Raw genomic sequence first — 576,716 nt, forward strand, 5'->3', positions numbered from 1 at the left:
AATAATGTATTACCTTATATTCTACATGATCTTCTGTTATATGTGTATATACTATATATACAATATTGTATGTAATTGGTGTCAGGTATCAAACTATGCAAAGAAACTACATTAGAAAGAAATGTTGCATAATGCTAATAGAGAATTTGTTAGAATTATTGGTTTTACAGCTTTCTCAGTTTTTAAACTACTTTTGTAATTTATAGAGGGAGAAGCAAGTTAACGATTTTATATAAATTATTTAGATGCCATGTTTTCTGCAAGATTAAAATGAAATGTTCTTTTAAAAGACAGACAAAATACTAGAATTCACCTAATAAGTAAAACTCCCTGTGAGTAGCCTGGAAAAGCTAAAGAAATCAAATACTTCCAGGTGGCAAAATCTTTTCAGCAGTAAAACTGCTTACACAAATAAAGCAGTAGCCTATAAACTTCATCATACTCAGGTTTAAAATCAAATTTTCTTTAAGTGGCATATTACTTTGTTTCTGAGATTGTGCTGATACTGCTTAGCCAATGTAAAAAAATAATTTCAGCTGATACAAAGAACAAATTACTTCAAAACCTACATTATATGTGGTATGGTTATTTATTTTTTTTTGACAGGCAGAGTTAGACAGTAAGAGAGACAGAGAGTTATAGACAGTGAGAGAAACAGAGAGAAAGGTCTTCCTTCCGCTGGTTTACTCCCCTAATGGCCGCCACGGCTGGCGCTGCGCGGATCCGAAGCCAGGAGCCGAATGCTTCCTCCCGGTCTCCCGTGCAGGTGCAGGGACCCGAGCACTTGGGCCCCATCCTCCACTGCCCTCCTGGGCCACAGCAGAGAGCTGGACTGGAAGAGGAGCAACAGGGATTAGTACCCGGCGCCCCAAGTGGGACTAGAACCCCGGGTGCCGGCGCCACAGGCGGAGGATTAGCCAAGTGAGCCGCATTGCCGGCCTGTGGTATGGTTATTAAAACAGCAATAATCCTTTACCTTTGTGGAAACAGATTAAGAGAAATTTTTTAATTTTTTTAGAAAAAGTAGAACTCAGAAATGAGTTTAATCAAAAGGATCAGCTTAAGCTGGCGCCGTGGCTTAACAGGCTAATCCTCCGCCTTGCGGCGCCGGCACACCTGGTTCTAGTCCCAGTCGGGGCGCCGGATTCTATCCTGGTTGCCCCTCTTCCAGACCAGCTCTCTGCTATGGCCCGGGAGTGCAGTGGAGGATGGCCCAAGTGCTTGGGCCCTGCACCCGCATGGGAGACCAGGAGAAGCACCTGGCTCCTGGCTTTGGATCAGTGCGATGCGCCCGCCGCAGCGGCCATTGGAGGGTGAACCAATGGAAAAAGGAAGACCTTCCTCTCTGTCTCTCTCTCACATCCACTCTGCCTGTCAAAAAAAAAAAAAAAGATCAGCTTAAAATTAAAGGAACACAGGGAAAAATTATTTGCCTGTTTAGGGCATAAATTATAAATTCCTTCACTGTGCTGCTGAGGAAGCAGAATTTATGACCCTGGTAAGTCAGTCAGTGATCTCCAAATTATATTGCTTTCTATTAGTGAACATTTTAAATATGCAGTTATGTTTATATTGTTGTATTAGTTTTGTAGGGCTGCCAAAACGAGGTGCCACAAGCTAGTGACTTAAACAACTAATTCATCTTCTCCTACTTCGGGGTTGGAAGTCCAAGATCAAGGTTCTGACGGGTGTCTCATAAGGTCTCTGACCGTGGCTTACAGAGATGTCCTTTTCTTTACTGTTTCACCTTAGTGTCTCTCAGTGTGTCTTTTTATAGGGACATTATCAGACTCACCCTAATAGCCTCATTTCAACTTAAAGCACTTCTTTTAAGCTCCTATCTTAAATTACAGTCACATTCTGAGATACTAGGCATTAAGGCTTCCCCATAGAAATTTTTAGGAGATAAGTTTTGGTCAGTAATGTTACATTCACTCAATAAATTATTATTCACAATAACTATTTTTAAATGAAATTAAAATATTAAATAACAATTCCTTGTATTTGCATCCTAGTCCCAGTGGATTGTCTGTCAGAGTTTGGTCACAACGCTTTAGAGCCCTAAACTAATAAAATGAGATCCTCACCCTAAGTGAAAAGTTCAAAATTGCCTATAATGATGTTATCTCTAGCTTGATCACAGGTTTCTCTGTTATACATTTTAAGATCTTTCGATGTCAGATTGCTTTACCACAAAACCTGACCTCACCTTTTTGGCAACATAAACCTTTACATAAACGTGAATGGTTTTGAGACACTTAATTCATAAATATGAAAGTTCATAAACCTTTGCTAGTATAAGAGATGATCTAAAAAGTGTAGTTACTTCCAAATAGTTCTTAGATCAACACCACAATAAAATTGGTTTTATATGTAAAAATTATTTTCCTGCTTATAGTTAAGTCATTAAATGCTATCATTATAAAACAAAAAAAAAAAATGTAATTTCTGCCGGGAACTCCATCCGGGTCTCTGATGTGGATGGAAGGACCTCAAGAACTTTAGCCATCTTCTGATTTCCAGATGCATTTACCAGGAGCTAGATTGTAAGTGGAGTACCCAGGACTCAAACCAGCACTACAGATTAGGATGTCAGCATCCCAAGCAGCAGATTAACCCATATCAGCTCAGTTTCTTATGTCTGCTGTAATTTAAAACAAGTGTCCTAACAGTTTCTATTCATAAAACTTAATGTGGAGGTTAGCTATTTGGGGTGGAGGGAGGCTGGGAGGTAAACCATTAACATTTTAGGATGCACAAATATTGACTATAGATAGATTAAGCACCTTAATATAAAAATCAAGCTGTAAAATGGGTAGGGTAGAAGAAATATAATTAGCTTCATTTCTTGGGAAGAAATTTATAAGCCTAAAAGCAATGGAAGCAATAACAAAATAAAAAAAAAATTGATAAAATTTAGTTTCACATTTTAAAAATATTTATTTGAAAGGCAGAATTACAGAGAGGCAGAGAAAGAGTTCTTCCATCTGCTGGTTCACTCCCCAGGTGGCCCTAAAGGTTGGAGCTGGGCCGATCTGAAGACAGGCTCCAAGAGCTTCTCCCAGGTCTCCCATGTGAGTGCAGGGGCCGAGGAACTTGGGCCATCTTCTACTACTTTCCCAGGCCATATCAGAGAGCTGGATGGGAAGTGGAGCAGCCGGGACTCAAATTGGCGCCCTCGTGGGATGCTGTGCTGCAGGCAGCAACCTCAGCTGCTACGCCACAGTGCTGGCCGGCCCCTAGTTTCACATTTAAAGTCAAATGTTTTAAGACAAATTGGAAAAGCATGACATAGCCAACATCTCTATTATAAACAAAATAGCATCACCAAGACATATTATAACTATTAGAATTTGAGATAGTACCTAAACAAAAGATATACTTAGAAATTACAATAATCAGAAGTGCATACACAATCCATGAGCGAAGATATATTTAAAATAAGAAATGTTGAGGGCTGGTGCTGTGAATTAAGCTGCTACGTGTAGCACCAGTATCCCATATGGGTGCCTGTTGAGTTCTAGCTGCTCCACTTCCAATCCAGCTCCCTAATGTGCCCGGGAAAGCAAAGGAGGATGCCCTAAGTCCCTTAGCCCCTGCTGCCCACATCAGAAACAAAGATGAAGCTCTTGGCTCCTGGCTTCAGCCTGGCCCAGCCCCAGCCATTGTGGCCATTTGAAGAGTGAACCAGTGGGTGGAAGATTCTCTCATTCTATGTATCCCTGCCTTATAAATAAATAAATATCTTTAAAAAACCAGAAATGCTGAGTTCAAAATAGTAGAATACAATATGACCTCTTTTCAAATATACCACACCATCACCTTTCTCCAATAGGAATATATGATTCTTACTATCTTCTTAAAAGCATTTTGGGGCCAGTGCTAGCCAGTAAAGCTGCTGCCTCTAGCGCAGGCATCCCATAGGGGCACCAGTTTGAGTTTCTGCTGCTCCACTTCCAATCCCAGCTCCCTGTTAGTATGCCTGGGACAGCAGTGGAGGATGGTCCAAGTCCTTTGACTTATGCACCCACGTGGGAGATCCAGAAGAATGGCCCTCCTCTGAGAGCCCTTGTGGCCATTTAGGGAGTGAACCAGTGGATGGAATGTATTTCTCTCTCAGCTTCTGCCTTTCCTTCTCTGTAACTCTTTCAAATTAAAAAAAAAAAAAAAAGGCAAAATACTACACAAATCTAGAAAATTAAAAGTACCTTATATCTCTAGATTTCAAATGTAAGAGTGTATTAATTGCAACATTCTGTAAGGAGCATAGAAAAATATATGAATTCTTTTAAAGATTTACGTATTTGAAAGAGTTACAGAGAAAGAGAGAGAGGTCTTCCATTCACCGGTTCACTCCCGCAATGGCCTCAAGGGCCAGAGCTGGGCTGATCTGAAGCCAGGAGCCAAGAGCTTCATCTGGGTCTCCCACATGGGTGTAGGAGCCCAAGGACTTGGACCATCTTCAGCTGCTTTCCCAGGTGCATTAGCAGGGAGCTGAATTGGAAGTGGAGGAGCTGGGACTTGAACAGGTGTCTGTAGAGGATACTGGTGGTGCAGGCCTGGGCTTTAACCCACTGTACCTCAGCTGCAGCCTCTATATGGATTCTTAAAAATATTAAAGCTAAACTAGAATAGTTTAATCCAAACAACCAACAGACATCCAGCAGTCGTCATACATTTAATCATCCCATGCCTGAATACCATATTTTCTTTGAAAAACTTAAATTCTAATGCAGTTTTAGATTACCAGGAAACAGTTTTGAACCACACTGAGGTAAAGATATTTCTTTTTTATGCACAGATATTTATGGCATATATACTGGTACTCTAAGCATCAAGGGACACCTCAAAATGATGCGTTTTACGTTTCAGGAGCCACACTGATTTTCTCAGATAAACTGTTGGTTGGTGCTAAAAGGAAGCTAAAGAGTTAACACCCAAAGAACCAAAAACTTGCTGTTCTTTCAGAAGGAGTGTAATAAGCACTTGCCTGAGAGGCATGAGTGTGTTTCCTAAAGGTGAGCGTGCCAGGTCTTTTTCTCAGGCATTTGGTAGCAAGGCATGTTAGTGAAACTAACAGGGAGCAGCAGCTCACTTTTGGGCATTTTCTGCTTCCTAGTTTCTGCTACACACTTTACAGGTGTGCGTCAATGTTAACACTGTTTAAAGAAAGGCGACATTGTCCCCTGAGCTACCTCTAGGAAAAGGCATGACTCAAGTTCCTTTCTCACCACTTTCCACGAGCATTAACTACCTGGCCTTTCGGGGTTTTTCAGAGTGGTCTATTCACATTAATGCGTTTCTGAGCACATTTTAAAACAAAGGTCAGAAAACCGAACACTGACGAACGTTATCGTACCGCGCCCTAGCCACACAGTTCGGCGGAAGGCTTGGCTTTCCACGCCCCGGCCGCCCAAAGCTCCACCTACGGGCCTAGGCCACGCCCCTAGCAACTGCGCCCTCCCGCCTATCGCCGCCAACAAAAGTCACCCACAATGGGAACAACGCGAGTGCCTCTCGCGGGACCTCAGTGTATTAGGCGAGATCTTGACAAGGCCGGCATAGTAATGTCTCGCGACAACATGACGAGACAGCGTGCGGAGGAAAGCGAATTACGGTCCCGGAAGTGTGCTTGTTGTTTCTGCTCCGTGGCGGCTATTTGAATGCGAAGCGGTGTAGACGTCTTTGGAAGCTCCCGGCTGGAATATGCTGACCCGGGTGAGGCCTAGGGCGCGGCCTGCCGCCTGAGACTGAACCACACAGTTCTCGGGGCTGCGGAGGTGGCGAGGGAGGGGCCGGGATGGGGGCGCCACACCTTTGGGGCGTTTGCCCTCCCCGGGGTTCCTTGGCTTCGGGGTCCTGAGCCCTGCGGTAATACCGAGCGCGCGCTTAGGCCAGCGTTCTTCGTCTTTTCCCCCAAGCACTCGCCTCCGTGCCCAGGTAACAGACACTTCGCTGCAGCCCGCACACATTCCGTGTTGTTCTGCTTCGTGCCGCAAGCACACACTTGCGGGCTGAGACTGATCCGCGCGTTGAACGGCGCTTAGGGCAGGCACTTGTGTGAGTGCACAGTTGGAAGCAAGTTTGCAAAGGAAACCAAAGTGACTTTTCCTAAATACACTTTTTATTTTGGAGTTATTTAAAACTTACAGGCATATTGTAAATATAGTGCGGAGTCCCACGGGCCTCCCACCAAGTTTCTCCTGATGTTAAATATCTGTGACTTTTTAAAGTTGTAGACTTTTCGACACAGTTTCCCTAGCACCGCTAGATTCTGCTTTAACCTTGGCTTCACCTTTAACAATAATCGTTTGGAGAATCGCTGCTGTTTCATAAGTAGCATATTGTGATATAATTTTGTCACAGGTGAGATATTGCTCCCACTTCAAAGGCTAGTAATTTTCCAAAACGTTCTTTTAAAAAGATAAAGACTGCTAATGTTGAAATTCAATAATTTTGTAATAATATCAGTGTGTCAGCAGTTTTTTCTTATCATCATAGCTGAAAGCACCAACAGAAGGGAAGCTTGCAAAACAGATTTGCAAAGTTGTGTTGGATCATTTTGAAAAACAGTATTCCAAAGAACTTGGAGATGCCTGGGATACAGTAAGGTTAGTATAATTCATCTCTTTATTATGATAGAACAGAGAAAGTAAAGTATACCGTTTGGACAGAGGAATTAAAAGTAAAAGAATCTGGCTGGCCTTTCCTATTGAGGCTGCAGAAGAGAACTAAGAGGAAATATATTGAATCATGGGATGTAAAGGGGAGAAAGAAAACTTTGTAATAATGGGAAGCAAAAATTGTTAGGTCTTTGCCTTGAGCAGTTGCTTCCATCCTTCCAGTAAGAATGCCTATCAGTTTGACAGATTAATTATATAGCAACATAAAAATCAGAAAATGGCATATTTGACTAGTTTTGAAATTCAGAAAATAACACAAGTCTTTAAAGGTATCACCACATTATCTTAGCTAAAGTCACACTGGTAATCGTGGTTTTTCTGTATTATGTTTATGACTAGCTATGTAATTACACACATATATGTATACCCATAAACTAAACTATATTATAAAAATATGAGAAACATTTAATGCATAAACCTAAGTGAGGAAAATTTGAGTTTTGTGTATCTTGAGTTATGCTGTTGATCAGAATGTTACTGTATGGGATTTTTTAAAAAGATTTATTTATTTATTTGAAAGAGTTACACACAGAGAGAAGGAAAGTTAGAGTTAGACACAGAGAGAGGTCTTCTATCCTCTGGTTCACTTCCCAGTTGGCCACAACTTCTGGAGCTGAGCCAATCCAAAGCCAGGAGCCAGGAGCTTCTTCCAGGTCTCCCACATGGGTGTGGGGGCCCAAAGACTTGGCCATCTTCTACTGCTTTCCCAGTCCATAGCAGAGAGTTGGATTGGAAATGGAGAATCCAGAACTTGAACCAGCACCCATATGGGATGACGGCACTGCAGGTGGCAGCTTTACCCACTATGCCACAGCACCGGTCCCCGTGTATGGGATCTTGACATGGAGTACCTAATACAGTATGTGATAATGTTCTCTGGAATACAGAGCAAGACAGACTGGAGCTTATGAGGGTAATGAGGAGAGGGGCATAATTACAACTAATAAGCTGCTGATTTGTGAATACTATGATAGAAGTAGTCAGGAGGACATTTGTTGCCGTTGAATTCTCAACAATGTTGCAGTGGGTTCCTTTTTGAGAGGAGCAGCCTGGTGGGGGCAAGAGGCCCGGAGTCACACAGACCCCCTGGAGTCGGGTGAAAGCAGGCTTGAGGCGAGCAGCTGGCAGACTCGTTTATTACAGTTGGTACAACAGCTTATATAGCCAAGACCAGCCAATCTGGTCAAGGGGCGGTCTATGCTCCAACCAATCACAGCCTGTTGCCAGGCAGTTTCCAAAGCCATCCAATCACAGCCTGTTGCCAGGCAGTTTCCAGAGCCATCCAATCACAGCCTGTCGCCAGGCAGGCTCCATTGACAGGTGGGTTTCAAAGCCATTCCTGACTAACTGACGCTCGCTTGCCAGTGGCCACCTTGGCATGGCCTTCTCATTCCACTACAGAACAGACATTGTCTTTTTTTTTTTTTTTTTTAAAGATTTATTTATTTGAAAGGCAGAATTACAGAGAGAGAGAGAGAGAGAGAGAGAGAGAGAGCTTCCATGCACTGGTTCACTCTCAAATGGCTGCAATGACCAAGGCTGGGCTAGGCTGAAGTCAGGAGCTAGGGGCTGCTTCTTTGTCTCCCACATGGGTTTCCCCAGGTGCATTAACAGTGAGCTGGATTGGAAGTGGAGCAGCCTGGACTCGATCCCATGCCTGTTTGGGAAGCCAGCACTGAAAGCTGTGGCTTTAACCTGCTGAACCACAGCACTGGCTCTGAGGACCTTGTCTTATCAAAGCCTGAGGGTACAATTGAAAGCCTGAAGAAAAAGCAGGTCTTGGTGACAAAAGGAGGAATACAGGTTGTGGAAATGGTGGAGCTGCTGGTGAAGTGAGGAGCAAGCCTAATACATTTTGAACAGAGGAATAAAGTTACATGGCTTTTAATAATACCTGGAACTTGAGGTTCAGGAAAAAAATACAGTAAATCTTTAAAGCGAAGACTGTCGTACTGGTAATCACATTTTCACCCTGTTATGTCTGTGAGTTGCTATATTTTGAACACATGTACACAAATACACATTAAATTTCAGACACTAATATCTTGGATTTTATTCCATGTCTCTGTGGATCAACTTAAGAAATATTTAGTTACAAATGAAAAAAAGAAACAGAGGGGTCAGCATTGTGATGCAGCAAGTTAAGCCGGCACCTCTGATTGGCCACATCCCTTATGGGCCCAGGTTCAAGTCCTGGCTACACCCCTTCCTAAACCAGCTCCCTGTTAATGAGCCTAGGAAAGCAGTGGAAGATGGCTCAAGTCCTTGGGCCCCTAGCACCTGCAATGGTAGTCCGGGAGGAATCTCCTGGCTCCCTGCTTCAGTCTGTCCCAGTACCAGCCCCGGCCCCAGCCCCACCCCTAACTGTTGCTGCCATTTGGGGAATAAACCAGCAGGTGGAAGATCTCTGTCTCTCTGTAACTCTGCTTTTCAAATTAATTAAACAAACAACAGCAACAAGAAAAAGAAATGGAGAGAGTGGAGGAAGGGGGAAGAAAGGATATATCCTTATATTCTTAGAATTGTATCTATGAACTACATTGAATATGATCTCTTTGTGATTAACATGAGAATTGAGAATTGTGTTGTAGTAAGTTTGCATTTCCTGGAACCCTGAGAATCTAATGTATTAATAAATTCTTTAATAAATAAAAAATACTGTTTTACAAAGAATAGCTTTAAGTGTTTTTTAAAGCAAAGAGATTTAATCTTTCCTAATAGGTGGTTCTAAGATAATTTTGTTAAATTTTTTTAAAAACTTACTCTATAATTTCATCCTCCCATGCCTTTTATTTTATTTTACTTATTTGACAGGTAGAGTTATAGACAGATAGAGAGAAAGGTCTTCCTTTTCCATTGGTTCACTCCCCAAATGGCTGCCACAGCCAGCGCTGTGCTGATCCGAAGCCAGGAGCCAGGTGCTTCCTCCTGGTCTCCCATGTGGGTGCAGGGACCCAAGCATTTGGGTCATCCTCCACTGTCCTCCTGGGCCACAGCAGAGAGCTGGACTGGAAGAGGAGCAACCAGGACTAGAACTGGCGCCCATATGGGATGCTGGTGCCGGCCCCTGGTTCTAAGATAATTTTATGACAAATTAAACTGGGAAACTCATAAATACTATAATATGAAGACATATAGTTGTGTTCGTTCGTTCTTTGTTTCTTTCTTTTTTTCTTTCTTTCTCTTTTTGACAGGCAGAGTTAGACAGTGAGAGAGAGAGAGAAAGGTCTTCCTCCCGTTGGTTCACCCCCTGTGTTTTTTCTTTCAAAACTGACATCAGAATGGGTGTCTTCTTATCACAGAGAAGAAAGAATGAATAGCGATGTGTGAAATAAATTCCTGGGGTTTTCAGTATGCCAGGACTCAATTATGATAGCTAAATAACCAAACATCAACTGCAGGCTTATTATGTGCCACGCAGTACTGACTGATGTGATCCTCAAAGCAAGTCTGTGAGGTTTGTTTTCTCTGTTTCACCTGAGAATGCTACAGAGTTTAAGTTGCTCAAGTTTACTCAGCTAGTATGTGGCAGAGCTGAGACGTGTGCTCAGTTTCTCCACTGCCTGTCATAGCTGGGATATAATTAGACCTGCTTGGATGATTTCTTTTTTATATATATAGAAAGCTTTTATTTAATAAATATATATTTCATAAGTACAACTTTTGGATTATAGCTGTTCTTTCCCCCATACATGCCCTCCCACCCTCAAACCATCCCACCTCCTACTCCGTCTTCCATCCCATTCTCAAAAAACAATCTCAAGAACTACTTTGTTGCAAACGTCATAGTAATCTGGATACGTGTATCCTATAATGAGTTATTTTTCTATTTAGTGTGCTGAGACAGACTTGTAAATTATTATTTGACCCTAAACAAAATAATCAGTGAACCTTAAATTTATCTAATTAGTTGTGTCTTCTGCATCATCTACCTTTTTGTTGGATTTTCATGGTAATTTAAATTTTGCATAAACATATGCTAAATATGCTTTGGGCAAAATAAAGGCTGTCTCAGCTTAGAAAGTAAACTAAGCATAAAAGTTGGCATAAGGAAATAAGAACAGAATTACGTATTTTTGTTTTGTAGTTGTTTGCAAGATACCATGCTTGCTGAGCCTATTTTTTGATAAGGAAAGCAAGTTTTTTTTTTTTCTCTATCTAGGAAGTAATTTATTCAATATTTCTAGTTTCCTGTAGTAGTGGGGAAGATTTAGTACTTATTTTAATTTTATTATTGTTTTTAAAGATTTATTTGTGTACTTGAAAGGCAGAATGACAGAAATTCCATTCACTAGTTCACTCCTCAGATTTTCATAATGGGGCCTAAACCAGGGGACCAGAAGTCTATCTAGGTCTTTGTGAGTGGCAGGGGCTGGCACTCTGAGGTAGGATGCTGGCATCACAAACCACACCTCAACCTGCTGCACCACAACACAAGCCCCTAGTTTTATTATTTTGTAATAACTTTTCTTGTTGAATTGCCCTCTGAACAACCCTTCAGAGTTGGAGTTTACCATGGTTTGTTTTTTGCTCTCCTTGTTGCTTTAGTGTTCTCCTTCAGAGAAGCTCTGGTGCAGTGGTTGGGTTGCTGCCTGCAGCACCAGCATCCCATATTGGTGCTGGATCAAGTCTGGCTGTTCCTCTTCCCATCCAGCTCCTTTTTAATGTGCCTGGGAAGGCAATGGAGAAAGGCCCAGGTGCTTGGGCTCCTGCTCCCACATGGGATACATGGGAGAGGTTCATGGCTCCTGGCTTCTGCCTGTCCCCGCCCAGGCCATTGCAGCCATTTGGGAGAGAGAACCAGTGGATGGAAGACCTCGCTCTCTGTATCTCCCTTTCTCTCTGTAATTCTGCCTTTCAGATAAATAAATCTTTAAAAAAAAAAAGTATGTTCAAATTCCACCATCATCTTGTAATGTAATATATGACCTAGATAAGTAGCTTCATATAAAAATTTGGGAAGATAAGATTACATGTATACAAAATATGTTGGTTTTATACACATTTCAACTTCAATCTGTACAAATCCCTGTGAAGTAGTAACTTTTAGCCCCTTTAGTTGGAGGTTAGAATGACCACCAAGTGCTCTCACAATTATGGCAGATCCATTCCTGTGACTTTAATATCCATCTTTTTTCATCTGTGTTCCTGGGGAGGATCTAGAGTCTCAGCCTTGGAAGCAAGTATACAGTACCCCTAACATGAGAGACTTCTATGTTTAGTTATTTTTGGCCTTTTGTTGTCTCTACCAGAAACACAAATCTTCACTCAGAATTTCTTACCTGGCATAATTTTGACAAAATTGTCACTCTATGAGATTCAGGAAAGAAATATTCCCAAGAAAGAGTAGGAGGCCATCTACTCATCGGAATTGCTGAAGGATAAGGGTGAGCGTTTGGTGCAGTGGTTAAGACACCACATCTCATAATGGAGTTTTTGGGTCCTGGTGCCCCCCATCCTGATTCCAGCTTCCTATTAGGAAGGCAGCAGGTGATGATGCAAGCATGTGGAGCCCTGTCACCCATGTAGGAGACCTAGATTAAGTTCTGGGCTCTTGGCTTGATGCTTCCCAATCACAGCTGTTGTGGGCATTTGGGGAGTGAAGTAGTAGGGGAAGATCTGTTTCCCTGTCTGTGCTTCTGCCTTTCAAATAAAGTAAAAATATCTGAAGGATAAAAATAGCTTGAAAGCATACTTTGGTGCTTTGCTATGAATTGATTTATTATTCATTTCTAAACTAGGCTTTTAAAATTATCAAATTAGCACCCTCTAGTGGATGATAGTAACAATAAAACAAGGAATTCCTAGTATTTTAACCGTGAAAATTTAAATTGGTTCTGTAATCCATAGGATTGTACCATTTGTATTTCACAGCTTCTAGATAAAAAAAATTTTTTTATTCTCATTATTAAATAAGAAGATAGGGTGGAGAAATAGAAAAGAATAAAGGTATAGAAAAGTTGAATTAAATCATACTGTCAAATAAAAATTCTATCTATTTTTTAAATGGTTAACTACTTGAACAGCTGGCATTGTGGGCAGGTAATCCCATATGGGTGCTGGTTTGTGGACTGGCTGCTCCACTTCTAATCCAGCTCCATGCTAATGGCCTGGGAAAGTAGCAAACGATGGCCCTGGAGCTTGGGCCCTTGCCACCCATGTGGGAGACTCAGGTGAAGCTCCTGGCTCCTGGCCCAGGCTTGGCCATTGTGACCATCTGAGTTAAAGATTCTCTCTTTCTCTCTCAACTCTTTCAAATAAGTAAATCTTTTTTTTTTAAAAAGAAAGAGTCCATCTCAGATTTCTTATAAAAATGTTTAAATACTTGAATCTTTTAAAAATAGTAATTAGTCTAGAAATCTTTGAATCAGACTCTGATTTTGTTACTTTACTCAGGGGCTTAGCCTCAGCCACGTAGCATGGAAACAGGAAAAATGTTAAAGTTCCCACATAAACTAGTTTGCAAGTAGGTAAACAGGCAGCACATGTGACTTGTGCTGTGTTGCATTAATATACCTTCAGTGACTATTCTCAAAATCTGTTCACTCCTTTGTACAATCTATTCAGCTTTATTTAATATGTATCTTATTTCTTTAATATGTATCTTATTTCTTATTTAAGTAAGTATAAGCTATTTTTATATTAACAACAATAAATAGATATGCCTAATATGTAGTTGATACACGATGTATAATTACAGAATGGATGAATGCTGGTGAGAAGGCAGTACTGTTAGCATTTTGGAGGTAAGAGTAACAATAAAGCATGATTCAGAAAGAATTTGCATAGTGAATATTTGGGATTTCCACAGCCCAAGCAGGAATGCGTGTTTCAAGTCCTGGCCCAACTTTTTTTTTTTTTTAATCATTTCTTTTTTTATTTCAACTTTTATTTAATGAATATGAATTTCTAAAGTACAACTTTTGGATTATAGTGGCTTTTCCCCCCATAGCCTCCCTCCTACCAGCAAACCATCCCATCTCTCACTCCCTCTCCCATCCCATTCTTCATCAAGATTCATTTTCAATTATCTTTATATACAGAAAATCAACTTAGTATATACTAAGCAAAGATTTCAACAGTTTCTACCCACACAGATACACAAAGTATAGAGTACTGTTTGAGTAGTAGTTTTACCATTAATTCTCATAGTACAACACATTAAAGACAGAGTTCCTACCTGGAGAGTAGGTGCACACTGACTCCCTTTGTTGATTTAACAATTGCCACTCTTTATTTATGACGTCAATAATCACCCGAGGCTCTTGTCATGAGCTGCCAAGGCTATAAAAGCCCCTTGAGTTCACCAACTCTGATCTTATTAGACAAGGCCATATTCAAAGTGGAAGTTCTTTCCTCCCTTCAGAGAAAGGCACTTCCTTCTTTGATGCTGGTGCAACTTTTGATTCAGCTTCTTGCTAATGGGTACCCTGAATAGAGTTCCTGTCTCATGGCTTCAGTTTGGCCCAATCCTGGCTGTTGCATGTGGGTTTGGGAAGTGAACTGGCAGATGGGAAATCTGTCGGTCTGTCTTACTCTCCCTGTTTCTGCCTTTCAATTGAAAATGAAAATAAATTTCTTTTTTTTAAAAAAAAGACTTCTCAACAGATATGCAGGCACAAGCAAGTTATAGCGATCAACTTCCAGATCCTTATTCCCACTTTAAAAAAGAGAATGCTCATTCTTCTTTCCCAACCTCCATTCTTCAATTTGCCACCTTTCACTTTAAAAGAAAGGTACATTTTTACCATCGTGACTTCAGGGTATCAAAACCACTGTATGCTAGACACAATCAAATGTCACTGTAAGGGCTTGGAAAGTAAATAACTCATAACTAAAAAATTCTTTGACAAGTCACGACTCTTTTAACAAAAGAAAAGGAGGCCCAATTGAATTCTCAGCTAACAATCTATGAGCACTTATAATAGCCCACTAACTGATTTAGGGATATAACTCAGAAGAATTCAAAGAAATGAGACACATCACCATAACAAAATGATTTGCATCTACTTATTTAAGATTTTCCCTAGCCTTTATAAACACACAAAATGGGCATAAAATCGATGTTAAAGTCTGACTTATTCTAATAAGAAATGATATTGATCCATGGATATTTGGAAACAAAAGCTTGTTTCATTGAGATAATTTCCTATCCGTTTTTATTTTTAATGTTTAATTATCCAATTAATGTTTTGATAAATTTCTTAATAATATTGATAACTGAATCCAAAAGTTACCATTTTAACCTTGGAAATTTAAGTCCACAGGAAAAAAATTTAGTATATACATGTGTATGTATATATATATATATCAGTCTGCCTGGGTTTAAGTCAGGTACTTGAGTCCCTGTCATTTAGGAGACCTGAATTGAGTTCTGGGCTCCCAGCTTTGGCCTGACCTAGCTCTGGCTGTTGGCAAGCATTTGAGGAGCAAACCGATGCATGGGAAATCTCTCTCTATCTCTATCTCTATCTCTATCTCTGTCTCTCTGCCTTTCAAATAAATAAATAAATCTTTAAAAATGTAAACCACTACTCTTTCTATTAAAAAATGAATTCAAGTATAAAAGTATATTAAAATAAAGTTATATCAAATAGAATGTAAATAAAAGGAAAATTAATAATTGCTACCTGTTAAAAATTTTATGATTTTTTTTAAAGATTTATTTTATTTATTTGAAAGAGTTAGAGAGAGAAGTGGAGACAGAGTCTTCCATCCGCTTTTTCACTCCTCAAATGGCCACAATGGCCAGAGCTGAGCCCATCTGAAGCCAAGAGCTAGGAGCTTCCCCATGAGTCTCTCATGTGGGTGCAGGGGCCCAAAGACTTGGACCATCCTCCACTGCTTTCCCAGGGGCATTAGCAAGGAGCTGGATTGGAAGTGGAGCAGTCAGGACTTGAACTGGTGCCCATGTGTGATGCTGGTATTGCAGGCTGGGGCCTTAAACTGCTGCTCCACTGTACTGGCCCTTCATTTAGTGATTTTTAAAAATTTTATTTATTCATTTTATCTATTTGAAAAATACAGACAGACAAATAGAGATCTCTCATATGCTGGTTTACTCCCCAAATGTCTCCCAACAGCCAGGACTGGGCCAAATTGAAACTAAGAACCAGGAGCTAGTTCCAGTCTCCCATATGGGTGTCAGGGACTCAACTACTTGAGCCATCACCTGCTGCCTCCCAGGGTGCATATTTGCAAGAAGCTGGGATTGGGAGCAGAGCCAGGACTCAAACCTAAGCTCTCCAATATTTAGGATTCCCAAGCGGCCACATTTCTTAACCACCATGCCTAATACCCAACTACTGAATTTTTAAGTGTTTTTTAAAATTTTTAATTTTTAAGTGGACGATAATGAGTATCAAAATCATTCTGATACTAGGTTTCACTGGAAACATTTTAAAAAGTGATGTAATGTGTATTTAAAAATTTCGATTTTTGGCCGGCGCCACGGCTCGCTTGGCTAATCCTCCGCCTGCGGTGCCGGCACCCCAGGTTCTAGTCCCGGTTGGGACACCGGATTCTGTCCTAGTTGTTCCTCTTCCAGTCCAGCTCTCTGCTGTGGCCCGGGAAGGCAATGGAGGATGGCCCCCAAGTGTGTGGGCCCTGCATCCGCATGGGAGACAAGGAGGAAGCACCTGGCTCTTGGCTTTGGATTGGCACAGCGTGCCGGCCGCAGCACACTGGCTGTAGTGGCCATTTGGAGGGTGAACCAACAGAAAAAGGAAGACCTTTTTCTCTCTGTCTCTCTAACTCTGCCAGTCAAAAAAAAAAAAAAAAAAAATTTTTTTTTTCGATTTTTACAGTGTACTGGAAATTGCATCCTTAAATATAAGGCAAAGATTTTGATATCCACATAAATATATCAGAGGGTACACAGTTGTTTTCAAAGTGGTAGTAGATGCACTGTCAAGTATTTGCAGGTCAGTGACATTTTGGGTCCCAATTCTGCATTCTGCTGCTGTGCTTAAACTTTCGGTGAACTTGAAGACCAGTAAATGGAGCAGCTCCAGGCTACATGATTATGAATCTTGGGAGGAAGTCTGGAGTATGATGTCTGCCACTGTCTTCTTGAGTCTTATTTATATTCCATTATGTACTGCCTGCAGGGCTGCTTGCTCACCCATAGACCTTTGAACTTGAGTAGCTACTGCCCTTCCAGCCCCAGGGTACAGCTTAACTAGTACGGTTACAGGAGAGGTGTTTGTATTGGGAGGGGTACTGGAAGTCAGTGGCAAGTGAGTGCGGGGAGTTGTGAAACAGTAACATTCAGGTTTGCTTTCTTAGAGCTGGGAAGCACCAGCATGAGCAGCCTTAGTTAGTCCTTTATTTTTCTTTCTTTGTTTCTTTTTTTTTTTAAAGATTTATTTCTTTATTTTAAAGGAAGAGTTAGAGAGAGAGAAAGATCTTCCATCCGCTGGTTATTCCCCAAATGGCCACAATGGCCAGAGCTGGGCCAGGCTGAAGCCAGGAGTTAGGAGCTTCTTCTAGATATTCCATGTGGATGCAGGGGCCCAAGTACTTGGACCATCTTCCGTTGTTTTCCCAGGCACATTAGCAGGGAGCTGGATCGGAAGTGGAGCAGTGGGGACTCGAACTGGCTTTACCCCCTGTACTACAGAGCTGGTCCTAGCAGTCCTTTCTTTGAATTAACTGTGTCACAGTTGGTCTAATGGGTAGCATATTGCAAGATATTCTCATTGTTAGATTCAGTGATCCTGCTACAGGGAGCTCAGGGCCCCTGGCCCTAAGTGAGGGTTGGGGTAGAAGTTTTCTGCTCCTCCCTGTGTTTGCCACTGGTGCTGCAGAGCCAGGGTCTCAGTCTTTGAGAGTCACTCCTATTGTACTTGAAAATCAGCCTGATTTTGAATCAGATTACTTACTTCAGTTACTAGTGACATGGCCTTTGGTAAGTTGACAAATCAGTGAAAACCTCAGTTACGTTACCTCTAAAATGGAGGTATTGGTTGCCTTTCCAGGTAGTGTGATGGTTATGAGAAGTAAGCATGCAAAATGAACATTGTAAACAGCAACCAATAGTTTGTATTAATAATATCAGAAGAAAGTGGAGCAGGTATATTGGGTGGCAGATGGTAAGCTTCTTTGGGGAGATGAAAGCCCCTTGAAGAGTGAACCGTTGGGCAAGAAAAGAAAGGTCAACCTAGCCAGAGGGAGTAGTTAATGCCAAGAGTGGTAAAGGCTCAAGAAACTTGTTCCAGGACATTCAAAGAGCTCAGAGGGCTAGGTGCAGTTATGAGGGACCAGAAATTTTACTTACTCTAATCAGGGTCTGTAGGGTTTTTCAAATGGGGAGACAGGACATGGGAGCGTCCATTCTAAGAGCACGCCACTGAATAGCTCTGCATTCCCACTTTTGTTTAGAGGGTACGAGCAAGTCTACAAGCCAGCAGGCACGTAGGCAGGTTATATACATCAACTTAAGGATTTGGGAGTCTGGTGGTCTAACATAGGAATTAGAGGTATGTTGTAAATCTTCAAAGACAGGCCCATTTAGGTGCTCCTGCAAATTTACAAATTCCTGAAAATATTCCATGTACCAATTGACGTCCATTAGCTTCCTACTGCTCCTGCTGCCACAAAGGTCTTCCTTTGTCTAGTTGTTAAAAAATGAGTTGAATAATTTGTGCATATTTCTGTGTCATTGCCATAGTACTTTCTTTTTTTTTTTTAATTTGACAGGTAGAGTTAGAGACAGAGACAGAGAGAAAGGTCTTCCTTCTGTTGGTTCACTCCCCAAATGACCGCTACAGCCAGTGCTGTGCCGATCCGAAGCCAGGAGCCAGGTGCTTCCTCCCAGTCTCCCATGCAGGTGCAGGGCCCAAGCACTTGGGCCATCCTCCACTGCCCTCCCAGGCCACAGCAGAGAGCTGGACTGGAAGAGGAGCAACCGGGACTAGAACCTGGCTCCCAAATGGGATGCCAGTGCCATAGGTGGAGGATTAACCAAGTGAGCCATGGCGCCAGCCCCCCCATAGTACATATTTTAAAATTCAATTGAGCTATCCCATCCTAAAGTCTTTCAATGACTTCCCATCACTTTTAAAATTCAAAATCTTTACCATACTATACTTAGTCCATAGAAGCTTCTGCCATCAGCTACACCTGATAACTAATTCCTCACATAACTCTGTTTGTCCTTATATTTGTGTTGTCTGTACATGTGCTATTGTCTTTGTCCTGGAACTTCCTTACTTCCTGCTACTCATTCTTTAATATTTAACATATTGCATAATATGCAAATGCATGCAGTGTTCTAAATGAAAAAAACCTCTTAAAGAATTCCTTGAAAGGAAATACACAGAATTAATAATAACCTTTGTTAAGAATTCTGAAAAAAAATAGAAATACATAGAGAAACATTGTGGTGAGGAATGGAAAGACTTGTATTCAGATGTTAATTTTTTGCAATTTTAATGCATTTAATACTTCTGTAGTCCTAGGCGGGGCTGTTATACCTCTGTACACAAATATTTAATAAATTATCTTTAACCAGTTGACTCTAACGTTCATCTTTAGAGTAAATATCCAAGAATAACTGATGCAAAGTGTCTTAGGTTCTCTACTTTATGCTCTGATGAGGCGAAGATGCAACTGGTTGAAGCAGGAGAGTTTTATTGAAAACAGGATAGCAGAGAAAAGGGTGGGGGGCAGTAAGAAGTATTCTTAGACAGCAAGCAGGGATCTGAGAAGAGATTCAGTCCCCTGAGCTGTGGATAGCAGCCTATTTATTCTGTTTGTTGGGAGAGGAGCGTGTGGACTTGCAGAGACCCACATCCACTCTGGTAAGGTGGGTTTGAATGGGCAGATGACCCCTAGTTTACCATGTATAAACTGGTCAATTTGCTATGTCCAGAGAGAGAGACACTTGCAGCAGTTGGAGCATATTGGAGCATATCAGGCAATAAATTGTCAGGTTTGTGATTCAGTATTTGTGCCCCATATTACCAGAGCTTTTAGAATTAATTGGTTTTTGTTGTTTTTAAAGATTTTATTTATTTATTGGAGAGGTAGAATTACGGACAGTGGGAGAGACAGAGAGGTCTTCCATCGCTGGTTCACTCCCAAATAGCTGCAATGGCTGGAGCTGAGTGGATCTGAAGCCAGGAGCCAGGAGCTTCCTTCAAGTCTCCCATGTGGGTGCAGGGGCCCAAGTGCTTGGGCCATCCTCTACTGCTTTCCCAGGCCATAGCAGAGAGCTGGATCGGTAGTGGAGCAGCCAGGATTAGAACCAGCGCCCATATGGGATGCCGGCACTGCAGGCAGAGGATTAACCTACTACACCACAGTGCTAGCCCCTAGAATTAACTGTGCCCCAGTGGTCTGGCTGTTCCTAACAAAATGTTCTGTTCTTTCACAGCTAAGGGGTAGGCACAGATTATAAGCCAATCCATTACAGTCTGTGTAGATCAGATTATGTTTCTGACCATTCCTCTGTTATACATGACTCACAATACTGAGTGCATTTCACTTGGCTTGGAGAGTAAGGTTAGGATATTCTGCCATAAGATTTATGACACTAGCATTCACAGATCTTCCTTTTGAGTCTGTTTTGAAACAACAGTTCCTAAAGTGTGGTTCTGGAGACAAGCAGCATTGGTATCACCAGACACTTGTTAGAAATGCAAACTGGGGGCCTGTGCTGCTGTGGCGTAGCAAATAAAGCCACCACTTGCAGTGCCAGCATCCCATATGAGCGCTGGTTCGAGATCCAGCTGCTCCACTTCCAGTCCAGCTCTCTAATATGGCTTGGGAGACCTGATAGAAGCTCCTGGTTTTGGATCAGTGCAGCTCCGGCCGTTGTGGCCAACAGGGGAGTGAACCAGTGGATGGAAGATGGAAGACTTCTCCCTCCCTCTCTCTTTCTGTCTCTGTGTGTGTGTGTGTGTAAAACTCTTTCAAATAAATAATAATAATAATAATAAAAAGAAATGCAAACTGCAGGCACTTCCTCAGACTCACCAGAAACTCTGGGCAGTCTCTCTCTCTCTGTGTGTGTGTGTGTAAAACTCTTTCAAATAAATAATAATAATAATAATAATAATAAAAAGAAATGCAAACTGCAGGCACTTCCTCAGACTCACCAGAAACTCTGGGCAGTGCCCAGTGGTGTTTTTTACAGACACTTATGCACACTAAAGTTTGTGAGCCTCTTTATTGTTATCCTCCAAAATAGCCGAAACAGGAGAACCAGGTGCCTCTGACACACCATCCATCATAAGAGGCAGTGAAAGGAGAAAGCAGTTCCACATGTTCACCCTAAATTGAAATTCACATGGCATACTTCCAGTCGCAGGTGTTACATTTCAATCTAGCCATTCCTCACATAGGCACCTCCAGGGTGAGTAGCAGCTGGAATTTATTTAATTGACCATGGTTAATGAGGCACCCAAATAACTCAGCTAGAAAGGTCAGCTAGTAAATAAATTAAATATTTCCTGCTGTATCATCTGTCAGTTGATGTGAGCTTGTGATTGTCAAGAGATTTAACTGTTGGACTGAATACAAATTTAGGAAAGTAAAGCTGCAGGGGGCAAAGCCTGCATCATCAGTCTGTGATTTTAAATCATCCTTGAATTTGCATTATCTGAGCCACTCATTGCTTCATTAACTCCATTACTGTAGAGTTAACTGTAGGTTGCATTCCATATCCTAGTCAAAGGAAAACTTTAATTCTTTCAAACACTCTTTTTGGATAATACTTTTCCCTCCAACATTAATAGTTGCTGGTTTTAAATTTTGTCTCTAACCTAAATACTTCATTGTGGAAAGAGTGGTAGATAAGAATCCATTTTGACAGATTTAGAGTTACATAAAGGCAGGCCATGGTTTTTTTGGTAAGATATATTCTGTCAGGAGAGATGAGACTGATGCAGGTGAGCCATCCCCTTCCATGCAGGACTTAAAGGGTACCAAGAAAACTGTGGGATCAAAATTAAATTTTTATAAAGATTTATTTATATATTTGAAAGGCAGAGTTACGGAGACTGGGAGAGAGAACGAGATCTTCCATCTGCGGGTTCACTGCCCAGATGGCCCCAATGGCAGGCCTGATCTGGGCTGATCTAAAGCCAGGAGGCAGGATCTTCTGGTTTTCCCACGTGGGTTCAGGGGCCCAAACACTTGGGCCATCTTCTGCTTTCCTAAGCAAATTAGCAGGGAACTGGTTTGGAAGTGGAGCAGCTGGTGCTCTTATGGGTTGTTAACACTGCAGGTGGCAGCTTTACCTGCTACACTACGGCACCAACTCCAAAATTAAATTTTTAAAACCCACAATGAATAAAATAGCAAACTTTTAAAATAAAGACAGCATCATAACAGTGCTGGGTTGAGTTACATCAGACAGAAGACAAAGTCAAGAATATTGATCCCATGTCTCAAAATCATAGGTAAGTGATGTATAAAATGAGGACCATATTCACCCAATGAGTAATATAAAACTATATTGATGTATATATGTATTAATATTCCTTTTTCTCTCTTTTTGCTTTTCTAGGTTTATCCTCACATCTCCCTCGTGCTGGCAATATGCTGTCCTGCTCAACAGATTCAATTACCCTTTTGAACTGGAAAAGGATTTACATTTGAAGGGCTACCACAAGCTCTTTCAAGGATCTTTACCCTACTATCCTAAATCAATGAAGTGTTACCTCAGCAAAACTCCATACCGCATGACTTCAGAAAGACACCAAATTGGGAACCTGAAAAAATACTATCTTCTAAATGCTGCTTCTCTTCTCCCAGTACTGGCTCTGGAAGTACAGGATGGGGAAAAGGTTCTGGATCTGTGTGCTGCTCCTGGAGGGAAATCAGTAGCCCTGCTACAGTGTGCTTATCCAGGTAGTGTGTGTTGCTCAGTAATCGACAACTTTTAAATATCCATGTGTTATAAATTACTTTGCAAAGTATTGTGGGAGAATTGTAAGACTGACTTTGCAAATGTAGAAAACCAGGACCCTCTGGAGAACAATGAGGAAATCAGTGTGTATAAATAGCATCTTGTTCAAGGTGCTTAGGTAATTGGGAAAAAACTGCATTTTTTTTTTAATTAAACTTTTATTTAATGAATATAAATTTCCAAAGTACAGCTTATGGGTTACAAATCTGTGAGATAATATAGGGGCTGATAAGCTGATGACAGAAGATTTTTAAATTTTGTTACTTACTTTTACAGGGGAGAGTCTTGTACGTATGTCTCTGTTACATTTCTCTGCAGCAAAACATTTTTTAAAGATTACTCGTTTATTTAATGAGAGAGAGAGAGAGAGAGACACCATCCATCCCCATGTTTGAAGCTGGGCCAAGCTGAAGCCAGGAGTCAGGAACTCCATCTGGTCTCCCACGTGGGTTGCAGGGGCCCAAGTATGGGGACCATCGTCTGCCTTCCAGGTTGTACATTAGCAGGAAGCTGGATTGGAAGTTGGGGAGCAACTCTAAACCAGCCACTCTGACAGGGGATGCAGGTGTACAAAGCGGCATCTTCTATGCCAAATGCCAGTCCCCTCTCCCCATTTAAAAACTAATTTGAGTTTCTCTGGATGAATATCACTTACTGGCAGATGAGATGTCAATTCTGATTGATAATTTTGAAGACGCAAATTCTGTTGTTCACACAAATAAGAGGATGTAAATGGAGAGAATTGTGTTGTAGTGATTTCATTGTTTATTTAATCTCTTTCTGAATTATAACTCTGGGCTTGGAGCCAATAAACACAGCAGGGGCCCCTAGAACAGGACGGAGATATCCTCTCACTTTGCAGAGAGGGGCCCAAGCAATAAACATGGCAGGAGCCCATGACCTCGGTGGGGGCTCCTAAAATGGGATGGAGATATCCTCACATCTAGAAGGGAGGGCTCCACCCTTCCCTACCTTATGCATTCAGGTCCCTGTTCGGGCGCCAGTTGTGGGCTCATCCTGTGAGGCCCACACTGTCGGGATAGTGGGGTGACAGTGTCCTTTGACAAGAAGCACCAGAGACAGTTGTGGTGAACATGTCCATTTATTAACAATCAGGCACAAGCTTTTAAAGGGCTGGCAAGGAAGAGTAGCTAGTTCAGGGTAACAACACTAATTCTATAGGATAAAACCAATACTGGTGCCTCTATGCTTCTCCAGTTAGCTTGAAGGTCACATAGCCTATGTAGCCTTCCAGGTGATCTTTATGGGTCTGGGCCACATCCGGGAGCCATTTACCTAGTTGACAATTAGAAGGCCCTTCAACAGGAAGTGTGTGTTGGGGGTATATGCCTGATGTCCCTGCCACCTGCCAGCAGCCAGGTCATGTGTGAGGGTCCTAGTGTGCTGTACCCTCGACCAGGGTTTTTCCCGGGGGCATGGCATGCTGTGCCCTCTTAACCCTCCTGCATGGGCTAGGCAGGCAGTCTCCCAGCCAGGCACAGGATCACCCACATAACTCTATATCATATGTGGACCGTTCATCAAACATTATTTTAATAATATTAATGATTTTAACTCATGTTCCAGTTCGTTGAAAGCAAGGCATTTTTTTGTTTGTTTGTTTGTTTGTTTTTGACAGGCAGAGTTAGACAGTGAGAGAGAGAGAGAGAAAGGTCTTCTTTCCATTAGTTCACCCCCTAAATGGCTGCTATGGCCGGCATGCTGCAGCCGGCGTGCTGCGCCAATCCGAAGCCAAGAGCCAGATGCTTCTCCTGTCTCCCATGCGGGTGCAGGGCCCAATTACTTGGGCCATCCTCCACTGCCTTCCAGGGCCACAGCAGAGAGCTGGACTGGAAGAGGAGCAACCCGGACAGAATCTGGTGCTCCAACCGGGACTAGAACCCGGGGTGCCGGCGCTGCAGGTGGAGGATTAGCGTAGTGAGCCGTGGCGCTGGCAAAAGCAAGGCATTTGAAGTCATCTAAACTGCAAACAGCAACCTTGCCTGGTGGTCAGTCTCTTTTTTTTTTTTTTTTTTTTGTAAAAGGGAACACATTTATTTCTGATGGTTGGTAACAATTTACAAATAATCTTGAAACCAATTTACTCAGAATGCACACATGCTATAAAAAAACTCCTAACTCTTCAGAAACTGCCACAGGATTTAATTTTCAATGAAAAAAAGAATCATTGAAAAACAGCAGCAAACATCTTGAACTCAAACCTGCTCAAATGAGTATAGTCCCAGCTTATAGAATATGAAGTAGGAACTCAATTTCCAGCTGCTAGAGAATTCCTTATCAAGCCTTTCAGTCGAACCATACAGGGTCTAGACTTTTGATGTTAAACTAAACAGCATGCAGAACCATAAATAACAGTTGGTAATCATAAGAAGACTGTATTTTAGGAAGAGACTACCTATTTTACAAAATAGAAACACTTGAAGCAAAATTGGTTTATGAAATAACAAAACAGTTTGTCTTATACTTGAAGAAATTATGATTGTAAAACATTGCTTTTAAAACATGTAAACAGCTTTTCATTGGGTTGTATTCTTCAGGATGACATGAAGGCATATTTGAAATACAGATTCTAAACCTGATAAGTTGCTTCACCTGCAATAAATACTTGTATATCCTCTTAAGTAGGGGATAACTGATCAACTTTTCAAGAAATGTATTTTACTGTATTTACCAATTTATTGTCCACAGTAAATATCAAACAGGAAATATTAACGTATGAATTCTACTTCAGTTGCTGTGCTAAAAATGTAGTTTACTATTTTAGATCAAGATTAATGACATAGATCTAGATTTGCAGTAGTATACAGTGCTTATTTCTACATAATCTTTGTTGCAAAGATAAAACAGATAAAAACAGAAAACAATACTAAAAGAGCTATAATACACTAAAAGTTCTCAATAGATTAGGCTTTTTTTAAAAAAGATTTATTTATTTATTTGAAAGTCAGAATTACAGAGAGAGAGAGGAGAGGCAGAGAGAGAGGTCTTCTATCCGATGGTTCACTCCCCAACTGGCCGCAATGGCTGGAGCTGCACCAATTTGAAGCCAGGAGCCAGGAGCTTCTTCCAGGTCTCCTACGTGGGTGCAGTGGCTCAAGGACTTAGGCCTTCTTTCACTGCTTTCCCAGGCCATAGTAGAGAGCTGGATAGGAAGAGAGGCAGCCAGGACCAGAACTGACGCCCATATGGGATGCCAGCACTTCAGGCCAGGGTGTTAACCTGCTGCGCCATAGCACCAGCCCCAGATTAGGCTTTAATAACAAGTGTTACAAACAAAAGCCTTGGTCCTAATTATTACTAGGGACAGAAAGAACTCTTTTAATACAAAGAAAAAAAAATACTGTATTCACTAAGGGAGAACAATTCTTTTTAAAAAAAATTTATTTAAGTTATACAAATTTCATGTATTTTGATACATGAATACAGATTTAGGAATATAGTGATACTTCACTCCCCACCCTCCCTCCTGCCCACAATTCAACCCTTCTTCCTTCTCCCTCTCCTAGTCCCACTCTTAATTTTTGCTAAGATCTGTTTTCAGTTTACTTAATGATCATAAGGTTAACTCTACACTAAGTAAAGAGTTCAACAAATAATATGAAGAAAAACATCCACTGTTCCTCATCAGAAGAGATAAGGGCTGAAACAGTCATCAGATCTAAAATGTCCATTTCATTCCAAAATATTGCATTTTAGGTACTCAGTTACCCCAGAGCAGGGAAAACATGATATCTGATTTTTTGGGACTGGCTTATTTCACTAAGTATGATTGTTTCCAGTTGTATACATTTTGTTGCAAATTACAGGATTTCATTTTTTTTCCTTTAAAGTTGGGTTGTACTCCATAGTGTATATATACCAAAATTTCTTTATCCAGTCTTGAGTTGATGGATATCTGGATTGACTCCATATCTTAGCTATTGTTAATTGAGCTGCACTGAATATGGGGACAGATAACTCTTTCATGTGCTGATTTCTTTTGGTTTTGGCTGAAACTTCCAGTGGGTAAAACACTCATCTGCACCACACAAATGATCTTGGCCGTCTTTACTCTGAACAGAGATCCCACCATAGTGCATATTGCACTGCACCTAGTGATTGCCCAGAGACCGAGCTGCTCCCTGCACCCTCTCATGTAGCCACCAAGTCCCCACAGTCTCAGCACACATGTCACCCACAGTTGCTGAGTGCAGAGGTTCTGCTCTGCCTCACCAGCTTGTCCAATCCACAGAGACACAAGTTCCCCAAGCCAGCTGCTCATGGGTGCTCTGCCTAGGTGGCTTGAGTTCTGGAGCCTGTGGTATGTTGGGAGGCTGGGTGTGCCTCATAGTCTATGTGGGTACCTAGCCCCCTGTGAATCCTTGCAGCCATACTCAAAGTCTGGGGAACATGGATTTTCCCCTCTGCTAGAATTTCTGGATCATACACGTACAGAAGAGCCGCTGGCCAAATGTTGCCCTCTCTCTGCTGCTGCTGACAGTACTGCTGAGAAGATGGCGTCCTTCTCAGCCAGTTGCTATGTGTGCACAAGGGCTTCCACAGCTGTCACTAATGCCGAAAATGGTGCCCATCCTCTCTCAGTTGGACATGGGGCTCCATTTGGGAGATGGGGTGAGAGAAATGTGACCCTTTGACTTCCAATGGGGCCGTGGGTACCCTCCAGCCCCTAGGGCTCTAGGTAGGACTCGTGCCATGCTCTCCCTCCGGCTATATCACCATGGGTTGCTGCAATCTCATCTTACCTCTGTCTCCAAGCTGGTACCCTCCCCTGCTCTTGGCTGCTGGAGTCATGTATTGTGTGCATGTTTGTGCTGAGCAACCTCACCTTCCACAAAGGTCCCCAGTGTTCCTATTCCTTCTGTAGAATTTCCACTGTGGTTTTCTCTCTAAATCTCCCCTAAGAGTATACTTCCTACGCTTTTTAAAAAATTATTACTATTTATCCCTAGCTTAACACATTACATCATTCCATATCCACCATCTTAGAATCCCCAGACTCATTCATTCTCTTAACCAGTGTGCTGAACTACATTTGTTTAGTGTTCAAAGGTTTGTACACCCTGGCATGATTTGCCCTAATAAGATTCTGCATGGGTGGGAGCTTGATTTTCATTCACGAAGTTAGTGAAATGCTTTGTGAAGGGAGATTCTTCACTGGGTGTCTCTTTTTGGGAAGCTGATGACCTGAAAATTGATTGTTTTGAAACTACCTATGCCTGCTTATCCCTGAGAAAATCATTATGTATCCCCAAGGGATGTATATCCTAGTTTGAAGACTTGTAATATTTATCTTCTTTGAGAGTATTCCCTGTTGAAGTACATTCAAAAAATTTTTATGAGAGATGTGAATCCAGTTGTAGTTGGCATTGGTATACATAAATAGCTCACCATATAGGAGAAATATACTTTATGTTTTAAGATTTGCTAAAAACTCTGTTCTTGAAGCTTGCTGTGTTTTGTGTAAGAAATCACAGCAAACTTGATTATACTATAAGATTGTCTTGTTATTTTTGTATTTTCAGCTGAAGTTTTATGGAGTAATATATTATAAATAGGAGCTCATAACTGTTTTTACTTCCTCTCAGTATTCTTTGACAAGATATTTGTTGTTACTTGGCTTATACTCATTAATTCTGGGCTTAGAACTTTTGGTATTGTAAAAGCTGGAATAGAATTGTCAAATTAGGGTTGTATCTTGAAGAGAGAACATTTTAATCTTAAATTATCTTCATTAGTAGGCTATAAATATTTTACATATTTATGGTAGGGAAGTTGATTTGATGAAGTACCCAAAGGCAAACTGATAAATTTTAAGAATTTGAAGTGGAGAAGAATCTTCATGATCTTACATCAAGGGCAATGAACTACAGGCAGTGTTCCAAGGAAAGTAGCTTTTCATCTAAATAGGACTAATGATAATGGTTTACTAAGAAGTACAGATGTCTTCATGCTGATGCTAAAATTCCAAATTAGGTTAGCTACAGTGCTTGAATTTGGAATGCAGAAGCAATGCTAATCAAAGCTTTTATAAGCAAAACTTAAAGTGATGGCTACCCTAAGTGCATTTTAACACCAAATTTCTTCAGATTAGTACTGGCCTTTATTCTGGGCCAAGAGGTTCACAGCTTTGAATGATTAAAAATCTCATATTTAATATGATTTTAAAAAGTTAATCTACTTTTGATAGTCCAACTGCTCTCACTTCTTAGTTCAGCAATGCACTGACAATTTTTTGTTAACCTGACCTTTGTAATATCTTTATTTTAACATAAAAAGAGCCAACGATTCTGGTTCTTTTTTTTTTTTTTTTTCCAGATTTATTTTATCTATTTGAAAGGCAGAGTGACAGAGAGAAAGAGAAAGAAAGAGATCTTCTATTTGCTGGTTCACGCCCCAGATGGCAACAATGGCCAAGGTTGGACCAGACATAAGCCAGAAGCCCAGAACTCCATCAAGGTCTCCCATGTTGGTGCAAGGGGCCCAAGACTAGGGTCAGCTTTCACTTTGTTTCTAGGTACATCCATAGGGAGCTGGATCAGAAGTGGAGCTGCTGGGACTAGAACTGGCAGCAGCTTAACCCAAAGATCCACAATGTTGTTCCCACATTTCTGTTTCTAAATAGAGTAATATAGGATGACCCAGTTAGGCAGTGTGACTTAGTCAACTTTCTCACTGACGTTTATGACTCCCATGCATGAAATTCTGTTTGCTGTCAGTAATAACTTTTGGACATGTGGTGAGCCTTTGATAGTAGAGGATGTTAGAAGCTCTCCTTTCTTTGTTGAATGGTTTTTGCCCTCTCTCCTGACCTTTTCCATCTCTAGGCTTTGTGTGTTCTACTGCTTTCCCCTTCTTCTTTTCCTGCTAACTTTCTAGGAATCAAATTTCCTAGAAGGCCTCCTCTGAACTCACCTACAGTAGGTATGTCTTCATTGCGGTGATAATTAAAATAATAGTTTGGAGTACTTTGTATTTGCCAAAAGCGTTGTTAATCACATCACATAAATCTGTGATTTTCAAGCTTTTTTTTTTAGTAGTCTCTGCTTCTAATATCATATATCCTCAGATAAAAATCTTTCTGAATCCTAGGGCTCTGAATATACAGTTTGACTATCATTATACATATGCATTATGCCATTTAACTCTGCCACATTGTAAGTTGGTTTTTATTCTCTCCACTTTAAAGAAATAAAACACAGACTAAGAGAAGTTAACTAAATTCCCTCAGGTAGGAGACAGAGCTGCAGTCTGAAAACTTCACTGTAGTGATGTTGACTCTATTCTGCTGTTTCCCAGTGAGACTCAACTGGTGATTTATCTGGCTTTCTTCAAGATGGTTTCTTCAGCATCAGGACAGGTTCTCAGTTACCTTTGTGTCTGCAGCAACTGGCACTATGCATCATCCATAACAACTGCCTGGTAAACCAAGACTCTCAGGTCTCTTCATTATATATAATTAACATAGTGTGTGTGTATATATATATATATACACACACACATATACACACACATATATATATATACACACACACATATATACATATATATATATATATATATTCAAGGGAGCTGCAGAAAGTTTGTAGAAAAGAAGAATTACAGGTAATGCAAATTTTCTATGAATTTTTTGAAAGCCCCTCATCTATGAAACTTGCATTTCAATAAAATCTACATCTAAGCAAAACAATAATAAAGCATAAAGTAATTTTTAAGCTGGAAATATTTTAAAATCCTCAATTGAGAATTTTGACTAAATACATAATTTAGTACTGCCATGATTTTCAGTTGTAGTGAAATAAATAAATATTGTTTATAATAATTATTATCATTTTATGCCACTTTCCAACTTAGCTCATCCACATTTAGTGTTCACACACTGTGGTCAATGCATTAGATGGAAGATATAGAGGTGTAGGATATAGAAATGACGAAAACTTCAATTTCTGCAGAAAATAACTGTAAGTATAGGATATAACACCAATCTTACCTTTTTTTGGTACTGAAGCCTGGGATAGAATCAACATTAGCATGTTTTTCTAAAATGTTAACAGACAGACATTTGGCCCAGTGGTTAAGATGCCTTTTGGGGCGGCCACATTCCATATCAAAGTGCTTACGTCTGTATCTTTGTTCCACTTTTTGTTGTTGTTGTTGTAGTTATTTATTTATTTGAGAGGTAGAGTTACAGGCAGTGAGAAGGAGAGACAGAGAGAAAGGTCTTCCTTCCATTGGTTCACTCCCCAAATGGCCACAGCAGCTGGAGCTGTGCTGATCTGAAGCCAGGAGCCAGGTACTTTTTCCTGGTCTCCCATGTGGATGCAAGGGCCCAAGCACTTGGGCCATCCTCTACTGCTTTCCCAGGCCACAGCAGAAAGCTGGATTAGAAGAGGAGCAGCCGGGACTAGAACCAGCACTCATATGCGATACTGGGACCGCAGGCGGAGGGTTAACCTGTGCCACAGCGCCGGCCCCTGTTTCTTCCACTTCTGATTCTAGCTTCCAGATAAGGCGCTTCCTTGGAGGCAGCAAATGGTGGCTCAAGTATTTGGGTCTCTATTACCCATGTGTGACCTTGATTGAGTTCTGATTTGGCTTCATCCTGACCCAACCCTGGCTGTTGAGAGAATGTGGGAACTGAACCAACAAATGGAAGATTTCTGTTTCTGCTTCTTTCTGTATTTGTGTGTGTGTGTGTGTGTATGTGTGTTTGCCTTTTAAATTAAATGTTGGCATGTCCTTTAAATATATCAGTAGTCTTCAAATAATGCCAAAATCTAAAAAATAATGGAAACCTTGGAGATGAATTGACTACTGAACCTGGCTTTTGACTTGACAGCATTTGCTTACCCTGAAAAACTTTCAAATTTATTTTCATTGCTTTATGAAAATGCCAGAATAAAAGACAAACCCAGAGGCCTACCCAAGTAGAGCATCTAATAGGAGGTTAACTTACATAAGGCTGGGATTCTAGTGTGCTATCCTCTCCATACAAAAGATAAACTAGGAAGGAAGTGTCCTTTTCGAGAGATTGCAAGTGAAACTGCCTGTCTTCAACTTTGTAGAAGACAATGATAATGTATTGTGGGGTTAGAAATTCTGAGCTCATCAGAGCCAGTGTTATGACGTAGTGGGTTAAACTGACACTTGTGATGCTGGCATCCCATATGGGTACCAATACATGTCCTGGCTGCTCCACCAAGTGTTTGGGCCCTTTCCCTCCATGTGGGAGACCTGGAGGAAACTCCTGGCTCCTGACTTTGGCCTAGCCCAGCCCTGGCTGTTGTGGCCAACTGGGGAGTGAACCAGTGGATGGAAGAATTTTTCTCTCTCTCTCTCCCTCCCTCTCCCTCTCCCTCTCCCTCTCCCTCTACCCCCTCTCTCTAACTTTGATATGTAAATAAATAAATAAATTTTAGAAAATGTGAGCTCAAATAACACCCAAATATATAATAACAAAAGCATTAAAGTTAGAAGGGAGTATTATGAACCTTTTATCTTACAGAAAGACTGTGAAAATTGTCCTAATTTAAATTTTTAATATATACATGATAAATTCTTTTGAGTTACCTCTAAAAGAATAACAATAAAATCTAAAATATTTAAACCAGAAAAAAAAAAAAGGAAAAATGAAATGAAAGATGAATAAGACATGATTCTTTCCTTTAAGAATCTCATTTTCTGATAGGCAGTGATGGAAACAAGGTGTGATTCGGGGTTATTTTGGATCCAGTGTATGCACCACCACATATCTGTTTGGCTTCATGTTTACTGCTACCCCCACCTCAAGACTGGAGCTGCTTGAATTCTTTCAAACTCAAAAATCCCTAGCAAAGGCTAGAGTCGGTCATGTAGTTGTCTGTTGCTAATGCTACCACTGCCACAAATTGAGGAGATTCTGATTGGGTTTCATCTGATAGACAGAGATCACTACACATGTGTACCTGCTCTGCTTGGTCCTGGAAACTGCTTGGCTTCTTTAGCAGCTGTCTCAAAGAGCCAGGTACATAAACCTGAAGTATGTGGACATTATCCACTTTAACCAACGAGAGGCAGGGAACAGCACACTGCTGACAGATTGTTCCTTCCTCCTTTTCCACTAACACTCAAAGTTTCTTCTAAGAATCTGTAATTTGAGACTTTAGGGATATCTTGATGGACTGACCTAAGCTGTAGCCAGCTTGATTACAAATATTGTTTTGTGGACTTTCCTTACATAATTTCCTTCCATTTTTCTCTTAATCTTGCTTCCCTAGGATTATACCTCCTCTATGACATAAACTTTTTGTCTTAGACTGTTTTATAGTGATTCCAAAGCCAAAGACATTTAGATACTTATTTAAGGTCTTTTAGTGAGTCCTCCAAAAGGCTCCTAAAATAAATATGCAAGCTAACTATAGAAGAGTGACATTTGTACCAGTGTAGCTTTAAAATGTTTTCCTACCCTTTCCTTTCTAACAAAACTGATGCCAGCTCCTAAAATGGCATACATATGGAAGTCTGGAGAGCTGGTGTTAGAAAAGGTGTGCTGTGGCAGTTTGCATTGCAGTGTGACAATGGAGTAGGTAGGTGTTGGGATTTCACCATGTGTGTCTGACTACCTTTTTCTCTGCTATGCTTGTTTGAGCTTCAGAATGTGAAATGGCTGGTTTTAAGAGTGGGAAGGAGTGCCAGAAAAAAAAGGATTTTCTGCTCACAGACTGCTAGCATGCAGTTCTTCGTGGGCTGTCTTCATCAACATCTGAAATCTGGGATGACTGGCCATAGACGTGGGCACAACTATGGCTGTGTACACTGCAGCCGTCTTAGTTGTACCTCATTGCAAAAGTACTTGAACTGGCAGGAAGGCATCAAAAGACTTACAGTGTAATACCCCTCTTCACTTGCAATTTGCTATTGGCAGAGATGAATTGGATTTTCTCATCAAGGTTATGATTACTAGTGGTGGTATCATTCCCCACATCCACAAATCTCTGAGAATAAAGGACAACAAAAGATTCTAAAGGATATCTGAATTCCCTGTTATCTCAGGATTCTAAATACTCCAACAACTGTCTAATGTTGGTAATTCCAGTGCACTATATCTCAATGAAAACTTTGCCTTTTTGTAAGTCTATTATTGAACAAGTTGGAAGTTTATTTAGCTATCCAACCAACCATATTTCTGCATTCAAGTCTTAACCATATGTAAGTGTTAATGTGGCTTCAAAGAAGCTATTGTTTCTGAAATAGTAGATTTTGACTGAGTTGAATAGTTTTAGAAAACTGGATTTTAATTGTGATGCAGAAGTTACAGTAACAAACATTTGAGTTTGTATAGACATTATTTCCACTCCGGTGGATAAGTTCAATGAAAGTCAGATCCCAAACTGGAAAAAAAAAATAAGCTATACACATAAACATCTGTAATGTAAGACAAAATATCATTTTTTCTAAAGGAGAGGTACAGTGTTTGAGAAATGAACAGCTGAGTTTGGAGCACAGAGAATATTGGTGAAATGTGGGGAGATTAAAATTGAAAGACTGTCTTGAGGTCTGAGTATTACAGATCTTGAATTAATGACTAGGAGCTTGACTTTTTTCAGTGGATAACAGTAAATTATTCAGTTTTATTTAACAGGAGGACCAACAATCAAAAAATAAACCAGAATAGAGTACTCCAAGATGGCAGAATAGGGAGGGAGCACGCTGATAGTCCGGGAAAAGATATTTTAATAAAAGTGTTGATACTGTAGTTTCAGGGAAGAGTTAGGGAAAAAACTGCAGAGGAAACTCTTCCAGAACTAGTAGGACACAGTGGACCTAAGTGAAGGGCACGGGCGCCCATGGCTCTGGACCCCAGCTGCCGAGTCTATGCACCAGCGCTGGAAAGGGAGGTGAGTCGAAATCTCAGTAGCCCGAGACACTGGTGGGGAAGCATCAGGAAGAGCCTAGAGGGAACAGGGCTTGAAGCCCCGCGGGGAAAAGTTCACCAGGCTAACTAGAGGAGAGAAAATAAATAAATAAATAAAAGGGACCAGTACAGATACGATTCTCTCCATTCACCTTACAAAGGTGAGCAAGACAAAGAGCAGGCGCCATTGTGGGCATATGTAAAAGCTGCGCCCACCATCAGCCAAGCAGAAAAACCTGACTGTGATAGGGAAAAATAACAGGAGGTTAGGACCTAGTGAATGTGTGGAGTTTGTGAACTGAGACTGTGGGGAAAAAAAAAAAAAAAAAAACAGGGTGTGTGAGAGAACTCACAAAGTGCCGGAGACGTGAGTACTCTCGGGAGATGCCACAAACTCGGTAACCTTGGCAACCCAGTGGGAGATTGCAGGGGAATCTGAGCTTACATTGAGGACTGCACAGATCCTTTCTGTGGTTCTTGGGACAGAGCAGACGAATATTATACCCACAGAGACCAGAGCTCAGACACTGACTGCCTTCAATTCCGCTAAGCTGTGCATAATTCTCTTCTGAATAAAAGAGATTTACCATGCCTAACCTGGGTGTGTCACCTTTGCACACCTTTAACCCTGAAGAACCGAACAGAGCTCTCTGGCCACACCCATCACAAGCCTCTAAGGATCCATCAAAAGCAGACAGTCCACTTAGTGTAGAGTCATAGTGTAATGAGAAAAACCACCACAGCAGGGGAAAATAAAATAGAAAACAAACCCAAGAATATCTCCACAGTGCCAAGCAACAAACGCAGAAACCGAGGTAATAAGAACAAGGAAGACATTATGACGCCCCCAAATGAAGAAGACACCCCAAATAAAGATTATGAAGATGATGAGATAGAAAAAATGCAAGATACGGATTTCAAAAAATTTATGATAAGAACATTTAGAAGTTCTCAAAAACAAATTCTTGAACTACAGAAATCCTTACTGGACAGGGTAGAAAATCTCTCTCATGAAAATGAAATCTTAAGGAGGAATCAAAATGAAATGCAGAAACTAGTAGAACAGGAAAGTGTGATAGTGAAGAGAAATCAAAATGAAATGAAGAATACAATAGATCAAATGACAAATACATTTGAGTGCCTTAAAAACAGGATCAGTGAAGCAGAAGAGAGAATATCAGACTTAGAAAACAGAGCACAGGAAAGTATACAGTTAAACCAAAGAAAAAAAGAGGAAATTAGAAATCTAAAAGCTATTGTTGGGAATCTACAGGATACTATTAAAAACCCAACATTCGGGTTCTAGGAGTTCCTGAAGGCATGAAGAGAGAGAAAGGATTAGAAGACCTTTTTAGTGAGATACTAGGAGAGAACTTTCCGGGTTTGGAGAAGGACGGAGACATCCTAGTACAGGAAGCTCATAGAACCCTAGTAAACATGACCAAAAGAGATCTTCACCATGACATGTTGTAATCAAACTCACCACAGTGAAACATGGAGAAAAGATTCTAAAATGTGCAAGAGAGAAATGTCAGATTACTCTCAGAGGATCTCCAATTAGACTCACAGCAGACTTCTCATCAGAAACCCTACAAGCTAGAAGAGAATGGCAAGACATAACCAAGGTACTAAGAGAGAAAAACTGCCAGCCCAGAATATTAGATCCTGCAAAACTCTCATTTGTGAATGAAGGTGAAATAAAGACCTTTCACAGCACACAGAAATTGAAAGAATTCGTCGCCACTCGTCCAGCCCTGCAAAACATGCTTAAAGATGTGTTACACACAGAAACACAGAAACGTGGTCATCAATATGAAAGAAGGTAAAGGAAGAAAACCTCCCAATAAAAGATCACATAAAGTTCAAAGCATGTATTAGAAATATCTTTGGGAAAATGGCAGGGCAAAGTTACTACTTATCAATAGTCACATTGAACACTAATGGCCTGAGCTGTCCAGTTAAAAGACACAGACTGGCTGAATGGGTTAAGGAACAAAACATTTGCTGCTTACAAGAAACACATCTTTCCAACAAAGATGCATGCAGATTGAAAGTAAAAGGTTGGAAAAAGATATTCCATGCCAACAGAAATGAAAAAAGAGTGGGCGTAGCCATCTTAATATCAGACAAAATAAACTTTAACACAAAAACTGTTAAGAGAGACAAAGAGGGGCACTATATAATGATTAAGGGATCCATTCAACAGGAAGATATGATGATTATCAATGTATATGCACCTAATTACAGGGCACTGGTTTATTTAAAATATATGTTAAGGGATTAAAGGGAGACTTGGACCCCAATACAATAGTACTGGGGGACTTCAATACTCCACTCTCAGAAATAGATCAACTGGACAGAAGATCAACAAGGAAACAGCATATTTAATTGACACTATAGCCCAAATAGCTCTAACAGATATCTACAGAACTTTTCATCCTACACAGAAAGAATTTACATTCTTCTCAGCAGTGCATGCTACCTACTCTAGATTTGACCACATACTAGCCTGATACCATGCAGCTTCTCAGACCATAGTGGAATGAAGTTGGAAATTAGCAACTCAGGAATCCATAGAGCATATGCAAACACATGGAGATTGAACAACATGCTCTTTAATGAACAATGGGTCATAGAAGAAATCAAAAGAGAAATAAAAAACCTTTTGGAAGTAAATGAGGATAACAACACAACATATCAAAATTTATGGGATACAGCAAAAGCAGTGTTAAGAGAAAAGTTTATATCAATAGGTGCCTACATCAAGAAATTGGAAAGGCACCAAATAAATGAGCTTTCAATTCATCTCAAGGATCTAGAAAATCTGCAGCAAATCAAACCCAAATCTAGTAGGAGAAGAGAAATAATTAAAATCAGAGAATAAATCAACATTGCAAAAGATCAGCCAAACGACGAGTTGGTTTTTTTGAAAAAATAAACAAAATTGACACCCCGTTGGCCCAACTAACTGAAAAAGAAGAGAAAAAAAAAATCATAAAATCAGATGAAAAAGGAACTGTAACAATAGACACCACAGAAATAAAAAGAAGCATCAGAAATTACTACAAGGACTTGTATGCCAGCAAACAGGGAAATCTATCAGAAATGGATAGATTCCTGGACACATACAACCTACCTAAGTTGAGCCAGGAAGACACAGAAAACCTAAACAGACCCATAACTGAGACAGAAATTGAAACAGTAATAAAGGCCCTCCCAACAAAGAAAAGCCCAGGCCAGATGGATTCACTGCTGAATTCCAGCAGACATTTAAAGAAGACCTAACTCCAATTCTTCTCAAACTATTCAGAACAATTGAAAAAGAGGGAATCCTCCCAAATTCTTTCTATGAAGCCAGCATCACCTTAATTCCTAAGCTGGAAAAAGATGCAGCATTGAAAGAAAGTTACAGACCAATATCCCTGATGAACATAGATGCAAAAATCCTCAATAAAATACTGGCCAATAGAATGCAACAATACATCAGGAAGATCATCCACGCAGACCAAGTGGGATTTATCCCTGGTATGCAGGGATGGTTCAATGTTTGCAAATCAATCAATGTGATACAGCACGTTAACAAACTATGGAAGAACAACCATATGATTCTCTCAATAGACGCAGAGAAAGCATTTGATAAAGTACAACACCCTTTCATGATGAAAACTCTAAGCAAACTGGGTATGGAAGGAACATTCCTCAATACAGTCAAAGCAATATATGAAAAACCCACGGCCAACATCCTATTGAATGGGGAAAAGTTGGAAACATTTCCACTGAGATCTGGTACCAGACAGGGATGGCCACTCTCACTATTGCTATTCAATATAGTTCTGGAAGTTTTAGCCAGAGCCATTAGGCAAGAAAAATAAATCAAAGGGATAGAAATTGGAAGGAAGTAGTCAAACTATCCCTCTTTGCAGATGATATGATTCTTTATTTAGGGGATCCAAAGAACTCTACTAAGAGACTATTGGAACTCCTAGAAGAGTTTGGCAATGTAGCAGGATATAAAATCAGTGTACAGAAATCAACAGGCTTTATATACACAGACAATGCCACAGCTGAGAAAGAACTTTGTTTTTTGCCATTTTTTTCTTTTATTTAATGAATATAAATTTCCAAAGTACAGCTTATGGATTATAATGGCTCCCCCCACTTCCCGCCCAGAACTTCCCTCTCGCCCGCAACCCTCTGCTTTCCCACTCACTCTCCCCTTCCATTCACATCAAGATTCATTTTCAATTCTAGAGAAAGAGCTTCTAAGATCAATCCCATTCACAATAGATACAAAAACAATCAAATACCTTGAAATAAACTTAACCAAGGACATCAAAGATCTCTATGATGAGAATTGCAAAATCTTAAAGAAAGAAATAGAAGAATACCAAAAAGTGGAAAAATCTTCCATGCTCATGGATTGGAAGAATCAACATCATCAAAATGTCCATTCTCCCACCAAAAGCAATTTATAGATTCAGTTGATGTGATACCTATCAAAATGCCAAAGACTTTCTTCTCAGATCTGGAAAAAATAATGGTGAAATTCATATGGAGACACAGGAGACCTCGAATAGCTAAAGCAATCTTGTACAACGGGAATAATGCTGGAGGCATCACAATACCAGATTTCAGGACATACTACAGGGCAGTTGTAATCAAAACAGTATGTTAGGTACTAGTACAGAAACAGATGGATAGACCGATGGGACAGAATAGAAACTCCAGAAATCAAATCCAAACATCTAAAGCCAACTTAATTTTGATCAAGGATCCAAAACCAATCCCTGGAGTAAGGGCAGTCTATTCAATAAATGGTGCTGGGAAAACTGGATTTCCACATGCAGAAGCATGAAGGAAGGCCCCTGCCTTACACCTTACACAAAATTCACTCAACATGGATTAAAGATCTAAATGTATGATCCGACACCATCAAATTATTGGAGAAGATTGGAGAAACCCTGCAAGATATTGGCACCAGTAAGGACTTCTTGGAAAAGACCCCAGAGGCAGAGGCAGTCAAAGCCAAAATTAACATTTGGGATTGCATCCAATTGAGAAGTTTCTGTACTGCAAAAGAAACAATCAGGAAAGTGAAAAGGCAACCAACAGAATGGGAAAAAATATTTGCAAACTATGCAACAGATAAAAGGTTAATAACCAGAATCTACAAAGAGATCAAGAAACTCCATAACATCAAAACAAACAACTTACTTAAGAGATGGGCCAAGAATCTCAATAGACATTTTTCAAAAGTGGAAATCCAAATGGCCAACAGACACATGAAAAAATTTTCAGGACCACAAGCCATAAGGGAAATGCAAATCAAAACCACAATGAGGTTTCACCTCACCCCAGTTAGAATGGCTCACATACAGAAATCTACCAACTATAGATTCTGGTGACATTGTGGGGTAAAAGGGACACTAACCAGCTGTTGGTTTGTTTGCTAACTGGTAAAGCCACTGTGGAAGTCAGCTTGGAGATTCCTCAGAAACCTGAATATAACCCTACCGTACAACCCAGCCATCCCACTCCTTGGAATTTACCCAAACGAAATCAAATTGGCAAACAAAAAAGCCGTCTGCACCTTAATGTTTCTTGCAGCTCAATTCACAATAGCTAAGACCTGGAATCAACCTAAATGCCCATCAACTGGATAAAGAAATTATGGGACATGTACTCTACAGAGTATATACAGCAGTAAAAAACATTGAAATCTGGTCATTTGCAACCAAATGGAGGAATCTGGAAAACATCATGCTGAGTGAAATGAGCCAGTCCCAAGGGACAAATATCATATGTTCTCCCTGATCGGTGACAACTAACCTAGCACCAAAAAGGAAACCTGTTGAAGTGAAATGGACACTATGAGAAACAGTGACTTGATCAGCCTTTGTCCTGCTGATGAACAACTCAATACTTTATCCCTTTTAGTATTTTTTGTTGTTGTTGTTCTACTTAATACTATTAGTTGAACTCTGTAATTAACACACAATTATTCTTAGGTGTTTAAATTTAACTGAAAAATGATCCCTGTTAAATATAAGAGTAGGAATAAGAGAGGGAGGAGATGTACAATTTGGAACATGCTCAATCGGACTTGCCCCAAATGGTAGAGTCAAAGGGATCACAAAATCAAGACTAGTGTCTGCTAATACTAACTGATAGAATCAAAAAGGGAGAGAACGATCCAACAGGAGGATCGTGATACACAGTAGACTCATAGGATGGCAGATGCCCTAACCAGCACTTTGGCCTCAGAATCAGCCCTTAAGGCCCTTGGATCTGGCTGAAGAGCCCATGAGAGTATTTCAGGCATGGAAAGCGAAGACACTGTGGCAAAAAAAAAAAAAATGACCTAAATGAAAGATCTCTGTGAGTGAGATACCAGTGGAAAGAACAGGCCATCAAAGAAAGAGGTACCTTTCTCTGAAGGGAGGAGAGAACTTCCACTTTGACTATGAATTTGTCTAAATAAGATCAGAGTTGGTGAACTCAAAAGGCTTCCATAGCCTTGGCAAGTCATGACAAGAGCCTCAGGTGATTACTGACACCATAAACATAGAGTGTCAATTGTTAAGTCAACAATAGTAGTCTCTGTGCACTTACTCCCCATGTAGGATCTCTGCCCTTAATGTGTTGTACAATGTGAATTAATGCTATAACTAGTACTCAAACAGTACTCTATACTTTGTGTTTCTGTGTGGGTGCAAACTGTTGAAATCTTTACTTAATATATACTAAATTGGTCTTCTGTGTATAAAGAATATTGAAAATGAATCTTGATGTGAATGGAATGGGAGAGGGAGCAGGAGATGGGAGTGTTGCAGGTGGGAGGGAAGTTATGGGGGGGGGGGGAAGCCACTGTAATCCAAAAGCTGTACTTTGGAAATTTATATTTATTAAATAAAAGTAAAAAAAAAACAACATATACATAACATCCATATATGTATATGATTGTAAGGTGTACAAAACTTTGCCCCTTATGTGTTAGAATTTGATCATCAGTTCTCTATTTTTCTTTCCCTAGTAACCTGATAGTAATTGTCACAATGTTTTTTGGGAACATTGCCATTTAAAAACTCACCCTAATTGGAATCTTGAAGGTACACCAAGTGAGAGAATAAATGAACCCTAGAGAGCTGACTACAATACCATGCTTTGGGCCTTCCTGAGTGTGGCATAACTGACTATGTCCCTTGCTGGGACCCTAAGAGCTGTGCCTATCGAGTTGTAAAAAGAAATTTTGGGTCCTCTATTATTGTAAGGTTTTTAAGCCAGGACTGCTGCTTCACCTGACCAAATGATGGTCTTACTTTTATTTACCCAAATGACTACCTCGGTGAACTGTATAAGGCCTTTCATGGAGGAATGTTTCACAATGTCCTTTTGGCAAACTGTGGTTCTAGTCCTTCTATTTGAGATGGTACCTTATGTGGTCTGTGTGAGTCTAAATGTTTAATTTTATCAGACCTGAAGATGGTTAGGAAGACCACTTTAAATAAGACCAGAAAACCTAGAGATTATAAAAGTGTTCTGATTGACTATAAAATCATGAAATTTGTATATTTCAAAACACAGTACAAAGAAATTCAGAAGATAATTTACAAAACCTATTTGTAAGTCAGATTGCAAATAAAGAGTTAATATCTAGAATATGGAAATGTCTTACCAGTTAATAAAAAAAAAACAAATTGGGCAATGAAAATAATGGACTAAGAATAAGAATATACAGTTAATAAAAACATGCATGGATCTCAGAATTTTTGACAACAAAATAAACTTACTTTGTCCAGATTTATGTATTTATTTGAAAGACAGAGTTACAGAGAGGAAGAAGCAGAGGTAGAGAGAGAGTGAAAGTGAGATCTTCCATCCACTGGTTCACTCCCCAAATGACTGCAATGGCCAGAGCTGTGGCAGACAGAAGCCAGGAGCCATGAGTGCCAGAGCCCAAGCACTTGGACCATCTTCCACTGCTTTCCCGGGTGCTTTAACAAGGAAATGGATTGAAATTGGAGCAGCTAAGACTTGAACCAGTGCCTGTATGCAGTACTGGCTTCATAGGTGGTAGCTTAACCTGCTATGCCACAGCACTGACCCCAATAAACTTATCTTTTAATTCCATTTTCCACGAACTCTTTAAAGCACTTTTGTGCATGTATCAGTGTGTGTGTATGTAAATAGAGATGTATATTTAAATAAAAGAAAAAACTGTTTCACTAGAGAGAGAATATTTGCTGAGAAACATTATAGTATGTTGCTGAAAGAGTAACTTGGGAGAGGGCAGGCATTGTGGAGCATTGGCTTAAGCCTGTATTTACAATGCCTGTATCCCATATCAGAATGCTCATTTGAGTAACGCTTCCCTTCCAGTTTCCTGCAAATGCACCTGGGAAGTAGCAGCTAATGGCTCAAGTACTTGTATCCCTGCTACCCATGTCGGAAATCCATGGTGTAGTTCCTAGCTCCTGAGCTCCTGGATTTTGCAGACATTTGGAGATTGAAGCAGCAAATTGGATCTCTCTCTCTCTCTCTCTCTCTGTGTTTACCTCTTAAATAAATAAATGAATTTAATTGGGGTTAGCGTTGTGGCATAATGAGCTAAGACACCACCTGTGGTGCTGGCATTCCCATATGGATGCTGGTTCAAATTCTGGCTGGTCTGCTTTCAATCCAGCTCACTGCTAATGTGCCTGGGAAAGCAGGGAAACATGCACCCACATGGGAGACCTGGATGAAGCTCCTGGCTTCAGGCTGGCCCAGCCCTGCCTGTGGTAACATTTTGGGGCATGACTCTTCCAGTGGATGGAAGATTCTCTCTCTCTCTTTTTCTCTCTCTGTTTCTCTTCCTCTTTCTCTGAACCGTGACTTTCAAATAAATAAAATCTTTTTAAAAAAATAAAGTAAATGAGAGTATTTACCTACCACATAGAGTTGGTAAAGATTAAATGTTATTGTATGCAGTGTGCTTAGAATAATGCATAACACATAATATGAACTCAAAAATTATTAGAATTATAGAAATTTGTTACTAATATTTTTGTAGTACTATGCAATATATGTTATTAATTTGTCACTTTTACTTTTTTATGATTTGTATTTATTTGAAAGAGTTACACAGAGAGAGAAGGAGAGGCAGAGAGGGGTCTTCTGCAATCCTCTGGTTGGTTCTCTCTCCAACTGACCTGAACAGCTGGAGCTGTGCCAATCCGAAGCCAGGAGCCAGGAGCTTCTTCTGGGTCTCCCACGTGGATGCAGGGGCCCAAGGTCTTGGGCCATCTTCCACTGCTTTCCAGGCCATAGCAGAGAGCTAGATTGGAAGTACAGCAGCCAGGACTTGAACCGGCGCCCATATGGGATGGTAGCACTGCAGACCGCGGCTTTACCAGCTGTGCCACAGTGTCTGCCCCTGCATTTACTCTTGACAGCCACTCTGTAGCATAGCTAGATACAGTTCTCATTTTATAGACAAAGAAACTGAAACATGCAGAGCTAAATAATTCCTCGTTCAAAATCTGAACCTATTTCTTTCTTGTTTTGTCTACATACCACATTACCTTCCCTCATTTAAAATGAAGGTTCTATGCCATGGAAGGTGTTTTATACACAATGAATGTTCCGCGAATTCATGAAAAAATGAAAATTAAAGCAAAAAATATAAACTTTATTTTTCATAAGATCCACCAAGTTCAAGACAATTTTGCAAGGAATGAAGCCAGCCATTTGTTCCAAGCCCAAAGAATTGAAGCTCCTGGTAACTTAATCATGTCAGTGAAACCTTTTTTCCACTATTATCTGCAGAAAAATGACTGGTCTTTATAAAGATTTTTTTTTTTTATAACTAAGAAACAAAGTCAGAAGGAGCCAAATCAGGACTATAAGATGACTGTCTAAAGATTTCCCATCAAAACTCACCAAATTGCCCTCTTAGATGGTAGGGATGAGCAGGAGCGTTGTCACAGTGGAGATGGACTTCCTGATGACACTTTCCTCAGTGTTTTTCCTTTAACACTTTGGCTCACTTATTCGGAACTCTCTCAGAATAAGCAGATGTTATTGTTTCTTGCTCTTTGAGAAGGTCAACAAGCAGAATATTTTGAGCATCCAACAAAACTTGTCATGACCATTGCTTTCAACCAATCTGTTTTTGTTTTGGTTGGATCCCTTCCATCTCTTGGAAACTGTTGCTTTGATTGTGATTTGTCTTCAGGAGCATATTAGTAAAGCTGTGTTTCATGTCCTGTTACCATTCTGCAAAGAAATGCGTCAAGATGTCAATTCTGGGGCTGGCACTGTGGTGTAGTTGGTAAAACTACCACCTGTGACTCCAGCATACCATATGGGCATTGGTTTGAGTCCTGGCTGCTCCATTTCCAACAGCTCCCTGCTAACGTGCCTGGAAAAGCAGTGGAGAATGGCCCAAGTACTTGGGCCCTTGCACCCACATGGGAGACATGGAAGAAGCTTCTGACTCATGGCTTCAGATCTGCACAGCTCTGGCAGTTATGGCCATCTAGGGAGTGAACAAGCAGATGAAAGACCTCTCTCTCTTTCCCTCTTTCTCCCTTTCTCTGCCTCTCTGTAACTCTTTCCAATACATAAATAAATATTTCAAAAAAAGATGTCTTGAATATTGGATACTTTTTCTGCTGTTACTTATTGATCCTCTTAAATTAGGGCACAAGCAAGAATAGTTTTTTTTTCTCATAGCTTGATGTTGATGATCTGCTGCTATGGGCTTCATCTTCAGTTGTCACATCTGTTCTTAAAATAAGTTGTCCATTTGTAAACTGCTGATTTATTTGGGGCATTGTTGCTATCAACTTTTTGGAAAACATCAGTGATTTCACTGTTTTTCTACCATGGCTTCACTATGAATTTGTTTTTTGCTATCTCCTCAGTTTAACAAAAATCTTGTTGCTCTGATAGGGAGTCCTTTCAAACTGCTATCTTATCCTGAGTGCCTCATGCTAGTTCCAGACATGTTATTATAAGTTAGTATGAGTTTATTTGGGTTCAAAAATATTTTGAAGTTCATGCATAGCTTCTTCATAATATGAATTTTCAGTGAACTTTTTAAAAACTTCTTGTATATATAATATATTGGTTACACTTAAATTGAGTGCTGATGGATGAGAACTGTGTGCGATGTTGACAAAATGCAGTGCATTTTTAGGAATCCATCGTTCTCTACAGGTTTGCACCCCCAAAATTAAACTTGGTTGAGTAAATGTGAGAACTGTTGAGAAGATGTATAGGCATAACTCTTGAAATGTTTTATATAGTATATACATACAGATTTCTATTTTAAAGCAAAAGATAATCACAGTGCCTACTGCTGAGTCCTATTTCTGCATAATTACCATGAATTTATTTTCTTCTGAAACTTATTTTCTTCAAAGTAGAAATTTAACAATTCCATTGCCTTCTCTGAATACTTTTTATCTTTTATGTTTAGGTTATCTTCATTGTAATGAATACGATAGTCTGAGATTGAGGTGGCTGAAGCGGACGTTAGAATCTTTCATCCCACAGCCTTTGATAAATACAATTAAAGTGTCTGAATTGGATGGCAGAGATATGGGAGAATCTCAGCCTGAAAGCTTTGACAAGGTACTTTTATTACATTGTGATGAGATGATGCACTGCCGGTGATTCCACTATTATGTTGCTTTGTTGTTATTTTCCGTTTGCTCCCAGACATATCCTGACACAGTTTGTCAGAACTCTTGAGAAATTTTGAAAAGGTGACCATGAAGGCAGTTTTCATTTGATGGTAAGCATAGCTCAAAGGAAGTGATAACATTGGGATTGGGTATTCCTGAATGTTTTGTGTTTCCAGGTATCTCAAAGATAACTCAGGAAAAGATCCATATTATTTGGGTTAGTACACAAACATGTGTACTGTACTGCTTTAATTTGAAACATTTCATATCAGAGTATTGCATTTTAAAAAAAACAGTCACTTTAGTAAGCTGAAATTTAAATATTAATTCTTGAAATGTTTAGAATTCAGAAATACTCATACAGTAATATCTGTTTAAGTTGGGTATTTTTTGTAAAGGTTTGGCTTGTTTTCATCAAGAGTGTCAGATCTAGGTAGCAGACCTCTAGTCTTCTCATCATCTTCCTCTTCTAAACGAAACAAACACTGAAAAGTATTTAGATAATTTTTCTAAGTGTTAGTGCAAAAACGTCAGAGAAAATTTACCTTGATGTGTTTTCAGCTTCAAAGAAAAGTATTTATTTGTTGCTTTGCATGTATTTTCAGTGCAGATTTGCATCATTTGTCCTTTTTCTTTTCCAGGTGTTAGTTGATGCTCCATGTTCAAATGATCGAAGTTGGTTGTTCTCTTCTGATTCACAGAAAGCAGCCTGTATGATAAGTCAGAGAAGGAATTTGCCTGTTCTACAGATAGAACTCTTAAGGTGAGCACTGTTAATTCAAAGTGTCTTTTGCCTCTCACATAATTTAAATAGGTGAAGCAAAATGTATCAGGCCCCAAAATGAATGGCTTCCTGTGTAGATGTCAGTGATTATTCCTCCTAAAGCTGCACTCAACAAAAGACCTCACCCCCTCTCTTTCAGCTCGTATGTTGCAGTGACATGCAGGAATGGGGTGGATTGTCTTAGAAAAGCACCATGACTACTATGGTGCAACATTGTTTGCTTACCAAGACCATCCCACGCCTCAAGTTCATCACGCTATTCTTTCTTTCACCAGAGTCTGAGCAGCCCCTCCATCCCTCTGTAAAAGTAGTTATAGAATAAGATGTATTTTTTGGTAATGTTCTAGATGAGTTAGCCCCCTAGGAAGTTGTTGCTCATTGTTAGCACTTATTTCCCTTATAAGAATTTTCCAGAAGGGCCTGGCTACCAAGAAATAGGAGTCTTCAAAATGTTTGTATAGAATGTGTATTATGAAACAAACTAAATATTATTTCAAAATATTTGTGCACTAAAATAAGCTTATATTTTAATTCTGCTTTTCCACAAACTTTCTGAAGTGTGCTTGTATTTGATTTTCTTCAAAACAAAGGTATTTGGGGTCATTCTTATTATAGTTCCAAAAGAGGTTTCAAATTATAACCTACTGTCAAGTAATTTCTGTTATTTAATGTTGAATAAAATTTTCTGTAATATTTAAAATATAGTTAAATTGTACTTTATCATTCACTACCTCTTCTGGTAATGTGCTTTTTTTCCCAACTTTTGACTGATACACAGCAGTGAACATATGCCAGTACCTAAACTTTGAAACCAATACCAATACGGAGCCTCATTCGTGTCCCTGATTTATTTGTCAGCATATTACAGTGAGTCTTGGTGGTACCTACCAGAAGCTTTTCTCGACATTTCTCATCTGGTACTTAGACCATTTCTTTGTATACTTCTGATGTCAGCCTTTCCTGTATGAAAAGAAGACAATGAAAACGCTATCTTCCTTTCCCTTTATCTCTTGGATGGTTAGCTTTGAGATGTTTTCTAAATCCTTCTCTAAGCCATTTTTGTAACCCAAATTTCATTGTTCTGACTTCTCAATTAATGATTTCTATTTTGGACCTTGCCATTGTTAGCCTGTATACCATTTAACAGATATTACATCTTGTGATGAATTATTAGCATTGTGACTCCCAACTTTTTTTTTAAATTCATGACTAAACGACCAGGCATAATTGACAGTATTATTTTTCTTCCCTTCTTCATGAAAACTCCAACATTGAGTTTTTTTTTTCTTCCTATTCATCACTTAGCTTTCTGTGTGTTATATTCCATCTCCTTCTTTTCTTACAGTTTGTCTTAACTCTGTCTTCTATTTCCTTTACCCTTATAAAGCTATTCTTATTAAAGTTTTTAAAGCCCCCTTAATTGTAAGAGGATATTTTTCTAATTTTACTTGATCTATTTTTAAAATGTGTTTTTTGATAAAATTTTATTTTTTTTAAAGATTTGTTTATTTATTTGAAGGTCAGAGTTACACAGAGAAAGAAGGAGAGGCAGAGAGAGAGAGGTCTTCCATCCCCTGGTTCACTCCCCAGTTGGCCGAAACTGCTGGAGCTGCGCTGAACTGAAGCCAGGAGCTTCTTCTAGGTCTCTCATGCAGGTGCAGGAGCCCAAGGACTTGCACCATTTTCTACTGCTTTCCCAGGCCACAACAGAGAGCTGAATTGGAAATAGACTCAAACCGGCACCCATGTGGGATGCCGGCATTGCAGGTCGTGGCTTTACCCACTATGTCACAGCACCGGCCCCAAGAATTTTATTCTCTCTGCTGTGGCCAGGGAGTACAGTGGAGGATGGCCCAAGTGCTTGGGCTCTGCACCCCATGGGAGACCAGGAGAAGCACCTGGCTCCTGCCATCGGTTCAGCGCGGTGTGCCGGTCACAGCACGCCGGCCGCAGCGGCCATTGGAGGGTGAACCAACGGCAAAAGGAAGACCTTTCTCGCTGTCTCTCTCTCTCACTGTCCACTCTGCCTGTCAAAAAAAAAAAAAAAAGAAAGAAAAAAGATTTATTTATTTGTAAGGCAGAGAGACAGAGAGGGAGAGAGATCCCTCTAGTTCATTTCAGAAATCACTGCAACAGCTAGGTTGGCCAGGCCCTAGTCAGGAGCCAGGAACTCCATCCTGATCTCCCATGTAGATGACAGGGACTCAAATATTTGGGCTGTCTTCCACTGCCTTCCCAGGCACATTAGCAGTAAACTGGATCAGAGGTGGAACAACCAGGACTGGAACCAGTGCTCCAGATATAGTATGTCAGTATTGCATGCAGTAACTCAACTTGCAGTGCTACAACACTGGTCCCAGTTGATAGAATTTTGAAATTGTATTTTTAATTATATAATTCATGGAAACATTTACATTTTAAAAATAAGTAAAATAATGTAGGTCAAACAAAATCCCCCTTGGCCATATACCCAGCCAAATACCAACTTTCTTCACAGAGTGAACTATTGGACATGTTTGGTATATACTCTTTTTTTTTTTTTTTTTGACAGACTGAGAGAGAGAGAGACAGAGAGAAAGGTCTTCCTTCTGTTGGTTCACCCCACAAATGGCCACCACAGCCAGCACGCTGTGCCGATCCGAAGCCAGGAGCCAGGTGCTTCCTCCTGGTCTCCCATGTGGGTGCAGGGCCCAAGCACTTGGTCCATCCTCCACTGCCTTCCTGGGCCACAGCAGAGAGCTGGACTGGAAGAGGAGCAACTGGGACAGAATCCGGCGCCCCAACCGGGACTAGAACCCTGGGGTGCCGGCGTCACAGGCGGAGGATTAGCCAAGTGAACTGTGGCGCCGGCCTGGTATATACTCTTTCAAACTTTTTCTATACAATTATATACACATAAAGAAATACATTAAAAATAGCAACTAGCATGTATATATTTTCCATAACTTCCCCCTTTTTTGTATTTAATATTTCTTCGTCTTTTCCCTGTATTTTATTCTCCTTAATCTGTGAAATATTTAGGAGGGTCATTTTATTGTATTCTATTTAATACTCTACTTTTGGATGCTTACCTTGTTTTAGTTTATACTTCCAGGTGATAAAAATTCAGGTTAGAACAAAGACCAAAGAGCAAACTATGGCAGGTTTCTGGTCTGTGTTTACTTTAAATTCATAGCTAAGTAAGAATGGCTGAGTGCAAACAGCTACTCTATGATTTTTTTTTTTTTTTTTTTTTGACAGGCAGAGTTAGACAGTGAGAGAGAGAGAGAGAGAAAGGTCTTCCTTCTGTTGGTTCACCCCCCAAATGGACACCACGGCCGGTGTGCTGCGCTGATCCGAAGCCAGGAGCCAGGTGCTTCCTACTGGTCTCCCATGTCGGTGCAGGGCCCAAGTATTTGGGCCATCCTCCACTGCCACAGCAGAGAGTTGTACTGGAAGAGGAGCAACTGGAACAGAATCTGGCGCCCCAACAGGGACTAGAACCCAGTAAGTCGTGGTGCTGGCCAGTTTTTTTTGTTTTTGTTTTTTGTAAAAGTTTGTTTTTAAATGTACAACAGGCTGCAAGGCAGTACGTGATAGGGAATCTAGATGTTTAGATAGGAATGGAATACACGGTTACCAGTGCCTCAGAAACAAAGGAACAGACTACTTTTTGTGAGTTTTCTTCATTTCACTGTGGCCAGCAGGCTCTTCCCCTCTAACTATACTTTTAGCTCTTCAGGTTTCTTCTGCTTCTCTTTTTGTTTCTCCCGGAAAACCTGCACCCTCTTGGGCTTTTTTTCTGCTGCCGAACATGATACCTTTCCCAGATCCTGCCAGCCTCCTTTTTTTTTTTTTTTTTTTTTTTTTTGAGTTTACAAAGTTCTTTATTTTGTCTTAATGAACAGGTGTATTAGCATTTTTCTGATTTAAATATCAAGAAGTAGAACTGAGTATCAATTTAATGGTTATGCTGAATTGTTTTCCAGAAAGGCTACTGCAGTTTATACTCTACTGTACTTAACTTTGTTGACTCTCAAAACATTCTCTTCCCTTGGCATTCATGATCATCTGCTTCTTTCTTCCTTCCCCTAGCACCCACCACATACTTCTTTGGTTATTCCTTCTCTGTATTTTTCTTAATTTGCTTGTGATCAGCTCATCCTCAAAATTCTGGGTGTCATTAGTCTGTTGATATTAGTCCTTTTCTCATTCTGATGGCTTTCATATGTTACAAAATGATGTCTCCCAAAAAGGAGTGTATGTCTTGGCTCAGAATTTCTCCTTAGCCTTAAACCCATATATTCATCTGCTTATAAGACATCCCCTAACACATAAAACTCAAAGAGTCAAATTAAAACTCTTAATTTGTAATGCTCTCTGAGCCCCTCCTCCTCCAAATAAACAAAACAGAAATCTCACCAATGTGCATCTTCTCCCGCTTTGCTCTTGGTAAATGCCATATCACCGTGCATTTTCATAAGTCTGAAATCTGTCTCCAGCTCCCTTCTTCTCCTTATGTTTAATCAATAACTAAGATGTCTCATTTGTTCCTGTTAAATATTTCCCAAATGTATCCATCTCTCTTCATCTATAATAGCCTAACCTCAGCCACCAGCACCCTTCACCAGATATTTCCGACTGACTCTTGACCTTCCTGCCGGTCTCCAGTTGTGAGCTCTACCACTTCATTCTTCACAGTGAAGCCAAAGTGATACAACTGAAATGTAAATCTGAAAGCACCATTATTCTTCTGGAAATCCTATAGAATTCCCTATTACCAGCAAGATTTCAAACTGTTGGTATCATATTCAAGTCTTCTTTTGTTTTGGCTTCTCCTTACGTCACTAGTTTCATTCTCTTAGGACTCTTGTTGCATTGTGTTTCAACTGAGCAGTTCTTCAAACACTCTATACAGTGTCTAATTTCTGAGGCCAGTACATTTCCTGATCCTTTTGCTGGATAGTTCACTTCATCCTCATCTCTCTCATGGCTAACTACTGGTTCTTCAGGAATCAGTTCTCACAGCTCATTATTGTAGCCTTGCTGACACCCCAGCACTGGTACTGATATTCTGTGCTTATCTTTACCTTAGCTAGGCATTTATCTATACTCGTCTGTCTCTTCGACAAGACTGTAATCCCCATGGGAACAGAGATGTTTCATTGTTTTTATCCCCACCATTTCATTCAGTCTCTGTCATGTGGAAAGGGCTTAGTAAATAGTTGTTTAAAACAGTAAATCATAAGGGCTGCATATTTAGAATTTGCCCCTGTAATCAAATTTATAGCAAAGTTAATCTGACAGAAATAATGATGTAATCATTATTGTGCTGCATGGTAATTAGGCATAAGTTTAAAGCAATTCACATAATTTATTTTGATAAGTATTACTTTTATATAGCCAAAACATGGTTTTAGCTTTAGATTTTTTATCCATTTAATGAATTTCTCCTACCATCATATAACATTTAGTCATAATCACAAAGAACATGCAGATAGATGAGACTCATAAGGCTTACACAAAACAAGCTCTTCCTTAGTGGCCACTTCTCTGTGCTCTTATCTAAACCTCTAAAAAGAATGACTTGAGTACCATATTACTTTAGTAACAAATTGGCAGGGCACAAAACTGACATCTCCATCACAGTGAGTATAGGTTTTCATGTAATCATTTGTGATTGGGAAAGGCCATGACACCAGCCATTCTTTTCTTTGAGCAGTTGCTCTGCAGTCTCTATCTGTGTTCTTCTTGGGCTGCGTGAGAGGTTTTGGAGCTACTTGAAGCTAACTCTCAGTTTTGGCTGTGTGATTCTGACGATAAAGGAAAATAAGCTGGATGCCCAAGCTACAGGCACACAAAATGGTTTGATCCCCACATCTATAAACCCTGGGGTTAAAAAGATAAAGGATAAAATGATAATAGCTGACATAGTATCTCTTTTGTCTCCTGTCCTTGACTTCAAAAAAGAAAAAAATAAAAGACTACAGTAATTTTATCATCAGATAGCTCTATTATATCACTATGTCACTTACAAAGTTTCCTTTGCCTGTCTTCCAAATCATCTTTACTTAGTTATTGCCTTACCTCTCTTTACAAAAGGTAATCCTTTTATTCCACTGTAAGAGTTAAAAAGGTTTTAAATGCAAATGTCCAAGAGACTAAATACATTGATTTGTATGAGTTTTAGTCAAACTATGAAGGACCAATATCAGATCCTTATTTGCATTTGCAAAGAGCAATTAGAAAGTAAGCAAGCAAATATTGCCTTGCCTGATACTGTGAACATTGATGGTACCCAGAAGGGAGAAGACGTGGAAAGGGTAGTCAGGAGGCAAAAAAGTAGGACATTTTGGTAGTGCTGTTTTGTTAAAGACTAAACTTATATCTGCATATGTCTGTTGACAGATACTTTATGTCCTCCATGGCTGTATTTATATTCATTTATTTTTATCAGAAATTATTTGTATTTAAATTAAATAGGCAGTCTGTATAGTGTTTAGAACTCTAGCTTTTAAAAAGATGATATTCTACAGCCAAATATTCTATAAATATTAATCTGCGCATTTTTATGAATATGGTTACCTAAATGAAAATCGATATTTTATTTAAAAAAATTTTTACTGTTACATTTTAAAAAGAGGTATTAGTTGCTGTATAATATTCTTTTTAAAATTCTTTTTTTAAACTTTTTAACCTATCCACAAAGAAATGGAAAAATTAGGATCTTTCATTGAATTTATAAAGCATGAAGATAAAAAGGTTACTTCTGAAGTATAATAGAGAAATGGAATTAAATGATTAGCTTGGGTGTGGGTAGCTAACCTAGCAGTTAAAATGTCTGTGTTTCATGTAGGAGTGCTAGGTTCTTTCTCTCTGTCTCTCTCTCTCTCTGTCTATAACTCTACCTGTCAAATAAATAAATAAATAAATATATATATACATATATATATATATATACACATTTATCATCACTTATCAAAATAAATTCTGAACTGGGCACTTTAAATGAGAAAAATATGGAACACTTCTTGAATTTGCTTGTCATGCTTGTGCAGTGGCCATGCTAATCTGAGCTGCTCGTTATATTATATATTATGTATATACTATATAATCTAATTCTTTTGCCTTATTTATATTTAGAAATATTAAGGATAATTGAGTGGGAAAATATACTGAAAATGATATACATGTTATTTTTTTAGAAAGCAGCCATAATATTTGTGCAGCAGAAAATTACATGATTTTTAGGTGGGAAGTGTGAACTGAAGAGTATGATTTATAACAAAAATATAGGTATCTTATTGCAGTAATGGATCATGTCATCCATTTCCTAGAAGAAAATCAATCACATATAAAATAGTGACCCCTTTTGGTTTTCTTTTCACACTACTTGACAAGTAAAATTCACTTTGTGAATTCATTGAAAAAGGAACCTTGGCTTATTTGATAACAACTTGAAAATTTGTATAAATCATCCACATAACAATCCTTAAAAGTGGTACTCTGACAGCAAGAATCGTTTTTTAAAAAGAAACATTAAAAAAAAAAAATCACTGACATCTGTTCTCTGATATTCTATACCTGAGTCAAGAGACACCTAATGACTGTGGAATGTATGTCTTCATTATTGATTAACATAGTGACTAGAAAATTGATGTGGAGAGTTGTGATGGAAAAATAATCTTTGGATTAATGGTTCTATCAGCAGCATGGAAGATCTTGAGCACACTTTCTGCTATGCTTGTATTTTCTTTTGGGGGTTAAAATAATTCAATTAACATTACATAGTGTCATCATATGCTTAATTATATGCTTGGAATCCAGAAAACAAAAGAGAACTACTGCTGCTATGACTACTCTCTTCTTATTCCTGCTCCTCTTCCTCTTTCTCCTCCACCTTCTTTCTTTCTGTTTTAATTCATTTTTTTAAATTAGGTTGCAGAATTCAGAGACTATGAGATTAAAAAAATCTATACTTTGTGTGAAGTGCACACTCCTTTTTAACAAGAATTTACTGACCAGAATTTTCTACAGTAAATGAAGGTGTAAAAGGTTGAAATGTCCAAAGCTAAAGTTTGTAGCTATTGTATTTTTGTTTATAACAATGCATCCCAAATCTAAATTAACAATATGAAATACAGTTGTCTTGTCTTGTCAATATTTATTAATTTTTCCAATATATATATTAAATATTTATTTTGTATGTGAACCTTTACTATGCACTGCAGATACTAAAATAAATAGAAAATGATTCTTGTTTTTAAGATCTTTAGGGCAATTCTCATAACATGTGTTAAGCCCTATAATAGAGGGAATTACTAGGGTTGGTTGAGAGCAAGAAGGGGGTCCCTAACTTTGCTCAGTTTAAGGATGGAGTGCAATAATAAGAAGGGCTATTTTTCAGGGCTGACATTGTGGTGTTTTAGGATTTCATTCATCAAAGCTACCACTTGCAGTGCTGGCATCCCATGTAAGTGCTGGTTTGTGTTTCAGCTGTGCCACTTCCAAACCAGCTCCTTGCTGATGTTCTGGAGAAAACAGCAGAGGATGGCCCAAGTGCTTGAGACCTTGCTACCCATGTGGGATACATGGATAAAGCTTTTGGCTCCTGACTTCAGCCAGGCTCAGCCCTGGCCATTGCGGCCAGATGGGGAATGAATGAGTAGATGGAAGATCTCTCTCTCTGTCTCTCCCTCTATCTCTGTAATTCTGATTTTCAAATAAATAAATAAATCTTTTTTTTAAAAAAGATATATTTTTCAAAATAAGCAACAAATAAATATTTAAACTGATGGTATTCTATTTTCTTAATCATGAATATAATAGTCTCAAAAATCTCGTGGAAAGCACAAAAGAATATGAGGCCACTTGTTGAAAGAAAAGGATTATATTACCTTTAACTGCATATAGTATTTATTTATTTATTTTTTATTTTTTGGCAGGCACAGTTAGACGGTGAGAGAGAGAGACAGAGAGAAAGGTCTTCCTTTCATTGATTCACCCCCCCAAAATGGCCGCCACGGCTGGTGCACTGCGCCAATCTGAAGCCAGGAGCCAGGTGCTTCCTCCTGGTCCCACACGGGTGCAGGGCCCAAGCACTTGGGCCATCCTCCACTGCCTTCCCGAGCCACAGCAGAGAGCTGGCCTGGAAGAGGAGCAACCAGGACAGAACCAGTGCCCTGACTGGGACTAGAACCCAGAGTGCCGGCGCTGCAGGCGGAGGATTAGCCTAATGAGTCGCGGTGCCGGCCTGCATACACTATTTAAAACAACAGGAATTGTAGTGATAATCTCTTTTCCTAGTTAATTTTTAATGAAAATTTTATTTATTAGCTTTTGAAGTGGCTATATTATATTGCTATTCATTCATTCTTTTGTTCATTCAGATGGAAAAGTCTGAGACTCTTTTCCAACACAGTGTGATTAATGCAAAAAATAGTTAAAAAGCGTATCCTTTTGGAGATTAAAACATTAACTTTTTCAGTGATATAGGCAAAAAATAGTAACTCTTCAGGGAAGGAGTTTCAACAGTTAGCCTGTGGCCGTTTCTCTTTTGACTTTCAGGGAACATTCCTAGGGGAAGAAAATAGTAGATACCTCAATTATGTCTTCACATAAACATGTTGATAACTGATGCCCTTGACAAATAGACTAATGAGACTTAGTAAGAGGATAGTTCTTATTTATGGCATCCTTTGGGCAGAAAGTCCCAATTAGGATTCTCCATGGTAAACACAATGTAGAATCTATAATAAGTTTATGAGCACATCCTTTAGGAGAATGTCATGTAACCTATTCAACTCCCTAAAGAATATTGCAGATGTGACATAAATGCTCCACATTTTATGAGGTGACCTGTGAACTTTGCTTCGAGAATGAGTCTGAGCTAGCAAGTACTTATCCAGGACTGGAAGACCTGGGGTCCCATATCAGATGCCCCACATCATTCACTGCTTTCCTTGGGTCTTTTGATTGCTTCTATACTTGAAGTTATTAGCAAAGCTTGATAGTTGGTTAGATTTCTGGTTCGTAAAACTCTGATTTGATAACCTGATCATTTGTATTAGCTCATCCGTGATCCCTAAGCAGACCTCTGTGATGAGGCTGAATTGAAAATTATTTGTCTAAGTCCCAGTTATAAGCCTGTTATTCCAGTCTCATATTTAAGTTTTGAAACTCAATTCATCCAGCTGTCAGAAAATAAGAATCCTGCCCTTATTTGCCCTGAATGGAAACATGATAGAGATGGTGAAAAGATGGGACTTGTTGGACCAGAATTCATCCAGCCAAAAGAACCAGGGAAGTTTCCATTTTGGCTCTATTCACTAGGGAAAATAATAACAGTGAATTCCATTCATTGGCTACATTGCCTCTTCAACTCCTTTTTTGCATGGGCTCAAGAAAATGACAGGAGAGAGCCTTGTAATCACTCCAGCAAGATGCTTATTACTCTCTGCTTTGTGGTTGAGGGAATCTCTTCCTTTATTGAAATATGAGGCAAAAATTATGATTATTTCCCAACTATTTATTCTCACAATATGTTTTTATTTAGTGCCTTTTATGTACCAGGTACCAATGGTGAACAGGGTCAGTTCATATCTTGTTTGACTTAGCTACTGTTCTTGTCCTAATTAACTGTCCATCATCTCTGATTCTGGACTCTCCATGTCTTCACTGACATCCGAGAAATTGTCAGACTTTATTTATGTGAAAGTCAGAGTTACAGAGAAATGAGGGATAGATAGAGAGATCTTCCATCAGCTGGTTCACTCCCAAGATGGTTGCAACAGCCAAGGCTGAGCAAGGCCAAAGTCAGGAGCCAGGAGCTTCTTCTGGGCCTCCCTTGTACACGGCAGGGACCCAAGCATTTGGGTCATCTTCTGCACTCTTCCTAGGCAATTAACAGGGAACTGGATTGGAAGTGGAGTAGCCAAGACTTGAACCATCAAGCAAGGTAAAATCTTAGATCACTTTAAAATTCTTGACATGTCTGTGCAAGTATCTTCTCCCTATTTTACTCTCTTTTGCATTTTTTATTTATTTTCTTTATGTGTGTGTTTTGTTTTTGTTTCTCACATTATAACTTTTTATGTAATTCATTATATCTGTATTTTTCTTTATGATTAATGATTTTTGTGCATTATTTAAGAAATCTTTATTTATCCCAAATAATCTTCTATTATTTTCTGTAAGTATTTTTTAAATCTATAATCTACTTACAGTTTAGTTTATTCAACATTACAGGGATTTTTAGGAATTTCATTCATCAAATTACTAAGTCTCCTTCCATTTCTACTTTATCATGCATAAAATATTAATGTTTTTAAAATATATTTTATTTGAGAGGCAGTGTTACAGACAGAGAGAGGGAGAGACAGAGAGAAAGGTCGTCCATCTGCTGGTCCACTCCCCAAATGGCCGCAATGGTGGGAGTTGGGCCAGTCTGAAGCCAGAGCCACAACCTTCTTTCGGGTCTTCCATATGGGTGTAGGGGTCCAAGGACTTGGGCCATATTCTGCTGTTTTTCTGAAGCCATAGCAGAGCTGGATCAGAAGAGGAATAACCTGGACTCGAACCAGCACCCATATGGGATGCTGGTACTGCAGGCGGAGGCCTAGCCCACTGTGCCACAGTGCTGGCTCAAAATATTGACTTTTGTTATATATTTTATACCTTTTGAGATGTTCTTAAGATATTTCTTCTTTAATTTCTTAGTGTGGTGAGTTGTATGATTTGATTTGTCTAATATTAAGCTACCCACATATTTATCTGGAAGTGTGCTTATGTGTTTGTAAGTGACACTGGCATATATATTTTTATTTTTGAGATATTCTTATTAGAATATGGAATTGTTTATACTAGTATAGTCTCATAAAATGAATTAAGAAGAGAACTCTCATTTATAGTCTCTATGTAACATTCTATTTTTTAAAAAAAGCAAGTAAGTTTACAAACATTTATATATCATGTGTGTATATATATGTGTATATATATATATATATATATATACACACACACACGTGGAGACACCCAGGGAATGAGTAGTTCTCAAAAGAGTGGTATAGAATTCTACCTTATACAGTGTCATCAATGAAGAAGAATAAATTTTCAGAGAAATGACAAGAAAAAGAAAAAGGACTCTCAGTCTCTGGGTGGCAAATTAGAAGAAAGCAAAGTAAAGCTTTTCATGGGAAGCAACCGATAGAAACCAGCACTGCATAATAGTGAAAGAATTCACAAGAGCAATTAGATAGAATGATAAGAGAATTTTTGGACATGCTGCAGGCAGGTAGGACAGCAGGAAGCTGACAATTCCCACACAAAGACTGCAACCTAAAAAAGCATACTTGTAACTCTATTACCTTTTTAGGATGAATTTCCCCTGGTGCAACAGGTTTTCCCTGGGAGGTGATTTGTATTTCTGAGCAGGGATGCAGAGCCTGTACCACCACTATCTTTGAGACTTTCCCAGGACCATGTTGCAACCTTTCACATTCCCAGCAATGGATTGATAATGACAAATCTTTGACATTTGGGCAAAGTTCTCATCTTTCATAATTATTTCAGACTAAACAGGGGCAGTGCATTGGCCCTGCCTCATATTGTTGGGCCACCAGGTTTTAGGGTGTCGTGGGGTGCTGTTTGCAGAGATTCAGCAGGTAAAGGAGCCTCAAGCAAGAGTGGTGATCCAGTACAGAAATATCTGCCATATTATCTACAGGACTATAAGTGGCCTCATCCTTTTCTGTTCTACAATTATGAATCATTATCTTAAAGTGTCAGGCCAGCATTATTTTTCTGGAAATTATACTTTGTAGAATTTTGACTGACAATATGGATAAAACACAAGGCTGAGAACTCTTCATCCCAGGCATTCTGTGCATAATTTTTAGGTATTCCAATCTTTCCAACAATATCTCTTGAAGAGTCAAGCCTTTCAACTCAGGACCTACCATTTGGGGCAATTGGCCAAAAGGAAGGGGTGGAGGGAGTAGGCTTTCAACCTTCTTAGTTGGGGTGAATTTCCCATGGTCCAACACATTTTCCCCATAGGTGATTTGCGTTTCTGGAAAGAGCTCCTTTTTTTTTTTTTTTTTTTTTATTCAATTATTGACAGAACCTGCAATTGAAGCCATTTATGGGGAGATTTTTTTTATCTTTTATTTAATGAATATAAATTTCCAAAGTACAGCTTATAGATTACAATGGCTTCCCCCTCCATAACTTCCCTCCTACCCGCAACCCTCCCCTCTCCCGCTCGCTCTCCCCTTCCATTCACAATAAGATTCATTTTCAATTCTCTATATACAGAAAATCAGTTCAGTATATATAATGATTCCAACAGTTTTCCCTCACATAGCAACACAAAGTGAAAAAATACTGTTGGAGTACTAGTTATAGCATTAAATAACAGTGTACAGCACATTAAAGACAGAGCTCCTACATGATTTTTTTTTTAAAAATTGATTTTTCTTTTTTTTAAAAATTGATATTTCTATTATCTATTCAATTAACACCAATTTTTTTTTCATTTTCAATTATCTTTATATACAGAAGATCGATTCAGTATATACTAAGTAAAGATTTCATCAGTTTGTACCCACACAGAAACACAAAGTGTAAAAATACTGTTTCAGTACTAGCTATATCATTACTTCACATTGGACAACCCATTAAGGACAGATCCCACATGGGACGTAAGTACACAGTGACTCTTGATGTTGATTTAACAATTTAACACTCTTGTTTATGGCGTCAGTAATCTCCCTAGGCTCTAGTCATGAGTTGCCGAGGCTATGGAAGCCTTTAGGGTTGGCCGACTTCGATCTTATTCCGACAGGGTCATAGTCAAAGTGGAAGTTCTCTCCTCCCTTCAGAGAAAGGTACCTCCTTCTTTGATGGCCCCGTTCTTTCCACTGGGATCTCACTCACAGAGATCCTTCATTTAGGTCTTCTTTTTTTTTTTTTTTCCCATGGTATCTTGGCTTTCCATGCCTACAATACTCTCATGGGCTCTTCAGCCAGATCCGAATGCCTTAAGGGCTGATTCTGAGGCCAGAGTGCTGTTTAGGACATCTGCCATTCTATGAGTCTGCTGTGTCTATGGGGAGATTTTTTTAAAATTTTATTTATTTTATTTAATTGAGAGTCAAAGAGAGAAAGACTGTCCATCTGCTTGTTCACTCCCTAAATGTCCACAACGGCCAGGGCTGGGGCAGGCCAAAACCAGAAACCCTGAAATTCAATTCTGGGTCTATAACATGGGTGACTGAGAGACAAGAACTTGAGCCATCACTTGCTCCCTCCTAAGTGGAGTAAGGATCCTGACATAGGCACTCTTGATATGAGATACAGATATCTCAAGCAGTGTCTTAACCAGTAGACCAAATACATATCCCACTTTGTTAGAAGAATTCTGACCACTGATTTAACTTTTATTTATTTGATGGGCCAAGTGACAGAAGGAGAGGTGAGACACAGAGAGCTCTTCTGTCCACTGGTTCACTCCCCAAATGCCTGCAACAATTGAGGTTAGACCAGGGTAAAGCCAAGAGCCAGAAACTCCATCCAGATTTCCGGTGGGGGTGGCAAGAACCCAAGTTCTTGGGCCATCATTCACTGTCTTCCAGGCCTACGAGCAGAAGGCGGGATCAGAAGTGTAGCCAGGACTTGAACCAGCCACTCTCATATGGGATATAGGCATCCCAAGCTGTGGCTTAAACTGTACCACAACACTTACTAATTGATTTTCTTTCTTTTTTTTTTTTTAATGGTTACATGAGTCTTTGAAGTTTTTTCTTTGGGGATATTTGCAGCAGCAGTGGAAATTGTCACTTGGGACACCCATATCCCATATTGTAGTACCTAGTTTGAATCCTAGCTCTCTCTTCTGATCCAGCTTCCCGCTAAGGTCTACCTAAGGAGGCATAAATAGTGGCTCAAGTATTTAGGTCCCTGCCACTTACATGGGAGACTTCTTTTGAGTTTTGTGCTTCTGGCTTCAGCCTGTCCCAGCCCCAGTTGTTTCAGGCATTTGGAGAGTGAACCAGAAGGTGCAGTATCTCCTTGTCTTTCTCTGTCTCTGCCTTTCAAAAACATAAAAGTAAATAAATAAAAATTATTTTTTTAAATTTCTTCTTCTTAAATCAGTTCTATACCTTTTGTTTTATTTTTTCCCACTATATCCAAGACTACAAACTAAGTGACATAAAATTATATACAGTATTTTATTGTTATATTTTTTAATGTTTGCTGGATTTATAGTGATATACTCCTTTTTATGTGGTGTGTGTACCTTTTGTTGGTAATCAATCTTGCCTAAGTTTTGTCAAATTTTTATATCTTTTCAAGATCCGGAATTTAACTTTGTTGATTTTTTTTAATTTTCCTCTATTTTCAAACATGGGAATTTTCTTTTTATCTTTCTTGCTGTTTTATTAATTTATTTGTGATTAGAGAATGTATGTTATATCAGTCTCCTGAATTTTATTTTGATTTTTTTTATAGCTCCATATTAGGTCAATTTTATTTTTTTATCTGTGTATGAGAGCAATGTGAATTTTACATTTATTAGTTCAGTGTTTTACTTATGTCCATTAGGTGAGTTTGTAAAAAATTCTTTTTCTAAAAAAAGATTTATTTTATTTATTTGAAATACAGAGTTACAGAGAAAGGAAAAGACAGAGAGAGAGAGAGAGATCTTGCATCTGCTGGTTCACTCCCCAAATTACCACAGTTTTGGAGCTGCGTTGATCTGAAGTCAGGAATTTGGAGCCTCTTCTGAGTCTCCTACATGGGTTCAGGGGCCCAAGGACTTGGACCATCCTCTACTTCTTTCCCATGTACATTAGTGGGGAGCTGGATTGGAAGTGGAGCAGCCAGGACTGAACCAGCGCCTATATGGGATGCTGGCGCTGCAGGCTGGGGCTTTAACCCACTATACCACAGTGCCAGCCCCCCTAAAAAGTTCTTTTCTTAAAATTTTCTATGGTATTAAAAACCGATTTTCCAGTTAGTTATTGAAAGAGTATGTTAAAATCTCCCAAGTAGAATTTGAATTTGTGCATTTCATTTTATAGTTCTGTCAAGTTTTACTTCATATATTTTAAAGCCTCGTTATTAGTAGTTTTTGGTTTGTCAGTAGTTTTCATACTATCATAGAACCATAGGGACCACTGCATATTATCTGGGAAAGAATAGCACTCTACTATCTGTACTTACTCTTGAGCCAGACAGTACTGCTTTTTAATTTAGTTATCTGTAATTTGGGTATTATTTAATTTGAATAGCTCCATCACTTAACACAACTGTTGTGTGCACTGCATGGAGCTACTGAAATACTATTAATAGTGAAGTGGCATAATTACATATATTTTAGGAGCTTTACTTTGTTACACATGGAGAATGGATACAAGGGAGCAAACAGAGAGAAGAAACTTATTAGAAAGCTCTAGAAATTTTTTAGATGAATCATGATCACCAATAGGTTAAAGTTAGAACACAAAATTCTTCAAAACAAGATATTTCATGTTAATTAACTCACCGCAGTTTATTCAATTTGTAAAACATTATTTATGTTAAAAGGAGGTTAAATTATTGCACTGTACCCCATAAAATACAAAAGTGCTGGTGTTAATCAAAAATTTAAATACTTTAATAACTTGAAAAATATTTAATGGATATTTAAAGTGAATTGAGGAAACAATACAGTAAGTGTATAAATATTGGAAGCATAGGACCACATAAATCTTTCTATTTTAAAAAGTTCGAACTGTTTTTTTTTTTTTTTTTCAAGACTTCTGAAGAGTAACTACTAAGTATAGCAGAAGATGACCTGGCTATTTTTGACTTCCCAAGAAGTGCTTCTTTTGTTATTTGAGCATTCTTAATTATCGGTTGGTGTTCTATGTTCTTTTTGCCACTCTGAATCTTCTTTCTACAGGAACAACTGCTTTATGATCCAAAGAATTTGACCTAAGGCTGAGAAAGCAAGATTAATCCAGCCTATCCATCAGGAGTCCTTGTGACTCTTTATTCTATTCAGAAAGGTTTTCCTAGCAGTTGCCCTCATTCTGTCACTCACTACAGGTGTCTGAACATACCATCCTATTGACCTAAATGAAGTCACTCAAGTGCCTTTAAGTAAACTTTATAGGCTTTTAATTCTCTTATAGTCTGTCTGCTGCAGGAGTCAAATGACTTCTCTCAGAAGGAGATGGCCGTTGTTTTCCTCACAAAAATTATTTAGGAAAATATTTTCAAACTGTGCTTTCTGAAGATGTGGGGGTTATGGAGTATTGTTTTAGGAGCTACCTTGTGGGAACAATTAGGGATAACAGGAGAGCTCCTTAGTCTACTACACCAAATCCTTTTTCTGGCTAAACTTGTAGAGTTTTGTTTAAAGAAAGTGTTTTCTTAAAAACAGCTTGAAAAAAATTAAATTAAGGGCTGGTGTTTTCCACTTCAGTGTAGATGCCACTTGGGATGCCTGTATCTCATGTCTTATGAGAGTTCCTGGATTTGAGGCTCTGATCCGGAATCCAGCTCCCTGCTAATGCATACCTTAGGAGGTAGGAGATAATGGCTCTAGTAGTCAGGTACTGCCACCTATGTGGGAGACCTGGGGTTGAGTTCCCAGCTCCTGTTGGTCTGACCCAGCCCTGGTGCTGCAGGCATTTGTGCACTCAAGCAGCTGATGGGCCATCTGTCTATTTGCCTTTCAAATAAAATAAATAAATAACATTTTAAAAGTCATTTAAATCAATGATAAGCCATCTCCATTCAGAAGTATACTTGCCACATCCATCAAAATCACATCAATTTTGGTGGTTGAAATGACTAGATTTGACAGATCAAAGAGCCAGTCTTGAAATTAGACAGACTTAATGTGGTCTGCTCTCACTCTTTGCTGATTTAAGCAACACAAAACTGGATTCCTAATGTTAAGTCTTCGCTGCAGTTTTAATCACTGACCCCCTCCCACTCATGTTAATGAGGTAATGAACTATTGGGAAGATGTGCTAATGTGAGATCTCCAAGTGGAAACTGGAAATAAATATGTTAAAACTTGTCATTTATAAGCTATTTCAGGAGTGTTTAATGTCATTACTATGTTCCACAGTATTATATCAAAAATATCCCTTCTTCAAGGTAAGAGCTTATTGCCAGAGGACAGAAGATAATTATCAGCATTGTATTTGTTTCTTAGGCTGACAAAAGAATAGCTGCTAGGTATACTATCTCTGAAAATAGCAAGCTGGATCATGCTTCCTTATCTTGAATTTACAGAGTTTCTTTGATAATAAACAGTTTGATATCTAGAAATTTGATTACTTACCATGAGCATAGTGAAAGGTACCCTCAAGGGTTGTAAAATAATACTTTTAAAACTGATGATAGCACTGGGTAGCTATCAACCTAGAAATATTTCTGTTTGGATGCTTATAGTACCTGGAATTTAATTTTAAATCTGCATTTATTTGATAAATTGTACATGAGCTTCAACTTTTCACCTTAATGTTTTCCTTGGTCATAGTACATAATAGCAGTAAGGATTTTTTATTTGCTTTCTTGCCCAGACTGCTGTTTGCCTGAAGAAATAGTAAACTGATACAAGCAGAGTAAAATGATGAGAAACAGGCAGTGGAAAAATGAAAGAAATGAAAACTGCTGAAAAGGAACGAAAGCAGAAACATTGGAAAGAAACACTAGAAGCCAGCAATATAACATGAAAATATGGAATAAAAAGGAAGAGTCTCCACATACTTAGGAAAATGGAAGCAAAAATGAAATGTAGAAGAATTGGACATTTGTCATTAGGAGAGACAATAAAGAAAAAAATTAGAGACAAAAGCTGCATGGAGCTCATAAAAGTTGGCAAAAAGATATGGTTTTACCATTTGTGAAGTTGACTTGCAGTGATTAAAACGTTTCTATTCTTTTGTCGAGTTAGGCCAATAATTTTTTATTGTTATTATTTATTTGACAGATAGAGTTAGACAGTGAGAGAGAGAGACAGAGAGAAAGGTCTTCCTTCTGTTGGTTCACTCCCCAAATGACCGCAACAGCCGGCGCTGCACCAATCCGAAGCCAGGTGCCAGGTGCTTCCTCCTGGTCTCCCATGTGGGTGCAGGGCCATCCTCCACTGCCTTCCTGGGCCACAGCAGAGAGCTGGATTTGGGAGAAGAGCAACCGGAACTAGAACCTGGCGCTCATATGGGATGCTGGCGCTGCAGGCAGAGGATTAACCAAGTGAGCCACATTGCCAGCCCCCCAATATTTTGTTTTTAAATATTAAGTTGATGTTTTTCCTTTTTAAAACCAGACCGTTTGCCCTCCATGCTAGCTTCCAATTAGATTTCCCTTTTGTTACCACAGTGGCAGTGTTGGGGATAATAGGCAATTTTGTACCACATATCTCAATTTTAAAATAATGGTCATGGTTTTCCATACAGTCAACTTTACTTACTAAAAGTTATCAACTTAATTAGAAATGAGACCACAGTTGCTTAGTAGCCCTCATTAACAGATTGTTTTATTTTCTGTAGGAGTTTATTTTCTATGACCCATGTTAGTAAATGCCTTATTTCCAAATAAAGCCTCTGGCCTCTATCACTTCCATCTGTTCTATAACATAGTAGTTGGAGGTTGCCTTAGCTCTTTCCTACTCAGAATTTTTGCATGTTAGTTGCAGTTTAATCTATTCCTTTGCTTTACACTGAAAAGTTCTCTTCATGGCCAGCCTCTTAATTAGGGCAACATTTATTCATTCATCCATTCATTTAATAAATGTATTTTAAGAACATACTTTCCCATTATGCTATTTACAAAAAATACAGAAAGAACATAAAATAACTTTTGTTTGCAAGGAGTTGAACATTTATTTATTGCTTAGGAAAAATAGCATAGGGAGGGGCTGGCACTGTGGCGCAGTAGTTAATCCTCTGCCTGCAATGCTGGCATCTCGTATAGGCACCAGTTCTAGTCGCAGCTGCTCCTCTTCCAATCCAGCTCTCTGCTGTGGCGTGGGAAAGCAGTAGAAGTTGCCCCAAGTAGAAGATGTCCTTGGGCCTCTGCACCTGCTTGGGATACTGGGAAGAAGCACCTGGCTCCTTGTTTCGGATCGGCACAGCTCCATCCATTGTGGCCATTTGGGGAGTAAACTAATGGATGGAGGAAATTTCTCTGTCTCTCTTTCTCACTGTCTGTAATTCTAACTCTCAAATAAATAAATAAAATCTTAAAAAAAAAAAAAAAAAAAGAAAAATAGGCCGGCGCCATGGCTCAACAGGCTAATCCTCTAATCCTCCACCTAGCAGCGCCGGCACACCACGTTCTAGTCCCAGTCAGGGTGCCGGATTCTGTCCCGGTTGCCCCTCTTCCAGTCCAGCGCTCTGCTATGGCCCAGGAGTGCAGTGGAGGATGGCCCAAGTGCTTGGGCCCTGCACCCCATGGTAGACCAGGAGAAGCACCTGGCTCCTGCCTTCGGCTCAGCGTGGTGCGCCGGCCGCAGCACGCGTACCGCGGTGGCCATTGGAGGGTGAACCAATGGCAAAGGAAGACCTTTCTCTCTGTCTCTGTCTCTCACTGTCCACTTTGCCTGTCAAAAAATAAATTAAAAAAATTTAAAAAAAGGAAAAATATCATAGGGAGAAATTCCATAAGGAATCAGTGAAGCTTACAGACTATGTGAGCTTTGAAGTGATTCTTGAAGGATGAATAAAAGTATACCTGTTCTAAAAGTAATATTATGATTTTTGTGAAAAATTAATCATGTGAGCATTAGAAACTGCTAAGCATCTAGAAAGAGAAGACAAAGAATGGATTTTAACTTCTTGTCTTGATAGTTCAATTACACAATCTTGTCTATCTTGCTTTGCATGTGCAGATATTCTGATATATTCTGATACATACATACATATATATACATACAGAGGAGGAATTCCTGTAAGTGACAGAAGGGGTTTGTTATTAGAACTAGATCCCATTCAATTATGGAAGCTGGTTAAATAGTCTACATAAGTTTATATAAAAGTGCCCTACTTGCCCTACTTCTGGTGCTGGATTTCAAGTCAGCAGGGCCACCAGCTAGCACATGAAACAGGGGAGGAGAAAGACATAGTAGGACTCATGAAGTCAAAGAGGAAATTCTTCTTTCTATCACCAGAATGTACATAAATTTTTTACAACTGCTAAGCATCCAACTTTTCTGAAGTAGATGATCTACAAAAGAATTGGTATATCCTTCCACGGAGCTGTACTGGAACCATGGAGAAGACGAAGGAAGATCCTGTGATTGTTAGAAGAATTGTGGGCACAGCTGCTTCTCTCCACCTATAAGTTGAACCAGTGGATCTGCACTGTGTGTACATTAAAAGCACATGCACATTTGAAGGAGTTTTGACAATTCGATCAACAACTCTATCAAGATACAGAAAATTTCCATCATCCCAGAAAGAGTCCCAATAATCCTTGAAAATCCACTCATACCTATCACCAAAAGTAACCATTATTCTGATTTCAATTTTTTTTTTTTTTAAACTGTAGTTTGGTCTTGCCTGTTCCTGAAATTTCTAAAAATGTCGTCAAGCAGCTTGCACTCTTATCTAAAAATTTTCTTTCAAGTTAGTGTTTTTGGATTCAGATTTACATGTATCAGGAGTTTGCTTCTTTTTAATGGGTGAGGTATGAAAGCAATATCTTTCTCTTAAAAAACTGAAATTATTTTTTAAACACTTTTTAAAAAATGATTTACTTATTTAAAAGAGCTACAAAGAGAGGCAGAGAGGAAGATATCTTTCATCTGCTGGTTTACTTCCCAAATGCCACAAAGGCCAGGGTAGGGCCAGGCCAAAACCAGAAGCCAGGAACTGCATCTAGGTTTCCCACATGAGTGCAGAGGCCCATGCACTTGGGCCATCTTCCACTGCTTTCCCAGGTGCATTAGCAGGGACCTAGACTGGAAGTGGAGTAGCCCGAATTGGAACTGGCACCCATATAAGATGCCCATTATCACAAACTGCAGCTTAACCACTGTGCCACAGTGGTTAAGTGCTGGGCCCTGAAATTCCTTCTTAAAGTCTTTAATTTATTTTCATTTTATTTGAAAGACAGAGAGACAGAACGACATGTGGAGACAGCTCTTCCATCTGGTCTACTCCCCAAGTCCCTGGAAAAGCTAGGGCTTGGCCGGCGCCACAGCTCACTAGGCTAATCCTCCGCCTGTGGCGCCGGCACCCCAGGTTCTAGTCCTGGTCGGGGCACCGGATTCTGTCCCGGTTGTTCCTCTTCCAGTCCAGCTCTCTGCTGCGGCCCGGGAAGGCAGTGGAGGATGGCCCAGGTGTTTGGGCCCTGCACCCGCATGGGAGACCTGGAGGAAGCACCTGGGTACTGGCTTCAGATTGGTGCTGTGTGCCAGCCGTGGCGGCCATTAGTGGGGTGAACCAACAGAAGGAAGACCTTTCTCTCTGTCTGTCTCTCTCACTGTCTAACTCTGCCTGTCAAAAAAAAAAAAAAAAAAAAAAAAACAAAAAAAAAACAGGGCTAGGACTGGTTGAAGACAGGAACCTTGAACTCAATCTGAGTCTCTCCCACTTGGGTGGCAGATACCCAAGTACTTGGGCCACCATCTGCTCCCCTCCCCCATCTCCTGGTGTGCATTGTCAGGAGGCTGGGTGAAAAGCAAAGGGGACAGTGGGAAATGAAATAGCAGGAATTCAAACCAGGCAGTCTGACATAGGATGCAAGTATCCCAAGCTTGCAATTTAACCAGTGCACCAAATGCCCACCTCATGACTACCTTTGCTGTAAAGAAATTTAGGAAGTTAGCTTTAGCCATTCCAATTAAAAGTTCCATTACTACAGAAGGAAGTGAGAATAGTTATCAAATACTAATTAGAAGTATCTGCCACAAGTTGGAAATTCCTTGGTTCAGATAGCACTGGAGGCTGTGAAGAGAATAAACAAGAAAATCCTTTAGCAAGAAAACCTATTTGTAAGATTTTACATATAATCAAAAAGTAGGCAACAAAGGTCATAGCTAGATGAATGATAGGGGAATAGATACATGTGGTCAGATTTGCAAGATATTTTCCATGGAGAATTAATAGAATTTTGGTCATTGATTGACTCTGGAGTGGAAAGGAAAGGATGTGGATGTGTCAAGGATAGTTTAAGAGCATGAGCTGCTGGAGGGTTTCATTGCCTGGATTTGTATCCTGGTTTGGTTATCTCCTAACAAAATGACCTTATACAAGTTATTTAACTCCCTTGCCTTAGTTTTTCAACTGCAAAGTGAAAAACATAATTCATGTTTCAGAAATTAATTGCAAGATTGAATTAGTTGACATGGGTAAAACACCTGATTTTAGGAAAAAAAGGTAAACCAATGATAACATTTTATGGAGGACTGATAGCTAACGTGTAGGAAGAAGAGGAAAGTTCGATAAGGAGGCTTTGGGGAAATTAAAAGTAGGCAATGAAGAAAGAAAGCTAGTACCAAGAAGCCAAAGTGGGAGAAAGTTTCATGAAGTTGAATGGCAGAACCAAATAGGATGGCAAGGTGAAGACTGGAAATAGGCTTTTTAACATAGATTGGTTGTGTACTTATTTTCTCAACAAGCTTCTTAGGAAAACAGTTATGTTTATTTATCTTTAAAGTGGTAGAAACAGAGTATGGTTAAATGAATTGCTAAACTATTTGAAATAATTGATAAATTATTATAAATAACTGCCAGATTATTCCTAGTAATTTGGAATTTTAATGAAGGATTCCCTACAATTGTCTTTTTAAATATTGCATTTTAAGTTACTAAAATTTTTCAAAACTGTCATTTCAATGCCAGTCTTATGAAACAGTTAAATTATATTTCAGCACAAGATATTTGGTTCATTTTCATCATCATAAAAGCTGTGCATAAGCACTTCATAGGTGGGGGTTCTGTGATTTGTAGAAGGACAGCTGGACCTAACTCTCAGGTCATTTGCTTCAGACCTGTTACTTATTAGTTTATAAACATGCATAGTTTTTCTCAAATATATGCATATAGTATTCTATGTCTTACTACCTCAGCTTCCATACTTATTTTAGCAGCTGTATTGTTTTCTTCTGGATACATAGCATTGGTAACCTTGTAGTACTCTATCTGGTATTAGATTAGGGTGGTATTTTTGTGCTACATTATTAATTAGGTCTGTAACTTCGAACAAGTTACAGAATCTTTGTGACCTCAATCTGATAAATTGGGTCAGACTATTTACTTCATACACCTTACCTCATAAGGTTTTATTAAGACTGTATGTGAAGTACTGTTTAAATTAAGCACTGAATAAATATAAGGTGATATTTTTAATTCGGAGAAGCATATGTCCTTCACTGAGTTAACACAGGGACAGCATTTCATTGATTCCTGAACCAAAAACATTTTCCTTTTATTAGGAAAGAATCTATCATTTTTTTAAAATTAAAATTTTCTTTTGAAGGAATATATGCTGTGTGTTCAATCTCCTCTGGAAGTATTTCACCTTTCAGTTTTGGACACAGTTTAACTGGCATTTGAACAGTGAAATAAAACAACTGCCAATAGTTTTCATATATTTTTCACATTAATTATATGATTATTTTTCTTTGTATTTCTTTTATCGTAGCCTCATATAGGATCTCTGAAATATTAACTGAATATTAATGTTTATATCACACCAACTGCAAGATTTATGATCTTGTTTTTATTTTATTTTTAAATTTTAATTTATTTTTCATCTATTTGAAAGGCAGAGAGACAGAAATAGTCAGATCTGTCTACTTGTTTACTCCCCAAATATCTGCAACGGTTGGGAATGGACTTGATTGAAGCCAGGAGCTCAGAATTCAATCCAGGTCTCCCATGTTGGTGGCAGGGTCCCAGACACCTGGGCTATTACTTCCTCTCTATCAGTATGCAGCAACCTGGAATTGGAAGCAGAGCTATGACTCAAACCCAGGCATTCTAATATAGGATATATTTGTCCCAAGATTCCTCTTAACCACTGTGTCAAATGCCCACCCTGCTTTCTAAGATGAAGGGCCAAAGCTTGCTAATATTGTGGCATTAAAGGAATGTATAAGTCTGTCTCATTGACTGCTTTCTTTTGCTGACCTTTATATCTCACACAATGGGACTGTTGCCTTGATACTCTAATAGTGATAGAAGACACATAAGAATAAAGATGAGAAAGAAATACATTATCATAGCATTACTTGGCTATAATCTTAATTTTTCATGAGTACAGGCTTCTATTATTCCTTTACTTCTGCACTGGAAATTTTTGTAAGTGAAATAATAATTATAACTTCAAACGTATTGTAAGGATGACATAAAAAAGAAAGTTGCTCTTTTCCTGATAAGTCGTGAAGGAAGAAAGGGTGAAAAATCACTTTGTATTTTGGTCAAAAGATGGCACTGTTGCTGTGCTGTTTTTTTTTTTTTTTTCCTGCAATTTGTAGAAAATAGTTAAATTTAGTGATCTAATTAACACTGACCCTCCCAACACAATGCCAAATTTTCTAATCAAGCACTAGAATAAATCACAAAAAAAAATATATTTTTAAAATATGTTAGGTGGTCTTAATAGCTATTTATAAAAATAACAGCCTCTGTTTGAGACTTAGAGATTTGCCAGAGGAAAATAGGGCACCCTACATCGTGTTTTTAATATTGGTTAGGTTTTGAAATTCCCTCCATTTGTATCTTGGACTGCTGTCAGAGTCCCATGACATTTTAGTGTTTGTTTTGGTTTGGTTTGGTTTTTTAAGGTTATTGACTTTATATTGTCCTTAATGTAATAAGTTTGTTCTTCAGAGTGTCATGTTAAAGTCAGATAATCATTTTCCTTCCTCCCCGTAATTCCTCTGTTAATAATTGGACGACTTTTTTGCCTACTCTGGAAACGTAAGAATGGTCTCTCTTCTGGAGTTTGGGAGAGTAACATGTTCTCACCTTGTTGCTGGAGCTTGGTTCTCTGGTTTTCTCAAAGTAGATTTTTTAAAGATGGAGAACTTCAGTGAAAAATTAAGCATTCAACTTTGGGAAATGCAAAATGAACTACTTGAAAAATGGCTTTATTCTTGATTCTACAAACTAATGTTCAAAAAACACACAAATCTAAACCTTTTTTTTTTCAGTGGAAGGGAAAAGAACTCTTGGTGTGCTGCGAGAACACAACAATTCAGTTTTCCTTCTTACCTTACAGATTTATATCATTTTCCATTGCAAGTTGGTTCTAGGACCCCTTTAGATATCAGAATTAATAGATGCTCAAGTCCCTTATATAAAATGGAATAGTATTTACATATAACCTATATATATACTTCCATATTCCTGTATACTTTAGATCATTTCTAGATTACTTATAATACCTAGGCAATTAAAATGTGATGTAAATAGTTTTTATGCTGTATTATTCAGGGAATAATGACAGGAAAGAGAAGTCTAGGGGTTGTGACACCAGCATCCCCTTTTTGGAGTTGTGGTTCCAGTTCGGTTGCTCTGCTTCCAAATCCACCTAGGAAAGCACCAGAAGATGGCCCAAGTACTTGGGTACCTAACCCATAGGGGAGACCCAGGTGGGATCCTGGCTCCTGGCTTCAGCGTGACCCAGCCTTGTTCTTTATGGCCATTTGGGTGTGAACCAGCATATCTTTGTCACCCTGACTTGAAAAAAAAAAGACTGTACATGTCAGTATAAATGCAATTTTTTTCTGAATATTTAGAATCTATGGTCAATTGAATCCTTGGATGCAGAACCTGAGGATGCAGAGGGACGACTGTATTAGAATGAGAAAGCACTGGTAAACTCCTACATATAGACTTTTTATTAGTAGATTCACCTATCTGATGCTGTTTACAGTTAACATTTAAATGATTTACTTGTGAAAAGTAATTAAATTAAGCTTTCATTGAAAGGCTAGTGGGTAATAACATGTAGACATATAATAACATACAAGCATATTCAGAAAATATTTTATATAGCTTTACAATGTAATTCATTTGAATCTAAAATACAAACAAAAATTCTATCCAAAACCTTTGAAATAAGATGTTTCAGAATTTCAGTTTTTTATGGATTTTAACTGTAATACGGTATATATTTGGTATGTGCTATACCTCCTTTCTTCAGTAGGTTCTAGAACAGCACTTTGTAATCAAACATTGATACTTTTTCAGCAAAACATAAATAGTTATATTCCATGAGATAAGCCTTGATCATAAATAGATTTCCATCAGTTTAGGTCAGATTTTGAGGCAAAATGAATCTGCCACAAACTTATTATTTAAGAACCTGTAAATTCCAGAGGCTTTTTTTTTTTTTTTTTTTTTTTTTTGGATTCTGCAAGCAAATTTGACAGTAGATCTGAATTACTATTCAGGTATACCCTGTGACTGCCAAAAACCTATTAAGGATTCTCTGTTTGTAAGTGAGGGAAATTTAACATTATATTCTATTTAATGGCTTCTTTTCTAAGAATATGTTTTGTTTTGCTTTTAGCTACTTCTTTAACTAGGTGGTTTAAGCACAAAATACATTTCAGCCTATTTCATAATACACTAAAAACAAAAATTTGGAGAATGTTGTATAGCCAATACCCACCATCAAAAATAATAGAGTTAGGCTTAGAGGTTAGGACAGCAGTTAGAACTCCCATGTCCCACATTGGAGTGCCTGATCGATCATCATCTAATAAGGCTAATGCAGACCCCAGGAGGCAGGGTGAATGATCTTGCAGGTTTTTATGTGGGAGATGTGGATTGAATCCCGACTCTGAGGCTCAGTACACTCTCCCTATTGGAGGCATTTGAACGTGAACCAGAGCTTTCCGAATCTGTCTCCCATCCCCTCCCTCCTTCTCTCTTAAATTTAACTAGCTAACTAATTAGTTAACTTTTACAAAAGAATTAGAGTGTCTGGAATCCATTCTATGGCAGGAAAGCCATCAATCATTCTCTGTGAGTAGTATTTGGGGTAAGACTTTTTTTTTATGCTATAACATTAAGAATAGCTTTGTTTCCTAGTGTTGTGAGATAGAATCTTATTTCGTTTCAAGTAGGGTTTAAGCCTGATCAGCACTTATATGAGAGGCTTCTGAGGGGAATATATGTCTTGGGGAAATGATAGAGGGGTTATATTATTTGGCAATTTTGCTTTCTTTAAAGTACTTCCCCAAAGGCTGGTGCTGTGGCTTAGTGGGTTAAGCCAATACCTGCAGTACCAGTGTCCTATATTGGCGCCATTTGGAGTTCCAGCTGCTCCACTTCCAATCTAGCTCCCTGCTATGGCCTGGGGAAGCAGTAGAAGATGGCCCAATTCCTTGGGCCCTGCCGGAAGAAGCTCCTGGATCCTGGGTTCTGATCAGCCCAGCTCTGGCTGTTGCAGCCATTTAGGGAGTGAATCAGCAGATGGAAGAACTCTCTCATGCTCTCTGCCTCTGCCTCTGTAACTCTTGCCTTTCAAATAAATAAATCCATCTTTAAAAAAATGTTTAAAAATACTCGCCCAGCTTTACATTATAGTTGGATAATATGTATTGAGTAATATATAAAACACAAAATAATGTTAACTGATTTCCATTTCAGTTTGGAATATCAGGTTAGCAGTCTCCCTAATCTGATCAAATAATTCTTTTGTTTCTACTGTGGTCATAGCGTCTGTTTTTGACTTCCATTTTTTAGTATCATTGGAAAGCTCTGCTGCTGTCATCACTCATATTAAAATGGTGAATAATTCCAGTCTTAATAAAACTTCATTTATAGTAATTTCACAGTAATATCTTATTACCCAGGGGCCACTGCTCATTTGGAAAGGGTTGGCAGTGAGTACTACTATGCCTGAATGGTTGTTGCTTATTTGTTTAGTTTTCCTTCCTCTTACTACTTTTTCTTAATTGGGAGTGGGCTTTTAGCCTGGCAATTAGTATGCTTATGTTAATTCAGATGGTTACATCTGAGAGCCTGAGACCTATTCCTGGCTCTGGCTGTTGATCCCAACTTCTTGCCAGACCCAGGGAGGCAATGGTGTTGACTCAAGTTGTTGGATTCCGGCAACCCATGTGAGAGACATGTATTGAGTTCCTGGCTCCTGTCTCTGACTCAGGGCTAGCCTTATCTATTGTGTGCATTCAGAGAATGAACCTGAGAATGGGAGCTTGCTCTCTGTCCATATTTCTCTGTCTTTCCATCTTGATGGCTCCCCAAAAAATTATTTTTAAATTTTTTTAAGACAATTACTGCATGGCACATAAATTTATGCAAACATGGAGAACTACTTACCTCGTACTAGACCAAAACCAACATTATCTTTTTTTTTCCTTTTCCAGTCTTTTTATGTGTTCACTATCACAGTTTTGCTAGAGTTTAATGCTATTATTAAAATCTCTATAATTACTAAATATCTTTTCTCCTTTTTAGTTTCTCCTTTTAAGTTTTGTTTGTGTGTGTGTATGTTAAAGACTTATTTATTTAAAAGGCAGAGCAACAGAGAAAGATGGTGGGAGAGAGAAAGAGAGATCTTCCGTCTCCAAAGACAGGAGCCAAGAACCCCATCCTGGTCTCTCACATGGGCAGCAGGAGCGCAAGTACTCTAGCCATCTTTGGCTGCCTTCCCACATTAACAGGAAGCTCAATTGGAAGCAAGGTATCCAGGCCTCAAACCAGAATTCTGATATTGGATGCTGACATTGCAAGCTGTGGCTTAATCTGCTGCACCACAATGCCAGCCCCATTTTAAGTTTCTTATAGGCTTAGTAGGACCTCTTAAATAGCACTTTTTTTTGTTATGATTGAATCATATCTATTCCAAAACATTTTTTTAAAGCCATTTATTCAAAGAAAATCGTAGAGGTGGGTAACCAGCTGCCTTGAGTGTACATTGGTAGAATACGTGACAGAAGGCCTCAAACCAGCATTTCTCACATCTCACTGTCTCTTTTCAAAATACATATGTAGCCCTCTGTTTATGATTTAAAAACCTATGACAATAATTACTTCTTTTTTTTCTTAAACATTTATTTAATGAATATTAATTTCCAAAGTACAGCTTATGGGTTACAATGGCTTCCCCCTCCCATAACTTCCCTCCCACCCACAACCCTCCCCTTTCCCGCTCCCTCTCCCCTTCCAATCACATCATGATTCATTTTCAATTCTCTTTATATACAGAAGATCAGTTTAGTATATATTAGGTAACGATTTCAACAGTTTGCCCCCATATAGCAACACAAAGTGAAAAAAAAAAATTGTTGGAGTACTAGTTATAGCATTAAATAAGAGTGTACAGCACATTAAAGAGAGATCCTACATAATATTTTTTAAAAAAATTAATTAATTTTCTATGCCATTTCCAATTTAACACCAGGTTTTTTTTAGCGGGATACACAGCAGACTCATAGAATGGCAGACGTCCTAAACAACACTCTGGGCTCAGAATCAGCCCCTAAGGCATTCGGATCTGGCTGAAGAGCCCATGAGAGTATTGTAGGCATGGAAAGCCAAGATACCATGGAAAAGAAAAAAAAAAAAAAAGAAGAAGAAGACCTAAATGAAAGATCTCTGTGAGTGAGATCCCAGTGGAAAGAACGGGGCCATCAAAGAAGGAGGTACCTTTCTCTGAAGGGAGGAGAGAACTTCCACTTTGACTATGACCCTGTCGGAAAAAGATCAAAGTCGGCGAACCCTAAAGGCTTCCATAGCCCTGGCAACTCATGACTAGAGCCTAGGGAGATTACTGACGCCATGAACAGGAGTGTCAAATTGTTAAGTCAGCAAAAGGAGTCACTGTGTACTTACATCCCATGTGAGATCTGTCCTTAATAATGTTGTCTAATGTGCAGTGATGCTATAACTAGTACTGAAACAGTATTTTTACACTTTGTGTTTCTGCGTGGGTACAAACTGATGAGATCTTTACTAATTATATACTGAATCGATCTTCTGTATATAAAGATAATTGGAAATGAAAAAAAAAACCTGGTGCAATAATCATTTCTTATCTATTATTTCAAAATACATGTGACTGTTATGGAAGTAGATAATTTATCCTAGGTGCCCTATTGGTGGTTAGGGTACTGTACATCTATTTAGTTGCTTATATTTTAGAAGTATGTTAATTTTTACTTAGTTGGTTGTAAAAAACTTCTTTTAATTTTTATTGGATAACCAAGATCAGATGTATTGCTGTTTAAGTCAGTAAACTACCGGATTATACAGTTACTGAATGTTCTAGCCTTAACAATTTGAGTACCCATGACCATTTTTGTATTAAATATAAAAATATGTATTTTGATGAATTCTAACTCTAGAAGTAGTTTTATGCTTTATGCAAAATAGTAGTGAACCACAATATAAAATGATTCAATTTATGAGAAAAACGTCATTCATGACATAAGATAATTCTCAGTATAAAGGAGTCTTAGCCATGATCTCTGGAGGTGAGATCCTGCTTTCCAAATGTTTGCTGCCTGCTTTCCTAGATCTTTCCTTTATGGTACTTATGAAGACCACAACTACTAGAAGCGAAAAGCTAACTAATATTTAAACAACAATCATCGGTAGCAAAACATCAACAGTCATTTGACAGAAATCTGTTATTTTGCCCCAGGATTTTAAGATTAACCCAGTTTCTTAAAAAGTGTTTGTATTACCACACACAATTTCCATGTTTAGAAATTAATACAGGCAATTAAATTTTACTAAGCTAATTTTAGAACAATAAATTATGAATGTTGGAAGGAAAATGAAACAGAAGAGTCAGCCAACATTGGCAACACTATAGAAATTAATTTAAATTTGTAGCTAGTCAGGACCATATTGTTTACAAATGATGAGGTTTCTATGTGCTTTTGTGCAACTTTAATGAGAAAGAAACATACTTACTTCATTAAGCATTGGCTTTGCTAACTGTAGAAGTAGGAGCAAAATATATCCTGTAAACACACATACTTTTATACATACACACATAATATTCCCTGCACTATGATCCAACAGGTCACCTATTGCTGCAGTCAGTAGAAAGTGAGGCAAAATGAATATAATTACAATTTACAAAATTTTAGCAAACTCTGCATTTGCCTTAGTGTATTGGTGTGAAAACAAAGAAGGCATCAGCTATTGTTTTGCTGCTATTACATATTACCACCAACTAAGTAGCTTAGAATAGCACAAATGGTGTCATTCTGACTATCAGGAGACTAAAAAGGGTCCTGTGAAGCTAAAATCAAGGCACTGGCAGAACTGTGTTCTCCTTGGAGGGACTAGAGGAGAATCTGTTTCCTTTTGAGCTCCCGAAGCGGCCCAAATTCCTTGACTCCTTGTCTCTGGCCAGCAAGCTGTCATTGCAACCTTAACTTCCATCATCACATCTCCATTTGTAATTGTCTTGCCTCCCTCTTTAATTATGAGGACCTTTGTGATTACATTGGACCCACTTGGATAATCCCCCCCATACCTAGGTTTTGGGGATTAGGATATAGACAGTTTTAGATGATCATTATTGTTCCCACCATAGGATGTTATCCCATTAACAGCTCATATCTCTGGTGTCTAGATACGAGTCTTTTTTGTTTGTGTCAGTGATATTATATTTAAATTTATTTTCTTTATTTTGAGAGGTGTACACAGAGAGAGAGAGAGAGAGTAAGTGAAAAACAGACAGATACAGAGCTCCCATCTGCTGCTTCAGTCCCCAAATTCCTGCATTGGGCAGGCTTGGGCCAGACCATATATGGAAGTCAGGAACTCAATCTGGGTCTCCCATGTGGGCTGCAGAGACCTAACTCTGCAGGTCTGCATTAGCAAGAAGCTGGAATCAGGAGCCAGAGCTGAGACTCAGATCTAGGTGCTCGGATACGGGATGCAGGCTTCCTAAGCTCTGTCTTAACTGCCAGCCACTGTGGGCAACATTAGGAGCACAGTGGTAAGTGGGGGAAAGCTACATATAAAAATTATTTCTTAGAGGTTAACAACAAATACTGAAAAATAAGTAGGCCCTCAGTGGTAGGCACCCTTGAAATATTTGTTTAATCAATGAATACATAGGAAGTCTAGAAATTGATACCAAAAAATGTGATTATTTGGAAAGTCCAGGATTAAGTTTTCAGAGAACTCATACCTTAACAGTCAAAATTTAAAAAAATAATAATAAATGATGTCTTTGGGAGAAATTCTGTTCTTTATCCTGCCTACAAATCTCCCCTTTAATTTATATAATCATAGAAATAACTTGCATAGGTGTACAATTAAAAATATAAATGAGCTTCTAGTTAAAAAGAACTTTCTCTTACTACAACTTTACTCCTCAGAGGCAGCTGCTTCTAATTATGTCTGTTCTTATTTTATTCTCCAGGTCACTCCCTAAAACTCTCAAAAGCATTTTTATCCTTTAACTTTGAAAAATTTATCAACTTTAGATATTGGTTACTTCCCTGTTGCTCGGATTGACCTCACTTATCTTAGTCTTCCTTCCTTTTCACACCCTGCACCCTGTTTAATCATACTTTCCCTAGTTTTCTCCCTCATTCAGCTCTGACATTTGGTATTGTCCACTTAGACCTACATTTCTTGTTCTGCTAGTGTTGGAAAGTTACTCTTTAAACACTTGAATCTTTACTTTCTTTCCGTAAAGAGAAATAAAGAGAAATATTTGTTAGCTTTTCTTTTTTATAAAGTAAGTAAGTATGTACCCTCCCTGTCTTCCATTTTCCCTTCCTTTTGCTTTCCCAGTGTCCTAAATAACTATGACATCAAATTCGGTGACATTCTGAGAAACTTCAGCATAGAAATTTTGGGAGGGGGAAGGGTGTACAGACTTTGGCTTGTGAAACACTTACTTCATTTTTTACCCTATGTCCCCCAACTTGATTATAAGCTTTGTGAAGGTGATGTTTCATTGTTATTGTTCTGTTTGGTTCATTAATACATATCTAACAACTAGAACAATGGCAAACACTTAATAGATGCTCAATAAAAAATAATGAATGTGCTATCCCCTTAAAGAATTCTTTCATTCTGAAGTTTCATATCCTTTCTCATCTCTAGAAAATTCTCTTATTTCATTAATTCAGTTCCATATCCCCAAATTCTCTGTATTGTCTTTCTGGTTATCCTGATGGTTAAATTTTGTACTAATCTGATTGACCTTCCCTGTCTCATTTTCAGTCAATCTATTTTTCTACTTTTTTTGGATCGTTTTCTTCAACTTTAACTTCCAGACATTTCTGTAGAATACTTTTTATTTTGGTAAACGTATATTTAATTTCTAAGGGATCTCTTTTGTCCTTTTTTCATGGCATTCTATTATGGATATTATGTTTTTGCTGATCTTTCTGCATTTATTAGGTCTTATATTTAGGAACGAAACAATAAAAGTCCTAGAGGGTTACTTCAGGGTGGGGCATTTTCCTGATACCACTTCATAATGAGCTGCCTGTTGTTCTGGTGAGGGCCCTTCAAAGTAAAATGCAGCAGGTTAAGCTGATGCCTGTGACACTCCATCTGGGAGTGCTGCTTTGAGTCCCAGTTGCACTGCTTTTGATCCAGTTCCCTGCCATTGCACCTGGGAATGCAACAAAAGGCAGCCCAGGTGCTTGGGCCTCTGCCACCCACATTGGAAGCCAGGATGGAGTTCCAGGCTCCTTACTTCAGCTTGATCAAGCCCTGGCCATTGCAGATATCTGGGGACTGACCAAATGATGAAATCTCTCTCCATCTCTCTCCATGAGTGTGTGTGTGTGTGTGACTCTGCCTGTCAAATAAATAGTTAAATCTTTTTTTTTTTTTTTGGACAGGCAGAGTTAGACAGTGAGAGAGAAAGAGACAGAGAGAAAGGTCTTCCTTCCGTTGGTTCACCCTCCAAATGGCCACCACGGCCTGCACGCTGCACCGATCCGAAGCCAGGAGCCATATGTTTCCTATTGGTCTCCTGTGCGGATGCAGGGTCCAAGGACCTGGGTCATCCTTCACTGCACTCCCGGGCCACAGCAGAGAGCTGGACTGGAAGAGGATCAACCAGGACAGAATCCGGTGCCCCGACCAGGACTAGAACCCGGGGTGCCTGTGCCGCAGGCGGAGAATTAGCCTAGTGAGCTGCCGCTCTGGCCAATAGTTAAATCTTTAAAAAAAAAAAAAAGAAAAAAAACCTTTCAATTTTTTAGCTGGTTGTACACCTTATAAATTATGGGATTATGAAATCAAAGCCTTCTTATATGTGCTTTCAATTAATTTTTTTTATTCCCATTGATTCAGAGATGAACGCATTATTCCATGCTCTACCCACTTCATCCTATCCTTAAAAAAAAACAAAAGAACAACTACTCAAACATACGTTTTCTTTTCCATGTTGATATATCTGTTTACTGTTTTCCCAGTCATCCAGGGACAAATGAGAAATACATGTAAGGCTAGAAAACATCCAAAGTTATTGCATTCTGAGTCAGAATTAGGTTACTTTCAAGTATGTTATCTTCTTTCTTTTCAGACCCCTAGTTTCTTTTTAATGTGCATAACTAATCTGCATTTCTCTGATTACGTGCAGGTCTGCTATTAAGGCCTTACGTCCTGGAGGTTTGCTTGTGTACTCAACATGCACACTTTCCAAGGCAGAAAATCAAGATGTGATCAGTGAAATTTTAAACTCCCACAGTAACATCATGCCTGTGGACATTAAAGGAATAACAAAGACTTGCTCCCAAGACTTCACATTTGCTCCCACTGGCCAGGAATGTGGGTTGTTGGTGATTCCAGATAAGGGCAAAGCCTGGGGTCCAATGTATGTAGCCAAATTGAAGAAATCTTGGAGCATGGGAAAATGATGACATGAATATAAAAATGTGAATTTATTATTATATTTATTATTCTGAGCTCTTTACATGTTAATATTTAAATAATTTTGCAGTCATTTCTTCTGTTTGGAATCCTGGTTAGTACATTAGCATCTTAGAATGTAGGCTTAAGAATTTTTCAGGTGGATTTTTTTTCCTAGAAATATATCTGTAGCAAAGATTTAAGCTGGTGCAGATGGTGTTTGTTCTGTATAATAAATCTGCTGTCTTTTACTTGGCATTTTATAGTTAAATTAATCAAGAATACAGGGTTTTTGCATAAAATGTTTAGAACTACATTCTATCCACGATGTTAGGGCTTTGAACCTTTAAAAATGCACAATTGCCAGCACCCTTACCATTTCCCTACTGATCAGATGTACAGATTCTTTCAAGAGTTTTCCCTTTTTCATTGTTCAGAACTGTTTGGTATTCTGAGACTAACATTCTTAAGCAGGACTATTTCTAGTTCTAGCTAAACAAGTTTCTTATTTGCAAAGTTGTTTTCTGTTAAGGACTATCTTCTGTTTACTGCAAAGGTCAGTGACTCTATTGACATCAGCTTTATTTCCCTCCCCCATTTTTTATGTATCTTTTTTTTTTTTTTGTATTCACAAATACAAATTGAAAGGGTAAATTATGCTGAGAAGCCTTTAGAACAGCAGATTCACATGTGCATGTTTGACTTTCGACATTCAGCTTGCAGAATAATGGAGTCTATCCAGCAGGCTATAAAGCAAGTACTTGAAACAAAACCAGAATGATTAATAACTGCAATAACTGAACTATATTTGGAGAGTTTTGTTACATAATTGCAGTCATAATGAGCACTGCAGAATCTGATTATCTTACATTTGCAATCTGGAGGGGCTTTTTATTTCACTCTGTTATAAAAATGTTATATGAATGTATGATGTCACATATTAACTCACAGGAGGGAGATGCCTAATGAGAGTGGATTGTCCTATTACCAAACCCAGTAGCATTTACTAAGTAGCTCTCCCTATTTACATATATTCTGGGATTATTATACACATTTCCTTATGAATACTTAGAGTTTTAGCTTCAGTTTTGGATCATGTGTTTTCTCCAGAAACTGCTTCACTTAGGTCTAAGCAGATTTTTTTCCAACTATTAAGAAGAATAATGGGAACCAGTACTGTGGTACAGCAAGTTAAGCCACCATCTGCGGTGCTGGCATCCCATACAAGCGCCGGTTGAAATCCAGCTGCTCCACTTTCAATCCACTTCCCTGCTAACATGCTTGGGAAAGCAGCAGAAGGTGGCTCAAGTACCTGGGCTCCTGCATCCATGTGGGAGACCTGGGAGAAGCCCCTGGCTCCTGGTTTCGACCTGGTCCAGCCCTGACCATTGCGGCCATTTGGGGAGTGTCTCTGCCTCTCTCTGTAATTCTTTCAGATAAATAAATAAATCTTTAAAAAATAGGCAGCATACTTCAAGATATTGTATCTATTTGGAAATTAGCTTTTTTAATTAAAAAACTTTTCTGATTCTACCAATAAAAATTCTTTAGAAATTGAATATTTTTGAGTTGTTCATTACATTCTACACATTAATCTAGAGACTATTTATTCATATAACTGGGATGACCTAGGAAGAATTTTTTCTGTGTATACTTTCATTCCATTAACCTTTTCTTTACATCTAACTGATAGTTTAAAGTAAAGCTAGATCTTTGAGATACAATCAAATACACTGGCATAATAAAGATTACTGATAATGGGAAAAATAATTTTTTATAATTTGCATATTTTTTTTTCTGTTTGATAGTTTGATACTATCTTTGCTACTATAGGTTTACAAAGCAAATTGCTTCTATGTTAGTTAGTCAGAGTAAATTTTCACTATTGTCTTTGTTGAATTCCATTATTTTCCCAATGTAATACCGTGAAGCTTAATCTGAATACTTAGAATGCCTTGTGTCAGACCTTCCTCTAATTATTGAAAATAGAGTGCATATATATATATATATTTGTGTGTGTATGTGCACATATAACTTTATGACTTACAATAATTGCAATGAAGCAGCTAACATTTACTGACTACTAAACTTAATTGGATTTTTTATATTTGTTGCCTTTTTTGACTTTAAAATAACTCTAGGAATAAGTTTTGTCACTCTCTTTTCTGAATGAAAAACCCAATCTCAGTGCTGTTCATAGCTTGCTAAGACCACACTGGTAAGTAAGGGATAAGGCTATATATGTATTTGTAAAATTTTATCTAAGGTATACAAATTTCATGTATTTTGTATATACAGATTCAGAAGCATAGTGATATTTTCCACCCTATCCTCCCTTCTTCCACGCTCCCACCATTCTTTCTTCTCCCTCTCCTATTCCCATTCTTATTTTTTACAATGATCTATTTTCAGTTAACTTTATACTCATGAGATTAACCATACACTAAGTAAAGAGTTCAACAAGTAGTATGAGGAAAAAAACCACATTGTTTTCAACAGTAGAGTCAGGGCTATTCTTTACTAATTATATACTGAATTGATCTTCTGTATATAAAGATAATTGGAAATGAAAAAAAAAAAACAACCTGGTGTTAAATTGGAAATGGCATAGAAAATTAATTAATTTTAAAAAAATATTATGTAGGATCTCTGTCTTTAATGTGCTGTACACTGTTATTTAATACTATAACTAGTACTCCAACGGTAGTTTTTTCACTGTGTTGCTATATGGGGCAAACTGTTGAAATCGTTACCTAATATATACTAAACTGATCTTCTGTATATAAAGAGAATTGAAAATGAATCTTGATGTGAATGGAAGGGGAGAGGGAGCGGGAAAGGGGAGGGTTGCGGGCGGGAGGGAAGTTATGGGAGGGGGGAAGCCATTGTAACCCATAAGCTGTACTTTGGAAATTTATATTCATTAAATAAAAGTTTAATAAATGAAAAAAAAATCATCTCATCTCAACGTGTCAATTTCACTCCTATAGGTTACCTTTTAGGTACTCTATTAGCTACCTAATACCATATGTTCTCTTTGGAACTACCTTATTTCACTTAAGTATAATGGTTTCCAGTTGCATACATTTTGTTGCAAACTATAGGATTTCATTTTTTTTTTTTACTGCTGTGTACTATATGCCATATATATGTATATATACCATATTTTATGTGTATCTGTATATGTATATGCACAATAATATATATATATATATACATCATACACACACACATACACACATATATATATATGGTGTATATATACCATAACTTATTTATCCAGTCTTTAGTTGATGGACATCTGAGTTGATTCCCTATCTTAACTATTGTGAATTGAGCTTCAATAAACATGGGGGTAGAGATCAGTCTTTTATAAGCTGATTTCTTTTGGTTTGGGTGAATTCTCAGGAGTGGGATGGCTAGGTCATATGGTAGTGCAGTCTTCTGAGGTATCTCCATACTGGCTTCCACAGTGATTACAGTTTACATTCCCACCAACAGTGGATTAGGGTACCTTTTTCCCCATATACTTGCCAGCATTTTTTATTTGTTGATTTCTATATGATAGCCATTCTAATTGGAGTGAAGTAAAACCTCATTGTGGTTCTGATTTGCATTTCTCTGATAGCTAGTGATCCTGAGCATTTTTTCATGTGTTTGTTGGTCATTTGAAAATGCCTGTTCAAGTCCTTTGCCCATTTCTTAACTGGTTTGCTTGATTTGTTGTTGTTTTCTTGAGTTCTATATATATTCTGGTTATTAATCCTTTACCAGTTGAATAGTTTGCAAACAATTTCTCCCATTCTGTCAGTTGCCTCTTGACTTTGCTGAATATTTCTTGATGTTATCCCATTTGTCAATTTTGGCTTTCATTGCCTATACTTCTGGGGTCTTTTCCAAGAAGTCTTGGCCAATGCCAATATATTGCCAAGTTTCCCCAATATTCTTCTGTAGTAATTGGATGGGATTGGGCCACAGATTTAGGTCTTTGATCCATTTGAGGGATTTCTGGGTAAGGTCTAAGGTAGAGGTCTTGTTTCATACTTCTGAGATCCAGTTTTCTCAACACTATTTATTGAAGAGACTTTCCTTGCTCCAGAGACTGTTTTAGCTCTTTTGTCAAAGATTAGTTTGTTGTAGATGTGTGGATTGATTTCTGGAGTTTTTATTCTGTTCCACTGGACTACATGTCTGTTTTTTTTTTTGTTTGTTTGTTTGTTTGGGTGGGTGGTTGCCAGTACCAGTCTTTTTTTTTTTCTTTTTTGAATTTTTTAAAACTTTTATTTAATAAATATAAATTTTGAAAGTCCAATTTTGGATTATAGCAGTTTCCCCCCCCCCCATAGCCACCCTTGCACCCGCAAACCATCCCATGTCCTACTCCCTCTCCCATCCCATTCTTCATTAAGATTCATTTTTCATTATCTTTATATAGCGAAAATCAACTTAGTATATACTAAGTAAAGATTTCAACAATTTGCACACACACAGACACACAAAGTGTAAAGTACCGTTTGAATACTAGTTTTACCATTAATTTGCATAGTACAACACATTAAGGACAGAGATCCTACATGGGGAGTAAGTGCACAGTGATTCCTGTTGTTGATTTAACAACTGACACTCTTAGTTATGACATCAATAATCACCCTAGGCTCTTTTCATGAGTTGCCAAGGCTATGGAAGCCTCTGGAGTTCACAGACTATGACCTTATTTAGACAAGGCCATAATCAAAGTGGAAGTTCTCTCCTCCTTTCAGAGAAAGGTACCATCTTCTTTGATGGCCCGTTCTTTCCACTGGGATCTCACTCACAGAGATCTTTCAGTGTCTTGGCTTTCCATGCCTGACAAACTCTCATGGGCTTTTTAGCCAGATCCAAGTGACTTAAGGGCTGACTCTCAGGCCAGAGTGCTGTTTGGGGCATCTGCCATTCTATGAGTCTGCTGTCTATCCCGCTTCCCATGTTGGATCATTCTCTCCTTTTTAATTTTTTTAACTTTTATTTAATAAATATAAATTTCCAAAGTACAACTTTTGGATTATAGTGTTTTTTTTCCCCCATAACCTCCCTCCCACCCACAACCATCCCATCTCCTGCTCCCTCTCCCATCCCATTCACATCAAGATTCATTTTCAATTATCTTTATATACAGAAGATCAATTTAGTATATACTCAGTAAAGATTTCAACAGTTTGCATCCACACAGAAATACAAAGCATAAAGTACTGTTTGAGTACTAGTTATACCGTTAATTCACATGGTACAACACTGCTTTTGCTGTATCCCATAAGTTTTGATATGTTGTGTTGTTATCCTCTTTTGATTATAACTGGCCTGTAGTGTGTCTTGAAATCTGGTATTGTGATGCCTCTAGCATTTTTTGTTGTATAAGATTGCTTTAGCTATTTGGGGTCTTGGGTTTCCATATGAATTTTAGCATTGAGTTTTCTAGATCTGAGAAGAACATCCTTAATATTTTAATTGGGAGCACGTTGAATCTGTAAATTGCTTTTGTTAGTATGGATATTTTGATGATATTGATTCTTCTAGTCAATTGACATAGAAAATTTTTCCATTTTTTTGTTTTCTTCTATTTCTTTCTTTAATGATTTGTAATTTTCAATGTAGAGATCTTTGGCATCCTTGGTTAAACTTATTCTAAGATTTTAAAATTTTTTTTAAGATATTGTGAATGGATTCATCTTAGAAGTTAGTAGGGCCAATATTAAAAGTGGTTACACAGTTAAGGCTCTTGCCCCAGTGTAGTACTGTTTCACAGAGACTAGATTATAGGAAGCCTCATTGTTATCAACTGTCTTTACCCCTCTTCTTTATTGTTCCCCACTTTTATGTAACTCCCTGCCCCTGGGACATCAAAGGATTAAACTATACTTGGAACAAAACCTTTGAAGCATTTCATACCATGTTCTAAATTTTGTATTTTTGATTATCACACCCAGGTATCTTTCATGGAGGTATTCTGTATCACCCTTTTCTTAGAAGATGCTGAGATGAAGAACAGAAATTTGAAGCAGCCTTGCAATATCAGTGGGAAAGCAAATACTAATTGATATTACTTTCTGTATTGCTGAGTTGCTTTCAAATAGCTTTGTAACAATTTAGGTTGCTTATGAACCTAAATTTCTGCCATCAGAGTGCTGAATAAGCACTAGTTTTAGAAATAGACTGAATAAATGTAATGCACTTACATGATTTGTACAGAATTTTCAAAGCATCAGATATTATCTATGTATTGGAAACAAAGTGGCCTACAGTTCATTATTCTATTGAATATACCCATATAACTTTATTCTCAAGATTACATATTACTCTCTTAACGGTATTGTGAAAAATATTCTTTACTACAACGTAAAATAATAGCTACATGAACACTTCCTACATGACTAAATAATCACAAATCTAATAGACCCTTATCTGAAAGGATTTTATGCCTGGAGGATAAGCATCAGAGACTGCATAGACTAATGAAACTCATCTGGAATACAAAGAGAAAATTGGAACCAATAGCAACAATTTTATTAGTTGCCAAGAAATCCTTTGATGCAATTCAGTGGGACTACTTATATGTTAAGAAAATTTGGCTTTAGGGACAAATAGAGCAGATAGCACAATTTATTTTCAACCCATTTATATGGTTCAAATCAATGGTTTACAATCTCCCTTTCTCTTCCTTATTGCTGCACTGGCGAGGAAGTAAGTATGATGCCCATTACTGCTGTTAGTCTTCAGGCTGACTCTGATGCTATAATACACACAGATCCCAAAGGGATCTGAAGAATATTCAGATGGAGGTTCACAAGTTAATTAATATGTGCTGATAATCTAGTACTGGTGCTGAAAGCTCTAACAGCATCTGTCCTGGAAACATTAAAAGTAATGTCAGAATTTTGAATGGCTGCAGGCTGCACAGTCAATGGGAAGAATCAGAAATACTATCGTGACAGAATATTTTCTATTAATATTACTACTGTGTGACATTTAAAATAAAATAAAATTTAAAAAGAATTGATTTGGATTCTTATTGGTAATGACTAAATAATAAAGTAAGCAAAATATTTTTAAAATGAACTGTGAATTGATGCTAAATCACTAAATCTGAGGAGGACTAAACCTTGTTAAAGTGCATACCTCTTTAAGATTTAATTCGCTAAGATTTAATTCGCTAAGTCAAATTCTAACTCCATACCTTTCTGTAACTTTTTATAAATGAAGAAATCAATTTCTTCAGTCAAGTGAGACTATATAGTCTTGTTGAAACCCAGTGAAAGCATATGCTGCCTTAGAAAAAGGATTGTCTGCTTCATTGGATGCTGTTTAATGGTATACGTCATGACTCAATTAAGCTTGCTATGGCTTGTCAAAAGGAATTTTCCACTGCATATTGCTATGGAAGAGCCTATTACACACAAATAACTACACAACCTTGCATAATCAACAGACTGAAAACGTATGATCCATTGAAAAATATGAAAGAGCACCATAGTAGCCAGCTTCTTTCCAGTTCATGAAAACAAATGGCAATAAAGTTGCAGATATTAATGAAAATGGACAAAATTCAGATGGATTAGCAAGGGTGAAAATAAAAAAGGTTTTTACAATTGTTAAGGTTATGGAGAAAACCATTCTTCGTTTATTCATCCAAATATGGTGTTAGTAACCTTTCTAAAATGGTAAATCTTTTCTTGCTTGGGTATTATAATAATCAGTGGGATGAAGGGTAGTGGAATAAGAGGCCTGGATGACTTGTGCTGACTCATGAATTGATGTTAATAAAGAAGGTTTACTGTGGGCCATACCTTTAACTGCCAACTCTCAAGAAAAGAAAGGGGGTCAGGATATTGTCATGACAGGTAGCTCTGGTGCCACTGGAAATTGTTGTATGTGATAACCTTTGGCCATGAACAGTCCGCATGCTAGAGATCCCTTTTAAATTAATCATAAAACTTAAATGTAAGTCCTAGATGATAACAGAATGTGCTTAATTAATACAGCAACCCTAGACAAATTAAATTGTATTCTTCAACAAAAGATTACTGTGTCATGTATACTAATATGGATAATCTCTATTGAGTCTTCCGTAAGAATCTGTAACTGCCTGTACCCCTGGATGCAGTATTTTCAGCTACCTGATTACCTTATCCTTACAAAGGTAATGCAGTAGCTCCCTTTTCTGTCCCACAGAATTGAATTGGCACAAGCAGCCTCATACATCAGAAGAGGTGATTTTCTTTTAAATGAGAAAAAGGTTAAGTGGAATTTGGGATATCACTCAGGAATAGGACCAAGACTGAGTCAGTCAAGCAAGCATATTTCGGGAGCAAGGGACAATACAATAAAGCATACAGAGCTTAGGATACACTATCACAAAACGCATTACAACTCCCAACAAAGTTTAGTTCTCTATCAAGTCATGCCCTCTATAATCACGGAGGAGTTTACTGTCTAACTCATACATTCTCTGTTCAAACTTGCCAACTTCCAGGTTGAATTCAACATCTCTGTGGAAAACCTACACAAGATCCTACCTTCCTGGTTTCTTAATTGCCTCTCCTTCAGCAGCTTTTGTCTCCATTATCTTCAGTACTCAGATTTCTGGGTATTCCCTGGAACATGAATTATCAAGAGCTACCTTTTCCAGTGGACCTTTTTGTGTGATGTGAGTGTTTTCTTCATCCTATCCAATATGTACATTATGAGAGCCTATTTGAAATGTGGCAAATGCAACACTAAGGAACATCCTTTCAATTGATTTAAATGTAAATAGCCACATGTAGCTATAGCTAAGCACAGATCTGGACAGCACAGATCTAGAATTTTTCCACTTAAGAAAATTTAATATCAGTACTTTTTATTTCATCTTTATCAATCATTTTTAACATAAAGTAATTCTATTTGCTTGACACCTGTTTTTATACCTTTGTTCTCAGAGATTATCCTTTCTGCTCCTGGTTTTCTTTCTTTTTCCACCCTGGCCTTATGATTGATTCTTTAAAACTTTTCTTTCATGGAGTTCTCATCTTCTTCCTGCTCTTACAGTAACATCCCACTTGATATTTAAACTTACCATCCTGTGGCCGGTGCTGTGGCACAGCAGGTTAAAGCCCTGCCTGAAGCGCCAGCATCCCATATGGGCACCGGTTCTGGTCCCAGCTGCTCCACTTCTGATCCAGCTCTCTGCTATGGCCTGGGAAAGCAGTAAAAGATGGCCCAAGTCCTTGGGCCCCCACACCCATGTGGGGCTTCAGATTGGCGCAGCTCCGGCCATTGCAGCCATCTGGGGAGTGAACCAGCGGATGGAGGACCTCTCTCTCTCTCTCTCTCTCTCTCTCTCTTCATCTCTATCTCTCTCTGTAACTCTGTCTTTCAAATAAATAAAAATAAAAATCTTAAAAAATAAAAACTTGCAATCCTATTCTGTAGTCCCATAGTTCATTCTTCTACTAATAATAACAATGGCTGAACATCGTTCAGAACAAAAAGAAAATCATGTTGCAATACAAATTGATATCCTACAGATTTACACAACTGTACAGGTTACACCACAAATTCATGCACACATACCTCTCCTTAGATTTTTATACTCAATAAATTTGTCCATTCCTTGGCTAGCTTCCTTTTTCATTTCCATGAGTGACTTTTCCAAACTTTACATCTCTCTTATATAAACACTTCTTTCTTTCAGAAAATGTCCCTACCTTCCAGTTCTTTGGGAAAATTGTGGCCTTCAGAGTGAACACCTTACTTCTAACTCTCCTGATTCATACTCTTCTCTTCATTTTATTTAAAGGTACTGCCATCTGTCCATCTGTGACACAAGTCAGAGACTTGAGAGAGTCATGTTCTCTTTCCTCTTCACTCTTGTCTAGATGACAAACAAGTCCTACCTTTTATTATTGTCATTGTTGTTATTTTCTCTTAGTGCCTTTGGCGTTGCCTTAGTTAAAGTGACCGGGGCTGTTGGATTTTCTTTCCACCTGATGCTCACAACTCCAAATGTACACTATTGCTACCAAAGTGCTCTTCCTACAAAATCCTATCAAGTCATTCTCCTGCTTAAAAATTCTTCAGTAACTCCCCACTATCTGCAGGATGAGATCTAAGATCTTAGCATTTCATACAAGGCCTTCTTGCCTTGAAATCTGGGTCTTTCCTTATTTCATGAATTACATCTTCTTTTTACTTTTTTCATCAAAATTTGAATAATCCTACTGAGGAAATCTAATTTCCAAAATGGTTAAAGTGTCCCAGTTCCTTAGTTGGGATGTCCTTTAAGTAACTTGCCCCAAGTTTCCCTCTATAATTAGCTAGAATTCTACTAGGGAACCTCACGTTATTTTGTATAGTTATCCAGATATCTTAAAATATATTCTTTTTTGTTGTTGTTGCTCTAGTATCTTGTCTGGCTATACTACAGGTATATTTTAGGCTGAAATACTGTTTTTCCGTAGTGAATTGAAAGAATAGTCAATCCACTTTCAGAAGCTTGTGCCTTGTATTGAAAGATGTAAATTAAATAGAGAATCCACTATCTTACAGGCATGCTTAGGCATGCATACATATGGGAAAATTTCAAAATGAAATAGGCTCAATAATAAGGTTGGAATGTCAATGGATAAATCCATAATTGTCTTCCGGAGGACACTTCAAACCTGCAAGGAATATCCAAGGGCAGAACAGCAGATGAGAATATCCTAAAATAGAAAAAGGAATTGTACTTCAGCATATCAAGGACAGTCAAAAATAGATTATTAAAGTAGCACCTTAATAAACTATAGAAAAATCTTGTTCTTTATAAGCTCATCACTTACCACAAAAGGTTTTTTTGTAAATGTGAAAATTAGTGTGATCTAGAATGAATTTTGCCTTAATTTGATCTGTGACAATAAACAGATCCCAAACTTTCTTTTTTTAAACTACTAGAACTTACAAATGAATTTATTAAAGTTATAGAATATAAAGGCAATACATAAAGCACTGTTGTATCTGTATATATGAACAAAAGGAAATTAAAATTTAAAATATCACCACTAATAGAAATAACTTGGGAATAAACCTGACAAAGGAGGTATAACACACTTACACTGTAAATTGCAAAGTAATAGTGAAAGAAATTTAAAACATAATGAAGAGATGTGCCATTTGTATAGACAGAAAACCCAACATGGAGTTTTCTTTAGAACTAGACATTGAGAAACTGATTCTATATTGTACTGATATTCATGAAAGATGTAAAAAGCATGAATTTTAAGTGCTCTCAAAATAAAAAAAAAACCTATCTGAGGTAATGCACTTGTGAATTAGCTAGATTTAGCCATTTCAAAAAGTATAAATACTTCAAAACATCACACAAGATAAATACATATAATGTTAGCTGCCAAATAAAAATTTTTTAAAATCATATGAAAATGCAAAGGACTTAAAATAACCAAAACAACTTTGAGAAGAGGACAAAGATAGAAGGCTAACTTTACTTTTGTTTCTTTTTTTTTAAGAAAGCTTTTATTTAATGAATACAAATTTCATAGGTACAGCTTTAGGAATATAGTAGTTCTCTCCATACCCGCCTTCCCACCCTGACTCCCGTCCCACCTCCTACTCCCTCTCCCATCCCATTCTTCATTAAGATTCGTTTTAAAGTAACTATATACAGAAGAGCAACTCTATACTAAGTAAAGATTTCAACAGTTTGCACCTACACAGACACACAAAGTATAAAGTACTGTTTGGAAACAAGTTTTGGGGCCGATGCTGTGGTATAGCAGGTAAAGCGCCCTCCTGCAGTGCCGGCATCCCATATGGGTGCCGGTTCGAGTCCTGGCTGCTCCTCTTCTCAACCAGCTCTCTGCTATGGCCTGGGAAAGCAGCAAAAGATGGCTCAAATCCTTGTGCTCCTGCACCCACACTGGAGACCCAGAAGAAGCTCCTGGCTCCTGGCTTTGGATTGGCACAGCTCCGGCCGTAGCGCCCAATTGGGGAGTGAATCAGCGAATAGAGGACCTCTCTCTCTCTGCCTCTCCTCTCTTTGTGTACCACTGACTTTCAAATAAATAAATAAATCTTAAAAAAAAAATTTACTGTTAATTCTCATACTACAACTCATTTTATTTTATTTTTTTAGATTTATTTGTTTATTTGAAAGAGTTACACAGAAAGAGAGAAGTCTTCCATCCATTGGTTCCCTCCCCAGTTGGCCGCAATGGCTGGAGCTGCACTGATCCGAAGCCAGGAGCCAGTAGGTTCTTGTGGGTCTCCCACATGGATGCAGGGCCCAAGGACTTGGGCCATCTTCTACTGCTTTTCCAGGCCATAGCAGAGAGTTGGATCAGAAGTGGGGTAGCCGGGACTCAGACCAGCACCCATATGGGATGCCAGCACTGCATATGGGATGCCAGCACCCATATGGGATGCCAGCGCTGCTACACCACAGCGCTGGCCCAGTGTACAACTCATGAAGGACAGAGGTCCTACATGGTGAATAAGTGCACAGTGACTCCTGTTGTTGATTTAACAGTTGACACGCTCATTTATGATGTCAGTGATCACCCAAGGCTCTTGATGTGAGCTGCCAAGGCTATGGAAACCTTTTGAATCTACAAACTGTCAGTAAGATCCCAAACTTTCTAAACTTTGACTGCCTAATCTTTAAAAGAGATTATCTCTAAGTAAATTGAATACATATTTTGAAACAATACTGTATTTCAGGGACTGTTCTAGGTATTTACATGCTTGTCATCTTGCATTTATTTAAAGATTTTTTTATATTTGAAAGGCAGAGTGACAGAGGTGGAGAGACATACATGGCAGGAGGTGGGGGAATATGAGATCTTCCATATATTGGTCCACTCCCTAAATGCCCACAACAGCCAGGAACCAGGAGGGTCTTTCACATAGGTCACAGGAATCCAAGCACTTGTGCCATCATCTACTATTTGCCAGGCACACTGGCAGGAAGCTAGATTGGAAGCACAGCTTAGCAAGGACTCAAACTAAGCACTCCAATATGGGATGTTTACATCCCAAGCTAACCTGCTGCACTAAAACACCCATCCTACACTTATCACTTTATTGAATCCGCTCTTGGAAAAATTATCTTTCCTATAACTGAGGTAGAGGCAAAGGGATAATACCCTGTACAAAAGTCAAGGAAGAAAGTAAAAGGCCAAGGGGGGAAAACCAATATAAGTCATGGTTTAACGGAAGAATAAGGTACAAGTAGGGAAGCTTACTGACAATGGAGTGGCAGCTGTAAGAACCTAGTTGAAGTGGACAACTGGATATGTTCACATTCTTGGCAATTGCATTCATTTTGCTAAACTGGCATTTCTGTTATGCCAACATCCCAGAAAGCCCAATTGTCTGTTTCCCTTTCACTGCAAACCAGTCTCTTTGCAAGTATTACGTCAGTTTTATCTATATCAAATTTGTTAATAAGAGTGTCTTCAAAAAGTTCACAGCAAATGCATGTTAGTGAAAACTGCACATGGCTTTTATTTTTTCACCAAATAAACATTATTTAATTCATTTTTTAAGAAATTTGAAACAGCCACTTATACATTACCCCTTTTTTAAAAAAAACACCTCTAGGGTTCTGGTGTTGTATTAAAATTTTTTGGGGGAAATGAACAAATAGAACTACATATAAAATTTTTTAAATCTATAGTTTTGTACAATGCTAAAACCCACAAAGCTATAAGAATTTTTAACAGTTGAAAAAGTAAAATAGAGGGCCCAGTGCTGTGGTGCAGTGGGTTTAGGTACCACCCACAGCCTCGGCATCCCAAATGGGCCCCCTTTCAAGATCCAGCTGCTCCACTTCTGATCCAGCTCTTTAATTGTGCACCTGGGAAAGCAATGGAAGATGGCCGAGGTTCTTAGGACCCTGGTCACATGTGAGAGATCTGAATGAAGCTTTTGGCTCCTGCCTTGGCCTGGCCCAGCCCTGGCCATTGCTGCTGTTTGGAGAGGGAACCACAGCATGGAAGATTCTCTTTCTCTTTCTCTCTCTGTTACTCTGCCTTTCAAGTTAATTAATTAATTAATAAAAAGTAAGATAGGTAGTGTTTATTTAACATCCTAGATGATGCTGTCCTGTTGAAATTATGTTGCCACATAAAATCTAAACATGGCAGTTACTATTAAGATCTAGTAGGGCAGTATATTTCAAGTATTGTTCTTGTGATTTCTCAGTTGTTCCATCAGTTTTCTCTATTTTAACTGCCAAAAAAAAACCCCTTCATTTTCATGATGTCCTGTGATGCCATTTTGTCTCCAACTTTCAGAATCTATATATTAAAAAATAGCTTCTGTATTTAAAAGTTATTATTTTATGAATACTAAAATAATATTGCCTTGACAATGACAGAAATGCTTTCTTTTTTTTTTAAGATTTTGTTTATTTATTTGAGAGTCGAGTTATAGACAGTGAGAGAAAGAGACAGAGAGAGAGGTCTTCCATCAAGTGGTTCACTGCCGGAGCTGGGCCAATATGAAACCAGGAGCCAGGAGCTTCTTCAGGGTCTCCCACAGGGGTGTAGGGGCCCAAGCACTTGTGCCATCTTCCACTGTTTTCCCAGGCCATAGCAGAGAGCTGGATCAGAAGAGGAGCAGCTGGGACTAGAACTGGTGCCCATATGGGATGCTGGTGCTGCAGGAGGAGGATTAACCTGCGCCACAGTGCCAACGCCTAAAAATGCTTTCTAAAGCATTTTCTTTTCTTTCTATTTTTTTTTTAATTTATTTGACAGGCAGAGTTAGACAGTGAGAGAGAGACAGAGAGAAAGGTCTTCCTTCCGTTGGTTCACCCTCCAAATGGCCAGTACGGCTGGAGCTACGCTGATCTGAAGCCAGGATCCAGGTGCTTCCTCCTGGTCTCCCATGTGGGTGCAGGGGCCCAAGCAGTTGGCCATCCTCCACTGCCTTCCCGGGCCACAGCAGAGAGCTGGACTGGAAGAGGAGCAACCAGGACTAGAACCCGGTGCCCATATGGGATGCTGGCGCTGCTGGCGGAGGATTAACCAAGTGGGCCATGGCTCCGGCCTCCTAAAGCATTTTCTATCAACCATCCATCAAGATGAGGCAGAGCATAGGTACCTTATATTTGTAAAAATTTAGAAGTGTGTTACTTCCCTTGACTTTTAGTTTGCCAGGAATGGTAACCAGGACCTGCCATCTGCTCTTGACAGCTTTGCCTCCTAACCCATAGCCAACATACATGAGTGCAACTTTATCCTCTTCAACCAAGCTTGGTGTCCACTGGGAGCTCTACTTCCTAGAAAATGGCATCCCTCCTCATGGCCAGATGCCAAGTGACAAGACCGGTGGGTGAGGAGAAAACTCCTTCAACATCTTCAGTGAGACCAACGTTGGCATGCATGATCCCTTGGCATTGTTTGTAGACCTGAAGCCTATGGCTGTTGAGTAAGTTCTCACCAGCACTACTGCCAGCACTTCCACAGGCAAGAAAGATGACTGCCAATAACTATGCCCATGGGCACTACACCATTGGCAAGGGGATCATTGACCTCATCTTGGACCAGATTTGCAAACCAGCTGACCAGTGTCCAAGCCTGTGGGCTTCTCAGTTTTCCACAGCTTTGGTTGGGGGGATAGGTTCTGGGTTTACTTCCATGTTGATGGAATGTCTCTCTGTCAATTACAGCACAAATCCAAGCTGGAATTTGCCATCTACCCAGTCCTCCAGGTTTCCACAGCTGTGGTGAAGCCCTACATCTCCATGCTCAACACTCACACCACCCTGGAGCACTCTGTGCCTTCATGGTAAACAATGAGGCCATCTATGACATCTGTCGTAGAAATCTCAATATTATGTACCCAACCTACACTAATCTGAACTGCCTTAATAGCTAGATTATGTCATCTATCACGGCTTCCCTCTGGTTTGATGGAGCCCTGAATGTTGATGTAACAGAATTCCAGGCCAACCTGGAGCCCTATCCCTGCATACACTTCCCTCTGGCTACATATGCCCCTGGCATCTCTGCTGAGAAAGCCTACCATATCAGAGATTACCAGTGCTTGCTTTGAGCCAGCTAACTAGATGGTGAAAATGTGACCCTTACATGGCTTCATAATTACATGGCTTCGTCCCTGGTAGTCCATGGCGACGTGGTTCCCAAAGATGTCAATGCTGTCATAACCACCTTTAACATCAAGAACAGCATCCATTTTGTGGTTTGGTGCCCCATTGGCTTCAAAATCAGTATTAATTACCATCCTCCAACTGTGGTGCCCAGTGGAGACCAGCCAAGGTGCTGTGAGGTGTGAGCATGCTGAGCAACACCATGAGCTTTGTTAAAGCCTGGGCTCACCTAGACCAAAAGTTTGACCCGATGTATGCCAAGTGTGCCTTTGTTCATTGGTATGTGGGTTGAGGGGATGCAAGAGAGAGTTTTCTGAAGCTTGTGAGGACATAACTGTCCAAGAGAAGGATGATGAGGAGACTGGTGCGGATTCTGTTGAAGGAGAGGATGAAGGTGGAGGAGAGAAATGCTAATTTTCCATTCCTTTCAGCCCTACAGCATGTCATAATCTCTGAACTTCAGCTTCAACATTAGCTGACACCCATTAGACTTTTCTTACTACATTGTCTTCACTCAACTGTAATAATGTCTGTTTTTTTCTATGTGAACCTGTAAGCTATTTCCATCAATCTGAAAGTAAAGGCTTTACAAAAATTGGAATAGCATCAAAATAGAATATAAAATTAACCAGATTCTCATGGGGAGCTTCATTTGCTGAGAATCACCTGGTAATCCACAAATCCTTGTGCTTCAGTCTGAGAAACCCTGCTCTGCTCTTAAAAAAAATATAGAGTTTCCTCTAACAAATGTTTCTCAGAAGATTTTCCAGTAGAAAGAACGGCACAATGAAGTCATACTTTGAATAAAAGGATAGAACATATTTGGTGCACAACCTTTCCCTACAGATATTTCTTTCCAGGCCAGGAGAAGGTTTTTCCTTTCTATAGAGAGGGTGGTCATGCAATTTATCATCCAAACAGGACATTTTTGAGAGTGGAAGGGCAAGCTATTAATAATTATACCAGGACAACTATGTAACCAGAACTGTCTAAGACACATGGCCATCCTAAATGTGGTGCATGGGGCAGAGAGAGAGGTCATTCATGCACTGAATAGATCAAATAGATTTCATGCTTCATAGGAAATGCTTTTGTCCTTCCTGTATATTTTCTGCGGTCACCCTCTGCAGAAATGATATACTCCCATTCTCGGCACAAATAAAAACCTCTTCATTTACAAAGTAACTTCCTTACTACTTCTCTCCCAGAAATTTAAAGTGTGAGAGTTTCATTTTATTCACCAACTCAAAGTGTATTCCATGCACCCTCTAATGACTTCAGTCTGATTCTCTTGATGGAGCATTTGACAAGATCCCAGCTGAGATAGCTGATAGTTGAAATGAATAGTCAGTGTTAGAGCAGTGCTTTTAAAATTGTTTTTAAAACAATATGGATTACACTTATAAGATATAAAACCATAGACATAAAAATGTTTTACTAAACAATATGCTTGTTTAGACTTGAGACATAAATACACACACACACACACTCTCTCTCTCTCCCATATACATTTTTAGACTGGTTATGATTGACTCAATTAATTTCACGACCCACTAATGGTTTATACTATATAATTTGAAAGCCACTGCTAACCAGCCTTTCTCTTCTGTGTATAGTTAAATACGTACATAAATGTACTATGTTAATTTATTTCTATGTGTTTTTACAGAACTTCAATTTACTACTTTACCTTTGTTGAAGTAAAATCTATTTCAGCATTTAATAAAATCCTTTGTAAGCTGATGTGTACTATCATCCCTCCCACTCACCCCCCCCCCACATCTAATATGACTATAATTATTAACTTCTCTTGGATCTCAGAAAATGTTTTCAGGTTTCTTGGTCTAGTAAATCATATAATTTCCCATTTGCTTTGGGTGCTGAGAAACATAGCTAAATTGTGTAGTCATTTACAGAAACTGACTGTGTTTTATCCCTTTATCTAGATGATTCTCCATATGGCTTTTATTCCCTCTTTAATAAATGATCTTATGGTGGAAGAAGAGGCAGACCTTATGGTACATTGGATTAAGCTACAGTATGGAATGCCCACCTCCCACATCAGAGTACCAGCGCAGGTCCCAACTACTCTGCTTCTAATCCACCTTCCTGCTAATGCATCCTAGGAGATAACAGATGCTGACTCAAGTGCTTGGGTTGCTGACACTCATGTGGGAGACCTACGTGGAATTCTGGACTCTTTGGCTTCAGCCTGGCCCAGCCCTGGCTATTGAGGGTATTTGGAGAGTGAACCAGAGGATGGAAAATCGATTTCTCATTCACATTCTCTCCCTGTCACTCTACCTTTCAAGTAGATGAAAACAAAAAATTTTGAAAAAGAGTGTATGTATCCAAGTCAAACTGCCTGAATTTGAATTCTATGCCACTTTTTAGTTGAATAAAGTTGAGACGTTACCTAACTTCTTAGTATCTTAGAGCTTAGTTTCCTCATGAGTAAAATTAGAATAATCAATAGAACTAATAACTATAACATCTATATTTATGTTTTTTGTGAGAACTAATTGAGATAATACTTTTAAGAGCTAAGAATTTTTCAGTTTATGATAAGTAGGAAAATAAATAAGCTACTACTATTTTTAAAACATATTATTTATTTTAATGACAGAGTTACAGAAAGACAGAGAAAGAAAGAGGGAGGGAAGGAAATATAGAAAGAGAAATCTTCCATAAGCTGTTTCACTTCCCAAAAGGCTGCAATGACAGAGACTGGGCAGGGTCAAAGGCAGGAGCCAGCAGCCAGGAGGTTAATTTGGGTGTCCCACCTGGGTGCAAGCACTTGGGTCATCTTCTGCCACATTACAGGCACACTAGCAGGAGACTGAATTGGAAGTGGAGCTTCTGGGACTCGAACCAGCATGCAAAGTGGATGCTGGCATTGGAGATGGTAGTTTAACTCACTGCGTCACAACACTGGCCCTAAACCTATTACGATCATCCTAAATAGAACTAGTTAAATAATACTATGCACTCATACAATTGGATAAGTCTGGCTATTTTTGAATAAAATAAAACTTAAATATATGGTTAGAGAATTATCTCCAAGATATAATGTTTTTTGAAGATTTATTTTCTAAATTTATTTGAGAGGCAGAATCACAGACAGAGAGAGGGAGAGACAGATCTTCCAACCATTAGTTCACTTCCCAAATGGCCAGAGTTGGGCGGATCTGAAGTCAGGAGCCAGAAGCTTCTTCCAGCTCTCCCACATGGGAGGAGGGGCCCAAGCACTTGGGTCATCTTCCACTGCTTTCCCAGGCCACAGCAGAGAGCTGGATAGAAGTGGAGCAGCTGAGACAAGAACAAACACCGCAGGCGGAGGCTTAAACTACTACACCACAGCACCGGCCCTCTAAGATACAATATTAAGAGCAAATCAAGGCATGCAAGGCTGGCTTTTATATTCTTAGACTGCTCCTGAAAGAATATACAAGAAACTAGTAGGTAGTTGCCTGTGGATTGGGGAACAGAAGTGAGAAATATACTGGCATCCTGTGCCCCCTTTTGTATCTACATTAACTTTTTAAAATGAGTAAAATTTAATTTCCAAAGTCAAATGTAGAGAAGGATTTAGGATGATGAGGCAAATTTCCTTTGCCCATCCTTATGCATCCTGAATCCCACTCCCCTGGTGGTAATGACTTTTAATGATTTTGCTTTTTGTTCTCTGCTGGTTATTTCAAATAATGTCTTAACTTGGCGATTTTTTAGACCAACAATTTTTTGTAGTATTTATTGATTTTCTGTCCTAACAATTGAAAACTTAGTCCCTTTAGGTTTTGTTTTTTTTTTTTTTTTTTTTTTTTTTTTTTTTTTTTTTTTTTTTTTTTTAGAACAAATGCTTCCATCTGCTGGTTCACTCCTGCATTGCCCACAGTAACTAGGGGCCAAAAATGGTAGTGAAGCTGGGAGTCAGGCCAGAAAGTCAATCAAGTTCTGTCACTTGGGTGGCAGAAACCCAACTGCTTGAGCCATCACTGCTGCCTCCCAGCATCTGCATTGGCAAGATGCTAGAGTTAGGAGCCAGAGCCAGCTCTGGCCATTTGGGAAGTGAACTAATGGTTGGAAGATCTGTCTCTCCCTCTCTCTGTCTGTGATTCTGCCTCTCAAATAAATTTAGAAAATAAATCTTCAAAAAACATTATATTTTGGAGATAATTCTCTAACCATATATTTAAGTTTTATTTTATTCAAAAATAGCCAGACTTATCCAATTGTATGAGTGCATAGTATTATTTAACTGGTTCTATTTAGGACTCTGGTTTCTTAATATCTAGGCTAAACTCTTACCACCTCCCACTCCTTTAATACAGTTACATCATGTGCTAGTAAATAATGATGTAGCAATTAACACCCCAGAGCTAAGTGGCTTCTCTCAATAAAGGTTGCTTTCTCATTGTACTGCACAACTGTAGGAGACAGGGAAAAGCAGACTCTGTATGTTATGATTATTCAAAGACCAAGGCTCCTGGGACAGCCAGCATCTCACACAATGCCAAGTACCACCTATAAGAAGAGATCCCATTGGCCCTGAAATTCTTGCCCTACAAGTGCCATCACATCACTTCAGCTCACAGCTCATTTACCAGTACTAATCCCATGGCCCCTCTCACCACAGGGGAGTGGCAGGAACAAAGGAGAATGATCAATACCTTATGCTGAACTCATAACAGCACAGCTACTTTGCAATTGGACAGAAATTTCTTAAACTTTAATTTCTTTTTAGGTCAATTCTAGGCACTATTTATTGGCTGTCCATAATGCCAGATGAGATTACTATTATTTTTTCTTTTCAGCATTTTTACTTATTGATATAAAGAACAGATTTCATGTATTTTGGATATGATTCTAAGAATATAATGATACTTTCTTTTCTCCTTTCTCCTTCCTTAATTCCTTTGTTTCTTTTTTCTTTTAATTTTTTGCAATAACATACTTACAATTCACTTTATAATTGTTCCTTTAAAGAAAGAGTTCTATAAGGAAAAAGTGTAAAGACCACGGTTCCACATGAGCATAAACAAGGGTTATAAACAATAATCAAATCACAAGATGTCAATTTTACTCATGTGCTATTTTTGGTACTCTACATATTAGCTACCACAAATTAGAGAAAACATGATATTTGTCATTTTGGGTCTGGCTTATTTCACTAAGCATAATGGTCTCCAGTCGCATCTATTTTATTGCAAAAGACAAAATTTCATTCTTTTTTATGCCTGAATAGTATAACATTTTGTATATATACTACATTTTCTTTATTCAGTCATTAGTTGATGGACATTTGGGTTGGTTTTATATCTTAGCTATTGTGAAATGAACTGCTATAACATGGGGGTACTGATAACTCTTTCATTTACTGATTTCATTTCCTTTGGGTATATTCCCAGGAGTGGGATGCCAACCTGGATAACATAAAAAATAATGCCAGTACTTTACAATTTTCCTGAACGTAAAATGAGGAAAATAAGATTACTTACTAAGGCCGGCGCCGCGGCTCACTAGGCTAATCCTCCGCTTTGCGGCGCCGGCACACCGGGTTCTAGTCCCAGTCGGGGCACTGATCCTGTCCCGGTTGCCCCTCTTCCAGGCCAGCTCTCTGCTGTGGAGTGCAGTGGAGGATGGCCCAAGGACTTGGGCCCTGCACCCCATGGGAGACCAGGAGAAGCACCTGGCTCCTGCCATCGGATCAGCGCGATGCGCAGGCCGCAGCGCACCTACCGCGGTGGCCATTGGAGGGTGAACCAACGGCAAAGGAAGACCTTTCTCTTTGTCTCTCTCTCTCACTGTCCACTCTGCCTGTCAAAAAGAAAAAAAAAAAGATTACTTACTACATGCTAAGTACATGTTTCTATTATTATTATGTGCATAAAATGTCCAAAGATACTGTAAAGATTTTTGATTTCCAGTAAATAATTACTTTACTGTTACTACCTTACTTATTAATAGTTTGTGATTTACAATCCTCACATCCAAACAGCTCTGCAAATCACTTTTAATTATTTTTGGGTAACATTCAGTGATCTGACCAGAAGTTTTTTGATAGAAAAATCTTACATAAATTGTCTGAGAAGTTACTTGTATATTTTTTGGTTGTGTTTTTCTTTTTTTTTATTTTTCTTTACATTTTATTAATATAAAGAGAACAAATTTAATAGGTACAATTCTAAGAAGATAACCATACTTTCCTCCCTCCCTCTCTCTTTCTGTTTCTCAATCTGCATCCTTCCTTCCTTTCTTTTTTTTTCTTTAATTTTTGCCAAAACATAATTTCAACCCATTCTATAATCACAGGCTTAATGCACCACTAACCATACAATTCAACAAGTAAAAAGTAGAAAGATCATGGTTCCATAGGAGTATAAACAAGGGCTAAACACAATAATCAAATCATAAGATGTCTGTTTGACTCCTATACTTTCTTTTCTATTCTATATTAACTACTCGTGTCTTTATTTACATGCAAATAACCACGTATTTGGTTCAGCCTCTGGCCTATATTTGCCTATTTCCTCGAATTAACTCAATGTATTTGTAAAGATCACAGTAGCTCTTGCATGTTATCTAGATGAATCAAGGGGATGAACTTGGATGCTGATTGAAATTCTCTTGGGAAAGTTAAAAATATATCACAGGTGAGTATACCTCATATTACGCTTGTAATATCTGAAAATATATGATTTCAAATTACTCTCAGTGAAAGGACTTTGGATAGAGTATAGTGAATTTGTACTATTGTTGATGGAAAAAGGAAAATAGGGAGAGTTGCTTTGAGGATACAAGTAGCTGACTTTATGTATGTTGAATTTGAGGTAGTGGGAGTACATTTATTGCAGCTTCACCAGGCAATTGGAGTTACCTGTTTGGAATTTGAGGCAAATGAGTGGGAGATATACATATGTGAATTATAATTTAATTTTATTATATTTTTAATTCAGGGGATTCTTTTTTTTCTCTTTTCCTTAAAACTTATTTATTATTTTATTTGAAAGACAGAGATAGAGAAACAGAGACAGACAAACAGTCTGTCACTCCCCAAATGCCTGCAAGAACCAAGACTGGACTAAACCAAAGCCAGAACTCCAGATTTCCCACATGGGTAATAGCAACCCAGTTACTTGAGTCGTTCACTTACTGCCTCCTGGAGTATTCATTTGCAGGAAGTTGTAAGTGAAAGCAGAGCCAGTGTTTGAACCAGCCAATGCAGTGCAGGGTGTGGGCATCCCAAGTGGTGTCTTAATCCCAGTTCCAGGGGCTCGCATTGTGGCATAATAGATAAATCTGCCTCCTGCAATGCCAGTATCCCATATATGTACCGGTTTATGTCCCAGCTGCTCCATTTCTGATCCAATTCCCTGCTAATGGCCTGGGAAAAGCAGCAGAAGATGATCCTAGTGTTTGGGCCCCTACCACCTACATGAGAGACCCAGATGAAGCTCCTTGCTCCTGGCTTCAGTTTGGCCCAGCCCTGGCTGTTGCGGCCATCTAGGGAGTAAATCAGTGGATGGAATAAATATCTTTTTTTTTTTTTAAAAAATCATTGTTCCAGGGGGCCAGTGCTGTGGTGTAGTAGGCTAAGCCTCCACTTGCGGTGCCAGCATTCCATATGGGCCCTGATTCAAGTCCTGGCTGCTCCATTTCCAATACATCTCCCTGCTATAGCCTGGGGAAGCAGTAGAAGATGACTGAAGTGCTTGGGCCCCTGCACCCATGTGGGAGACCCAGAAGAAGCTACTGGCTCTTGGCTTTGGATCAGCCCAGCTCCAGCCATTTGAGGAGTGAACCAGAAGACAGAAGAACTTTGTCTCTCCCTCTCCCTCTCCCTGTCTGCAACTCTACCTCTCAAATAAATAAATAAATCTTTAAAAAAAATCACTGCTCCAAACACCTGCCTCTGAAATCAGTTATCTTTATTACAGGGATTCTAAATATCAATTATTTATAAATGAAACAGATAACATGGTATGGTTTAGCATTTATTTAGAGAGAAATGCATGGGAAGGTGAAGGCTTTATAAAAGGGAGAAGGGAATTCAGAAATTTAAACCGGGAGTTACATAACAGGTTTTTCCAGGGAGTAGACCAGAGGCTGCAAGGGAGAGGGAGCACATGGGCAGAAGAACAGCCGCATGGGCCACATGGGCAAGCAAGCACCAGATGCGGCAAAAGACCTCTCACGCCAAGAGGCTGGGGGGTGAACAAGGGGTGGGCCCCAGGGCTCCATGCCTGCCTTTTATTCACTTCCAATGGGATATATTCTAATTAACAGGTGCGCATATATAGGTGAGATTATGTAGGGGCCTGAGATCACACCGTGGGTGGGGGGCATGGTTTTCTGGCTCATGAATCTAATTCATTTAATCCTATCTGCCTGCCCATATCATCTCTATAAGTGAAATTTTAGGTCATGAGTAAGAACAGAATATTCTAGAAAGAACTCAGGGACTGGGAAAATAGTAGTGGTGATTACAGAATATTCAAAAGTGATGAAAATGTTTGGCTAAGCTGTCATAAAGCAGATGCTTAGTTGGGTTCAAGCTGAATCTGTACAAATAGTTTGAGATGGAAAGCAAGATAGCACCATATCTGCCAATGAAAGAACTCATTTTAAGAGAGAGCAATTGAAAACTAGAATCAGGCAGTATAGAAAGGATAGAGAAAAAGGAGAACCGCAATAACAGAAAGCAGACTGGATTTGGAAATTTTGGAACTTCAGAGAAGATCATGTATGTCTTGAGTTGCCCTCAGAAAGGTGAGGATGGAAGTCCTGAGAATTTAAGGGGAGAGAGGCAGAAGTGATACCTGACTTGTACCTCTTCTCAATTATACCAATTCCAGGTTGACTCGGGAACTCAGCAAAGATATTGAACAGTATAGCTAAACCTTATCATATATTTCTTGTTTTGCAGTTAAGAAACCTGATTTCTCCAAAGTGGTTTAGATTCTGATAATGGTCACATGATGAATTAGTGGTAGAGTTAAATCTAGAACATGAATACTTGAATTGCCACTTTAGTGCTGTTTCAACTGTGCCAGAGGTATTCAAGCAGGAAGCTCAATTAAGGGTGCTTTTGAATAACACCTTTAGGTATTCCTACAGACTTCTTTTAATATAGAAGTAAGATATTCCTTGACCAGCTCAAGTGTAAAAATGCAGTCTGGATGGATGGATGGGTAGATAAGTAGACAGATAATGGTTTTTATTATAAATTATTTTTCATCATATTAATTTGCTTTTCACACAATTAGGATTTTATAAGATATTGAAAAATCCTTACTCGTTCATGCATTATAACTTCTGATGGACCCAATGAAATGTCCCTTTGTATCAATATCCACAACTGTCTGTAAAATCTTTCATTAATTTCATTTTTTACTTTTCTGAGAACAACTCATTATACACAATCATCTTCTTGAAAATTACCAAATTCAGTATGTTTGCTTAATCCCTATAAATTTCAGAATCTGAACAGCTTGAGGGATATTACCTAATAGAGTGAAGCCCTTCAAGACAAGGACTTTAATCTTACTTATATTCGTATTTCTGGCATGCTAAAATGATGTCTGCAACATGCATACGTTTCATATATGCTTATTGAAGGACTGAGTGGGTTAGTGATTGGATTAATGAATAAAAGCCAAATAAACTTCATCCAGGAACAGAGGTAAAAAAAATATAGGTGATTCAGTTTCCTGACCTAGCTTGTGCTGCTATTCTGACAGTACAACAGAATTGCCAATACAACTGTCCCCTCAATCAGTGCAACAAGGTTGGCTCATCTCTCAAAATTATTGCTAACAGGCTTTACTACTTTGGGTGCCAGTAACCTTTAATAAACATTTGAGACTAAGGAAGGGGATCATGGGGGTAGTTTTGAAATGCACAAATCCTGACCTTCTATTTCCACCATGATGCCCCTTTTCCCCTTTTGCTACTCAGTCAACTTTGGTTTGAGCCTTTTGTTCCCTTTGAAATGAGCTTAGTGGATATACTAGAAATTCTAGGCTTATTTGGAAGGAGTCTAGAGAATGGCATGTCAATATTTAGCACTTTTCCAAATTTAGTGTGTACATATGCCTATTTCAAGACATGTACAAAATGCTGATCATATATTTCAGCTTGTATTATTAGGATTTTTTTTTCTTTCTTGATTATTGATGCATTCTCAACTCTTAGCATCTCATGTCACAAATTTCTAGAACTGCTCAAACCAAGCTCCTATATGTTAAAGCAGGAACCAGCCTCCTGTCTGTCTTCCTTAGCCCAAGGTGTCCTTGCCTATTGTTTATCAAAATGAATTTGCTGAATGTAGGGAGCTGATACACCTATTCTTTCAAGGTTCTAATCACCAGACTCAAGGAGTCATTTGCTTCTCTAACAGATGTGAACCTTGATGGCCAGTATTGTCCAGAGGGGTTTGTTTAGGGGAATTCTGGGTCTGGGCAGAATATAAATGCCACCTTCAGGTAACCCTCAAAGCATATGGAAGCCACCTAGCATCATAAATCCATAAAGAACTTGGCATTATTAACCTATCAAAGGAAGGTCAGAAGCTCCACTGACTAACCAGTAGCCTGGACACAAGCTGATCAAGCACCTCCCAACCCCAATTTTAATCTATAAAAGCCTTCACCCCTCACTCCTCGGGGAGCCCAGAAATCAAGCAATCGCTGGCTGGCTTCTTGCTCTGTACTTTTACAAAAATACCTACTTTCCTCTACTACCCAGTGATTGGCTTTCTGCACAATGGACAATTAAATTCAGTTTGGGGTTCTACAGCAGTGCCTCCAACTAGTTTAGGATGTTGTTGGGTGACACTGCCAGATTAAAATATCTGAAAGGCTTAATGGCCGCCAACTGCTTCACTGTATGCCCAATATTGCTAGGCACATCCCTGGCATTTCCCAAGGAGCTCTGTATTATGCCAGGAGGCTGCTTCTCTGTTGAGTTACCTGGGGATTAGAACACTTTCTTTCCTTAAATCCTTTTTTTGCTGCCCTCCCTACACCCCAACCAGATAAATCTGTATTTCCTTCTTTTTTTTTTAAATTTATTTATGTATTTGAAAGTCAGTGTTACACAGAGAGAGAAGGAGAGGCAGAGAAAGAGAGAGAGGTCTTCCATCCATTGGTTCACTCCCCAATTGGCTGCAACAGCCGGAGTTGAGCCAATCGGAAGCCAGGAGCCAGGAGCTTCTTCCAGGTCTCCCATGCAGGTGCAGAGGCCCAAGGACTTGGGCCATCTTCTGCTGCCTTTCCAGGCCATAGCAGAGAGCTGCATTGGAAAGTGGAGCATCTAGAACTCGAACTGGCGCCCATATAGGATGGCGGCACTGTAGGTGACGGCTTTACCCACCATGCCACAGTGCTGGCCCTGATAAACTTGTATTTCTAAAGCAACAATCAAAAATACCTACTTATTTCATAAAGGTTTCTAGCTAAATTGGTTTAAACTGCTGTGTAAGTGGACATATATCTCCCTGGCCTACCCTGAGAACATTCTGGCTTAATTCCTATCCTTAACAAGTTGGGGAAGATGGTCTTTTGTATCTCCCTGTGAAAAGTATTTGCATATTCAGAAATCAGTGGCGGGAACTAAGAGTGTGGGGAGTAAACATTGTCTGCGCTTTTTTCCCCTCAAAGTTGAGAAATGCCTGAATATGAGAAGAGCTGAAAATTGGCAAAAGGGAGATGGCAACAGTGATGTGACAGCTGTCAAAAATTTGTGTTGATCTGAGAGGCCTCTCTGGTTGTGTACCCTTGGGCTCTCCTAGGCTTGAGAAGTGCTTCCTTTCTTCCCCTTTCTTTTCCCAAACTGGCTTTCCTGGGCCACTGGGGCAGAAAGAAACATTCCACAGCTCACATTGCCTGATTTAAAATGCAGGGCGGGTAGAAATTAAAATTAAAATGAGTTCTTTTTAAAGCAAAAATGTCACCATTCTTTTTGAAAGATGAGAACCTGAGTAATGACTCTCAAGAGAAAAGATTGGTGTCAAATTATGAGGCTGTGTTTAGTAGGCTTATGATTTATGTATTGGAATATGTAATTTTCTTGAAAAAAAAAAGAAAGATGAGGTTGAAATTGTATTTATTTAGCAAGCTAATGTTGGCTTCTTTTAAGCATTGGCATTCATTTTGTATGTTATGTGTGCTTATTTAATATCAGGTGGTAAGGACATGTTACCTTGTGTTCAAAACTAGAGTGGGCACTCATCCACTGGAACCTTGCAGGAAGTCTGCAACCAGCTCTGTGGGATGAGACCTGCCTCACTGTATTGAGATGGATACGCTAAGCCATTGTTTTTGTTCATAGGAGCACAATTTTTTTAGCTATTGCCTGTGTTTCTCCCACCTTCTTGTCTATTAATGTTATAAACAGTGATCCATGCAAGTGGAAAATTGGTGTTAGAACTATCAGTCTTTAGAAATTCTGGGGAAAAGTATATTAGTTTTTCCCTATCTTTCTGGCTTGTTATTTTAGCAATAGTTATTTGTGTAACAAAAATAAGGATTATAAATTATCTAATCCAGCTCTATGAAGTAATAATCACAACAGTGACCACATATGAATTCTTCCAATTGAGAAGTAAAGATTATTCTTATTCTTTAAAAAATTATTTTCATTCTAATAGAAAGGTAGATGGGGGAGAGGGAGAGAGAGAGAGAGAGTCTTCCATCTGTTACGTCACTCCCCAAATGCTTGCAATAGCCAGGGTGCGGCCAAGCTAAAGCCCAAATCCCAGAGCTCAATCCAGGTCTTCCATAAGGGTGTTAGGGGCCCAAGCACTTAATCCATTACCTGCTGCTTACCTCTCAGGGAGCACATTAGCAGCAAACTAAATTGGAAGCAGAATAGCCAGGACTCAAACCAGACAGTCAAAATGGGATTACAGGCATCCCAAACAGTGATTTAACTGCTGCACCAAATGCCCATCCAAGGACTTAGTTTTATTTTGCTGATTGAGAACCATTTGATCTAAATTCACATCTAATGCTGCCATGTTGCATTCAGGCTCTTATGAGGAGTGTGGTTCCACCTTCCCACTAATCTATGAAGGAAAGTCTTGATGATTGATGTCTGTGGAGAAATCTCTGTGTTGTTATTTGTCATTTCCATTATATATACAGAACCTTCTGGAGAGAAAAATGGTTCTGAATTATAAATAGAATTGTGCCTCCTAAAATTTAAGAAATCTTGTTTGAAGATGTTAAGAGGTAAACAGCACAAACACTTCGTGCCATAGTTATTCCACAAATTTTAAGTTTGTGATCCCTTCTTGAGTCCCAAATGGAAAATCTGTAATGATTCCTTTGTTCATTCAGGTCATTTACCAATGCTAGTATTCTCTTATCAAATGCCCAGAAAGATCTTGGAAGAAATGGGTCACATGGAAAGAACACTGTCTTTGAAATGAGTCAGATGCTTAGTAAGTCATTTGGCTTCTGAATACCGGTTTCCTTTTCTGTGAAATGGAGAAGGCAATACTGCCATGAAGGGTTACTTATATGGCCTAGAAGTTAGAGGCCTTTGGAAACATAGATTCTTCCCGGTCTACTACCCATTCTCTTCGCTGGACATTATTCACAATGATCATGGATTATTCTGCTTGCCACAAACATGCAGTGTCAGCACCATGGTCTTTGTGTGCTATTTCTAATATGTCCAGTATAACAACTACTCTCACTACTGTTCTGAGGCTCATATCTCCTAGAGTTCGAGTGGTTTAGGTTCTGTAAGGCAGTGCTTTCAATTAGCAGTTTCAGCCATTTCCCCTCAGTGTGTATAACTTTTGACTTTCTCTCTCCTAAATTCCAGAGGCAGGCGTATGAGTTATTTCTTCATTTACTCAATGGATGTTTAGTTCTTTAACCAGCCCTCTATTTCACCCCAGCATTCTAGATACCCTTTATATTGTACACTGTCCCTTTTTCTAATTTACCATTAGCATATAATGTAGTTCACTATTTTTATGGCCTCTTACAGAAGCCATATTAAGGCAGGAATCTTTCTTCATTTTGTTCACTAATGTGTGCCAAGCAAATAGAACACTTCCTAGAATTAAGCAAATACTTATCAAATGAGTGTAGAATATACTATGTTTTAAGAATGTAGAAACTGGTATTATTGCTCTTCCAGAGAATGATTCACTCAGGAAATTTCTTTACATTTGCTTTGTGTTATAGGTAAGCTCTAGATCTGCTTCATCTGTGCCATCATCATCATCATCATCATCACCATGATCATCATCATGGTGGCTAGTCTCCTAGATAATTCCTAATGGTCCTTAGCTCCCGATATTCACACCCTGAGTAGACATCTCCCATGTTGCGTAAGGAAAACTTGTGTAACCAATAGGATATTGTGAACACGATTATGTGTAATTTTTATGGCTAAGGCATAACAAATATTGCAGCTTCAGCTTCATCCCCTCCCCTCCTCAGAACATTTGCTTTGAGAGGACCCAGGTAACACCTCATAAGGACATTAAAGCAGTGTTCTGGAGTGTTCCATGTGGTATGACCTCTCGCCAAAACCCCAGTTAATGAGCCGTCTTGGAAATGGATTCTCCTAATCAAAGTTTCAGATGACTGCAAACCTGCCCAGAATTTTGTCTGTTACTTCTTGAGAGACTATAGGCCAGAACCATCCAGCTAAGCTGCCTAAATTATAGGAAATGTGGGCTAAGAAAAGTTTATTATTGCTTTAAGCTATTAAGCTTTGATGTAACATCACATAGCATCTACTAATCTAATCGCTAATGTCTTCTGTTGCTGATACAATCATATTTCTTGAGTGCCTTCTATGTAGAAGGAAGTGTATGATTTCATTCTTAGACCAAATCTCTGAGTACCTAATCATACCTTCATTAGATGAGGATCAAAAGAGTTTTTCTACACATTTGGGAGTGGAAGGGCGGACTATTTTTAATGCCTATGCAAGTAGAGGATAATCTTTAAACTCTAAGGCTATTTTTGTCAGTATATGAACATGGTAGCTGGGAAAGGTAACATACACAATCCAGTTTCAATAATGTTCCTTTTCATGTACAACATGAGCATTTCAGAGATTATCCAAAGCTTCCCTCAATCTCCTAAAATAAATGCTTAAGTTCTGTATTATAACTATTGTTAGCCCATGCTAAGTTTTTAATTAACTACTTAGTAAGCTTGTTGATTCCTGATGGAATAGAACACAAGAGTGGGAAGTTTTAATGCTAGAAAGAGATCAAGGATCATGGCATTGAGAGAAGAGAGATACTCAGTAGTTATAATTTTAAAATGCGAAAAATATTTTTTGTCATTTCACAAATTCTCTGTCAAGTCTAGCCTTCAAAGAAAAACACACATCTTCAAAAGTAGGTTAAACAATAATTTATCTGGTTTTCCTGGGTTTGCTACTCTAGCATTTCTTCCTTATAATGGCTATCTCCTATAGTGGAAGGTAGGACATAAAAGATCCCTGAATGTTATCCATAGCTACTCCCCAATTGTATTAGAATGTCTTTTTGTCAGCCTGAAAAAAAGGATTGAATATAATTAAAGTAATTCTCCCAGCTGTATCTAACCAGAGTAAGGTATACATATATTCTGATTGCTTAAGATGTTTACAAGAATTAGACACCAAACTTCTGTCTGCAAAACAAGTGCAAGATTAAAATGTAACTGACGAGTGCTTAAAGTTGACAGTCTAATTTCTCCAAATTTATAAACCACCTTATATTGCTGTTTTTGTGCTCAATACTCCCATTGTCCTTTATGTTTTGAATTCTTTTGCTGACTTATTTCCTGTGTTGGTTTTCCTCAGTCAGCATCCTTTAAAATTGGCTTAGAATTTTGCAACAGAAAATGCTGAAAAATCTCTCGCTGATTGTGTGCAGCATATACCCCACATAAAATATGCCAAATCTCATTTTCCTTTTGAACAATGCTTCTTAGAAACATGAAATCACAATGGAGTAGAGAAAACTATCTAGAGATGAATAAATTGTCGTTATGGAGTATATAATAGACTCTCTTCTATGGAGACCTATGGGTATATAAGACTTGAACCTAACTTCAAAAGATGGATACAAATGTATATAAAAGGAGGTTGGGTGTCAGCACAAATAACCAAATGGGGGATACCATCAGCAGGAAACTTAATGAACCAACAGGGTATTGAGGCTGCAAATAAAACTGGTGGGCATTAACAGAAAAATGCCATATAGAATGGGAAAGCCACATTCATCTCAGACATTTGCTAGGATAGTGCATAAGATTCTGAATAGCAAATGGTTAGAGGAATAGAAAAAAGTAAGCCATATTCAAATAAATTCAACATGGTGGAATATTTCAGATCTCTGTCACATGAGCAACATATTCAGATGTTCAGTGAGCTCTGTGGACTCAAGGTTTATATTTTTAGTTAAGTTTTCATAACATGGACCTGGAACCTATGCATACAAAGAAAAAATAGGTTGAATCAAAAGAAGAACAAATAACTAGCTGCTTCAGGGATATGTACTTCTAATTATTGGAGGTGTTCAAATATAGAAATCTACCTGAGAGGAAACTAATGAATATATCATATTCAATACACATTTTTCTTATTCACTAGTATGATTTGCCCAATTATTTTCCAGGACTTAGGTCAAGTAGTTTAGCAAATTTTCACTCCGTGGGAAGAGACTTGGCTCATTGTTGAAAACAGTAGAAGCATGGGAGAAAGGCTGGTTGCTATACTTGTATTTTCTCTCCTTCCCACTATACCAGATTCATCTTCTCTAGGAAAGAACTGAAAACTTTCTGGAATACTGTCTGACAACATATAATAGGAACTTTAAAGGTGTTCACATCATTTGACCTAATAATTTTGCTTTAAAATGCATGAAAGAAAAAATAGATATTGTGAGATAACCCAAAGAAATACTCACCTTGAAAGTATTTTATTAGTTTAAAAAAGGAATCCTTTCAATGTAGCAAATATTTTCTAGCATATATTCTGTAACAGATATACTTCTACGTGTCTGGGTAACATCACTAAATAAAACAATTTCCTTGTGCTCATGGAATTTACTGTCCAGTAGGGAAGAAAAAGAGTAAATAAAAATATCACAAATAAGTATAGTGCAGTATGTTATAAAGTAATAAGTGATATAGAGGAAAATAAAAGAAGGTAAGACAATGTATTGGAGCTTGGAATGGGTGTCTGCAGAGTGGTCAGTACTGGGTACAAACACTAGCCATAGAAACATCTGGTATGTGGAGCCAGCATTGTGGCATAACAGGTAAAGCTGCTGCCCGTGACACAATTATCCCATAAGTCACCTGCTGTAGTCCCAGCTGTTCCATTTACCATCAAGCTTCCTGCTAATGTGCCTGGAAAGCAGTGGGAGATGGTCCAATGCATGGACCACTGCGCCTACATGGGAGACCCAGAAGAAGCTCCTGACTTAGGCTTCCTGGCTTCAGCTTCAGCCCCAACCTTTGTCGCCATTTGGGGAGTGAAGCAGTCTCTCTCTCTCTCTCTCTTTCTCTCTCTCTTAATTGGCCTTTCAAATAAATAAAATATTTTTTTAAAAAAGAGAAATATCTGGAATGATACAATAATATATATTTTTAAAACTTTTATTTAATTAATATAGATTTCCAATGTACAGCTTATGGATTACAATGGCTTCCCCCTCCCATAACTTCCCTCCCACCCGCAACCCTCCCCTCTCCCGCACCCTCTCCCCTTCTATTCGCATCAAGATTCATTTTCAATTCTCTTTATATACAGAAGATCAATTTAGTATATATTAAGTAAAGATTTCAACAGTTTGCACCCACATAGAAACACAAAGTGAAACATACTGTTTGAGTACTAGTTATAGCATTAAATCACAATGTACAGCACATTAAGGACAGAGATCCCATATGAGGAGCAAGTGCACAGTGACTCCAGTTGTTGACCCAACAAATTGACACTCTAGTTTATGGCGCCAGTAACCACCCTAGGCTCTCGTCATGAGTTGTCAAGGCTATGGAAGCCTTCCAAGTTTGCCGACTCTGATCATATTTAGACAAGGTCATAAAAGACAGAGTGAGGATAGTAACCAATGATCCTAAGAGTGGCCTTAACCAGGTCTGAACAATTATACAGCATTAAGTGGGGAAGAGGACCATCAGTACACACAGGTTGGGAGTAGAGCCATTGGTGGTAGAGTAGAGGTTATGATTACAAAGGAATGAGGCCCAAGTGCGCTAGACAGGGTCTAGAACAAAGGACAGAGTCATTATTAGAGGAGCTAAGAAAGGTGCTAAGCTACAATTAAGTTTTCTGATTTAGAGCAAATAGAACCTGACAGAAGGGGCTTGATAATAATCTGTTGGGCTTTAGGCCTTGTAAGTTAAGAGGCCCAGACCTATCTATCTCTTCACATGGGGTACATCCTAAGGGAGGTGTGAAGCTCCTAGGGGAAGGCACTCTGTTGACTTTCATTACTTGGCTGGTCTGGGAGGAGAGCTGGCCAGGTAAAGGCAGGGGGCATCTCTAACAAGAAATTTACAGTTCTGCCTTCAATGTTGCTGACCCTACTTGACCATCCCCTCAGCTGCAGTGGTCACTTTGGAAGCTGGGATGAGTGAAGGGCTTTTCAGCTTAGAGCCAATAAGATCTGTGGCTCTGACCTGGGCATCCTTCGACTCCAGGGCAGGTCCATTTCCAGTGACCCAACTCTTGGCAGAGCTGCCAGGGCTCTTCACAAGTTGACTTCTGCTGAAGCCCAGGCTTACCACATTGAAAGCCACTGCAGTGGACTGGCCTGTTGGGTCTCCTTGAGGGCAGATCACTGTACAGATCAGCCATTAATAGGCCTGCCACCCATTGCTTCTGATGCCAAGCTTTCTTTTCCTCCTGGTTTGTGTTAAAGCAGACCAGAGGATGCAAGTCAAGGGAGTGCCCAAGTCCCATCTCTAATCTTTGGTGACCTGAACTACAAGTCTATAGTCACAGGCATGTTCTGTAGTAGTTTTTCTAAGGTAGACAATGCCCATGAAGAAAATTATATTCTCACTTTAAAACTTTCTTTCCCTTTGGTCTGAAAGGGAGGTTTTTTCTACTTACTGTATACTTCGCTGATGGTGAAGTGAATCTAGCTATGAGGTTATCATTTAAGCTCTTATTTTGGCTATGCTATTACAGAAAAATGTTAGCCATCTCTTTTATAAGGTCTAAAGATTAAATTGTGCGTCCTACAGATTCCTTCATAATAGAATTAGTTTCCTACCTTGAAGAGAATAGAGAAATGAAAGAACAAGTTGGGCTTAGAATAGAGAAATGAGGGAGCAAGTCCTAGATCGCTTGCTGACAATAGCAATATCACATGAATACTTAGAAAACAGTTTCAACCATTAGATGACAACTTAAGAAAACATTTACCAGAAGGTCCAGTGCCTTCTCTAAATTTTGAGAATCATGTATTTGAAAACACCTCTTAAATATCTAACATGGTGTAGTTTGTTTAACCAGTAAACTTAAGCACAACCATATAAAATGTTTTTAGTTTCTTTCTACCAACAAGTATAAAACATATGATACAGAGATTCAGGTCACATGAATTAAAATGTATCTTTGATTAATTTTAGCAGCTTAAATTTATGGACAATCTTATCTATAAGCCAATTAAAATAAAATTCTTAATAAAATTTCCCCATGTGGGCATACAATATGTACACACATATAACATAACATAATAGACCAATATAGCAATTTTAATAATAGCTTTTAAAATCTTTAACTCTTTTTGTAAATTGCCAATTGATTTGAATTGCTTTTTGTTTTTAGTAACCTCAGTTAACCATACTTTCTCTCAGTTGGTACTGTTAATACATTATTGGCTTCTTCTGTTTACAGAGCCATCCCAAAGTACTGAATACAATAGAAGTGGCTGGAAATAGTCCATAGGAACCTATAGGAGGACAGCTAAACACAGAACCAACAAATCATATATAACTGTGATGACAAAAGACTTTAAGTTGCCATGTTTAAAATTATAAATTCATCAACCAACAAGAGGCACTTGCTTACTTCACAGTATTTTTGAAAGCACCTGTAGGGTTTTACAAGTATTTAACCCTTTAGGCCTCTGGGGCTTTCTCATTAAGATAACTATCATGTCTAGTAACACAAGATCATTAGACTTTTTAATTCTCAAACATTAATAGCATTTTCCATTATAGAAACTTAAAGTCTGGTACCACATCACATCTTGACAGTACTTCTAATATAATCCAAATAGCCTGATTAGTTGGTGTCTCTATAAGATGAGAGACATAGGTCCTTCGATTTTTGCAGTTGGGCCCAAACTGGAAAAACCAAAGTCCAGGATTTACTGGAAATTTTAGATACCAGATTGTTTGAAACTTTGATTTTTTGAATGCCTGTTAAGAATGCCAAGAAGGCTCAAAATCCAAAATATCTGGTTGAAATAAGATTCCTTAAAATCATGACATAACATAGACCAAATTTGATCATTGTTACAAGGTGATTATTCAAATCTTTGAAAATAAGCACATGTTTAAATAACCCATAGCTCTTAATAAAAATTCAGCTGTTTTTGAACAATTAGAATTTAACAGACATCAAGAGAACATAGTAGATTACTTTAACACATTGCTTTAACAGAGCATCAGAGTTTAATTCTATGTCAAAGAGAAATTGAGCTTCCTGTGATCTTTTGCTGTGAGGTTTCCTTCCTTTACCTTCTTTCATATTGATGACCATGTTTCTGTGTTTCTGTGTGTAACACATCTTTAAGCATCTTTTGCAGGGCTGCATGAGTGGCAACAAATTCTTTCAGTTTCTGCTTGCTATGAAAAGTCTTAATTTCACCTTCATTCACAAATGAAAGCTTTGCAGGATATAATATTCTGGGCTGGCAGTTTTTCTCTCTTAGTACCTTGACTATGTCTTGCCATTCCCTTCTAGCTTGTAGGGTTTCTGATGAGAAGTCTGCTGTGAGTCTAATTGGAGATCCTCTGAGAGTAATCTGACATTTCTCTCTTGCACCTTTTAGAATATTTTCTTTCTGTTTCACTGTGGTGAGTTTGATTACAACATGTCGTGGTGAGGATCTCTTTTGGTCATGTTTATTAGGGGTTCTATAAGCTTCCTGTACTAGGATGTCTCTGTCCTTCTCCAGACCTGGGAAGTTCTCTGCAAGTATCTCACTAAAAAGGCCTTCTAATCCTTTCTCTCTCCATGCCTTCAGGAACTCCTAGAACCCAAATGTTAGGTTTTTTAATAGTATCCTGTAGATTCCAAACAATAGTTTTTAGATTTCTAATTTCCTCTTCTTTTCTTTGGTTTGCCTGTTTTCTTTCCTGTTCTTTGTCTTCTAAGTCCGATATTCTTTCTTCTGCTTCGCCCATTCTGTTTTTAAGGCTCTCTAATGTGTTTGTCATTTGATCTATTGAATTCTTCATTTCATTATAATTTCTTGTCACTATAACAGTTTCATGTTCTACTAGTTGTTTCATTTCATTTTGATTCCTCCTTAATATTTCATTTTCACAAGAGAGATTTTCTATCTTGTCCATTAAGGATTCTGTAGTTCAAGAATTTGTTTTTGAGAACTTCTTAATGTTCTTATCAATTTTTTGAGATCCGCTTCTTGCATTTCTTCTATCTCATCATCTTCATAATCTTGAATTAGGGTGTCTTTTTCATTTGGGGGTGTCATAGTGTCTTCCTTGTTCTTATTACCTCGGTTTTTGCGTTTGTTGTTTGGCATATTGGAGATATGTGGTTTCTTCACTGTGGTGTTTTTTCTTGTTATACTATGACTCTAGATTAAGTGGACTGTCTGCTTTCGATGGAGCCTTAGAGGCTTGAGATGGGTGTGGACTGAGAGCTGTGTTTGGTTCCTCAGGTTTGAGGGTGTGCCAAATGTGACACTCCCAGGTTAGGTGTGGTAAATCAATTCTTTTCTTTTCTTTTCTTTTTTTTGATTCAAAAGGGAAGTAATTCCACACAGCTGAATTGGAGGTAGTTAGCAGGCGAATGATATACCCACAGGAGCCAGAGATCGGAAGCTCTTTTCCAAGGACCACACAGGGAATCTGTGCTGCCCTCAGTGTGGGCTCCAATTCTCCTGCAGTCTCCCACTGGGTTGCCAAGTTAGATCCTAATCTCCTGTTATTTCACTCCCCAGAGTCAGGTGTTTCTGCTAGGCTCAGGGCCGGTGCAGACCTGAGGTTGCCCTGCTTATGACATATGTCCAAAATGGTGCCTGCTCTTTATCTTGCTGATCTTTGAGAGGTGAATGGAGAGAGAGAAATTCGTGTCCGTATCGGTCACTTTTTTTTTCTCTCTCTCTCTTCTAGTTAGCCTGGTGAACTTTTCCCCACGGAGTTTCAAGCCTCATTCCCTCTAGTCTCCTCTTTCTGCTTTCCCGCTGGTGTCTCGGGCTATGGAGGTTCAGCTCACCTCGCGTTCCAGCGCTGGTGTGTTGAGTCTGCCACTGGTGTCCTGAACTTGGGCTCCCACTCTCTCCACGCAGGTCCACTGTGAATTACTAGTTCTGGAAGAGTTTCCTCTGCTGTTTCTTCCCCTACTCTTCCTTGAACCTGCAGTATCTCCACTTTTATTAAACTGTCTCTTCCTGGACTATCAGTGTGCTCCCTTCCTATTCCACCATCTTGTCATTCCCCTGATATAATAGTATAAATTGGAGGTTCCAAGATGGCGGAGTTGGGAGGGAGCCTACTGCTCAAGCCCAGGACAAGATAGTTTAAAAAAAGTGGAGATAGTGTAGTCTCAGGGAAAAGTTAGGGAAAAAATGGTAAAGGAAACTCTATCAATATTAGAGGGACACGGTGGACCTATGTGGAAGGTGTGGGCGTACACAGTTTGAGACTCCAACAGTCGCGATCCTATGTACCAGAGCTAGAAAGTGAGGTGAGACCAGACTGCAGCAGCCCTAGCCACTGACAAAAAAGTGGCAAGAATACCCTTGAGGGAACAAGGCTTGAAGCCTCATGGGGGAAAGTGTACCAGCCAACCTAGAGGAGAGAAAAAAAAAAGAAGGATAGGACGGACATGTTTCTCTCTCTCTGATCACTTTACAAAGGTGTACTGTGACAAGCCAATAGAGCAGGTGCCGTTTTGGACACATGTAACAGCTGTACCAACTCGTGGCTGTGCCTGGCCATCAGCCAAGCAGAGACCCCTGACTCTGGTGGGGAGAAATAATGGGGATAGGAGCTTATCACTGTGTGAAGCTTCTGTGAAAAAAACTAAGGGTTTGTGGGAAGAATCATGGTGTTGCTGAGACTTTTAGCAGTCTTAATGGGAGATGCCAGAAGCTTGGGGATTCCTCAATACCTGCTGAAAGACTACTGGGGAATATGAACTTACAGTGAGGACTACACAGATCCTTTGTGTGGTCCATGGGACAGAATGGACAAATATTATACCCACTGGGGCTAGCGCTCAGGTACTAGTCTTCATTGAGGAGAAGAGCTCAGCTGAGCTGAACATATTTCCCTTCTGATTAAAAAAAGGGAGAGAAGATTTACCATGCCAAACCTGAGAGTGTTATCTTAGACACACCCTTAACCCTGGAGAACTGAACAGAGCTCTCTGGCTGCATCCATCATAAGCCTCTAGTGATTCACTGAAAGAAGACATTCCACTGATCTACAGAGTCATAGTACAATGATAAAAGTGGACACAGCAAAAAAAAAAAAAAAAAGTAAACCAAGAAGTATCTCCACAAATGCTGAACAACAAACTCGACAACCCATGAAATAACGAAGACAGCATGACACTTCCATGACACTCCCAAAAGAACACGACACTTCAATACTAGATTATGAAGACAATGATATAGAAGAAATGCAAGAAATGGCATTCAAAAAAGTTGATCATAAGACTACATAGATGTAATCAAAAGCAAACGCATGAACTACTGACATCCATGCAGAACGTGAAAGAAAATCTCACCCATGAAATTGGGATCTTAAGGAAAAATCAAAATGAGATGAAAAATTGAATAGAATATGAAATTGAGATCTTAAAGAGAAATCAAAATGAAATGAAGAACCTTAAAAACAGAATCAGTGAGGCAGAAGAGAGAATATCAAACTTAGAAGACAAAGCTCAGGAAAGTATACAGTCAAGCCAAAGACAAGAAGAGGAAATTAGAAAACTAAAAAACACTGTTGTGAATCTACAGGATAGTTCCTGAAGCCATTGAGAGAGAGAACGGACTAGAAGGATTTTTAGTGAAATACTAGCAGAAAACTTCCCAGATTTGGAGAAAGAAAGGGACGTCCAAGTACAGGAAGCACACAGAACTCCCAATAGACATGACCAGAAAAGATTCTTGCCATGACATACTGTAATCAAATTCACCACAGTGAAACATAAAAAGAAGATTATAAAATGTGCAAGAGAGAAATGCCAGATTATTTTCAGAGGATCTCCAATTAGACTCACAGCAGACTTCTCATCAGAAACCCTGTAAGCTAGGAGAGAATGGTGAGAGGTAGCCCATCCTATGAGAAAAAAATTGTCATGCCAGAATATTATACCCTGCAAAGCTCCAATTTGTGAATGAAGGTGAAATAAAGACCTTTCATAACAAACAGAAATTGAAAGAATTTGAAACCACTTGTCCTGCCCTGCAAAAGATGCTTAAAGATGTGTTACACATAGAAAGACAAAAACATGATCATCATTATGTAAGAAGGTAAAGGAAGAAAATCTCTCAGTAAAAGATCAAAGGAAATTCAAAGTATAAATTAGGAATATTTTTGGAAAAATGACAGGACAAAGTCATTACTTATCAATAGTCAGATTGAATGTAAATGGCCCAAACTCCCCAGTTAAAAGACAGACTGGCTGAATGGATTAAAAAACAAAACCATCCACTTGCTGCCTACAAGAAACACATCTTGCCAACAAAAATGCATGCAGACTGAAATTAAAGGTTGGAAAAGATATTCCATGGCAACAGAAACCATAAAACAGCTGGCATAGCCATCTTAATATCAGAAAAAATAGACTTTAACACAAAAACAATTAAAAGAGGCAAAGAAGGGCACTATATAATATTTAAGAGATCAATTCAACAGGAAGATATAACTATTATAATTGTTTATGCACCTAATTCCAGGGCACCTGGTTATTTAAAAGAATGTTAAGAGATTTAAAGAGAGACCTAGACTCCAGTACAAGAGAATTGGGGTCCTTCAATACTCCACATTCAGAAATGGACAGATCAACCAGACAGAAAATCGACAAGGAAACAGCATATGTAATCGACACTACAGACCCAATGGACCTAACAGATATCTACAGAACTTTTCATCTTACAATTGCAGAATACACATTTTCTCACCAGTGCTTGGAACATTCTCTAGGATTGACCACGTACTAGGCCATAAAGCAAGTCTCAGCAGTTTCCAAAAACTCAAAATCATACCATGCATTTTCTTGGACCACAATGGAATGAAGCTGGAAGTCAACAACTCAGGAATCTTTAGAGCATACGAAAACACATGGAGACTGAACAACATGCTCCTGAATGAACACTGGGTCATAGAAGAAATCAAAAGAGAAATCAAAATCTTTCTGGTAGTAAGTGAGGATAACAACACAACATATCAAAACTTATGTGATATAGCAAAAGCAATGTTAAGAGGAAAGTTTATAGCAATAGGTGCCTACATTAAGAAATTGGAAAGGCATCAAATAATGAGCTAGCAATGCATCTCAAGGATCTAGAAAAACAACAGCCAACGAAACCCAAAACTATTAGGAGAAGAGAAATAATTAAATTAGAGAAGAAATCAACAGGATTGAATCCAAAGCACAATACAAAAGATCAGCAAAACAAAGAGCTGGATTTTTGAAAAAATAAACAAAATTGACACATCATTGGCCCAACTAACCAAAAAAAGGAGAGAGAAGACCCAAATCAAAACAATTAGAAATGAAAAAGGAAATGTAACAACATATACCACAGCAATAAAAAGAATCATCAGAAATTACTACAGTTTTATGCAAACTGGGAAATCTATCAGAAATGGGTAAATTCCTGGCCATATACAACCTACCTAAATTGAGCCATGATGGCATAGAAAACCTAAACAGACCCATAACCGAGTCAGAAATTGAGTCAGTAATAAAGGCCCTCCAAACAAAGAAAAGCCCAGAACCAGATGGATTCACTGCTGAATTCTACCAGACATTTAAAGAAGAACTAACTCCAATTCTTGTCAAGTTATTCAAAACAATTGAAAGAGAGGGAATCCTCCCAAATTCTTTGTATGAAGCCAGTGTCGTCTTAATTTCTAAACCTGAAAAAGATGCAACAGAGAAAGATAATTACAGACCAATTTCCCTGATGAACACAGATGGAAAAAATTCCTTAAAATTCTAGCCAATAGAATCCAACAACACATCAGAAAGATCATCCACCCAGACCAAATGGGATTTATCCCTGGCATGCAGGGATGGTTCAACATTCAAAAATCAATCAATATGATACACCACATTAACAAACAGCTGAAGAAAAAACCATATGATTATCTCAATAGATGCAGAAAAAGCATTTGATAAAATACAACACCCTTTCATGATGAAAACTCTAAGCAAATTGGGTATAGATGTAACATTCCTCAATACAATCAAGGCAATTTGTGACAATCCCATGGCCAGCATCATATTGATTGGGAAAAGTTGGAAGCATTTCCACTGAGATCTGGTACCAGACAGGGATGCTCACTCTCACCATTGCTTTTCAATATAGTTCTGGAAGTTTTAGCCAGAGCCATTAAGCAAGAAGAAGAAATTAAAGGGATACAAATTTGGAAGGAAGAAGTCAAACTATCCCTCTTTGTAGATGACATGATTCTTTATTTAGGGGATCAAAACAACTCCACTAAGAGACTATTGGAACTCATAGAAGAGTTTGGTAAAGCAGCAGGATATAAAATCAATACTCAAAAATCAATAGTATTTGTATACAGAGACAATGCCACAGCTGAGAAGAGCTTCTACCATCAATTCCATTCATAATAGCTACAAAAAAATCAAATACCTTGGATTAAATTTAACCAACAATGTCAAAGATCTCTATGATATGAATTACAAAATTTTAAAGAAAGAAATAAAAGAAGATACAAAAAAGTGGAAAAATCTTCCATGTTCATGTATTGGAAGAATCAATGTCATCAAAATGTCCATTCTTCCAAAAGCAATTTACAGAGTCAATGCAACACCAATCAAAATACCAAAGACATTCTTCTCATATCTGGAAAAAATGATTCTGAAATTCATATGGAGGCATAGGAGACCTTAAGTAGACAAAGCACTCTTGTACAACAAAATCAAAGCCGGAGGCATCACAATACCAGATTTCAAGATATACTACATGAAAGTTACAATCAAAATAGCCTGGTACTGGTACAAAAACTGATGGATAGACCAATGGAACAGAATAGAAATGCCAGAAATCAATCCAAACATCTACAACCAACTTATATTTGATCAAGGAGCTAAACCAATTCCTGGAGCAAGGACAGTCTATTCAACAAATAGTGCTGGGAAAACTGGATTTCCACGTGCAGAAGCATGAAGCAAGACCCCTACCTTTCACCTTACACAAAAATCCACTCAACATGGATTAAAGATTTACATCTATGACCTGACACCATCAGATTATTAGAGAGCATTGGAGAAACCCTGCAAGATATAGGCACAGGTAAAGACTTCTTGGAAAACACCCCAGAGGCACAGGCAGCTGAAGCCAAAATTAACAACTGGGATTCCATCCAATTGAGAAGTTTCTGTACTGAAAAAGAAAGAATCAGGAAAGTTAAGAGCCAACCAACAAAATGGGAGAAATTATTTGCATATTATGCTACTGATAAAAGATTTTCTAAAAAGGTTCATTTATTTATTTGAAAGTCAGAGTTACACAAAGGAGAGGGGGGGGAGAGAGAGAGAGAGAGAGAGAGAGAGAGAGAGAGAGAGAGAGAGGTCTTCCATCTTCTGGTTTACTTCCCAACTGGCCACAATGGCTGGAGTCTAGCCAATCAGAATCCAGGAGCCAGGAGCTTCTTCTGGGTCTCTCATGCAGGTGCAGGGGCCCAAGAACTTGGGCCATCTTCTACTGCTTTCCCAGGCCATACCAGAAAGCTGGATTGGAAGTGCAGCAGCTGGGTTTCGAACCAGCGCCCATATGGAATGCCACCACTTCAGGCCAGGGTGTTAACTCACTGCGCCACAGCGCTGGCCTGATAAAGAATTAATAACCAGAATCTACAAAGAGATCAAGAAACTCCATAACAACCAAAAAACAACTCACTTAAGAGATGGGCCAAGGACCTCAATAGACGTTTTTCAGAAGAAGAAATTCAAATGACTAGCAGGCGCATGAAAAAATGTTCAGGATCACTAGCAATCAGGGAAATGCAAATCAAAACCACAATGAGGTTTCACCTCACCCTGGTTAGAATGACTTTCATACAGAAATCAACAATCAACAAATGCTGGTGAGGATGTGGGGAAAAAGGGACACTAATCCACTGTTGGTGGAAATGCAAACTGGTAAAACCACTATGGAAGACAGTTTGGAGATACTTCTTAAATCTGAATATATCCCTACCATACAACCCTGCCATTCACTCCTTGGAATTTACCCAAGGGAAATTAAATTGGCAAATAAAAGAGATATCTATACCTCAGTGTTTATTGCAGCTCAGTTCGCTATAGCTAAGACATTGAATCAACCTAAATGCCTGTAAATGGAAGACTGGATAAAGAAATTATGGTAAAGGTACACCATGGAATACTACACAGCAGTGAAAATAAAAGAGATCCAGTCATTTGCAACAAAATGGGTGAATCTGGAAAACATCATACTGAGTGAACTAAGTCAGTCCCAAAGGGACAAACATCGTATGTTCTTCCTGATCTGTGACAACTAACTGAGTACCTAAAATGAAACCCTTAGAAGTGAAGCTGATAATATGAGAAGCAATGACTTGATCATCCCTTGTACTGACTGTCGAGGAACAGCTTAAGATTTTATTTGTTTTAGTATTTTCTTTTTCTACTTAATAGCATTGGTTGAACTTTTTCCTTAACTCAGAATTATTCTTAGGTGTTCAAATCCAATTGAAAATTGACCCCTGTTAAAAATAAGAGTGTGAATAAGAGAGGGAGGAGATGTACAGTTCAGCATCCATTCCCTCGGACTTACCCTTAAGGGTAAAACTAAAAACTTGCCATGGGACTCCAAATCCAATTAAGTTGGCAGTTACCAATGCCATCTTACTAGTTAAAGTGATCACTTTCAGTTCATAACTGATCATAAAGATAGGATTAAGTGTCAAAGGGATCACATAAATAAGACCAAGTGTCTGCTAATAATAATTTATAGAATTAAAAGGAGAGAATTATCCAACATGGAAAGCAAGCCACACAGCAGACTCATAGAATGACAAATACCCTAAACAGAACTCAGGGCTCAGGATCAGCCTTTAAGTGTTTGGATCTGGCTAAAAAGCTCTTGAGAGCATTTCAGGCACACACAATTATTCCTAGGTGTTTCAATTTAACTGAAAAGTGATCCCTGTTAAATATAAGAGTGTGAATAAGAGAGGGAGGAGATGTACAGTTTGGGACATGCTCAATTGGACTTGCCCCAAATGGTAGTTAGAAACGTGCCAGGGGATTCCAATTCAATCCCATCAAGGTGGCATGTACTAATGCCATCTCACTAGTTCAAGTGATAAATTTCTGTTCATAATTGATCATAATGATAGGACTAAAAGTCAAAGGGATCACATAAACAAGACTAGTATATGCAAATATTAACTGATAGAATAAAAAAGGGAGAGAAAGATCCAACATGGGAAGCAGGATACACAGCAGACTCATAGAATGGCAGATGTCCTAAACAGCACTCTGGCCTCAGAATCAGCCCTTAAGGCATTTGGATCTGGCTGAAGTGCCCATGAGAGTATTTTAGGCATGGAAAGCCAAGACACTCTGGCAAACAAACAAACAAACAAACAAACAAAAAACCTATATGAAAGATCTCTGCGACTGAGATCCCAATGGGAAGAACGGGTCATCAAAGAAGGAGGTACCTTTCTCTGAAGGGAGGAGCAAACTTCCACTTTGACTATGACCTTGTCTAAATAAGATCAGAGTCAACAAACTCAGGAGGCTTCCATAGCCTTGGCAACTCATGACAAGAGCCTAGGGTGATTACTGACACCATAAACAAGCATGTCAATTTGTTAAGTCAACAACAGGAGTCACTGTGCACTTACTCCTCATGTAGGATCTCTGTCCTTAATGTGTTGGTCAATGTGAATTAATGCTATAACTAGTACTCAAACAGTACTTTACACTTTGTGTTTCTGTGTGGGTGCAAACTGTTGAAATCTTTACTTAATGTATGCTAAATTGATCTTCTGTATATAAAGATAATTGAAAATGAATCTTGATGTGTATGGAAAGGGAGAGGGAGTGGGAGAGGGGAAGGTTGCAGGTGGGAGGGAAGTTATGGGGTGGGGAAAGCCATTGTAATCCATAAGCTGTACTTTGGAAATTTGGAAATTTAAATAAGTTAGACACATCCTGTGTTGATGGCATCCCATTATGGGTACTAGTTCATGTCCTCATTGCTCCACTTCTGATCCAATTCCCTGCTAATGGCCTGAGAAAAGCAGTGGCAGACAGCACAAGTGTTTGGGTCCCTGTCACCCATGTGGGAGACAGGGTTGAAACTCCTGGCATCAGCCTGGCCCAGCCCTAGCCATTGTGGCCATCTGGGGAGTGAGCCAATGGATGGAAGATCTTTCTCTCTGTAATCTGACTTTCAAATAAAACAAATAAATCTTTAAAAAATTATATTCCCTAATTGATCTGTGTATAAAGAGAATTGAAAATGAATCTTGATGTGAACGGAAGGGGAGAGGGAGCGGGAGAGGGGAGGGTTGCGGGTGGGAGGGAAGTTATGGGGGGGGGGGAAGCCATTGTAATCCATAAGCTGTACTTTGGAAATTTATATTCATTAAATAAAAGTTAAAAAAATTATATTCCCATGAACTTTTTGAAGCTACCTCGTATATTTATTTGTTTCATAAATATTTCTTGTGTACCTATTTATTTTCTAAACATTTATGTAGTACTTATACTCCAGGCATTATTCTAAGAATTTGCAGATATTAATGTCATTCAATCATAATTTTGTTAAGAAGCTGAGGTGGATGTTAAGCCTAGCGGTTAAAATGACTGCCTCCTGGGACTGGCATTGTGATATAGCAGGTTAAGCCTCTGCCTGGAACACTGGCATCCTGTATGGGTGCCAGTTTGAAACCTGGCTGTTCCACTTCCCATCCAGCTCTCTGCTATGGCCTGGGAAAAGCAATGGAAGATAGCTGAAGTGCTTGGGCCCCTGCACCCATGCGGGAGACCCAGATGAAGCTCCAGGCTCCTGGCTTCCACCTGGCCCAGCTGCACTTGTTGTAGTCATTTGGGTAATAAATGGGAAGATGGAAGGTTCTCTCTCTCTCTCTCTCTCTCTCTCTCTCTCTCTCTCTCTCTCTCCTGTCTCTTTCTCTTTTCTTCTTCCTTCTCCCTCTTTTTCTGTAACTTTGTCTTTCAAATACTAGAATAAATAAAAGGACTACCTCCCACATCAGAGTGCCTGGGTTTAATTTCCAGCTCTGACTCCAGCTTTTGCTAATTTGGACCTGGGAGGCAGCAAGTGCATGATTGAAGGCACTGGGTTCCTGCCACCCATGAGGAAGAACTACAGTGTGTCTTCAGTTCTGTCTTAATCTTGCCCCATCCTTGATCATTGCTGGCATTTGGGTAGTAAGCCGGCAGATAGGGGTGCTCTCTGTATTTCACTTCTTCTCCCTCTCCAATAAATAAAAAAAAATTTGACAGGCAGAGTGGACAGAGAGAGAGAGAGAGACAGAGAGAGACAGAGAGAAAGGTCTTCCTTTACTGTTGGTTCACCCCCCAATGGCCGCTGCGGCCGGCGTGCTGCGGCCGGCGCACCATGCTGATCCGAAGGCAGGAGCCAGGTGCTTCTCCTGGTCTCCCATGCGGGTGCAGGGCCCAAGGACTTGGGCTATCCTCCACTGTACTCCTGGGCCACAGCAGAGAGCTGGACTGGAAGAGGAGCAACCAGGACAGAATCCGGCAACCCGATCAGGACAAGAACCCGGTGTGCTGGCGCCGCAGGCGGAGGATTAGCCTATTGAGCCATGGTGCTGGCCAAAAAAATTTTTTTTAAGTAGAAGCTATTTTTATCTCATGAGTGGGAGAGATGCTAATTAATTATCCAAGGTCACATTGTTGGCAAAGCATGGTTATGGTCTGTTAATCCCCATAGATCCTTTTTCCTCCCTGCTAAATATTGTTCAGGTACTGAGAAGAGAACAAAACACATACAAATATTTGCTTAAAAAAAAAAAGAATTCTGGAAAGAAATTTTCCAAATGCCAGGATTGATATTTCAGTTGGATAGAACTATAGTTAACATTTACTGTTTTTCATACATATGTGCATTTTACAAATTTTCTGTAATGCAGGTATATTTAACAGTGTAATTAGAATGCATTCTTTAATAGTACAGTGCCGTCTTAGTGCTTATAACAAAACATAAAAATTTAAACTCAAAGGGAGAGCTGAAATAGGACTTCGTTTCCCTTAATTTTAAATCAGTCTTGATTTTTTATCTGTTTTCTTCTTGTTATTCTCTTTTGAAAGATTTAGTTATTTGAGGGCCAATATGGTGGCATAGCAGGTAAAGCCGCCATCTGCAGTGCCAGCATCCCATGTGGCCTACGGTTCAAGTCCTGACTGCTCCACTTCCAATCAAGCTCTCTGCTATGGCTTGGAAAAGCAGTAGAAGATGACTCAAGTCCTTGGGGCCCTGCACCCACATGGGAGACCTGGAAGAAGCTCCTGGCTTCTGGCTTTGGATCAGCACAGCCCCAGTCATTGTGGACAATTGGGGAGTGAACCAGCAGGTGGAAGACCTCTCTCTCTGCCTCTCCTTCTCTTTCTGTTTAACTCTGACTTTCAAATAAATAAATAAATAAATATTTTTTGAAAAAAGATTTTAAAAAGGATTTATTTATTTGAAAATCAGAGTTACAGAGACAGAGAGATCTTCCATTTACTGGTTCACTCCCCAGATGGTCACATCGGCCAAGGTCTCCCACATGGATAAGAGGGACCCAAAAACTTGGGCAAACCTCTGCTGCTTTTCCAGGCCATTAACAGTGAGCTGGATCAGAAGTGGAGCAGCCAGGACAGGAATCAGTGCCCATGTGAGATACTATGTGGTAAGCGGTGGCTTTACCCTCTTAGCCACCCTGTTGGCCCCTGGTTTTGTCTTTTGTTTTCCCCTGAGGTGTGTTTCTGAGTATATAGTGCATTCAGCATCAAATGAGAAAAAGATGACTTCTGAAAGTCAGGCTCTGGTCCTCCTTCTGAAACTAAGTCTCTGCACCTCTCAATGAGTCCCGTAGCCATCTGGGTATCGGTTTACTCTTTTGTAAAGTTAGAAAATTGAAGTATTTGCTATCTGACCCTTTCTGTTTCTGAATCTCCATGATTCCATGGATGTTTGTTTTATGGAATATCAGTTCCTGGGCTGACAAAAGATTAAGTAGCATGTGGACAAAAATCCTTGAAGTCTTTGTTAGTATCTCAGTTTCTTAATGAAGCCAAGCTATGAAAGTATTGTTTTGTGGAGCAAAAACAGTCAAATATTACCACATTCATAAGGGTTGACTTAATACATGGAAGACAATAATAATCCATAGCCACTTTAGTGATTAATTTTAAAATTGCTATCATATTCATAGAAATTAATGTTAAAATAATGCAAAAACTCTTAAGTGGACTGACAGCTTCAGAGTGAGAAATGTGATTTATGAATATGGAATCGAAATATGAGGCATCAGAACAGTAAAGCTGTCTAATGACATCAGAATAAGAAAGACTAAAGAATCATACCTACTTGGAGATTCAGAATCTGTCATCTACATCCTCCCATGCCACCTCCACCTAAGGTGTAAGGACTAGGAATCAGTAAATCCTGTTGAAGTGTTGAAGACTTCCTTTTATTTATTTATTTATTTTTTGCATGTTGTCAAAGTTGGGCCCTGCCAGGACTGAGAGCCCTGTGGCTTTCATTTGTATTTTTTGGTTGGACCTAATCTCTAGAGGATTGGCTCCTTTGAGAGACTTTGCATATTATATCTTCAGTTTATAGTTGGACGCTTCAAGGGCTGTTTTATTTTATTATTTTCCTTCTTTTTTGAAAGAGGGAAGCATGAAACCTCCAAGAACTGATGATACATTTTGCTCCTTTGATGTGGCACAATATCCTTTTGCATGAGAAAAATAAACTTTTCCTTACAAATTCCTAGACTGAGAAGAAATTAAAGTTACCTGAGAAGTCAACCGGGAACCTCTACAAAGATGTTTCTAGCTACTTTGCTGTCCAAGAAAAGAAGTGCACCAAATGCACCCTCAAATCAGCTTTGCAGTTCACAGATGGGCGTTATTAACAACGTGCACCATCTGGCAGCTTCCTTTTTTTGACAAATTTGTCTTGCTAACTAGGCTCAGTTATGGTCTATGCAGCTAGGAAGTGCATATGCTGTCAGCATGTATATATACCAAATTTTAAGATTGTAACCTTAAAATCATTATGTTAAAAGTATTCTTTCTTCAAGTTTCATTTACCCAGAACTAGATATTATTTTGTAGGTTCTTTGCATTCATATATATAACGTTGATGAGGACATCTCAGAGGATTTTTGTTTAATCAATATGGAGAACTATCTATGGAGTACTAAAATAGTAAACACTGAAAAGTTACACAAGTTCCAAAATTCAAAAAAAATATAATACCACTTATTTTCTAATTTATAGTTTCAAACTCCTCATCTTTTATGTCTTCTGTAGCATCCCTAAAGGGTCTGAACTCTAAGATGGTTCTATGGAGCTATTCTGCAGATACCTATCATTAATCATCCTTTTCTTCCTGCTCAATATCCTTTTTACTTTAACTATGAAAAAGAAAATTATATCATCCTCTGGTATACAGCTGCTGTAGAATTGATTAAATACAGTTTCAATAACTTTCTCATTATGGCTAGACCTTGCACTGTTTATGAGAGACTATCCTGCTTATTGACAGAGTGTCAGATCTTTTTAAGCTATAAGGGATATAAACCTGACACAAACAAGTATAAGTGAAAACATTGGACCCTATTGATCCACTACCTGGTAAAAGAAAAGGAAACGGCACCACGTAAGACCAGATCCAGGTCACAAGTGATGTCCTCAGGTCTCTTTCTCTCAAGGGCTCGGCTCCCCTTCTCTCTGGGTGTTGGCCTCAATCCTTGCTCTTGCCTTCCACCTTTTCTTCTGCTGGCAGGAAAGATAGCTGATGACCACTCCATTATGTACAACACCAGATTAGCATCGCCAGCCCTTTCCCCTAGTGTCCATACTGCAGTCTGGGGGAAGGACTCTGTTGGCACTTGTTTGGTCACTTACCCAACAATGAGCCAATCACAGAGCCCAGGATAGCACGGTACACTCCCCTGACTGATCTTTGGCCATTCCTTAGGCAAGGGAGAGTGATTGGCTGTATTTGTTAACAAAAATGGAGGAAAGGATGCTTCAGTATCAGGCACACATATGGTAGTGTAGTTTCCACGGTTTGCTGTACTAAGAACAGAGGCATTTATGATAATATATTTAACTTTTCATGATGGTAGCCAAACATCTTGGGTTTTCTGCAGCATTCCTGATTTATCTTACTGAGTGACCATGTGTCTAAAATTTTATATTGGAAATTAAATCGTTCTATTCTAAGGTATGAAGTGATTGGCTCTCACAAAAGAGCATTTTGATAGTTTTACATGAATTTATGTATTTTTAAATGTGTTTATTAAAATGTACCAGCATATAAATGCAAGAAGGACATGATCAACAATAGACAGTTTTAAAAAGCAGCAAAAATACTAATATAAAGAAAAAATAATTTGAGGTTTCAACGAGCATTCAAATTTTGCCAGCAAATATCCCTTGCCATGTACAAACTTAAGTAACTCTCAAAATTGACATTTAGGCTACTGTTTTCCTGGCGTTTTTCACAGGCTCATTCATTATGCTTTGAAACCTTACTTTACAAACTATTACTTTTTAATGAGAAAACTCATTATTTTCCATTGGAAGGACTTCATTGCCAAGTGTTACCATTTCGTAGGAGGTAGGCAGACTTTAATTTAAGCAGCAACACAAGGCTCCATAATGCTTTTCTGTTCATATTGGCCCCAGTCTGCTGTCCTTTCCCCTCCCTGCCAAAACAAACATTTCTCTCTACCAGGCATACACTCTCAACCCTTGGAACTTGAAGCAGTTATCAGGAGTCTACAAATTAATCTGTTCCACTTTAGATAACAGATGCCACACTGGCTCTGGGTACATAGGGTGAACTCAAGGGATTTGCAACATAAAGAATAAGTGTGAAAACTATACTCATTCAAAAGGCACTCATTTAATTCACAGATCTTGGCACTTTATTAAAAAATGTAAACATAAACCCTTTCCTCATTACCTCCTGAAGCGCTTTTTCCCCTTTGTTTAAATACAATGGTCTTTTTAATAAGTCCCAAATGAGCACAGCCAGATGTGATCCAAAAAACTGCAAGAGGCCATAAAAACAAAGGATCATAAAATGCCACCCAATGTTTCTGGACCCAAGGGACTTTTCTTAAGGTCATTGCTATAATACATGCATTATCTGAATAGGGGGAAACACAGCAGGCAGTTAAGAATGGTGGGCAGTGGTGTGCCTTTCAATTCAAGTTACTCAAGGGGCACTGCTGCTGTGGCTATTTAAAAGGGACAACATGTTTTGTAAAATAATTTCAAAGCACAAGAATAGCTTTGCCATCTTAATGCCATATGATGGAAAAAGCACACCCCAGGCTTTTAGGAATCAGGAGAGGATTGGGGAGCATGCAGTGTTCTGATTTAAAATCCTTTTAAAGACTACCCATTTTTCTTATTCCTTTTCATTTCCTGACAGTAGAACAGAAAGCACTCCCTGGTATGCAAGTGACACGTCATTTTATGTATCCAAGTGCTTTATTCACTTAACCATTTTTTCCCCAGCAATTTAAATAAATCACAGAGAGGTAATTAGATTTTCCTGAAGAGCTAGAGAAAACAGTGAGAGGCTGAGTCACAGTTAATTTCTACTGAGCTGATAGGCATTTCACTCCCTCCATTTAGGTGATACCATGTAGTTTGGATAGTAAAGTCTGGCATCTTATCTGCCTACTGCTTAAGCTCCTGACTAATGAGTCGCTGAAATGTTTCTAATGAATGATGGGGGGAGGAGAATGAAATGGCCTCATGTTTATTCATTTCCTCATTGCAATGCTGGCTGATAGACCTACTAAAAGATTGAGCACTTAAATAATTAACTCATTTAAAGTGTGAATTATATGCATGATTTGCCTGACACGCAACTTGTGAAGTGGAACACACAGTCAAACCTCTCCATATAGCAGCAGAGGTAGAGAGAAGAGGAAGTTATTTTAGGACTGGTTAAATCTAGGCAAAAACATTTAGTAAAAGTGAAATCGGAGAAGACCCCCTAAAATTTACACTGAAATGTGGCCCTTAAAGTTCCCTAGAGACCTGCGCCGCGGCTCAATAGGCTAATCCTCTGCCTTGCGGCGCCGGCACACCGGGTTCTAGTCCCTGTCGGGGCACCGGATTCTGTCCTGGTTGCTCCTCTTTCAGGCCAGCTCTCTGCTGTAGCCTGAGAGTGCAGTGGATGATGGCCCAAGTCCTTGGGCCCTGCACCCCATGGGAAACCAGGAGAAGCACCTGGCTCCTGCCTTCGGATCAGCGTGGTGCGTCGGCTGCAGCGGCCATTGGAGGGTGAACCAACAGCAAAGGAAGACCTTTCTCTCTGTCTCTCTCTCTCTCACTGTCCACTCTGCCTGTCAAAAAGAAAAAAAAAAAAGTTCCCTAGAAATGCTATCAGGGGTGCCACATGTGGTACTGGAATTTGGGGTGCCATACGATTTCACCACGAGCTTATTACTAAATCCCCAATATTAATAAGCCCAAGAGGGTTCTTGCCTAATATTTAGAGAAAAATTCTAAATACCGGCACAGATAAACAAGGCAGCATGGTACGTTTTAAGCTTTTATTTAGTGAGAAAAATGCATAGGAGATTGAGAGCTTTATTTAAGAGAGAGAGGTGACTAGGGGCTCATACCGAGCACCAGGAATTAGCCACATGGAAGAGCATCTAGGCCTGTATCTGGGCCAGGAAGCCTAGAGCACATGGCCCAAAGGCCATGTGCCCTGGAGGTGCGGGGCTACAGCAAGCCCCCTCCTGACAAGAGGCCAGGGAAGAAGGGTGGGCCACAGCGTGTCCTGGCTTTTAACCCACTTCCAAAGGGGAGTGGTTAATTAATCTGATTGGCTGGTGGGCACCAAGGTGTGGTCAGGTAGGGGAATGAGGCCATTCAGGGTCACGGCAAAGGCATCAGGTAGGGGCATGAGGACACACAGGGCCATGGCAAAGGCGTGGTCTTCCAGTTCACAAATCTAACAATTTTAATCTGTATGCCTGCCTGCTTCAAAAGTATCGGACAATAAAGGGAATGGAGAAGCAAAGGAGCACATACTCACTTTTTTTCCTCATGAGCAGAGGTTGGCAACCTTTTTTTTTCTGTAAAGGGCCAGATAGTAAATAATGGAGGGTCTACAGGCCATAACCTGTCTCTCACAAAAACAGTGTAGTGTGAAAACAGCTGTAGGCCATACATAATTGACTGGGTGTGGTGTGCTACAATAAGATATAATTTATAAACATTCATATTTAAATTTCATATATTTTTGATGTGTCATGAACTAGTATTCTTTCTTCAATTTGTTCACCTACTTAAAGATTTAGAAAACATTCTTAGTTTAGAGGAAGAACAAAAGAGTTGGCAGACTCATGGGTAGTAATTTGCAATCCTGCTGTAGAAAGCTGAATATGAGTTTCTCTATTTAGCTATGGAATTACTGTGTCCAGAGTTTTAAGTAGGACTGTGGGTCATAAAAGTATAGAATTTTAAGTTGAAATGCCTTTAAAGATTGCTCAGTTCAACAACCTCATGTTAATAACTATCACCAGCATCTCTAGTTCAGCATAAAGAATGGTTAGGCACATGAATAATAGTCCAGTGCAAAGAGTGCCCTATCCTTTGTGATTTTACCTGCTTTTGGATCTGTTTCTTGGTTTTGCAAATTCAATAATGCTTTAATCATTTTGATTTGACTAGACTAGGTGAGGCTGGCTCGTCACGCCTCCGAGTCTTAACCAATATAATGCCATTATTCTTGTGCCAGTCATAAAGTCCACAGATCTCTTCTCAGAATCATTTTTAAAGACATAAAATAAAATGTACTTGCCAATGATTATTAATAACCAAAAAATGTTAAACTGTATTCTTAGTGGTGGATATTTTTTTGAGCATCAGTAAGAAGATATTTGGGATACCCACATCCCATACCTGAGTGTCTTGGTTTGAGTCCTGGCTCTGCTCTCAGTTTTAGCTTCCTGCTAAAGCACATTCTGGGAGGCAGCAGATTTCATAAGTTTGTACCCACACAGAAACACAAAGTGTAAAAATACTGTTTCAGTACTAGTTTTATAGCATTACTTCACATTAGACAACCCATTAAGGACAGATCCCACATGAGACGTAAGTACACAGTGACTCCTGATGTTGATTTAACAATTTGACACTCTTGTTCATGGCGTCAGTAATCTCCCTAGGCTCTAGTCATGAGTTGCCAGGGCTATGGAAGCCTTTAGGGTTCGCCGACTTCGATCTTATTCTGACAGGGTCATAGTCAAAGTGGAAGTTCTCTCCTCCCTTCAGAGAAAGGTACCTCTTTCTTTGATGGCCCCGTTCTTTCCACTGGGATCTCACTCACAGAGATCTTTCATTTAGGTCTTCTTTTTTTTTTTTCCCCCAGAGTATCTTGGCTTTCCATCCACATTATATTCTATCACTGAGCTCTCAGAGAAGTTTTCTCAAGCATCTCAAGTCTAAAATATATATTGTGTGCAATCACCTAGTAGTTTGATTCTAAAAGGCATCTCTTTCATTATGAAGAAAGATATGATAGTATAATAAAATCTCTTTAGGGTATTTGAATGTACAAAAGTATGAAAGTGCTTCAAAAAGTCTGTGGCAACATATAATTAGAAGATGGGTTTCCTTTGGTGCAAAAAAATAAAAACTCATGCATTGTTTTTTATAGTATGCATTTTCATGAACTTTTTGAAGACCCCTTATATATTACAGAGAGAAGGCAAAGCTCTACACAAATGGATAAATTGCTAATGGCAGAATATCAATAATAAGTTGAGATATTATGAATATAATAGATTTTCTAACACACCTTAAGATGAAATAAATGCATTTATTGATCTAATGCAAGGTCCACAGCCAGCGCCAGAGCTAGAGTAAAGCTATCAAGGTTCTTCAGCACACAGTTTAGGAAAGCATTCATCCTCAGGGCCATCCAGGTACAGGCTCAGCTCCTGAGAGGGAATGCCTCCTTAAATTTTGTGCCCTACATGCTATACTCTCAGTTGTAGTCCACCACATTATGCAAAGAATTGTGTTTACCAATATTTACTAGAACTTTAGCAAGACCCTGCTGGTTGCAACCTCAACCACCATTTCTCTCATTTTTTAAAATAATGTTTATTTATTTAAAAGGCAGAGAGAGAAACAGAGAGAGAGAGAGAGAGAGAGAGAGAGAGAGAGAGAGCAAGAGTGCTTCCATCTGCTGGTTCTTTTGCCAAATGACTGCAACAGTCAGATCTGGGCCAGTCTGAAACTAGGAGCCAGGAACTATATCCCAGCCTACCCTGTGGGTATCAGGGGCCCAAATACTTGAGCCATCCTCTGCTGCTTTCCCAGGCGTATTATCAAGGAGATGGATCAGACTCGAATCAGTGCTCCAAAATGGGATGCCAGCATTGCAGGTGGCAGCTTAGCTCACTGTGCCTCAGTGCCAGTGCCTATTTCTCAGTTTTTGTCTTGCTGTTAAAGCCCAAGTTTTGTCGATGTCTCTACAGAGCTGTGTGTTCAGCAATGGGCTCCTGCTTTGCCCTAGGGAGTGAGTCATGATCTGACGATAAGTCTCAAACATGATGCCCACATCTCTTGCCAATGACTAATTTCCAGAAGCATATGATCCAATCTTGATGAGCAGAAGTTGGAGGAATTCTGTCGTTATGTTCTTGGGAAAGATATACTCACAAATTAAAGGGAATACACAAGAAGAAAGGCTGTTCTATGCTAAACATGATCCTGTTTACAAATGATGCCTAGCTCTGCTACAACCGTTTGCAACCATGAGGGATGGATTACTGACATGCTGGCAATGGCACATTAGCACCTGAGTCCTTAATGACATGGCTGACCTGCAGGATTAACTACAGATGAGCTCTCCCTCTGGACTTTTTTTTTATGTCCACTAAAGTTTTAAACCACTTTTGTCATCTCTCTTAATTGAAGCTGAAAGCTTCTTAACTGATGATACAACTAAATACTCTGAATTTGCAGAAAGAGAGTTTTGCCTGTGGAGGAGACTGCCACTTCTTTAATGCCTTAATTAAACAGCATAAAAAATATCTCCTTTCATTTCAAGCATGGTTAAAGAAACAGCAAACAACTTACAAGACCTGAGATCTTATGAATCTACCTAATTTGATTTCTGCAGTGAGCCTGCACAGCCTCAGGCTTGATATTAATGAATGCAGAAAGGATCCTACAACCTTTTGTGATCCAGAGGCATCTCACAACACAGGGTGACAAACACAGGTACTGATAAGCAAAGGACCTCTGCTTTATGAGGAGTAACACAGAAAATTGGTGGTGTAAAAGGAGCCTCACTTGCATTTACTCCACAGAAACATGTCAGTGGGTCTGGCTCTGTGGTGTAGCAGGTTAAGCTGCTGCCTGCAGTGCTGACATCCCATATGGGTACCGGTTTGAGTCCTGGCTACTCTACTACTGATCCATCTTCCTGCTAATATGTCTATGGAAGCAGCGGGAGATGGCCCAAATGGGCCCCTGTACCCAGGAAGAAGAGTCAGGAAGAAGCTCCTGACTCCTGGCTTTGGCCTGACCATAGAGGCCATCTGGGAGTGAAACAATGGACGGAACCTCTCTCTCTGTCTCCCCACTCGCCCAGTAACTCTGCCTTTTGAATACGCAAGTAAATCTTTCTTTTTTTAAAGAAACATGTCAGCAATGATTTAGATAAACTCACTCATATCTACTCGATGGCAAGAAAGACATGTCCTGCTCATGAAGACTTTATTTTTAAACAGAGAATTAGAGTGTGCAAAGAAAACAATGCTATATCAGGACATGTTTTATAATCAGAATTTCTTTCTGTATTCTGCCCATCTCTGCACTAGGAACATGAAATCAGGCAGGAGTTACTCAGGCAAGACAAGGGAAGCAAGAAAACTGGACAAAGGAAATAAAACCCTAGAAAACATGAAATCAGAAGAACAACATTGAAATGAACCCTGAGAAAGGCATGAAGGGAAGGAAGGAAGGGAATATTTATTTGCTGCTTATACCTATTTTCTCATTTACTTTCCACAATTATCTTAAAAAGAAAGTATCCTTTACACAAAAGGAAACTAAAGGCTCAGTAAGCCAACATGACTTGCCCATGTAATTGATAGGATAGGGATTGAAATCCAGGTCCACTGTGTCACATGGCACAGATCAAACATCATTGAGTTCAAAAAGTGCGCTGTAAAGTCTGTGAGACAGGAGAGGTGTAAAATCTGTTACTAAATGAAAGCTACATCTAAAATTCTATATGCTGTGAACGAAATGCAAGACCAAAGAGGCTAACTGATTTGGGGCATTTGACGAAGTGGAGGTAGGATGGGGAATGTCCAGTACAAAAGGAGATTGGATGTGAATGTGATCTTAAGGAATTCAGTTCCACTGCGAAGGACTCTGATATGAGATAGACAGACAAAAGTGTTAAGAGGCTACAAGATAGGCTGGGATTGAGGTCATAGGGCTATGGCTGTCCACACCAATGATTCAATACCAGAGGTTGTCCTAAATGGTTGAGAGAGTGAGAGAAACTACCTGGCAGAGTGTGAAAGTGGACCTGTGAGTTGTCACAGTTTTTAGCTAGGAAGCCATCTGCCTATATTCTCTGGGTCTGTTCTTCCTGGGGCAGGTGCGCATCAAGAAGAGGTGCTATATGCTATTTGAATAGGAGGATGATGGCCATCAGAGAAAGCGCAGAACTTCAGTTTTGTGAAACCTCCATCTGACAAACCATTTACCTTTCTTGTTTCACAGGCATCTTACAGTCAACATGTCCCAAACCAAACTCATTTTGCTTCCTCTTTTCTTACTCTTTTTTTTCTTCCTAATTATGTAAAGTCATAAGTACATGCATTCCAGAAGCCATGCCATTATCCGAGACTCCTTCCTCTTCTCCTCTAATATATCATTCCTTCCAAATTTATCTCTTCAGTTACTCACTCATCTACTAACTCTTTCAAGTGCACTGTCTGTCCCTGGGATTAGATCCTCACAGCGTCCTCTGGGCCTTCCAATTGGTCTCTTCCTTCCAGTCTAGCTCCTTTGAAATTCACCTTCCACATTGCCCGGAGTGAACTTTCTACAGCTCTGTGGCTTTGATTAGCCACATGTCCTACAGGAATAAGCCCAGGCTGTTTAGAAACAAAGCATGGTTTCTAAGTCTTTCCAGTAACTGCCTGTAACTTCTTTTCTTCTTTTTCTCCTTCTTCTTTTCCTTCTCCTTCTTCTCTCTTCTTTCTTCTTTGATCTTCCTTATCTACATTCTGTTAACTTTAAAAAAAAGATTTATTTTATTTTTATTTGAAAGTCAGAGTTATAGGCAGAGAGGGGGAGAAACAGAGAGGTCTTCCATCTGCTGGTTCACTCCCCAGATGGCTGCAACCTGAAGCCAGGCATTTCATCAGGGTCTCTTACAGGGACCCAAGCACTTGGGCCATCTTCTGCTGCTTTCTCTAGCCATAGCAGGGAGCTGAATTGGATTTGGAATAGCTCGGCTTGAACCAGCGCCCATATAGGATGCTGGAGCCGCAAGGCTGCAACTTAAACTGCTATGCCACAAAGCTAGTCCCAGTACTTCCTTTTGGAATATTTATTAATTTATTTTTGAAAAGCATAGAGACAGAAAGAGACATGCATTTGAAAGTGGAGCCAGGACTCAAACCCAGGCACTCGGATATCGGATTCAGATGTCCCAAGCTATACCTTTTTATTTTTTAAGCGCTCTTATGTATTTGAAAGACAGACTGACAGAGAGGCAGAGAGTTAGCATGAGAGAGCTTCCATCTGCTGTGCCACTCCCCAAACAGCCTCAGTGATTGAGGCTGGTCAGTGGTCAGGCTGAAGCTGGGAGTCTGGAATTCTGTCTGGGTCTCCCACGTGGGTTGGCAGGGGGCCATCTTTGACTGCTTTCCCAGGCACAGTAGCAGGGAGCTGGATGGGAAATGGAGTGACTGGGACATGAAACTGAGCTTATATGGGATGCTGGTATTTAGGTGGTGGCTTAATCCCCTGCACCATAATGCCAGTCCCCCACATTGTACCCTAAGCACTATGTCAAACACCCTTAAGTACTTAATCCTTATCTCTTTCTACTCACAATCCTTAACTCTTCCTGCTCTCTACTTTTAACTTTATTATTTAACAATACCTGACAGTTTTTAGTTCTTAGAACACACCATACAGGTTAATGTCTTAGGTCTTTGCTCCTGGATGCCTTTGTCATCTTTCACCACCTTGCTAACTCTTTAGATATCCTCTCCACTGTATTATCCATCTACTTCAGGAAGCCAGAGCCAGAGATGAGGCTAATCACTGCCTACCCTGCTTTGCTTTGGTGCTACAAATAGTACCCTCATATTTCTCATTCAACAGCTTGAAATTATCTGTTTATGTGTTTGTCTCTCAGAAGGCTAAAGAATTCTAAATGGTAGGGCCTGGGTCTTGTTTAGTTTAGGATCATCAGGGACACAGAAATAGCTGGTACATAGTACAGAGATAAGAAGTGCTTATTAAAAAAGATGAAAATTCTCTCACACTGACCCAAGTTCTCTTTTTGCCTTTAGCATACACATCAGGACATACTCTGAGATGCAGGGATAGCTGTGGGCTGTTGACCTGAGTAATACTTGCTACTGTCTTCAAGTAATCCTCAACCTCTATTTCTAAAGAAGACAATGAGTTCTTCCTACAAATTTCTTTTTTTTCCTAAATTGTGCAAATAAGGTGTTGGGGCTAATGTTGAAATCATTATAAAAGAATATGTGACAGTTATTTCTTGCTAAATTATCACCTACAAATTAAAATTAACAGTGGACCTCCTAGGAATTTCATTTTGAGGTTACTTGAATATCTCCTTGTTGTTTCTTTATTATTCATCTAAAAAAAGGAGTTAAAAACTTACCACATTGCAGACTAAATGTAGAGTTGGTGGGATAGGCTTGAGGCCAGTAGTAATCTGCAAAAATGTTTGTTTCTGAAATTTTCAAAGGACTAATTTATATCATTTGTGCATGTTGACAAGGCACAGAGCAAGTCCCAAGTCTTTAATGCGGACTGAGTTTTAGAGCTTACTTTGTGAACCACTTACCACTATCATGCTTTCCCTGATATCAGATGCAGTTAAAAACTGATATTTTTGTCGTGCAAAAATATGCTTTTATGCAAAATATAATACTGGAGGAAATGAATTTTGTGCAGTTTATGCTGTATGCATAGATATAAAGTAGTGCTCCCCATTTTATTTAGGATAGTTGTCTATTTGCTGATCTCTATGTATACTTTTGATTGGTTTCTTAATGGGTGTGAAGTTATAACAAATACTGATTTTGCATCTAAGGTACTGAGTGCTCTGCATATGTGTGGATCCATTGTTGCTTGGATATTCAAAGGTTTTTAGTTAACAGTGCAGTGTTCTTTCCCCTCTCATCACCCTGACTGGAGAAGTACTGAGTTGGAAGACCTCTTTTCTAGCTTTTTTTCTACAGCCAATTAGCTATGTGCCCTTAGAAAAAAGTGGCTGGATTCTTTGGGCCTCAGTTTTCTCATTCATAGAAAGCAAACATTGCACTTATGGCCTCAAAATTATTTTTCTAATTATAACATTTTATATCTAGTATCAAGTTTTTAAGGTTTGGATGAGGGATTCATGATCACTTTTTTTTTTCTTTTCCATTTTCTTGTGTTTTCCAATTTTTTTCTAATATTTTTTACTGGCTTCTTCTCGGAGATTGTGCAATAATTTTTAGAATTACATTATTTTCTAAAAAGTTTAAATAGCATCATTTAGATATCCAGTATAGATGCCATGGTGCAAGCATGATCAAATAAATTATCTCATTTACTTATCACATTCACACTGGGAGTTAGAGATTATTATCCCAGATGGAACACAGAACCTAAGGCACAGGGAGATGAAATCACTTTCTTAACGCAACTAGTAAATTACAGAATCAGGATGCTAAGCTCTACATACAAATTCCTGGTATGCCATGCTGCATCTGTTAAATGCATTTTAAGAAAATGCTGCTTCCTTACACATATTTTAAAATGAAATGTATGAGGCACTGGGGAGTAAAAAGGACTTGTCTAATGCAGTTAGCTGGACTTACAGTGCTATAAGAGTCTGCGATTCAAACTCTTTACTACATTTTCTGTTTTCTAATGGTTAGATTTTAAAATTGTATCGATGTCATAGCTGGCTGAAAGGACATTTGCCATCTGTTGTTAAATCTCCATCTCCTGGCTGTCCTTTTTGAATCAAGTGGTGTATGCAGGTCTCATCCTTAGTGGTGCATGCTGTGCTTCTACGTGCCACCAATCCGTAAGCCAGCCAGCTCCCCTTCTAGCTGTCACCCAGCATCAGTAACAGATTTCTAGCAAAACTGCAGATTTGGCCTGCTACCAATTCATGCTGCCTGACTTTAATTGGTTCTTAATCCTTTCATTAATCTCTTGTTGATCCTCTAACAGTCTGCACTAGAGCTATTCCAAACCTCTGCTCACTTACAATACTTGGTCCCATTTTTCCCTCTCATTTGAAAGTGGACAACTTCCCTCATTGTCCAGGAAGTGGTGAGTATGAGCTTTTGTTTTTTTTCTTCTAGTATTCTCTTCACATGCCCTCTCCCCCCTTCTTTTTAGCACAGAGAGTAAAAAGCATCTTTTACTATGGCTAACGTGTCGACGTGGAGTAATGTCTTCATCACTGCTATCTCCCACCATCAGTAGTCTCTTTTCCTCCTGTCGTATCTTTATTCTGCCATGCTGAAATATTTGTTCCTTGATGTTATGCTCTCTATCACACAATTTACGTTGAGTTTTTCTGCCTTCCAAAGTGTTTTACATTTACCTATTCAAATCCAAGAATTTAGAACATCCATTCCCTCTCCCAGGTCTTTAATGATTTTGGCACTCTATACTCTGTTGAAGCTATTCTTTCAAAAGGACTCCATAACCACTTTCCATTTTCTTATGAAGAACATTGACCTTTCATAGTTGTTGTTATTCTTTTTAATGTATCTTAATCACTTGGCTAATTCGTTAATTCCCTTCATCATGAAATAGCTTCTCTTATTCTCAGACATTTTCATGATTCCTCAGCTCCTTCATGCTTTTCTTTCCAACCTCTCTCTGTGTTACTGGATCCTGGCTTTGATCTGGCCCAGTCCCAGTTATTGCAGGAATTTGTAGAGTGACCTACTGAATGGGTGTTTGCTCTCTGTCTCTCTGCCTCTCAAATAAATAAAAAGTAAATTAGGCATTTTTAAAGTTATTTAGGTACTCTATTAATTTAGTGCCCTAAAATCCATTTCCAAACAATTTTTATTCTCCCAACTCTTTTCCTCATCTTTCATGATAGAAATAGTGCCACTGTTTCTACCCACCCCGATTTTCCTCAGTTTCTCTTCATCTGAATTTAATTAACTATAACCTGACTAGTTGTGTTAGTTTGCTGTACTGCAGAACAAATTAAAACACATTTAACATCAATGAACATTTATTATATCACATTTTATCTGAACTAGGATTCTAGGTATGGCTTCACCGGGTCCTCTGGTTGGACTCTCCTGAGGTTACATTCAAGATGTTACTGAAAGTAAGGTCTCATCTCAAGAGCCCAACTGGCAAAGGAGCTACTTTCTTGCCTCCCACAAATTGGTAGAGTTCTTTATTTTCCTGTCTTCAACTTTAGGACTAATGATGGCTTGCTTCTTCAATGTTAGTATGAGAGTGAATCTTCTAGTGTATCTATTTTCTACATATCATCTATCTATCTATCAAGTGTGTTAATCAAGAAAAGGACATTCAGTTACCTTTACCATATTCTGTTTGCTAGCAGAAAGCCATGGATCCTGCTCACTTTCAAGTGATAGGTAGAGCTATTACCAGGGGGCAATCTTAGAATTTTGTCCACCACTCTGCTCCTTCTACAGAACTCAGGTGAGGAAGAAATGCCTTTTATCCAGGATATAGGAATAGTTTTGCAGCCAAATTGGATAAACTTACAAAATGCACAGAAGGGATTTTAGTTTCCTAACATCTTGGAGAAAGAATAAAATTGGGTTTGGAAAAACAGAGAAGGAGGAAGATTTGGAGGTGTGAATGTCTCAAGGAGGAATTGCCATAAACATTTTCCCCAAATGATCAAATTCAGTGCTTAAATTGCCAATGTCCATGGACCAGGATTTATGTTGTTTGTTTTTTAACATACCCAGTTTTTCGCAGGCTCAAACTTTTGTAAAAGCAAAAAAAAAAAAAAAAAAAAAAAAAAAAAAAAAAAAAAAAAACACAAAAAACAAAAAAAAAAACCACAAAAAAAAAACAAGCAAAAACCATGATGACTGACTAGAAAATGAAATTATAAAACAAAACAAAAATGTACAAATCTGACCTTAATTTCTGTATATTAGGCAAAAACGTCATAAAATTACCATGCAGAATACTATAAAAGTCTGCAAAAGCTTACTTTTAATATTTGAAATTATCTCACGAAGGATCAGATCAACATTGTCTGCAAGCCCTCATTTTAGGCAGAGCGTAAAGTACTCCAGCAGCGTATTTTTTTTCTCCTAGATTCTACTCCAGACCTCTTTTCTGAGCTGCTTTTTTCATTCACTCACAAATGAATTATTGAGCACTTGCTGTTGTTGGTCAGGCACCACACTGGACTAGACAAACTGCTAGGTAAATTGATGGCTTCTTTTTGCACATCTTAACCTCAGAATTCAAATGATCTCCAACACAGCATGTCAGAAAGTGAACATGCCATCTTCTCTCTAGCCTGCCACCCCTCCCGTGTCCTAATTCATAATTGACGACTCCAGCCACCAGTTCTCAATGTTGGAATTTTACTTCCCATTCCTCCCGTCTTCTTCCCTAACCATCCAGTCTGTCTGCATACGTTTTCAGTGCTACTGCATTGCTTCAGCCATTTCTTCACATCATGTCTTGCTGTGACCATGGCAGTCGTTTATTAATGTCATCCTTGATAGAATTCTTTGTCTTTTCCATTCAACCACTGTGGTACATTTAGAAGTATTATTCTAGGAGTCTAGCCACCTCCTGCAACACCAGCATCCCATGTGGCTGCTCCTCTCCTGATCCAGCTCCCTGCTAAGAGTCTGAGAAAAGTAGCTAAAGATAGCAGAAGTGCTTGGGCCTCTGATACCCATGAGGGAGAGCTGGAAGAATTTCCTGGCTTCTGGCTTTGGCCTGGCCCAGCCTCGGTTGTAGTGGGAGTGAGTCAGCTGATAGAAGATCTCTCTGTGCCTCTCTCTCTGTCTCTCTCTGTAACTCTGACTTTCAAATAAATAAATAAATAAATAAATCTTTAAAAAAGAAAAAAAATAATAAAAGACAGCAAAGTTTAAAAAGAAGTGTTATTCTAAATTATATTTCAACCTTGCTTAAAACCTCTCAATGGATCTTCATAGCTTAACAATGGACCAGAAAATTCATCAAGGTATACAGAACACTTTCTGGACTAAGTCCTGATTGCTTCTTCTTGTCTTGCCTCACTTTCCCTGTGAAATGTTACTGGAGCCATACTGAATGTTTACAGCTCCTGGCCTTGCCACACTCTTTTCTCAGGGGTCTTTTGTGTTTGCTCCTTCCCTTCCCTGTCCCATCTTTCTCCTGATCTTTTATCTGAGTATTTCTCTTTGCTACAGTACTGGATTCCCTTTTTCTAGAAAAATTTCTCTACTGTATCTCCCTTCCCCCTCTGTATTTACCTCAACATAGCGCTGTCCCTTTGGATTGTGATACATGTAGAGAGGCAATGACTAGTTTGTTATCATCATTAGACTGTGATGGTTTGCAGTTAGAAAAACCTACCACATTTTCATTGATGTTTTGAAATATAAAAATAAATTCTAAGGTTTTAACATATACTTTGGGGGCAGTTCTGCCATTTAACTGGGCCAACTTGATCTGCCTTTCATCTGTTTTTGCTGTCACCACCACAGTTTAAGAACTCATCGTAGCATATCAGGAATGTCAGTACATGAAATTTCTTTTAGGACTCTATAACTTCCTTGGAATACATTTTAGTGCTTACTCTGAGAATTTAACTCTACATCCAGAGAAACAAGTAAATATTTATCTAAATGCATTTCTTTTTTTCAATAATTTTTTTTTTTTTAGCACCTACTCTGTGCCAGGCACTCTTCTTGTTAACTGGTCCACATAAGTCAACAAAATAGAAAAATAAATCCCTGCTTTTATAGAACTATGTATCTTTTTTTTTTAACTTTTTTTAATGAATATAAATTTCCAGTGTACAGCTTATGGATTACAATGGCTTCCCCCTCCCATAACTTCCCTCCCACCCGCAACCCTCCCCTCTCCCGCTCCCTCTCCCCTTCCATTTGCATCAAGATTCATTTTCAATTCTCTTTATATACAGAAGATCAATTTATATAAAGATTTCAATAGTTTGCACCCACATAGAAACACAAAGTGAAACATACTGTTTGAGTACTAGTTATAGCATTAAATCAAAATGTACAGCACATTAAGGACAGAGATCCCACATGAGGAGCAAGTGCACAGTGGCTCCTGTTGTTGACCCAACAAATTGACACTCTAGTTTATGGTGCCAGTAACCATCCTAGGCTGTCGTCATGAGCTGCCAAGGCTATGGAAGCCTTCCAAGTTTGCCGACTCTGATCATATTTAGACAAGGTCATAAAAGACAGGGTGAGGATAGTAACCAATGATCCTAAGAGTGGCATTTACCAGGTTTGAACAATTATACAGCATTAAGTGGGGAAGAGGACCATCAGTACACACAGGTTGGGAGTAGAGCCATTGGTGGTAGAGTAGAGGTTATGATTACAAAGGAATGAGGCCCTAGTGCACGAGACAGGGCCTAGAACAAAGGACAGAGTCATTATTAGAGGAGCTAAGAAAGGTGCTGTCTAAGCTACAAGTAATTTTTCTGATTGAGAGGCAAATAGAACCTGATAGAAGGGGCTTGATAATAATCTGTTGGGCTTTAGGCCTTGTAAGTTAAGAGGCCCAGACCTATCTATCTCTTCACATGGGGTATATCCTAAGGGAGGTGTGAACCTCCTAGGGGAAGGCACTCTGTTGACTTTCATTACTTGGCTGAGCTGGGAGGAGAGCTGGCCAGGTAAAGGCAGGGGGCATCTCTAACAAGAAATTTACAGTTCTGCCTGCAATGTTGCTGACCCTACTTGACCATCCCCTCAGCTGCAGTGGTCACTTTGGAAGTCAAGATGGCGGAATAGGCAGGGAGCACACTATTAGTCCGGGGGAGAGACAGTTTAATATAAGTGGAGATACTGCAGGGTCAAGGAAGAGTAGGGGATGAAACAGCAGAGGAAACTCTTCCGGAACTAGTGATTCACAGTGGACCTGCGTGGAGAGCGTGGGAGCCCAAGTTCAGGACACCAGCGGCAGACTCAACACACCAGCGCTGGAACGCGAGGTGAGCCGAACCTCAATAGCCCGAGACACCAGTGGGCAAGCGGAAAGAGGAGGCTAGAGGGAACGAGGCTTGAAACTCCGTGGGGAAAAGTTCACCAGGCTAACTAGAAGAGAGAGAGGAAAAAAATAAAAAAAGTGACCGATACGGACACAAGTTTCTCTCTCTCCGCTCACCTCTCAAAGGCGAGCAAGACAGAGCAGGCGCCATTTTGGACATACGTCATAAGCAGGGCGACCTCAGGTCTGCACCGGCCCTGAGCCTAGCAGAAACACCTGACTCTTGGGGGAGGGGTGAAATAACAGGAGATTAGGATCTAACCTGGCAACCCAGTGGGAGACTGCAGGAGAATTGGAGCCCACACTGAGGGCAGTACAGATTCCCTGTGTGGTCCTTGGGAAAGAGCTTCCGATCTCTGGCTCCTGTGGGTATATCATTCGCCTGCTAACTACCTCCAATTACGTTCAGCTGTGTGAAATTACTTCCCTTTGGAATCAAAAAAAGAAAGAGATTTACCACACCTAACCTGGGAGTGTCATCTTTGACACACCCTTAACCCTGAGGAACCAAACACAGCTCTCAGTCCACACCCATCTCAAGCCTCTAAGGCTCCACCAAAAGCAGACAGTCCACTTAATATAGAGCCATAGTGTAACAAGAAAAAACACCACAGTGAAGAAACCAAATATCTCCAACATGCCAAACAACAAACGCAAAAACCAAGCTAACAAGAATAAGGAAGACACTATGATGCCCCCAAATGAAAAAGACACCCCAATTCAAGATTATGAAGATGATGAGATTGAAGAAATCCAAGAAGCGGATCTCAAAAAATTGATAAGAACATTAAGAAGTTCTCAAAAACAAATTCTTGAACTACAGAAATCCTTAATGGACAAGATAGAAAATCTCTCTTGTGAAAATGAAATATTAAGGAGGAATCAAAATGAAATGAAACAACTAGTGGAACAAGAAACTGTGATAGTGACGAGAAATCATAATGAAATGAAGAATTCAATAGATCAAATGACAAACACATTAGAGAGCCTTAAAAACAGAATGGGGGAGCAGAAGAGAGAATATCAGACTTAGAAGATAGAGAACAGGAAAGGAAACAGGCAAACCAAAGAAAAGAAGAAGAAATTAGAAATCTAAAAAATATTGTCGGGAATCTACAGGATACTATTAAAAAACCCAACATTCTGGTTCTAGGAGTTCTTGAAGGCATGGAGAGGTAGAAAGGATTAGAAGGCATTTTCAGTGAGATATTAGCAGAAAATTTCCCAGGTTTGGAGAAGGACAGAGGCATCTTAGTACAGGAAGCTTATAGAACCCCAATAAACATGACCAAAAGAGATCCTCACCACGACATGTTGTAATCAAACTCACCACAGTGAAACATAAAGAACTACGTATCTTTTTTAATTTTAAAGATTTTTATTTATTTAAAAGTCAGAGTTTTATATAGAGAAGAAGAAACAGGGGGAGAGAGAGAGAGAGAGAGAGTGCTTCCATCTACTGGTTCACTCCCCCAGATAGCTTCAACAGCCAGGGCTGAGCCAAGTTAAAGCCAGGAGCCAGGAGCTTCATCCATGTCTTCTACCTGGGTGCAGAGGGCCCAAGGAGTTGGGCCACTTTCTGCTGCTTTTCCCAGGTACATTAGCAGGAAGCTGGATCATAAGTGGAGCAACCAGGACTTGAACCAGCACCCATATGGGATGTTGGTATTACAGGTGTAACCAGTTACACCACAGCACTGCCCCCTTATTCTATTTTTAATTTTAAAATACATAATACAGCTCAAGTTGTACAGCTATTATCATACTGACTAATAGAAAAAAGACATGGTGTGTTCTATGCATTTGAAAATGTTATATCTACTATCCTATATGTGTATCACCACCATAATACTGTATAATAAACCAAGTTCCAAGACGCAAAAGAGTAAGCTTACCTATTTATCATCAGTCTATGAGTCATCCGTATGGTGATGCTCTTCTGGATAGGACCCAGGTGATCTCAGCTATGCTCATTTACACATCTGTAGAAATATAGCAGATCAACCAGCAGCTTTCTGGTGTAGGATAAGCTCACTAATATCTGGCTGTGTACTGGTTGCTGGTTGAGGTGATCAAAGTGATTGGGCCACATAAATCTCACTACTTAGTCTTGTAGCCTGGGCTTGTTCATACTCTGGTGGTAGGTTCAAAGGGAGAGAACAGAGGTCAAAACCTTTGGAGATCAAAGCTTGGAACTGGAACCCAGACTCTTCTAGTGCTTTCTGTTGGCCAAAAATAAGGTAGAGGCTTAGTCTGGATTTAAGGAAGAAGAAAGGGGAGATGGTCATATTGTAAAAGACATGAATAGAGTGTAAAGAATTGGAGACTTTTTGGCAATTACCTATCCCAATTTTCTTCTAGGCATACCACATATCTGATAGATTGCTTCTATAGAGGTTCTGTTGGCCTGCCAACTGACATAATTACCTGACTTTGGATATATTTCATAACTTATTGTGATACATACATTTAAAATGTGAATGCTTAGTTTTTTTTAAACTCACTGAGAAAGGAAACATACCTCATTTATTTCCTTATCTTTCATGGCACACAGCACAGCACATTTTATCCTGTAGACGCAAGTTATTGATTGGATCAAATATTTGAACTGGCAACAAAGAGCTCACCGTATGTCATTTTTAGATCTCCTTTCCTCTCCACTTGGTTTAAAAGGATTATGAAAACATTCTATGATCCCAATATTATTTCAATAGATTATACACTTTGCTACTTAATAGGGAGAAAGAAATGAAATATATTCAATTTATGTTATTTTCTAACAGTCACCTAGTGTTTCTGGGGATGAGATAAGGGTTGATTTTTTTACAATTAGTTAAATTTTTACAATTAGTTAAAACTCAGTCCAGAAAATAACAAAAGCAAAACAAGACACCATTGAGGAAAGCAGAGTGCCAGAGGTCCTGTCCTGTGCCACAGTGAAGTGAGACTAGGCACAGCTAAAACCATATTTGAAGGGCCTTCAGAAAATTCATAGAATATGAGTATTATTGTAAAAAACCATTCATGGATCTCAAAATTTTTTCACCAAAAATATCTTTTATTTCCATTTTTCATGAAATTTTTGAAATCCCCTCATATAATTCTATGTTTGGGGGAAGAAGGAGTGTGCTCTAAAAACCTGACCCTCCTCTAACATTTTTCTTAGTTGAGCCAATCCATTGATGATGATAAAGAGTTAATCAAGCTTTTTCATAGTAACATCACAATTACTCCCAGGAGCCCCTAACCCTCTGGAGACAAGGTCCAGTTTGAAAAAAAAGTAAATTATAAAGACTAGCTTTCCTAATACATAGAATTTATGAGGCATGTAACTGCTAAAAATGTTAATATTAATACAAGAGTTTTTTTTTTTTTTTAAAGATTTATCTATTTATTTGAAAGTCAGAGAGGAGAGGCAGAGAGAGAGAGAGGTCTTCCATCTGTTGGTTCACTCCCTACTTTTTTTGTGACAGGCAGAGTGGATAGTGAGAGAGAGAGACAGAGAGAAAGGTCTTCCTTTTTGCCATTGGTTCACCCTCCAATGGCCGCCGAGGCTGGCGCACTGCGTTGATCTGAAGGCAGGAGCCAGGTGTTTCTCCTGGTCTCCCATTGGGTGCAGGGCCCAAGGACTTGGGCCATCCTTCACTGCACTCCTAGGCCATAGCAGAGAGCTGGCCTGGAAGAGGGGCAACCGGGACAGAATCCAGCGCCCCAACCGGGACCAGAACCCAGTTTTGCCAGCTCTGCAAAGCAAAGGATTAGCCTATTGAGCCACGGCGCCAGCCGGTTCACTCCCTATTGGCCGCAATGGCTGGAGCTGCGCCCATCCAAAGCCAGGAGCCAGGAGCTTCATCCAGTTCTCCTGTGAGGGTGTAGGGGCCCAAGGACTTGGGCCATCTTCCACTGCTTTCCCAGGCCATAGCAGAGAGCTGGATTGGAAGTGCAGCAGCCGGGACTAGACCCAGCACCCACATGGGATGCAGGCACGTCAGGCCAGGGTGTTAACCCTCTGTGCCACAGAGCCAGCTCCAATACAAGAGTTTTTTACTCATTTTTTCTCTTGCAAGTTTTATATAAATGTATGCACCATGAGAAAGATAGGGGGAAATAAGGAAAGAATAAAAAGAGGAAATCTTAGCTAGAATTTGTTTTTCACATTTGCAAACATATTTCTGTCCATTCTTAAGAATTGGAAGAAAATGAGAGTGATGTACATTTTTAAGAAGTGTCTTTAGGGGCTGGTGCTGTGGCTCAGCGGGTTAATGCCTTGGCCTGAAGCACCAGCATCCCATATGGGCGCCTATTCTAGTACCGGCTGCTCCTCTTCCAATCCAGCTCTCTGCTGTGGCCTGGCAAAGCAGTAGAAGATGTCCCAAATGCTTGCGCCCCTGCACCTGCATGAGAAACCGGGAAGAAGCACCTGGCTCCTGGCTTCGGATCCGCACATCTGCAACCATTGCGGGCATCTGGGGAGTGAACCAGCAGATGGAAGACCTCTCTCTCTGTCTCTACCTCCCTTTGTAACTCTGTCTTTCATATAAATAAAATAAATCTTTAAAAAAGAAATGTCTTTAAAAAATTGAAGAGAGGAATGATTTTTAGTTAGATTTTATTAAAGAACATTCTATTTTCTTCAGGAGAAAAGTAATATTTCCTCACATGCTAATTTACAAGAGAGTTGGACTTGTTTAAATTAAATTCGAATTTTAAGACCTTGTTTTAGTGAAATCACACCAAAATATTTGGAAAAAGGGGTGTATAGTATGAATATACATGGAAAGTATAATTGTTACAGTGAATTTATTCAATATTAATTTATAAAATAAATGGGATAAGATGATAATATTGATGTAAATTATTATATTCATAAAAGTTCTTTTTTAAATAATATGGGCAGTCAAGTATAGGTCCTATAACCCCAAATTTGTGTTTTGCTCAAGCAATCCAGATCTTATTACATTAGGCAAACACTATTCAGGAGAACAGTGGATCATGTCAATACCTTTAATATTATTCATGAATTTTACCTCCACAGTAGGTTGGAAATATGCTACAGATATTCTCTTAAGGGTGACCTTATTTAACTACAGATATTGCATTTCTGCATTTTTTTGTTTCAATTTAAAGAGGCTTTGATTTACCCTTGGCCACAGATTTAGTGATCTTTTGTTACTACCTTTGGCTCCAGTTTTCTTAACATGTTTCTTTTTTATTTACCTCCCTATTGCTTTTTCTTCACCCTTACATGCCTCTTGGCATGGATTCATATCAGCAGCCAAGATTGGAGGCTAAGGTTAAGTTTAAGTTTGGGCAACACATGGGTTTTTACTGTATCTGTGTGTGTGTGTGTGTGTGTGTGGGTGTGGGTCTATATATCAACTTGCAATTTATGACTACTTCACAGTGTGTCATTCACTGGCAGAAATGAGACCATAAAATATTTGTGTTCCAGGATGGCTTTGGTAAGCAGTGATGCTCATATCACATGATTTCCTTTGAATATGTTATGATTTCAAAAGGATAAAAAAAAATCAAAATCTAGATAAAACTACTTTTAAAATGGCATATATTAATGTGTTTCCTAGTTTCTAAAATAATGTCTCTGCTTTGGCAAAATAATTTTAAGTTGAATGTCCTAGGGAATTCAAGTCAGGAATTATGGTAAAGTTCTAAAAAATAATAATGAAATTTTGAGGGGACTTCAAAAAAATTTGTGGAAAAATTAAATTAAAAGTAAAGTTTATTTTGGTATAAAATATCTTGAAATCCACACATAGTTTTTTTATTTTTAAAGATTTATTTATTTATTTAACAGTCAGAGTTACAGGGTGGAGGAGGTGGCATAGAGAGAGAGAGAGAGAGAGAGAGAGAGAGAGAGATTTTCCATTCACTGGTTCATTCCCCAAATGGCCATAATGGCCAGAGCTGGGCTGATCTGAAGCCAGGAGTCAGGAGCTTCTTCCAGGTCTCCCACATGGGTGCAGAGGCCCAAGGAATTGAGCCATCCTCCATTGCTTTCCCAGTCACATTAACAGGGAGCTGAATGGAAAGTGAAGCAGCTGAGACTTGAACTGCTGCTCATGGGATGCCAGCACTTCAGGTGTCAGCTTTACCTGCTGTGCTATAATCCAGGCCCATAGGTTATTATAACACGCATTTTCCATGAAGCTTTTGAAAACCTTTCAGAATTCAGTTATCCATAATCACATTCATTCTATTCATTCGGTCATTAGTTCATGGAGCATCTACAATGTTGCAGTTGCTGCTCTGAGCACTGAGGATGGAACAGAGAAGAAATGTTCTTGATCTGTTGGAGTTTATATTTTTCATTGTCAGAGACATAAAAAGAGATGAATATAGGTCAAGTGCAGATAAATGCCATGAAGAATAATATCCAATTACAAGTATGATTATAGATAGTTTGGTAGTGTCATCCTTAACAGAGGAAATAGAGGAGTAAGTGGTGTTGGTTTCTGGAGGTAATAGCTTGCTTCACAAAGATGGGTGCTTGGCATTTTAAAGAGGTGGACAGGCCAGTTTGCTTGGACAGAATCAGTACTGGGAGAGTCCAGAAGAAATGAGGTCTGCCAGGTGGGTTTGGATGTTGGCATAGTCCCTTTGGAGGGAAGTGGAAGTACCACCAGGCTTAGCCCTGCAGTCCATAGCAAAGGATCAGCTTTTTACTGGGTAACAAGTGAAGTTATTAGAGGGGTTTGAGGAGAGGAGAAGATAAGATCTGACCTGACCTGTGGTTTTTTTTTTTTTTTTGAAAAATTTCTGTTTTACTCTCTTAGTCATTTTTAAGTCTATAGTTCAGTAGTGTCAATTGCATTTACATTGTTGCCTTTAGCACTTTAACTTCTTGCAAAACAGAAAACTAAGTGGATTGAACTTCTCCCAATTCCTTCACTTCTATCCTCTCATTCCCTGACAGCCACCAATCTACTTGCTATGAGGTCGAGAATCTTTGATATCTCATTTAAGTGCAATTGGAATATTTATCTCTTTGTGATCAGTTTATTTCATTTTGACGTGACTCTAATATGTTTGGCATCATCATGTTATCTTTATGTTATTGTTTCTGTATGGAGGACATGTAAGAACAAGGGAGTGGCAGAGGTGGAATCAGAGACACACATTTTGATGCTATTGCATCAAAGAGATGATGGCAAGTTGAATAAGACCAGCAGTTGAGATGGAAACAAGTGGATGGAGACGCAGAGATTAGTAAGGGATGAATCTTACTATTTATATTGTAATATTAGAGACAAAAGGAAAAAAAAGTCTATAAACCTTTTCTTTCTAAATCTATAGGAGTATTATAGCCATTTAGGTGAAATGTCTAAAAGTTATTGATTATTGCTTCAGCCTATAAACGGAAAATCAATTATGCACTACTCGAGAGTTTTTAAGAAGCTGATTATTGTGGCTCTCTTGTTCCTTATGAGACCGAAACAAACGTAAGGGGAGGGACTCTGATTTCCTAGTCTGTGCTTCTCTGCTTCTCATTGTGCCCTGTATGTTCTTGACTGACAGGAAGCCAAGCAGCAAAGTGCCCCGGGGGCCGTTTTCTGTCCATGTGTCCTTTTTTTTGACCATTCTTAAAGCATGTCAGGCAGAATTTTGTAATTAGCTGAAAGGCACGCAATTCAGTTTCACTTTGCTGAACCCAATCTGCAGGATTGACAGCAAGCCTTTAATAGATTCATTCAGTAGATAATTAGACCAGTTTAACGCAAGCAGTACATGAATTAACATTTGCACTTGGGTATGAATATTCAGGGCTATCCTGCTTTGTGTGGTGTGAGTTCTTTCCTAAGATTTGCGGGAGTGCCTGTTAGGTGCTTGTTAATGTATTGATTAGTACAGAGTGGCACCAATTAGGGGGTATGGGACCATCCCTAGAGTCAGAGATGATATGCTTACTGGTAGTACTTAGGCTTTTTCCTGTAAACTCTAACCCAGACAATAGATTGCCTGCTTCAGCTAGTCACATGCTTGGGTTTTGATGTGAATTTTCCTTTAAATTGCTATGCAAAAAAACCTACTAAGTTTTCTGTCTGTTTTTGGAATTATGGCATCTATTCATTTCTCCACTCGATGAGATTTTTTTCATCTGTAAGATTAACTCAAAAGATCATATGCTGTCAATGCTAGAAATAAATAATTGAATAAATAAATAAAAGAATCACTGAGCCATTGAAGCTTGCCTTTTGTTGTGATAAAAATTGCTTTGGCACAGCTTCTAGTGCATCAAATATTGGTTCAAAACTTTATTTGCATTTATCTGGGAATTTCAAGGAACTTCACCCTATTTATAAAATCATCTCTGGGGGATGGTGTTGTGGAGATATCTGCATCCCAAACCAGAGGGCTTTGTTTGAGTCTCCCCTGTGTTTCCAATCTGGCTTCCTCCTAATGTACACCGTGGCAGGCAGTAGAGGATGCCCCAAGTACCTGGGTCCCTGCCACCCATGTGGAAGACCTGCATGGAGGTTCTGGCTCCTGGCTTTGGCTTGGCCCAGCCCCAACTGTTGTGGGCATTTGGGGAGTGAAACAGCAGATGGAACTTTTCTCTCTCTTTCTTTCTCTGTTGCTGTGCCTTTCAAATAATGAAACATAAACAAGCTATTCAATAAATTAATTTAAAAATTATCTCTGGGAATATAAAAATGCAAATATGCATGTCTTTAAACAAACCTAGTCAGAGAATTTGGAAATGGTAGGAAGGATTGAGAAGCTGAGATTCAGTCGAGTTATTATTTCTGTATGATAATTTGAAAGAAAAATAAAATTTCTTTTCTGAAAACTGAAAGAGATTGTATGATGTGGGAATTAAGAGCATGAACTCAGGAGCCACTGGGTATGAACCCAGTTCTAACACTTGCTGTTTGTAACTTTGGGAAATTTACCTCACCCCTCAGTTTCCTTATCTGTAAATAGTGATGATAACAGTAGTGACTTTACAAGGCTGTTGTGAGGATTAAGAAAGTTTAATATCCATAAAACATCTAGAGCATTTCCTAGTACTATGTAAGCACGAGGTGTTGACTCATCTGTTCATTAATATACATATGGTAGCGACACTTATGTTGGGATGAGGGCTGTGTGTCTCCAGTTGGATTTATTCCATGACTTGTCTGTGCCTGAGAGATTAATTCAAGGCAGAGGGATAGTAAAACGCAAGACAGAAGAAGGACTTATTTAAAGAGACAGAGTTCGTTCAGTGGTGAATTTGAGCAGCCTCACTCCATGAAAAGAATGGGACACCAGCTGGCCCCGCTTCTTCTGCCTGCTGTTGTGTTCACTCAGGTTCAGGTTGCCCCCTTTATGGGGCAGTGGATAGTGCCCTAATTGAAAAGATACAAATGGAGTGGAGTTTAGGGGAGGTTCAGTACACGAGGTGATCTCTGGGAAGGTTTCATGGCGTCTCTACCTGGAGCCTACTATACACCTGGTTGTCATGGCACCTTATGCATTATGCCCAGGTGCTTCATGGGAATGTGAGTGTCCCATATCAGCATGGAAGGGGCTGGGCTTTTGGTGGTGCATGCTCCAGCAAGGAGACTGCTGGAAGCCTCTTGGCTCCTTTGTTCACTAACTAGCTCCCTACCTAGACCATGACACTTAGAAATGATCTGTTCTAAAATATGTAAAACCTTGAATGTAAATTTTAAATTATTTCAAATACTCCTTACTTAATTACTAGAAGTGACCACTATACACTTTGGTGTGAAAGTTGGGTTTCCCTCCCTTCTCCAAACTACACGCCCCTGACCTACCCTGTGCTCCTCCACCTTTCTGGAACTTAGCAGGCATTTTGAAGGTTAATGTCAGGTCTGGTTCGCAGGTAAAGATTTCATGGTCTGGAGCAAGCAAATGATTTTTCAGTACCTTTGCTGTGATTCTCCATTCTACATTGTAGTCATGCAGCAGGATTTGTAGATAGCTTTTGTGTGCATAGCGGCTTCCAATCAGTATGTTTTCCTATCCAGGATATTAGGACATTTGGATCAAGATATGGAGAGAATGTTAAGAAGCTTCTTTATGTTCTAATTGGAAATGCCCCCCAGATCTGGCTCTCTGCAGAAGACCTGAGGTGCTGTCAACAAAGCCAAATGGAAAGTAGAACCTCTGAGCAGCCGAGTAAGTGGATTCCCTCCCCAGCAGCAAGGCAGAGTTTTATCACTCCTGGGGGTCATTTAGGAATAGCCGAAGGCCATCTATTCTTTCTTTATAGTTTCTCCTAAGTGTTACATAAATTAAGGTTGCCTAAATTGAATGGGAGAGACCTTAGGTCTCAGAGTTCTAATGAACACTGTCTAGCAGGGAGTACAGGCTGCCTTCCTCCTGAATGTTCTTCTAATGGCAGAATTCACAATTCCGAGGCATTGCTTCTTTACAACCAGGGATTTAGGAGCTGGGTAAGACTGTGTTCCCAGTATGTGAACAGTGGTGAAGGATGCTATCGGCCAGTACAAATTTCATGGAACAGATTTATCTGAGACATTTTTATTGTATGATCATACTTTTTCCCCTTTCAATTTTGTGAACAAAATGCCGTTGTCTTGTATCCATAGGGAAGTCATTCATTTTAGTCACCATATTAGAAATTTCTGAATTTAAAACCTGTGACTCCTCAATAAAAATAATGCCATCTCATTCAAGTATTTGTTTATTTGGGGAGATTTCTTTTAGAGGATTAAAAGAATTGATTTTATATAGGAAGTGCTTCTGCTGAGATAACACAGGATGAATGCATTGGAGCACTCCGGAAGTTTTCAAAGTGTCAATTTCGCTTCTATAAATTACCTTTTAGGTACTTTATTAGTTACCACAGATGAAGGAGGACATATGGTATTTGTCTCTTTGGGACTCACTTCACTAAGTATAATGTTTTCCAGTTTCTTTTACTTTTTTTCATACAATTTGTTGAACTCTGTACTTAGGGTAAGCTAAATCTTATGTGTATAAAGTTAATTGAAAAGAGATCTTAGTAAAAAATAGGAATGGGAATAGGAGAGGGAGGAGGAAGAAGGGTGGGAGTGTGGGTGAGAGGGAGGGCAGGATGGGAAAAATCACTATGTTCCTAAATTTGTGCTTATGAAAAGCATAAATGCCAGATTTTTATCTTTGGGCCTATAGTTGCAAACAGAAACAGAAAACACACACATACACACACACAACCCAGATCTCTCTCTTTCTCTCTCTCTCTCTCTCTCTCTCTCTCTCTCTCCCAGGTGTAAATCACTTAGAATTTTCCAGGCTTTCTTTTCTTTTTTAAAAAATATGTATTTATTTATTTGAAAGGCAGAGTTACAGAGAGAGAGGGAGAGAGAGAGATCTTCCTTCACTGATTCACTTCCCAAATGGCCCCAAGGCCAGAGCTGGGCTGGTCTGAAGCCAGGAGCCAGAACCAGAGGCTTCTTCTGGGTTTTCCATGTGGGTGTAGGTCCCCAAGTACTTGGGCCATTCTCCACTGCTCTCCCAAGCACATTAGCAGAGAGCTGGATTGGAAGTGGGGCAGCCAGACTTGAACTGGTGCCCAAATGGGTTGCCAGCTTTGCCGGCAGTAGCTTTACCTGCTACTCCACAATTCAGGTCCACAGATTCTTTCTATCTCTCTGTCTCTCTCTTCTTTCCTCTCCCTCCCACCACACCTCCCTCCCTCCCTCCCTTTCCTCTCCTTTCTTTCTACTCTTTATTTTCATTGACTTGAAAGGCAGGGCATCAGAGAGAGACAAAAACAGAGACAGATCTTCTATCTGCCGCTTCTCTTTTCAAATACCTGAAACAGCTAGAACTGGGTCAAGCAGAAGCCGGGAGCCGGGAACTGCATGTGTCTCCCTGGTCACAGGGGCCCAAACACTTGGGCCATCAGCTGCTGCCTCCTAGAATATATCAGCAGGAAATTGGATTGGAATGGAGGTGCTGAGACTCAAACCAGCACTCTGATTGGGATGTCAGCATCCTAAGTGGTGACTAAGCTACTGTACCACAAAACTCACCCTATTTTCTCATTTTCTGTCTTGACTTTTTCATTTTCTATGTTGAAATTGTGAAATAAAATGCAAGATTAGCGTTAGCATCCTATGGCTTTCATAGCATAATTAGGGCACAGCACATATTTTTAAAACACATGTTGGAATGTTGAAGAATAAGTAGGAAGTTGAGAATTAAAATAAAGAAAAATAGGGGACTTCATAATCAGCAGATTTCAAATTTGGAATTTTCCAGTACTGCTTTAGTGTGGGGGGGAAATCGTGCAGAATCTTTATTGCTTTGCTTATTTCATTATAAAATCATGTTAAGGAGTAGTCATTTCTGCATGTTCTCCCCCAAGTTTTCAGCTGTTTACCTTATTATTGACACGTGGTTTTGCTGAGTTCCATCTAATACAAAGTACATTTGGTCTCAGATCTGCAAGAAATATCTCGTTCAACATTTACACATTTTATAGGAAAATACTTCAACATGATATTGCATTGAGTAGATGTGGATAATTCTCTTTTAAAAATACTAACTTTATGATTAGATACTAACATGAAAAAGTCTGAATGAGCAGTCGACAAACGGAATCTCAAAAATTGGAGCAAATAATGTCGCCCGTGTATTGCTAATAATAAACATGTGCGTCCTCTCCTTCTGTTCCAGTTTCATTACCACTAAGTGTGAGAACAGATATAATTGACAGCTAAGTCTACTACTCAAGCTTTTGCCTTTCATATGGGTGTGTGGGATGTAAGTTATGTGTTGGAAGTTGTCACTATTGTTTCTAAGTACATTTTCCCTGATGCACACCATTGCTTTCTTAGCTCTCATTTTCTCTTTTTATTTTTCGCTGTCATTTGTTTCTCAAGGTACGTAGTCATTAGTAAGTTAAACTTTTTTTTTTCTTTAAATGTAAGTGAAAGTATGTAGATGAAAAATCTTTTCCCTAAGCACATCTGAAAAGTTTTATTCTGGAATTTTGTGTTTTACAGACTTTTAATAACCCATGCATTGAAAATTATGTGATAGGGAGAGGCGGCAAGATGGCGGAATAGGCAGGGAGCACACTTAGTCAGGGGGGAAAGAAAGTTTAATATAAGTGGAGATACTGCAGGGTCAAGGAAGAGTAGGGGATAAAACAGCAGAGGAAACTCTTCCGGAGCTAGTGATTCACAGTGGACCTGCGTGGAGAGCGTGGAAGCCCAAGTTCGGGACACCAGCGGCAGACTCAACGCACCAGCGCTGGAACGCGAGGTGAGCCGAACCTCCATAGCCCGAGATACCAGCAGGCAAGCGGAAAGAGGAGGCTAGAGGGAACGAGGCTTGAAACTCCGTGGGGAAAAGTTCACCAGGCTAACTAGAAGAGAGAGAAAAAAATACAAAAAGAGACTGATACGGACACAAGTTTCTCTCCGCTCACCTCTCAAAGGCGAGCAAGACAGAGCAGGCGCCATTTTGGACATACGTCATAAGCAGGGCGACCTCAGGTCTGCACCGGCCCTGAGCCTAGCAGAAACACCTGACTCTTGGGGGAGGGGTGAAATAACAGGAGATTAGCATCTAACTTGGCAACCCAGTGGGAGACTGCAGGAGAATTGGAGCCCACACTGAGGGCAGCAGAGATTCCCTGTGTGGTCCTTGGGAAAGAGCTTCCGATCTCTGGCTCCTGTGGGTATATCATTTGCCTGCTAACTACCTCCAATTACATTCAGCTGTGCGGAATTACTTCCCTTTTAAATCAAAAAAAGAAAGAGAGATTTACCACACCTAACCTGGGAGTGTCATCCTTGACACACCCTCAACCCTGAGGAACCAAACACAGCTCTCAGTCCACACTCATCTCAAGCCTCTAAGGCACCACTGAAAGCAGACAGTCCACTTAATATAGAGCCATAGTGTAACAAGAAAAAACACCACAGTGAAGAAACCAAATATCTCCAACATGCCAAACAACAAATGCAAAAACCAAGCTAACAAGAACAAGGAAGAAACTATGACGCCCCCAAATGAAAAAGACACCCCAATTCAAGACTATGAAGATGATGAGATCGAAGAAATGCAAGAAGCGGATCTCAAAAAATTGATAAGAACATTAAGAAGTTCTCAAAAACAAATTCTTGAACTACAGAAATCCTTCATGGACAAGATAGAAAATCTCTCTCGTGAAAGTGAAATATTAAGGAGGAATCAAAATGAAATGAAACAACTAGTGGAACAAGAAACTCTGATAGTGACTAGAAATCATAATGAAATGAAGAGTTCAATAGATCAAATGACAAACACATTAGAGAGCCTTAAAAACAGAATGGGCGAAGCAGAAGAGAGAATATCAGACTTAGAAGACAGAGAACAGGAAAGGAAACAGGCAAACCAAAGAAAAGAAGAGGAAATTAGAAATCTAAAAAATATTGTCGGGAATCTACAGGATACTATTAAAAAACCCAACATTCGGGTTCTAGGAGTTCCTGAAGGCATGGAGAGGGAGAAAGGATTAGAAGGCATTTTCAGTGAGATACTAGCAGAAAATTTCCCAGGTTTGGAGAAGGACAGAGGCATCTTAGTACAGGAAGCTTATAGAACCCCTAATAAACATGACCAAAAGAGATCCTCACCACGACATGTTGTAATCAAACTCACCACAGTGAAACATAAAGAAAAGATCCTAAAAGGTGCAAGAGAGAAAGGTCAGATCACTCTTAGAGGATCTCCAATTAGACTCACAGCAGACTTCTCATCAGAAACCCTACAAGCTAGAAGGGAATGGCGAGACATAGCCCAGGTACTAAGAGAGAAAAACTGCCAGCCCAGAATACTATACCCTGCAAAGCTCTCATTTGTGAATGAAGGTGAAATTAAGACTTTTCATAGCAAACAGAAGCTGAAAGAATTTGTTGCCACTCATCCTGCCCTGCAAAAGATGCTTAAAGATGTCTTACACAGAGAAACACAGAAACATGGTCACCAATATGAAAGAAGGTAAAGGAAGGAAACCTCACAGCAAAAGATCACAGGAAGCTCAATTTCTCTTTGACATAGAATTAAACTCTGATGCTCTGTTAAAGCAATGTGTTAAAGTAATCTATTAGGTTCTCTTGATGTCTGTTAAATTCTAATTGTTCAAAAACAGCTGAATTTTTATTAAGAGCTATGGGTTATTTAAATATGTGCTTTTTTCAAAATTTGAACCATCACCTTGTAACAATGATCAAATTTGGTCTATGTTATGTCATGATTTTAAGAAATCTTATTTCAACCAGATATTTTGGATTTTGAGCCTTCTTGGCATTCTTGACAGGCATTCAAAAAATCAAAGTTTCAAACAATCTGGTCTCTAAAATTTCCAATAAATCCTGGACTTTGGTTTTTCCAGTTTGGGCCCAACTGAAAAAATCGAAGGACCTATGTCTCTCATCTTATAGAGACACCAACTAATCAGTCTATTTGGAGTATATTAGAAGGACTGTCAAGATGTGATGTGGTACCAGACTTTAAGTTTCTATAATGGAAAATGCTATTAATACAAATGTTTGAGAATTAAAAAGTCTAATGATCTTGTGTTACTAGACATGATAGTTATCTTAATGAGAAAGCCCCAGAGGCTTAAAGGGTTAAATACTTGTAAAATCCTACAGGTGCTTTCAAAAATACTGTGAAGTAAGCAAGTGCCTCTTGTTGGTTGATGAGTTTATAATTTTAAACATGGCAACTTAAAGTCTTTTGTCATCCATAGTTATATATGATGTGCTGCTCATAAAACTAAAGCGTTGTTGGTTCTGTGTTTAGCTGTCCTCCTATAGGTTCCTATGGACTTTTTCCAGCCACTTTTATTGTATTCAGTACTTTGGGATGGCTCTGTAAACAGATGAAGCCAATAATGTATTAACAGTACCAACTGAGAGAAAGTATGGTTAACTGAGGTTACTAAAAAGAAAAAGCAATTCAAATCAATTGGCAATCTACAAAAAGAGTTAAAGATTTTAAAAGCTATTATTAAAATTGCTATATTGGTCTATTATGTTATGTTATATGTGTGTACATATTGTATGTCCACATGGGGAAATTTTATTAAGAGTTTTATTTTAAATGGCTTATAGATAAGATTGTCCATAAATTTAAGCTGCTAAAATCAATCAAAGATACATTTTAATTTGTGGGACCTGAATCTGTGTATCATATGTTTTAGACTTGTTGGTAGAAAGAAACTAAAAACATTTTAGATGGTTGTGCTTAAGTTTACTGGCTAAACAAACTACACCATGTTAGATATTTAAGAGGTGTATTCAAATACATGATTCTTAAAATTTATAGAAGGCATTGGACCTTCTGGTAAATGTTTTCTTAAGTTGTTATCTAATGGTTGAAACGGTTTGCTAAGTATTCATGTAATATTGCTATTGTCAGCAAGCGATCTAGGACTTGCTCCCTCATTTCTCTATTCTAAGCCCAACTTGTTCTTTCATTTCTCTATTCTCTTCAAGGTAGGAAACTAATTCTATTATGAAGGAATCTGTAGGATGCACAATTTAATCTTTAGACCTTATAAAAGAGATGGCTAACATTTTTCTGCAATAGCATAGCCAAAATAAGAACTCAAATAATAATCTCATAGCTAGATTCACTTTGCCATCAGCGAAGTATACAGTAAGTAGAAAAAACCTCCCTTTCAGACCAAAGGGAAAGAAAGTTTTAAAGTGAGAATATAATTTTCCTCATGGGCATTGTCTACCTTAGAAAAACTACTACAGAACATGCCTGTGACTATAGACTTGTAGTTCAGGCCACCGAAGATTAGAGATGGGACACGGGCACTCCCTTGACTTGCATCCTCTGGTCTGCTTTAACACAAACCAGGAGGAAAAGAAAGCTAGGCATCAGAAGCAATGGGTGGCAGGCCTATTAATGGCTGATCTGTACAGTGATCTGCCCTCAAGGAGACCCAACAGGCCAGTCCACTGCAGTGGCTTTCAATGTGGTAAGCCTGGGCTTCAGCAGAAGTCAGCTTGTGAAGAGCCCTGGCAGCTCTGCCCAGAGTTGGATCATTGGAAATGGACCTGCCCTGGAGTTGAAGGATGCCCAGGTCAGAGCCACAGATCTTATTGGCTCTAAGCTGAAAAGCCCTTCACTCAGCCCAACTTCCAAAGTGACCACTGCAGCTGAGGGGATGGCCAAGTAGGGTCAGCAACATTGCAGGCAGAACTGTAAATTTCTTGTTAGAGATGCCCCCTGCCTTTACCTGGCCAGCTCTCCTCCCAGGCCAGCCAAGTAATGAAAGTCAACAGAGTGCCTTCCCCTAGGAGGTTCACACCTCCCTTAGGATATACCCCATGTGAAGAGATAGATAGGTCTGGGCCCCTGAATTTACAAGGCCTAAAGCCCACCAGATTATTATCAAGCCCCTTCTATCAGGTTCTATTTGCCTCTCAATCAGAAAACTTAATTGTAGCTTAGACAGCACCTTTCTTAGCTCCTCTAATAATGACTCTGTCCTTTGTTCTAGGCCCTGTCTAGCGCACTTGGGCCTCATTCCTTTGTAATCATAACCTCTACTCTACCACCAATGGCTCTACTCCCAACCTGTGTGTACTGATGGTCCTCTTCCCCACTTAATGCTGTATAATTGTTCAAACCTGGTAAATGCCACTCTTAGGATCATTGGTTACTATCCTCACTCTGTCTTTTATGACCTTGTCTAAATATGATCAGAGTCGGCAAACTTGGAAGGCTTCCATAGCCTTGGCAGCTCATGACGACAGCCTAGGATGGTTACTGGTGCCATAAACTAGAGTGTCAATTTGTTGGGTCAACAACAGGAGCCACTGTGCACTTGCTCCTCATGTGGGATCTCTGTCCTTAATGTGCTGTACATTGTGATTTAATGCTATAACTAGTACTCAAACAGTATGTTTCACTTTGTGTTTTTATGTGGGTGCAAACTGTTGAAATCTTTATACTAAATTGATCTTCTGTATATAAAGAGAATTGAAAATGAATCTTGATGCAAATGGAAGGGGAGAGGGAGCGGGAGAGGGGAGGGTTACGGGTGGGAGGGAAGTTATGGGGGGGGGAAAGCCATTGTAATCCATAAGCTGTACACTGGAAATTTATATTCATTAAATAAAAGTTAAAAAAAAAGAAAATTATGTGATAGTGTTACAAAATAATGTTCTCATTTTTTCCTGAATTCTTTTATGTGTTTTCCTGTAAAAGATATAAATGTTGAACCAGATATTTCTTCCATATCTGAGACCAGGTGTACCTTGCATTGTGTGGAGCTCAGCAAGGTCATATACATGTGTCAATAACATGGCAAACAGTTGGCAACCTAGCACAGAACCTCAAACCTGAGTGACCAGTTAACAAGGTATCGGATACATCTGCCTTCACATGACAGGGACAAAGGTTTTTACTGAGTTAACCCTGGTCAAGACAACCTGCCTACATGAACTCCAATTCCCTACTGGCAACCTGGATGTAAGAATCTATTCCCATTTCCTGGGGTTATTAATTAAGATGAAATGAAATACCTTATGTCAAGCACTTTGCATAGTGACTGCTCTAATATAGGTACTCAACAAATTGTAGTTAGTTTCTTCCTTCCTTTTAAGGAAAGAAATTTGGACAAGGATGCTTATTGCTGCTGGCATTATTGCTTCTGTGGTTGGTTTTATTAAAATTTTTAAAATTGTTTTTTCTTTCATTTTTATTGTGAAGTGGGGAAATCATTATAAACTGATGGCATCATTATTGCTCTCTGGGTTCAGTTGCTTTGTGATTCAACGGTTCACATGGTAATCTGAGAATACATATTAAGAGCTTTAAAATTTGTGTCTCTTCCACCTCCTTCTCCTAAGGAGATAGAGAAGTATGTAAATGTTTATACACAATATTTATAATATTGAGAAATATAATGTTTAAAGCCAATTAAATTTATATTATTTAGGGGATTGGTTACAACATATTTTAGACATGCCAATAAGGAAACATTTTAAAGGCATTGTTCTCAACTGACATCTATTGGTGATGGAACTGTTTCTGCTTTGCACATTTTGTTATTTTTTGAATTTCAAAAAAGAGCAAGGCTTGCTTGTTTTTGCTTATTTGGAAAGATGTCTGTAATTTTAAAAAATGTTTCACTAATATGTAAATTACAAAGGTAGCACACAGTTCTGGAAAATTCGAACAATATAAAATATATAAAATAAAAAGTGAGAGTTCATTCCACATCACCTGTGCATTTCTTTTATAAGCAGTTAAAAAAATAATAATCAGACCCCGCTATGCTAACTCACTATCCTGAGAGCAAGAAGCAGAAACAATGCACAGAACAGCAAGTTTCCTTCCTAAATGGTTTGGGTGATGAAGTCAAACTATTTTGAAAACCGTGACTGTCATTGTTAACTTTTTTTCCTGTGATATTTACCATTGTAACCTCATTTGAGGCTTTAAATGAATTCAGAACAAAAACCCGTTGCAGTGGCAAAGAGAAAAGCCTTTCCTAATATGCAGAACACATATGCCCACCCACTGTGTGAAATTGCACTGACAAGATTCTATTGGAAGCTTGCTGTGCCACAGTAAACTGAAATGTCTGCCCAATCTACCTAGACCACGCTGAACTAAGAGATGCTACATGGAAAAGGACCTCAGGAGATTTGGAAAAGCAGAGCCAGGAAATCACACCTGGCTTAACTAGTCATAATCACAACTAAAGTTGCTTTCTCTTAATAGACGTGGAGCCACCTGAAAGGTGTCTTATATAATCCTGCTTCAAGGTATACATGGTAGGAAGCAGTATTCCTTTTCATTCTTAGATTACATTAAGTGTAAATGGATTGCAAGGGGTTTAAATCATCATTTAAATGATAATTTTTAGCAGTTTTTAGAATGAGGTGGCCATCGGAGATTTCATCACTTGTTTCCTTGAGCAGGATTTTACCACTAATCACAAGTGGATATGTTATGTCAGTTTTCACTCTTTCTGTGCCACACCTTTCCTTTGAGAAACTCAAGAAATCAGTAGTGTTCATGGTAAGCTGCCTAACGGGAGAATCTGGACTTATTTCTGTAACTTTTTTTTTGTAAGATTTTATTTACTTATTTGAGAGCTAGAGTTACAGACAGTGAAAGGTAGAGACAGAGAGAAAGTTCTTTCTTCTGCTGGTTCACTCCTCAGATGGCCGAAACAGCTTGAGCTGAGCCGGTCCGAAACCAGGAGCTTCCTCCAAGTCTCCCACATGGGTGCAGGGGTCCAAGCGCTTGAGCCATCTTCTACTGCTTTCTCAGGCCACAGCAGACAGCTGGATCAGAAAAGGAGCAGACAGGTCGAGAACCGGCACCCATTTGGGATGCTGGCACCACAGGTGGAGGATTAACCCACTGTGCCACAGCGCCAGCCACAGTTATGTATCTTAACAAGAGCAAGGTGAAGTGGACCACCCTGGTCATGAGGTTTGAAATTTGCCTTTTGATTTCAGTACCTCTACCTCTCTGAACCTCAGAATCTGCACCTGTGAGATGTAAAGAATGCACTCATTTCTCTAATATAATCTGAGCTCCTACTGTATACCAGGTACTAATAATGGTAAGAAAATGAAAGTACCAATGAAGTTTGTTTGTTTTTTTTTTTCCTTAAAGAATGTCCCTGAGGCAGAAGATAGCATGATGCAGAGAGTTTGGGGATAATGGTAGCTTCTTATTCTGTTATTCAGGCTTGTGAAGGGCTGAAGTGAATGAGAAAGGACTCAAGTATATTTTTTTTAACATTTATTTAATAAATATAAATTTCCAAAGTACAGCTTTTGGATTACAGAGGCTTTTCCCCCCATAATTTCCCTCCCACTCTCACCCCTCCCCTCTCCGCTACCTCTCCCATTCCATTCACATCAAGATTCATTTTCAATTATCTTTATATACAGAAGATCAATTTAGTATATACTAAGTAAAGATTTCAACAGTTTGCACCCACACAGAAACACAAAGTGTAAAGTACTGTTTGAGTACTAGTTATACCGTTAATTCACAATGTACAACACATTAAGGACAGAGATCCTACATGGGAAGTAAGTGCACAGTGACTCCTGTTGTTGACTTAACAAATTGACACTATTATTTATGGCATCAGTAATCACCCTAGGCTCTTGTCATGAGTTACCAAGGCTATGGAAGCCTTTTGAGTTCGCTGACTCTGATCTTATTTAGACAAGGTCATAAGGACTCAAGTATTTAAAAATTTAGTATTACAGGCTTCTTTTTTCTCTTTTGATGAAAGCTATAAAACAACAAATAATATAAGATAGTATCCTAAAGCTGCTGCATTGTTTTAAAATGTAAGAGCTCCTCACGAATTAAAAAAAAAATTATTTAAGTTATACAAGTTTCATGTATTTCATACATATAGATTTAGGAAAAAATATTTATTTCATTTTATTTGAAAGGAAGAGATAGAGACAGAGATAGAGAGAGTAAGAGTGAAAGAGAGAGAGAGAGAGAGAGAGAGACATTTATCCACTGGTTCACTTCCCCAAATGCCCACAACAGGAAGAGCTGGACCAGGCTGAAGCCAGGATCCTGGGACTCAGCTCAGCTGTCCCATGTGGGTGGCAGGGAACCAGGCACATGAGTCATGATCTGTTGTCACTCAGGGAGTATTAGTAGAAAGCTGGATTAGGAGAGGATTTGAAACTCAAACCAGGCACTCTAATTTGGGATGTAGGCATCCCAAATGGGGACTTAACCGCTGCACCAGAAGCCTGCCCTGTGAGTTTATATATATATATATATATATATATATATATATATATATATATATATAAATTTTTTCTTGCTTTAAGATTGTAATAGAAATTCCAACAAATGGGTCACTGGGAAAATTAACTGCCTGTTATCTCATAAGTTGTTAGTAACTTGCTCTCTGCAATGTTACCCATTTTCCCATTGTAAAAAATATCTAATAACAGATTAAAGTCAAAGGACATAAAAGTATGAATTAAAATAAACTTAGTTTCTTATCTAGAAGGTGTTCATAATATATGTTCATGCTTAACAAGTGTAATATCTAGATTTTTAAAAGAACTTTACATTTTTATTTGGGTCTTTGGGATTTCATTAATTCCTACCTTAGAGTCATTATACTACAATACAGTGTAATGTAAATGGTAAGCAATTTCGCCCAATAAGTCAAGGCAAAATCTTTTTTTTTAAAACCAAAGTAATTTTTAAAAAATTTTATTTAAGTTATACAAGTTTCATATATTTAATATATATAGATTTAGGAAGATAGTGACACATAAGGCCAAATCTTCAAAGGAGTAAAGATTGTAGTAATTTAAGAGTTTATTCTTTAGTCCCAGTATTGAGAAATGATAAGATGATATTGACTATTAATATTTGATAAAATATATAAACAAATATAACTTGGATGAAAGCCTGCTAAATCTCAGGAATGAAAAAAAAACCTGTATTTTTCCTTCTTAGGTCTGGCTCTGTAGAGAGTGAGGGTCTGTGCTTGTTGAGACAATAGAATTTGAGGACATTGCTGCCTTTGCACCTTTTCCTACCATCAAAAGGATACATGAAGCTTGAATAGCCTTGGGATATCTAAAAACCAATCTATGAAGAAGGAATAGTAGCATAGGGATAGGAGAAATAGGGTAGCTAGTCAAAGGGTTTAGCAGTTTTTCTCGAATGCAGTTCTCATTGAAGTATGACTGACTCTTCTTCCTTTGTGGCAATTTAATCCATGGATGGGCTGGTGACAAAATTATTCCACTTGTAAATGCCTCTTCTGCTGAGAACTTTGAAAGTCAATCACAAGATACAAGACCATTGCGTGTTAATTTAAACTGTCACCCAGGTATGATTTTTAACTTCTCAATTGGGGATGAAGGGCTAGCCTTTCATTTGCAATAATGGCTTAGACACTTTTGCACAGCATTTTTGAATAATTTGTCTTTTCACTTCCTGAGTGAAATTCTGTCTAATAACTAGGTAAAGTAAGAGAACCAAATAAAATCTTGTGTTCAGCATACTCAATTTCTGTCACATTTCATCTCATATTGAACAGCGACAGATGATGCCTTGAAGTATCCTTTCATTTTCATGGTTTTGGAGATTCGTGGCTATGTAGTTTTCTTGGAAATTTATGTACTGATTTTAGTTCCTATTTTCATTTCCTTCAGTTGGAATCATAGATGATTATTAAGTTCCCTGTACTCATATACACTAAGGATAGATGGCCTGCATCCTGCAACTGTGGGCACCGGGGGCATTAGCTCCAGGGCTACCCTCACACACTCTGTGTGAGCCAAGGAGATTTACTTTAGCTTCTGGGAGCTAACACAACCCATAGAAAATCTGCTTCCAACCTGGGAGATCTGGGTAATGATCCTACCATACTCAGCAATGCCAGGGCTATAACAATACACTCTAAATTTCTTTGTGCCACTGAAATCTACCTAGTGGACATAGGGAAGAACCTACCTGCATTCCACCTCTCTGGACTCATACCCTCCAGAGTAAAATCTCCTGTATGCATTGTAATTACCCTTTAGGACTGGAACAGGGTTCAGTTCACATCCTTCAGTCCTAGGACTAGGGCTGTTGGTGTTATAAGCTACAGGACTGATTGGACTGTCCTAGCAGGACCTGAGGAAGGTCCATTCATATCACACAGTCCTAGAGCCACAGCAATTGGTGCCACAATCCTTGGTATCACTCAGGCTTGCCAGTAGGACAAGGTAGCAGCCACTCTTGTCTCTTTTAGGACCAAGAACAAGACCCTCACTGTCACATTCACCAGGAAGACTGACACTGAACTCTCTGTGGGCCAAAGATACACACCCAAGGAAACACTTACTCATCTCAAAGCCACACTTCTATCCCTGCGAACTGCAGCAGACTAGCCCACTGTGTCATTTATAGATATAACTGATATTTATAAAACAAAAGAAATAACTCAGAAACTACCTAGAACTAAAGCCAAAGAAACAAACCCAGTGATACCATGCATTCCAGCTAAGCCATAAACTCTTTTCCAATAAAATTTATTTCCTAGAGAACAAGGGACAAAACAAACAAACAAACAAACAAACACAAAACCAGATGGGCAGACATCAACATGGGGTCATAGGAGACATGAAGAAGGCAACATGATGCCTCCAAAAGATAATAATACTCCAGAATTGGATCCTGAGCTGAAGGAAATCTATGAAATGACAGATATACAATTCTAAATAATGATTATAAGGAAATTCAATGAGATGCAAGAGAATACAGATAGGTTAAAGAAATAAAGAAATGAGTGACATGAATGAAAACATTACTGAGGAGACAGAATTCATTAAGAGGAATCAAATATAAATTTTGGAGATGAAATCTTCAAACATAGGGGAAACACTTCATTAGTATAGGGGATGACTTCTTGGATAAGATCTCCAAGCACAGGCAACAAAAGCAAAACCAAGCAAATGGGACTATATCAAACTCAGAAGCTTTTGCACAGCAAAGGAAATGACCAATAGAATGAAGAAACATTCAACAGAATGGGAAATATTTTCAAACTACCTATCTGATCAAGGATTAATATTCCAAATATATTAGTAACTTTAAAAACAACAGCAAAAAACAACCTATCCATTTGAGAAATGGGTAAAGAACTTTAATAGACAGTCTTCAAAAGAAGAAATACAAATGTCCAGCAAATATATGAAAAAAAAGTTCAACATCACTAGCCATCAGGGAAATTCAAATAAAAACTACAATGAGATATCACCTCCAGCCTGTCAGAATAGCTAAAATACAAAACACAGAGAATCGCAAATGCTAGGGAAGATGTAGACAAGGAGAAACTTATACCCTGATAGTGAGAATGTAAATTAGTGCAATCACTGTGGAAAACAGTGTGGAAATTTCTTAAAAAACTAGAAATAGACTTGCTATGGGATCCAGCAATCTCACTGTAGGGTATATACCCAAAACAGTTGAACACAATGTATCAAAGAGATAATTGCACCACCGTGTTTACAGCAGCATTGTTCACAACAGACAAAATTTGGAATCAACCAAGGTACCCATCATCATATGGCTAAAGAAAATGTGGGCTATATACACAATGGAATATTATTTAGCTATAAAAAGAATGAAATTCTACCATTTGCAGCAAAATGGAAACTGGAGGACATCATTTTGAAGGAAATAAACTGGACCCAGAAAGGCAAATACCACATGTTCTCCCTTGTATGGGAGCTAATATTTTAAAAAGAAACAAAGCAAAAGGAAAGAACTGTGTGTATAAATATTGCTGTAAATACAGCTTTGTAAAACTTTGTTTTAAAAAAAACGAATGTGTCTTTTGCAAATATTCTCTCCAAGTCTGTGGCTTGCTTCTCATTCTCTTGACATGGTATTCTGTAGAGCATACATTTTTAATTTTAATGAAGTCTAGTTTATCAGTTCTTTTCCATGGTATATGCCCTTGTTCTATAACCATAGTCATATTCACCTAGGTTTTCTCCATTGTTACCTTCTACTAATTTTAGAGTTTTGTGTATTACCTTAAGGTCTATGATCCACTTTGGGTTAATCTATGTGAAAGGCATAAGGTTGATGTCTAGATTCTTTTGCTTTTTTAATTTGGGAGGTGGATGTACAGTTGTTCTCACACAATTTATTGGAAAGATGATTTTATTTTAATTTAAAAGGCAGAGTTACAGAAAGAGAGGGAGACACACACACAACATCCACTCACCCACTCCTCCAATCCACACCCCTGCCACACACAGAGAGAGAACAAGAGAGAGATCTTCCATTTGCTTGTTTACTTCCCAAGCAGCCACAACAGCCAGGGCTGAGCCAGGCAAAAGCCGGGGGCAAGGAGCTTCATCCATCTCCCACGTAGGTGGCAGGGGCCCAAGCAGATTGGACCATCTCCTCTGCTATTCCGAGGCCATTAGCAGGGGGCTGGATTAGAAATAGAGCAGCTGGGACATGAATTGGCACACATATGGGATGCCGGAATCACAGGCTACAGCTGAACCCACTGTGCTACAGTGCCGACTCCGGAAAGATTGTCTTATGCCAGTTTATTGTCTTTGCTCATTTATTGAAGATTAGTTAACTATATTTATGTGTCTATTTCTACACTCACTATTCTGTTCCAATGATGTATTCTTTTAGAGAAGATACACACTGTCTTCCTTTGATTAGTGTAGCTTTAGTCAGATAGTGTCAATCTTCTCTCTATTCATTTTTCTCCTTCAATAAAGATTTGACAATTTGGGATCCTTTGTTTCCCCACAAAAAATTTATAATCAGGTTTTTCTCCCACAAAATTACTTGTGGTTATGTTAAATCCATAGATCAGGCCGGTGCCGCGGCTCACTAGGCTAATTCTCTGCCTGCGGCGCGGCACCCCAGGTTCTAGTCCTGGTTGGGGTGCCGGATTCTGTCCCAGTTGCTTCTCTTCCTGTCCAGCTCTGCTGTGGCCCAGGAAGGCAGTGGAGGATGGCCCAAGTGCTTGGGCCCTGCACCCCATGGGAGACCAGGAGAAGCACCTGGCTCCTGGCTTCGGGTCAACGAGATGCGCCAGCCGCAGCGGCCATTTGAGGGGTGAAACAACGGAAGGAAGACCTTTCTCTCTGTCTCTCTCTCTCACTGTCTGACTCTGCCTATCCAAAAAAAAATTCATAGATCAAACTGGGGAGAATTAGTATCTTGATGATATTATGTCTTCCTATCCATGGAAATGGAATATATCTATGTTTATCTACCTCTTTGGTAGCTTTCTTCCAAGTTTGTAGTTTTGCTCATATAGATCTTGTATATATTTTGTTAGATTTATATCTAAGTATATAATTTTAGGAATGCTAATGTAAATGGTAATGTGTTTTTAATTACAAATTCCACTTGTTCCTTGCTAGTGAATAGAAAAATGATTGACCTTTGTACATTAACCTTGTATCTTGCAATCTTGTTATAATTGCTTATTAGTTCCAAGAGGTTTATTTTATTGATTCAGATTTTCTACATAGATATGTCATCTGTGAACAGTTTTATTTCTTCTTCCCAAATATACATATGCCTTTTATTTTCCTTTATTGTTTTATTGCATTATCAATATGATATTTAAAGCAGTGATGAGAGGGGCCGCACTGAGGCCTAGTGGCCTAAGCCTCTGCCTGCAGTGCCAGCATCACAGGTGGCACCAGTTCTAATCCTGGCTGCTCCCCTTCCAATCCAGCTCTCTGTTATGGCCTGGGAAAGCAGAAGATGGCCCAAGTGCTTGGGCCCCTGCACCCGCCTGGGAGATCTGGAAAAAGAAGCTCCTGGCTCTTGGCTTCAGATCAGCCCACCTCAAGCTATTGTGGCCATTTGGGACATGAACCAGTTGATGGAAGACCTTTCTCTTTGTTTCTCCCTCTATCTATCTGTTACTCTACCTCTCAAATAAATAAATAAAATCTTAAAAAAATAAAAGCAGTGGTGAGAGGGGACAGCCTTATATTGTTCCTGATCTACATTTCTCATCATTTAGTATATTATCAGTGTTTTTTTTTAAATTATTCACTTGGAAAGCAGAGAGAGAGACAGAGAGTCAACTGGTTTACTTCCTAAATGCCTGGATCAGCTGGTGCTGAGCTAGGTTGAAGCCAAGAGCTTGACACTCAATCCAGGTCTCTGATGTGAGTAGCAGGGAACCACATTCTTGAGCCCTTACCAGTGTTTCCCAGGGTACTCATTAGCAGCAAACTGGAATCAGAAGCAGAGCCAAGACTCAAAGGCCCTCCAGAATGAGATATGCATGCCCCAAGCGATGTCTTAACTACTGTGCCAAATAGCCACTTGTAGTAAGTTTTAGAAAACAATTTCACTTTTTATCTGAGAGGCAGAGAGACATAGATTCACATAGAGAGAAAGCTCCCATCTGCTGGTATTCCAAATGCTTGCAATTGTCTCAGGCACTATGATATAGGACAAGGGCATCCCAACTGACCCATTGCCAATAGGCTAACAACCCCACTGGGGTTTTTGTTGATGTTCTTTATCAAGTTGAGGAAACTTCCCTCTATTTTTAGTTTTATGAGTTTTTAATCATGGACTAATGTTGTCAAAGGCTTTTGTTGCATCTGTTGATATCTCATACTATGTTTCCTTAGAGTGTTGAAGTGGTGGATTACATTGATTGATATTCAAGTGTTGAGCCAGCCTCACATACCTAGGATAAATCCCACCTGACTGTGCTGTATAATTATTAGTCAGTATGCTATAAAAGGCACAGAATCAATAGGATATGTGCATAAAAATACAGAAGGGGACTTATTAGAGGAATTGTTTCAGGTGATCATGGCGACCAAGAAGTTCTTGATCAGTTATATGCATACTAGAAACCATAGAATGATGGCAGCATTGCTCAGTCCAAGTCACAAGGACTTCAAGCCAGTGAAGTAAAAGGTATAACTCTCAGTTCTAAGTTCGAAGCGAAAAGCCTGAGTATCAGCAAGAGGCGCATTGGCATAAGTCCTGGGCTCCAAAGGCCAATGAATCTGGAGTCCAGGGCAGATGAGCAAGTTCCAGCTCTCAGAGAAACAGAGGAAGAGAGAGACAGAGACAGAGAGCGAGAGAGAGAGAGAGAGAGAGAGAGAGAGAGAGAGAGACCAATTTGCCTTCTGTATTTACTGTCTTCAGATCTCCAACCAATGTATGTTCATCCATATTGAAGATGGGTTTTTCCCACCTAGTCTACTCAGCCTCACATATACAAGTCTCTTTTGGAAACATCCCATAGATCCACTAAAATAATGCGTTTTCAGGTTTTTAGGTATTCATTAGTATAGGCAAGTTGACACTTAAAATTAACTGTCATAATAATTCTTTTTACACATTGTTGGATTTAATTTGCTAATTGTTGTTGAGCATTTTTGCCTCTATGTTTTTGAAAGATATTGTTCCATAGTTTTCTTTACTTTTGATGTCTTTGTCTGGTTTTCATAATAAATTGATGCTGCCTTCTTTTTTTTTAATTTAGTAAATATAAATTTCTAAAGTACAGTTTATGGATTACAATGGCTCCCCTCCATAATTTCCCTCCCACTCCCACCCCTCCCATCTCCCGCTCCCTCTACCATTCCATCCACATCAAGATTCATTTTCAATTATCTTTATATACAGAAGATCGATTTAGTATATATTAAGTAAAGATTTCATCAGTTTGCACCCACACAGAAACACAAAGTGTAAAATACTGTTTCAGTACTAGTTATAGCATTAATTCACATTGGACAACAAATTAGGGACAGATCCCACATGAGAAGTAAGTACACAGTGACTCCTGTTGTTGATTTAACAATTTGACACTCTTGTTTATAGCGACAGTAATCTCCCTAGGCTCAAGTCATGAGTTGCCAAGGCTATGGAAGCCTTTTGAGTTCGCTGATTCTGATCATATGTAGACAGGGTCATAGTCAAAGTGGAAGTTCTCTCCTCCCTTCAGAGAAAGGTACCTCCTTCTTTGATGGCCACGTTCTTTCTACTGGGATCTCACTCACAGAGAACTTTCACTTAGATATTTTTTTTTTTCCCCCCAGAGAGTCTTGGCTTTCCATGCCTAAATATTCTCATGGGCTCTTCAGCCAGATCCGAATGCCTTAAGGGCTGATTCTGAGGCCAGAGTGTTGTTTAGGACATCTGCCATTCTATGAGTCTGCTGTGTATCCCACTTCCCATGATGGATCGTTCTCTCTGTTTTTGATTCTGTCAGTTAGTATTAGCAGACACTAGTTTTGTTTGTGTGATCCCTTTGACTCTTAGACCTATCAGTGTGATCAATTGTGAACTGAAATTGATCACTTTGACTAGTGAGAAGGCATTGGTACATGCCATCTTGATGGGGTTGTATCGGAATCCCCTGGCATGTTTCTAACTCCACCATTTGGGGCAAGTCCGATTGAGCATGTCCCAAATTGTACATCTCCTCCTTCTCTTATCCCCACTCTTATATTTAACAGGGATCACTTTTCAGTTAAAATTTAAACACCTAAGAATAAATGTGTATTAATTACAGAGTTCAACCAATAGTACTGGAACAAAACAAAACAAAAATTACTAAAATGTATAAAGTATTACATTGTACATCAACAGTCAGGACAAGAGCTGACCAAGTCACTGTTTCTCATAGTGTCCGTTTCACTTTAACCGGTTTCCACTTTGGTGCTCAGTTAGTTGTCGTCGATCAGGGAGAACATAATATATTTGTCCCTTTGGGACTGGCTTATTTCACTCAGCATGATGTTTTCCAGATTCCTTCATCTTGTTGCAAATTACCAGGTTTCATTGCTTTTGACTGCTGTATCATATTCTATAGAGTACATGTCCCATAATTTCTTTATCCAGTCTACTGTTGATGGGCATTTGGGTTGATTCCAGGTCTTAGCTATTGTGAATTGAGCTGCAATAAACATTAAGGTGCAAACAGCTTTTTTGTTTGCCAATTTCATTTCCTTTTGGTAAATTCCCAGGAGTGGGATGGCTGGGTTGAATGGTAGGGTTATATTCAGGTTTCTGAGGAGTCTCCAACTGACTTCCATAGTGGCTTAACCAGTTTGCATTCTATATCATATTCTATAGAGTACATATCCCATAATTTCTTTATCAGTCTTCTGCTGATGGCCATTTACGTTGATTCCCGGTCTTAGCTATTGTGAATTGAGCTGCAATAAACACTGAAGTGCAGACAGCTCTTTTTATTGCCAATTTAATTTCCTTTGGGTAAATTCCAAGGAGTGGGATGGCTGGGTTATGTTCAGGTTTCTGATGAATCTCCAAACTGACTTCCATAGTGGCCTTACCAGTTTGCATTCCCACCAACAGTGGGTTAGTGTCCCTTTTTCCCCACATCCTCGCCAGCATCTGTTGTTGGTAGATTTCTGTATGTGAGGCATTGTAACCGGGGTGAGGTGAAACCTCATTGTGGTTTTGATTTGCATTTCCCTGATGGCTAGTGATCCTGAACATTTTTCCATGCGTCTGTTGGCCATTTGGATTTCCTCTTTTGAAAAATGTCTATTGAGGTCCTTGGCCCAACTCTTAAGTGGGTTGTTTGTTTTGGCACTCGGATCTGGCTGAAGAGCCCATGAGAGTATTTCAGGCATGGAAATCCAAGACACTGTGGCAAAAAAAATGACCTAAATAAAAGATCTCTGTGAGTGAGATCCCAGTGGAAAGAACAGATCATCAAAGAAAAAGGGAGGAGAGAACGTCCACTTTGATTATGGCCTTGTCTAAATAAGATTGGAGTTGGCGAACTCAAAAGGCTTACATAGCCTTGGCAGCTCATGATAAGAGCCTAGGGTGATTACTGACGCCATAAATAAGAGTGTAAATTGTTAAATCAACAACAGGAGTCACTGTGCACTTACATCCCATGTAGGATCTCTGTCCTTAATGTGTTGTACTATGTGAATTTTTTCCCATTTTGTTGGTTGCCTCTTCACTCTCCTGACTGTTTCTTTTGCAGTACAGAAACTTCAAACGGATGCAATCCCAAATGTTAATTTTGGCTTTGACTGCCTGCACCTCCAGGGTCTTTTCTAGGAAGTCTTTGCTGGTACCTATATCTTGCAGGGTTTCTCCAATGCTCTCTAATAATTTGATGGTGTCAGGTCATAGATTTAAGTCTTTAATCCATGTTGAGTGGATTTTTGTGTAAGGTGCAAGGTAGGGGTCTTGCTTCATGCTTCTGCACGTGGAAATCCAATTTTCCCAGCACCATTTATTGAATAGACTGTCCTTACTCCAGGGATTGGTTTTGGATACTTGATCAAATATAAGTTGGCTGTAGATGTTTGGATTGATTTCTGGTGTTTCTATTCTGTTCCATTGGTCTATCCATCTTTTTCTGTACCAGTACCATGCTGTTTTGATAACAACTGCCCTGTAGTATGTCCTGAAATCTAGTATTGTGATGCCTCCAGCTTTGTTTTTGTTGTACAAGATTGCTTTAGCTATTGGAGGTCTCCTGTGTCTCCATATGAATTTCAGCATCATTTTTTTCCAGATCTGAGAAGAATGTCTTTAGTATTTTGATTGGTGTTGCGTTGAAACTATAAATTGCTTTTGGGAGAATGGACATTTTGATGATATTAATGCTTCCAATTCATGAGCAGGGAAAATTTTTCCATTTTTTTGGTATCCTCTTCTATTTCTTTCTTTCTTTCTTTCTTTCTTTCTTTCTTTCTTTCTTTCTTTCTTTCTTTCTTTCTTTTTTTTTTTTTTTGACAGGCAGAGTGGATAGTGAGAGAGAGAGACAGAGAGAAAGATCTTCCTTTTTGCCATTGTTGCACCCTCCAATGGCCGCTGTGTCCGCCACATCGTGCTGATACAAAGTCAGGAGCCAGGTGCTTCTCCTGGTCTCCCATGTGGGTGCAGGGCCCAAGCACTTGGGTCATCCACCACTACATTCCTGGGCCATAGCAGAGAGCTGGCCTGGAAGAGGGGCAACCGGGATAGAATCCAGCACCCTAACCAGGACTGGAACCCGGTGTGCTGGCTCTGCAAGGCGGAGGATTAGCCTGTTAAGCCACGGCGACGGCCTCTATGTCTTTCTTTAAGGTTTTGTAATTCTCATCATAGAGATCTTTAACGTCCTTGGTTTAGTTTATTCCAAGGTATTTGATTGTTTTTGAAGCCATTGTGAATGGGAATGGTCTTAGAAGTTCTTCCACAGCTGTGGCATTGCCTGTGTATACAAAGGCTGTTGATTTTTGTGCATTGATTTTATATCCTGCTACTTTGCCAAACTCTTCTAGGAGTTCCAATAGTCTCTTAGTAGAGTTCTTTAGATCCCCTCAATAAGAATCATATTATCTGCAAAGAGGGATAGTTTGAGTTCTTCCTTCCCAATTTGTATCCCTTTAATTTGTTTTTCTTGCCTAATAGCTTCCCAATTTGTATCCCATAGGTTTTGGTATGTTGTGCTGTTATCCTCATTCACTTCCAGAAAATTTTTGATTTCTCTTTTAATTTCTTCTATGACCCATTGTTCATTCAAGAGCATGTTGTTCAATCTCCATGTGTTTGCATATGCTCTAGGAATTCCTGAGTTGCTAATTTCCAACTTCATTCCTTTATGGTCTGAGAAGCTGCATGGTATGATTCTAATTCTTTTGAATTTGCTGAGATTTGGTTTATGGCCTAGTATGTGGTCAATCCTAGAGAAGGTTCCATGTACTGCTGAGAAGAATGTAAATGCTTTCTGTGTAGGATGAAAAGTTCTGTAGATATCTGTTAGATCCATTTGGGCTATAGTGTCATTTAAATGTACTGTCTCCTCGTTGATCTTCTGTCCTGTTGGTCTGTCTAGCTCTGAGAGTGGAGTATTGAAGTCCCCCAGTACTATTGTATTGGAGTCTAAGTCTCCCTTTAAGTCCCTTAACAAATCTTTTAAATAAACTGGTGCCCCGTAATTAGGTGCATATACATTGATAATCATTATATCTTCCTGTTGAATGGATCCCTTAATCATTATATAGTGCCCCTCTTTGTCTCTCTTAACAGTTTTTGTGTTAAAGTTTATGTTGTCTGATATTTAGATGGCTACGCCCACTCTTTTTTCATTTCTGTTGGCATGGTATATCTTTTTCCAGCGTTTCACTTTCAGTCTGTGTGCATCTTTGTTGGAAAGATGTGTTTCTTGTAAGCAGAAAATAGATGGGTTTTGTTCCTTAACCCAATCAGCCAATCGGTGTCTTTTAACTGGACAGTTCAGGCCATTAACGTTCAATGTGACTATTGATAAGGAGTAACTTTGCCCTGCTATTTGCCAAAGATATTTTCTAATATATGCTTTGAGTTTCCTGTGATCTTTTGCTGTGAGGTTTCCTTCCTTTACCTTCTTTCATATTGATGACCGTGTTTCTGTGTTTCTGTGTGTAACACATCTTTAAGCATCTTTTGCAGGGCTGGACGAGTGGCAAAAAATTCTTTCAATTTCTGTGTGCTGTGAAAGGTCTTTATTTCACCTTCATTCATAAATGAGAGCTTTGCAGGATATAATATTCTGGGCTGGCAGTTTTTCTCTCTTAGTACCTGGGCTATATCTCGCCATTCCCTCCTAGCTTGTAGGGTTTCTGATGAGAAGTCAGCTGTGAGTCTAATTGGAGATCCTCTGAGAGTAATTTGATGTTTCTCTCTTGCACATTTTAGGATCTTTTCTTTATGCTTCACTGTGGTGAGTTTGATTACAGCATGTCATGGTGAGGATCTCTTTTGGTCATGTTTACTAGGGGTTCTATGAGCTTCCTGTACTAGGATGTCTCTGTCCTTCTCCAAACCCAGGAAGTTCTCTGCAAGTATCTCACTAAAAAGGCCTTCTAACCCTTTCTCTCTCTCCATACCTTCAGGAACTCCTAGAACCCGAATGTTGGGTTTTTTAATAGTATCCTGTAGATTCCAACAATATTTTTTAGATTTCTAATTTCCTCTTCTTTTCTTTGGTTTGACTGTATACTTTCATGTGCTCTGTCTTCTAAGTCTGATATTCTCTCTTCTGCTTCACCCATTCTGTTTTTAAGGCTCTCTACTGTGTTTGTCATTTGATCTATTGAGTCCTTCATTTCATTTTGATTTCTCTTCACTATCACACTTTCCTGTTCTACTAGTTTCTGTATTTCATTTTGATTCCTCCTTAAGATTTCATTTTCTCGAAGGAGATTTTCTATCCTGTCCAGTAGGAATTCCGTAGCTCAAGCTTTGTTTTTTAAAACTTCTAATTGTTCTTATCATAAATTTTTTGAAATCCTTATCTTGCATTTCTTCCATCTCATCATTTTCATAATCTTGGTTTGGAGTGTCTTGTTCATTTGGGGGTGTCATAATGTCTTCCTTGTTTTTGTTTCTCAGTTTTGTGTTTGTGGCTTGGCATTGTGGAGATATCTTTGGATCTTCTTCCCTTGCTGTGGTGTTTTTTCTTGTTATACTATGACTGTATTAAATGGACTGTCTGCTTTTGATGGAGCCTTAGAGTCTTGAGATGGGTGTGGCCTGAGAGCTCTGTTTGGTTCCTCAGGGTTAAGGGTGTGTCAAATGTGACACTCCCTGGTTAGGCATGGTAAATCTCTCTCTCTCTTTCTTTTTTTTTGATTCAAAAGGGAAGTAATTCCACACAGCTGAACAGAACTGGAGATAGTTAGCAGGCGAATGATATACCCACAGGAGCCAGGGATCAGAAGCTCTTTCCCAAGGACCACACAGGGAATCTGTGCTGCCCTCAGTGTGGGCTCCAATTCTCCTGCAGTCTCCCACTGGGTTGCTAAGGTTACCGAATTGTAGCGTCTCTGGAGTGTACTCACGTGAATTCTGTGAGTTCTCTCCCCCACCGTCTCTTTTTTCACAGTCTCAGTTCATTAGCACCACACATTCACTAGGTCCTAATCTGTTATTTCACCGCCCTCCCCCTCCAGAGTCAGGTTTTTCTGTTAGGCTGAGGGCTGGTGCAGACCTGAGGTCACGCTGCTTATGATGTATGTCCAAAATGGCGCCTGCTCTTTGTCTTGCTCGCCTTTGAGAGGTGAGTGGAGAAAGAGAAACTCATGTCTGTATCAGTCACTTTTTTTTTTCCTCTCTCTTCTAGTTAGCCTGGTGAACTTTTCCCCACAGGGTTTCAAGCCTCGTTCCCTCTAGTCTCCTCTTTCTGCTTGCCCGCCGGTGTCTCGGGCTATTGAGGTTCGGTTCACCTCGCATTCCTGCACTGGTGTGTTGATTCTGCTGCTGGTATACCGAATTGTGGACTCTCATGCTCTCCACACGGGTCCACTGTGAATCACTAGTTCCAGAAGAGTTTCCTTTGCTGTTTCTTAAACCTACTCTTCCTTGAACCTGCAGTATCTCCACTTTTATTAAACTGTCTCTTCCCGGACTATCAGTGTGCTCCCTTCCTATTCCGCCATCTTGCCGCGCTCCTATTTTTCTATGCTGCCTTCTTCAAATGAGTTAGGAAGTATTCCACCTGCTTCTGTTTTCTGAAAGAGATTGTGGAGAATTCATTTCATATTTTCCTTAAATATTTGATAGGATTCACCAGTAAACTCATCATAGAAAGATTCTTTTTGGGGTGGAAGGTATTCATTATTGATTTGATCTGTTTAATAGATATAAACCTATTCAGATTGTCTGTTTCTTCCTGTGTGAGTTTTGACTTTTTTCATTTTCAGGAAATAAGTTCATTTAATCTAGGTTATTAAATCTATGCTATTCTTGTGAGTATAAATTCAATCCCTGGAAATATTAGACATAACACTAGTGATACTACTAATAAGAAATGTTATTTTTATGCTACTGAATTTTGAGTGCTTTATTTCACAGCAGTAAACAACCACAAAGCAAAGGTATTTTCAACTGAAGTAATAGAGATGGAGTAAAGGCAGATTTATTTTTAATTAGCTTTTTAAGTTGAGATTGCCTTACAGTTAGCAAAAACTTGCTTTACACTTAGCAAAAACTATCATAGAGAGCTCTTATGTGCCACTCACCTAATTTCTCCTATTGTTAACATTTTATATAAGCACAGTAAAATTAGCAACATTAGAAAGTGAAAATTATTATAATAATACTACTAATTTACATATTTTATTTGAATTTGGCCAGCGGTGTAACAAATGTCCCTTTTCTAGTCCAAGATTCAACTCAGAATTCAACTTTGCCTTTATTTATTATACTTTGTTAGTCTTCACTAATCTAATACATTCTTTCGTATTTGTCTTTTAAGACCTTGACATTTTGAAGAACATGGACCAATTATCTTGTAGAATGTCACTCAATTTGAGTTTGTCTGATGATTCCTCATGTTTAAATTCAAGTTTTGTATTTTTGGCAAAAAGTATATTCTGACCTTCTCAATGCATAATATCAGGAGGCACACAATATTGGTATGTTGTGATACATGATGTCTATGGCATAATTTTAACTTTGATCGTGTGGTTTAGGTTGTGTCTGTTAGGTTTAACCATTGTGGAGTTGTTTTTCCTTTCACAGTTAATGAGTATCTTGTGAGGAGATATCTTGAAGCCAAGCAAATGCTCTATACCTCCTATTTTAACCTACTAATTTTAGCATCCATCTGTGACTTTTTCCAATAATAGTTATTACTGTGGTGTTTTCCTATTGAGATTTTCTATTTTCATCATTCCTTCTGTATTTGTTATTAGAATTTGGCAATAGCTATCTGATAGAATTAAAAAGCAGAGAATGATCCAACATGGGAAGCAGGATACACAGCAGACTCATAGAATGGCAGATGTCCTAAACAGCACTCTCGCCTCAGAATCAGCCCTTAAGGCATTCAGATCTGGCTAAAAAGCCCATGAGAGAATTTCAGGCATTGAAAGCCAAGACATTCTGGCAAAAAAAAAAAAACCTAAATGAAAGATCTCTACGAGTGAGATCCCAGTAGAAAGAACGGGCCATCAAAGAAGGAGGTACCTTTCTCTGAAGGGAGGAGAGAACTTCCGCTTTGACTATGACCTTTTCTAAATAAGATCAGAGTCGGCGAACTCAGGAGGCTTCCATAGCCTTGGCAACTCATGACAAGAGTCTAGGGTGATTACTGATGCCATAAACAAGAGTGTCAATTGTTAAATCAACAACAGAAGTTACTGTGCACTTATTCCCCATGTAGGATCTCTGTCCTTAATGTGTTGTACTATGTGAATTAACAATAAAACTAGTACTCAAACAGTACTTTATACTTTGTGTTTCTGTGTGGGTGCAAATTATTGAAATCTTTACTTAGTATATACCAAGCTCATCTTCTGTATTTAAAGATAATTGAAAATGAATCTTGATGTGAATGGGATGGGAGAGGGAGCAGGAGATGGGATGGTTGTGTGTGGGAGCGAAATTATGGAGGGGAAAAGCCACTATAATCAAAAAGTTGTACTTTGGAAATTTATATTTATTAAGTAAAAGTTAAAATAAGAATTTGACAATAGCAAAAGTTATTCCTTATTACCTCTTTATTTATTTAGTCATTTAATTACTTTGTACTATGGGTTAAAATCTAATGTCATTATTTTGTTGCTGAAATTGGCTAAAATTTGACCATTGAGTTTCCTCAAGCTGTTCTTCATCTTATTTATTTGTTTAGCATTCCCTTTCTTTCTAGTATAACAAGTTATTCCAGGATTTTTTGAAGGTTTATTTATTTATTTATTTGAAAAGTGGAGTGATAGAGAAAGGAGAGAGACAGACAGATGTATCTTCTATTCTCTGGTTTGCTCCACAAATGCCCACAATAACCAAGGATGCGCCAGAGCCAAGAACTCCATCTGTGTCTCCCATGTGGATTTCAGGAACTCCAGTTCTTGAGCCATCACCTGCTACCTCCCCAGGAAATTAGCAGGAAACTGGGACTCAGACCAAAACTCTGATACGGAATGTAGGTGTCACAGTGGAGGCTTATCCTGCCATATCACAATGCCTACTCTCCAGGACTGTTTAAAACAAGCCCTCTACTGTCCACTCTGCCTGTCAAAAATTTAAAAACAAAAAACAAACAAACAAAAAAAAAACAACAAGCTGTCTCAGTCCTAGTATTCACCATTCGTTCAAGAACTTTAGTTCCTTTTATTGTAGGATGTTATTAATAAACTAACATCTGGAAATTAAGTATTCTTATTATCGCTATAAAGGCTCTCTCAGTTGACAGGGTTAGGAAATACAGGTATGAAAACTAATCCATGTATATGTATATGCACATATCTGAATTTATATTTTTGTCTATCCATATTTATACCCCAATCTGATCCAGATAAGCCTGATTCCATTCCACTGCCACAAGTTGATTCTAATTTTCTTTCTTTCCTTATTTGTCATCCCTTTGTCTATGACAAAACTCATTCATCTTTTCCACAATATATTTTCATATGAAAATAGGCTTTTTTGATGGTTACCAAAAAGGTGCTTTCCTATAATGGCCCCTTTTTTCTTACTTCTGACTTCAATTACTTTCCTTGCAGTTCAGACCTCATAAAGGTAAGTTTGTCAATAGAGACAAATGGAGATTACTAGTTCTGTAGAGTTATGCTGTTTAATGGTGCACAAGGGATTGGGGTTGATAAGGAAATAGAGAGATCTAATGAATGTTTTTAAGTAATTCCAATTTACTAGGTTAATTTCATATTGGGTTAAGACAATCAATCACTTGATGGATTTTGTTAAGTGCTATGTGAACAACCTTCGCCAGAATTTACAATAAAAATAGCAAATTGAGATTGAGTATATCCAGTAATATATGTCAGACATGTCCTAAAAACTGAAAACAAACAAAATTAATATTATGCATTATTTTAATTTTGTAAAGGATGTTGGAACACTTTATGTGAATGATGCCATACAAAACTAGCTTGCACTGTGCTGGTTATACAGTGACAAGAATAAATGAATATCAATTAGACATTTGATTTTCATTTATTTTAAGCTTAAAATGTTAGCTATAACATTTGAATAATGTATGTACCCGTTTTAACTAATAGTCTTATTTTTTCAGCTACTTAGTTTAGAAATGATAATTTAAGCTTTAAAACATGCTTTGATTAGATAATTAGACCAGTTTAACGCAAGCAGTACATGAATTAACATTTGCACTTGGGTATGAATATTCAGGGCTATCCTGCTTTGTGTGGTGTGAGTTCTTTCCTAAGATTTGCGGGAGTGCCTGTTAGGTGCTTGTTAATGTATTGATTAGTACAGAGTGGCACCAATTAGGGGGTATGGGACCATCCCTAGAGTCAGAGATGATATGCTTACTGGTAGTACTTAGGCTTTTTCCTGTAAACTCTAACCCAGACAATAGATTGCCTGCTTCAGCTAGTCACATGCTTGGGTTTTGATGTGAATTTTCCTTTAAATTGCTATGCAAAAAAACCTACTAAGTTTTCTGTCTGTTTTTGGAATTATGGCATCTATTCATTTCTCCACTCGATGAGATTTTTTTCATCTGTAAGATTAACTCAAAAGATCATATGCTGTCAATGCTAGAAATAAATAATTGAATAAATAAATAAAAGAATCACTGAGCCATTGAAGCTTGCCTTTTGTTGTGATAAAAATTGCTTTGGCACAGCTTCTAGTGCATCAAATATTGGTTCAAAACTTTATTTGCATTTATCTGGGAATTTCAAGGAACTTCACCCTATTTATAAAATCATCTCTGGGGGATGGTGTTGTGGAGATATCTGCATCCCAAACCAGAGGGCTTTGTTTGAGTCTCCCCTGTGTTTCCAATCTGGCTTCCTCCTAATGTACACCGTGGCAGGCAGTAGAGGATGCCCCAAGTACCTGGGTCCCTGCCACCCATGTGGAAGACCTGCATGGAGGTTCTGGCTCCTGGCTTTGGCTTGGCCCAGCCCCAACTGTTGTGGGCATTTGGGGAGTGAAACAGCAGATGGAACTTTTCTCTCTCTTTCTTTCTCTGTTGCTGTGCCTTTCAAATAATGAAACATAAACAAGCTATTCAATAAATTAATTTAAAAATTATCTCTGGGAATATAAAAATGCAAATATGCATGTCTTTAAACAAACCTAGTCAGAGAATTTGGAAATGGTAGGAAGGATTGAGAAGCTGAGATTCAGTCGAGTTATTATTTCTGTATGATAATTTGAAAGAAAAATAAAATTTCTTTTCTGAAAACTGAAAGAGATTGTATGATGTGGGAATTAAGAGCATGAACTCAGGAGCCACTGGGTATGAACCCAGTTCTAACACTTGCTGTTTGTAACTTTGGGAAATTTACCTCACCCCTCAGTTTCCTTATCTGTAAATAGTGATGATAACAGTAGTGACTTTACAAGGCTGTTGTGAGGATTAAGAAAGTTTAATATCCATAAAACATCTAGAGCATTTCCTAGTACTATGTAAGCACGAGGTGTTGACTCATCTGTTCATTAATATACATATGGTAGCGACACTTATGTTGGGATGAGGGCTGTGTGTCTCCAGTTGGATTTATTCCATGACTTGTCTGTGCCTGAGAGATTAATTCAAGGCAGAGGGATAGTAAAACGCAAGACAGAAGAAGGACTTATTTAAAGAGACAGAGTTCGTTCAGTGGTGAATTTGAGCAGCCTCACTCCATGAAAAGAATGGGACACCAGCTGGCCCCGCTTCTTCTGCCTGCTGTTGTGTTCACTCAGGTTCAGGTTGCCCCCTTTATGGGGCAGTGGATAGTGCCCTAATTGAAAAGATACAAATGGAGTGGAGTTTAGGGGAGGTTCAGTACACGAGGTGATCTCTGGGAAGGTTTCATGGCGTCTCTACCTGGAGCCTACTATACACCTGGTTGTCATGGCACCTTATGCATTATGCCCAGGTGCTTCATGGGAATGTGAGTGTCCCATATCAGCATGGAAGGGGCTGGGCTTTTGGTGGTGCATGCTCCAGCAAGGAGACTGCTGGAAGCCTCTTGGCTCCTTTGTTCACTAACTAGCTCCCTACCTAGACCATGACACTTAGAAATGATCTGTTCTAAAATATGTAAAACCTTGAATGTAAATTTTAAATTATTTCAAATACTCCTTACTTAATTACTAGAAGTGACCACTATACACTTTGGTGTGAAAGTTGGGTTTCCCTCCCTTCTCCAAACTACACGCCCCTGACCTACCCTGTGCTCCTCCACCTTTCTGGAACTTAGCAGGCATTTTGAAGGTTAATGTCAGGTCTGGTTCGCAGGTAAAGATTTCATGGTCTGGAGCAAGCAAATGATTTTTCAGTACCTTTGCTGTGATTCTCCATTCTACATTGTAGTCATGCAGCAGGATTTGTAGATAGCTTTTGTGTGCATAGCGGCTTCCAATCAGTATGTTTTCCTATCCAGGATATTAGGACATTTGGATCAAGATATGGAGAGAATGTTAAGAAGCTTCTTTATGTTCTAATTGGAAATGCCCCCCAGATCTGGCTCTCTGCAGAAGACCTGAGGTGCTGTCAACAAAGCCAAATGGAAAGTAGAACCTCTGAGCAGCCGAGTAAGTGGATTCCCTCCCCAGCAGCAAGGCAGAGTTTTATCACTCCTGGGGGTCATTTAGGAATAGCCGAAGGCCATCTATTCTTTCTTTATAGTTTCTCCTAAGTGTTACATAAATTAAGGTTGCCTAAATTGAATGGGAGAGACCTTAGGTCTCAGAGTTCTAATGAACACTGTCTAGCAGGGAGTACAGGCTGCCTTCCTCCTGAATGTTCTTCTAATGGCAGAATTCACAATTCCGAGGCATTGCTTCTTTACAACCAGGGATTTAGGAGCTGGGTAAGACTGTGTTCCCAGTATGTGAACAGTGGTGAAGGATGCTATCGGCCAGTACAAATTTCATGGAACAGATTTATCTGAGACATTTTTATTGTATGATCATACTTTTTCCCCTTTCAATTTTGTGAACAAAATGCCGTTGTCTTGTATCCATAGGGAAGTCATTCATTTTAGTCACCATATTAGAAATTTCTGAATTTAAAACCTGTGACTCCTCAATAAAAATAATGCCATCTCATTCAAGTATTTGTTTATTTGGGGAGATTTCTTTTAGAGGATTAAAAGAATTGATTTTATATAGGAAGTGCTTCTGCTGAGATAACACAGGATGAATGCATTGGAGCACTCCGGAAGTTTTCAAAGTGTCAATTTCGCTTCTATAAATTACCTTTTAGGTACTTTATTAGTTACCACAGATGAAGGAGGACATATGGTATTTGTCTCTTTGGGACTCACTTCACTAAGTATAATGTTTTCCAGTTTCTTTTACTTTTTTTCATACAATTTGTTGAACTCTGTACTTAGGGTAAGCTAAATCTTATGTGTATAAAGTTAATTGAAAAGAGATCTTAGTAAAAAATAGGAATGGGAATAGGAGAGGGAGGAGGAAGAAGGGTGGGAGTGTGGGTGAGAGGGAGGGCAGGATGGGAAAAATCACTATGTTCCTAAATTTGTGCTTATGAAAAGCATAAATGCCAGATTTTTATCTTTGGGCCTATAGTTGCAAACAGAAACAGAAAACACACACATACACACACACAACCCAGATCTCTCTCTTTCTCTCTCTCTCTCTCTCTCTCTCTCTCTCTCTCCCAGGTGTAAATCACTTAGAATTTTCCAGGCTTTCTTTTCTTTTTTAAAAAATATGTATTTATTTATTTGAAAGGCAGAGTTACAGAGAGAGAGGGAGAGAGAGAGATCTTCCTTCACTGATTCACTTCCCAAATGGCCCCAAGGCCAGAGCTGGGCTGGTCTGAAGCCAGGAGCCAGAACCAGAGGCTTCTTCTGGGTTTTCCATGTGGGTGTAGGTCCCCAAGTACTTGGGCCATTCTCCACTGCTCTCCCAAGCACATTAGCAGAGAGCTGGATTGGAAGTGGGGCAGCCAGACTTGAACTGGTGCCCAAATGGGTTGCCAGCTTTGCCGGCAGTAGCTTTACCTGCTACTCCACAATTCAGGTCCACAGATTCTTTCTATCTCTCTGTCTCTCTCTTCTTTCCTCTCCCTCCCACCACACCTCCCTCCCTCCCTCCCTTTCCTCTCCTTTCTTTCTACTCTTTATTTTCATTGACTTGAAAGGCAGGGCATCAGAGAGAGACAAAAACAGAGACAGATCTTCTATCTGCCGCTTCTCTTTTCAAATACCTGAAACAGCTAGAACTGGGTCAAGCAGAAGCCGGGAGCCGGGAACTGCATGTGTCTCCCTGGTCACAGGGGCCCAAACACTTGGGCCATCAGCTGCTGCCTCCTAGAATATATCAGCAGGAAATTGGATTGGAATGGAGGTGCTGAGACTCAAACCAGCACTCTGATTGGGATGTCAGCATCCTAAGTGGTGACTAAGCTACTGTACCACAAAACTCACCCTATTTTCTCATTTTCTGTCTTGACTTTTTCATTTTCTATGTTGAAATTGTGAAATAAAATGCAAGATTAGCGTTAGCATCCTATGGCTTTCATAGCATAATTAGGGCACAGCACATATTTTTAAAACACATGTTGGAATGTTGAAGAATAAGTAGGAAGTTGAGAATTAAAATAAAGAAAAATAGGGGACTTCATAATCAGCAGATTTCAAATTTGGAATTTTCCAGTACTGCTTTAGTGTGGGGGGGAAATCGTGCAGAATCTTTATTGCTTTGCTTATTTCATTATAAAATCATGTTAAGGAGTAGTCATTTCTGCATGTTCTCCCCCAAGTTTTCAGCTGTTTACCTTATTATTGACACGTGGTTTTGCTGAGTTCCATCTAATACAAAGTACATTTGGTCTCAGATCTGCAAGAAATATCTCGTTCAACATTTACACATTTTATAGGAAAATACTTCAACATGATATTGCATTGAGTAGATGTGGATAATTCTCTTTTAAAAATACTAACTTTATGATTAGATACTAACATGAAAAAGTCTGAATGAGCAGTCGACAAACGGAATCTCAAAAATTGGAGCAAATAATGTCGCCCGTGTATTGCTAATAATAAACATGTGCGTCCTCTCCTTCTGTTCCAGTTTCATTACCACTAAGTGTGAGAACAGATATAATTGACAGCTAAGTCTACTACTCAAGCTTTTGCCTTTCATATGGGTGTGTGGGATGTAAGTTATGTGTTGGAAGTTGTCACTATTGTTTCTAAGTACATTTTCCCTGATGCACACCATTGCTTTCTTAGCTCTCATTTTCTCTTTTTATTTTTCGCTGTCATTTGTTTCTCAAGGTACGTAGTCATTAGTAAGTTAAACTTTTTTTTTTCTTTAAATGTAAGTGAAAGTATGTAGATGAAAAATCTTTTCCCTAAGCACATCTGAAAAGTTTTATTCTGGAATTTTGTGTTTTACAGACTTTTAATAACCCATGCATTGAAAATTATGTGATAGGGAGAGGCGGCAAGATGGCGGAATAGGCAGGGAGCACACTTAGTCAGGGGGGAAAGAAAGTTTAATATAAGTGGAGATACTGCAGGGTCAAGGAAGAGTAGGGGATAAAACAGCAGAGGAAACTCTTCCGGAGCTAGTGATTCACAGTGGACCTGCGTGGAGAGCGTGGAAGCCCAAGTTCGGGACACCAGCGGCAGACTCAACGCACCAGCGCTGGAACGCGAGGTGAGCCGAACCTCCATAGCCCGAGATACCAGCAGGCAAGCGGAAAGAGGAGGCTAGAGGGAACGAGGCTTGAAACTCCGTGGGGAAAAGTTCACCAGGCTAACTAGAAGAGAGAGAAAAAAATACAAAAAGAGACTGATACGGACACAAGTTTCTCTCCGCTCACCTCTCAAAGGCGAGCAAGACAGAGCAGGCGCCATTTTGGACATACGTCATAAGCAGGGCGACCTCAGGTCTGCACCGGCCCTGAGCCTAGCAGAAACACCTGACTCTTGGGGGAGGGGTGAAATAACAGGAGATTAGCATCTAACTTGGCAACCCAGTGGGAGACTGCAGGAGAATTGGAGCCCACACTGAGGGCAGCAGAGATTCCCTGTGTGGTCCTTGGGAAAGAGCTTCCGATCTCTGGCTCCTGTGGGTATATCATTTGCCTGCTAACTACCTCCAATTACATTCAGCTGTGCGGAATTACTTCCCTTTTAAATCAAAAAAAGAAAGAGAGATTTACCACACCTAACCTGGGAGTGTCATCCTTGACACACCCTCAACCCTGAGGAACCAAACACAGCTCTCAGTCCACACTCATCTCAAGCCTCTAAGGCACCACTGAAAGCAGACAGTCCACTTAATATAGAGCCATAGTGTAACAAGAAAAAACACCACAGTGAAGAAACCAAATATCTCCAACATGCCAAACAACAAATGCAAAAACCAAGCTAACAAGAACAAGGAAGAAACTATGACGCCCCCAAATGAAAAAGACACCCCAATTCAAGACTATGAAGATGATGAGATCGAAGAAATGCAAGAAGCGGATCTCAAAAAATTGATAAGAACATTAAGAAGTTCTCAAAAACAAATTCTTGAACTACAGAAATCCTTCATGGACAAGATAGAAAATCTCTCTCGTGAAAGTGAAATATTAAGGAGGAATCAAAATGAAATGAAACAACTAGTGGAACAAGAAACTCTGATAGTGACTAGAAATCATAATGAAATGAAGAGTTCAATAGATCAAATGACAAACACATTAGAGAGCCTTAAAAACAGAATGGGCGAAGCAGAAGAGAGAATATCAGACTTAGAAGACAGAGAACAGGAAAGGAAACAGGCAAACCAAAGAAAAGAAGAGGAAATTAGAAATCTAAAAAATATTGTCGGGAATCTACAGGATACTATTAAAAAACCCAACATTCGGGTTCTAGGAGTTCCTGAAGGCATGGAGAGGGAGAAAGGATTAGAAGGCATTTTCAGTGAGATACTAGCAGAAAATTTCCCAGGTTTGGAGAAGGACAGAGGCATCTTAGTACAGGAAGCTTATAGAACCCCTAATAAACATGACCAAAAGAGATCCTCACCACGACATGTTGTAATCAAACTCACCACAGTGAAACATAAAGAAAAGATCCTAAAAGGTGCAAGAGAGAAAGGTCAGATCACTCTTAGAGGATCTCCAATTAGACTCACAGCAGACTTCTCATCAGAAACCCTACAAGCTAGAAGGGAATGGCGAGACATAGCCCAGGTACTAAGAGAGAAAAACTGCCAGCCCAGAATACTATACCCTGCAAAGCTCTCATTTGTGAATGAAGGTGAAATTAAGACTTTTCATAGCAAACAGAAGCTGAAAGAATTTGTTGCCACTCATCCTGCCCTGCAAAAGATGCTTAAAGATGTCTTACACAGAGAAACACAGAAACATGGTCACCAATATGAAAGAAGGTAAAGGAAGGAAACCTCACAGCAAAAGATCACAGGAAGCTCAATTTCTCTTTGACATAGAATTAAACTCTGATGCTCTGTTAAAGCAATGTGTTAAAGTAATCTATTAGGTTCTCTTGATGTCTGTTAAATTCTAATTGTTCAAAAACAGCTGAATTTTTATTAAGAGCTATGGGTTATTTAAATATGTGCTTTTTTCAAAATTTGAACCATCACCTTGTAACAATGATCAAATTTGGTCTATGTTATGTCATGATTTTAAGAAATCTTATTTCAACCAGATATTTTGGATTTTGAGCCTTCTTGGCATTCTTGACAGGCATTCAAAAAATCAAAGTTTCAAACAATCTGGTCTCTAAAATTTCCAATAAATCCTGGACTTTGGTTTTTCCAGTTTGGGCCCAACTGAAAAAATCGAAGGACCTATGTCTCTCATCTTATAGAGACACCAACTAATCAGTCTATTTGGAGTATATTAGAAGGACTGTCAAGATGTGATGTGGTACCAGACTTTAAGTTTCTATAATGGAAAATGCTATTAATACAAATGTTTGAGAATTAAAAAGTCTAATGATCTTGTGTTACTAGACATGATAGTTATCTTAATGAGAAAGCCCCAGAGGCTTAAAGGGTTAAATACTTGTAAAATCCTACAGGTGCTTTCAAAAATACTGTGAAGTAAGCAAGTGCCTCTTGTTGGTTGATGAGTTTATAATTTTAAACATGGCAACTTAAAGTCTTTTGTCATCCATAGTTATATATGATGTGCTGCTCATAAAACTAAAGCGTTGTTGGTTCTGTGTTTAGCTGTCCTCCTATAGGTTCCTATGGACTTTTTCCAGCCACTTTTATTGTATTCAGTACTTTGGGATGGCTCTGTAAACAGATGAAGCCAATAATGTATTAACAGTACCAACTGAGAGAAAGTATGGTTAACTGAGGTTACTAAAAAGAAAAAGCAATTCAAATCAATTGGCAATCTACAAAAAGAGTTAAAGATTTTAAAAGCTATTATTAAAATTGCTATATTGGTCTATTATGTTATGTTATATGTGTGTACATATTGTATGTCCACATGGGGAAATTTTATTAAGAGTTTTATTTTAAATGGCTTATAGATAAGATTGTCCATAAATTTAAGCTGCTAAAATCAATCAAAGATACATTTTAATTTGTGGGACCTGAATCTGTGTATCATATGTTTTAGACTTGTTGGTAGAAAGAAACTAAAAACATTTTAGATGGTTGTGCTTAAGTTTACTGGCTAAACAAACTACACCATGTTAGATATTTAAGAGGTGTATTCAAATACATGATTCTTAAAATTTATAGAAGGCATTGGACCTTCTGGTAAATGTTTTCTTAAGTTGTTATCTAATGGTTGAAACGGTTTGCTAAGTATTCATGTAATATTGCTATTGTCAGCAAGCGATCTAGGACTTGCTCCCTCATTTCTCTATTCTAAGCCCAACTTGTTCTTTCATTTCTCTATTCTCTTCAAGGTAGGAAACTAATTCTATTATGAAGGAATCTGTAGGATGCACAATTTAATCTTTAGACCTTATAAAAGAGATGGCTAACATTTTTCTGCAATAGCATAGCCAAAATAAGAACTCAAATAATAATCTCATAGCTAGATTCACTTTGCCATCAGCGAAGTATACAGTAAGTAGAAAAAACCTCCCTTTCAGACCAAAGGGAAAGAAAGTTTTAAAGTGAGAATATAATTTTCCTCATGGGCATTGTCTACCTTAGAAAAACTACTACAGAACATGCCTGTGACTATAGACTTGTAGTTCAGGCCACCGAAGATTAGAGATGGGACACGGGCACTCCCTTGACTTGCATCCTCTGGTCTGCTTTAACACAAACCAGGAGGAAAAGAAAGCTAGGCATCAGAAGCAATGGGTGGCAGGCCTATTAATGGCTGATCTGTACAGTGATCTGCCCTCAAGGAGACCCAACAGGCCAGTCCACTGCAGTGGCTTTCAATGTGGTAAGCCTGGGCTTCAGCAGAAGTCAGCTTGTGAAGAGCCCTGGCAGCTCTGCCCAGAGTTGGATCATTGGAAATGGACCTGCCCTGGAGTTGAAGGATGCCCAGGTCAGAGCCACAGATCTTATTGGCTCTAAGCTGAAAAGCCCTTCACTCAGCCCAACTTCCAAAGTGACCACTGCAGCTGAGGGGATGGCCAAGTAGGGTCAGCAACATTGCAGGCAGAACTGTAAATTTCTTGTTAGAGATGCCCCCTGCCTTTACCTGGCCAGCTCTCCTCCCAGGCCAGCCAAGTAATGAAAGTCAACAGAGTGCCTTCCCCTAGGAGGTTCACACCTCCCTTAGGATATACCCCATGTGAAGAGATAGATAGGTCTGGGCCCCTGAATTTACAAGGCCTAAAGCCCACCAGATTATTATCAAGCCCCTTCTATCAGGTTCTATTTGCCTCTCAATCAGAAAACTTAATTGTAGCTTAGACAGCACCTTTCTTAGCTCCTCTAATAATGACTCTGTCCTTTGTTCTAGGCCCTGTCTAGCGCACTTGGGCCTCATTCCTTTGTAATCATAACCTCTACTCTACCACCAATGGCTCTACTCCCAACCTGTGTGTACTGATGGTCCTCTTCCCCACTTAATGCTGTATAATTGTTCAAACCTGGTAAATGCCACTCTTAGGATCATTGGTTACTATCCTCACTCTGTCTTTTATGACCTTGTCTAAATATGATCAGAGTCGGCAAACTTGGAAGGCTTCCATAGCCTTGGCAGCTCATGACGACAGCCTAGGATGGTTACTGGTGCCATAAACTAGAGTGTCAATTTGTTGGGTCAACAACAGGAGCCACTGTGCACTTGCTCCTCATGTGGGATCTCTGTCCTTAATGTGCTGTACATTGTGATTTAATGCTATAACTAGTACTCAAACAGTATGTTTCACTTTGTGTTTTTATGTGGGTGCAAACTGTTGAAATCTTTATACTAAATTGATCTTCTGTATATAAAGAGAATTGAAAATGAATCTTGATGCAAATGGAAGGGGAGAGGGAGCGGGAGAGGGGAGGGTTACGGGTGGGAGGGAAGTTATGGGGGGGGGAAAGCCATTGTAATCCATAAGCTGTACACTGGAAATTTATATTCATTAAATAAAAGTTAAAAAAAAAGAAAATTATGTGATAGTGTTACAAAATAATGTTCTCATTTTTTCCTGAATTCTTTTATGTGTTTTCCTGTAAAAGATATAAATGTTGAACCAGATATTTCTTCCATATCTGAGACCAGGTGTACCTTGCATTGTGTGGAGCTCAGCAAGGTCATATACATGTGTCAATAACATGGCAAACAGTTGGCAACCTAGCACAGAACCTCAAACCTGAGTGACCAGTTAACAAGGTATCGGATACATCTGCCTTCACATGACAGGGACAAAGGTTTTTACTGAGTTAACCCTGGTCAAGACAACCTGCCTACATGAACTCCAATTCCCTACTGGCAACCTGGATGTAAGAATCTATTCCCATTTCCTGGGGTTATTAATTAAGATGAAATGAAATACCTTATGTCAAGCACTTTGCATAGTGACTGCTCTAATATAGGTACTCAACAAATTGTAGTTAGTTTCTTCCTTCCTTTTAAGGAAAGAAATTTGGACAAGGATGCTTATTGCTGCTGGCATTATTGCTTCTGTGGTTGGTTTTATTAAAATTTTTAAAATTGTTTTTTCTTTCATTTTTATTGTGAAGTGGGGAAATCATTATAAACTGATGGCATCATTATTGCTCTCTGGGTTCAGTTGCTTTGTGATTCAACGGTTCACATGGTAATCTGAGAATACATATTAAGAGCTTTAAAATTTGTGTCTCTTCCACCTCCTTCTCCTAAGGAGATAGAGAAGTATGTAAATGTTTATACACAATATTTATAATATTGAGAAATATAATGTTTAAAGCCAATTAAATTTATATTATTTAGGGGATTGGTTACAACATATTTTAGACATGCCAATAAGGAAACATTTTAAAGGCATTGTTCTCAACTGACATCTATTGGTGATGGAACTGTTTCTGCTTTGCACATTTTGTTATTTTTTGAATTTCAAAAAAGAGCAAGGCTTGCTTGTTTTTGCTTATTTGGAAAGATGTCTGTAATTTTAAAAAATGTTTCACTAATATGTAAATTACAAAGGTAGCACACAGTTCTGGAAAATTCGAACAATATAAAATATATAAAATAAAAAGTGAGAGTTCATTCCACATCACCTGTGCATTTCTTTTATAAGCAGTTAAAAAAATAATAATCAGACCCCGCTATGCTAACTCACTATCCTGAGAGCAAGAAGCAGAAACAATGCACAGAACAGCAAGTTTCCTTCCTAAATGGTTTGGGTGATGAAGTCAAACTATTTTGAAAACCGTGACTGTCATTGTTAACTTTTTTTCCTGTGATATTTACCATTGTAACCTCATTTGAGGCTTTAAATGAATTCAGAACAAAAACCCGTTGCAGTGGCAAAGAGAAAAGCCTTTCCTAATATGCAGAACACATATGCCCACCCACTGTGTGAAATTGCACTGACAAGATTCTATTGGAAGCTTGCTGTGCCACAGTAAACTGAAATGTCTGCCCAATCTACCTAGACCACGCTGAACTAAGAGATGCTACATGGAAAAGGACCTCAGGAGATTTGGAAAAGCAGAGCCAGGAAATCACACCTGGCTTAACTAGTCATAATCACAACTAAAGTTGCTTTCTCTTAATAGACGTGGAGCCACCTGAAAGGTGTCTTATATAATCCTGCTTCAAGGTATACATGGTAGGAAGCAGTATTCCTTTTCATTCTTAGATTACATTAAGTGTAAATGGATTGCAAGGGGTTTAAATCATCATTTAAATGATAATTTTTAGCAGTTTTTAGAATGAGGTGGCCATCGGAGATTTCATCACTTGTTTCCTTGAGCAGGATTTTACCACTAATCACAAGTGGATATGTTATGTCAGTTTTCACTCTTTCTGTGCCACACCTTTCCTTTGAGAAACTCAAGAAATCAGTAGTGTTCATGGTAAGCTGCCTAACGGGAGAATCTGGACTTATTTCTGTAACTTTTTTTTTGTAAGATTTTATTTACTTATTTGAGAGCTAGAGTTACAGACAGTGAAAGGTAGAGACAGAGAGAAAGTTCTTTCTTCTGCTGGTTCACTCCTCAGATGGCCGAAACAGCTTGAGCTGAGCCGGTCCGAAACCAGGAGCTTCCTCCAAGTCTCCCACATGGGTGCAGGGGTCCAAGCGCTTGAGCCATCTTCTACTGCTTTCTCAGGCCACAGCAGACAGCTGGATCAGAAAAGGAGCAGACAGGTCGAGAACCGGCACCCATTTGGGATGCTGGCACCACAGGTGGAGGATTAACCCACTGTGCCACAGCGCCAGCCACAGTTATGTATCTTAACAAGAGCAAGGTGAAGTGGACCACCCTGGTCATGAGGTTTGAAATTTGCCTTTTGATTTCAGTACCTCTACCTCTCTGAACCTCAGAATCTGCACCTGTGAGATGTAAAGAATGCACTCATTTCTCTAATATAATCTGAGCTCCTACTGTATACCAGGTACTAATAATGGTAAGAAAATGAAAGTACCAATGAAGTTTGTTTGTTTTTTTTTTTCCTTAAAGAATGTCCCTGAGGCAGAAGATAGCATGATGCAGAGAGTTTGGGGATAATGGTAGCTTCTTATTCTGTTATTCAGGCTTGTGAAGGGCTGAAGTGAATGAGAAAGGACTCAAGTATATTTTTTTTAACATTTATTTAATAAATATAAATTTCCAAAGTACAGCTTTTGGATTACAGAGGCTTTTCCCCCCATAATTTCCCTCCCACTCTCACCCCTCCCCTCTCCGCTACCTCTCCCATTCCATTCACATCAAGATTCATTTTCAATTATCTTTATATACAGAAGATCAATTTAGTATATACTAAGTAAAGATTTCAACAGTTTGCACCCACACAGAAACACAAAGTGTAAAGTACTGTTTGAGTACTAGTTATACCGTTAATTCACAATGTACAACACATTAAGGACAGAGATCCTACATGGGAAGTAAGTGCACAGTGACTCCTGTTGTTGACTTAACAAATTGACACTATTATTTATGGCATCAGTAATCACCCTAGGCTCTTGTCATGAGTTACCAAGGCTATGGAAGCCTTTTGAGTTCGCTGACTCTGATCTTATTTAGACAAGGTCATAAGGACTCAAGTATTTAAAAATTTAGTATTACAGGCTTCTTTTTTCTCTTTTGATGAAAGCTATAAAACAACAAATAATATAAGATAGTATCCTAAAGCTGCTGCATTGTTTTAAAATGTAAGAGCTCCTCACGAATTAAAAAAAAAATTATTTAAGTTATACAAGTTTCATGTATTTCATACATATAGATTTAGGAAAAAATATTTATTTCATTTTATTTGAAAGGAAGAGATAGAGACAGAGATAGAGAGAGTAAGAGTGAAAGAGAGAGAGAGAGAGAGAGAGAGACATTTATCCACTGGTTCACTTCCCCAAATGCCCACAACAGGAAGAGCTGGACCAGGCTGAAGCCAGGATCCTGGGACTCAGCTCAGCTGTCCCATGTGGGTGGCAGGGAACCAGGCACATGAGTCATGATCTGTTGTCACTCAGGGAGTATTAGTAGAAAGCTGGATTAGGAGAGGATTTGAAACTCAAACCAGGCACTCTAATTTGGGATGTAGGCATCCCAAATGGGGACTTAACCGCTGCACCAGAAGCCTGCCCTGTGAGTTTATATATATATATATATATATATATATATATATATATATATATATATAAATTTTTTCTTGCTTTAAGATTGTAATAGAAATTCCAACAAATGGGTCACTGGGAAAATTAACTGCCTGTTATCTCATAAGTTGTTAGTAACTTGCTCTCTGCAATGTTACCCATTTTCCCATTGTAAAAAATATCTAATAACAGATTAAAGTCAAAGGACATAAAAGTATGAATTAAAATAAACTTAGTTTCTTATCTAGAAGGTGTTCATAATATATGTTCATGCTTAACAAGTGTAATATCTAGATTTTTAAAAGAACTTTACATTTTTATTTGGGTCTTTGGGATTTCATTAATTCCTACCTTAGAGTCATTATACTACAATACAGTGTAATGTAAATGGTAAGCAATTTCGCCCAATAAGTCAAGGCAAAATCTTTTTTTTTAAAACCAAAGTAATTTTTAAAAAATTTTATTTAAGTTATACAAGTTTCATATATTTAATATATATAGATTTAGGAAGATAGTGACACATAAGGCCAAATCTTCAAAGGAGTAAAGATTGTAGTAATTTAAGAGTTTATTCTTTAGTCCCAGTATTGAGAAATGATAAGATGATATTGACTATTAATATTTGATAAAATATATAAACAAATATAACTTGGATGAAAGCCTGCTAAATCTCAGGAATGAAAAAAAAACCTGTATTTTTCCTTCTTAGGTCTGGCTCTGTAGAGAGTGAGGGTCTGTGCTTGTTGAGACAATAGAATTTGAGGACATTGCTGCCTTTGCACCTTTTCCTACCATCAAAAGGATACATGAAGCTTGAATAGCCTTGGGATATCTAAAAACCAATCTATGAAGAAGGAATAGTAGCATAGGGATAGGAGAAATAGGGTAGCTAGTCAAAGGGTTTAGCAGTTTTTCTCGAATGCAGTTCTCATTGAAGTATGACTGACTCTTCTTCCTTTGTGGCAATTTAATCCATGGATGGGCTGGTGACAAAATTATTCCACTTGTAAATGCCTCTTCTGCTGAGAACTTTGAAAGTCAATCACAAGATACAAGACCATTGCGTGTTAATTTAAACTGTCACCCAGGTATGATTTTTAACTTCTCAATTGGGGATGAAGGGCTAGCCTTTCATTTGCAATAATGGCTTAGACACTTTTGCACAGCATTTTTGAATAATTTGTCTTTTCACTTCCTGAGTGAAATTCTGTCTAATAACTAGGTAAAGTAAGAGAACCAAATAAAATCTTGTGTTCAGCATACTCAATTTCTGTCACATTTCATCTCATATTGAACAGCGACAGATGATGCCTTGAAGTATCCTTTCATTTTCATGGTTTTGGAGATTCGTGGCTATGTAGTTTTCTTGGAAATTTATGTACTGATTTTAGTTCCTATTTTCATTTCCTTCAGTTGGAATCATAGATGATTATTAAGTTCCCTGTACTCATATACACTAAGGATAGATGGCCTGCATCCTGCAACTGTGGGCACCGGGGGCATTAGCTCCAGGGCTACCCTCACACACTCTGTGTGAGCCAAGGAGATTTACTTTAGCTTCTGGGAGCTAACACAACCCATAGAAAATCTGCTTCCAACCTGGGAGATCTGGGTAATGATCCTACCATACTCAGCAATGCCAGGGCTATAACAATACACTCTAAATTTCTTTGTGCCACTGAAATCTACCTAGTGGACATAGGGAAGAACCTACCTGCATTCCACCTCTCTGGACTCATACCCTCCAGAGTAAAATCTCCTGTATGCATTGTAATTACCCTTTAGGACTGGAACAGGGTTCAGTTCACATCCTTCAGTCCTAGGACTAGGGCTGTTGGTGTTATAAGCTACAGGACTGATTGGACTGTCCTAGCAGGACCTGAGGAAGGTCCATTCATATCACACAGTCCTAGAGCCACAGCAATTGGTGCCACAATCCTTGGTATCACTCAGGCTTGCCAGTAGGACAAGGTAGCAGCCACTCTTGTCTCTTTTAGGACCAAGAACAAGACCCTCACTGTCACATTCACCAGGAAGACTGACACTGAACTCTCTGTGGGCCAAAGATACACACCCAAGGAAACACTTACTCATCTCAAAGCCACACTTCTATCCCTGCGAACTGCAGCAGACTAGCCCACTGTGTCATTTATAGATATAACTGATATTTATAAAACAAAAGAAATAACTCAGAAACTACCTAGAACTAAAGCCAAAGAAACAAACCCAGTGATACCATGCATTCCAGCTAAGCCATAAACTCTTTTCCAATAAAATTTATTTCCTAGAGAACAAGGGACAAAACAAACAAACAAACAAACAAACACAAAACCAGATGGGCAGACATCAACATGGGGTCATAGGAGACATGAAGAAGGCAACATGATGCCTCCAAAAGATAATAATACTCCAGAATTGGATCCTGAGCTGAAGGAAATCTATGAAATGACAGATATACAATTCTAAATAATGATTATAAGGAAATTCAATGAGATGCAAGAGAATACAGATAGGTTAAAGAAATAAAGAAATGAGTGACATGAATGAAAACATTACTGAGGAGACAGAATTCATTAAGAGGAATCAAATATAAATTTTGGAGATGAAATCTTCAAACATAGGGGAAACACTTCATTAGTATAGGGGATGACTTCTTGGATAAGATCTCCAAGCACAGGCAACAAAAGCAAAACCAAGCAAATGGGACTATATCAAACTCAGAAGCTTTTGCACAGCAAAGGAAATGACCAATAGAATGAAGAAACATTCAACAGAATGGGAAATATTTTCAAACTACCTATCTGATCAAGGATTAATATTCCAAATATATTAGTAACTTTAAAAACAACAGCAAAAAACAACCTATCCATTTGAGAAATGGGTAAAGAACTTTAATAGACAGTCTTCAAAAGAAGAAATACAAATGTCCAGCAAATATATGAAAAAAAAGTTCAACATCACTAGCCATCAGGGAAATTCAAATAAAAACTACAATGAGATATCACCTCCAGCCTGTCAGAATAGCTAAAATACAAAACACAGAGAATCGCAAATGCTAGGGAAGATGTAGACAAGGAGAAACTTATACCCTGATAGTGAGAATGTAAATTAGTGCAATCACTGTGGAAAACAGTGTGGAAATTTCTTAAAAAACTAGAAATAGACTTGCTATGGGATCCAGCAATCTCACTGTAGGGTATATACCCAAAACAGTTGAACACAATGTATCAAAGAGATAATTGCACCACCGTGTTTACAGCAGCATTGTTCACAACAGACAAAATTTGGAATCAACCAAGGTACCCATCATCATATGGCTAAAGAAAATGTGGGCTATATACACAATGGAATATTATTTAGCTATAAAAAGAATGAAATTCTACCATTTGCAGCAAAATGGAAACTGGAGGACATCATTTTGAAGGAAATAAACTGGACCCAGAAAGGCAAATACCACATGTTCTCCCTTGTATGGGAGCTAATATTTTAAAAAGAAACAAAGCAAAAGGAAAGAACTGTGTGTATAAATATTGCTGTAAATACAGCTTTGTAAAACTTTGTTTTAAAAAAAACGAATGTGTCTTTTGCAAATATTCTCTCCAAGTCTGTGGCTTGCTTCTCATTCTCTTGACATGGTATTCTGTAGAGCATACATTTTTAATTTTAATGAAGTCTAGTTTATCAGTTCTTTTCCATGGTATATGCCCTTGTTCTATAACCATAGTCATATTCACCTAGGTTTTCTCCATTGTTACCTTCTACTAATTTTAGAGTTTTGTGTATTACCTTAAGGTCTATGATCCACTTTGGGTTAATCTATGTGAAAGGCATAAGGTTGATGTCTAGATTCTTTTGCTTTTTTAATTTGGGAGGTGGATGTACAGTTGTTCTCACACAATTTATTGGAAAGATGATTTTATTTTAATTTAAAAGGCAGAGTTACAGAAAGAGAGGGAGACACACACACAACATCCACTCACCCACTCCTCCAATCCACACCCCTGCCACACACAGAGAGAGAACAAGAGAGAGATCTTCCATTTGCTTGTTTACTTCCCAAGCAGCCACAACAGCCAGGGCTGAGCCAGGCAAAAGCCGGGGGCAAGGAGCTTCATCCATCTCCCACGTAGGTGGCAGGGGCCCAAGCAGATTGGACCATCTCCTCTGCTATTCCGAGGCCATTAGCAGGGGGCTGGATTAGAAATAGAGCAGCTGGGACATGAATTGGCACACATATGGGATGCCGGAATCACAGGCTACAGCTGAACCCACTGTGCTACAGTGCCGACTCCGGAAAGATTGTCTTATGCCAGTTTATTGTCTTTGCTCATTTATTGAAGATTAGTTAACTATATTTATGTGTCTATTTCTACACTCACTATTCTGTTCCAATGATGTATTCTTTTAGAGAAGATACACACTGTCTTCCTTTGATTAGTGTAGCTTTAGTCAGATAGTGTCAATCTTCTCTCTATTCATTTTTCTCCTTCAATAAAGATTTGACAATTTGGGATCCTTTGTTTCCCCACAAAAAATTTATAATCAGGTTTTTCTCCCACAAAATTACTTGTGGTTATGTTAAATCCATAGATCAGGCCGGTGCCGCGGCTCACTAGGCTAATTCTCTGCCTGCGGCGCGGCACCCCAGGTTCTAGTCCTGGTTGGGGTGCCGGATTCTGTCCCAGTTGCTTCTCTTCCTGTCCAGCTCTGCTGTGGCCCAGGAAGGCAGTGGAGGATGGCCCAAGTGCTTGGGCCCTGCACCCCATGGGAGACCAGGAGAAGCACCTGGCTCCTGGCTTCGGGTCAACGAGATGCGCCAGCCGCAGCGGCCATTTGAGGGGTGAAACAACGGAAGGAAGACCTTTCTCTCTGTCTCTCTCTCTCACTGTCTGACTCTGCCTATCCAAAAAAAAATTCATAGATCAAACTGGGGAGAATTAGTATCTTGATGATATTATGTCTTCCTATCCATGGAAATGGAATATATCTATGTTTATCTACCTCTTTGGTAGCTTTCTTCCAAGTTTGTAGTTTTGCTCATATAGATCTTGTATATATTTTGTTAGATTTATATCTAAGTATATAATTTTAGGAATGCTAATGTAAATGGTAATGTGTTTTTAATTACAAATTCCACTTGTTCCTTGCTAGTGAATAGAAAAATGATTGACCTTTGTACATTAACCTTGTATCTTGCAATCTTGTTATAATTGCTTATTAGTTCCAAGAGGTTTATTTTATTGATTCAGATTTTCTACATAGATATGTCATCTGTGAACAGTTTTATTTCTTCTTCCCAAATATACATATGCCTTTTATTTTCCTTTATTGTTTTATTGCATTATCAATATGATATTTAAAGCAGTGATGAGAGGGGCCGCACTGAGGCCTAGTGGCCTAAGCCTCTGCCTGCAGTGCCAGCATCACAGGTGGCACCAGTTCTAATCCTGGCTGCTCCCCTTCCAATCCAGCTCTCTGTTATGGCCTGGGAAAGCAGAAGATGGCCCAAGTGCTTGGGCCCCTGCACCCGCCTGGGAGATCTGGAAAAAGAAGCTCCTGGCTCTTGGCTTCAGATCAGCCCACCTCAAGCTATTGTGGCCATTTGGGACATGAACCAGTTGATGGAAGACCTTTCTCTTTGTTTCTCCCTCTATCTATCTGTTACTCTACCTCTCAAATAAATAAATAAAATCTTAAAAAAATAAAAGCAGTGGTGAGAGGGGACAGCCTTATATTGTTCCTGATCTACATTTCTCATCATTTAGTATATTATCAGTGTTTTTTTTTAAATTATTCACTTGGAAAGCAGAGAGAGAGACAGAGAGTCAACTGGTTTACTTCCTAAATGCCTGGATCAGCTGGTGCTGAGCTAGGTTGAAGCCAAGAGCTTGACACTCAATCCAGGTCTCTGATGTGAGTAGCAGGGAACCACATTCTTGAGCCCTTACCAGTGTTTCCCAGGGTACTCATTAGCAGCAAACTGGAATCAGAAGCAGAGCCAAGACTCAAAGGCCCTCCAGAATGAGATATGCATGCCCCAAGCGATGTCTTAACTACTGTGCCAAATAGCCACTTGTAGTAAGTTTTAGAAAACAATTTCACTTTTTATCTGAGAGGCAGAGAGACATAGATTCACATAGAGAGAAAGCTCCCATCTGCTGGTATTCCAAATGCTTGCAATTGTCTCAGGCACTATGATATAGGACAAGGGCATCCCAACTGACCCATTGCCAATAGGCTAACAACCCCACTGGGGTTTTTGTTGATGTTCTTTATCAAGTTGAGGAAACTTCCCTCTATTTTTAGTTTTATGAGTTTTTAATCATGGACTAATGTTGTCAAAGGCTTTTGTTGCATCTGTTGATATCTCATACTATGTTTCCTTAGAGTGTTGAAGTGGTGGATTACATTGATTGATATTCAAGTGTTGAGCCAGCCTCACATACCTAGGATAAATCCCACCTGACTGTGCTGTATAATTATTAGTCAGTATGCTATAAAAGGCACAGAATCAATAGGATATGTGCATAAAAATACAGAAGGGGACTTATTAGAGGAATTGTTTCAGGTGATCATGGCGACCAAGAAGTTCTTGATCAGTTATATGCATACTAGAAACCATAGAATGATGGCAGCATTGCTCAGTCCAAGTCACAAGGACTTCAAGCCAGTGAAGTAAAAGGTATAACTCTCAGTTCTAAGTTCGAAGCGAAAAGCCTGAGTATCAGCAAGAGGCGCATTGGCATAAGTCCTGGGCTCCAAAGGCCAATGAATCTGGAGTCCAGGGCAGATGAGCAAGTTCCAGCTCTCAGAGAAACAGAGGAAGAGAGAGACAGAGACAGAGAGCGAGAGAGAGAGAGAGAGAGAGAGAGAGAGAGAGAGAGACCAATTTGCCTTCTGTATTTACTGTCTTCAGATCTCCAACCAATGTATGTTCATCCATATTGAAGATGGGTTTTTCCCACCTAGTCTACTCAGCCTCACATATACAAGTCTCTTTTGGAAACATCCCATAGATCCACTAAAATAATGCGTTTTCAGGTTTTTAGGTATTCATTAGTATAGGCAAGTTGACACTTAAAATTAACTGTCATAATAATTCTTTTTACACATTGTTGGATTTAATTTGCTAATTGTTGTTGAGCATTTTTGCCTCTATGTTTTTGAAAGATATTGTTCCATAGTTTTCTTTACTTTTGATGTCTTTGTCTGGTTTTCATAATAAATTGATGCTGCCTTCTTTTTTTTTAATTTAGTAAATATAAATTTCTAAAGTACAGTTTATGGATTACAATGGCTCCCCTCCATAATTTCCCTCCCACTCCCACCCCTCCCATCTCCCGCTCCCTCTACCATTCCATCCACATCAAGATTCATTTTCAATTATCTTTATATACAGAAGATCGATTTAGTATATATTAAGTAAAGATTTCATCAGTTTGCACCCACACAGAAACACAAAGTGTAAAATACTGTTTCAGTACTAGTTATAGCATTAATTCACATTGGACAACAAATTAGGGACAGATCCCACATGAGAAGTAAGTACACAGTGACTCCTGTTGTTGATTTAACAATTTGACACTCTTGTTTATAGCGACAGTAATCTCCCTAGGCTCAAGTCATGAGTTGCCAAGGCTATGGAAGCCTTTTGAGTTCGCTGATTCTGATCATATGTAGACAGGGTCATAGTCAAAGTGGAAGTTCTCTCCTCCCTTCAGAGAAAGGTACCTCCTTCTTTGATGGCCACGTTCTTTCTACTGGGATCTCACTCACAGAGAACTTTCACTTAGATATTTTTTTTTTTCCCCCCAGAGAGTCTTGGCTTTCCATGCCTAAATATTCTCATGGGCTCTTCAGCCAGATCCGAATGCCTTAAGGGCTGATTCTGAGGCCAGAGTGTTGTTTAGGACATCTGCCATTCTATGAGTCTGCTGTGTATCCCACTTCCCATGATGGATCGTTCTCTCTGTTTTTGATTCTGTCAGTTAGTATTAGCAGACACTAGTTTTGTTTGTGTGATCCCTTTGACTCTTAGACCTATCAGTGTGATCAATTGTGAACTGAAATTGATCACTTTGACTAGTGAGAAGGCATTGGTACATGCCATCTTGATGGGGTTGTATCGGAATCCCCTGGCATGTTTCTAACTCCACCATTTGGGGCAAGTCCGATTGAGCATGTCCCAAATTGTACATCTCCTCCTTCTCTTATCCCCACTCTTATATTTAACAGGGATCACTTTTCAGTTAAAATTTAAACACCTAAGAATAAATGTGTATTAATTACAGAGTTCAACCAATAGTACTGGAACAAAACAAAACAAAAATTACTAAAATGTATAAAGTATTACATTGTACATCAACAGTCAGGACAAGAGCTGACCAAGTCACTGTTTCTCATAGTGTCCGTTTCACTTTAACCGGTTTCCACTTTGGTGCTCAGTTAGTTGTCGTCGATCAGGGAGAACATAATATATTTGTCCCTTTGGGACTGGCTTATTTCACTCAGCATGATGTTTTCCAGATTCCTTCATCTTGTTGCAAATTACCAGGTTTCATTGCTTTTGACTGCTGTATCATATTCTATAGAGTACATGTCCCATAATTTCTTTATCCAGTCTACTGTTGATGGGCATTTGGGTTGATTCCAGGTCTTAGCTATTGTGAATTGAGCTGCAATAAACATTAAGGTGCAAACAGCTTTTTTGTTTGCCAATTTCATTTCCTTTTGGTAAATTCCCAGGAGTGGGATGGCTGGGTTGAATGGTAGGGTTATATTCAGGTTTCTGAGGAGTCTCCAACTGACTTCCATAGTGGCTTAACCAGTTTGCATTCTATATCATATTCTATAGAGTACATATCCCATAATTTCTTTATCAGTCTTCTGCTGATGGCCATTTACGTTGATTCCCGGTCTTAGCTATTGTGAATTGAGCTGCAATAAACACTGAAGTGCAGACAGCTCTTTTTATTGCCAATTTAATTTCCTTTGGGTAAATTCCAAGGAGTGGGATGGCTGGGTTATGTTCAGGTTTCTGATGAATCTCCAAACTGACTTCCATAGTGGCCTTACCAGTTTGCATTCCCACCAACAGTGGGTTAGTGTCCCTTTTTCCCCACATCCTCGCCAGCATCTGTTGTTGGTAGATTTCTGTATGTGAGGCATTGTAACCGGGGTGAGGTGAAACCTCATTGTGGTTTTGATTTGCATTTCCCTGATGGCTAGTGATCCTGAACATTTTTCCATGCGTCTGTTGGCCATTTGGATTTCCTCTTTTGAAAAATGTCTATTGAGGTCCTTGGCCCAACTCTTAAGTGGGTTGTTTGTTTTGGCACTCGGATCTGGCTGAAGAGCCCATGAGAGTATTTCAGGCATGGAAATCCAAGACACTGTGGCAAAAAAAATGACCTAAATAAAAGATCTCTGTGAGTGAGATCCCAGTGGAAAGAACAGATCATCAAAGAAAAAGGGAGGAGAGAACGTCCACTTTGATTATGGCCTTGTCTAAATAAGATTGGAGTTGGCGAACTCAAAAGGCTTACATAGCCTTGGCAGCTCATGATAAGAGCCTAGGGTGATTACTGACGCCATAAATAAGAGTGTAAATTGTTAAATCAACAACAGGAGTCACTGTGCACTTACATCCCATGTAGGATCTCTGTCCTTAATGTGTTGTACTATGTGAATTTTTTCCCATTTTGTTGGTTGCCTCTTCACTCTCCTGACTGTTTCTTTTGCAGTACAGAAACTTCAAACGGATGCAATCCCAAATGTTAATTTTGGCTTTGACTGCCTGCACCTCCAGGGTCTTTTCTAGGAAGTCTTTGCTGGTACCTATATCTTGCAGGGTTTCTCCAATGCTCTCTAATAATTTGATGGTGTCAGGTCATAGATTTAAGTCTTTAATCCATGTTGAGTGGATTTTTGTGTAAGGTGCAAGGTAGGGGTCTTGCTTCATGCTTCTGCACGTGGAAATCCAATTTTCCCAGCACCATTTATTGAATAGACTGTCCTTACTCCAGGGATTGGTTTTGGATACTTGATCAAATATAAGTTGGCTGTAGATGTTTGGATTGATTTCTGGTGTTTCTATTCTGTTCCATTGGTCTATCCATCTTTTTCTGTACCAGTACCATGCTGTTTTGATAACAACTGCCCTGTAGTATGTCCTGAAATCTAGTATTGTGATGCCTCCAGCTTTGTTTTTGTTGTACAAGATTGCTTTAGCTATTGGAGGTCTCCTGTGTCTCCATATGAATTTCAGCATCATTTTTTTCCAGATCTGAGAAGAATGTCTTTAGTATTTTGATTGGTGTTGCGTTGAAACTATAAATTGCTTTTGGGAGAATGGACATTTTGATGATATTAATGCTTCCAATTCATGAGCAGGGAAAATTTTTCCATTTTTTTGGTATCCTCTTCTATTTCTTTCTTTCTTTCTTTCTTTCTTTCTTTCTTTCTTTCTTTCTTTCTTTCTTTCTTTCTTTTTTTTTTTTTTTGACAGGCAGAGTGGATAGTGAGAGAGAGAGACAGAGAGAAAGATCTTCCTTTTTGCCATTGTTGCACCCTCCAATGGCCGCTGTGTCCGCCACATCGTGCTGATACAAAGTCAGGAGCCAGGTGCTTCTCCTGGTCTCCCATGTGGGTGCAGGGCCCAAGCACTTGGGTCATCCACCACTACATTCCTGGGCCATAGCAGAGAGCTGGCCTGGAAGAGGGGCAACCGGGATAGAATCCAGCACCCTAACCAGGACTGGAACCCGGTGTGCTGGCTCTGCAAGGCGGAGGATTAGCCTGTTAAGCCACGGCGACGGCCTCTATGTCTTTCTTTAAGGTTTTGTAATTCTCATCATAGAGATCTTTAACGTCCTTGGTTTAGTTTATTCCAAGGTATTTGATTGTTTTTGAAGCCATTGTGAATGGGAATGGTCTTAGAAGTTCTTCCACAGCTGTGGCATTGCCTGTGTATACAAAGGCTGTTGATTTTTGTGCATTGATTTTATATCCTGCTACTTTGCCAAACTCTTCTAGGAGTTCCAATAGTCTCTTAGTAGAGTTCTTTAGATCCCCTCAATAAGAATCATATTATCTGCAAAGAGGGATAGTTTGAGTTCTTCCTTCCCAATTTGTATCCCTTTAATTTGTTTTTCTTGCCTAATAGCTTCCCAATTTGTATCCCATAGGTTTTGGTATGTTGTGCTGTTATCCTCATTCACTTCCAGAAAATTTTTGATTTCTCTTTTAATTTCTTCTATGACCCATTGTTCATTCAAGAGCATGTTGTTCAATCTCCATGTGTTTGCATATGCTCTAGGAATTCCTGAGTTGCTAATTTCCAACTTCATTCCTTTATGGTCTGAGAAGCTGCATGGTATGATTCTAATTCTTTTGAATTTGCTGAGATTTGGTTTATGGCCTAGTATGTGGTCAATCCTAGAGAAGGTTCCATGTACTGCTGAGAAGAATGTAAATGCTTTCTGTGTAGGATGAAAAGTTCTGTAGATATCTGTTAGATCCATTTGGGCTATAGTGTCATTTAAATGTACTGTCTCCTCGTTGATCTTCTGTCCTGTTGGTCTGTCTAGCTCTGAGAGTGGAGTATTGAAGTCCCCCAGTACTATTGTATTGGAGTCTAAGTCTCCCTTTAAGTCCCTTAACAAATCTTTTAAATAAACTGGTGCCCCGTAATTAGGTGCATATACATTGATAATCATTATATCTTCCTGTTGAATGGATCCCTTAATCATTATATAGTGCCCCTCTTTGTCTCTCTTAACAGTTTTTGTGTTAAAGTTTATGTTGTCTGATATTTAGATGGCTACGCCCACTCTTTTTTCATTTCTGTTGGCATGGTATATCTTTTTCCAGCGTTTCACTTTCAGTCTGTGTGCATCTTTGTTGGAAAGATGTGTTTCTTGTAAGCAGAAAATAGATGGGTTTTGTTCCTTAACCCAATCAGCCAATCGGTGTCTTTTAACTGGACAGTTCAGGCCATTAACGTTCAATGTGACTATTGATAAGGAGTAACTTTGCCCTGCTATTTGCCAAAGATATTTTCTAATATATGCTTTGAGTTTCCTGTGATCTTTTGCTGTGAGGTTTCCTTCCTTTACCTTCTTTCATATTGATGACCGTGTTTCTGTGTTTCTGTGTGTAACACATCTTTAAGCATCTTTTGCAGGGCTGGACGAGTGGCAAAAAATTCTTTCAATTTCTGTGTGCTGTGAAAGGTCTTTATTTCACCTTCATTCATAAATGAGAGCTTTGCAGGATATAATATTCTGGGCTGGCAGTTTTTCTCTCTTAGTACCTGGGCTATATCTCGCCATTCCCTCCTAGCTTGTAGGGTTTCTGATGAGAAGTCAGCTGTGAGTCTAATTGGAGATCCTCTGAGAGTAATTTGATGTTTCTCTCTTGCACATTTTAGGATCTTTTCTTTATGCTTCACTGTGGTGAGTTTGATTACAGCATGTCATGGTGAGGATCTCTTTTGGTCATGTTTACTAGGGGTTCTATGAGCTTCCTGTACTAGGATGTCTCTGTCCTTCTCCAAACCCAGGAAGTTCTCTGCAAGTATCTCACTAAAAAGGCCTTCTAACCCTTTCTCTCTCTCCATACCTTCAGGAACTCCTAGAACCCGAATGTTGGGTTTTTTAATAGTATCCTGTAGATTCCAACAATATTTTTTAGATTTCTAATTTCCTCTTCTTTTCTTTGGTTTGACTGTATACTTTCATGTGCTCTGTCTTCTAAGTCTGATATTCTCTCTTCTGCTTCACCCATTCTGTTTTTAAGGCTCTCTACTGTGTTTGTCATTTGATCTATTGAGTCCTTCATTTCATTTTGATTTCTCTTCACTATCACACTTTCCTGTTCTACTAGTTTCTGTATTTCATTTTGATTCCTCCTTAAGATTTCATTTTCTCGAAGGAGATTTTCTATCCTGTCCAGTAGGAATTCCGTAGCTCAAGCTTTGTTTTTTAAAACTTCTAATTGTTCTTATCATAAATTTTTTGAAATCCTTATCTTGCATTTCTTCCATCTCATCATTTTCATAATCTTGGTTTGGAGTGTCTTGTTCATTTGGGGGTGTCATAATGTCTTCCTTGTTTTTGTTTCTCAGTTTTGTGTTTGTGGCTTGGCATTGTGGAGATATCTTTGGATCTTCTTCCCTTGCTGTGGTGTTTTTTCTTGTTATACTATGACTGTATTAAATGGACTGTCTGCTTTTGATGGAGCCTTAGAGTCTTGAGATGGGTGTGGCCTGAGAGCTCTGTTTGGTTCCTCAGGGTTAAGGGTGTGTCAAATGTGACACTCCCTGGTTAGGCATGGTAAATCTCTCTCTCTCTTTCTTTTTTTTTGATTCAAAAGGGAAGTAATTCCACACAGCTGAACAGAACTGGAGATAGTTAGCAGGCGAATGATATACCCACAGGAGCCAGGGATCAGAAGCTCTTTCCCAAGGACCACACAGGGAATCTGTGCTGCCCTCAGTGTGGGCTCCAATTCTCCTGCAGTCTCCCACTGGGTTGCTAAGGTTACCGAATTGTAGCGTCTCTGGAGTGTACTCACGTGAATTCTGTGAGTTCTCTCCCCCACCGTCTCTTTTTTCACAGTCTCAGTTCATTAGCACCACACATTCACTAGGTCCTAATCTGTTATTTCACCGCCCTCCCCCTCCAGAGTCAGGTTTTTCTGTTAGGCTGAGGGCTGGTGCAGACCTGAGGTCACGCTGCTTATGATGTATGTCCAAAATGGCGCCTGCTCTTTGTCTTGCTCGCCTTTGAGAGGTGAGTGGAGAAAGAGAAACTCATGTCTGTATCAGTCACTTTTTTTTTTCCTCTCTCTTCTAGTTAGCCTGGTGAACTTTTCCCCACAGGGTTTCAAGCCTCGTTCCCTCTAGTCTCCTCTTTCTGCTTGCCCGCCGGTGTCTCGGGCTATTGAGGTTCGGTTCACCTCGCATTCCTGCACTGGTGTGTTGATTCTGCTGCTGGTATACCGAATTGTGGACTCTCATGCTCTCCACACGGGTCCACTGTGAATCACTAGTTCCAGAAGAGTTTCCTTTGCTGTTTCTTAAACCTACTCTTCCTTGAACCTGCAGTATCTCCACTTTTATTAAACTGTCTCTTCCCGGACTATCAGTGTGCTCCCTTCCTATTCCGCCATCTTGCCGCGCTCCTATTTTTCTATGCTGCCTTCTTCAAATGAGTTAGGAAGTATTCCACCTGCTTCTGTTTTCTGAAAGAGATTGTGGAGAATTCATTTCATATTTTCCTTAAATATTTGATAGGATTCACCAGTAAACTCATCATAGAAAGATTCTTTTTGGGGTGGAAGGTATTCATTATTGATTTGATCTGTTTAATAGATATAAACCTATTCAGATTGTCTGTTTCTTCCTGTGTGAGTTTTGACTTTTTTCATTTTCAGGAAATAAGTTCATTTAATCTAGGTTATTAAATCTATGCTATTCTTGTGAGTATAAATTCAATCCCTGGAAATATTAGACATAACACTAGTGATACTACTAATAAGAAATGTTATTTTTATGCTACTGAATTTTGAGTGCTTTATTTCACAGCAGTAAACAACCACAAAGCAAAGGTATTTTCAACTGAAGTAATAGAGATGGAGTAAAGGCAGATTTATTTTTAATTAGCTTTTTAAGTTGAGATTGCCTTACAGTTAGCAAAAACTTGCTTTACACTTAGCAAAAACTATCATAGAGAGCTCTTATGTGCCACTCACCTAATTTCTCCTATTGTTAACATTTTATATAAGCACAGTAAAATTAGCAACATTAGAAAGTGAAAATTATTATAATAATACTACTAATTTACATATTTTATTTGAATTTGGCCAGCGGTGTAACAAATGTCCCTTTTCTAGTCCAAGATTCAACTCAGAATTCAACTTTGCCTTTATTTATTATACTTTGTTAGTCTTCACTAATCTAATACATTCTTTCGTATTTGTCTTTTAAGACCTTGACATTTTGAAGAACATGGACCAATTATCTTGTAGAATGTCACTCAATTTGAGTTTGTCTGATGATTCCTCATGTTTAAATTCAAGTTTTGTATTTTTGGCAAAAAGTATATTCTGACCTTCTCAATGCATAATATCAGGAGGCACACAATATTGGTATGTTGTGATACATGATGTCTATGGCATAATTTTAACTTTGATCGTGTGGTTTAGGTTGTGTCTGTTAGGTTTAACCATTGTGGAGTTGTTTTTCCTTTCACAGTTAATGAGTATCTTGTGAGGAGATATCTTGAAGCCAAGCAAATGCTCTATACCTCCTATTTTAACCTACTAATTTTAGCATCCATCTGTGACTTTTTCCAATAATAGTTATTACTGTGGTGTTTTCCTATTGAGATTTTCTATTTTCATCATTCCTTCTGTATTTGTTATTAGAATTTGGCAATAGCTATCTGATAGAATTAAAAAGCAGAGAATGATCCAACATGGGAAGCAGGATACACAGCAGACTCATAGAATGGCAGATGTCCTAAACAGCACTCTCGCCTCAGAATCAGCCCTTAAGGCATTCAGATCTGGCTAAAAAGCCCATGAGAGAATTTCAGGCATTGAAAGCCAAGACATTCTGGCAAAAAAAAAAAAACCTAAATGAAAGATCTCTACGAGTGAGATCCCAGTAGAAAGAACGGGCCATCAAAGAAGGAGGTACCTTTCTCTGAAGGGAGGAGAGAACTTCCGCTTTGACTATGACCTTTTCTAAATAAGATCAGAGTCGGCGAACTCAGGAGGCTTCCATAGCCTTGGCAACTCATGACAAGAGTCTAGGGTGATTACTGATGCCATAAACAAGAGTGTCAATTGTTAAATCAACAACAGAAGTTACTGTGCACTTATTCCCCATGTAGGATCTCTGTCCTTAATGTGTTGTACTATGTGAATTAACAATAAAACTAGTACTCAAACAGTACTTTATACTTTGTGTTTCTGTGTGGGTGCAAATTATTGAAATCTTTACTTAGTATATACCAAGCTCATCTTCTGTATTTAAAGATAATTGAAAATGAATCTTGATGTGAATGGGATGGGAGAGGGAGCAGGAGATGGGATGGTTGTGTGTGGGAGCGAAATTATGGAGGGGAAAAGCCACTATAATCAAAAAGTTGTACTTTGGAAATTTATATTTATTAAGTAAAAGTTAAAATAAGAATTTGACAATAGCAAAAGTTATTCCTTATTACCTCTTTATTTATTTAGTCATTTAATTACTTTGTACTATGGGTTAAAATCTAATGTCATTATTTTGTTGCTGAAATTGGCTAAAATTTGACCATTGAGTTTCCTCAAGCTGTTCTTCATCTTATTTATTTGTTTAGCATTCCCTTTCTTTCTAGTATAACAAGTTATTCCAGGATTTTTTGAAGGTTTATTTATTTATTTATTTGAAAAGTGGAGTGATAGAGAAAGGAGAGAGACAGACAGATGTATCTTCTATTCTCTGGTTTGCTCCACAAATGCCCACAATAACCAAGGATGCGCCAGAGCCAAGAACTCCATCTGTGTCTCCCATGTGGATTTCAGGAACTCCAGTTCTTGAGCCATCACCTGCTACCTCCCCAGGAAATTAGCAGGAAACTGGGACTCAGACCAAAACTCTGATACGGAATGTAGGTGTCACAGTGGAGGCTTATCCTGCCATATCACAATGCCTACTCTCCAGGACTGTTTAAAACAAGCCCTCTACTGTCCACTCTGCCTGTCAAAAATTTAAAAACAAAAAACAAACAAACAAAAAAAAAACAACAAGCTGTCTCAGTCCTAGTATTCACCATTCGTTCAAGAACTTTAGTTCCTTTTATTGTAGGATGTTATTAATAAACTAACATCTGGAAATTAAGTATTCTTATTATCGCTATAAAGGCTCTCTCAGTTGACAGGGTTAGGAAATACAGGTATGAAAACTAATCCATGTATATGTATATGCACATATCTGAATTTATATTTTTGTCTATCCATATTTATACCCCAATCTGATCCAGATAAGCCTGATTCCATTCCACTGCCACAAGTTGATTCTAATTTTCTTTCTTTCCTTATTTGTCATCCCTTTGTCTATGACAAAACTCATTCATCTTTTCCACAATATATTTTCATATGAAAATAGGCTTTTTTGATGGTTACCAAAAAGGTGCTTTCCTATAATGGCCCCTTTTTTCTTACTTCTGACTTCAATTACTTTCCTTGCAGTTCAGACCTCATAAAGGTAAGTTTGTCAATAGAGACAAATGGAGATTACTAGTTCTGTAGAGTTATGCTGTTTAATGGTGCACAAGGGATTGGGGTTGATAAGGAAATAGAGAGATCTAATGAATGTTTTTAAGTAATTCCAATTTACTAGGTTAATTTCATATTGGGTTAAGACAATCAATCACTTGATGGATTTTGTTAAGTGCTATGTGAACAACCTTCGCCAGAATTTACAATAAAAATAGCAAATTGAGATTGAGTATATCCAGTAATATATGTCAGACATGTCCTAAAAACTGAAAACAAACAAAATTAATATTATGCATTATTTTAATTTTGTAAAGGATGTTGGAACACTTTATGTGAATGATGCCATACAAAACTAGCTTGCACTGTGCTGGTTATACAGTGACAAGAATAAATGAATATCAATTAGACATTTGATTTTCATTTATTTTAAGCTTAAAATGTTAGCTATAACATTTGAATAATGTATGTACCCGTTTTAACTAATAGTCTTATTTTTTCAGCTACTTAGTTTAGAAATGATAATTTAAGCTTTAAAACATGCTTTGATTTGCAAATTTGTTACCCAATCTCTTTTCCTTATAAATAGATTTCTAAACATCCATAACTTTAGAAGTGAAATACCTCTGTTATGCTCATGAAAGTCTTTATCAGTGCATTGGGTATCTCATGTGATTTTTTTTTAAAACTATAGAAATCTCAGTTGCCATGGCAAGTGTGAGTTTTATACTCATTAATCATAAGACGATTGTCTTAGGAGCTGTCTTCTCATACATAAGGGTGAATATTGAGCAAGTTATACTAATTTTTTGCTATCAAAGTATGCACAAGAGAGTATGAGACTTAAATTAAGGTAAGAAATTTAAATTTAATTCTTAGGAATAATTTTTTTTTATAGTGAGGGGAAATGAAACCATCAGGCTCTTGAAGGTGACGTTTAGAATTTTTTCTTAAGGTATTATTATACTAATACATTTAGAATTCTACAGTAGTTAAGTATAAGTTATGCAGTTAAGTGCCCACATTTATATAGATCAGACTTTTGAGTCCTCTCCCAAGCTGAGATTCTAAGAATGCCATTTGTACTTAGAATTTACATGGGCATAGGACCAAAGAGCCTATATGGTTCTACCTATGCTGAGTGGTGACACCTATAGAAATGATGAGAGAAAGCTCAAGAACACACATCCTCATGTCAGCAAGTTTGAGACCACAATGCTCTCTGACATATGGTATAGTGAGAAAAAGTAATATCTTTTCCTCATCCATCACAAGATTCATGGCTGACACCCCTAAAGCCAGATTAACAAAAGAAAAGCAAAACAAATTTATTTAACCAAAGATTTATGTGACAATATGATGAAGACCCAAAGTTCCAGGGTATAGTGTATTTTTATGCTTGATTCAATGAAGAATGCACAGTGATGTAGAAATATGATTGGACAAAAATGGTATGTTCCAGTGGGAATAAGCTGGGGTGAAGTAGGACTTATCCAAACATATTTGTTCAGGTTCTTCTCCACATCTCTGTGTCCTGCATGTGTAGGACAAGATAGTTGTCATAAGAAACTGTCAAGTGAGAAGGGAGGTAAGATTGTGTTTATGGCCTTAGCGGACAAAGGCATTAGAAGATCAGAGAGTGACTTCTCTATTTCTGCTAAGGTGCCATATTTTGGGGTATCATGTTATGAGCCCTGAAAATGAAATGACAATAACAAGATCTTTTGTATAGTATGTCACATAATTTGGAGGATTTTGGGTGGAATCTGAATTTCTCCCAGCCATCATCACAACTCTGTGAAACAGAGAATATATTAACCCTACTATGCATTCAGGAAAACCTAGGCACAAAGATTTTAGAGTGTTCATCGAAAGTCAAGAGGCAGAGTTGGTTCTTAAATGTTTATTTTGTTTATTTTTAAAATTTCCATTCATTTATTTATTTAAAATACAGAGGAATAGACATACCTCATCTGATAGCTTACTTTCCAAATGCCCACAGCAGCTGGATCTGGACCAGTTCAAAACCAGGAGCCTGGAACTCAACCAGGTCTCCCACATGGTGGCAGGGGCATAATTATGGTAGCCATTGTCTGCTGCCTCTCAGGAAAATGGAATTGTGGGCAAAGCCAAGGCTCAAACCCAGGTACTCTGATTATGGGATGCAGGCAACCCAAGTGGCATCACAACTGCTAGGCCAAACACCAGCCTCAGGTATTTATTTTTTTGTCATAAGCCAATTTACTTGCTCCATTTTGTTTGAGACTATTGGGAATGAAATATAAATAAGAGATAGAAGTGAAGATTTTGTGTGTTTGGATTCAGACAAAAATGCAGTTGTTATTGTAAAAGAGGCATGGTGTTTTAGCAGCTTCATAGGCAAGCTCTTCTCAGTGTCCTTGAAGAACACTAGATTTGTGAAGTAATGGATGGTGTTACACTTTCTTGAGATGGTGTTACACTTTCTTGAGATGGTTTGACCCAGCATTAAGTAACTGAAAAAAATATGTACACAGAATTGAAGGTTATTTCTCTCTCACACAAAGGAGTCTAGAGGTAGTCACTGAGAGGCTAACTTGGTGATATCTTCTAACTTCCTTTACTTTAGTTAGACCTCTATTGGTCTACCAGCTGTGACTGTAGTCACCACTCTGCATTCTGTTCAGCTGAAAGGAGGGCAAAAGTGGAGTCACTCAGAGAAAGGAAAGAAATGGTCCTTACCTTAAGATATTTCTAGTTTGTCTTACATATTATTTCCACTTTTATCTTGCTGTTCAGAATTTAATTATATGGCCAGAACGAGCAGCAAGGGAAGTTGGGAGAGAAAACCTTTTGGCTAAACAATAGCAAACTAGAATGTTCCTATAAAAGAAGATAAGAAGGGCTGGCATTGTGGTTAAGCTGCCACTTAGAACACCCGTATTCCATGTTGTAGTACTGGTTTTAGTACCAGCTGCTCTGCTTCTGATTCAACTTCCTGCTAATGTATTTGGGAAAACAGTGGATGATAACCAACTACTTGAGTCTCTGTAACTCAGATGGGAGACCCAGTTGGAGTTCCTGACTCCTGGCTTCAGCCTGGTCCAGCTCTGGATGTTGTAGGTATTTGGAGAGTAAACAGCAAATGGAAGCATTTTCTCCCTTTCTGACTCTCTGCCACTCTGTCTTTTGAATGAGTAAATCAATAGTAAATTTTTTAAACAAAATCTAATAAGTGGAAATGAAAATTCATTCTGTGAATGACTGCTAAATTCTCATAAAAAGAGGCTCTGTTTTTTTTTAAAAGAATTTTATGGCTTAATATGTTTCAAAAAGGATAGGGTAAATAAAGTTAAGTAAGTCAACACTGAACTCAAAAATGGAAATTCATGAAACTCTAAGAGTGGAATAGACTATGTAAAGTTTTCACACTTATTTGAATATAAAACTCTTCACTCACAGAGCATCTCCTGGGGATTATTGGCCCACAGAATATGCTTTAAGAAAATAGTGCTGTACAGGCAATGCCACAGCTGAGAAAGAACTTCTAAGGTCAATCCCATTCACAATAGCTACAAAACAATCAAATACCTTGGAATAAACTTAACCAAGAACGTTAAAGATCTCTACAATGAGAATTACAAAATCTTACAGAAAGACATATAAGAGGATACCAAAAAAAATGGAAAAATCTTCCATGCTCATGGATTGGAAGAATCAATATCATCAAAATATCCATTCTCCCAAAAGCAATTTACAGATTCAATGCGATACCAATCAAAATACCAAAGACATTCTTCTCAGATCTGGAAAAAATGATGCTGAAATTCATATGGAGACACAGGAGACCTCGAATAGCTAAAGCAATCTTGTACAACAAAAACAAAGCCGGAGGCATCACAATACCAAACTTCAGGACATACTACAGGGCAGTTGTAATCAAAACAGCATGGTACTGGTACAGAAACAGATGGATAGACCAATGGAACAGAATAGAAACACCAGAAATCAATCCAAACATCTACAGCCAACTTATATTTGATCAAGTATCTAAAATCAATCACTGGAGTAAGGACAGTCTATTCAATAAATGGTGCTGGGAAAATTGGATTTCCACATGCAGAAGTATGAAGCAAGACCCCTACCTTGCACCTTACACAAAATCCACTCAACATGGATTAAAGACTTAAATCTATGACCTGACACCATCAAATTATTAGAGAGCATTGGAGAAACCCTGCAAGATATAGGTACCAGCAAAGACTTCCTAGAAAAGACCCTGGAGGTGCAGGCAGTCAAAGCCAAAATTAACTATTAGGATTGCATCGGTTTGAAGTTTCTGTACTGCAGAAGAAACAGTCAGGAGAGTGAAGAGGCAACCGACAAAAAGGGAAAAAATATTTGGAAACTATGCAACAGATAAAGGGTTGATAACCAGAATCTAAAAAGAGATCAAGAAACTCCACAATATCAAAACCAACAACCCACTTAAGAGTTGGGCGAAGGACCTCAAAAGACATTTTTCAAAAGAGGAAATCCAAATGGCTAACAGACGCATGGAAAAATGTTCAACATTACTAGCAATCAGGGAAATGCAAATCAAAACCACAATGAGATTTCACCTCACCCCAATTAAAATGGCTCACATGCAGAAATCTACCTACAACAAATGCTAGTGAGGATGTGGGGAAAAAGGGACACTAACCCACTGTTGGTGGGAATGCAAACTGGTAAGGCCACTATGGAAGTCAGTCTGGAGATTCCTCAGAAACCTAAATATAACCCTACCATACAACCCAGCCATCCCACTCCTTGGAATTTACCCAAAAGAAATTAAATTGGCAAACAAAAAAGCTGTTTGCACCTTAATGTTTATTGCAGCTCAATTCACAATAGCTAGGACGTGGAACCAACCCAAATGCCCTTCAACAGGAGACTGTGTAAAGAAATTATGGGACATGTACTCTATAGAATATGATACAGCAGTCAAAAGCAATGAAACCTGGTAATTTGCAAAAAAAATGGAGAAATCTGGAAAACATCATGCTGAGTGAAATAAGCCAGTCCCAAAGGGACAAATATCATATGTTCTCCCTGATTGACAACTAACTGAGCACCAAAGGGGAAACCTGTTGAAGTGAAAGGGACACTATGAGAAACAGTGACTTGATCAGCTCTTGTCCTGACTGTTGATGTACAATTTAATACTTTATCCCTTTTAGTATTTTTTTGTTCTAGTTAATACCATTGCTTGAACTCTGTAATTAACACACAATTATTCTTAGGTGTTTAAATTTTAACTGAAAAGTGATCCCTGTTAAATATAAGAGTGGGGATAAGAGAAGGAGGAGATGTACAATTTGGGACATGCTCAATCGGACTTGCCCCAAATGGTGGAGTTAGAAACATGCCAGGGGATTCCAATACAATCCCATCAAGATTGTATGTACCAATGCCATCTCACTAGTCAAAGTGATAAATTTCAGTTCACAATTGACCACACTGATAGGTCTAAGAATCAAAGGGATCACACAAACAAGACTAGTGTCTGCTAATACTAACTGATAAAACCAAAAAAAGGGAGAGAATGATCCAACATGGGAAGTGGGATACACAGCAGACTCATAGAATGGCAGATGTCCTAAAAAGCACTCTGGCCTCAGAATCAGCCCTTAAGGCATTCAGATCTGGCTAAAGAGCCCATGAGAGTATTTTAGGCATGGAAAGCCAAGACACTCTAAAAAAAAACCAACCAACCAACCAAACAAACAAAAAAATTAAATGAAAGATCTCTGCGAGTGAGATCCCAGTGGAAAGAACAGGGCCATCAAAGAAGGAGGTACCTTTCTCTGAAGGGAGGAGAGAACTTCCACTTTGACTATGACTCAGTCAGAATAAGTTCGAAGTCAGTGAATTCAAGAGGATACCATAGCCTTGGCAACTCATGACTAGAGCCTAGGGAGATTTCTGACGCCATAAACAAGAGTGTCAAATTGTTAATTCAAGAACAGGAGTCACTGTGTACTTACTTCTCATGTGGGATCTCTGTCCTTAATGTGTTGTATAATGTGAATTAATGCTATAACTAATACTGAAACTGTATTTTACACTTTATGTTCTGTGTGGGTGCAATCTGATGAAATTTTACTTAATATATACTAAATCGATCTTCTGTATATAAAGATAATTGAAAATGAATCTTGATTGGATGGAATGGGAGAGGGAGCGGGAGATGTGAGGGGTACGTGTGAGAGGGAAGTTATGGGGGTAAAAAGCCATTGTAATCCATAAACTGTACTTTGGAAATTATATTTACTAAATAAAAGTTTAAGAAATAAAGAAAAAGAAAAAAAAAAAAAAGAAAAAGTGCTGTAAAATGTTGAATCCAGGATGGATAATTCCTATCAGCTCCCTGCTGCCCAGCTACTCACTGAATAAGGCATTCAGTCTCCTCTGATTTATTAAACTTGATTTTGTTCTTTCTGTAAGTTAGAGATATGGTGATGCATATATAATGTGTATGACTATGGAGCAATTTGCAAATATAAAGGATATAGAAATGCCAAGTAATTGGACATTAAAGAGGAAATTCTGGCATTTCTGTCTAAAACACCTGTTGAATAATTTTCAGATAGAACAAGTCAGCATTCTCTAATACTTCTAAAAAGGAAGAAGGCACTTTTGAATGACACAATAATAGTATCTACTACTTGTCAAGGACGCAGACAACTCTAGTCCTTTAACTGGGATACTTATACTGGGTTATGCACATGCCGTAGCTCTCAACCATATATTTTAAGTAGATCACTAAATTTATGCTAGCTATTTGTAAACTTGCATTTTAGAAATGTTTGTTCTTACCCTTTGTCCATTATTTATTGAGGTTATTTATTTTCTAACTGTGGAGTTGAGTTCCTTTCATGTTTTGGATATTAAGCCCTTGTCAGATTGCAAACACAATTCTGCCATTTGTAGTTTTTCTCTTGACTCTTCCTATTGATTCCTTGGCTATTCAGAAGTCTTATACCTGGATATGATCTCATTTGTCTGTTTTTGCTTTTGTTGCCTATGCTTTGAAGTTCATACTCAAAAAGATCACTGCCCAGACCAATGTCATGGGACTTTTCTCCTTTATTTTCTTCTAGTAGTCTTATAGATTTTAGTCTTACCTTTAAGTATTTAATCCATTTTTGAGTTGATTTTTAATTTTACTTTTTAAAAAAGACTCATTTATTTATTTGAAAGGCAGAACAAAAGAGAGAGAAAGCGAGATCTTCCATCCTCTAGTTCAATTCCCAAATGACAACAATATCCAAGGCTGGGCCAGTTGAAATCTAGAAGTCAAGAACTCCATCTTGGTCTCCCACATGTGTGGCAGGGGCCCAAGTCCTTGAGTCATCTTCCACTGCCTTTGTTGGAACATTAGCAGGAAGCTAGATTGGAAATGCAGTAGCTGGGACTTGAACCAGCACTCTGATATGGGATGTCAGCTGTGCTGAAATGCCTGCTCCTGATTTTTTTTTTTTTTTGACAGGCAGAGTGGACAGTGAGTGAGAGAGACAGAGAGAAAGGTCTTCCTTTGCTGTTGGTTCACCCCCCAATGGCCTCTGCTGCCGGCGCACTGTGCTGATCTGAAGCCAGGAGCCAGGTGCTTCTCCTGATCTCCCAAGCAGGTGCAGGGCCCAAGCACTTGGGCCATCCTCCACTGCACTCCTGGGCCACAGCAGAGAGCTGGACAGGAAGAGGAGCAACCGGGACTAGAATCCAGTGTGCCAGTGCCGCAGGTGGAGGATTAGCCTATTGAGCCGTGGTGCCGGCCAACTCCTGATTTGTTAATATGTTGTGAGATAAGTGTCTAGTTTCATCCGTCTGCATTTGGATATTCAGTTTTCCCAACATTATTTATTGAAGAGACTGTCCCTTTTTATGTTGTGTTTTCTTTGCAACTTTAGAAAAAATTCATTTTCCATAAATGCATGGATTTATTTCTGCGATTTCTATTCTGTTCCATTGGTCTATGTGTTTGTTTTTAAATCAGTGCTAAGTAGCTTTGTACAATCGATTTGAAAAAATGCTCAAAATCACTATTAGAGAACTACAAATAAAAACTGTGATGCGATATCACTTCACACACACACATGTTGTCATGGCTACTGTCAAAAAGATGAGATAACAAGTATTGAAGATGATGTGGAGAAAAGGGGACCCTTACACACTGGTGGCAGAGATATAAATTAGCAAGGCCATTATAGAGATTCCTCAAAAAGTTAAAACTAGAAGTACTATGTGATTCAGTAATCCCACTACAGGGTTTATATTCCAGGTTGAAGAGAGATCAGTACTCTTATGTTCATTGTAGTATTATTCACAATAACCAAGATGTGGAATCAAAGCTAAGTACCCAACAATAGAAGAATGGATAAAGAATATATACACAAAGCATCACTACTCAGCATTAAAAAAAGGAAATCTTTTCATTTGCAACATCATGGATGAGCTTGGAGAATATTAAGTGAAATGAGTCAGGCACAGAAATAAAAATATTGATTGATCGCATTTATATGTAGAATCTGAAAAATTGAATTCACAGTAGAAAACAGAATGATGGTTACCAGGGTCTGAGGGAAGGAGACTGGAATGATATTTCATCAAAGGGTACAAAATTTCAGTTATACAGTAGGAATAAATTCCAGAGAGTTATTCTACAACAGGGTTGTTGCTAATCACAATATTTGTATTGAAATTTTTGAAAAATGCATATTTTAAATATTTTAATCACAAAAGCATTATAAATAGGTGAGGTAATGTGTATGTTGCTTAGCTTGATTCATATATTATATATATATATTTAAAACAACATGTATAACATAATAAATAAATATAATTTGTAAAATAAAAATTAATTGAATAAATTTACTTTAAGTACATAAATTTACCTTGGCAATGGTGTTATCCTTTCCTAGCTCATTCACTCTCCCAGACCCTCCCAAAAAGGTTATATCCTTTTTTTCATTTCCTCTGGTTTCTAACACCTCCTCCCTCACCCTCATGTTCTGCATTTGACCTGTTTCCCACCTCATGGAATTATCAGAAGCACTCAAGGAAAGATTCCACACACTTCCCCTCATCTACATGCTGGCCATTCTTTACACCTGCACATTTCATTTTCTTGTTTGTTATGTGCAAAGAATGCTCTCTCCCAATCCCTAAGCCACATGTCAATTCCTTCCCTTCATCATTGGATTTCAATCCTCTTGTCCACTTGAGGGCATGACCCCATGATTCTAACTTCTCTCTCTTATATCACCATGTTTTCCTCTTGTTCTTCTCCTGTGTTCTCGTATTATAAAAGTAATAGAAAAAAAAGCGTTTTCTTTTGACTTTTTATTTTCTGCTCCAGTTTCTTTCTTTCTTTCTCTTTCTTTCTTTCTTTCTTTCTTTCTTTCTTTCTTTCTTTCTTTCTTTCTTTCTTTCTTTCTTTCTTTCTTTCTTTCTTTCGACAAGCAGAGTGGACAGAGAGAGAAAAAGACAGAGAGAAAGGTCTTCCTTTGCCATTGGTTCACCCTCCAATGGCCGCTGCGGCCAGTGCACTGTGCTGATATGAAACCAGGAGACAGGTGCTTCTCCTGGTCTCCCATGCAGGTGCAGGGCCCAAGCACTTGGGCCATCCTCCACTGCTTTCTAGGGCCACAGCAGAGAGCTGGCCTGGAAGAGGGGCAACTGGGACAGAATCCAGCGCCCCGACTGGGACTAGAACCCAGTGTGCTGGCAACTCAGGTGGAGGATTAGCCCATAGAGCCACAGCGCTGGCTCTGCTCCATTTTCTAATAACTCCTTGCTACTTCTGAGTTTTCTCCTCTCTTCATTTTAAATCTCCAATTAGGCTTTCATCCCTCCAAACCTCTGGAATTGTTCTTGCTTGATTCTTCAATGATCACTGTATTGCTAAAACTAATGTCCAATTCTAAGGCCTTATCCTTCGTGTCTTGTTAGGTTTCTCAATCCCTCTTTTATTCCCCTAAAACCTTTTATTTAATGTATACAGACTTCATGCATTTCATAAATACAACTTGAGAAACATAGTGAGTCTTCCCACCATACCCAGCCTCCCACCTGCACTCCCACCCTTCTTCCTCCTCCCTCTCCTATTCCCATTCATAAGTTTTACTAAGATCTAATTTCAATTGATTTATACACATAAGATTAACTCTGTATTGAGTAAAGAGTTCAACAAATAGAATAAAAAAAATTGTTCCTTAACAGTTGAGATAAGGGCTATTCAAAGTCATCACATCTCGAAGTGTCAAATTTACTTCTATAGATAACCTTTCAGGTGCTCAATTAGTTACCATGGATCAGGGAGAACGTATGGAATTAGCCCTTTAGAGAATGGCTTATTTCACTATGTATGATGTTTTCCAGTTTCATCCATTTTTTTGTAAATGACAGGATTTCTTTTTTTTTTTTTTAAAATCTGTGTAGTATTCCATGGTGTACATTTCCCATATTTTCTTTATTCAGTCTTCTGTTGATGAACATTTGGGTAGATTCATACCCTAGCTATTGTGAATTGAGATACAATAAACACAGGGGTACAGATAACTCTTCCATATGCTGACTTCATTTCCCTTGGATAAATTCCCAGGAGTGGGATGGGTGGGTCATATGGTAGGTCTCTATTCAGATTTTTGAGGTATCTCCAAACTGTCTTCCATAGTGGTTTTACCAGTTTACATTCCCACCAACAGTGGATTAGGGTACCTTTTTCCCCACATCCTTGAAGCATTTTTTGATTGTTGATTTCCGTATCAAAGCCATTCTAATATGGGTAAGGTGAAACCTCATTGTGATTTTGATTTGTATTTCTGGAACTGCTAGTGGTCCTGAGCAGTTTTTCAATGCATCTGTTGGCCATTTGGATTTCCTCTTTTGAAAAGTGCCTTTTAAGTCATTTGCATGTTCCTTAATTGGCTTTGTTTTTCTGTTGTTGATTTTCTTGATCTCTTTATATATTCTGGTTATGAGTCCCTTACCAGTTGCATAGTTTGCGAATAATTTCTCCCATTCTATCAGTGACCTCTTCACTTTGCTGAGTGCTTCTTTTGCAGTGCAGAAGCTTCTCAATTTGATGTAATCCCATTTGTTAATTTTGGCTTTGATTGCCTGTGCCTCTGGAATCTTTTCCAAGAAGTGTTTGCCTATGCCAATGGCTTGCAGGGTTTTCCCAATGTTAGCTAATAATTTGATGGTATTGGGTTGTAAATTTAGGTCTTTGATCCATTTTAAGTAGATTTTTGGGCAAGGTGAAAGGTAAGGGTTTTGCTTTTTACTTCTGCATGTGGAGATCCAGTATTTCCAGCACCATTTGAATAGACTGCCCTTGCTACAGGAATTGAATTTCACTTCTTTGTCAAAGATAAGTTGGTTGTAGATGTTTGTATTGATTTCTGGAGTTTCTATTCTGTTGCATTAGCCTATCTATCTGTTTTTGTACCAGTACCAGATTATTTTGATTATAACTGACCTATAGTATGTCTTGAAATCTGGTATTGTGATGCCTTCAGCTTTGCTTTTGTTGTATAACATTATTTTAACAGTTCGGGATCTCCTGTGTTTCCATATGAATTTCAGCATCTTTTATTTTTCTATATTTGGAAGAATGTCCTTGGTATTTTGATTGCTATCAAATTGAGTCTGTAAATTTCTTTTGGTAGTATGGACATTTTGATGATGTTCATTCTTCCAATCCATGAACATGGAAGATTTTTCCATTTTTTTGTGCCTTCCTTTATTTTGTTCTTTAATGTTCTGCGATTCTCATCGTAGAGATCTTTGATATCCTTGGTTGAATTTATTCCAAGGTACTTGATTTTTTTTGTAGCTATTGTGAATGGAACTAATCTTAGAAGTTGTTTCTCAGCCATGGTGTTGTCTGTGTATACAGAGGCTATTGATTTTTGTGTGTTAATTTTATATCCTGCCACTTTACCAAACTCTTTTTTGAGTTCCAATATTCTCTTAGTGGAATTTTTAAGATTCCCCCATACATAGAATCATGTCATCTGCAGATAGGAATAGTTTGACTTCCTTTTTCCCAATTAGTATTCCTTTGATTTCTTTTTATTGCCTAATGGCTCCAACTAAATCTTCAGAACTATATTGAATAACAATAGTGGGAGTGAGCATCCTTGTCTAGTTCCAGATCTTACGGGAATGCTTCTGACTTTTTCTCATTCCATAGGATGTTGGCTGTGGATTTTTCATAAATTGCCTTGATTGTGTGAGGAATGTTCCTTCTTCTTCTTCTTCTTCTTTTTGACAGGCAGAGTGGATAGTGAGAGAGAGAAACAGAGAGAAAGGTCTTCCTTTTTGCCGTTGGTTCACCCTCCAATGGCCGCTGCGGCCAGCTCATCGCGCTGATCCGAAGCCAGGAGGCAGGTGTTTTTCCTGGTCTCCCATGCGGGTGCAGGGCCCAAGGACTTGGGCCATCCTCCACTGCCTTCCCGGGTCATGGCAGAGAGCTGGCCTGGAAGAGGGGCCCCCGGGATAGAATCCGGCGCCCCGACCGGGACTAGAACCTGGTGTGCTGGCGCCGCAAGGTGGAGGATTAGCCTATTAAGCCACAGCGCCGGCTGGAATGTTCCTTCTATGCACAATTTGCTTAAAGTTTTCAACATGAAACAGTGTTGTATTTTCTCAAATGCTTTCTCTGCATCTATTGAGATGGCTTTTATCTTTGGACTATTCCTCTGTGGCTTTGCAGAATGTCTGCTGTTTCAGTGAATACCCAAGACATATGCTGGGTGTGGTCAGAGATCTCTTTTCAGTGCTCCAGAGTGAGAGAGTGTCCAAGGTGACATCCAAGTTGGGCATGGTACATCCCCTCTTTTTTTTTTTTTTAATCAAAAATGAGGTTTGATCAGCTCTGTTACATAGTCTCATGCTCAATTCCTCTCCTCCAAGAAGACCAATGCCTGGGTGCCAGCCCTAGTAGGTACAATATTCATCTGTGCAGTCATCAGTGTGAGCACAAATCCCGCAGCAGTGACCCTCACTAGGGAATCAGGGAGCCCAGAGCATGTGGAGCTGCCCACAGTGGCTGCCCAAAAATCCAGCCATACACTGTGCTCTCCCACACAGCCACAGTGTTTTCACAGTCCCAGCACATAAGGCCCCCACAGTCGTGAGCACCCAGCCCCCTGTCAATTCTCCCAGCCATACTCAGGCATCACCTGTCTGCTATTTGTTGGGCATACAGACACTAGCTGGCAAAGCTGTCGTGTATGTACAAAATGGCATCTGCCCTTCTTCAGCTAGTTAGAGGATGGTGATACCAGGTGGTTGGGATGAAAGAAATGTGCCCCCCTTTTTTTCTGTCTATGTTGGTAGGTCCACTGCCCCCCACAGGGCTCCAAGCCAGACTCAGGTCAGGCTCTTCCTGCAATTTTATCTCCAGTGGCTTGGGCTGCTGCAGTTTGGTTTCACCTCACTCTCCAAAGCTGCTGCTGAGGCTCTTGCCTGCTGGTGTCCTCAGTTGTGCATGTCCACACCACCCGTGTAGATCCACAGTATACCTCTAATTTGTGTGGAATTTTCTCTGCAGTTTCCCCCCACCTCTTCCCTGAGATTGCACACACTCTACTTTTTTTTTTAAACTATCTTCCCTTAGACTAGAGCAGTAAGCTCTCTCCCTATTTCACCATCTTGCAGTCTCCTTGCTCTACACTTTGTTTGTTTGGTTTCCCAAACAGGGCTGTGACATGATTTCCTACCTAACCCCCTAGGCTGTTTTTATTATTTAAAATATGGTAAATTAGTCATTTTCAATGCCAAATTGAAGTCTCAATATGAGGTCATCAGGGAATATATACAAGATTCCCAAGGCAAAACTGACCGACTCAGAGAAAGTTACTGAAGAGTCCCTGAGTTAGTTTCTTCATGTGTAATGTGGATGGGTTTGGACTGCATGTGTTTTTGTTTTTTTTAGAAAACTTTAATAAATACAAATTTTGAAAGTACAGTTTTTGGATTATAGCATTTTCCCCCCCATGACCGCCCTTCCACCAGCAACCATCCCATCTCCCACTCCCTCTCCCATCCCATTCACATCAAGATTCATTTTCAATTATCTTTATATACAGAAGATCAGCTTGGTACATAGTAAGTAAAGATTTCAACAGCTTGCACCCACACAGACACACAAAGTATAAAGTACTGTTTGAGTACTAGTTATACCATTAATTCTCATAGTACAACACATTAAGGACAGGGATCCTACATGGGGAGTAGATGCACAGTGACTCCTGTTGTTGATTTAACAATTGACACTCTTGTTTATGGCATCAGTAACTCCCTAGGCTCTTGTTATGAGTTCCATGGCTATGGAAGCCTCTTGAGTTCACAAACTCTGATCTTATTTAGACAAGGCCATAGTCAAAGTGGAAGTTCTCTCCTCCCTTCAGAGAAAGGTACCTCCTTCATTGATGGCCTGTTCTTTCTGTTGGAATCTCACTCACAGAGATCTTTCATTTAGGTCATTTTTTTTTTTTTTTTGCCGCAGTGTCTTGACTTTCCAGGGACTGCATACTTTTAAAGTTCTTGCACTGCATGTATTCTTTGAATGCATTTTATGATCTAAAGTATGCCAGGCAAAAGAACAAAATGTCAAGTTTCTAGTGCACAATTCATTCTGAATATGGTTGAACTTTGTGTTAATCCCATATCTTTTCTGAGCCTCAGTCATCTTAATCTGTTAGATGAACATAGTAATATCTTTTCTGGCTTTCTTAAAACATGTCTTCAAAAATCAAAACAGATGGAATTATATGTATGAAATAACTTCAAGAACACTGCATTGCTGTGTGATAAGAAAGGATAACCTCAAGTGTGAGAATCAAAAGCAAAAATTTGCAACATAGCAGAATGTTTTATTACACAAATTTTATGTTGTGGTATTCATTACTTCTATCAGACAAAATGGTAACTCTGCCTTTCTAGTAGCCTAGGTCAAAACCTTCAAATGATCTATTTTATCTTCTTTTAGTGGTTATTCTCACAGCCAAGCCAGTCAGAAAATACTTTCACTGCTATCTTCAAAATCTTTTAAGTGTGGCCATTTGATGCTGTGGTTGAGACTCCACTGGGGATACCCACATCTCATAGTGGAGTGCAGGAGTTCAAGTCCTGGCTGTGCTTCAGAATTCAGATCCCTGCTAATGTGCACCCTGGGAGGCAGTGGATAATAGCTTAAGTAGTTGGTCTCTGTCACTCCTGTGGGAGACCTGGATTGAGTTCCTGGCTGCTAGGTTTGACTTGGCCCAGCACTGGCTGTTTCAGGCATTTGGGTATTGAACCAGTGGGTGGGATATTTCTTTGTCTCTTTCTCTCCTCTTTGCTTTTAAAGTATTTTAAAAAAAATCTACCTGAGGGCAACTGTTTATCATCACTCTTACCACAACTTACCACTACCTTTCTGATAAGTACCAGCAGCATCTTTTCCCAGGAGTTTTGCAGTAGCTTCCAAGTTACCTGCTTTTCCTTTATCCCATGCAGTCTGTTCTCTGCACATCAGCTAGGTGGGTCTTGTTAACACACATTGGCAATTATGTCTTTTCCTGAAAACCCTCTAAAGACTTTCAATTTCACTCAAAACAAAGGACAAATCCTTAAAACTTTTCATAAGGGAACACCTCACTCTTTCTTACCTCTTTGACGCATCTGCTCTCCTCCTCTTTCACTGGTTCTAGGTGCATTGACCTTCACGGTCCATCTTTTCTGCCAGAAACATTTTTTTCTCAAATTTCCACATGATTAATTTCCTTGTTTCATAAAGTTCTTGCTCAAATGTCATTTTCTCAATAAGGCTTACCCTGGCCACCCTGTTTAAAAGTATTACCTTTTCTATTCTGAGAATTGTCCAATCCTCTCTCCTTGGCTTATGTTTTCCTATGTCATTGCTACCCTTGAATGTTCCATACCACATATGTATTTATGATATTTATTATTATCTCTTTCCCCTTCCAAATTCAATAATACAGGGAGTATTTTCTTTTACTATTGTATCCTGAATATGCAAATACCTGGTACACAGTAGGAATTCAAGATTTCTCAAATGTTAAGTAATTGAGTTCTGCTGGCAATACTGCCAGGTGAGTATTGTAGCTGTTTCACATACACTGAGGTGTAGAGAGGTCTTATGATTTCTTCCACTCCATACCATGAGGTAACTGCATGACCCAGAATTAAGCCATGATCTTCCACTTTAGTGTTTCATATTGTATGTTTTTTTTTTCTTTTTTAAAATCTTATTCCTGCTTATATGTATCAAAACTCATACTGATCAATAAATTCTGGGTTGTAAAAGAGAATTTATCATATGCACCTGTTTTCAGTTTTTGTCTGTAAGTTCAACAGAAACATGCCTAAGTGCAGTGTAATACTTTTTCCTTGATTTTGAAATTTATTTAATTTATTTTTGAAAAATAGATGAGTCAGAGAGAGAAGGAGAGAGAGAGATGTCTTCCATCTGCTGGTTCACCCCCTAAATTCCCACAACACCCAGGACTGGGGCAGACCAAAGCTGGAGCCAGAAATGCAATCTGGGTCTTCCATATGTGTGACAAAGTCCCAATTACTCCAGTCATTACCTGCCACCTCCCAGGGTACACATTAGCAAGTATCTGGAGTGAGGAACAGAGCTGAGACTCAAATCCAGGCTCTCTGATGTGGGATGTAGGTCTCCCAAAGCAACATCTTTGCTACTAAGCCAAATGCCTGCGTGATTCTGACTGCTATGGCCAAAGCCATAGAATGAGAATGTTTCAAAGGAAGGGTATTGCCAATGACTCAAAATTTTCACTAAACCTGGAAAGAAGGATTTAGACAAAAGGCTATGGTTCTTTGTAATAAGTAAACAGTACAATGACCTTTGCAGGAGTAATTTCAGCGCATTTGAGCCAAACTCAGAGAAGCAGATGAGGCAGTGAATGAAAAGTAGGTAATAGAAAAGAGTGAATTGTTGCTATTCTTCAAAAATTTTAGGGAGAAGGAGAAAGGCTGTAGTTAGACGGAAAGGAAAAATTCTTTTTCAGATCAGTAGGACTCAATAATATTTCCAGGAAGAGAAAAAGAATATACAGGCAAGTATAAAAAGGAGTATATGGGTGAATGGAAGGGACTGCTCTCTAAGAGCAAGCTTCCTGTATAAAATGAAGCACTAACATTCACAAGATTTCTGATCACGTTGTGCTGGCTACACTGTGAGGCATGTGGCCTGTGGAAAAATAGTAATTAATTACTCCATCACTTTACTCTTCTTTGTTTCTCAGGAGAAACTGTTTCCACTTTCCTCAGCAGCTTTTCTAAGTTACCCCTTTCCTTAGTCCTCCCATCTCAGTTCCAGATCCATCTCCTCTCTAAAAAAGATGACACTGCCTATTGTCACCATGAGCAAAGGGAGACCAGAGGGCATGAGCTCTTTCAGCTCATCTCTACCATTGTTCTCATCTGCATAGTCACTGAGTTTACCTCCTATCCTACCATCTCAATGGCAAGATACCCAACCTTTACTCTAAGCTTAATATAGAAGCCTAGCATTTTAATCTGTCCTTAAAGATATGAATTTTCATTCATCTGAAACTCCACTCACCAAGTTCTGCATCTATAGATATAGACAAGATTTCCTATTCACAAGGGATATTCAAACATTAAATGGAAAACATGTACTTTCAATTCCACTTCCCATGAACTTTTTGAAGTACCCCTAATGAACATTCTCACAGGGTACCACTTTCCAGGTCTACCAACTAACATTTAATTATCTTTAATCAACAAGTATATATTCAATCTCTGTTGCCCAGGGCTTTGTGTTTGGTATTGATAAATTCCAAAGAAAGTAATCTTGGAAATATAGATTAGGGAAGACCAAAATATATACAGATTGTAATACTATTTACTGAAATTTTTTACAGCAAAATTAGCATCTGTGGTCTGTTCTTCCCATGACTTGTTCCTGTGTGATAAAGATTCCCTTTGTTTTCCTAAAGTCATCTGAATTGGGTTTCTGTGGATTTGGAGAAAAGGAAAGTTGGTCAATAGACTCAAGTTTTAACTTAGTAGGTGGCAGGGATATCTTCCATGGACACTGTGTATAAATAATGTATAGACTGAATGTTAGTGATACACAGCATAGGGCATTTGTGGCGTTGAGGGAAGAGATGTGGGTTAGTATTTCCTAGATAGGCACATACATGTTAGAGAGCAGCAGGTGGTAAAGAGACTGGGGAAATCGCAGGAATCAGAAAACGGAAGCTGTTAACAGGCCAGAGAGTGACCTTTGTCTGTAGGCAGTGGGGGTCACTTGGCCAAGGCTGTGGCTCTGTGGAGGATGGCTGTGAAGCAGACAAGTCTAACAACACCTTCAATCTCAAAGCCAGTTTCTGAGTGCCAGTTCCACTTACACTTCTCAGTTTGCTCAACTTTCTTTCTGTTTTCAAAAAAAATGAGAGAGCATAGGTGTATCGCTGATATTTAAAGACGGTAATCTTTAGTCTTCCTTCCCCTCAACTGCTCACATCAATATTATTAACCATATGTGTAGGAGAATATTTTTTCCCTTTTATTCCTTTCTTTTTTATAATTGGGAGAGGAGAACAAAATTTGGAATGAGAGTTTGGCTCAAAAGAGGAAAAGTGAAACAGAAAGGAGATAACAGCATTTCCCTGCCTTCCACTCCCCTTCCCTATGTTCCCTTAGACTGAATTTGAGCCTCTATTTTGAGAGTAAACTTTTAAGCACAGTGATATGTGGGCCTAGGATAGAAGTTTTCATTCAAGATGGTTGTAACAGATAATTTAAGAGGTTTTTATAAAATATGAAGTAATAGTCATCTTAAAGAGGTAATATACTTTAGAATGTTATTTTAACCTAAATAGATTTATTGTAAATAACAATGACTTACCAGTATTGATTTAGGGCCAAGATCTAATTTGTTGCACTTAATAGCTTTTTGTTTTAAAAAAATATTTTTTTTAATTTTACTCATTTGAAAAAGAGAGGGAGGGGGGAGAGAGAGAGAAAGAGAGAGAGAGAGAGAGTCAGAGAGAGAGAGAGAGAAAGGTAAGACAGTAGAGATCTCCCATTCACTGGTCCCCTCTTCAAATGTTTGCAGTGGTTGAGACTGGGCAAAACCAGAGCCTGGAGCCAGAAATCAATCCAGATTGTGGTTGGCAGGGACCCAACTACTTGAGCCATAACACGTTGCCTCCCAGATGCACATTAACAGGGATCCAGAATCAGAAGCAGAAGTAGAGCCAGGACTTGAACTCAGGCACTCTCATATGGGATGTGGGTGTCCCAAGTGGCATCTTTTCTACTACAGTAAATGTCTGTTCATTTTTGTCCTTTTTTGTTTCTTTAAAAAATAGCCCCAATTTGTTACATTTATTTTAAAAAAAAACTGATATAAAAGCTGTTTATGGTGAAATGATCTGAGTACAGACTTCTAGGTTGATTCCAATCTTTTACAATTGATTTTCATAGACCTAATTTGACAGCAAAATTTGGAGCAACCTTTCTTTGGAGGAAGGTGGGTACAGCTGCAAAAGGGCCATATGTTCTGTATCTTGCATGAGTGTCAATATCCTAGTTGTGATAGTATACTAACTTAAAAAGTTCAGTTAAAAAATATTTGTCAGGTGCTTATTACGTGCCAGACTTTATTACTGATACTAAGGAAAATCAGAACTGGATGAAAGTTAAAGCAGTGAAGACACATTTTATTCAGAACTATTGCAATAGGGGAAAGAGATCCTAGTATAGAATTGGGTTCCACTTGGAATACAAGAGAGAAGTGGGGATTGATAGCCAAAGAGCAGGAGCAATCAATGGGGAATTCTGGTTGAACTGATATAAGAGGACTTCTGTGGATGGAAGGCCAGGGTAATCACACCAAAGGTGGGTGATGAGGAATTTTGATCAGATATTGAGAGTGATCAGGTATTAGAGAAGGGGCTTCTTGTTAAATTGACACCTCAGTGTTCTTGGTAAACTAGGTTTTGCAAATAAATGCATAGATGGGCCTGGGAGAAAGTTCAGGAGTGTAACTAAAGTTAAGTGAAGAATACTTTCATAGATACAGAGACATTGTGGTAAAAGAAGCATTAAAATCTCTACTTTCATAGAGCGTGCATTCTGGTAGGGGAGAAATTTCAGTGGCAATCTCTTGGCCAGCACTCTGCCTTAGTGTGGAATCAGTGACATTCTGAAGGTTGTAAACCCCAAAGTCTTAGAATCATTCATATACAGGATATGGTCATTGACCAGGCCCATTCTGGTGGCAAGTGAAGTTGTTCAAAGTTGCTTTGTAGGCAGCTAGTGCTGCTGAGTGGGAGCTCAAGAACGAGAGAAGGAGCACAAAAGATGCACCATAATGGCTCCAGCTGACTTTCTGCTTTGTGGATATATTTTTTTAAAAAATTGAAAGCTTTGAGGAGGAAGCTGGGGATCTGTTGCAATCAGATGGAAGGCTGTTGAAATGTTAGGGCTACATTTTCTGCAGTGGTTAAAAACATTACCATCTACTTTGTCCTCAGGCAGAAAAACCTTAATGTCCTTTTGTCTCTTCTCTCTCCCTTACACTTGATATCCAATTAGTACACCCAAGTTCTGTTCCTCCCCCATTTCTCTTCAGTCAATCTTTTCCTTCCATCTGTATTTGTAGTACAAGTCAGATTATTATGATCTCTTGTCCTGACTCTTCAGATCTGTTAAGTAGTTTCATTACAACTTTTGATTCATGATTTATTCTGTGTTCTGATTTTTTTTTAAATTAAAATCTTGGAGCTGAAGTTGTGGCATATCCAGTTAAATCACCACTTGCAATACTGGCATCCCATATAGGTGGTGGTTTGAGTCCTGAGTGTTCCACTTCTCATACAGCCCCCAGCTAATGCACCTGAGAAAGCAGTAGAAGATGACCCAAGTGCTTGGGTCCCTGTCACGTATGTGGGAGACCTGAATGGAGTTACAGAGCTCCTGGCTTCAGCCTGGCGTAGTCCCATTCATTGTGGCCATTTGGGAGGTGAACCAGTAGATGGGAAATCTCTTTCCCTTCCTCTTCTTCTGTAGCTCAGCCTTTCAAATAAATAAATCTTTAAAAAGATTTTAAAAATAAAAATCTTCACTGGGGATTTTGATGTAGTTGGGTAAGTAGCTATTTAGGATGGGGTATCTGCATCCCATACCAGAATTCCAGTTCACATCCTGGTTCTTCTGATTTCAGTCTGTCTGTCTTCATGCTAATGTATGCTTGGAGGCAGTAGTAATGGCTCAAGTACTCAGTCCCTGCCACTCATATGGGAGACCCCAGTGGAGTTCTCGGCACCTGGTTTCAGATTAGCCTAGTCATGGCTGTTACAGGCATTTGGGGGAGGGAAACAGTGGATGGGATTTGTGTGTATATGTGTGCATGTGTGTGTGTGTGTTGCTCTTCCTTTCAAGTAGAAAAAAAAATCAATAAAAAAATTAAAAAATAAAAATCATATTCCTGCTTAAGGAATCATATTCTATAGATTGGCTTACAAAAACTTCAGTATATAAATTATCATACTTTTCTTTTTTATAACTTTTATTTAATAAATATAAATTTCTAAAAGTACAACTTTCAGATTATAGTGGCATTTTCCCCCCATAACCACCCTCCCACCTGCAACCATCCCATTTCCCACTCCTTCTTCCATCTCATTCTTCATCACAATTCAGTTTCAATTATCTCTATATACAGAAGATCAGCTTGGTATATAGTAAGTAAAGATTTCAACAGTTTGCACCCACACAGACACACGGAGTGTAAAGTATTGTTTGAGTACTAGTTATACCATTAATTCTCATAGTACAACACATTAAGGACAGGGATCCCACATGGGGAGTAGATGCACAGTGACTCCTGTTGTTGATTTAAAAATTTACACTCTTGTTTATGGCGTCAGTAATCTCCCTAGGCTCTTGTTATGAGTTGCCAAGGCTATGGAAGCCTCTTGAGTTCACAAACTCTGATCTTATTTAGACAAGGCCATAATCAAAGTGTAAGATGCTGGAGAGGATGTGGGGAAAAAGGGACACTAACCCACTGTTGGTGGGAATGCAAACTGGTAAAGCCTCTATGGAAGTCATTCTGGAGATTCCTCAGAAACCTGAACATAACCCTACCATACAACCCAGCCATCCCACTCCTTGGAATTTACCCAAAGGAAATTAAATTGGCAATTAAAAGAGCTGTCTGCACTTCAATGTTTATTGCAGCTCAATTCACAATAGCTAAGACCTAGAATCAACGTAAATGCCCATCAGCAGAAGACTGATAAAGAAATTATGGGATATGTAATCTATAGAATATGATACAGCAGTAAAAAAAATGAAATTCAGTCATTTGCAAAAAAATGGAGGAATCTGGAAAACATCATGCTGAGTGAAATAAGCCAGTCCCAAAGGGACAAATATCATATGTTCTCCCTGATTGGTTGCAACTAACTGAGCACCTAAAAGCAAATCTGTTGAAGTGAAATGGACATTATGAGAAACAGTGACTTGATCAGCCCTTGTCCTGACTGTTGATGAACAACTTAATACTTTATTCCTTTTAGTAATTTTTTGTTCTACTTAATACCATTGGTTGAACTCTTTAATTAACAAACATCATACTTTTCAAAACTCTATTCTGCGCGTTCCCCACAACATGCCCATTCCTAATTATGGCTGACATTTTAAATACCATTTCCTAAATACCTTTTGTTGGCTGATATCTTTCCTACCATCTGATATTTCTTCCTTCCTTCCTTCCTTCCTTCCTTCCTTCCTTCCTTCCTTCCTTCCTTCCTTCCTCCCTCCCTCCCTTCCTCCCTCCCTCCCTCCCTTCCTTCCTTCCTCCCTTTCTCCCTTTCTCCCTTTCTTTCTCTTTCTTTCTTTCTTTCTTTCTTTCTTTCTTTCTTTCTTTCTTTCCTTCTATCTTTTAAAGATTTATTTATTTTATTTGAAATTCAGAGTTACACAGAGAGAGAAAGAGAGGCAGAGAGAGAAAAAGAGGTCTTCCATCCACTGGTTCACTCCCCAGATGGCTGCAATTGCTGGAGCTGCCTTGGTCTGAAGCCAGGAGCCAGGAGCTTCTTCTGGTTCTTCCCGGAGGGTGCAGGAGCCCAAGGACTTGGGCCATCTTCTACTGCTTTCCCAGGCCATAGCAGAGAGGTTGATGGGAAGTGGAGCAGCTGGGACTTGAACTGGTACCCACAGAGGATGCCGGCACTTCAGGCAGTGGCTTTACCCACTATGCCACAGTGCTGGCCCCCACCTAAAGTTTCTACTCCATTGTTCTACTCAAGAACCAACTCATGATTTAACAACTGTCCTAATGTAACCTTTTATCTGGAACTTTCCTTAAAATCCTAAAACCCAAATCAAAGAAAGGAGTCTGTCTCCTACTACAGTAGTCATTTTTTGCATATCTTTTTTTCACCATTTGTTACACTGACTTGCAGGTATTTCTTGCTGGTACATCTCCACTACTATTCCTGCTAGTAGTAAGATGAGAGGGATTGGAATGTGGTTTGGAAAGTAGATGCTTTCCTCTAATTTTTAAGACATGGGATTTTTTTTTCCCATGGGCATTTCTCCTTCTCTGCTTAGGCATTTCTAACCCTTGAGATATTTGATGGTCCAGCTTCTCTTGGGAGCCAAACAAGAAAACCCAGTGGTAACTTTCTGGTGGTGCTGGAAGGGTGGTGTCAGGAATATGGAAATTCATGCTTGCCCTCCACCACATATCTAGCCCTATGCATCTCTTCCATCTGGTTATTTCAGGGTTGTATCTTTATGACAAATCAATAAATGAAGCTTTCCAGTTAAAGCTGTCATTAAGCTGACGAGGCCGCGAAAGCAAATCAGTTTTGCTTGGGCTGACAACTTTGGGCTTCTTTTGTCATGAAGGCAACTTCTGTTTCCAGTTGAAGAGTAACTGAGACCTGATTTAGCCTGTCTTAGTCCATTAGTGCTTCCTCAACAAGACACCTTAGACTGGGCAATTTAAAGGAACAGAAACTTTTTTCTTACAGTACTGGAGGCTGTGAAGTCCAAGATTAGGTTACCAAAATTCTGGCTTTGGCATTACCCACACCTGGCTCTTTAGCCAACTGGGGAGTATACCGGCGGATGGGAGAGCTCTCTTGTCTATCTCTCTCTGTCACTCTGTCTTTCAAATAAATAAAATAAATAGTTAAAAATTGTACAAAAAGAGTCCACATGGAAGCTCCTCAAAGTGTATTATGTGGCACTGCAGAGAACAGAGAAGAAAAAGCTAAGGTGATGTCCAAGGATAGGCACAGGAGGGTGTGTGTGACATTGTGGGGAAGATGAGAAGTTCTTGGAGTTTCTGGGTGTGGGAAAATTTTAAATAGTGAGAATTTTAAATAAAAGCTACTATATACTTGTTGCTTGTACTTCATTAAACCATTAAATGTTTGGGGAATAAAGATTGAAATTTAAAAAAAAAGAAAATGATCAGGGACTGTGTTGTGATGCAGCACATTAAACCACTATTTTGGGATGCCTGCATCCCATGTTAGAGGGCCGTTCAAGTCCTGCATGTTCTTATGATTCACTTTCTTGCTAATGTGCACTAGGAGGCAGAAGAAGATGGCTCAAGTTTCCGAGCCCTAGCCATGCATATGGGAGACCTGCCTGCAAAGCTGGGTTCCTGGTTTCAGGCTGGCCCAGCCCTGGCTTCTTTGGACATTTGGTGAGTGAACCAGATGATGCAGATCTATCTGACTCTATCTTTTTCTCTCTGTCTTTGTTGCTATGCCTTTCAAGTAGATGAAAATAAATGAATAAACATTTTTAAAAAGAATCAAATCCAGCCGCAGCCTTGCTCCACAATTCCCAAGTGGCTGGGGCCTCTCGGCAGCACCCTAGAATGTGTCTTTGTGTCATCCAGGCTTAGAACTGATGTGGAAAAATCATCTCTGTCTTTGTCTTCCTCATTTTCTACATCTGCTGACCTTGTGCTAAGGACAGCAATAATAACTGGAGCCCCACTCCGACGTGAACGTGTTTTCTGAGGGTCTGTGTTAATCCAGGAATCACTGTACTGTGGACTCTGTGTCAGAGGTCACCTGTTTTAGATCACTAGTACGAAGGACACCATTTATTGTGGTGCTTGAAGTCTGTAAATTTGGTTGTCATCTGCTCAGTGCTCTGAGGTTTGTTAAAATAGGAGACACGTGTTACACTCCGATTTGTCTGCATTCTTATTGATACCCAAGTAGATGCCATGTTGTCATGCTGAGATATTCAAAACATCCAGAGTCACTACTCTGCAAATAGTTGTCAGAGCTTCCTGCATTCGCCGCTGCTTTTGTCATGACACATGGATAGCAGCGGATATCAAGGTTCAAGGAAGGACAGTGAGAGTACCTTGAGACATACTTTATGTTTTTATTAACACCTTAACTCACCCATCCCACATTCATTTCAGGTCCCATAAATATATTTTTGTGAATGTTATTACTATGGATCATTCATCACAGACATGCACACACACACACATGCATATAAACATAGAGTTTTGGTACATATATTTCTATTATACTGAAAACCCTCAGTATAATGGATATTATTTCACAATTAAAACATTTAATATTGCTAAATTGAAGACAGAAGAAGCAGGGGAGGGAACAGGAGGCGACAAATGAAGAGGAGGAGGGAGAGTGGGAAGGCAGTATGTAGCAGGAAGAGGGAAGGCATATGGGAAAACAGGGATACGTCAAGTTCATGGAAAATAACAAGCCAATATCTGATTGATGACAGGCATTTGTCTCTCAATGATGTTTCAACTTAAGGAGTGCTGATAATGAGAAAGGCTGCTAACTGTCTCTTAGTGACAGAGACCCCGTGTCGACAACAGTCACTGATATAAATTTACTGACCTAGAGGAGTCCTCTAGAAGTTTGAAGCACTTTGTTGGCTCCCTTTTATTTTATCTTTTCTATTCATATTTGGCAGGAAATCTCACTCTTTTTGTCCCAGCCTCCCTGAAGGTCAGATTAATTTTTCAGCAGTTTCTAGAAGCTTCCTGATTATAATCACCATGGGTAAGTACAGAATTCCCTGACTGAATCAACAGTGAGTACAGATCAGAGAGCAAAGAGCCAGAGCTCACCCAGTTCCTTACTTTTGTGACACATGTAGTGGATTTTGTGCCTCTTGCTGGTTAGAACATGAAGTGGTTTAGAGTGTAAAGAACAGGGCCTTGAAATGACACAGACACGAATTGCAATCTCCTGTTTGCAATAATGTGACCTTCTGAAAGTTACTTAACTTTTCCAAGTCTTTATGTCCTCAGCTAGATGACTATTAGGATTGACTAAAATAGCAATATACCATCATTAAACCTCGGGTAGCAGGTTCTAAAAGTGAACATTTCTTATTTCTTTATATCACCCTTTGCTGACCAACATTTAGGATTTCCACTTGGACATAGACCAAATGCAGCAGATTCTGGCATGTCTAACTGTATTTACAGTATTTATAGACTTGGGTAGTCTCTGCCAGGCATCATAACCAGCGGTGGACACACCGTGCTTAGGAAACTGTCTCAGTGAAAGGGGTAGCTCATTGATAAGGGAAATTTCAGTAGTAGCTATCACAGGGAGTGATAACAGGAAAAGGAGAAAGTGAAATGGTTGTTGTTGGAATGGGCAGGCATTACCTTCAGGCTAAAAGTAAAAGCTGGAGGATACTAAAGCCTGTTTAGAAATGTAGCATCAAGGCAGAAGATATACTATTTTGTGTTTCTTATTATAAGCCTGTTTTTCCCCCAGGGTTCAAACAATCTAGAAATTCCTCCTCCATAAAAAGATAATTGGCTGTGGTCAATTGTGCCCTATTCGCTGCCTTATCCCAGCATGATTTCATGTCATAACACCATAAAAGTCTGAAAAAACAACAGAAGAATTTTAAACTTCCTTCTAGTTTCTTATTCAGAAAGAATGCCATAACTTCAGCTCAGAAATATTTCCTAAATATCTGGGCTGGCTATTATTGTGTGGCTGATGTCCTTAGTGATCGCTTAAGTGACTGAAGGATGACATTGTAATTCTGACTGAAAAGTGAGATATTAGATTGACCTCATGTGATAGAAAAGATTTGAGTGACTCCAGAAAAGTGGATAAGTTGTTTTTAGTAGAGAAATGAACAAACTCATGCCAGTGGGAATGATCATGGCTTATTCAAGGTTTAAAGACCAGGTAGTGCTTGAGCTGAAAGGAACCGAGGCAGGAGAATTCACAGAGATCTCAGTGCCCATAAACTTTTCAGTCCTCATACTTCAGGAAATTGTGCAATATGTGTTTTTGAGCAATGAAGCACTTACTGAATGTGTACCTTCTAAGAAATAAAGAATTAACTATTCAGACAATTAGTTGGCAATGCTTTAACAACCACTGCCCTTGTGAGAAGCACAAGACCTTAGATGCCAGGGTGGACTCTGAAGCCGTCTTACAGTTCCCTGTTAATAACAGACTCTGGGAGCTACTGAGAACCCTTCTCTGCACAATGCCCCAGAATGCCCTGGTTGGAGAAGACTTGACAGACTTCTGCTTTCATTGAGCACTTATATATTTATTTTTTGTACTTGACACTTCTTTGAAGGTTCTGAGGAACAGTAAAAAAACAGCACCTTGCAAAGATGGTGAAGTATCCATTATTTTTAATGACTCCCCAGCTCTCTCCCTTAATTACCTACCACGTTAGCTGGAATTTATTGCAGAGTAATAATAGTGATGCTTTGCATTCACATAGACACTTCTTCCATGTGGTTCAAAACATTTGATTGATATTCCATCACTATTATCATAAAAAATAGAAATGTTGAAAAATACTCCTACAGATAAGAAAACTGTGAGGTAGCTATGTTCACATATTTTTCTGCTGTGATGTATTCTAGAGATAGTTCACAAATAGTTAAATGTGAGGGACTCATAATAATCTTTTCCCTTCTATATTTCACGTTTTGTTTATTATACATGCTTTCCATATTTGTTCATTGATTAAAATATTTTCCCAAATACAAAGTAAGCATACTACCAAATATTAAATAATATTAATACTACAAGGAGTGCAAAATACATTGCCCATCCTAATATTTAAATAATGAACCCCAGCTGTCTTTAATGTGAGAATCCTTGCATGGTAGCAAAATATTTTGAAACTTCAACAAGGTAGTACTTATATTTTAATGTACATTAATTGGAAAAATCTATCACTGGTAAGTGTATTAATTGTATTAGAATATTTATTATGGCATCCATTGTCCTAAAATATACCATGAGATAAGAGAGGGTAGCTTTAATTAACCCCGTTCTGTAAAGTCAGAAATTATTCACTCCATCTACATTTGGTGTGCTTGTATCCATATTGTTTCAGGCCTTGCAGCCCTACTGTTGCTCAGAGTTCTGCTTCCCAATATTGGGAATGATTGATCTAAGCTATAAAAGCAGTGTTTTCAGGAGTAACTGCTCATATACAGAATAATGATGTTGAACTCAAAGGAGGAACTGAAGAACATCATTCCGCATTCAAGAGCTCCTCGATGGTTAGTGAGCTACCCTTCAGGGTTAAAACTACTTATACATTAAAACAATGGAATTTACATGCTTCAGAGGTTTTCTTTTTCCTTATCTTGTCTGTTAGAATTAATAAGTTAGAAGCATTCAGCTCAGAATGGAGGCTTGATTGCATGCCACTTGCAAAGGATCTGAGACGTGAGGAGACTGCAGTGTGAGACACAGAGCAAGCACCTTTTGGACCTGAAATTGCCTTACATTGTTTCCCTCTTTACTTTCTATCATTTATATTTAGGGTACCCTATTGCTTGCAAAGATATCCTAAAAATATTGTTTTTTATGTCTAAAGAGGGTAATGGAAACCAAGTACTCTGTTTCCAATTTATGCTACTTGAGTAGTAAATTATAGCAGACAAGATCAAAAAGTATTAGGATTATCTTCGCTTAGGATTTTATGTTGTGGTCTTCACTTTCCAGTTGTAGATAATCTTAGAAAACAAGTTAAGTTTGGAAAAAGGCAATGGAATTTTGATTAGGAAGCATTTATTCTTAATTCTAGTTAGGTTTTACCTTATAGTGCTTTGGGATGGAATTGCAGTTACCACACACAACAAAAATACAATCGTGTAACATATTTCTTTTAAGAAAATAAAGAGATTGGGAACAATGTTTTGTTTATTGGGTAAGATACTGAGAAGCAAATCCAAAATCAGTGATTGCTTCTGAGTTTGACTGTATTAATTATCTCCTATTCCTTGGTTCACCACTTACAGAATGAGGTTAATTATAGCCACTCTCACTTATCTTGTAAGATTTTTTAGAAGAATAGATGAAATAATAAATATGCAAGTATACAAATATAATCAGAGTGAGGACCTCAAAAATCCAAATTATAACACTATTTTAGTACAGGAATGTGCAGTGGGAGAGGAATTTTTGAAAAGAGAACATTTACTATAATAGAAAGAGAATTGGATGGAAAGAGAGTCAGTAGTTTAGAAGGAAGAAGAAAAAGAAAATGGGGAGATCTGATTCCAACAAACAAAATGACTTATGGTCTCTGCTGTATTATTTAGTTGGAATGTTCTGATGTTGGATTCGGACTTGGGGAATAACAGTGCACAATATATAGGGAGGTAGCCAGTGATCTGAGGTCGGGGAATAGAGCAGACCGTACCAGCATTTAAAGAGAAAACGTCTAAAGCTGAAGCTATTGGAGGCCCTATAAATTAGCTTCTGCTAAGTTTTTCAGTGAAATGATCATTTGACTCTAAGCCCCAATGTGAAAGACAGTTATTGCTCTATTTTATCCCTTTTTCATCTTCCACATCTAAGAAGTTTTCAGATTCCATAAAAAAATTTCCCATAATGTCACTTGCAAGTCTCTCGTATTTTCATTCACAATGCCACCACTCTAGTCCTGCCACTCCACATCTTTTTTTTCTACTTTTATGCTTGAAGAGCTGTTCTCTTTTTTGAAATTAAAACCTTTTTTTCTTTTTTTAAGATTTTATTTTAGTTATATAAGTTTTATGCATTTCGAATGTATAGATTTAGGAACATAGTGTTACTTCCCACCATGCCCTCCCTCCCGCCCATGCTCCAACCCTTCTTCCTCTTCCCTCTCATATTCCCACTCAATGTTTACAAAGGTCTATTTCCAGTTTACTTAATGATTGTAAAGTTAATCCTACACTAAGTAAGAGTTCAACAAATAGTGTGAAGAAGAAAATACGGTTCCTCAATGGAAGAGACAAGGGCTGTAAACAATCATTGAATCTCAAAATGTCATTTTCACTCCAATATGCTACATTTTAGGTACTCTATTAGTTACTTCAGATCAAGAAAAACATGATATCTGTCTTTTTGGGACTGGCTTATTTCACTAGGCATAATGATTTCCAGTTACATCTATTTTGCTTCAAATGACAGGATTTCATTTTTTTTTTTAATTTGACAGATAGAGTTATAGACAGTGAGATAGAGAAACAGAGAGAAAGGTCTTCCTTCCGTTGGTTCACTCCCCAAATGGCCTCTATGGCTGGCATGCCATGCCAATCTGAAGTCAGGAGCAGGTGCTTCTTCCTGGTCTCCCATGCGGGTGCAGAGGCCCAAGCACTTGGGCCATCCTCTGCTGCCCTCCCATGCCACAGCAGAGAGCTGGACTGGAAGAGGAGCATTCGGGGCTAGAACCCGGCGTCCATATGGGATGCCGGCACTGTAGGCCAGGATTAGCCAAGTGAGCCATGGCGCCGGCCCAGGATTTCAGTCTTTTAACAGTAGTACTCCATAGTGTATATATACCATAATTTCTTTATCCAGTCAACAGTTGATAGACATCTGGGTTGATTCCATGTCTTAGCTATTGTAAATTGTGCTGCAATGTATATGGGGGGTACAGATAACTCTTTCAGTTGCTGATGTCTTTTGGTTTGGGTAAATTCCCAAGAGCAGGCTGGCTGGATCATATAGTAAGTCTATATTCAGATATTGGAGGTATCCCCAAACTGTCTTCCATAATAGCTGCACCTGTTTACATTCCCACCAAGAGTGGCCCAGGGTACCTTTTACCTCACATCCTCACCAGCATATTGATTTCTGTATGAAAGCCATACTAACTGGAGTGAGGTGAAACCTCATTGTGGTTTTGATGTGCATTTACCTCATGTCTTTTGGTTATTTGGATTTCCTCTCTTGAAAAAATGCCTGTTCAAGTCCTTTGCCTATTTTTTTAACTGGAGTGTTTGTTTTGTTGTTGTTGAATTTCTTGAACTCTTCATAGAGTCTGGATGTTAATCCTTTATCAATTGCATAGTTTGTAAATATTTTATCCTTTTCTGTCAGTTGCTTCTTCACTTTGTGGAGTGTTTCTTTTGCAATGTGGAAGCTTCTCAGCTTGATTTCATCCCATTTGTCAATTTTGACTTTGATTTCCTGTGCTTCCAGGGTCTTTTACAGGATGTGTTTGCCTATGCCAATGTCTTGCAGTTTTTTCCCAATGTTCTCTAGTAATTTGATGGCATTGGGTCACAGATTTAGGTCTTTGATCCATTTTGAGCACTACACATTTTACAGTGGGTCTCCAGGTCTGTAGGTCTCCAGTCTTTACCTTCTTCTGATGTTTTCAGAATTCAATAAACCAATCATTTCTAATTCCTGAGCTAATCTGTTTCCTCAAAAAATGTTTGGGGAAATGTCATTTGCTACCAAACAATCTTTTTAATGTACTTTGCTTCAAGTTGCCAAAAACTTGTCTGAATCCACTTATCCAAACTCACCATTTCTTTATGTATCTGCTTAGTCTAATTGGACTGACCTCATACAGCTTCCCTTAATACCCTTTGCTTAGTCCTTACGTAAAGGCTTTATTCCGCTGCTCCTCTGCATTCAGAATTTTCTCCACTCTAACACTTTCTTCTAATTTAGTCAATGCTTTAACAATACCCCTAAAATTCTGGCACTGGTGTTGTGGAGCCTGAATTGAGAGTGTACATGTCTTCCTAACTCAGGGTTCAATGACATCTCATTAGAAGTTTGAAATCAGCCATGGTAGGAGTATTTGCACAATAACAATTGACAAACAAAATCAGCTCTTTCTCCCCATTCAGCCACATGACCTTTACACTAGCATACCATCCTACTACCACTAAATCTTTGATAATTCACAGGGACTTACTAAAAATTGTTTTGAAGTTATATTTTCATTTTATTTGAATGACAGAGAAATAGAGGAGATGGAAAAATGGAGAGAGAGAAAAAAAGAGACAGAGACAGTGAGCTATTTTCCCTCTGCTGGTTCACTCTCCAAATACCCGCAATAGTCAGGACTGAGCTGAGCTGAAGCCAGAAGCCCAGAAATCTACCTGGATCCCATTTAATGAATGGCAGCAATCCAAGTGCTTGATCATCATTTCCTGCCTTCCACAGTATGTACAAGCAGGGAGCTGGAATTGGAGGTGGAACAGAGCCTCAAACCCAGGTACTCCCTCCAATGTGGGATGCAGGCATCTCATATGGTGGCTTATCAAATGCTCAACCCCATAGACTTTTTCTGACACTCATCTGAGCCTTTTTTTTTTGCTGCCCAAATCCCATATTTTCTTGTTATCTGTCTGTCTGAAGAAAAATATTGAGTAAAAACTGAGACATTCCATAAGCAACTCCTCCTGATTTTTACATCTCTCAAGATTATTGCTTGATACAAATTCAGAAATTACAGCTTATAAATTTTTCCTTTCTATTCATCTATTGCCTAATCTCACTTGTTTTATGTACACTACAGTTTTTATATGAATCATCTCTGTGTGCTTATAGTGAATGTTAAAGATAATACTAAATTGGCAAACAAAAAAGCAGTCTGCGCCTTAATGTTTATTGCAGCTCAATTCACAATAGCTAAGACCTGGAATCAACCCAAATGCCCATCAACAGTAGACTGGATAAAGAAATTATGGGACATGTACTCTATAGAATACGACACAGCAGTAAGAAACAACGAAACCTGGTCATTTGCAACAAGATGAAAGAATCTGGAAAACATCATGCTGAGTGAAATAAGCCAGTCCCAAAGGGACAAATATCATATGTTCTCCCTGATTGGTGACAACTAACCGAGCACCAAAAAGGAAACCTGTTGAAGTGAAATGGACACTGTGAGAAACAAAGACTTGATCAGCCTTTGCCCTGACTGTTGATGAACAACTTACTACTTTGTCCCTTTTAGTATTTTTTTTTTGGTTGTTCTACTTAATACTATTGGTTGAATTCTGTAATTAATATACAGTTATTAGAATATGTATTTCACAGATATAATTGGGATGTCAGTAGAAAAGTAAGTGTTCCAACAAGCTAACAGGCATTGGCTGTTTACTATGTGCCAAACACTGGTTTTTAAAATGCACTAAGTCACTCCAAGTATCAACTTTCTGACAGAGTACCATTAATGCACTCATTTTACAAATGAGAAAACTGGCTCTGCTATGATTGCATGACAATATCCATTGAGAGTGACTTTAAGCCATTCTGATTTCAGAACTCTCATCCTAACCATCATCTACCTTAATTCCATGTAAGTATAACCCTTTATTATTAGACTTGTTTTATATTTTCTCTGTTGACACATGCTAAGTATGGAATGCTTTGATAATTAGATTTAGAATGTTCAAGTCAGGCTCTTAATAATCCATCTTTTAATTAGTGAGGCTTTATTTTTCAACCTACCCTACTAGCCTATTGTAAGGTAGAAAAAATGTAAGTCATTTCCCTGGGTGGAGGCTTACTTTGTGCATAACGCTATTCCAGATGATTCGGAAATTAAAATTGGGGAGAAAGATCTGCTAGCTTTCCTCAAACTTATAAACCAGAAAAATGGCAATGAACTTATATAGAACAGTAAGAAAACAATTAGGTAATTTTCCATGGTACTAGCTGATAGAATTTACAAGTTAGGAGATATCAGTAAAGCAAAAAACTGGTACAACTTTAAGGAAAAGTGGGACTGGAACCTCGAAGGTTGCATGTGAAAGAGAACAATGAGAATAAGTAAGTACACTACGGCAGAAAATGAACACAATATATTATAGACTATCATTTCTTTTTATCTTCATTTTTTTCTAAAAAAAGATTTATTTATTTGCATGAAAGGCAGAGAGAGAGACAGAGAGACAGAGACAGAGACAGAGAGAGAGAAAATTGATCTTCCATCAAGTGGTTTACTACCCAAATGCCTGCAACCACCAGGTTAGTGAAGCCAGGAGCTGAAGTCAGGAGCCAGGAATTTCATCCTGCAGTCCCACATGGGTATCAGAGGACCAAGCACATAGGCCTCCTCCACTGCTTTCCCAGGAGCATTAGGAGGAAGCTATATCAGAAGTGGAATTGTTGGGACTGGAACTAGCACACCAATGTGAGTAGCCAGTATTCCAAGTGCTGCTGCACCTTAACCTGCTGCACTACAGCGCCTGCTCTGAGATGATCATTTCTGAGGTTCTGAAATTTCAGAGACTCAGCTTTAATCCTATCAATATCATTTGTGTAAATCACAGAATTCAAAGTTCTGACTCATTTTATCTGAATAAATGGTTTTCTTGCTGACAAGGAAAGTCAAATTAAATGCAGTGTATCCATTTTTATTTTGTTACACTTGGAGGCACTGGCTATGCATAGCATCCATTTCCCTCTTCCTGCTACTTGACTGTTTCATGGTGCCTTGCAACCAAAAGCACTAGTGCCTTTGATGGGAAGCCCTGGAGCCTTTGAGAGACGGTGCCCCAGGCTGGACAGTGCTATTTTTGAACTAGTTACTGTCACCTTTTTTGTCAAACTCAATTTTTGACCTTCGGGTCTGTGATCTCACACCAGAGAGACAGTCATTTTCTCCATGATGTTTTTAGTCATTTCCCCATGTGATTCATCAGGCGCCTGACTGCCCTTCTACCTTTCTCTATTTGTCTTGTTTTGCCTCTTAGACAGGATTCCCAAATTCACTCTCAGACTGAGTTAAAACCAGTAAGTGCTTCTTTATCCGGCCTGTGCAGTCTCTGCTTCTGGCACATTGTTGGATAAACAAATGTTCTGCTTTAATTTACACTGACAGGTTTTTGTTAAAGCGTTCCTTTCTGGAGCCAAAATGGGAGCACATGCCCTGATCTGGAAGGGCCAGCTTGCTTGGTTAGATGCTTCCCAAAGGACTTGCTTTTTTAGAGACCTCCTACACATTTCCTTCTGATCTCTCTGGCTGCCGAAAGTTTTTTCCGGTCAATGGGTTTTCTTTCTAATTAGCACTTGGGGAGACTGGGGGGAGAGAACAATGATAATCTGTATTCCTTCCCCTCATTTATGAGCATTCCCTGTACTTTCTAGTGATTTTAATTCCTCGGTCCTGATCATAAACATGTCCAGACTTTTCCTAGGTCTTTGCTTTCCTCTTTCTCCTCATTTCCTTGGATGACAATTGCTCATCACCCTCTCCCATTTCCCCTGAAGTTCCCAATACTGCATTTGACTCTGTAATAAACTGAGCCAGAATCTTCAGTCTTAAGAAATTTCATCATAAAAGTTGCAACAATGTCTCAAGATTCTTCATGACAGAAGGGTCATCTGTATGCTATATATAGCTGGTTCTTTTGTTCTGAATGGGGCACTCCAATTCTAATTCAAAACAGTTAGGTGTTGGAATGCTTTTATTAGATGTCAAACATGTATCCCTCCTAACAATGCTATTGGCAAAACAGACTTACAGCCTTATCCCTCAAGAATTCCTGGCTAGATAGCCACTTCCTGAGTTCCTGAGAAATAATCACATGAAGATCCCAACTTTGGAGTCACTTGTGCTCTCCATTTCAGTGTCACAGAGACAAATTCAATGAGATAATGGGTGGGTGGGGAAATACATGGACAAGTGCAACCAGCTAAAAACTCCTTTGTAGATTATACACAAAGGATTCTTCTTCCTTGGGGTATAGCCTAACAATGCATTTGTCTGGTCAATGCTTTTGCTGAATTTTAACCTGCATTCTTGTATTTAAAGTATATCCCAAAGTGTACAGTGTTTCTATCCTCATTATGTCTAAGCAACATGAGAAAATGAGCAGGAATAGGACATTTGATAACTATAAGAATATGTTTATATAAGTATGGTTTAGTTAGAAGTGATGGCTATACTCTAGGTATGTTGGTATTCTAAAATTAATATAGGATTTGCTTTAATACAATATAGTATGACATCTAGGCACAACAATGGCTGCTAGGTAGGGAGAACTTTTTTGTGTGTAAATTTTACTGATTTTTTTTTTTTTATTTGAAAGGCAGAGTGATAGGGATAGGAGTGGGAGAGAGAGGGAGAGAGAGAGAGAGAGAGATTGAGAGAGAGAGTCTTTTATTTCCTGGTTTACTCCTCAATTGCCCACAATTGCTGGCATTGAACAAGGTCAGCCTGGGAGCTTAGAGCTCAATCTGGGTCTCCTGTGTCAGTGGCAGGGACCTAAATACTTGGTCTTTCAGTGGCTGCCTCCCAGGGTGCATGCATTAGCAGGAAGGTGGAATTGGAAGCAGAGCCAGTACTTGAGACCAGGCACTCAGAGGTGGGATAAGAACATCTTGAGTGACTATTTAACTATTGTACCATATGCTTTACCCAGGAAGAAGTTTTTGTGCCCATAGATCTCTAGAAACAAGAGGCATCTCATGTTAGTCAGGGCCGCATGGCCATTACATGATATCTGTGGGATGAAATGGGGGAGACAGAGTAAGAAGATTTAGGTTTGACTAGTTTGAATAATTTTGGCATGTGCTACAAAATAGGACATCTCCCACCTTCTCTGGTACCTTGCTCTGGAAGGTGAATAATGTCTCAGAGTTGAAGAGCCAGAAAAAAGGAGATTGTTGTGTACTATATGCTCTGGATTGGTTGGCTTATATATGGAAGACAGGCGCCCAGTTGGGTATTTAGCTACTCTAGGAATTAACTAGGGTGAGTCAGTCCCTTTCAATGTCAGCAAGGCCTCAAGATGTCATAGTTGTCAGAATAAAAAGACATACACTTATTACTCACATAGTTGGTAAAAGTTTCTTGGAAAAGCAGCACCAACAAAACACAACCCAATTTGTAGGACTTAGAGAATTCTCCAAGGGCTTCAGCAAAGCTGTGACTTAATGTAATCTGTCTCAAAGGCTAAGTTCTTTGCCATAGTTATGCAGGAGTTTTGAATCAGGGAGAAATTTGAATAGAGATGATTTTGGGGGCTCAGGGTTCTTTCCAGTGTAATCACCTGGGGATCACCTGGGTGTTCAGAATGGATTTCAATTAAAATGAAGGTTTATTGTTTTCCTTCCTGTGTATCATGAATCACTTTTATTTGTTGTACAAACCATTATTGCATTCACAGCAGCCTTTATAGTGATAAATTGTCACCTAATGCGGATTAGAAAATGGAAACATGGAATTAGAATTTTCCTTAAGAATTTTAAGAAATAAAGCACAGCTTGCAGAGAATTTTACTTTGACTAGCTATAAACTAAGAAAGAAAAGCAAATTTTTTTTGAAATCCTTAAATCCTAAAATTTAGATTTTTTTTTAAAATGAAAGTTATGCCTCTTTTAACTCATATTTTAAAGACATTTGTAAGTAAATAGCTCAATATCAGTATAAAATTACAAGTAACTCACAGAGATATTTTAAAAAGCTAAAGCAAAAGAAAAATACACATAGGAAGATTACTTTCTATTAAAAATAGTATTTACCTAATGTTGAGAGGTAGTTCTCCATGAGTTTCTCACATTGCTGTATATATTTTGGGCATATGCACTAGTTGTCTTTTCCTGACTGTCTTTTCAAGGATATTTGCACAAGAAATAGACTTTGAAGACAGAAACACTATCTCTACTGGAACTAAAGTTGGTCAGGTTCATTGTTTCTTATAAAACATGTAGGTTTCCTGAGGCTAGGGTTCCTCTTCTGTAATGCAGACCAATATGTTTATAGGCATTGACATGGCCCTATTTTTTTGTCATCCTATAAAAATTAAGACCCAGGGATCTAGGATAGATGGCGACATTTGAGCACTGTTATTTTTGTGAATGAACAAATCATCTATTGTTAATCACTAAGGAATCTTGTGTTTTTCACAAAACTGGAGCAAGTTAAGTGGTTAGACTGCAAACTCTGTACAATTCATTTTTAAGATTTATTTATTTATTTGAAACAGTTACACAGAGAGAGAAGGAGAGAGAGAGATAGAGAGAGCCAGAGAGAGAGAGAGAGAGAGAGAGAGAAAGTCTTCCACCCATGGGTTCACTCTCCAATTGGCTGCAATGGCTGGAGATGAGCCTTTCCAAAGCCAGGAGCCAGGAGCTTCTTCCGGGTTTCCCATGCGGGTGCAGGGGCCCAAGTACTTGGGTCATCTTCTACTGCTTTCCCAGGCCTTAGCAGAGAGCTGGATTGGAAGTGGAGCAGCCAGCACCCATATGAGATGCCAGCACTGCAGGCAGCGGGTTTACCCACTATGCCACAGCACTGGACGCTTCTGTACAGTTCTTGACACTTAGAGGAATTTTTAATATTCAAATATATATCTATGTATAGATATCAGAATGCTCTTCTAGAACATTCAGAGTAGGAATTGCTTATGATCTCCCAAAACTGAAAATAAATAAGCATCTCTCAACATTTACACACAGTGTGTAAATAAGCAAGCAAATTAAAATTCTTTGTCACGTCACAGATGAATCACACAAGCATCATACTCAAAAAAGGAAACAGGGTACCAGATAATTCATCCCAACCCAAACACACAAATCTAAACTATATTTTTAGAGGTAAATACATCAATGATGATAGTACAATGAAAAAGAAGAGATATTATGATGAAATTCATTATGGTGAACTTGTCCCATGAGCACAGAGAAAGATATATTTGAGAAGAGATGCATGGGGGATGCACTCCAGACTAGCAGTCCTTCATGTTTTGACTTGGATGGTACATAAATGGATGCTCACATTATAGGTATTCACCATATTATGATAATATGTTTTGTGTATCTTTTCTGAGTAAGATTTTTCTTGATAAGAGTATTTAAAATAATTTTAGAAATAATTCTCTAATCCACTATTTTTTGAATGATATAATCCAACAATAACAGTAAGAATATGAACAGAGAAAATAGAGAACTTCATTGTAAAGATTAATTGTCTTCAAAACCACTAACCAGTCAGTTTGGAATATGATTTTGTAAAAATGTTACACTTATAAATATGCCATACTATTAATGTGAAAGTCTCAGTGTATTTTATCATTCATTCTTATGTGTTTTCAGTAGGGTTTCTTTATTTTTATTTTTTAAAGATTTTATTTATTTATTTTAGAGGTAGATTTGTGGAGAGAGGGAGAGACAGAGAGAAAGGTCTTTCATCCGTTGGTCCACTCATCAGAGGCCGCAACAGCTGGAGCTGGGCCAATCCGAAGCTAGGAGCAGGGAGCTTCCTCTGGATTTCCCACATGGGGGCAGTGGCCCAAGGACTGGGGCCATCTTTTACTGCTTTAATAGGCTATAGCAGAGAGCTGGATCAGAAGTGGAGTGGGAGGGACTCGAACCAGTGCCCATATGGCATTCCAGCACACAGGCAGAGGCTTAGCCCATTACGCCATGGCACTGACTCTTCAGAAGGGTTTCATTTTGGGAGTAAGAACTATAAATGTAGATACAGGGAATACATCTCTTTGAAGTGCTTTACAAAAGGTGATAGTACCTATTCTCATGAATATACTGAGATCATCCCATAATTCTTCCATGGTTATTTACTGTTTGAGTAAAAAGTGACCCATTAACAAAGTAGGCATTTGGAATTGTTGGTGCCAGTTCTATGTATTATGTTTTTTGAAAGAACATAAAATATATGTTAATTTGATAAAATGTATGTAATGGTCAAGAAAAATTTTGTTTTTCTGCTCCCTCATGTTCATCCCTATGTATGAAATATTAATATTTCTTTGATCTGCTAATATATGCATCTCTAATGCATCCTCTTTGCTGATCATAGCATTCCTTGCCATTTATTAGAAGAAAATACAGGAAATGTACTCTTCTCAATCTTAACTCTTTTTAAAGGAGTTTTTCCTTACTTTTCAATAAAATATAAAAAGGAACAATAAAAGTAATAATCATGGGGTGATGTGGCAGTGTAGTGTATTGAATAGCTGAAACAAAAGAGCATTATTTAAGTTTCAAATGATTTGTAATCCTTCCATCATATAGCTTGTTACAAATTGTACTGCAGGAGTGGGGAATTTGGTGTAGTGGATAAGATCTCATTTGGGATGCCAGCATTCCATATTGGAGTGCTTGGGTTCGAGTCCCAAGTATCTGTTCCTCATTCCAACTTTCTACTAATGCACACCCTGGGAGGCAGAAAGTGATGATTCAAGTACCTGGGTCCCTACCACTCATTTCGAGATGCAGGGATGCACACCAAGTCCGTAGGCCTCCATGTTTTGACCTGGATGGTAGATAAATGGATGTTTACTTTATAGGTAGTCACCATACTATGATATTGTGTTTCATGTACCTTTTCTTAATGTGATTTTTCTTTGTAAGTGTGGTTAAAATAAGTTTAGAAATGATTCCTCAATGTATTATTCTTTGAATGATATAATCCAATATTAATAGTAAGAATGTGAGAAAAATAGAGAACTTCATAGTAAAGATTAATTAAGTCTTTGTAACTACTAACCAGTCAGTTTTTAATTCTTTGGAATCTGATTTTCTAAAAATTTTACTCTTATAAATACATCATAGTGTTGATGTGGAAGTCACAGGGGATTCACAGAGGAGTGAACAATGGATGGGAGATATTCTCTCTCTCTCTCTCTCTGTCTCTCTCTGTCTCTGTGTGTGTGTGTGCACTTCTGTTTCTCTGCATTTCAAATAAAACAAGAAAATTAAAACTGAAATACTTCACCATGTAAAAGAAAAATTATAACAAAAAATATATCACAAATTCATGGATCAATCGTGGAGGGTGTTCTGGGGATGAGGAAATGAAAGCCATGCCAATGGAAAGGACTAACACAAGGCTACAGGATTATCAGCAGATTCAGCCCCAAGAAATCAGGAATCAAACACAAGTCCAAAACTCTTCTCAACTCAATTTTATGGTACCTTCTTTCAATCTAAAGCCATCATTACTTTTGGAAAAATTTTCTAGGACACCTTGTTCCCTGACTTCCATTGGCCTCAACTCAGCCTCCTTGTGCTTGTCTACAAAAGTTAAATTCACAACTCTAATTTCACTCTTGGGCCCCCTCCCTGGGTATAGGAAGAAAGAATGAGAGATTGGTAGAAACTTGTGGTCTGATTTTTTTTATTAGCATAAACATGGGCAACTAAAACAACAGAAGATTCAGCAACAGATGGATGCAAAATGCCCTTCGTATTCAATATATTCAGAAACAGAATTAATTTTTAATACCACATATTAGCAACCATCTAATACACAGACAATCTCCTTGCATTTCCTCCCAGTAAAAATGTTGCTGCTGATGGACTACATAGAAATTAGTTATTTTAATCCAAAAGAAAGTGTTTTCCCATCCTTTCCTGGGATAGGCATTTTGGTTTGAATTTTACTACCATGTATTTATAAGACACTCAATAACCGTTTGCTCTATTAGGATATGGCTGAGTGAATGAATCATGGTATAGTAGAAGAAAGCACTGGACTGGAAACAAGAGAAATTGAAATTTCATTCTTAGCTTTTTTGGCTAACAAATGATGTGAGTATAAATAAATCATTGACTGTCTAAGTTTAATTTTATTAATTTGTGTAATAAACAAATGAATACATGAATCTGATGACCACTGAGATACTTTTAGTCAGCTGCGTGTTCCTCAGATTCTGTGAATGGTGAATAACACTCTATCTTCAATGATTCAGAAAAAAGAGAATAATTAAGTTTTTAATTCAGTGGTTGAAATAGAGTATATTCTTCGCTATCTAAAGGTTAGTTACCTGACACTTAGTAGTAGGTATGATTTATAGAACCCTTAAGATGTTTCAACTACTATACTAAGTACTTTACAAATACTTTGTCATTTAGTCCATTATGACATAATTAAAATCATTTTGTAGATCAACTCAGGTCTTGAAAGTTTGAAGAACTTGACTAAAGGCCAGCAATTTTTCCTACTTGATAAGATATGACCTTGATTGTATAACTGTGGAGGCTGTGCTTTCAATTACTGAATCCAAGTAGGACTTGATGATAAAGGATCATCAGGTCAAATCTTTGGGTCAAGATAAGAGGGTCTGAGGTGTCTGTAACATTTTCAAAAATTGTTTTATTTCAAAGGTATAAATAGTTATATTCTTGTTGTGAAAATTAGAACAATTCATGGAAAAATGTGAGGTGTGCTCCTTACCCACCCATCTACTCTCACTCCATTCCCCTAAGTATAATCACCATCTGCAGACTATAGGTTAATGGTAATGTCAGTGACTATAAGAAGTCTCAAAAAAGCCCTCTAAGGAGATTATGATGTTCTGATTCTTGATCAGAGTACAGGCTGTCCAGATGTGTTTATTTTCCAAAAATAAATCAAGCTATATATTTCTGATTTGTACATTTTTGTGTATGTGCACAATATTCCAACGAAAACTTTTTGCAGAAAAGAGAATGAAGCACAAGCAAAATACACTGTTATTTCAGAACCTGCCTTTTGGAAAACAATGAAAATGGATTTGGGGACTGGCTAAGAGGACATTGCATGAAGTCCTGAAAAAGGATGATGACTGCCCAAACTAAAATTCTCTGTGGTTACTATGATGAAATACACATGTCCTCTCATGACCCAGGGATTCATTAGAGAAATGCAAGCGTGACATAACTTCGGCAGTCCTCCAAGAGTGGTTCTGCCAATCTCTCTCTGTATGTAAGAATTAAACAGAAGGAATTTTGGATTAGCAATTTTAAGTGCACAAATTCTGTATGTGCTAGACAGTTAATTGGTATCATTATGACATTTAAGCATTAATGAGGACTATCTCATCACCTCTACTCTTCCAAGAATGTCCACAGCCTACCCTCTGTCCCCTCTGGCCCCAAGACTCCTTGGTAGTGAGATATATCTCTGCCAGGGCAATGCTGTGTTATAAGGTGTGAACTGGAGTCTTCCCTCTCTTACAAGGAACTCCTGCCACACAGAGGCTCCTGTCACAAGCAGCACATGAGTACAGAGAAAAGAAAAACAGTTCTTAGAAAAGGAGACTCCTATGCAAGAAAAACTGCGTTTTCATAAATGGATCCTTGACTTCTTGTTCGAGCTGGGAACAGAGCTACAAAATGTTAGTTAGAAGGTACCAAATGGCTTGTAGAGGTGAAGCACTGCTGTGTGCTCCTCTCTTCTCTACTTGCTGCTTACAGCTTAGCAGTAAAGACAGAATCTACATTTGTACACAGCACTCATGTTTCACTTGAAGATTGCATGCTCATTGATGGGTATGCACCTGATGAAATTCTATACACAGGCCAAGCAAATCCTAGGGTAGCCCAGATTCAACAGGTAGGTAAATAGACGCCAACATTTGGTGAAAAAGTGGTAAACCACAGTGCAAAGGGCCATGCATCTTATAATGGGAAAACTTTATGGTCATATTTTTTAATCTACAAAAAATATACAGAAATGGTTAGGGGAATAGCTACACTTACATCCTGCAGTCTCCTTGTAGAAACATTACTGAGAAACCCAGGGCTTGCAGTTTTTTAAAAAAGAAGCTGGTATGTATTTAAGAGAAAATTCCTAGAAAGCTGAAGCCATTGTGTTGGTGGAGAGTAAAGACATTTATGGAGTTGGATAATGTTCACATATGCTGCGTGAATCCCTTCATAATTAATCTTCTTCCATTATGAGTAGATAATCAGTTTTTGTTAGTGCTTGATGATTTTGTTAAAGTTTATTAATTCCCAATCAGTATTTCCTCAGAGTGTAAGGTGGAACAAATGGAAGGATATCAAATACTTCAAATACTTCAGTATTTGGACTATACTGGCAAGGCAATTGTGATGTAGTACCAGTATTTGATAGAATCACATGTGATCAGATAATTAATATTCCCTACAACAATGTTCAGAAAGAACAAAAATATATTTTAGAAATTATATACTTTTTGGAAAATTGTTTCACTGGTTACATTTCTACTGCATTTCAAGTTTTTCACTTATGCTATCTCTAAATGTTATAGCAATAATAAAAAGTATCAGCTCCCATTTTGTAGGTGAAAAAACTACTGAGGCCTAGAAAAGATAGGAGAATTTCCCACAGCCAAAAATTAAGGACTGAACTACCAGATGCCTATTTAAGATCCATTTTCTATGAGCAATGGAACCTCAACTTTGTTGGAGTTGGCAATGTATTTGGCCCAAACAATTTTTCATTGTTTTCTTTGCATAGCTAATAGAAACTATTTGGCTGATAAAATATACCTGCAAGGTGTTGCATATGGCTTCAGGAAAGGCACTTTCTTCAAAATAGGATTTAGATGATATGAACATCATTGCCATTTCTGTTGCCTGGAACAATGACCATTAAACCAGAATGGTAGGATAGAGACTTGGAAGAAGTATGGGTCCCAAAGAAGTTGTGGAGCTGTTTTCCAGCTTTTATATGAAAGAAAAATAAAACTGTCATCTTTCTTATGCCAGGATTATTTTTCTTTTTATTTACATTTTTATTTATTAGTATAAAGATAACTGATTTCATATATTGCATAGATATGACTCTATTAATATGATGATCCTTTCCTTTGTCCCTCACTCCTCTTCCTTTTCTATTAAAATATTTTTATATGATAACATACTTTCAATTTACTTCATAATCACAGGCTTAATACACACTTTTTTGGTAATTTTAAAAATTTTGCTTATATAGATTTTGAACATGATACTCCCCCCCACTTCCCTCCTACCTATACTCTCTCCTTTCTTCCTCTTCCCTCTTCCTTTCCCAGCTTAATGTCAGATCATTTAAATAAAGAATTCTGGAAGTTAAAAGTAGACCACTGTTCTGCAAGAGTTATAAACAATAATCAGATCACAACATGTTAATTTTTCTCATATACATTATTTTTATACTCTATATATTGGCTACCACAAATCAGAAAAAATGTATGGTATCAGATTCTTGGGTCTGGCTTATTTCACTAAGCAAAACAGTTTCTAGTTACATCTACTTTGTTTCAAAAGACAGGATTTCATTATATTTTTATGGCTCAGTAGTATTACATGGTGTTTATATACCATATTTTTAATCAAGTCATTAGTTGTTGGATACCTGGGTTGATCCCATATGTTAGCTATTGTGAATGAGGTGCTATGAACATGGGGATACAGGTAACACTTTCATGTACTGATTTCATTTCCTTTGAATGAATTTCCAGGAGTGTGATTATTGGATGATATGATAGATCTATTTTCAGATTTCTGAGGGATCTCCATACTGTCTTCCATAATGGTTGTAGTTGTTTACATTACCACCAACAGTGGATTAGGGTACATTTTTCTCCATATTCTTAGCAGAATTTTTTTAAACTTTTGGATGACAGCCAATCTAACTAGGGTAAGGTGGCATCTCATTGTAGTTTTTATTTGAATTTCCTTGCTGTCTAATGATCCTGAGCACATCAATCATGTGTCTGTTGGCCATTTATATTTCATTCTTTGAAAAATGCCTGTTCATGTCCTTTGCTCATTTCCTAACTGGATTGTTTGTTTTGTTGGTTGAATTTCTTAATCTACTTATACATTCTGGATATTAATCCTTTATTAGATTCATAGGCTGCAAATTTTTTCTCCCATTCTGTCAGTTGCCGTTTAACTTTGCTGAGTGTTTCCTTTCTTGTGCAGAAGCTTTTTACCTTGATGTAATCCCATCTGTCTATTGGTTTTGTTGCCTGTGCTTCCAAGGTCTTATCCCAATAAATCGTTGCCTATGTAAATGTCTTGTAGTGTTTTCCCTCAAGTAATTTTTTTTTAAAATTATATGTATGATACATTTCAAATCAATTTTTTTCTGTAAGGTATGATTATAGATGTTTCATTTGTCTAACCTAATATTTAAAAATTATTTTATTTATTTATTTGAAAGGCAGAGTTACAAAGAGAAACAGAGAGAGAGAAAGAGAGAGAGAAAGAGAGAGATCTTTCATCGTTGGTTCACTCTTCAAATGCCTGCAATAACTAGGGCTGCGCTGTGCTGAAACCAGGGACCAGGAGCTTCTTCCAGATCTCTCATATGGGTGCAGGGGCCCATGGACCTTGACAACTCTCTGCTGATTTCCCAGGCCATTAGCAGAGAGCTGGATTGGAAGCAGAGCAGTCAGAACTCAAGCCAGATCCCATAAGGGATGCTGGTGCTGCATGCCATGGTTTAACCCACTGCACCACATTTCTAGCCCCTCTTCATATAATTGAAGGAATCAGGTGATAGATTTAGATCTTTGACCCACTGTAAGCTGATTTTTGTATAAGGTGTAAGATAGGGCTCTTGCTTCATGCTTCTGCATGTAGAGATCCAATTTTCCCTGCACCCTTTGCTGGAAAAACTGTCATTTATCTAGGTAGATTTTAACTTGTTTGTCAAAATTGATTGTAGATGCATGCCATTTTTAAATTTATTATTGATTTAATCTCCATCTTGTTTATGGGTCTATGTAGGTTTTCTATTTCTTAAAAAATTGTATTAGTGAAGAAATTTAACCATTTCTTGTTTTTCAAATTTGTTGGCATATAGCTGTTTGTAATAATTCCAGATGATTCTTGTTTTTCTGTGGCACCAGATGTAACATCTCTATTTTCATCTTTGATTTTATTAATTTGGGTCTTCTCCTTCCCCTCTTTTTGGTTAGTTGTGCAAATGGTTGATGAATTGTATTTTTTTTTTAAAAAAAAAACAGTCATCATTTTGCATTTTTATGGCAATTTTGTTTATTTCTTATCTAATTTTTGTTGTTTCTTTCCTCCTACTAATTTTAGGTTTGGTTTGTTCATATATATATATATATATATATATATATATATAGGTCCTTGGGATGCATTGTTAGATCATTTATTTTTTGCCTTTCCAATTTCTTAATATAAGAACTGATTGCTACAAAATTTCCTTTTGGCACTGCTTTTAGTGTATCCCGTATGTTTTGAGATATTGTGTTGTTATTTTCATTTGTTTAAATTAACTTTTGATTTCCTTTTTGATTTATTTTATGAACCACCACTCATTATTGAGCATGCTATTCAGTCTCCATGTGTTTGTATTCAGGGTCTTAGTCTACCTGTACAAGCATGGACTGGGTCCGAGGAAAGGTAAGTGCGCCACTCGCCCGTTCCCCAGCCTCCTGATCCCGGAGACAGTCAGAGGCAGCGGGGAGCCAAGTCTGGCAAGAACTTGTTTATTTCGCGTGTAACAGAGCCTTTTATAGCACAAAACTGCAGAGTCATTGGGGCAGGGCATAAAGACCAACCAATCACTTAAAGGGTCATTTTCTGGGGCGAATTTCATAGGACTAGCCATATGTCTATACACTTGCTATCAGTTGTTGCCACTTCCCCTGATGTTGCATAGCCAATAAGTTTTAGTGGTAAACAACTTCGAGTTCCACCCACCTTACTTCCTCTGGGCGCCATCTTTGAATTGCTTCTTGTAACTAATTTCCCCACATTTGTATATTTTCTATAGTTTTTTTTTGTTAATTTTCAGCTTCATTTCATTGTGGCCAAAAAAGATACAACATATATTTTCAGTGTTTTTGAATTTGTTAGACTTTTCTACATGTCATGTATGGATTTTCTTATTTCTTTAGTTGCTTGTCTGTGTTTTTGAGTAATCTTATAATCATTTTTTTGAATTCCTTTTCAGGCATTTTGTTAATCTCTCATCTTTACTATAGACACATCTTCCTATTGAATTGATCCTTTAATCATATACAAAGCCTTTCTTTGCCTCTTTTAACAGGTTTTGAGTTAAAGTCTATTTTGTTTGATATTAGGATGGCTACATCTGCTTGTTTTTGCTTTTCATTATCATGAAATATCACTTTCCATTCTTTTCTTTCAGTTTGCATGTAGCTGTGTTGGTGAGATGTGTTTATATTGAGCAGAAAATCAATGGGTCTTTTTTTTTAAACCATTCGACCCTTCTGTATCTTATAACTGGAGAATTTCAGCTGTTTACATACTACATTATCATTTATAAGTACTGATTTGTTCCTACAATTTTCCATAAATACCCTATGGTTTGCTTTGGATTTGTTTTGTACTTTTACTAGGAGATTTTTCTGTCTTTACATTCTTTTTTAAAAAAAAAGATTTATTTTATTTATTTGAAAGACAGAGTTACAGAGAGAGGTAGAGACAGAGAGAGAAAGAGGTCTTCCATCTGCTGGATCACTCCCCAGATGGCTGCAATGGTGGGAGCTGCACCAGTCCAAAGCCAGGAGCCAAAAGCTTCTTCCAGGTCTCCCACATGGGTGCAGGAGCCCAAAGACCTGGGCCATATTATACTGCTTTCCCAGGCCATAGTTGGATTGATAGAAAGCTGGATGGAAGAGGAGCAGCCGGGACTCAAACTGGTACCCATATGGGATGCTGGCGCTTTAGACTAGGGCTTTAACTAGCTGTGCCACAGTGCTGGCCCCCTGCCTTTACATTCCTTAATAGTGATGACTGTCATTCTCTGTTTCTGTGTATAGCATGACCTTAAGGAGCATTTGTAAGACTGGACAAGGGGTTATAATTCTTTCAACTTCTATTTGTTTTGGGAGGTCTTTATTTCACTTTCATTTATGAAATAGAGCTTTCCTGGGTACATTATTCTGGGTTGGAAATTTCTTTGTTTTATGACTTGAATTATGTCTCTCCATTATAATCCAAGTCCTAAAACAAAGGATAGGTCTCTCCATTCTATCTTAGCCAATAGGAGCCTAATGAAAAATTAGCTGTTATACTAATTGAGGTCCTCTGCAGGTAATCTGGCATTTCTCTCTTGCACATTTTAGAACCTTTTCTTTGTTTTATTGTTGAAAATTTGACTATAATGTGTCATGGTGAAGATCTTTTCTGATCATTTATATTAGGAGTTATATGTGCTTTCTGTATTTGGAAGTCCTTTTCTTTCTCTAAATTAAGAAAGTTTTCTGCTATTATTTTGCTGAATAGTACTTCTGACCATTCCATCTTTCCACACTTTATGGAACTCCTAAGACACATATGTTTTGTCACTTGATAGTATCCCATAAATCTTGAACACTATTTTCAGTTTTTCTCCTTTTTTTCTGACAGATATTTTCAAGGATTTCTCTTCTAGCTCAGACATTCTTTCTTCTGCCTCACCAAATCTCTTGAAACTTTCTACTGCATTTTCTATTTTACATATTGAATTCTTCATTTCTAACATTTCAACTTGATTTCTCATCAATATTTCTATGTTTCAGCAAAATTTTTCATCTCTATCATGCACGGATTTCTTTATCACATGAATTTGTTTTTCTATGTTTCTCAGTAATTTTATGATCTTTCTTTTGAATTCATCTTCAGGCATTTCATCAATCACTTTATCTTTATAATCTAATATTAAAGTGTTGTTGTGTTCCTTTTGGGGCGTCATGTAGTCTTCCTTGTTTTTGTTGTTTGCATTTCTATACTTACTTTTAGGCATTTGTATAAACATTTATTGGTTTTCTTCACTGTTGTATTTCATGTTTGAACTATTCCTCTGTAGCTTAGTGGAGTGTCAGTTCCTTCAGTGGATATCCAGAGGTATATGCTGGGTGTCAGGCCAGGGAATTCTGCTCACTGCTCAAGTGTAGGGGGAGAATCAAGGGTGACACCCAAGTTGGACATGGTAGATCTCCTCTATTGTCAACAGGTGAGACAGTATGATCATGGGTGTTGGTGTAATATTTAAAACTTTAAATTAATTTAAAACTTTAAAAGATGAAAACTTTAATAAAAATTTGAAAATGTTGCCGATCGCATTTCCTCTCTTCCAAGGTGATCAATGCCTGGGCTTGGCCCATAGTGGCTACAATCTCCACTCATATAGGCTCATGAAGCACAAAAAGGATCTATATGGTCCTCAGTGTGAGCATGAAATCCTCTACAATGACCCATCCCAGGCAGTCAGGGAGCTCTGAGCCTCTAATGCCAGACACAGTGATTGCCCAGAGACCCAGATATATTGCACACCCTATTGTACAGTCACAGAATTCTCACATAGTGCACAAGGCTCTCACAGTCATGGGGTGCAGAGGATCCAGTCTCAGCCCAGCAAGCCTGCTCTGTCCACAGATAAAGCAGAGACATTTCCAGAGCCAGCACCTCACAGTGCTAAGTGGGTGCCAAGATCCCGGCCAATCCTTCCAACAAGATTCTATGTTAATGGGGAACATGGGTTTTTCCCTCTAGTAACCATGAAGCCTCTTGTAGCATTAGGATGGTGCTTTCTCCTGGCTGGTCACCAGGCACTCTTGTGCTTTTCCTTCACTGGATTATGTGGGTACCCTGCCCCCAGCTAGGGCTCTAGGCTGGTCTCAAAGTCAGTATAGGCTGCAAGGCTCTCCATCTGGCAGTATCACCAGTGGCATGGGCTGCCACAGTCTGCTCTCACCTCACTCTCAGAAGCTGGCCTCTTCTGCAGCTTCTGCTGTGTTTGTCATGGGTGGTGTCCTTGTTCACTGCTGCATGTCTGCACTTTCCATGCTGCAGCCTCTTATTTCCGTGGAATTTCCATGGCAAACGTCTCTCCAGCTCTCCAAGGGAATGAACTTTCTCTTTTCTTCTGTTATCCTCCCCTTGTCAAAATCAGTATGTCTTTTCTCTTTTCAGACATTTGGAATCCTGGAACTTTTATTTTTTAACATACACTCTGTGTAATGTATTTCATATGTTGACCATTGAGAAACCATGTTAAACCTTTCCCCTTAACCAATGCCTTGTGGAGCATTATCTTACCCAAACTTGCAATGTTCAATGCAGGAAAAATATATCTTGGTGTCTTTAACAGTTAAGGATGGAGTGAAGAAGAATATACAAGAAAGAAAAAAGAACAACATTATGGCTTAAACAAGACAAGGGCTATAATCTCTTCTGACATAATTCCTGCTGTGGTATGAATACCGAAGATGATTCCTGAATTTTAGTAAGCCAGGTCAAGGAATTACATCTGGCATTCATTATAGAGATTTCTTTGTAAAGCATTAAATTTCTGCTAATTGATGTTGTTGGCACAAATTGTACCAGATGAACCACTTTTGCAGGGTTCCAAGTTGCCTTTCCTCTTCTTAATTATTAAAGATTAATTTTATTTTTAAATATTTATAGTAAATTGCCAATACCTTTCCTCAAAGGACATAATTTAAAACTTTAAAAGATGAAAACTTTAATAAAAATTTCAAATTGTTGCCAATATTTTTGCAGCAGCCATTAAGGGATTTCAATTTAACTGTTGCATGGTAAAGGTGACGATTATGAGAAAGCAAAATTCAGGTCACACATGGAATGAAAAAAATGTCCATCAGCAAAATGACAACATAAGCCATCTTCTACTTTCATGAAAGTAGAATGGGCAACAAAATGAAATGTGGAAATCTAGTAAAGCCAATATACTTGTTTGAAGAGAGAGTGAGATATTTTACAAAATCTGTAGTTTTACCTGACTACCCCATATCCATTACTAGTTTTTCATACATGCTCTTATATCTTTAATTCTATTTTTTCCAATTTATTTCTCTTCACCTAGGCTTGAGTTAAGTTAATTTCTTTTATAACACCACCACTATTAGTGCTGCTACTGTTTTTCCAACCTTGCCCTCAGCCAGTTAGGTGTACTGTCAGTGTGATATCGATTTTGAAGATATGCTGTCAATTTCATCATTTTGAAGAAGCATCTCTCTGCTCCCACGTCAGTTGGGTGATCTCTAAGCCTGATGTAGTTTCAGTTTTGGGATCTCTATTGGCTCTCTTCTTCAGAATTCTCTCTTTTTTTTTCTCTTCCATACCAACTCCTAATTTCCTAGCTTTCCTGATTTTAATTTCGATTCATCTCTCATTTTAATGTGACACAGTATTTAGTATTATCCTGTAAAAGTTGCATGAGAGGTAATCTTTTAAAGTTTTGAATGTTTGAAACTGTCTTTATTGTACTCTTATTTTAAATTGATACTTTTATTTATGAAGAATTCTGTACAAGAAATTATGTCTCATTGTAATTGTGATCATGCTGATCTCCTCTCTTCTAGCTTCCATGTGATTGTTGATTAATCTTGTATCATTCTTGTTCTTGATCACTGCATAAAATCTGATCTTTTTGCCGTTAAGGCTTTTCAAAGCGTTTTGTCATCCCTAGGGACCTGAAATATCACAAAATGTCTCATAGTGCAAGTCTATTTTATGTACTCTGTCAGAACTCTTTTGTGAGGTCTTTCAATTTAGCAGCTCATGTTTTTCAGTCCTCTGAATTTTGCCTGCATTATTTACTTTGTCGGTTTTTCTCTCTTTTGCTTCTATTTTTTTGTTTAATTAATATTATTTGGATGTTGAACTTCTAATTTTATTATGTTTTTGTCTTGTTTTTCCTTCACTTTGCCATGTTTTCTTGGTTTTGTCTTCTCTTATATTGATTATTTAATAAATATTATTATGCCTTTTATTTTCCAGAACTACTTTTGTTGTCATTTTCTTTCTTTTTTTTTGGTAGTGTGACACATATTCCTTTTTTCAATAGTGTGACACAATATAGATTTTAAGATTTTTTAATAGTTATTATTTTTATTTTCTTATGTTAAAGGAAGACAGATTAAAAGATAAGGTCAGGTAAAGAGCTGCCATCCACTAGCTCACTGCCCAAATGCCTGCAATAGCCAACGCTGGCATAGTCCAAAGCCAGGAAGCCTGGTATTCAATTTGGATCTCCCCCATGGGCAGCAGGGACCGAAGTGCTTGAGCCATCAGTTACTGCTTTCCCAGAAAATGCATTACCGGGAAGCGGAAATCGGATTTAGAGCAGAGACTTGAACTCAGGCCCTGTGATATGGGATGTGGTCATCCTAAGCAGTATCTTAATTGCTGCCCAAAACCCTAACCCTCACTTAGTGAGAGATCACATTTCCAATCTCCCCTTGAGTCTTGCTAATGGGAAGTGAGCAGAAACAGTGTGTTTATATTTTCAAGGCCAAAGAATTAGGAACTAAGTATGACTCCTAGTTCATTTCTTTCATCATTTGCCAGGTGAATATATAGAACTCCACAAACAGATGGAGAAGTTACAAAATGGTGGGAGTCTGGGAACCTGAATGACTATGTAGAGCACAGCCATCTGTCAATCTCATTCGTAAGTGGATTTTGTACTGATGATACAGTAGATGTCTGAGATGTTAAGTTTAGAGGTGCTTGGGTATGTCTATTGAATATTGCTGGAGAAGGGGCTCTCAACCTTCAGGCTGGACTTGTTCTTCTACTCTTGTGATGATGCCTCTGCCCTCTGTCGTGCCTGGTGCTCCTGCAGTAGAGCAAACCTCAGTTTTGCTCTGCCTTCACAACAAATATCTGGTATTCTGCCAGAGGGAGAGAGACAAGATGGTCAACTTCACAGAGTTAGTGAGAGACCCGGAGGGTGTAATGGCTTCTTAAACTCGGCTTTCAAACAATCCTGCAGGTACCTTTCTCTGAAGGGAGGAAAGAACTCCCACTTTGACTATGACCCTGTCGGAATAAGATCGAAGTCGGCCAACCCTAAAGGCTTCCATAGCCTCGGCAACTCATGACTAGAGCCTAGGGAGATTACTGACGCCATAAACAAGAGTGTCAAATTGTTAAATCAACATCAAGAGTCACTGTGTACTTACGTCCCATGTGGGATCTGTCCTTAATGGGTTGTCCAATGTGAAGTAATGATATAGCTAGTACTGAAACAGTATTTTTACACTTTGTGTTTCTGTGTGGGTGCAAACTGATGAAATTTTTACTTAGTATATACTGAATCGATCTTCTGTATATAAAGATAATTGGAAATGAAAAAAAAAAAAAACCCGGTGTTAAATTGGAAATGGCATAGAAAATTAATTAATTTTTAAAAAATATATTATGTAGGATCTCTGTCTTTAATGTGCTGTACACTGTTATTTAATGCTATAACTAGTACTCCAACAGTATTTTTTCACTTTGTGTTGCTATGTGAGGGCAAACTGTTGAAATCTTTATATATACTAAACTGATCTTCTGTATATAAAGAGAACTGAAAATGAATCTTGATGTGAATGGAAGGGGAGAGGGAGCGGGAAAGGGGAGGGTTGCGGGTGGGAGGGAAGTTATGGGAGGGGGAAGCCATTGTAATCCATAAGCTGTACATTGGAAATTTGTATTCATTAAATAAAAGATAAAAAAAATAAAAAAAACAAAAAAAAACAAAAACAAACAAACAAAAAAAACAATCCTGCTGTTTGTTAGCATTACTTTCCCCCCTATTCTTTCAGAGTTACTTGGTCTTCTTAGTGGTGGTCTCTGGGAGATTCTGTCCTGTGTTTCAGGAAGTTTCTCAGCATTTCGTGTTGGGCCTAGAATTCAGCTTTCATGTGTGCTGAGTAATTTGTCATTCACTCACCTGTTTCTGTGTTTCAAAGCTGTGACCCTTTTGTCTCTTTTCCAATATTCTTTGTCCATGCCTTTAACAGATACAATATATTGGGCATTTCAAAGACAGCAGAAAGTGCTTTCAATTTACCATCTTTATCTGGAAATTTAGAAAACTATTTTAAATTAAAATCAAGTCAGTTTTATAAATTTCAGAACAGCAGGATATCCGGTATCTTTCTTTTTCTTTTCTTTCTCCTTCCTCGCCTCTCTCCCTTCCTTCTGTTGCCCTGCCCTCCCTGCCCTTTCCTCCTTCCCTTCATTTCCCTTCCTTCCTTTACTCTCTTTCGCTCCCTCCCTCCTTTCTTTCACTCTTCTTTTTCTCTCCTCTCTTCTTCTTTCTTCTTTTAACTCCCTCCCTCCCTTCCTTCTGTTGGTTTTTCCTCTCTCCTTTATTGTTTGATGACTACATGGGATTATTCAGTTTAAGGGCCAGATCTTGCTTACAATTGCCTTAGTAAGAGGGAATTGGAGAAGTGAGTGATTTACTAGTAGAATTCATTTTTCTGCTGTCATTGTTTCTGTAGTTGCTATTCAGTGTCATTTTGTAAACTGATTTAACAACAGAGTTCACTGCTGCATTTATGCCTTTCCTGGTCCAGACCCTTGCACGTGTTCCGTGGTGGAGATTAATCTCATTCCTTCAGCAGACGTTCTCCATATTTTGTTAGAATTGCATCTTTTTATTTCATATTCTTATTCTTTGTCTTTCAGGTAAATAAAAAATTTAAAGTTATTTAAAATATGCAAATCATTATTTACTTCTATTATTTTAATAGAATCTGTTGGTGGATTATAAAATTGTACTTTGAGTGAGCCACATCTGCCATCAAATTATTAAGATTACGGTATAAGGGCTCATGCAAAGACCAGTGGTTGTTTGCAGCTTATAGCAATTTCCCATAAAAATTTAATTGATTTTACTTATATAATATTTATATCCTGTTTACTTGGGAGAAACATTGGAAGAGCCTTATGGAACTAAGTGTAGTGTGAAGTAGGAAAGTTTTAAAATTGAAAGAAATAGAGGAATAGATATCCCTGGGGCCCTAAGTTTATTTTATAAAGGGGGGCAGATCAGTATAAATAAAAGATAAATTAATTTCACATAGATCCACATCCTAATCTTTGTGCTGCAAACAAACTAGTTGTGTAAACTTGGTCCAGCTTCTGAATTTCAGTATGCAGCTCTGGTAAACAGATATGAGCTGTAGTCACCTTGGCTGGTTGAGTATGTCCCACAGCAAAGCCTTAACGGAAAACTCCTTTCTGAGGTTTCCTTTGCTATTTCTTCTGGGATCTCTGGGTGGAGAATGTTTCCAATTGCTTACGACAGCCAGAGCTGGGCCAGGTCAAAGCCAAAAGCCAGGAATTCAGTCTGGGCCTCTCATGTGCATAGAAGGGACACAATCACTTGAGCTATCACCACTGCCTCCCAAGGTCTGCATTAGAAGGAAGCTGGAGTCAAAAGCAAGAGCCAGGTATTAAACCCAGCTACTCTAATATGCTTGGTGTGTGTGTGTGTGTGTGTGTCTTAAGTGCCATGTCAAATCCTTGCCTCCCACACCACTAATTTTTTGCACTAAAATAACCTTATCTTTGAATTCCATTTTTTCGTGAATTTTTGAGGTCTCCGCCTACTTTTGCTGACTCAGTTGCTGAGCCTCTTTGCATTCTGATGTGGAGCTCCTCTGCTGTGTGCGCTCCAGGCCTCCCAGCCTGTGCTGCTGTTAACCTCCTTTACTCCATTCAAGTCTTATTAATCTTCTTAGAGTTGACTTTTTCACTCTAAAAATACCACATTCCCAGTAATGCTGATAACCCCTTAGTTACCTAGATTTCTCTTTTCCAGAGGATAGAACCGGCAGGCTAGGTTAAGGGATGATCAAGTACAGCCTTCAACTATTTTGCAAGCCTTACTCTGCTGCTCGATCTGGGCCACTATGGATTCAAAGGATTTTCTATGAGATTCCAGAGGGTCTCTTTTAACGCAACTTCCAAGCCTCAGACAAGATTGTAACTCAGTTGACACACAAGTTCCAAATCTCAGGACCCCAATCAAATGCAGATATTCACCTGAGCATGCGCCTTAGCGTCTGCTGCCAAGAATGCTCTGCCCAGATCACAGAGGTGACCACGAGGGGGCAGTGTTGCCTAACTTCATATTCAGCTTATCCCAAACCTTTTGTTGAACTCCTTTAGATGAATTGTGGTCTAAGTGAGATAATATAATTGCTGCAACTGTTGTTTTTTAAATACCTTCTATTTTATGTACTATTTGGTTTAATTTTCTTATGTTCCAAATAACATTTGTGGGTTTCTCTGCTCAATGAGTTTTAAATGACATTGCTTCAAATGCTAAAATTCTATAACACTTCTTCCATGGTTCTGTTTGTTTCCTTGCCTGTGTTAAATGCTCATGGTTTTCTCTGCCTATGGCTTTGGAAAATATACATGCTGCTTCTATTTACACAAACTTTTTTTTCCCTCAAAAATAAGTATCCACAGGAAATTCATTGCATTCACACTCTTTTAAGGGATTCATAAGAAGACATCAAGTTTTCTTTCCTTCCTCTGGGCTCATTATTCTCCTCATTGTCTTCTCCAAAAGCCAAATTCCTTCTGTTCTATCTCATAATCACCTAATCTGTGTATCTGTTGCTTGCACTTAGTTCAGCTAAGTTACAAGGAGACATCTCAAAGTACAATCTTGGTGGCATGGTTTGCATGTGTGAACGCTTTGTCAATGGAATGTTTATAATTTCAGATCTTTGAGCATATGCAAAAAGGCTCTTATACTAATCAGAATTTCCCAGGGTTGTTCTCCAGCAGTTACATGTGGAGTGGGTTAATTATGAACCAGTGCCTAAAAAAGTTTAGCACACCAAGAATATATCAGAAATATCTCAAATGAATATTAATGTTTTGAAATGTCTATGTAATTGAAATCAATTTAAATGTAAAAATAATTTGAAGAATGCTAATGTAATGGCAGAGTCCCACAGATAAATATGACAACACATTACAATATGTCTGAGGCTATGGCAGGGAACTGCATTCCGATTCGGCCATGGAAGAAGTCGATCTGGTTTCATTTTTTTCTCCTCTAAGTCTGTTTTGTTTTGAGTTTTCCTATTTGCATCCTTTAGTCAGAAGATTTTTGCTTTGGTCCTGTTGACTTTTCTGGGAAATGGCTCCTTTATTTCTATTTTGGCTTTGTTTGACATTGCTGACATAGCTTATACCCAGGTTTTGGTTTGGGAGTCATAAATAGGCTTCAATTTTAAAGCAATTAATATTTTTTTTCTATTTAAACATTTTTTAAAATTTATTTTAATTATGTGAAAGGCAGAGAGATGGGGGTAGAGAGGTGAGAGGCAGAGGAGGAGCACAGATATCTTCCATCTGCTGATCTATTCCTCAAATTCCTACAACAGCTATGGCTGGTCCAGTCCAAAAATGAGAGCTGGTAACCTAATCTGGTCTTCCACATGGGTGGCAGGTACCCAAGTACTTCAGCCATCACGTGCTGCCTCCCAGAGTCTGCAATAGCAGGAACCTAGAATCAGGAGAGGAACAGGGACCCAAAACCGGGTACTCTAATGTGAGCTGTTAGCATCCCAAGTAGATCTTAACCACTGTGATAAATGCCTGCCTCTGCAATTAATAGTGAAAAGATACATTGGCTAGACAATACTACACGATGTCACTTAAATGAGCTATCTCAGCCAATAAATATCAGAGAGTAGAGTGGTGGTTGAAAGGGGATGGGTGGGGAGGAAATGGGGGGGGGGAATGCTTTACAAAGTTTCAGTTACACCAGATGAGTACATTTTTGAGCTCTCTCATATAACATAGTGCCTATTGATAAAAATACTATATTGTACACTTAAAATTTTTGTTAGCAGGAAATTACTATGTCAAGTACTCTTACCACAAAACAAAAACAAAAGCAAAGGGGCATGAGAATACTTTTGGGGGTGATAAAGATGTTTATTATTTTGATTATGGTGAGTTTCATGGGTCCAAGCTCATCAATTGTAAACATTAAGTATATGCACTGTTTTGGATATAATTTATATATCAATAAAGCTGCTAAATATATAGATTTTTAAAAGGTTATGATATTTTCTTATTAAGTTACTTCAAAAGTCATTTGGAAAGGGCAAAGAAAGTATGGCTCTTCTCATTTTACAGTTGAAGAACTAAGGCTCAAGACATTAAGCAAGTTGTACCAGGTCATTGTATAATCCTTTGTATTATATTGTGCTTAACCATTTTTTACATGACTTCAGATACATTGTGTCATCAGAGATAGAGTTCTACATTCTCCATGCAATGAACTATCAAGTGTTATCTATTCCTCCTCATCTGCTTCTCCACCTGTTAAAATCTTTTCATTCCTTAAGTTTCTGAGCCTGTCCAGCTTTTTCTAACCTCCCACCAGAAGGGATCTACTACATTTGAACCCTCCACTAGCGCTTAATTACATCAGTCATATGACCCTTGCCACATGCTTCCTTCCCTGAATTATTTTCTGTATCTGATTTATTGACACATTACTTTTGGGTGACAAATGTAGGAAATTAGTAATTTTCATATACTTATAAAAGTTTATCATCTTGATTTTCTTGTAGTTGTGACTTAAGAAATGGCTGTTGAAATAACTAAATTTCTTTTTTCTTTCTCTTGTCTGCCATCATTGATATTGTCATTGCCACCCATATTTTAGCTACTAAACAATGTTTTCTGCCAGGGCAGTAGTGCTAGGAACACTTTGTAGTTTAAAAACAAATAAAAACAAAAGCAAAGCAAAAATAACATCCGTGTCTTTGCTTATTTTAATTTATTTTCCAGGGATTCTCATAGAATTGTTCCCTAAATCTGGCTTAATTTGTCTCCCCCTTCTTCAATTTCTTGTATTTAGAGCTGTATTTCTTTTCTCTGATTTTTCATGGGCACTTTGAGTACAAGACAAAAATGCTATCTACCTTCCAAGCTGACTATGCAAACTGAATAATATCATGAGTATACTATGTTTCACAGATATCTTCTTTTATGTGTTCTTCCATCACATAGTACAAAGCAGTTTTCATTCATGGTTTAAAATACTTAACACATTAGTTTATTGACTTTGGTTTTCCTTCCTGATCAAACTGAAACACTATGGACTGGAAATTGGACTGCAAATCTGATATTATTAGGTTTTCTATTACAAAAATTGTATTATCCTCCTGTTCTAAATAGGTTAGATATTTCCATCATTTCTGTCTTCTCAGAGGCTGTAACTGTATATAAACTGAGGGATTGCCATGTAATTCCTAACAAAATCAAGTAAATGGTTCAACTTGTCAATGTTTCAATATGGTCTTCTTATGACAGAGTTTAATATCAAGTTTCCTTACAGAAACAAAGAAATTCATTATTTTTAGACACAGCATTTCTATGGTCGATGGGAAAGCACTGATTTTTTTTTGTGTAATACATTCTCTAATTTTCCTTCTAGCTTTATGTGTTTAGTGACTTCAACTGTATCTGACACTAGTAGATTTCCATTAATGCTTGTGGAATGAGTACAAGACTATACAGAAAAAAACTGTCATCTACGCATATCTTCTCTATTCTGTTTGATTTTCTGATTTATGAGTTTAAAATGAATCTATAGGGAAAGAATATTCCACCATTTTCCAAGTGTGGTTTATGAAAGACTAATTTTATAAGAAATTGTAAGTATTACTACAAACAAAAACAAAGTGATAAAGTGTGTGGAAAATAAGAACTAGTATGAGAAATATCAGTGTTAAGTAGGTTTTGTTTTTTGCAGCAGGACTTCTTGTGGTTCTAATATGCTAATCTATGTTCGTAGACTCTAAGATAGTATGCACTATTACCCAAATTTACTTAAGTCCAGTATTAGTAAACCTCCTGGCTTTAAGTGACAGAAACACAGCTCAAAATGGCTTAACTTAAAGGTGGAATGAATCTAGGTGTGTATCTGAACAATCCGGGGTGAGACTGGCTTTAGGCATGCATTTCTGCATAGAGATGCTCAACTGAATCGACAAGACAAACTCACAGTTGGACACAAGGAATACATTTAACAGATCTATTCTACAACAGTGTTTATAGATTGTAATAATAAATTATCTGCTTGAAAATCCTGAGATTAAAACATGTTTATTTTCATTTTATTTGGAAGGCAGAGAGAGAAAGAGAGAGTCAGAGAGAAGAGACAGAAATCTTCCATCTGCTGTTTCACTCCCCAAGCCAAGAGCTGAGAACTCCATCCAGATCTTCCATGTGGACGTCAGGGACCAAACTATTTGGAACATCACCTGCTGTCTAGGTTGTGGATTAGGAGAAAACTGGATTGGAAATGGAGAAGCAGAAACTCCAACATGGGATGTAAGCATCTGAAGTGACAACTTAACCATTGCTTCAAAAGCCTGATTAAGAGGTATTTTAAGTGTTATTAAAAAAGGAATGTGAACCAATACATATGTTAATAAGATAGTTTATCATTTCACAATACATATACATTTTTCAAAAGATCATTTTGTCACCATAAAGAGATATAATCTTGAGTACTAGTTATAGCATTAAATCACAATGTACAGCACATTAAGAGATCCTACATGAGGAGTAAGTGCACAATGACTCCTGTTGTTGATTTAACAAATTGACACTATTGTTTATGGCATCAGTAATCACCCTAGGCTCTTGTCATGAATTGCCATAGCTATGGAAGCCTTTTGAGTTCACTGGCTCTGATCATATTTAGAGAAGGTCATAGTCAAAGTGGAAGTTCTCTCCTCCCTTCAGAGAAAGGTACCTCCTTCTTTGATGACCTGTTCTTTCCACTGGGATCTCACTCGCGGAGATCTAAGTCATTTTTTTTTTTGACAGAGTGTCTTGGTTTTCCATGCCTACAATACTCTCATGGGCTTTTCAGCTGGATCTGAATGCCTTAAGGGCTGATTCTGAGGCCAGAGTGCTGTTTAGGACATCTGCCATTCTACAAGTCTGCTGTGTATCCCACTTCCCATGTTGGATTGTCCTCTCCCTTTTCTATTCTATCGGTTAGTATTTTCAGACACTAGTCTTGTTTATGTGATCCCTTTGACTCTTAGTCCTATCATTATGATCAATTGTGAACAGAAATTGATCAAATGGACTAGTGAGATGGCATTGGTACATACCACCTTTATGGGATTGAATTGGAACCCCCTGGTACCTTTCTAATTCTACCGTTTGTGTTTCTATGTGGGTGCTAACTGTTGAAATCTTTACATAATATATACTAAACTGATCTTCTGTATATAAAGAGAATTGAAAATGAATCTTGATGTGAATGGAAGGGGAGAGGGAGCAGGAAAGGGGAGGGTTGAGGGTGGGAGGGAAGTTATGGGGGGAGGAAAGCCATTGTAATCCATAAGCTGTACTTTGGAAATTTATATTCATTAAATAAATGTTAAAAAAGAGATATGATCTTTATTTATTAATTATCAGAATAAATATAAAAGGGACATCAGAGCTGAGTCTTGACATCTCAGTTCTGGGCTGAATTTATTATTGAATAAGATCTCTCAGTGAGGAGAAAAAGATAGCCACTGCAAATTTAGTCTTAAATTACATTAGTTCATCAACCACAGCTCAAAACTTCCCTGATAGCTCTGGAAAATTTCCACTTGTACCCAAATTGCTCCAAAGAATCTTTTCTATTTTGCTTCAAAATACAATTGCAGGTGCTGGAAGAGTCCCTATTTGTAGTTAGTGCTCAATAAATTGAGTTGCATTTACTTGTCTTGAGCTAAATTCTTGAACTGACTGCTGTGAACAGGAGTATGGAATCATCCACATGGCAGACTGTATCATGTTTCTAGTTCTGGTGTTAAAGAGAAAAAGTGTTGGACCCACCTGACCCGATTAACTAAGAATGGATGAGAGAAATTAAAAAAAAAATGAAAAGAATGGGCGGGTAAGTAGGGAGGAAGGACAGAAGGGAAGTAAGAGAGGAAAATAAAGACAAAGAATTGAAGAAATCTTACGTGTTAAAAGAGAGATTGTCCCTGTGGTTTACCAATGGTTTTCAGAATATCTAGATTAGGCACAAATAATACATAGTAGTGTCAGGTCTAGAATTTTATTTTATACTAGTTATAAGCTAATAGGGGAGTATGAGATTATTTCATGGATGCTGGCAGGAGATATGAGATCCCTTTTTTAGAGACAAAGGACTTCAATGCTCATGACATATGAAGCAGCTAACTATTTGCTTCCATCTCCTTGCCCCAAGTCTCATGGGATGTGGGACTGATGGATGCCTCATGTGCAGTGGTCTGTCATCACACTTTGAAGAACAATAACTTGAGGCACTTATACCTTTATAATAAGTAGTAAGCAAGTCTAAATTTTGGATGGAGATGTTAACTCGTTTCTCCAGATTGTTAATAAATACAGCCCTGATAAAGTCTCCTGTGTAAAGAGCAGTCATGGCCTTTCATTGCTGGCAGCCAGCAAGACATGTAGAAGCATGAGAGATACATGGAGAACTACCTCCCAGCACTTAGCTTGAGAATATTACTTTCATCCTATTTTATCCAGCTGAGAAGGTAAACAGAAACTTTTGGAGTTGTCTAGGATTTGTATAATTTCTGAAGCCCTGTGACATAAATAACTGTCTCCTTTTACTAGCTATGTATTCAAATTCAAGAAAAAAATGTGCATATATTCTGGGGACATTGAAATTTGTTGGAAAAGGAAGTAATCTCTTTACATTTTATGACTGTAATATTCTTTAGTATGAAAAAGAAGATAAATTCAATTCTTTGGCTTTCAGAGAGAACACTCAGCTATTCTTTTGTGGTATACATTTGGTTTCCAATTATTAAGAAATTGTTCAACATGCTCTGTGAAGAATCTATGAAAATGAACAGCCCAAAAGGTCTTCAGTGGGGCTTGTTCTGAATGTAGCCTCTGTGGTTGTTTGGCAGTTTATCAAAAGCCACATTAATCCTCATAAAGAATTGCTTGATTGTGAAAAGACAGCCCCCTTGTTTCAGCCTCGCTGATGAGCCACACTTATTATTTTTCTTGACTTCTTGTACACAGGCTGCATGATTACCAAGTGATCATGTGTAAACAAGAGGCTGCTTTGTGCCGATAAATGGATTCCCACTGTTGCACAAGCCCCTAGGAGTCTGCACTAAAAACAAGCTGAGATGCAGAACAGAACACAGAATTTATTCTAACAGCAGGCTCTTATCATTGGTGACATTACCTGATACAGCTGATAATCTAAGGTATTATGACTTTTGAGCAAGATTTGGCTTATAAAGACATACAAGGGGATAAACCATGGCCACTAATAGAAATTGCGAGCAATGCTCTGAAAAGAATAATCTTATCTACATTCATCATCCAGCGAGCCCTCTCCTCCCACTGAAATGAGACAAGGTAAATTCACAACTCCTATTAATGCTAATAGCAGCGTCAGAAGCAAATCCCTTGTTCCTCCAAGGGAGAGGACAGCTGCCCCCTCTTGTTTCAACATGCTGCAAACCCGTGTCAATCTGTGTTAATTGGCGGGAATTCGGAATACAGGCAATTTCAAATTAATCTTTTAAAATAATGATCAGTAAAGTTGATGATAGCAGCTACCAGCTAAGAAGCAATGACATTTCTCCCTACAGTGCTGATTCTGGTATGTTGCTATTAAGCCAGGGCCAGGTTATCTGCTTGTACTCATTTCAACTTCCAGCAAAGCCTTGTCAGGTCAAACCTGGGTAAAGAAGAAATGAAGGGAATTGCTAAGGCATCCTGTCATGGCATTCACTGTATTAAGACAGAATGCAGATCTGTGACAGAAAGCGTAAACAGCCATTTCTCTACTTTATGAATTTGGGCAAGTAGCTTAAGAGGTCTGAATTTCAACTTCGGCATCTAAAATGTTAAAGTTTCTAATACTTCCCTCACCATGCTTTTCTCAAAAGATCAATGGGGCACAGCAAGATGGCACTGCTGCATTGCTGCACCCTCTCCCACTGCTGCTGGCCACCAATAGACTGCCCAGTGGCTCTTGAAGGTGGTCAGAGTTCTGCATGCTGGAGTCAGAACACCCAATAACCGCTGAAACCTGATTAGTGGAGAGTTGGGCTGACCTTGGGCACCAGCATGTTCCTGTGGAGCTATCCCATCCAACAAGATGTTTTGGAGTATGAAAGAAGAATGGATTGGAATAAACTTTTGAAATGCCAATGAACATGCTCATATGGTGATTAACAGTTCACTTCTATCTGAGAAGAATGTCTTTGGTATTTTGATTGGTATCGCACTGAATCTATAAATTGCTTTTGGGAGAATGGACATTTTGATGATATTAATTCTTCCAATCCATGAGCATGGAAGATTTTTTCCATTTTTTGGTATCCTCTTCTATTTCTTTCCTTAAGATTTTGTAATTCTCATCATAGAGATCTTTGATGTCCTTGGTTGAGTTTATTCCAAGGTATTTGATTGTTTTTGTAGCTATAGGAATTGGATTGATCTTGAAGTTCTTCCTCAGCTGTGGCATTGCCTGTGTATACAAAGGTTGTTGATTTTTGTGTATTGATTTTATAACCTGCTACTTTGACAAACTCTTCTATGAGTTCCAATAGTCTCTTAGTAGAGTTCTTTGGATCCCCTAAATAAAGAATCATGTCGTCTGCAAAGAGGCATAGTTTGAGTTCTTCCTTCCCAATTTGTATCCCTTTAATTTCTTTTTCTTGCCTAATAGCTCTGGCTAAAACTTCCAGAACTATATTGAATAGCAGTGGTGAGAGTGGGCATTCCTGTCTGGTACCAGATCTCAGTGGAAATGCTTCCAACTTTTCCCCATTCAATAATAGGATGTTGGCCATGGGTTTTTCATATATTTTGATTGTATTGAGGAATGTTCCTTCTATACCCAATTTGTTTAGAGTTTTCATCATGAAAGGGTGTTGTATTTTATCAAATGCTTTCTCTGCATCTATTGATATAATCATATAGTTTTTCTTCTGCAGTTTGTTAATGTGCTGTATCACAGTGATTAATTTGCAAACGTTGAACCTTCCCTGCATACCAGGGATAAATAGCACTTGACCTGAATGGATGATCTTTCTGATGTGTTGTTGCATTCTATTAGTCAGAATTTTTATTGTGTCTATGCTCATCAGGGAAATTGGTCTGTAATTCTCTTTCTCTGCTGCATCTTTTTTAGATTTAGGAACTATGGTGATGCTGGCTTCTTAGAAAGAATTTGGGAGGATTCCCTCTTTTTTGATTGTTCTGAATAGTTTGAGAAGAATTGGAGTTAGTTCTTCTTTAAATGTCTGGTAGAACTCAGCAGTGCATCCATCTGGTCCTGGGCTTTTCTTTGTTGGGAGGGCCTTTATTATTGATTCAATTTCTGACTTGGTTATGGGTCTGTTTAGGTTTTCTATGTCTTCCTGGTTTATTTTAGGTAGGTTGCATGTGTCCAGGAATCTATCCATTTCTGATAGATTACCCTGTTTGCTGGCATACAACTCTTTGTAGTAATTTCTGATGACTCTTTTATTTCTATGGTGTCTGTTGTTACATTCCCTTTTTTATCTCTGATTTTATTGATTTGGGTCTTTTCTTTTTTTAGTTAGTTGGGCCAACAGTGTGTCAATTTTGTTTATTTTTTCAAAAAAACAGCTCTTCATTTTGCTGATTTTGTAATTTTTTTTTTTTGGATTCAATCCTGTTGATTTCTTCTCTAATTTTAATTATTTCTCTTCTCCTACTAGTTTTGGGTCTGGTTTGCTGCTGTTTTTATAGATCCTTGAGATGCATTGATAGTTCATTTATTTGGTGCCTTTCCAATTTCTTGATGTAGGCACCTAGTGCTATAAACTTTCCTCTTAACGCTGCTTTTGCTGTATCCCATAAGATTTGATATGTTGTGTTGTTATCATCATTTACTTCCAGAAAGTTTTTGATTTTTCTTTTGATTTCTTCTAGCACCCAGTGTTCATTCAGTAGCATGTTTTTCAGTCTCCACGTGTTTGCATATGCTCTAGGGATTCCTGAGTTGCTATTTCCAGCTTCATTCCACTGTGGTCTGAGAAGATGCTTGGTATGATTTCAATTCTTTTGAATTTGCTCAGACTTGCTATAAGGCCTAGTATGTGGTCAATCCTAGAGTAGGTTCCATGTACTGCTGAGAAAAATGATGCTGAAATTCATATGAGGCAATGGAGACCACAAATTGCTAAAGCAATCTTGTACAACAAAAACAAAGCCGGATGCATTACAATACCAGATTTCAGGACATAATACAGGGCAGTTATAATAAAAATAGCATGGAATTGGTAGAGAAACAGATGCGTAGACCAATGGAACAGAATAGAAATGCCAGAAATCAATCCAAACATCTACAGCCAACTTATATTTGATCAATGATCTAAAACCAATTCCTTGAGCAAAGAAAGTCTATTCAACAAATGGTGCTGGAAAACTGGATTTCCACATGCAGAAGCATGACGCAAGACCCCTAACTTGCACCTTACACAAAATCCACTCAACATCATTAAAGATCTAAATCTACAACCTGACACCATGAAATTATTAGAGCAGCCGGTGCTGCAGCTCAATAGGCTAATCCTCCGCCTGTGGTGATGGCACCCTGAGTTCTAGTCCCGGTTGGGGCTTCCATATCTTTGGCAGCTCATTACAAGAGCCTCGAGTGATTACTGACATCACAAATAAGAGTGTCAATAGTTAAATCAACAACGGGAGTCACTGTGCACCTGCTCCCCATGTAGGACCTCTGTCATTAATATGTTGTTCTATGCAAATTAATGGGTAAAAACACTACTCAAACAGTACTCTATACTTTGTGTGTCTTTGTGGGTGCAATCTGTTGAAATCTTTACTTAGTATATACTAAGTTGATCTTCTGTATATAAAGATAATCGAAAATGAATCATGATGAAGAATGGGATGGGAGAGGGAGTGGGAGATGGGGTGGTTGCAGGTGGGAGGGAGGTTATGGGGGGAAAAGGCGCTATAATCCAAAAGTTCTATGTTGTCTTTAAATAAATAATAAATAAATAAATCTTTTTTAAAAAAGTAAAGCACAAAAGAGCAGAGATATCGATGAGATCCATTTTATGCTTTGAGCTCTGTCTTACCCTGTCTCTCCCAAAGGGAAGAGCAATATGGGTTGTCCCCTCACATTTTTTTCTTCATGATGAGCAAACATCTGGGTTCACAGGGAAAATGTGCTTTGGAACAATAGGGCATTACCATTAGATTAGTTTAAATCCATACATTGCATCTCAGACATGCATTTCACACACACACATTCTATGGAGGCAGAAAATTTGCTAAAAAATTTACAGTTATATATGTGTATACACACTTTTTTTTTTTGACAGGCAGAGTGGACAGTAGAGGGAGACAGAGAGAAAGGTCTTCCTTTTTGCCATTGGTTCACCCTCCAATGGCCGCCGCAGTAGGCGCGCTGCGGTTGGCGCACTGCGCTGTTCTGATGGCAGGAGCCAGGTGCTTCTCCTGGTCTCCCATGGGGTGCAGGGCCCAAGAACTTGGGCCATCCTCCACTGCACTCCCTGGCCACAGCAGAGAGCTGGCCTGGAAGAGGGGCAATCGGGACAGTATCGGTGCCCTGACCGGGACTAGAACCCGGTGTGCCAGTGCCGCAAGGCGGAGGATTAGCCTACTGAGCCATGGCGCCGGCCGTGTATACACACTTTTACACACAGAGTAAAAGATTTTTTTGCTATACTCATTTGGGAGGTTACAATAGTCCTATTGATACTAGGGCAAGGAATATGTGAGTGTTTTCCATGACTTGGCTCTGGAGGGAGAGAGAACTGACCTGAAGCTCTTTCAAAAGCTGCCCAAAGGAAGCCCTAATGAGTGTAAACATAGAGAAACTCTAAGCTAAGTGGACTTCTGTTGAGGTGGATTTGTTCTGAGAGGAGGAGCGAGGTGGGGGCAAGAGGCACGGAGTCACCACACAGACCCCGGAGCCGGGTGAAAGCAGGCCAGAGGCGAGCAGCCTACACTCTGGTTTATTTCAGTTGGTACAGCAGCTTATGTAGCCAAGGCAGCCAATCTGGTCAAGGGGTGGTCTATGCCCTAACCAATCACAGCCTGTTTCCAGGCAGTTTCTGAAACCATCCAATCACAAACTGTTGCCAGGCAGGCTCCATTGCCATGTGGTTTCCAAAGCCATCCAATCACAGCCTATTGCCAGGCAGGCTCCATTGCCAGGTGGGTTTCAAAGCCATTCCTGAGTAACTGATGCTCGCTTGGCATGGCCTTCTCATTCCACCTCAGACTTCCAGACAAATAAAGACATAGAAATTGGCCACCAGTTAAAGAAAAGGCATCACTCTGGTCACAGAGGCTCTGGACAGACAGGTTCAGATTGGGGGACTCTAAGGATCCTCAAAAGGGTCAGGAGACAGCATTAGATTTCTACATCTGCCAGGCCTAGGGTACAGGGAGCCAGCTTAGGACAGCAACAGCTAATAGCCAACCAAGAACTTTCTACTCTTATTTCTGTTACTCTCTGCTGCCCCTCATCTCTCTCCCCCAGTTAGTAGGGTGTGCACCAACGGTTTGCAGGTGACAGGAGATGAGTGGAAGGGCAAAGCAGAGCTGAAAGTGCCCTCTTTCCTGTAGGCAGACACCTTTTGGGATATATTTGGATACTAGGCTTTAATGATAATGAGGGACAACTAAAGAACTCTTACATCGGACTGAGATTTAAGATCATGGCTTGGATACTTTTAATGCCTATGTTGAGAGCATATTTTATTACTTTAAGTGACTGTGGGATTGTGTATGATCCTAGAATATGCAAAAGAGCCATGGAGTCAGTAGTGGTTCTGTATTCCGGGGAAAGCAGGGACTGGAAACTACTAGAAATGAAATTCTCAGGCTCCACCCAACGGTCCACATCAGAAACTGCTGGTGAGCATAGAAGCCCTCCAGGTGATTCTGATGGGAACCAAACTTTGAAGTAGTGGAGGGAGGAAAGCTCACACTCTACAGGTGCTTCTCCTATCTTACAATGCTGAGATCCAGGAAAAGGGTGGGGAAATGCAAGCTGCACTCCATGAGGTAACCACTGGGGGTTATAGGAGGAAATAAAACAACAACTTTTCATGATAAATTCTGGCTTTCAAACCAGTTTTCCTACCGGGACAGCTGCTTGAACTTCTTGGGTGGCCTGCATCCAGGTAGGGGTGGTCTGATCACAGCAGCAGCTTGGCAGGATGTGCAGCTGTGCTGAGACCCACGCCACAAAGCAGAGGAGATAGTCACCACAGCCCTCACCTGATGCTTCCCTCAAGCTGATGTCTGACATTTGGGCATGAGCAGGTTAACCACAAGAAATATCCGGGTTTTGTAAAGACCTTCTGTTGTCTTAATAGCTCCATATTGTACAGCAAGCATAACTTAAGGAAAAGCACTCTTAAGAATAGAATCAAAATACTTTTTTGAAATAGAAAAAATAAGGACTAGCTGTTAGTATGTAAAAAAATTATGAATAAGTAAGGAACATATTTTCAAGCCCGAACATTATGCCAACCCCATGTCATTTGCTAAATAAAAATACATAGTGCTTCATGAAGGTGTTGCCAGGTGACATAAACTTAATGTTTGTAGAAAGCCCCAAACAAATAATCTTAAGCCCTTCAAAAACAAGTTCTAGTGCAATGTGAAAAGAATTTATACTCCAATGTAAATTCAGAAGTCACTCAGGATAATAACAAATTTATTCAAAAGTGCTAGTATTTTTAAGAAGGCTTTAAATATAAACATGAGGCAAACAGTCATAATATGACAAAGTTTTGCATGGTGTTCATATGTTCTCTTATACTTATCTTGGGAATTTGCTATCCAACTTCATGGTTATTAATTTGTTTTCATTTTTTTCTAAAAATCTGAGTTTTAAGAGGTTTATTTTACTCTTAAAATACAGTTTTTTGGCCTGTGGCTGTGCTTCCAATCCAATTCTTTGCTAATGTGCCTGGGAAAGCAGCAGATGATGGCCCAATTTCTTGGGCCCCTGGCACCCAGGTTGGAGACCTGGGTGGATTTCTAGGCTCCTGGCTTTGGGCTGTCCCAGCCCTGGCCATTTAGGCCGGTTGGGGAGTAAACCAAGTAGAAGAGATCTCTGTCTCTTCCTATCTGTCACTCTGCTTTTCAAATAAATCAGTCTTTTTACAAACATTTTAAATTTCTTTCAAAGGGACCAGTTTTCAAATTGGTCCATTGGATTCACTGATGATGTGTGTGTGTATGTATGTGTGTAAATGGAGTTTGAGGTATGGACATAACTAATTAAAATTTACTTTGTACAACATTCTGTAAAATACGAGTGTTTTAGAAATAATTTTTCAGCTAGCGCCGCGGCTCAATAGGCTAATCCTCCGCCTGCGGTGCCGGCATAATGGGTTCTAGTCCCCGTCGGGGCGCCGGAGTCTGTCCTGGTTGCCCCTCTTCCAGGCCAGCTCTCTGCTATGGCCCAGGAGTGCAGTGGAGGATGGCCCAAGTCCTTTGGCCCTGCACCCGCATGGGAGACCAGGAGAAGCACCTGGCTCCTGGCTTTGGATCAGTGCGATGCACCAGCCGCAACTCACTGGCTGCGGTGGCCATTGGAGGGTGAACCAACGGCAAAAAGGAAGACCTTTCTCTCTGTCTCTCTCTCTCACTGTCTACTCTGCCTGTCAAAAAAAAAAAAAAGAAATAATTTTTCATTTTTATTAATTTTTTTCTTTTTTTCTACCTGGATTATAGACTCTAATTTGAACTTCTCATGTTATTTAATATAGTGCAATAAACAGAGCAAAGTTTCAATAAATGTTGGTATCATGGCTGGGTGATCTAGAAAAACACCCTTTTAACCAACACTATCATCTGCCTTTGATTTCTCTCTTGTCAGTCCTTTGGCAGATGATTGAACTTGTTTGGGGTTAGGCCAGAAACAGCTTAATGTGTAACATAGCTTCACTAGGAATGATCAGCAGAAAAACAACGAGGAAGCAGGTAGTTGTTATCACTGCCTCTATTTCTTTGTTTCTTTTTTTTAACAGCAAGACCTTTTTCTTTCAAAGCAGTGATTTTGAAAATGACTAAAATTCCCATATTAAAAAACCTACTATAATAAAACAAAATTTCCATAAGAATATTATCAGAATATTCTTAGAGCTATATAACCATTACTGTATCAGTTATGTGTCCAGTCTTACGTATCATATTTGAACTTACCCCATGAAATCCAGCAAGATAAGGTTACTGATGGCACAACCTTGAGATCTAGTTAAGTTCATAAAGAGAGTTGACTCTTCCTCAATCAGGAAAGGAGGGATAATAAGATCTCATGGGAGTGTGAAGGAAATAGACCTATTGAGAACGTTGGTGGAGCTCCGTTGGCTTCCGCAGAGGACAGACTCCCTAACCATTGTGGTGGCTGCCTTTCTTTAAGCTTGTGAACTGAGAGGTTGACCTAGCAACAATCTGAATAGCAAAGCATGTTTTTTTCTTAGTGCCCATTTTCCTGCAAAAGCATATTTCTGATTGGACTGCAGTCCAAAGCATAATTAAATGTTACAGAGACTCTCAGAACTTTAAACCATTCTCTTTCTTCCTTTTTAATTTGACAACACAAACAAGTCTAATGTTTCATTTTGCTGGCTGCAGATGTCCATTGTGAATGTAAATGATGAGCCAGTGGAGCTGATGCTTCCACAGAACTGATATTCGGAGCAAAAATGAATCGTTGCACATCCTGCAGGTGCCTCTGCTGGGGAAATCTTTTCACTCTGAGGACACTTAACAGATAGGCAGCTGGTCAAAGAAAGCCTTTAGGCTATTTCAAAGTTTCTATACAAAATAAAATGCTTCATAAAGTTTTCTTGAAAGTACAATTTTATAAAATACAATTATATACACTCTTTCATTTTTATTCCAATAATTCCAGATTGTTTTCAAGGCTGAAAATACTATTTTTAAAGAATCAGATATACTCCAATATTTGGAGTTCTGATAGAGAAAGGAACTTTCCATTTAGGATTTAATTTGGAGGTTGTGTAGAAATTAGCAACAACAAAAATACAATGATCATTATATCTTGTCAATGATTACTGCTTACAGCTTGATTATTTTGAAATTTTCAAAATCTACAGAGCAACACATTTGTGCCAAAGCCTTTCAAAGGGCATTTAATGAGAACCATCTATGGAGATGGCACTGACATCTGACTGGGGAGGAAGCTGTTCACATATGCACTGAGCATTTGAACTGCAGCTCACCATCTAATTTTCTCAATCATACTCTACGATTTGAGAGAATCTATGACTAAGTCCAAACTGTCTACTGAAGTACTTATGACTGCAGAATTTGGAATCAGAAAAAAAATCTCTTGAGAATTTTCTCTCTCCTTTCCCCAGAAACCTTGAATGATTATACTGCCTGTGTCTGCTCAGTTTGCCCTGTGATGATTCAACTGGATTCCTCGTCCCTGAAACATCCCTGCATTTTAAAATAATTTTCTTCCTTTCCTACCCTCTGTTAAAACTCCATTTTTCAACACAGCTGACCTCATCCAAGGGAAAGCAAACAGATGGAGTTAATTTGGGATCAGATGAGAAGGTCTGCTAACCTCCATGGGGGTGTTTGCTTCACAAAAGAGCTTGCTTGAGGAGCTTTATTTCTAATTTTCAGAACTTGGGAAATGAAGTAAAGAATTTCAATCTAGGGAAGGGGTTTGGAATTTACACTTTCATCAGTGTTTGATTCAGAAGAGATATGCACAGTCACCTTATGCTGACCAGAAAGAATAGACTGAACTATGATTGAATGGTTAATTTATCTAAGGAAAAAAATGCATCAATTATGGATTGGTCGCTTCTAGAGGTATTGAAAAGAGTACAGAGGCACATTTCGGAAAGGCCTATCCTAACGAAGTTCAGGGAAGAGTGTATTAGATGAGAGAATTTTCAGGAATCTTCTACTAGCAAGAAGATCCTATGTTAGGACAGGCACTTTATTTAAAGCACACACACACACATTTTTTGACAGGCAGAGAGAGAAAGAGAGCAAGAGAGATTAGTCTCAGGTGCTGGTTCACTCACCAAATACCCACAATAACTGAGGTCTTCCACATGAGGAATGGCAACCCAATTACTTAAGCCATCACCACTGCCTTTCAGGATTTGCATTAGTAGGAATCTGGAGTCAGGAGCCAGAACCAGAAATCCAATCCAGGTGTTCTCACATGAGACAGGGTATCATAAACACCATCTTAACCACTAGGCCAATACCAGCCCCTTTACATGTATTTTATATTAAACAGTTGATTTATTTAATCATCTGTTTTATGTTCACATTTCCTAAGCAAACTTCTGGTTATCATTTAATTCCAGGTAGCCCTGTCTATAGAGAACAAATATGTTGATCACATAGGTTGAAAAACTCAGGACTCATGAGAGTTATTTTTAAACTGATTTAACAGGGTAGAATCAGAGATCCAGAACCACTATAACTTTACCTATTTATATTTTATTTTAATTTTTAAGATTCATTTATTTATGAAAAAATAAGAAAGTGACAGAGACAGAAAGAGAGACAGATAGATGTTCCATCCAACCACTCACTTACCAAATGGCCACAAGGGCCAGGGCTGGGCCAGGCTGAAGTCAGGACCTGGAACTCCATCTGGGTCTCCCATGTAGGTGGCAGGGGCCCAAGCACTTGGGCCATCTTCTGTTGCTTTCTCAGGCTCCTTTCTCAGGGAGCTCAGTTGGAAGCGGAATAGATAGGACTTGAATTAGCGCTCTGGTATGAGATATGGGTGTCCCAAATGGAGGCTTAATCTACCAGGCCAAAACACCAGCCCCAAATATTTTTATCTTTTTAAATATTTATTTTCACATATTTGAAAGGCATAGTGACAGGAAAGAGAGAGAGAGACAGAGACAGAGAGATTGATTGATTGTCCACCCCCTGGTTCATTTCCAAATGAAATAGCCATAACTGGCCCAAGCTGAAGCCAGGAGCCTAGAGCTCCACCCAGGTCTCCCATGTGGATGGCAAGGGCCCAAGCTCATGAACTATCATTTGCTTCCTCCTATGATGCATTATCAGGAAGTTGGATGGGAAATGGAGCAACTAGAACTTGAACTAGCACTCTGATATATAATATGGGCATCCTAAATGGTGACTTAACCTGCTGCAACACAACGCATGACCCCAATTTGAACTTTAAACAGGGACTGTACCTTACACAATTGTGAAAGATGATTAAGCAGCCAGTGCAAGGCTGTTGCCTTTGCATCTTTTCTGAGGCTTACTGTCCGTTGGACAGATCATTCAGAAAAGAAGACAAATGAGAAGTAGGGAGAGAAAAACTGGAGCCCATTGGCACAAGCTGAAGTCTGCAAGGATGGAAATAATGGACTGCAACCCAGGTCTCACAATGTCCCCAACTGTTATGGCCATGGTGATTTGTAGAAGAAACTGATACTCTTTTAAAGAGCTAAACATACACCCGAGTCAGCAGAAGACAGTGCACCTGGGACTAGTAGAGTAGCATAGCGGGGTTTCCACCTGCATCCCATATCAGAATTCTGGTTTAAGTCTTCTCCGCTACACATCCTACCACGCTTCTTGCCAATGCATCCTGGGAGGAAACAAATGGTGGCTCATGTGCTCAGGCCCCTGCCACCTGTGTGAAAGACCAGGATGGATTTCCTGGCTCTCGGCTTCAGCCCGGCCCAGCCCTGAATGTTGTGGCCATTTGGGAAGTGAAGAACCTTTTCTGTCTCTTCCAGTCTGTCACTTTGCCTTTCAAATGAATGAATCCTTAAACAACAATAACAACAACAAGAAGTGAGACACTGAGTCCTCCGTGCTATTGAGGTGACATGGAATAGTTGTGGAGCCATATGTTGCCCCATGTACATCCACTGTCAACTGAGGTGTCAAAGAGCATGAGCTGGAACAGTGGCCTGATGCTCCTGCACTCAGTAAGTGAAAACCAGTATGGCCACGGTTTCAAATCTACCTTCCCCAAACCACACAACAAGCTCTTCCAGCTCCTACAGAAAGGAATTATAGGAAATTTGGTTCTGACCTGGCTAAATTGCTGCTGTTCAACTCCATTGTACAAAATAACACAGTAGAATGTGTTATGATCCAGTTCTGGCTTTATATATTCTCTTCATAAACTTAACAATCTGGCTCTGAGAGATGAATCTACAATTGATGTCCACACAAAATAAGGGGGCTGGCTAAGAGCCAGAACTTGGAGGAAATTTATCCTACAAAGCTAATGAATGACAACCTGTGAGACCTCTGCTCAGACAGCCTACTTCATCCCCCCAGGCTGTGCTCAGACAATTTCTCATCATTGCCCTGGCATTTTCCTGGTAAGTCTCCTTTTTCTTTTGAATTTCTAAACCTAGAATATTTCAAATTTGCATCTCAGAAGTTATCCTGGGCAATTATTTTTCTTTGATGTCTAGAAGACAGAAAGTGAGAATAAGTTTTTCTGTCCCTACTTTATTGTTTTGCTCTGCTAATTATCAAAAAACTCTTCCATCATCCAGCTTGACACTTCTTTTTCTATAAATTCATATAATATCCTAAAAGTTCCAATATTTTATACTGATATGAGTATAGCCATATTTGCTATATAGATGATGTTATTTGCTGACATAGATGATGTAACTAGTTTCTCACAGCATCTAATTCTGTATTATCATCTAGAACAGGTACTGTTGTAATTAAATTCAGTTTTAACCTAAATGGGATAGGTTAAGTTTGAATGTATCCACAAGTACATATTACAGTACAGGTAGTTATTTCAAGCAAGGTTTGGGATGGAACTGAGGAGGGTAGAGAGTGTTGATGAACAATGCAAATCCATCATTGCTCTTTGAAAATTCTCTTTTCCAGAAGATTATTTGAGAAAAATGTGAAATAATAATTTATTAAGCTAGAAGTTCTCCCACATTCCTCAATCTTTATCTTCTAATGGTTTTGAAAAGTTATTAAAGTTAACTAAATGCTTGGGGGAAAATACTTGTAAAGCAGCTTACCTTTGAAAGGATGAATGATGTTGATGCAAGAGCTATTTTTATCCTCATATGCAGGTCTTTTGACCCTTAATTGTCCAAAAGTTCAGAAACAATGTTATCTTGTCACATGTTGTCTATTTCTGTATTATCCACCAGGTCAAGTGTTCTTACTCCCACCTGTCAGTGAAGTCAGATGAAGGATGTAGGCCATGATGATCTGAAGTGCTGGTGAGGATGTGCTTACATGACTCCAGCCCTGGAGAACGGACTGTGGATCTCAAGATATCTGAGGGATCTGCAAAGAGAAGGCAGGGTAAGAACTTGATGGGAGGCCAGGTGCAAAAAGTCAAAGATAGCTTTATTCTGAACTGCCTTAGTCTAGCCTAGAGAAGATAAAACCTACTGTTTAACTGAGGAGTGTTTCCTGGGTGGTTAGTCTGGAGGCTGTGGATGAGATAAATTGGGGATTTCTGGGCAAAATGAAAAGTGAGGACTAGTACTGAAATGAGTCATACAGACTCAGACTCTCACTAAATCAGGTTGAGATGCTTCCATTCCCCCCCACCCTTTTTTGTGTAGTATTAACTATCCCTTTAAAAACCACCCTACCCTCTCATCTAGCCTCAGGTTTCCAGGATTTGGCATCAAGACAATCAAATCTCAGAGAGTGGAATTTTGAGGAGAGGAAATAATTGAAAAGCTTGCTTGCTTATTAGGCAATAAATTATGTACTGGGATTGATGCCAGGATGGTTTTAGAAGGGCCACTACATATTGACCTCTAGAAAAAATGGATTTATTATTGAACAGTCTGTATGAAATCTTAACTAATGAGGGGCATGTCACAGCCCTGTGGTTAGGCAGCTCCTGTGTGCTGTTATGACGAGGTTGGGAGGTTGGATTCTGCTGACATCTCTCTGGCAGAGATGCCGCGGTTTGGAACCTCCTGCTAATCAGAGGCTTGTCCAGACCACTTCTCGCTATGGTAGATCATCCTCCACTGAATTGTAAAGCAGATTAGGGGTGAGAGCTGCCCAAATTTAAAAGGCGCTGTCAAATGTAGTGGCATTTCTCTACTTCTGATGTTTCTAAAACCAAATATGAATTTTTGAATCAAATATTGTGTGGTAATCAGAGGAATAGCTGTAGAATTAATTAGCAACCTAATGCACCTCTGTTCCTGGCACAGAGGCACAGACCAAGATTATTTATCTTACTTTGTTAAAAAAAAAGATGAAATGGCAACCATATATATTGGATGAAATGTTTAATTAATATCTATGGTTAGATAAGTTTAAAAAAATCCCAAAGAAGTGGTTATTCAAAGGGAAAACCCATTAATTCCAGGTGAATTTGTCAATGTTAATAACTATCCATAGAATAATTTAGCAATGTATAATCTGGGGCTGGCATTGTGGCATAGTGTATAAAGTTGCCACCTGTGACCCTGACATCATACACGGGCTTTTGCGTTCCTGTCCTGACCACTCAATTTCCAATCCAGCTTCCAGCTAATGGTCTGGGAAGAGCAGGAGAAGATGGCCCAAGTGTGTGGCCCTGTACCATTGACATAGGAGTCCAAGATGAGGCTCCTGGCTCCTGGCTTTGGCCTGGCTCAGCACTGGCTGTTGTGTCCATCTGGGGATAAACCAGTGGCTGGAAGGACTCTCTCTTCATCTCTTCATCTTTCTCTGTAACTCTGGCTTTTAAGGTAAACAAATAACTATTTTTTTTTTTGACAGGCAGAGTGGACAGTGAGAGAGAGAGAGAGAAAGGTCTTCCTTTTTCCATTGGTTCACCCTCCAATGGCTTCCGTGCCCGCACACCATGCTGATCCGAAGCCAGGAGCCAGGTGCTTCTCCTGGTCTCCCATGGGGTACAGGGCCCAAGCACTTGGGCCATCCTCCACTGCCTTCTCAGGCCACAGCAGAGAGCTGGCCTGGAAGAGGGGCAACCGGGACAGAATCCAGTGCCTCGCCCGGGACTAGAACCCGGTGTGCTGGCGCCGCAAGGCTGAGGATTAGCCTAGTGAGCCGCAGCGCCGGCCCACAAATAACTATTTAAAAGTGATAATCTCAAGACAGCTGTGGTGGCTTCATGCACTAAGCTGCTGCTTGGTATGCTTCTGCTTGCATCCCATGTTGGAATGTCTGGGTTCAAGTCCCATCTATGCTTTAATAGAGTTTCACGCTAACCACCATCCTGTGAGGCAGCAGATGATCATCCAAGAACTTGTGTCCCTGTTATCTTCCACAGGATACTTCGATGGAGGATTTGGCTCCTGGATTCAGCCCAGCCCAACTGTGGCTGTTGTGGGCATTTGCAAAGTGAACCAATGGATTTAAGATCCATTTTACTCTCCCCGTGTTGCTGAGTTTTTAAAATAAATTTAAAACAACATTAAAAAATAAAATATATAATCTCATTTAACCTTTATAACACCACCATGACAAATATATGATTTTGTTTTCCCAATGCAGAAAAGCAAAAATGTCTAACACAGTGGTTCTTAACTGGAAGCAGTTTGTGTTCCAGGAGACATTTAGTAACATCTGGAGACATGTCCGTTGTCACTACTGGGGAAGGGCAGCTACTGGCATCTTGTGCATAGAGGTCTGGAAAGCTACATCCTGAAATGCATAGGATATTCCTAAAATGATGAATTACCCAGACCAAAACATCAGTGGGAAAATTCAAGCAGTAGATTAGCCCTATTACATGGTAGTAACAAGACTAGAAAGACAGAAACAGGACTAAGATCCACATTCTTTTGTTCTCAAATGTTGTGCTCATGGCAATAAGTACCACTTCTCTCCCTATATCAGATACTTTAGAACAGGAAAAAGCATTCACAACAGAAAAAAAAATTTATTTTTTGTGTGATTTTCCTATATCATTTAGTTGCAGGGTTTGCTGTGAAATCTGGGGACCCAGCACATCCAGGGGGATGCCAAGTGGAGCTGTGCAGAAATCTTTGGAAGGTAGCTGACTCTGTGTCTTACAGGCCTGGGGTTCCTGTTGGTTAGCAGAGCAGGCTGAAGGGAAAGTGAACTAAACGTGGGCAGGGAGGGCAAGCTGCAAGCATCAGCACCAGTCTTTCTACTTCTCATCTTTTCCATGCAGGATAACAGCACAGGGTACTGGTTGCCACTTCACTTACACTTTCCGTATCACCCACAAATTCAGGTTTGGGTGAACTCTAACCAACTTCACACAGGGGAGGAGATGCTGGGTACCAATAATCCAGTTTCAATAAGTTAATACATAAAAAAACAGCTTCAATGTCATGCAGATGAACTATTCCATTTTTTTTTTTGGTGGGACATTGTATCACAAAAAAGTAAACATTCCTCAAGGCAGGAATCTCTGTTTTTCAGTCATAGGTCCAAACCTCCAAGAACATAGACAGTGTGTGCCTAGTAACTACTTGTTAAACAAAAAAGAGAAGGGAAGAAGGAAGAAACAAAGGGATCATTTGGAAACTACATTAACTTTGCAGATGCACAGCAAGTGCATAGAGGAAAAAGTAGATTATAGATTTTGTCTTTTACTTTTGGTTTATTTGAAACACAGAGCAGGAGAGAGACAGAGACAGTAAAGCAGATTTGTGTGTCAGACACACACACACACACAGACAGAGGTGTTATATCTGTTGGTTCATTTTCCAAATGCTCACAACAATTGCAGTTGGGCCATACTGAAGCCAAGAGCTTGGGAATCCATCCAGTTCTCACACATGCATGTAGGGACTCAAGTAGTTGAGCCATCACCTGCCACCTGCCAGCGTAAGCATTAGCAGGCAGCTGAATTGGAAGTTGAGTAGTGGTGACTAGATTTGCCGAGCACTCCGTTATGAGATGTGAACAACCCAAGATGCACCTTAACTCTTTGTGTCACTTTGCCTGCTTGAATAGATTGCATCTTAATAGCTCGAGGGCGCCGGCGCCGTGGCTCAACAGGCTAATCCTCCGCCTTGCGGCGCCGGCACACCGGGTTCTAGTCCCGGTCGGGGCACCGATCCTGTCCCGGTTGCCCCTCTTCCAGGCCAGCTCTCTGCTGTGGCCAGGGAGTGCAGTGGAGGATAGCCCAAGTGTTTGGGCTCTGCACCCCATGGGAGACCAGGATAAGCACCTGGCTCCTGCCATCGGAACAGCGCGGTGCGCCGGCCGCGGCGCGCTACCGCGGCGGCCATTGCAGGGTGAACCAACGGCAAAAGGAAGACCTTTCTCTCTGTCTCTCTCTCTCACTGTCCACTCTGCCTGTCAAAAAAAAAAAAAAATAGCTCGAGGGCATTCTATACATTTTCAGATAATTCTGCTTTTACATAAAGGACTTGTGGTAAATTCAGTGGAATTCACTTTGATATTAACAGTACTTGTGTTGTGCCAAGCAATGAACTGAGTTTGTAACTGTTTAGAATCAGGAAGGCATCTTTCAAGTCAAAGTTGTTTTTGCATCTGTAGGTGATTGCTATTGGCATCATTTGTTACCATGTAAAACTTCTTGCCAGGTGAAATTTTCTACCAATTTCTGGCCTCAGAAACTTTATCAGTAGAAGGCTATTCCTTAAAATAATTTAAAGAGGTTGTTCTAAAACACATTGCTTCCATCTATTCATGAGCATTTTAAAGGATTTGGTCTGTAATATTTCTACAGATAGGTGGGAATTAAGGAAGAAAGAGGGCAAATCACAGGTTTCAAAGGGGAAAAGAGAAAGGAGGAGTTCACATGGATTGGCTGCTCTGGAAGGCAGTTAGTGATAGAGGAATAGAATGAGCTCCCTGTCTCCATGGAAAGGCCTAATATCCCAAGCAGATTTCACCTTTGGCTTACATCTGTCCAGTTGAATCAACACATTTCCATATCCAAGCTCTATAATATAAGCACACTTCAAGAAATTTGTGGAAAAAAATGGAATTAAAATAAAAGTTTATTTTGTTACAATGAATTTTAAAACCCATGAAGATTTTTTCATAATACATGTTTTTCAAAAACTTTTTAAAGATGACTCTCATATGCATGAATCTCAACATTTTTTGCACCAAAAGAAACATTTAATTTCATTTTCTACAAATGTATTGATACAGCCTTATTTATCAGTATTCACTCATACAGAAGAGAGGATCATAAAATGTGAGCTTCAGATTCCTTTGGGGCTTTTTCTAAAATGCTTTCAGGGAAATGTCAAGGTTAGAATCGTCTTACAATGCTAGGTCATTATTCACATTTTTCACTCTCATTCCATTGCAGAGTAGAGTTTTCCAGGGGCTAAATGATGTGAGGTGATGTCATTGTTCAGACAGCTGATGGAATGTGAGCTTGTACATTCTCTAATGTTTTAGAAACTTCTCAGCGCTAAGTTCAGCTCTGTATACTTCACATAAACAAAAGCTCTTGGAATCTTCAATAATTACTGTATGAATGTGAAGTGACTCTGGGGCCAAAAAGTTTGAGAACTGTTAATTTTGGACAGCTGCTTCTAAAACTAGTCAGAATATTTCATAAAATGAGTTTCTTTGGGATTTTTTTTCTTTTTCATTTCTGCTGGTTTCCCTTTTTGTATTTCAGAACTCGTAGGCCTAGATCCCACAGGAAGATGAAGGGAGAATCTTGTTAGAGTGTTTTATAGCATTCAAAGACTTTTGCATCTAAAAATCAAATGAGAGGAAATGGATTTTTGCATGTGTGTGTAGCAGAATCAGCCTTTTCAGCATTAATCTTTTGCTATTTAATAAGATTATACTGTAGAATAAAATGAGAAGCTAACCAAATGGGCAATGGATATTTATGTCTATCTTACAGGACGCTTACAGAAATCCCAATCCTTCAACCATCAGAGAAAGAATTATTTTCCTATTTCTTATGAACAATTGTGCAAATTTGACAAAGTTGTGAAAGTCACTATGGTTGGATCTGTGACCCCCAGGAATAAAAGTAGTGGCCAGAGAAAGCGACTCAAAATGGTCCCACTAAGATGCCGCTGCTGGATGCATATGGCATACGTCGTCTTCCCTAGGCGGTTCAGAAAATCTACCCTAACTTATACTCTCATTCACAATAAAAAGATAAGTAGATATTGAGCAGTCATCTGAAGAGTGCATATACAGAATTCTGTTTATTTGGAAGGATCCACACACAATTGAATTTTTTATGAATGATAGAAGTAATTATCAGATCATATTTTTTGAATAACTGAGATAATAAGTTTCTATACTCCTTGGAGTATCTGGAACCCTTTCACAGATAGGGAACAATAATTTACTCAGATCACTTTGGAAAGTGGTATATGTACAATATACCACAGTTGTGAAAACAATTCCTGCTGATCCCTTAGGTTCTATTTGCCTCTCAATCAGAAAACTTAATTGTAGCTTAGCACCTTTCTTAGCTCCTCTAATAATGACTCTGTCCTTTGTTCTAGGCCCTGTCTAGTGCACTTGGGCCTCATTCCTTTGTAATCATAACCTCTACTCTACCTCCAATGGCTCTACTCCCAACATGTGTGTACTGATGGTCCTCTTCCCCACTTAATGCTGTATAATTGTTCAAACCTGGTAATTGCCACTCTTAGGATCATTGGTTACTATCCTCACTCTGTCTTTTATGACCTTGTCTAAATATGATCAGAGTCGGCAAACTTGGAAGGCTTCCATAGCCTTGGCAACTCATGATGACAGCCTAGGGTGGTTACTGGCGCCATAAACTAGAGTGTCAATTTGTTGGGTCAACAACAGGAGCCACTGTGCACTTGCTCCTCATGTGGGATCTCTGTCCTTAATGTGCTGTACATTGTGATTTGATGCTATAACTAGTACTCAAACAGTATGTTTCACTTTGTGTTTCTATGTGGGTGCAAACTGTTGAAATCTTTATACTAAATTGATCTTCTGTATATAAAGAGAATTGAAAATGAATCTTGATGCAAATGGAAGGGGAGAGGGAGCGGGAGAGGGGAGGGTTGCGGGTGGGAGGGAAGTTATGGGAGGGGGAAGCCATTGTAATCCATAAGCTGTACACTGGAAATTTATATTCATTAAATAAAAGTTAAAAAAAAAAAAAAGAAATAGACTCATTTTGTAGTCCTTGATTCTATTTGCATGAAACATGGAAGGCATGATCTATGCAATTGTATTTAGTTTTTGCTAGTGTCTCCCTTTTTTTTTCAGAAGGTAAAACTGAAAATATGGACATGTTATTGTAGATTTGAAATGCACATTTATTACACAGTTACTGAGTGAAGATGTGATGTGAAATAGGAAAAGATGCCTTTCTATTTTCTGTCTTTTTGTTTTGTTTTGATTTTGCCTTTCCTTTCCTTCTTAGGATGCTGAATTCAAAGAACTAAGGTAATCATATCCCTAAGGTCTTGGCACAGTCTTATCATCCATTTCTGTAAGATCCAGCTTTTGTTTGGCTTAATTGTTGCTTTCCTCTTCATCTTTGGTTCTTCTTCCCATTCCCCTCCTCTCATAGTAATGCACTCAAATATGTTGGAGATGGAATTATTTAAATCCTTGCAATACAGTGTTTTATGTAGGAGTTATTTTTAACTTACTTTGATGGCGTTATATTTTAAAGCTCATTTTATATCTTACTCTTTTTACTCAAAATTGTGCTTTAAGAAATCCATCCATGATTCAATAAAACATGTTTATTGCTTCTAACTCTTGCAAAGTATCCTCTAGATTGGATCTGACCCATGCATTTGCTTCCTTAGTGATGAGCACCAAATCTACTACATGCTACTAAGGACAATTTTATTATTTAACTCCAAATTTAAATGACTTACAAGCAGAGGATGTTTGTTTGATTTATTAAATGTTGTGTCTCCAGCACTCAGAAGAACTCTTGCCAGTTGGTAGGGGTTTGAGAGAAATTTTTAGCAAGTAAAATCATTTTCATTTGGATAATGCATAATAGAACATACAGACGAGTTAAAATGTGTTAACTTCCTTAGTGAATCCTTCCCTAACTCCTTAGCCTAGGTTAAGTTTTGTTGTTGTAAAGTATTGACATTTTACTCAACGCAGTTGTAGTTATAATTGTCTCATTTCCTTGATTCACATTCCTACGTTTCTTATTTGATATTAACAGAGATACTTAACTTCATTACATCTTTACTGTCACTCAGCCGCCTCTGCTGCAGGTTCTCAATAAAATGTGATTCATAGAAATGGGAGGTGACGGTGACAATAGCAGTGCTTTGGTGGTGGTAGAGTATAAAATATCTATCAATTATAGATTAAATCAACTGAAGGAAGCATCAGCCTTAAGCTGACCCAAATACGTACCTATTACTCTATAAATACAGCCATATTTTGTTTTTGTTGTTGTTAAAGATTTATTTCCTTGAAAGACAGAGTGGCAGACACACACACACACACACACAGATTTTCCATCTACTGGTTCACTTCCCAAATGACCACAACAGCTAGGTCTGGACCAGGAATCAGGAATTCCATTCGGGCCTCCCATTTGGGTGGCCAGGGCTCAAGCACTTGGGTCATTTTCCACTGCTTTCCCAGGCTCATTAGCAGGAAGCTGGATGAGAAGTGCAGTAGTGGGGACTCAGGTATGGCCCGGGCCATCAGCATCACAAGTGACATCTTACCTTGCTGCACCACTGTGCCAGCCCCAGGAATGCAGTCTTAAGATGAGTCCTCGGCTGCTTTTTTCTTTTTTTTTTTTTAATTAAACTTTTATTTAATGAATATAAATTTCCAAAGTACAGCTTATGGGTTACAATGGCTTCCCCCTCCCAAAACTTCCCTCCCACCCGCAACCCTCCCCTTTCCCGCTCCCTCTCCCCTTCCAATCACATCATGATTCATTTTCAATTCTCTTTATATACAGAAGATCAGTTTAGTATATATTAGGTAACGATTTCAACAGTTTGCCGCCATATAGCAACACATAGTGAAAAAAAAAATACTGTTGGAGTACTAGTTATAGCATCAAATAAGAGTGTACAGCACATTAAAGACAGAGATCCCACATAATGTTTTTTTTTAAAAAATTAATTAATTTTCTATGCCATTTCCAATTTAACACCAGGGTTTGTTTTTTTTTTTCATTTCCAATTATCTTTATATACAGAAGATCGATTCAGTATATAATTAGTAAAGATCACATCAGTTTTGGCTGCTTTTTTTCTACTAGATTGCTTCCCGTAAACAAGTTCTATACAGAAATCTTAAAATAGTCTCATACAGAGGCCCATGAACACTGATCCTACAAATGTTCCCAAATGTCATCACCTAGATACAGTATCATGCTTTTCTCCATCTTTTACATGACAATATTGAGTCTCCCCTACCCTATGACGACTATCCAATAGAAGACAGGTGAATGAGAGGAACAGAGTAATCAATGAAAAAAGTGAACAAGACATTTGCAGAAAAGATTTTAGTGATAATTTCAATTACTAAAATGAATGTATTTGGAATGAATGATCAATTCAATTATTTTCAGGGAACTTGACTACTCTAGGATTTATGCAGTAGGGGACTCTGGATCAATTTATGGTTGGAATCTAATCAATGCAGAGAAGTACTCAACAAGGCCAAATGTAATCTGCACTTCTCTCACTAAACTGTAATTTATTAAAAATAAATTCAAGATCTATATTGCTAAGTATCACCCACTGGTGCAGGGTTAATTATATAAACTTCAAAACATGCTAGCAGTCGCCACAGATAAATTAGCGGCTGGCATAAAATCTAATGGCAGAAGATATATGCTCACAGACTGACAATTTCTGGTAGTCAGGAGTACATGTAAAATGTAGTTTAAACATTCATTCTCTGATTTAAACACTAATTGGTTAGTAGCTGGATCAGACATTGATATTGTTGACCTCATTAACTTCACTGTAGCTTGACATGTTAAAAATGCAATGGAAAAATAAGCGCATAAAACAGAAATCAGACTTTGAAAATGTTCTGTTTTCCTGAAAACTCAATTAATAATGAAATCTTGGTTTGGTAGAGTGAGCTTTTTAGGAATGAGCTTTTCAACAATCTGACATCAACTTTCAGGTAGAAATCATGGGGTATCTGACAGTAGATTTTTCCACATGGTTCTCTTATAAATGTTTTATAAAACCTGTACTGTTTTGTTTTCTCTTTTCTCCATCATTTTGTTTTGCTTTGTTTTGTGATGAGATTTTAGGGGCTAATGCTTGGAAGTGTGACTGTATGTGTGGGTATGTGACGACTAAAACAAGATACTTCTCATGTCAAATTCCAATGGCAGTTTCTCATGTCTGCTCTCTTCTTTCTGTGTGGTTTCACCTGAGGATAATATTATTTAAAAAAAAAAAAAAAGCTTTGTTAGTTTGAAAGGCAGAGTTACAAAGAGAAAGGAAGAGACAGAGAGAGAGGTCTTCCATCCACTATTTCACTCCCCAATAGGTGGCAATGACTAGGGCAAGTCCAGGCCTAACCCAGGAGCCAGAAGCTTCTTCTGGGACTCCCATGTGGTTTCAAGCACTCAAGCACTTGCACCATTTTCTACTTGTTTCCCAGGCACATTAGCCTGGAGCTGGATCGGGAATGGAGCTACTGGGACTTGAACCGGTACCCACATGGGATGCCAGCATCACAGGTGGTGGCTTTGCCCACTATGCAACAAAGTCAGCCCCTTGGATAACATTTAAGACCATTTTTGTTTTGGTTTGGAGCCTTTTTTTTCTTGAATTACATTTTATTACTCTTTGTGGATGTTAAGGGAAGACAAATGTCTGAGAATTCTCTGTGAGAATCATGCAGGGTTCTTAGGATTTGGAGAAACCAAACGGTTTTTGTGAACCAAGAGTTGTTGTGGGAAAACAGAAGTGTTCCTTAGTTAAGAGCTCTGGGTGGCAACCGTTCAGCACATGCTCATCTATGTCACACACCTACACCTCCCCTACCCTAGAGGATTCCCCCAGGCCCTCCTGTTCATTATTGCCTCCCAGCCCCACACACCTCCAGCTCATAAAAATATGTTGTCTACTGACTTTCACCCCATTTCAAGTCTCCATGGTTGTTACAGGGTTGCACTCACCTTCACCTTGATAATCACCTCTTCCTGCAGCACTTAAAGTTCTTTCAAACTTGAATTTACCTGTTTAAAAGGAAACCATGAGCATTTTTCCTTAACTGATAATTAAGAGAGAAAATTTATGGTTTATGAGTGTTGCTCCTTAGGTAAATAAGTTAATTTCTTAGACTTTCATTTTTTATCATGAATATGGAAATGATGATAATTTTAAATGTTAGACCATGTTTCACACAAGATATTCAACTAAAAAGGACTTTAAAAATTCTTTTGTTTAAAAAAAGATTTTATTTATTTATTTATTTGAGAGGTAGAATTATAGAAAAAGAGAGGCAGAGACATAGAGAAAAGTCTTCCATGTGCTGGTTCACTCCCAAAATGGCCGCAATGGTCAGAGCTAGGCCAATGCAAAGCCAGGAGCCAGGAGCTTCTTCCAGGTCTCCCACATGGGTGCAATGACCCAAGCACTTCCAGGCCATTAACAGAGAGCAGGATCCAAAGAGGAGCTGCCAGGACATAAATCAACTCCCATATGGGGGTACTGGTGCTCATTGGAAAATTCCAATTTGATCTTTAGATATAAGAATATTTTCATACTCAAAATCTCAATCCTTTTAGAGGAAGGAGAATTTAGGCATCATGTAATCTAATGGTTTTCCAAAATTTTAGGACAAAAGGGGGGAAATTCTGATTTCCCAATAAATTCCTACTGCTAGAATAAAAGCAGTGTGGCTTTTGGCAATGAACGATATCATAGTACTTTCCCTTTGTTCTCTTCCCAGGAATCACAGTCTTCATGAAACAGTTTTTTCCAGATTCATCTCTACTTTGACTCTTTTTTTAAAAAACATATTTGTTTTATTTATTTGAAAGGCAGAGTTACAGAGAGAGAGAGGGAGAAATAGAGAGCAAGATCTTCTACCCTCCAAGTGGCTGCAAGGATGAGGGCTGGGCCAGGCTGAAGTCAGCAGCCGGGAGTTTTTCTGGGTCTCCCATGTGGGTCCAGGGGCCCAAACACTTGGACCATCTTCCAGTGCTGTCCCAGGCCATTAACAGGGAGCTGGATCAGAAGTGGAGCAGCTGGGTGCCCATATGGGAGGCTGGCACTGCAGGCAGCGACTTAACTGATTTAACCCATTACACCACACACCGGCCCCTGTACTCTTAAATAAACATTTATTGCTGTCGAATATTCCATTGCTACATGTGACCTCATCTGTACAGGAACTGAGACCTGATTGAGACTGGATGGAGGACTACTTTTCCTAGGTTCCAAACAAGGTCACTACAAATTACTCTCTTCTTTTTCTGCATCTGCAAGCTCTCACCAGGACCAGCCAAGATATCGACTAACAGCCCTCTGATTTACTCTTTCTTCTTTGTTTCTTTAGGTACCATCAGTATTCTAACCAGTTTTAGCATTTCTAGTCTTTATCCAAACCCTGGTCTAGGGATAGACTACATTTTTTGCAAATAAGCAGTAAATGGAAAGCCCTGTATTTCCTTAACAGCAAATAACACTTTGACCTACCAGCCATAAGACAAAGCAGCACTGAGAGAATGAGCCTTGGGACTGCTACTAAGCCTTCCAGGTGATGTATTTGTACTTTCTCCAGCAAATTCTATCACAGAATGACATGCAGTTTTTGAACACTTTTGAGTAGACATAGACTAAATGAGAAAAACAATGACAATAGAGGAACAGATTCTGGTTTGGAGAGAATTGGATTCTCCCCAAAATTGGATACTGAAGTCCTAACCAAGTACACATACCTCAATATGGGACTGTATTTGATGATAGGGCCTTGAAGGAGGTAATTGCAGTAAAATGAGATCATGTCCTTGTGTGAATACACAAAGGAAGGCTGTGGGAAGACACAGCCACGAAGGCAGCCCTGGCCATCTGCAGGGCAAGGAGAGAGGCTTCAGGAGAAAACAAATATGCTGGCACCTTGATCTTGGACTTGTAGGGCTCAGAACTATGAGGAAATAGATTTTTATTGTTTAAACCATTTCATATAAGGTTAAAGCAGCCCTGGTGAATTAATGAAGATTCTGAATGAGAGCTGTATTTCTTTGTTATTGTAAAACATGCCATATATATATATATATATATATATATATATATATATATACACACACACATATAGGTATATATACACACAAAATTCTAAAATTATATTCAGAAAATAATGAAATGCTGATTTTAGGAGTGACTGTTTAGCACTCAATATGGCTGTCCACTGTTTCATATCTACAAAGTAGGGATGGTATTAAACCTTAGTATTTCTCCAGGCACTTTCTTCACACACCACAAATGCTGTTAATCAGCTCACTTTCTCACTGAACTCATAATTGCTTCAGTACCTCTTTAAAAAACATTTAAAAATATATTGAACACTATAAAATGGGTAAATCTTTCTTTTCCCGTGCAAAATAAGTTATCAGAGTATGCTTAATGTTCTAGTACATATGAGGTTTATAAAATACACAGGTAGAGCTTGGAGCTTAATAGTATAAACCTTTAATTTTTGTTAGCATGAAGGTTACAAATATTTAGAAGCTTTTCCACATTATAGATACTTATTTGGAACATTTTAATCTTCATGAGTACTCAAGTTCTTCCAGAGTTAATCTTTCCTTTAATCTATAGTAACATATTTATGGAGAATTTCACTGTTCTATGTTTTCTTCTCTATACTTTCTATTTTTTTCTTCTCTGTGGAGTGAGTCAAAACGCATATGTCACTGTACCTTTGTTAATTTGTTCCATTAGCTATGAATTCTAACAGAACACATCTTTATATGTTGTATAATGTTTACTATGTATATATGTTGTATATGTTTACTATGAAAATCCATAACTTTATTATCTTCTTATATTTCCACTCATTTTTGTGTGGTTTCAATAGACTTATCTTAGCAATATTGACCTTGCAGAAAAGAATATGCAGAGTTAGGAAAATAGATCACTCTGGAAGCATCTGAATATGTCTTTTTGTTTTAAAAATTATTTGAGAGACAGACAAACAGATGGACAGTTAGAAAGGACCCATCTTGTGGTTTATACCAAAATGCCACAATGGCTGGGGCTGAGTTAGGATGAGGTCAGGAGACAGAGGCTTAATCCAGGTCTCTAGGTGGCAGGAACCCAATCACTGCCATCACGGCTGCCTCCCATGAGCCAATGCGTAATAGCAGGAAGTTGGCATTGGGGCATAGCCCAGAATCAAACATAGGTATCCCCATATGTGATGTGGGCTTTTTATTTATCTTTTCAAAAAAATTATTCATTTATTTGAGAGGCACAATGACAGAAAGAAATATAGAAACACACATTCACACATACATACAGATAGAGACAGAGAGACAGAGAGACACAGAGGGGGAGAGAGAGAGAGAGAGAGAGAGAGAGAGAGAGAGAATCTTTCATTCACTGGTTTATTCCTCATACCTGGGGCTGGGCCCAGCTGAAATCAGGAGCCTGGTATTCTTTTGAGTCTCTTTGTAGGTGACAGGAACCCAAATTCTTGGGCCATCATCCCCTGCCTTCCCAGGTGCATTAGCAGGAAGCTGGGACTTGAGAAATAATATTTTGATACAGGATGTGGGTATCTCATGCTGTGGTGTAACCTGTTGTGCTACAACACCCACTCCTGGTTGTGGGCATTTTAACCACTGGGCTAAATACATCTTAACTGCTAGGTCAAATACCCATCCTTGAGTGTATTTTTTAAATGTATTTGTTTAGTTATTGTCATATATAATGAACACTGCTGACAAAAGGGAAATCCAGTATTTTTAAAATATTTATTTATGTGTTTGAAAGATTCACAAAATGAGAGGGAGAGAGAGAGAGATAGGAAGAGATCTTTCATCTTTTGGTTCAGTTTCCAGGTGGCGGCAACAGCCAGGGCCAGATCATGCCGAAGCTGGGAGCCAGGAGCTTCATCCAGGTGGCAGAGGCTGTAACACCTGGGCCGTCCTCCACTGCTTTTCCCAGGCCATCAGCAGGGAGCTGGTGCAGAAGTGGAGCATCTGGGGCATGAACTGGTGCCAGCATTGCAGCCAATGGCTTTACCCCATATGCCACAACTTCAGCCCCAGGAAATTCAGTTTTTGAAGGGAGTCTGTCATTTTTGAAAACATAAGAACAATAGCTGCAACATCTGTTTCAAAAAATTTTTTTGCAATCATTTAGCTTATACCCTTATATGTATAAAACATATTCATTGACAGACAATGGATGGACTCATCTAATATTACGAGCAAAATTAGATTCTCTTTTGTTTAGGTAAGTAATTGGAAGGTTCCTATTTGAAAACCTGATCTAACGAATATTCAACATAATAGTTATTCTTATTAGGTGATTGTTTTAAAGCTAATTTCTGCTTGGAGAGCTATGCTTAGAGAAGATCATTATGTTAAAATATTTTGAGAAAGTTATGTGATATCACTTAGTAACAACAGAGTCTTAAATTATACAAACACACGCGAATGAAAAGCAGAAAAGGAAACACTGTAGTACCAGATTTTTAGGTCTATAAATACCGAAGTATCACTTATTCCAGCTTTTTTATTTGATAGAAAGCTGATTGAAGTCAATCTAGAAGCTGCATCTCAGTCATTTTTGCATGACTTTATTCTGTGTCTTTCTGTACTCCATCTTTCTCAGACACCCTGGGGTCAGATCCTTTCATTGTGTATGGTCTTTCATCATCTTGTCCTGGTTTCATTTGTGTGCAGTGCAAAGCTATAGAGCTTGGCGTTTTAGCTAATATGTCATCTGATGATTAAGATAGGCCCACAGGAGGTAGCTGTGTAGACATGGCCCGAGAGGTTTCGCACCTCTCTGAGCGTTGACCCTTCACAAAAGCCAGATAAGATGCTCCCTGGAGTCCTATCCATTTCTAATGCATTGTGTTTTAATTTTAAAATATTCCCAAACATTTTAGGGGAAAGGGAAAAGAAAGCTAGAAGAAAAATTGCGGATTGGGAAATTACTGCAATTTACTTGCAGGGCAGAATTAGCCAGTAATGGTTGGCGAAATAATAACATTAAATATTTAAAATGTTGCAGGAACCTAGATTTTTTTTATTCCAAATCATGTGGAAAGTTTGGTGAGAGGGCTGACAGGGAGCTAGGATCTGGTATGCAAGAGAGAGAGAGGGATTCACTTCACAACTCTGAAGTAATCTCACTTGTAAGTTAGGAATGATAGTGATAGCTAACATTTTTTAAATAATTTATTTATTTATTTGAAAGTCAGAGTTGCACACAGAGAAAGAAGGAGAGGCAGAGAGAGAGGTCTTCTATCCGCTGGTTTACTCCCCAATTGGCAGCAACTGCCGGAACTGCACTGATCTGAAGGCAGGAGTAAGGAACTCCCTTTGGGTCTTCTCACGGGGGTGCAGGGGACCAAGGACTTGGGCCATCTTCTTTCTACTGCTTTCCAAGGCCATAGGAGAGACCTGGATTGAAAGTGGAACATCCGGGACTTGAACTGGTGCCCATATGGGATGCAGGCATTGCAGGTGGCAGCTTTATCTGCTATGCCTCAGTGCAGGCCTCCAATAGTTAACTTTTAATGAATGGTTATTATGTGCCAGGCATCAAACTGTTTCACATGTGTGAGTAGTATCTCAGTTAATCTGTGTGAAAACCTTTGAGGTCATTATTGTCACAGACCCTCAACTCAAGCAACATAGAGGTTAGAGCATTTGCCCAAAGCGACAGAGTGAGTTAGGGGTAGAGCCAAGATGGAAGTGCCAGTGGCCTAGCTTCATAGCTTATACTCTTAAAAACTACACCCTATGCCTTATGGGAATGTAAACTGGTGCAGCCATTGTGGAAAACAGTATGGAGATACCTCAGAAGGCTGAAAATAGGTCTACCATATGACCCAGCCATTCCACTCCTGAGAATTTACCCGAGGGAAATGAAATCAGCATATGAAAAAGTTATCTGTACCCCCATGTTCGTTGCAGCTCAATTCACAATTGCTAATATACGGAATCAGCCCAGATATCCGTCAATTAATGACTGGATAAGGAGATTCTCTCTCTCTCTCTCTCTCTCTCTCTCTCTCTCTCTCTCTCTCTCGAATCTACTATATATATAGAGAGAGAAAGAGAGAAAATGGAATACTACTCAGCCATAGAAAGAATGAAATCCTGTCTTTTGCAAAAAAATTGGATGTAACTGGAAACCAATATACTTAGTGAAATAAGCCAATCCTCAAAAGACAAATACCTTTTGTTTTCCCTTATCTGTGGTATCCAATAGAGTACCAAATAATGTAATGTTTAGGAATGAAATTGACATTTTGAAATTCCATGATTGTTTATAGCCCTGTCTCTACTGTTGAGGAACAGTGTTTTTTTTTTTTTTCATACTATTTGCTAAATTATTTACTTTGTGTAGGGTTAATCTTCTGAGAATAAAATAGACTGAGAGGGGCTGGTGCTGTAGCGTAGTGGATAAAGCCACTGCCTGCAGTGCCGGCATCCCATATGGGTGCTGGTTTGAGTCCCGGCTGCTCCTCTTCCCATCCAATTCTCTTCCATGGCCTGGGAAAGCAGCAGAAAGAAGATGGCCCAAATCCTTGGGCGCCTGCACCCACATGGGAGACTAGGAAGAAGCTCCTGGCTCCTGGCTTCAGATCTGCACAGCTCTGGCAGTTGCAGCCATTTGGGGGTGAACCAATGGATGGAAGAAATCTTTTTCTCTGCCTCTCCTTCTCTCTCTGTGTAACTCTGACTTTCAAGTAAATAAATAAATCTTAAAAAAATAGAGTAGATGATTGTAAAAATTAAAGGAAGGAGGAGGGAGCGTGAGAGCATGGGTAGAAGGGAGGGCAGGGTGGGAAGTATCACTGTGCTCCTAAATCTGTATATATGAAATACAGGAAATTGGTTCACCTTCAAATTCTTTTTTAAAAAAGAAATAAAATTAACTAGAGATTCTGAAACATTTCTACATTAGGTATGTCTCGTGTGAACCAACTTTACAAAAGGAAGTATGTTGTTGTCCCCAAAACAGAAACTGGGTTTGATTTATACTTTTTGAAATCTGTTCACTGGACTTGATGTGCCCATTGGCACATTTATACCTCGAACAGTCAAATGTCACCGTTTCTGTCCCTTTCATCTCCAGGCAGGACATGTTGTGTAATGAACTGAAGCACCTCTTCATTGTTGAGCCTTTAGGAATATTTCAAACACCTTCCCTGATTAAAAAAATTACATCTGTTTTTCAGATAAGGAATATTTCCTACTCATGAAATTACTTTCTCAAAACACTCTGCAAAAGTTTTCATGCTGATTTTAAGGCATTGTGGTATAGCTGCTAAATTCACCACTCAGGACACAAGCATCCTGTATCAGAGGGCTGCTTTGAGTTCTGTTCTTCCAGTCCAGCTTCCCTCTTTTTTTTTTTTTTTTTTTTTTTGACAGGCAGAGTGGATAGTGAGAGAGAGAGAGTCAGAGAGGAAGGTCTTCCTTTTTGCCGTTGATTCACACTCCAATGGCAGCTGCGGCCGGCGCATCTCGCTGATCCGAAGCCAGGAGCCAGGTGCTTCTCCTGGTCTCCCATGGGGTGCAGGGCCCAAGGACTTGGGCCATCCTCCACTGCATTCCCAGGCCACAGCAGAGAGCTGGCCTGGAAGAGGGGCAACCGGGATAGAATCTGGCGCCCCAACCGGGACTAGAACCTGGTGTGCTGGCGCCGCAAGGCGGAGGATTAGCCTGTTAAGCCACGGCGCCGGCCCAGCTTCCCTCTAATAAACTCTGGTAGGTGGTGGATAATGGCCCAAGTACCCACGTGGGTAATTTGGATAAAGTTCCTGGCTCCTGGCTTCAGCTTGGTTCAAAACCTGTCTTTTGTGGACATTTGGAAGGTGAATCAGTGAATGAAAGATTGATCTCTCATTCTCATTCTCATTCTCATTCTCTCTCCCTCTCTTCCCCTGTCTGCCTGTCAAATAACTCTGCATTTTTTAAAAAAAAGTCCCCAAAGTACTTTTTCTTTACGATTAATTAATTTATTATTTAAAAGGCAGAGTTACAGAGAGGCAGAGGCAGAGACAGAGAAGGAGACTCTTCCATCCGCTGGTCTGTCCCCTCAATGGCTGGGATGGCTGGAGCTGCACCAGTCCGAATCCAGGAGCCAGGAGCTTCTTCCAGGTCTCCGACAAGGGTGCAGGGACCCAAGGATATGGGCCATCCACTGCTGGTTTCTCAGGCCATAGCAGAGAGCTGGATCAGAAGTGGAGCAGCCGGGACTCGAACTGGCACCCATATGGAATGCTGGCACTGTAGGCGGTGGCTTTACCCACTATGTCACAGCCCTGTTCCCCAAAGTACTTGTTAACAGCCATTAGTAATTATGATGCCCTTGAGAGTGGCGAAGAAATCCCATTTTAAACTTTTGAAAAGATTCTTACTTTTCTAATTTCCCTCATGTGTTTCAGCCTACAGACATTTGAGTCCAGGTTTATGGTTTGTCTGCCTGCCTTCAAACCACAGGATACAAATTATGTGTGCATGGCTCATGATAAATTCAGCAGGTATTTGTGTAAATGTCATGCTGCATGTAGAGTGACAAGAATTTCACTATAATTTGGCATGAGGTGAAGCATTAATTAAGGGACACACATACAAATGAGTTGAGGGAAAACATTTTGCTGTCAGGTAGTTTGCAAAATGACCATGGTGAACAATGTTGGCATTTTTGTGACCTATAAATGCTATGTGAAACTTTACCAAAAATCCACTGAGGTCAGCAACAGCAAAGCATTAACTAACAGGTACTTAAACCATGGCAAATGGATCAGATTGAAGCTTCAGAAGAATACATCACTTTTTTACTGATGCAGAATGGATTTCATGATTATTGTAAGATACATCATATAGAGATTGGAATATCACTCAGAAAACACTAAATAAAACAGACTCATTTATTCCAAATTATTATTTTTGATGCACATTATTTTCTAATTAGTAGAACAAATGTTAATGGCCAAAAGCCTGAATGTACAGGTGAGAGAAAAATATACATTCTACAGAGAGCCAAACTAGGGATTCAAAGCATTAAAATTATTTTATATTTAGTATATTCTCATCCAGCTCCCATAAAAATTACCACCTTTTAAATATGACATTAATGGTCTTTGACTGTTTGTGTCAAAAATCCTGAGGCCCTGATTTGAGTGAAATATTTATAGGATACAACCCACGAGACAATGGTACCACAAGGCCTCTTCATCTTTATCTTGTAGTTGAGTGAAAACTGTCCTCTGAGCATTGCATCACATATCTCAGTTACTGCTGGGGCTTCAGCATCAATAAATTCACCAACATAGGGACTGGAGAAGGTTTCATACTTGTTCTATCTTTCATAGCTCTTCTTTCCTCTTACATTGGCTCTGATTTTGTTTTTCAGGCTTGGCTATTGGGAGCTTAGGCTTCTGTTTCTATGTCTATCCAAACTCAGCAGGTTTACCTCTGTGTATAGGTTCAACTACTCTTCATATTTTAGAATGAATCTTGATTTACAGAGTGATGTAAGGATGTGATGATGGAAAAGTGATAATAAGGAACACTGCTGAACGATGATGTGTTCTGGAACCTGAGTTCTTCCTCCAAATTTCCATTTTTCGGGAGGCAGCAGTTTCACCTTTTGTTTCTATCACTAGATACAAAGACATTAAATCCAATTGTTTTAAGTCCAAATGATAGTTTTAAATATTTGCTCCCCATCTCTTTTCCAGTCATAATTCCTATCCTGTTTTGAGCTGAGTAGTTCTCTTGTTTTGTCTTTTCTTTGCTGCCCATGCTGTAAACTCTGTGAGTTTACCTACAATAAATGTATGTGCTCCATCCATCTGAATCCTCTTGTCCAGAAACTTAATTATCAATTTCTTCTGCTTTGGGCCAAAACTAAACTGTACTTCCCAGGTCTTCCCACTGATGTAAGACAGTGACACTAGTCTATCGGTTGGAGTTTAAACAAAAGTAATGTGCCAGTTTCAGGTCAAGGCAATTAAGAGGAGATTTGGACTATCTGGGTTCTCTCTCTCACCTCTATATTCTGCTCTCTGTCACCCCTGGCTAAATGATGCAATACTGACAGTGAAAGCACATATTGAAGAGAGTTGAACTAAAGTAAGGTTCTTTGTGTCCCTGAATGACTGAAAGCAGTAGAAACTCTATTGTCAATCTGCATTTAAGCATAATATGTTAAGCTTCTGAGATTTTTAGTTTTTTAAAGCAGATTATTTAATTTATTCAGAAGTGGGTTGTGGCTATATCAAAAAAAACCAAAAAACAAAAAACTAAACTTCACAGTAGTGGCATAGAACTTGAGGGGCAAAATGGAGGGTATAGATGTTGGAGACTTGATATAAGGCAGTTCGTATGGTACACCGGCCAGGCATGTGATCAAGTGTAACCTGCCATACTGGGAGGCAGACTGTAGGCTTGGTCAGCCAACAAGCCTGGGGAAGTAAACTGAAAGAATAAACTTGTTGGTGTATATTGGCTAATATTGATTAGGACTGGCATATACAAGTGTGGCCTCATGAAGGAACTGACCAATTTGTAGGCAAAATGAATAGGAGTCAAGAAAAAAGATCCTTGAAGAGCTGGAAAAGTTGACTGTTTCTAATTCTGAAGTAATTGGAAATAATGTCTTGCCAAATACGACTCAGCAAACTTGTGAAAGACACTTGTTTAAAAATAATAACTCTAAAATACTGGTACATTAAATGTTTATAGTAGTTTTAATAATACATTTAATATTTTAAAAATAAGCTTCCTATTTAAGCTTGATTCCTTAAGGAAGCAACCAGGAAGGTTAGAGATGTCTGTTAGCAAAACTACAAATGAAGACATCATATTTGGGAAAAATGTTCCTAAAAAGACTTGTGTTTCTTTGCTAAATATCACACTAATTGGAAACAAATGATTGAGAAGCCTACGAAATGTAATGTCAGAACTAGAACTGACTAAACCCAAAAACAACTACTGGAACTTCAGCCTTTAATGAGTAGCGAATGAATTTCTAAAGAGTCCCCATCTCCAGAGAGGGCATAATTTACAGTTCCTTTTTAAATGCTGTAGAGAATCATGCATGGAAGAACTTCTCCCAACCAGGAAGGCCAGGCTCCAAGAGAATAACAAACAGCAGACTGGGCTGTTTCCAAGCAAGTGAATTGGGTTTGTAGTATCTGTCTCATGGGATTTCAGAACTGCTGTGTACCAGTAACTGCCTTATGTTTTTCGTTCTCCTCCTGTTTTGAATAAGAATTTTATTGTACTCTACTATCCCTGAGCCTCAATTATGGAATCAGTGTTAGAGGAAGGCAGGTAATTTCTCTTTGTGGTTTGTTGGTCGGCAGACCATGTGAAGAAACATAAGGAATTTTAAAATTACATCATTAGGAGATCTTGAACTTTCAACTGTTGACAGTTAGGATTTTCATTTTTCCTTGGAGACTGTATGAGTATTTTCTGTATGGGGTGAGAAGTAAAGTGGACTTTTCCTCCCTAATAGAGATTATGGGCGAGATAAGGGTATATGTTAGCCAAACCCATTTCTTCTTCATGTGGGCATATTGATGGACTGAGTTTCCCAGCCAACTTGAGATAGTTAAGGCTGTGTGACTGGATTCTTATGAATGGAAGAGGGTAGAAGTGTTATTTATAGCTTCTATGTGTAGTCCATAAAAGTCACCCATGAACAATTACTACCTTCCTCTTTCAGGGCATCCTTGGGTTTTGTGCGTTTAATGTGGTAGCAGCATCACAGAACAGAAGGCGTCATATTTTTGAAGCTGAGGGTTCCTGACGCTATCACCATTTCATTAGATTGTAATATAAGCAACACAGAAGACTTTACTGAGTTAAATGACTGAAAATTTCATTTCATTCTACTAACAGTTAACCTATCCTGAGTTAGTATAACTTATATTTTTAACTTTTACTTTTCCATGAAGACATTGCCCTGGGATTTATTTTATGTTTTTTGCATACTTCTAACTTTTCTACTTGATCTACATATTAATGATATTACATTCTGATTCCTCAGATTGATTTCATGAATTACTTAGTTGAATACCTGCTTCATTTATTTTTATTCTTTGTTTGCTTATGGTGAAACTATTTAAATCTATTAATTTTAGTCTGGGTACATTTTATTGTGGTTCTCTGTGTACAGCTGTAATCACATCCCATAACATTTGATATATTATTTTACCATGTTCTCTGTGATTATTTTCCAAAGGGCTCCCAGTGAAGATTTTATTTTTTCATTGATTGAAGAGTATGACTATGGTTTCATATGGTTAAGCATACTGATTTTCTTTTTAATTTTTAAAATGTTTTGTTTATTTATTTTCATTTTATTTGAAAAGCAGAGAGAGACAGATTTTATTTGAAATGAGAGAAAGAGGGAGAGACTAACGGAATGAACTTCCCTCTGCTGGTTCACTCCTCCAAATACTTGCAACAGCCAGGGCTGGAACAGCTCCAACCTATGCACTCCAGCATGGAGTGGTGTTTTAACTGCTAGGCCAAATACCCTCCTCTCATACCAGTTTTTTAGTAGTTCTCAGCTTATAGCAGAGAAATGTTGAGCACCTTTCTTAACTTTTCTCAACTTCTCTTAAAATACTTTAGGAGGTATTGAGGTATTCAATGTGCAATTTTAGGCAAAATAATTAACATCTTGCGTACTCAATCACAGTTAGTCAGCCAGTATTAGTGAATGTTGTGATATTTTGCTAAACTCTAAAGACAGTGATATGCCTGTGGAGGGAGAAGAGTCCAATTTTTCCGCTCAACCTACAGAACAAGTAGTGAGAGAAGAGTACGGTAGCTCTGATTCCAATTTAAGAACAAGGTCCCCATTTTAATTTTTCAGTGTACCACTGCTTTGTTTATAGCCATGACTTTTAAGATGGTTTAATTTTGACCCTGTGTTGGAAATGTCATAAAGATTGGAGTAGCGATCTATGTTTTATGCAGCCAGATCTAAATCAACCTTTGAAATATAACTTGGATTGGCAAGATACAGCCTAGACCAAGGACATTACTGCAAGCCAAAAACTTTTGGCACAGTAGATAAAACTCTGACATTCATACCAGCTGTGACTTTGATTAAGTCACTCTTGCATTTTTGGATATTTGCCTTAACTTTCTGGCCAGACATACTCACCCCTCTACAAAGCAGGATGATAAGAATTAAAAAGGTAAGGTTTTACTTACTAAATTTATTAGAAACTAAGTAGCACCACATAATGAGCTGGGAGATTCTGAATGGGTTATAGAATTTGGAGTATGGTCAGCTCAGTAAGTAAAGAATAATATGGAAACATAAGCTTAGAAAAATATTTGTTAGAAATAATAGTTAATATTTATTGAATGCTTATTGTGGTCTTGGCACTATACTAAACAATTTATTATCACATGACATTTTCTTAAACAAGTGAAAGAAACAGGTTTTTTTACTATTATTATCCACAACAAAGCTCAAAAAGTTAAAAATGTTTTCAAGCTTACACAAATGACAGAGCAGGAACTCAACTTGCAGTCTTTCTGATTGCAAATTCTGTGCTTCCAAACACTTTACTACGCTGAAGACATGATGAAGTTCTATTTCAACCATCTTAATGTTATGGTGAGGTTATTTAGGCCCCGAGGATATATAAACTATTCAAGATCACAAAGCTAATTCATTATTTAGTCAGGTCTTCAGCTGCTATGTTGAAATATTGTGTGATTCTCCACAATCTGTAACACTGCACAGATTTTTAATTCCATTGAGAGGCCCTACACCCCATAATCTAGGTAATTAAATGTTAGAGATATGTATCTGAATTTATGTTTTTATTAGTATTTGAGTTTTTATAAAATTGTTGCTTGGTAAAAAGTTCTCTATAACCTGATTGCTACATCTCTATTTGCTTATTTCACAGTTATATTTTCAGGATCAATGAAATACTTTTTTATTTTTTTTATTTTTATTTATTTATTTATTTATTTTTTATTTTTGACAGGCAGAGTGGACAGTGAGAGAGAGACAGAGAGAAAGGTCTTCCTTTTGCCGTTGGTTCACCCTCCAATGGCCGCCGCGGTAGCGCGCTGCAGCCGGTGCACCGCGCTGATCCGATGGCAGGAGCCAGGTGCTTCTCCTGGTCTCCCATGGGGTGCAGAGCCCAAGCACTTGGGCCATCCTCCACTGCACTCCCTGGCCACAGCAGAGAGCTGGCCTGGAAGAGGGGCAACCGGGACAGAATCGGTGCCCCGACTGGGACTAGAACCCGGTGTGCTGGCGCCGCAAGGCGGAGGATTAGCCTGTTGCCACGGCGCCGGCCAGGATCAATGAAATACTACCGTCTGTGAAGAATACAATGTGAAACACCTAGCACTATGTACATAAACTACAAGCCACCCATATCACGGTTGCATTTGTGACTAACATCCCACAGTGCAGCCTTCCAAAAAGCACAAAACATTCCCTCCCAGCTGCTCACGTAGTTCTTTCTTTCTCTGGTTAAACACAGAGTGCTGTGGATGTTGGATTCCTACACTGTAGGTAGCAGAAAATAAATGATCTTAGTCACAAAGTCAGCAACAGAGCAAGCTTTACTGGCAAGTTTAATTACTTCCTATAAGATACTACACCAAAGTGCTACCTTGCTTTTCCCCAAGCTCCAACCATAAGTGCATTACTGTCTAATGAAAGTAAGCAGGGTAAAGCTGAACACAGTGCCACCTGGTGGTTTCTAGCTAATAATATAATAGACGCGTAAAGTCTTCATGTTCATGTCACTCTAACCTCTTTCTTCATTGACGTGGAAAACCAGCTTGGATAAGATGTTTATATATATATATATATAATTATATATATATAATTAAGCTTGATATGTATATATAAAGCTGTCTGCGTTACAAAAACTTCAGGATATACTTGTTTGTTTCACAGTGAAGGAATCTCCCCCACCGCCCCAGCAATTTTTCAGACTTGACATAAGTCCGTAAGAGATCATTTAACTTTGCTAGATGAGTGCTATTTGCAGCCGTGCCCTCTCTTACAGGACTTTCCCAGGAGTTTAGTTTCAGGAACTATCATTCCTAGGTTTTGTTCTTTCTTCAGTATTCCCAAGAATGTCTTCGATACTAATACAATATTAATGTGTATTATGAAGCAACTATGAGAGTAATTCAGTGATTGGTATCCGAATACTACTGCCCCTAAGACATTAAACTTCAGTTTTTGAGAATGGCCAAAGTGCTACCCAAAGCTAGTTGATGACATGAGCAAGGTTCTTAATGTTCCTCCATCCAATGCAGGCTCACTGGTCCCTACTGCAAGGGATATGAGCCAAGTTAGATCACCTACTTTGTTCTCACTGTCATGACAATTCTGAAATCCATCCCTTGCTTGCCAAATACTTGTCTAATTTTAGAAAAGGAAAGAAAGGAATCATGACCTTTTGCTTTAGTCACATTTTCTTTCTTTCAGTAAAACAATTGGTTTTCTTAGTCACTTCCCCTCTGCCCTTCCCTCTCTCCTCTTCTCTCATGCGCTTGACTGTCCTTGTCATCAGCTTTTTTGTCTCTAATAGCAGGTCATTTTTTGTCTCATTTTCCCATATCTTCTGATCCCACTGGCAAATTCTCAGGATCCAGCATAACCAGTTCTGGACTTGCTTGAGTGTATCTATTTGCGTGTGTATCAAAAAACGCATTTTAAACTTCCATCCTGGATATGAATTATATAATAGCTAATGGATTGTAATCATTTAAGACCAATAATAGGAATAAGTAACCCATTATTAATCTACAATCTCATGTAATTTAAACATCTTAGAGGTTTGGCAGCTTTGGAATACTCATTTCATCTCTTTTAGATTACTAAGGTGCTTCTCACAGCTGGTTATTAGCTTAAACATTGAAGATTTATTTATTTATTTGCAAGACAGAATTACCAAGAGAGAGGGAGAGATCTTCCATCTTCTGGTTTACTACTCAAATGGCCACAAAGGCTGGGACTGGGCCTGGCCAAAGCCAGGAGCCAGGAGCGTCTTCTGGGTCTCCCACATGAGTGGCAAGGGCTCTAGCACTTCAGACATCTTGTGTTGCTTTCTCAGGTGCATTAGCAGGGAGCTGAATTAGAAGTGGAGCAGTCAGGTCTTGAATCAATGCCCCTATGGGATACCCACATTGCAGGCAGCAGCTTTATTTGCTATGCCACAGTGCTGGCCCTTCAAGCTAAATTAAGAACAGGAAAGCCAGAAAAACTAATAGGTGCATTCTAGTTTTGCCTAAAATATAACCCTTTATAAAAACTAAAAATGATGGTATACTTAGTTTATAGCAAAAGAAATTAAGAGAAGATGTGTTAGGTTTTATATGAGGGGTCTTCAAAAAGTTCTTGGAAAATCTAGACTATGAAAATCTGTGCATGGATTTCAAAAATGTTTCCTTTTGCACCAAAATAAACATATCTTTTAATTCCATGCTTCCATGAACTTTTTGAAGTGCCCTTGTATAACAAAATGTACATTAGGAAAGGAAATGTCTCAAAGCCCAGTTTGAGAAGCGTTCAGGTATGGCGGCATAGGGTGGAGTGTGAGGAGAGAAGGGAGTTTTCTACTTCCAGATGGAGTGCTCGGGTTCCAGAGCTCTTCCCCTTTAGCTGTTCTGTTGTTCCATAGGTTATCTTTCTTCTCTTTTGGCGCTCGGGCTCCCGGCCCAGGGACTTGAAACTGAAGGATTCCTCTCTAATAGTACATACATATCCCGGTCGTGTAAGTTGAGATTTTGAATGCATTTTCCCATGGGAATAGTATAACATGACATTTAAGTTTCACAGTATGCTCCATACAGAACTTTCATTGAGCCCCTTTCACTATCTGGATGTCTCCAGGGAGAAATACAACTGAGTTCTAAATAAATAACTCCTAATCTGAACTCTTGGAATATAGTGCACATGGAAGCTAGTGGATTCCTTTAAGCTTGGAAATATCAAAGAAATCCTTATTGGCTTCTCTCCACGGTCTTACCAAAATCCTGAACATTCTGACAACCCTAGTGGAGTCAGCAGGAAGCTGGAAGGCACAGGCTATTGAACTTTTGAACTCTGAAGCAGCATCTATATTCTTACTTCTGTTTGTGGACTCCTCTTTGATCTCATCTTATTAGAAAGATAATATCCTAACATTTTAGCATATTTAAAATAAACTGCTTCAACAATCCTCCTGAGAGCTCAGCTTAACATTAGCCTTTCCCCAATCTCTAAAGCTCCTTACTGCAGTGTGTACTCACCTTCAGGGAAATTGTTAAGTAGTTCCTACTAACAGGCAGTTTGCTTTTCTGAACACTTTCTAGGCAGCAATATTTATATTTCATTTGATTCTTTGAACATGAACCCTATTTATAACATTGTGACCATCTTTGAAAGCTTACTCATAAAATTAAAGGGCCAAATGGAGTGAGGCCTTTGCCCATGGTCATAGGGGTGTTGAAGTTGGGGGCTGCCAGCAGGGTCATCTTGCCAGAGGCTTCTGTTCAGAAAGGGTCTCCAATTCAGACTTACCTTAATCACAAAGTGAGGGAGTAGCATGAGATTACATACAAAAAATAAAGAATTAAAAGATAAATTACCTTACCTTTCAAACTTTTGTTCCTCAATCACATCAATGTAGCATGCTATGAATTAATTGGTATTTTAAACTAAATATCAACTCCTTTATTCATTCATTAAATTGACATTTCATGTAAATTATAAAGCCTACAATTACCTTGCAAATAGCAAAATATGTTGCAATGTAATTTTTGCTACAAGTTTGTAGTTTTTAATATAAATATTAAAACTCGAACCACAGTAGAGGGTAGTAATAGAGGCATTTCTAGAACTGATTTCCTTCCTTCTCCTTTACAAGCATCACCCAGATTTTCTCTTTGATTTTTCTCTCTCTTATGTATTCATTCTACTTTCAGTTCAGGAATGGCCCTGGTTGTCTTGAACCAGCCATGTTTCATGCTTGTTGCTACAATCACTGGTGCAGGCATGGATGTGACTTCTGCAGCTCAACTTAAGTTCCAGGAGTCTTTTTTAGGATTTCTTGAATTCCTTCTCTCGTTAGATTTGAAAGAGTAAATGTGTGCGCTGCATACACCCTAAGAAGAGTGGACCAGGAGGGGACAGAGAGGATGAACTGGGTCCTTCCATTAGCCTGTCCTGGAGTTGTCTGGAGCCAGGTTTAGTGGAGGAATTCCCATGTTTGCAATCAACAGTCTGCCCACTTTTGAAAGGAGGTCTGGATTAATTGTTTTATTATTGGTCACATAATTTTAACGTTTTCGACAATCCTTATATATAATTTTTTAATTTCTTAATATCGAGAAATCCTCAAAATTTTGAAGTGCAAAGACCTCTCTCAGATCTCGAGTCCCTGACTCTGTCTGATGATTGCCACCTGCCTCAGCCCTATCAATCCAAATTCCCCAGTGAGGCACAGGCCTGTGCTATAGAGTTGTCCCAGATCTCAGGAACAGTTTAATAGGTTTGAGAGGTTGTGATACTGAGAACCCAATGTACTTGTCCTCTGCCTTACATTCTTGATTTGATCCCCTCCCCCTCTCCCAAAATCTGTTGTATATTTTATCTCTTTTTTGGCATCCAATCCTAAATACAAATTAATTCCAAATCAAAGGTTCTCACACAAGCTAATTTTTCTCTATAGAAGACTTTTTAGATTTTTATTTGAAAAACAGAGTTACAGATAGAGAGAAGGAGACAGAGAGAGAAAGAGATCAATCTTCCATCAGCTGGTTCACTCCTCAAATGGCACAATGGCCGGAGCTGTGCCAGGCCGAAGCCAGGAGTTTCTTCAGGGTCTCCCCCATGAGTGCAGGGGACCGACTTGAGCCATCTTCTACTGCTTTCCCAGGTACATTAGCAGAGAGCTGGATTGGAAGTGGAGCAGTCAGGATTCGAACTCATTCCCATATGGGATGCCAGTACTTAAGAAGGCAGATTAACCCACTGCTCCACAGAGCTGGCCCCTGTGGAAGACTTGCTGTGTCTGGAAGTAGCTATTTTTGTTTGTTACAATTTGAGAAGAAATGTTATTAGCATCTAATAGGTAGCACCAAGGACATCACTAAATATGATATACACATCCATCCCCACAAAGCACAGAATTATCTAGTAAAAAATGTGTTAATAGTCCAGAGCTTGAAAAACCTTGTTCTATCCATAGAAGGTAGTAAAGACACTGATGGACCAGCTAGTGCCTTTCCTTACCTTCTTTTCCCTCTTCTCTCTTCTCCTTCCCTCCTCCTCTCTCCTTCTTCCTCTCCTATTCATTCCTCTCCCCTCCCCTCTTCTCCTTTCTTCTCCTCTCCTCCTTTCTCAGGATTTGTTTATTTACTTGAAAGGGAGAGAGAGGGAGAGGGAGAGGGAGAGGGAGAGGGAGAGGGGGAGGGGAGGGGGAGAGGGGGGAGAGAGGGGGAGCGGGGGAGAGGAGAGAGAGAGAGAGAGAGAGAGAGAGAGAGAGAGAGAGAGAAGAATCTTACCAGGAACTCCATCTGGGTCTCCCACATGGTGGCTGGGACAGCTAACTTGAGTCATCATCATGTATTGCTTCTCAGGCACATTATCAGGGAGCTGGATTTGAAGTGGAGAAGTGAAGATTTGAACCTGTGCTCTGATAAGGGACGTGGGCATCGCAAGCACTGGGTTAACCTGCTGCTGCACAACACCCACCCCCTCGCTGTTTTTATTTTCTCTGTCTGATGTGTGGTAGCTGAAATGTGGATTTACAGTTATCACACTGTTTCCTAGTTAAGGTTTTGGTTTTTTCTTTGTTAGTAGAGGAAATAAATATTTGAAAATTGGCATAATTTTATTTTTTTCTATGACACAATTAGATAATTTAAAGGGAATACTCTCTAAGCAAGGGGAACTGTATTTCATTTAGTTGCTTTTTTTGACTCCATCTTTTAAACTTACTTTTTCTTAAAGTAAGTTGCTAAGATAATAAAGGCACTACTTATTTGTTTTGTTTTTTGAATGATGCAACATTATGTAAGATTTTTCCTGCTTTGAGGAGTCCATAATCTAATAAGAGAAATGAGGAAAAGCACTCAAAGTTCTTACCAAATATGGTAAGGTATCACCCAAAAGATATATAAGTGCACAGGGATAGGATAAACCCATGATCCAGGAATGATTTACAGTTTACTTACTCAGGGTAGTGCCATTGACAAATATGATTACTTGAGGGCAGGCATTTGGCCTAGTGATTACGATGCTCATGTGTCATATCACAGCATTTAGGCACAAACACAGCGTTTGTGTTCTGCTTCTGCTTTGGATTCCAGCTTCCTGCTAATGCAGACGATGAGAGAGAGACCCTGGTAATGACTCAAGAAACTGGGTTCCTGTCACCCAGGTGGGAGATTTGGATTGAATTCCAGACTCCTGACTTCAGCTGGCCTAACTGTTGCTATTGCAGCCATATGGGGAGCGAGCCAACAGGTGAGAGCTGTGTGTATTTGTGTGCGGTGTGTATTTGTCTCTTCCTGTCTGTTTTGCCTCTCTCTCTCTCTCTCTCTCTCTCATATATACACATACGGCTACTTGAAAGGGCCACTCTCAGCCTGTCACTTTCCTCTGGTAGTGTCTCTAAAATAACAGACTCAAGTGCTTTTAGGAGCTGCTCGGCCAGTGCCCGTGGTGAGACTGCTGCTCTTATCACTCACCTTCCCCTGTGCAAAGACAGTGAGGAGAAAACAGCCCGGCAAGGCTGAGAGGGCAGGAAATTGTGTTAGGCTACACTGATGACAATGACTGGATTTGCTATCTTAAAGTAAGTGACTAAATGCCTTTTATTATTTTTTTTTTGAAATTGTAATTTTCCTGTGCTGTTAGGTGTAAAGGTGACCGCACCGGGGTGGGCTCTCCGCAGTTCCTACTCGACAGCTGCTCGGCGCCGTCCTCGTCCAGCAAGAGACAGAGACCGAACACTTTGCACGGGGTTCCTTTATTGCTCGGCAAGCAGGAGATCCAGCTTCGATCTCTTCTGGGCAGGAACTTCCCTTACACCCGCGTAGCAAGGGTTTATATGCACAATACACGTCACAAATCAGGTGATAGGCTAGAAGCGCGGGGATAGGACAATCTCGTGGCAAGGCGGGAAGGAGCGAGCTAGAGCGGGAAATCTAAGGCGGGAAGGAGCGAGCAAGAGCGGGAACTCCCTGAGATGAGGAAGAACCCGGAAGCAGGGAGTCGGCGCCATCTTAGGGGCACGGTTCCTCCGGTCTGGTTCCCTACATCTCCCTCCTTTTGTTTTTGCACAAATCACATCCCCGACGGCCCTGGCTCATGAGGGCCGGGAGAATATTTACTAGGCAGAGAGTAGAGGTGCATACCCAGCGTGCTTGTGATCCGTTAGTTACGGAACTTCAAGGGCCTGGCCACAACCCCTGATGTCTCCGTTAGGGATCAGTTTTTATTCCCTTTTGCTGGGGCAGGCTGGGAATTGAACCTGCATGCATATGCATATGCTCTCCCAGGACCCCCGGAACCCCCGGGTGGACTCCTGCTGCAGTACCTTTGGTCTCGCATACCCAGTTTTCGCTCCCCGTCAGGGATGGGTGATACAGCCCAATGAATGAGAGGGGGAACAAGACAACTCGAGGAAGGTGTGTGCCTGATGGAGGCATTGTCCATATGTGAGGCGTGAGTAGGGATGGGGGGACGAGGGTTTTAATCGCTTTGTTAGCTGTTGGTGGCGGAGCTGGTCCTGTGGGCCTCCGCCATCAGAGATATGCACGGGTGCCGTAGTGCGCCAGCACGCCCACTGTCCAGGCGTACCAACACAGGGGGCTGAGAGGTAGGGGGATGAATGGACTACCTGTGGCAAATGGTCAGGACTAGAGGACCTGCGAGTACTTTGTAACTGGGTGGCATAGTACGACTGACCGCCAGAAGTGCATTGGAAGTATGAGGAATCGCAAGAGCTGTGCATGGATTCTTGAAAGGTCAAGCAAGGACAGGAGTGGTTTTTGCTATGGGGATCAGAAACGCGGGGTTTGGGCACACATATGTAGCCGCGTGGTAGGCCGGGGATCCCCTGGAGGGGCAGATATGCAGTTTTGTCCCCACAATCAGCTGTGGCGATGTGAGTACGCTGCAGTACGGTGTTGCTGGTCCCCCCCTTGCAGTCGCAAGGGTTGCCTACGTTCTGCAGTAAAGCAGTGGGGTTGGAGTTAAAGCCCGCATAAGAGCCAGGGAGCAAAGCCGCTGCCAGTATGAAGAAGCGGAAGGGGTGCATCTCACGTCTCGTTGTTTTGTTGCAATTTGTCGTCCTGTGAGAGCGTGGTAATCTCGGTTATCTCGGGGGAGATGTCGTCCGTAGGTGATAGAGGTGTATCTTGTGGCGGCGGGGCTGTTTTTCTGACCAATCTTTCCGGTATCCAGAGAGGTTCTCTTCCAGATTCCTGTGGGAAGACACAGACCGCGCCTCGGTTCCAGCATAATACCGGATCCGGGCCGTACCACTTTCCCGTGAGGACATCTTTCCAACGGACATAGCCTCGTGAAGATGGCTCCTTTAACATGTGTCTCTCAGCGGGGGACATAGAATGATCTGTCAAATTCAAAAAGTTTATAGTAAACAGTGCAAGGGAGAGGCGCATTCGAGGGGTTTTGCCCGTGGCAATTCCCTCCTTTTGTTTTAAGAGAAAAGCCTTGAGGGTTCGATGAGCCCTTTCAATTATGGCCTGTCCCTGAGGGTTATAAGGGATTCCAGTTTTATGTTGTACCTGCATACGGGTGCAGAAATCTTGGAATGATTTACTTGTGTATGCAGGACCATTATCTGTTTTTAAAGTTTTTGGTTTGCCCCAGGCTGCCCATGCAGCAAGGCAGTGATTAATGACATGGGTGGTACGCTCACCCGTCTCCAGAGAAGCAAAAATTACTTGGGAACAGGTGTCAACTGACACATGAACATACTTTAAGGTCCCAAACTCGGATATGTGGGTGACATCCATCTGCCAGATATGTCCTGGTAGTAATCCTCGGGGATTAACCCCCACCGAAGGCACAGGGGTTAAAGTAGGGCATGCGGCACAATGGCGAACAATATCGCGAGCGGCAGCACGAGAAAGACCGAATTTGGCGGCAAGGGTTTTTGCGTTTACATGGAACTCTGAATGAAACTGGATAGCCTGCTCTTCTGGGGAAGAAAATTGGAGTATCCAAATGGGGCGTGTGGCTTGATCAGCTATAGCATTGCCTGTGGTCATGGGTCCAGGTAAGGAAGAATGAGCTCTAATATGAGTAATAAAGAAAGGAGCAGACCGATTCCAAATAGATTTTTGCAGGGTGAGGAAAACTGTCGCTACGGAGGATGAAGAATTGACTAGTCCTGCGGCCTCAAGGATAGACACAGAATTAACCACATAGCGTGAATCAGACACAATATTGACAGGTCCGGGGAAATCAGAGAAGACTTGGTTAACTATAAGAAGTTCAGTTACCTGGGGGGAGTTAGTAGCGAATTGGAATGTTTTTGGCACAGATCCTGAAACAACATACGCACCGACTCCTGTTTTAGAACCGTCGGTATACACTACTGGGGCTCCCTGTAAGGGCTTTTGGGATGTGGACTTTGGAAAAATAACTGGGTGAGACTGAACAAAGGTTAGCAAAGGATCAGAGGGTGTTCTGTTTGTAATAGTTGCGGAAGTGGAGCAGACTAAAACCGCCCAAGCATCAGTACAAGCGATTAGCACACGTACCTGTTCCATGGAATAGGGGACAACAATGGTGGATGGTTCGCGTCCAAAATGTTGGATAGCCCTCTGAATGGCTAGGAGAGTTATCTCCGCCACTGCCACGGGATAGTAACTAATAGATCTAGTAGATGACATTGAGGGATGGATCCAGAGGAGAGGCCCATCCTGCCATAGGACCGCGGTGGGCTGTTTAAGGGTGTCGAGGACCCAAAGAGTAAGGTCTCCCGCAGGGTCCCAACGTTTTAGGGCAGCTTTACTAAGGGCATCGTTGACAATTGACAGTGCTTGTTTGGCCTCAGAGGTGAAGGTTCGGGGGGAAGCAAGATCCGGGTCTCCTTTAAGTATATTAAAGAGGGGCTGCAATGCAGCATTAGGAATGTTAAGGTAGTGCCTAATCCAATTGATATCCCCTAAAAGTTTTTGTAAGTCATTTAGAGTGGAGATAGCATTGATTTTTATTTGAATTTTTTGAGGTCTAATTTGAGTAGGGGCGACTATAGCCCCAAGATAAGAAACTACAGACGACAATTGCACCTTATTAGGTGCAATATGCAGCCCTGCCCCTTCCAGCACTTGTTGGAGTGTACTGTATAAGGCCAGGAGCCTCTCTGCTGTGGGGGCTGCACACAGTAGGTCGTCCATATAATGTAGGCACCTGCAGTCGGAATATCGGTCTCTAAGAGGTTTTAGTACTTGGGCTACATAGACTTGACACATGGTGGGGCTATTAGTCATACCCTGAGGCAAGACTGTCCACTCCCAACGCTTGTCCGGTTGTTCCTGGTTCTGGGTGGGGACAGTAAAAGCAAAACGTGGGGTATCCTTTTTGTCCAATGGAATGGAAAAGAAACAATCCTTAAGATCTATTACAATAACAGGCCATTGGTTGGGAAGTGCCGAAAGCAGAGGAAGACCACGTTGCACAGGGCCCATAGGCTGCATCTGTGCGTTGACTGCCCTAAGATCATGTAAGAGTCTCCATTGACCTAATTTTTTGCGGATGGCAAAAATAGGCGTATTTCATGGAGAGGTGGATGGGATCAAATGACCAGCGTTGACCTGCTCCAAGACCAGAGTGTTGACTGCCTCCAGTTTCTCCTGAGATAGGGGCCACTGTGGAACCCAGACGGGTACGTCCGTTAGCCACGAGATGGGTAAAGGCTCCACTGGTTTAGGAGGCGAAACAGTGACCCCTAGGAAAAACCCAGGCCAACTTTACTTGGTCTTTGTTTTGGTTCAATGGGGGAAGGGTGGCCCTGGAGCTGGACACCGAGTCCCTTGCCTGGGACGTAACCCATATTTTGTAGCATAGATCGTACTGCAGGGGAAGTGGTGACCAAAGCAACATCCATTTCGGCCAGGACGTCTCTCCCCCAAAGGGAAATGGGTAGAGGTAAAATGAATGGAGAAAACTGTCCTCTATGACCCTCGCTATCCTGCCATGACAACAAGGCTGCACTGATTTTTGGGAAATGAGCAAAACCAAGTCCTTGCAAGGTTTGTTCCGCCACATTTGTAGGCCATGTACTAGGCCAGTCCTTTGTTGCTATAATGGATTTGTCGGCTCCTGTGTCTAAAAGTCCCTTAATGTCCTTGCCATTAATCTGCAACACTAAAGTGGGACGTTCATTTAAAAGCATATGTAAGCCGGTAAAATTAATGCCAGAGGACCCAAAGTTACCAGTGCCGCGAACGTGGTTTTTAGCTGGGATTAAAGAGTGAAGACTGGGCAGTAATAACATTTGTGCGATACGGTCTCCAGGATTGATTACTAAAGGTCCCTGAGGGGCCTGAACCATGATCTTTACTTTACCAGTGAAATCAGAGTCAACTACCCCGGGGATCACAGCTAGCCCTCGGAGGGCGGCGGAGGACCGACCCAACACTAATCCAACCGAATCCGGGGGCAGAGGACCGGAGCAGTCGCTCTCCACTAATTGTACCCCCATCTCCGGAGTTAAGAGGAGAGGGGAGGTGGCGCGGAGGTCCAGGCCTGCGGACCCGTGAGTGGCACGGGCTGAGGGTGCACTGGGTGTAGCGCAGACACGGGAGGTGGAACCTGAGAGTAGATTTGATTTTGGGGGCTCCTCGCTGGGTTGGGGAGCCCCCTCTGGCCGTTTTTTGGCCCCTGGGCGCTACCTGTAAGTGGGTTGCCATCGATATCGAAAGCAGAACGGCATACCTCTGCCCTATGAGGGCCCTTGCGGCAACGGCGACAAGGCTCTATGCCTGAAGGCTGTGCCGTGGAATACCCATGGCTGAGATTGGGGCAATCGCGTTTTCTGTGACCCGGTTGATGACATTGGAAGCAAAGTCCTGAAGATATGGGGGGTCGGGTCGATTTAGATTTTGGACTGTTTTCTTTGACTTTTGCCAGCATCGCAGCTAGGCCCGCATTAGTAAGTGGCCCACCGGTATCTCTGCAGTATTTTAACCAGGAGTCCAGAGATTTATGTCTATATTGTCGAAGAATGTTTTTGCACTCTTTATTAGCCTGCTCAAAAATAATTTGTTTGACCAGTGGCTGAACGTCAACCTCGGAAGGGAAAATACGCGACGCAGCCTCAAGTATGCGAGCGACAAAATCAGCGAAGGGTTCGGCCGTGCCCTGAACGATCTTGGTGAGGTGGCTAGCTGAGTCACTTGGATTGGACGCCTGCCTCCACGCACGTTGGGCACAGTTGGAAATTTGCCTGTATACTTGTCTAGGGAATTGGGTCTGGTCAGCCTGATAAGGTCCACGCCCTAAAAGCATATCAGCATTCCACGTAGGGTGGCCGTCCTCAGCATTTTCATCTGCCTGGTCATGACAGCACTCTGTATTCATAGATTGCCGCAAAAGAAAGCCGCCTGGACTTAAACAGGCCCGAGCCAATTGGGTCCAGTCGCTAGGTGTTAAAATGGACTGGCCGACTGATTCAAGGAGTGACAATGTGAATGGGGCTGTGGGTCCATAGTCATGGACCGCAGCCTTAAGTTGTTTTAATACTGTCATGTCCAATGGTTCGTGCCGGGCCTCTCGCGTGCCCAAAGCCAAAACAGGGTAAGCCTGAGCGGGGGCAGCGGGAGCGCCAGTTCGCAACTGTTTCCAGGCTTGTTGATGAAACTGTCTGCCTGAAAAAGGTGGCACATTTGGGACGTTTAATGGCCATGGCGGCACGGGTGTTAGATGGGGCTGAGGCACGCCTACATGACCGCCAGTAGGAGGCGCTGCGTCTTTAATCTGATGGGCGGGCACGACATCGATAGGAGGAGCCGTAGGCACTAGAGGGCGTAAACAGGCATCTTTTAACTTTTGCCGCAGCTGCGCATACGTAGGAGGCGGGGATTTAGGATCGCCGTCCCCTTCCCCCTCAGACTCAGAGGAGGCGGAGCCACATTCGGAGCCTGAGGCCAGTGAGGAAGTCTGGCATCCCGTGTCCTTAAATTGTATGAGGTCCCGGGCGCCGTCCGAGCTCTGAGAACGAACTTCCTCGAGAGCCTCGCGAACCGCCGTAAGAGTCGGGCGGTCCGCTCCCACCGACCTCTCCTCTTGGAGGCACGCCCGCAGTAGTTCCCATAAGGGGAGAACAACGGGGTCGATATCGGGTTCCTGGGGATCGTTAACTGTGCGCCGGAGATCCTTTCCTAATTTCTCCCAAGACTCAAGAGTTATTTGGCCCTCGTGGGTGAGCCACGGCGCAAAGAAATCAACACTTCCAAGGAACCTGACAAGTGTGGTCTTAGAAACCTTAATCCCTTTGCTACGCAATAATGCTTTTAACGGATTAAGCAACATTGAATGGCTAGATGAATTTCCCATTTTCAGTTTAAAGCGGGAAGACACGTCCGCTATCTTATTTTCAGTTTAAAGCGGGGGAACAAGTCTGCTATTCTTTCAGTTTAAAGCGGGGAAACACGTCCGCTATCTTAGGGTGCGTCCACCCTCCAACCACGAGATATACCTCACTCGCGGGGCCCAGACGGTAAGACTGACCTCGCTTACCTTCTACTTACCAGGCAACGTAGAGGAAGCTCCCCGTACGGGCCACCAGCTGCTCGGCGCCGTCCTCGTCCAGCAAGAGACAGAGACCGAACACTTTGCACGGGGTTCCTTTATTGCTCGGCAAGCAGGAGATCCAGCTTCGATCTCTTCTGGGCAGGAACTTCCCTTACACCCGCGTAGCAAGGGTTTATATGCACAATACACGTCACAAATCAGGTGATAGGCTAGAAGCGCGGGGATAGGACAATCTCGTGGCAAGGCGGGAAGGAGCGAGCTAGAGCGGGAAATCTAAGGCGGGAAGGAGCGAGCAAGAGCGGGAACTCCCTGAGATGAGGAAGAACCCGGAAGCAGGGAGTCGGCGCCATCTTAGGGGCACGGTTCCTCCGGTCTGGTTCCCTACAGACAGCTAATCGGCTTGATTCATTGGGTGAGGTGGGCGGCCAGCTCGGTTATAAAGCAGAATTGAGTTCTCACCTCATCGAGATATAGTACCGCAGTTTTTCTCTTTCCACTTTTGAAGGGAAGAAATAGTCATGCAGACTTTTCAAGAGAACACCGTGGAGACACGTGAAGTTTTATGTATGTAGCAGGATCTGTGGAACAAGCCAAATTCCCTCACCGAGTCTGCTAGTAGCCTTTCAATAAATGATTTAGGCTGCTACCCTAATGGGAGTTGGAGTTGTTCGTGGGGAGCATCCTGGGGTTTATTCTAGTTCAATCCTAGGGTTGGTGGAGTGTAAAATGCACATCTACCTACTGCTCACTGCATCAGACAGAGCTGACCAGAGGCAAGTGAGCAATGGCTCAGTCTTACCAAGTTTCTCCACAGGATGGCATCCATCAGTTACAAACAAAATTTACAATTCCTGGCAGTACTCGCAAAAATAGAGACGGATTAAATTTTCCATTAGGCTTTACAGTGTTTCGGGTTTATTTTGATACACAGTTTAACTTGATCATAGAGAGTGAGGAGTGGGTGGGTGGGTGTGTGCCAGGAGCTGGCACAGGTGCAGAGATAGAATTTGCAGTGTGAGCAAAGGGAGAAACGGACTCAATGCTGAGGATGGAGTTGCTGACAAATAAAGCTTAGCATTTAAGAGCCCCTGATCAGCAGAGGGCCATTTACAGAATTAATTTTTTCCCCTCTATCAGAAGATTAGCAACTATCAAGAGATCAAATCAGAACAAGCAGAGCCTCATGCCAAATTAAGGAGCAAAGCACAAGACGCTTTTTGGCTTTGGCTTGGTGAAAACAGAGTTCTAATGTTTCTAGTATTTTATTGCTTAAAAATAACAAAAATATGCTGTTTTAGCCACATGACCATGGAAATCCTATGAGCCAATTCTGACTGTTTCTAGAGAAGCACACCAAAAAAGGATCCTAAAGGGAAGATGTAATTTTTTCCCATCCAGGACTAAAACAAAGGCAGTGTGGTCAGTCAACATTTCTTCTTAGCCAGTGGGAAGGTGAATGAGGGGGCATGGTTTGAAGCTGTGTGTGCCCAGGAAGTAGATTTATGTTGCAGACCAATAAAAATATACCTAAGTGTACTAAAAGTGATCTAGTCACCCTTAAAGATAGAGAAATGCTAATTATCCATACAAAAGCATGTTGCTATTGTTATTATGGCGCTTTGGGATAGGGACACTAATTCTCCCTCAGGGCACCCTTCCATAGCCAGGAAATTTGAGTCTTTGACCTTTTCCTTCCTTAGATTCCTCTCCTTTTCCTTATTTAGATTCCTCTCCACTCTGGGTGTTTCCTTGGCCCTTTCCAAGCCTGTGGCTGGGTAGCTGCAGCAGTCTCTGGAGGTCGTCTCCCTTCGTCCAGCTTTTGAAATCCTTCTGTGAACCTGCTGCCCCCAGTCCATTACACCTGCGGGGGTTTTTCCAGCTCACCCTGATAAGCACACATCCCCGTCACCTTGGAAAGGTCAGTGAGGCACTGGAGGGGTTATTTCCTCACCAGAGAAAGTGAAATCACAGTTCACTTTTACACTCCCAACTGCCAAGTCATTTCAAGGCGTCTGGGAATTCCTTTACTGTATGTGGGCAAATGTGGTTTCCACGAGTTCATCTGCATCAGAGGTGTCTAATAGAAAGCTGAGTGTTGTCTTCTTTAGCTCACAAAGCTCATACAGCTCTACACAGACGTTTAGAAAAAGGCAAAGCAAACAGAAAAAAGCTACTGATCAGAACATCTTGGTGTCTGAAAATCCTTAGGCATCATTGCAGCTGCTGACTGAGGACTTGACTGCTTCTGGATTATTAAATATGGTCCTCTAGGGAGACTTGCTTACAGTAGTGAGAATGGTAACCCATCTGTGGAAATGTGGAATCGTCCCGGGCAGGCACTCTTCATTTTAATTTTTTCCTCCCTGAACTCGGAGAATTAGAAGGGGGAGATCAGCTGAATGCTAAACCCACAGAGGAACCCTCTCTGCTTTTGCAAACAGAGGACACTGAAGGACCCAGTGGAATGGCTGAGATGATGTTTAAATGCCGGTATTCTTTTTGGTGGGCAGAAGTAATAATCTTCCTGCACACATTGAGCTGTCCTATTTGTGCTTCTGTATCTCATTACTGGCCAACGGAAGTGTATCACTTTGGAGTCCAGTGTTGAAGAATGTTAAGAAACATTGTTATTACGTATTATAAAAGCAGAGGAACTGCCAATCCTTTCAATTGTCAATATTTGCGGCACTCAAAGAGCACTTTGTACCGCATGTCAAACCTGGCAGGCTCAGGGCAGCTCTTAGGTGTGATTAGTTTGCAAGGGGGAAACCTCCTCAGGCCATAGCAGCAATGCCTTCATCTTCCCAGTGAGCCCTGAGCTCTTTGTTGACATTCTGTTAGGCAGAGAAAAGAAAAGAAAAATGGTTATTTTTCTACTCCTTTTTTCCTTGATACTATCAATATGTAAAACCCCAGGCCTGGGACTGACTTTGACATCTTTGTTAGTAAACAAACAAAGCAGTTACAATTCTCTTGACAAGAGTATGCCAAGGATTACACTCTGGCAGCTTTCTCTTCTCCCCCCATCCCCTCTCTTCCAACCTGACAGCCTGATTGCAGAGGCCAATGAAAACATGCGTGTCTGTTTCAGGTTGAGAGCATTTGTTAGGCATCCGTGAGGGTGGCTTTCTTGCTGTTGAGTGTCAAGTCACGCAATGTGAAAAGAGGCAGCAGTCTTGGACTGCACAACCATTGCTTTCCTGTGAGAGAGAGCATTTCTGTGGAGCCAGTAGCCCAATTAGAAAGGGAAGGAAACCCAGCACTGTGGGGGACACCAGCTTATGTTACTGACTGGTGTTATTCCTCAGACTGACAGGGGGCGAGGAGAGGTTGAAGTGACTGAAAGGAAATGGAGACACAGTTCATGTTTCCTCCAGGGGCAAGAAATCACTGTTTTTTTTCACTGTTGCCGAGTTGTTGATCTTGAAAGTCAGGAGCCTCATCATAGTCTATTTTACAGACTTTACTCTTAATTTAAATTATTTTGTGATGCATTACCCAAACTTAACATCTCACAATATTTAAGGTAACACAATTTGTTTTAAAGATTTATTTATTTATTTGAAAGTCAGAGTTACACAGGGAGAGAAGGAGAGGCAGAGAGAGAGAGAGAGAAGTCTTCCATCCACTGGTTCACTCCCCAGATGGGCACAACAGCTGGAGCTGTGCCGATCCAAAGCCAAAAGCCAGGAGCCAGGAGCTTCTTTCAGGTCTCCCACATGGGTGCAGTGGCCCAAGCACTTGGGCCCTCTTTACTGCTTTCCCAGGCCATAGCAGAGAGCTGAATCAAAAGTGGAGCAGCCAGGATTTGAACTGGTGCCCATCTGGGATGTCAGCACTGCAGAAGGTGGCTTTACCTGCTAAGCCACAGTGCTGGTCCCGGGTAGCACAAATTATGCCAGAGCTTTCTTCCAGCCTGTGCATTCTAATTGTTCTGTGTAGGGTTTACACTCTCACAACCCCAAGTTCATGACCCTCTGTAACTGTTGCCTTTGGTATTCCGTAGTGTTCTCAGAAAGTGTTACTCAACCCAAATTTGGGGTCTGTTTCCTGACAAGTGCAATCAAGAATATGCCAGAAGGAATTGTCACACAAACCAGTTTATTTGCAGCAAATAAGAGGACTATGTGAATCATTTCTACAGTTGTGACTCCTGCAGTAAGGGGCACTGGGTATCCTCGTTTTAGTGGGAAATGATATGCAAGAGGGAAGGCCTTGTCATCCCTCGTAGGGGTGGGCACAAGTGCCTGCGGCTACAGTTCACAAACATGTCTTGGCATACATTCCATCTTATGGTAATGAGACATAAAACTCCTCCTACTTTAGAGATCTTAGCATTAAAGTAAGGTGAATGGTGACCTTTGGACACTTTCTGATCCGTCTAGCCAGGCATTGCCCTTGCTGTTGGGTTTGGGCTGACTCAGGGGTCCCTGGTGATTATATCTTATTGAAGAATGTAGCTGACAAAAAAAAAAAAAAAAAAAAAGCAACTGTGGAGAACATCAGGTGCTTTGGAAACTTTAGGGTCTTGAAGTAGAAAAGAGTCACAATAAAAACTTTAGAGCTTCTTGGGGCATTTACCAGTGACAAAAGCACTTCATCCATGTTCAATGTAGATATTCCACTGCAGCTGGGCCCCGAGGGACCTGCCCTTCTGCAGAACATCATTATCAATCCCACATTCTGTCACTGCTCCCAGGTTTTGCCATTGACTTCTTATTGGTCTCAGTTTCCTCCAAAGTGGGGAGAATATTTTCCCCCTTCTTGGAATCACACTTTGTCACATACTTTGACACAACCAGCAGTCTGGTCCATGTTTCACATGGTCTCTCTTGAAAACAGATTTGTCATTGTTTTCCTTGGGAAGCAGGCTCTTATTTTCTTCACATTTCCTCTTTGCTTTTCTTCATCGGCTTTTGGTTCAACCACAGGTGAAGACTGACAGAAAACAGTGATAAACTTCAGAGCTTGAAAACCCAAATGAAAGGAGAACTGGACTCTTCTGGTACAGGTAGACTCAGGTTGTGTTTATAAGACCTGGTGTTTCAGGATAGCAGAAGATGAACCATCCACTTTCTTCCTGACCTAGGCCTATTACCCATTTCTTTGTTCCTCCTGCCAGTTCACTTGAGAGAAGACAGTAGTGGTGACAAAAACACATTTCCTTAGCTCACTGAGGTTGGGTCTAGGCCTGGATGAAGGGCACACGCCTTCCATGAATCTGTTAGCTTTTGTTATACAACAAAGCACTATGAAATGACTCTCAACACAATTATCATTTATGTATCTTATGATTTTGTAGATCAACAACGTGGGCTGCCTCAGCTGAGGGGATCTTCCACTCTTGGCTAGGCTCACTCACTGTGTGTGAGTAACTCCTAGGTGGGCTTGTGGCTGACTCATCAAGGATGACCTCAGCTGGTATGGTTCATTTGCGCTATACACAGTCTTTCATTCTCAAGTCAGCTAAGCTAGGATGTTTCTCTGATTTCTGGCTTGAATCCAAGAGAAATTTAGCGGCCATGCAGGACTTTGTGAGGCCTAGGCTTGAAATTGACATGCCATTATTTTTACTACATTCCATTTTTCAAAGCAGGCAGGTACAAATTAAAGGGGAAGAAAATAGATCCCTTTCTTGATCCGGATATGAAAATATAGTCACAATGACCATGGATTCAGAGAGGAGTGGAGAGTTGCCATATACTGCAAGATGTGTTCTAAATACAGCTGCATGTAAGATTTCTGTATATTGCTTTAAAGTGTGAACAATTCTTAAATATTGTTGTTTTATATGTTTTTGTAATTATGGACCTGGTACACTTTGTTTTTAAGATTTTCTGATTTATTTATTTAGATTAAAGTCAGAGCAAGAGAGAGAGAGAGAGAGAGAGATACATATCTTCTATCTGCTGATTCTATTCTCAAATGCCTACAACTGTCAGGGCAGTGCCAGGCAGAAGCCAGCATCCAGGAACTCCTTCTATGTGGGTGGCAGGGATCCAGACACATTACCAAGGAGCTGGATTGGAAGTGGAATAACCAGGACTTGAGCTGACACTCTGATATGGAATGTGGGATATGTCCTAAGTGGAGGCTTAACCAGCTGCTCCACAGTACCCACCCCTGATATGCTTCTTATTTCCAATAGCCTTGAGAGTAATTTTACCTGGACTTCACCTTGCAATTTGTCGTGTAAGCCACAAGATTACAGAGAATTGTTCAAAAATAAAAGAGAAAAAGCAAAAAAAAATAGTACCTTTGACTTTTACACAAGCAAAAGAATTGGCGAGGAGAAAAAGCATTACACAAAGGAGGAAAACAGAAAGGTAAAAGTTATGGGATATTCTTATAATGTCTGGGTTAAAGAAGCAGAAGTAACTGTTTGTGGTTGTTTATTTATTTGTTTATCCATTCATTCATTCATCACTCTTGGCTTTCTTTTTTCTTATATTTGAAGGCACCGAGCTCCTTATCCCCATGTCTGTCCAGTGCACCTGCTCTGCAGCCCCTCAAACATGGATGCCACCTGTAATCATAGAGTCTACTGCTTGTACTTGTTATTGTACAATATGGGAGGGCTGACACCATTGGGTCAGCTGGACACTATCAGAGGAATGACACCACTGGACAGTGTGAAAAGTTCTCAATGTTGTGTTCAGATCCTTTAATGTGTCAATCTGTTTCCTTTACCTCCTTCCCTTCACTTAGAGAATGATCTGTTTAAGCTCAAACTCTTCTACAGTCTTTCCTATTCAGTGAAAGAAGAGTCTCTTCTTAACACAAGCAAACACTGCTGTGTGTTTAGGAGTATGGATTATAAAGCCAGACCACCTGTCATCACATACGTTCTGCTTCTTGCAAGATGCATAGATTCACTCAGAGTTTCAGATTTCTCACCTATAATAGGAGACTAGATAAGTAGAATTGTTGTGAGAATTTGATGGGAGTTTCCCATTAGCATGAGGCCTCACTCATGTTTTTCATGAATCATATCTATTCACAGAACTCGGGCTCTGACATTTCCAGAATATGTGCTTGTTCAATTGTGTTGAGATTCTTCTAGGTAGTCCATTCTTACCTTCCTGTTGCCTCAAGTGTATCCTATATGTATGTGTGTGTGTGTATGTCTGTGTATGAATTTAAAAAGAAAGTTATTAGAGTCAAAGGCCTCTAGCCAGAATGGCATGGAGGGGAGCTTCCAAAAGACAAAAAAAAAAAAAAAAAATCCAAAAGACACTATGGCGCTGGAGTTTTTAAGTAAAATTTTGAGGAAGAAATTGCCAATCAATAAGCTGAGGACAAACCCAACAAAAGACCTGATTTGCAATCATTTATCCTATCTGGCTTGCTCATGATAAAACAAAATAGCCCTCACAAGGGTGCCTAATTTGTTTTCACAATAAACTGGGAGCTTAGAAGGGTAGAGTTATTACTCCTTTGCTATTCTCATAAGATTGGAAGTTCCCAAAGAGTGGGCAGGCAGGCACTTCTGACTTCACTAAGGGTAACTTCTGGGGGGAACATTTTCCACTCTCAGTCTCCAGACTGCCTATTAACTCATGACTCGTCACATTCCCCCTTCAACAAGAATGGACCCTAACTTCAGTTAGGGAACTGGGCGATGATCGCTCAGGCTGCTTCATGCTGAAAAGAGCATCACTGAGAATGGGAGTCAAGACAGGGTTCCAGCAGGAGGTGGCTTCTCAGCAGGGAGTGGCTTCTCAAGGGGGACGCGGTGCCAGCTTGCAGAAACTGCTTCCAGCAGAGATTTCATGTGTGTAGCCATCTAGAATTTCACTGTTTCAAGTCTGGAGGAAATGACTCTAATAAGCATTTTAAACTCACAGAATATGAAACTAGGGACAGAGTCATTAGTGGAGGACATAAGAAAGGTGCTATCTAAATCACGAGCAAGCTTTCCCATTTAGAGGTAGATATTAACTGACAAGGGGGACCTGATTTTACTTCTCTTTTCTTTCCATTCTTATTTTGAGAATGCAAGTGACAAATGATCACTTGGAATGATGCAAATTTTAAAAAATTTCAATATTTTTTCTCACGTGCTTTGATATCTTTAAGCATTTACTTTCTCCTTTTCTTCATAGCTATGAACTTTTGACAGAGTCATTTTTATCTTCTTTCTCTACATCTTCAGCTAAGTATGGATTTGTAGTCTATTGGTAATATCAGCTTTATTCCATTAGAGCAACCCTAAATTTCAGTGGTTTACAATGGAACTATTTGGCTCTGCTCTTTTCTTTGGGATATACCCCTTCTCGTGGCAGAAGGGAGGAATAACAGACCAAGATGTACCATACAATTACATTTAAGTTTTGTTTGTAGGGCTAGAGTTGTGGCATAGTAGGTTAACTGCTGCCTACAATTCCAGCATCCCGTGTGAGTGTTGGTTCATGTCCTGGCTGCTCCACTTCTGATCCAGCTCCCTGCTAATGTGCCTGGGAAGGCAGCAGAGAATGGCCCAAATGCTTGGACCTCTCTCTACACCAATGTGGGAAACCAGGACAGAGTTCCTGGCTCCTGGCTTTGGCTTGGCTCATTTCCAACTGTTGTAGTCATTTGGGGAATAAACCAGCAGATAGAAAACTTCTCTGTCTCTGTAACTGCCCTTCAAATAAAATAAATAAATCTTTTTAAAAAGAAAATAAGTCTTTTTGGGGGATGCAGACATCGTGGCACAGTGAGATAAGCTGCTGCCTCTAATGGTGGCATCCAGGAAAGCAACAGAAAATGCCACCATGTGGGAGACCCAGAGGGAGGTTCAGACTTCTGGCTTTGGCGTGGTCCAGCCCCAGCCATTGTGGCCATTTGGGGTGTGATCCATAGGAGAAGTGGAGTTGCCTCTCTGTCTTGCTCTTACTCTGCCTTTCAAATAAACAAATGAATCTCTTTTAAAAATAAAAGCTTTGTTTTGATATGGCAAATATAATTTCAGTTTCTATTTCTTTGGGCAAACCAACTCATGCGACCAGATTGAAGCAGTGGAGTGGGAACTATTTCCATGTACCCATGGAAAGCAAAAAAGACACACAGAGATGGAAAGCAGTGAGGTACAGATACAATCTACTGTGCTGCACCACTGAGATCTGATTCTGCAGCAAGCCTTAGTTTTCCTATCTGTAAATGGGATCAAAGTTTCTAGTTCACAGACACCTTGTACTGTAGCATTGAAATATTATAAAACACTTCCATAAATGTTAACTGTACAATCACCATTATCATCATCACCACTATCCTGTAGCAGCTTAAAATAGAAGATACTTGAAGAACTTCAGCTTTCAGCAATTAGGGAGTGGGAGAGCTGGAAGTTTAAATTTTTCAAGAAGAGGACTAATTTTTTTCTTTTTTCTTTTTTTTTTCTCTTTTAAACTTTTATTTAATGAATATAAATTTCCAAAGTACAGCTTATGGATTACAATGGCTCCCCCCCCCGATAACTTCCCTCCCACCTGCAACCCTCCCCTTTCCCGATCCCTCTCCCCCTCCATTCACATCAAGATTCATTTTCAATTCTCTTTATATACAGAAGATCAGTTTAGTATATATTAAGTAAGGATTTCAACAGTTTGCACCCACATAGCAACACAAAGTGAAAAATACTGTTGGAGTACTAGTTATAGCATTAAATCACAAAGTACAGCACATTAAGGACAGAGATCCTACATGATATTTTTAAAAAATTGATTAATTTTCTATGCAATGTCTAATTTAAAACCAAGTTTTGTTTTTCATTTTCAATTATCTTTATATATGGAAGATCGATTCAGTATATACTAAGTAAGGATTTCATCAGTTTGCACCCACACAGGAACACAAAGTGTAAAAATACTGTTTCAGTACTAGTTATATCATTACTTCACATTGGACAATGCATTAAGGACAGATCCCATATGAGACGTAAGTACACAGTGACTCCTGTTGTTGAATTAACAATTTGACACTCTTGTTTATGGCATCAGTAATCTCCCTAGGCTCTAGTCATGAGTTGCCAAGGCTATGGAAGCCTTTAGGGTTCGCCGACTTCGATCTTATTCCGATAGGGTCATAGTCAAAGTGGAAGTTCTCTCCTCCCTTCAGAGAAAGGTACCTCCTTCTTTGATGGCCCCATTCTTCCCACTGGGATCTCACTTGCAGAGATCTTTTACTTGGGTTTTTTTTTTTTTTTCTGCCAGAGTGTCTTGGCTTTCCATGCCTAAAATACTCTCATGGGCTTTTCAGCCAGATCCGAATGCCTTGAGGGCTGATTCTGAGGCCAGAGTGCTGTTTAGGACATCTGCCATTTTATGAGTCTGCTGTGTCTCCCACTTCCCATGTTGGATGGTTCTCTCCCTTTTTGATTCTATTAGTTAGTATTCGCAGACACTAGTCTTGTTTGTGTGCTCCCTTTGACTCTTAGACCTATCAGTGTGATCAATTGTGAACTGAAGTTGATCACTTGGACTAGTGAGATGACTTTGGTACATGCCACCTTGATGGGATTGTATTGGAATCCCCTGGCACGTTTCTAACTCCACCATTTGGGGCAAGTCCAATTGAGTTATAGACAGTGAGAGAGAGGGAGACAGAGAGAAAGGTCTTCCTTCCGTTGGTTCACTCCCCAAATGGCTGCCACAGATGGTACTGCACTAATCTGAAGCCAGGAGCCAGGCGCCTCCTCCTGGTCTCCCATGCAGGTGCAGGGGCCCAAGCACTTTGGGCCATCCTCCATTGCCCTCTGGGGCCACAGCAGAGAGCTGGACTGGAAGAGGAGCAACTGGGACTAGAACCAGTGCCCATATGGGATGCCACCGCCTTAGGTGGAGGATTAACCAAGTGAGCCACGGTGCTGGCCCCCTTTTATTTATTTATTTATTTATTTTGAGGAGGGTCATTTTGGGGAAATCTTTCGAATATACAGAAATGAGGCCACTAAAATATTTGATAGGAAAATAATAAAAATAATAACAGAAAATACAAAACAGTAGTTTCTCTTGTGTACAACGTATAATTGTCAAAAAGGAATATATTCACTGATTCCATTTCTTTTTAAGAAAAGCTTCTTTTTGATTGCTCACACATGGAGTAAAAAGTCCTGTACTTGGGGATGAAGACAGGAAAAAAATCTGGCTTAATGTTTTTTGTATTTATTCATGAATTATTTCATATATTAATTTATCTATTCAGCACTTGTTTATACTGCCTGTCTAATATGCTGTACGTTTTGAGGTATAATAACATACAAACCCACAGTTAGGGTCCGTGCCTTCTTCAACCCTCAATTTATCTCTCTCCATGCTTGGTGGCAAAGCAGATTAGAGAGCAGCCATGGCAGATACAAAGACTCAGAGAGAAGCCACATGACAGAAGCCAGGGCAGACTGCTGGTAGCATTCAGAACAAAACTGTTGTATGTATCAGAACTTATTGGATTCTTGAAGCAATGACACCAATACAATAAATTAAAATGGACCCAGGACAGATAATGGTGCAGACTGCTATCATTTTAATTTAAGGTAAGGCAGATGTTGAAAATTGGTGGGTGCTTATCTGTTCCTTTCCTCTCTCCCCCTTCCTCCTCTAGCTGGGAAACTTGAGAGAATGTCTTTCATTTATTTTCTTACAATAACTTAATGACAGTCACAGTGCATGGGCAAGTCTGTGTTTAGTAACTGTTCTCTCTAGGACAAATACCTGAAAAAGTTCAAAGTCACCTGGACTGAAGCTTTTATGTGGATACCAGATGTTGTTAGATACCAAAAGGGCTTTTGAAAATTTAGAGGAGACCTAGTGAAAAATAATTTTTTCTCATCTACCTGATAGGCAGACAGAGAGAGAGAGAGAGAGAGAGAGAGAGAGAGAGAATCTTCCATCTATTGGTTCACGCCTCTAAATGACCCAAACAGCCAGAGCTGGACCAAGCTGAAGCCATGAGTCAGGAACTCCATTTGGCAGCACCAAGTATTTCAATCATTATCCCATGTCTCCCAGGATGCATTAGCAAGAAGCTGGATTAGATGCAGAGGTGATAGGACTCAAACTGACACTCTGACATGGGATGCAGCTGTCTCAAGTTGTGGCTTTTCCACTGTGACACAATGGCCCTCCGGAAAAATGTGGCAAGAATTTGAAGATTGTGAGAGGAACGGACACACAGTTGAGTCATTGAATGTGCACCAAAGCTTTTTAGGTTATAAGCTTTTCCTGTAAGACTATTTTTCTAGCATTATAGGTAACATTTCAAAGTATGCATGCTGTGAAGTCACTCTCTTAAATATTGTAGCTGCATTAGCTTTTTTTAAACACTGTCAGCATCAGTCTGAGTTTTGTTTTATTATAATTCCTGATTTATAAATGAGGAGACTGAGATATGGCTTGTTTAACTGCTTGTCAAATATTATGCAATTATCATGCATCAGAGGTAAGATTAGATTGAAAAAGTCACTCTGCCACACTAAGTTGCTGCCTTATGCAACTCAGTGTGAACCATGGTGAATGAAGCTGAGCAAAAGAAATCACAAATGGATTCTAAAATATTTTTTGCTTTTGTTTTGTTTTTGATTAACATGCAATAGTGGCACATATTTGTTGGGACAGACTATGATATTTTAATACATCTGTACAGTGGATATTGATTAAATCAGGGTAATTACTATTTCTGATTCCTTAGCATTTCTTTGTGCTTAGAAATTCAAACATTTCTCTTTATAGTTCTTCCTAAACTACGTAAAATGTGTTTGTGACCTATAGTTACCACATTGTGTTGTGAAATATTAGAATTTATTTCTTCTATCTAGTTGTGTTTCAATACCTGTTTTCAAACTTCCATTTATCACCCTTCCTTCTATCCCTCCTAGTCTTTAGCAAAAAAAAAAAAATACAATATTTACCTTTCTGTGCCTGGCTTATTTCACTTTACATAATGACCACCAGTCTCATTTTGCTGCAAATGTCAAGATTTGCCCCCTTGCTTTTAAAGTGGCTGAGTGACATTGTGTCTATATACCACCTTTTCTTTATCCATTCATCTGTTGATGGACACCTTGGTTCATTTCACATCCTGGCTATCATAGTGTTACAAAAAAAATTGGATTGCAAATGCTTAAGATGATGATTCAGCTTTCGTTGGATGAATACACAGCAAGTGGGATAGCTGAATCATTGGTAGATTTTTAGTTTTATGAAATTTCTATACTGTTTTTCATAGGTACTATACTGATTTATATGTCAATCAACAGTATGTAATGCTTTTCCTTTCTTCACATTCTTGCTAGTACTTATTATCTATTATCTTTTTGATAATAGTGAATCTAACTGGCATTAGATGGTATCTCATTGTGGCTTTGATTTTTATTTCCTTGATGACTAGTGATGTTAAGCATTTTTTGACGTACTTATTGTCCATTTGCATGTTTTTCTTTGAGAAATGTCGGTTTAGATCCACTGCTCATTATTTAATTATACTATTTGTTGTTTTTCTTTTCTATATTGAATTGTTTGTGTTTGTTGTACATTCCAGTTATTTACTCATTGTCCAAAGGGTAGCTTTCGAATATTTTCTCCTGTACTGTAGGTTTTCTCTTTACTTTGTTGGTTGTTTCCTCTGATATACAGAAGTGCTTTAGTTTGATGAAATTCCTTTTGTATGCTTTTGTTTTTTTATCCTGTGATTTTGAAGTCTGCTCAAACAAATCCTTGCTCATTCTAATATTCTGAAGTATAACTCCTATGTCTTTCTTTAAAAAAGATTTATTTATTTACTTAAAAGTCAGAGTTACACATAGAGAGGAATATACACAAACACACACAACACAACACACACACATACACTCAGAGATATTCTATTTGCTGGTTTATTTCCCAGTTGACCACAATGGTCGTGTCTGAACAAGCCAGAAGCCAGGAGCTTCATCTGGGTTTCCCATGTGGGTGGCAGGGGCCCAAAAACTTGGGCCGTCTTCCCCTGCTTTCCCAGGTGCATCAGCAGGGAGCTGGAATGGAAGTGGAGCAGCCAGGTCTTGAACCAGTGCCCATATTGTATGACAGCATTGTGGATAGTAGCTTTACCCACCACACCACAACACTGGCCTCTATCCCTATGCCTTATCCTAGTATCTTCAAAGATTCTTTGAAGTTCTTATATTTCAAATTCCTACATTTAGATCTATAATCCATTTTGAGTTGCTTTTTTTATGATTTTGTTTATTTGAGAGATAGAGTTACAAAAAGAGAAAGGGTGAGACAGAGAAAAGTCTTCCATCTGCTGGTTCACTCCCCAAGTGGCTGCAATGTCTTAAGCTGAGTAAATCTGAAGCCAGGAGCCAGGAGCTTTCTCTTGGTCTTCCACTTGGGTGCAGGGGCCCAAGCACTTGGGCCATCTTCTACTGCTTTTCTAGGCCATAGCACAGAGCTAGATTGGAAAAGGATCAGCTGGGACATGAATGGCACCTATATGGTGCTGCAGGCAGAGGCTTAGACCACTATGCCACAGCACCAGCCAGCCCCTTGAGTTGATTTTTGTTGATGAACAAATTCAATTAACTTTATACACATATGATTAACTCTGTGTTAAATAAAGATTTCAACAAATAGAATGAAGAAAAACTGTTAATCAACAGTCAACACAGGGGCTGTTCAAAGTCAATGCTTCTCAAAGTGTCAAATTCACTTCTACAGATTGCCTTTTAGGTGCTCTATGAGTTATCGCAGGTCAGGGAAAAACATATGGAATTTGTCCCTTTGGGACTGGATTATTTCACTAAGTATGATGCTTTCTGGTTTCATCCATTTAGATGCAAATGACTGGATTTCATTTTTTCTGCTGTGTAGTATTCCATGGTATATATATATATATATATATATATATCTCATAATTTTTTATCCAGCCTTCAGTTGATGGGCATTTGGGTTGATTCCATGTCTTAGCTATTGTGAATTGAGCTTCAATAAACATGGGGGTGCACATAACTCTTTCATATGCTGATTTAATTTCCCTTGGGTAAATTCCCAGGAGTGGGATGGCTGGGTGGTAGGTCTATATTCAGGTTTCTGAGGTATCTCCATACTGTGTTCCATAGTGCCTTTACCAGTTTACATTCCACCAACAGTGGATTAGGGTACCTTTTCCCCCACATCATTGGCAACATTTGTTGTTGACTTCTGTATGAAAGCAACTCTAACAAGGGTGAGGTGAAACCTCATTGTGATTTTGATTTGCATTTCTCTGACGGGTAGTGATCCTAAGCATTTTTTCATGTGTCTGTTGCCATTTGGATTTTCTCTTTTGAAAAATGTCTGCTTAAGTCCTTTGACCATTTAACAACTTGGAAGCTTGTTTTGTTGTTGTTGAGTTTCTTAATCTCTTTATATATTCTGGTTATTAATCCTCTATCAGCTGTATAGTTTGCAAATACTTTCTCCTATTCTGTTGGCTGCCTCTTCACTTTGCTGTATGTTCCTTTTGCAATGCAGAAGATTCTCAGTTTGATGTAATCTAATTTGTCAATTGTGATTTGATTTCTTGTGCCTCTGGGGATTTCCTAAGAGCTCTTTGCCTATGCCAACATCTGGAAGGGTTTCCCTAATATTTTCTAATAATTTGATGGTACCAGGTCTTAGATTTAGGTCTTTAATTGAGTGAGTTTTTGCGTAAGATTTAAGGTAGGGGTCTTGCTTCCTACTTCTGCATGTGGAGATCCTGTTATCTCAGCACCATTTGTTGAAGAGATTGTCCTTGTTCCAGGGATTGGTTTAGCATCTTTGTCAGATATATGTTGGTTGTAGTTTCTTGGATTGATTTCTGGCATTTCTACTCTATTCCACTAGTCTATCCATCTGCTTTTGTACCAGTACAGGCTGTTTTGATTATATCTGCCCTGTAATATATCTTGAAATCTGATATTGAGGCCAGCACCGTGGCTCAACAGGTTAATCCTCCGCCTTGCGGTGCTGGCACCCAGGGTTCTAGTCCTGGTTGGGGCATTGGATTCTGTCCCGGTTGCCCCTCTTCCAGGCCAGCTCTCTGCTATGGCCTGGGAGTGCAGTGGAGGATGGCCCAAGTGCTTGGGCCCTGAACCCCATGGGAGACCAGGAGAAGCACCTGGCTCCTGCCTTCGGATCAGCAAGGTGCGCCAGCCGCAGCATGTCGGCCATGGCGGCCATTGAAGGGTGAACCAATGGCAAAGGAAGAACTTTCTCTCTGACTCTCTCTCTCTCACTGTCCACTCTGCCTGTCAAAAAAAAAAAAAAAAGAAGGAATCTGATATTGTGATGTCTATGGCTTTGTTTTGGTGGTATAAAGCAATATTAGCTATTCTGTGTCTCCTGTGTTTCCATATAAATTTCAGCATCATTTTTTCTATATCTGAGAAGAATGTTCTTGGTATTTTGATTGGTATTGCATTGAATCTATAAATTACTTTTGGTAGTATGGATATTTTGATGACGTTGATTGTTAAAATCCATGAACACGGAAGATTTTTTATTATTTGGATCTATTTTCTTTCTTTCTTTAATGTTTTGTAATTCTCATCATTGTGATCTTTGACATCTTTGGTTAAATTTATTCCAAGGCATTTGATTTTCTTGGTAACTATTGTGGATGAGACTGATTTTAGAAGTTCTTTCTCAGTCATGGCATTGTTTATGTTTATGAAGGCTTGATTTTTGTGGATTGATTATATCACTCTACCAAACTCTTTTATGAGTTCCGATAGTCACTAGGTGGAGTCTTTTGGATCTCCTATAGAATCATGTCATCTGCAAATAGGGATAGTTTGACTTCCTCCTGCCCTGTTAGTATACCTTTGATTTCTTTTTCTTGCCTAATGGCTCTGGCTAAAACTTCCAGGACTACACTGAATAGCAATGGTGACAGTGGGCATCCTTGTCTGGTACTGGATCTTAGTAGGGATGCTTCCAAAATTCCCCATTCATTAGGACTCTGGCCATAGGTTTGTCATAGATTGCCTTGATTGTATTGAGGAATGTTCCTTCTATACCGAATTTGCTTAGAATTTTCATCATGAAAAGGTGTTGAAATTAATCAAATGCTTTCTCTGCATCTATTGAGGTAATCATGGTTTTTGTTCTGCAGTTTGTTAATGGGATGTATTACATTGATTGATTTGTGAATGCTGAATCATCCCTTCAGACCAGGGATAAATCCCACTTGGTCTGGGTGGATGATCTTTCTGATGTGTTGTTGGATTCTACTGGTTAGTATTTTCTTGTGAATTTTTGTGTCTATGTTCATCAGGGAAATTGTTCTGTAGTTCTCTTTCTCTGTTGTTTCTTTTTTCAGGTTTAGGAATTAAGGCGATGCTCTCTTCAAAGAAAGAATTTGGGAGGATTCTCTCCCTTCCAATTTTTTTGAATAGCATGAGAAGAATTGGAAATAGTTCTTCTTTAAATGTCTGGCAGAATTCAGCAGTGAAGCCATTCAGTCCTGGGCTTTTCTTTATTGGGAGGGTCTTTATTACTGATTCAATTTCTGTCTTGGTTATGGGTCTGTTTAGGCTTTCTATGTCTTTATGTCTCAAGTTATGTAGGTTTATGAGTCCAGGAATCTATCCATTTCTAGGTTTCCCAGTTTATTGTAATACAGCTCTTTGCAGTAATTTTTGATGATTCTTTTGGGTTCTGTTGTTACATTTTCTTTTTCATTCTAATTGTATTTATTTGGGTCTTCTCCCTAATTTTTTTGGTTAGTTGGGCCAATGGTGTGTCAATTTTGTTTACCTTTTTAAAAAACCAGCTTTTTGTTTTTTGCTCTTTTGTGGATTTTTTTTCCGGTTTTGATTTTATTTCTTCTCTAATTTTAAATATTTCTTTTCTCTTACTAGTTTTGGGTTTGGTTTACTGTTGTTTTTATAGGCCCTTAATGCATTGATAGCTCATTTATTTGATGTCTTTCTAAATTTTTGATGTAGGCACAAATTATTATAAACTTTCATCTTAATGTTGTTTTTGCTGCATCCCATTGGTTTTGGTATATTGTGTTGTCATCTTCATTTGTTTTCAGAAATTTTTTGATTTCTCTCTTGATTTCTTCAATGACACTGTTCACTCAGGAGCATGTTGTTCAATCTCCGTGTTTGTATATGTTCTTGAGATTCCTACATTTTTGATTTCCAATTTCATTCTATTGTGGTCTGAGAAGGTGCATGGTATGATTTAAAATTTTTGAATTTGCTGAAACTTGTTTTATGGCCTAGCATGTTGTAAGTCCTAGAGGAAGTTCCATGTACTGGTGAGAAGAAGGTGTATTTTGCAGCTTTAGGGTGGAATGTTCTGTAGATATCTGTTAGATCCATTTGGTCTATAGTATCAAATAACCCTGTTGTTTCCTTGCTGGTTTTCTGTGGGTCTGATCTGTCCATTGCTGAAAGTGTAGTATTGAAGTCCCCCATTACTATTGTATTGGAGTCTATGTCTCCTTTTAGATCCATTAACATTTCTTTTAAATAGCCAGGTGCCTTGTAATTAGGTGCACATATATATCACCAGGTACATTTCTATGTCATATCTTCCTGTTGAATTGATCTCTTAATCTTTATATAGTGCCCTTCTTTGTCACTTTTAACAGTTTTTGTGTTAAAGTCTATTTTTTCTGATATTATGATGGATACACCAGCTCTTTTTTGGTTTCTGTTATCATGGAATATCATTTTCCATCCTTTCACTTTCAGTCTGCATGTATCTTTCTTGGAGAGATGTGTTTCTTGTAGGCAGTGAATAGACGGGTCTTGTTTTTTGATCCATTCAGTCAGTCTGTTTTAACTGGAGAGTTGAGGCCATTTAAATTCAAAGAAACTATTGATAAGTAATGACTTTTCTCTGCCATTTTCAATAAAAATTACTATTTTTTTACTTTGAATTTCCTTTTTAGTTTTAATGGGCGATATTCTGCCTTCACCCACTTTGATAGTGATGACCATGTTTCTGTGTGTAGCTCATCCTTAAGCATCTTTTGCTAGGCTGGACAGGTGGTGACAAATTCTTTCAAGTTCTGTTTGTTATGGAAGGTTTTTATTTCACTTTCATTCATAAAAAATGAGAGGTTTTCAGGATACAGTGTTTCAGGTTGATAGTCTTTTTCTCTTATGACTTGGTTATATCTTGCCATTCTCTCCTAATCTGTGGGGTTTCTGATGAGAAGTCTTCTGTGAGTCTAATTGGAGATTCTCTGAAGGTAATCTGATGTTTCTCTTGTGCAAATTTTAGGATCTTTTCTTTATGTTTTACTGCGTTGACTATAATCCATCATGATGAAGATCTTTTCTGGTCATGTGTATTTAGGAGTTCTATGTGCTTCCTATACTTAGATGTCCCTTTATTTCTCAAATTAGGGGAGTTTTCTGTTATTATTTAATTTAAAAGGACTTCTAATTCTTTCTCTCTTTCCATGGCTTTTGGAACTCCTAAGACCCATATATTTGGTCATTTGATAGTTTCCTGTAGATCTCCAATAGTGTTTTTTAGTTTTCTAATTTCTTCTTCTTGTTTTTGGTCTGACTGTAAAATTTCCTGTGATTTGTCTTCTAAATTGGATATTCTTTCTTCTGCTTCACTCATTATGTTGTTAAGGCTTTCCACTTCATTTTTAATTTGTTCTATTGAATTCTTCATTTCCAAGTTTTCATTTTGATGTCTCTTTAAGATCTCAATTTCATGGGAGAAATTTTCTTTCATGTTATATACAGATCTCATTAGTTCATAGATTTGCTTCTGATTACTTTTAAGTAATCCTGCAACCATTTTTGAATTCCACTTCTGGCATTTCTTCAGTGTCTTCATCTTCACATTCTAGTAGTGAAGTCTTGTGTTCTTTGGGGAGTGTATTATTGTGTTCTTTATTCTTCTTTCTTGAATTTCTTTTGGCATTTGTTGAGATACTCATTTCTTCTTTGTTTTTTCCTTTGTTATGGCTTTAATCTTTGGACTATGTCTTTTGTAGTATATTTTTCTTTTTATTCAGCTGTTGCTAGCTCTAGAATTATTATAGTTTCCTTCATTTTTTCCCCTACATCATGCTCACTCGTTCTTAAATACTCCTTTGTCAAAGTTTTCACAAATTAGCCACAAGGCACGTGAAATCTCTTTCTTGCTAGGTACTTGACTAAAGTATGTGGTAGTGAGATTGGCTTAGAAAATTGGTTCATGAATTGCATTGGTCCACACATTTGAGGAACACACAGATTACTCTTCCATGGGGAGAGATAGGACACTAGTTATCCAGTGAAATTTATATTAATATTCCACTGGAAACTTACAGGATCTTCATGATTACTCAAGTTCTCCCTTGTGCAGTACAGGCTGAAGTGCAGTTAGAATGTAAATGACTGAGGGATGGGAGTAGTGGTGACTATAATGATTGTAAACCATGTGTTTCAGAGGACCCTGGAGTTTACAGGGTAACAGGAACACACTGAAGGCTGTAAAAACACAACTGAGAATAGGATGAAGAAATCAGAAATCGTCAAGGACATCTTTGAAGCAGTCTCTCATTTTCTATACTTGCAAGATGTGGTTGAAAGGCTCAGGGCCTGATAATAAGAGTTGCAGAGTTGTACCAGCAAAGCAAAGCTTAATCCATGGGAGAGAGGAACATTATCACCTAAGCCAGCTGAGGGAAAAAGATTCCAACTGAATGAAACTGTGACTGTGGCTGTGGTTTTTTTTTTGTTGTTGTTTTTTTTTTTTTTTTTTACAGGCAGAGTGGACAGTGAGAGAGAGAGAGACAGAGAGAAAGGTCTTCCTTTTTGCCGTTGGTTCACCCTCCAATGGCTGCTACGGCCAGCTCATCGCGCTGATCTGAAGTCAGGAGCCAGGTGCTTCTCCTGGTCTCCCATGGGGTGCAGGGCCCAAGACTTGGGCCATCCTCCACTGCCTTCCCAGGCCATAGCAGAGAGCTGGCCTGGAAGAGGGGCCCCCGGGATAGAATCCTGCGCCCCGACCAGGACTAGAACCTGGTGTGCCGGCGCTTCAAGGCGGAGGATTAGCCTGTTAAGCTATGGCGCTGGCCTGCAGCTGTTTTTTTTTTTTTTTTTTTTTTCCATACATAGAAATGCTAGTTCTTCATGTTACTCACCAGCACTATCCTTTGTGGCCACGATACTCTCAATGACTGGTACAGAATGGTCCAAATGGAGACATTCAAGGCCTACTTTGGAAGGGTATAGCTTATATGCTCTCAGAAAGAGTATGTTCTATGTTCTATAGGCATTAGACCAAGGAGAATGAAAATCATTGGGCAAATTATACTCACAAAAGCAACAGAATTTAATGTGCATGCCCAAGCTTCTCAAAAGGAGAATTTAATACTGCAAACTGCTCATATTTTTTTCCTGATGGTTAGTTATCTTTTACTTCTAATGTAGGAGCTCTTTAAGCTTTGCTTTTGGTTGGTCTGGTGGTGATGAATTTCCTCATTTTTGTCTGTTTAAAAAAGATATTATTTTTCATTTATGAAGGATAGTTTTGCTGAATATAATATTATTTATTGAGAGATGGTTTTTCTTTCAGGACTTTGAATACAACATCTCATTCTATTCTGGATTGTAAGGTTTATGCATGCCCAAGCTTCTCAAAAGGATTTTTTTCAACTATGGTGCCTAAATATAGGCTAATGTTATTTGTAACTTACCTCCAAAAAGGTGAAAATGCTGCAGCTTCCTTGGTGTACTGTGGGAGAAGGAGGTAAAAGATCCAGGGAGATAGCAATATTGAATTAATTTAATACTGCAAACTGCTCAGATACTCTTGTAGCCATCCCTATCTATAGAACCAGAAACTCACTCAACCAGGCATTATTGAAGGGTCATTAATGTCCTCGAAAAGCTCAGTGGTGGCTAAACTCTGTAGGTTGGAGATCAAGGTAGGAGTGCTCATTAACTCACTCTCATTAACAAGATAAATCTCAACATTAGGCTTTGTGGAGTTCAGAATTAGCTAAGCCTTGGTACTCTAAATAGCAGACTTAAAGAGTAGACATGAAAGCTCCACTTCCAATATCTCAATATCCTTGTAGTGCTCATTCTATTTGACATAAGATTGTGAATTAAATAAAAATATTTTAAATAAAAAATTGTTATTTTAAATAACCTGGTAACATGTTTTTTCATTCATGGAAATTTGAAATGTTTATTTCTATTTGATTTTTAACTCTGTTTTAGGGTTTGTTTATTTATTTGAGAGACAAGTTTTAGAGAGGCAGAGAGAGAGAGAAAGAGAGAGAGAGACAGAGAGAGAGAGAGAGAGAGAAATCTTCCATCCTCTGGTTTACTCCCTAGATGGCCACAACAGCCAGGGCTGAGCAGGCCAAAGCCTGGAGCCAGGAGCTTCTTGTGGATCTCCCACGTGGATTTAGGGACCCAAGTATTTGAGCCATCCTCTGCTGCTTTCCAAGGCACATTAGCAGGGAGCTGCATCAGAAGTTCAGTAGCCAGGACTGGCACCTACTATGCCACAGCGCCCATCCCTGCTTTTGAACTCTTAAGCCTTATAAAAAGAAAACCTAATTTTATACATATACACATTTACATATATATATATATCAATTTTAATTAAAGTTAAACAGAGAGTTGTAGATAAACAAGTAGGGAAGATGAAGATTTGCTTTTGATAGGCTCTGAAAAAAAACTTGATCAGAAATCCACTGATCGAAGTGATTGGCTGATCATTTTTAGAATTGTCCTTTGTATCTCTAGAAGAAAGGTGATGAGTTTGGAGGCACTGTGTCCTCCAAAAACTAATAAATACTACTTAGTGGCTTAGTAATTTCTTCAGTCATTTCCTTAAATACCTTGAGATATGTGTTATCAGGATCTGATACTGGATGGAATCCAGGCTTTTAATGTGATTTTTAATATGAAGCTGTCCTGTTTTTCTCACCCTAGCACTTCCCAGTTATTGGCTGATATTAGAGATTTTTAACAAGATTCTTTTTAAGGTGTCATTTTGGATTAATTTCTTTTGCCATGAATCTAGTAAAATAAAAGTAGAGTTTAACATCATTTTCTAAGATTTTGGGGAAGAAAGAATATGCATATTAAGAAAGAATTTATATTATGGTAATATGAATAAAGATTAATGAAATTTATCAAATATATTAGTGATAGTTTTCTCAGGACAATAAATTTTATTTCACAGGAAAATTTTTACCAGCTTTCTTAAATTGAGTTTTCAGAAGTAAACATACATAATCACAGTAACAGCAAAAAGATCACTCAAATTTGTTAAGAATTATGTACTGGGCAGATCACTGTACAGATCAGCCATTAATAGGCCTGCCACCCATTGCTTCTGATGCCGAGCTTTCTTTTCCTCCTGGTTTTTGTTAAAGCAGACCAGAGGATGCAAGTCAAGGGAGTGCCCAAGTCCCATCTCTAATCTTCGGTGGCCTGAACTACAAGTCTATAGTCACAGGCATGTTCTGTAGTAGTTTTTCTAAGGTAGACAATGCCCATGAGGAAAATTATATTCTCACTTTAAAACTTTCTTTCCCTTTGGTCTGAAAGGGAGGTTTTTTCTACTTACTGTATACTTCGCTGATGGCGAAGTGAATCTAGCTATGAGATTATTATTTAAGTTCTTATTTTGGCTATGCTATTGCAGAAAAATGTTAGCCATCTCTTTTATAAGGTCTAAAGATTAAATTGTGCATCCTACAGATTCCTTCATAATAGAATTAGTTTCCTACCTTGAAGAGAATAGAGAAATGAAAGAACAAGTTGGGCTTAGAATAGAGAAATGAGGGAGCAAGTCCTAGATCGCTTGCTGACAATAGCAATATCACATGAATACTTAGCAAACCGTTTCAACCATTAGATAACAACTTAAGAAAACATTTACCAGAAGGTCCAATGCCTTCTATAAATTTTAAGAATCATGTATTTGAAAACACCTCTTCAATATCTAACATGGTGTAGTTTGTTTAACCAGTAAACTTAAGCACAACCATCTAAAATGTTTTTAGTTTCTTTCTACCAACAAGTTTAAAACATATGATATACAGATTCAGGTCACACAAATTAAAATGTATCTTTGATTGATTTTAGCAGCTTAAATTTATGGACAATTTTATCTATAAGCCATTTAAAATAAAACTCTTAATAAAATTTCCCCATGTGGACATACAATATGTACACACATATAACATAGCATAATAGACCAATATAGCAATTTTAATAATAGCTTTTAAAATCTTTAAGTCTTTTTTGTAGATTGCCAATTGATTTGAATTGCTTTTTGTTTTTAGTAACCTCAGTTAACCATACTTTCTCTCAGTTGGTACTGTTAATACATTATTGGCTTCATCTGTTTACAGAGCCATCCCAAAGTACTGAATACAATAGAAGTGGCTGGAAAAAGTCCATAGGAACCTATAGGAGGACAGCTAAACACAGAACCAACAAGGCTTTAGTTTTATGAGCAGCACATCATATATAACTATGGATGACAAAAGACTTTAAGTCGCCATGTTTACAATTATAAACTCATCAACCAACAAGAGGCACTTGCTTACTTCACAGTATTTTTGAAAGCACCTGTAGGAGTTTACAAGTATTTAACCCTTTAGGCCTCTGGGGCTTTCTCATTAAGATAACTATCATGTCTAGGAACACAAGATCATTAGGCTTTTTAATTCTCAAACATTTGTATTAATAGCATTTTCCATTATAGAAACTTAAAGTCTGGTACCACATCACATCTTGACAGTCCTTCTAATATAATCCAAATAGCCTGATTAGTTGGTGTCTCTATAAGATGAGAGACATAGGTCCTTCGATTTTTTCAGTTGGGCCCAAACTGGAAAAACCAAAGTCCAGGATTCACTGGAAATTTTAGAGACCAGATTGTTTGAAACTTTGATTTTTTGAATGCCTGTCAAGAATGCCAAGAAGGCTCAAAATCCAAAATATCTGGTTGAAATAAGATTCCTTAAAATCATGACATAACATAGACCAAATTTGTTCATTGTTACAAGGTGATTATTCAAATCTTTGAAAACAAGGAGACCCAACAGGCCAGTCCACTGCAGTGGCTTTCAATGTGGTAAGCCTGGGCTTCAGCAGAAGTCAACTTGTGAAGAGCCCTGGCAGCTCTGCCAAGAGTTGGATCACTGGAAATGGACCTGCCTTGGAGTCGAAGGATGCCCAGGTCAGAGCCACAGATCTTATTGGCTCTAAGCTGAAAAGCCCTTCACTCAGCCCAACTTCCAAAGTGACCACTGCAGCTGAGGGGATGGTCAAGTAGGGTCAGCAACATTGCAGGCAGAACTGTAAATTTCTTGTTAGAGATGCCCCCTGCCTTTACCTGGCCAGCTCTCCTCCCAGGCCAGCTAAGTAATGAAAGTCAACAGAGTGCCTTCCCCTAGGAGGTTCACACCTCCCTTAGGATATACCCCATGTGAAGAGATAGATAGGTCTGGGCCTCTTAACTTACAAGGCCTAAAGCCCACCAGATTTTTTTTTTTTTTTTTTTTTTTTTAGAATTTAAGGTTTTATTTATTTATTTTAAAGGCAGAGTTACAGAGGCAGAGAGGGGTCTTCCATCCACTGGTTCATTCCCCAGATAGCCCCAACAGCTGAAGGTGAGCAGATCTGAAGACAGAAGCCTCTTCTAGGTCTCCCACGTGGGTGCAGGGGCCAAGCACTTGGGCCATCTTCCATTGCTTTCCCAGGTCATAGCAGAGAGCTATTATAACCACACAGGAAATATTTAGATGTTACGTTGTGTTTGGTTGTATTCTGAGGAGTTGGACTGGTTAGAAGGCAGTTAAGGTTGGTCCACTTTGGAGGTTTACAGTTCAAGATGTGGTTGGCTTCCTTAATTCAGCCATCTGGCGAGGGCAGAGACCGGCACAGAAGAATATATGGCAGAGGAAAAAAAATCACACCGCAGCAGGGAACAGATGCCCACCAGATTATTATCAAGCCCCTTCTATCAGGTTCTATTTGCCTCTCAATCAGAAAAATTATTTGTAGCTTAGACAGCACCTTTCTTAGCTCCTCTAATAATGACTCTGTCCTTTGTTCTAGGCCCTGTCTAGTGCACTTGGGCCTCATTCTTTTGTAATCATAACCTCTACTCTACCACCAATGGCTCTACTCCCAACCTGTGTGTACTGATGGTCCTCTTCCCCACTTAATGCTGTATAATTGTTCAAACCTGGTAAATGCCACTCTTAGGATCATTGGTTACTATCCTCACTCTGTCTTTTATGACCTTGTCTAAATATGATCAGAGTCGGCGAACTTGGAAGGCTTCCATAGCCTTGGCAACTCATGACGACAGCCTAGGGTGGTTACTGGCACCATAAACTAGAGTGTCAATTTGTTGGGTCAACAACAGGAGCCACTGTGCACTTGCTCCTCATGTGGGATCTCTGTCCTTAATGTGCTGTACTTTGTGATTTAATGCTATAACTAGTGCTCAAACAGTATGTTTCACTTTGTGTTTCTATGTGGATACAAACTGTTGAAATCTTTATACTAAATTGATCTTGTGTATATAAAGAGAATTGAAAATGAATCTTGATGCAAATGGAAGGGGAGAGGGAGCGGGAGAGGGGAGGGTTGCAGGTGGGAGGGAAGTTATGGGAGGGGGAAGCCATTGTAATCCATAAGCTGTACATTGGAAATTTATATTCATTAAATAAAAGTTAAAAAAAAGAATTATGTACTGGGACATTTGTGATAAGCATTTTGTGTGGATGATCTTTTTGGAATCTCAGGTGAGAAGATCTATGTGATGTGCTATACAATTTCACAAATGAGGAAATTATGCTTAGATAGGTTAAGTCATTTTCTCATGGTTATATAGGTAGTTAATGTGGCAGAGTCAGGATTGAAATCCAGACAGTGTTTTCCAAATCTACAGACTACACTAAACTATTCTGACTTACGGTGCTTGGAGAAAATGATCATTACAGTACTAACTGCGGAAGCAGAACTAGGAGACACTTGGGAGGTGTTTACATTCTGAAAGAAATATAAAATTAGAGGTCAAAGGAAATTTAGAAATCACCTAGTGAATCTATTTCCTTTATTGATATAGAATAGCAAGCCTGAGTTTACTCCTTACAAGCTCTGCAAATTTGGGCCTCTATTTTTAATTTTTATTTGAAAGGTAGAGTTATATATAGAGAGGAAGAGATGGAGAGAATTTCCATCTGCTGGTTCACTCCCCAAATGGCCACAATAGACAGGGCTGGGCTAGGCCAAAGTTTCCCATGTGGTTGGTAGGGGCTCAAGCACTTGGGCCATCCTCAGTTGCTTTCCTAGGCACATTATCAGGGAGCTGAATGCAAAGCGTAGCAGCAGGACTTGAACTGGTGTTCATATGGGATGCTGGCCCTGTGAATGGGGACTTTATCTACTACACCACAATGTTGGCTCCAGAATTTGGGCCTCTTGATTCCTCCTTTATTTTTTCCATCTGTAAAATGAGGGTGGGAATAAAACCTATCTCAAAGTGTCACTCTAGGAGTCAAGGCCATCTGTAATACATGTGTCAAATCTGCCCCTCCTCTTCTAAAGCTTTATTTATATGTATTTAATATGTATTTAATATTCATTATGTATATAATATGTAATATATGGATTTAATATTTATATGTATTTAATAACAAAGAATTTGTGAAGTAGAAGGTTTAAGAGGGATGACAAAATAGACCATTATCTACATGCGTCATTTTATATTCTAATTCCCAGAACTATTAAAATAAAGATTAAGGAAGCATCTATCCAGAAGCACACATAGCAAAATAAAAAGTCAAGTTGAAATCATCAGCAATGATGAGAGTTACATTTGCCTTTGATTTCTTGGAGTTAACTTGCAGATAGGAGGAGGTTTACTATGTCTATCAGATGCACCACTTTAAAAGTAACAGAAAACTTTATCAACATTCACTTGTCTGTACTAGACAGCTATTTTCCTGGTAAACAAGAACTTCTGAGTAGTCAGTTGTTGCCAATGGTTTATATCATCATGTCAAGGTTACTGTCTTTGAAATTTTATTGACCTTTCTTTCACGGTCTCAAGATGTTTATTGCAGCTCCCTCAGTCATGACCTCAGTCTAAGCGGGAGGAAGGAGGAAGGGGTGGTGCTAGTTTCCTCCATTTTTTTTTTTTTTTGTCTACAAAGCAAAGCCTTTCAAAGAAACTCCAGTACACTTGTATCAACATCATATTTTCTGGAACCAGGACCACCATATTGTCCAACTGACTTTCTAGCGGATGCAGGCAATGAAGAGTAAAGTTGTAATAGTTTTTGACTAAGTAATAATATTATTTGATTTATGATTACTAAATACAGATCACATTTATACAGTAGCAGGGATATATATTAACGGAAATGATGAAGGAAACTACCATTTACAAAGCTATCACATTTTAGGTTGTATGTTTGGCATTTTGTTAATTAATATATTGCACAGAATACCATTTGAGAAAATAGGCTGAAATTCAGAAGGGTGAAACTTGGAAAGTTCTTATATATAATATTCTTGGGATCTAGATCTAACTGACTATGTATGATTTAAAAATTTGCTTCAAGACAAACATCTTTAACTCCATCTTTCATAAATTCTTTAAGTCTATTTATATATCTATCCACCTATCTACCTATCAATCATGTATGTGGGTACTTCCGAAAGTTTGTAGAAAGTGAAATTAAATGATAGATTTACTTTTGTGCAAAAAACCGTAAAATCCAAGCATTGTGTATCTCATAAAAAGCATTTTCCATGAACTTTGTAAAGACTGAATGGTTGCGTGTATGTGTCTGATTTTTTTCCTTTAGGGTAAACAATGGAAATAATAAGTTTTAAATAAAATCAAATTGGTATCTCCTTGAGATTTGGAGAACCTGAATTTATAAGACTTCAGTGTATAGTATTATTCTTTGGAAAAAATAGGTACAGCTTTAATTATAATACCAGTTCTTCATTGTCCAAAATCCAAACTTAGTTTGGTATTTAATGCTTCCAAGCTCCAACCCTGTGGTTCTGAGCCTTATTAAATCCAACTTCTTTCATATATATGTTATGCAATACCAAAGCAAACAAAATTATTTCTTGGACACTTACTCTATGTTCTTCATCTCTCTTTGTGACGATACAACTATTTTTCTAGAATACAGCCATCTTTATGAAGTGTAGATTGATGACTCCAGATAAGGGTGATTTGTTTTGTAGTCCTTCAATACCTTTTGCTTTTCTTAAAATACTTACCAAATTTTACCAGTATTTCTCTGTTTGCCATTTTGAAATTTCTTGTGGGCCAGGGAAATATCTTATCCTTCTGGAAAACCAGGCTGGATGATGGTTAATCAAACTTTTGTGGGGATGGTACAGTTAGGTGCTATACATAAGAGTCAGAGAAGAGAAAGTCTAACAGAGGAATTATTAATACTTAAGATAGGCCTTTTAAAATGAACCTAAATTTCAAAGTAGGTTATAATAAAAATATTTGAGATGTTAACCTGAGAAATGAGATGTTCACTTTTCTTTAATACAACTTATATTTGATTAAAAAATTTACAAAATTATTAGAGTGAACCAAGAATTGTTCAAGGCATTTTTTCCTCTCATTATGCAAAATTATTCACCAGTTTTCCCAAATCCTCTCTAAATCCTTTGATATTCAGATGATTCCTCTTGAAATCGCAAATTGTGTTATTACCCTTTTTGACATCTCATCTTCAACTGTTAAGTGACTAGACATGCCATTTTCTAATGTGTTAATGAGTATTCTTTTTGTGCCAGGCAATATCCAATGTCACTCTCATTAATTTCATGAAATCTTGCATAGTTTACTAGAAATCCAGTATATTTTTCATTATTTAATATTATGTTTGCATTACAGGGTGACGAACGATTGTCAGGCAAAAATATTGGTGCAAAACTTCTGTTGAAAATAATGTTAAGTGGAAAGGAGTGTTTGATAGAGACTGATCTTACAAGTGATTAGTTATTGTATAAAATTTTCTGTTATCTTCACCACTAGAACTTTGGACAATGGGCACTCCAGTAAGAATCAGCTCCTTTGTATGTTTGGACTGATCTGCTTTCCTGCCTATTTTTTTTTTTTTTTGAGAACTACTCATGATTACTTATGATGTACTGCATAATTGTGCCGTCTATATCTGCAGAAGTTACAAAAGTCCACCTAGTGCTTTATCTCCATGGAGAAAAGATAGCTTTGGTTGCACAAGGCTCTGTTCATCTGTGACTAACCTTTAAAGATATATAACGAAGGCATCCTACAGGCCAGAGCTGACCCTGGTCCCATCATTCTTCTCTTGCTCACTCCATGTCAGCTTGCAGGTTCTGTTACACTCCATGTTTACCATGTCCTCAGGGCCTTTGGACATGTTGCTCTCTCCTATAATTGAATTCTCCTTACCAAAATTTTAGGCAACTCTTCCCTTCCTTCATGTCTCCTACCAAAAATATCATCTTCCACAATTCTCAATCCACTAGTTCTACTCTATTTTTTTCTTGGCATTTTCCTTCTTCCTTCTCCCCTCCCCTTGTCCCTGCTTTATTTCCTTCTCCCTCTTCTTTTTGTAGCACTGATGTTATACTACCTGTTTGCTGGTTTCTACCTTCTGGCAAATATAAGAGCACTCAATTAGTGTTTGTTGAATGAATGATTTTCTAACCAATCAAATAACCTCAACTTCAACTCTCCATGTTGAAGGAAAAGACACTTCATGTTTCAGAACATGGTGGATCTGTTTGTAACTTAGCAGGCTTAGCAGGTTAAGCTAGAGTTTTATTTATTTATTTATTTATTTGCTTTGTTTTCAATTTTTTGTTTTATTCACAAATTATGATCATACTGTTTGTTAGGCAAATCTACCACCAATTTTGACCATTTGACTACTATCTCATTTCAAGAAACTTTGTATATCTTTTTGTACTGAGCAAAGATTTTTTGGCTCAGCTATTGCCATTCCCTCAAAGACAGATGTGAATGAAATTGTCTTCTCTAATATTGATTACATTTTAGTTTTATTTCTGCCCATTGGTGGTGGTTTCTGATGAACAAATAGCACTCCTGGTGGATTTTGTAGATCTACTGATACAGCAGCTGAGAAACTTTGTATCTGTTTGGGATTTGGGTGCAAAACGAGTCCTAGACAAAGATCTTGTAGTAAGTAAAATCACTTGGAAATAAGCATCATTTTTACTATATTAAAAATTAAATCCTGGGGCTGGCACTGTGGTGTAACAGATAAAGGGGCTGCAGAATTCCATATGGGCAATGGTTCCAGACCTGGCTGCTCCACTTCCCATCTAGCTGCTTGCTAATATGCATGAGAAATCAGTGGAAGATAGCCCAAGTGCTTGGGACCCTGTGTCCATGTGGGAGACCCAGAAGAAGCTCCTGGCTCCTGGCTTCAGATCTGCTTAGCCCTGACTGTTCCAGCTATTTGAGGTAGAAAATTCTCTCTCTCTCAATCTCTCTCCCTTTCTCTCTCTGTGACTCTACCTTTCAGATAAATAAATAAATAAATAAATCTTTAAAAAAATTAAATCCTAAAAAGTTAAAATAATATAGAGGGGCCGGTGCTGTGGTATAACAGGTAAGGCTGCTGCCTGCAGTGCGGGCATCCCATATGGGCATTGGTTCAAGTCCAGCTGCTCCACATCTGATCTAGCTCTCTGCTCTGGCCTGGGAAAGCAGTGGTGGATGGCCCAAGTCCTTGAGCCCTGCACCCATGTGGGAGACCCATAGAAGGCTCCTGGTTCCTGGCTTCAGATCAGTTCTGCTCTGGTTGTTGCAGCCATCTGGGAAGTGAGCCAGCAGATGGAAGACCTCTCTGCCTCTCTCTGTTTCTCTGTCTCTCCTTCTCTGTGAAATTCTTTCAAATAAATAAATAAATGTTTAAAAAAAGAATATATATAAAATGTATGTATAGATGTTTTAATTTTTCCTATTTTACCACATTTGCTCTATCAATCTTTTGTTTATATTCTTTTTTTGTTGAAATGTTTACATGTAAATTGTAGGTATGGTATAGTTTTACCCAAAATGCTTCAGCATGTATCTTTCAAAAACCAGGGACATTCTTCCATAAAAATATGAATTTTTATATTTAAAAATTTGAATATTTCAATAATAGACATTTTAATTCAAATTTCTCCATCTGTTCCATGTGTGCAATTTATAGTTGTGTGATTGTGGTTTTTTTATTTGTCTTTTAGCTTTTAGGATCTAGTCAAGTGTCACAATTTGCATTTTGTTGTAAGGTCTTTAGTTTCCTTTAATCAGTAACCAAATATTTGCTTAATATTTATTTATTTGAATGGCAGAGAGACAGACAGACTATACTCTTCCATTTGCTGATTCAAGGCTGGAGACTCAATCCAAGTGTCCCAGATGGGTAGCAGAGACCCAGGTATCTGGGCCATTACCTCTCACGGTGCACATTGGCAGGAAGCTGGAATTGGAAGCAGAGTCTGGACTCAAACTCGGGCTCTTCAGTATGGAAAGTGGGCATTTCAAATAGTGTCTTATCTGATGCACCAGCTAACCACTCCTAATCTTTTTTGTGTATTTCTTTTTTGGTCTTGTATGGCCTAATAACTTTGACAACTCCAGATCAATTGTTTATAAAATGATCTATGATTTAGGCTTTTTTTTTTCCTCTCATTATTAGTCTCAGATTAAATATTCTTTTGCAGAAATAATACATAGCCTCAGGTAGTGTGTTACTTCCTATTACATCCTGTCGTGAGGTACATAAGGCTAATTTATCCCATTAATGGACATTTTGGTTATGACACTGTCACTATTGTGGGGAGGCATTTGGTGCCACGGTTAAGATGGTACTTGGGACAGCCACATCCCATGTGATTGTTTCTGGTTTGAGTCTCTACCCTGTTGCTTCCGATCCATCTTCCTTCTTTATGTGCACCCTGGAGGCTGATTATGGTTCAGGTACTTGGGTCTCTACCAACCATGTGGGAGAACTGGATTCAGCTCTTGGGTCATGCCTTCAGCCTAACCCAGCCCAGCTGTAGCAGCCACTTAAGTGTGAACTAGTGGATAGAGATCCCTGTTTGTGTGACTCCCAAATAAAATGAAAATAAATACATTAGTTAAAAATTAAAATTATATTATAATTTATTATTCTCTCTTAATGCTCAGATTGCTCCAAATTTGCCCTGTTAGATCTTTCAAGGTAGTCCCTGTGCTTTTTTACTCTGTCTCCATTAATTATTGAGTACTTTCTCACTGTCTGACACTGTAATAATATTTGAACTTACCAGTGATGTTTGCCTCAGCCATTTCTCCTAGGAGCTCTAGTTCTTTGTGGGAGGAATGGAATTTAGGAACTAATATGTTGGCACTGGCTGGCAACCACATTAATATCAGGGTGAGAATGAGTAATTTCTACTTCTAGTGTGTCTTCCATTTCTCTTCCTCTTGTCTTTATTTGTTTGATTTTGTATTTTATACAATTAAAGCATTTCCTTCCTTTGTATTTGGTTTTCAAACGCTGCTCCTTAAACTTCTGTGTGACTCCTTATGATTGGCAGAATCTGAGAGGCCTTCTGTCTTCTTCTGATACTCTGAAACCTCTAAAATTCCTCACTTCATTCAAGTTTTTCTCAGTCATTTCGGTTTTTCATTTGATGTTTACAGATGTTCTAAAGTTCCTAAAATAAATAGGGCTAATCAGTGAACCACATTATCCGGAAGATAGAGCAAATGCTTACCTGTTTGCTTTGCCATCTGTTCCGTTTTGGTTTGGATAAATACATATTCAGTTCCCTCAAACAGCATGCATTTCTCAAATATCCATGGTGACTGGCTTAAGCTCCATCTGGTTGATTCTGATTATTTCATTACAAGTGTTCAGATTTATAAACCCAGCAATTAAAAGAACTTAGACATGTTAATACGTATGCAGCTCTTAACTACCAAGTGAGAGGCTTTACAAGACATTGTTTCATTGAAGGGACTGTTATTATTTTAATGGAACATGTTACACAAGCACATTATTTTAAAAAGGCTTTTTCTTTCCTTTTTTTTTTTTAATGGAGTTGTCAGGTCTTCATTTATAAATAGAAGACTAACTATGGTTTCCTAATTGTTCCAAGTTTGACGATTGTGAAGAGCAACAACACAAATCCCAGCTTTTTCCCCTACCACCAATGTTTCCAGTTGAAGACTGAGTGTCTGTGACTTGTTCCAGAGTGATACATTCAATGGGCTCAAGTCCATTAACTGCAGGGAAGAACACCTGGCAAGGCGGTTGGTAGCAGCCCATTCTTGTTAACCTTTCAGCCTTCACAATAACTATCAGCAGGCATTGAGTCAAGGCCTCTAATAAACTGGCATTAAAGCTGCTGACAGCTAATAACTTTTTATGGGTTTCCAAAACTAAATAAAAGAAAATGCTCTGATTAATTAGAATCAAAGTATTTTCAAATTCTATAACCCTAGACTTGAATAATTACTAGACATATAAAATAAAATAAAGATCAATCTGGCCTTTCAGGAGACATTTTCCCATAAACAAAATAATTTCCAAAGTATATTATTTTAGCTATTTTACTGAAGTTTAATTTTCAGCTACTGTGCTCTTTTTTTTTTTAGTAAAAAGGCAAATAGCTAAGAAATTGAAAACATACCATATTGAATATAGAAGCAAAGTTTTAACTAGATCTTTTTCCCCATGTAAAATAATTTCTGCTGGTGAATTACTGAAGTCTTTTAATCCTCACTAACTGTGTAGAGATTAGATCTTAGTCCTGCAGGAGCAATATTTTAAGGAAAGTTGATAAAAGCTTCAGGGACCTCCTTCTTTTCTTTGTCTTTATGAAGACCAATCTACAGGTGGACTTTCCATAAAGGGAAGTTATTCACTATTGGTTATATAGAAATTAAGGTGGGCATGAGACATTGCAGGCAAAAGCCAGAGTAAGGGAGTCACTGGAACAACTGTGCTCCTGTAAGAATTCAGATAGAATCTTTCTTTTTCTTCAGTTCCTGGACACAATCCTAGAAAGAAAGCATGGATAGAGATTGGGTAGGGAGCCTGTTATATTATTGTTGAGGCAAAAGCAATTGAGAACCACCATTGCATTGGAATGTGAGGTTTCTTTGGAGTTACACTGAGGTAATTATGGTGATAATAATATGGTAGAATACATAGCTTCTTTGTATACCCATGAGTCAACTCTTATGAATAGAAGGAAAGAAAATCATGTTGTAGAGTGAAGAAAGATAACTGAGATAATGTATGAATCCCCAATAAAGTGAATTGAAAATTTTTCCCAACTTCCAATCTTGGAATGTCTGGTGAAAACAAAACATACTGTGGTTTGAATATTTGTCCTCAAACTCATGTTGAAATGTAATTACTTGTGTAATAGTATTAAGAGATAGGACCTTTAAGAGGGCTCTGTCCTCTGAATGGGTTAATGCCATTGTCAGAGAAGGGAGCTCATTTTTTGGGAGTGGGTTCCTCATATAGGGACAGGGTCAGCTTCATTTTCTCCTTCTCTGGCTCTCCGATTGGCCTACCACCACGTGGTGTCTTCTGCTATGTTGTGATATAGCAAAAAGATCCTTACCAGAGGACCCGTGATCTTGGGGTTTCCAGTCTCCAGAACTGTGAGAAATAAAGTTCTGTTAGCAATAAGTTACTCAGTTTGTGGTGTTTTGTTGTGGAACATGAACAAGACTAAGACAGTACTCTCTCAGGAGCTAAGATTCAGCAGAAACAAATTTATCTAAGTACTGCCTTTCTGAACATGGAGGAAGATTTGAAATGAGGTTATGTTCTAAAAATGCAAGTGGTCACTAGTGGGAAAAATGTAGTAGAATAATACATTGAAATACTAACTGTAGTTATTAATAGTCCATGCTTTTCTTTTACAGAAGGCAGCCAAAATTTTCCACATTCATGTTTCAGGGAATAGATATAACTAAGGCCAGAAATGCAGACAGAAAAGAAGAAATGATTCTTGAAAGGTTCTTTGAAACTCCTAGTTGGGAGAAAAGTCTTTGGAGTTTCTAAATCTCAAACAAACAGACAAATAATGAAACTGGAAAAACATGATAAGACGAAGTCAGTCTTTCCTATGATCAAAGATTCTGTAAGATTTTCTGGGACAAAGAAGGAAGACACATTCTAGAAAGTAAGTAAGAAAGTCTATGAATGATAAGGCCTCTGTATTCTGTCCCTCCACAGTGGTCTGAAAACACACACATGGCATAGACAGATCCCAAACCTAAGAGCTAGACCCATTCCCTACACTCAGTGGGCACCCAAACCTTCCCCTAGTGCCAAGCATGATGTAGGAGCAAGAGGAAGGCTGGAGTGGCACGTCCAAGGAGAGCAAACCTAGTGCAGCCTCACAGAATTTCTCACAACTTACAGTGGTGAGGGAGGGCAACTGGCTATTTCTTGTGCTTCTGAAAGACTGAATATGTACAAAGAGAGTATGATGAATACAGACGCTTATTGTAGAAGGGAGCAGTGGACTGTTTGGAGGCAATCTACATTGGCCAGTGATTGAGATTAGGTGGGAACATTTTCATCTCAGATGCAGCAGAAAGAGCTCATGATAAAGGGATACTTCCATCCACTTATTCCTTCATTGTGAGGCATTCTCTGGGAATTTTAGATTTATGACAAAAACTCTGGAATAAAGGAGATGATATTGGCATAAGATCTAATTTCTATCAAATGGAAACCAAAAATATGAAATTAATTTGAGGTATAAAAAATCATATAAGAATACCTTTGTGGTGCAATGGTCAAGACACAACTTTTGGTACACTTGTCTCATATTGGAATGCTTGGGTTTGAGTTCCAGTTCCACTTCCGATGCCAGCTTCCTCTTAATGTACACCCTGGGATGTAGCAGGTGATGGCTCATTTATTTGAATCCCTACCACTCCAGTGGGAGACCCAGATTGAATTCTAGGCTCCTTCTTTGACCTGGCCCATTCTTGGCTATTGCAGGTAGATGGGAGAGTGGATCAGTGGATAGAAGATATCTGTCTGTCTCTCTGCCTTTCAAATAAATAAAAATAAATAAATAATTTAAAAAGAGTTACAAATTTATAGTTCTTACCCATCTGGAATACATTTCTCTCTACTATAGTTTATATTGGAGTTATTTATATGACAGCTTTAATAAGCCCCATTAGTCTGAGTCTTTCTGGAGGACAGTTATTGCCTGTCTCTTATTTTTCAGGCATCTTGAAAATAGTAGACATTTAATAACTATGTGTTAAATAATATTTAATGGCTTAATCCAAAGCATTCGTAGGAGCAAATTGGTGCTTAACTACTTTTACTTTTTATTCAGTGAGTGATCAGCCATAATCAGCTACATTGAACATCATCTAATAGAAAGAAGGCAAGGCAGAGAATCAAACTATGCATCATCATGACCTATTCTCAATTGGGTCACAGCCAGTCTCAACAGCTGTTATCTCTATTTCTTGAAGTGCTATCTTTTCTTAGTTTCTAACAATGTACTCATCTAGTTTTCTTCCTACCTTCGAATCCACTTCTACCCAACTTCTTTTGCTGTGTTCTTTTCTCTCAAATTTAGTCAATCTTCAGGCTATCTATTCCTTCTCTATGCTGATGAATAACATAACTGGCCCATGCTTATTCCCATTTGCCTCCTTGACCCATGTATCGTGATGTCTAATATGCCTTTAAAGCTTAACATTTTCATGCCTGAGCGTCTACATTCTTCCCTGAGCCAACCTTTACAGATGTCTTTCCCCATCTCACTAAACAAAAACCTTTCATTTCTAGTGTCTCAGTTTGAGCAATCTGGTATCATCCTTGAATACCCACCACCCCCATCAGAAACAAGATCTGCTAGTGCCCTTGATCTTGGACTACTCAAACTCCAAAATGGAAAGAAGTAAATTTCTATTGTTAATAAACTACTCAGTCTACAGTATTTTGATACAGCAACATGAAGATACTAAGATGAGACAGTTATCAACACAGTGACCAGAGTTATACTTTTACAATTACATATAAGGTCTTTTTTTTCTGTGTAAAATGCTTCCAATGCTTTGTTAGGGTAAAGGACAAATGCTCACTACAATCTCTGTGCATGAGATCTGGCCCACAACATCCTGCCTCTCTCTGAAAAGGACTCTGATTTCTTTTCCATTTTCCAGACATATCCATGTTGCCCTCAAAGCAAGCCCTCTGTACTTACTGCTCTCAAAGAACATTCAATACTATGTCAATCTTTATTATAATGGCATGATAGTTCCCCCACGTCTTTCAGATTGTAATGTAAGCCGATATTTTAGTAATGACTTCTCTGTGATTCTACCTAAAATTTCAACAATGCTCTCTTCATATTTAATAATATCTTAGGTATGCATAATTTATTTTTGTATTATATATTTCGCTTATTTGTGTGCCACTTGACAGTGCTTTGTTCACTACATTAGTGCTTGGCTTATAGTAAACACTGGACAAATATTTGCTGAATGATCATTCCTTTACTAGATAAATAACAACATTTGTTACACTATCATCAGATTCTTCTCTAGTTTTATTTGATAATTTGTGATCACACATAATAAAACTAATTTTGAATAACAAGATTTCATCATGAATTCAATTTTTTCTTTGCAAATTTCTTGGTTTAAAATGCTTCTGTAGCAATGGGTGGCAGGCCTATTAATGGCTGATCTGTACAGTGATCTGCCCTCAAGGAGACCCAACAGGCCAGTCCACTGCAGTGGCTTTCAATGTGGTAAGCCTGGGCTTCAGCAGAAGTCAGCTTGTGAAGAGCCCTGGCAGCTCTGCCAAGAGTTGGATCACTGGAAATGGACCTGCCCCGGAGTCGAAGGATGCCCAGGTCAGAGCCACAGATCTTATTGGCTCTAAGCTGAAAAGCCCTTCACTCAGCCCTGCTTCCAAAGTGACCACTGCAGCTGAGGGTATGGTCAAGTAGGGTCAGCAACATTGCAGGCAGAACTGTAAATTTCTTGTTAGAGATGCCCCCTGCCTTTACCTGGCCAGCTCTCCTCCCAGGCCAGCCAAGTAATGAAAGTCCACAGAGTGCCTTCCCCTAGGAGGTTCACACCTCCCTTAGGATATACCCCATGTGAAGAGATAGTTAGGTTTGGGCCTCTTAACTTAGAAGGCCTAAAGCCCACCAGATTATTATCAAGCCCCTTCTGTCAGGTTCTATTTGCCTCTCAATCAGAAAACTTAATTGTAGCTTAGACAGCACCTTTCTTAGCTCCTCTACTAATGACTGTGTCCTTCTTCTAGACCCTGTCTAGTGCACTTGGGCCTCATTCCTTTGTAATCATAACCTCTACTCTACCACCAATGGCTCTACTCCCAACCTGTGTGTAATTGATGGTCCTCTTCCCCACTTAATGCTGTATAATTGTTCAGACCTGGTTAATGCCACTCTTAGGATCATTGGTTACTATCCTCACTCTGTCTTTTATGACCTTGTCTAAATATGATCAGAGTCGGCGAACTTGGAAGGCTTCCATAGCCTTGGCAACTCATGACGACAGCCTAGGGTGGTTACTGGCACCATAAACTAGAGTGTTAATTTGTTGGGTCAACAACAGGAGTCACTGTGCACTTGCTCCTCATGTGGGATCTCTGTCCTTAATGTGCTGTACTTTGTGATTTAATGCTATAAGTAGTACTCAAACAGTATGTGTCACTTTGTGTTTCTATGTGGGTGCAAACTGTTGAAATCTTTACTTAATATATACTAAACTGATCTTCTGTATATAAAGAGAATTGAAAATGAATCTTGATGTGAATGGAAGGGGACAGGGAGCTGGAGAGGGGAGGGTTGCTGGTGGGAGGGAAGTTATGGGAGGGGGAAGCCATTGTAATCCATAAGCTGTACATTGGAAATTTATATTCATTAAATAAAAGTTAAAAAAAAAGAAAAAACAAAAGCAGAACACAGGTGGAGGATGTTACAATTGAAAAAGCAGAGATAGAGTGACCCACTAAAATAATGGCTACATAAATAAAAGTGTACTTATCTAAGATATAAAATTCTGTACAATTAAATAATCTGTTGTATGTGGAGGAGAAAAAATGGAACCAAATATAATATCTGAATTCGTTATTGAAAAAAATGCTTCTGTAGTATAAGTTTGTATAAGACAAAATGTTACTTTTTTCTTAGTAAATATGATTTCTGAACACAAAGCTGTCTGGAGAAAATTCTGTTAGTATTTAGCATAAAGGTTATTTTGGCTCATTATAAATTGCTTCTTTATCCTAAAATGGTTTTTGAGCCAATCAGAAGATAGGAATTATGTTTTGAATGAAAGTGGTTTGTCTGTAGACAATTAAGTGTTTGATTTTTTTCTTTAGTTTTATTGTCCTCTTTTTAAATTTTTTTTATTCTTATTTTTGGACAGGCAGAGTGGACAGTGAGAGAGAGAGACAGAGAGAAAGGTATTCCTTTTCCATTGGTTCACCCCTCAATGGCTGCTGCAGCTGGTACACTGTGACCGGCGCACCTCGCTGACCTGAAGCCTGGAGCCAGGTGCTTCTCCTGGTCTCCCATACCGGTGAGGGCCCAAGGACCTGGGCCATCCTCCACTGCACTCCCAGGCCACAGCAGAGAGCTGGACAGAAAGAGGAGTGACCAGGACAGTATCCGGCGCCCTAACCAGGATTAGAACCTGGGGTGCCGGCGCTGCAGGCAGAGGTTTAGCCTAGTGAGCCGTGGCGCTGGCCTATTGTCCTCTTTCACTAGAATTTTCAACCTTTTTCAACCTTCTTTCTCTTTTCTTTTCTCTTTCTTTCTCTCTCTTTCTTTCTTTCTTTCTTTCTTTCTTTCTTTCTTTCTTTCTTTCTTTCTTTCTTTCTTTCTTTCTTTCTTTCTTTCTTTCTTTTTGACAGGCAGAGTGGACAGTGAGACACGATGGTCTTCCTTTTGCCCTTTTGCTGTTGGTTCACCCTCCAATGGCTGCCATGGCTGGCGCGCTGCAGCCGGCGCACTGCACTGATCCAAAGGCAGGAGCCAGGTGCTTCTCCTGGTCTCCCATGGGGTGCAGGGCCCAAGCACTTGGGCCACCCTCTACTGCACTCCCAGGCTACAGCAGAGAGCTGGCCTGGAAGAGGGGCAACCGGGATAGAATCTGGCGCCCCAAACGGGACTAGAACCCGGGGTGCCGATGCCGCAGGGTGGAGGATTAACCTGTTGAGCCACGGCGCTGGCACCCTTTTTTTAAAATTAATTTATTTATTTGAAAGTCAAAGTTATACAGAGAGAGAAGAAAAGACCGAGAGATCCTCCATCCCTTGGTTCACTTCCTAAATGGCCACAATGATCCTAGTGGGTCAGACTAAAGCCAGGAGCCAGGAGCTTCTTCTAAGTCTCCCACATGGATGCAGGGACCCAAGGATTTGTGCCATCTTCTGTTGCTTTCTCAGACACATTGGCAGGAAGCTGGATTGGAAGTGGAGCAGCCAGGACTTGAATCGGCTGCCATATGGGATGCTGGGGCTGCAGGCTGTGACTGAACCTGGTGCACCACAGCACCAGCCCATAATCTTCTAATTCTTGACAATGGGAACCATGGGAACTGTAAATATTGAAGATGTAATCTGTTTAATACTTGGCTGAAGTATTTTATTAATAAACTGAATTTTCAATCTTCCCACTTCAAACTGTCTACTTTTTTGGTGTCAGGAACAGGAGAAAGAGAAGATAATGTTGGGGACCAAATTCATAGAATCTGTAATCTCTCTTCTAATATTTCAAAGCCCCAGAAAGGAGGAAAAACATTGCTGATATAGACAAGAGTCGTTGGGCAGCTTTGCTCAGCATTTGATTGTCCAGTAAAGAGTGATATCCCAAAGCTGCTCTGCTCACCTTGTGCCAGACCAGCACAGTTAAGAGGATGGATGGTTTGGTTTGGATGAGAGATGATTTCATTTGCACATACATGCTTCCCTCAGGTCCAGAGGATATGGATGCTGCTTTAAGGACATTGGCTTAAGGTTCTGTTTTGTGAGTAGCAGCCTGGCAAAGAGGATAGGTGATAGATGTGGAAGAGACTCAGAGAAGTCTGCAGAAGCCAGAAGCAGAGGGGAAAATGAGAGAGCTTAGATCAAGCTGAGAAATTTAAGATCACAAGGATACAGTCACAGAACAAATAGGCTAACCCTAAGTGAATGATCTTCAGGTAATATACCTGTCTTCCACGGCCCCAGGTCACTCAAACTGTCCTAACTCAGTGTATGATGTGTAGAGGTCAGCAAATAGTAGTCCTTGGGCCAAATTTTGCTTGCTGCCTGCCTTTGCAGGTCTTGTAAGCTAAAAATTGTTTTAAAAATTTTAAATGGCTTAAAAAGAATAAACATATATGTGACTCTTGAATATTATATGCAAATAAAATTTCATATAAATAAAATATTTGGGACACAGCCTTACCCATCCATTCACAATTTGAGTGTCATTGCTTTACTTTTGCAATAGCAGAGCTGAATAGTTGTAATAGAGACCATTTGGCCAATAAAGCCTAAAATATACTACCTGGCTTTTTATAGATAACGTTTGCCTACTCCTGCAGCACAGAAAAATGGCCTAGGGAGAAAGAAAGAAATCTGAAGAACTGGACCATACCCTAGAAAAAAAATGAATTAACCTCAAACATACCACTGAGTTATGGAATTCACTAAAGTTAACTGCATTAGACAAGAATTACGATGGTCAAGGAAGTGCAGCTGACTCCAATTTTGTCACATGACTACTTAATGGTTCAATAAGGGCAATCTCAGTTACAAGGTAGATAGAAGGTGGTATCTTGGCCCTTAATAGACTCAGTGCAGATTTACTCTCACTTCATGTGAGTATAATACTTTACAGCAATTCTCACATACATAAGATCTTATTGCAGCCCAGGTTTACGAAACCTCTAGGCAAAACTGGGTGTATATATATATATATATATATATATATATATATATATATATCTTCCACTTACAAGTCTGTTGGCAACCCTATTTCCATGTTTGCTCAGGCTGTTTTATTGCTGGCCTGTGCCACTGCAGGCTGTCCTCTGTTTTCCATGGTGGTAAAAACACTTACACAGTTTCATCAAAAGAATGTTTGATAATTCTATGTTTCATTGTTTTGTCCCTGGAATTTTTGAAAACAATGGTTAATGCAGTGGATAAATCTCTGACAGAACTAAAGCAGTAATATTTGATCATGTGTTTGTAGAATTTAAGCTATAGACTGATACTAGTACAAATTAATTTATAAGAAATCACAAGTATTTATGTTCCATTTCCTTTATTATTTTTAAAATTTGTATGCAATTTTAAAGGAGAACAAATGAAAATGCATAAAAATTGATGTTGATCGAAGTCACATCTGTATTTATATACCAACTGGGAAGGAATATGGAAGTAATAATTCATCCCTTAATTTTAATTTGCTTAAACATTACTATGGATTAGGGGTTACATTCTCTTAATAGTTTCATAGCAAAAATATCATTGATATGAACTTCCTCCCCTGCTTATTACGTAGTATCAATATTAGGCAGAGTTTTTAATTTTATTTAATCCCTGACAATAACTGTGAACAGGTACTATAATTTAAGTTTTAAATAGTTATTTATTTTGTTTATTTGTTTAAGAGGCAGACATACATACTGAGAAAGCCATCTGCTGGCTCACTCTCTAAGTGCCTGAAGTGACCCGGGCTGGGGCAGCCAAAGCTGGAAGCCAGGAACTTTATCCTAGGTGACAAGAAGCTAATTACTTGAGCCATTTCTGTCAACACCCAGGGTTTAGCTTAAGTAGGAAGTTGGAGTAGAGAATCGAGGCCAGTGTATGATGTAGGACATGAGCATCTAACTGATATCTTAAAACAGGCTTCATGATCCCCCCTTCAGTCTCAATGTTCAAGTTGGGGAGAGTAGTATTAATAAACTTTAACATTATTAAACCTCAAGAATATATTGCTTGTAAGTGACAAACCAGGATTTAAGCTCAAGTAGTTGTAACTTCAAAGCCTATGCTTTTAAGAGTAAGTTTAAATACCAATTACTACTTGACTCTTTTTTAATGTTTGAAATATGTTTTTGCAAGTGATTGGTTTTATTTTGGCTTTTATAATTGTTGAATTTTTTTGGTACATTCGTCTTTACAGACATTGACCGCTGACTCTGCTTCTCTAACCTTCAAGGTTAAGAGGCCTGGTTTAGCTATGCCAGCATTCTTCTTGGTGAAGGAGATATGGCAAAGCAGCAACTGATTGTGCAGAGTTAACCTTGAAGTTATGTGATGTTACATCAGTTTTACTTAGGGATGTTTTTTCGCCCCCAAGGTCCCTTTTATTCTGTCATACAATTTGCTGTCAAACTAAATGATGCATTTAAATAGAATGACCAAAGATAATGACTGTAACAAGGGAGAGACCAGTACAACTGCTGTTGTAATGTCACTTTGATCTGAATGACCCTGTTATATTGTTATATTGAAGTCATGATATAAGGAGTGTTGGTCCATGGTAACCTACCACTGTTTTTCAGCAAAATAATGAAGTTTCTCACAGGGTGGTATTTAGAAAAAAAAAGGGTAGATATTGGTTATAAGATAGGCTCAGGGGTGATCATGACATTAACTGGAAGTTGAATATAAGAACAATGTATTCAAGTTGATCATCAGGTTGAATGAGATGGAGATTTGTTTATAGTGGAGGGTAAAAATGTAAGAGAATAGTTGTGGTCAGTAAATTGCCTTGGCTACATGTTGAAACAGAAAAATCAATTGACAAGATGGCTTTTTTAAAGAAAATTAAGTTCACAAGTTGGATTTTTATGGTGGAAAAAGCTATTGCACAGCTTCTATACTACTTGGCGATCTAATGCAGTGTCTCCTCTCTGTTCCTCCCTCCTGTCATTCCTTCTTTCCTTTACTGTAGGGTAAAGCTCTTAGAGACTAGGATTATTTGCCTTTCTATTTTATCTTTCAAGTTTGATACAATTTTAGCATCTGCACATAAATATTTGACAATTAATCTCCAAAAGAAATGGATTGTACTCCACCATACCTTCTGTTGCTTTTGTTCTGCATTCTTGCCCAGATTTGTTTCATAAGCTGTAGGAGAAATATCAGAGCATTTTCTTTCTTAAAAATTTGCTTAATGATTTCTATATATTTTCTTAATTAATTCTGAGTTGAAAATCTTGTAATATTTCTCATAACACTTCTTTTTGTCCCTATTTAATATATTATATATATCATATATTTAATATATGATATATGATATATAGACTTCACCTCCTGAGTATGGAGTCTATTGAAGGTAGATTTTGAATTTGTGATTTTTATGTAGTCTTGGAGTTTGCTTCCAAATTATTAGAATAGTATTTTTTTCCAATCAGAAGCCAGATTTAACGTGCATTTTTCCTCTTTCAAACCTCATTAAATAATTACTTTGCATTTCTTTTCTGAATTATGTATCCTTTTCTCAATAAAACGTTATATAATCTGTTGCTATTAGTCTGTAATATTAATTGTAATTCCCCTTTAATAATGAAATTTGTAATTTTTTTTTAAATCAGGCAAAAACAATGTTGAAGTATCATCAATAGATCTAAAAAACAGTTTGTTAGAAAAATTCCTGTGTATAGAACTTGGAAAATGCACTTAAATATTTAATAGTAATTTGTAAATTGCAACTAAGTATCAGAAAAAGAAACAAGAAAATGTGTACTTTTTTAAAAAAATGTTTTATTTATCTGAGAGGTAGAGTTGTAGTGAGAGAGAGGGAGGGATGGAGAGAAAGGTCTTCCATCTGTTGTTTCACTCCCCAAATGGCCGCAATAGCCAGAACTAGGCTGATCCAAAGCCAGGAGCCAGGAGCTTCTTCTGGTCTCCCATGTGGGTGCAGGAACTCAAGGACTTGGTATTCTTCTACTGCTTTCCCAGGCCATAGCAGAGAGTTGGATCAGACCTGCAGTAGCAGGAACTTGAACTGAAGTCCATATAGGAAGCCAGAGCTGCAGGAAGAGGCTTAGCCAACTGTGCCATGGTGCCATCCCCAACATGTACTTCTTTTTTCTTCTGTCTGATGACTTCTCCCATTGAATTGATGTCCTTCTCAATCTTTGAAGAACTAAATTAAAATTCAGTCTACCACTTCCTCCCAATTTTGGCAAGCTGGTTGTCTCTGCTTTCTGAAGCAGAGCTCACTGTTCCTGGTTCCTGTGTCTCTAAGTCCTTCCCCATCCTTGTCTTCTTAATTCAGTGTTTCTCCAACTGTGATATTTCCTTTTACTACATGTGCAATAATCAGCAGAATAGGAGTCCTATTAAAATACAAGTTTTTTTTTTTTTTTTTTTTTTTTAAATCCTAGTCAGGTCTCTCTAAGGAGAAAGCACCCAGTAGAGGAAAATCCAAGAATCTGTCTTGTAGCAAGACTCTTGAGCAAGAGTTAAGCACATAAAATTTTAGAGCTGCTACCTTAAATGATGGGCTATTTATAGGGCTTCCTATACACTTCTGTTGTCCAAGAATATGTTGGATTTCTTCTGTTTGCCATTGTTTGTCCCTGAGAATCAGACTTTTATGTACCCATGGGACACTCACAAACACCACAGATTCCTCTTTAGCCTACTTTTCCTCTTGTCTTTCCTCTTTCAGGTGATTGGCATCAGTTAGACCCACATAGCTGCCAGAACCAGAACCTGGGAGAACCAAAACCCAGGTCCCTTCCCACTGTATTCATTTAATCACAGGTTTCTGCTTATTCTGCCTTCCAAATATCTGTACATCACATTCAATCCCCTCAGGTACCAGCGTTACTACCATTGCTCTTGCCCCCACAGTCTCTCATCAAAATCATTACAACCAAGATTTTTTGTTTTAATTTCTCCAGTCTCTATTAAAGTCCCATGAATTCTTCTTTGATATTAAGCCAATCTTGTCACTATTTAATAAAAGCTGTCAGTTAACTCCCTAGTTCTTAGGGTAAAATATAAACTCCTTAGAGTGGCTTACAATGTTCTCCTTCTTGATCAGCTGACTTCTTACCACACTTATCCTTGTGCTTTATACACACAACCTTCCATTTCAGCAGATTCCACACCCTTGGGTTCAGCCAGCCTCAGACTGAAGATATTGTTAAAAATTTCTGTCTGTACTGAACATCTGTAGACTGTTTCCTTGTCATTATTCCTTCAATTATATACTATATTTCACCATTTTATATAAGGGACTTGAGCAACTGGACATTCTGGTTTCCATAGGGTTCCTGGAACTCATCTCCCACAGATACCAAGGGACATCTGTAATTTGGTCCTACTAAACATCTTGGAATCTCTTCAAGTTTCTATGATGTTTCTTGCTTTTGTAGGATACTCTTTCTTTCTGGAACCCTAATCCTCATTGTATTATCCCTATTGTTGGTACTTGACTTCTAGGTCTCACTTCCTCTGGATTGCCATTCCCTTCATCTTCCAATGTGGTCACAGCATCACCTGCATCCCAGTAAGAAGGAAGAAGTGGGCATCCCCACCCCAGCTCTACTTTAACATTTTATTTTCTTTCATCAGATGTTACAGAATTGAGTCAAATAACCACCTGTAGCTGCAAGGGAGGCTAGGAAGAAAAGTATCTGTCTAAAGGAATGGAGTATCAAAATCAGTTTGGACAGATCATGATCCATCACTTAGACTAAACAAATTGTTGCTGAGAACAAAATTGAGATCCTGTCATCAAGAAAGAAGGGAAAATGGCCCAAGGGGAGGTGATCAATAGTCTTGCCAAGCTTTCTCTTACATATTGACACCACAGGGAGTTGTATAGCTGGCCTGCTGCTTAATCCAGACCTGGATACACTACCACCTTCAACCCCTGGGCTATTCCAAAGTCAGAAGCAAATACCTTCAGGACTCTCCCAATTAAAGTTGATGTCTAGACATCCAGTGTTTACTGCCTCTTAAGGGAGCCTCTTACAACTTTGCATTCTACTTGTTCCTGAAGCTGAAGGAACACTGCTTAAAAGGATTAATTTGGCTGGTGCTCCAGAGAATTTGGAAGGTAAACAACTGTTTCTTTTTTGTCAATATGGCAATTAAGAACAGGAAGATTAAAGAAAGAAAAGTAAATGCAGCTTTTATTTCTACAGTAGACTGATAGGCCAGTGAGTCACTGAATGGGTAATGAGCCCCGGAATAGTTTGGGATGAACAAATCCAGTCTAATTACTTTACAGCACACTGTCCTCAAACAGGGCATAGGCAGACATCTGACAACCTATAATTGGGAATTTATGTTCATTTGGTTGTGGGATAAAAATTTTTAATACCAGAGACACAGATATGCATGCAAATTTGATATCAATTAAAGCAGATTTTTTTGGCAGCCAGAAAAAAATTTTACTTTGATTACTGTAGGAATAACTGCTACTTTTGATTTTTTATGGATAAAGAAAATATAAATAGACATGTTACTAGAGTAAATGTTTCAATGGGAATATAAGTAGTTGATATGAAATCACAGTTTCACAAAAATGAAGACTAATTCTAGCTCTGTGATTGATTTGCCTATCAATGACCTTCACAAAATGCTTAATCTTGCTGATGGAATTTCCTCATTCTTGAAAAACTAACAAGATTGCCTTCTTCTCCACGAAGTCTTTGAAGTGTCCCTCTTGTTAGGAAAATTGTGCAGTTTTATCTAAGGCGCGATCTGCACCCTGATTTACATCCTAGGCTCTAGTCATTGCTGAAAGTCAGGTTACCACGTGGCTCAGTGGCCCAACCGCTGTTGTCAAGCTTCTACCCCCACCCAAATGGGATTCCTGCTCCTGCTTCCCTGCCTGCCCTAAGCAAAGTTTTAAAAGGGCCTGTTCCTGAACACGTGGCTCTCTTGGCTCCTCTCGTCTGCTCTCCTCTCCTCCTCTCGTCTCTCTTCTCTCTGCTCTCTCTTCTTTCCTCACTAGCTCCTCTCCTCTGTCTCTTTCTCTCTCTCTCTCTTATACTCTCTTTCTCTCTCTTGTCCTTCTTTGTCCCTCCTCTCCAGCCCGCTGGGTTTTCCCCTGTGTTTGGTGTGCGCTGTGACTGCCTAACAGAAATAGATAACATCTCTTATATTTCCTTTATCTAATATGCAATGAAATGTGATAGACACTCAGTAAATACTTACTAAACAGGATACAGAATTAAAAATCAAATGAAATACTAGTATATATGTGAAAGTAGTATGAATTAATACAAAAATACAAGTAGTGATGTCATCAAAGAACAAAATTTCAATAACTTGAATTTCAAAGATCTAATTGGCTTATATTAGTGACTGATGAACCAAGCTACAACCAGTTACAGAATAGAAAGGGCCCCACCAGGCATCAAGAACAATGATGTTTTGTAAAGCAGCTTTAGTGTGAAGGAGGAAATAGCATTGTGCAAAAAGCAGGTTGTTTACCATCAGGTTATTTTCATTGTGTGAGTTACAGCTGAAGGGATTTTTTATTTTACAGGCTTAGGTTTATGAAGCCAATTTAGATTAGTTGCTGTCAATCTATTTTTTTTTTTTTGGCAGGGGGGCAGGGAACTATCCTCTTTAGGATTTGGCTATCATCTTTCTCCTCATTTCTCAGAAGGTCACATCACACGAAAGACAACTTAAGCCTTCTTTCTGTAAATGTGTAATAGCATAAGCAGCTCTGTTTTGGAACTGTTGTTTTCATTAACATTATTATTCTCTTCCATGTATGAATAAGCCCCATTTCAGAGGCTACCACTGGAACTCAATGGTTAAATTAAAACTGCATTACAGAAATCCTTAATTTGCAATATTGTCAGTATTCCAGTTAGCCATCTATGGATACTGACTTCATCTACAAAATTTCAGAATTATTTGTAAGAATACATCTTATATATAAACCATTGGAATCATTAAAAAGCAACTTTGTAATCTTAGTTTTCTTCCAGGACCACATCACTGTGTAAAGGAACAAATGGAGTAGCTTTTGATGTCCTGTGGTTCTCATTATCAGTCATTAGCAACTAAATTAATCAAAAACCAAGTTTGCTGAAGGGTGGCTGGGAAGAAGAGAACTCACTGATTGGAATATAATTTTGGAATAAGATTATTATGAGGTTTCCTGCTCCTATTTTAATTACTAGAAGACATAAGATGATGTGGCTCTTGTGGTGTGATGGGAAGCATTGCTGAGAGAAAATGCTGGGGGCCCAGGAGGTTCAGGTTCTTGCTGTTGATGCATAAAAGGATTCAAGGAAAAGATGTAGATAGAAGTTAGCCGAGGAAAAAAGATTTATTAGCAAAGTGAAAGTATGCGTTCAAGACAATATCAGCACAGTCTAGATTGTGCTACCACCCAGGAGGTTTGGCGTCTTCTGTTTATGTGATCTGGAGGCATAGGGGGTGGTGTTTTGGGTGGGGTTTTTCAAGGAATGGGTGAAAATTTCCAGGAATTTGGTGATTGCCCAAGTATTATTTTAGCTATTACTGGCTTCTCTGTGTTGCTCTTTTAGGGAAGCAACCGCCAAATTTAATTGACAATAAGTGTAAAGATGCTGTGTTAAGGATTTCAAATTACCTTGAAGAGGTCTGATCTCAACCAAATGGTTAATTTTTAACATTACTTACTAGTTAATTATCATCCACAAAATAGAGTCAACATTGCAACAACTGTAAACAAAGATAATATCACTATCTAGAGAAAAATGGTTGTCTTCCTATATACAAATGCAGACCAATAACATTTTGAATTACTTTCCATTTTGTTATTTCATGTTGGTAATTGTCTTTTAACTGGGTAACCTTCCTGCTGCCCTGGGAAAAAAAAGAGGAAAAAAGAGCCTGCAATCACACAAGTCAACTTTATGGCCCCTAAAGAGGCTTTTATCATTTTCTACCTGAGTTATTAGCCTGAACGCTAAAGAATATTTGAAGGTAAGCGTCAGACCCTATTGAGACATGAGAAGTTTGTAATGAAATAGGAGTCTTGAACAGTCACACTCAAAACATGGAATTTGCGCCACACCCACAGGGTTGGGAGGCAATGAGCAGTGAAGCATTTTCCTTACCCCAAGGAGATAAAACTCAACTGGTTGAAAGGAAGGAGATAATTGAATTTGATGTGACTTGGATTTAAATGCTAAAATGATCCTAAAAAGCATCTATTGCCACACATTCCTGAGAAGCTGAAAGTAATCCTAACAGACCTTAGTACTAGCTTTGTTTTTTTGTTTTTATCATGTGGCTTAAAAAAGTAAACAGTTGTTATTAAAATTAAGAAAAAAAAAGTTCCCCATCAACCTGATTATACATATTTTAAAGCTTTTTGGAGTATTCTTCTTAATCTATGCATATTGATGTAGACTTGTATCTGTACTTGTACTTTTATGCAACTCTGTATCTGTATCTACCTCTGTAGCTGTAACTATATTTATGTTGTCAGTCAATTCAAACACAAAAACTACAAAAGCAAAAGGACATTATTAGGGTCTTGGGAATTGGAATTTGGGAGACAGCATTTTGGGTAGCTCTGATTCAATGTTCCAAGGAATACAGTAAAAGTGAGCGCCTATGTTGACTATTGAATATTAAGAAGGCACAAGGGCTATGTGACTAATAGAAGATACAGAAAAGAATGCCTCAGCAGGATGAAAATACTAATGAAGTATGTCGGATAACCTCTTTTTAATTTTTTAAAAAATTACTTATTCTCATTATTGAAAAAGGCAGAGAAAGAGACAGACAGACTGAGACAGAGCTGTTCAATCTGATTTACTGCCTAAATGCCCACAATAGCCAGGCCTGGGCCAGTCTGAACTCTATCTAGAACTCTAGGTTCCCCATGTGGGTGGCAAAATCCCAAGTACTCGAGCCATAAATCTGCAGCCTCCAGGATGTATATTAGCAGGAAGCTGGGTTGGAAGTGGAGTAGTTATGTGCTGAACTAGGCACTTTGATATGGGAGACATGTATCCCAAGCGGCAAATGAACTGATATGCCCAATGCCCACTTTATCTTATGATCTCTTTATGTGCATCTGGAGTCTCTGATTGGAATGTATTCATTTGGTTGTTCTGATGATTTCAGATGCCAGTGGTTAAAGGATGGAGGTGATCAAAGTTCCCTGCTTACACCCTTTTCGATTATGGCCTCCAAACTCCATTTTGAAAGGCTCATTCAGTGCTTCTTTCCTTGCAAATTTTCATTTTTCCCTCACAGTGTTTAAAAGAAGTTGTATGGTTTAGGCCTGCGCCGCGGCTCAATAGGCTAATCCTCTGCATGCGGCAACAGCACCCCAGGTTCTAGTCCCGGTCGGGGCGCTGGAGTCTGTCCCGGGTGCTCCTCTTCCAGTCCAGCTCTCTCCTGTGGCCCGGGAGTGCAGTGGAGGATGGTCCAAGTGCTTGGGCCCTGCACCCGCATGGGAGACCAGGAGGAAGTATCTGAATCCTGGCTTCAGATCAGCGCGGTGCACAGGCTGCAGCACGCCGGCCGCAGCAGCCATTGGAGGGTGAACCAACGGTAAAGGAAGACCTTTCTCTCTGTCTCTCTCTCTCACTGTCCACTCTGCCTGTCAAAAAAAGTAAAAAAGGGAAAAAAAAAGTAAAGAAAAAAAAGTAAAAAAAAAAAAAGAAGTTGTATGGTTTAGAGGTTGGATGCTTCCCAAAAGCCCATGAAAATGTTTGCTCCCTAGGGTGTCACTACTGGAAAACTATAGAATTTTTAGGAGGTGGGACCCAATGGGAGATATTCATGTCCCTGGGGGTTGGGGTACCCTCAAAAGCTAGTTCTTGTGGGACTCTTTGGTAGTTCTTGTTAGAGTAGAATAACATGACAAAGAAGATACAGACCATGAACTCAGCAACCACAAGTTTATGCAGAGACAAATCTGAGAGGGACCCACTACTAGCTAGGATACACAGCCCCCTACTTGTACAGAGCAGGTTTTTGTATAGTCAGGGCTTCTTTTGGGTCTGGGGGGATGGGTGTAAGGTAGGTGCAGGTTCTTTAAACTATGGGATGGGTTGAGCTGGTTTTGAGAAAGAATACCGGGGGTTGGGAATTTCTCAATGGAGTGGGAGTTGGAATCTGCCCTCAGTTATGTTGGCAAGGAACTGAATAGCCATTTCAAATTTTTGTTCTTGCTCCATCAGTTCTCAAAAGAGAATTGTTACAAAAGCCTGGATTGGGTCTCACACTCACTCTCTCTGCTCCTATTCAAGAAGTGACCACTTACTCTAGCACACAATCCAACCATGTTATGCTGCATCTGCCATGCTTATCAAAGACCAAACAATGGGGCTACCCAATCTTTGCCTTCAGGCTTCAAAAACTATGAGCTAAATAACTATTTCCTTTTATAACTTAGCTGCCTCAGGTATTTTGCTGTAGCAGCACAATGCTGACTAATATAAGCAATATGTCCTGAGACATTCTAGGAATATAGTGACTACTAAAAAACAGAAGTCATAAAATACCTCACAGTATTTCTAACAAAACTAGGTCATGGGGCTGGTGCTGTGGCGTAGCAGGTAATGCCGCTGCCTGCACCGCCGGCATCCCATGTGGGCACCAACTCAAGTCACAGCTGCTCCACTTCCCATCCAGCTCTCTGCTATGGCCTGGGAAAGCAGTAGAACGTGGCCCACATTCTTGGGCCTCTGCACCCGTGTGGGAAACCCAGAAGAAGCTCCTGGTTCCTGGCTTCAGATCAGTGCATCTCTGACCGTTGCAGCCATCTGGGGAGTGAACCAGCAGATTGAAGACACCTCTCTCTCTCTCTCTCTCTCTCTCTCTCTCTCTGCCTCTCCTTCTCTCTCTGTGTAACTCTTTCAAATAAATGAATAAATCTTAATAAAAAATGAGGTCACAAACTATTATTTGAATCTACAAATATAAGCAATTAGGAACAAATCACCAACAGCCACAGAGCCTGCTGGAACCAACATCTTCATCAGAAGGATGAAGGAAGCAATGGAGTAACTGAAAGACCTCAGCCTAGCAATCCATGAAATAGCCCACAGAAAAGAGTGATAGGTCAGAGAACAGACGACAACATTGGGAAGGATTTTGCCTATTCCTATAATGGTTGATTGTAGGAGTCCATATTAAGGTTTAAGGAGCTGGAGCTGTCTAGACCCCACAAACTACTTGGAACTCATCAATAAAGATTTCCTTTAAGTCAAAAGTTGCCAGGTTATGGGTAATAGCAAGGAATGAAAGTACATGTTCAGGTTTAAGTGGGAACAGGAAAAAGAAGCAGAATATCTCAGGACACAAACTACTGTATTTTTTAAAGGTTTATTTATTTATTTGAAAGGCTGAGCAATGGGGGAGATGGGGAGGAGGAGAGAGAGAGAGAAAGAGGGAGAGAGAGAGAGAGAGATTGAAAGAGGGAGAGAGAGAGAGAGAGAGAAAGAGAGAGAGAGAAAGAAAGGAGGTATCTTCCATGTGCTGGTTCACGCCCCAACCAACAGTCAGGTCTGGACCAAGCTGAAGTAGTAGTGAGGAACTCCATCCTAGTCTCCCATATGAGTGGCAAGGGTCCAAGTACATGAGTCATCGTCTACTGCCTCCCCAAGTACATAAGCAGGAAGCTGAATTGGGAGTCGGGCAGCCAGGGTTTGAACCAGTACTCTAATATAGGATGTGGTCTCACATGTAGTAGCTTAACTCAGTATTCCATAACACTCGCCCCATATATATTTTTAGGTACTACACACAAATATTAGGAGAAAGAACTCAGTGAAGTTAGAACTTGCCATCTGTACCAAGATCTCTTTTGAAAGTTCAGAAAACCATGTAACATAAAAGTTAACAACAAACATTTTTGAGATTAAATCGTGCTAAAAGTATTAAGTAATATTTTAGGAGGTCATTGGTTTGTACTGAACTCTTGAGCTAACCAGCAAGGATTCACTCTTGCTAGGTGCCACATAATACACTGTACTCTGCAGCAGGCTAGTTTTCCAAAAAACACAGAAGAGTCAAAACAACCAATATGAAAGTTTTCTGTTTATTTGAGTTGCTATGATAGGCAATTCCTGGGTTGTAACTTGTAAAGAAAGTAATTTTGAAATGACCAATATGCTTTCTCTTCCTTGTTTCTGCTTTCTTCAGCCCTATTCTGACCATGTAAACAGAAAACTGCTTCTTCTTAAGTCACCAGAATTCTCACTCTTATAGAACTAAGTGTGGCTGCCTAATTCTAGAACCACGAATAAAGCCAATTAAGACCTTTAAACTGAATTTGCTGTAAGTTGTTTTTTTTCTGACAAAAGTTTTCACAACACAGAGAATAAAGAGCAGAGTAACATCTATACAGGTGAAGGAATGACAAAATGATATACTTCTAAAGTAGATAAAAATAAAAACCTACCATTTCAAAACAAGACATTCAAATGCAATATAAGATATAAATGATTGGTATCAGAATTAGAGTCAGAAATGAGATGACAACACTCAAGAAACAGACATGAAAGGACAATAATATTAGGAACAGCAAATAAACAGCCAAGAAACATTAAAACCTTCAAAGTTAAAAATTAAATTTCAAAGGTAAAATTATGAGATGCTGAACATAAGCAAAAAAGATATGACACAGACAATAGGAGTTCCTAAAGGAGAAAACCATACCAAGAGAAAAGAATAAATATTCAAAACCATAATTAAAGAAAGCTTATATGGGGTTAAAGAATGATTTGAAACTTATTGAGAGAGCATATCTTCCACTCATAAATTCAAGAATTTCAACCTAGAATAGCGCAAATCAAGAATTATTTTAGCCAGCAATGTGGCATAGTAAGTTAAGCCTCTGCCTGCAGTGCCGACTTTCCATATGGGCACTGGTTGGAGTCCCAGCTGCTCCATTTCCTGCGACTGCAGTGGAAGATGGCCCAAGTGTTTGGGCCCCTGTTCCCACGTGGGAAAATCTGAAGAAGCTCCTGGCTCCTGGCGGCCATTTCATGAGTGAACTAGCAGATGGAAGACCTTTCTCTCTTTCTCTCTCTCTCTTTGTCTGTAACTTTGACTCTCAACTAAATAAATAAATATTTAAAAAAGGAATTATTTTAGAGAAACTCTTGGACTTGAAAGAAAGAAAAGCTAAAGGAAAGCTATATTACCATTATAGTTCCCAAAGCAATGCTCCATTCCGGAAAAAAAAGAGATATAATAAATGCATTTATATCTAGCAAAATTATAAGTAAAACAGATCGATTTTTTTTTTATTTGACAGGCAGAGTTGGACAGTGAGAGAGAGACAGAGACAGAGAGAAAGGTCTTCCTTCTGTTGGTTCACCCTCCCAAATGGCCACTACAGCCAGTGCGCTGCACTGATCTTAAGCCAGGAGCCAGGTGCCCTCCTGGTCTCCCATGCAGGTGCAGGGGCCCAAGCACCTGGGCCATCCTCCACTGCCTTCCCGGGCCACAGCAGAGAGCTGGACTGGAAGAGGAGCAACTGGGACTAGAACCCAGTGCCCATATGGGATGCTGGCGCCGCAGGCGGAGGATTAACCAAGTGAGCCATGGCGCTGGCAAACAGATCCAAATTTTAAATACACAAGAATTCAGAAAAAATTGTTATTATGAAAACTTCTCAGAGGACTCTGTTGGAGAGAAAACACTAGATGACCAAAATGGCTAGAGTGACAGTAAAATATGAAATGGTGATGAGAATATATACTTATAAAATCATGTAAAGGAAGGTCAAATGAGAGTAAGTGTATTTGATGTAAATTTTTTTAAAAACTTTTATTTAGTAAATATAAATTTCCAAAGTACAGCTTATGGATTACAATGGCTTCCCCCCCATAACTTCCCTCTCATCCACAACCCTCTCATCTCTCACTCCCTCTCCCATTCACATCAAGATTCATTTTCAATTCTCTTTATATACAGAAGATCGATTTAGTATATATTAAGTAAAGATTTCATCAGTTTGCACCCACACAGAACATAAATGTAAAATACTGTTTTAGTACTAGTTATAGCATTAATTCACATTGAACAACACATTAAGGATAGAGATCCTACATGAGGATTAAGTGCATAGTGACTCCTGTTGTTGACTTAACAAATTGACACTTCTGTTCATGGTGTCAGTAATCTCCCTAGGCTCTAGTCATGAGTTTCCAAGGCTATGGAAGCCTTTTGAGTTCACTGACTTCAATCTTATTTAGACAAGGTCATAGTCAAGGTGGAAGTTCTCTCCTCCCTTCAGAGAAATGTAACTCCTTCTTTGATGGCCCATTCTTTCTACTGGGATGTCACTCGCAGAGATTATTTATTTATTTATTTATTTTTGCCACAGTGTCTTGGCTTTCCATGCCTAAAATACTCTCATGGGCTCTTGAGCCAGATCCGAATGCCTTAAGGGCTGATTCTGAGGCCAGAGTCTATGCCCATATCACCCTGAACACGCCCAATCTCGTCTGATGTAAATTTTTTTTTTTAAGATTTTATTTATTTTATTTGAGAGTTACAGTTACAGTGAGAGGGAGGGACAGAAAGAAAGGTCTTCTGTCCGTTGGTTCACTCTCCAAATGGCCACAATGGCCGGAGCTGTACCTATCTGAAGCCAGGAGCCAGGTGCTTCTTCCTGGTCTCCCACGTGAGTGCAGGGGCCCAAGGACTTGGGCCATCTTCTCCTGCTTTCCCAGGCCATAGCAGAGAGCTGGACTAGAAGTGGAGCAGCCAGGACTAGAACCAGTGCCCATATGGGATGCCGGCGCCACAGGCAGAGGATTAACCTACTATGCTACGGTGCCGGCCCCATGATGTAAAAATTTAAAATGAGAAGGGGAGAAGTAAATAGTCAATGTAAGATTAAACAACAAAAGTAAACAACTGTTTAGGAGGCAGAAAGTGAGATTTGTGTACTGGTTCACCCTCCAAATACCTACCGCAACTGGGGCTTGGTTAGGTGAAAGCCAGGAGGCAGGAGCTCATTTCTGACCTCCCAGGTCAGTGGCAGGGACTCAGTCACTTGAGTCAGCCTTGGATTCCTCATACGGTACGCATTTGCAGGAAACTGAAGCTGGGAATTGAACTCAGGTACTCTGATGAGGAATGCAAGTGTCTCAGAGGTATCTTCACTTCTAGGTTAAACACTTACTCCCAAAATTGTTTTAACTGTTATTTTTGGTAGTGGTTTTATCAGTATTAATATTCTAGGATTCTATAGCTAATGTAGGGTAAGACCAAGATATCTCTCTACACATGAGAACCAAGATTTTGAGTGTGAAACAAAAGGGATAGAAATTTAATGTAGAAGAGGTTAAGTTTAAAAAAAAGTTGTGAATATATTTGCATGAATTTACATATAAATGTCACTTTCAGGATATATATGTGTGTATAGACATAAGCATACATATGTAATTATGTATATATATGTAATTATAGATTCACATGAACTATACATAAATACACAGCAATGTATATTATTTCTGGTGACGAAATTTTGTCTTGAAATGCTAGGGTATATTAGTCCATTTTTCATAAATATGATTAAATACCTGAGATAGGCTATCTTTTTAAAGAAAAGAGGTTTATTCAGCTCACAGTTTTAGAGGCTAGAAGTCCAAGATAGGGCAGTTTCATTGACTCAGTCACTGTTGCAAATTTAGCAATGTATGAATGGTACCATGGTAGGAGCCCATGTGGAGAGTGAGCTGTCTCATAGCCAGAGAGCAACTGAGCTGTTAGTCTCACTCTTTTTTTTTAACTTTTATTTAATGAATATAAATTTCCAATGTACAGCTTATGGATTACAATGGCTTTCTCCTCCCATAACTTCCCTCCCACCTGCAACCCTCCCCTTTTCCACTCCCTCTCCCCTTCCATTTGCATCAAGATTCATTTTCAATTCTCTTTATATACAGAAGATCAGTTTAGTATATATTAAGTAAAGATTTCAACAGTTTGCACCCACATAGAAACACAAAGTGACACATACTGTTTGAGTACTACTTATAGCATTAAATCACAAAGTACAGCACATTAAGGACAGAGATCCCACATGAGGAGCAAGTGCACAGTGACTCCTGTTGTTCACCCAACAAATTGACACTCTAGTTTATGGCGCCAGTAACCACCCTAGGCTGTCGTCATGAGTTGCCAAGGCTATGGAAGCCTTCCAAGTTCGCCGACTCTGATCATATTTAGACAAGGTCATAAAAGACAGGGTGAGGATAGTAACCAATGATCCTAAGAGTGGCATTAACCAGGTCTGAACAATTATACAGCATTAAGTGGGGAAGAGGACCATCAGTACACACAGGTTGGGAGTAGAGCCATTGGTGGTAGAGTAGAGGTTATGATTACGAAGGAATGAGGCCCAAGTGCACTAGGCAGGGTATAGAACAATGGACAGAGTCATTATTAGAGGAGCTAAGAAAGGTGCTGTCTAGGCTACAATTAAGTTTTCTGATTGAGAGGCAAATAGAATCTGATAGAAGGGGCTTGATAATAATCTATTGGGCTTTAGGCCTTGTAAGTTAAAAGGCCCAGACCCATTTATCTCTTCACATGGGGTACATCCTAAGGGAGGTGTGAACCTCCTAGGGGAAGGCACTCTGTTGACTTCCATTACTTAGCCAGTCTGGGAGGAGAGCTGGCCAGGTAAAGGCAGGTGGCATCTCAAGCAAGAAATTTACAGTTCTGCCTGCAATGTTGCTGACCCTACTTGGCCGTCCCCTCAGCTGCAGTGGTCACTTTGGAAGTTGGGCTGAGTGAAGGGCTTTTCAGCTTAGAGCCAATAAGATCTGAGCTCTGACCTGGGCATCCTTCGACTCCTGGGCAGATCCATTTCCAGTGATCCCACTCTTGGCAGAGCTGCCAGGGCTCTTCACAAGCTGACTTCTGCTGAAGCCCAGGCTTACCACATTGAAAGCCACTGCAGTGAACTGGCCTGTTGGGTCTCCTTGAGGGCAGATCACTGTACAGATCAGCCATTAATAGGCCTGCCACCCATTGCTTCTGATGCCTAGCTTTCTTTTCCTCCTGGTTTGTGTTAAAGCAGACCAGAGGATGCGAGTCAAGGGAGTGCCCAAGTCCCATCTCTAATCTTCGGTGGCCTGAACTACAAGTCTATAGTCACAGGCATGCTCTTTAGTAGTTTTTCTAAGGTAGACAATGCCCATGAGGAAAATTATATTCTCACTTTAAAACTTTCTTTCCCTTTGGTCTGAAAGGGACGTTTTTTTCTACTTACTGTTTACTTCGCTGATGGCGAAGTGAATCTAGCTATGAGATTATTATTTAAGTTCTTATTTTGGCTATGCTATTACAGAAAAATGTTAGCCATCTCTTTTATAAGGTCTAAAGATTAAATTGTGTGTCCTACAGATTCCTTCATAATAGAATTAGTTTCCTACCTTGAAGAGAATAAAGAAATGAAAGAACAAGTTGGGCTTAGAACAGAGAAATGAGGGAGCAAGTCCTAGATCGCTTGCTGACAATAGCAATATCACATGAATACTTAGCAAACCGTTTCAACCATTAGATAACATTTACCAGAAGGTCCAATGCCTTCTATAAATTTTAAGAATCATGTATTTGGAAACACCTCTTAAATATCTAACATGGTGTAGTTTGTTTAACCAGTAAACTTAAGCACAACCATATAAAATGTTTTTAGTTTCTTTCTACCAACAAGTATAAAACATATGATACAGAGATTCTGGTCACACAAATTAAAATGTGTCTTTGATTAATTTTAGTAGCTTAAATTTATGGACAATTTTATCTATAAGCCAATTAAAATAAAATTCTTAATAAAATTTTCCCATGTGGGCATACAATATGTACACACATATAACATAAAATAATAGACCAATATAGCAATTTTAACAATAGCTTTTAAAATCTTTAAGTCTTTTTTGTAGATTGCCAATTGATTTGAATTGCTTTTTGTTTTTAGTAACCTCCGTTAACCATACTTTCTCTCAGTTTGTACTGTTAATACATTATTGGCTTCATCTGTTTACAGAGCCAACCCAAAGTACTGAATACAATAGAAGTGGCTGGAAAAAGTCCATAGGTACCTATAGAGGACAGCTAAACACAGAACCAACAACGCTTTAGTTTTATGAGCAGCAAATCATATATAACTGTGGATTACAAAAGACTTTAAGTCGCCATGTTTAAAACTATAAACTCATCAACCAACAAGAGGCACTTGCTTACTTCACAGTATTTTTGAAAGCACCTGTAGGATTTTACAAGTATTTAACCCTTTAGGCCTCTGGGGCTTTCTCATTAAGATAACTATCATGTCTAGTAACACAAGATCATTAGACTTTTTAATTCTCAAACATTTGTATTAATAGCATTTTCCATTATAGAAACTTAAATTCTGGTACCACATCACATCTTGACAGTACTTCGAATATAATCCAAATAGCCTGATTAGTTGGTGTCTCTCTAAGATGAGAGACATAGGTCTTTCGATTTTTTCAGTTGGGCCCAAACTGGAAAAACCAAGTCCAAGATTTATTGGAAATTTTAGATTCCAGATTGTTTGGAACTTTGATTTTTTGAATGCCTGTTGAGAATGCCAAGAAGGCTCAAAATCCAAAATATCTGGTTGAAATAAGATTCCTTAAAATCATGACATAACATAGACCAAATTTGATCATTGTTACAAGGTGATTATTAAAATCTTTGAAAATAAGCACATATTTGAATAACCCATAGCTCTTAATAAAAATTCAGCTGTTTTTGAACAATTAGAATTTAACAGACATCAAGAGAACATAATAGATTACTTTAACACATTGCTTTAACAGAGCATCAGATTTTAATTCTATGTCTAAGAGAAATTGCGCTTCCTGTGATCTTTTGCTGTGAGGTTTCCTTCCTTTACCTCCTTTCATATTGATGACCATGTTTCTGTGTTTCTGTGTGTAACACATCTTTAAGCATCTTTTGCAGGGCAGGACAAGTGGCAACAAATTCTTTCAATTTCTGTTTGCTATGAAAAGTCTTTATTTCACCTTCATTTACAAATGAGAGCTTTGAAGGATATAATATTCTGGGCTGGCAGTTTTTCTCTCTTAGTACCTGGGCTATGTCTTGCCATTCCCTTCTAGCTTGTAGGGTTTCTGATGAGAAGTCAGCTGTGAGTCTAATTGGAGATCCTCTGAGAGTAATCTGACATTTCTCTCTTGTACATTTTAGAATCTTTTCTTTATGTTTCACTGTGGTGAGTTTGATTACAACATGTCAGCAATTCACACTCAAAGAAGCTCCAGGGCCTCACAAGAGTAGACTTACACCCTTCTAAGGACAGCACCTCTATTGGCCTCCCAATAGGCACCAACTCTCAAAACATATTACCATACTGGAAACCAAGCTTCCAACACACACACCACAGAGGGACACATTCAAACCATACCCAAACCATAGCATAGTGCTTCTTGGCAAAATGGCTTTTTCTACAAATAGAGCTAATAAATTTGGAAAATCTTGTCATACCAGGCAGGAATTCAGGCAATAGAGATTTTCTTTTTTTCTTTTTTTTTAAGATTTATTTATTTATTTGAAAGTCAGAGTTACACAGAGATAGACGGAGAGGCAGAGAGAGAGGGTTCTTCCATCTAGTGGTTCACTCTCCATTTGGCCGCCACGGCCAGAGCTGCACTGATCTGAAGCCAAGAGCCAGGAGCTTCTTCTAGGTCTCCCATGCGGGTGCAGGGGCCCAAAGACTTGGGCCATCTACTGCTTTTCCAGGCCATAGCAGAGAGCTGTATCAGGAGTGAAGCAGCCAGGACTTGAACCGGCACCCATGTGGGATGCCAGCACTGCATGTGGTAGCTTTACTCACTATGCCACAGTGCCCGGCCTTATATATATGTCTTTAATAAGCACCATTAGTTATTGCCTCTTGTCATAGTTGCATTTGTTACTCTGGTTTTCCCCATGGAAACTTTTGCTCTGTCTCCTTTGTTCCCTCCAGCTTCACCCTTGTCTCTTGTAATCAGCAATATCTGTATATCTTTTCTTGCTTGTTTTCATTTCTATACTCATACTCTTTAGTTTTTCAAAGATTTCCACAATTTCAACAATATCTTTGTGTATATGATTTCAAATACTATATTTCAGATTAAACCTTTCTCAAACTACTGATACTTTTTTTAAGGATTTTTAAAATTTATTTTAAAGATAGATTTACAGAGAGAGAGAGAGAGACAGAGACAGAGACAGAGAGAGACAGAGACAACTTCCATCCACTGGTTTACACTCCAAATATCTGCAACAATGCAATAGCCAGGGCTGGGCAAGGATGAAGACAGCAACCTGAAACCCCATCCAGGTCTTCCACATGGGTGGCAGGAGTCCAAGAACTTAGGTCATCTTCTGCTGCTTTTTTCTGCACATTAGCAGGGAGCTGGATCTGAATCAGAGCAGCCAGTGCTTGACCAGATGCTCCTATAGGATGTCAGCTTCATAGGCTGTAGCTCAACCCACTGGACGATTCCAGCCTCCTGCATTTCTGACTCTTAAATGTGTTCACTTTGTTGTTTACTGGTATGTCAAGTACAGTATGCCACAATCTAAACTTATTATCCCCTCAACATCCTAATCAACTCATTATCCTTATTGTCTTCTTGGCATTAAAGCCACATATTTCTCCTAATTCTCTACAGTTGCTCCAGCGCAAATCCTAGGGATAGTTTTCTCTATAGTATACAATTTTCTTATCTTTGACATTTAAAGATTTGTTGCTCTGTTGTAAATGTTTGTTCCCCCTCAAATATGTACATTGAAACACAGTTCCTAAGATGGTGGTATTAAGATGTTAGGCCTTTGGGAGGTGACTGGTTTATGAGGACAGAGCTTTAATGAGTGGTATTCATGCCTCTGTAAAAGAGGTCTGTAGGAGCTGGTTAGCCTCTTCCCTTCCACTATGCAAGGGCACAAAGATAATGCCTTTCCAGATGCTGAATCTCCTTGCACTTTGATTTTGGACTTCCTGGACTTCAAAACAGAGCAATAAATTTCTTTTTTTTTAAAGATGTATTTATTTATTTGAAAGACAGAGTTACAGAGAGAGGGAGAGGAGAGAGAGAGAGACAGAAAGAGAGAGAAAGAGAGAGAAGAGAGAGAGAGAGAAACCCTTCATCTGTTGGCTCAATCCCCAAATGGCCTCAATGGATGGAGCTGGGCCTATCTGAAGCCAGGAGCGAGGAGCTTCATCATGGGCTTCCATGTGGGTGCAGGGGTCCAAGCACTTGGGCCATCTCCCTCTGCTTTCCTAGGTGCATTAGCATGGAGCTGGATCAGAAGTGGTGCAGCCAGGACTTGAGCCAGCACCCACGTAAGATGCTGGTACTGCAGGCAGCAATTTTACCCTCTATGCCACAGTACTGGTGTCAATAAATTTCTATTGTTTTTAAATTTCCAGTGTAAGGTATGCTGTTGTAGCAGAATGAACAAACTAAAGCAGTTGTCCAGTCTTACATATTTTGTTTCTAGAATACTCAGATACTTAATTTTGCGTGTATCTGCTGCAATCTTAATCCATCTCTTCATTATCTCTTTCCAGACCACTGGTTGAGTTACATGTTAGTCTCCCTACTCTGAAAGTCTTCATGATATTACTCTGCAAACCTAAGTTATATTTATCTGTTTAAAATTAGCTTCGGGTCATGGGCTCAGATGATGCCAATGTTCTCCAGTGAGTAATCATGGTTCTTCCTCGAATCACAATAGTTTCTCTGGAAAATGGCTCCTCCAAGCTGGCTTGCCATTATCTTTTCTTTTACTTTTCTATATAATCCCTATGCAACTACTTCTCAAATCTATTTTGCATATAAAGCAATTGTAGTTCATACATAGTTCTCAGACTATGTGTTTTCCTTAGTTCTGTGCTTTTTCACCTCAATATCTTGATTCCCATCTCCCTTTATTATAAGGCCATTCTTCTTTCAATGCATGTATCAAATACCAATCTAAGCATTACAGCTTATTTTCATAAATGCTATATTTCCTTCTTCCAAATTCCTAAACATCTCCATGTATTTTGTTCATGACACTTAAATTGTATTAGCTTGTGTGACAATTTCTCAAATGGAATGTAAGAATTTTCAAGACAGGAGTTACATTTTATTTTACTTTATATCCCCTTTAAGCCTTGAAAAACACTTTACATAGTGTCTACCTTTATAGACCTTATAAAGTACTTCACATGCTTCATAATTACTATATTTTGAAAGGATTTTTTGGGTGTTCAAATTCATGCAAGAATTTAACTTCCAAAGTCTTATTTAATATTAATGGATTAGTTTTAATGGCCGACACATTAAAAGGAGGAGAATATATCTAATTATTATATCCGGGAGGTGGATCTTTAGGTCTACCTGTCATTGGAAGGTAGTACTCTCAAGAGGGTTGGTTATAAAAGTAGAGTGTACAGGAGCTGATTCTGGTGCAGTAGGTTAAGCTTCTGCCTGTGGTGCCGGTATCCCATATGGGTGCAGTTTGAGTCCTGACTGTTCCACTTCTGATCCAGCTCCCTGCTAATGTGCCTGGAAAAGCAGTGGAAGATGGTCCAAATGCTTGGGTCCTTACACCCGCATGGGAGACTTGGAAGAAGCTCTTGGCTCCTGGCATCAGATTGGCCCAACTCTGGCCATTGAGGCCATTTAGGGAGTGAACCAGCAGATGGAAGACTCTTTCTGTCTTTCCCTTTCTCTGTAACTTTGCCTCTCAAATAAATAAATAAATCTTTAAAAAAAATTCACTTCCTGACTCTGTATTTCCTGTTGACTGGCTCATTATGTTATTTTCCCTCCATCATCTTTTGGCCTCACCAGATGCCTGAACCAATGAGGTCAATCTTGGATTATAGACCACCCAAACTATAAGCTGAAATCAACCTTCCTCTCTAAAAGATACTCTCAAGTATGTTAAAATATTAAAAAAGCCTGACTAATAGAGTAGCAGAGTTTCAACTGAATTATTCTACATGGTTGAGACACACAAACATGAGTTCACAATTAATGGTTGTGATATTTCCTGTAATCTTGAAAAATTTAGATTCTCTTTAGTGGTGGACTTTTCATAAGCGTTTGCATAATTCCAAATATCAAACCTTGCCTTATTAAAATAACATCATGTTTCAAGTCAATGTGATAGTTGAGATTAAAAAGGAAAATGCTAGATATTGATGATCATGAAGACTGGTAAGTACTTTTTGCACAAAAAATAACTAGTACAAATAAGTAGGTCTGAAACATTCCTGCAGCTGAACTGACTTGTTTTACAAAGTTGTTCAATATATTGTTTAAGAAATGCTATAGTTTCTCAGTGAAGAGGCATTGTTACAGGTTGCTTTATTTTATCACTATCCAAGCAGAGGGACAATTTTGTTTGCTGGAAAGAAAGGGGTTTTTGAAGTTTTAGACTAAAATTAAAAATTGCATCTGGGGTGCTTCTTAAGGCATTCTGATTTCTTGTGCTATTAATATATGCCAAAATATATTATAAGTGCAGAATTTTTCCTATAATCAGTGAATATTTAAGGAGAGATAGAAAATTAACAATCACTAATAAAACAATGTGATGGGTGGCTAATTTAGAAAGTTGCAGATCTAAAAGGTTACGTAGGATTCATTAGGTAAAACAGGTAGAAGACGACATTTTATATTGAGTGATGTGTTTCAATATTTGTGATTTTTTTTATTGTCACCTCACTAAAGGACTTTTATTTTCCTAAAATTACAACCCCTACTCCCCAAAAATTTGAATATCAACAATATATTAAATGTTTCTTTACATACTGTGCTCTGTAGAAGAACCATAAACCAATGTAAAATCAAAATTTTCAACTCCCATCCCATGAAATAATTTTCATCCTCTTGAAGCAATATGATTCCCATGGAGAACACTTAAGATAGTGAGAAGAGCCTGCCTAGATCTTGTCAACTAATTTTATATACCTAGGTCAATATCGACAATCGGCCGTGTGTCCTACTCTCTCATATTGTTGCCTCTTTTTTGCCATCAGCTAATTGAGTCTCTTCATGGCTGACATATTGCAATGAACTAGCTTTGGTGGTAAACTCTGTATGTAGTAGGTTGATATTTGATTGTGAGTGATAGAATAAAAGCTAACAGAGGTTTACTTAAGGTAGTTTATTGTACAGTCAGGGGGGTGGCTTTGCTCAGCATTCTGCTTAAAGATCCATACTCCTTCCAGTTGGCACGGCTTTGTCAACTCTAGGATGTGGACCTGCTCCAAGTTGTCTTCTACAATGTAGGTAGCAAGAAGAGGAAACATAGAAGGAGGGGATGGTACATGACAGCTGCTTGTTAAGGTAAGTATCTAGAAAACTGTTGCCTTGTGCTGTCACTCAGCACAGCGGTCAGGACTTAGTCGTATGCCCCCTTCTGGCTATAAAGGAGACTGGGTAGTATCACCTTTATTCTGGTAGTCATGTGTTCACTTTTTTTTTTTTTATTTAACTTTTATTTAATGAATATAAATTTCCAAAGTATAGCTTATGGGTTACAATGGCTTCCCCCCTCCCATAACTTCCCTCCCGCCCGCAACCCTCCCCTTTCCCGCTCCCTTTCCCCTTCCATTCATGTAAAGATTCATTTTCAATTCTCTTTGTATACAGAAGATCAATTTAGTATATATTAGGTAAAGATTTCAACATTTTGCCCATATAGCAACATCAAGTGAAAAAACTACCATTGGATTACTAATTATAGCATTAAATAGCAATGTACAGCACATTAAAGACAGAGATCCTACATAATTTTTTTTAAATTAATTAATTTTCTATGCCATTTCCATTTTAACACCAGGTTGTTGTTTTTTTTTTTTTTCATTTCCAATTCTCTTTATATACAGAAGATCACTTCAGTATATAATTAGTAAAGACCTCATCAGTTTGTGCCCACACAGAAACGCAAAGTATAAAAATACTGTTTCAGTACTAGTTATAGCATCACTTGGCTTTAGATGACACATTAGGGACAGATCCCACATGGGGTGTAAGTACACAGTGACTCCTGTTGCTGATTTAACAATTTGACACTCCTGTTCACTTTTCACTTTTTCAGAAGGATATGAGGATAGATGTTGGGGAACTATGAGGACTCTTGATAATCCCTGCCAGGTATCTTTGCTTTAAAGAAATTACTTTTTTTATTTTTGCTAGTCAAAATTATAACATTTACAGGAATAGAAATAAATTGACCTAACATCTAATAAATTCCTTTCATACTTTCTCTATAAAGTTCTTATCTTTTCTAGGCATACTTTTTATACTGTTAGAATTAATAGTCAGATGCAATTGATCTTTTTCACTTAACGTTATCAATAAGGACTCTTTTCTATATTGTCATAGAATTCTCATAATTTTAATGACTTTATATATTTTAAATTAAAATTTTTCATGTATAGTAACTTTTCCTTATCTTGAGTAATTTCCTTTATCTACCAAAAATGAGATGATTGAATCAAAGGATATGGCCATTTTATGGCTTGTAATACATTGAAAAATTATTTTTCCAAAAGCAATCTTCTAGCTCATTATCTGCTGTAAGTTATGTGTGAATATATGTGCTTGATTCCCCTGCTTGATTCATCCTTATGGATGCTATAGTTTGGATATAATTTTATACAATCTTCCAAGGCTTCAGGTATTGAACTTTAATTCTCATGATGAGGTATCAAGAGGGTGGAAACATTCTGACTGTGGCGTATAGAGGTGGAGTCTCTGGCAGGTGATCAGGAGTTGAGAAGTCCTCAAGGTGGAGCCCACAACTGAACACTGGTGGCTTTATAACAAGAGGGAGAGAGAGCAGAACAGACACTCTGTGTTTGTCACCATTTATATCCTGTGCCGGCTTGGGACTCTGCAAGCAAAAGGGTCATCACTATACATGGCCCCTAGTCCTTGGACCGGAACTGAGAGCCTAATCATGGTTCTTTTCTTCATAAAGTTACTCAGCTTCAGGGTTTTGGTTTTGTAACAAAAATACCAATCAATAAATGTGTATAAACTGGCATAGTATTCATATTTCCTTTTTTTGATAGCTAGTTAGCAGAATTGAATAGCTTTTATTTAGATTATTTTACTTTACTTTGATTCCAACTGATTACTCACACACTTTTTAAAAAGTTTAGTATTTAAAAAGTTTAATATTATTTTCATACCAATTTGTTTAAAACCTGTATACAGTATAATATGGTTTTGTTATAGAAAATTTGCTGTAAATATATGTGTGGCTCTGTTTTTGCATTATTATGAAATCATCATGATTATTATTTTACATAATAAAGTCTAGTTATCTTTGTCTCTTCCTCATTGATACATATGGATTTATGTATTATGTACTGACAGATATTGTGAGGTGTGCAGCTTTAAGTTGCAAGCTTCAGTTATATTCACTAAATCATTCATTTTTCCAGCTTATATCAAACAGCTTGTGAGCTCCACAATTCTATGTGTACATATGTAGGCTCAATAGAAGGAACAAGGTTGTATGGTTTTAAACTATTTATCTTGTTGTGGCTAAATTCTTTTGCAATAAAGTTAAGTATAAGGGATACCTTTTATCTTTTTAAAAATATTTATTTATTATTTGCAAGTCAGAGTTACAGAGAGAGAGGTCTTCGATCCTCTGGTTCATACCCCAGTTGGCTGCAACAACCACGGCTGGGCTAAGCTAATGTCAGGATCCTGGAACTCCACCCAGATCTCCCTTATGGGTGTTAGGTATCACATGGGTCATCTTCCACTGCCTTTCCCAGGCCATTAGTATGTAGCTAGATAGGATAGTTGAACAGCTGGTACACAAACAGGGGCTCATATGGGATGCCAGCATTGTTGGTGGCAACTTTATCCACTACTCATGAGACCAGGCCCCAACCTTTCTCCCTTAACATTCTCCTAAATTTTATTCTTTAGGAAAATAAAAATTTAAAAGAATTGTGAAAATAAATGTCAAACATCAACGACAAGCAAATGTTGGAGCAGACATTGCTTAGCAAAGGAAACATTTCAATGAATTCCCTCTCTTATTAGTTTTCTCTTGCATACTACTAAAATAATCACACACATGTAAAATCATCCTTCAGGGTTTTCTATTTGCTGTGATTGCGTGATGCGATCCATTAGAAAACTAGCAGTACACAGTGCTGCCCACACTCCCATGGAGAAATCATAATTTCACAGTTTGGTTCCCAGCTCTGCCTTGCAGAGCTGCTATCATAATGGGTTTCTGGATCTGGACACGCAAGCAGAAGTCTCTTATACTGGCTTCCAGTGGGGAAGGAGGTAAACACTAGAGGCAGGAGCAATTAGATCACTATGTAATACAAAAGCTGTAGAATTGTTCCCTGTACTCCTACATATGTTACTGAAGTAGTGTTTCTTTCTTGCTTTATTTTTTCAAGACTAGTTTGGATTTGTACAAGCTAAAGCGTAGGAAGAAACCTGAAAAACTATAGCACTGTGCAGTATTTATTTAGAGCATTACTTAGTTGTGCTCTGGTTTTTCAAACAAGAAGAAAAGAAATGCCCAAACTTAAGAATTTGACCAGCCATGACATTTCTGATGCAGAACCATTTTATAGATTAGATTTTTAAAAAATCTTGTTACTAAGAAATATTATGAGAATAAACTAGATTTAAGGACATAATCTCATCATATGCAGGGCAATAGGAAATATTCAATTTATGTTTTGTGACACTTTTTAAAAACAGGTTCACTGAGCAGCCAGAGGAGTCTAGAGTTATTATAGCAAGTGCTTCTCTAGTGATCTGGAAACATGATGTGAGACTCCTCAATAACACTCCTTCCCACTGCAGGCAATGGGATACTTTAGAAGATGTCTAGAAGTCAGCTAAACTTGGGACACATTGCTGTTCATCACCCCCTCCTTCTGTGTCCCTGGTTAAGTGATTGTTTCTTTCCCTTTAAAATGTTTATCTTTTATCTTTTTATTTGTATTTATTTGAAAGAGTGAGAGACAAAGGGAGTGAGAGAGTGGGAGAGGGAGAGAGAGAGAGAGCAGGTACTTTGATCTGCTGGCTTGCTCCCTGTTGCCTACAGTAGCTGGGTTCAGGCCAAGCTGAAGCCAGGGGCCAGGAACTCCATACAGGCCTTCCATGTGGGTGACAGGTACTCAAATACTCTAGCCATTGCCTGCTGCCTCACAGGGTCATTAGCAGGAAGCTGGAGCAGATGTAGAGTCAGGACTTGATCCCAGGCACTCTTATATGAGACACAGGTGCCCAAGCAGCAGTTTAACTGAATGTGCCACAGTGCCCACCCCATTTCTTAATCTTTTTGTCTTTATATATTGTAATATATTTTTTTAACTTTTATTTAATGAATATAAATTTTCAGTGTACAGCTTATGGATTACAATGGCTTCCCCCTCCCATAACTTCCCTCCCACCAGCAACCCTCCCCTCTCCCGCTCCCTCTCCCCTTCCATTTGCATCAGGATTCATTTTCAATTCTCTTTATATACAGAAGATCAATTTAGTATAAAGATTTCAACAGTTTGCACCCACATAGAAACACAAAGTGAAACATACTGTTTGAGTACTAGTTATAGCATTAAATCAAAATGTACAGCACAATATATATTGTAATATATTTTAAAAGTGATACATATATACTTGGAAAAGCCATTGTGAAGATTTGTGGTTCAAGTTCTGGTTGCTCCACTTCCAACTCAGCTCTCTACTATGGCCTGGGAAAGCAGTAGAAGATGGCCCAAGTCCTTGGGCCCCTGCACCCACGTGGGAGACCCAGAAGAAGCTCCTGGCTCCTGGCTTCGGATTGGCACAGCTCTGGCCATTGCAGCCAATTGGGGAGTGCACCAGTGATGGAAGATTCCCTCTCTCTCTCTCTCTCTCTCTCTCTCTACTCCTCTCTCTCCTCTCTCTGTGTAACTCTGTCAAATAAATCTTTATATATATATATATATATATATATATGTATAGTATCCACTATAATGACTAACAAAGTGAGAGTTCAATAACTGATAGCTATTATTCTGTAGTTCTCATGGACCATGTGTAGCAAATTCTTATATTTCTTGATTGTCCTTGCAAATATATCATTTCCATCTTCCCATACTATGGAAAACACTGTAATGTATTCTATTTTTAAAGATGTATTTAGTGGCAGAGAGAGGGAGGGAGGAGAGACAGAGAGAGAGAGAGAGGGAGAGAATCTTCCATTACTGCTTCATTCCCCAAATGGTCACAACAGCCAATATTATGTCAGTCTGAAGCCAGGAGCCAGGAATTCCATCTGAGTTTCCCACATGGGTGGTGGGGACTCTAGTGCTTTCGGCATCATCTACTGCTTCCTAGATGTATTAGCTGGGAGCTGGATTTGAAGTAGAATAGATAGCAGGGACTCAAACTGGCACTCTGATATGGGACACAGGTATCCCAAGTGGCAGCTTAAAGCCTCTACAACACAATTCTTTGGGATATGACTGCTTTGTTTTCAGTCAACACCTCTAATCCTAATATAATACTTGATACTGCATAAATACTTTAGGAAACAATTGTTGGTCACCAATTTATAGGTATCTTTATTCATGTCTTTCAAATATAGTGATAACTAAACAAATTTACTTATATAGATGAATTGCTTGTTCAATGATAAAAAACCCCATATATAAAACTGCATTATAAATTACTGCAAGTCTGGTAATTCCTGAGAACTGAAATTATATAACCAAATTAGTTTAGAAGGTTTTGTTATGAATACAAATATTATGCATTTGGCTTGCATGTCAAGTCAGTTCTATTTTTTTTTGTCTTAAAGCAAGATCAGTGAATCAAATTCAACACCATACATATTTCTTATTTTTATTTGAATGTCTATGATTAACAAGTATAAATCAATTATTTAAGTAGACTTTAATCAATACATACAGAAATATCTTCTATCTTGCTATGCTTCATTTTCAATATATATATGTGCTATACAATGTAATGTACCTGTAATATCTTTTTAATAATATTTATTTAGTTAGTTATTTGAAAGTTATGGTGGTAGAAAGAAAGGCAGACAGAGAGAGAGAGTGAGAGAGAGAGAGAGAAAAAAATTTTCCATCTGCTATTTCATTTCCCAAATCATTACCAAAAAATGCAGGTCTGGGTCAGGCAAAAGCAAGGAGCCAGGAACTCCCTCCTGGGCTTTCGCCTGGGTAGCAGGATCACATCTACTTGGCCCATCATCTTATTTTTTACTTTTTATTTTGTTTTATTTTACTCTTTAAAAAATATTTATTTGTTTGAAAGGCAGTGTTACAGAGGAAGCAAGAAAGAGACAGAGAGAGCATTGGCGGGAAGCTCAAAGAGAAGTGATTCATACAGAATTTGAATCAATATTCTAAATGGGGCATCAGTGTTGCAGGCTGTGGATTAACCCACTTTGGCACAACATTGGCCCCAAGTCATAGACACTTAAGAAGGCTACATGCATGGTACCTAAAGAAAATAGCTATGAAGCAATTATTTAGATGGTTACAGCAAAGTAACTGGTTATCAGATGGAAAATTCTCTATCTATCTATCTCTCAAGATTTATTTATTTTAAAGTTAGAGAGAGTTACAGAGAGCTTCCATCCACTGGTCCACTCCCCAAATGGCTGCAACAGTCAGAGCTGGGCCAGGCTGAAGCCAGAAGCCTGGGACTCCATGTGGGTTTCTGACTTGGGTGACAGTGACCCAAGTAACTATCTTCTCAGGCATGTTAGCAGGAGGTTAGATTGGAAGTGCAGCAGCATGCTCGCTTCGGCAGCACATATACTAAAATTGGAAGTGCAGCAGCAGGGACTGAAACCAGTACTTGAGTATATGGGATGCCAATGCAGCAGATGGCAGCTAAACCCCACTGTGCTACCACACTGGCCCCATAAAGTCTCTTTAATCTAAATTAAAACGGGAGCATTTTCATTTCTGTATTTTGGATTTTGGATTTTTTGGAGAAAGTGTTCTATTTTCTTAATCTTATAAATGGATACTGGGGCAAGTAGTGGGGAGCAGGATGGGGAGAGGCTAGCCAGTAATATGTTATAGTTGGATGAGAGGAATAGATTCTGGTGTTCTAGGGCACAGGAGGGTGAACAGAGTTAACAGTAATGTGTTGGGCTCAGGATTGTTAGACTCACCATAAAGAAAGGATGCAAGTTTGAGAGAATGGATATGCTCATTACCTTGAAGTCATCATTACCTGAGAGGACCATTACCCAGTGCATACATGAATCAAAACATCACAATGTACTTTCTAAATATATACAAATATCATGTTTCAGCCAAAAACCAAACAAAGAACAGAGGAAAGTCAGATCTACTTCAGCAGCCTCCTTGTTAATAATGCTCTTTTTGCTACCTCGAGTAAAATAAAGTAAAATAAAATAAAAGTTTGAAACTCAGATCCAATTTTAAGTTCTTCCCTCCACATTGTCCATCTATCTGTCTGCTAAACTTTCCATGAGCATTGCCAAGTTCTTAAGTTTCTGTTTCCTTAATATCTGTTCATTGAAATCTTCCTTGACTTTCTCTTCCTCTTTCTCTCCAAGATAGTTCTTTAATGGTAAGTTCTTAACAAGTCGTCTTCTCACTGTAACCCATCAAATAAAAAGATTAATCATAACATTTACTAATTCCAATTTATTGCAAAGTTTTGCTTTGTTGAATCATGAGAAATGTTCTCTGCTTGATAGGCTGCCTATAACATACAGCTCCTTTGCATTCAATAGTGACATCTCATTTCTCAAATGAACCTGAGAGGAAAACAACCCTACGAGACAGCCAAACACATTCTCTATTTTCTAATCTTTGTGCGTTTCTTTATTTAAAAATTTATTCTTCATTTGAAAGAGTTACCTAGAGAGAGGGAGAGACAGAGAGTGAAACATCTTCCATCCTCTGGCTCACTTCCCAGATGATTGAAATGGCCAGGGCTGGGCCAGGCTGAAGCCAGGGGCCACGAGCTTTATATGGGTCTCCCACATGGATGGCAGGGGCCTAGATACTTGGGCCATCTTCTGCTACTTTCTCCAGGCCATTAGCAGGGAACTGGATTGGTGGTGGAGCAGCCAGGATGTGAACCAGGGCCCATATGTGATGCCGGCATCACTTTACTTGTCATGCCACAACTCTGGCTCCTGCGCCTTTGTTGTTGTTATTGCCGTTTCTTCTAGGTTTTAATTTTCTAATTAATCCTTCCAAAATTTTACACAGCATCAGGACCCCGCTCATAAAGCATCACTTCAGGAAGTAATACTTCATTTTTCCAACCAGATGATGTCATTGCTCTAAGGTGTACTAATGCTCATTAGTATGAATATTACCCAACTTGTATCATGATGATTAAAAATAGATTTGCATTGTTACATTGTTAACAATCCTCCTCCACTCTCCAGGCACCGATTGACAGTCATCTTCAGAATACAGTTTCTTATTTATAATTTCATCCTCCGCAGTGTCTAATTTTGTATCTTACAATTAGATTCAGAGTTTTTTGGTGGAGGAATGGAATTGAATTTTCATTTATTGACATACATTAAAAGAAAGTTTTCCATTTATAAAAGGAAGAAGAAAGTTGAAATAAGTACAAGTAATGGAGCTTATTTAGTTAGGATTAAATATATTAATAAAATTTACAATGCAACTTTTCAGTTACCAGAGTTTTAATTAGATTCAGTTTTCTCATTTCTTTCCTTTCCTCTTTCCTTTTGCTTCTGCTATATATGCCTTCATGAAGAAATAAAAATGGTTATTTTTCTTTCTTGACACCAATAATTTCTTCCAATTGATTGTTTTCCTGGGGTTAGGCAAAGTGCTTTAAGATAAACTACTTTTGACTTGAATCCTTAAGTATTTCTGAAAATGTTCAACTTTGAAATTCCATACCTCTGTACAGTATTTGTGAAATCTTGATTCTGAGATTCTGTATTGAGCAACAAAACACACCATGTTTGAAGTTGAGCTCATTTGAAGAACACATGTCTGACAGAAATACTACGCAGAATATCACTTTCTCTCACACATAACTGAATGCACCCAACCTACCTATCTGCAAAGCAGCACATCTCTAAGCCACGCAAGTGAATGACTGGCATCAGTTGACGCCTTCCTTTTGGGAAGAAGGGTGACAGTGTGAATGGAGGTGAATGCTGTTTGAGGTCTATCTTTATGTGTGTGGGCAGTTTTCAGCAGCTGTTCTTTCAGAAAGTAATTTCATTTATGACTTTTTTTTGAGATTTTTCCATAAAGTAGTAACCTGGTTACATTTAATCTTTACATTTTCAGAAGAAAGCTGCTCAATTTGGAGCATATTCATTTGTGTTGAAATGTTTCTGTTGAAAGCTGCATTGTAGATCTTTTGAGAGGCCACATGCTTGAGATTCTATTTTTAAATTTTCATGACAGGTTTTACACTCTCCTGAGCATGCAGGATCTAAGTTTCTACTGAAGCATGTAATTACTGGCGACGACTTAACACCTGCCATATGGTTCCAAGTAATGGCAAATGGAAGCAATGTCAACAAGAGAAGATTGGCAAGCTGCAGATATTCAAGTGAGATAAATGAAACTCACATTCTCTGGCAAGCACGCCCACCATTTCCAGTAGCACAAAAGTATGTTACAAGAAGTGCTTATATAATCTCCAAGGTGCCCTACATAAGAGAAAATAAAAGAGCTGCTTATTTGTTTGGAATGAAGACATGGCTTCATTGATAATTCGAATGTCCTTCTCTTCCAAAATTACTTCTCATCCAACTTGTCATTTTATCTGCTATCTCCATCAATTGATTTGCTCCTTTGGATTATGACTGTAGAAGGCAAAAATCAAAATGTATAGCTAAATGAGGGAAAACAGAAGAAAGGGGTTGAGGGGGGTGTATGTGTTTTAGCCTTTGGGATGTATAGGAACCACCTTCAGAGATTATTAAAATTGTAGATTCCTGGCCGGTGCCGCGGCTCACTAGGCTAATCCTCCGCCTTGCGGCGCTGGCACACTGGGTTCTAGTCCCAGTCGGGGCACCGGATTCTGTCCCGGTTGCCCCTCTTCCAGGCCAGCTCTCTGCTGTGGCCAGGGAGTGCAGTGGAGGATGGCCCAAGTGCTTGGGCCCTGCACCCCATGGGAGACCAGGAGAAGCACCTGGCTCCTGCCATCGGATCAGCGTGGTGCGCAGGTCGCAGCGTGCCAACTGCGGCAGCCATTGGAGGGTGAACCAACGGCAAAGGAAGACCTTTCTCTCTGTTTCTCTCTCTCTCACTGTCCACTCTGCCTGTCAAAAAAAAAAAAAAAAGTTGTAGATTCCAGGTCTAAACCCTCAGAGACTGAGATTCAGTGAGTTGGAAGTAAACCCCAACAATTTCCCATTTTTCTGAAGCAGGGTGCCCTTGGGCTAGATGGGAAAGATATTGCACTAACTTTTTAAGAAAAGCTTTCTTTCAGGCCCTTTCTACTAAGTGCAACCAGGACTAGCATTCCCTGAGAACATGATAGAACCACAAAATCACAGACCCATTCCACCTACTGAATCAGAATTTGCATTTTGCAAAGATCCTGTGGTGATATTTATGTATTGAAGTATGAGAAGCACTGTTTTATCAAACTCATTGGATTCAGTCACAGTGTAATAGTTAATTACATTTGGGTAGAAGGGTCGTAATTGGTTGGGAAGATAGTGATGGAAGACTTTAGACAGTTCAGTGGGAATGAGATGGAGACGGCACTGGCAATTAAAGCAACATGGCAGATATCACCAAGACTCCCAGAAGTCTTTAGTCCCAATGAAAAGATGGTATAAGCTATATGTATCACGTCACCTTTATATATATATATATATATATATATATATATATGTATATATATATATATATTATCTCTGTAACTCATTCATATTTTGGATTTTGCATGAAGCAGTTTTGGATAAGTCATTAAAATGTATCCACTGTGCTATAATATTTGAACATGTACTTTCAAATAGAAACATGTACTTTCTGAACATGTACTTTCTGAACCCTTCCTGTTTTGAAAATATGTACAGATTGCCACAGTCATAATTGCTGAATAATTCAAGGAGAAAATATGTGATATTCCTCAGGTAGCCATGATCTTTAAGCCTGGTTATAGATGCATTTTTCTGGAGCCAAATGATCTCAATCAAGATTAAAATTTCAAGCAAAACATTGGAGCTGTTTTCTCTGAATTAGTCCTGAATCTGCTAAAATGAGTTTAGCTATTTTTAGTATCCATCAAAGAGGGCAAATTTTATTATTATAAATTAAATCACATAGCCTAATGAATGCATTTCTTGTCACTTAGCAAGATAACTATTATAAGTCAACTACTAAAAGTTATGTATTTAATTGACAAAAGCACAATTATTTTATTAGAAAAACATAAAGTTACCAGTAATGTCAGTATCACACAGAGTTCTGTCTCTTAATTCCAAGGAGACACTGTACAAGTCTTATGGTAATTTTGACAAATTAAATTTCTTAGTGTTTTAATTTGGTTTTCATAATCTTTCTTGAAACATAATTATCTAACCTCACAAATGCCAGTATCCTAAAAATTAATTGGGATCTATGTTTCATTTGACCAGTGTGGTTATCATCACTAAATGAAGTTATATTTCATTTAAAATAAATGCTTATCTTAATTTAAACTTTTTCTCAGACCATATCAGTTGTGATTTTCTCATGTAGTAGTGAACTTGTTTGTTCTTTGCTGAACAAGAAAGTAATCTTTCTAGGTCAGCAAGGAATTTAGGTTTCATTCTCACCAAAAACTGCTCTGAGATTTTATTTTCTTTCTGAAACATAAATCCAAGTCATCTACTTTCTCTTAGGAACTATAAATAGGATAATTATTTCATTTATTACATTATTTATATCTAAAAAGTTAAAAATATATGAAAACAAAGGGTGTGATTCTGGTTTCAGCTCACTAATCTAAACAACATTCTTGTCTCTCAGTGCCAAGTTGGTAAAAATAATGCATATTTATTTATTTTTAATGTATGATTCTTTCCTAAATTTTCATAATAAGAAGAATAACTTGTGATACTTACTAAAAAAGCCACTTCATGGGTTTTCTCTGGATATTTTACATTACTCAGTTAGAATGTAGCCTTGGAATTTTATTTTATTAAGGACCTAAGAGACCTAATTAACCAGGCAAGATTGGGAAGCGCTGTTCTCATATTAAGATCCAGAAAAACAAAATCTGGAATTACTTGTGCTCAAAGGTATAGATCAACCCTCTCAATTTTGATTACGTGTTAGAAATTGTCTTTAAAAATCTCAATGGCCAAGTCATACCCATCCAACTAAACCAAGGTTTCTACAGTGAGATCCAAGTATGAGAATGAGTCATTTGGGAATTAAGCTCAGGGAAGGGGTGTAACAGCCATGATGTTTCAGATAATGCAAACCAATCTGAAAGTAAAAGGCAAGGAAGAAAAACAGAAAAAGAAAAAGTTCATTGTAACTGAATTAAAAAGGGCAAAACAACTTCTTGCTCATTGAAAGAACATTATGAAGAAATTTGCTGAATTAAGAACCTAAGTTAGTGGAGCATGTTAGAATCATAAATATGGAGAGCTGGCAAAAACTTGGCAGGTCTGATTCTTACGATTTCCATTAGCAGGTCTTGTTTGGAGACAAAAACTTGAATTTCTAATAAACTGCAGGAGAAGTTGATGCTGCTGTATCAGAGACCAGACTTTGAAAATGACTGTTACAAGGGAAGGTAGAGAAAAGGGGAAATATATCAAATGGGACAATGATGAGACCATATTAGATTGAACCTAGGACCGGGAAAGATGTTTACCTAAGAGGAACCATTCTGTATGGGATTCCGAGGGTGCCGTCCATAGGTCAGATCATTTCTCAAAAATTATATATCTATTATGGGCCGGCGCTGTGGCTCAACAGGCTAATCCTCAGCCTAGTGGCGCTGGCACACCAGGTTCTAGTCCCGGTCGGGGCGCCGGATTCTGTCCCAGTTGCCCCTCTTCCAGGCCAGCTCTCTGCTATGGCCAGGGAGTACAGTGGAGGATGGCCCAAGTGCTTGGGCCCTGCACCCCATGGGAGACCAGGAGAAGCACCTGGCTCCTGGCTTCAGATCAGTGCGGTGCGCCAGCCGCAGCGCGCCGGCCGCGGCGGCCATTGGAGGGTGAACCAACGGCAAAGGAAGACCTTTCTCTCTGTTTCTCTCTCTCTCTCACTGTCCACTCTGCCTGTCAAATAAATAAATAAATAAATAAATAAATAAATTATATATCTATTATGCTATGTAATGTGTTTAATAATCCTATGGCTTATCTGTTATTCCTATTTTATGCTTGTGAAGTTGGAGCACGGTGAGGTCCCATAATTTGTCCATGTAATGCAGTTTGTAAATTGTAGAGCTGCAGTTGGAATCCAGGTGATCTGGATCCAGAGTTCATGAAGTTACCCACTGCTACATTGAAGGAGGTGAAGAAGAATAAGGTTTGTTTAAACAGTAGCTATTGGCAGAAGACCAAGACCAAGAACTTACTTACTTTATCTCTTTTACCATTTCCATTGGGAAAACCTAAAGAAGTATGTTAGGGACGTGAATATCTGGGCAGAAGGCAGCCATTTATAGAAACAACCTTTAATATATTAGGAATGAAAAGGGGACCAACTTAAAAAGGAGTTGGAAGTATCATAATTAGATTGTGTCTTTCTGAGAAAGTGTGGAAATGGTAAATAAACCACTACGGGAATATCTGCTGACTGCAAAAATAGATGTAGCATTTAAAAGAGGCTAAAATTCCCTGTCCCTGAGGAATCATCATAGCTAGAGTGGTACTGGCTTTCACTGGGCCTCTAGGAGCATAGGCTTTGTCACTATGCATTGCTGTCTGTAGGGTGACTTTTAGTTAGACAAAATTCTTGCAGTTAATTTTTTCATCCAGCCATCAGATATTTATCTACTATATGCCTCAGCATCTAGGCACTAAGGGTTTGTCAGTGAACAAACAAGAAAATATTTTTGGAATGATGCTTATGTTCTAGTGATGGGAATGATGAAGCAAAATAAAATTGTAATGGGGCTACAGCATGATGGCAATGGTGAGGGTGTGTGAAAAGGAGGATGTGAATATATAAATGAAGAAAAGCATACAAATTGAATTCTCTGACCACAAAAGAGCTAAGAATAAATAAAATAAAAAAGGAAGCACAAACATTTGGAAGATGCAACACCTGATGTCAACAACATGTGTGATGATGGTTTAATCATCATTGGCACCTGTGTTTTGGGAGCAATAAGGAATTTTGGAACATTCCACAACCAGGAAAAACTGAAATATGAAGTCCATCTTCATAATTAAGACAGACTTCAAACTTCTGTTTCTGGTTGAAATACAGTTTGGGTAACCCTACCACACTTGCATTCTACCATAAACAACTAGAAAACCAAACAAAATGTGTGAAACAGGTGTCTTCACACATTGAGCAGATGGCAGCACAGTCATGTAATTCCCCCCAAAAGAAGGGAAGTAAGCAAGATGATCCCTGTGATTTCCTTGCCTTTCTGCCTGGATGTACTTTCTCCAGCGTGCCTGTGTGTCAGACGGAGGGTTGGAGAGACTATGGGACTTAACTGGAATTTTAGCTCACTATATGATTTGTATATCTTTTTTAAAGAAAGATTTATTTATTTATTTTGAAAGAGTTACAGAATTAGAGGGATCTCCCATCCACTGGTCACTCCCTAGATGGCTGCAAAGGCTGGTGCTAGGACAGGTTCTAGCCAGGAGCCAGGAACTTCTTCCCAGTCTCCCACATCGGTGGCTGGGGTTGAAACCCTATGGCCATCTTCTACCATGCTTCTCAGGTTTTAACAGGGAGCTGGATGGGAAGTGAAGCAGCCAGGAAAGGAACCAGTGCCTATATGGGATTCCTGCAAGGTGGGTGGCCGCTTTACCTGCTATATCACAACGCTGGCCCCTGTGATTTATATATCTTGTGATGAAGTTTATTAGACAGAAGAGTTGGACATAATGGAGCTGAGAAATCAGAGACGATTTAGTTTCCATGACGATTTCATAAATAGCTTGCATTCTATATGTCATATTTACAACTTCTGAAGTTACTGGAGGGTGATCTAAAGCAGTTTTTAAAATTAATATTTCTACTGACTTTTATTAATGGTGGTCTCTTTCTTTAAATATTTGGTAAATTTTTAAAAAAATTGTATTTATGTATTTATATTTTTATTTTGTTATTTATATGAGACAGAGAGAGTAAGCTCATCTACGTAAGTGACCACAGCTGGGCCAGGACAAAGCCTGGAGCTGAAAAAATCAAAGTCTCACATTTGGATGGCTGGGACCAAACTGCTTGAGCCATCCCTGCTGCCTCACAGGGGCAGCATTAGCAGGAAGCTGGAATTGGGAGCTGAGCTGAGATTCAACCTATACTGCAATATGGATTGCAGATACCTCAACCCACGTCTTAAACATTATACTAATGCCCAGCACCATATTTAATAAATTTTGATTGTGAGAGGTACTTAATAAGTAGGAATTTGGTATGCAGATTAAAGATATGTTTCTAATGAGAACCTGCATTTGCTTCTGCTGGACACCAGGGTATGTAAAGAATCTAGGAACACATAAAATTCTTCAGTTTGAGATTTTCTTGAACTGTGGTGTTGGTGAATTTCAGGATGGCAAACACTCAGAAGAGATTTAAGGAATAATATTTTTTTTCTGTTATCATCATCACTGTCAATCTTTTACACTCAGAACCCTAGAAAATATAGCGAAGTTACCTGTCTTTTCACTTTACTGTTATATCAAGTTTTTCCATCTGCTTTTTGATTAAGTAGAGTCAGGGTTGTAGAGTTCCATTGTGTGCAATTTCAAAGCCTGGTCCTCTGATCTCCATGTAGCTACCAATCTCTATTTTTTCCAGACAACTTTAACAACGGTAACTTGAAGGGTTTGTCTACCTGACTTCCTGGTATATATCTCGATTGCTTCTGAATGCAATACTGGTGTAATTTATTAGGTCTCCTAAAACCAAAATTCTTTTAGAATTATGAACTTTCTCTCAAAAAATATTCTTATGCCATATAGGTAAAATTGCATAAACTCACACATGGTATATAGATCACTAGAATGCAACATCTGACCTCCTTAGAGTGATTCTGAGGATTTTTTAAAAAATTATTACATAATAAAGGGGAGAGCAGCAAGATGGCGGAATAGGTAGGGAGCACATTGATAGTTCGGCAAGACACAGGTTAATAAAAGTGAAGATACTGCAGGGTCAAGGAAGAGTAGGGGAAGAAACAGCAGAGGAAACTCTTCCGGAACTAGTGATTCACAGTGGACCTGCGTGGAGAGCGTGGGAGCCCAGGTTCGGGACACCAGCAGCAAACTCAAAACACCAGCGTTGGAACGCGAGGTGAGCCGAACCTCAATAGCCCGAGACACCAGCGGGCAAGTGGAAAGAGGAGACTAGAGGGAACGAGGCTTGAAACTCCGTGGGGAAAAGTTCACCAGGCTAACTAGAAGAGAGAGAGGAAAAAAATAAAAGTGACCGATATGGACACAAGTTTCTCTCTCTCCGCTCACCCCTCAAGGCTAGCAAGACAAAGAGCAGGCGCCATTTTGGACATACATCATAAGCAGGGCGACCTCAAGTCTGCACCGGCCCTGAGCCTAGCAGAAAAACCTGACTCTGGGGGAAGGGGTGAAATAACAGGAGATTAGGATCTAACTTGGCAACCCAGTGGGAGAATGCAGGAGAATTGGAGCCCACACTGAGGGCAGCAGAGATTCCCTGTGTGGTCCTTGGGAAAGAGCTTCCAATCTCTGGCTCCTGTGGGTATATCATTTGCCTGCTAACTACCTCCAATTACGTTCAGCTGTGTGGAATTACTTCCCTTTTGAATCAAAAAAAAAAAGAAAGAAAGAAAGAAAGAAAGAAAGAAAGAAAGAGAGAGAGATTTACCACGCCTAACCTGGGAGTGTCACCTTTGACACACCCTCAACCCTGAGGAACCAAACACAGCTCTCAGTCCACACTCATCTCAAGCCTCTAAGGCTCCACCGAAAGCAGACAGTCCACTTAATATAGAGCCATAGTATAACAAGAAAAAACACCACAGTGAAGAAACCAAATATCTCCAACATGCCATACAACAAACGCAAAAACCGAGGTAACAAGAACAAGGAAGACACTATGATGCCCCCAAATGAAAAAGACACCCCAATTCAAGATTATGAAGATGATGAGATCGAAGAAATGCAAGAAGCGGATCTCAAAATATTGATAAGAACATTAAGAAGTTCTCAAAAACAAATTCTTGAACTACAGAAATCCTTAATGGACAAGATAGAAAATCTCTCTCATGAAAATGAAATATTAAGGAGGAATCAAAATGAAATGAAACAACTAGTGGAACAAGAAACTCTGATAGTGACGAGAAATCATAATGAAATGAAGAATTCAATAGATCAAATGACAAACACATTAGAGAGCCTTAAAAACAGAATGGGCGAAGCAGAAGAGAGAATATCAGACTTAGAAGACAGAGAACAGGAAAGGAAACAATCAAACCAAAGAAAAGAAGAAGAAATTAGAAATCTAAAAAATATTGTCGGGAATCTACAGGATACTATTAAAAAACCCAACATTCGGGTTCTAGGAGTTCCTGAAGGCATGGAGAGGGAGAAAGGATTAGAAGGCATTTTCAGTGAGATACTAGCAGAAAATTTCCCAGGTTTGGAGAAGGACAGAGGCATCTTAGTACAGGAAGCTTATAGAACCCCTAATAAACATGACCAAAAGAGATCCTCACCATGACATGTTGTAATCAAACTCACCACAGTGAAACATAAAGAAAAGATCCTAAAATGTGCAAGAGAGAAACGTCAGATTACTCTCAGAGGGTCTCCAATTAGACTCACAGCAGACTTCTCATCAGAAACCCTACAAGCTAGAAGAGAATGGCGAGACATAGCCCAGGTACTAAGAGAGAAAAACTGCCAGCCCAGAATATTATATCCTTCAAAGCTCTCATTTGTGAATGAAGGTGAAATAAAGACTTTTCATAGCAAACAGAAACTGAAAGAATTTGTTGCCACTTGTCCTGCCCTGCAAAAGATGCTTAAAGATGTGTTACACACAGAAACACAGAAACATGGTCACCAATATGAAAGAAGGTAAAGGAAGGAAACCTCACAGCAAAAGATCACAGGAAGCTCAATTTCTCTTTGACATAGAATTAAACTCTGATGCTCTGTTAAAGCAATGTGTGAAAGTAATCTATTATGTTCTCTTGATGTCTGTTAAATTCTAATTGTTCAAAAACAGCTGAATTTTTATTAAGAGCTATGGGTTATTTAAATATGTGCTTCTTTTCAAAGATTTGAATAATCACCTTGTAACAATGATCAAATTTGGTCTATGTTATGTCATGATTTTAAGGAATCTTATTTCAACCAGATATTTTGGATTTTGAGCCTTCTTGGCATTCTTGACAGGCATTCAAAAAATCAAAGTTTCAAACAATCTGGTCTCTAAAATTTCCAGTAAATCCTGGACTTTGGTTTTTCCAGTTTGGGCCCAACTGAAAAAATCGAAGGACCTATGTCTCTCATCTTATAGAGACACCAACTAATCAGGCTATTTGGATTATATTAGAAGTACTGTCAAGATGTGGTATGGTACCAAACTTTAAGTTTCTATAATGGAAAATGCTACTAATACAAAAGTTTGAGAATTAAAAAGTCTAATGATTTTGTGTTACTAGACATGATAGTTATCTTAATGAGAAAGCCCCAGAGGCCTAAAGGGTTAAATACTTGTAAAATCCTACAGGTGCTTTCAAAACTACTGTGAAGTACGCAAGTGCCTCTTGTTGGTTGATGAGTTTATAATTTTAAACATGGCGACTTAAAGTCTTTTGTCATCCATAGTTATATATGATGTGCTGCTCATAAAACTAAAGCGTTGTTGGTTCTGTGTTTAGCTGTCCTCTATAGGTACCTATGGACTTTTTCCAGCCACTTCTATTGTATTCAGTACTTTGGGATGGCTCTGTAAACAGATAATGTATTAACAGTACCAATTGAGAGAAAGTATGGTTAACTGAGGTTACTAAAAACAAAAGGCAATTCAAATCAATTGGCAATCGACAAAAAGAGTTAAAGATTTTAAAAGCTATTATTAAAATTGCTATATTGGTCTATTATTTTATGTTATATGTGTGTACACATTGTATGTCCACATGGGGAAATTTTATTAAGAATTTTATTTTAATTGGCTTATAGATAAGATTGTCCACAAATTTAAGCTGCCAAAATCAATCAAAGATACATTTTAATTTGTGGGACCTGAATCTCTGCATCATATGTTTTAAACTTGTTGGTAGAAAAAAACTAAAGACATTTTATATGGTTGTGCTTAAGTTTACTGGTTAAACAAACAACACCCAACACCATGTTAGATATTTAAGAGGTGTTTCCAAATACATGATTCTTTAAATTTATAGAAGGCATTGGACCTTCTGGTAAATGTTTTCTTAAGTTGTTATCTAATGGTTGAAACTGTTTGCTAAGTATTCATGTGATATTGCTATTGACAGCAAGCGATCTAGGACTTGCTCCCTCATTTCTCTATTCTAAGCCCAACTTGTTCTTTCATTTCTCTATTGTCTTCAAGGTAGGAAACTAATTCTATTATGAAGGAATCTGTAGGATGCACAATTTAATCTTTAGACCTTATAAAACAGATGGCTAACATTTTTCTGTAATAGCATAGCCAAAATAAGAGCTTAAATAATAATCTCATAGCTAGATTCACTTCTCCATCAGCGAAGTACACAGTAAGTAGAAAAAACCTCCCTTTCAGACCAAAGGGAAAGAAAGTTTTTAAGTGAGAATATAATTTTCCTCATGGGCATTGTCTACCTTAGAAAAACTACTACAGAACATGCCTGTGACTCTAGACTTGTAGTTCAGGCCACCGAAGTTTAGAGATGGGACATGGGCACTCCCTTGACTTGCATCCTCTGGTCTGCTTTAACACAAACCAGGAGGAAAAGAAAGCTCGGCATCAGAAGCAATGGGTGGCAGGCCTATTAATGGCTGATCTGTACAGTGATCTGCCCTCAAGGAGACCCAACAGGCCAGTCCACTGCAGTGGTAAGCCTGGGCTTCAGCAGAAGTCAGCTTGTGAAGAGCCCTGGCAGCTCTGCCAAGAGTGGGATCACTGGAAATGGACCTGCCCTGGAGTCGAAGGATGCCCAGATCAGAGCCACAGATCTTATTGGCTCTAAGCTGAAAAGCCCTTCACTCAGCCCAACTTCCAAACTGACCACTGCAGCTGAGGTATGGTCAAGTAGGGTCAGCAACATTGCAGGCATACTGTAAATTTCTTGTTAGAGATGTCACCTGCCTTTACCTGGCCAGCTCTCCTCCCAGGCCATCCAAGTAATGAAAGTCAACAGAGTGCCTTCCCCTAGGAGGTTCACACCTCCCTTAGGATATACCCCATGAGAAGAGATAGATAGGTCTGGGCCTCTTAACTTACAAGGCCTAAAGCCAACCAGATTATTATCAAGCCCCTTCTATCAGGTTCTATTTGCCTCTCAATCAGAAAAATTACTTGTAGCTTAGGCAGCACCTTTCTTAGCTCCTCTAATAATGACTCTGTCCTTTGTTCTAGACCCTGACTAGCGTACTTGGGCCTCATTCCTTTGTAATCATAATCTCTACTCTACCACCAATGGCTCTACTCCCAACCTGTGTGTACTGATGATCCTCTTCCCCACTTAATGCTGTATAATTGTTCAAACCTGGTAAATGCTACTCTTAGGATCATTGGTTACTATCCTCACTCTGTCTTTTATGACCTTGTCTAAATATGATCAGAGTCGGCAAACTTGGAAGGCTTCCATAGCCTAGGCAACTCATGACGACAGCCTAGGGTGGTTACTGGCGCCATAAACTAGAGTGTCAATTTGTTGGGTCAACAACAGGAGCCACTGTGCACTTGCTCCTCATGTGGGATCTCTGTCCTTAATGTGCTGTACATTTTGATTTAATGCTATAACTAGTACTCAAACAGTATGTTTCACTTTGTGTTTCTATGTGGGTGCAAACTGTTGAAATCTTTATACTAAATTGATCTTCTGTATATAAAGAGAATTGAAAATGAATCTTGATGTGAATGGAAGGGGAGAGAGAGCGGGAGAGGGGAGGGTTGCGGGTTGGAGGGAAGTTATGGGAGGGGGAAGCCATTGTAATCCATAAGCTGTACACTGGAAATTTATATTCATTAAATAAAAGAAAACAAAAACAAAAACAAAACAAAACAAAACAAAAAAAATTATTATATAATAAAGTTACAATGAGGTATTTTTATTAAAATCAAATTCAAAATTAAATTTTGGCAGAATAATTATTATTTCTGACAGTTATTGTGAAGAAAAGGATATTAGTTCCTTAACATAAAAATGGAATCTTGTGGGTTTGCTGGGTTGGGAAAAATCTGAATAGTGATTAAAGGTTTTCCACTTTTAACTGGAAGTGGTATTATTGGCAATAAGCAAAAGTATATTTTGGTTGCCTTGCTAATTATGTGGTGTTATTTCCTGCTACAGATACATTGATGGTTTGAAAGTAAAGTGATCAAAATGAAGTTTATGCATTGTGGTTCTTGCATCCATTTTTCCCTATTGATGTCTGAATAATTTAACATTGGCGGGGTTATATAGAAATGAAGTACATGTTTTCATAAGCACTCTAACTTAGAAGAGAAATGTTTCAATTGATTCAAAATAGGCCCAGTAAAATATTTAGACTATAAACTATTTGAGTATGTTTGAGTCATGTGCAAACATTTTCTCTTTTAAAATTTTCTCAAGGCCAATATCAGTATAAAGGTTTTACATGTTATTCATTACAACAACACTTCAAGATGTCTTGATAAAATACTTTTGAAAAGAAAAGGATTTTATAGTTAAATGAATTGGCAATTTCTTGGGTTAGATTTAGTGAGACATTTTTTTTTTTACAGTATTCCTTTCAAAACCTTTAAAATGCAAATGTATTGTGAATTTCTTAGAGAAGCTATAGCAAACTGAATTTTATGGCATCACTTAAATACAGTCTTTTTCTCTTGGTGATTCTCATTGGGATAAAGATGTAGAACATAAAAGGTACTTCAAATAGTTCATGAAAAATGGAACTAAAGATATTTTGGTGCAAAAATATTTGAAATGCATGCATAGTTTTGTTTCTAATAGTATTTTTTTCACAAAGATTTTGAACACCTCTGTACATATGAATTTCAAAATTTTTGTATCACACTAAACTTATGTTTTAATTCCATTTTCCATTAACTTTTTGAAATTTCTTACCTGTGTCCTATTGTAGTAATTTTTATATGAAATAAATATATATGCCATGAAGATTATTTTCCTCATTGAATATATGGGAATGTGTGTAAATAGTGACTAAAATGAAAACTAGATTTATAAAGTAAAAGAAAAGTTAAATTTTTGAGTATAAATTAGGAGGATCGTTAGTGCAATAAACAGAATTTGTCACACTGTATTTGCTGTTTGCTATTGATTTAAATCTCCCTACATTTATGTATGGTAGATACAAGGACCCAAATACTCATCACCAAATCAGAAAATGTTTAGAAATTGTACTATCTAAAACCATACATGTAAGTACGAACCATTCAGTTCTCCATTGGTTGTACAGAGCACCAAAAGCTGAAGTTTAAATTGCTAATTACTTATGTTTCTAAGATCTGTTTCTATCATATCTACATATCTTCTTCAGTAACAATGTACCATCTGTTATAATAAGCCCAAATAAGACTCAACAATTAAAAATTTTTAAGCATCACATATTTAAAAAAAAAATAATTTGCTTGAAAGAGTGGCAGAGAGGTAGAGACAGAAGGAGAGAGTGAGAGAGAAAGAGAAAGAGAAAGAAAGAGAATCTTCCATCTGCTGCTTTGTTCTTCAAATGGCCTCAAAAGCCAGGACTGACTGGACCAGACTGAAGCCAGGAGCCAGGAACTCCATCTGAGGTTTCCATATTGGTTTCAGGAACCCAACTACTTGATCCATTGTATGTTGCCTTCCAGGTGCACTAGCAGAGAGTTGATTGGAAGCAGAGTGGCAGAAACTCAAACTGGCAGTCTCATATGGGATGCTGGAATTGCAAGTGGCAACTTAACCCACTGTATGACAACACTGTTTCCAATGAGATCACACATTTTAATAAATATTGCAAAAACAGTTTTAAAAATGGAATCCTTTATGCTGATTGCTATACAGCTAGCCATTGATAACCTTTATGAATATCTTTGTATATTTAATATACAATATTTTATGTATTAGTATCTGAGAAATTTCAACAACCTTTCTTGTGCACTTGATCTTAGCCAAAAGGCTGAGAAGCGATAACAACCTTTCTACTAATGAGAATGTTTAGTACCTTGCACAAGTATGTTTTATGTATGTCATATCACATCTTATAAATAACAAATATAATTTTAAAAATGAAAATAATTTATGCAGGCAGTGGCTTATTAAGAGGCTAGCATCCTTCTCCCTGTGAATTTGTAGTTGGACTGAAGAGAGAGGTTGACATCCTGTTGCTTCCTCCTGTAACTCCTTTCTCAGAGCCCCATTGAACACCCATTGGTGTTTATATGCTGCACTGTTTGGGAATCCTTGGTGTTCTCTAGTTTGGCAGTTTACTTTTCTTCCTTATTTGTTAGGAAACTTTGTATTACAATCATGGAAGTCACTGTAGTTCTAATGGATAGGATATGAAAATAATCAGAGGACATTTGTCTCTGTAAAGCATATTTGGAACTTTATTTTAGTTTACTTTAGGTGTCTATGGATTTTTGGTTCTAAGAGTCCCTAGTGTTCTTATCAATCAGTATCAGCCATCAATGTGCGAATATCAATCAACCAGCTTATGCCCCGTTCTTAGCACCCAATCCCAGTCATAGCAACTGTAGCTGATACTATCAGTTTGCTATTTATTCCTGCCTCATATATATTCTAGAACAGATATATGCATGTTAAATATATCCATGTAGTTTTGTCTTAAATTTGCGAATATTATCTAATGAGTGTTTTTTTTTTTTTTTTTTTTTTTTTTTAGAGTCACAAATTTAGGACTCCAATACAAACAGTGGGCTGAAAGTAACACTTAAAAGTATTTTGCGCTGTGGTGTAGTAGGTAAAGCCGCTGCCTGCAGTACCAGTATCCCATATGAGCGCTGGTTCAGGTCCTGGCTGTTCCTCTTCTGATCCAGCTCTCTGCCATGGCCTGGGAAAGCAGTGGAGGATGGCCCAAGTCCTTGGGCCCCTGAACCCACGTGGGAGACTGGGAGGAAGCTTCTGGCTCCTGGCTTCAGATTGGCACAGCTCCAGCTGCTGCGACTAATTGGGGAGTGAACCAGCGGATGGAAGACCTCTCTCTCGGCTTCTCTTCTCTTTAAGAATCTTAATAAATCTTCTAGCATGTATTGATATTTTAAAAATAAATAGTATACAATTACAGCATATAGACATATATCATATACATTTTCTCAAATATTTTCTAGTTTCCCAATAGAAAGAGATGAGAGGAATATGACTTTTAAAAATATTATATTTTTATCTAGCATATTTAATTTAATTTAATTTGTAAAAGAAGGAGCTAAGAAATGATAGATGTACTTTTCACTTTTTCTTTTGAATATTTTATTTATTTATTCGAAAGTCAGAGAGTTACACAGAGAGAAGAGAGGCAGAGAGAGAGAGAGGTCTTCCATCCGATGGTTCCCTCTCCAGTTGGCTGCAACGGCCGGAGCCAGGAGCCAGGAGCCAGGAGCCAGGAGCCAGGAGCCAGGAGCCTCTTCTGGATCACCCATGCAGGTGCAGGAGCTCAAGGATTTGGGCCATCTTCCACTGCTTTCCTAGGCCATACCAGAGAGCTGGATCGGAAGAGGAGCAGCCAGGACTAGAACCGGTGCCCATGTGGGATGCCAGCGCTTAAGGCCAGGGCATTAACCCACTGTGCCACAGCCCCAGCCCTGATACTTTTTTATAAAATGATTTTTTGCTTTAATAAAGTAAAACTAGAGCTCTTATTTTTTTTCTTTTCCAGCTTTTATTTCTCTTTTTGAAAGCTTTTATTTAATAAATATAAATTTCATAGTACAACTTTTGGAATACAGTGGTTCTTCCCCCCATACCTGCCCTCCCACTCCCACTCTCGTCCCACCTTCTACTCCCTCTCCCATGTCAATCTTCATTAAGGTTCATTTTAAGTATCTTTATATACAGAAGATCAACTTTATACTAAGTAAAGATTTCAAAAGTTTACACACAGCCACACAAAGTACAAAGCACTGTTTAAAGACTAGTTTATATTAATTCTCATAGTACTACTCATTAAGGACAGAGGTCTTACATGGGGAGTAAGTGCACAGTGACTCCTGTTGATTTAACAATTGACACTCTTATTTATGACATCAGTGATCACCTGAGGCTCTTGCCACGAGCTGCCAAGGCTATGGAAGACTTTTGAGTTCATATTATTTAGACAGGACCAAAAGCAAAGTGGAAATTCTCTCCTCCCTTCAGAGAAAGGTACCTCCTTCTTTGATGGTCCCTTCTTTCCACTGGGATCTCACTCACAGAGATCTTTCATGTAGGCCATTTTTTGCCACAGTGTCTTGGCTTTGCATGCCTGAAATACTATCATGGGCTTTTTAGCCAGATCCAAATGCCTTAAGGGCTGATTTGAGGCCAGAGGAGCACTTATTTTTAATTGTTTTCTTAATACAATAATCCCTCAAACCCATGGGCAGCTCATTGTGTTAGATGGCTTACTTCCCAGTGAACTCACATTAATAACTAACAAAATTATCATTCAATTTCCTGTTACAACTGTGAAATGAATGTATAAAAGAACAAAAACAAATCATTTCTCATAGCAGTACATTATATCTTTGGAAAACAAAGGCTGTGTTTAGGTGTGATTATGAAGAATATATTTTAATACTGTAGCAATCATTAAAATGCATCTTTAAAGAAAATCATTGAATTAAATTGTTATGACTAGTGTTTTAAATCAATTTTATTCAGTTAAAATCTCACCTCACCAATATCATATCAGTGCTAATGGAAGAGATGAGTAGCAAACTACATCATCAGTATCAACTCCAGGAAGGTCAAGAGACCAACCTTGGATTAATATGAGGAGGCCTTCGTAACTTAAGAAAGTTGAGAAAACACTCAAGTTGCCTAACGGTTCTAACTGTGATGAAAATCATCCACCGAAGTGGGTATTATTGTAAATCTTTGTCTCCATGACAGATTTACATCTCCTTACCTCCATAAAATTCACCGTTAATGGCACAACACCTATTAAGCTGAGATATTTCTAGATGTAGTACGTCATGGTATTTTCCTGTACAGTTTACATTATTCTTGGCATTTCACTGCCTGTCTCATGAGATGGCCACGAAAGAAAATATAGTAACTTGCACTCACATCTCAAGGACAAAATGCCACGTCTTACCAGAGGAAACATTCAGAAAGTGAAAAGCAAATATTATGCATAATAAGATTGAAAAATATGGTATCTGAGAAATCTGGAGGCTTAGGGGGAAAAGTGTGTCTCTTAGAATAGAATTTTAATACATTATCAAATTCCCAGTTCTTAACATTTTTCAAAAAAGAACAAATACACATTTATAGAAACTCATTGTTAGAGCCGGGTAGGTACAGGAGAGAAAATTTGATCTTTGGCATAAGCCCAGTTTTTACGGTTGCATCTATAGGGAAGACCTGGGGGTCTCAAAAATATTTCTGAAAGCACAAAGGTGAGCAGAATTTGTATAACAGAGCCAATTAAAATGTCCAGGCAATCCCTTGAGATGTGTTAGCACATTGAGAACATGGAATACTGAATAACTTAATTCTTATTCACATACAGCCGGAGAAGAAAATAATTTCAGCTCTTACCATATACTCTTCTAGTTTTCCCTTTTAACAGAGACAAATGAATAATAGTTACAAGCATGTATTAAACTTTTTGACTCATTTTTATGAAGTTTTTGGCCATATAGTAGGGTAGAAAATTCTATAAACTGATGCCACTGTATCTCATGTGGGTTTAAAGTACATTTTTTTTACAGAAGATCAATTTAGTATATACTAAGTAAAGATTTCAACAGTTTGCACCCACGCAGAAACACAAAGTGAAAAATACTGTTTGAGTACTAGTTACAGCATTATATCACAATGTACAGCACATTAAGGACAGAGGTCCTACATGAGGAGTAAGTGCACAGTGACTCCTGTTGTTGACCCAACAAATTGACACTCTTGTTTATGGCATCAGTAATCACCTGAGGCTCTTGTCATGAGTTGCCAGGCTATGGAAGCCTTTTGAGTGGGAATAAGAGAGGGAAGAGATGTACAATTTGGGACATGCTCAATGGGACTTGCCCCAAATGGCAGAGTTAGAAACATACCAGGGGGTTCCAATTCAATCCCATCAAGGTGGCATGTACCAAAGTCATCTCACTAGTCCAAGTGATCAATTTCTGTTCACAATTGATCATAATGATAAGACTAAGAGTCAAAGGGATCACACAAACAAGACTAGTGTCTGAAAATACTAATCGATAGAATAAAAAAGGGAGAGAACGATCCAACATGGGAAGTGGGATACACAGCAGAATCACAGAATGGCAGATGTCCTAAAAAGCACTCTGGCCTCAGAATCAGCCCTTAAGGCATTCAGATCTGGCTGAAAAGCCCATGAGAATATTTCAGGCATGGAAAGCCAAGACACTGTGGCAAAAAAAAAAAAAAAAAAAAAGAGAAATGACCTAAACGAAAGATCTCTGCGAGTGAGATCCCAGTGGAAAGAACGGGCCATCAAAGAAGGAGGTACCTTTCTCTGAAGGGAGGAGAGAACTTCCACTTTGACTATGACCTTGTCTAAAGTACATTTTACAAAATCAGATTCTAACATTCGATAACTGAAAGAGATTGGCGACATTATTCTCAAAGTTCTGATGTTATATGTGAGGGACCTTCCAAATGACTAAACCAAGGCCATGTTATTAGCTAAAGGTAGAATTAGCACTCAACAAACAAGCATTCTTTAGCACTCCAGGGAACCTTTCTGTGAACCCAGATACAGTACACTCATTTTTTTTTTCTTCTCATGGAACTAGTTTTGGGTAACACCATATAGTAGGAAAACTCATTCTTTGGTCTTTTCTCACTTTAATTCTGGCAAAGGAGAAGGGATATGTAAATTACTGAGATTTTAAGCAAATTGTACTTCTTTTGTATGTAGTATATATTGCTGCTTGATCCATTTCTTTACTTGCAGCAACATCTCTTTCTTTTTATATTAGCAATAAAGGGCTCTGTGAGAAAGACTCATGTGCAACAATATGGTCATTACACAACACTTTGGAATTATGGTGTTTATTGGTGCTACAAACTATTGGAAATAGCCATATACATCTTCTGGAAGAGCCCTCTCATAATGGCTAATAATGGTTTCACATAATAGAAGCTCAGAAAATATTTGTGATTTGATTTTTTTTCTTTTCAGGTAATTATTGTGAGCCTATTGCTGAGATAATCTAGTCTGGAACAAGAATAGCCTGAAAAAATTAGTATACTGCAAAGCTCAACATGCATTCATTTGTTTATAGGTTTTTATATAAAAGGATTTTCTTGAGGCTGGGCTGTACAGTTCTCTATCACTACAGAACAGAGGAGGAAAATTCTTAACTCCTAGCAAGCATCATGAGTGCATCTTTCAGACTTACATAAGAGTGCAAGTGTATTCAGGTCCACAAGACAACATTTCTCAGCTGCCAGCTAAGTCACATCAAACTCACTGTACAGAGATTTTTTGGATCTCATGGATAGAACAATAGTTATTGACTGAATGTTTATGTATACCCAAATTCATATGCTGAATCCCCAGCTCCTAAAGTGATTGTATTTGGAGACTTGAATCTTATAGAGGTAATTAAAGTTAAATGAGATCCTAAAGATGGATCCTGATCCCAGAGAATTGGTGACCTTATAAGAAAAGAGAACAGAGAGCTTATTTTCTCTCTTCATCATGTGAGAACAGAGGAAGTGGTTGGTTCCAAACCAGTAAGAGCACCTCCATCAGTAACTGACTCTGTTTGACCTCAATCCTAGACTTCTGGCCTCTAGAAGATAAATTTCTCTAGTTAAGCCATTTGCCCAATCTATGGTGCTTTATTATGGCAGCAAGAGCTAATTAATGCAACTGCAATTTAGAATAAAGGTATCATTGGTCAACAAACAAAACCAATTTTGTTTATATTTAAAACATTTTAAAAATTACATTTTCCCTCTATCTCTTGATTCTTAATAATTAAGAGATCAAAACATACTTGGGAAATTAAAAATAATTACACACATCAGTTTGTAAAAGTAAAAAAAAAAGTAAATACATTGCAATGTTTCCAATAACCCAGTTCCTTTGTAAACCAACTGAAAGTGTGCATAAAGTTCAGTTATGTAAGGACCAATGTGTCATGCGAGTTCTATTATCTTCACTCAGTTTTGTTTTACTTTTGTCCTCTGGACTAGGCACATCATCCAAAAAGGCTCCACTAACAGTTATTGCTTCTGGGAGCCCTTCAGAATCTACAATGCTGGGTTTCTCCAAGATGAGAAACTATGTTTTCATAACAGAAAACACTAATTTAAGTTGGAAATATGTTAGAAATGTCATTTCCTTTGCAACCCAAACAAATTAACAGTAAGGAAATATCACTTAGTAGAATTTAGAGCTTGTTATGAAATTTTGAACAGTTTAGAATTTGGCAAAATCTAAAATATTGCTTGGCATTTATACTTGGGAATAAGTATTTTAGGAGTTCAAATTAAACTTGTTGATAGATACATGCTGAAAATGTGTTAATTTAGTGTTGTTTCTGTCTCTTATTGTAAGGGCTGTCCTATGAACTAGGCATTTGTCCTACATATAATCTACTAATTTACACTATCACGCAGATTAAAGATTTATGATTACTATATTTTGCATTTAATTTTTTTCTTAAATTTTAACCAATACATAATATTTTTATATTTATGGGGTGCATATGATGTCTTCATTATTGTTTACATTGTGTTTTCAAATCATGGTAAGCACATCTATCTTCTCAAATATTTTTCTTTTCTTTATGGTGGAAACATTAAAAAATTCTCTCTTAGCTTTTTAAAAAACTATGCAGAACATTAGTATTAACCATAGTCACACTAGTGTGCAATGGGACACCAGAACTAGTCTCTTCTATCTTACTATAACTTAGTACCCATTAATAGAACTATTCAAATCTCTCCTTAGCCTGTATTAAATCATAATCTCTTAACTCATATGAAATCAACTTTTGGATTAGCTATATGAGTGAGGTCATGCAATATTTATCTTTCTGTGCCTGATTTATTTCAATTACCATAATGATTTTCAGTTCTTTGTTGTTATAATTGATGAAATTTCATCCCTTTATTTGATTAAGTAGTAGTCTGCTGTGTATATAAACCAAATTTTCTTTATCTGTCCATCAGTTAATGAGCATGTAGGTTGTTTCCCTATCTCCACTATTGTGAATAATGCTGCAATGAGTATTAGTCTCCTCAACCTACTGATTTCATTGCCTTTGGATACATACACCTAGCATTGGAACTGCTGCATCACATGGTCGTTCTCTAAAAGTTTTTGAGGAAATTCTACATTGTTTTCCGCAATGATGATACTAATTTACATTGCTGTCAATGTTCAAAGGTTGACTTGAACAGCACTTGTTTTTTTTTTTTTTTTTTTGTCTTTCTCATAATAGTCATTCTAATTGGTATGAAGTAATATCTCATTGTGGTTTTTATCTGCATCTCTTTGGTAAATAGTACTATGGAGAATTTTTAAAAATATTTATGTATTTTAAAGGAAGAGAGAGGAGAGAGAGAGAGAGAGAGAGAAAGAGAGAGAGAGAGAATTTCCTTCTATTGGTTCATTGAACTCCCCAAATTGTTATAAGAGCTGGGGCATGACCAGGCTGAAGTTGGGAGCCAGAAACTCCATCTGGGTCTTCCATATGGGTGGTGGGGACACAAACAATTGGGCCATCATTTGATGCCTTCTCAAGTGCATTAGCAGGAAGCTGAATTAGAAGCAGAGAAGCTGGGATTTTGATGTGAGATACTGGCAGTCCAAGGGGTGATTTAACCCATTGCACAATGAGACCCCAAGCATTTTTCTCATGTACTGGTTTTCTATTTGAATGTTTTCCTTCAAAACATGTCTATTTAGGTCTATTGCTCATTTAAACTTTTTTGTTTTTTTTGCTATTATTTTAATTCCTTATGTATTTTGATTATTAGTACCTTGGCAAGATGTGTAATTGCCAGTTGTTTCATCCTGTTCTAAAGGTTTTCTGGTCACTATGTTGATTATATCCTTTTCTATTCAAAAGTCTTTAATTTGATGAAGTTCCATTTGTCTACTTTTGAATTTGTTTTCTGTGGTTTTGGGGTCTAACCCAAAACCAGTTGCCTAGTCTGTTATCCTAAAATGTTTCCTGTGTATTTTCTTCTAATGGTTCATATTTTCAGTACTTGCATCTAGGTCTTTAACCCATTTTGAATTGATTTTTATACATGGTGAGGTAAGTGGATCCAGGTACATTCTTCTGCATGTGGGTAACACTTTTCTCAGTATTATTTATTTATTTATTGTCTTCAATTCATGTTCTTAGCTTCTGATAGGTCTAAGAGTCAAAGGGATCACACAAACAAGACTAGTGTCTGAAAATACTAATCGATAGAATAAAAAAGAGAGAGAACGATCCAATATGGGAAGCGGGATACACAGCAGACTCATAGAAGGGCAGATGTCCTAAGCAGCACTCTGGCCTCAGAATCAGCCCTTAAGGCATTCGGATCTGGCTGAAGAGCCCATGAGAGTATTTTAGGCATGGAAAGCCAAGACACTCTGAAAAAAAAAAAAAAAAAAAACCTAAATGAAAGAAAGATATCTGCAAGTGAGATCCCTGTAGAAAGAACGGGCCATCAAAGAAGGAGGTACCTTTCTCTGAAGGGAGGAGAGAACTTCCACTTTGACTATGGCCTTGTCTAAATAAGATCGGTGTTGGCGAATTCAAAAGGCTTCCATAGCCTTGGCAATTCATGACTAGAGCCTAGGGAGATTACTGACACCATAGAGTGTCAATTTGTTAAGTCAACAACAGGAGTCACTGTGCACTTACTCCTCATGTAGGATCTCTGTCCTTAATGTGCTGTACATTGTGAATTAATGCTATAACTGGTACTGAAACAGTATTTTACACTTTATGTTCTGTGTGGGTGCAAACTGTTGAAATCTTTACTTAATATATACTGAGTTGATCTTCTGTATATAAAGATAATGGAAAATGAATCTTGATGTGAAAGGAATGGGAGAGGGAGTGGGACAGGGGAGGGTTTTGAGTGGGAGAGAAGTTATGGGGGGGAAAAAGCCATTGTAATCCATAAGCTGTACTTTGGAAATTTCTATTTGCTAAATAAAAGTTAAAAAAAAAAGAAAATTAACTGATTGTGGATGCATGGATTTAATTTCAGACTATGGTTTTATTTCATTGTTTTTTATGCCAATATCATGACATTTTAATTACTGTATTTACAGTATATTTTTGTTTGTTTGTTTTCTCTCAAGTTGACTTTGGTTATTTTATTTATTTTGATTTCTAAGCAAACTCTAGGATTTTTCTAGTTCTGTGAAGTATTCATTGCTATTTTTTAGAGACTGTATTAAATCTGCAGATCATTTTGGGTTATGTGAAAATATTAATAATACTGTACTTCTGTCTGAATTAGTTTATTGTTGCATGTGAAGTGATTCTGTCTCTATGTCTATTAATGTTCTCTTTATATATTTGAGTGCTACACTGTTGGGTGTATGTATATTTATGTGTAATTTCCCTTTGCTGAATTGACTCATTATATCTAGTGACATTTTTTCAACTTTTCATATAAGTTGAATAATATGATCTAACTCTGGCTGTTCCTGTTTTGTTTTGGATTCCAAGTACATGGAACATCTTATTCCATTCCTTCAATTTCAGTCTATGTGTGTCCTTAAGAGATGAAGTGAATTTTTTATAAGTAGCATATCATTGAGTCTTTTTAAAATTCTATTTGGTTATTTTTGTCCTTTTAATTGGTGAATTCACTCATTTGCATTTAAGATAGTTGTTGATAGGCAAGTTCTCATTACTCTCATTTTAATTTTTTTCTAGTTTTCTTCCTCTTTCTCTTCTACAGATTTCCTTTGGATTGAGTAATTTTTGTATAGTAGTGTGTTTAAATTTCTTATTTTTGGTTTACCTGTTATGTTTTTTGCTTTGTGGTTACATTGAGATTTACAAAAGCATCTTCTGGTTATAGCAAGTGATTTTGAAATAATAGCAATGTATCATTGAACATACACATAGGGAAAAAAGCAAAAACAGCAAAGAGATAAAAAGTAATTTTAAGAAACTCCAACTTGCTTTCCATTCTTCTTATTTTGAACTTATGTCCTATTATATATCTTTATATATTGTCTACCTAAACATATTAATGTAGCTATTATTATTTCTAATTATTTTGCATTTAATCTACCTTCTTAATATATGAATGGTTTAAAGACCATGTTTAAAATAATAATGCATTCTTTTTTATTTTATTTAAGGAATACAAACTTCATGCATTTAATATATACATATCTGGGAACATGACGATTCTTCCCCCTACTTCCCTCCCACCCACACTCCCATCCTTCTTCCTCCTCCCACTCCCTTTCCCATTCTTATTTTTTACAAAGATCTGTTTTCAGTTAATTTTATTCTCATAAGATTAACCATACAAGAAGTAGAGAGTTCACTAAATAGTAGGAAGAAAAGAGAATAAAAAAGAGCAAAAACAAGCAAGAAAAATACTGTTTCTCAATTGTCAGGAAAAGGGCTGTTCAAAATCATCTAAACTCAATGTGTCAGTTTTGCTCCTATAGTGACCTTTTATGTACTCTATTAGTTACCACAGATCAGAGAGAGCATATGTTATTTGTCTTTCTGTGACTGGCTTATTTCAGTAAGTATAATGGTTTCTAGTTACATCCATATTGTAGCAAATGATAGAATTTCATTTTTTTTTTTACCACTGTGTAGTATTCCATAGTGTTTATATATCATAATTACTTTAGTCTTCAGATGATGGACATCTGGGTTGATTTATTTTTTATTTTAATATTTATTTATTTATTTGAAAGGCATAGTTACAGAGAGGCAGAGGCAGAGACAGAGAGCTCTTTCATCTGCCAGTTCACTCCCCAGATGGTTGCAATGATAGGAGTTGAGCCGATCTGAAGCCAGGAGTCAGAGTTTCCTGTAGGTCTCCCACGTAGGTGCAGGGCTGGAAGGAGTTGGACCATCTTCTTCTGCTTTCCCAGGACATAGCAGAGACTGGACTGGAAGTGGAGCAGCTGGAACTGGAACTGGTGCCCATATGAGATGCCAGCACTGCAGACAAAGGCTTTACCAGCCCTGCCACAGCACCTACCCCTTGGGTTGATTTCATGTCTTAGCTATTGTAAATTGAGCTGAAATGAACATATGGGTACAGATAACTCTTTCATATGTTGATTTCATTTCCTTTGGACAAATTCCTAGGAGAGGGATGGCTAGGACATATGGTATATCTATATTAAGTTCTCTGAGGCTTCTCCATAATGTCTTCTACAGCGGCTGTACCAGTTTACATTCCAACAGTGGATTAGGGTATGGTTTTCCCCACATCCTTGCCAGCATTTGTAGTTTGTTGATTTTCTTATGACAGCCATTCTAACGGGAGTGAGGTGAAACCTCATTGTGGTTTTGATTTGCATTTCCCTGGTGGCTAGTGATTCTGAGCATTTTTTCATGTGTCTGTTGGCCATTTGGATTTCCTCTTTTGAAAAATATCTGCTGGCCGGCGCCGCGGCTCACTAGGCTAATCCTCCGCCTTGCGGCGCCGGCACACCGGGTTCTAGTCCCGGTCGGGGCACCGATCCTGTCCCGGTTGCCCCTCTTCCAGGCCAGCTCTCTGCTGTGGCCAGGGAGTGCAGTGGAGGATGGCCCAAATGTTTGGGCCCTGCACCCCATGGGAGACCAGGAGAAGCACCTGGCTCCTGCCATCGGATCAGCGTGGTGTGCTGGATGCAGCGCGCTACCGCGGCGGCCATTGGAGGGTGAACCAACGGCAAAAGGAAGACCTTTCTCTCTGTCTCTCTCACTGTCCACTCTGCCTGTCAAAAAAAAAAAAAAAAAAGAAAAAGAAAAAAAGAAAAATATCTGCTTAAGTCCTTTGCCCATTTCTTAACTGGGTTATTTGTTTTGTAATTGTTGAGTTTCTTGAGCTCTTTATAGATTCTGGAAATTAATCCTTTATTAGTTGCATAGTTTTCAAATGTTTTCTCCCATTCTGTTTGTTGCCTCTTCACCTTGCTGTGTTTCTTTTGAAGTGCAGAGCTTTTCAATTTGATGTAATCTCATTTGTTAATTTTGGCTTTGATTGCATGTGCTTCTGCGATCTTTTCCAAGAAGCTTTTCCCTATGTCAATGTCTTGTAGGGTTTTCCTAATGTTCTCTAGTAATTTGATGGTATCATTTCATAGACTTAGGTCTCTGATCCATTTTGAGTGGATTTTTGTGTAAGGTGTAAGGTATGGGTATTTTTTATTTATTTTATTTATTTGAAAGAGTTACAGAGAAGGGGGAGAGAGAAAGAGAGAGAGAGAGAGAGAGAGAGAGAGAGAGGTCTTCCATACACTGGTTCACTTCCCAACTGGCTGCAATGGCCAGAGCTGAGACAATCAGAATGCAGGAGATTCTTCCAGGTCTCCTACATGGGCACAGGTGCCCAATGACCTGAGCCATCCACCGCTACATTATTCCCAGGCACATTATCAGAGAGCTGGATCAGAAGTAGAACAGTGGAGATCCAAACCAGTGCCCATATGGGATGCCAGTGCTGCAGGTTGGGGCTTTAACCTATTGTGCCACAGTGCCAGCCCCAAGGAAGTGTCTTGCTTCATATTTCTGCATGTGGAGATCCAGTTTACCCAACACCATTTGTTTAAGAGAATGTCTTGGCTCCAGGGATTGATTTTTATTCCTTTGTCAATGATAAGTTGGTTGTAGATGTGTGGATTGATTTCTAGAGTTTCTATTCTGTTCCATTGGTCTACAAGTCTGTTTTTGTGCCAGTACCAGGCTTTTTTTTTTTTTTTTTATAACTTCCCTGTAGTGTATCTTGAGATCTGGTATTGTGATGCCTCCAGCTTTATTTTGTTAATTAAGATTACTTTAGCTATTCTGAGTCTCTTGTGATTCCATGTGAATTTTGGCATCATTTTTTCTAGATCCGAGTACAACGTTGCTGGTATTTTGATTGAGATCACAATGAATCTATAAATTGGTTTTGGTAGTATGGACGTTTTGGTGCTATTGATTCTTCCAATCCATGAACAAGGAAGATTTTTACACTTTTTTATGTCTTCTTTCTTTAATTTTCATCATAGTGATCTTTGATATCCTCGGTTAAATTTATTCCAAGGTATTTACATTTTTTTTTAGCTATTGTGAATGGGATTGATCTTAGAAGCTCTTTCTCAGCTATGGAATTGTCTGTGTATACAAAGGCTATTCATTTTTGTGTGTTGATTTTATATATTGCTACTTTATCAAAATCTTTTATGATTTCCAGTAGTCTCTTCCTGGAGTTTTAGGGTCTCCTGTACATAGAATCATATCATCTGTAAGTAGGGATAGTTTGACTTCCTCTTTCCAAATTTGTATCCCTTTGATTTCTTTCTCTTGCCTAATGTCTCTGGCTAAAACTTCCAGGACTATATTGAATAGCAAGGGTGAGAGTGGACATTTTCATCTGGATTTGGGTTTTAATGGGCATGCCTCCAATTTTTCCACATTCAGTAAGATGCCTGGCTGTTGGTTCATTAAAGTTGAAGAGTGTTCCTCCTATGCCCATTTTGATTAAGGTTTTCATCACAAAAAGATGTTGAATTTTATCAAATGCTTCTCTACATTTATTGATTTTTTTTGTTCTTCAGTTTATTAATTTATTTGGATCTTCTTCCTCTTTTTTTGATTAGTTGGGCTAATGCTGTGTTAATTTTGTTTACTTTTTCAAAAAAGACAGCTTTTCATTTCATTGATCTTTTGTGGTTTTTTGTTTCAATTTTGTTTATTTATTTTCTCCTACTAATTTAGGGTTTGATTTGTTGGTTTTATTTTTTCCCTAGGTACTTGAGATGCATTGGCAGCTCATTTATTTGATGACTTTTCAGTTTCTTGATGTAGGCACCAGTTACTATATACTTCACTCTTAACACTGCTTTTGCTATAAACCATACATTTTGATATGATGAATTGTCATCTTCATTCATTTCCAGGAATTTTTTTTTAATTTCTATTTTGATTTCCTCTGTGACTCACCATTCATTCAGGAGCATGTTGTTCAGTCTCCATGTGTTTGCATATGAATTTCAGTCCATTGTGGTCAGAGAAGATGCATGGTATGATTTTGACTTTTTTTTTAAGGTTTTAATTATTTATTTGAGAGGTAGAGTTATAGACAGTGAGAGGGAGAGACAGAAAAGTCTTCTGTCCGTTGGTTCATTCTCCAAATGGCTGCAATGGCCGGAGCTGCAACAATCCGAAGCTAGGAGCCAGGAGCCCGGAGCTTCGTCCCAGTCTCCCATGTGGGTGAAGGGGCCCAAGCACTTGGGCCAACTTCTACTGCTTTCCCAGGCCACAGGAGAGAGCTGGATTGGAAGTGGAGCAACTGGGACTAGAACTGGCGCCCATATTGGATGCCAGCACTGCAGGCGAGGATTAACCTACAGCGGCACGGTGCTGGCCCCTTGATTTTTTTTTTTTAATTTGCTGGACTTGATTTATGGTCCAATATATGGTCTATCGTAGACCAAGTGCCATGCACTGCTGAGAAGAATGTGTGTTTTACAACTGTGGGGTGAAAAGTTCTGTAGATACACTCCAAAGTTCTGTTGTTTCTTTTTTGATTTTCTGTCTGGTTGATCTATCCATTGATTAAAGTGGGGTGTTGAAGACCCTGTTACTATTATATTGGAGTCTATGTCTCTGCTTATATCCATTAACATTTCTTTTAAATAGCCATGTGACCTGTAATTGGGTGTGTACACATTTATTATAGTCATATCTTCCTGTTGGATTGACCCCTTAATCATTACATAGTGTGCTTCTCTGTCTCTTTTAACAGTTTTTGTGTTAAAGTCTATGTTGTCTGATATTAAGATGGTTACACCTGCCGTTTTTTGCTTTCCATTGGCATGGGATATCTTTTTCATTCTTCCATTTTCAGTCTACGTGTTTCTTTGTTGGTGAGATGTGTTTATTGCAGGCAGCAAATAAATGGATTTTTTAAAACTTTTATTTAATGAATATAAATTTCCAAAGTACAGCTTATGGATTACAATGGCTTCTCCCCCCCATAATTTCCCTCCCACTTGCAACCCTCCCCTTTCCCACTCCCTCTCCCCTTTCATTCACATCAAGATTCATTTTCAATTCTCTTTATATACAGAAGATCAGTTTACTGTATATTAAGTAAAGATTTCAACAGTTTGCCCTCACATAGCAACACCAAGTGAAAAATACTGTTGGAGTACTAGTTATAGCATTAAATCACAATGTACAGTACATTAAGGACAGAGATCCTACATGATATTTTTAAAAAATTGATTAATTTTCTATGCAATTTTGAATTTAACACCAAGTTTTTTTTTTCATTTTCAATTATCTTTACATACAGAAGATCGATTCAGTATATACTAAGTAAAGATTTCATCAGTTTTCACTCACACAGAAACACAAGGTGTAAAGATACTGTTTCAGTACTAGTTATAGCATTACTTCACATTGGACAACACATTAAGGACAGATCCCACATGAGATGTAAGTACACAGTGACTCCTGTTGTTGATTTAACAATTTGACACTCTTGTTTATGGTGTCAGTAATCTCCCTAGGCTCTAGTCATGAATTGCCGAGGCTATGGAAGCCTTTAGGTTTCGCCAACTTTGATCTTATTCCGACAACTAACTGAGCACCAAAGGGGAAACCTGTTGAACTGAAATGGACACTAAAAGAAACAATGACTTGATCAGCTCTTGTCCTGACTGTTGATGTACAATGTAAATCTTTATCCATTTTAGTATTTTTTTGGTTCTAGTACTAGTGCTTGAACTCTGTAATTAACACACAATTATTCTTAGGTGTTTAAATTTTAACTGAAAAGTGATCCCTGTTAAATATGAGTGGGAAAGAGAGAGGGAGGAGATGTACAATTTGGGGCATACTCAATCGGACTTGCCCCAAATGGTGGAGTTAGAAACGTGCCAGGGGATTCCAATACAATCTCATCAAGGTGGCATGTACCAACGTCATCTCACTAGTCCAAATGATCATCTTCAGCTCACAATTGATCACTCTGATAGGTCTAAGAGTCAAAGGGATCACACAAACACGACTAGTGTCTGCTAATACTAACTGGTAGAATTAAAAAGGAGAGAACGATCCAACATGGGAAGTGGGAGACACAGTAGACTCATAGAATGGCAGATGTCCTAAACAACACTCTGGCCTCAGAATCAGCCCTTAAGGCATTCGGATCTAACTCAAGAGCCCATGAGAGTATTTTAGGCATGGAAAGCCAAGACACTCTGGCAAAAAAAAAAAAAAAAAAAAAAAAAAAAAGAAAACAACAACAACAACAAAAAAACAAACCCTAAGTGAAAGATCTCTGTGAGTGAGATCCCAGCGGAAAGAATGGGGCCATCAAAGAAGGAGGTACTTTTCTCTAAAGGGAGGAGAGAACTTACACTTTGACTATGAATTCTTCATTTTTAATATCTCAGTTTGTTTTCTCTTTAAAATTACAACTTCATGGGAAATTTTTTCATTCATATCATGTATGGTTTTCTTTAGTTTGTGGGTTTGCTTCTGCTTATTTTTGAGTGATCTTATTAAGTTTCTGAATTCTGTTTCAAGCATTTCTTTATTCTCGTTTTCTTCACATTCTAATATTGAAATGTTGCTGAGTTCCTTGGGGGGAGGGTCATGGTGTAGTCCTTATTCTTGAATTTCTGTGTTTGTTTTTAGATATTTGTAGAGGTGACTTTTGTTTTTTTCCTCTGATGGCTTTTATCTTTGAGCTATGCCTCTGTGATTTAGTAGAAAGTCTGCGATTTCAAGAGGTATGTGCTAGGTGTGGACAGGGAGCTCTGGTTAGTGTTTCAGGGTGAGATGTGTATCCAGGGTAGCTCTTCTATGGTTAATAGGATGGAAAAGAATGGTCACCTCTGTTGGTATGACCATCCCCTCTTCTCTCCTCCAAGTGGAGGAATGTCCAGGTTTTAGTCCATAGTGTGTTCAACACTAATCTGTACCACCATATGAACCATAGAAATGATCTGCACAGTTCTCCCTGCGAGCACTGCTCCCTCACTTATGAGCTGCTCTACACAACCAAGGAGCTCTGAGAGTGTGTAGCAGTACTCAGTGATTGTCCAGAAACCCAGCTACACCCTCCCTCCTCTCATGCAGTCACAGTGTTTTTCCAGCCTCATCATTCACGCCTCTCAATGTCAAGGAGTGCAAGAGAGACCATTCCATCCCATTAGCCTGTCCTATACTCATGGAGACTGAGGTGTTCCCAGAGCCACTGCACATGTGTGTTTTGCCACATTGCATCGAGCCTGATCCTCCCAGCCTGACTCAAACTCTGGGGAATATAGTTTTTTCTCTCTGGTAAAATCCCTGGATCATAAGCGCACACAATACATGCAGGCCACAGCCCTGATTGCTTCACAGTTGTACAGGGAGTATACAAGAGTCCCCACAGGTGTCACTTCTCTTCTGTAGGGATGGCTCCCCCTCCCCACTGGTTGCTGGGTGGATGCAGATGGTGAGGTGGAGACTGTCCTCACAGTTGCTCTGGAAATGTTGTGGTTGCCCCTGCTGGCTGGGTGGAGAGTGTCCCTGATAGCTGTTGAGTGTGCATAAAAGAACTGGAGAAGCTACTACCTGTTTATTTCCAAAAATGGCACCAGCCCTCCCCCAGCTGGCCACAGGTCACTGTTGTAGGGGAAAGTGGGAGAGAGAGAGACACCCCACTCCCCACCCCTGCTCTGCCTTGAGGGATCTGGGCTGGGCTCAAAAACAGTGCCATCCAGTAGGCTTCCCTCCAGGTGTATCAATAGTCTTGCAGGCCTGCGCAGTCTGACCTCACCTTGTTTGCCAGGTGAGGCTCTGCCAGGGCAGGCTCTTTTTCCAGAGCCAAGCTGCTGGGTCCTTTGTTGTTTCCTTGCTCGTTGCTATGTTTCTGCACCTTCGACACAGGTCCTGGCCATTCTAGTGCTTTCTCAGGACCTCCCACTGCAGTTTCCCCTGTAGTTTTACTCTGAGAGTGTACTTTCTCCACTTTTTTCTATTAATTTTGGTTAGCCTAGATCAGACCGTCCAGTTGCTATTCTGCCATCTTGGAATCCTCAATAATGCATTTTTAATTTATCTATCGCGTTATTCTTACCAGTGAATTTTCTTCCTTATGATACTTTTTATTAGTTAGAACCTCTTTCTTTCAGTTTGAAGTTCTCTCTTTAATATTTCTTGTAGGAATGTCTGGTAGTAATAAAGTCTTTCTGGTTTTCTGGGAATGACTCTTCATAACTAAGGGATAGTTTGCTGGATGTAGTATTGTTGATTGTAGACTTTTATTCTTGCAGTACTAGGGAAACTTCTCCCCTCTGTATTTTATGCTGTGAGGTTTCTGCTGAGAAATCTGCAATTAGATGAATTGCAACAGCTTTATATGCTATCTCTATTGTGGCTTTGAAAAATACTCTCTTTTATTTTTAACATTGGAGAAATTGATTACAATATGCCTTGATGTTGGGGCCAGCGCTGTGACACAATAGGTTAATCTTCCACCTGCGGTGCTGGCATCCCATATGGGTGCCGGTTCTAGTCCTGGCTGCCCCTCTTCCAATCCAGCTCTCTTCTGTGGCTTGGGAAAGCAGTAGAAGATGGCCCAAGTGTTTGGGCCCCTGCACCCATGTGGGAGATGAAGAGGAAGCTCCTGGCTCCTGGCTTTGGATTGGTGCAGTTCCAGCAGTTGTGGTCATTTGGGGAGTGAACTAACGGAAGGGAGACCTTTCTCTCTGTCTCTTTCTCTCACTGTCTGTAACTCTACCTCTCAAATAAATAAATAAAATCTTTAAAAAGAACCAATATACATTGATGTAGACATCATTGAGTTAAATTTGACTGCTGACCTCTATGTTCCTAGATAGATGTATCCTTTTCTAGATTCGGGAAGTTTTTGTTATTATGCGTTTGATTACACTTTCTTTTCTTTTTTTTTTTTTAAACTTTTATTTAATGAATATAAATTTCCAGTGTACAGCTTATGGATTACAGTGGCTTTCCCCTCCCATAACTTCCCTCCCACCCGCAACCCTCCCCTCTCCCGCTCCCTCTCCCCTTCCATTTGCATCAAGATTCATTTTCAATTCTCTTTATATACAGAAGATCAATTTAGTATAAAGGTTTCAACAGTTTGCACCCACATAGACACACAAAGTGAAACATACTGTTTGAGTACTAGTTATAGCATTAAATCACAATGTACAGCACATTAAGGACAGAGATCCCACATGAGGAGCAAGTGCACAGTGGCTCCTGTTGTTGACCCAACAAATTGACACTCTAGTTTATGGCACCAGTAACCACCCTAGGCTGTCGTCATGAGTTGCCAAGGCTATGGAAGCCTTCCAAGTTTGCCGACTCTGATCATATTTAGACAAGGTCATAAAAGACAGAGAATAGTAACCAATGATCCTAAGAGTGGCATTAACCAGGTTTGAACAATTATGCAGCATTAAGTGGGGAAGAGGACCATCAGTACACACATGTTGGGAGTAGAGCCATTGGTGGTAGAGTAGAGGTTATGATTACAAAGGAATGAGGCCCAAGTACGCTAGACAGGGTCTAGAACAAAGGACAGAGTCATTCTTAGAGGAGCTAAGAAAGGTGCTGTCTAAGCTACAATTAAGTTTTCTGATTGAGAGGCAAATAATCTCATAGCTAGATTCACTTCGCCATCAGCAAAGTATACAGTAAGTAGAAAAAAACCTCCCTTTCAGACCAAAGGGAAAGAAAGTTTTAAAGTGAGAATATAATTTTCCTCATGGGCATTGTCTACCTTAGAAAAACTACTACAGAACATGCCTGTGACTATAGACTTGTAGTTCAGGCCACCGAAGATTAGAGATGGGACACGGGCACTCCCTTGACTTGCATCCTCTGGTCTGCTTTAACACAAACCAGGAGGAAAAGAAAGCTCGGCATCAGAAGCAATGGGTGGCAGGCCTATTAATGGCTGATCTATACAGTGATCTGCCCTCAAGGAGACCCAACAGGCCAGTCCACTGCAGTGGCTTTCAAGGTGGTAAGCCTGGGCTTCAGCAGAAGTCAGCTTGTGAAGAGCCCTGGCAGCTCTGCCAAGAGTTGGATCACTGGAAATGGACCTGCCCTGGAGTCGAAGGATGCCCAGGTCAGAGCCACAGATCTTATTGGCTCTAAGCTGAAAAGCCTTTCACTCAGCCCAACTTCCAAAGTGACCACTGCAGCTGAGGGTGAGGTCAAGTAGGGTCAGCAACATTGCAGGCAGAACTGTAAATTTCTTGTTAGAGTTGCCACCTGCCTTTACCTGGCCAGCTCTCCTCCCAGGCCAGCCAAGTAATGAAAGTCAACAGAGTGCCTTCCCCTAGGAGGTTCACACCTCCCTTAGGATATACCCCATGTGAAGAGATAGCTAGGTCTGGGCCTCTTAACTTATACTTTCTTTTCGTTTGGCATCCTCACATCCCCCTTGAATCCCAAAGACTTGAATATTTCCGGCTTTAATGCTACCCCAACATTGCTATAAAGTTTCTTCCTTCCCCTTGATTTCTTTTCCTTTTATCTTCTCCAACTATGCATTTTTCAATAGCCTGTATTCATGTTGTGTATTTCTTTCTTTTATATAATCTATTCTGCCATTGATACCTTGTATCATATTTTTACTTTTGCTTTGTGCACTTTTCAGCTCAAGGATTTATTTTTAAAATTATTTATGTATTTATGCATTTCTTTGGGAGGCACCGAGATGGTAGAGAAAGAACAGGAGAGAAGAGAGCTTCTATACACTGGCTCATTCCTCAAATACCATAATTAACAGATGGGGCCAGAATAAAGCTAAGAACAGGGAATTCAAACCAGATCTCCTACATGGGTGATAGGAGCCCAATTACTTGAATCATTACCACAATCTCCCAAGGTCTTCATTTGTGATAATCTGAGGACAGGAGCTGGAGCTAGGTATTGAATTTAAGCCTTCTGATATGGGGTGCAAGTATCTTAACAGACATCTTAACCACTAGGCTAAACACTTTTAGCTGGGCAAAGATTTCTGCTTGAGTTTTGAAAAATTATTTCAATCCCTCTGCTCAATTTATGTGTTACAGTATTGCATTGTTGCTTTGTGTTTTCTTTTCTTAAAGATTTGTTTATTTATTTGAAAGTCAGTGATGTAGTGAGAGAGAGAAATCCTCTATCTGCTGATTCACTCCCCAGATGGCTGCCATGGCCAGAGCTGAGCCAGGTCGAAGCCAGGAGCCAGGAGCTTCTTTTGGTTCTTCCACATGTGTGCAGGGGCCCAATCAATTGGGCCATGTTCTGTTGCGCTCCCAGGTGCCTTAGTAGGGAGCTGGATCCATAAGCAGCTGGAACTCAGAGTGGTGCCCATATAGGATACCGACCCTGAAGGCAGAGGGTTAACACCGGCTTCTCTTTGTGTTTCTTGAAGCTCTTTGAGTTCCCTTTAAACGACTATTTTGAATTCTCTGTTGGAGCATTTGCAGATATCAGTTCTTACATGTTCAGGTCCTGGATTCTTCTTTCCTTTGTTATGTGAGGTCAGCTTACCCAGAAGCTTTTGATGCTTGTTGGCATATGATAGCATCTGCACATTGAAGAATGAAGTATTTTTTCTAGTCTTCACAATCTGACTTTGTGTCTATTCTTTCTGGAATTTTAAACAGTGTTTATTTTCACTGACGATGTATAGACTTAGTGCTAGATGGTACCCTAAGTCCAGATTTGCTGCTATTCTGTTGTTGGTATGTTGTCACTGTTTCAACAGTAGAGAGTGCCTCAAGCTCACATTACCTGTGTTGTTCTGAATGAACTGAAGGAGTGTCTAAAAATGGGTAGTTCATCCATGAGAGTCTCTCCCTGGGGCCAGAGTAGACCTCTATGCCTCACTCAAAGTACCAGCATGAAGTTAAACACCAAGGGATCCTGCCAAGCACTTTGTCTCACTGTGGTGGGATCATGTCCATGCTGCATTACAATGAATTCATGTCCATGTAATATTTTCCTGCCCATAGCAGATTTTTACTCTCTCCTTATTGGGCTGCTTAGTATAGGAAGAATAATGGATTAGACAGTTCTTTAGGTGCTAATGCAAAATTGTTGCTTCACATGCCACATCATGCTAAAAGTCCAAGACCAGCACAGGATCATAGAAGGATGAATGCCTACATTTCTAATGGGCTCCCTACTTCTACTGTCAACTGTCACTCCAGACTGCAGCAATTAGCTACAGGTAATTTTGCCAGGGATATAAGACTGATCACTGATGCAGGCACTCCATCAGGCACTGAGTGGATCCAGAGTTTTTCCTTAAGGGTCTAGAGACAGTGTTAAGCTTTACACAGAACTAGGTTTTAACAGCCTGGTGCTGAGTTCCAAGGCACATTAATATACTCATTTTTATGTACCATTCTTGAACTAACGGACTGTTGCTCTTTACTTTTTGTCCAAAGTTGGGGAAAGAGTAGTGGAGTCATTTCCTTAGCTAGTTAAATAGAGTCTAGAGGCTCAGTCTGCAGTTATTGTCCTGAGAACTGGGACCAGGGGTCTCTGTCAGGCACTGGGTGTTGCTGAGGTGGGCATGGTACAGGATTTCTAATCTTAATTCTCTCTCCATTCCTCAAGAGGAAGATCTGTCCATTTATGCTGTACTGTTTGGGGTTGGAGGAGGGGTGATAATAGGCAACTGTCTTCTTCCAGCCTTTTTCAATGTGTCTTTTCTTACTATACTAAAATTAAGCATGTCATTTCTTATCTGGCCAGTTTCATGCTTAGGAAGTTGGCTTGGTGTGTGAATATCTCCCCAAACTGATTTCTTTTGGGAGATGATTACTGGAGAGTTTTACTCAGCTACCATCTTGCTCTGTCTACGTATATTCATTACATATTTTTAATCATGGCCAAGTATGCATAGAATTTAACATGCTTGGTATTTATAGAACTACACAGAAAACCAACATTTATTTGTGTGACAGATTTCAAGGTTACTGTTATGCTATATATCATCTAATTAAAAAGGAAATGGCAGGTATCAAGGAAGTTAAAGTGCAGAAAGTCTACTAAAACATTTTTGTTTCATTTTATAGGTTTTGTGTGTGTTTAAATGCTATATGTGATTGTCTGTAGCCCTTATTTAGCTATACATTGTGTTTTATATAGATTGGACCATTGGATTTTGATGGTATCTTAGTTTTTACCTAAGAAACGGAAAAGTTGCAATTTATCTCAGGCTAGATGGTGTATCAAAATGCATAACAGTATTTGTAGAGATGTTATAGAGGTAGAGCTATTTTAGCTGAGATGATGTGTCTGTATTTTGAAGCCAATGCTGTAAATTCAAAACTTTTATTCCTGCTGTTTTAAACTCTAAATTCATAGAATAATCTTGATCTACTAAAATTCATGAAGATTTCTCCCCCTCTCTACTTGCTAAACAAAATAAAGTGCTTATGAGGAGATTTCAAAAAGTTCAAGGAGAAAAAGAATTAAAATATAAACTTATTTTGGTGCAAATTTTTTTGAAATCCACATAATTCTCATAGTTCTCTCCATAATATACATTTTTATGAATGTTTCAAAAACCTCTGTATAACATCTAATATAATACTTTCAAAGGTGTTGTGTCATTTTTCTTCTCCTTAACATAGAATCAGGAATGGAGTGAAAATACACCTAGATTGGCATTGGCTGAAGTAAAAATATTGCTGAACTCTCTGACTTCATGAGTATAAAAAAGGAAAGCAGGTGGTAGGCTGGTTCTAGTATCTATGATTTAGGAGAGAAAGGGTCTGATTTCTGAATCTTTTGGAAAATGATGGCTTTGCAATTCAACAGTTTCTGGCACAATGAAGAAGTAAATAAATACTTGTTGAACAAATAAGCTTATATAAAAATAACAAGTGCCAAAATTATGTAGTGTTGGCTGAGAAAGTTAGAAAGAGAAGAAACAGAATGTATTTACTGTAGTTTGGCTGTCATAACAAATTACCACATATCTGGTGGTTGAAATAGGATAAATTTATATCTCATAGCTCTGGGGTTAAAAGCCCAAGATCAAGGTGCCTGCCATTAGGGTGAGTTTCTGGTAAGACCTTTCTCTCTGGCTTGAGATAAGTGCTTTCTTGTCATGTCCTCACTTGGTCTTCCTCCTGTGTGTTCACACAAAAAGGTATTTGGTATCTCTTACTGTTCTTATAAGAATATCAGACCTATCCAGTTAAAGTCCTACCCTATCCCATCATTTAACCTTAATTACTTTCCTAAAAACTATCTCCAAATGCATCTTATTGGACTGTATCTACAATACTATCCAGGCTTTCAAATTTGAGAATACCAATCTAAGTTATCTTTAGAGAGGGTTCCAGATTGTGCTTTAAATTATATTTTAATTCTCCAAAACAGCAAACACAGCAAATAAGCCAATAGTTTTTGGTTCAATAAAACTCATCTCATTGTCTATTTGAACTTCACTTGAACTAGGTTGGTTCAAAGAAGAGGAATTGAATAGCCAAGGAATTTATATTTATAATATTTGGCAATATTTACTGTTCAAGTAATAGACTGTGTTGTTTAATAAAAATTTACTTATGGGAATTTATGTGAATTGTTATGTGAATGATCCAGCAAAATTATAAGACATTATGCAATGTCTTTTTATAGTATTTATAATTTTCTATAATTTCTTCTTTTAATTTTAAATTTTAAAATGATCTGAAAGTATTTTTAGTAAGTGTTGTAGAGAGAGACACAGTGGATAGGATAGGTATGTAAGTATACAAAGGGAGATTCATTAGGGCATTTGGCTCATGTGAGGTCTCATAACAGATCATCTTCAGTCTTGAGACCCTGGCATGCCAGTAGCATGGCTCAGCCTAGTCCAAGGGCCCCACAATCAGGGAAGCCAAAGGTATAATGCTGTTTGAAACTGAAAGCCTGAATACCAACAGAGGAACCAGAGGTAAAAATCCTAGAGTACAAAGGCCAGCAACTAACATCGAGGCAAGAGTGGAACAAACCCAGCTTTCAGTGAGTGTGTGCGTGTGTGTCTGAGACAGAGAGATAGAGAGATAGAGAGAAAGCGCGCCACTATTTAGTGTTTCCAGAAGACCAGCCAACTAATGGTACCCAGCCCCGGTCCCGCTGAATCTTCCCATCTAGTCTGCTTAGACATATACTAATATTTTTTTTTAACTTTTATTTAATGAATATAAATTTCCAGTGTACAGCTTATGGATTACAATGGCTTCCCCCTCCCATAACTTCCCTCCCACCCACAACCCTCCCCTCTCCCGCTCTCTCTCCCCTTCCATTCACATCAAGATTCATTTTCAATTCTCTTTATATACAGAAGATCAATTTAGTATAAAGATTTCAACAGTTTGCACCCACATAGAAACACAAAGTGAAACATACTGTTTGAGTACTAGTTATAGCATTAAATCACAATGTACAGCACATTAAGGACAGAGATCCCACACAAGGAGCAAGTGCACAGTGGCTCCTGTTGTTGACCCAACAAATTGACACTCTAGTTTATGGCGCCAGTAACCATCCTAGGCTATCGTCATGAGTTGCCAAGGCTATGGAAGCCTTCCAAGTTTACCGACTCTGATCATATTTAGACAAGGTCATAAAAGACAGGGTGAGGATAGTAACCAATGATCCTAAGAGTAGCATTTACCAGGTTTGAACAATTATACAGCATTAAGTGGGGAAGAGGACCATCAGTACACACAGGTTGGGAGTAGAGCCATTGGTGGTAGAGTAGAGGTTATGATTACAAAGGAATGAGGCCCAAGTGCGCTAGTCAGGGCCTAGAACAAAGGACAGAGTCATTATTAGAGGAGCTAAGAAAGGTGCTGTCTAAGCTACAATTAAGTTTTCTGATTGAGAGGCAAATAGAACCTGATAGAAGGGGCTTGATAATAATCTGCTGGGCTTTAGGCCTTGTAAGTTATGAGGCCCAGACCTATCTATCTCTTCACATGGGGTATATCCTAAGGGAGGTGTGAACCTCCTAGGGGAAGGCACTCTGTTGACTTTCATTACTTGGCTGGCCTGGGAGGAGAGCTGGCCAGGTAAAGGCAGGTGGCATCTCTAACAAGAAATTTACAGTTCTGCCTGCAATGTTGCTGACCCTACTTGACCATCCCCTCAGCTGCAGTGGTCACTTTGGAAGTTGGGCTGAGTGAAGGGCTTTTCAGCTTAGAGCCAATAAGATCTGTGGCTCTGACCTGGGCATCCTTCGACTCCAGGGCAGGTCCATTTCCAGTGATCCAACTCTTGGCAGAGCTGCCAGGGCTCTTCACAAGCTGACTTCTGCTGAAGCCCAGGCTTACCACATTGAAAGCCACTGCAGTGGACTGGCCTGCTGGGTCTCCTTGAGGGCAGATCACTGTACAGATCAGCCAGTAATAGGCCTGCCACCCATTACTTCTGATGCCGAGCTTTCTTTTCCTCCTGGTTTGTGTTAAAGCAGACCAGAGGATGCAAGTCAAGGGAGTGCCCGTGTCCCATCTCTAATCTTCCGTGGCCTGAACTACAAGTCTATAGTCACAGGCATGTTCTGTAGTAGTTTTTCTAAGGTAGACAATGCCCATGAGGAAAATTATATTCTCACTTTAAAACTTTCTTTCCCTTTTGTCTGAAAGGGAGGTTTTTTCTACTTACTGTATACTTCGCTGATGGCGAAGTGAATCTAGCTATGTGATTATTATTTAAGTTCTTATTTTGGCTATGCTACTACAGAAAAATGTTAGCCATCTCTTTTATAAGGTCTAAAGATTAAATTGTGCGTCCTACAGATTCCTTCATAATAGAATTAGTTTCCTACCTTGAAGAGAATAGAGAAATGAAAGAACAAGTTGGGCTTAGAATAGAGAAATGAGGGAGCAAGTCCTAGATCGCTTGCTGACAATAGCAATATCACATGAATACTTAGCGAACCATTTCAACCATTAGATAACAACTTAAGAAAACATTTACCAGAAGGTCCAATGCCTTCTATAAATTTTAAGAATCACGTATTTGAAAACACCTCTTAAATATCTAACATGGTGTAGTTTGTTTAGCCAGTAAACTTAAGCACAACCATATAAAATGTTTTTAGTTTCTTTCTACCAACAAGTTTAAAACATATGATACACAGATTCAGGTCACACAAATTAAAATGTATCTTTGATTGATTTTAGCAGCTTAAATTTATGGACAATCTTATCTATAAGCCATTTAAAATAAAACTCTTAATAAAATTTCCCCATGTGGACATACAATATGTACACACATATAACATAACATAATAGACCAATATAGCAATTTTAATAATAGCTTTTAAAATCTTTAACTCTTTTTGTAGATTGCCAATTGATTTGAATTGCTTTTTGTTTTTAGATTACTTTAACACATTGCTTTAACAGAGCATCAGAGTTTAATTCTATGTCAAAGAGAAATTGAGCTTCCTATGATCTTTTGCTGTGAGGTTTCCTTCCTTTACCTTCTTTCATATTGGTGACCATGTTTCTGTGTTTCTGTGTGTAACACATATTTAAGCATCTTTTGTAGGGCAGGATGAGTGGCAACAAATTCTTTCAGTTTCTGTTTGCTATGAAAAGTCTTAATTTCACCTTCATTCACAAATGAGAGCTTTGCAGGATATAATATTCTGGGCTGGCAGTTTTTCTCTCTTAGTACCTGGGCTATGTATTGCCATTCCCTTCTAGCTTGTAGGGTTTCTGATGAGAAGTCTGCTGTGAGTCTAATTGGAGATCCTCTGAGAGTAATCTGACGTTTCTCTCTTGCACATTTTAGGATCTTTTCTTTATGTTTCACTGTGGTGAGTTTGATTACAATGTGTCCTGGTGAGGATCTCTTTTGGTCATGCTTATTAGGGGTTCTATAAGCTTCCTGTACTAAGATGCCTCTGTCCTTCTCCAAACCTGGGAAATTTTCTGCTAGTATCTCACTGAAAATGCCTTCTAATCCTTTCTTCCTCTCCATGCCTTCAGGAACTCCTAGGACCCGAATATTAGGTTTTTTAATAGTATCCTGTAGATTCCCGACAATATTTTTTAGATTTCTAATTTCTTCTTCTTTTCTTTGGTTTGCCTGTTTCCTTTCCTGTTCTCTGTCTTCTAAGTCTGATATTCTCTCTTCTGCTTTGCCCATTCTGTTTTTAAGGCTCTCTACTGTGTTTGTCATTTGATCTATTGAATTCTTCATTTCATTGTGGTTTTTCGTCACTACCACAGTTTCATGTTCTACTAGTTGTTTCATTTCATTTTGATTCCTCGTTAATATTTCATTTTCACGAGAGAGATTTTCTATCTTGTCCATTAAGGATTTCTGTAGTTCAAGAATTTGTTTTGAGAACTTCTTAATGTTCTTATCAATTTTTTGAGATCTGCTTCTTGCATTTCTTCTATCTCATCATCTTCATGATCTTGAATTGGGGTGTCTTTTTCATTTGGGTGCGTCATAGTGTCTTCCTTGTTCTTGTTACCTCGGTTTTTGCGTTTGTTGTATGGCATGTTGGAGATATTTGGTTTCTTCACTGTGGTGTTTTTTCTTGTTACACTATGGCTCTATATTAAGTGGACTGTCTGCTTTCGGTGGAGCCTTAGAGGCTTGAGATAAGTGTGGCCTGAGAGCTGTGTTTGGTTCCTCAGGGTTGAGGGTGTTTCAAAGGTGACACTCCCAGGTTAGGCGTGGTAAATCTCTCTTTCTTTCTTTCTTTCTTTTTTTTTTTTTTTTTTGATTCAAAAGGGAAGTAATTCCTCACAGCTGAACATAATTGGAGGTAGTTAACAGGCGAGTGATATACCCACAGGAGCCAGAGATCAGAAGCTCTTTCCCAAGGACCACACAGGGAATCTCTGCTGCCCTCGGTGTGGGCTCCAATTCTCCTGCAGTCTCCCACTGGGTTCCCAAGTTAGATGCTAATCTCCTGTTATTTCACCCCTCCCCCCAGAGTCAGGTTTTTCTGCTATGCTCAGGGCCGGTGCAGACCTGAGGTCGCCCTGCTTATGACGTATGTCCAAAATGGCGCCTGCTCTTTGTCTTGCTCGCCTTTGAGGGGTGAGCGGAGGGAGAGAAACTCGTGTCCATATCGGTCACTTTTTTTTTTTCCCTTCTCTCTCTTCTAGTTAGCCTGGTGAGCTTTTCGCCACGGAGTTTCAAGCCTCGTTCCCTCTAGTCTCCTCTTTCCGCTTGCCCGCTGGTGTCTCGGGCTATTGAGGTTCGGCTCACCTCGCATTCCAGCGCTGGTGCGTTGAGTCTGCCGCTGGTGTCCCGAACTTGGGCTTCCACGCTCTCCACGCAGGTCCACTGTGAATCACTAGTTCTGGAAGAGTTTCCGCTGCTGTTTCTTCCCCTACTCTTCCTTGACCCTGCAGTATCTCCACTTTTATTAACCTGTGTGTCTTGCTGAACTATCAATGTGCTCCCTTCCTATTCCGCCATCTTGCCGCTCCTAGGGTCCAAGAATTTGGGTCCGACATATACTAATATTATCTGGGAAATTCCCCCAGGCACACCCAAAGCAATGCTTTTACAGGCTTCTCTATATTCCTTAATTTAATCAGATCGACACTATAAAATTGCCGTCATACTGTGGCTTCAGGGTTACACTCCATATTCCAACAGATTTCCTAAGCTACTTTCTTCAACTATGATTAAAAAACATCTATGATTGGTTTAAAGTCAATATATTTTGAGCAAATTATAATGTTATTCATGTTACATTACACCTTGAAGTCATCTGATAGAGATGTTCACCAGTGGTATATCAAAATATTAAAATTAGTATTTAACAATGAATTAAAAGATACTAATACTTGAACTAATTTGTTGTTTATGTTTCAAATAAATGACAATTTTGATGCATATCTGGTGTTATGCTAGTATTTCTAAATAGGCTTTGTTTTCTTTGACTTAAGTTGGTGCCTATGAGGAGAACTGTGTTCTTCCAGCTAAGATCAAGTGTAGTAACCATTTTATACAATCATTCTATATATTTTTAGGGTCATCAGTAAAACCTTTTATTCCCTGTTAATGTGGCTTGAAAAGGACCTTTTGTCCATTTACTGCACCCACAACAGAATACATCTGACTGTAAAATGGTATTAAATTTAAGCTTTCATTTTCTGACCATGATATTTGGTCTTCTAATAATTTATATTGTGGTCAAACAATATTACAAAAAGAATATTAGTTGTCCCTTTTTTAGGTTATGGGGATCAAACCATACATCTTAGTGGAGAGCCATGTAGTATAGAAAATCAATTTCCCATCTGGAAGAGAATAGAGGAGAAACGAGACAATAAGTTGGTCCTCCCTGATCATTTCACCTTGAGTTAGACCAGTGTTTAGAAGGAAAACTCTGTCCTTCCAAGTAAGTCTGAACATTCTAGTCACCTTACACGATTTCTCTAATATTTATGAGCATCCTCAGAAAGCTTCTATCTCCCTATTTTTCTTGTTTAAGTTTTGTATTGTATAGGAGACTCACATCCTGGTGGAGCTGTTTGGTCCCTCTATCTTCTGTAGGGTGTACATGGGAATGCCTTCTATGCTTGGGGCTTATGACTCATTTCCCAAAAAATGGAAAGCAGTATCCTTGTCAAGAAACAGAGAGCGTGGAGATTTTTGGGTAATAATGGGGGTGATATTCTGTGTTGGCTGTTCTTTTGGCTTTACCTTCAAGTGGTTCTTGGTGGTGGAATAAGTAATGCTAGCATAGCTGAGCTCAGCTTGCAGTTTTTACAGAGTTCATGATTTTTCTCTTAGTGCAACAAAGGCCTCTATATAACGGACTTTATTTTCCCAAAAGAAAACTTTTATTTAATGGGTAAAAATTTCATAAGTATGACTTTAGGAATATAATGATTCTTCCCACTATACCCACCTTCCCAACCCTTCACTTCCTCCCTCTCCCATTCCCAGTCCCATTCTCCATTAAGATTCATTTTCAATTAACTTTATAAATAGAAGACTTTACCTAAGTAAAGATTTCAACAATTTTCACACACACACACACACACACACAAACAACTGTTTGAGAACACATTTTACAGTTAATTCTCATAATACAACTCCTTGAGGATAGAGGTCCTGTATGGAAAGTAAGTGCACAGTGACTCCTGTTGTTAATTTAACAACATAATGGACTTCTGTCCATTTACCATGCTTATGGTAGAATAGATGTAACTATAAAATAGTATTATCATTTAAAATCTCATGTTCTGTCCAGGATTTCTGGTTGCCTATTTATATTGTGACCAGGTGGTGTTGCAAAGAGAACTTCTTTAAAATCAGAGGGTCAATCCATGACCAATTTTTGAGAATATGTCTCAGCGGTGAATCACACAGTAATGAGGGTTGGTTCCTTATCTGAAAGAGAATAGAGGGGAAGTTGTGTCAGGTGTCTCTGCCATCCAAAGGGGAGAGCAGGTCTCCCTGCTTCTGCTTCTCCACTCATGAATAATTTCATTTAGCTATCCTTTGGGTTTCTGGACTTTCATCTTGTAGCCCATGGGTTATAGACCGTGGGTTTCTGGGATTAACCAAAATTACCTCGTAACCCATATGTGTACCTGGGATTCCAGATTTTCACCATGCATCCTCCATAAAACTAATCTGTGAATACCAGAGCTTACCACACTCTGTATTTATGTTCAGTGCATGATCCATCTCTGACTATCTCTAAGTCTTTCTCTGGAACTTTCCCCTTTTCCTGGCTGGGCTTCTCTTTTTGATCCATATTTTGACCTGGCAATGCCTTGCTATTTAATGTTTAGCTTCCCTGAGCCTTTGTTTGTCCCCATTTAAAGAATCTAGCCTGATTGCTGAGTCTGCCAGTTGGGGCAGGGCAAATTGCCTGCTTACACTCTTTTTCTTTGTCTTCAGCCAGTCACGGCTATGGAGCTGTAAATATATGCACACACACACTGAATGCATGCCTGCATGCCTGATGGGTATCTCCCCATCCCTGATGTGGGTGCCCAGCCCAAGAGTAGAGACTCCACATGGGTGCATCACCCTAACCCCTACAAGGTGGCATCCCTCTCCTCCCCCAGGGTTTTTAACCCTAGTATCGGGTACCTTAGGGACCCAGAGAGGGCAGGGCAGGGTTATGAGCAAGGATGGGGTGCAGCAGCACAGGGCAGCCAGCTCCCTGTTTCAGCACAAATGGTCTGACTGGCCATGGTCAGATGCTGAGGATTAGAGATTGGCATGCTTAGCCATTGCCCTGGCCATCACATAACCAACATAGCTTGCAGCAAAAACAATCTGATATAAAGGCATGGGGAATGGGTTTGCTCTGAAACTGTATCTCATTAGCAGAAATCAATGTAAAAACTCAAGACCTTTATATAAGCACAACATAATTTTGGTATCATTTTTTAACTTGACAATGTATTACCTCAAACAGCTATTATATCTCCAAGTTGACAGTCTCACTCTTTTGAGATTTTCAGGATCCACCTGGAAGCCTCAAAGTTGAAATACTATTTAAAGTTCAGAACTTTAAATATAAAGAATTGCCATAACTTCAAACCATTTGGCCAAGATAAAAGTAACCTGAGTATTTTAACAAAAGCTATGGCCTGAGATAATGAGTTATGGTAATCTCTCAAACATGTAAAAATAAGAAGGTAATGTTAACTCCTTTGAAGACTATTCTTCCAAGAAATCAAGACTCAATAATGACAAAAGAAATCAGGAGAAACTTCCCTCAAAATACATGCATTCTTGTTACTTAGGTCAGTTATAATAATACAGAATAACCTGGATTAAAAGAACCAGTATGTGGCATTAGCACCTGAACCCATTATTTAGGAAAGATAAATATGTCATGGAACAAAGATATAGAAGTTCAGGTTTTATCTGGACTTCTGACATACCAGAATGGAACTAACATTAAAATAATTTCCTTCTAATTTCATCAATCTTAATCTCACATACATATTTACTCCCCCCATTCCTCTTTAAAAATTTATTGGGCTGGCAGGTGAAGCTACCACCTGCAACACTGGCAACCCATGTGGGTGCCAGTTCAAGTTTGGCTGCTCCACTTCCAATCCAGTTCCCTGCAAATGAGCCTTGGATAGCAGCAGAGGACAGCCCAAGTGCTTGGGCTCCTGCACCCCTGTGGGAGACCTGCAAGAAATTCCTGGCTCCTGGTCTCAGCCTGTCCCAGCCTGGCCATTGCAGTGATTTGGGGATTGAACCAGCGGATAGAAGATCTCTCTCTCAATAAACTGCCTTAAAAATTTTAAAAGTTATTTATTTTTATGTATGTAAAGTGTCCAGTTCCTCTTTCTATCAAAAAAATTCTCTGATAACCTACCTCACCAAGTGTACATTTTCATGCTTATAGCTTCATGCACAACATTCTTTTCTATCTACTGGGATTTCTTCAATTCATAGTATGAAACTATTGTCCACACCTCTAAATTGAAAGAAAAGTGTCTGTAAAAAGAACATGTAGAATTTTAACTCATAGATACACTTCATCTTTGTATAAGCAATTATATTTCACCAAAATGTTGCAAACGTTAGAAATCTCAGGAACATCTTTAACTGCTGCTTTCCTTCTCTCTTGGCTGGATCTTCCAGATATGTTACCAGATTAAACATTCTTGTCTTCACCCAAGAAAGAATTCATTAGAGTAGCAGTAAGCATGCAAATCAAGTTTAAGGAGAAGAGTACATCTAATAGAGCATGTGGACATTTTAGTAAAGAACTGAGAGCCTTGCCAATTTTTTTTTGGGGGGGAGTGGGGGGTGGGGGGTTCATTTGTTTCTTTGAAAGGCACAGCTACAGAAGCAGAGAGAAACACACAGAGAGGGAAGTTTTCCATCTGCTGTTTCACTGCCCAAATGGCCCAAATGGCTGGGCGGGGCCAAAACCAGAGGCCAGGAGCTCCATCAGGATCTCCCACAAGGATGAGGGGCCCAAGAAATTGGGTCTCCTCTGCTGCCTTCCTGGTTGCATTAGCAGGGAGCTGGATCATCAGTGGAGCTCCTGGGACTTAAACCAATGCCCAGATGGGATGTAGGTGTTGTAGGCGGCAGCTTAACCTGCTTTGATACAACGCTGGCCCTGTTTTCAATTCTTAGTACAGTTTCTTGTTTGGTTTTGGATTCACTTTCTCATATATTTTCATGTGCTATCCCTAGAATCTGCTGGTTTACATTCTTTAAATTTCCCACTGCCAGACAATTTTTCTCCCATAGTCAGATCAATAAAATCTTGGTGGACATCACCTCTAGACATGGAATGCTGCCAGTAGGCTTGAGTGAGACTCTCTAGACCTTTATCTATTTTTATTTATTTATTTTTTACTTGACAGGTAGAGTTACAGACAGTGAGAAAGAGAGACAGAGAGAAAGGTCCTCCTTCTGTTGGTTCACCCTCCAAATGGCTGCTACAGTTGGTGCTCCGAAGCCAAGGGGCCAATTATGTAATTGTTATAGTGATAGAAGAAAAAGACCTCATTTATCCAGTTTTCAGTTTTTTATTAAAAATGTGTATTTGAATCCATACATGGTAGACAATGAGTCAGACACTTTAAGGAGGGAGACAGTTTGAAGGAGATATTATAAAAATATGGGGCCAGTGTTGTGGTATAGCAGGTAAACTCACTGCCTGTAGTGCCAGCATCCCATATGGGCACTGGTTTGAGTCCCAGGTACTTCACTTCTGATCCAGCTCTCTTTTATGGCCTGGAAAAGCAGTAGAAAATGGCCCAAGTCTTTGGTCCCCTGCACCCTTATGAGATACGCAGGAGAGGCTCCTGGCTCCTGACTTCGGATCGGAGCAGCTCCGACCATTGTGGCCATTTGGGGAGTGAATCAACAGACAGAAGACCTCTCTCTCTCTCTGCCTCTGCCTCTCTGTAACTCTGCCTTTCAAACAAATAAATAAATCTTTAAAAAGAAAGTAAGAAAATGAATACAGACATATGTATACATTGATTTGTAAGTAAAATATTTGAATGATGTTTAAACAGAGAGAAGTTTCTTTCTAATGATACTTTTCATAAGCCAGATTAGTTAAAAAAAAACTTCCAAAATTATTTAAGCTAGAATGTTTTTTATCGTTTCTGTATTATCTAGATCCCTAAGTTGATCAACAAAACCATGAGTGGAGAAAGTATGGTCCTGGCAATTAACTGGTCCTTGATTCCACAAGAATCCTTCTTTTGTAAGTTCTGTTGATGGAAAAGAAAGTCTCTAATATAACAACAACAACAACAACAAAAAGGTCAAATTGAACTTAGAATATTGATTACTACAGGCTTGGAAGGGTGAGGTGGGGATGGAGGAGGGATGGAGAAAAGTTGGCTAATAGATACCAAAACACAGTTAGATGGAAATAATAAGTTTCATTGTTCTGTATAGTGGAATGAGAGATGACTGCTGGCAAGCGAGCGTCAGTTACTCAGGAATGGCTTCGGAACCCACCTGGCAACAGTGATTGGTTAGGGCATAAACCTTCCCTTGACCAGATTGGTTGCCTCGGCTATATAAGCTGCTGTACCAAATGAAATAAATGAGTCTGTGAGCTGCTCACTTCTAGCTCGCTTTCACCCGACTCCTGGTGTCTGTGTCATGACTCCTTGCTTCTAGCCCTCACTGCGCTTCTCCTCTCAGAACGAATCCACAGCAACAGTTCTGCAGCACAATGAAGCAATAATAGTTAATGTCAATGCATTATATACTCTAGGACAAGCTGAAAGAGTAAATTTTAGGCTCAAAACACAAAGAAAATAAAAATAAATGAAAATGTTAATTACCTGATTTGAACAATTTATGATATATACCTATGTTGAAATATTGTATCCATAAAAATATACAAATATTACATGTAAACTAAAAATAAAAGTAAAGAGTAAAATTAGACTACTAAAAAACCTATATATCCTCTAATTACCTTTAGTTTTTAATTGGTCCTAAATCCTAACATTTGTCACTTTTATCCTGTTGAGGTTATGTTTCCCTCACCATTTATTTTCCACATTTCTTAAAATGATTCAGAGTTCTCTTTGAAGCAGATCACAAACCAATGATCAAGAGCATTACCTTGGTATGTTACGATCAATATTGGAATCACTATGGATTGATTTTTATCTCTTTTGAACCCATGATTCTTCTGTTAAGCTATTTTATTAATTTATGTAGATTTTGGGAATATTCCATACTCGAACTTTGGAAGCACCTTGCTTGTAATTTTTTTGCAATTAGGTATATATTTAAAATTAACAATAGATAGGAATTTAATTATTATTTTATTAATCATAGATTGATATGAAAATTATTCCTTAAGAGGGAGCTGTTTGATCTAGTAGTTAAGATGCTGGTTAAGATTCCAGCATCCTATACTGGAGTGAGTGGGTTCCATGGTGCCCTAGTTTCTGATTCTAGTTTCCTGCTAGTACAGAATCTGTAAGGCAGCAGAAATGGCTTAAGTACTTGGGTTTCTGCCAGCGATGCAGAATGCCACCAGTGGATTGAGTTCCTGTCTCAATTCACCAGCTGCTACAGGCATTTGAAAAATAAACCAGTGAATAGGAACTCTCTTTATCTGTCTCTCTGTCTGTCAAATACATAAATACTAAAAAAAAATTCCTTAAGACAGTCATTCTCAAACAGGAGACATTTGTCACCCAAAGAGTATCTGGTAGTCTTGGGAGACTTAAAAAATGCTTATTTATTTATTTGAGGAGCGAGAGAGAGAAAGGATAGAATTCTAAATCTCTGGTTCATTCCTAGAATGTCCATGATGGGCCCAGGTCAGACAGACGGCCAAAACTCAGAGCCAGAAACTCAAGCCAGATCCCCCACATGGGTGGCAGGAACTCAACTACTTGAGCCATCACCCCCTGGCTCCCAAGGTGCACCTTAGCAGGAAGATTAGAGAGCTAGAACTGGCAGTCCAGCACAGGCACCCTGATATAAACAATGGCATTTTAACCAATGTCTTAACTGCTACTGAAACACCCACTCCTGGAGAGGTTATTTTGACTGTCATAATGAGGAAGTGCTACTGCATCAGTGCTTAGAGGTTAGAGATGTTCCTTAACATACAGGTTTGCCCTGATAACAAATAATTATTCAGCTCCAAATGTCAATAGTGTATAGTTCAGAAGCCCTGTCTTAAAATAATTCCATGAAAAAAACTATATTGTTGAATTTTTAATGCATATTTGAAAGCTATGGTACTATAATTTTTATCTAGGGAAACGCTAATTTAAGAGCATTTGTGTTTCAGTCTTCTTTCCTTTACACATTAATGTATTTCCTCTAAAGCTCTAAATTGAGTAGATTAAGTGATTTTCCTTCTAAAATGTTCAACTACCTATAACCATGAGTACTTCAGTGCAAGCTGTCTTCTCAGCAAGTTATGCAAAATTCAGTTATTAAGTAAATGAATATCTGTAGATAAATATGCTCTCATATAAAAATAAATTACACATTTAAAGAATGCTGCAGCAATTTTCCAAATATGTTTCTTCTGTGCAAATCAAAATTCTATTTCTGTGCTGACCATATAGTTCCATTCCTAATACTTAGGCTTGATTTTTAGATTCTTAAGGCCATGGCAGTGAATGTGAAAATTTCTTCTCCCTAGGGTGCTAAATATATGAGTTGTCTATATGAGGGTCTCAGTGTATTTGCATACAGTTTATGCACATATTACTTCTAGATTTGACTTGTGCCAGTACAATGTCATTAAGAAATATTATGACTTAGTGAAAGATACTTGACATCTGTATTTTTGTAAGGAAAACAATGTTGAATGTATTCGCATGCATCTTATGCTTATGCTTATCTATAATGTAGCCTGAAATTATTTTCATTAAATTAATAAAAGAGTGAGGCCATCCCTTCCAGGGGCTTTTTTTACTCCAGTCCAATGCAGAGTACTTTAATGGCCCCCAGGTATGGCTCCTTGAAACTGCTGCAAATTGTTTCAAAATGTCTGCGTATGTGCTGTCTCGCTCATTTCTTTATACACTGGGTATGTAACATTGCCTGATAAAAATTAAAACTTGTTTGCTAGCCTATAATACAATTGTTTAATTCTAAGGCAGAGTTGAAACCTCCCTATTAATGGTAAACTTGCTTTTGTTTTCTTTTTTTTTTTTTTTCAAAAGCCAATCTTGTTCCAGAGCTGCAAAAATATTTCCTCATATGAGTTAGAAATCTAGATTTTCCTCACCTGCTCATTCTCTCTTGCATTCTAAAAGAGTCCTATTTTTGCTCAGATAGCCGTCCATTTGCTCACAGCCAGAATGACTCAAATGAAATAGCCACGTTTGTAGCTATAAGTCCTCTGTCATGGTATAGTCCAATTTTGGATTATCCTCCTTTCCAGAGAATGGTTCAGGAATCCATAATGAAAATTCAAGCGCTCAGGACTTGTGTAGGACTAATTATGAATTCAGGGGATTTAGCCTAGTCAGGTTGAGAGGAGAATTGGAAGAAATATCCCCTATTGTTAGGAAACAGGATTTTTGTCTAACTTTCCTCACCATGCATGATCAAGGAAGTGTGCACCCATAGTTGCTACAAGGAATCATGTGGCTACCGTGGAGAAAGGATTTCTAGCAGTGGAAATGACTGGGATGGGAGAATGAGAGAGGTTAGTAACAGGGAAACTGAGCTGAGGTTTCGACTACCACACCCAGAGCCTGTCCCATCTTTTGTTTCAGATTACATGAGAAAAACCTTTCTTTATTTTTTCTTGAGCCTTTTGGAAGAGGGTTTCTTATTGTAGCCTAAGTAATCAAATGTTAGAATTTTCGATCCCCAGCTTTAAAAAGCACATCATTTGTATCTGATGACGTTTTCTGTAATTCAGGCTGGCTCAGCTATTTTCTCTCTACCGCCTCTTATTGCACCTCAAAATGTCTGTCTTTTCCTGGAGGAAGACTTGTAGACCAGTGTCTCTTGATACTCAACTTTCCCTATGTGAGAAATATCCCCAATTGTTAGGATTTCTCTCAAAAAAAAATTCACCCCCAAAAATTCTAGTGCCAGTTGTTGAAATTTTCACATTTTTTCAATCTTTCTATTCATTATTGAGGTTGCAAGAGGCAATAGAATTCCATAGACACTATAACAGCTCTGGCGTTAATGTGTTCAGTGTTACTATTTGGTGGCTTCGGTATGATACTTAACTTTCTCAAAGTGAATTTTATCATCTGGAACAGTGGGAAGCAAACAATCAACGGCCCACAGGTCAATCCAGCCTATTGTCTATTTTTTTGCTTGTTTTGAAAAAAATACTGGAATGCAACCACATGCATTTGGCTATGTACTGTAGATGTGGCTTTTGTACCATACTAGCAGTTTAGTAACTGTAACAGAAGCAGTAAGGCTAGCAAAGCCTACAATATGTACTATTGTGCTCTTCAACAAGAATGTCTGCTGCCCTCTGATCTAGAAAGCTAGTTTAATAAAAGCATCATAGGACTGAGGCTTAAAAGAAATATTGCACATAGGCAGTTCCCAAGGTAACTGGCACATATAAATCCACAATAGATGTTAGCGGCCATTATTGTTGTTGTTAATGATATTAATGTTTAGAAAAAGGTCAGAGTATGCAAAGCAAAAGTTATTTGAACCAATAACCTCACCAGTTTTTGCAGTTGGGGGAAATGATTGCTATGAGAACACATGATACAAATTCACTTGAACACCACTTATTAGCAGGGTAAAGAACAATATTTATTTCTAGAGTTAGTCACACAGTTGAGGTATAAATATAATTACAAGGATAAAAAATACATTTATACCACCCTGGTAAAACTATGATACTTTAAATCTTATTTGTCACCCAAAAGAAATATGTTATTTTAAAAATCATAATTCATTGCTATTGTTAATTCAATAATAACATTCATGTATGGTACCACATTAAAGAAGAGTATATCACTAGTGTTTGGCCAGACAGTAGAACAATTAATAGCATCCCTATTTCCCCTAAGAGGTGTATTTGTCATGTCAGAGTTACTCTAGTCTGGTATAACACAGATGGTGTTGTGACAGCACAAAATGATGAGTGCCACATTGTTCCTTGTAATGATCTTCTTCTGTTCAATTCATCTTGTTTTGCAGCCTTGAATCTTTGCTACATGCTTGTTTTGAAAATAGGGGGCATCTAATAGGAGAAGTCAAAGGAGATGCAGCCTCCTTTGTTGCTTTTATGATTGTTATGTGTGTCCCAACAGTACTAAAACATAATATTGATAAGAATACAAATAAAAAAAAACACACCAGCTTTGTCACATAAATGAGAAAAGGATAGAGTTCTTTCAAAACCAGGAGGAGGTTTCATAGCTTTATATAAAATAAATTCTGTGAAGCAAGTTTACTTGTCTTTATACATGGAGCTAGTATGATAATAAAGGAAAACTGTTTTACATATTAAAAATAGATAGAGTTAAATCATGACTTTCTTTGTTAATTCACCATTGAGAGAAAATAAAATTGGTTAGAGAACCAATTAAAGGATTGATAAAAATAGTGTAAATGTCATTGTCAATAGTGAAAATAAGATGGTTCATATCATGGGGAGCTCAAATTAAAAGTCTAACATGATGCTAATTTATCATTAAAATATATTTTGACTAAAATTGATAGAGTTGACTGCTTAGGCATAAAATAAATTTACATTCAAATTTATACTGTTCTGAAATTCACTGTGACTCTTCACTTCTTTGTGCTTTAATTTTTGCTTTTTATAGATGTTGATGTAAATGCCAAATACAAGTTTCCTTCATGCTGTAAATCTTGGTAATAATAGTGGGAAGATTTAGAATAGTTTTTGTCAAGTTTAAGAAAGCTACAAAACTCTTTATTTTACAACTTGCATTCTTTTTTAATTTTTTTTTTACTTTTATTTAATAAATATAAATTTCCAAAGTACAACTTTTGAATTATGGCGGCTTTTCTCCTCCATAACCTCCCTCCCACCTGCAACCATCCCATCTCCCACTCCTTCTCCCACCCCATTCTTCATCAAGATTCATTTTCAATTATTTTTATATACAGAAGATCAACTTAGTATATACTAAGTAAAGATTTCAACAGACTGCACCCACAAAGACACACAAAGTATAGAGTACTGTTTGGGTAGTAGTTTTATCATTAAATCGCATAGTACAACATATTAAGAAGAGAGGTCCTACATGGGGTGCAAGTGCACAGTGACACCCGTTGTTGATTTAACAATTGACACTCTTATTTATGATGTCAGTAATCTCTCGAGGCTCTTGTCATGAGCTACCAAGGCTATGGAAGCCTCTTGAGTTCACCAACTCTGATATTGTTTAGACAAGGCCATAATCAAATTGGAAATTCTCTCCTCCCTTCAGAGAAAGGTACTGCTTTCTTTTATGGCCCGTTCTTTCCACTGGGATTTTACTCACAGATATCTTTCATTTAGGTTGTGTTTTTTTTTTTTTTTTTTTTTTTTTTTTTTTTTTTTTTTTTTTTTTTTTTGCCACAGTGTCTTGGATTTCCATGCCTGAAATACTCTCATGGGCTTTTCAGCCAGATTAGAATGCCTTAAGGGCTGATTCTGAGGCCAGAGTACTGTTTAGGGCATTTGCCATTCTATGAGTCTGCTGTGTATCCTGCTTACCATGTAGGATCATTCACTCCTTTTTAATTCTGTCAATTATTATTTGCAGACACTGGTCTTATTTATGTAATCCCTTTGACATTCAATCTTATCATATTGATCAATTATGAACTGATCACTTTAACAAGTAAAATGGCATTGGTACATGCCACCTTGATGGGATTGAATTGGAATCCCCTTGCAAATTTCTAGCTCTACCATTAGGGGTAAGTCCGAGTGAGCATGTGCCAAACTGTACATCTCCTCCCTCTCTTATTTCCACTCTTATATTTAACAGGGATCACTTTTCAGTTAAATTTAAATGACTAAGAATAATTGTGTGTTAGTTAAAGAGTTCAACCAATGGTATTAAGTAGAACAAAAAAATACTAAAAGGAATAAGATAATAAGTTATTCTTCGAAAGTCAGGACAAAGGCTGATCAAGACATTGTTTCTTAGTTTCTGTTTCACTTCAACAGGTTTCCTTTTAGGTGTTCAGTTAGTTGTTACCCATCAGGGAGAACATATGATATTTGTCCCTTTGGGATTGGCTTATTTCACTCAGCATGATATCTTTGAGATTCCTCCATTTTGTTGCAAATAACCAGATTTCATTTTTTTTTTTTACTGCTTTATCGTATTCTAAAGAGTACATATCCCATGATTTCTTTATCCAGTCCTATGTTGATGGGCATTTATGTTTTTTCCAGGTCTTAGCTATTGTGAATTGAGCTACAATAAACATTGAGGAGCAGACAGCTCTTTTATTTGACAATTTAATTTCCTTTGGGTAAATTCCAAGGAATGGGATGGCTGGGTTGTATGGTAGGGCTATATTTAGGTTTCTGAGAAATCTCCAAGCTGACTTCCATAGTGGCTTTACCAGTTTGCAATCCCACCAATAGTGGGTTAGTGTCCCTTTTTCCCCACATCCTCGCCAGCATCTGTTGTTGGTAGATTTCTGTATGTGAGCCATTCTAACTGGGGTGAGGTGAAACCTCATTATGGTTTTGATTTGCATTTCCCTGATGGTTAGTGATCTTGAACATTTTTTCATGTGTCTGTTGGCCATTTGGATTTCCTCTTTTGAAAAATGTCTATTGAAGTCCTTGGCCCATCTCTTAAGTGGGTTGTTTGTTTTGTTGTTGTGGAGTTTCTTGATCTCTTTGTAGATTCTGGTTATAAATCCTTTGTTGGTTAAATAATTTGCAAATATTTTTTCCCATTCTGTTGGTTGCCTCTTCACTTTCCTGACTGTTTCTTTTGAAGTACAGAAACTTCTCAATGTGATGCAATCCCAAATGTTAAATTTGGTTTTGACTGCCTGTGCTTCCGGGGTCCTTTCCAAGAAGTATTTGCTGGTACCTATATCTTTTTTCTTTTTAACTTTTATTTAATGAATATAAATTTCCAGTGTACAGCTTATGGATTACAATGGCTTCCCCCTCCCATAACTTCCCTCAAACCCGCAACCCTCCCCTATCCCACTCCCTCTCCCCTTCCATTTGCATCAAGATTCATTTTCAATTCTCTTTATATACAGAAGATCAATTTAGTATAAAGATTTCAACACATATGCACCCACATAGAAACACAAAGTGAAACATACTGCTTGAGTACTAGTTATAGCATTAAATCACAATGTACAGCACATTAAGGACAGAGATCCCACATGAGGAGCATGTGCACAGTGGCTCCTGTTGTTGACCCAACAAATTGACACTCTAGTTTATGGCGTCAGTAACCACCCTAGGCTGTCGTCATGAGTTGCCAAGCCTATGGAAGCCTTCCAAGTTTGCCGACTCTGATCATATTTACACAAGGTCATAAAAGACAGAGTGAGGATAGTAACCAATGATCCTAAGAGTGGCATTTACCAGGTTTGAACAATTATACAGCATTAAATGGGGAAGAGGACCATCTGTACACACAGGTTGGGAGTAGAGCCATTGGTGGTAGAGTAGAGGTTATGATTACAAAGGAATGAGGCCCAACTGCGCTAGTCAGGGTCTAGAACAAAGGACAGAGTCATTATTAGAGGAGCTAAGAAAGGTGCTGTCTAAGCTACAATTAAGTTTTCTGATTTAGAGGCAAATAGAACCTGATAGAAGGGGCTTGATTATAATCCGGTGGGCTTTAGGCCTTGTAAGTTAAGAGGCCCAGACCTATCTATCTCTTCTCATGGGGTATATCCTAAGGGAGGTGTGAACCTCCTAGGGGAAGGCACTCTGTTGACTTGCATTACTTGGGTGGCCTGGGAGGAGAGCTGGCCAGGTAAAGGCAGGTGGCATCTCTAACAAGAAATTTACAGTTCTGCCTGCAATGTTGCTGACCCTACTTGACCATACCTCAGCTGCAGTGGTCACTTTGGAAGTCGGGCTGAGTGAAGGGCTTTTCAGCTTAGAGCCAATAAGATCTGTGGCTCTGACCTGGGCATCCTTCGACTCCAGGGCAGGTCCATTTCCAGTGATCCAACTCTTGGCAGAGCTGCCAGAGCTCTTCACAAGCTGACTTCTGCTGAAGCCCAGGCTTACCACTTTGAAAGCCACTGCAGTGGACTGGCCTGTTGGGTCTCCTTGAGGGCAGATCACTGTACAGATCAGCCATTAATAGGCCTGCCACCCATTGCTTCTGATGCCTAGCTTTCTTTTCCTCCTGGTTTGTGTTAAAGCAGACCAGACGATGCAAGTCAAGGGAGTGCCCATGTCCCATCTCTAATCTTCGGTGGCCTGAACTACAAGTCTAGAGTCACAGGCATGTTCTGTAGTAGTTTTTCTAAGGTAGACAATGCCCATGAGGAAAATTATATTCTCACTTTAAAACTTTCTTTCCCTTTGGTCTGAAAGGGAGGTTTTTTCTATCTACTGTATACTTCGCTGATGGCGAAGTGAATCTAGCTAGGAGATTATTATTTAAGTTCTTATTTTGGCTATGCTATTACAGAAAAGTGTTAGCCATCTCTTTTATGAGGTCTAAAGATTAAATTGTGCGTCCTACATTCTCGCATGGTTTCTCCAATGTTCTCTAATAATTTGATGGTGTCGGGTCATAGATTTAAGTCTTTAATCCATGTTGAGTGGATTTTTGTGTAAGGTGTAAGGTAGGGGTCTTGCTTCATGCTTCTGAATGTGGAGATCCAGTTTTCCCAGCACCATTTGTTGAATAGACTGTCCTTACTCCAGGGATTGGTTTTGGATCCTTGATCAAATATGAGTTGGCTGTAGATGTTTGGATTGATTTCTGGTGTTTCTATTCTGTTCCATTGGTCTATCCATCTGTTTTTCTACCAGTACCATGCTGTTTTGATAACAACTGCCTTGTAGTATGTCCTGAAGTTTGGTATTGTGATGCCTCTGGCTTTGTTTTTGTTGTACAAGATTGCTTTAGCTATTCAAGGTCTCCTGTGCCTCCATATGAATTTCAACATCATTTTTTCCAGATCTGAGAGGAATGTCTTTGGTATTTGGATTGGTATCCCACTGAATCTATAAATTGATTTTGGGAGAATGGACATTTTGATGTTATTGATTCTTTCAATCCATGAGCATGGAAGATATTTCCATTTTTTGGTATCCTCTTATATTTCTTTCTTTTAGATTTTGTAATTCTCATCGTAGAGATCTTTGACGTCCTTGGTTAAGTTTATTCCAAGGTATTTGATTGTTTCGCTACAAAACTCTTAATATTATTAAGTATGCAGGTAAACCATCCATTTTAATTACCTTTTAAAAAATTTTAATTTTAAATAATATCTTTAATTGGCAATTTACCAACCCTATATTTATAAGGATGATGCTCTTTGCAGACATTCACCAAGGTATCAATATTAAGCTTGATAAGATTTACCTTCAGACTCAGAATTCTCCTTGTCAATTTTTAAAATTCTATTTTTTAAACTAAAGCAGAAGTGTTAAGTCTCAGTAAAGCTTTTAAATGGATTTAATTTGTATGTCATTCTAGCACTTGGCTCAAACTGTTATTTAAACCAGTGAGATAGTTCTCTTCAGACTCCATATCCATTCGTCCTGGATTCACCTTTTTTGCTTACTTTCCACTCTGGAATGTCTGTTCTATTGCAGCATTTGGGCATTGTTCATCAATGTGCCATTGGCCCTTTTAAAAAGTATTTCTTTTTCCAACAAATGTAAAAAATTAAAATGATAGGAAAGTGAAACTTTTAATGAACTCATAAGAATATTATTGCTTTTGTCACAATTAAAAAATCATAACATTGCATTGTTGATTTGATTTAGGTTGGTCAAGATAGGTATCCTGGAGATGTGCCACTGAAACAAGCTGCATGGCATTACTGGTGGGATGAAGTAATATCTTCCATCTCACATCCTATTTTGAATTTGGTGAACACCTGCTCAAGTGATTGCCAATGTACTTATAAGTGCAAATTTACCACCTGTTTATTGGCATTTTTTCTGAAATCACTGTGAAATATGTATACACTTAACAGGTGAAATGTGATTATAATGAAAGATTTCACAGTGTTTTTCCCTACTGAATCAATGATATAGTAGTTACATTTATTTACTGCCAACTGGATGTTGGCTATGACAATTTGTATAACTTGCTTTTATTTGTCTTAATTATTTGTTTCATTTGTAGAGCACTGGGGCCAGCATTATGGTGTAGTGGGTAAAGCTGCCTCCTGTGATGTGGGCATCCTGTATGGGCACCGGTTCGTTTCCTTACTGTTCCACTTCCAATCCAGCTCCCTGCTGATAGCCTGGGAGAAAGAGCAGAAGATGGTCCAAGTGCTTGGAGCCCTGCCACCCATGTGGAGACTTGAACAGAGTTCTAGGCTCCTGGCTTCAGCCTGGGCCAACCCTGGCCATTGTGGCCATCTGGGGAGTGAACCAGTGGATGGACGATCTCTCTGTCTTTGTCTCTCCCACTTTCTCTGTAACTCTGTTAAATAAATCCTTTTTTAAAAAAAATTACTTGTAGTGGGCTTTTTTTTTTTTTATTGTTGTTAAAGGAATAGACAGAAATGCTGTTCTGTCAAGATTAATTCCAGTACATATTTTCTAATGTAAGCTTTAAGGAAAAATATGGTCCCCTGTGGCACATTTTCAGTAATAAACCACATGGAAAGACATCATGCACTTTTTTCTTATACTTGTGCCATACATAGCATAAAGCTTATTCATATGCATTCCATGTGCATGATATTGTCTACTGCAAAAGGAAATATGTTCATAATGTTTTAGTAATTGATTTTCCTAATTATAAGTCATGGTTACGCATGCATAACTTCCAGATTATGCCTTAAAAGAGTGTACTCACTTCTCTTTGGGCAGAGTTGAACATTAGAACAGACTTTTTGAAACTAGACATGTAATAATACTCAGAGAAGGGTGGAGACCACCTTCTAGTCATTTAGTGTATGTCACTGAGAAATGAACTTTCATGTTGTTAATCAATTTTATTTATTTATCTCTTATAGGAGTTTGGCTGTGCTGTAAATTAATATAAACAACTCTCCTAAATTTAAAAAATTGCATCTATGTCCATTAATCTGGTTGTATGCATGTCTATGATCATTAGAGAAATTATAATCACAGTGTCTCAGGTATTTATTCTGTAAAATATGGATGATAAGATTTATCTGATATGGCTGTTGTGAGGATTAGTTTATAAAAAATATGTAAAATGCTTTAGTAAAGTTTACAGTTATGTGAGTAAATACTTAAAAAATTAATAGTTATTATTGAATTTAGTTTTAGATATTTTGTACTATAACTAAATTGATCATTAATTCATTACATATATAAAAAGAGATAATATTTAATTAATTAAGTAATATTTGGATAACTTTCTTGTTGCTTGAACTCATTTGGTACTACAATACATTAGACTGGTTTTAGTTCTGTTCAACCAGTCAACTTGTTCTTCAGTGATTCTGATTCCCTTAACTTTTTCAGCCAAATTCTGGTCTCTATATCTTTGCACATTAAACAAATTAATGAGGTCAATTGATTGGCATCTGGTGAGTGCTTGACATTTAGAGATTATTATTATTTGATCATTTTTCTCCTTGTTATTTAGCCTTCAATTTAGTGCTGAGGGGGAAAATCCAAAGATATTAACTGACTTATTCAAATCTCCTTGTCTATTTTGTTTGCATTTACCATTGTTAAAAATGAAACAAATCAAACTACTTTGTGTCTAAGAAAGACTTGTTGATTCCATTGTAGTAACAGAGTCAATGGAAGAAAAGACCACTCAATCCCATGTATTTTTATAATTTTCTTTCAAGATGAAATTTTTTTGCCATTTTCTATTAAAGACTTACTGTAAGTAATTGCATTAAAATTTTAATGCAGACTTTAAATTCCTTGAAGAAGGCTTTGATCAACACTTATATGAAAGCTTCATTTCTCCTTCATATTGAAGTAGGCAAAATGGGAAGCAGGCACTCAACCTGTCAGTTAAGATACCTCTATCCCACCCTTATAGCGCTTGAATTAGATTCCTGGCCTCTTTCTGACTCTAGCTTCCTGTTAATGCAGATCCTAGAAGGCAGCCAATAAAGATGCAAGCGATTGGGTTCCTGCCACCCATGTGGGGGACCTGGATTGCATTCCTAAGCCCTGGTTTCAACCCCAGCCTTGCTCCGGCTGATATAGGCATTTGGGGACTAAGCCCATGGATATGTGGTATGTCTGGCTGTCTCTCTCTATCTCTCAAATTAAAAAATAAATAAATAAATAAAAGCAACCATAATGATGAGAAGCTGGACTGTAGCATTGAATGCCAAAGTTTGAATCCTGGTTTTATCACATGAGCCAGTTTCTCAACTGTATATCAGAATAATAACACTTACCTACAAAGTTTGTGAAAATAAGTTAATACATGTAAAATCCATAGAACAGAGATTACTGCTATTCTTATTATTTTAGAAGGGCAATTTTAAAGATCATTTTGTTTGTAAAATGCAAGATAGTATCTAGGAAGGTGCTTTAATCTGTGGCTTAGTGTTTTTGCAATTAAAAAGTTTTTGGTCTAGTTTTAAAAATGTAATCTTTGATCTTAATTGTCTATTTGTTATGCCTGCTTTTACCACTTTCTGTATTTATATAGTTATCACTGTTGTATATCCCCTCTTTTTCTCTTTACATTTCAATGTAGATATTTTTTACTGATTCATTTTCAGTCACTAATACTCAATCTATGTCTAATTTGCTTTAGATCAACTTGTCTTTAGTTATAGTTATTGAAATTTTAATTTTTGAATTTTGTTTGGTTCTTTTTTTAGTTGTTTTTATTAACATTATTTTACACAGGTCATAATAGTATATACATAATGAGTTTTTTAAGAAAGCTTTTATTTAATGAATACAAATTTCATAAGTATAGCTTTAGGAATATAGTGGTTCTTCCCCCCATAACCACCCACCCCACTCCCACTCCCATCCCACCTCATAATCCCTCTCCCATCCCATTCTTTATTAAGATTTATTTCTAACTATATATACAGAAGACCAACTCTATACTAAGTAAAGATTTCAACAATTTGCACCCACAAACACAAAGTATAAAGAACTATTTGAAAACATGATTTATAGTTAATTCTCATAGTACAACTCATTAAGGACAGAATTCCTACATGGTGAGTAAGTGCACAGTGATTTAACAGTTAACACTCTTATTTATGATGTCAACGATCACCTGAGGCTCTTGACATGAGCTGCCAAGGGTGTGGAAGACTTTTGAGTCCACAAACTCTGTCAGTTTAGACAGGGCCATAAGCAAAGCAGAAATCCTCTCCTCCCTTCAGAGAAAAGGTTATCCTTCTTTGATGACACCTTCTTTCCACTGGGATCTCACTCACAGAGATCCTTCATGTAGAACATTTTTTGCCACAGTGTCTTGGCTTTCCATGCCTGAAATGCTCTCATGGGGTTTTCAGCCAGATCTGAATGCCTTAATGGCTGATCCTAAGGTCAGAGTGCTGTTTAGGGTGTTTGTCATTCTATGAGTCTGCTGTGTGGATTGCTTCCCATATTGAAATATCCTCTCCTTTTTAATTCTATCTATTATTATTACCAGACACTTGGTCTTATTTATGTGATCCCTTTGACACTTAATCCTAGCTATATGATCAATTATACACTTAATATGATCACTTTAACACTTAAGATTGCATTAGTACCACCTAGCTGAATGGGATTTGGAGTCCCATTTCACGTTTTTAGCTTTACTCGTAGGGATAAGTATGTTGAATGTGTTGAACTGTAGAGTTCCTCCCTCTCTTGTTCCCATTCTTATTTTTTACTGGAATTTTTTTAAATTAAATTTATACACCTATGATTAATTCTATGTTAAGTAAAGAGTTCAATGAATGGTAGTAAGTAGAAAAAATACTAAAAAAAGATAAGATTATAAGCTGTTCCTTGACAGTCAAGACAAGGGCTGTTCAAGTCATTGCTTCTCATAGTGTCAATTTCAGTTCTACAGGTTTCCTTTTAGGTGCTCCATTGGTTGTCACAGGTTAGGGGGAACATTTGATATTTGTCCCTATGGAACTGGCTTATTCCACTAAGTATGATGTTTTCCACATTCATCCATTTTGTTGCAAATGACAGTTTTTTTTTTTTAACCACTGTGTATTCCAAAGAGTACATATCCCATAATTTCTTTATCCAGTCTTCTCTTATTGGATATTTAGGTTGATTCCATATCTTAGCTATTGTGAATTGAGCTGCAATAAACATGAAGGTGCAGATAACTTTTTTATTTGCTGATCTCATTTCCTTTGGGTAATTCCAAGGAGTGGGGTGGCTGGGTTGTATGGTAGGACTGTATTCAGGTTTCTGAGGTATCTCCAAAATGTCTTCTATAGTTGTTTTACCAGTTTGCATTCCCACCAACAGTGGATTAGGGTATATTTTTCCCCACATCCTCACCATCCTTTGTTGCTTTTTGATTTCTGTATGAAAGCCATTCTAACTGGGGTGAGATAAAACCTCATTGTGGTTTTGATTTATATTTCCTTGACGGCTAATGATCCTGAACATTTTTTCTTGTGTTTGTTGACCATTTGGATTTCCTCTTTTGAAAAACGTCTGTTTAAGTCCTTGGTCCATCTTTTAACTGGGTTGTTTGTATGTTGTTGTGGAGTTCCTTGATCTCTTTGTAAATTCTGAATATTAATCCTTTATGAGTCGCAGAGTTTGCAAATAATTTCTCCCATTCTGTTGGTTGTCTCTTCACTTTCCTGTTTTGTATTTTTTTTTTTTTGCCATACAGAAACTTCTCAATTTTAAGTAATCCCATTTGTTAATTTTGGCTTTGACTGCTTGTGCCTCTGGGATCTTTTTCAAGAACTCTTTGCCTATGCCAATGTCTTGCAGGGTTTCCCCAATGTTCTCAAATAACTTGAAGGTGTTGGGTCATAGATTTAGATCTTTAATCCATTTTTTTTGTGTAAGGTTAACTGTTGTAGTATATCTTGAAATCAGGCATTGTGATGCCTTCGGTTTTGTTTTTGTTGTATAAGATTGCTTTAGCTATTAGAGGTCTCTTGTGTCTCCATGTGAATTTCATCACCATTTTTCTATATCTGAGAATGTCTTTGGAATTTGTTTGTAGCTATTGTGATCCAAGAAGATGCATGATAAGATTTTTATTTTATTTTTTTTTTTAATTTGCTGAAACATTTTTGGCCTAGTGTGTGGTCAATCATAGAGAAAGTGTCATGTATTGCTGACAAGAATGTGTATTCTGCAACTTTAAGATGGAAAGTTCTGCTGACAAGAATGTGTATTCTGCAACTTTAAGATGGAAAGTTCTGCTGATATTTGCTAGGTCCATTTGGTCTATAGTGTTGATTAAATTTGCTGGTTTTTTTTGCTGATTTTCTGTCTGGTTGATCAGTCCATTGCTGAAAGTGGAGTATTGAAGTCTCCCATTACTATTGTATTGGAGTCTAAGTCTCTCTTTAAACCCATCAACATTTCTTTTAAATAACGAGGTGCACTGTAACTAGGTGTATATACGTTTATAATAGCTACATCTTTCTGTTGAATTGATCACTTAGTCATTATATAGTGCCTTTATTTGTCTCTTATAACAGTTTTTGTGTTAAAGTATATTTTGTCTGATATTAAGATGGCTATACCAGCTCTTTTTTGGTTTCTGTTGGTATGGAATATCTTTTCCATCCTTTCACTTTCAGTCTGCGTGTATCTTTTTTAGTGAGATGTCTTTCTTTCTTTCTTTCTTTCTTTCTTTCTTTCTTTCTTTCTTTCTTTCTTTCTTTTTTTTTTTTTTTGACAGGCAGAGTGGACAGTGAGAGAGAGAGAGAAAGAAACAGAGAGAAAGGTCTTCCTTTGCCATTGGTTCACCCTCCAATGGCCGCTGCGGCTGGTGCGCTGCGGCTGGCGTACTGCACTGATCTGAAGGCAGGAGCCGGGTGCTTCTCCTGGTCTCCCATGGGGTGCAGGGCCCAAGCACTTGGGCCATCCTCCACTGCACTCCCTGGCCACAGCAGAGAGCTGGCCTGGAAGAGGGGCAACCTGGACAAAATCCAGCGCCCCGACCGGGACTAGAACCCAGTTTGCAGGCGCTGCAAGGTGGAGGATTAGCCTATTGAGCTGCGGCGCCAGCCGAGATGTGTTTCTTGTAGGCAGCAAATAATTTTTTTTTTTTTACTACATATCAGTCTGTGTCTTTGAACTGGGGAGATGAGGCCATTTACATTCAAGATGACTATTGATAAGTAGTGACTTTGCCCTGCCATTTGTCTAAAATCATCCCTCTTTTTTTACTTTGAATTTCCTTTTAACCTTTACTGAGAGATTTTCTTCCTTTACCTTTGTAATTATGTCCATTTTTCTGTATTTCTTTCTGTAGCACATTCTTAAGCATCTCTCGCTAGGCTGGACAGGTGGTGACAAATTCAATTTCTGTTTGTTATAGAAGGTCTTTCTTTCAACTTCATTCATAAATGAGAACTTTGCAGGGCATAATATTCTGGGATGTCAGTTTTTTTTCTTTTAAGACTTGGACTATATCTCACCATTTTCTCCTAGCCTGTAGGGTTTCTGGTGAGAAGTCTGCTGTGAATCTAATTGGGGATGTTCTGAAAGTAATTTGGTATTTCTCTCATTCACATTTTAGAATCTTCTTTTTATGTTTAACTGTGGTGAGTTTGATTACAGTTTGTCATGATGAGAATCTTTTCTGGTCATATCTATTAGGAGTTCTATGTGCTTCCTGTATTTGAATATCCCTTTCTTTCTCCAAATTAGGGAAGTTTTCTGTTATTATTTCACTAAAAAGGTCTTCTAATTCTTTCTCTCTTTCCATGCCCTTAGGAACTCTAAGGACCCATCTGTTGGGGTCTTTTCAAAGTATCCTGTAGATTCCTAACAGTGTTTTTTAGTTTTCTAATTTCCGCTTTTTGTCTTTGGTTTGACTGTATACTTTCCTGTGCTTTATCTTCTAAGTCCAATTATTCTTCTGCTTCATCAATTCTCTTCTTAAGGCTCTCAACTGCATTTTTTATTTGTTCTATTGGATTCTTCATTTCATTTTGATTTATCTTTAAGATCTCAATTTCATGGTAGAAATTTACTTTTATGTCCTGTATGGATTTCAGTAGTTCATGCATTTTCTTCTGATTATTTCTATGTAATCTTATGATCAGTTTTTTAATTCCATTTCTTCTATCTTATCATCTTTACAATCTAGTATTGAAGTGTTGTGTTCTTTTGGGCCATGATATTGTCTTCATTATTCTTGTTTCTTGAACTGGTATTTTTTTAAGTTCTATATTTGTGGAGATATTTGTTGGTTTCTTCTCCCCCCTCCCCCATCCCCCATGGCTGCTTTTATCTTTGTACTGAGATTCTATAGACAAGTGGAATGCCTACTTTCAGTGAATATCTGGAGGTTTGTAGTGGATATGCCAGGAGCTCTGTTCAGTTCACCAGGGTTAAGGGCGTGTCTAAGGTGACACACCCAGGTTTGGTGTCATAAATCTTCTCTCTCTGATTTTTTTAATCAGAAGGGAAATTTATTCTGTTCAGCTGAGCTCCTCTCCTCAAAGGAGACCATTGCCTGAGCGCTAGCCCCAGTGGGTATAATATTCGTTTGCTCTGTCCCAAGGACCACACAAAGGATCTGTGAAGTCTTCAGCATTAGTTCAGATTCCCCAGCAATGTCTCTTGCCGGGTAACCAGGAAGCCCCAAGTGTGTGGAGTCTCCTATTGTGACTACCCAAAGCCACCCTGAGTCTTCCCACACACCCTCAGTTCTTTTCACAGTCTCGGTACAAAAGCCTCACACAGTCACAAGCTTCTAGCCCCCTGTTAGTTTTCCCCACCAGAGTCAGGAGTTTCCACTTGGCTGTTTGATGGACAAAAACACGAGCCCGCACAACTGTTATGTATGTCCAAAATGGCACCCACTCTATCGGCTTGTTATAGGATGCTGTTGTAAAGTGATGGGGAGAAGAAACCTATCTGTCCTTTTTTTTTTTTTTTCCCTCTAGGTACACTATCCCCCATTGGGCTCCAAGTTGTGTTCCCTCTATGCTCTTTCATCCTGCAGCTTTTTCCATAACCACATATGGAAAAGTTGTTACATTCCTCTAGTTTTTGAATAGAAAAATTAAAAACAAAATCAGAAAAAATAATGTCCTTCAGATTTTATTTCATATAATGTTATCAATCCAAATTGTTAAAAGTATAGCACTGGTTTTAAAATACTCTAATGAAAAGGAAAACTGTAAATCCTAATATATAATGAAACATTAAAATTGATCATTATTGCTATCACATAAACCTCTTCAAAATTCTATAATATCCTCAGTGTGAATCTCTACAATCAAATGCTGCTTATCCTCCTATCTCAAATTTTAACCTGTTAATGATTAAGCAGGAACATTCACACAAAAATATTAGAAATAAAAGAATAGTTATTGAATAAAATATTGTTTAGCTATAAGGCCTAGATATTATCACACCTCTGTATATCCCATCCTGCCATGGATTATTTGAGACTATGATTTGCACTGATTAGCAGAAACTAGTATATCCTATATGGAGAATTCCTCCTTCAAATTGTTTACGCAAACAACGCACATAATCAAAAGAGATCAGTGCTGCTTTGAAATATCTACTGGACGGCCGGCGCCGCGGCTTAACAGGCTAATCCTCCGCCTTGCGGCGCCAGCACACTGGGTTCTAGTCCCGGTCAGGGCGTCGGATTCTATCCCGGTTGCCCCTCTTCCAGGACAGCTCTCTGCTGTGGCCCAGGAAGGCAGGAGGATGGCCCAGGTCCTTGGGCCCTGTACCCACATGGGAGACCAGGAGAACCACCTGGCTCCTGGCTTCGGATCAGCGAGATGTGCCGGCTGCAGCGGCCATTGGAGGGTGAACCAACGGCAAAAAGTAAGACCTTTCTCTCTGTCTCTCTCTCTCTCACTATCCACTCTGCCTGTCAAAAAAAAAAAATCTATTGGCCTTTTGCTTTTCATATGGTTGAAAATTTCAATCTCAACTTTTCCCTTGCTGTGGTGAAAAGTTTGTTGACTCAGATCTCTGCACAAACTTCACAGATGTCACAAGGTGAGAGGTCATGAAAATTTTACCTTGAGCACTTTTATCAAAGTATTGTTTTATAAAATTGGCAGTTTATCAGCAGAATCAAATCAGCCCTGCTTTATTTTTTTTTAAGGGTTTTTTATTTATTTGAAAATCAGAGTGACAGAGAGAGAGGGAGAGACAGAAAGAGATCTTCCATTTGCTGGTTCACTCATCAATTGGTTGTAATGGCCAGGGCTAAGTCAGGCCAAACCCAGTAGTCAGGAATTCATTTGGGTTTCCCAGGTGGGTTCCAGGGTCTCATGTTCTAATCTGCTTTTCCAGGCTCATTAACAATAAGCTGGATTGGAAGTAGAGCAGCTGGGATGATGATGTTGCAGGTGGCAGCTTAATTCTGTGTAACAATGCTGGCAGCAACCTGGCTTTAGTAACCACTTACATTGGATGTTGAGACTAGATCATTAGTCCTGACTTCCACTTTTTCCATTTTCTTTCCTTTTGAAATTCCTATTTCTTTTCCCCATTAGCAGTTGCCCCTGAGATGATCTCAATCTGATCATTGGAACTTCTATTACATTGGAATATAGAGTTAGAGATGTGATTCCTTTCGCAAAACCATCTATTTCACAGCTATATACATGTTTACCCATCTTATCCTCACAAATAAAGTATGAATCATGATGTTTGAAAGTGGTAGACCCCATTAGGTCACACAAGGTCATGTTTTATGCTTCCCCTGGGTTAAATAGCTGCTTATATAGCTGACTGCCTATTATAGAGCACAGTTAGGTGTTTAAGAGTCAAACATATTTTCTTTTTCTTTTAAAGATTTATTTATTTTATTTGAAAGTCAGGAGCCAGAAGCTTTTTCTAGGTCTTCCACATGGGTACAGGGGCCCAAGGGCTTTCTGCTTTCCCAGGCCATAGCAGAGAGCTAGATCGGAATTGGAGCAGCCGGGACTAGAACTGGTGACCATGTGTAATTTCAGCACTGTGGGCAATGGCTTTACTTGCTACACCATAGCAACAGCCCCCAAACATATATTCTCTAAGGTCATCTTTTTTAAAGATTTATTTAATTTATTTGAAAGGCAAAATGACACAGAGGGAGGAAAATATAGGGGAAGAAAGAGAGAGAGAGAGAGCGCATTCTTTCTGCTGCTTCACTCCTCAAATGGCTATGATAGCTGGGGCTGGGCCAGGCTGAAGAAGCCAGGAGCCAGGAAGTCCATTCAGGTTTCTCATGTGGGAATAGGGTCTCAAGTGCTTGGGCCATCACCCACTGCCTTCCTGGGCACATCAATAGGGAGCTGGATTGGGAGCAGAGAAGGTGGGACTTGAAACAGTACTCCAATATGGGATGCCAGGATTGCAAGTAGAATCTTAAATCATTGGCCACAATGCTAATATCCCTAAGGTCATCTTGTGTTCATTTTCTGCATAATGAATTTAGCAACTTTCCTAGTTGATGATGCATTTTTCACTTCACTCAAAAGATTTAAAGGAGAGCTGACATGTACACAACCCGAAAACCATTATGAAAAAAAATTGTAAAGGTCATAAAACAAATATGATCTGGAAATTGAAAGGATGAAATGGTTACATTGTAATTCTTAACTCCCCCTCCCACACACAAAGGCAATGATTATAGTATCTCGCGTTGCAATTAGGCTTTTCTGAGTCAGTTTCAGAATGTGACCATTGTGTATAAGGAATGAACATACTAATGAATCCCACATAATTGATATATGAATAGATTTACATTGAAATCCCTCATAAATTGGGGATTGCTTGTAGTTCTACTTCATTTTTGCTCCTTTCATATTTTTCTGTTTAAATGAAAATGTTTAAAATGAATTTGCTACATGCTAGAGAATTTGTCACTTTGATGAAGGCAAAAAGATTCCCAACATATGAATCACTTGATTATTATAGGATAAAATTAAAACTGTAGAGTAAAATGTACGTAATTCGTACACAAGCAGTCAGGAATTCATCTGTTAGGGAAGGTGTGATGTGCTGCTTCCTGCTAAGGATCAGAGCCAGCTGTATTGCACCATGTCTACTCCTGCTGCGGCTTTGATCCAGGAGAGCTATTTATCATGGGTTGCATTTATTTCTCAGTGTCTTAGTTCTTATTATGGCGAACATCATTGGAAAGACATCATACTTTCATAGATGACTAATCTTTGATTAAGATAGATCACCCATTGCTTCGTAAGTAACATCTGGCACCAAAGATAATTCCATTGACTTGAAATCTCGTAAAATGTAACATCATTAGACTGAAGAAAAGTCTGTCATCTCTCTGGTTAGAATGAAACACTCATACCAGAAAGTCACATAAAAGTACTTTATAATTTTCCCCAAAGAACTATAAAGTGGCAAATGCGTTTTCTGGAGTTATCCTAGAAGTTTTCTTCCCCCTGACAGAAGATCCTTGAACAATGAGGATAAAAGTGTAATTCTGAGGCATAGAACATGGTTTCCAGAGTGGCTTCTAATTTGCTAACACTTGTTTTGCTGATCTATAACCACAGATACTAAAAGAAAAGAGAATTGATTTTTAATGAAAAAATATGTTTCCCTTGCCAATATGGCCCATAAACACTATTACGCTCCCTCCAGTTAATAAATTCAAGTGAAAAAAATCTTATACACAATTACATCATTGATATATTTGAATTGATGAGAAAGCTTTATGGTTTTGTGGAAATAAATCAAGAAGTCATTTTCCCCTTTCAATCTATAATGATGTCAGGTAAATGCTGGGAATGATTCTGGGTTTATATTAGATAGTTTCTGTCTTAAAACAACAACAACAAAGTCACACTAATTAAAATATGATAACAGGTTGCTAAATTATTATAAAATAGAGGTTAAAACTTACTTAGAGAATAATAAAATAAGGAAGAATTTCTTTAAAGAAATTTTCTTTGATCTGGGGTTGTAATTCAGAAATCAACATTTTCAAGAATTTTATTTATTTTTGGATAGTTGCTGTGGTACAGCAGGTTAAACCACAGCCTGCAGAGCTGGCATCCCATATGGGCACCAGTTTGAGTCCTGGCTATAAGTCTTCCTATCCAGATCCTTGCTAATGTGCCTGGGAGGGCAGTGGAGGATCACTCACAGCCCTGGGCCCCTGCCACCTATGTGGGAGACTTGATGAAGCTCCTGGCTTTGGCCAGGCCAAGCCGTGGTTGTAGCAGCCATCTGGGGATTGGACTAGCAGATGGAAGATCTCTCTCTGTCTCTCCTTCTCTCTGTCTGTAAATCTGCCTTTCAGATAAATAAATCTGAAAAGAGATTTCTTGTATTCTATTACCGATAGCTTTGCTATTTTTAAAAAGATTTGTTTGGTTTTTTTTTTGAAAAGCAGGAGAGAGAGAGAGAGAGAGAGAGAGAGAGAGAGAGAGAGAGAGAGAGAGAGAGAGAGAGAGAGAGAGAGAGAATATGCCATTTGCGGCTACATTCCCTAAATGGCACAAGAGCCAGGAAGAGCCAGGTCTGGAGCAGGCCAAAGCCAGGAGCCCAGAGCTTCCTCCAGGGGACCCTGCTTGGGCCATTCTCCACTGTATTTTCCTAAGCACATTAGCAGGGGGCTGGTTCTGACGTGGAACAATCAGCACACAAACTGATGCCCATATGCCCATGTGAGATACTGGCTTTGCCTAACCTACCATACCACAACACTTGGCCCTTACTATGCTAATTTTGCTCACACTATCTTTCTTATGCTGCAATAAAAAAAGTTCTGTTCATACTCCTTTTCCTATAGAAATAATGTTATTTTAAAAGAACATGTACTTAGGTTGAAGGATAGATGAGATGATGGTTAACATACCCTTCTCATTTATAAGTCCATGAAAGTCTATAAATTGAAAAATCTGTCATTCTATGCAGTACAAATAGATACATGTGCATGGAGCTTTTGAAAATATTCTCTATTTTAACTGAGCACATTTGCAACTGATGATTATCCCCTAGGAAACAGGTGGGCCAGCATCAGAAGGCTGGATGCATGGTATATAGAAATCATTTTTGTAAATGCTACCTTGATCATATTATCACTAAGAGCTTCTTTTACTAAAACATTTAACAACTGATAGAGTTTACCCTGAATTAAAATTAAAAAAAAAAAAATCAACCCCAAGTACTCTCCAGTGATCAAATGGTGGTCAATGGAAGCCCTAAGAAGGTTGTTCTGAATAATATCAAATAAATTTATTTGAAGACTTTTTTGTGTCTGTGAATTAAAAATATGAAAGAATTTATGGAATATTTAGCTTTGTTTCAAGGTTGATGTATTCCTTAAAGGAAGGGAATTAAGATTTTTATACTATTGTTTGTCTGGGACTCTCTCAATTACTGCTACACACACATTTTAAATTTCTTTCTGTAATTCCATAGTTCACTTTTATGTGTGAGAATGTTGAGGCTCAGAAAAGTGAACTGTTCAAGACGACACAACTACTGCATGCTAGGATTGTGTTTCAAATATACACTTATCTAACTTAAAAGACAATGATCTTTCCATTATTTCACTCCATTGACATAAATCTGATCAAAGTTATCAAAATCTAACAGGAGGCTTTTTCTCCTTCTTCCACTGTTTCTCTTCCCCGCCTTCCTCCACTCTTCCTAGGATATTATGGGTGGAGGCCTTCCTGGATGCAAAATTCCTAAAATTCATCTCAGAAGGAGAAGTCTGCTCCTAGTGAAAATATAGATCAGCTGCCAGTAGCAGTCAGATCCAGGGTCAGTTTTCAATTAAACAGATCCCTATGTGAAGAAAAGCTTTCCGGACTGAATTTATTTTAAGAGTAAGAAGAGTGCCAGCAACTTGTTAGGTCATAAATTGTGAAGGTTCTGATATTTTACTATGCTTGCAAGTAACATGTTAGTATGCACAGTTTCACACACACATACACACACACACACACTCTCACTGTCAAGAACACACTCCAAAGACTATAAGCTCTCTGGGTCAGAGAAATAATTTCTGTTCTCACAGCAAAAAGCTGCAGGCAGAGTGATAACTTGCCCCAGCTTCTTGTGCCCAGTTCCCACAGAGCAGGCTGATGAGTGCCAGACATTTATCTGCGCTTGCAGTTGGACCGCACCATGGAAGGCAAAACCCACACATAGGAGACTCCTCTGAGCTTTCATCGATCTCCCAAATGCCCATCTGGGTGCTCCTGTCCTCCATTCTGGACAGAGATTACTTATTACCCTGGACTAGAAACACATTTCCCGTGAAGTAAGGGAGGAAGACATTACTAGATTTGTTACCTTGGAATGTAAGGAGAAATCTTTGGGAGGGTAAAGAAAGACCTTATGCTTATCAGCATGGGGTGTCTTTTAATCATTCTGGAGGGATACAGACTGGTAGATGCAAAATCAAGAATGTCATTGTTAGGCCAGTGCAGTGGCTCAATAGGCTAATCCTCACCTTGCAGTGCCGGCACACCGGGTTCTAGTCCCGGTCGGGGCACTGAATTCTGTCCCGGTTGCCCTTCTTCCAGGCCAGCTCTCTGCTGTGGCCCAGGAGTGCAGTGGAGGATGGCCCAAGTCCTTGGGCTCTGCACCCCATGGGAGACCAGGAGAAGCACCTGGCTCCTGCCTTCGGATCAACGCGGTGTGCCGGCTGCAGTGCGCCGGCCGTGGCGGCCATTGGAGGGTGAACCAACGGCAAAGGAAGACCTTTCTCTTTGTCTCTCTCTCTCTCTCTCTCTGTCCACTCTGCCTGTCAAAAATTAAAAAAAATAAATAAATAAAAAAATAAAAAGAATGTCATTTTCAGAAGGCCTGGAATATGCAGGAATTGCAGAAATTCATGGAAATTTGCCACTCAAAAAAAGCCTTGCCACCAATCATCCTCTGGTTTTGCTGAACAACTTCTATAACATCTGTTTTGAACTCTACTTAATGTATTTGATGAGCAGTGTTTATACATATCTCCTCTTTTTCAATATTTTTGTGAACTTCTTAGCCCTAGAAAGTTGTTTATGAAATAATATCTAGAGAGCAAGTACTCTGTTTGAAAGTATGATGTTAGGTGGCCAGCGCTGTGGCTTAACAGGCTAATCCTCCGCCTTGCGGCGCCAGCACACCGGGTTCTAGTCCCGGTCGGGGCGCCGGATTCTATCCTGGTTGCCCCTCTTCCAGACCAGCTCTCTGCTATGGCCCGGGAAGGCAGTGGAGGATGGCCCAGGTCCTTGGGCCCTGCACCCGCATGGGAGACCAGGAGAACCACCTGGCTCCTGGCTTCGGATCAGCGAGATGCGCCGGCCACAGCGGCCATTGGAGGGTGAACCAATGGCAAAAAGGAAGACCTTTCTCTCTGTCTCTCTCTCTCACTATCCACTCTGCCTGTCAAAAAAAAAAAAAAAAGAAAAAAAAAAGTATGATGTTAGGCAGCAGATTAGACATGGATGGAGGGAGGAAAAGCCAGTGCAAGGTTCCAGTCTCCAAGTATCCTTTTCCAAGTCCCATGTTATAAGGGTGGGTGACCTGTTTCCTCAAGGCTTGTGGTGAAAACACAGTGGTATGGTATTGTATTATATCGTATAGGTTCAGATAATTTGTTGGCTCAATTCCTTTGTTCCCTTGCCTCCTGTTCTTGTTTACATCCTCACAGGTCAAAGTCAACCATTTTCTCTTTACTCTTTGCTTAAGACTCTGCATTTTAGAGAACCAAAGCTGAGAAAAAAGCATTTTATTTTGACAAACATCATTTTAAAATTAAGGTTTTACAAGTCAAAGTGATAATGTAAAACTTAAAATATTGAGTTGTTTTAAAGTGCTTATACAGAAAAATAGCAGTCTCCTGGCCCACTGTGTCTCCATTCTGCCAATTATTCCCCAAAGGGAATATTTTTCAACCTTTTAGCAGCAATTTTTATTATTTACTAAAATGATCCTTTTATACATTTATGGATTTAAATGTGTCAATTTCAAGTAGTATCCATTTACTACTTTTTTTTAAAAGATTTATATTATTTATTTGAAGTGCAGAATACAAAGAGAGGGAGAGACAAAGAGATTTTCCATCTGCTGATTCACTTTCCAAATAGCACAAGGGCCAGGGCTGGGCCAGGCCAAAGCCAGGAGCAAAGAGCTTCCTCCAGGTCTCCCACATGGGTAGTTGGGGCCCTAGCTTGGGTATCCTCTGCTGTATTTTCCTATGCACATTAGAAGAGAGCTGGGACAGAAGTGGAGTAATCGGGACAGGAACCGGATCTCATCTGGGATTCCGGCATTTCAGGCAGCAGCTTACCCCATTACACCACAGCGTGGGGCCCTGTTTACTGCTTATTAAAGTAGTTGAAGGGTTACTTATATAGCACCAAGGCCTCTTCTTCTGCTCATCCAATTCACCTTTTGTTTTTTCTTTGGTTAACAATTATAGTTTCAACTTACTCAGTTTTATGTAATCCGTGGCCAAAATTTCCCCCAACTTTTATAACATAATCAAATAAGTATTAGTAGTCATATTTCTTAATAGGCCAATGTTTTGAATAATCTATGAGTTCTCTTTTGTTTTGTGGGATGCAGTCTTTCTTTGATCTCTGACCTCTACCAATTTGCTCAGATCTGGGTGATCTCTAGTTCTGATGCACAAATGACACTCTGAATTTACTTTAGTTTTTTTCTTCGTTGTTAGTTAATACCCGGAATCTTATTATTCTTGCATTATTCTGGAATACATTCTCTAGTTTTCTACAAAGGGAGGGAAAATATTTTGAGGTCCTTTAATCTAGATTCAAGGTTGGAGGGAAAGACATTGGATTCATCTTACATTACTTTTACTTTGATTTATACAAAGTCAATAACCAAGATAGGAAAAAAAAAAGTACTTGGCTTACATAAGAATAGCTCATATAAAAGTATAAATGAGTGACTGTTTACAGCACAAATTGCACCTGAATTTCCATGGTCAAAGCAGTCAGCATGTAATGAACAAATTCAAGGTTATAAATGTTATGAACTGGCTGCTTGCTGCTTTTACTCTATTAATGTGGTAGCACGGGCTATGTCAGCTTTAAGGGTTTGCCTAATGTTTTCTTGTTTTATTTTATTTATTACTAAAGCAGGTTGCCATGGCAAAAGACTTCTTGTTTATGGGAAAACATTTATTTTCCACATTTGTTTGATTGGCTGTTTGGTTACATAGACTATTCTGCATTGAAAATAAATTTTCCTTACAATTTCAGACATTTAGGCTAACAGCCTTTTAGCATCCAATATTTGCTTTTAAATAATCCAATGCCACTCCCATTCTTCTTCATTTCCTATTTCATTTTTCTTCTCCCCTCTCTCTTAAAAACATTGGCTCTTCTCTATAACCCATTAAGTTCCTTCACCCTTGAACCTTTCCGCACCCCCTTGTCTATCCCTACTACATTGGTAGAAAAGAAGGGAACTTTGTGTTTAAATAGTTATTTATAACCTTTTCTTGGTTTCCTTCAGGTGTTTCCTATAGTTCAATAAAATATCTCTAGTTTTGCATTCCGTCATTATTTCATATCATGAGGACTGTAAATTTCAAGGTAGATCTATATTCCAATTGACTAAAAGGATATACCTGACATGCTTGATAATGAACTTCAGGCACAACTCAGTGTAAGAGTTTAGGAATGATGGACTGGTGGTGAGCACTGAACCTGTTTAAATAGCATTATTATGTGAAATGAATGTAGAAATTATGCTTGAAGAATGGGAGGCAATGTAATATATTTTGAAAATATGAAAATAACATAACATAATACACCCTCTTATTTTTGCCATGGAATAATAAATGTATCATATCAGTCTATTAACTAAGTTAATAAAGACTTGAATATATATCCAAAGAGGATATAGTCATCCTCTGTAAGTACTCAGTTATGAGAGTATTTTGGAATATGAAAGAAAGTATTAATGATTATTATATATATATCTCTTCTATAAAGGAAGAAATATTAATTTCTTGCCATATCTAATTCTTTAATTTCATTACAAAAAAGGTCCAGGTAGTTGATGAGGAGAGGTATAGATGAGAGGGTAGCTAGGGTAGCTGTGAAATATCAGTTGATTTAGATTTGATTCAGATAGAAGAATATGAATTTCATGAATTATACCACTTGTTCATTTACTTGCAAAGTCAAGTAAATATTTTAATTATACATATCATTACTTAAATTATCTTTACTGTTTTTAAACATTATCCTTAATTTTTATTACTATTTTATCTTGCCATCGACTACAAGGGAGTTTATGTGGTGCACTTTTTCAAATCCTGGCCAATATGTTTTGTAAGATTACAGTTACTAGTTTACTTTTATTCAGCATTTTAAGAATATTAAAAAGTGAATATTTTGTTAACCATCGAAGAATTAATATAAAAATGATAGCTAGAAACAAGTTAACATTGTTTCTTTTTTTCCCATGAGCCACTCTTAGGTATTAACAAGAACAGTTCAGCTGTGCTATAAGTAAAGGTCTAGTTATTTCCTGTAAATTTGTAGGATAGAATTCATAAAGTTTCAGAGTTGTAAGGAATCTAGAATAAATGACTTATCTAAATTCCAGCAGACAACCAACAGCGGAATAACAAATAGCTGGAGTTTTGGAATTATTTTCTTTGTACAGTAGCATGCTGTGCCATTAAAGCTATGATTTTCACATTTTGATATATAATACTAATTGAAGAATCATTACACAGTTTCGCAAAACAGGAGTCAAATGCAGAAATAAACATTCTTAAGTAGTCTCATTGTCCTAAGTGTATACTTGGGTATACATTGTTTAAAGGTTATTTCTATACGTCATTTTCCTGTCACTTGCATTCTCAAAATGTTTATAACACATTGCTTCTAGGCTTGATTGGTAACTGTGCAGTGCCTTTTTTTAAACCTGTCCTTACATCCTTACAGGTAGGCATCAGATGAAGTCTGAACTCACAATGTTTTATTATAAACTTTTCAAAAATTGAAAGCCACCGATTATCATCAGAATAATTATATGAAGTGATTATTCTGCATGTTTTCCTTTTAAGAGATACCATTTAAATTTCAGATCTAGACACCAATCTCAATTCCTTTACTATCGGTAGTAACAACTTGTGGGCAAATGGAATTGCTGTATATCCCATCTGCAGCATTATTTCATGTTTTTCTTCATCTGCATTATAAAACTTTATGAGCCTGGGCTGTAATACAACAGTGCAGTTCACAGTCCATTGGTGTTGCTGCAGTCAGTCTTCTGAGACGCCTGTGTGGACGCGATTCTGCAGGTAATGGGCTGTTTCAGTTCTGCTTGAATTTTCATTGCCATCTCCACCCCAGCAACAGCTGCGTTTCTCTGTTGTCATTTGGAATCCATAAATAGAGGGGAGAACACTGATAAATCCTTTCAATGTTTTCTCTCAATAAATAATTAGGGTAAGTGAAAGGAGTGCCCAGGTGTTTTGAAAGAAAGAGGTGACAAAAATTCATGACAATTTATGTTATTTTCATAAATTGTGAATACATTTTTAAGAAACATTCTCCACAATGGAATCACATTGTATACATCCTTATTTTAACAATCCTTGTTTTTGGCAAATTATTTTTTTAAATTAAATAGGCATATGTTCATCCATAATAAATAAAAAACAAACCAATACAAATAAAGTCACTTAGCTTTGGAGAGGATATAGAATTATTCTATTTGGAAATTGCCAAACTATGTGTCAAATCTGGTCACTAAATGTTTTAATAAGTAAAATTTTGTTGGCACCTAGCTGCTATCATTCATTTATGTGTTGTCTGTACCTTCCTGGACTATAGCAGTAGAGTTGAGAGGTTGTAACAGAAACTGTATGGCCCATACAGCCTAAAATATTTGCTATTTGACACTATTTGGGGAATGTTTGTTTACTCCTCATCTAACTCAGTGGTGTGAAGCTTTTGTAGATGTTTCCGGGAGCTTTTGAAAGTACAGAAATCTGGACCCCATACTGAAAGGTTTTAATCAAGTTGATCTGGATGGGGGCTTACAGGCGCCTACACTATATTAATGTGCAACAAAGATCTAGAAATATGCACTGCTCTTGAAGTGTATACATTTCTCTCAGGGGGTGAGAGAGCAATTAGAGGGACTCAGGTTTGTCAGATAAGTTACAGGCTCAGTTACAATAAATAAATACTTACAACTTAACTGAAGTGATTTTTTTTTTTTTGGTTGAAATGTATGTTTCATTAATGACCTGACAAAATGTGATATTATCACAGAGAAATTGAAAATATGTAAAATACATTTGTTTCAGGCCTCTGAATGTTTTTATAAATAAAGTTTTATTAGCCCATAGCTCTGCCATATATATTTATTGTGATTCAGAGGAAGGAAAATGATTTTGTTTTGATAGTTCAGAGAAGATGTCACAAAAGAATATTTTGAATAGTGTCTAAATGCTTTAATTACAAATTAAATTTATTCTTATAGACAAGGACTTTATAATACAAAGTCCATGCACAACAAAACAGTGTGATAAAGCTCTGGTAAGAGAGATTTAGGGTTTTTCAGATCATATAGGAGAGTTACCTTATTGAGTCTCACAGAATCTGGAAGTCCTTTCAGACTAAATCAATTCCAAACTGGGTCATCTGGAAAGCTGATATGGAGTGAGGCGGAATGAAAGACAGCCAAAGGTGAGCAGGATGGATTTTGCGGGTTATAATTTTCAGAGTACCAGATGCATGTTATAGTGGACATGAGTTTGGAGAGTAGTGTTCAGAGCAGTGTTGAAGAGTGTGAGCTTCCCATAAGACAATAGGAACCTATAGTAGCATTTTGAACTATGCAATGATAAGAAGGCACAGATATTACTATTCTGCTATGTTGGGGAAGGATGCAAGAAGGAACAAGTCTTGAAATAGGAAATCCAACTGCATATCTGCCAATGTTTCTCATGGCAAAGAGGTTGGTTTAAAAGAACAAGGGGGTGACTTCAGTGAAGGAGATAAGCATACAAGTTTCAAAGATATTTGGAGGTAACAATAGATACAGGACTCAGAGACTGTTTATATGAGTAGGGTATATTGGATGTAAAGAGGGAACCTTGAGAGATAGATAGATGGTCTTGCTTTTTCTGCACCCAGGAGAAAAAAACATTTGGAGTGGCTGATATTGACCTATGGAATTTACAACTTTAGTTTTATATCTTCTTGCCTCCACTTCTACTACTAAAATAACCATAAAAAGAAACCCTCTGTCTGCTGAGACCACCAACACAAAGTCAATTTGTTTCATGACCCTTGAGGAGAAAGATGATTTTGAAGGTTTCATTTTGCAAATGGCTGGGGGCTCACACTGAAATGAACTGTGACACATTCACAGCTATATTAATATTGCAAAATGTAGGAGGCAAGATATTTGCATACCTCTGTCTGACAGCCTTGGACAAGAAACCTCTTTCACCTTAAGGATCCATTCATCCTTTCAAATGATCCAACTTAATGTATGACTCATATTCATTCAACTGCTGTACTTGGAACATTTAAAGGATCCATGGGCCATTTACTTCTTTAGAGATTGTTAGCAATGCTATCTTGGGGATTTATGCTTCCTTTACCTTGTTTCCTGAACTGTGAGGTGGGTCTTTGCTATTCATTTATCCTAGTCCTGGGAAAGCAAAAGCAGAAATAAAAGAAAAATAGTGAGAGAGAAACTGTTTGTATTTATTGTTTGTACATGGAGCATTGGCAAAACACTAGTCTGCATTCAAATGATAAATATGCAGCAAGGAATCTATCAGCAACAGAATTACCCAGTGAAAAGAACAGTTTTTATCTGTATTCATATTGATTCCACTTTAGCTATACATCATCTTTATTGAAAGCAGCACATGGCTTACTATGAAAGCAATATGTTTTTGCATTTCCTTGCTAACTTGCTGCACTTAGACTCCATGCATTATAAAGTTTTCTCTCCCTCATTCATGGCAAAACATTAAATACAGGTAAGTGTGGGGACTGAAAATAGCTGAGATTAGCTATCCTGTTTTAAAAGGCAATTTCTTCTTTCTTTTTGTTGTCTTTTCCTACTAGACCGTAAAGCTCTCTCTAAAAACATGAATAACTTCTCCACATGTCTACTTTTTGACTAGCTCCCAAACATAGTAAAAATATGTGATCTGTTTTTCTTAAAAATAATTGAATTACCTTTTTCACCCACTCGCACACTGAACTCTCTTAAAGATTCTCTCCTTTATTAGGTGTCTTATGTTGACAGTGAACCATTTTTCTCTTTCTTTCCAATGTCAGTTTTCTTACCTCTAAGGCTATGTCACTGTGGAGTTGATATTTTTTTGGAAGGTTTTGGTCTATGAGTTTGAAATCTTTCTACCTTTAACCCATTTCCCCTCAGCATTTTCAAAAGCACTGAAAGAATTCAATGACTTTTGTGCCTAGTTCCAGATAATAGGAATCTTTTAATCTCTGTGAAGAGTAGGTGGCATTCTCCAGTCAACATTTCTTCATGGTGTCCCTATGGAAAGTGCACAATAGAGGTAACCTTCTCTTAATAAACTGTTCAGGCAGAAATCCAGGGAGCTTCTTATATAGAGAATAATTAAATGCCCAACATGATGGTACTAATTATAAGCATAGCAATAGATATTTGGAAAAATAATAGATTTCTAAGGTTGAAGTTATGAAAACTATTTTATCAAAGAAGGGACTTGAGGTGGAAAAAATAAATGGATAAAATTGAAATGGGCAAAGGAGGACATAGTGAGAAATGGAGCAAAGACAGGAACAATATCAAATAGAGAAACTGAGAAAATCAAACAGGTAAGATGGCTTCAGGCTATGGTGAGAACCTCATCTAGTACAATCACACACATATGGCCTGCCTGAATTTGTTGATTGGTGTCTGTCTTTCTGAACTTGGGAATGGATTTGGCTCTTATTTCTGTGCATCTGATCCTGATTTGACAAATTAGAGCTGTTTTTATTGAGTTAAAATTTTATTTGCTTTGCTTACTCATTTCATCCAAGATCCTTGGGATTTTTTGTTTCTTTCCTTGATTCAGTTTGTTGCTTGATTTATAAATCTAAAACAAATTCTTGTTCCAAATGATATAGTAAATCTAAAATGAAAACTATGATTTATTTTGAGTTAATAAGATTTTGTACTTGAATATTTATTTTCCCAGATATATATTTCAGTCCTGCTTATTATAAGTGTTCAAAGGAAAGGTAACAAATGAATAAAGAAAATGTTTCATGTTTACACACTGCATTACTCTCTGGCCTTAAAAAAAGAAAATCTTAAAAACTGCAGCAACATGGATGAACCTGACTGCAGCAACATGGATGAACCTGGAGATATTATGTTAAATGAAGTCAGTGAGGAACAGAAAGACAAGGCTTCATCATCTCACTTATATGTGGAATCTATAAAAATCCGATTCACAGAAACAGTGAGTACGACGGTGGTTATCAGGTGTTGGATGGACAGGGGATTTCAGAGAAGTATTGGTAAAAGGATATAAAGTTTCAGTTAGAGTATAATATGTTCAGGAGCTCAAAAGTACAACATAATGACTATATGTAATATACATAGGCATATATATAACTATATATTATATACTTGAAAATTGTTGAGAGTCATTTTTAAATTTTACTTATTTATTTTCATTTTATCTTAAAGAGAGAGGGAGTGCATGTGCATACATGCACATGAGAGAGCACAATATTTTACCCACTGGTTTATTATCTAAATGTCTGAAACAGCAAGACTTGGATCAGGTCAAAGTCAGAAGCTGGGAACTAAATCCAGGTCTCCCACATGAATGGCAGGGACCCAAGTGCTTTCGCCATCACTGCTGCTTCCCAGGATAGACATTAGTAGGAGGCTGGGTTAGAAGCAGAGGATCTGGACTCGGACAAATCACTCAGATACAGAGTGTGGCTGTCTCAAATGGCAGCATAACTACTGCACCAAATACCTACTCTGAGAGTAGATTTAAGTACTCACTACCAAAAAATGATAAATATATGAGACAAGGTATTCAGTGAAAATATGTTTGAAGAAGTGCTAAGCATGAGCTTTCATATTTTAGCTGATACAGTATGGATGGAAGGAATCAGTAATACAAATAATTTCCAGGAGACTATAAGCAGGTGCAACAAATATAAAGCTCAAATGAGAATCAGCTTGATGTACTCAAAAGACAGGATTCATCCCTTAATGCTTTGGATACAGTAAGAATGAAGATAAACGCAAAGCCTTCCCTATAGAGTGAGTAAAGATAAATATACATTTGTTTATGTTTTATATGTCTTCCCAAGTGAAAAATTTTCAACTACACTATAATTATTTTTATCCAGTTTTTATAACATTTTGTTTTATTATGGCTTTCCTATTTAATTTTGTATTTACCTTGATGTGTTAAATGAAGGTCAGATAGTTTGAAAGGGTAACTCAATCAATTTCTAATCTGTATTAGAACTTTGGCTTTAGAATATTCATCACTTATCAGAAATGAGTTATTTTGCCTTTCTTTTAATACTTAAAATGTGATCAAATTTTTCTTAATTATAACATTTTCAGCAGGTTTAACATTTATGATCTCTGTCTTTAATGTGCTGTACATTGCTATTTAATGCTATAATTAGTAATCCAATGGTAGTTTTTTCACTTTGTGTTGCTATATGGGCAAAATGTTGAAATCTTTACCTAATATATACTAAACTGATCTTCTGTATACAAAGAGAATTGAAAATGAATCTTTACATGAATGGAAGGGGAAAGGGAGCGGGAAGGGGGAGGATTGCGGGCGGGAGGGAAGTTATGGGAGGGGGGAAGCCATTGTAACCCATGGGCTATACTTTGGAAATTTATATTCATTAAATAAAAGTTAAAAAAAAATTAAAAAAAAAAATTTAACAACAGGTTCATTTTATGTGAATATAAAATGGATGTGGCTTTGGCTACTGCTTTCTTCTTGGGTTGATGAATTTTGTAGTTTTTAGATGTAAGTTTGAATATTAAATATTTTGCATATCAGCTTTGTCAACTTAGGCAAATTAATGACCCTTCCTCATTTCCCTCATCTACAAAATTGTGAGTCATTTTATGGGTGTTTTATGAGGAATTAGAGAAGAGCTGCAGTATGTGGAAATAACTAACTTGTTATTTATCTGAAACCATATTTCACAATTATTTTTTGAGTTTGTGGATATGAATATGAGTACACATTCACCACTTTATCTTTAATGTTCTTTCCCTCCTAAACTTCAAGGACTCATTTGTCCACAGAAACAGTTATGCTCTGAATGAACATGATATTGAACAGCACCAATAGAATCTAGATACTTGGATCAGAAAACCGTTTGAAGGCAATCCTTTTTGTTGACTGATTAGTTACACCTAATAGAGCCCTTTTGTACTTCTTTGTAGTGACCTAGCCAGTTCCTCTCTGGCAGAAACTTGGGCAGTTGATAAGAAGCTTGGCTTTTGTCCATGATACTTAAGAATTTATGTCTATTTAGGGTTCACATCTGGAAGCATTTTCTGAAATACTCTTTCTCCATGGTCCTATCAACCCTAGAAAACACCCATGACTGCAAATGGAATCCCCAGCTGGTTTCTCATTATCTTGCCTACTCTATGTTTCAGAATGTGCACTCACTACCCATCTGTTGCTCTCCACCAGCTTTCATATATTTGTCTATGCAGACTGTGACCAGCTTCTTATGTTGGCCATCATGGGGAATCAGATAGCTTTGCTTGTACCAGACACAGGATGGCATCTCAGAGACATTTGCCCCTACTGAGACTTCAATACTATTGATTCTTTTCAATTATTTTTTAATTTTGGATATCGTGTGGTACCAGTGAATTTCTATTCTAAAAGTCAATGAAATTACAGGGCATCCTGGGGAGATTGGACAAGGGCTTGATACCATTTACAAATCACAAAATGATAATTTTTAAAGGCATTTGCTTTAAGATCATCTTACAAGGTTTATATTTTGCATTAAGTAATTTCAAATATGCTTGGTTGTTTTTGGCTGATTTAAAAAAAATCCTTTCTCTGTATTTTTTTGTTTTCGAAGCAAACAGCAAAAAGAGTGGGAAGTGTTTTGATTCATATCAGCATCATCAGAGTTATTTATTAAACACTTGCTATGCAATGGCATCTTACTCCCTTGAACAAATAATGTAAGCTGTCTCAGGCTTTATAGTATTTATAACAAAAGCAAACTTCATACGGACTTGGAATTCTTCTGGCAGGGTACCTTTTCTCATTCCTTTCTCTCAACTTTTTTTCTGTCATTCACTCCAATTTTTTTTAAGTGAGGAGATATATATTTAAAACAACAGATAGAGTAAAACAGTATTCTAGTAGGGGCAAGCACAAAGTGCTGTGGGAGCATACGCAATGGGATAACTATATATCTTCCCCTTGGCTAGGGAAAAACTTGAAGGTCCAATTGAGTCATAAAGTATATGTAGGAATTTGCCAGTGAGACAGGGGAGATGGGAATTCGAAAAAGTATTGGTAGATGATAACTAACGAGTTTAAGAAATATGTGCTTGAGAAACTGTTAGTAATTTACCATAACTAAACCATCTTGAAAATTTAATACTGCATTGAAATATTTTAAGATTCTAGCAATCTTTCTGAAAACTCTCCCTAATCAACAAATTTCATGGTTCAGTTAGGGAGTTAACATGAAGTGGTGAGTCCTTCAATCTCTGTAATGTAATGTGAATGGTAGCTTAACCTCCTGTCATTTCTCTAATCTGGTAGAAGTAAAGGAGAGTAGAAGTTGGGTAAGAATGTATCCCACTAGTTTTAAACTTGTATGAGAAATACTCTTTTATTCCCATCTAGTTAGAAACATAATGTGTCCATTTGTAAACTGAATTTATCAACACATTTCTTCTCCTAGAGAAACAAACGTTATTTGATTTAACAGCTAAAGTAATGGGGAGACTTGTTTATTTTAGTGTTTGTCATCCTGTAATCTTCCAGTTGCCTGATGTGTTTATGAAACACCTAGATTACTCTCCTAAGACTAAGTCTCAAGTGACCCCTATGCCCAATAAACATTTAAAAAAAATTACTTGATACCTTGTAGCCCTCCATTTGGAGATGAGTCTATAATCTTTTTTTTTAATTTATAAAACTTTTATTTAATGAATACAAATTTCCAAAGTACAGCTTATGGGTTACAATGGCTTCCCCCCTCCCATAACTTCCCTCCTACCCGCAACCCTCCCCTTTCGCGCTCCCTCTCCCTTTCCAATCACATCAAGATTCATTTTCAATTCTCTTTATATACAGAAGATCAGTTTAGTATATATTAGGTAAAGATTTCAACAGTTTGGCCTCACATAGCAACACAAAGTGAAAAAAACACTGTTGGAGTACAGGTTATAGCATTAAATAACAGTGTACAGCACATTAAAGACAGAGAACCTACATAATATTTTTTTAAATTAATTAATTTTCTATGCCATTTCCAATTTAACACCAGGTTTTTTTTTTCATTTCCAATTATCTTTATATACAGAAGATCGATTCAGTATATAATTAGTAAAGACCTCATCAATAAGTACCTACGCAGAAACACAAAGTGTAAAAATACTGTTTCAGTACTAGTTATAGCATCACTGCACATTAGACAACACATTAAGGACAGATCCCACATGGGATGTAAGTACACAGTGACTCCTGTTGCTGACTTAACAATTTGACACTCCTGTTCATGGTGTCAGTAATCTCCCTAGGCTCTAGTCATGAGTTGCCAGGGCTATGGAAGCCTTTAGAGTTCGCTGACTTTGATCTTATTCCGATAGGGTCATAGTCAAAGTGGAAGTTCTCTTCTCACTTCGGAGAAAGGTACCTCCTTCTTTGATGGCCCTGTTCTTTCCACTGGGATCTCACTCACAGAGATCTTTCATTTAGGTCTTCTTCTTTTTTTTCTTTTCCATGGTATCTTGGCTTTCCATGCCTACAATACTCTCATGGGCTCTTCAGCCAGATCCGAATGCCTTAAGGGCTGATTCTGAGGCCAGAGTGTTGTTTAGGACATCTGCCATTCTATGAGTCTGCTGTGTATCCCGCTTCCCATGTTGGAGCCTTCCCTCCCTTTTTGATTCTATCAGTTAGTATTAGCAGACACTTGTCTTGTTTGTGTGATCCCTTTGACTCCTAGACCTATCAGAGCCATCAATTGTGAACTGAAATTGATCACTTGGACTAGTGAGATGGCATTGGTACATGCCACCTTGATGGGATTGTGTTGGAATCCCCTGGCACATTTCTAACTCCACCATTTGTGGCTAGTCCGATTGAGCATGTCCCAAATTGTACATCTCCTCCCTTTCTTTTTCCACTCTTAAATTTAACAGGGATCACTTTTCAGTTAAAATTTAAACACCTAAGAATAATTGTACATTAATTACAGAGTTCAATCAAGATACCAAAGACATTCTTCTCAGATCTGGAAAAAATGATGCTGAAATTCATATGGAGACACAGAAGACCTCGAATAGCCAAAGCAATCTTGTTCAACAAAAACAAAGCCGGAGGCATCACAATACCAGATTTCAGGACATACTACAAGGCAGTTGTTATCAAAACAGCATGGTACTGGTACAGAAACAGATGGATAGACCAATGGAACAGAATAGAAACACCAGAAATCAATCCAAACATCTACAGCCAACTTATATTTAATCAAAGATCCAAAACTAATCCCTGGAATAAGGACAGTCTATTCAATAAATGGTGCAGGGAAAATTGGATTTCCACGTGCAGAAGCTTGAAGCAAGACCCCTACCTTTCACCTTACACAAAAATTCACTCAACATGGATTAAAGACTTAAATCTATGACCCGAAATCATCAAATTATTAGAGAGCATTGGAGAAACCCTGCAAGATATAGGTACAGGCAAAGACTTCTTGGAAAGGACCCCGGAAGCACAGGCAGTCAAAACCAAATTAACATTTGGGATTGCATCAAATTGAGAAGTTTCTGTACTGCAAAAGAAACAGTCACAAAAATGAAGAGGCAACCAACAGAATGGGGAAAAATATTTGCAAACTATACTACAGATAAAGGGTTGATAACCAGAATCTACAAAGAGATCAAGAAACTCCACAAGAACAAAACAAACAACCCACTTAAGAGATGGGCCAATGGCTGGCACTGTGGCTTAACAGGCTAATCCTCCGCCCTGCGGCGCCAGCACACCGGGTTCTAGTCCCGGTTGGGGCGCTGGATTCTATCCCAGTTGCCCCTCTTCCAGGCCAGCTCTCGGCTATGGCCTGGGAAGGCAGTGGAGGATGGCCCAAGTCCTTGGGCCCTGCACCTGCATGGGAGACCAGGAGAAGCACCTGGCTCCTGGCTTCGGATCAGCGCGATGTGCCAGCCGCAGCGGCCATTGGAGGGTGAACCAATGGCAAAAAGGAAGACCTTTCTCTCTGTCTCTCTCTCTCTCACTATCCACTCTGCCTGTCAAAAAAAAAAAAAAAAAAGAGAGAGAGAGAGATGGGCCAAGGACCTCAATAGACATTTTTCAAAAGAGGAAATCCAAATGACCAACAGACACATGAAAAAATGTTCAAGATCACTAGCAATCAGAGAAATGCAAATCAAATCCACAATGAGGTTTCACCTCACCCTGGTGAGAATGGTTCACATTCAGAAATCTACCAACAACAGATGCTGGAGAGGATGTGGGGAAAAAGGGACACTAACCCACTGTTGGTGGGAATGCAAACTGGTTAAGCCACTATGGAAGTCAGTCTGGAGATTCCTCAGAAACCTGAACATAACCCTACCATACAACCCAGCCATCCCACTCCTTGGAATTTACCCAAAGGAAATTAATTTGGCAAATAAAAAAACCATCTGCACATTAATGTTTATTGCAGCTCAATTCACAATAGCTAAGACCTGGAACCAACCCAAATGCCCATCAACAGTAGACTGGATAAAGAAATTATGGGACATGTACTCCATAGAATACTATACAGCAGTAAGAAACAATGAAACCCGGTCATTTGCAACAAGATGGAGGAATCTGGAAAACATCATGCTGAGTGAATTAAGCCAGTCCCAAAGAGACAAATATCATTTGTTTTCCCTGATCGATGACAACTGAGCACCAAAGGGGAAACCTGTTAAGTGAAATGGACACTATAAGAAAGGATGACCTGATCAGCTCTTGTCCTGACTCTAGATGTACAATGTAATACTTTATCCTTTTTAGTATTTGTTGTTGTTGTAGTAGTTGTTGTTCTAGTACTAGTGGATGAGTCTATAATCTTAACAAGCGAAGTTCTTCTCTTCAAGCTCACTAGCTTAACAAATGGGGCATCCATTATAGCAATTCCTCTAAAACCTGATAAAAATTGAGTGGAATAAGACCATGAATCTTTAAGTTACACTTCATTGGAGAATGTCACAATGTCAAATTTGTCACTCAGCCATACAGTTGTGGGTGCTCTGGAGAGCAATCATCTCTCCTTTCTGCCTGTCTTCACTTTCCTGCCATCCTGGGCTCTCATATTAAGTGCAATCTGATGCATTGCTAGATCCTTTTCTGAAGTAATTTATGTTTATGACTGTTATAACTCTTTATGACTCCTTTATAGATCATATGGCCTCTAGGGACCATGTTTTATACCCATTGTGTAATTTAAAATAAAATGGAATATATTCAAGTATAAATAAAGGTTTCAAAATATTATCTTGTTTTTCAGAATCATGCATATAAATTTTTATCTACCAAGCATTCTACATCTTTCTTATCATTCCTTTATTCACTAGAACACCCCTTTTCTCTATCCACTGCTACTTCTCATGTTTGTATCCATGTCTACTTTTATCCATTGAAACTGAGTGTATATCCAAGGGATATGAAATCAGTCTGTCAATGAGACATCTGTGTTCCTATGTTTACTGCAGCACTATTTACAGTAGCTAAGAAATGGAAATAACATATGTGTTGATCCACTGATGAGTGGATAAAGAAAATGAAGTACAAATATACAATAAAATACTACTCAGCCATAAAAAAAGAATATAATAGGGTCATTCACTACAATGTGAATGGAACTGGAGATCATTATGTTAAGTGAAATAAAGTAAGTGCAGAAAGTTATCATTTCACTCATATGTGGAATCTTAAAAAAAGTTTTTTTCATAGAAGTTGAAAATATAATGGTAGTTACCAGAGGCTATGGAATGAAGGAGGCAGAATGGGATGGGGAAAGGTTAATTAATGGTACTAAGTTACAGTTAGAAAGGAATAAGAAGTCCTGGGGTTCTACTGCAAAAGAGAGTGACTAAGGGGCTGGTGTTGTGGTGTAGCAGGTTAAGCTATCCCGACCTGGGATGCCAGCATCCCCATGTGGGTACCAATTCAAGCCCCAGCTGTTCCACTTTTGATCCAGTTCAGTGCTAATGCGCCTAGGAAAGCAGCATAAGATGGTCCAGGTGCTTAGGCCTCTGCACTGGTGTTGGAAACTTGGATGAAGCTCTTAGCTCCTGGCTTCAGCCTGGCCAACTCAGGTTGTTGCAGCTGTTTGAGGAATGAACCAGCAGATGGAAGATATCTCTCTCTCTCTCTCTCTGCAACTCTACCTTTCAAATAAATAAAATAAATATTTTAAAAAATAGTGACTAAAAATAACATATTAAAAAACTGTAAGAAAAGATTTTAAATGTTTCCACTGTTAATAAATGCTAAGTGTTTGAAAACAGATCTATTTACTCTAATTAGACATTATCTAATGCAATCAAGTATTGAAAATACTTGAGTAAGTACAAATTTTCTCATAATTTTTTTTTAAAAATGTCATTTTCCCTTTGTCCAGTCATATCCACAATCTTTTCTTATTTAGTTATGTTCTTTGTCAAACAAAAAAATTCATATACAGAATAGAATAATACAAAGGTACTGTTAGGGACTGTCATTATTGCATACCAGGTAAAACCACTGCCTTCAATACTAGCATCCCATATGGATGCTGGTTCCTGTCCTGCCTGGTCCACTTCCAATCCAGCCCCCGGCTAATGTACTAGGAAAGCAGCACAGGATGGCCCAAGTGCCTGGGTCCCTGCATCTATGTGGGAGACTTGGATGAAGCTCCTGGTTCTTGACTTCAGCCTGGCCCAGCCCCAGGTGTTATGCTCATCTGGACAGTGAACCAGTAGATGGAAGGTCTCTTTCTGTCTCTGTCTCTCCCTCTCTCAGTATCTTTCAAATAAATAAATAAATCTAAAAAAGAAAAAGCCACCATATTTTTAAAAAAGTATTTAAAAATGGGGACGATCATTAGTCCTTGTGTTTAGGATGCTGATTAGCAGCCTGCATCAACATTGAGTGCCTGGGTTCAATTCTAGGTTCTGGTTCCCAACTCCAGCTGCCACCTATGGAGAGCCTGGGAGGCAGGAGGTATGGCTCAAATAGTTGGATCTCTGTCACCAATGTGGCAGACCTGGATCGAGTTTGTGCATTCCAGCTTCCATCCTGCCTAGTCCTGGCTGTTGTGGGCTCATTCTAACTCTGGCTGTTGTATGTGGGCCAGCAAATGGGAATGCTGTCTCTCTCTGTTTCTGTCTCTGTACATCCTGAATTAATATTTTTCACATTTATATTAAGATAGTCACTATGATCTCATCCTTAAACTCTGTGTTCAATAAAACCTTTCCAGGTAATTATTTTACTTTATTCTATTTTTAAAATTTTAAAAGCACAAGTGACCATTGATGAAAGTTCAGATGCATATAAATGGAACATTAAATGCAAATTACTCATAATCTTGCCACCTTGAAATAAGTACCACTGAGCTTTTCCTATCATTATCTAAACTATTTTTCCCTATTTCCACCTGTTTTTCCCCTGTATTAGCAGCTCTGAGTATGTTTCAGAGATCTCCTATACTAGGAACTATGAGATGGTTTTTAAAATCTGTGAGGTGATTGTTAGAATATCAATTTCTGGGGCCGGCACCACAGCTCAATAGGCTAATCCTCTGCCTATGGCACCAGCACACCTGGTTCTAGTCCTGGTTGGGGTGCCAGAATCTGCCCAGTTGCTCCTCTTCCAGTCCAGCTCTCTGCTGTGGCCCGGGAGTGCAGTGGAGGATGGCCCAAGTCCTTGGGCCCTGCACCCACATGGGAGACCAGGAGAAGCACCTGGCTCCTGGCTTCGGATCAGTGTGGTGCAACAGCCGCAGCGTGCCGGCCGTAGCAGCCTTTGGTGGGGGTGAACCAACGGAAAAGGAAGACCTTTCTCTCTGCCTCTCTCTCTCACACTGTCCACTCTGCATGTCAAAAAATAAATAAATAAATAAATAAATAAGAAGAGGAAACAAAGAATATCAATTTCTGGGCAACTCCTTCCTTGAGTTATTGCATTTAGTATCTCCATGGTGATTATTATGTATTGAAAGTTGATGATATTTTATAGTATTACCTCATGATATCTATCTATCTATCTATCTATGAATTTTTGTCCCCGTTCTCATGTGTTCTCCTGTAGTCTCAGCTAATAGTTTACCTGTAGAGAAATGGCTTCAAATGTTTTCATTCACTACACTGAGTTTGTATTTGGTCTTTAATCAAAGTGTAACAGAAAGGTCAATAAAACTAGCACTTTACCACAGCTAATGCTTGCCCTGAATCCCTAGAAAACATTACAAAGACCACACATATTACTCTAGACTTCCATATCCTGCTGTAAAAATCACAGCCACATCTGCTCAGTAACATCCAGGAACAGCAAGACAGCATCCTCAGGCCTCCTCTGCCTTCTTGCTGAGATGCACTTCAGTGGCTTTTCGGTCCCGGAATTTTGCATCACAGCAGATTGCAATCCAAGTTGGCAACAGATGAGATAATGCAAATGACAGATGATAACTGTCAACAGGCTTCAGAGGAAACGAAATATTTGAGGGAGATGTGGTAATTTGTTGACTGTTATTTGAAAATGTCTTCACTTTGCACTAATGACATGACTTCCTAGAAATCAGTCTTTGCTATCCAAGGAAAGTAGACAATTCTAGGACATGTCTGATGCAGTGTTTTATAAAGAATGGAGGAGGAGTAGAATCAGCTGATTGCTCCCTCTGTTTCATGATAAATAAATTCATTTAAAAATTAGATAATTAAAAAGAACCACAATTTTATTTGGGTGTAATATACAGATCCCTATCATTATGTACTAGAATTATACAGTATTGCAAATAATTACTTTTCTAGATCTGAGGGCTAAACCAAATAATTTTAAAGGGAGAAAAGATTTAAGGAAGTAGATCAATATAGAAGTTTATTGTAGCATTGTGTATATTCTCTGCCAAACACTGAGCTAAAAGCTTCATATTTTTTTCACTTGAACTCTGAAAACTGAGTCTGCTCTCCCAATTAAATGGCTGGAATAGATTATTTACTTATTTATTTATTTATTTTTATCTTTATATGTCATTAGAATATTTGCAATGTATCCCCAGTATCCAGTACAACAGTCACAATGCTCATGCATAGAATATGAGAGATCTCCCAAAAATTCATGGAAAATTTATTAAAAATTATGTGTGGGTTTCAAAAGCATTTTTACACCCAAAACCTTTTCTTTTGATTCCACTTTTAAATAAACTTTTGAAATCCCCTCATATACTCTAGATCTGATTTTCCAGGCCTAACAGAGAATGTCACAATAAAAGTGGTTGGTCCTACATTCCTTCTGAAGGCAGCTCCCATTGCTCTACTTATTTGGCTGAAAATCTTACCTCTTGTGTCAACCAGAATCTATAGTCAAAAACATCATTTAAGGCCTTCCAGGGATCAGGTTGCAATGAATCTTGTCTCTCACCACTTTCATGCTTATATTTTCCCACTTGTAGGCCTTGCATTTTCATTCTTTTAACTGGAGTGCTCCCAATTGTTCTTGAAGTCCTTAGACAGCAAGCCATTTTTCTTTGATCTGTCCCTAATTTTCTTGGATAGAAGCAGCTTTCCTTCATTGGAAATGTCAATAACTTTTCGAAACTGCCTCAGGACACTCACATACAATGTCTAAAACCATTTTGTTGCTCTAAGGTTTTAATGTACATGTTTTTCTATGGTACTGGGTGAGAGTTGTAGCCTTGCTGTCCACTGAACTAAAGTACAAAATAGGAACAATCTTTTTCTTATTGAGCAGATAAACATATACATGCATTAAAGATAGTGTAATAGAGACATTTTGATCATTACCCAGAAAAAAATCTATAATTCAAAGTAATGTGTTACTATGTAGAGTGATTTTTCTCCTTAAGTATTTTATGTGATGATTCCTTGTTTATGTCTAGTGGTATGGGTGTCAGGTATTGTACATATTTACCTGGCATGTGAATGATTCTAAAAAGGCTGAATGATTTGAATAATATAACTAACACAATCCAAGTAAATGTGTATTTCCTATAATTTAGATGATTTAAAAAGCATTTTATATCTTCTTATTCAGGCTTGCTTAGTATTTCTAGATTTATTTCATTATAGCTATCAAAACTGTGGCTTTTTGAAATTCATCTTTCTCATTTATTTAGTAATTGTGAAAAAAACTGTGGTGGAAGAGATATTTTATGAACACACAGTATATGCCTAATGGCTAGGATTGTGATTGAATATAGGTACTAAAAACTTTATGAACAGATTTATGGGATTTTGAAGTGTGTTTCATTTAAATTGTCTCCAAAATATAGGTGAATTGTCAGAGTATGTTCAGTAAATAAAATACCCTATGGTTGGCTTTGAATATAAAGTATTAAGAACTGAATGGGTAATTAGGCTAAAATGGGTTCCTAAAGGGTAAACTAGAGATGCTTATTATGCTATTTCAATATTCTGAGACTTATGTAATGATTCAGAATGATAATCTCTTATAGATTATCTGTGATTCTAGCTGAATACACAATAGGATATTGGATGGATATCCCTGATTTAGGCTTTTCTCTGTTAAATTTTTTTAGATAAATTTTTATAATGCTCCTTGTGCCCACGACATGTTCTTAGGAAAAATGAAGTCAATTACACAATGTGATTGACTTGTAGTTGTGTATAGTATAATTAAACTAGAAAAAAAGAGGCTAATTATTTCTTTTGAAGATATTCTGAGTTCAAAATTTCACTAGTGCTCTACTTTTCTTTTCTTTTTTAATTTTTTTATTAAACTTTTATTTAATGAATATAAATTTCCAAAGTACAGCTTATGGGTTACAATGGCTTCCCCCTCCCAAAACTTCCCTCCCACCCACAACCCTCCCCTTTCCCGCTCCCTCTCCCCTTCCAATCACATCATGATTCATTTTCAATTCTCTTTATATACAGAAGATCAGTTTAGTATATATTAGGTAACGATTTCAACAGTTTGCCCCCATATAGCAACACAAAGTGAAAAAAAAAAATACTGTTGGAGTACTAATTATAGCATTAAATAAGAGTGTACAGCACATTAAAGACAGAGATCCTACATAATATTTTTCATGGCGTCAGTAATCTCCCTAGGCTCTAGTCATGAGTTGCCAGGGCTATGGAAGCCTTTAGAGTTCGCTGACTTTGATCTTATTCCGATAGGGTCATAGTCAAAGTGGAAGTTCTCTCTACTTTTCTTTTCTATTTCATTCATTCCAATATAGGAGCATCATTTCTTATTTTTAAAGATTTGTTTATGTTATTTGAAAGTCAGAGTTACAGAGAGAGAGGGAGAGACAGAGATAAGTATCTTCCCTTAGCTGGCTCACTCTCCAAATAGCTGCAACAGCAGGGCCTGTACCAGGAGGAAGCCAGGAGCCCATAGCTGCTTCTGGGTCTCCCATATGGGTGCAGCAGCCTAAGCACTTGCATGATCTGCTTCTTTCCCAGGCACATTAGCAGGGAGCTGGATCAGAAGCTGAGCAGCTGGTACTTGAATTAGGGTGCAACTGGGATGCCAGCACCATAGATGGTGCCTTTAACCACTATATCATGGCATCTGCCTCAGAGAATCACTTTTAAAAGGCACATCTCTATTTAAAATTGATACAAAAATAGAATTTGTCAGATACATGTGTTTTATGGATTCGACATCCCAGACCCAGTCCACAGCGAGTGCCACATAGGATCCAGATAATTAAGTTTTAAAGAAAGCGCTTGTGAGTATCTGAACACTTTTTCTTTATTTACTTTTTATTGTTCTTTGCTTATTTTTTTAAAAATATGACTGAAAAAATATGACACAGCAGTGCATTTTAAGTGCATGTGCTGTCGGGGATCTGTATAGTCACAGTGAGAGGTGGTGTACAGGTGTTATGGCTGATTGACATTGATAAAAAGCATGATCCCTTTGGAATAGGTTTCTCCCCAACCCTGGATATGCCTCCCAGGAGTTCAGCTCTAACCTGACAGACACCTGTCAACTGTGAATAGATATCTGCAGCTGACACGTGGGTCAGGAAGGAAGCTGTCTGTAAATTTGACTGAGGATGGGAAAAGGAAAAGAGAGGACTGTGTCAGTTTCACAATGTCTTCCACTGGGAACTGGTGGGTAGAAAAGTGTGATTTCTAGAAAGGGTTCCATAAAAAAATCTTTGTTACTGCTCCTCATTTAGATTTTGTATTTTTTTTTTTTTTTTTTTTTACAGGCAGAGTGGACAGTGAGAGAGAGAGACAGAGAGAAAGGTCTTCCTTTGCCGTTGGTTCACCCTCCAATGGCCGCCGCGGCTGGCGCGCTGCGGCCGGCGCACCGCGCTGATCCAATGGCAGGAGCCAGGTGCCTATCCTGGTCTCCCATGGGGTGCAGGGCCCAAGCACTTGGGCCATCCTCCACTGCACTCCCTGGCCACAGCAGAGAGCTGGCCTGGAAGAGGGGCAGCCGGGACAGAACCGGCGCCCCGACCTGGACTAGAACCCGGTGTGCCGGCGCCGCAAGGTGGAGGATTAGCCTAGTGAGCCGCAGCGCCGGCCTAGATTTTGTACTTTTATGTCAATCATTTTAAAGTATCACTAGTGACAATCTTCAGTTGTAATTATACCAAGATTTTTGCATCTTTCTGAATTAAATTCATATCTTTTGAAAGATGCTTTGGTCAAATGAATGGTAGACAAGCAAAGAGAAACAAAGAATTTGAGAATAGAGGTATCTCACAGTCCAGGAAAAAGGCGGAAAGGGGATTCTGGTCTGTTCAAAGACAACACCTGTTTAACTTTACTCAGAACCACAGAGCTCTATTTCTAGATAATTATCAGGAAATGTCAAGAAAACAATCAACTTGACTGAGAATATTGTGTAATTCAAGTGTTATGGTTGAATCCTTGGGGAGGAATGGCATTTTGCTGACATATCCTTACAATAGGTAAGACAGTAAAGAGGAGGGCAATTGGAGAAGAGCATAAGATAATGAGAGAAAGCAAGAGGGAACTTATGTGGGCAAAAAGCGCAGGATATGTCCTAGAGGAGATTTAGACACTTCTGAGAATGAGTCCCTGACACTTCTTAGGATTTGCTGTCAACAGATTGCTGTCAACAGCACATAAGACTCCCTGCTTTGGAGTGAGGTGAGTTCATTTCTTTTTTTCCCCCTATTGACTCTAAGTATAATATATATTATTATGATATGACTTCACTCTATATCTAGAGATAATTCTAGAGCTAGCCAGATCTTTAATAAAAGAGAAATCAGAAACTAGTTATATTTTTGCTGTCATAAGAATTTCTTCTTTCACATTTTTCCTGTGCACATTTTTTTTTTTTTTGCAACGTGCAACATGCTATCATTTTATCACCAGTTACTGGAAATGTACCTTTTCAAGTAATTTATGCAACTTACAAGGTAACACAGACAATACTATACAATTTAGTCACTGAGTTATGTTATTTCACATTTTTTGGGGGAAAAGCCTTCTTAATTTCAGCAATGAACACAGGAACAGTACTGACCTCAGAATAGTAGTGTTTGTGATCTGATTGACAATATCAACTGATGGCAAGTATTGAGAGACTCTTCTATGCCAACTACTTTTGTGGCTGTTTGATATTATGAGTTTCATATTTTACATAGCTCAGTACAAAAATGAGTATTTCACAGTATATGCTTCAACAAATTCTGTAAATGAAAGAATAAACTCTTCCTAAAATGGCTTATGATAAAAGCTTTTTCTTTAGTTAGCCTACAGGTCTGTGGAGTTTCCTAGACAAATGTATGACCATTATTAGTCTGTCTTCTAGAAATAAGGTTTTTCTGTAGCCATATCAGCTCTAGTACATAATTTTCCATTTAATATCTGTTACAAGCATATTAATTAAAACTCTTGCTTTCGGTGCTTACAAGTGGATAAATTAAGGCCATCATGGTTTCCTATTTCACCTGTGCTCTTTGTGAAATGATGCTGAATGGAGTTAATTTCCCTTCAGTAGTCTCCCCAGCCCTCTGGCAGAGGTGCTTACAGGTCTGTTTCTCAGCTAACAGAAAGTCATGGTGTGTGTTATCCTAATTGGCTGGTAGCTGAACAGGAGTGCCAGTAGGACCGTGTTTGGACCATCTGCCAGGTAGAGTTCCTTACTGTTCTCTGAAAGCAGCATACTCATTACTGTGGCTAATGATTAGAAAATGAGCATGGAGGATGGAGAAGAGTCTATGGGTCTTTCAAGGCTTTTGTTAAAGTTCCTCCTCCATTGTTAAACTTTCTCTGTTCATTCCAACCCCCTGATCTCTGTGTATTCTGAATGCTTGTAACACTTATCACATTCTCTCATTATGGGTTTAATCTTGTACTGTCTCTAACATTTGTACGTACCTCTGGTGTCCTGTGCTACAATTGCTCATTCCACGTGAGATATTGCCCCTTGAATGTCTTTTTGTTCCTCTAAAAGGCTATTCTGTTACTTGAAGAAATTCCAGCCTTTGTTGAACAAATGAAGTGTGACCTTCATTAGTAATTTCAATTGTTTAAAATTAATGTTTTATCTTAAATGGGCAAAATAGTTTAAAAGGACTGATCTTTATTTAACATCAGATGGAATGGATCAACAATGAGTTACAATGAAGACAGCATTCTCAAAGTTTAGGAATATATGAAGGGCCCGGCACTGTAGCATGTCAGATTAAAAACCCAACCTCCAGTGCCAGCATGCCATATGGGGGCAGGTTTGAGTCCCGGGGGTTCCACTTCCAACCCAGCTCCGTGCTAATGTGCTGGGAAAGCAGTCCAAGTCCTTGGGCCCCTGCACCCATCTGAGAGACCTGGAAGAAGCTCCTGGCTCCTGGTTTTGGATCAGGTTCAGCTCTGTCCATTGTGGCCATTTGGGGAGTGAACCAGCGGATGGAAGACCTCTCCCTCTCCCCTGCCACTCCCCATCATCATCTCTCCCTCTCTCTGTAACTCTTACAAATAAATAAAATAAATCTTTTTTTAAAAAACAAGTATATGAGGCCGGCGCCGTGGCTTAACAGGCTAATCCTCCACCTTGCAGCGCCGGCACACCGGATTCTAGTCCCGGTTGGGGCGCCGGATTCTATCCCAGTTGCCCCTCTTCCAGGCCAGCTCTCGGCTATGGCCCGGGAAGGCAGTGGAGGATGGCCCAGGTCCTTGGGCCCTGCACCCGCATGGGAGACCAGGAGAAGCACCTGGCTCCTATCTTCGGATCAGCACAATGCGCCGGCCGCAGCGGCCATTGGAGGGTGAACCAACGGCAAAAAGTAAGACCTTTCTCTCTGTCTCTCTCTCTCTCACTATCCACTCTGCCTGTCCAAAAAAAAAAAAAAAAAAAAAAAAAAGTATATGAAAGAATACTTACTGTTGAAATATAGTGAATTTTGGTCAGATCAATAGGAGAAGATAGTGCTAAATGTTACTTCTATTTTTTAGTTCTTTTTCTTTGAAGTGCTTGAAAACAATGATTGCCTGTCTACCGCTCAGTATGTTTGGGAATACCATACGTTGAGAGAGTCAATGCTTTCAGAAGTGATGGACTACTTGTACTTCTATAATGATATGTTCTTGTTTGCAGAGAAGACCTAACCAATTTCAAGCAAAAAGGAGTGGGATTGTAGCTTTAGCTAATAGAGGAAAAGTGAAATAAAATATCGAGTCAACAGGAATGCACCAGATGAGTCACCTCTGGCTGGAAAACTTGAACTAATTTTTTTTGGAAAACATATCAGACATCCTTAAGTCTCAAGATTTAGCAATATGTGCAGAGGGGCTCTCTATATCTCTGGCATGAAATCCTAAGATCTTCATCTAGATATTCAAACATACTCAGTTTTAAATTGGGTCAATGCTTTGTATTTTTCATTTATTCATTCACTAAATGATGCCCTTCAGGGCTGAGCACATGCTAAGACTTACTTTTTAGCAAGTAGAGGATCCAGCAGGAGACAAAAAGATGAAAAACTTTGCTCTTATGAATCTTACAGGGTAGCGTAGTTTATGTGTGAGTGTGTGTGTTTCTATGTGTGTGTGTATTGGGTGAGGAATTTTGTAAGTTAAGATAATCAAAAATCTCAATATAGACGTTCAAATAATCATAGTTATCACTACTGTGCATTAATAATTTTACATATATTATTTCTTAAATGCAATAATCTGTATTTTAAACATGAGAAAGTAATTTAACAAGGAGTTGATTAAGAATTAAATGTTATCTAACCTCCTAAATGACACAGCATATAAAAATATTTATTCTTTATAAGTATTATGTCTTATCACATTTACTTGTCATTGTGTTTTGGGGCATATCATGCTATGATGGTACACCATGTGTAAGCATTTTAGGAACTATATTCCAACATGGATCAAATGCATGTGGTACCCAATTTACAATGTTTTATTTTGTAATTTTTTTATTTTATAAATAGTGCAAAACCAATACACATTAAGTAGAAATCATGCTTTGAATAGGACAATGGTAATATGCTATTATATACTCTCTTGATGCTGGGTAGCAGCAACTCCTAGTCAGCCGTGGAATCAGCAAGGCAAATAAATTTGATATCTTTAAATTACAATGGATTTATTGTAACTCTATCAAAGATAGAGGATTATCTGTGCAAATTTTGGTAATAATGACTTGTAGTGAGCACATGACTTCATTTCAGTAAAGACCATGTACATTATACATCATTCTATCCCCTGCCTCTGTTGGATCACCTAAATAAAAATCATTTTTATTGAATGAATTAATACTTTAGATGATATGAAGGTCTTTTTGTCTTATCCTTTAGTTTTTATTATCCAAGAACTACCACTATCCATTCTCTTCCCTTTTGCTGAGTAAACCTTTCACATATCAGATTCTCTGTCGCAAAAGACATGTTTTATTGCAATAAACTCAAGTCATTCTTTCTTGATACGGATATCAGAGGACTTCAGGCTGGTAACAGTTAATGGCTTGGTTGCAAGATTCCCTTGTCTCCTTAAGGGAGATGTGCTCAGATGTTTAATGGCATTCAACATGCTCAGAAGGACCCTAGCAGGTCTCCAGAATACCCAAGTAGGGAATTCCCAAATTTGTTTGACCTCAATCATCCTGAAACTGCTTATACCAAATCGTTAATAATTCCAGGTTCTCTGATCATCTAGTCCTAGGTATTATTTGTTTCTGATGCTGCACTTTCACATTCAGATCAAATGATCATGACATTCCACATGATAGTGGGCATGAAATGAGGACCAGTCTCTATATTTTGTGCTGTCAGTGAATTTTCTTCTGCTGCATAAAGTCCATTAGGAACTGATGGCAGCAGGCCTAGAAGAGATCTCTAACACAAAATGCCTTTACTTTGCTTATGATTCAGATAATTGCTGTTGATGATCATCCGTTGTCTTATTGACAATGTGTTGAACAATAAGTTAAATCATTTGTTTAAACTGTGTACCATTTGCTTGATTAGGTACTTAGTACATAGGTATGCGATTTAGACACAGAGACTTGGAAGTTTAAAACATTTGGAATCAATGCTGTGTTTACTAAGTCAGGAATTTGCTCCTAATCTGTTTCATAGGTATTCTGGCTTTTAGGTAGGCTTTGATATATATTTTTATGAAAAGAATAAAGGGTAGCATTAGAGTTCAAATCTGTGAATTTCAAATAAAAGAATGTAATGATTATTTCTATAGAAGTTTAGATGAAAGAGATAAATTCAGGCCTAGAAAAAACTTAAGTTTAATAATGTTATCTCTTCCTCTTTCTCTGAAAGTTGCAAAGTATGTCATTACTTATCACTTCTTTTTGATCATATTAATACTCATGGAATACAGGTGGTAAGGTGGGTATTATTACTTATTTTACAGATTAAATGTCAACAAGGGTGCAGTGCTGTGGCATAGTGGGTAAAGCTGCTGTCTGTGACATCTGCATCCCTTATGGACACTCATTTGTGTCTTGGCTACTCTCTTCCAATCCAGTTCCTTACTAATGGGCTGGGGAAAACAGAGGGAGTTAGCCCAAGAACTTGTACCCCTGCCACCCATGGGGGAGACCCAGATGAAATTTCTGGCTCCTTGCTTCACCCTGGTCCATTCTTGGCCATGTGGCCACTTGGGGAGTCACCTAGCATATGGAAGATTTCTCTCTCTCTCCTTTATTCTCCCTCTATCTCTGAAACTCAGACTTTCAAATAAATAAATAAATATTTTAAAAAAAGAAATCAAGAAAATATAGGGGATATCAGTCTCCCATATTGGAGTGACTGGGTTTGAGTATGGTTCTGTGTTTGATTTCACCTTCTTGATAACTGCTCACCCTGAGGGACAGCAGGTGATGGCTCAAGTACTTGGCTCTCTGTCACCCAAGTCAGAGACTTGGAGTGAGTTCCATTCCACTGGTTTCAACCTGGCCAACCCCCAGCTGTTACAAGCATTTATAGAGTGAACTAGAAGATGGAAGATCTCAGTTTGTGTCTGCTTATTGGCCTTCTGAATATGTGAAAATAAATTTTAAAAATTGAATGGTAGCAAGAATAAAATATGATTTTTCTGAATGTGATACCATAGTACATGGCCATGTTGGGAGTCACCCTCAACTTTCCTATCAGCAGTTGTGTTTTCATTAAATGTACATGGAATCAATGACAAAGGAAGGAAGAATATGGGTAAGAATATAATGTCAGGAGAGCGTGCATATAACACAGCCATTCACTTGAAAATGATTCTTGGGCAGTGATTGCCTAAGCTACTCACAGGGGTGTGAAGTCTGTCCTAGTTAGCTTACCGATAAAAGTTGTCTCTTAAGTGTGTTGTAGTCCATATGGTAAGAACACATTTCTGGCAAGGGTCCATTCTACATGGTAGACTTCCTTTTAGGGGACTGAAACAGATTTTACAGGTGATAGAGTGCCTGTGTCCTGGGACAGACCTGTTACCCTGCAATAAGAAGTTGATGCTTAACCTCTGCCCGGCCTCAGAAACCATTCAGTGGGAAGAGCCAAATAATTTCAGGTATTTCAATCTAATTTACCTGCAAGCCTCAATGCTGGCTTGCTCTGTCTCTTAAACATCATTTCTTTTGAGCAAAATAAAACCTCTTATTATTCTGGCAGAGGCTTTAAGGAAGTGGGCCAGCATTACTCTGCTATTCCTTTCATGGAATCCAGTTGCTACCCTGTAAGCTGTTTGGTTGGACATACAGGTTTATGCATGTTTTCAGCTAAGACTAGTCCTGAAATAGTTGTCCTATTGTCTTTTGGAGCTTGCAGGTTGCTCCTACTTATCTGACAAAGCAAAAGAAATTTAGGCCAGATTTTCCTACATATGGTTTAGCCTAATAGATTTGAAATTTTCAATAAAAAAGAAATTGATTTGAAGGTAGACTTGGGTGCCACTTTCTAGGCATCTGACTGAAGTTTTTTAAAGCAAAAGGAGCAAGAGCCTCCACACTATCTGTCTTTTTCTCTCTTGATTTTGCCTCATATTTCTATTCAAAGCATCTCAGGTTAGAACTCTGAGAGCAACTTACTTCTTCTGCTTTCAAAAGTGTACCCCAACATTCCCGAAATGATTGACTTGGAAACTTTAAAAATCACAAAATATTTGTATTAATGTTATGTTTCTTAAATTTCATTCCTTAAGGAAATAAAATGCACACACCTGTGCACATCAGCCTTTAATGTTTTCTTGATTTCATGTGATGGGATATCCTCTCATCTGTTTATTCAGTCTATTAAAAATATCACTTGCAATTTCTATGTAACTTTTGCTGAACTTTCAAGGCCTTACTATTCTCACATTTTGTTGCCCAGTTTGGAATTCAAGGACATTATTATCTTTCATTTCACATACATTAGGTCTGCCTTTCAATCTAGAATATCAGCTGTTAGCAGGAATAATTTTGGACCTTTGTGCATAGGAGTAGCACAGACCCATAGGATGTTAAAACCCAGGCATCTTCCTTTATTGCTAGAGAATCTGGAGTTCAAAGAAATTTAATGTGTTGTTCAAGATATTTTAGGAGTTGGTGGTAGACTCAAACTATAGAACTAGTTAAACTGTTGCATGTGATAGGCATTCAGTAAGGTTTAATGTGTATGTGTTGACTTATTCAGTGCTTATTCACTGGCCTGAAGCAGCTTTAGATAGGATTTGTCAGCACTTGAAGTATGTGAGTGATTCTCTGTCTCTCTTTCCATACACGTACACACACACACACACACACAATATTAGTATATATAAAATGTGGAGTTTCATGATGCTTGAAAAATAATATGCAGTTATTCAGACCTAATGTATTTTAATACAATATCATTTTCCTCTCATGTTAAAATGGTGAGGAATAATAAAAATTGTTATGCTTGTTAGGAAAATATAATGGAAGGTGGCCATATTAAGCAACATTAAGTGTTATTACATTAATGCTATTAGAATTATAATTTAGATTGTGGGTTTATAGTAACAACAAAATCATTATTCCACATAATTTCTATCTCAGTTCATAAACTTCAATTAAAATATATCAGAAGCAGGAATCATTTGGGAGATGTGGGTAAGATTCCTGTCATTGACGCAACATAATCAAACTTAAAACAATAGATTGATTTGGGCTGACAGATGCAGTTCTTATTTCATTTTTTGTTGTGAAGTCAAGAGCAGTGGTTTTATGATTAAAAGTTGTTTTGCTTTTAACTTTTAGACAATTTTTTCTGGTTAAGAAAGTACATTTCAAAACTAGTGAGAGATTTTGCAATTGATTTTTATGATTTTCTGTTTCGATCTACCCACATTATAATATAGGTAACTTAGAACTATTTATTCCAGCAGTATTTAACAATTCTATTCACAAAATTTCTACCTGTGATAAAATATTTTCTTGGCTTCTATTGTAGAGGTTTACAGATGACTCTGAGAAAAATGTCAGAAGAATCATGTACTAGAAATAATTTTCTTAGTGCCTAATATGAGTAACTTTTAACAAACTATTAAATTCACATTACTTTATTTGTTGAGAAAGTGTGTGCATGTAATGCTTACATAAAGCATCCATGCATGCCTCCTTAACAGTAGGTGATGAATGTTCTGGTAAATCAGGGGAAATATTGCAAAATTTTTAAATAACCCAAACCATTAGTGTTAAATAGGTCAACTTAGTGTTTCAAAAGAAAGGGTCACACTTCACTCAATTCCATCAAAATATTTGGACCTACTAATTTTTGCTTTTAGGATTGTGAATTAATTCTGGGTCACAGGACATAACATTCTAGTAAATTGCTACACTTAGATCTTTCCTACTGATTCTAAATGATTCAGAGAAGCTTAGGGGAACCTGCATTTAACTAGTGCCCCTCCTTATTCCTCTGTCAAAGATGAATGTTGGAATTCAATCATCTTTTAGGGGCATGCCCTAATATCGGATTATAGCCTGAATGTTGATAGCAGTATTAGGCACTTTGAACTTTACTTCTATTGAGTTCTCATTCTTGGGTTCCAGAGCTGAGCTGTGTTGCAAGGACATAGGATGTTGACCTAAGAGAAAAATTCACTATTTGTGTAAGAGCTATTAGAGGAACTAATCCTAAAATATGTTTGCTGAAAATAGATTCTAAACATTCTAAAACATTCTAGCAAATGTTTTCTAGGGGACAATATGCTAAAGGAAATGGAAAGGTGGAGACAAGGAACTTTGAGGTGGGACCAAGAAATCTGAAGCTCATCCAGAGTGGAGCTCTGGAGTCATTGTGGCCCTCCAGAATGTCCCCTGTTAGGCCACAACCTTCATCACACATCATCAGACCCTGGAGGATGCCCTAGAAAGGGTCTGACCTTGGTTTAGGTGGCTCTCTACAGCTGAGACAGACCCAAAATATTGGAACCTAGAAGGAACTGTCAACTGGAGGTTGTCTGCTGACTACAATCCTTAGCTCGACAGCAAATGATAACACTATGTCTACCACTCTTTGATCTCAGCTTCCACAAAGGAAATCTCCTATTGGAAATTCTGCTAGTGTTTTGCTGTCCCTTTCAGAACTCAGAAGATTTTATTGCTTAGAGATTAAGGGATTGACAAATTAAAAATAAATATTAGTAGTACAGAAGTAGAGTTAGTCCAATATGCCTCTTAGTATAACCTGTTAATTTTGTAGGTGATCACATTGAAATCCAGACATTACTTGGCTAGGTCAACATTAGACATTGTGTTAAAAATCAAAACAAAGAATAGTTTCAAGAAATCTTAGGTTACAATTCAAACTATACTATGCCTTGAGTAAAGCTTGTTTTAAAATTATCCCTTAAATTATTTGTCTTCTTGTCTTGATGTTTGATCATATTGTAAGCAAGAATTACTTCACTCTGAAGTGACACCCTTGAACATTATCCAAATTGATGCTTATTTCAATGATGGAGGGAGGGGGAACACCTAGGAAAGTGACAAATATGCAGGCTTTACGTGTTTCTCATCTGAAGAATATCCTCTTAAAAATGCAGTTTTAATAGTTATTGCTCTAATGTGCAAAAGGACAGCATTAACCAAAGGAAATTGCAAAATAAATTAAATTAACATATCAGAAGATCACAAATTATTTTTTAAAAAGCACAGGCCCTAGAGGCAGGCATAAACAGTTAGCAATGAGGTCACCCTTAGGTTAATAGTGTATTTGGATTACAACTTTGAAGGTTTTTAAAAAAAGCTATATTTCTCAGGACCATGTTAATCAATTTTACTTATATAAGAAAGACAGAGGGGGCTGGCATTGTGGTACAGTGGGAAAAGCTGCCACCTACAATGCCAGCATCCATGTGGGTACCAGTTGAGGTCTAGGCTGCTAGGCTTCTGATCCAGTTCCCTGCTAATGTGCCTGGGAAGCCAGCGGAGGATGGCCCAAATGTCTGAGCTACTTTATCCATGTGGGAGACTTGGAGGAAGCTCCTGGTTCCTGGCTTTGGTCTGACCCAGCCCTGGCCTTTGCAGCCATTTGGGGAGCAAAAGAGTCAATGGAAGATCTCTTTCCCTCTTTCTCTCTCTCTCTCACTCTCGTTCTCACTCTCACTCTCTCTTTTCCCCTGTAACTGTGCCTTTCAAGTGAATAAAAGAAATTTTTAAAATTAAGGTCATAGAATTTGTCATTAAACCCACTTTTCAATCTCAGACAGTATCCATTTTCTTTTTAAAGATTTATTATTTATTTTGAAAGCCAGGGTTACAAAGAGAGAGAAAGAGAGTCAGAGAAAGAGAGAGAGGTCTTTCATCGCTGGCTTACTCCCCAATTGGCCGCAATGGCCAGAGATGCGCCAATCTGAAGCCAGGAGCTTTTTCCAGGTCTCCCACATGGGTACCGGGGCCCAAGGGCTTGGGCCATCTTCTGCTGCTTTCCCAGGTTATAGCAGAGAGCTGGATTGGAAGTGGAGCAGCCAGGACTTGAACTAGTGTCCATATGCAGGCGGCAGCTTTACACGCTATGCCACGGCACCGGCCCCAACAATATCCATGTTCTATATGAATCAAGCACTAAGAAAAGTTAGTTCTGAGAAAGTGCCCTCATCAGTTATTGTGTACTTTGTGACTTATTGGGAGAGCAACATTCTCCTATTTTGATGATCTTCTTTGATTATTAGATGTCTATTGGAAATTTAGTATCATACTTTATAATCTGAGTGAAGAAAGGCTCAAAACAGCTTAGACTTTAGTGTTAGAGTAATTGGAGTGCTGAAGTTTCTAGATTTGAAGGAGTTTGGGTCTAGGCTCTTGCACACTAGCTTTCTGTGACATGTGGTTTGCTGTGTCATGATTCTTGTGAATGTAAGTCAATTGATATTTTAATTATGATTAATGTGATTATGCTTTGACAGCACTGATACCATATTGAGCTTTCATTCAAAGCTGCAGCTGAAGCAAATGGATGGCTGACAGTCACCCTTGACAGCTGGCTGACTGATAGCCAAAACAACAACAGTGTACCAATACACTAATGAGATAGTTGGTACTCAAGTCTTTTATCTCCAAGAATGACATCTGGAAGCTAAAATTATCCATTTTCTGGTATAACAAATACCAATGTCTACAGATTGCCATTTGAGATATACCTCATTCCAGGTATTACCTGGAAGAGACTATCTTTGGCACATTTGGACAATTTCTTCTGTGGACACATAACACTTGGTTTGTTAACTAGTACTCTGTGCTCAGGTAACATTCTTTTACCTATATTTGCCTATACTTTCACATATTCCATGTTTATTTTTGTTTATTCTGTTTTATCTGAAAAGATTGATAAGTAAGGAACATAATGGGTCCTATAGCCATGGGACCTATGAGAAACTTGGCTCTGACATCATACCAGAACACAGCACAAAGCAGCATGTCTCAAGTACTTAGCCACTGATAAGGTAGGCATAACTGACCTTGACTGGTCGACACAATATTTTTCAACTGTCACATCCCCCCAGTGGTGTTAGCTGCTCGGGTACCGTAACCACTACACAAGAGACACAGAAAGAGCAAAGCAGGTTCCTGACATATTAAAACTATATAGAAGAACTTATCAGTTGATACACAGTGCCTATATGTTTCCAATATGGAGCTTGGATGGACCTCTCTCTTGGGGACCCTCCTGGCAAGTAAGAGTCTCTGTTTCTCAATAAAATCTACATTCTCTTGCTTTGCTCACTCAACTTTATCTTACAAGGTGTAGTCCTTCATCACCATGAGACGAAGAACCAACTCCAAATTCCTATTATGTTGATCCAGAGCAGCATAGGTGGGCTAGGTCTCAGGAGGATTTAAAAGGTTTTCTGGACTGTTGGAAAACACTGACCATATATAATGTGATTGTTATAGGATAAATCCTCTGCTTGTGTTCACACTAGTATCATTATAAAATGATAGGTGGAATGATAGGTGGAAGCACCTTCTGAGAAAGAGAACATTCATTATCATTACGGGACTGTCAGATAAGAGGGCAAGTCATGTTGAGGCTTAAATCAATCTCTCCATACAGAGAAAAGTTTAAGAATTTATGGAGTTAGGGTAATTTGGGTGGAACTGGAGTGAAATAAAGGGATAGTTGCAAAGGAAAGGAGTGGCACAAAGTCCTTTTGCTGTGTGTGTGTGTGTGTTTTTTTTTTTCTGCTGCAATTTTAGAAATGTTACAGCTCTTTGGGGTAATTGTGCTCTCTTTTCTTCTTAGTCTCAGGTACATGAAGAATGAGCCACAGGGTTGAAGGGTGAGCAAGAAGGAAGTTTATTGAAAGAAGCAGAAAACACTCCCAATAGTTGGGAGGAGTCCTTGAAAGAGGGAACCACTGATGATTGATTGTCTAGGGTTTTTTGTCAGCTAAAATAGGGATAAATTTTTGTGACTGGCCAAGGGAGCTGTAAATGAAGCATTATAATGTAAGCCAGTCAGGGAATGGGCAGAATCTATCCTTGAGTGATAAAACTATGTTGGTGAAACATTTAACATGAACTAGTGAGGGCCTGGTTGGTTTAGGAAAAATGCAAAAGAGACATTGAGATGTCTCCAATCATGGAAGCCCATTGCTTGACTGGGAAAGATAGAGATGTAAATAAGGATCTTGGGAAGTAGCGGTTGTGATTGGTTAATTGGGTAAAAGGTCACCAATCACAGAGTTTCTTCACAGAAGCTGCGCATTTGTCTTCTCTGAGGTCTTCCAAGACTCATCTCCAGATTGTGGGGAAGGACCCCCTTGTCCCTGTCTGCCTTGCCCAGAACTCTCTCTCTCTATTACTTTGAGTATGTGCCTTGACAAGTAATATCTTTATTTATGTGGCATATTCAAAAATGGCTGCTGAAGCTCCATTTGATGTGTGCCATTTAAAATTATAATGAACCGTGAGGTAACTCTCCAGTCAGTCTGAGTTGGTCTGTGCAGGCTCCAGTTACAAAGTTGGCTATAGGTAGTTGTCCTGTTTTATCAGAAACATTGGAAAGTTAGCTCAACAGATAAATCTTTCATGAAAGCAATCATTATGGGATTGCTAGTTACTATGCAATAGATAGATGAAGAATTATTATGGGTTGTTATGGCAGCAATGGGAAGCTTGCTATAAAGCAAGGGAAGGAGATCCTTTGTTTTTTGTAGTTTTATGATCAGGCATGTCTTCAAAGATTCTATTCTTATGGTAATTGGGAAATTTAAATGCTATTTTATATATTTTGGTGGAGTTTTATGATTGGTATTAATGAAAGTGAATTTAGTTTTCAATGGAACTTAAAGTTTGCTCTAGTTTTATAAATTAATACACAATTGAGTTCTCTTTCTGTAGCTTCATGTTTCCTGAGTTTTAAAAAGATTCTAGGCCGGTGCAGCGGCTCAATAAGCTAATCCTCTGCCTTGCGGCACTGGCACACCGGGTTCTAGTCCCGGTTGGGGCACCGATCCTGTCCCGGTTGCCCCTCTTCCAGGCCAGCTCTCTGCTGTGGCCAGGGAGTGCAGTAGAGGATGGCCCAAGTGCTTGGGCCCTGCACCCCATGGGAGACCAGGAGAAGCACCTGGCTCCTGCCATCGGATCAGCGCGGTGCGCTGGCTGCAGCGCGCCTACCGCAGCAGCCATTGGAGGGTGAACCAACGGCAAAAGGAAGACCTTTCTGTCTCTCTCTCACTGTCTACTCTGCCTGTCAAAAATAAAAAATAAATAAATAAATAAAAATAAAAGATTCTTTTAGTGGTGAAATTGGTATAATTTTAGGTCATTTCTACACACAAACACACACACACACATCCAAACATTTCCTAAGTTCTTCTCCCCAGGTATTGATGGTAAACCTAACATAAGCATTCTATAAACATTTTATAATGTTTGCCTGTTCCTGGCAGTTCCTGCTTACCTAAGCCATCCTACAAACTTGGACCTGATTCAGCCCTAATGATGGAGCAGTGCCTATTTAACCATCAAAATCCTTTAATGTGGTACTTTATTTCAAGAATAGGCCTAGGAGCCATCACTGTGGAAGGCTAAGCTTCCGCCTATGCACCAGCATCCCATATGAGTGTGAGTTCAAGTCCCGGCTGCTTCTCTTCCAATCCAGTTCTCTGTTATGGCCTGGGAAAGCAGTGGGGGATAGGCCAAGTGCTTGGACCCCTGCACCTGAGTGGAAAGCCCAGAAGAACTCCTGACTCCTGGCTTTGGATCAGCCCAACTCTGGCCATTGCAGCCATTCTGGGAGTGAATCAATGTTTGGAAGAATTTTCTCTTTATCTCTCCTTGTCTCTGTCTATAACTCTACCTCTCAAATAAATAAATAAATTCCTTAAAAAAAAGAATAGGCATAAACTTCTCTATTAATTTCTAATAATGAAAGATAACTGACTAAAATTTTATTTTATTTTTTAATTTTTAAGAGATTTATTTATTGGCTTGAAAGTCAGAGTTATAGAGGAGAGGCAAAGAGAGAAAGAATCTTCCATCTGCTGGTTCACTCCCCAAATGACAGCAACAGCTGTGCCAATCCAAAGCCAGGAGCCAGGAACTTCTTTCAGGTCTTCCACATGGGTGCAGGGGCCCAAGCACTTGGACTATCTTTCACTGCTTTCCCAGGTGCATTAGCAGGGAGGTGGATCATAAGTGGGGCAGCTGGGATTTGAACCAGTGCCCATATGGGATTCCAGCACCAAGGGTGTGGCTTTACCCACTATGCAACTGTGGCAGCCCTCTGACTAAAATGTTAAATAACAATTCATTAAGAAAATGTGGATTCTAGGAAAAATTACAATAGATTAATTTATCTACTCAACTCCAAATCCAAGTCCATCTTTGGGGTACATATGAAATGTGCTTTTCTTTTTGCTTTTGGTTTAATGTCATTTGGGATGATCAATTGACCTTTCCTCTAAAGACAGTTTCCCTTAACATGTTTATGCTAACTGGACTTCAGGGTTACACCTAGGCATACTGTTCCAGAATAAAAAAAAAAAAAAAGCTCCATTTTTAGTTTAAACTAAAATATCTCCCAAATCTTTATATTCATCTCCCCACTGATATTTTCCAAGTAATAGTAAAAATAATATTTATACTGTTCTGATGAAAACTCTACCCTCTGTTGTGGCTTTTCCCTTTGGTTATAAAACAAAATAGCTTTGCATTAGTCCATCTTGGGTTAAATAACATTAGATAACATTACATCCTGAACAAAAGCATTCCAACCCACTTCTCACTCTCACAATCTATTCATTTCAACTCTTTTTGTAACAGTGGTCATTTCTTATCTGTAATTTTCACTGTCTCAGCTCTGAGTGTATTTCAAATTACTACTTGGAGGAGAATACACATAAATATTTATCAACAAGTAAACTTACACACACACAGGGTCTTAAAATGAAGTATTACAAAAGTGAGCATAATAAAGTGTATGAATTACAACTTTTTCTGCCAAAATAATTTTATCTTTTAATTCCATTTTCCATGAACTTTTTGAAGCTTCTGTGTGTGTGTGTGTGTGTGTACTTATTTGTCAAATTTGTCTTACTCTTCTAGCTTCTATTCAGAAAACACTCAAAAAGTGTATAATAATTATTTTGATGGCTACAGCTTACTTTGAAGCTTTTATAACACTATTACTCCTAAAATTGCTCAGTTTTCAAGTGTGGACTTTCAACATTCTCATTCCAAAAGAACACAGTATTCTGATCTCTTTAATGATGTGAAATGGGGAAAATATTTTTAAATTATCATGGGATCCATGAAATATTATTTGCATTAAAGTAATAACAATTGTATTGTCTTTTGGAGTTGCATATTTTTATAATTATAGAGCAATTCTCACTAAGACAAATTGATATAAAGGTATACCTTTTTTTGAACAGAAAAAGTGAAAGGCAGAGATGAGAGCAAGAGAGAAAGAAAAAGAGAGTGAGCTTCTACTTATTTGTTCACTTCCAAAATGCCCACAGTGGCTAGGGTTGAGCTGAAGACAAAGCCAGGAGCTGGGAACTCAACTCACATGACAGTGTGGATGGCAGAAGCCTGACTATTTGAGCCATCACTGTTGTCTCTTATGGTCTGTATTAACAGGAAACTGGAGTCTGGAGCCAGAGCCATCTATTAAATATAAGAACTCTTATGTGGCTTGTAGGAATCTTAACTATCAGCTTATAGCATAGCTAAACATCTGCCCTTAAGAGAACTTTTGTAATCAGCCCTCTACATCATTAAAAATGCATTGCTTCAAATATATAATGATTCTCACTGCTTGCTTCAAATATATAATGATTCTCACTGCTTGCTACACCACAATAATTATTCTTAAGTAATCTACCTGTTAAGGTGCTTAATATACCATTAAGTCACCCTAATTCAAAATGTTCGATTTAAAAAAAAATTAGTCAACCTTGGATATTGAAATGTAAGCAAAAGTTTTATTTGTAATTTTAGATGATATCCTTGAGGAGATCACAGGATCTTATAGTTGCTTTCTTATGTGCATATTCAGCCCTTCATCATTATATTTCAACATGAAAAATAGTGATTGGATGGCTCAAAAATAGTACTTTAAAATGAATGCTCATTTACTTCGTTAGCAAGAAAGAGTAGCTGGAGAAAGCATACTTTCCATGCAATAATGGTAATTTCAAAGTGTATAACTGTCTCAAAAATTTATTTATTTATAAGAAAGGTAGAGTTGCAGAGAGAAAGAAAGACAGGGAGAGAAGGAGAGAGACATCTTCCATCCGTTGTCCCACTCCCCAGATGGTCACAAAGGCCAAGTCTGGGCCAGGCTGAAACCAGGAGCCAGGAGCTTCCTCTGGGTCTCTCCCATGTGGATGAAAGGGCCCAAGAACTCAGGCCATCCTCTGTTGTCCTCCCAGGTGCATCATCAGGGAGCAGGATTGGAAGTGGAGCAGCTGGGAGTTGAACTGGTACCTACATGGGATGCCAGAGTCTCAGTCTGTGGCTTTACCAACTATGCCACAGCACTGGCCCCCAAAGTGTGTAACCTTCTAATAAAACTATCTGATATCTTAACATCTTTGTCTGTCTTGTTTTGCAGAGTTGCCAACAGGTGTGATAGACATTCTTTGAATACAAACATTTTCCTATCCCAATATTTTTTAGTTGGATGAGATTTTATGCTATTTATATTTTTTCCGAATTGGTGGTGATTTCTTAGTATTAAAGGTTATTTGGAAACACGTCATGATGATATATTTCTAGAAAAACTTCATCATCACATTAACAAGAAAAATAACAACCTCTCTCCTAAAAGTATTTCATGATATTCTGATAATTAAGGAAATTGCAATTGTCATGTAGAACAAGTTCCAGTAGGAAGAAATGATCCCTGTGACAAGATGATTTCATATTACTGCTTAAATTTGTGTTAAATTCTGTTGAAATGAATGATAGTAAGCTCCACTTTCTTCTGCTGGGATTTCAAAAGGGAAAAAAAAATACAGAAAGTAAAAGTTTCTATCTTTTCTTAAAAGAAATTCTCAATATTTGCTAAGCAACCAATTTTTTTAAAGATTTATTTTATTTATTTGACAGGAAGAGTTACACAGAAAGAGAGAGACAGAACTTCCTTCCTCTGGTTCACTTCCCAAATGGTGATAATCTCTAGGCTGGGCCAGGCTGAGGCCAGAGCTAGAGTACTTGAACCGTCCTCTGGAGCTTTCCCAGGTGCATTAGCAGGGGCCTGGATCAGAAATGGGACGGCAGCCAGGACACAAATGAGGATTCATATGGAATTCTGGCATTGCAGGTGGTGGCTTAACCCTCTGTGCCACAATTCAAGCACCCACACTGCATTTTAAAAATTGCTTATATAGTTATTTATTTGAGAGACAGACAGAGTTCTTATGTGCTGGTTTACTTCCCCAGTGCCCAAAATGGCTGGAGTTGGTTGTCCTAGACAGGAGCTGAGACTTAGTCTCCTACATGAGTGCTAAGGACCCAGGGACTTGAACCTTCATCCATCATTTCCCAAGGTATAAAATAGAAGGAAGCTAGAATCAGGAGCAAAGGCAATATTCAAACCCAGTCACTCTGATAGGCAATGCTGGCATCCCAATTGCTGACCTGAGCACTAGGCTATATGCCCACTCCAAACAAACTAGATTTAAAAATAAAAAATTACATACACATATGCATACATACACACCTACATGCATACATGTGCATATATGTGGGTATTTCAAAAATTTGGGGGAAATGGAATTAAAAGATGCTTATTTTGATGCAAAAAATTTAAAGCCACACCTAATTTTCTCATAATACATATTTTCCAGGAACTTTTTGAGGACCCCCTCAAATTCATGAATTTGAAATATTTTCCATGAAAATTATCTTTTATTTCATTTCCATGAACTTTTTCAGGTACTCTCTATGTATCATCTATCTTTATCTATCTATCTATCTAATCTATCATCTATTTTTACTAAGACTGAATAGTGAGACATATTGACTATACCCTGTTTCTCCTTTTTTCAGTTGGATTATATTAAAGTGAGAAAGCTATTTATAGGACACAATCTGGTGAAGATTCATCCTATTTGCAAGAAATAACATTGTATTTCTCAGGAAAATATAAGCCAACTCAAATGTATAAAGTAATTGAAAATATCAATTTCCCAAGCTTGGTTATACTACAGTAGTGAATTATCATTCATTTGTCTGCTCACTCATTCATTAGCCATGGATTCTTTGTGTTAGGTATTACATTAAATACTGAGAAATCACAGAAAAATAAAGTGCACTGTTTGCCTAGGTGGCATGCGTGTGATGAGATGGGACCTCCAATGTACCCTGCATCCTTCTCTAGAGAGTGACCCAGGATTGTATAATAAGCACTGAGTTGAAAAGTGAGATTTTTCAAAGAGAATTACATATATCTACTTCCCAACCTTAAATATTTTATAATTTTAGGAATACATTTTACCTACGTTAATTTTGCCCACTAAAGAATTAAACAATCCTTTGAAAAAATGTGATTCTTTGTTTTATATGTTCTTTTACAGTTTAAGTGCATTTTTTCCTCAATTTTGAATTAGAGTATATTTCTCTGCTTTTAAAAATGATAATGACTTCACCTTGCATTGGAGTGCAATACTAAAAATTTTTCTAATCCATAAGGATTTTTTCTGATCTAATCTCAACATATCACTTTCTTCTAATATATTTTACAAGTATTTAACAAATTCACATTTATATTTTTCTTCCATATAATGCTTTCATTCTCTAATTGGTCTGCTTTGCACTTTTGGCTTGGAGATTTTCCACCTAGCAATCTTCTTTTTCTGATTAAAAGCTCAGTTCAAACATTACTAACTTGAGAACTCTTTGCCTGAATTGCCTATCACAAGAGCTTCCCTCATTCTTATAGGTATTCATTAAATATTTGTTGAATACATTAATTATGTCAAATTTTATATTTAGTACTTATTTAATTTTGGATTATGTTAAAGAAAATTTGTGTATATTTCTCTCACCTATTAATTTTAATCTCTGAGAGATAGGATCATTTATTAATCAGTTTTGCAGGATTTAGCAAAGTGTCTTCTGCTCATTAGAAAGATATGAACTAAATTGCATTCAGGGCAGTCTCTAAGACCAGACAACTGATAAAGTGCTTTCATGATACTAGATAAATGGAAAGGAATTTGTGTTCAGTGATCTCATAGGCTGAGAGTATTGCACTCTGTTGAGACAAGATTCCCGTTTTTTCAGTGGGAAATGAATATCTCGGACAGCTTTAAAAACTCTATGCTTTGAGACCCTGTTGATTTTGCTTTCTTCAGCTGTGCAAATAATTTGAAACAAGGAGACCATGAACAAAGGAAAAGTTCAACACTAATTCACTGTATGACCATGGTCTAGTAACTTAATGCCACAGTCTGTGAATAGACATGAAAATATTTGTTTTTATGACTTCCTAGGCTTCTAAAGAGAGTCTAATGTATAATGTAGCATTTGCTCACATTTGGAAATACAAAGCTATGTTATTCCAAATTTCCTTAGAACTGGCTTTAAGCTTGCTGAAGGCCTTGGTGAGGAACTGAGAGTTTTTGACATGTTATAGAAATTCATATTTTGGGGGAAAAAGTAGTCTCTTCAACGAAGGCTTTCCGTGTCTACTAACCTAGCTGATGTTCTGCCTCTTACACTTGACTCTGCAATAGCACTTTTTCTTCTATACAAATAATCAAGTTTGCCGTAATAGATTTACTAGTTTAATTATTCAATGTATATTTTTCAAGCCTATAGTTTTGTTGGGGTTATAAACTATGTGACTTTCACTACTAAATAAGCAATGTCTGTGGGTTAGAGTATAAGTGCTCACTCAGTACTCTTTTTTTTAATGAAGAAATAAAGTTGAATCACTGGGCCTCCAATTTTAAAAGGAGGAGGAATCATAGGACTTGTTAAAACACACACACACACACACACTCTGAGTACCAACCAGGGATATTTTGGTTTTGTCCCTGCCCTCTCATTCTTCTGATGTGAAGGAGTGAAAGATCTTCTTGTGGTGAATAATGACAAGGTAGGGAGTTTCATGCGTTCTGTGTGGGAATCACGACTGCTCTCAGTGATTTGAGAAGACTTAGAGCTTCTTTCTTGACACACCGGAGAGAAGCCCCTCTGGAAATGTACACTGCAAGGAGGCAGATTATCTCTTCATTTGTCTCAGAACACAGCAATTACGAGTCAGACTTTTGAAGGGATGGAAAACGAGGTTTCCTAAGGATGCAGTTTGGCAGGCTATAGCAACGCTGTGTCTCGGGCATTGGGTGCCTGCCAGAGCACTTGCCCGGCACTAATTGCAGAGCACCTGAACTTTTATCCATCATCTGATGAGCTGCACAAAATCTTGAACACTCCGATGAATGGTTTGTATTCTTCCCAGTAGCTCCAGGACAGGATGAAAACCCTTTCATTTAATTAGGCTATTATTTTCCATTTTGAAGCTTCAATAGAGACTTAGAAACAGGTGCCAGTTTCTCTCCAGCCTCTGGGCCTAAAGAAATCAGAATAACTGCTACAGAGGAAAGAAAGCAGATAAGGCCTCAGCAGCAGAGTCATTAACTTGCCTCTACCAATGTAGTCCAGAAACAGATGTTAATTACCAAACAGTACAGCCCCAAACTGAAAATAGCTTAATCATTCGTTGGGCTTTTGTTGATTGCCTGTTAATGCTTTTGCTGTTTTTTTCTGTCTGGAAGTCTCTCTCTCATTCTCTCTCTCTCTCATCCTGTATCTCTGTATATGTCTATCTGTATCTCTGTCTTCATCTCTTCCTCTATCTCTGTCTCTATATATCTATTTTAATTGGGTTTTGTGTTTACTTTTTGAAATTATCAACATTGCCTCATGTCTGAGTCCCTTTGGGTTGCTATAATATACATATATATATATATGTTTATATATAATTTACATATATATAAACTGGTTAACATATATCACAGGAAAATATTTCTCATTGATATGGAAGCTAGAAAATAAAAGACTAAGATGGTTTTATGCCTGAAATCTGGTTTATCTGTGTCCTCATTGGTGCAAGAACAGGACAGTTCTCTGGGGTCCCTTTTCCCAGTATTAGGGCACCAATCACATTCATGAAGGCTAGACTATCATAATCTTTTCATTTGCCAATTGGCCCTCTCTTTTTAATTCTATCACATTGGTTAATAGGTTGCAACATATGAATTTTGGGTGACACAAACGTATTCAGATCATAGCAACCATTATCAGTGACACTGCTCAGGACATTTTGCTTTCTCATAGCCATTGTTGGCCATGGAAATGCTTGCAACCACTCATATTGGAGTTGTGAAACATGCTCATTTCCTGATTCAAGGCATGGGCCCATACTTCCACCTTAACCCAAAGTTTACAAGATTACTTTTACTAATCGAGGGAAAACAAAATAAAACTTTCATTTACTTGAATAACTTGTTCTAAAACTCATTTATTAAATGGGATTGTTTTTGGAATATGTATATTTTTAGAATATATGTTGAGTTGATGTCTTTAGAGAAAGACCATGAGAGGAAACTAGGAGCTGCAGTTGCAAACAAGAATGAGATACTTTGTGGAATCAGAAACAATCTACCATCTCCAATACATTGCTTTGATTGTGGGCAGGATTGAAGGAGTTAATGGGCTATAAGTCAGCTGACTGCCAAAGGCACACTAACAACCTAAAACTGGGAAGTATTCAAAATACATGAGCAGTATAGGGCTGAAACTGACATCTGTGTTGAGAGGGTAATGTCACTCCAAAACCATTAATGGCCATTTTGTGAGATGGCTCAAAGGCTAGTGCAAAAACGGTTGGATTGACTTTCTCAGAGAGAAAATTCTTTGAGAGAAAATAAAATGGAAATTGATATATTATCAATTTTCTGCAGGCCTGGGAAAGCAGACTCAACAGTTTCCTTGACTCAAATAATTCATCTTGACTGTCCAAAATCAGCAGGGTAACTTGAATTCCAATGGGGATCAGGACTGTAATATAAATGAGCAAAGTGGCATGTATATAAAAATAGCCCTGAAAGCATTTGACTTTTCTGGCTGAATTTTATTTTCTTACATTTGCTAGATATTTGGATACAAGAAATTCCATTTTTTCTAATTTTACTATAGGAAAAATAATAATTTAGCTAATATGATGAGAGTTGACCACATTGCCTCATGGCTAGGATCCCTAGCAGAGAGAGGTGGGTATTGTAGTTTGAATGCTTCTTCTAATATGGGCTGTCACTATGCTCCTTGACTAGAGTGTGGGCCCTGTTCTTCTAGTTATTCTATTTTCTCCAAAAGAAGCTAGAAAGTTGAATTATTTGTGGAATTTCCCAATTTTTGTATTGAGCCTGCTAAATTAACTTCTATGCATTGTTTTGCCAGTATAGATATTCCTCAGTTCAAGTTATATAACTATCTCAGCATCTTTTGTTCTTAGCCCAGAGCAAATTTCCCAGAGGCAGAGTGTGGTGTGATTTATGCTAACCTAAACCCTGGAAGATAATTTCCTAGAGAGTTGACAAACAACTCTTTTTTTTCTGTTACCTACAGCTTAACCGATTCATTTTGACTTTGCCAATGGCCTTTGAAAATTCCTTTACAATGCATCAGTGGAGGGGTGTAGAAAGTATAACAATATAGCTTATTGTAAAATGGATTTCAACATCCACATGTGAAATCACTTTCTCCCAAACGTAACATGTATGTGACAATAAATGACTACTAGGCATACCCAGCAGTATTATTTAGAAAAGGATTCTTTGGTGATAGATATTTCATGAATATTTGGAACACTTTGAACACTATTATTATGGAGAAAAATAGGAATTTGAGGGAAGGAGGGCAATCTTTTATCCACCAACCATTTGTAACATGAAAGAAACTTCAATACACAAAACACAAAACACAAAAGGGAACAAAAGATTCTCATTTAAAAAAAAAAAGGCTAGATGGCAGCGGGACAAGCTAAGGTGGTTACAATTTTCTAAAGGTCTTTCAGGTGTATTAACCAGAGGTTACACAATATAGTAACAATTCTGTGTACTTGAGGAAAACTCAGAAATAAAAACAATCAAATACAATGGACATATCAGGACACATAGCAGCTTTAGCTCCTATCCTAGGTTATAAGGAAGACTTTCAAATTTCAACAGCCTCTTAATGTCTCCATGGGCTAGGGTCACTTCCCTGGTTGAAGACGTAACATTCCTCTGTCATTATAAAAAGAATATTCAGTGATGGCAAAGCATTTTTAGGTACTATTAATCTCCTTTTTTATGGTGCATCCTGAACTTAGGTTAATGTACAGCTTTGCTAAAATGCTGATGCTTTCAGAAATCACCAAAAACCATACTTCTCCTTCTGGGTTAAAAAGTATGATTTTTATCTGAATTAGTTGAACATTTAATCATTTTCCCTTTCTTTTGTCTCTCCATCTAATCAAATGAAGTAGCACCACTTCTACTTGCATCACAAGTGTCCATCCTTTCTCTAAATCTGAATATACATCCCCCATATTCCACATGAGAGTGGACAGGGAGAAGGGGCAGAAACAGAAAGTGAAATCTTTCATCCACTTGTTCACTGCAGCCAGGAACTCCATTCGGGTATCCTAAGTGGGTAGCAGGGACCCAGGTTATTGGGCCATCTTCCACTGACTTCCCAGGCACATTAGGATGGAGCTGGATGGGAAAAATAGTAGCCAGGTTTCTACCTGGCACTCTGATGTGGAATGCCAGCTTGGCAAGTGGTAGCCTAACCTGCTGTGCCACAGGGCTGGCCCCAAGTAGCTACTTTTGATGGTCAACAACTTGATTTTGGTTTTGGCTGGGAGCTCAGGCTGGGCTAACAGCTGAGGAAGTTGATTTCTTCTCATAGGATCATTTGAGTTTCCTCATAGTAGGCTGGTTTTGTTTTAGGAACAAGTAAAAACAGAAGTAAAAGCTGCCAGCCTCTTAAAGTCCAGTTCCAGAAAGCATCACTTACTTCATAGCTGATTGGGCCTACAGTCACAGAGTCTCTCCAGACTCATGGGGAGAGGACAAAGACTCTCTCTCCTCCACTGCCATCAGTATAGGGAGTGTAGAGGAAAGATTTGAACATTTGTCTGGGTGGGCCTTTGCATAAAATGTGACTGTGGTGCCGGCATCCCATATAGGAATGCCTGGATCAGTGTCCTGGCTATGCTACAGATTCCAGCTTCCTCCTGATGCAGACCTTGGGATGCCACATTGATAGCTCAAGTATTTGGTTACCTGCTCCACATAGGAGATCTGGATTGAGTTTCCAGCTCTGGCTTTGGACTACCCAGCCCTGGTTGTTACAGGCATTTTGGTAGTGAATCAGAAGATAGAAGATCTTTTTCTGTCTCTCTACCTTCCAAATAATTAAAATAAGCAAATTTAATAAATGCCTACCTTTTAAAATTTAATCTTCTGCCACTATAATCCCTATCATTTATAGTCTGCCACTTCTGCTTCCAACTACTTCACATGCCTGGAATCCAACCATGTATCAAATTATTGTTATCTTCTTTTTTTTTTTTTTTTTTTGCCTTTGAATATCATCCTCCTGTACTGGCCTAATGCCATCTACTTGGTAAGAATCAATGGCTTTCATGAATAAGCTAAAGAGTTCCTTTGTCTTTGAAGGCTTTCCTAACTCTTCTCAGTAGGTATCTGGTGTTGAAAAAGTTTTTCTCAGTGTTTACTTACTGTACTTTGTTTGAGTACAGTTTCTCTTGATTGATTTTAGCATGATACCTAATGCATAGTGAAATGTTAACAATTCTCTGTTAAATGAATGAATGAATTCAGAGGAATTGGAAAGTAATTAGTTTATACTGAAACTGTAACAATGGTGGAACTCATTCTGCTCCAGGATCTGTGTCAGTTTAGACATGGCTTATGTCTTATAGTTTCCCTTAGCTTGAGTTTCTTTATCTGTTAAAAGAGGTAATGGCATGCTTCTGTAGACCTCACAGCAACTTTTAGGGGTAAATCAAAACTATGTGTAAAAGAATCTTACCTGTACAGAATTCTACTGACATATATGGTTTGATAATTATCATCAGGGCAGACAGATAACCCAGAAGTGAAGATCACAGTTAAGAAGCCCACATATCATGGCACCGTATTATTTGATATCCATCTATGGCTTCTGATTCCAGCCTCCTGCTAATGCAGACCCAAGGAGGCAACAGTGAAGGCTCAAATAATTGGACTCCTGCCACACATATGAGAGACCTGGATTGAGTTCCTGGTTCTGGGGTTTAACTCAGCCCTGACTTTACCATAGAAAGCATTTGGAGAGTGAACAAGTAGATGACCTCTCTGGTTGTCTGCCTCTCAAATTAAAAAAAAATCAGTAGAAAGCTAATTCTTTCCTTGTGATATATGAAAGAAAAAAAAATACATGGAAAAATGGAATTAAAGATATGAGTTTATTTTTTAAAGAGATTTATTTATTTATTTGAAAGACAGAGTTACAGAGAGAGGTAAAGCCAGAGAGAGAGAGAGGTCTTCGATCTGCTGGTTTACTCCCCAAATGACCGCAATGGCTAGAGCTGAGCTGATCTGAAGCTAGGAGCCAGGAGCTTCTTCGAAGTCTCACACAGTGGTTCAGGGGCCCAAGAACTTGGATGTGCCATCTTCCACTGCTTTCCCAGGCCATAGCATAGAGCTGGATAGGAAGTGGAGCAGCCAGGACTTGAACCAGCACCCATATCGGATGCTGGCACTGCAGGCCGGGACTTTAACAAACTGTGCCATAGCGCCGTCTGGCCCCAAAGATATGAATTTATTTTGATGCGTGAACATTTGCTGTGCAAAATTTTTGCACATATTATTAAAAAAGCATTAATTTAAAAAATATTTTTGTAGCAAAATGAACTCATACTTTCAGTTTCACTTTTCCACAAACTTTTTGAAGTAACGTTATAATTCATCAGGTGAAAATGTGAAGTTTTGGGGGCCAATGTTATGGCATAATGGGTCAAGTCACTTCATGTGACATGTCATATGTGTTCCAGTTCATGCCCTGGCTACTCCACTTCTGATCAAGCTTCATACTAATGGCCTTAGCAACAGAAGAGAGAAGATGACTCAAATATCTGGTTCCCTGCCATCTCTATGGGAGACCCTTTTGAAGCTCCTGATTTCTGGCTTCAGGCTGACCAATTCTGATGTTCAAAGTAAACAATTTTTTTTTTAAATTTTTGACAGGCAGAGTGGACAGTGAGAGAGAGACAGAGAGAAAGGTCTTCCTTTTGCCGTTGGTTCACCCTCCAATGGCCGCCGCGGCTGGTGCGCTGCGGCCGGCGCACCGCGCTGTTCCGATGGCAGGAGCCAGGTGCTTCTCCTGGTCTCCCATGGGATGCAGAGCCCAAACACTTGGGCCATCCTCCATTGCACTCCCTGGCCACAGCAGAGAGCTGGCCTGGAAGAGGGGCAACCGGGACAGGATCGGTGCCCCGACCGGGACTAGAACCCGGTGTGTCGGCGCCGCAAGGCGGAGGATTAGCCTGTTGAGCCACGGCGCCGGCCACAAATTTTTTTTTAAGTGTGAAGTTTTAACTGGACCACAAACATTACTCAAAGAAATATTTATATTATTTCAATTGTTTATTGAGGTTATGAATTTTTCAAAAACCTCCTTAGGGAAGCAATCTTTTGGCCACTTGATTAAAATCCAGATGCTTAGAAATGTGCCCTGTTGTGCAGTTATCATAAGAAAGCAGAGCCTGCTGTGCTTTGGTAATTCACCTGTAGTGAGTTGCAAACATTTGTAAGAAGAAATAAGTTTTGCTAGTTTTGAAGGATCCAGAGAGTTTATTTTAAGCTTGTCACATACTTCTCAAAAGAACACTTGAAAACAACTCCTCTTTAAACGATGTTCCTTTGGATGGTAGTGCATGTAAAAGCCTGTTTTCTTGTTCTAAAATGATTCCATTTATTGAAAGTAAGTAGCTTTTCTCATTATTTGGAAAAAAAAAGTGAGAAAAAATGATTTCAGCAAAACTAATGACCTGAAAGTCCAAGTTGTGCTGGGAGAGAGGAAGTGGTGGGGGTAGGGAGAGGCGGTGGAGGGCTATGCCAGAGGAGAAAGGGTAGCCTGGCATAGACCTTTCAAGGTAGATGGCCTGAAAGATGCTGTCTTCGTTCAACATAGGCAAAACCTGGAAGGTAAATTCTGCAAGCTCAGAATGAATGTGAGCAACATAAGGGACCAGGATTTAATTCCGTAGACTAGATTCAAGTGAGAGCCAGTGTGCTTCTAAGGAGTGCAGGGGCAAGCTTCAGTACCCTAGGAAAGCAGTTCCAGAAAGCATTATGTGTAGACATGTGGTGTATACATGAGGAGATGAGAAATAAGAGGACAACACCTCAAAAAGGAAAAACTGTGCTAAAGCACTGCTGAAAAACAGGAAAGGTGATTCAGTAAAATGCTGTAATTGAGCCTGTACAGTCCTCTTTAAATAACAAAAGGAGATTGCATAAATGCAAATAGGATAGCAAAGGAAAAAGTAAAGACAGAGACTACACCTCTAACTTTTTTTAAAGTGATTCAAAAACTTTCTGCTATACACTTTATTAGCTGCTTTATTTCCCCCCGAAGAAACCTTTTATTTAAGGAATATAACCTTCATGCATTTCATAAGTACAACTTTAGGAATATAGTGGTTCTTCCCATCATATCTGCCCTCCCACCCACACTCTCACCACTCTTCCTCCACCCTCTCCCATTCCTAGTCCCATTCATCATTAAGATTCATTTTCAATTAACTTTATACACAGAAGATCAACTCTGTACTAAGTAATGATTTCAACAATTTGCACACACACACACACACAGAAAAGATGAGAACAAGTTTTACAGTTAATTCTCATAATACAACTCATTGAGGACAGAGGTCCTGCATGGGAAGTTAGTCTACAGTGACTCCTGTTGTTAATTTAACAACTAATACTTTTATGTATGATAACAGTGACCACCCGAGGCTCTTTACATGAGCTACCTAGGCTATGGAAGCCTTTTCAAACAACAAACACTGTCAGTATTACACAAAGCCTTAAGCAAAGTGAAAATTCTCTCCTCTCTTCAGAGAAAGTATATCCTCTGATGGCCACTTCTTTCTGCTGTGGTCTTAATCACAGAGATCCTTCATGTAAAACATTGTTTTGTCACACTGTCTTGATGCTCCATGCCTGAAATGCTCTCATGGACTTTTCAGGCAGACCGGGAAGGCTTAAAGGCTGATTCTGATGTCAGAGCACTACTTCAAGTGATTGTCATTCTTTAAGTTTGCTGAGTGGACTACTTCTCATGTTGGAACATTCTTCCTTTTATAATTCTATTATTATTACCAGACACAACTCTCATTTATGAGGGGGGGATGAGTATAAATTGTTCTGAGTATCATATTTTTTCTTTGCAATTAATACAGGCCAAAGATGCTTCTAATAGTAAAGTATATTTTAAATTGAAAATAATATTGTGTTTGGGGAATTTGTTATTATCAATGTCAAATATTTACTCTTTCATTAGATCTATAATATATGATTGATGATCTCAAAGAATGTGAAATACCTTCACAGTTTTTAGTTATGCTTATGTGTATCTAAATCTTTTGGTTCCATTAAATGTCTGGTTACTACCAAGACATGAAGTGACAGTGCCTGAATTTGTTTTCTATGTATCTCCATAGTTGGTAAAGGGAAGGGGTAGGTTTTGGAATTATCAGCTCTAAAGGATATTGCTCTTCTTATGTTTTAGCAATTTCTAATCTTCCAAATTTATATTGGAGAACAGAAATATTTAAAGGGAGGTTCTTGGTAGAGTTCAGAGGTCAGTTTACCCCTTCTCACTTTAATCAAGAATTATTTAACCCAAATTTACTATGGTCGAACTTAGTTTTATTGTGCATATTTTAATTTCTTCCCATCTGGAAAACATCTCATCTGATAGATGGAGATGAGGAGGAGGAAAACAAAGATGAAATGGTTATCTAGTGCATACTCCCACTCTGAAATTTTTCTTCTTTTATAACAGAATGGTTTATGTGAAAGTTTCTCCCCAGACCGACTGGTTTGAATCAATGAGATGCAAGATGACTACCAATGTTATCTCAAGCACATCCCAAACCTCATTGTAATCTCATTTCCATGCTAAAAAGCATTACCACAGGCACCATTACCGTTAGTGATGCTCATGACAATCAGTTGAAGAGGCCATTAAAAGGCAAAAATAATTAAAAAAAAAAAAAACCCTGGTCTCAGGTTCTGAGAATTATGTCTCCCCATTTCCCATAAAACCTATGAATAGTCTTCCCACTTATTATCGTATTCTTCGTATTCTTCGGCATTATCGTTTTTGCTGTTACTGAAGATTCCTGGACCACCAGCACATTGGGAAGTTGATTTGCAAACTAAGTTCCCACTTTGCCATTCTTTGGCCGCTGAATAAACATTTTGCTCTTGATGCTTAGCTTTGGTTTCCTTATTGACACTAAGCAGAAAGTGGGTCCAATATTGGAGTCCCTCATCCCTAAAAAAAAGGTATAAATATGTCTGACAGTGATGAGAAATCACCTACTCTTAATATGTCCATGAGAACTGAGACTCTTGCTTAATTTCATCACTGAGATTGACATCTGGAAAGAAAAGAGGTGGATAGCGAATACAAGGCTCCAAATTTTATGAACACTGCCTGCTCATCCATCATCATTATTGAACTGGAGGCATTTAACTAGGTTCTTTTAAAAGATTATTGCTCATTTCACTGAAACTCTCTTTCCCTTAGCATCAAACTGCCCTAAAACAATCTTGAAGTAAAAGACTATCTGGGTATGAGTGCCATCATCAACAACCGGAAACATTTTGAAGACTCTCATAGAAATATAGGGAAAGCCATAGGTTTCCCAACGCTGATTTAATGTTTTTAGATATAAATGGTATGAAAGCTTTCAGGCTTATTTGTTGAAATCTTTACTTAGTGTATACTAAATTGAGCTTCTGTATATAAATATAATTGAAAATATATCTTGATGAAGAATGAGATGGGAGAGGGAGAGGGAGAGGGAGTGGGAGATGGGATGGTTGTGGGTGGGAGGGAGGTTATGGGGAGAAAAGCTGCTATAATCCAAAAGTTGTACTTTGGAAATTTATATTTATTAAATAAAAGTTTAAAAAATTGTCATATGGAATGATAAAATTCATCAGAGGAGAAAACCAATAAATATTCACACAAAAGCCTAAATATATGCAGAATCAAGAAAAAGGAATAAGGAAGACAACATAACTCACCCAAAGGAACACAACACTTTGTTATTAGAATGTGAAGATGAAGCGATTGATGAATTGCCTGAAAAAGAATTCAAAATATGGACATAGGATTACTCAGAAGCAATGAAAAGCAAATTCATAAGTTAAAGAAATCCACACATCACATGGAGGAAAGATTTTCCCATGAGATTTAGATTTTGAAGAGAAATCAGAGATAAAATATTAGAAATGAAGAATTCAATATGTCAAGTAAAAAATACAAAGGAAACCTTAACAACAGACTTGCAGACACAGAATAAAGAATATCTGAACTAGAAGATAAATCTTTGGAATTATCTCAGATTAAAAACAAAGAAGATTTTAGAAAAATTAAAAACAATGTTCGAGATTTATGGAATACTATCAGATGATCAAACATGTGGATCTTAGGAGTTGCTGAAAGCAAGGAAAGAAGGAGTTTATTAGAAGGCCTATTCAGTGAAATAATTAAAGAAATCTTCCCTAATTTGGAGGAAGAATGGGACATACAAGTACACAGGCATATGGAATTTATAATGTACATGATCAGAAATACTGTACCCTACAAAGCTCTCATTTATGAATGGAGGTGAAATAGAGACCTTCCATAACAAACAGAAATTGAAAGAAGTTCTTACTATTTTTCCAGACTTGCAAATGATGCTTCAGGACATTCTACACAAAGAAACAGATAATGATAGTTATCATTATGAAAGACTCTGAAGGCAAAAAAATCTCCCAGTAAAAGTGGTAAATACAAAGCAATCAATAGGAATATTTGTGGAAAATGGCAGGGCCAAGCTGTTATTTATCAATAGTAACATGAATGAAAATGTCCTAAATCCTCCAATTAAAAGATACAGACTGGCTGAATGAATTAAAACACAACAGCCACCTAATTGCTGTTATAAGAAACACAGCTCACCAACAAAGATACAATCGGAATGAAAGTGAAAGGTTAGAAAAATATATGCCATGCTAACTGAAAGCAGAAATGAGCAGGTGCAGCCATCCTAATGTCAGACTAAATAGACTTGAACAGAAGCTCTGTTAGATATCACCTTGAAGACTCTATGTGACAGCTTGAAGCCTACATTTCCACTTCGCATTGCCCTGGCAGGGCTTATCTGAATTTGTTATGCCCCTGTAAGAGGTTTCTGTCTAGATTCCTGGACTGTCTGAGGCATCTTTCTTTTTTTATTTTATTTAAGGTATACAAATTTCAGGTATTTCCTATGTATAGATTCAGGAACATAGAGACATCTTTCAAGTCTAGGTAGAGGCCCCCATGCCTCTGATTCTGTTGGTCTCTCCTTAAATGGCTACTCTCTGAGGCTGCATAGAGATATTTATGGTTTTCCAGGGTGGACACGTGTTGCTGGTCATATTACCTTCCTAGATTCTCCATGTTGTCTTTATTCCTACAGCTTCATTGTTCGTCACCTCAGTAGGGGCTCCATATATGGAGTATCTGGTAAAATAACTGCCTGGCCTCTCAGGCTTTTTTTTTTTTTTTTTTGAAATGTTAGTGGAAATCGCCATGACCCCATACCTCTTGCTTTGTGCATGCCTGAAAATTGGCATAATGTGGACATTGCCAAGGTCTGCCACCTGAACCCACTTAACAATGGCTGTAGCCTCTGAGGGCTTCCCAACTGAATGCAGGAAAACAAACTACAAGATGGTCCTGAGAGAGCTCTTGGAAAGTGACCTGGGGTTTTATGCTCTTCTAGGCCTTTGGAGCTGTGGAGGCATTATTGAAGATCTCTGAAATGCCTTTGGGTTCCTTCTCCAATTTTCCTGCTATTAGCAGGAATCTAGGGATGTAATATGATCAATAACATGGGCGTAAACAGAAAACTATAGACATTTGCTCATAGCTGCAGAGAATAGTCATGTGAGCAGACTCCAACAGAGTCAGAGGCATTGGGGTCTCTACCAAGATTTGAAGAACACACTGTCTCAATATCAATATTGATATTTTATATATTATATAAAACATGGAGGATGGTTTTTAATAACTATGAATGAGGCCTAAATGATATAACCACTATTCTACAGTACTGTAAAATTTAATCCTTTTCAAATGTTAAGTAAAACAATACCATTTAAGTTTATTAACAAAATTTTTCTATGTTTATTATAGTGGATAAATTGTATTCTCTACAACCTCCCATTTTTGAGAATTGCCTTCCCTGACTGTCAGTAATATAAGTAGGGTTTTGTGAAGCTTCCCTGTTGATTTTTCCCTATCCACAAATGATTTCATCTTATCCAGGCTCGTATTGTCAGCATTTTTCTGAATTTTGAAACTAAGTCAGAGAATCATATTCTCTCTAGATGGTCATCATTGTAAGATGGGAAGCTTGAGAGCATCCACTGTTCATGAATTCTGCCCTATGGATAGACAGGCATCTGTAAAAGATGGTAATAAAGAATGAAAGAAGCAGAAAAGAAATAAGTGATTTTGATGCCTACTGCACTTCCTGCTCATTAGGTTTGATAAAGATGTCTTGGGGTCCATATATCACATTTTGAGTATCTGTCACTTGAAATAAAATTATTCAATTAATGCAAAAACCTGGAGCACATAACAATGTTATTTTTATTAATGACTCATCTTTTAGGTGATTAGATGTTGTGAGCATAAACTTCAGTCTATTCTCCCAATTCTAGAAGAAATAAAACCAAGAAATTTGATTTTAATTTCTTTAAAATTGTTTACTTTTTCTGATTTATATAAAACACATGTTGTTTAGAGAAAATATCTGTAAAATACAGACAAATATAAGGAAAATAATCACCTGATATTCCATCATTCTAAAAAGACATGTTTCAGAGTGTTTCATTTTATACCTTTCTTTTGCACATTTACAATTTATCTATCCAAATTTATACAATACTGTATGTTTGCTATCCATTCACAATATTTCTTCTTATTTGATATTATATCATAAATATTTTATCATTTCAATGAAATTTTATTCAAATGTACTTTTAAAATGACAGCATTAATTTCATAGAATAGATGCATTATTTTTATTTACCAATTCTATAAGGTTATTGCATCTTTTTCCAATTTTCTCTAGTATAAACACTGCTGAAATGAATATCTCTTCTTATATCCTATAAGTTTTTTACTGCATCTGTCAATCTATCCAAAGACTAGATACTGACGTACAATATGTATTAAAAATATGTCCATTTTAACGTATTGATTTGTGCTGTAAAGTTCTTTATGGAAAAATTTGCCACAAAATTTATATTCTCAGAAGTGTTTAAGTTCCTATCACTGAAGTTTAATCTATATGAAATGTGATATTTTAAAAATTTTACTAAATATAACTTGCTTTATCACTAAACATATAATTCCATAAATTTATACAGGTAACAATATATTTAAATAAAATACTTTTAAAACAAAACATAACAATTTATTGAGATTTCAGGAAATATGTGAAAAACACGAACTTGAGCATCAGGTGATTGGCACCAGGGTTAAGTTGCCACTTGGGATGCCGGCATCCCTTATCAGAGTGCCTGGTTTTGAGTCCTGGTCCATTGTGGACTCTGGTTTACTGCCAAGGTACATCCTAGAATATAGCAGGTGACAGCTCAAATACTTGAGCCCCAGAAACCCATGGTAGAGACCCAAATTGAGGTATCCATTCCTGGCTTCAGTCTTGTCTAAGCCTAGATGTTGCTGGCATTTAGGAAGTAAACCAGTAGATAGGAGATTTCTGTTTGTCTGTCTGACTCTCAAATAATAAATATCATAATGGTATGGAAATAAAGGTGATTCAAACTGTAGAGATGAATTTACATTTTAGAATAATATGAAACTCTCTATATAAAAATGAAAAATATATCTAATCAATTAAGAATTATAGTACCAGAAAAGAAATGCCGTATCAAACGACCAAAAAATATAATATAAAGAAGCAAATAAGTAGCCAAGAAAGGTTTTTAAATTTTGACTGTAGATCAGGAGGTACATGACAGAAGAAGGTGGAATAACTAATATTGGGAATAAGCCAAATACAGGTAAATAAGTAAGTAATAGAAAAAAATATGTATTTTTTCCTGTGCTCCATCCTGCAACAAATGTCTTTGATTATTGACTTAAACTTGTGTTTTCCTTTGCAAACACATCTAAGAGAATTTGCCAAGGTCAGAGAGGTGATAGATAATAGGTAAAGTAATAGGCAGTCACAAAGAATAAACAGAGGGTTTTGATTCATAGACAATTGTTATCTTGTGAAGAAGATTTCACTATTTGAAACCAATTTGTCTCTTTTTCCCCTTTTGATGTGTTGTAAAAGAAAGTTGCAGAAATTATTTGAGATGTTACCTCTCTTCCAATATATCCAATCTTTGCTGATGCAGAGAAAATGCCCCAAGGTTAGTAAGTTAATCCTTTATCATATAGAACTTCATATATATTCTAACAGTGATCGTGTTCCAAAATGTGCCTTAAAACACCTCATTAATAATAGCTGATGTCTTTAGATTTTAAGGTAGGTCAATTATACTTGATGCAATGGCTGAATTTCATTAAAAGGCAGAAAACATTAATCTTGTAGTTTTAAGAAACAAAGCCTTTTTTTTTTTTTCTTATAAGGAAGGCTTTTTGGAATTTGAAATGCTCATATACGGAAATTTTTTTTTTAACTTTTATTTAATGAATATAAATTTCCAGTATACAGCTTATGGATTACAATGGCTTCCCCTTCCCATAATTTCCCTCCCACCCGCAACCCTCCCCTCCCCCGCTTCCTCTCCCCTTCCACTCACATCAAGATTCATCTTCAATTCTATTCATATACAGAAGATCAATTTAAATTTAAGAGGAAATACGAGACCATATTTCTTGTTAGGTGTAGAATATGAGAATAAAAGCTTAGAAAGTGAAATCTAGCTTTTAGAATATAAGTTTTTAGCATTAAATGGGAAGTTAATATCTTGGACTAGATTCTCCAAAAGCTGTGTTGAGAAGTTTTCAATGCAGGTAGTTTGTTTGGGATTGGGATCTCACAGAGTAGGAATGGCAGAAGTGATACAAGATGGTACCTTCTACAGAAACTAAAGAGTGTGTTTACAACTATCTTACTGAAGGGAGAATATATATCTATTGGCTTTTGTCTCTCATTGTTCAAGGATGACCAAGGGCAACAATCACTCATGTTCCTAGGCTACACATATATAAGTGCTCAGTGAGTGCCCATGAGCATCCTGCAGTGTAGCATGAAGCCTTTGAGTAGGACGTGGGTGGTGATCTGTGGTAAGCTGCTTAGAGGAAGGCCCTGTGTGAATCTGGTTGTACCTTCCAAAGGCATTGTTATCATACTTGGAATAAAAGGTGAATCTAGAACAGTTTGCCCTTGGACATGGGAGAAATATACACAATCCAATCCTTGAGGCACACATATCTAGTTATACTCTCTGCTAAATCAACAGGATTATTTTAATAAGGTAGTAGTGTTTCCAGTGGGGAAATGATCAACACCATAGCCCTGCAGAATCTGAATTTTTATTGAGTAGTTTTAATTTACCATGGTTTAAAATATTTGTTAAGACACAGATGTAGTGGCAATCCTAGCTCCTCATGGTAGTCATGGTCAATATTACCCCAGTATAGAAAACTTTCTTTTCTCTTTTGCCTGTTAGTCTTATGACATAAAAATCTTAAAATAATAGTCATAGCTTTAAATTCTGGGGAATCACTATCATATCCCCTAGTGAAAGGATTCCCATACCCTGAAGAAAATCAGGACTTCTAATCAAAGATAATCTATTGTTGTGTGAATATGTAGCACAAATGATACAAATGTGTTAACCCAAGTATTAATACAAGAGTCAATTATATTTCAAGCCTATGTTTTTAGTGGACCTATCTATTTCAATTACCAGGATTCAGCCTTAGGTTTGGATTTTGCTTCACTACCTTAACTCATTCTAGAGGAACAGACACCAACCCTACACGATCTTATCCTTAAATTAGCAACTTAGCTGAACCTTCAACACTGTATAAGCACAAAAGCACACTTCTATTTGGTTCTAGGAGGCAGAAACTAGAGAATCTCAATGCCATTTTTCCATTGTTGTATCTCTTTTGCCAAAATAAGTCCTTTATTCTCACATATCACTGTGTATCAAACAACATTAATGTATGGTGGTGCTGGAAAAGGCGTTTTGGAAAGAGAAAAGAGACCCATATTTCAGAGTAGATACTGAGTCTGATATGGGTTCATTATTTATCCTCTAAGAGATTAATAGCTAGATTTAATTAAAGTGTCAGGAGATGGATAGCATTTCTCTTTGATGTATTAACATTTCAATGTCATTCCTGCAGCTGGTTAGTTCTTACTCAACCATGGCAACAGTCTGGTCAGAATTGTTGAGAAATAATATATTCTCTTGGGACCGTGCATAACTTCCTTATCTTCATCCCTTGCTTGTTCATTTTTTTCAGCTTTTCCTGGCTAAGGGAAAGGCCAGTTGACACCCTTAGGACAAGTAATCCCATCCATTTTAATACTTAGTGTTTTTCTTGAAGTGGATACTTTCCTATGAGTCCTATTGGGAAGTATGAAAATCTGATTATAGAATAAATGATCAAATGTACAATTTACAAACCTGCTACTAGGAGGTTTTCCTGTCTCCATTGCGGTTTAGTGCTAATTTTGGAAGAAGGTATCATATAGCAACAGTAAATTTATGGCAAGCACAAATACCAACCCATCTGTAAACAGGAGCAAGTATTTTTCTTCTTCATCAGTGATTTCTAAGACACTTTTCTAAAAAACCAACATGAATTAGCTGAAATTAGGTCTGGGATTTTCCTCATAAAACTTTTGTGTCTGCTCAGACACTGTCCTAGATGTATTTCTATCACATAGCTGATTTCTGCCTGCTGTGTGACATAATGGGAAACTCTAATGCACAGTCTCTTAGTATCTGATGATCAGGTCTTCAGTCTCTATCAGGGCCCATTAGCACAACAGGAGCTATTTTTCAAGAGCTGGTAGTTCTATGACACAGCAAGCATGACCTTGCTCCCAACTCCCAAGTTTGTGCCATGACTTTTCTATTGCCAATTGCCAGAGATGTCTCAAAGCTTTTTGTCTATGATAGATTCCTGTGGTATCATCAGATCCACTATGTCGTGTGACTTAAGGGTCAACACAGCTTGTACTGGCTTAGACTTCCTGTTGATTCTTCTCTTGCTCTGGGGACACTAAACTGTCAGCCTTGTAAGTCACTGGATAAACAAGTCAAAGCAGAATTTTCATATTTCCACCAAATAGCAAAATGGACCACCATGTGATGTGTTTTTTTCATGGTAAGCATGCAAAGTGAAGCCACTTCCCCATACTTAAACAAAATGCCTTCTCATTCTCCGCATTTCTGGATACCTATAAATTTCATGGCAGTGCATGCCCCTGAATCTTTATAGTGTTTATCTTCTAACCTCTGGCAACTCTGTCTTACTAAATATGTCTTACTAAATATGTCTTGGTAAATATGTCCAGTGAATTTTTGTTCACATTTTAATGCCTTTGCATCATTTTGCACATTAAAGTTATTAAATTTACTGTGAAACAGTATATGACCCTGAGGACAAGCAATGAGATTGTTATACCCTGGAAGAAAGAGAGTGAATATGTACTTTCACCTTTCCTATGTAAAAGTCCACTCTTTTCTATTTTCCTTACTGATAGTAACTGGACAGAATGCTTCCTGTAGATCAATGGCTACATACAAAGTGCCACAGGGTATGTAGACATGTCTTAGTAAACAACTACTTTCAGCACAGAAACAACTGTGAATACAGCTGCCACTCAATTAAGTGCTCATTTGTGCAGACTTGTTTTGTGGCCTAATATGTGGTCTGTCCTACAAAATATCCCATGTATTGATGGAAAGAGTGTGAATTGTGTAGCTGTTAGAAGGAATGCTATGTAGATGTCTGCTAGGTCCATTTGATCTATAGTGTGCTATAATTCTGATGCTTATTTGTTGATTTTTTTTTTTTTTTTTGGCTTGGATGGCCTATTTCTGAAAGTATAGTATTGACATTCTCCACTATTATTGAATTGGAGTCTACCTCTCCCATTAGATCTAATAATGTTTACTTTATAAAATTGGATGTATTAACATTAAGTGTATATGCATATGCAATCACCATATCTTCCTGTTGGATTGATTCATTGATCATTATATTGTCTTAAAGTTTATTTTGTCTTATATAAGTATAGCTACTCCTACTCAATTTTTGTTTCTGTTTGCCTGGAGTATCTTTTTTTTTTTTTATCACTGTACTCTCAGTCTCCATGTGTCTTTATTTTTGAAGTGAGTTTCTTCTGGACAGCATGTTCTTAGATCATTTATTTTATAGATTATGTGAGCATTTATTTATAATTTGAAAGAGTAAGAGAGAGAGAAAGAAAGAAAGAGAGATTTTTTTATATGCTGGTTCACTTCCCAAATGCCTGCAACAACCAGGACTGGGCCAGGCAGTAGCCAGGAACCAGAAACTCTATCTAGGTCTCCCATGTCAATGACTGGGGCAAAAATACTTAAGCTATCATCTGCTGCCTATCAGTGTGCACATTAATGGGGAGCTGGGTTGGAAGTGAAGTAAGCAGGATTTTTATAGGGACTCTGATATGGCCACAATAGGTGGCCCCTCTATATCTTTTAATTGGAAAATGTAGTTCATTTACATTAAAATAAATTATTTGGAATGCAATGATTTAGACTAGTCATTTTTAACTTAACTACTTCTGTTTATTTTGAATGGCTTTTGTTCTTTTCCTAGTGGGTACATTCACATGTTTTCATCATGGTAATTTTTTGTTTGTTTGTTTCTGAATGTAGGGCTCCCTTTAGCATCTTTTGTAAGGCTCTTTTGTAAGGCTTGTATAGCTATAACAAATTCCTTCAATTTTTGCTTGTTTTGGAAAGTTTTTATTTTTCCTTTGTGCATGAAAGATATGTTTTCTAGGTAAAGTATCCTTGGTTGGAATGTGTTTTCTTTTTTTTCCGGAAATTGGAATGTATCATTACGTTCCCTCCTGGCCTGTAAGATTTCTGCCAGGAAAAAGCAAAACAACAACAACAACAAAATAAGCTATTAATCTAGTCATATTTTCTAAAGAGTGTTGGCACTATTTTATCACAGATTTTAAAATTCTCTCTTTGTGTTGTACTTTTGAGATCTTGATTATAATGTGTTGCATGAGGAGCATTTCTGGTCTAATCTCTTTGGGGTTCTATAGACTTCCTGTATTTGTATGTTCATAACTTTCTTCAGACTGTGGAAGTTTTCAGCTTTTATTTCATTGGACTGGTTTTCTGTGCCTCTACTTCTATCTCATCCCTCAGTGATTTCCAGGATTTGCATATTTGTTCATTTAATGGTGTTTCAATGTTCTTGCAGTCTGTCTTCATTTTTTTTAATTAGAAACATTTTTAAAAATTTTTATGTGACTAGGACATGTAAAAGACTTGACTTCTAATTTAGATATTGTTTTTTCTGCTTGATCTCGTCTGCTGTTGAGGCTTTCTATTGTATTTTTTTATTTGATTTATTGACTTCTTCATTTCTAAGATTTCCGATTGGTCCTTTTCGTTCATTCATATCAATGTGTTGCTTAATTTTGTCTGTCTATAGTCTGTAATTTTCTGTATCATAATAAAAATTTATTTTAATTTTTATCAGCATCTCTTCAATCTTTCTTTCTTTGGAATCTGATAATTAAGTGTAAGTGTGTTTCCTTTTGGGGTATGACATTGGCTCCATTTTATACCTCAATGATATTAATGCCTTTGACACATTAGACATTGCTGATCACTTTTAAAGGGTGGATTTCATGGTTCAAAGTTTTTTTGTTTTTTTTTTTTGTTCGTTTGTTTTTCCCAAAGATATGTCTTCTGGGGTTGGCTTAGTATGTTAATTTGGCTCTAGGTGGATACTTAATATAGCTTCCCTACATCTTTTATTGTAATTGATGGCTACATTAGAAAGGGGTATAGAGCGCTCATCTCAGTCCCAACAGAGACATGTAGATTTTGGTGGCTGGCACTGTGGCCAGGGTGGGCTGAGTAAGATGGTTCAATTACTTGGGCCCCTGACACACATGTAGGAGACTTAGACGAAGTTCTTGTGTCCTACCTCTGCTTGTGGCCACTTGGGGAGTGAACCAACAGATGAAATATCTCTTTGTTTAATAAATAAGTGAACAAATACGCATTTTTTTTTAAAAAAAACTGACATTCTGCATTTTAGCTTCACTTTGACACTTAAGTGCTATACCTGGTCGTTGCTATTCTAGCATTCTATAATCCTTATTGATGTAGGATGTACTTCCTACCTCTACTCCCTGCCTGAAGAGAAAATAATCACTGAATTTCTCATAAATTCCAGTGCCTCACTCACTAGTACATTTCTTATATCTTTGTAAAAATGCAAGAGTTCTCAAAAAAGATCACGGAAACATGAAATTAAAAGTAGATTATTTTGGTTCAATACATTTTGACATCCACAGTTTTATCATAATACACATTTTCTTTTTTTATCTTTTTTATTTTTTATTTTTTTAACTTTTATTTAATGAATATAAATTTCCAAAGTACAGCTTATGGATTACAATGGCTTCCCTCCCCATAACTTCCCTCCCACCTGCAACCCTCACCTTTCCCGCCCCCTTTCCCCTTCCACTCACATCAAGATTCATTTTCAATTATCTTTATATAAAGAAGATCAGTTTAGCATATATTAAGTAAAGATTTCAACAGTTTGCACCCACATAGAAACACAAAGTGAAAAATACTATTTGAGTACTAGTTATAGCATTAAATCACAATGTACAGCACATTAAGGACAGAGATCCTACATGAGGAGTAAGTGCACAGTGACTCCTGTTGTTGACTTAACAAATTGACACTCTTGTTTAATACACATTTTCTACATATTATGAAAAAAATTCCTGCACCCTAAGTTTTTTCACCAAAGGAAACTCTTATTTTAATTCTATATTCCTCAAACTTTTTGGAATTTCCATTGGGTCCTCCAAGGGATCATAGTTTGGTAGTAGATTTTCTACTTTTTTTTTTTCTTTGAAGATTTATTTATTTACCTTAAAGTCAGAGTTACACAGAGAGAGTAGGAGAGGAAGAGAGAGGGTGGTGGGGGTCTTCCACCCGCTGGTTCACTCCTCAGTTGGCTGCAACGGCCGGAGCTGTGCCTATCCAAAGCCAGAAGCCAGGAGCATCCTCTGGATCTCCCATGTGAGTGCAGGGACCCAGGCACTTAGGCCATATTCTACTGCTTTCCCAGGTCATAGCAGAGAGCTGGATTTGAAGTGGAGCAGCCAGGACTCGAACCGGCACCTATATGGGATACCGACACTGCAGGTGACAGCTTTACCTGCTAGGCCACTGTACAGGCCCCAGATTTTCTGCTCTTTAAAGTAAGTATAGTTTCTCAGTATGATTCTAGGGAAGTTTTGTATTCTCTGCCTTGTTTAACATTGGGTTCAAGTTCCAAATAGCTATCTCTCAGGTGTTTTAGCAATATATGTTCTTATGAGGGCCCCGAGGAATCCAAGTCAATAACTACTCTCTATTTAGGCTTATATTATGTCTTGTTTCACCACTAACCATCACTCTTTGTATCATCTTCCAGATTCATACATATATCCCTCTGTCTTCTGCTGTCACATACTAGCAATTACTGCAAACCCTGCAACATAGGAGCTATACAGATGCCTACTGTTGTCCAGAGGGCAATGAGACTTTGTGGCTATCCATTGTGAAGAGGACACACATCATCCGGCTGTGCATCTTCCTTAGTATGTTTAAAGGGTACTTAGGAACAGAAAGTCTATGTTTTCCTGTAAAAGGTGAAGGAGTTGCTTTTACTGCCTTAAAAGTTTCGAGAATATATGAGGATTTAAGATTCTTAGAATTTTCCACCAAAAATATCTATTCTTCATTTTTCCTGGTGACACTTAATGGGACTCTGACTTCCAAGCACATGATTCAGTCTTTTTTTTTTTTTTCTTTTTTTTTTTAACTTTTATTTAATGAATATAAATTTCCAGTGTACAGCTTATGGATTACAATGGCTTCCCCCCGCCAAGCACATGATTCAGTCTTTTTGTAGCTCTATCACCTTTACAAAAATGACTTTGTCTTGATTTTGAGTATAGTGTGTCCTCCAGCTGTAGTAGATGCAGATCTCCTCAGACACTTACGCAGTCTTTCTTTTTGCATATGTACCTTGTGTTGATATGTCATCCTGAGCTTGTCCTTTATTTTTTTCTCTGAAGCTTTCAGAACAATCAGTTCAGTTAAAGAAACTAAGCCATTCTATAAAATCAACATCCATGATGTTCTGATAGCCCTCAACTAGTGACACATAGATTTTCATCTGTACCTCATTCCAATCTATCAAAAATGACCTTACTAGTTGTGATGGACTTGTATGACAGAATCTTAGCTCACATACCATCAGCTGACTGGAGCTTGATCTACCTTCCAAATCTTATTCCGAAAACCTGTTTTACAAAGCTAATTGAAGTAATGATTGTCTTAGCTTTGATACCCAACAAAACATAGCCTACAAAAAAGAAATACATGTAGATAATAGGAGTGAAGGATCTGAGGAGTAAAACAGGCAGGAGGGTAACTAAAATTCTAATGCATGATTAAGCTGGCAATTAGTATGAGAAAAGCAGCCTGATTTCCCTACACTTTAGGAAGTGTTTTGTGAAATGCAGCTTAGAATGATCTGCTGGGAGGAGGAAAGGAGGAAGCATTTATCCTTGGGCTTTCGTTGTGCATTTGTGAAGAATGGCTTGTGAGCACAAACTCTCCCACACCTCCAGATTGGTCATGCTTAAATGCTGAGCAAGTATTAGCAGACATCCCACATTGTGGCATTAGAAAAACCCTGAAGGCAAGAGATATGAAACAATGAGCTAAATTACAGATGTGTGCAGTTTGTCAAAGGTCCTGACAAGATGGGTCACTGGTGGGGCAAGGAATGTTGAACAGGAGATGGGCAAGGAGTGTTGCAAGTAAGGGGTATAGGAGGTCTCTAATTTGATACATATGCCAACTTCTGGCTTTAATGGTAAATATTATATGTCACAAAGGTTTTAAAAAATTTTAGTTAGTATGCATAACAGAAATTTATACAATTGGGGTTTCGACCATAAGAATTTTTACGTCTAGGTTTAAATTTCTAACGATAGGCATCATTGATAAAACCATGGAATTTTGCAGTTTCCCTATCTGCAAATCATGTTAGTGAGTGCACAGTTGTTGAATGTATCATCATTAGTCTTTTTTCTTTTTCCTTTTTTTTTAAAAAAGATTTATTTATTTATTTGAAAGAGTTACACAGGGAGAGAAGAAGAGACAGAGAGAGAGAGAGGTCTTCCATCCTCTGGTTCACTCCCCAATTGGCTGCAACAGCCGGAGCTGCGCCTATCTGAAGCCAGGAGCCAGGAGTCTCCTCTGGGTCTTCCATGTGGGTGCAGGGGCCCACGGACTTGGACCATCTTCTACTGCTTCCCCAGGCCATACAGAGAGCTGGATTAGAAGTGGAGCAGCCAGGACTCTATCTGGTAACCATATGGGATGCCAGCACTACAGCAGCGGCTTTACCCACTAAGCCACAGCACCGACTCCTTCTTTTTTTCTTAAAATTTCTACAGTTGTATTTGTTTATCATTCTATTTATTAATGATATGTATCTAGTATGTATTACACCATAGACTAATGTTACTGCTGATGAAATATTTCATGCCTTTTTGCTTATAAGTGTGTGTTTGACTTGGTTCAAAGCTCATTAGCAACTATATGAAAAGTGAAGCTAACTTTTAAGAGTTTTGCTATCTCCTTTGAAAAATACAAATATTGTTAGCGTTAGGCTGGGATTTGAGTTCTTTTTACTCACAATAGTTTTAGGGACAGGACTTCCACATGGTCAGGTATAAAATGAGAAATCCTAAATGATCAAGGACAATGAGACCATCTGTGTCTTATTTATCATTATTGTTGTTAATATCTCTGGCACATCGTGGGTGCCCAATAAATGAATGTTCAATGAAGCAGATTGCTTTCAATCCCCTGGCTTTTCTCTTCAGGTTTAAATAACCTTATAATCTTTCACCAGAATATGATTTTTCCAGAATGTAGTCTGTAAAATGAAAGTGGGATTTGAGGCATTCAGGTGTGTCTTGTCTTGTACACAATCAGTGAAAATATACTAAACGTATCCTTATTCTGCTCTATTGTTATCCTAGCTTTTCCCTGTATTTTCTCATTGCCAATTTGACGTTTAGATAATTCTCTTTAAACTTTTTTTATGAAACAAAGTATTTCATTCTAATTTTTTTTTTGACAGGCAGAGTGGATAGTGAGAGAGAGAGAGAGACAGAGAGAAAGGTCTTCATTTTTGCCGTTGGTTCACCCTCCAATGACCGCTGTGGCCGGCGCATCGCGCTGATCCGAAGCCAGGAGCCAGGTGCTTCTCCTGGTCTCCCATGAGGGTGCAGGGCCCAAGGACGTGGGCCATCCTCCACTGCCTTCCCGGGCCACAGCAGAGAGCTGGCCTGGAAGAGGGGCAACTGGGACAGAAACCGGCACCCCGACCGGCACTAGAACCTGGTGTGCCGGCACCACAAGGCAGAGGATTAGCCTGTTGAGCCATAGCGCCGGCCTTCATTCTGATTTTTATAATTTTAAGCCAATTAATCTCCCTTTTTAAAGTCAGTTTGCATTTGGCTTTTGGGTTCTTGTAGCTAGAAAGCACACTTTACGACCGAGCGCCACTTTTTCCTAATATTTGAATTCTTTGGCCTAATATGACATTATTATTTTCAGTCATTTGGTAGTAGTGAAGCATAATTTACATACAATTAATCACACATATTTAAAGTGTTCAAATTGATATGTTTTGCCATATGTGTGAAAATATACACACTCTCATTAATCGGAATTTCTTATAATTTTATATAAATGAGTAATATATTCTGAACTTTTTGTGTTCTTTTACTTAGGATAGTATTCTAAGATTCATCTACTTAGTGACATATTTCTGTAGTTTGCTTCTTTTTGAAAATTTTCTTTTATAGGTAGAGAAACAGAGATAGAAACAGAGAGACAAACAGGTATCTCTCATTCACTAATTCACTCCCCAAATGTCCACAATGGCTGAGGCTGGGCCAGACTGAAGTTTGGAGCTGGAAACACAACCAAAACTACTCATGTGGGTGGCAGAAACTCAGTTACTTCAGCCAAAACCTTTGTCCTCCAGGGTCTGTAGTAGCAAAAAAACTGAAGTCAGAGCAGGAGCCAAGAATGGAACTCAAGTACTCTGGTTTGGAACACAGGTGTCCTAATCAATAGTTAATGCTACTCCTACTTTGATCCTTTTCGATACTGAGTGATATTCAGTTCTATGAATATACCACTATTTGTTTATGTATTCACTTCTTGGACATTCGAGTTGCTTACAGTTTTTGTATATTTTGCATAAAGCTGCTATTAATAATTGTGTAATTCTTTGTCAGGGCAAATACATTTAACATCTCCAATATAAAATAAGAACGGAATGATGAGATTGTATTGTAAGTGTATGGCTTACCTTTAAAATACTGCCAAACTGTCAACCAAAATGGTTTCCACCAGCAAAGTATAAAGGATATAGATGTTCCATATCTCCATTAATGTTTGGTATGCTCAGTCTTTTAATTTCATCCATTCTAACCAGGAGTGAAATAGTATATCATGGATATTTTAATTTATAACTAATCATTTTAAGCATCATTAATGTCTTTCTTTCTTTCTTTCTTTCTTTCTTTCTTTCTTTCTTTCTTTCTTTCTTCTTTTGACAGGCAGAGTTAGACAGTGAGAGAGAGAGACAGAGAGAAAGGTCTTCCTTTTCCATTCGTTCACCCCCCCCCCCCCCAAATGGCTGCTACAGCTGGCATGCTGTGGCCAGCGTGCTGCACATCCGAAGCCAGGAGCCAGGTGCCTCCTCCTGGTCTCCCATGCAGGTGCAGGGCCCAAGCACTTGGACCATCCTCCACTGCCTTCCCCAGGCCACAGAAGAGAGCTGGAATGGAAGAGGAGCAACTGGAACAGAATCCAGTGCCCCGACCGGGACTAGAACCTGGGGTGCTGGCGCCGCAGGCAGAGGATTAGCCTAGTGAGCCGCAGTGCTGGCCATGTTTATTTCTTTTCCATAGATATTTTTGGTGAAGGCTTTGCTTATATCTTTGCCCATTTTTTTAAAAGATTTTTTAATTTATTTATTTGAGAGGTAGAGTTATAGACAGTAAGAAGAAGAAATAGTGGGAAAGATCTTCCCTCCCTTGGTTCACTCCCTACTTACAGGTTTGCTAGAGTTCATCAATGAAGCCAAATAAAACTGAACACTTCTTTGCGGGAAAAATTTTTAAAAAATTATATACTCCATATCCATAGGTGTATAGGTGTATTCACATTATGTACTTCTTAAGTGAGATTTGGCACTCTATGCCTTTCAAATATATTGCTCATTTGATCTAAATTGTCATAATAATTGGCATAGAATTATTTAGGCTATAGCCTGTTATCTTTGTAACACCTGTAGAATCTGTAGAGATGTTAGTTTTCTCATATTGCTAGTTCTGTCATCTTTTTGTTGTTGTTGTTATTCTGGTTAAACATTTGATCCATTTTATTCATCTTCTCAAGTACAGTAGTCTCCTTATCCGTGGAAAATACATCTCTAACAAATGGGAGTATCTGAAATTGTGATAATACTGAATATATATATATGTATTTTTTCACTTGCTCTTTTTTTTACTTTTTATTTATTTATGTATTTATTTTTTGACAGGCAGAGTGGACAGTGAGAGAGAGACAGAGAGAAAGGTCTTCCTTTTCCGTTGGTTCACCCCCCAATGGCTGCTGTGGCTGGCGCGCTGCAGCCAGTGCACCACGCTGATCTGAAGCCAGGAGCCAGGTGCTTCCTCCTGGTCTCCCATGGGTTGCAGGGCCCAAGAACTTGGGCCATCCTCCACTGCACTTCCAGGCCACAGCAGAGAGCTGGACTGGAAGAGGAGCAACCGGGACGGAATCCGGCACCCCGACTGGGACTAGAACCCAGTGTGCTGGCGCCGCAGGTGGAGGATTAGCCTGTTGAGCCACGGCGCTGGCTATTTTTTTTTTTTTAATTTTACTTAAGTTACACCAGTTTCATGTGTTTCATATGAACATTTAGGAACGCAGTGACACTTCTCACCCTTTTCTCCCTCCCGCATCTGCTCCAACACTTCTTCCTGCTCTTTTTCCTATTCCCACTTTTAATTTTTACATAGATTTATTTTCAGTTTATTTAATACTTGTAAGGTTAACCTTACACTAAATAAATAGTCCAACAAATAGTACGAAGAAAAAAACCCTGTTCATCAACAGAAGAGACAAGGACTGTAAGCAATTATCGAATCTCAAAATGCCCATTTCATTCAAATACATTACATTTTAGGTACTCTATTATAGATCTTCACAATATCAGCGTAGTATTTTTCTTTCTTGAGTTGAAAAACTTCATCTTTTTATTTAAAGAAGCACTTGATGGCTCCTCTTTGGCATATCAGAGCTATTAACGTCACTACTCTTGCATGTTGATACCATTATTAAGAAAAATGAGGATTACTTGAACATAATTATCATGATATCACGACAGTCTCCACTGAGACAGGTATTAAGTGACTAACAGGTGAGTAGCATCCAGTGTGGATACAGTGGACAAAGGGATAATTCCCATCTTTGGGGATATGGAACAGGATGGCATGACATTTCATCACAAGGAATGATATATGATTATAAGTTATTTAGTTCTGAAAATTTCCACTAGTATTTTCAGGTAATGATTGACTGCAAGTAGCTGAAGCTACAAAAAGCAAAACCACAAATAAGAGGTGTGAACTGTGATTAAGTTTTAACTAACTGATTTGCTCCATTTTCTTTCTATTTGACTTAAACTTTGATCTTATTTTCTGTCTTTTTTCTTGGGTTTAATTTTCTCCTTTAATTTCTCAAATTGAGAGCTAACAGTCAAAATAGTGATCTTAATTAATTTATAATCTAGGTATTTAGTGCTATTAATTTCCTCCTAAGTACTATTTAGTTGCATCTGAAAAAAAAAAGGGGGAAAAGTTGCAGCTACTTATTGCAAATAACTACAAACTAACGATATTCAAGCATACTAAGCAAATTTATCAGTAGGTGCTTTTCTTAGTACGGGAGGATTCTGATTCTCAACATAGTCCATTAAAGATTTCTACAGATGGAAAACTTATGTTAAAATTGACTCTCATTTAAAAATATTGTTTTCTTTTAACATTTTAAAAAAATTCTAAATAACTGAACAAATTAGATAAATATGTTTTTGAACAATTATGACAATTATGATTCCCCATTCTTTTTACTTTCTCCTCTTACAAACACCCTCCATTTTCTCTTTCAGAATCCAAATGGTTTTAGAAAAGATGGTTTTAAAGTTATCTCTAAATGTGAAACATATGACCCAAATTAAGTCAATAGTGTAATTTCATCCATCGTGACTGGTGTAGATGTTTAAGCATATCACTCATATTAAATCTCAGTTTCTTTCTGGAATCACTGAGAAAATTTTGTCCCTCTCTGGATTAATGTCGGAGATAGTCAGAGACATCGAAATCTTATTTCCATGAAGAAAGCCACCCTAACAATCAATCTAAGATAAGGAGAATAAAAGAGTCAAGAGATTAGCAGCTAGATCTGTAGCTGAATCTATATCTAAACTGTATCTAAATTTTGCCATTTTTCTGAGCCTTTGGCATATTAGGAGTTAATTAAAAATACTTACTACTTAAATTAAGTATCAACTTTATCCTATTTGAAACTAAGGCATGAGGAATAGTCAGAATATGATGTTCATAAGCATCTTTCATTTTATGGAAATGTATGTATGAAAAAAAGAGATGATTTTGTGCACATTGTTTTCAGTTGAAGAGATAGATCTTAGCAAACGTTTGGCATGTTGTGGGCCATCTAGCTGCCACAATTAACTATTATATGAGGTTATCATGTATTTTGTGTGCTGTAATTTCCACCACAGTAACTGAAGGAACTGAAGGCTATATCCTTCCTCTACCTTTCTGTGGCTCTAACAGGTTGAATGGTAGCCTTCAACTCAGAAAATTTTACTTCTTAAAATTTTATTTAAGTTATACAAGTTTCACATATTTCATATATACAGATTTAAAACAACATCTTTCTTGATGGAATTCAGTTAAAGATCTTGAGAATATGATATTACCCTGGATTGTATAGATATACCCACATTTCCCCAAAACAGAAAGGCCACAAAAGTTTAGAGAGGGACACAGGAGAATAGAAAGCAATGTGAAAATGAAGCTGAGATGGGAGTAGGGCTGCCACAAGCCAAGAAAACCAACAACCATTAGAAGCTGTAAAAAGAAAGGAACAGACTCTCCCCTAGAGCTTCTTGGGAGTAGTGCAGTGTTTTCAAGCACTGATTTCGGATGCTTGACTTACAGATCTGCAATGCAGTATGTTTCTGGTGTTTTTGGTCATGCAGTTAGTGGTAATTATTCTCAGCAGTCTCAGGAATTAGTAGAATGCTTTCCTGTACTCAGATGCCTGGCAGCGGCTGATCAAATGAATACTTTGACCCAGGACTTTGATGCTTTAATAAATGATACAAAGCTAAAAAAAAAAAGACAATCAGTTCGTAGAGGTCGAATAAGATGTCCAATGCTTTACTCAGGTCAGTAGGTAACAAGTATGTTCTTCAGGAGCTTGAATACCTGGAGTTAGTTTTGCCTGATATCTTTGCTTGTAAGGAGCGATTTTAATTTCTATTCTAATTTCCAAGTCCAATTCTCCAGATTCCTATAGATTTTATGAGGTTCCATTTTTTTTAAACAAATCCCATGAAACTACAGTTTGTTTGTATTAAGGATCATTATAGGTTTATAATTGAGTTTAGCAAGAAAATTTTGTTCTACAGTTTTAAAGAGAGACAATAATTTTACTGGTATTCAAATCTGTTTTCTTCTTTTGAATGAAACAAAATGCTTCAGAAATAATAATTCTTGGATACTTTTTGTCTCTCACTTTTCTCAAAGTCTAAATTTAATAGAAACAATTCTTTAACTTTACTACAGCGATTTAATTCCCTAACCCTCCAGTAAACAAAGTCAACACCAAGGCTCCCATTTGAATACTGCTTTGCATTTATTTATCTGAAGGATTTGACAATCGGATTTTATTGTTTTAATATTCGTTTTTACTCCAGTGGTTACCTTACTCTTCGGCCTACTTCTTTCTGTGCTCAAAACAAGCATCCTCTGTAGTTGTGTATCACCAATGACAGATTTTAGATAGCATTCACAGTGGCCACCTTCTCCTTCCTTTCCCATTTAGCCAAATATGTTTATTGAAGTTTAGTATGTCTTAGGGAAAATAGCAAGCCTTTATATCAACACAGGATACTTTTCAAATAATTTATACTTTCAAGAAATGTTTGGAGACTAGATAAACAGGAGATGGACATTTGTATTACTATAATCCAAATAGACTTGATTTTCTGTAAAGTGTGTTTAGCTAGTCTTAGGCTGTCTACATGATACCATATGTATTAATGAGTGTTCTCCAAACCCTGATTAGGAGATAGGTAGGTAGGTAGGTAAGTAGATAGATAGATATGAGAGGTAATTTGTTTAGGGAATTGGCTCACGTGGTTGTGGGAGGCTAACTGTCCCACAATGGACCACCTACAAGCTGGAGGTCCTGGGATGCAAGTTCTGTGACTCAATCGGAATCCAAAGGCCTGAGGACTTAGGGACCACAAGTTTAAGTCCTGGAAAGACTGAGGACCTGGAGTTCTTAAGTTCAAGTTCAGAGGAAGAAGAGTGCTTCAGTTACTGGGAAGAGAAAGAAGCAACCCATCTCTCCTCTGTTTTTGTTTTGTCTGGGCCCCTAGTGGATTGGATGGTGCCCACCTATATTAAGGGTGAATCTCTCCTATATAGTTGACTAGACATCTCTGGAATCACCCTCACAGATGACATAATAGCTAATGAGTTCTCTAGTTATTCCTTAATCCTGTCAGGTTGACATCTAAAATTAACTATCACACCTAGTAAACTATTAATTCTCTGAGGTAAACTCAGTGAAATTATTAAGTAATTGATTGCAAAAGTTGCTGCTTGAGTAATTATTTTTTCACCAGTTGATTATAATTTTATACATAAATAACATTAGGCAGAATGTTAGTTTATTTCTCTCTCCTGTCAAAGTGAAATTTGTGGAGACTTAATTATAATTTCTTATGCCCTCTATTCTACTAAAATTGGCTACATTTGAGCAATAAAAGGGAAGTAAATATTATCAAGGAGGGTAGTTACATGACATTGTATGATTCTGAGATTGGAAAACTTATTCTTTCCCTTTATCATCACAATCCTCTGACCTTAGATGGAGGTACATAGTTGCTTATTATAAGAAAAATGTTACACATCATGTGGCCTTATATTTAAAATGATTTTTAGTACAAATTTTAAATTTATAAAACAAATATTGTGAGGTAGTAATACAAGTTCCCATACACCCTTCACCTTATTTCTCCTATTAACAACTCATTTGAGTCTATTTGTCACACAAATCACCTGAACAGTTTTCACTATTTCTTGTCATACTGGAGTTTTGGGCCAACACTTCATCAGTTATTAGATACTATTATCAGAGATCTCAAAGCACAGGGTCTCTGTAATGACAGATTGTCTCTCTAGTGACAACTTTTAGACAATCTGTGTGTGTGTGTTTATTTTTTTAATATTTATTCATTTAATTGATTTGAAAAACAAAGAGGCCCATAGAGGAAAACACACACACACACGTGCACACACACAGAGAGAGATCTCTTCCATCTCCTGGTTCATTTCCCAAATAACTGCAATAGCTGATCTTAGCCAGGTAGAAGCTGGAATTTGTGAACTCAATCCAGGTGTTCCACATGGGTAGCAGGAACCTAATTACTTCAAGTGTCATCTTTTGACTTCCAGGGTGCAGAAGCTGGAATCAGGAATGGAGTAGGAACTCAAATTCAGGACCCCTAAAATAGAATGTAGGTATCCCAAGGGATATCGTAACTGCTGTCAACTGTCCTTCCTACTGACAGGCTTTTACATTTTTAATGCAACCAATTTTTAAATTTTAAAATATTTATTTATTTATTTGAGAAGCAGAGTTACAGATAGAGATGGAGAGAGACACACAGAGAGAGAGAGGTCTTCTGTCTGCTGGTTTACTCCCCCTAAATGGCCTCAACAGCTGGAGCTGGACCAATCCAAAGGGAAGGAGTCAGGAGCTTCTTCCAGGTCTGCCATGTCGTTGCAGGGTTCAAGCCCTTGGGCCATCTTACACTGCTTTCCCAGGCATAATAGCAGGGAGCTGGATCAGAAGTGGAGCAGCCAGGACACTAACCAGCTCCCATATGGACTGCTAGCGCCTCAGGTGGAGGCTTGACCTGCTACACCACAATGATGGCCCCTCTTTTTTCATCTTAATACAACATTTCCTTGAAGTCTTTAGGGCATGTTATAAGATTATACATTTTTAAAAATTTAAACAGTAGAATTTTGATTGTTAACTGCATAGCTTATATAAATTTGCCTCATTCAAAGAAAGATAGGTAGATTAATCCTCTTTGTTGCTTTTTAAAATGAGAATATCACCATAATACAGGTAAATTATTAAGTCATATGTTGCATTTTAAAGGAATTTTTTTCTTTCCTGAATGAGATTTGAAGATGATTTAGAGATAAAAAACTTTAACATTTATATTTTTCAGAATAAAAAAATTGAGTTGAATGATGATATATTGAAAGGTATAAAATAATGGCAGATGTCATAGAAACTTCTAAGTCTTTTAGTGTCTACTTTTATCTCTTATCTGTGATACAAGACTTCACAAAGAAAAAACAGCAGAATCCCTTTAGACAGAAAATTTATTTAGTACAAATCAATGTCAATATATCTTCACAAATTGCATTCAACAATATTTTTCTGACTCAGTGCCATGGACTGAATGTTTGTGTTCCCTCCAAATTCATATGCTGAATCTGATCCCCAGTGTGATGATACTAGGAGGTGGGGCTTCTGGCGGTGAGAGGGTCAGGAAGGTGGAACCCTCATGGTATCAGTGCCTGTAAGAGGAGACACAGAGTTTCTTTCTTCTGTGTCCACTGGGTTAGAATAAGAAGACAACCATTAATGAAGCAGGAAGCAGGCCCTCATCTGACCAGGGTTTACTGGCACTTTGATATTGGACTTCCCTAGCCTCCAGAACCGTGAGAAATAAATGTGTGTTGTTTAAACTGCGCAGTCTACGGCATTCTGTTATTGTTGACTAAGACACTTACAGCTAATTAGAGTTGAGAGCTTCATGAAAAGAAGGTTCTCAGAGTTAGCCCACCCCTGGCTGTTACTAATTACAGGGTACAGGGTAGTAAGTCACTTTTCTCTCAGTTTCCATATGTGACTTCCAAAGACAATTTCAGTTCTTAATTCTCACTGAATAATCCAAGTATGTACCATCTATTTTGCCATTGTACATCTGCGTGTGAAATTCTCCATCACAGGTGAATTGATAAGGCAGGGTTCTTGGTGAATGGCTCAATTCCTTTTGCAATAGAACCAGAATCAGCAGTCTGTTCTCAGTGCCCACCTGCTGCCTCCTGCCAGCTCCTGACCAAGCCATCTTCCTATGATATTGCCCAGCCAATTGCATCAGGCAGGTATAATTTACCATTCCAGGGAACTCACTGTGCTGAGCTTGTTATCAGGATCCCTGGAATACAACTTTACTTTGAGCGTGAAAAAATATATATTACATCAACATGTACAATGACACATACAGAGCTTTAATTTAAATAGGTGAAAGTACTATTGTGAATAAGAAAACACATCTACTTTAAGGCATTTGTGTATTCTGAGTAAAATTTTGTCTACTTTCTCACACACTAAAAATATCTAAGTATCAGACACTAATTATTAAATGTACACTATCAACTGTCATGTGGGGAGTTGGTGACTCCTTTCATGTTAACAGAAGTCTTCTACAAGAAAAGGTTTACAGAATATAATTTTCCTTATTTTTTTTCAGTTATTCATTTATTTATTTGACAGGTAGAGTTCACAGACAGTAAGAGAGAGAGACAGAGAAAAAGGTCTTCCTTCCGTTGGTTCACTCTCCAAATGGCTGCAATGGCCCATGCTGCGCCAATTGGAAGCCAGGAGCCAGGTGGTTCTTCCTGGTCTCCCATGCAGGCGCAGGCACCCAAGCACTTGGGCGATCCTCCACTGCACTCCCTGGCCACAACAGAGAGCTGGACTGGAAGGGGAGCAACTGGGACTAGAGCCCGGTGCCCATATATTTTTCCTTATTAATGCTAACTTCTGCTAGGAAAGCAGGACAGCACTGGTCTCAGAGACAATCAGATAAACCAATACGAATAGAGACATTTGTGGTTGGTATTAGTTTAGTGAGGATTATTTCTTGAATTTTTTTTTCCTACTATTAATAGGGGCTTAAAATCTTCAGTGAGTGTTTCCAGATACCATGGCAAGTTTACAGAGAACGCACTGTAGGACAAAAGGGTTTTCATTGTCTCTTCAATCAGACCTGATCTGGCTTTGGGTATTCCACGCTCCTTATGCTCATTTTTGTCTTTAAGTTCCTTTGAATATTAGGAATCTTCATGCTTGAAAAGCCAGCTCTGCTACTCCTCCACAGAGCGAGGGAGGGAAATGGCACATTTTGCAGATTTCAGTGCTTTTGAAAAGAAGAATGCAAAGGAGGTGGTGCTGCTTCAGAAGGCGGGCTACAGATGGAACAAAAGGTTAACTCAAATTTCCGCTGAAAATAGAAAGTAAAAATAGTAATGATGATCTATACAAGAGCAGAAAACATAGCAAAGTGAAGTTATTCATTTTGAATCAGCAGCTTCTTTAAAACACCCTCTGGTTGTTCAAAGGGTTTTATTTTACAAATTGGCATGCAGTAGGCACGTCTGACAACTGGTTCATTGTGTCTCTTTTCTCAATTGTCAGCAATAGTCTTCCTTTGGATCAACCGAGGGACTTCAGTGTTCTGAGGTAGTTTCTTTAAGGACAAATAATCCAACTTTTTCTTTTTCTGCATGTGTGCTTAGAAAGAATTCAAAGTTTAACTTTCTTTATTATATGTACAGCTGCTTTCCTCATCCCTCATCACTAGAAATGGGAGCTCCCTTGCTTTTAGGCATTTGTCTTTTGTCTGTCTGGTATCTCCACCCATAAAAAGGGGTAACCCAACTTCACAAAGGTTACATTATTGTTATAAACCCCCTGCTTTTATTAGAGAATTCTGAGGAACGTACCAGTGGTTTATGTATAGAAATGTGACTGAAATACAGGAATCCCTCTTAAGCATTTCATACGTGTGGCTTGAATAGGAGCAGACCAATCTGACAAGACTGGTTCAGTTATTTCTTGTCAAACCTTAACCCCAGCCTGCCCTCTCTCTTGAAGAGTTTGAGATCCTTTTGAATTAGGAAAAAAATCCTGCTTGCCAAAGAGAAGGATGGAGGAGGATACGTTCTTAAAGAGCTGCCAGCGACAAGAGGCACATTCAATCTAATCATTAAGGTGTGAGAGTCTTCCCTGCGTTCTACACAGAATCTTTAAAATCATGTTGAAAAAATAATGTTTTATGGATACCAGGTTCATAGTCTCGGTTGCTCCTCTTCCAGCCCAGCTCTCTGCTGTGGCTCAGGAGGGCAGTGGAGGATGGCCCAAGTGCTTGGGCTCTTGCACCTGCATGGGAGACCAGGAGGAGGCACCTGGCTCCTGGCTTTGGATTGGCGCAGCACCGGCCATAGAGGCCTTTTGGTGGGTGAACCAAAAGAAGGAAGACCTTTCTCTCTGTCTCTCTCTCTCTCTCATTGTTTATAACTCTACCTGTCAAAGTAAATTTAAAAAAAAAAAAAAGTAATGTTTTAAATCTCTCATGCCATCACTTGATGGTTGGAACTTGAACATGTAGTGTACACAACTGATAATGACATGGCAGATTCAAGGTATTACTTAAATGTGTTCACTCTTTCTCAAGCATTCTCTATTATTAATAAAATATTCTATTTGAAGATTATTCTATTCATGAACTCCTATGAACAAATAATGTCTACGTGGACCTTCAGTGGTTTAAACACTTCGTTTGAATCCATCATTACATTCTGGGGATGTAGATATTAAAATCCCTGTTACAGATGATGAGTTTGTTGTTCAGTAAGGTAATGCCACTGACACAAGATCATTGTGGCAGAGGCTGCTACTTTTCCATGAATATGTATCTCAATTTTTGATACAGTACATGAAGATGAATAAAGACTACATTTCCTGCTGTTTTGTGACTAAATTTTGGTCAATATGGTAAAAGTATACATGTGCTATCAGCTTCCAAGGAACGTCCTCAAAGGCAAGGAACAGGACCTTGCTTTCTCTCTTCTTCCTAGTGCTGGCTCTGATAGGGGTTGATGGTGAAACCTTTAGGCTGTGTACACTTTGATGATGGCATGATTGTAGAATAAGATGGGAAGGACTTGCCTTTGCCAAGCTTACATTTACATGAAAGAGTGAATACCCTGTGAGTTTATGTTAGGTCATTTTTTTAGCAGTTGTATTATATAATCTAGAAATAAGAAAGCTGGATTTAATTAGATGTTTTCTACATTGAATCCAGATAATCTTTATATTAAAAACTGTACAAATTCATGCACCTGCCAAGTGTCAATATTGTTGAGTTTATACTGTATCTGGTATGTAGCCTGTTCAATTAAGAGTTATTCAAGGCTGTAAAAGACTTTTGTTTTACTGTATTTTTTTTATAAGAGAGCACATTATGATATGGACTTATGCTTAAAATTATTGAAGTGCAGAGGATTTTAAGTATTTTTCCAGGACAAATTTTTATATAAGTAAAATGGTTCACATTATAATACTTTATAGAGATATGTATGAATATATTAAAATATTCTTCAAAAGTCAAGAAAAATAGGGAGTAGGGTTAAGAAATGGAGCTGTTAGACTTGATTTCCTCTCCTATCATCAATCTGTCTTATTCACTTCCTTCCAGTGGATTCTTTTAGTAAAACTCCTATTTCCTTCAAACAGCTGGTAGTAGTCTTATCTCCTAATGATATACACCACATTAAAAAATGCTACTAATCTAAAAATTCTACTCTGTGAAGATAAGCATATGGTTTAAAAGATGAAAAATGCTGACTATATGATTGCATTCCTGTCTTCTTGTATAATACATGATCATTAAGCCATTCATCATTCTTTTTGTGGACTAATTTTGGGGCTATGTTTAAAGGGGATATGAGGTAAGCAAAGAACTGATTACATTTTACTTGGCAGACAATAGTTTTTGCCCCCTGATATTCTACCTGTTCCTTATCTTTAAGGTGATTATGGAGAACTTGCCAGTTAGTCAGAGTCATAGCTTATCTTTGGCTTTTAAAAGATTCTTATATTAAGGAGTCTTTCTCCCACTTGCTGTTCTTTTTATCCTTCATATAACCTCTGGGAAGGGAGAAAAACTGGTCTGCAATCCCAGAGATGCCCTTATCAACCACAGGATGATGAGACAACTTACAAAATCTCCCCATTTATTGAATAATAATTTTTACATTACAGTGTATTCATGATGATTGCATGAGATAGTGATGTAAAAAGCATTTTGTAGAGTGTGACACATTCTTAGTGCTTAGTAATTTTTATTAATAAATGAGTTTAATAAACAATTGAAAATATAAAACAGTAGATAAAATAGATTTGAATGACTTATTTGTCAATGCCAATAAGTTTCAACAGCACAATACCTCCAATTTTTCAATCAAAAGAGCAATATAGAGAATAAAATTGTATGAATACTGTCAAATTATGGAACACTGAGTATTTCAAACAGTACAGATATATCTCACAGTGTAGATTAGGAAGCATGGCAAGTAAAAATACAGATTTTGATTTGCCAGAAATAAGCATGAACCAACTGAATTTTTGAAAGCATTGCGGTTTACATTCATTTTCAAAATAAATTACAAATTCATGCTTTTGAAACATGAAAGCCTTTGAAATTTACTTCTGACTTCCCACATTTTTGTATGATTATTGGTTGAATACACAAATGAATAAATGTTTATAATAGAGTTAGAGGCAATCATTTCCTCCATTTTCCTGGAGAAATTCAATGTTTACTTTTCACAAACAAAGAAACAAACAGAAAACTCTCACAATTCATTCATATCTAATTTTAGCTGAAGATCAAAACTCATTGTTAATATTAGCAGAGAGTTTTCTGAAATTCCATTGATGGAGAGGATGAATTCAGTTTCATTTTTCACCTAATAATATTCATTGTGCTAGCATTTATTGAGAGATTTCAAGAGTCAGGATTTTTAGAAAACATTTCATTATAATGATGAGGAGAATTGAAAATTATTTTTGTGTTTTGGAGCTTATTCCTTGGGGAGTGAGACAAACAGTCATTAATAATTCTGGTTGCAAAAACAGTTCCTCAAAATCTGACACTTTGTCATGAGCTGGAAAAATAGTCTTTGTATCAGACACCAATATTTCCACACTTTTATGGATAAATACTTCATTTGTAGTTTCTGATGTTTCATAGTGCTAGACTCTAATTGATACTAAGCTAATATTTGCAGATTAAATGAAAGAAGGGTAAGCTTATTTATTATTTAGATGACAAAATAATTAGGTTGATTATTTATTTGCATTTAATTTGACCATATGAATAGTTCAAACTGATTGGATAATTATTGTTCCAAATCATGCTTGTTTTTGAACTATTAATATAGAAAGGAATTGAGCTTCAAATTGTAGGAACTGTCATTTCCTCTCAGTCACTTGATATGCAATCAAATTAGGTGATAGTTACTGAGTTGTTCACTTAAAAATTTTCTTACCATTGTTCTGTATCACACCTAATTGTAATATATCTATATCTATTTATGAAAAAGCAAAATGTAAGCAATCTAATAAACAGATTGTGCCTCCTACTTGGGATACTTTTTTGTAAGTTTATCAGGTCATAACATGTTTTGAATTAAAAATGAAGTAGTAAATTTATTTTGTTTTATATATATATATTATATATATATGTATATTTGCATGCTATATTCTCCAAATTGTTTTTTTTTACAAACACACTTGAACAGGAGCTAACATAAAAAACTAAATAATGATATACCAATGCTAAAGTGATTAACCATGAAAGTTTATATCCTCAAAGCATCTTTCAAAGCATGAAAAAAGATGTTAGATTGTATCTGCATAATGATATCTGGGCCATTATAAATATGTACTCAAAAATCCTCTTTGAATACATACATATATATATTTTAATCATGATATCCAGAAATATTTTTAAAAATTGTACTTTTTGATTTCTGAAGAGATTTATATCTTAAATTTCTTTTTCAAATTGACTTCAATGTGCATAAATTAAAAAGTATGAGAAAATAGTATGTATAGGGTCTTTCTCATCCCCATCTACTGGCTTTCTAACACTAACCAAATATGAGAAATAAATTAATTAATTTACTATTTTTTCAGGAAAATTTAAAAAAATAGTTAAAGTGTTAGGAAATCTGAGCATATGTTCATATAAATAACGTACCTCTGACAAAACATTATAGGTAGAATATCATTCATTCAAAGATATTTAAAGATAGCCTTTGAGATTTCCAAAGAATTACTTTGAAAAGTAAGGAATCATATTCACTGATTTGTCAATTCTCTTTGACTATTCAGATAATGGTCCTGTTGATGAGTGAGGTGGGGTCTGAATGCCTATTCCAGGTCCTTATCTTTTACTTAGAGAAGCATTCCAAGTACAGGCACAAATATGGTACACAAAGTGATAAAGTTTATTGAAAAGTTGAGGAAAACACACACATATGTGGTCTTTGCTCAGGAAGAATGGGCCAGGAAGGGAAAGGATGGATGTGGGAAGTTCAGAGATAGTACCTAAAGCACCCTGTCTCAACATCCTGTACACAGAGAGCAAGTCCCTCCCAGTTGCCAGCCTCTTATAAGGTTGGAAGGGGTGTGGTTATTTGGAGCCTCCCCCAAGACCCAGATGAGAAGGGAGTTATTTGGCTGCTAGGTAGGCTGATAGGATTACATAAGGCAGGGCAGGTACAGTTTTCAGCTCCTGGCCCTAATCCAGCTACCTACCTTATGCCATATCAGTCTCAAGGGTTTCAGACATTCTAAATGATTCCCTGAATTTAGTGAAGATCTCTCAGGTCACTGAACTAAACAAAATGAAATAAAACAAGCAAACCTAAGAACAAATTGCATATGTGATTTTACAATATTTACCATTTTCTTCCTCAACCCCAAGTAATTTTTTCTTTTATTTTATCTTTCTTGATACATTTCTTACCACTTTTGCTCTCTCTCTCTCTCTCTCTCTCTCTCTGTGTGTGTGTGTTTCTTTTTCTTCTGTAATACACTATGCTAAAACCTCATGGTTCAATGGATGTGTCCTTGTACTATGTGTAAATCTTATTATCTACATATTCATGAACAAAACTGCTCCTCCAATTATTAGCAAGATAAACAAGTGGGTTGCATCAAAAAAATTTCAGTTTCTCTTTGGAATTTCTTCAAATTGTTTTCAAAACTCTTTTCCTTAATTTTCCATCAGGAGAAATGAAATTAGAGTTCAAAAGGAAGAATATCTCTATTTTTTATCTATATTAAAAATACGTATTGAAACATGGTTTCACTTCTTGTGGAATTATCAATAAGAAAAAAATTGAGTATCAGAGGGTGAAAGAGAATAATGCAGTCATTCAGGGTTTTAGGAGTTCTGTTCAATGTAATTTTCTGTTTTGCTAATATGTTTGGTAGGATATAGGATTAGCTGGTGCAAACAAACCATCTCAAGATAAAGGCTGGCCAGCGCCTTGGCTTAACAGGCTAATCCTCCGCCTTGCGGTGCCGGCACACCGGGTTCTAGTGCCGGTCGGGGTGCCGGATTCTATCCCGGTTGCCCCTCTTCCAGGCCAGCTCTCTGCTATGGCCCGGGAAGGCAGTGGAGGATGGCCCAAGTGCTTGGGCCCTGCACCCGCATGGGAGACCAGGAGAAGCACCTGGCTCCTGGCTTCGGATCAGCACGATGCGGCGGCCGCAGCGGCCATTGGAGGGTGAACCAGCGGCAAAAAGGAAGACCTTTCTCTCTGTCTCTCTCTCTCTCACTATCCACTCTGCCTGTCAAAAAAAAAAAAAAAAAAAAAAAAAAGATAAAGGCTACACCAAGATTATATCAGAATCCGGAGATAGAAATTGAAATTGGACTGTGGGTAATTCGGCTCACTTGGATATGTTACTTCCATCTCCATCAGTTCTCACTGTCTCCTAGCCAGTCACAAGAGTGGAAGAGCCAAGATCGAAATTTGTTCTTTATTAGGACCTAGGATTGGCCCTGATATCTGTTGTAGCTCAATAACCAGCACTTACCCACATGTCTTAAAGGACTTCTGTTATGAATTCAAGGGAAAGTGGACATTGGCTAACCACTGGCAGTTTCTGTTAAAGTTAGAAAATTTTAATTTAAGGCAAATTATGTCACAAAGGTTCTTTCTATCCTAGGGTTACATGCCATTGAAAGTTCTGCTTTATTTCAGCTTTATTATTGATCAGTTGGTGATATTCAAGAATTAAAAAGAAAAAGAAGTTGAAGTACAACCATCAACCTTGTAGCGTACTATCAAATAAGTACATTGTAGAACCTGTGGGAAATAGCAGAAGATTAAAATATATTTCTATACATAGTAAAATGTTGGGTAGTACCCAATTTCATTCAATATTAATGAGAACTCTTCACAATCATTTTCAGAGCCTTACTGTAACAGAAGCTCAAATATTTTTAAAAATATTTATTTATTTATTTATTTGAAAGTTAGAGTTACACACAGAGGGAGAAGGAGAGGCAGAGAGAGAGAGAGAGAGAGAGAGAGAGAAAGAGAGAGAGAGGTGTTCCATCTGCTGTTTTATTCCCCAGTTGGCCACAACAACCAGAGCTGCGCAGATCCAAAGCCAAGAGCCAGGAGCTTCTTCCAGGTCTCCCATGCTGGTGGAGGGGCCCAAGTACTTGGGCCATCCTCTACTGCTTTCCCAGGCCACAGCAGAGAGCTGGATTGGAAGTGAGGCAGCTGGGATGCTGGCACTGCAGGCGGCAGCTTTACCAGCTATGCCACAGCGCCGACCTCTAGCTCAAATTGTGAGAGTGCCTAGCTAGATATTAGCCCATTTGTGTAAGGGGGTTGAAGAAAATAGAAAGTTTTTTTTTAAAAAAAATGGGAATTTTTTGTGAAATGGGATGAGGAATATGTAGACGCAAGCCTGAGCAACAATTACACATCTAAAATGTTCTTGTTCCTTGACCTTGTTAGGTGACTTCTAGCTCTCTCCCTGGGGGCAACTTAGGGGACTTCCCCCACCTGCACAGAGGGGACTAATAGGTCCATAAGGTCCTGGGGGGGGGGGCAATTTCCCAAAAGAGCAGGGAGGGAAGAACAGAGGAGCCCATACCTTTATCCAATGAACTCAGCCCTGAACAAAGACAGGTCAATTCTTTCCGGAGATGCCTGCCTGAGATGTGTGTCAGGTGTATTTCTCTCCATTAAACTTTACTACCTTGCTTGCCACTACTCTGGGTGAATTTGTTCACTTCTGAATTCATTGTTGCACAAAGACAA

The 576,716-nt window shown here is 38.6% G+C and overlaps 1 protein-coding gene and 2 non-coding genes across 8 annotated transcripts; 1 reads left to right on the forward strand and 2 right to left on the reverse strand.

Moving 5' to 3' along the window:
* Positions 1–5,547: 5,547 nt before the first annotated feature.
* Positions 5,548–283,219, forward strand: NSUN3 (NOP2/Sun RNA methyltransferase 3). Of its 6 annotated transcripts, none has more exons than XR_009867538.1 (8): positions 5,548–5,718; positions 6,502–6,611; positions 22,198–22,541; positions 45,975–46,129; positions 46,824–46,945; positions 49,518–49,820; positions 50,207–50,452; positions 246,657–246,684. XR_009867538.1 is itself a non-coding variant. In XM_062206701.1 (6 exons), exons 1-6 carry the CDS (start codon positions 5,707–5,709, stop codon positions 82,779–82,781), a joined length of 1,020 nt encoding a protein of 339 aa, XP_062062685.1. In that variant the 5' UTR covers positions 5,551–5,706; the 3' UTR covers positions 82,782–85,522. The 6 variants fall into 6 exon arrangements, 2 of the variants coding, with proteins under 2 accessions (XP_062062685.1, XP_062062686.1); XR_009867540.1 differs by lacking the exon at positions 246,657–246,684 and adding an exon at positions 161,128–161,147; XR_009867537.1 differs by lacking the exon at positions 246,657–246,684 and adding an exon at positions 82,505–82,557.
* Positions 53,959–54,060, reverse strand: LOC133752808 (U6 spliceosomal RNA). The gene has a single exon (XR_009864978.1). It is a non-coding gene; the product is annotated as a U6 spliceosomal RNA (small nuclear RNA).
* Positions 238,292–238,418, reverse strand: LOC133753003 (small nucleolar RNA SNORA40). Its single transcript, XR_009865014.1, has one exon. It is a non-coding gene; the product is annotated as a small nucleolar RNA SNORA40 (small nucleolar RNA).
* Positions 283,220–576,716: the final 293,497 nt, after the last annotated feature.

The sequence above is a fragment of the Lepus europaeus genome, chromosome 2, assembly GCF_033115175.1.
Source record: "Lepus europaeus isolate LE1 chromosome 2, mLepTim1.pri, whole genome shotgun sequence".
Taxonomy (NCBI): domain Eukaryota; kingdom Metazoa; phylum Chordata; class Mammalia; order Lagomorpha; family Leporidae; genus Lepus; species Lepus europaeus.

Coding starts and splice junctions, on each gene's coding strand:
- NSUN3 (XM_062206701.1), top strand. Junction 6,612..22,197: donor GATGCCTGGGATACAGTAAG/GTTAGTATAATT, acceptor TTGCTTTTCTAG/GTTTATCCTCACATCTCCCT. Junction 22,542..45,974: donor GCTACAGTGTGCTTATCCAG/GTAGTGTGTGTT, acceptor TTTTATGTTTAG/GTTATCTTCATTGTAATGAA.